Here is a 532650-nt window from a genome sequence, read left to right as displayed (position 1 = left end):
TAAAAAGGTGCGCACAGCTTCTGATAAATTTATACCTAGACTCAACCTAATCATGTCTTGTTCCAGTTCTCTTTTCTCTGAGCCCTTTTGTCAGTCTCTTTGTCCAGTCATTTTTTCCCTTTCCTGTCTGTCCTTCCATTTCTTCCACACAACAAGCATACAGCCTGAACACCCTATCTGTGTTCTTCCAAGAACTGTGAAGTCCGTATTCATCCAGATGTAACCAAAAAGAAGTCACCCCACATGGCCACAAAACTGTCGCTTCTCCTCCTGTGAAACTCAAGACTCCAGCGATTTCCAAATATAATAGCTTTGTTTTCTTTAGTTTCTGTAATGAAAAATGTTTTCAAGGAAAATTTACATCAGGCTTCTGGTTATACTAGAAGTCAACTCCAGTAGGGATTTTCTTTTTTTCAATTGGTTGTTGAGAAGTTTCACAATCCAGTTTTCAAGCTGTGGTCTTTTCAAACACATCTTCTGCACATAAAGTCACACATTTCAATAAAGCGTTTTCAAGACTGTTGACCACTTGAATTTCTTTGGTGTTGGTGAATTATCCTGATCATGACTCAGATTTTAGATCTCAAATCTAGTCATTTTTTGTTTCTCTTTTTCTGCTAACCGTGGAGGTCCTGACTGTGTGAATGTGTTACTTGGATGTGAGAAATAGAAATTGTCAACGTATGTGCGTTCCCTTGTCTGTACAGACTCTGGGAAAATGTAAGAGCCTTTCTTCTTTAACATGGCATTAGGGAACAACTGTAAGTCCATTCAGGGCAATTTAATTTAGATAATCAATTTAACATTTCAGAAGACCTAAAGGTTCATAAGATTCCATCTCATGTAGAATACTGTATATAGATTATTTTTTACCAGATATTTTACAAATACCTCACCTCATCCTGTATGTAATCAATAGTAATGTATTCTTTTAGAGTAGAAAGACACAGAATATCAACATAAAGATATATTGAAGCCCTTAAAATTCTTGTGTCCTTTTTCTTTAGTTTCTGAGTTAGCCTCATTATTGAATGTACCACTGAATAAAAATTACTCGTGAAGATTTTGCTGGAGAAGAGAAAATCAAGATATGCCATTGTTTATTTTGACTACACCTTCAAATTTCCAAGGGCCAGATCCTGGGTTTTGAGAGGTTTTGCTATGAGTGTCTAGGATGTAAGTTTGTAAATGTTCAAAGTTCGTGTCTTCCTGTTTGGAAAAAATTCAATTCTTTTTGCTCAGAGCGTTATGGAAGGAGTTAAATTTCAAGACGCAGAAAACCCAAAAAACATACAGTGAAGGTTTAAGACCAGAGAATGTTTAAAGCGTGTCAGTTTCTATTTCTGAGTAATTTATGGAATATACGGTGTGTTTAGGAATTCCAAAGTCATCCCTGCACAATTATAATTAATGTGAAGGATATTCATGGGCACCATTCTCCTGGGTATCAAATCACAAAGAACAGTGGACTATGGAATTTGACTGATAGTTGAATGTACTTCATAACTTCCCTGGATTGTTCTTCATTCATTCGCTTTCCTAAAATATTTCAGCTCTTTAAACAAATACCCAAGCTTTCTTCTGTGGCTGCAATCACAAAGTATGATTGGTATGGCTGACTCCAGTGAAATCTTCAGATTTGTGTCTAGGTTGTATTGTGGGTTTTTTTGTTTTTGAAAACCACTGAATCGGGACCTTAGGTTTGTTGCTGGTAGAGTAGTAGGTTCTTACAGTTAGGCTCAGGTAAAGTAAGAGAAAGCCCATCTCCCACTGGCTCCTAAAGAAGTGTAGCTTAGCGAGGTAGATAGTGTTACTAGAATAACAGAAATGACACAAAAATCCATCCATTATTCTCTCCTGCTTCCCAAATCTGTTTTGCCTCTCAATATTTGAAATTTCAATCACTTACTAAAACTAAAAGGATTTTTCAAAGGTCACGAAGCTTTTTTTTTTTTCTGGTCTGTGGGCCACGGTAAAAATGGGTAAGGAGTCAAAGCTTTAGATCTCCATCATAGCCAGACCCCTCACAGCAAGTATCCCACTTCCTCTGTCCGTTTTACTCCATGGCTCTGGGGTTGGGCACAGACGTCAGTAGTTCATAGCTCTATACTGGAGCCTTTAAGGAGAATAAGGAGATGGGGGAGTGGGTAGTAGAAGAAAATGGTTGGAGAAAAATGGTCTTCTAATGAGATCCCTTCCACAGAATAGTGGTTAGTAAACATACAGTAAACCTACTGTGTGCCAAACTGGGAGATACAAAAATAGAATTCAGACAGGATTCCCCCTTTTGTAGAAGTTTCTGTCTAGTAAAGGAAACAGTGAAGAAAATGTCGTTGAAGTATAGTATGGCTATTACAGCTCTGATTCAGAAGTGTATAAAAATCCATTCACAAGTAATGGAAGGAAGAGTGGGTGTTAAAAGTTCCTTAAATGTATCCATTTTGTAGGGGCAAGTCCCACAGCAGCATTTATATGAGAGATTTGTTGTGTTTAGTTTTTTGCATGCGCAGTATTGGCTCGTCACAACCTTGATTTCATGTGCGGTAATAAGTAAAACACTAGGTATGAAATTTTCCCAGAATTATATACTGAAGTTGATGTTAATGCTGGCAAAAGGTAACGCTTTCCTGTTCTCTTTTCAAAGTCCATGCAGACACTTAGAAAGCCAAAACCATTCTCTCCCTGAGGCGCGGGGACATGTGTGAACCATCTCTGTAGTAACAAGCCCTGTCTCCAGTTTGGGGTGGGGAGAAGTTAGGCTTGGAGTACAAGATGCAGCAATACTTTCAGGCCGTTTGTAGCAATATTCTCAGATCTGGGGCATTAAACATGGCTGTGTCTGAATAAGTCCCCCCAGTATTCCAAAGCCACATTCAAGAGCCCTTGTTTTTCAGAGGAGCCCTGGTGGCACAGTGGTTAAGGGCTTGGAGGCTAACCAAAAGGTTGCCCGTTGGAATCCACCAGCTGTTGACCTAATGGAGCACCTCCCTGTCCTATGGGGTCTCCATGAGTCAGAATTGACTCAACAGCAATGGATTTGTTTTTCACAAAAATGTAAAAATCTAATTCCATGTACCCATCAACTTCAACATGCTTAACAAATACTTTGTTTCTGATTTGTATTAACTCTTGGTTCCTCTAGTTTTTCGGCCCCTCTGTCAGATAATTAAATGTTCCGAAACTAAAACACATATGCTTGGGGAGTTCCCCATTCAAGGAGCCCTTCAACATACCTTGGGTAAAGATGTTGATGTTTGCTGCCACTTCCTCAACTTGGTTATCAGCTGTAGAGTTTGAAAGATTGTGCATCTCGGAGAAATTGATCCTGAACCTCAAATCCACATTGCGTTCTAGTCAGTTGCTATCAGAGGGATAATGCCTTGGTTAGGTTGCTTGAATTATAAAGGAAGTTGCTCCCTTCAAGTCCTCCACTCCACTGCCATCGAGTCAATTCCGACTCATAGCAACCATATAAGACAGAGTAGAACTGCCCCGTAGAGTTTCCAAGGAGCACCTGGCGGATTCAAACTGCCGACCTTTTGGTTAGCAGCCATAGCACTTAGCCACTAGGCCACCTCAAGTCCGTAGGCTTTATCAAGTCAGTTGAACTTTACAGCAACCAGTAAAAGAGATCATTCAATTAGACAGAAACTCAAGTTTGATTTTGTATCCTTGATAACCACGAACCTGACAGCAGACATGCCCTGTGGTTTGATGGCTCCACTGTCTGTATAAACCATTCATACCCACTAAGCTCCTTTTTTCTCTTGAAAGGACTCTGAGTCAGTTTGTACACAATCATGGATTTTTTTGAGCTCCCAGTAGGTACGAAGCTTTGGCCTTATCTTTGAGCATCATTAACAACCTGCAACTTTCACAGACATCCGCTATAAGAAAATTATTCAGAAACGATTTCCTAAAAGGCCCTTTATCCCTTATCCAACTGGAGTCTTTTCAGAAGTCATGGAGCCTGTTGTAGTTGCTTCCTTAAATCAGGCTAGCCTTCAAAGAAGTTTAAGACAGTTAAATCTTGCTACCAGATTAAAAACTAGAGTATTTCGGATTCTGCCCTACACCTAAGTTATCAGGTGGTATTTAAAAGCAAAGCTCGAGGAAACAATTCACACATCCTATCCTGTGAGCTGGATGAAGTCCCAGCTCTCAGATCCTTGGCACCCTAATATGAAAGGTTTACTTGAGATGATGCGGCACTGTTTCCAGTATAGGATTTTGTAATGCTCCTAAATCAACAGACGGGACCAACTAAGGAGCAAGCCGCAGCCACGGTCCCTAAGGACTATCCTGTGTCAGGTGAGGTATTTTGACCAGTCTTGAATACCTTTAATTTCACCGCTGAAAGCCTCTCCTGATACTTAGCAAGACATTAGTTTCACCAGTAAAAGCTTTTCATATGCAGTATGCTAATTAAAGCGTTGAATTGCAAAACAGCTTGTTGTGGCGGCCACTGAAGCATGGCCCCACCGGATGGCTGCTACCTTGTTTGCTGACCACTTTATGAATTAAACTTGCAAAATGCCACACTGACTGTACAGAAGTATTTTAAAGTAAATTGCAGGAATTGTAACAGTCTCCAAGACTAATTTACACTGAACTCTTTAAAAAGATAATCTTTTGTAAGATCACTCCTTGCCTACCCAGCTTATATGTGGATTCTGATTTGAATTTGGTCTTGGGCACGTTACATGTCAACAAACTGTTATACGCGGCAGCGCTTTCTGTTTCATTCATGTGGGTAATGGAGCTCGACTTCAGTGATGGCACTGTATTATTTTAAGACATAACTAATGCTCAACAACAGACTTGGTCACTTCTGGTGCCAGTGTCTCAGCTGTTCTGGACAGAATTTCTATTTTTAATGCTCCTCTGCTTCCTCTCCTGTGTGTGTGTGTGTGTTTCATTTGTGCTTCCAGTGACGCCTAAAGTTTTAGCTCCATTTGCCTGTAGAATTGTCAGGATCCACCCATTTTTTTTTTTTACCTAAGACCCATTGTTGGTGGCATTTGGAATGGTCACAAAGAATGTACTGAGCCTGATGGGTGATGGGGGCCTCTGTCCTCAGCTCAGAAAAGGACTTTAGAACAGTCAGCCTACTTGCAGCTTCACAGGGCAAGTGAGGCTAGAAAGAAAGAATTGGGAAGGAGTTCCAGAATTTCTCCATCAGTGTGGAGATGAGCTCCACCCACTCAGGACCAGAAAGAGAACAAGGCTTGCTTCTTATCAAATTTTTTCATTGTTTCTCTGCAGAATTCTCTTTTTGAATGTTGAAATGTTACTGGGTCAAAACCCCAGGTTCTTGCTCAGCATGATTTGTATCGGCCAATAAACGAGAACAAGGCGGGAAGGCAGAAAAACACCCTTATCTTCTTGTTCAAGGAAAGGAGTCAGAGCTGCTGCCGCCAAGACTGCTTCCTGAGGGCTAAGGGAGAAGTTACTTTTAAGGGGTTCATACAAGTTACATCACCAACATTCTTAATCATACTTCGCAGGGTCAATGGGGTTTACATATAACTTCCAAGGAAAGAAAGCAGAATTCTAATGCAAAGCTGTGGGGGAGGAAACCAAGCTAAAGCTGCCAGGCTAGCTAAGCAAAGAAAGCAGGATTCTGATGCAAAGATGCTTGAGGTACTAGAATTTTCCGCAGCCTGGGGAATCTGTCTTATTAGAGCTGCCCCCAGCAAATGATAGTGATTGGTGAAAACAGCAAAATTCTAGCATCTAGTCTGAACAAGAGCCTTCTGCTTCAACCTAGGGCCCCAGAGGTTGAGACTATAAACTGAGGCCCCTTAAGTCATTTTCTTCTGTGTGTGAGAGGGCGAGGTATATTCATTAAGAACATACTTTTTTAACATACTTTGATGAGTGTCAAGTCTTAATCCCTTGTAGTGTGGTTTCCCAAGTGTTCACCATTTCTGTGGTTTGTTGTCAGTTGATATCAAGTCACCTCCAACTCACGGCGACACCATGTATAACAAAACATTTGAAACATTGCATGGTCTTGTGCCATCTTTGTGATCGTTGCTATATAGTGGCCATTGTGTCAGTCCATCTCATTGAGAGTTTCCCTAGCCTTCGCTGGCCCTCCACTTTACCAAACGTGATGTCCTTCTCCAGCGATGGGTCCCTCGTGATGATGCATCCAAAGTGAGCGAGTGAAGTCTCCAACAATGTTCTGTGACTCATAGGGTTCTCTCACTGGCTATTTTCAGAAGTAGTTCATCAGGCCTTTCTTCCTAGTCTGTCTTAGTCAAGAGGCTCTGCTGAAACTTGTCTACCATGGGTGACCCTGCTGGTATTTTAAATACCAGTGGCATAGCTTCCATTATCATAGCAACATGAAAGCTACCACAGTGTGACAAACTGACAGGCAAATGGGGGACTCTATCGTTATAGAGCCTCAGATAGGTCCATCTGAGAAAAACACATCCCACTTACGTAGTCTGGCACACAGGTGCCCATCCAGTGGCCCGGAGACCAATTTTGTTTCCCCCCACACAGTTCTAAATCGCTTTCAGGTCCCTTGGAGTCTGAAAGCCAAGGATCGGGGCAGGTTGGTTGATTTCTTAAGGGATGCAACAAATAATGCTTTTCACGCCTTATGGTGTTGTAACGCAGAAGTTACAGGGCATTTCAAGCAGAATTTAGAGTGATGTAGGATGAAGCATGTGAAAAATACTCAACTTCTAGACATTTGTAAGTTCTGTCTGTAAATTCTCAATGGAATGAAGTCAGTAAAAAGAAGTGGTTGAAAGGTTACAATGAATGAAGAGAATGGAAATAGGTTTTTAGTATTAGAAATTAGGGCTCAACTTAATCATTTTAAGGTTCCCTCTTCCACCTTAAAAGTACCCAAATCGTGCCTGGACTAGGAGGTAAGTCCTGGGCAATAGGACCCGACTGGTCAGTCAGTTCTGGACAGGAATCTCAAATCTGCAAAAATCCCTGGAGTTTCCATCCTGACCTATCACTCACTACCTGTGTGACCTTAGGCAGGTTGATTAACCTTACGCAATGTGCCTGCTGCCTTACTGTTGACTGGGACAAATGGTACTGAGTAATGTGCTAATACAATGCCTGGTATGAAGTAACCCCTTACTAAATGGTAGATGGTAGCTCAGAAGACAGTGAACAGAGCAGTGACTCAAAGGTGGCCAGTAAGGCGGGTGGGGTTTGCACTGCAAACTCCAGACGACAGTAGCATACATCTGTGCAAACCCAGCACACATAGCATGCCGTCTTCCAAGTCCAAAACCAAAAACCTGTTGCCGTGGAGTCGATTCTGACTCACGGTGACGCCACGTGTTACAGAGTAGACCTGCTCCACAGAGTTTTCTTGGCTGTTATCTTTACGGAAGCAGATCACCAGGCCCGTCTTCTGTGGCACTGCTGAGTGGGTTTGAACCGCCAATCTTTAGGTTAGTAGTTGAGTATAAACTATATGTACTGCCCAGGGATCTTTCCTTCTGTGCAATTCTGGCAAAAATCTCCATGAGGATCACTAACCTGGTTAAAAAAAAAAAAATCAATTTTTTGAACCCCTAGGTTCCTGGCACTGGCTCTTCCAGGCACTTTCAGTTCAGCAGTGAGCAAAGCAAGGGTGTCCTCCAAATCCCTAAGTAGCACAGCTTTTATGCTTTCCAGGGGCTCAGGCCAGAGCCCATTTGAGTCATTTACTACTCCTTTTTCCTCTCACCTTACATCCACTTCATCAGCAGACCCTGTTGGCTGTGTTTCCACAACTTATTCAGGAACTGACCGTGTCCCACCATCTACTGCTCTGGCCCAGACCACCGTCATCCTTCAGCAGGGTCATTGCCATAGGGTCCCAGCTGGCATCCCTGCCTCTGCTATTGTTCCTTGGTCTTAACACTGCAGTGGGGCGATCTCGTTGCATCCTTTAAGAAATCAACCAACCCGCCCCAATCCTTGGCTGCCAGACTCCAAGGGAGCTGAAAGCAATTTAGAACAATGTGGGGGAAAAAATGGGCCCCAGAGCCCCTGGATGGGCACCTGCTTGCAAGACTACATGGTGGGATGTGTTTTTATCAGGTGATCCTATTTGAGGCTTTATAACCATAGAATCCACCATTTGTAGAAGTGCCCTGGGAAGCAATGGGAGTTATGGTGCCTCAGATCCCTCCCCTGGCTCCCATTGCTCTCAACATAAAGGCCGTGATCCTTGCCATGGTCCCAGAGCACTTCTACAACTGTTTCCTTACTTTTCTGTACTCATTTCTCTGTCTTTATTCCCTCTGCCCCAGCTGGCCATCTTGCTGTCCCTGGGGCACACTACGCTTTGGGACTTCTGCCTCTGCCATTCTTGTCCCAGAATGTCCTTCCTACAGCCTGGTGTGTTCCCCCACCTCCTTCTCTGTCAGTGGGTCCTTCCCTGACCAGCCAGTTAAATACCGCATCCTGTACCCACTCAGCACTCCCCAGCCCCCTGCCTTACTTTATTGCATTTCCATAACTGGAATCGCTTTCTGACCCCTTCACTCACACACACACACACACACACACACACACACACACACACACAGGAATTTCATGAGGGCAGGGCTTTCCATTATTCACACTGTATCCCCAATATCTACACAATGCTTGCCACATAGTAGGTGCTCACAGTTATGTAAATATTTATGGGATGAAAGGGAATGTTGTGAGCCAGGCTCTGTTCAGAATGGTTTATGTGATTGAAAAAGCACATGGATGGATATCATACACAAAAAGCCAAACCAAACCCACTGCCATAGAGTCAATTCCAACTCACAGAGACCCTATAGGACATAGTAGAACTGCCCCCATAGAGTTTCCAAGGAACATCTGGTGGATTTGAACTGCCAACCTCTTGGTTAGCAGCCATAGCTCTTAACCACTATCCCACCAGGGTTTCCATATACAGATATTCTTAAATCCTCCTTTTACAAATGATGAAATTAAGTGTAGGGAAACAGCTGTCCATGTGCCCAGCCTCCTGGCACGTCTTCACGTAGGTAAGTCTTGACTGCAGTCTCCCGGGTCTTGGTGGAACACCCTGGATTCCTTCTGAAGCAAGGGGAGATACGCAGCCTTATGAGACACTGCCATGAGTTCCTCACCTGCCTCCCCATCTTAAAGGCTTCAGTGAGCATGGGGCCTTCCACCTCTCTCCTTCCCCCTACCAGGTTACAGCCGCAGGCTCCACTGTCAGTCTTTAAAACTGCTTGGCTCTAGTTCAGAGCTGGCTCCTCTAGCCCACCAATGTGCTGTCTGTTGTCTGAGCCCTCCGGCTTGAGGTCATCCTGTGGGACCAGGGACATAAGGAACTGAAACACCATGCTAATGTTGCCATCTGCTTAAGTAAACACCTATCTGAATCCATTCGGGCTCAGACTTATCCTTATCAGCCAAACCTATGGATGTGTGGCCAGCCAGCGTAGCAGCTGCAGGAGTGGTCCTCGAAGCCCTGCTTGACTGTCTGACACCAAGATGCAGAGATAAAATAAATTTCCCCAGGTCTCACCACACCACTGCTAGGGCCTAGATCCTAACCCAGATGTTCTGACTCAAGTCAGACACCAAGTAAAGCCCACCCAGCGCGTCATCTGATGTAACAGTATGTTAAAATGAGGACAGTTCTAGAAAACAAAAGACTGTTTATTCTTCTTAGGTTCTTCTCTGAGCTCTTCAAAATTTCTGCCTAATCTTTACTCCAACAAATTCGGAGAAGTCAAGGAACTCAGAAGACCCGGAAGTATTTAGACAATCATCCTTGTGGAAATTTCCTGGTAAAGTCTTAAAGCCACTTGATAGGTTTTAGAAAAACTGACCTAGGAATGTATGTAAATTTCTTTCTCAGGATTAGAAATTAGACTGGTGGTCCTCACAAGTGAACCCATAAACAACATCATGATAAATGGAGAAAAAAATCGAAGTTGTCAACAATTTCATTCTACTTGGGTTAACAATGTCCAGGGAAGCAGCAATCAAGAAATCAAACGATGTATTGTATTTGGTAAATCTGCTGCAAAAGATTTCTTCAACGTTTTGAAAAGAAAAAATGTCATTTTGATGACTAAGGTGCACCTGACCCAAGCCATGTTCCTTTCAATTGCCTCATGTACATGGACAACGATAGCTGGACGATGAAAAAGGAAGACAGAAGAATTGATGCATCCGAATTGTGATATTGGGGAAGAATATTGAATATACCATGGACTGCCAGAAAAACGAACTATCAGTCTTAGAGGAAATACAACCAGAATGCTCCTTAGATGCAAGAATGGCTGGACTCACTTACTTTGGACATGTCATCGGGAAAGACCGGTCTCTAGAAAAGAACCTCAGCAATTTGGGAAAGTAGAGGGCCAGCAAAAACGAGGGAAAACCTCAGTGAGAGGGATCGACAGAGTGGCTGTAACAATGGCCTCAAGCATGCCAATGATAGTAAAGATGGCACCAGACTGGGAAATATTTCATCCTGTTATACATAAGATTGCTATGAGTCAGAGCCAACTCGACAGCAACTAATGACAACAACAACAATAACATGCTACATTTGAGCACTGCCTCCAAAATTGTCACTCCATTTTTTTAAAGGTTGTAAACCCTTGCCCATTAAGAAAGTTTGAGTCATGGCACCTCACCCAGGCCCTCTTCAGCTACCACTCCAATCTTCTGGCTGCCCCTCCTGTCCTTCAGATGGACAAGCTTGGCTAAGTCCTGGAAACAAGAGGCAGAAGGTCCTGACAAGTTTCTGCTTGTGTTTGAGCTCAAAGATATTACTTCAGTAGCAATGGGGCTGCCCAACTTGACCAGGAAGAATTGGCTCCATGTTGATGAAGAGGCAGGCAGGCCCTGCTCTCGTATAACGTGGAGCCAAACCCAGAAAGCCCCAGCCAGACCTGGGTCTAAACCCCAGCTCCATCCTATATTGGCTGTGTGAGTTTGGAGCAGTTCCCTAAACTGTCTGAGCCTGATTCTGTGCTGTGAGATCTGGTGGACTAATGTCTTCTTCACAGGCTGGCTGTGTAGATGAGAAGAAATCATGCGTGAAGACACCTGGTAGGCCCACGCCTGGAAGGCTCCAAAAACTGGTCCTTACTCCTAGCCGGGGAGGAGAGGCTTAGGGAAAATACACACTTCCATGGCCCCAATCACGGGGAAGTCTGTCTGTCCTTCCAGCTTTAAGAACAGCAGAGCATCCTCTTGAATAGATAGCCTCAAAACCAGGGATCTGAGCATGCTGAGCCAGGCTTGCCGTGGTCCTAGAACTTCTGTGCCTTTTACTCAAATGTGGTCTGAGTCAAGCCAGGAAGAACCAAGCTAGTCTAGCAAAAAACCCCTGTTACCGTCGAGTCAATTCCAACTCCTAGTGACCCTCTAGGACAGAGTAGAGCTGCCCCATAGAGTTTCCAAGGACTGCCTGGTGGAACCGAACTGCGTAAGTTTTGGTTAGCAGCTGTAGCACTTAACCGTTACACTACCAGAGTTTCCAAAGCATTTTCCAAAGAGCCTTGAAAAGGGTGTGGCCTCGTTTCGGATACCGATTCTCAGCACGTGCAGCTGACTGTGCAGTTCGCCCCTTACAGCAAAGATGTGAGATGGCTGTTTTACAGATAAAGGAACTGAGCATTTTACAGATAAAGGAACTGAGCATTACAGCACCATAACTAACATTTATTGGGACCTTAATTTGATCCAGGAGTCTTTGGGTGGTACAAACAGTTCAAGTCCTCAGTTGCGAACCAAAAGGTTGGAGGTTCAAGTTCACTCAGGTGTGCCTCAGAAGAAAGGCGTGATGATCTACTTCTCAAAATCAACCATTGAAAGCCCTATGGAGCACAGTTCTACCCTGACACACCTGGAGCTGTCATGAGTCGGAGTCAGAATTGACTCAACGGCAGCTGGTTGGTTGGCTGGCTGGTTGGTTGGTTGGTAGTTTGATCCAGGAATTTAGAAATATTATTTCATTTAATCTACTATCATTGCCCTGTTTTTTGAAAGGATGCAAAGTAATTTCCCCAGGTTACATGCTGCTGAGGCCAGCAGGGGTGTTTTTCCCAGCCTTGTGATGTTGGAGGGTCTTTACAGCAAGAACAGGATCTGGAGTACCTGCCTGCCCCTGTTCTGGACCAAACAGGGATGAAGTTCAGGATGTGGCCACGTGAGGGCAGTAGATGGACACAAAATGGAACGGCAACCCCGCCTCCAGCCTAAACTCTTCCCTTTTAACATTTATAGATTTCCCAAGGAGTTAGGAGTCCCTGGGTGTTGCAAATGGGTAAGCACTGGACTACTAACCCAAAGGTTGGTGGTTCAAATCCACCCAGAGGTCAAAGGCCCCTCAGAAGTAAGGCCTGGTGACCTGGTTCCAAAAAGTCTCAACTTAGAAAACCCTATGGAGTAATCTGATTTTACACCGTGTGTTGGAATCCATCCACTCAATGGCAACTAACAACAACAGTGGTTGAGTTAAAGTGTAGTTAGCGTCTGGCACCAGACTTCTTGAGTTCAAAGCTGCCTCCGCCATTTACCAGCTGAGTGATCTGGGGGAAATTATTTACCTTCCCTGATTTCTTGTCTTCCTCTGTAAAATGGCTCACTGAGCAAAGCGGGAAAGGTGGGCGGGTGGCAGCACTTAACTGCTAGAAGCCAAACCATTGTCACCAAATTGACTCCAACTCATAGTGACACTATAGGACAGAGTAGAACTGCCCATAGAGTTTCCAAGGAGAGCCTGGTGGATTCAAACTGCTGACCTGGTCAGCAGCTGTAGCTCTTAACCACTACGCTACCAGGGCTTCCACTAGAAGCCAGGGGGTTGCAATGATCACAACGAGCAGCAAAGTTGGAGTGACAGCCACCAACAAGGTCAAACCAGAAGAAAGTTTTGGAGACAGTTAATGGTATTGGCATACCTGGGGGCAAAGTAAGGGGCCTTGGTGGCACAGTAGTTAAGCGCTCGGTTGCTAACCAAAAGGTCAGCAGTTCAAGCCCACCAGCCACTCCGTGGCAGGAAGATGTGGCAGATGCTCTGGTAAAGATTACAGCCTTGGAGACCCTATGGGGCAGTTTTACTCTGTCCTGTACTGTCACTGAGTCAGAACTGACTTGACAGCAATGGGTTGGTTTGTTTTTTTTTTTTCTTTTTGTGGGGGGAGGAGCTGGGGGCAAAATAGTTGGTTACCTAACAAGCGTATTGCTCAAATTGAACCATCAGAAGAAATCAAGGATGGGTGATGGTGAAGCTGAGGGCAGTTGCTCCAATAAAAGTCACACTCTTTTGTAGAGTTTCTATACAAAGCCAGTTTTCAAAGCCAGAACCCAATGGCTGGAGAAAGGATCCTGTAACTCCTGACAACTGAATGTGGTAATGATTTCTTTAGTTCTTCCCCCAAAGGGATCTGTGGCCACTTACTTGGGTAACTGGGCAATAAGAAAAGGAAAATACCTTTTCCTGCTTGACGCGGGGCCATAGTTGATATTGATAACCTAAGACTCAGAGTGTAAGCATGGGCCCTTGTCAGAGCTGGGAGTGTTGGGAATAGGTAATAAATGGAGTTCTAGCCAAGTCCCATTCAGAGTAGGTCCACTGAGCCTATGTACCTACTCAGTGGTCATACCCCCAGCCCCTAAATGTATATTTGGTATAGAGATATTTGGTAGTTGGTCAAATCCTTACAGGCATGTATGTTACCTCACTGTGAACATTGTTAATATGCTCATTAGCCATTTGTGTACCTTATTTGGTGAAATACCATTTTGCCTATATTTTAATTGTGTTGTTTGTCGTTTTTCTTCTGATTGTGTTGTAAGAGTTCCTGGATAAAAATCCCTGTCACGTATACGGTTTGCGAACAACTTTTCCCAGTCTATGGCTTGTCTTTTTATGTTCCTAATGGTGTCTTTCACAGAGCAAAACTTTCTCACTTTTGTCTTTTATGGATCATGCTTTTGGCGTCATGTCTAGGAACTGCTTGCCTAACCCTAGGGCATGAAGACTTCCAGGTTTTTTTCCTAGGTTTTTAAAAATATATATAATTTTACGTTTTATATTTAGGTCTATAATCATTTTTTTTCCACCACCAAATTCTATTACAGGTAGTCCTCCACTTATGATGGGGTTCTGTTCCAATGACCCCACTGTAAGTCTGTTCTGATGTAAGTCGGATACCTCGTTTTTTTTTTTTTTTTTTAATCACCTTTTATTATCAGTACCTTTTAAATCCGATCTTTGTTTGTCTTTGGGGGTTGGGAACATTACGTATAAACTTGCAGATAAGATGACATCAGCAAATTACCCATTTCAGCCTTGTATTTAGTACGGATTGCTAATGTGCAAAAAAAAGGGGCAGTCTTAAGCATGGTTCGTTGTAAGTCGAATACGTCGTAAGTCAGGGACTACCTGTATATCATCCAAGAACTATACAATTACTATTTTTTATTGAGATGAAATTCACATAACATGAAATTGACCATTTTAAAGTTCAATGGCACTTAGTCCATTCACAATGTTCTGCAACCACCACCTCTACGTAGTTCTAAAGCGTTTTCATCACCCTTCCCCATCAGGAAACCCTGATGGTATAGTGGTTAAGTGCTACCGCTGCTAACCAAAAGGTGAGCAGTTCAAATCTTGGAAACTCTGTGGGGCAGTTCTACTCTGTCCTATAGGGTCACTGGGAGTTGGACTCATCAGCAATGGTTTTGGTTTTTTTGGAGGTTTTATCCCCATTAGGCAGTGACTCCGCATTCCTCCACCCCCAGTCCCTGGAAAGCACCAGTCTGCTTTCTGCACCTGTGGATTTACCTCTTCTGAACATTTCCCAGGAATGTGTGACATTTTGTGTCCACCTTCTTTCACTTAGCATAATGTGTTCAAAGTTCATCTACATTGTTGCATGTATCAGTACTTCATTCTTTTTATGGCTGAATAATATTCTAATATATATATGTATATACCACATTTCGTTTATCCATGAATAAGTTGATGGGCATTTGGGTTGTTGCCACCATTTTACTATTGTGAATAGTGCCGCTAAGAATATGTATGTACATGTATTTGAGAACCTGTTTTTAATTCTCCTGAGTACATATCTAGGACTAGAATTGCTGGGTCGTGTGGTAACTCTATGTCTAGCCTTTTGAGGAACCACCAACCTGTTTTCCATAGCGGCTGCACCATTTTACATTCCCACCAGCCGTGTAGGAGGATTCCAATTTCTCCACATCCTCACCAACACTTGTTACTTTCCATTTTGTTTTGTTTTGTTTTGTTTGTATTATAGACATCCTAGTAGGTGTGAAGTGGTATCTCATTGTGGTTTTGATTTGCATTTATTTCGTAGCGAATGATGTTGAACGTCTTTTCATGAGCTTGCTGACCATCTCTACATCTTTTTTTTGGAGGAATGTCTGTTCAAGTCCTTTGACCATGTTGTAGCTGATTGTCTTTTTGTTGTTGATTTGTAAAAGTTCTTACTGTATTCTGGATCTAGACCCTTATCAGATATATGATTTCCCAATATTTCCTCTCATTCTCTTCGTTGCCTTTGCATTTTCTTGATAATGTCATTTGATGCACAAAAGCTTTTTTTTTTTAATTTTGATGAAGCCCAAGTTCTCTCTTCTTCCTTTTGTTGCTGAGCTTTGGTGTGACATCTAAGAATCTATGGCCAAATTCAAGGTTATAAGGATTTATCATTTTTTTCTAAGAGTTTTATGGTTTTAGTTATCATATAGGTCGTTAATCCTTTTGGAGTTAATTTTTGTATATGGTATAAGGCAAGTGTCCAATCTCTTCTGCAGGTGAATATCCAGTTGCCCCAGCACTATTTGTTAAAGAGACTATTCTTTCCCCTACCGAGTCGTGGCACCCTTGCCAAAATAGTTTGGCCAGAGATATATAGGTTTATTTCTGGGCTCTCAATTCTATCTTATTGGTCTGTGTCTATCCTTATACTAATACAACACAGTTCTGATTTCTGTGGCTTTGTAACAAGTTTTTCTTCATTGGGATGAAAATATACAAACAAAACATACATCATCTCAACAATTTCTATATGTACAATTTGGTGACATTAATTACATTCTTCAAATAGTAAAACCATTCTTGCTGTCCTTTTCCAAATCATTCTACCATCATTAACGTAAACTCAGTGCCTCCTAAGGAGAAAGTCTCCCTTCCCCCTTCCCTCCTAACCCTAGTAACAAAAACCCACTGCCATAGAGTGGATTCCGACTCATAGCGACCCTATATGACAGAGTAGAACTGCCCCATAGAGTTTCTAAGTAGCGCCTGGCGAATTTGAGCTGCTGACCTCTTGGTTAGCAGCCGTAGCACTTAACCACTACACCACTAACCTGGAAGGAAACATATCGAAACCAAAAATTATTAGTGGTTACTAACCCTGGTAACCACTAATAATCTTTGTTTTTGATATATTTCCTTATTTCCTACAACTGAGATCGTATAGTATTTGTCCTTTTGCAATTGACTGACTTCTCTGCACAATGTTTTCCAGGCTCATCCACGTAGTGGCCAGCATCAGGACTTCATTTGTCTTTCTGGCTGAGTAGGATTACCTTGTGTGTATATACCACATTTTATTTGTCCATTCACCTGCTGATGGACATTTTGATTGTTTCCATCTTTGGGCTATTGTGAAAAGTACCACAACGAACATGGGTCTATATGGGTTTCTGCTTGCATTTCAGCCTTCACTTCTTCTGGGCATATACCTAGGATTGGGATTGCTGGGTGTAAAATGGTGGGAGTAGTGGTAGCATCAAAGCCTGTCTAACTTCATGCAGGATAATGAGAATCAGCACAAAGCTGATGCCAATGAGGTGGAAGTCAGATATACCTCCACCCTCCAACCTTTTTACCAATTCTGACACCAGCCCTGCTCCCCACGGCACTCTCAACTTCTCTTGGCCACACAGAACTAACAGACCATACTTGCTGTCATGTGGTTTATTAAGGAACAGGGTACAACTCAGGAAAATCAGCATCAGGAAGCATGCAGGCAGTCTCCCTGCGTTAGTGCAGGACAGCTGTCTCAGTTCCTCCTGACCATGCAGGTCTCCTCTCGGCCCCCTCAGGACAGGCTCCTTGCCCTGCTGTCTGTCAGCACCAACTCTGCTGCAAAGCCCCTTCAAAGCTTGTCACCGCCAGCTGTGCTGCTGGGCCACTTCTGGGCCTCTCACTGTCTTCCGTGTTACAGCCCTTGACCAGTGTTATTGCTATAATTTTAGGAGGTTTCCTGCCTCCAGTCTCTCTCTCTGCTTCTTCTCTCTTCTTTCTGCTTCCTCCTGCTGCTTCTCTTCCTGCTTCTATCTGAAAAACCTCTGTGGGGATGACTGCATATATATACAACTCTTTGTCAATTTCAAGGCATGGCCCCTCCCAGTGGGGGGGGGTCACAAACTGACCAATCCCTCTTCGTAGGCCACCAACACTTCGTTTGCATATTATGCTATAGTCACCTCATTTGCATATTCCATAGTCATTTTATTGCTTTTTTTTTTTTTATTGACTGGTTTTTATTGACAAGTCCCTGCAAGGTGCATACCAATCACAGGGCAGGCTGCAGCCAGGGCCAGAAAAAAAGTCAAGTTGTTTACAGCTTGCCCAGGAAATGTCAATCACTCTGGACAAAAGTAACAAACCCCCTAGAATTGAAAACTAGGGCAAAGGCAATACCTCAGGGCTTGGGGAAAAAAACTCTCAAGCTATTTCTCCAAAGAACCAGGGCAAAAGGCCACATAAAGGAACTCATTTCACCATACTGGGTCAAATGGTGATTCGATGTTCAACTTTTTGAGGAACCGCCAAACTATTTTGCCAGTTGCTGTCCTATTTTATATTCCCACCAGCAATGGACGAGAGTTCCAGTTTCTCCACAACTTCTCTAATACTTGTTTTCCTTTTTTTTTTCAATCATTGTCATTATAATAGGGGTGAAGTGATATCTCATTATAGTTTTGATTTGCAACTCTCTAATTTAATGGCTAGTGTGAACCCTGGTGGTGCAATGGTTAAGAGCTCTGCTGCTAACCAAAAGGTCAGCAGTTTGAATCTACCAGCCACTCCTTAGAAACTCTTTGGGGCGGTTCTACTCTGTCCTATAGGGTTGCTATGAGTTGCAATCAACTCAATGGCAGCAGGTTAATGGCTAATGACATGGAGCATTTTTTCATGCGCTTGTTGGCCATTTGAATATTTTTTTTAGTAAAATGTCTGTTCAAGTCCTTTGCCCATTTTTTTGATTGGGTTTTCATCTTTTTGTTGTAAAGCTGTAGAATTTTAAAAATATATTTTGAATATTAGACCCTTATCTGATATGCGGTTCCTGAAAATTTCTCCCAATGTGAAAGTTGTCTTTCAACTTTTTTTTTTAAAGTCCTTTGTTGGACAAAAGTACTTAATTTTTATGAGGTCCCACTTGTCTATTTTGTCTTTTGCTTCTTGGACTTTTGTTGCTATATCCCATAATCTATCATTAAAATCCAGATACAGCAGGCATGCCCCTATATTTCCTTCTAAGACTTTAGCGGTTTTTGTTTTCTCATTTAGGTCCTTGATCCATTTTGAATTGGTTTTTGTGTATGGTGTGAGTCATAGACCCTGATTCATTCTTCTGCATGTGGGAATCAAATGTTCTCAACACTGTTTATGGAAGAGGCTCTTCCTTCCCCATTGAACAGACTTAGCATTCTTGTTGAAAATCAGTTGATTTATTTCTGGACTCTCAATTCTATTCCCTTTGTCTATATATGTCTGTTATTATACCAGTACCAGGCTATCTTCATTCCCGTGGCTTTATAATATGTTTTGAAATCGGGAAGTATAAGTCCTCCTACTTTATTCTTCTTCTTTAGTATTGTGTTAGCTGTTCAGTGTCCTCTCTCTTTCATGTAAATTTTAATACTGGCTTTTCTATTTCTGTAAAGAAGACTGTTGGAATTTTGATGGGGATTGCCTTGAATTTATAGATTCCTTTGGAAAGTAATGACATTTTAATTATATTAAGCCTTCTAATCCACGAACACGAATGTCCTTCCATTTATTTAGATCTCCTTTAATTTTGTTTAATAATGTTTTATAGTTTTCTCTGTATGTCTTTCATCTTCCTGGTTAAATTTGCTCCCTAGGTACTTTATTCTTTTAGATGCTAATGTAAATGGTAATTTTCCTTAATTTCCTTTTCGGCTTGCTCATTGCTGATGTATAGAAACCAGACGGATTTTTGTGTGTTGACCTTGTGCCCTACCACCTAGATCAGCTAATTTATTAGTTCTAATAGCTTTCTTGTGGTTTCTTTAGGGTTTTCTATGTATAGGATCAAGTCATCTGCAAAAAGGGATAGTTTTACTTTCTCCTTCCTGATTTGGATATCTTCCCCCCACCCCCCAGCCTAATTGTTCTGGCTAAGACATCCAGAACAATGTTGAATAGCAGTGGTGAGAGTGGACACCACCGTCTTGTTCCTGATCTTAATGAAAGAGCTTTCAGTCTTTCTTTACTGAGAATGATGTTAGCTGTGGGTTTTTGTAGTAAGTTTTGAAATCAAGAAATATAAGTCCTCCAAAGTTGTTTTTATTTTACAATATTGTTTGGCCATTTAGTCCCTTGCAATTCCACATGAATTTGAGGATAGTCTTCTCAATTTTGCAAAAAAGACCACTGGAATTTTGGTAGAAATTGCATTGAATCAGTAGATTGCTTTGGGTAGAATTGCTATCTTAATATTAAGTCTTCTAATCCATGAACACGGAATGACTTTTCATGTGTAGTGTGATGGATCGCTTTTGTGTGGCCTTTGTCTCTGTGGTTTTGTAACTCCCACCAGATAATTGGGCAGGACTGTGCAAACAAGGTAATTGTGGCCCACCAAAGGGATTGGTCAGTTTTACCACCTAGCTAGGCTTAAAATGAGCCATCCTAGATATGGCAAGGAGAGGATCTCATCACCAGCAAGGAAAATGACCAAGAGTGGAGCGCATCCTTTGGATCCAAGATGCCTGCACAGAGATGCTCATGAAACCAGGAGATTGAAAGAGAGCTGTAACACTAAGATGGTGAGAAACGGTGGCAGAGAACAGTAGCAGGGGATCAGCAGGAGAGACTGACAGAAGATGGTAAAGTGGGCTTCCTGGCCCACAGAATGAGAAAGCTGAATACCTTCACACTGAGGCTTACTGACAGAGTGAGATGCCTCAGGGCACTTATCGGAAGATTTAAAAGAGCTTCGTAACACTTGCCCAATCAGGACATAGCCTGAGGGGCTAGAGAGACGCGAGCCTGTGAGCATGGCTGAGGAAAGGCTATCCTGATCAAAGAACTATATCCCGAGCATTTCTGAACCTGAATTGTAACTGTTACTTCCCTAATAAACCCCATAATTGTGAGTATTGTCTGTGAGATCTTTGAGGCCATTGGAATGAACTATTGAACCCAGCAGAGAAGTAGAGAGTGTTGTGGGAGGGAGAGTTGGTGTCAGAATTGGTAAAGATGGAGGAGAGAGGAGGCACGCCTGACCTCCCCCTCATAGGAATCAGCCTTGGGCTGTTGGTCTTGATTCTCATTCCACCTTGTGAAGTTAGGTCAGATGCTGCCCCCACACGATTTTTACACCATTTATTTAGGTCTTCTTTAATTTTTTTCATCAATATTTTGTAGTTTTCAGTGTACAAGTCTTTTGCCTCCTGGTTAAATTTACCCCTAGTTATTTTATTCTGTTCGATGCTATTGTAAATGGAATTGTTTTCTTATATTCCTTTTCAGATTATTCATTGCTGGTGTATAGAAACGCAACCAAATTTTGTATGTTGCTTTTATACCCTGTGACTCTGCTGAATTCATTTGTTAGCTCTAGTAATTATTGTGTGTGTGTGTGTGTTGTATTCTTTGGGCTTTACTATATATACTATATATAGTTACTATATACGTCATCTGCAAATATAGTTTTATTCTTTTCCAGTTTGGTTGCTTTTTCTTTTTCATTACTAATTCATCTGTCAAGGACTTCCAGTACAATGATGAATAACAGTGTTTAAACTAGGCACGTTTGTTTGTTTCTTTCCTTATAGGGTAAATTTTGTCTTTCACCATTAAAAAAAAATTAAGCAGGATGTTAATGGTGGTTTCTTCATAAATTCCGTGTATCCTGTTGAGTAATTTTCATCTATTCCCAATTTACTGAGTGTCTTAATCAAGAAATTGTGATGAATTTTGACAAATGCTTTTTTCGTGTCAATTAAAGATGATCTTTTTTTTTTTTTCCCCTCCTTTGTTCAGTTAATGTGGTGGATTACATTGATTGGACCACCCTTGCTTTTGTGGGATAACTCCAACTCGGTCAAGGTGTAGGCCGGGTAGAACCATTGCCATTGAGTCGATTCCAACTCATAGTGACTCTTAGGACAGAGTAGAACTGCCCCATAGGGCTTCTAAGGAGCAGCTGGTGGATTTGAACTGCCAACCTTTTGGTTAGCAGCCAAGTTTTTAACCACTTCGCCACCAGGGCTCATGGTATATAATCTTTTTAATATGCTCTTGAATTCAGGTGGCTAGGATTTTTGCATCTACAGGTAGTCCCTGACTTACAACATATTTGAGTTAGGATGAACTGCACTTATGACTGTTTCTTTTTTTGTACAATTTATCATTAGTAATACATATTACATACAATGTTGCAGTGTGTAATTTGCTGATGGTATCATTCTCAGGTGTTCACTTGTACATTTTCAATGTTGTTATGACCTACAAAGATACAGGCGTGTGTTTTGTTTTGTTTTTTTCCCTTCTCCAAGGAAGAAGCCAACATGACACTATAGACAGAAGCACTGTGCTGTCCCTCTGGAGCAAAGACCTGAAAAACTAAGTAAAACAGATACAAACATCAATCCAGGAACCCTAAGCTTCAAATGAAGAGATAAAGAACTAGATCAAGCACTGAATGGAAGAACAAAAAGACAGAGAACAGAAAACAAGGAGAGCTATAGAGTGGAGATCCCCTGCCAGCTTCGCCATCTTGAAGCTCAGCCACCAACAATCCCAAACAGGGAGTACAGGAAGGCAACCTCACAGAGTTCCCAACAGGAAGACAGAGCACCGGATGAGCAAGCAGCAAAACAGGCCCAGTCCACCTGCCCAGATACAAACTAATTAAACAAAAAAGTAGGATGAAATAAGCAAACCTACAATCAGTAAGTAAAGAAATTAATTCCTGAATGTCTCAGAGACAGCAGACTATTTTAAAAAACATAAAAAAAAAAAAAAAAAAAAAAGGACAGGATGGCTCCAGAAAGCGACCAAAATAAAACACCAGATGACCTTCTGGTAGAAGAAAAGGCACTAGAACTACCTGATAAGGCATTCAAAAATCTAATATCCTGAAGTACAATGCTGTCAGTGATAATATCCATACGCTACAAGGAAGACCAGTTAATATGACTATTATTCAAATTTATACACCAACCACTAATGCTAAAGATGAAGAAATTGAAGATTTTTACAAACTTCTGGAGTCTGAAATTGATCAAACATGAAGTCAAGATGCATTGATAATTACTTTGATTGGAATGCAAAAGTTGGAAACAAGGAGCAGTAATTTGAAAACATGCCTTGGTGATAGAAACAATGCCAGAGATCATATGACAGAATTTTGCAAGACCAACGACTTCTTTGCAAATACCTTTTTGACCAACATACATGGCGACTATACATTTGGACCTTGCCAGATGGAATACACAGGAATCAAATTCACTACATCTGTGGAAAGGGGCAATGGAAAAGCTCAATATCATCAGTCAGAACAAGGCCAGGGGCTTACCGTGAAACTGACCATCAATTGCTTATTTGCAAGTTCAAGGTCAAGGTGAAGAAAATTACAAGTCCACAAGAGCCAAAGTACGACCTTGAGTATACTCCACCTGAATTTAGAGAACATCTCGAGAATAGATTTGACTCATTAAACACTAATGGCTGAAGATCAGACAAGTTGTGGAATGACATCAAGGACATCAAACATGAAGAAACCAAGAGGTCATTAAAAAGACAGGAAAGAAAGAAAAGACTAGAATGGGTGTCAGAAGAGACTCTGAAACTTGCTCTTGAATGTGGAGTAGCTAAAATGAAAGGCAGAAATGATGAAGTAAAAGAGCTGAACAGAAGGTTTCAAAGGGCGTCTTGAGAAGACAAAGTAAAATATTATAATGAAATGTGCAAAGACCTGAAATTAGAAAACCAAAAGGGAAGAACATGCTCAGCATTTCTCAAGCTGAAAGAAATGAAGAGAAAATTCAAGCCTTGAGTTGAAATATTGAAGGAGCCTGTGGGGAAAATATTAAACAAGGTAGGAAGCATTAAAAGAAGGTGGAAGGAATATACAGCCACTGTACCAAAAAGAACTGGTTGGCGTTCAACCATTTCAGGAGGTAGCATATGATCAAGAACCCATGCTACTGAAGGAAGAAGTCCAAGCTGCACTGAAGGTGTGGGTGAAAACAAGGCTCCGGGATTGACAGAATACCAATTGAGATGTTTCAACAAAGGAATGCGGCTCTGGAAGTGCTCACTTGTCTATGCCAAGAAATTTGGAAGGCAGCTACCTGGCCTACCACCTGGAAGAGATCTGTATTTTTGCCCATTCCAAAGAAAGGTGATCCAACAGAATGTGGAAATTATCAAACAATATCATTAATATCACACATAAGTAAAGTTTTGCTGAAGATGATTCAAAAGAGGCTGCAGCAGTATGTCAACAAGGGACTGCCAGAAATTCAAGCTGGATTCAGGAGAGGACATGGAACAAGGAATATCATTGCTGATGTCAGATAGATCTTGGCTGAAAGAAGAGAACACCAGAAAGATGTCTTACCTGTATTTTATTGACTATGCAAAGGCATTCGACTGTGTGGATCATAACAAATTAAAGATAACATTGAGAAGAATGGGAATCCCAGAACACTTAATTGTGCTCGTGAGAAACCTGTACATAGACCATGAGGGAGTGGTTTGAACAGAAAAAGAGGATACTGCAAGGTTTAAAATCAGGAAAGGTGTGCGTCAGGGTTGTATTATTTCACCATGCTTGTTCGGTCTGTATGCTGAGAAAATAATCAGAGAATCTGGACTATATAAGAAGAATAGGGCATCAGAATTGGAGGAAGGCTCATTAATAACCTGCTATATGCAGATGACACAATCTTGCTTGCTGACAGTGAAGAGGACTTAAAGCACTTATTGATGAAGATCAAAGACTACAGCCTTTAGTACGGATTACACCTCAACATTAAGAAAACAAAAACTCTCACAATTGAACCAATAAGCAACATCATGACAAAAGGAGAAAAGATTTAAGTTTTCAAGAATTTAATTTTACTTGGATCCGCAATCAACACCCAGGAAACAGCAGTCAAGAAATAAAATGATATATTGCATTGGGCAAATCTGCTGTGAAAGACCTCCTTAAAATGTTAAAAAGCAAAGGTATCACCTTGAAGACTAAGGTAAGCCTGACCCAAGCCATGGCGTTTTCAATCGCCTCGTATGCATTTGAAAGCTGGACAATGACTAAAGAAGATGAAGAATTGAATTATGATGATTGAATTATGGTGTTGACAAAAAATATAGAATATACCATGGACTGCCAGAAGAGCGAACGATCTGTCTTCGAAGAAGTATAGCCAGAATGTCCTTAGAAGCAAGAATGGCAAGACTTCATCTCACATACTTTGGACATGTTAGCAGAAGGGACCAGTCCCTGGAGCAGGACATCATGCTTGGTAAAGGGTCAGCAAAAAAGAGGGAGACCCTTAAAGAGATAGGTTGACACAGTGGCTGCAAAAACGCACTCAGGTATAACAGCAATTGTGAGGATGGCACAGGACCGGGCTTCCTTTCCTTCAGTTGTAATAGGTTCTCTAGGCGTCAGAACCAACTGGGCGGCACCTGACAACAACAACAGAGAGAAGCAGAGGTAGCCTGCAGCAGTTGGAACTATAGGTCTCAAACATGGACCCATTTTAACAGAGTACCGTTCCCAGAAACACGTGTGGACACGCTATTAGTTGGGTCACTGAGATGGACATGTGCTGAATCCCTGACTTTTCCACCCCCTGCCCTGGAGAGATCCAGGCCCAGAGGACAAACAGGGCAAGTTCCCTTGCCTGGACAATTCTGAGACTTTGCCAGTGTGGAACACCGGCCTGGTGACCCCCCAGTCTACAGCAACAGCAACTTTCACTGGGCTCACTCCCTGATGTTGGCCCCCACACAGGCAGAGAACAGAACTACGGGAGGGTGTCCAGGCTGCCCAAGCTGCACCCTGGTCCTTCCTGGGTAGGTGTCAGGGATTTCCTAATAGCCAAATCACTGTTGTGAGCCACTGGTAGGAACAAGGCTCACAAAGGTATTAACTCTGGTCCCATCTCAGACTTAGGCCTTCTTTGAGCTGCAAGAAAGAGGGAGAAAAAGGAATTTTGGGGCAGAGAACCTTTTGGGGAATAAATGTCAGGAAAAGACAGCTGCAGCCACTGTCTGACTCACCCCTCACCTCTTGTCACTTTGTGGCATCTCTGCTCTACAACCCCTCCCTCACGGCCAGTTTTCTATTCTTGGACCCGCCTCCCAGGACAGCCCTTGTCAATAGCAATCAAAAACATTTTAAGTGTTCATTTTTAAACACTTTCCAGGCCAGGTACTTTGCAGTCATCACAACATCTCAGGGGATCTTCCTGACAAGTCTTTGAGGAAGGCATTATCACCCCCATTTTACAGATAAGAAGACTGAAGCCCAGAAAGGTTGGGTTGCTGCCCAGGGACACTTGTGATCGGAGACTCCTTTTGGAATCCAACTCTGCATCAACCCTGTGGCTTGGCATGGGGCATCACAAGGAAATATTCTACGTGGCTGTCTTCTCTCTCTTGGCTGCCTGTTCCCTATCCCTGGCTCTGTTGTGACCAAAGCCCTGCCTCTTCTTCCACTACAAATACTCTTCACTACTCCACACTCTCTTCCTCTGCCCTGGCCGCCCGGAGACTCCATCCCTGTTCTCCTCACAAATTAGTCTGCAGCCTGAGCCTGTGCTGGGCCTTGACTAGGAACAAGTGAACCCTGAAGTTCACCTCTGTCTCAAGAGAAGCAGGGCAGGGCTGAGAGGGGATGGTGATAGAGAGTGGGCCCTTGGAAGGAACCACAGGCTTCTCTGGCAGGAGAGGTGGCCTTTCCACCCAGCAAGGCAGGAAGGCTGGAGGGAGGGTGGGACTTATCTCAGACCCATGCCCCATGGTGAGGGATCAGCACAGTTGTTGGGCTGTAAGCTGGTACCGGTAGAGGACCAGGCAGTCTGCAGTCAGGGTTTGAGAACAGGAGCTGTTCTAGGGTCCCAAGGTGGCCCAGGAAGGATAGCAAAGGATTAGGTGACACTGGGAAGCCAGATGGGAGACCAGCTGGGGTGCAGGTGGGCCCCTGATGGTCCTCAGGGTGGAATTCACAGGCAGAGGGTAGGGTTAGCCAAAGGCACACAGGACCTGCCAAGGAGGGTGGGGGCTGGGCAGTGTCCTGGACCAATAGCTTGTAGAGGAAACTAGAACCAAGACAGGTCCTGGGATCTGGATCCTGGGAAGGAGGGGCCAGAAGCAGGCAAGGAGACATGGGGGCAGAGGCTGAGATAGAGCCATCTGACCCCATGACTTACCTGCCCCCTCCCACAGGCAGCTGGGCTGAATTTTAAATTTTTATTTAATAAATACTTAGGACCTAAGCACTTTATACACAGTAATTCATTTAATTCTCCAACAACCCTCTGAGGGAGGAATAATTATGTCCATTTCACACACGAGGACTCTAAGGAACAGAGGAGCTAGGTAACTTACCCAAGGTCACACAGCTTGTAAAAGAGGTTCAAATACAGTCAGCCTGGCTCCAGAGTCCTTTCTCTTGACTGCCAGCAAAGGAACAATGGGCTTTTTCTCCACTCAAAATTTGAAACATCTAGTGTTCTTGCTGATTTTAAAAGCAACTACAGAGACATAAAAAAAATACTGCAGGAGAAACTAACTTGTTCTGTTAACTTTCACCTAAAGCACAATAAAAGTGTTATATGTATATATACATATACATACACATATTTGAAAACATAAAGAGAAGAAGTAGGAAAGGAAAAGTCTCCCCAGTAGTCCTTGTTAGACACAGAGGTGTCTACAGCTGGTTGAAAACACTATGCATTAGAGTCAGCTCTTTGGAGATTCAATTTGCAAATCAAAGTGATGGCAGCCAGGCCCAGCTGCTAGCAAGACTGGGAATTGGACAAGGAGAGGATTTCGGCAGGAGGAAGAGCTGGGAGCTGCACGTGGTAGCTTGTGAGGTCTCTAGAACAGAAGGCAGTGAAGGGCGTGTGCCAGGGGTCTGAGAAGGCGCGCAGGCCCAGAGTTGGGAGGCCTTGGTGCTTATGAATATTCCAGGCTAGCTGTTGGGCCTTTAGGAGCAGAGCCTTGCCCTTGGCAGTGGGCACAGCTGGGGGTTTAAGCTGGCAGAAGGTAGAGGGCTTCCAGCCTAGGAGGCTGCACCCCCCCCTTCTCACCCTGTCCCAGCTCACCGACTGGGCCTGGGACTGGCAGGGGAGAGCTGGCTCTCCTACAATTCCGCCCCAGCTTCCCTTAATGAGCTCCACTAGGAGCCTCAGCTGTCAATCACCCTGGCTCCCAGCACAGCCCAAATGTGCTTTGGTCTTCATATTAGGAAGAAGCTACCAGGCAAAGACTCCAGTCACACAGGAGCAGTCTGTGTGAGAGAAGAGTGACCAAGGACTGGCAGTGTTGCAGGGGGTCAGCACCTCCCCCACACCTCAGGGGACGAGGATCTTGGACTCCAAGGAGAGCTGGGTGAACTTAATCCCATTGCCACTGGTGTGTCCACGTTAGAAGTACTCAGAGGTAGCAATGTGACTAGAAGACAAGGCAAGATTTACTAAAAGATACAAAAAATAATATAGTGAATAACCAAGTGTTTACCACCCAGCTTAAGAAATAAAACACTCCCAATGAAGCTCCATGGACCCCTCTCCATTCATATCCCCTTTCCATCTTCCCAGACGCAACTGCTGTCCTAAGTTTAGTGTTGATCACTATTATGCGTTTCTTCATATTCTTACTATATATGTATGTATTCCTAAATTATATTTACCATTGTTTTGCATGCTTTAAACTTTATGCACATAGAATCATACTATTTTTTTTGCAACTTTTTTTTGCTCATATTGTTTGTAAAATTTATTCACATTAATACTGTGGCTCTGATTTATTCCTTTCCATTGCTGCATAGTATTCCATTGTAGATATAATTTACACAATTATGTCCTTAATGAACATTTATCCTGTTTCCATGAGTTGCTCTTATAAACAACGCCATGACAAATTTTCTTGTACATGTATATTGGGGGCCATGTGCAAGAGTTTCTCCAGAGAACATAGCAGGAGTAGATTGTAGGCCATGTGCATCTTCGATTTTGCTAAATAATACCAATTAGCTCTCCGAAGTGGTTGTCTCAGTGTATCGTCCCACCAGCAATGCATAAGTGTTCAATTTGTTCCGTGTCCTTAACAACACCTGAGGTGTCAGACTTTGAAATGTTTGCCATTCTAATGCATGTGAAAGGGAATCTCATTCTGCTTCCAACACTGTGGTGGACTAGACATTCTTAGAGCCCCTTCCACAAAAACAACCAACAGATCCAGTGGCTCCTTGTTTCCCAGGAGAAGGAAATGCAAATTCTGTCTAGAAGAAAGCATCCCCAGTGTTAGCCCTTGGGATGCCTCCAGATTAAGATAAACCAAATATGAGCTTGCAATCCACTATCACCAAAGAAACAAAGATAGAAACACAAAAATGAGTGTCAAAAAAGGGGCAAAAAAAAAAAAAAAACCCTAAATAGAATGTTTAGAAATTAAACATATAATCGTTGATATAAAAACTCAATGAACAGAGCAATGTCCCTCATGAGTATAGATATAAAAATTAAAGAATGTTAAGAAATAGAATTCAGCAATATATAAAAAAGATTATACACTGTGAGTGTCATGGATTGAATTGTGTCCCCCCAAAATACCTGTGAACATACCTGGGCCGTGATCCTCAGTATTGTATGATTTTGTCCAACATTTTATGTGATTTTCCTGTATGTTGTAAATCTTATCACTATGATATAATATGATGCATTAATGGCAGTTTTACTGATGAGGCTAAAGATTAGGTAGGTCTTAAACCAATCTGTTTTGAGATATAAAAGAGAGAAGGGAGCAGAGAGACATAGGGACCTCATACCACCAAGAAAGCAGCACCAGGAGCAGAGCACGTCCTCTGGACCGGAGTTTCCTGTGCTGAGATGCTCCCAGACCAAGGAAAGACTGATGACAAGGACCTTCCTCAACAGCCAACAGAGGGAAAAAGCCTTCCCCTGGAGCCAAAAAGCCTTCCCCTGGAGCCGACGACCTAAATTTGGACTTGTAGCCTACTGGACTGTGAGAGAATAAACTTCTCTTTGTTAAAGCCATCCATTTGGGGTATTTCTGTTATAGCAGCACTGAATGACTAAGACAGTGGGCAAGCAGAGTTTATTCCAGGAATGCAAGGCTAGTTCAATATTCAAAAATCAATCAATATAATCCACATATAACAGTCTAAAGGAGAAAAATCACATGATCATTGGCAATAATGAAGAAAAGGCATTTGACAAAATTAAGACCCACTCATGATTTTAAAAAATTCCAGAAAAATAGAGAAAGAGGGGATAAATCTCCAGAGAATTATGCTAAGTGAAAACAGTCAATCCAAAAAGATTACATACTGAAAAAATTATAGAAATGAAAAATAGATTAGTGGCTGCCACGGATTATGGCGGGAGTGGGGGTTGCAGAGGTATAGGGGTGACCATAAAAGGGCAACATAAGGAATGTTTGTGGTGATGGAAATCTTCTGTATCCTGGCTGTATCAATGTCAATACCCTGGTTGTGATACTGTACTATAGCTTAGTTTTTGTTTTTCAACTTAAAAAAATTTATTGAGGTGAAATTCACATAACATGAAATTAACCCTTTCAAAATGAACAATTCAGTGGCATTTAGTACATCCACAGTGTTGTGCAGCCGCCGCCTCTAAATAGTTCCAGAACATTTTCTTCACCCCAAAATAAAACCCTGTGTTCATTAAGCAAGTACTATAGGGTCTCTTGGAGCCTTGGTGGCACAGAGGTTAAGAGCTCAGCTGCTAACCAAAAAGTCATCAGTTCAAATCCACCAGTGGCTTCTTGAAAACACTATGGGGCAATTCTAGTCTGTCTTATAGGGTAGCTATGAGTTAGAATCGACTCAACAGTGTACGACAACAACACAGTTTTGCAAGATGTTAGTTACCACTGAGGGAAAGGAACCCTGGTGGCTCAATGGTTAAGTGCCTGGCTGTTAACCAAAAGGTTGGTGGTTCAAACCCACCAGCCACTCTGAGGGAGAAAAGACCTAGCCATCTGCCCCGTAAAGATTACAGCCTTGGAAACTCTATGGGGCTGTTCTACTTTGTCATATAGAGTCGCTATGAGTTAGAATAGATTCAGTGGCACACAACAACAACCACTGGGGTAACCTGGATAAAAAGCACCTGAGACCTTTCTCTACTTTTTAAAATTCCATGTGAATGTATACTTATCTCAAAATTAAAAAAAAAATTTTTTTTTTTGAACAACTGAATGGAAGGGTTAAGCAGAAGATTACACAAAGATAAAAAGTAAAATTATCCAGAATGAGAACAGAGAGACAATGACATGGAAATTATGAAAAGGAAGTTATAAGGTAAGACAGGTAGGGTAAGAATGTCTAACATGAACCTAGAAGAACCCCAGAAGCAGAAAGAGAGAGAATGGAAATGGGCAATCTTTGAAGAGATAATGGCGGAGCATTTTCTAGTACAAATAGACCAGAACCCATAGCTGCAAGAAGCAAGGTAAAAAAAAAAAAAAAAAAAAGTCCACACCTGGACACAGACAGTGTAGGAAAGCTGCAGAATGCCTAAGATAGACAAGACCTTTAAAAAGACCACAGAAAAAAGTCAGGTCGCCTGCTTCAGGAAGGAGAAAACGACCTGAGATACAAAAGGAAATGGAGAGCAAAAGTTTTGTGAACATATAGGAAATCTGAACAAGGATTGTTCAGAATGAGTAGATTTCTCATAGCAAGTATAGAAGCCAGAAGACAGTGAAAGAATATCTTTTTAAAAATAGCTTTATTGAGAGACAATCATATGATTCACCCATTTAATGTGCACAATTCAAATGATTTCTAGTATATTCACAGGGTTGTCTTACCATCGCCACAATTTTAGAACATTTTTCTCCCCTCTAAAAGGAAACCTGTACCCATTAGCTGTCACTCCCCATTCTTCCCATCTCTCCATCCCCAGCCTAAACAACCTCTAATCTACTTTCTACTTCTATAGAGCCACCTACTCTAAATGGAATCGTACAATATGTGGTCTTTTGTGACTGGTTGTCTCACTTAACATAATGTTTTCAAGGTTCGTCCATGTTGTAGTATGTATCAAGACTTCATTTCTTTTTATCACCAAAAGTATTCCGTTGTAAGGCTATATCACATTTTATTTACCCATTTATCAGTTGATGGACATTTTGGTTGTTTCCACTTTTTGGCTATTACGAATAATGATGGTATGAACATTCACATACAAATTTTTGTGGGGACATTTGTTTTCATTTATCTTGGATGTATACCTAAGAGTGGAATTGCTAGCTCATGTGATAACTCTTATGTTTACATTTTTGAGGAAGTGTTGGACTGTTTTCCAAAGCAGCTGCACCATTTTACGTTCCCACCAGCAATATATGCATGTTCCAATTACTCCACATCATCGCCAACACTTGTTATTGTCTATTTCACTACACCCTTACCTAGCAGGTGTGAAGTGGTATCTCGTTGTGTCTTCAATTTGCATTTCCCTAATGACTAACGCCTCCGTCTGTCAGTATGGCTCAAGAGGCAGTTGTTCAAACAGAACAAGGGGATAGTGCATGGTTTAAAATTGGAAAAGGTGTGTGACAGGGTGATATTGTTTCACTTTACTTGTTTAATCTGTATGCTAAACAAATAATCCAAGAAGCTGGGCAGCATGAAGAAGAACTCAGCATTAGGAAGATACAAACTTGCTTGCGGAATGTGAAGACAGCTTGAAGCACTTGAAGGTGGAAGACTACAGCCTTCGTTATGGATTACATCTGAACATAAAGAAAACAAAAATCCTTACAACTGGACCAATAAACAACATCTTGATAAATGGCAAAGAAATTTAAGTTGTCAAGGATTTCATTCTTCTTGGTTCAACAATCAATGCCCATGGAAGCAGCAGTCAAGAAATCAAATGGCATATTGCATTGTGAAAATCTGCTGCAAAAGACCTCTTTAAAGTGTTAAAAAGTAAAGATGTCCCTTGGATGACTAAGTTATGCCTGACCCAAGCATGTATGCGAAAGCTGGACCATGAAAAGGGAAGACTGAAGAAGTGACAAATTCAGATTGTGGTGTGGGCAGAGAATATTGAGTATACCATGGACTGCCAGAAAAAAGAACATATCTTTCTTGGAGAAAGTATAGCCAGAATGCTCTTCAGAAGGGAGAATGCTGAGACTTTGTCTTGCTTACGTTGGACATGCCATCAGGAGGGCCCAACTGCTGGAGAAAACATGCTTTCTTAAGTAGAGGCTCAACAAAAAAGAGGGAGACTCTCAGTGGCACTTGTTGACCCTGTGGCTGCAACAATGGGCTCACATGTAGCAACAATTGTGAAGATGGCACAGGACCAGACAACATTTTATTCTGTTTTACATAAGGTCCTTATGAGTCGGCACTGTCTCGATGGCATCTAACAATAATGACTAATGATGTTGAGCATCTTTCCATGTGCTTATTTAAAACTACTTCTTTAAAGTGCTAGGAAAAAATAAATGTTGGCCTAAAATTGTGTACCTTTCAAGAACAAGGAGGAAGTAGATAATTTTTATTGTCTACTAAAGAAAAATAGAGAGAGACACGTGTAAGAGACCTATCTATACAAAAGTAACTTCTAAAGGATGTTGTCTTGAGTCAGAGCCTCTTGAAGCAGAGCGTAGGATGGGGGCTCTTGTGCAAGTGATTTATTGAGGAAGTACTCTCAGGAAGAAGTCCCTGGCTGGTACAAATGGCTACAAGCTCAACTATTAGCCAAAAGGTTGGCAGTTCAAACCCACCCAGAGGTGGCTTGGAAGACAAGCCTGGTGATCTGCTTCTGAAAGGTCACAGCCTTGAAAACCCTATGGAGCAATTCTACTCTGCACGGGTCACAATGAGTTGGGATCAACTCAACACCCACTGACAACAACAACACTCTCAGGAGAAACTTCTAAAGGAAATAAGGGAAGCAAGACAGGGCACGCTAAGTGAGGATTTGGTTCAGCTGAGGTCTAGCCTCAGCCTAATCCCACAGAGAGCTCTGGAGCACAAATGGCACCTTGGAGTTGTCCCACCTTGCTGCAAGGGGCCTAGGCTTATGTAGCTCCTGTTATTGGATGAGGAGTCCCTGTGTGGCGCAAATGGTTATGCACTCAACTACTAACAAAAAGGTTGAGAATTCAACCCACCCAGAGGTGCCGCAGAAGACAGTTCCTGGTGATCTGCTTCCGAAAAGTCACAGCTTTGAAAGTGCTTGCAGCACAGTTCTACTGTGCAATGCCAGGTCATCATGAGTCAGAATCAATGTGATAGCAATGGGTTATCGTTGGATGTTAGTCATTGGCTGTGTTCCCTTAAAAGGGGCATAACTTCCCAGCCCTATCTACGTGAGCCTGCTCCTATTGGCCAGCAGTAATTCTCCAGAGCAGGGTGCAGCTGTGAGCATTTGGCAGCCAGCACACACTGCAGCTGGGTGCAGCGGAGGATCTGGATGGGGCACCAACACTGTTGCCTACAGCTATACTTCAGGAGGGAGAAAATGACCGGAGATACAAAAAGAAATGGAGAGCAGAAAGTTTCGTGAACATATAGGAGATCTGAACAAGGAATGTCTATTATAAAAAATAATAACAATGACTAATCTGTAGGGCTAAAAAGCATAATACTGGACAAATACCTGATACAAGCTACAACATGGATAACCCTTGAAAACAGTATGCTGAGAGAAATAAGTCAGCTACAAAAGGAAAAATATTGCATGATTCCACTTATATGAAATAGCTAGGGCAGGCAAGTGTATACAGACCAAAGTTAATTAGTGGTTCCCAAGGACAGATAGGCCAGAAGATGAAAGGAGGACCCACTGCTAACAGGACAAGTAGCTTGGAAATGGATAGTGGTGATGGTTGGACAACACGATCAGCGTAACTAATGCCACTGAATTGAACACGTGAAGAACACTGAAAAGGCAAATGGTTTGTTACATATTTGCCACAACTAAAAAAAAAAAAAAATGGACAAATAGGTAGGATCCTTGGATTATTTGAGAAGGAGCGTTAAGATACTAACTTTAGACTTTCTTAAATATGCATGGTGAATTTTCAAGTATAACTACCCAAAGACTAGAAAAGTGTATATAACTTCCACACTAGCAGAAGGAAAAACTGGAATAAGAAAATCAACAAAATTTAAAAGTCATTTTTTAAAAGACAAAAGAGGGGGGAAAAAATCTCATTTTGCTTTTAATTTTTCTCTTCCTAACTTCTGGTGAGAAACTTCATTTATTTGTGGGCCATTTCTGGATTCCTCTTTCATGAATTTCTTATTCATATCTTTTGTCCTGGAATTCCCAGAACACTTAATTGTGCTCATGAGGAACCTTTACATAGATGAAGGGGTGGTTGTTTGGACAGAACAAGGGGATACTGATTGGTTTAAAGTCAGGAAAGGTGTGTGTCAGGGTTGTATTCTTTCACCATACCTATTCAATCTGTATACCGAGCAAATAATACCAGAAGCTAAACTATATGAAGAAGAACGGGGCATCAGGGTCGGAGGAAGACTCATTAACAACCCGTGTTATGCAGATGACACAACATTGCTTGCTGAAAGTGAAGAGGACTTGAAGCACTTACTAATGAAGATCAAAGACCACAGCCTTCAGTATGGATTGCACCTCAACATAAAGAAAACAAAAATCCTCACAAATGGACCAATGAGCAACATCATGATAAACGGAGAAAAGATTGAAGTTGTCAGGGATTTCATTTTACTTGGATCCATAATCAACAGCCATGGAAGCAGCAGTCAGGAAATCAAAAGACACATTGCATTGGGTAAATCTGCTGCAAAGGACCTCTTCAAAGTGTTGAAGAGCAAAGACGTCACCCTGAAGACTAAGGTGCACCTGACCCAAGCCATGGTATTTTCAATCACATCATATGCATGTAAAAACTGGACAATGAATAAGGAAAGCCAAAGAAGAATTGATGCCTTTGAATTATTGTGGTGTTGGCAAAAAATATTGAATATAACATGGACTGCCAAAAGAACAAACAAATCTGTCCTAGAAGAAATACAGCCAGAATGCTCCTTAGAGGCAAGGATGGCGAGACTGCGTCTTACATATTTTGGACATGTTGTCAGGAGGGATAAGTCCCTGGAGAAGGACATCATGCTTGGCAGAGTACAGGGTCAGCAGAAGAGAGGAAGACCCTCAACGAGGTGGATTGACTTAGTGGCTGCAACAATGAGCTCAAGCATAACAAAGATTGTAAGGGTGGCTCAGGACCGGGTAGCACTTCATTCTGTTGTGCATAGGGTTGCTATGAGTCGGAACCGACTCGGCGGCACCTAACAACAACAAAAATAACATCTTTTGTCCATTTTTCTTTTAGATTGAGGTTTTCCCCTGCTTATTTATCTGTCGGGGTTCTTTGTATATTCTGCCTACAAATCTTTTATTGGATATATGTGAGGCAAATATCTTCTTCCTGTCTGAAACTCAATCGAGCAATGATGTTGTTGGGTCAAACCTTTCTGGAATTATATTTGGAGGCTATGGGATTTTTTTTTTTTTTTTAATCAGCTACATGCACGTAGTTTAAAGAGTCAAATAATGGTCAAAAGTCTTCTAATAAAATCATCGGTCTGCTGACTCTCCTTTTTTCTCCCTTTTCTCTCCTCCCCAACTGCCTAGAGGCAACCACTTTAAACTATCACTTTTTTAAAATTAGGACTTATCTGTACATTTCTAAATAGACCATGCACATTCAGCCACCTCTTGATAATCAAACTTATTCGTTGTTCTTTGGCTTCCCGCCATGGTAGAAAAGGACTTTCTCTCTCTGAAATCTCCATCACCCAGCCTTCTTTAAACATATCACAATTTTTGGTGAAATCCATAATCACAGTTTCCATTGTCAAGCCTACAAAACACAATTCACAACCAAGCCAAGAGGCAGGTCATGACTATGTTTCCTTTCCAACATAACTTTCTGTGTTTCCTCTTTACTTTGGCCTCATTTTTTCCCATTTGCTTTGTCTGAATCTCCGGCCAAGCCTTCCCCTACATTCCAACAACTCTATACAGCGCCTCTTTGCACAATTTTCCGTAGGATCAAATGTATCCATTCCATTTTTTTCCCAGAGACATCCATCCTAAGATCCTCTGTCTCCTGCTCCATTCTGAACTGGTTGGTTTCCAGGTTTGAGGCACAGCAGCCTTCTGAGAAGGGATGTGTACTTCTGTTTGCTTGCCTGTTGGTTGGTTCATTTTTTACTTTGCAAATCTGAAAATGTCTTTATGTTTCACTTACTCTTAATCGACAGTTTTCCGGGCATGGGATGAATTCGTCGGTTAAAAAGCCTTGACATTCACAGTCATTTAAGTGTATCCCCATTGCCTTTTATTTTTCATTGTTGTCATTCCTTTTTAAATTTAAATGCCATCCTACTCTTGTTTGGAAACCCTGGTGGCACAGGTGTTAAGTGCTATAGCTGCTAACCAAAAGGTCGGCAGTTCAAATCCACCAGGCGCTCCTTGGAAACCCTATGGAGCAGTTCTACTCTGTCCTATAGGGTCGCTATGAGTCGGAATTGACTCTGCTGCAATGGGTTTGGTTTTTGGGGGGTACTCTAGTTTAATTAATGCAGTATGTTCTCATCTTTCCAAAGATACGTATTACAATTTCTTGGACATTTTCTTCTCTTGAACTGAGAAGTCCCCCTTCCCACCATCAATATTAAATTTTAAATAGGCTTATGCTGTGGCCATTTGGCCTCGGGTCATCACAGTGGAGGCCCTTGAAATGATCCTCGGACTTCAGTGTCCATTATAATGCCCTGAGGCGTTTCTAAAAATTGCACACATTCTCTCCCACGTTCAGATGTGCCGATACTGTCGATCTGGGGTAGGGCTCAGGAATGCAGGTTTTAGCCAGCGCCCCAGGGCATTCTCACCTGGGTGGCTACCAGGGCATTCTCACCTGGGTGGCTACCATGGAAGGAGTCCTCCTGCCTTTGAGTGTCTTGGGAATTCAATCAGATTATAGTTCTGGCACCATCTCAGACTTGCAGTTCACTTCATCCTTCTGGGCCTCTGTTTCCTGCTTTGTAAAGCAGAGATAATAATATCTATCTGCCGTTCTCAACCGTATTATGTGGACTAATTGAGATGGTATCTGAGAAAACGCTTTGTAAGCCACCCGGCCCACTTAACTACATAAGGGAGGACTGTGGGGCAAATAGTTAATGTGTGCAAAGGTTTTCGGCTGCTAGCTGAAAGACTGGAGGTTCAAGTTTACCTAGAGGTGCCTTGGAAGAAAGGCCTGGCAACCTGCATCCAAAAAAATCACCCATTGAAAACCCTACAGAGTGCAATTCTATGCTGACACGTATAGGGTTGCCATTCCATCATAGTCAGCAGCAACTGGTTTTGTCTTTTTTATGCTGATTTGTGCTGTTATTACCAGATGAGGTCTGTGTTCAAGTCCTACAATGTGCCATGTGACTCTCCAAGAGGCTTGTGGCCTCCAGGCCTGAGCTTCTCCATCTGTGAAATGTTGAGGTTGGACTCAGTGGTTCTCAACCTTGTCTGACAGAATTTCCAGCTGATGGCAGGGCCACCTCCAGAGAGTCTGATTTAATGGGTGTAGGTGGGGAGTGGGCATCAGTAGTTTTAAGATGATTCCTGCGTGATTCTAATATGCAGCCTGGGCTGAACCACAGGCTAGGTGATCTGGAAGTCCTCTCTCTATAAATTCTAAAATTAATCCAAGGTCTGCTGGGGATTGCCAGGCCAGCGGCACAGATGGCAGTACTGGATGGGCTGGGACACCGGCAGCAGTTCCCAGCTCCCTCATCTCTGCTCAGCTCCGTCAGGACTCTCCTCAGCCAACCGGAACCCCAGTTCACTGTGGAGAGCAGCTCAAGCTGTAAGAGGACACAGCTGTGCACTAGGCAGGCAGCACCCAGACACCATCCAGGCGGTCTTCTGAGACCAAGGACAGGCAGCTGTGGGGGCTGGGGGCAGGCCACTGCCTCAGGGGCTGGTTTAGTGCTGAAGCCTTTGCAAACCTGGAGGAGTGAGAGCTTCCAGCTGGGAGGCGCGGCATGTTTAAATACAGCTTTAAAAAAGTTTGTGGAACGTATTAAAGTAACACATGATCATTATAGAAAACTTTAAAAATACCGAATAATGTAAGAAGGGGGGGAAAAAAAAGAACAACCAATAATCACACACGATGCCACCATCCATTGAAAATCTCTGTTAACATTTTGGAATATTTACAAACACCGGTATTTGTTGTAACCCTGAAGCTACGTGGCTGGGTGTAATCCAGGGCAGGCAAGAGGGGAACCTAGTATGGATTACCCCATGAGCTTGCCACAGGAGACAATGAGGTAGGTACACCCATGACGCCTTGTTACAGGTGAAGAAACAGGGGCAAGAAAGCTGCCCAGGGGCACGCCTTAGTGCTGGACGTGGAGCCCAAGTCGCCGGCTCCACAAACTCCCCCAGTCCTAACGTGGGTCGCAGCACGCATTACCAGAACCATCTTTTCCCTCATAATAAATATCTCCTGACCTTCTCCCCAAATCATTAAGATGCTTCTTCAGTTTCACTGGCAGTGAAAGAAGAGAAAATCAAAGGAAGATCCCATTTTTCACATATCACACTGACATTTTACAACATTAAAACCAGTCGCAGGTAAGTCGATTCCAATTCACGGTGACCCCATGTGTGTCAGAATAAAGTTTTCAGTGGCTGATTTCTCAGAACTGGATCACTAGGCCTTTCTTCCAAGGCACCTTTGGGTGGACTCAAACCGCCAAACTTGATTACCAGCTGAGTGCCTTACACTTACATTTGCACTGCCTTACACGCATGGATTTGAGGAGCTTGAAAAGGTTCAAATGCCTTGACTCAGTAATCCCACTTCTGGAGACCTGTCCTAAGGAAGTCTGGAATCCTGGTGGCACAGTGGTTAAGAGCTTAGCTGCTAACCAAAAAGGTCAGCAGTCTGAACCCACCAGCCATTCCTTGAAAACCCTACCCTGTCCTAAGGAAGTCTGGAATCCTGGTGGCACAGTGGTTAAGAGCTTAGCTGCTAACCAAAAAGGTCAGCAGTCTGAACCTACCAGCCGCTCCTTGAAAACCCTACTCTGTCCTATAGGGTCGCTATAAGTCAGAATCAACTGGAAGGCAATGGGTTTGACTTTTTTTTTTTTTGATCCTAAGGAAATACAAAGGTAGTGGAAAGCTTATTCACAAGAATATTTATTGCTGTATTATTTGGAGCCCTGGTGGTACAGTGGTTAAGCATTTGGCTGCTAACCAAATGGTCGGCAGTTCAAAAAATGGGAAATAATTTGAATATACAACACACGGACTTCAGAAAATTATGTCAGCTCTAAAAATCATGTCATAAAGTACATTTTATGGCACAGGAAAATATTTCCAGTTAGGTTAAAGTGAAAAAAAGTAGGGTATGATTTTGATTTGGCAACGTTTTCGAAATAAATCCTTATATATACATGCAACAAAATTTCGGTCCTCTTGCTGCCTGATGACATGAAAAGCATGGTGGAGGAACAGGGTCGCTCCTGTGTGTATTTAGGATGGGCTGACGTCCAGTGTCCCTGTGCGTAGGGCATGCTCACAGCTCCCTTTGTGGGTGGGGGAGCTGGCCGGCACCGCAGAGATAGGCAGCTAAACAAGAGCCTGGACAGGTCTGTGTGAGGGCCAGAAGGGACCTGCCCAAGTGTCAAGATCCTGAGTCAGGGCAAAAAAAAACTGAATTCAGACGCGAGCCCCTAATCCACAGTGCCAACAATAAAGATTCCAAATTGTGGATGCCAGTTTACAAGCAAGTTGCTTCTCCCACAGGTAACCTTGAGTCACAGCATCCTGGTGAGTAGCAGAAGGTGATGTTTACTTAATGGTTGTTAATAACACTCTCGAAAGTGCTGGAAAGCCCAGGGTTTGCAAATATGAACAGAAACAACCTGGAAGAAAGTTACAATGTTACCAATACCTATTTCAAGTGATGAGAAGAACCCATGAGTTCATGTTTTTTACACATTGCTGTATTTTTTCAATTTTTTATCCTGTATATTACTTTTTAAAAAATTCTCATTATTAAAAATAATTCTTATTCAGGAAATTTTCCAAATATACCAAAAAAAAAAAAAAAAGTAAAGAGACTAGTAAAATGAACCTTCACGTGTCCATCTCCCAGCTTCAACTATCGTCAACATTCTGCCAATCCTATTTCATCTATCTGCACCTGCCATGGATTGAATTGTGTCCCCCCAAAATATCTGCGATCTTGCTTAGGCCATGATTCCCAGTATTATATGGTTGTCTGCCAATTTGTGATTGTAATTTCATGTTAAAGAGGATTAGGGTGGGATTGTAACACATCCTTACTAAGGTCACATCCCTGATCCACTATAAAACAAGTTTCCCTGGGATGTGGCCTGTACCACCTTTTATCTTATAAGAGATGAAAGCGAAGCAAGCAGAGAGTTGGGGACCTCATACCACCAAGAAAGCAGTGCCAGGAGCAGAGCATGTCCTTTGGACCCAGGGTTCCTGTGCAGAGAAGCTCCTTGTCCAGGGGAAGATTGACGCTAAGGACCTTCCTCCAGAGCCGACATAGAAAGCCTTCCTCTGGAGTTGATGTCCTGAATTTGGATTTGTAACCTACTAGATTGTGAGCAAATAAATTTCTCTTTGTTAAAGCCATCCACCTGTGGTATTTCTGTTATAGCAGCACTAGGTGACTAAGACAACACCCCAACTTTTTTTTCTGGTGTGTTTTAAAGCAAATTCCCTTCTTAGGCCAGTGGAAGTTATTTCCCTACAAGTTGCTTCTTATGTCCTTTTGAAATGACTTTGATAGTCTCTGTGCTTTCTGACACGAGGTATCTCCAGTTGTCAGGACAATGATTACAAAAATGGTCACAAATTCCTCTCATTCCCATATGCATGTCCCTTTGCAATATGACTTGGCAGCCTCTCCCATCAAGAGGTGGACCCTGTTTCTCTTCTCTTCAGATCTGGGCTTGGCCACTTGACTTGCTATGGAAAACGGGACAGTTTTGGCAGTGCACAGTAGTACAGAGTTCTTTTGGCTGAGTCCATTCTCAGTTTTGGTGTGTGTGGTCATTGAGGTTCTGTGTCATCTTGGCTGGGGCATGATTCTGAGTGGTTTGGCAGTTATGATGTAGTTTGACAGTCATATAATGATGTAATCACCTCCGTGATGACATCTGCTATGAGCAGCCAATCAGCTGAAAGGGAGTTTCCATGGGAGTAAGGCCTGCATCTAATATATGTGGACTTTCTGGTAAAGCTCCCTGGCTTTTGCTCTGCTTTGGATCCTGCATTTGGCTCGTCGGCATCTGACCTCCAGTTCCTGGGACTCGGGCCAGCAGCCTGCGGTCTTAGCTACCAATTTTGGATTTGCAGCCTGTGCGCCAGCAGGCTGCCATCTGACCCATAGATCTTGGGTTCGTTAGCCCCTGCTGCAACATAAACCTGACACCTAACCCACAGACTTGGGACTTGCCAGCCTCCACAACCACGTGAGCCATTTCCTTGAGATAAATCTCTCTCTCTCTTGAATAGCCTGTTGCTGTTGAATCGATTCTAACTCATAGTGACCCTATAGGACAGAGTAGAACCGCCCGAAGGAGCAGTTGGTGGATTCCAACTGCCTGCCTTTTAGCTAGCAGCTGAGCTTTTAACCTGTGTACCACCAGGGCCTTTCTTCTCTCTATATAGATATTATATATAACTCCCTACAAGATTTTTTCTTTTTGTGTGTAAATCTTTCCATGAGTTTTTATAACAGTGGTCTCATACAATGTTTGTCCTTTTGTAACTGTCTTATTTCACTCAACATAATGCCCTCCAGATTCATCCGTGTTGTGAGATGCTGTGCATATTCCTCATTGTTCTTTATCATTGTGTAGTATTCCGCTGTGTGTATGTACCATAGTTTGTTTATCCATTCATCTGTTGATGGGCATCTAGATTGTTTCGATCTTTTTGCTGTTGTGAACAATGCTGTAATAAACATGGATGTGCATATGTCTATTTGTGTGACGGCCCTTATTTCTCTAGGATAAATTCTTAGGAGTGGGATTGCTGGATCACATGGTATTTCTATTTCTAGCTTTTAAGAAAACACCATATCATTTTCCAAAATGGATGTATCATTTTGCATTCCCACTAGCAGTACATAAGAGTTCCAATCTCCCCATAGCCTCTCCAACATTTGTTATTTTCTGTTTTTTTTATTCATGCCAGTAATATAGGGGTAAGATAGTATCTCATTGTGGTTTTGATTTGCATTTATCTAATGGCTAGTGATTGTGAGCATTTCCTCATGTATCTGTTAGTCGTTTGAATGTCTTCTATGGTAAAGTGTCTGTTCATATCCTTTACCCATTTTTTTTTACTGGATTATTCATCTTTTTGTTGTAGAGGTATTGGATTTTCTGTAGATTTTAGAGATTAGACATTTGTCAGATTTGTCATAACCAAAAAATTTTTCCCAGTCTGTAGGTTCTCTTTTTACTCTTTTGGTGAAATATTTTGATGAGCATAAGTGTTTTCAAAGGAACATTATTGATTGTTATTGGATGATTATATGTACATCAGACTGATTATGCTACTGTACCATGAACTATAACCAAAAAAAAAAACAAACCTTTTGCCATCAAGTCAATTCTGACTCATAGTGACCCTATAGGACAGAGTAGAACTGTCCCATAGAGTTTCCAAGGAGCACCTAGTGGATTCAGATGGTCAACGTTATGGTTAGCAGCCGTAGCACTTAACCACTATACGCCAAGATTTCTACCATGAGCTATAGACATGATAATTTTTATTCGGGTGTTCCTAAGACCTAAAAATTATTTCAAGGGTTCCTCCAGAGTAAAAAATTTGAGAAAGATGACTCTATAAGTTACCATTTATGTTTCCATTGTAATACTTTACTTTGTCTTCTTAAACCACCCTTTGAAATCTTCTTTTCAGCTCTTTTACTTCATCATTTTTTCCATTCACTTTAGTTACTTTGCATTCAGGAGCAAGTTTCTACATTCAAGAGTCTCATTTGACGACCATTTTGGTCTTTTCTTTCTTTCCTGTCTTTTTAATGAACTTTTGCTCTCTTCATGCATGATGTCCTTGATGTCATCCCATAACTCATTTGGCCTTCAGTCATTAGTGTTCAATGTGTCAAGTCTATCCTTAAGATGGTCTCCAAATTCAGGTGCGATATACTTAAGGTTGTATTTTGGTTCTTGTGGACATGTTTTAATTTTCTTCAGCTTCAACTTAAACTTTGCACATGAGCAATTGATTGTTCTGTAGTCAGCCCCTAACCTTGTTCTGATTGATGATATTTCCATCATCTCTTTCCACAGGTGTAGTCCATTTGATTCCTGTGTATTCAATCTGGCAAAGTCTGCGTGTATAATTGTTGTTTGTGTTGTTAACAAAAGGTATCTGCAATGAATAAATCGTTTGTCTTACAAAATTCTATCTTGCAACCTCCAAAGCCATATTTTCCAACTACAGATCCTAAGGACAGCATATTATGCACTATTTTGCACCTTGCATTTTTTCCCATATGTCCTGGAGTCACTCCATAGAATTACAGGTAGATCGGTAGATAAGGATTCTTCTCATTGGTTTTTATATCTACATAGTTCTCCATCGTGTAGCTGGAACATAGTTTATTCAACCAGTCCCTTATGCATGAACTTTTAGGTTGTTTTCAGTGTTTTTTTATTACAAATATAGCAGTATTACAATGAATCATCTTGTGGTTACATTGTTTATTAATTTTCCCAGTTAGTCTTCAGGATAGATTCCTAAAAGTAGGATTGCTGAATCAAAAGGTGAATGCACGTCTTAGTTATCTCATGCTGCTATAACAGAAACACCACAAGTGGATGGCTTTAACAAAGAGAAATTTATTGTCTCACAGCCTAGAAGGCTAGAAGTCCGAATTCAAGGTGCCAGCTCTAGAGGAAGGTTTTCTCTCTCTGTCAGCTCTGGGGGAATGGCTTTGTCATCAATCTTCCTCAGCTGAGGAGTTTCTCAGTGCAGGGGCCCCAGGTCTAAGGGACACGATATTCTCCTAGCTCTTGTTTCTTGGTGGTATAAAGTCCTCATGTCTCTCTCTCACTTCTCTCCTTTATGTCTCAAAAGAGATTGGCTTAAAACACAATCTAATCTTGTAGATTGAGTCTTGCCTCATTAACATAACTGCCATTAATCCTATCTCATTAACATCATAGAGACAGGATTTATAACACATAGGAAAATCGTATCAGATGACAAAATGGTGGATAATTACACAATACTGAGAATCACGGCCTAGACAAACTGATAGACCTATTTTGGGGGGACACAATTCAATCCACGAAAATGTGTATGTAATTTTGCTGGATATTGCCAATTGCCTTCTATAGAGATTGGATCATTTTGCAGTCCATGAGCCACGTATGAGCCCCTGACTCTCCGCATCTCACCCTCGGAGTATGTTGTCAAAGTTTTGGATTTTTGCCAATCTGATAGGGAGACATGTTATCTCGAGGTAATTTTAGCTCACACTTCTCTTATTATAAAAAAAGTTGAGCATTTTTGCATATTTAAAGGTTATTTCCATTTCTTTTTCTACTATCTGTGTTCACATCTTCTGCCCATTTTAAAAATCAGAAATTCTCTGTTTAATAGGAGTATTAGCCTTTTGTGATATAAGCTCCCCATTTGTCAGTTTGTCTTTTCAATATTTATGTTCTTTCCTTTTTTTTTTTTCAAATCCTGGTGGCGTAGTGATTAAGAGCTACAGCTGTTAACCAAAAGGTCAGCAGTTTGAATCCACCAGCTGCTCCTTGGACACCCTATGGGGCAGTTCTACTCTGTCCTTTAGGGTCACTGTGAGTTGGAATCAATTCGAAGGCAAGGGATTTGGTTTTTGTTTTGTCTTCCTTTCCTGTTTCTTTTTTTCTTTCCCCCTGCAAAAGCGTGTTTATATTTACTTAGTAAAGTTTTCAATCTTTTCTTCTATTGCTTCTGATTTGAAAGTTATAAATGTTTTTCCCAGTCCCAGGATATAAAGAAATTCATTCAGGTTTCCTTCTAGTATTTGAATGTTTTCAATTTTTCCATTTATATCTCTTACTCATTTTGTATTTATTCTGGTATATGATGAGAAGAATAAATCTGATGTTACCTTTTTCTGTATAGGTACACAATTGTCTCAACATCATTTATTTAGAAGTTCGTCCTTTCCTTACTGTTTGTGGTACATACTTTATTGTACACAAAATTTCCTTTTGCACGTAGATCTATTTCTGGGTTTTCTATTCAGTGTCACTGCTATGTCTATTCATGCATCAATATTATACTGTTTTAATTATAGAGACTTTATAACATGATTTAATGTCTTAGAGGGCTAGCTTCTCCACATTTCCCTTCTTAAAGGGTTTTTCTAGCTATCCTTGTTTATTCTTCCAAAGGGACTTTATAATAAGCTTGTTTAGCTCTATAAAACAAACAAACAAAACCTAATGGTAGTTTCATTGAGATCAAGATTAAGATATCACTTACCTTAGGGAGAATTGGCATCTTTATGATGTTGAGTCTTTCTATCCATGAACAAGGTATGTCTTTCCATTTGTTCAAGTCTACTTTTGAGGGTTTCATAGTTTTTACATATAGGTTTTCCACATTTCTTGTAGGTTTACACCAGATATTTTATTTTTGCTATTTCGAATAGATTTTTCTCTTTCATTATATTGTCCAACAACTTACTGTTTGTATATATAAAGACTGTGATTTCTATACATTGATTTTATATCCTGTTACTTTGCTAAATTTTCTTATTGTTTGTAATAGTTTGTCTTTCAATTCTTTTGTGTGTTCCAAAAACCAATTATATCATCTTGTTGATATAGAGGTAAAATAGTCTTACCTCTAGTTGATTATGCTCCTATTACTGTGCTGATATTGAAAGTAGGGATAGCAAAGAGTTTGTGGATGTATTTTAAAAGCACCACACCCTGTCATAATATAGTCCAAATAGACATGGACTATCTGGACACCTGAAGGAGATCAAATTGGTCCACTATGTCAATAACATCATGTTAATTAGATCACATGAGCAAGAAGTGACATGTATGTTGGAGCCTTAATAAGATACATGCTCCCCAAAGGAAGTCCCTGGGAAGATTCTGGGACCTGCTACATTCATAAAGATTTTAGGGATTCAGTGAGAAAGAAGCACAACACTTGGTAGGACTCTGAATTCTTGAGGTAGTATATTTCACACTGGGGAAAACTGTTCCGACATTTTTACTGGATGTCTTAGTTACCTAGTGCTGCCGTAACAAAAACTGCTGCAAGTGAGTGGCTTTAAGGAACAGGAATTTATTTTCCCACATTCAGGAGGCTGGAAGTCTGAATTCAGCCACTCTAGGGGTAGGTCCTTCCTTGTCGGTAGTCCTGGGAGCTTCTCGCCGTTCCTTGGCGCTCCTTGCTATCTGTCTTTCCGCTGTGTGCGCCTCTTTGTCCTTCTCTTTTTATAACTCAAAAGTGATGAGGCTTACAAACCACCCAACACTGTATGACCTCATTAACGGAACAAAAGAAAACCCCATATCTCCAAACAGGGTCATATTTACAGGTACAAGGGTTAGGATTTCAACATGTATTTTGGGCAGACACAATTTAATTGGTAACATTGGCTTACAGGGAAGGCTGACAGCTTTGTGTAGGGCCCAGAGCAAGAAAAGACTGTAATTGCTTCATGTTGTTGTATAAGCAACCTGCCTCTTGGGGCATATAACCCAGGAGACTTTGCGATATTGGAGATATCTATATATTATGGTGGAAAGCTGTAATGTTGGCAGTTCAAACCCACCCAGCAACTCCACGGGAGAAAGACCTGGCGATCTGCTTCCATTAAGATTACAGCCCAGAAAACCCTATGGGGCAGTTCCACTCTGTCACTTGGGGCTGCTATGAGTCAGAATCAACTCTAAGGCACCAAACAACAACAGCATGGTAGAAAAAGAACTGTAAGGAGTTTGTGGCAAGGCCTAGCCAACTACATGCCACTCAAAAATCAGTTCTTGGCATTCTCTTGGGTCATAGTCGAGATGGAACATCTGAGTATGGGACATCAAGTGACCATGTGGTCAGAGCTGCCCATCATGAGCTGGTATGTGTCCGACTTACTAAGTCATAGAGTTGGGTTGGTCCAGCAGCAACCCATTATAAAATTCAAGTAGTACATCAGTATTGGGTATGAGACAGGGCCAGAGACCAAAAGGAAGCTACACAAGTAGGTGGCCTAGACGACTATGTCGTTCTCCACTGTTGCACTGAAACTCCTTCCTGACATCACACCTGTGGCCACATGGAGGGTCCCTTATGGCTGGCCGATGGAGGAGGCAAAAGGATGGATGGATGATTCATACATTACTTGGCTCAATATGTAAGTGTGAGCCAAAAATGGACTGCTCACTCCTGAGGCTCACCCTTCAGCCAAAGATTAGACAGGCCCGTAAAACAAAACGAGACTAAAGGGGCACACCAGCCCAGGGGCAAGGACTAGAAGGCAGGAGGGGACAGGAAAGCCGATAATAGGGGACCCAAGTTTTTTTAAGGTTGAGAAGGGAGAGCGTTGACATGTAATGGGGTTGTTAACCAAGTCATAAAACAACATGTGTACTAACTGTTTAATGAGAAACTAGTTTGTTCCATAAAACTTCATCTAAAGTAAAATTTTTAAAAATTAAAAACAAACAAAAATAGACTACTGGTACAGTACTGTCTCCTGAAGAAGTGACTCTGAAAGGTAGTGTGACAGGAATCTTCCCAACAGTCCAGGCTTTGGGCAGTACATCTGGTCATTCACTTTGTGTGGAAAGAGAAGTGATACAAAGTAAAAATATACATAGACTAGAAGGCCGTGGAAAATGGCTTAATTGGCCAAGGACCTGAAAGGAAGATTGGAAGATTAGGGGCAAGGAGGTGTTGGAAAGAAGCATGTAGATCAGGGGTTGGATCAGATTGTAAATATTTCAGACTTGCAGGCCATACATGTGACAGCTATTCAATTCTCTGTTACAGTGCAAAAGTGGCCATAGACAATATAGAAATAAATAAGCATGGCTGCATTCCAATAAAACTTTACTTACAAAACAGGCAGTGGGCTGGATTTGACTTGTAGGTTTTAGTTCGCCAACCTCTGATGTATAGATGGACCTAAGGGAAAAAAAAAAATATATATATATATATATATAAAAGTAGGTACAAAATGTGAATATCTTTGTACTGCATTGCAATGACTGCATGACAGCACCCACCCATGGAAGAGGCAACAGACAACAAAATAAAGAGAATGACTCGGCCAGTTGATGTTAGCTGTCCTCTGCAATGAGCCACCCCAGTGCTGGCACAATGCGCTCAGGAGCAGAATTGTCATTGTGGCGGGGTTGGAGCATGGGCCTAAAATCATGGGTTCCCACTCACCAACTGTGATCTGGTTACTACTGCTGTGCCATGCCCAGCCTGCCAGTAACAGAGACCAAAGCTGGGTCCTGATACAGTGCCCATACCCCAAGGACACTAACCAGATAAGCCGTCCAGACCAGCAGAGGTGCTAGCTGAGGGTGAGAAAAGCCTGGAACCCTAGACTAGAGTGGGTATTAGAGAAGGGAGATTGTGGCTTGAGGCCAGCTGACACAGTGAGCGCTGTAGTTTTGTCCACTAACCTTTGTTCCATAAGTTTTTCCAGGAAAAGAGATCATTCAGAATCCCGGGCTGCCCCCATATGGTGTGAACTTACTATGCAAAGTGAGCAGATCCAAGTCGTCCTGGGAATAGGCTGTAGTGAATGCTGTGGTGTAACACACAGAATTCCCCCATCAGGACTGAGGCCCTCACTTCCCCAGCTGCCAGGAGTGTTGCCTGCCAATGGCTCACAGCTGAATTCTTCTGGAATTACTCTGGGGACAGGGGAGCTGCCTTGCCCAAGATTGTGCTTTCTCTCTGGGGGCCACCCATATTCAATGACTAGTCAATGCAGGAGTGCAGTGGTCTGGCCTCCTTGCCTTAGTTTGGGGCAAGTCTAAAGGAACATTGTGTTCCAGAGCTCCCCACGGGATGGATCAGCTGAGTTCCCTTTTGCGACTGCTTTGCCATTAAGCTTTTCCATCTGCCCCACCCTGCCTCCCTGACTCCCTTACAGAGGTTGATCCGGCAATCGCCCCCAATAAATGTGCACACAAATCTCCTCAAATATGTTTCCCGGAGAACCTGACCTAAGACTGTCAAGGCTCTCACTTTCCCAGTGTCTCTTGCAGCTGTGATACAGGCTTTGACAGACTTACCCCCTTTGGATTTCAATCAGTAATTAATGGCGAAAAGCAGCAGAGCCATGGCACGTCCTCTCAGGTGCATGGGTGGCTGCAGCCTGGTGGAGGCTCCCCCGGAGAGCAGGGCAGCAGCAGCCAGCATCCAGGGCTAGCGATGGATGTGGTGGAAACTGTGTTCAGTGTAGGCCATAGCGTTTGTCTTGGCCAGACCAATTCTGCCACGTGCTTTTGGGTCCTTTTATCTTTCAGTCTTCTTCCAACTTTTATGAATTGTCCATTTTTCTATAATAAGCATGAAATTACTTCCATATATATATTTGTTTATGAACCTAATACAGTGAAGCCTGTGAGAGCCAGAATTTGACAGGACTGCCTTGTTTTTCTGGGTCTTGCAAGTTTTCCGTCTTTGACAGGGTGCAATCTTACCAATTCTCTGTCTCTCGCTTTAGTGGAAAAAATTTTAGTTTTCCTTCTCTGACAGATTTCTGCCTTACATGGGTTCTGGCTTTTGCAGGTATTACTGTGCATGTATGTGTGTACACACAGATATATGGATATATGTGTGTATATATAAAAAACCCAAAAACCCACTGCCTTCGAGTCGATTCCGACTCGTAGCGACCCTATAGGACAGAGTAGAACTGCCCCATAGAGTTTCCAAGGAGCACCTGGCGGATTTGAACTGCTGACCTTTTGGTTAGCAGCCGTAGCACTTAACCACTATGCCACCAGGGTTTCCATGTGTGTATATACGTATACCAAAAAAAAAAACCAAACTCACTGTCGTCAAGTCGATTCTGACTATGGCAACCCTGTAGGACAGAGTAAAACTGCCCCATAGGGTACCAGGGAGCACCTGGTGGATTCAAATTGCCAACCTTTTGGTTAGCAGCCAATCTCTTAACCACTACACCACCAAGGTTTCCATATGTATATATAAATATACATATATTAAAACCTAGGAATGCCAGAACCTGGTATAAGGCAGAAACCTCTCAGAGAAAGAAAACTCAGGCATTTTCCACTAAAATGAGCAATAGGAAAGTGTTAAAGGCAGAAAACTTGTGAGACACGGAAAGATAAGGCAATCCCATCGAGTTCTGGCTGTCGCGGGTTTCACTGTACATCCATGAAATGTGGAGGGGAAACGTCCTCTATCAGCACATCTCCAGAAAGCAGTACCACTGACCACTTGATGAGCATTGCTTCAGGTTTATTATGTGGTCAGTATCCCTTCCATAATATGAAAAAAAAAAAAAAGTTAGCACCCTATTTTAAAAACCAAAAGATGACAAGAAATGGAACTGGAAGCTTAATACCAGAATTTGGTTAATCATAGGACTCTCAGCCACAAAGCTAACTTGTTGATCAAACCTGGGTGTGTGTGTGAGGGTCTCACGTCCAGATGCTGGGATACATTCTCAGCTGTGATTAAAGGAAAGTGCCAGAGTACCGTCTCCCCTTCCAAAATCAGAGAGAAAAAGAAAAAGTGTATCTCATTCTGCTAAGAACAATGACACGAAACAGTTAGAAGCCAGAAAGTCCATAGTAAACTGAGAAAAAACAGTTTAACTTGTAGGAAAATATTAAAAAATAAGTCATATTTTGGTGAATTGCCATCTCCTCTGCTTCCCAAAGGTCACAGCCTCAAAAACTCTATGGAGCAGTTCTATCTGCACACATGGGGTCGCTAGGAGTCAGAATTAACTTGACAGCAACTAGCAACAACAACTATACCTAGACCATATTCAGATTCCCCCAATTGGTCCAAAAGTGTCCTTTACAGCTCATTTTGTCTGAATAATCAGGACCAGACAGGGCATTTAGTGGTTCTCTTTTCCCGTTTCACGGATGAGATAACTGAGGCTTCAAGAGACTAAGGTGACTTGTGCAGTCACATAGCAATTGTCAGAACCCAGATGCAAACTTAAATCCTCACGACTTCGGATTTACCACGATCTCCATTTGGAGAACAATAGGAAACATGGGTCTATTGCACAACTTTATTTTAAAAATACAAATAATGTTTAATAATCATTTAATGGGATGATTCAGAGAGATTTTTATAGATGGGAAAATGCTTTACTCATGGAATGAGTAGGCTGTATATCTAGCTCAAATCTTAACCCATCTATAAAATGATTTAACTCCACATTTGCCAAAAAGCTAAATGATGGAACTGAAAAAATTCATTATGACCACAGTGGATTTGTCATGAATAGGTGTGTGGTAAACTGAACAGCTTCAGGTAGATGCCTCCCTTGATTAAACTGGTGTTATATGTCAGAAAGTTCTGGGCCACCTGGAAGGAAGGTTTATTCCTTCAGAAAGGGTTATCCAAAAAACACACTTTGGGAAAAAACTGTCTCCAGATGATTATGCTTGGTGAAAGGAATCCAAAACAAAAGAGTAAATAACCTTGGATTTGCACTCGAGATAGGAACAAAATAAATCCCTACCCTCTTCACCACCCCTCCACCAACTTCTTCCATTCCTGGTATGTAATAAGAACAACCAGTTATCGCTGCAAGAAATAACCCAGATTAGAACAAAAACGTTTTTTGTGCCTTCCGCTTCATTTGTCAGTTTGCAGATGATGGTAGTAAACATTGGTCAAATCATTAAAAAGAAATACAGACTTGTATTCTATTTACTAGAAAATAGTACTAGCTTTGAAGTTAGCAGCACAAAATTAGACTTGGGAGCAGCTGACGAACTGACATTCCGCTGTGTTCATGCAATGTCCAATTTTGGGGTGACCTTTATGTATTGCGTTGCTAAAGCATCATCCCACCATGTGTCTGTCAGTTGGCCATGCTGAGGTGGCTTGGGTGTTGCTGTGATACTGGAGCTTTGCCACCGGTATTCCAAATACCAGCCGGGTCACCCTTCGTGGACAGGTTTCTGCTGAGGTTCCAGACTAAGACAGACTAGGAAGAAGGGCCTGGCAGTCTACTTCAAAAATTGGCCAGTAGAAACTTTATGAATAGCAGCAGATATAGCGCTGGAAGATGAGCCTCTCAGGTCGGAAAGCACTCAAAATGCAACTGGGGAGGAGCTGCCTCCTCAAAGTTGAGTCAACCTCAATGACTTGGATGGAGTCAAGCTTTTGGGACCTTCATTTGCTGACGTGCCACAACTCAAAATAAGAAGAAACAGCTGCAAACATCCATTAATGATCAGAATGTGGGATGTACAAAGCGTGAATCTAGGAAATTTGGAAGTCGTCAAAAATGAAAAGGAATGCATAAACATCAATATCCTAGGTATTAGTGAGCTGAAATGGACTGGTACTGGATGGCACAGGACCAGGCAGTGTTTTGTTCTGCTGTCCCTAGGGTTGCTATGAGTCAGAACCGACTCCACAGCACCTAACAACAACAAAGAGCATCATCGGATTTCCTGGGTGGCACAAATGATTAAGTGCTTGACTGCTAGCCAAGAGGTTGGCAGTTAAAACCCACCCAGAGGCACCTTGGAAGACAGGCCTGGTGATCTGCTTCTGAACAGTCACAGCCTTGAAAACCCTATGAAGCACAGTTCTGCTCTGCGCACGTGGGGTCACACCATGAGTTGAAATTGACTCAACGGCAACTAACAACTAACAAAGCATCGCCGTGTGAACAATAAAGGCTATTTTGAAAAGAGGGATGAAACACCCTCTTTCTCCACCACACGAACACATTTTCGTTTTCCTTGAAGACCTTGTCCACATACACAATTGTAATTACCTGGTACCTACAGTTCTGCATTGCAATGTTTTTCCTTTAGCATTGTCTGTACTGCTACATAAACCAAAACTGTTGCCATGGAGGTGATTTGAACTCATGGCAACCTCATGCATTACAGGGTAGAACTGCTCCATGGGATTTTCTTGGCTGTAATCTTTTTTTTAATAATATTTATTGCGCTTAAAGTGAAAGTTTGCAAATCATGTCAGTCTCTCACATATAAACTTATATACACCTTACTACTACTCCCATTTACTCTGCCCCTAATGAGTCAGCCCGCTCCCTCCTTCCAGTCTCTCGTTTCATGACCATTTTGCCAGTTGCTAACCCTCTCTACCCTCCCATCTCCCCTCCAGACAGGAGATGCCAACACAGTCTCAAGTGTCCACCTGATACAAGTAGCTCACTCCTCATCAGCACCTCTCTCCAACCCATTGTCCAGTCCCGTCCATGTCTGATGAGTTGTCTTCGGGAATGGTTCCTGTCCTGGGCCAACAGAAGGTTTGGGGACCATGACCGCCGGGATTCCTCTAGTCTCAGTCAGACCATTAAGTCTGGTCTTTTTATGAGAATTTGGGGTCTGCATCCCACTTCTCCTGCTCCCTCAGGGGTTCTTTATTGTGCTCCCCGTCAGGGCAGTCATTGGTTGTGGCTGGGCACCATCTAGTTCTTCTGGTCTCAGGATGATGAAAGTCTCCAGTTCGTGTGGCCCTTTCTGTCTCTTGGGCTCATAATTATCGTGTGACCTTGGTGTTCTTCATTCTCCTTTGCTCCAGGTGGGTTGAGACCAGTTGATGCATCTTAGATGGCTGTGTGTTAGCATTTAAGACCCCAGACTCCACACTTCAAAGTGGGATGCAGAATGTTTTCTTAATAGAATTTATTTTGCCAATTGACTTAGAAGTCCCCTTATTGGCTGTAATCTTTAAGAAGCAGGTTGCCAGGCCTTTCTTCCTCAGCACCACTGGGCAAGTTTGAACCTGTTAGTAGTTGAGAGCAAACTGTTCATGCCACCCAAGGACCTAGTTCTCTTAAATCCCTATTAAACTAAAGGAGGTGACAGAATCTTACAAGTTATTGGTCATAAATACACATACCACTCAATTTCTAATTTGACTGCAATTTACAAAGTCAGAACAGAAATATTCATTGACTCATTACACAAATGTCATGGCCAGCAAAGTTCAGCTGTTTGAGAGCTCTTTGTCACCAAGCATTTAATTAATCTTTGAAACAACACCAGTTGAAATGAAAAGTCTAGGCTTTATTTATAAGCCCTTCTGTTTCTATGGTTTTGTCTTTTCAGCGTTTTTGTTATAGTCGCTTTGCCTTGATTTCCAAGTAAAGGTCTTTAAGGAAATTTCCACTTGAGCTCAGCTGAAGAAAGGAACGAAGGAATTTGCCTCTTCCAGGGCATGAAAGTCAGGGAGACCCAAGGGCCCAAGAGGCAGGTATGAGGGGCGGCAGGGTTGGAGGCAGTGAGGTCTCCCTGGGATCTGCAGGTGAACCAGGCGGGGACAGAGAAAGGTAAGAATGAGGGGCACTTCTGCCGTCCCTGGCTCTACTGCGGTAGTCACGGTTATCCCTGCTTTAGGTCCCTGACAGATCACGAATCCCCCAGGGTTACGAGCAACATCCCGTACCTAGTTAGTGCTCAGTCAATAGCTAGGGAATTGATGAATAAATGTAAAAATGAAATTAGGTCTTAGAGAGCATTATGAGCCATTACAGAATACTGGAAATAATAATAATGGTCATGAATTTATTCATTCAGAATCTGGATGACATCATGCCAAGTGAAATAATCACAAAGGGGCAAATATTGTATGAGACCACTACTGTAAATACTCATGAAAAAGTTCACAATCTTTGATGGTTACGAGGGAGGAGAGGAGTAGAGATGGAAAAACACTTAACAGACAACAGATAAGTGATAACTTTGGTGAAGGGTAAAAAAAGAAGAGTAAGACAGTCATAATACTGGGGAGGCAGGCACAACCTGTCCAAGGCAATGTCATGGTAGCTCCATAGACATATCCAAACTTCCTAAGGGATCAAATTGCTGGGCTGAGGGGTACGTCTAGCTCAACTGGCATAACATAGTTAATGAAGAAAATGTTCTACATTCTACTTTGCTGAGTAGCTTCTGGGGTCTTAGAAGCCTGTGAGTGGCCATCTAGGATACTCCACTGGCCTCACCACTTCGGGAGCAAGGGAGAATGAAGAAAACTAAAAATACAAGGGAAAGATTAGTCCAAAGAAATAACGGACCACATCTACCATGGCCTCCACCAGACTAAGTCCAGTAAAACTAGATGGTGCCCTGCTACCACCAGTGACTGCTCTGACAGGGATCGCAATAGAGGGTCCCAGACAGAGCTGGAGAAAAATTTAGAACAAAATTCTAACTCAGAAAGAAAGACCAGACTTGCTGGCTTGAGAGAGACTGTAACCCTGAGATTATGGCCCCCAGACACCGTTTTAGCTCAGTAATGAGGTCACTCCTGAGGTTCACCCTTCAGCTAAAGATTGAATGGGCCCATGGAACGAAACAAGACTAAAGGGTGCACCAGCCCTGGGGCAAGGACTGGAAGGCAGGAGAGAACAGGAAACCTGGTAATAGGGAACCCAGAGTTGAGAAAGGAGAGTGTTGACATGTCATGGGGTGGTTAATCAATGTCATAGAACAATGTGTGTACTAACTAATGAGAAACTAGTTTGTTCTGTAAACCTTCATCTAAAGAACAAGCAAAAAAAAATTATTCATTCAACAAATGTTTGTTGCGTACCCACCGTATGCCTGACACTGTGGAGACACAGCAATGAACAAAACAAACAAAACAAAAATGACTTCCTGCCCTCATGGAGCTTCATTGTAGTGGGGGAGAATTTATCAAGCATCTACTATGGTTTCTCTCAACTCCTGTGCCCTTGTCTGTGTCACTAATTTGGCATCTACCAATACGTTGTCTTGAACTGTGAATCATATTTTCACATATACATGCTCTGGCTTTGAGGCCAAATCTTACACTGAGTTGACATTGAAGGATGGATTGGCCGAGAATGACTGGGAGTAGGGGGTTACTTAAAGGACTAATGCAGTGGTTAAGGAGCCCTGGTGGTGCAGTGGTTAAAGCACTCAGCTGCCAGCCGAAAGGTCGGCAGTTCAAACCCAACAGCTGCTCCACAGGACAAAGATGTGGCAGTCTGCTTCCATAAAAGATTTACAGCCTCGGAAACCCTATGGGGCAGTTCTACTCTGTCCTATAGGGTTGTGATGAGTCAGAATCAACTCAAGGCAACAGGTTTAACGCAGGGGTTTTGGCTTGATATGAACTCCAGTGTGGCCGGTGGGAATGGATTGAGGGAAAAGATCCGGGGCAGTGAGAGAATTTATAAGGAAAAGTCAAGAGAATTTGCATACTGGGGAAAACAGGAATTGTCTAGAATGACTCTGAGGTTTTATTTTTAATTGTGCTTTAGGTGAAAGTTTACAGAGCAAATTAGTTTCTCATTAAACAGTACACAAATTCTTTTGTGACGTTGGTTGCCATGTCTGTTGGTGTACTTCTATACTCATTTCTACTGAGTATCTTCTAGGAGAATGATTGAAGGGACATAGAATATGCTTTGGTTCATCTTAATAGATACTGGCAACGAGTTTATAGCCAAATGGTTATAGCGATTTACACTTCCACTGGTAGTAGTATACAATGGTTTCATTGCTCCACATCTTTGACCATACCTGATATCGTCAACATATATTTTAAACTGTAGTCATTCTAGTAATTGGTAATTCACTATAGTTTTTTTAGTGGTTAAATGCTATGGCTGCTAACCAAAGGGTCAGCAATTTAAATCCGCCAGGCGCTCCTTGGAAACTATGGGGAAGTTCTACTCTGTCCTATAGGGTCGCTATGAGTCGGAATTGACTCAACAGCACTGGGTTTGGGTTGGTTTATAGTTTTTTTTTATTTCTAATATTTTTTTTATTATTGTACTTTAGATAAAGGTTTACAGAACAAATAAGCTTCTCATTAAACAATTAGTACACATATTGTTTTGTGACATTGGTTCCAACCCCACAACATGTCAACCTTCTCCCCTTCTTGACCTTGGGTTCCTTATTACCAGCTTTTCTGTCCCTTCCTGCCCTCTAGTCCTTGCCCTGCACTGGTGTGCCCATTTAGTTTCATTTTGTTTTATGGGCCTGTCTAATCTTTGGCTGAAGGGTGAACCTCAGGAGTGGCTTCATTACAGAGCTAAAAGGGTATCCAGGGGCCATATTCTCAGGGTTTCTCCAGTCTCTGTCAGCCAGTAAGTCTTGCCTTTTTTGTGAGTTAGAATTCTGATCTACGTTTTTCTCCAGCTCTGTCTGGGACCCTCTATTGTGATCCCTGTCAGAGCAGTCAGTGGGGGTAGCCAGGCACCATTTCGTTGTACTGGTTTCAGTCTGGAGGAGGCTGTGGTAGTTTTGGTCCATTAGTCCTTTGAACGAATCTTTCCCTTCTGTTTTTGATTTTCTTCATTCTCCCTTGCTCCAGATGGGGTGAGACCAGTGGAGTGTTTTAGATGGCTGCTGACGAGCTTTTAAGACCCCAGATGCTACTCACCAAATTAGAATGTAGAACATTTTCTTTTCAAACTAGGTTATGCCAATTGAGCTAGATGTTCCCTGAGACCATGGTCCCCATAGCCCTCAGCCCAGTAATTCGGTCCCTCAGGGAGTTTGGATGTGTCGATGGAGCTTCCATGACCTTGCCTTAGACAAGTTGTGCTGGCTTCCCCAGTATTGTGTACTGTCTTACCCTTCACCAAAGGATAATTCACTATAGTTTTAATTTACATTTCCCTGATTTTTTTTTTTTTTGATGACTAATTATGTCGACTATCTTTTCATGTGCTTCTTAGTTATTTGGATATTCTCTTTTATGAAGTACTTGTTCAAGTTTTTGCCTATTTTTCTGTTGGGTTGTATGCCTTTTTCTTATCGATTTGTATGTGTTCTTTATATATGCTGGATATGAGTCTTATGTCAGATATGTGTTGGCACAGTATTTTCTTCTCATCTGTGTTTTGCCATTTTATTATAATAATGATGTCATTTGTGTAACAGAATTTCTTAAGCTTAATGTAGTCCACTTTATCATAATTTTCCCTTATACTTAGGGCTTTTTGGGCCCTATTTAAAGAAAGAGATCCTTGCATATACAAAAGTCACGAAGATATTCTCTTATATTAATTTTTAGAAGCTTTGTTATTTTACCTTAAGTTCAGGTCTACAATCCACCTGAAATAGATTTTTGTCAGTGTGAATATTCGGTTGAGCCAACACCATCCTTTCTCTATTTCATTGCAAAAAAAAAACACATTGCCTTCGAGTCGATTCCAACTCATAGCAACCATATAGGACAGAATAGAACCCCTCAATCGGTTTCCAAGGAGTGGCTGGTGGATTCGAACTGCCAACCTTTTGGTTAGCAGCCATAGCTCTCAGCCACCGTGCCATCAATGGCACCTTTATCATAAGTCAGGTACAGTGTGTGGGTCTGTCTCTGGAATTTTCCATTACTATATTAGTCTAAACTTGTATCAATTACACTGTAAATTTATAACAAGTCTTGATATCTGTTAGTGCAAAATTTTCAACTTCGTTCTCCTTCTTCAAAATCATCTATGCTATTTTTGGCATTTTGAACGTCATATAAATTTTAGAATCAGCTTGTCCATTTCCACAAAAAACTCTGCTTTATTGGGATTGCATTGAATCTATTGATCATTTGGGAAGAATTAACATTTTTACAATATTGAGTCTCCCAGTTGATGAGCACAATATATCCTTTTATTTATCTAGGTCTTTTAATATTTCTATCAGTAATTTTTTTTGTTGTTTTTTATGTCTTGCAAATCGTATGAATTTCCTAAGACGGCTGCAATAAAGTCCCTCAAACTGGATGGCTTAAAACAACAGAAATTTATTGTCTCACAGTTCTAGAGGCTAGAAGTCCAAATTCATCGTGTCAGCAGGGTCATCTTCTGTCTGAAGACTACAGGGGAAGACCCTTCCTTGTCTCTCCCAGCTTCTGGTAGCCACTGGCATTCCTTGGTTTATGGTAGCATCACCCCAGTGTCTGCCTCCGTCTTCACACGTTGGTCGTCCCTATGCATCTGTCTCTGTTTCTTCTCTTCTTCTTATAAGGACACCAGTCATAAAGAGATTAGGGCCCACCATAATGATCTCATCTTAACTTGTTGTTGTTGTTGTTAGGTGCCATCGAGTCGGTTCTGACTCATAGCGACCCTATGCACAACAGAACAAAACACTGCCCGGTCCTGCGCCATCCTTACAATCGGTGTTATGCTTGAGTTCATCATTGCAGCTACTGTGTCAATCCCCCTTGTTGAGGGTCTTCCTCTTTTCCACTGACCCTGTACTCTGCCAAGCATGATGTCCTTCTCCAGGGACTCATCCCTCCTGACAACATGTTCAAAGTATGTAAGAAGCAGTCTCACCATCCTTGCCTCTAAGGAGCATTCTAGCTGCACTTCTTACAAGACAGATTTGTTCGTTCTTTTGGCAGTCCATGGTATATTCAATATTCTTTGCCAACACCACAATTCAAAGGCATCAACTCTTCTTTGGTCTTCCTTATTCACTGTCCAGCTTTCACATGCATATGATGCGATTGAAAATACCATCGCTTGGGTCAGGTGCACCTTAGTCTTGAGGGTGACATCTTTGCTCTTCAACACTTTCAAGAGGTCCTTTGCAGCGATTTACCCAATGCAATGCATCTTTTGATTTCTTGACTGCTGCTTCCCCGGCTGTTGATTATGGATCCAAGTAAAATGAAATCCTTGACAACTTCAATCTTTTCATAGATACTGGGAGTTAATAGCTGAACGTATCTTTTTGGAGGACACAACTCAACCCCTAGCACACATCTCTTCTTCAAATTATTTTGGGGCATTTGCTACCTTTCGATGCTATCTAAATGATACATTTTATTTCATTTTCTATTGTTTATTGCTAATATGTAGAAATATGATTGATTTTTGCTATACCGACTTTGTACCAGTGATCTTGCTAATTTAATAATGCTAATAGTTTTTTTTAATACTTTATCTGTAAACTTTTTATTTTCTATATATACAATCATGTCCTCTAAGAATAATTACAGTTTTATTCCTTCCCTTCTAATTTGTATAACTCTTAATTCTTTTTCTTGGCTTATTGTATTGTCTAGGATCTCTTGTTTCAATGTTGAATAAAAGTGGTATTAACAGACACCCTTCTCTCAGTCCCAGTATCATAGGGAAAGCTTTCAATATTTCGTCATCAAGCATGATGTTTACTGTAAATTTTTTTATTGATAACTTTCATCAGATTAACAACGTTCTCTTATATTTCTAGTTTGCTAAGAGCTTCATTTAAAAAAAATTTTTTTTATATGTACTTTAGGTGAAAGCTTACAGAGCAAATTAGTTTCTCATTTGATAGTTTGTATGTAAAGTGTTCCATGACATTGGCTGCCTTCCCCACAGTGTGTCAGCACTTTCCCATTTCCATTTTGGCTTCCCTGTTTCCTTTCGTCTGGATTTTCTAACCCTTCCTGCTTTCTCATCTTTTCTTTTGGATAAATATTGCCCTTCTAATCTCATATAATTGATTGTTCTAAGGAACACATCCCTCTCAGATGTTACTGTTTATATTAGGGGCCTGTCTATTGTTTGGCTAAAATGTGGTCTCCAAGAACGGCTTCAGCTCCAGATCAGAATGGTGTCTTAGAGCCATGGTTTCAGGGGTTCCCCCCAGTCACTGCCAGACCAGTAGATTGCGTATTTTTTTGTGAATTGGAATTTTGTTCTACATTTTTCTTCCACTCTGTCCAGGACCCTCTGTTGTGATCCTGGTCAGAGTGGTTGTTGGTGGTAGCCAAGCACTACCTAGTTCTTCTGGGCTCAGGCTGGTGGAGGCTGTGGTTCATGTGGTCCATTAGTCCTTTGGACTAATATTTTCCTTGTGTCTTTGGCTTTCTTCATTCTCCTTTGCTCCAAAAATGTTAGGACCAGTAGATGTATGTTAGATGGCCACTCACAAGCTTTCATGACACCAAACACTACTCACCAAATTAAGGTGTAGAACATTTTCTTTATGAACTGTATCACGCCAGTTAACCTAGATGTCCCCTGAGACCATGGTCCCCAGCCCTCAGCCCCAGTAACTCAGTCCCTCAAGGTGTTTGGATGTGTGTAAGAAACTTCTATTACTTTGCCTTGGCGAAGTTGTGCTGACTTCCCCTGTACTGTATATTGTCTTTCCCTTCACCAAAGTTAACACTTGTATATTACCTAGTTAGTGATTTCACCTACCCACCTCTTCCCTCCGTCATAACCACCAAAGATTGCTTTTTTCTGTATGTAAACCTTTTCCTGGGTTTTTATAATAGTGGTCCCATGCAATATTTGTCCTTTTGTGATTGACTTATTTCACACAGCATAATACCCTCCAGCTTTATCCATGTTGTGAGATGTTTCGTGGATTCATCATTGTTCTTTATCGTTGTGTAGTAAGTATTCTATTATGTGTATGTACCATAGTTTGTTTATCCATTCATCTACTGATGGGCATTTAGGTTGTTTCTGTCTTTTTGCTATTCTGAATAATGCTGCAACGAACATGAGTGTGCATATGTCTATTCATATGATGGCTCTTATTTCTCAGGATATATTCCTAGGAGTGCGATTTTTGGGTCATATGGTATTTCTATTTCTAGCTTTTTAAAGAGTGCCGAAATGTTTTCCATAGTGGTTGTACCATTTTGCACCCCACCAGCAGTGATTAAGAGTCCCAATCTCTCTACAACCTCTCCAACTTTTGTTATTTTCTGTTTTTTTTTTTTTTTTTTAATCCGTGCCAGTAATGTCGAGGTGAGATGGTGTTTCATTGTAATTTTGATTTGCATTTCTCTAATGGCTATGATCTTGAGCATTTCCGCATGAGTCTGTTAGCAGCCTGAATGTCTTCTTTGGTGAAGTGTTTGTTCATATCCTTTGCCCATTTTTTAAATTGGATGGTTTGTCTTTCTGTTGTTGAAGTCTTGAAGTATTCTGTAGATTTAGAGAGTAGACCCTTGTCAGATACATTGTAGCCAAGAATTTTTTTTCCAATCTGTATATTGTCTTTTTACTCTTTTAAAGTCTTTTGATGAACTTAAATGTTTAATTTTTAGGAGCTCTCGGTTATCTGGAAACCCTGGTGGTGTAGTGGTTAAGTGCTATGGCTGCTAACCAAGAGGTCGGCAGTTTGAATCCGCCAGGCGCTCCTTGGAAACTATATGGTGCAGTTCTACTCTGTCCTATAGGGTCACTATGAGTTGGAATCGACTCGACGGCACTGGGTTTGGTGTTTTGGTTTGGCTTGGTTATCTAGTTTATCTTCTGACGTTTGTGCATTGTTAGTTATGGTTTGTATTGTATTTATACCAGGTATTAGGGCCACTGATGTTGTCCCTGTTTTTGTTTCCATGATCTTTATCGTTTCAGATTTTATATTAAGTCTTTGATCCATTTTGAGTTAGTTTTTCTGTATGGTGTGAGATATGGGTCCTGTTTCTTTTTTTGACAGATGGACATTCAGTTTTGCCAGCACCATTTGTTAAAAAAAACTGCCTTTTTCCCATTTAATGGACTTTGGTCCTTTGTCAAAGATCAGCTTACCATAGGTAGATAGATTTACATCTGGGCTCTCGATTCTTTTCCATTGGTCTATGTCTGTTGGAAACCCTGGTGACATAGTGGTTAAGTGCTACGTCTGCTAACCAAAAGGTTGGCAGTTCAAACCTACCAGGCGCTCCTTGGGAACTCTATGGGGCAGCTCTACTCTGTCCTATAGGGTTGCTATGAGTCAGAATTGACTTGATGGCAATGGGTTTGGTTTTTTATGTGTCTGTTATTATACCAGATATGCTGGAGGCGTAGTGGTTAAGTGCTACCACTGCTAACCAAAGAGGTCAGCAGTTCGAATCTGCCAGGTGCTCCTTGGAAACTCTATTGGGCAGTTCTACTCTGTCCTACAGGTTCGCTATGAGTCGGAATTGACTCGATAGCAGTGGGTTTGATTTGGTTTTTTTGGGTTATTATACCAGTACCAGGCTGTTTTGACTACCGTGGCTGTATAGTATGTTCTGAGATCAGGTGGTGTGAGGCCTCCTACTTTATTCTTTTTCTTCATTAATGGTTTGTTTATCCAGGGCCTCTCTTTTCCATATAAAGTTGGTGATTAGTTTTTCCATCTCATTAAAGAATGCTGTTGGTATTTGGGTTGGGATTGCATTATATCTGTAGGTCTCTTTGGATAGGATTGACATATCCACAATGTTGAATCTTTCTATTCATGAGCATGGTATTTTTTTTTTCATTTATATAAGTCTCTTTTGCTTTGTTGCAATAGTGTTTTGTAGTTTTCTTCGTATATGTCTTTCATGTCCCTGCTTAGATTTATTCCTAAGCATTTTATCTTTTTAGGGGCCATTATAAATGGTATTGTTTTCCTGATTTCCTTTTTGAAGTTCTCTTTGTTGGTATATAGGAATCCAGTTGATTTTTTATGTTGATCTTGTATCTTGCTACTCTGTTGAATCTATTAGTTCCAATATTTTTCTTGTGGAATCTTTGTGGTTCTCTATGTATAGGATCATATCATCTGCCAATAGGGATAGTTTTACTTCTTCCTTTCCAATTTCAATGCCCTTATTTCTTTTTCTTGCCTTATTGTTCTAGCTAGGACTTCCAGCACAATGGTAAATCAGAGAAGTGGAAGGGGTATTCTTGTCTTGTTCCTGTTCTCAAAGGGAGTGCTTTCAACTGCTCTTCATTGAGAATAATGTTGGCTGTTGGTTTTGTATACATGTCTTTTGCTGTGTTGAGGAATTTCCCTTCTATTCATATTTTATTGAGAATTTTTATCGGAATGCGTGTTGGACTTTATCAAATGCCTTTTCTGTGTCGATTGAGATGATCATGTGATTATTTTCTTTTGTCCTATTTACATTGGACTACTTTGATTGATTTTCTAATGTTGAACCATCCTTGCATACCTGGTATGAATCCCACTAGTTTGTGGTGTATTATTTTTTTGTTGATATGGCTAGAATTCTGTTGAGAATTTTTACATCTATGTTCATGAGAGGTACTGGTTTGTAATTTTCTTTTCTTGTGGTATTTTTGCCTGGCTTTGGTATCAGGGTTTTCTTGACTTCATAGAAGAAATCCAGAAGCATTCCTTCCTTTTCTATGCTCTGAAATAGTTTGAGTAGTGCTGTTGTGAGCTCTTCTCTGAATATTTGGTATTATTCTCTAGTGAAACCATTCAGGCCAGGGGTTTTGGGGGGGAGGGTTTTTTTTTTTTTTTTAATTACCTCTTCAATCTCTTCTCTTGTTATGGATCTGTTCAGATTTCTATCTCAGCTTGTGTTAGTTTAGGTAGTTTTGATTTGCATCTCTCTAATGGGTAATGATCGTGAGCATTTCTTCATGTGTTTGTTAGCAGCCTGAGTGTCTTCTTTGATGAAGTGTCTCTTCATATCCTTTCCCCATCTTTTAATTGGATTGTTTGTCTTTTTGGCATTGAAGTGTTGAAGTTTTCTATAAATGTTAGAAATTAGACACTTGACAGATACGCTGTAGCCAAAAATTTGTTCCCAGTCTGTAGGTTCTCTTTTTACTGTTTTGGAGAAGGCTTTTTATGAGCATAAGTGTTTAATTTTTAGGCGGTCCCATTTATGTATTTCATCTTCTGCTGTTTGTGCATTTTTAGTTTTGTTTGGTATTATATTTATGCCATATATTAGGGCTCCTAGAATTGTCCCTATTTTTTCTTCCATGGTCTTTACAGTTTTAGGCTCATTTTGAGTTAGTTTTTGTGTATGATGTGAGGTATGGGTTGTGTTTCATTTTTCTACGAATAGGCATCCAGTTTTGCCGGCATCGTTTGTTAAAGAGACTATCTCTTCCCCATTTAATGGATGTCATGGATTGAACTGTGACCCCCCAAAGATATGTATCAACTTGGTTAGGCCATGATTCCCAGTATTGTGGGGTTGTCCTCCATTCTGTGATTGTAATTTTATGTTGAGAGGATTAGGGTGGGATTGTAACACCACCCTTACTCAGGTCACCTTCCTGATCCAAGGTAAAGGGAGTTTCCCTGGGGTGTGACCTGTACCATCTTTTATCTCTCAAGAGATAAAAGGAAAGGGAACCAAGCAAAGGGTTGGGGACCTCATACCACCAAGAAGGCAGCACCAGGAGTAGAGTGCATCCTTTGGACACCGGGTCCCTGTGCCTGAGAAGCTTCTACACCAGTGGAAGATTGAGGACAAGGACCTTCCTCCAGAGCCAACAAAGAGAGAAAGCTTTCCCCTGGATCTGACTCCCTGAATTTGGCCTTGTAACATACTAGACTGTGAGAACATAAATTTCTCTTTGATAAAGCCATCCACTTGTGGTATTTCTGTTATAGCAGCACTAGTTAACTAAGACAGTGGACTTTGGCCATTTGTCAAAGATCAGCTTCCCATAGGTAAATGACAGCTTTTTTTTTTTTAATCCTAAATGGATGTCAAATTTATTGAAATACTTTTTCTGCATCGGTTGAGTGATCATATATTTTTTCTCCTTTATACTCTTTTTTTTTATACTATAATTGTGATAGAATATATTGATTGCATTTTTGAATGTGAAAACAACCTTGCATTCCTGGAATAAATTCTATTGATCATGATCTATTATTCCTTTTATATATAGCTGGATTTGGTCTGATAATATTTTATTTTGGATTTTTGCATCTATGAGAATCAGAAAAGTTGGCCTATAATTTTTCTTTCATAGAATGTCTTTGTTAATTTTGGTATTAAAATTACGTAGACCTCACAAAATGAGTTGGTAAGTTTCCCTGCTCTCTGGAAGGGTATATGTGAGATTGTGGGGGTTTTTTTTTGTTTGTTCGTTTGTTGTTTGTTTCCCTTGAAATTTTGGAAGAATTCGTCAGTGATGTTATCTGGGTTCGAAGCTCTCTTTGTTGGAAACTTTTTAATTATGAATTCCATTTCTGTAGTAGTAATAGAACTACTCAGATTTTTCAGTTCTTCTTACGTCAGTTTGGGTAAGTTGAATTTTCCAATGAATTTGTCAATTCATCTGTATTTTAAAACTTGTCAACATAAAGTTCATGACACCCTCTTACTTTTAAGATGTTACTATGTTTAATGTCTGATGTTTCCCTTTTCATTACTATGCCATACCTTCTCTCTTTAAAAATACATTGTTTAATTTCCAAACATTTGGAAATTTTCAGTGTTCATTTTTCCATTTTAAATTGATTTTAAGCTTATTTCCACTGTGGTCAAAGAACATACTCTGCATGGCAATTCTTTGAAATTTGCATGTGTACTTAAAAAGCATGTAGATTCTGCAGTTCTTGGTGCAATATTTTCAAATACACGTCAAGTTTGTTATTTGACTTGTTCACTTATTAGAGAATACCTTATTAGCATCGTTTAGATTTACCCACATACTCACCTATTCTGATGCTTTTTATAACCTTGTACTTTACCATGTTCTCCTTTGGGAACATTCTCTTTCTGCCTGAAGAACTCCCTTCAATGTTTCTTCCAGAAAAGGTCTATTGGCAATAAATTTTCAGTTTTTGTTTTTCTGTAATGCCTTTATTTTGCATTCATTTCTATGTTGCCCACTTTTCGGCTATCGTGAATAATGCTGCTATGAATATTCACGTAGAGGTTCTTGTGTGGACATGTACTTTCATTTCTTTCCTAGGAGAGAAATTACTGGGTCGTATGGTAACTTTGTTGGACTTTCTTAAAAATAATATTTTACTGTGTTTTCAGTGAAAGTTTACACAGCAGATTAGGTTCCCATTTAACAATTACTACACGAATTGTTCGGAGACATTGCTTACATTTTTCACAATGTGTTGACATCCTCATTAATTCCTTTCTGGATGTTTCACTGATTTTCCTGTCCCCTTACACTTTCAACTTCACTTTAGAGCAACTGCTGACCATTTGGTCTCATATAGATGATTTTCGAAAGGTGGGCAGTACTTACTGGTAATATTCTTTATTTTATGAGCCAATCTGTTGCTTAGCTAAAAGGTGACCTCAGGGGGTAGTTTTTTTTTAATTAACTTTTATTGTGCTTTAAGTGAAAATTTACAAATCAGGTCAGTCTGTCACACAAAAATTTATATACACCTTGCTATACACTCCCAATTGCTCTCCCTCTTATGCGATAGCACAGTACTTCCCTCCACCCTCTCCCTTTGTGTCCATTCAGATAGCTTCTGGCCACCTCTGCCTTCTCATCTCCCCTCCAGACAGGAGATGCCAACATAGTCTCATGTGTTGACTTGATCCAAGAAGCTTGTCTTTCACCAGTCTCATTTTTCATCCCCTATTCCAGTCCAATCCCTGTCTGAAGAGTTGGCTTTGGGAATGGTTCCTGCCCTGGGATAACAGAAGGTCTGGGGTCCATGGCCTCCGGGGTCCCTCCAGTCCCAGTCTGACCATTAAGTCTGGTCTTTTTACGAGAATTTGGGGCCTGCATCCCACTGCTGTCCTGCTCCCTCAGGGCTTCTCTGTTGAGTTCCCTGTCAGGGCAGTCATCGGTTGTGGCCAGGTACCATCTAGCTCTTCCGATTTCAGGCTGATGTAGTCTCTGGTTTATGTGGTCCTTTTTGTCTCTTAGGCTCACAATTATTTTGTATCTTTGGTGTTTTTCATTTTTCCTTGTTCCAGGTGGGTTGAGGCCCATTGATGCATCTTAGATGGCCACTTGCTAACATTTAAGACCGCAGACGCCACTCTCCAAAGTGAGATGCAGAGTGTTTTCTTAATACATTTTATTATGCCAATTGACTTTGATGTCCCCTGAAACCATGGTCCTCAAACCCCCGCCCCTGCTACGCTGGCCTTTGAAGCATTCAGTTTGTTAAGGAAACTTCTTTGGTTTTGGTTTAGTCCATTTGTGTTGACTTCTCTTGTATTGTGTTGTCTTTCCCTTCACCTAAAGTGAAACTTATCTACTATCTAATTAGTGAATACCCCTCTCCCTCCCTCCAGCCCTCCCCCTCTCGTAACCATCGAAGAGTATTTTCTTCTCTGCTTAAACTGTTTCTCCAGTTCTTATAATAGTGGTCTTATATAATATTTGTCCTTTTGCAATTGACTGATTTCACTCGGCATAATGCCTTCCAGATTTCTCTATGTTATGAAATGTTTCATGGATTCAACATTGTTCTTTATCAATGCATAGTATTCCATTGTGTGAATATACCATAGTTTATTTATCCATTCATAGTTGGTGGGTCAAGGGCTAGTTTTTTTTTTTTTACAATTTTCATTGTGCTTTAAGTGAAAGTTTACAAATCAAGTAGTCTCTCACACAAAAACTCATATACACCTTGCTACACACCCCCAATTACTCTCCCCCTAATGAGACAGCCTGCTCTCTCCCACCACTCTCTCTTTTTGTGTCCATTTCACCAGCTTCTAACCCCCTCTACCCACTCATCTCCCCTCCAGGCAGGAGATGCCAACATAGTCTCGTGTCCACCTGATCCAGGAAGCTCAATCCTCACCAGCATCCCTCTCCAACCCATTGTCTAGTCCAATCCATGTCTGAAGAGTTGGTTTCGGGAATGGTTCCTATCTTGGGCAAACAGAAGGTCTGGGGGCCATGACCACTGGGGTCCTTCTAGTCTCAGTCAGACCATTAAGTCTGGTCTTATGAGAATTTGGGTCAAGGGGTAGTTTCGATTAAAAATTTAAAGAGTATCTCAGGGTGATAGTCTCAGAGAGTCCTCTAGTCTCAACTGTTCCAGTAAGTCTGGATTTTTTAAGTATTTGAGTTCTGTTCCACATTTTTCTCCCCTTCTTTCAGGATCCATTTATTGTGCTCCTGATCAGAACAGTCAGTAGTGTTAGCCAGGTACCCTCTAGTTCTTCTGGTCTCAGGGTAAATGAGGCCGTGTGTTTGTGCAGACTGTTAATCCCGTAGACTAGTTTTTTATCTGAGTGTTTGATTTCCTTCTTTCTCTTTTGCTCCAGACAAGAGACTGATAGTTGTATCTTAGATGGCAGTTCGAAAGCTTTTAAGACCCCAGGTGCTACTCACCAAAGTAGGATGTAGAACATAAGCTTTGTGAACTATGTTATGCCAATTGACAGAGTTGTCCCACGAGGCTGTGGTCCTAAGGCTTCAAACTCAGAAAACCAATCTAAGAAGTATCTATAACTGTGCCCCTTTGGGTTCTATTATATATATGAACATACATGCATGTGCAAACACACATATATACTCATATATACACATACATGTATATATGCACATGTATATACACTATACATACCTATACACACATATGCATACATAAATACATATGTAACCACACATATTTTTTTGGTTGCAGTTGCAAAATTTATGTCTTAACATTTACCAAAATTGTCCTTTTGTGCGCGTGTGTACTTCTTAGAGACATCATTTACCCTGGTCAAGCTGTGAGCACTTCACTCACATTCAGTGTTACCTTTCCCATCACCAAAAATAACAAACATCTACAATCTAAAGTGTGATTCCCCCTCTCCCCAACCACCCATTCCTGATAACCAACCACCAATGATTGTTGGTTTCTGTATGTATAATTGTTTTTGTCTTTTTATAAAATTGGAATAATACAATATTTGTCCTTTTTTGACTGACTTATTTCACTCAGCATTTATGTCTCTAGATTCATCTCCATTATGTTTTGAGCACTCATCATTATTCTTTATGGTTGCATAGTATTCCACTGTATGCATGTACCACGTTTGCTTATTATGTTTAACTTTTTGAGGAACTGTCAGACTGTTTTCTAAAGTGAAGGTGCGATTTTACATTCCCACCAGCAATGGATGAGCTTTCCAGGCTCTGTACATCCTCTTACACACTTGTTATTATTTGTCTTTTTGATTCTAACCATCCTAGTGGATATGAAGTGGTATCTCATCATGCTTTTTTTTTTTTTTAATAGAAATTGAAGTTTATTAATGGTTACCAGGTGTGGCAGAGAGGGGAAAAGGGGCATCGTTGCTCATGGAGCACTGAATTTCAGTTTATGGCAATGGAAGAACTGCATGATCAAGGGTAGGATTGCATAGCCAATATATGTAATTGCTGTCAATAAGTTGTACACCTATAAAAAGTCAAATTGCTGAAAGCTATGTGTCTTAGTTATCTAGTGCTGCTGTAACAGAAATATCATAACTGAATGGCTTTAACAAGCAAATTTATTCTCTTGCAGTCTAGGAGGCTGGTAGTCCAAATTTACAGTGTCAGCTCCAGGGGGAGGCTTTCTGTCTCTGTCAGTTTTGAGGGACGGTCCTTGTCATCAATCTTCCCCTGGTCTGAGAGCTTCTCATTGCAGGGACCCGGGTCCAACGGACACTCTCTCCTCCTGGCTCTTCTTGCTTGGTAGTAATGAAGTCCTTCTCCTCTCTGCTCAATTCTCTCTTTTGTATCTCAAAAGAAATTGACTCAAGATACAACCTAATCCTGTAGATTACATCCCGCCTCATTAATATAACTCCTTCAAATCCTGACTCATTAACATCATAGAGTTTAGAATTTACAATTATATCAGATCACAAAATGCAGGACAACCACACAATACAGGGAATCATGGCCTGGACATGTTGATACTCATTTTGGGGGGACACGATTCAATCCGTAACATTCCATCCTTTGGCCCCCCAAAATTCACGTCCTTGCACATGTAAAACACATTTATCCAATCATATCATCCCAACAGTCCAAGTGCAAATTCCATCTTCTGAAAAATTCTTCATCTGTGAAATCTAGAATACAAGTTATCTGCTTCCAAAGTATGATCGTGGGACAGGCACAAGGTATACATTTCCATTACAAATGGGAGAAACTGGAGGGAGAGAAGAGATAATGGGTATCAAGCAAGTCCAAAGCCAGCAGAACAATTTACATTAGCTCTCCTGGCTTGAAAATAATTCTCTGTTCTCTGAGACCATTTTGGCAATGGCCCTGCCCTCCAAACTCTGGGTGTTGGCCACACTCTCCATATTCTGGGTGGAGGTCCCTAGATCCTGGGCTTCAGCTAAGCCTTCCAGTCCCCATGGGACGGCAACTCTGTTCCTTCAGATTTTTCTAGTCTGAGTGGCATCCCTACCCCTTTCGCCCCCGCAGGCCCCATTCTTCTGCCCCTTGGGCGTGGTAGCCCTGCCCCCTCAGCTTTCGGCAGTGGGTCCAGGCCCATCCCCCCTCGCACTTGTGAATGGCAGCCCCACAGTCCAACTGAGTTGGTGAAGATCTGACTCTGAAACCTAGGAGGCTGTGGCCCACCCTTTGAGACCCTGGAGGTTGTGGCACTAACCTTTGAGGCTGAGACAGCTCTACTTCCTGAGCTCCTTGTCTCTTCAGCTTCTGCTTTCTGGTTTCTTGACCACTTGGCCACTTGGCCCCTTGGGTCTCTTGAGCCAGGCTGTATCTGCCCTCCTTGGGCAAGTGTTCCAAAGTTCTTTAGTTCCACCAATAAGTGCTTGGAGGCACCCCACTCCACCAGTAAACCTCAGCTGGAAGGCACTCAGCTCTCTTGCTCCGTGGGTCTGCAAGCCTAGATCTATTGATAAATGCCTGGAGGCACCCCATTCCTGGTACCAAATTCTGTCTTAGTTATCTAGTGTGAGTATAACAGAAAAACCACAAGTAGATGGCTTTAACAAACAGAAATTTATTCTCTTACAGTCTAGGAAGTTTGAGGTCCAAATTCAGGGTGCCAGCTCCAGGGCAAGGCTTTCTGTCTCTGTTGGCTCTAGGGGAAGGTCCTTGTCATCAGTCTTCCCCTGGTCTAGTGTCATGGATTGAATTGTGTCTCCCCAAAATATCTGTCAACTTGGCTAAGTCATGATTACCAGCATTATGTGATTGTCTACTGTTTTATCATCTGATGTGATTTCCCTGTGTGTTGTAAATGCTATCACTATGATGTAATAAGATGGATTAGCAGCAGTTAGACTGATGAGGTATACAAGATTAGATAGTGTCCTAAGCCAATCTCTTTTGAGATACAAAAGAGAGAAGTGAGCACAGAGACATGGGGACCTCATATCACCAAGAAAACAGTGCTGAGAGCAGAGCATGTCCTTTGGACCTGAGGTTCCTGCACTGAGATGTGCCTAGACCGAGGGAAGGCTGATGATGAGGACCTTCCTCCAGAGCTGACAGAGAGAGAAAGCCTTTCCCTGGAGCCGACACCCTGAATTCGGACTTCTAGCTTACTGGGCTGTGAGAATAAACTTCTATTTGTTAAGCCATCCACTTGTGGTATTTCTGATACAGCAGCACTAGGTGACTAAAGCAGGGACCCTGGCTCCAAGGGATGCACTTCACTCCTGGCTCTTTTTGCTTGGTGGTAATGGGGTCCCTCTCCTCTCTGGTTGCTTCTCTTTTCTATATCTCAAAAGAGATTGACTCAAGATACAACTTAATCCTGTAGATTGCATCCTGCCTCATTAACATAACTGCCTCTAATCCTACCTCATTAACATCATAATAAACCTCATTAACATCATAGAGGTTAGTATTTACAACACATAGGCAATTACATCAGATCACAAAATGGAGGACAACCATACAATACTGAGAATCACGGCCTAGCCAAGTTGACACATATTTTTTGGGTGCACAGTTCAATCCCTAACACCACGTGACAAGTGTATCCACAACAAAGGCAAAAAAAAAAAAAGAGTAGCTGCTGAGGCTGCCCATGCACCGGTTTGGAGGCCCAGGGTCATGGTTTCATGGGATATCACAGTCAATTGGCCAAATGTGTTTATTTAGTGCCTCTGCTCCACCTCCCAGTCCACCACACAGTGCCTGGGGTCCCAGAAGCCTGCAAGTGGCCATCCAAGGTTCAACAACTGGTCTCCCTTAGCCCAGAGCAATAGAGAAAGAAGGGCAGCCAGGAGGAGGGGGAAAAAACTGGATGGTACCCAGCTACCGCCACTGAACACCCCAATGAAAAATTCCACAGAAGAATCCTGATCAAAGGGGGATAAATGGAGAACAGATCTTCAAACTTTCATGGAATCCAGACTTTCTTGAGCCATGGAGGCTGGATGAATTCCTAAAACCATTGCTCTGAGACAATCTCCAAGCCTTAAACCAAAAGTATCCCCCAAAGTCTTCCCAGACCATAGTGTAGCTTAACTTGTAGACAATGTCTGCTTCAAGCATTGTGCTCCTTTAAGATCTAGCTATGTGGGATCAAACTGACAACGGCATCTTGAAAGATTAGAGAGGAAACTTAGGGGCCAGTGAGTTTATGTTAATGGGGGAGGAACAACTCCGAAAAGTTGTTGAACAACTGGCAGAACATAATTAATGTCACTAAATTGTAGATACAAAAATTGAATTGTGTATGTTCTGCTGTGTTCATGCTCAACAACAACAACAGAAATAAAATTCATTGTGGTTTTTATTTGTATTTCCCTGATGATTAATGATGTTGAACATTTCTTTATGTGTTTATTGGACATGTGTAAATCTTACCTGGAGATTGACAGATTCTATTCAATCCTTTGCCCATCTTTTAATCCGGTTATTTCTCTTTTTATTGTTGAGTTCTAAGAGTTCTCTATATATTCTAGATATAAGTCCCTTACCAAATATATGATTTGCAATTATTTTTCCCATTCTGTGGGCTGTCTTTTCACTTTCTTGATGGTGTCCTTTGAAGCACATAAGTTCTAAATGCTGATTATGTCCAGTTTGTTTACTTTTTCTTTTGCTGCTTATGCTTTTCGTGTCACGTCCACTACAAATTTCTTGTTTTAACTTTTGACAGCATGGGACGTGTATAAAGTAGCTCAACATTACCTGTGATTCAAACATTAATTGTCATCAAGGTGACTTTACGCAGTATAAGTCAGACATACAAGAGCTGTTTTACCTTGTAATTTTAGGTTAATTCATTAAGAAACATTATCAAGTCTGCAGCAAAAGCTAATTTTCAAAGCCATTGAGTGTTCAATAATAGTGGTTGAATGTACTTCTTCTTGTTCAGAAAAATTTCAATCTCAGTTCTGTGCTCAAAAAATTACAATAAAATTTTACCACTGCTAAGTCAGGATATTCAACTTTTATTTCTGACAAAAACTCACCAAGCCGATGATAGTAAAATCTATGAAAGCATGTAAAGTTCATTATTGACACTACTGGTTCAATAACACACAGTAGATTCAAGTATTATCTACAATATATTTGCTGATGAATAACATGATAGGTATGATAATTTATAAACACCTCACATTTTCATAAGCTTTGTAAATTTGTCCAACTAACCCTTTTTCTGCCTTACACATATATTTACCTCTATCAGTTATAACACATCTTAGCAGATTCCACTTCAGGTTGTACTTAATTTAGTATTTTCTCATCAAAGGCTAACTCTTTAGTCACTTCAAACTCAGCATGAACTTATGAGTAAGCAATAACTGAATAGTTCATCAACATCTCTCAATTCATCAAAAGCCAAGGAAAACCAGTTGTAATCATTGGTCTTTTTTTAAATTGACTATTGATGTTGGTCTCAATGTCCTCGACTCTTTAAGCAATGGCAAGAGGCTAACAGTATTAAAACAAGTTTATTTTCTCTGCAGACACTTCTTTGGCTGCTGCAATCAAATACAATTTAATTAATCCATCACCAACAAACAACTTTCCTTGCTTGGCAAACAAAGAAACCCTTGGGAAACTTACTGTGTGAAGAAATTTTGCTGTGAAGAGATACTGTTTTCAATTTTCCTGACCATTGCTTTTCTGTCCGTTGAAAAAAATGTGATGAGTACTTAATTTGGTAATGCTGACATATATTCTTTTAGCATTGCTGATGTCATTACATGACAAACACAATGTTCTCCCATCTAACAAAATAATCCTCATTCTACTGTACCTTAAAAGCATGACATTCGAAGTCTATTTTTATTTTTTTGACATTAGGGGTATACACTGGTAATTAAAAAAAATGAACTGTCATGGTACAGTAATAAACATGACACTTGAAATGCTGCCAGGTTATCACAGTGCCATTGTGATTTGTAGTACACTGAACAGCAGTGTGAATCACTGAGAGTACTACATACAATCTCTGCTGTAACCACTAAATTCTGCCATAGATAGATATGCCACAGACAATATGTCAACTATTGACCATGGCTATGTTCTAACAAAATTTTAGTCATTAACACAGAAATTTCAATTTCATACAATTTTCATGTGTCACAGAATACTATCCTTCTCTTGATTTTTTCAACCATGTAAAAATGTTTAAAATCTGTTACTAGCTAAGAGGCCGTACAAAATTAGACTGTGGGTTGCAGTTTGCCCATCCCTGCTCTAGACAATTGCTTTTTGTCTGGCTTCTAGGCCTGGTGCTACAAATCACCAAATGCCCTGTGCAGATAAAGCAGCAACGAATAGAAAGTCACTTCAGTGAACTTCCCTTCTCTCTGGGATCTTGGTTCCTCAAGTTTTGGCTGACTTGGCTGATCACGATGCCTTCAAATCAACTGGGTTTTTTTTTGTTGTTATTTTGGCATTTTATCCAGCGTTTATTGTTCTTGGTGGAGGGGTCAATCTGATATGAATACTCCATTAGAATGGGAAGCAGAAATCCATACTTGTTAATTTTAATATGCCACTTTCACTCACTATCATGAACCTCTTTTCATATTAACAAAAATATTTCCACAGTGTTATAGCATTCCATTGGATAAGTGCACCATGATTTATTTAACAATTCCTATTTGGAGACATTGAGATTGTTTTCAACTTCTCACTGTTATAAATAACACTGTGAAGAACACAGTCCTACAGGTTTATTTGCGTACTTGGTTATTTCCTTAGTATAAAATCCTAGAAATACATTGCCGAGTCAAAGCGTTTACACTTTTAAAGGTTTTTCATAGGTATTGCCCAACTTCCCTTCAGAAATGTTGCACAATGGCACACCCAGTAGCTCTAAGTGTTTCTCAGTACAAGGGCCAATGCTGGGTGTTACCATTCTTTTCTACCTTTGCCAATCTGATAGATGAAAAGTGTTATCTCTATGTTGTTTAATTTGCATTTCTTCGAGGTTGCAAGGTGTGGTTGGCTAATGATGGTATACAAAGATATGTCCACAATCTAATCCCTGGAACCTGTTACTTTATAAGGACAAAGGATATTTGCAGATGTGATTAAATTAAGGATCTTGCCACGGTGAGATTATCCTGGATTATCTAGATGGGACCTAGAGGCCATCGCAAGTTTCCTTACAAGAGGGAGATTTGACACAGATGGAAGAGAAGGCAATGTGACCACACAGGTAGAGACTGGAATGATATGACCACAAATTAAGGAATGGTAGCAGCCATTAAAAAGCTGCAAGAGGCAAGGAAAAGATTATTCCTTAGAGCCTGGGGAGGGAGTGGGGCTCTGCTGACACCTTGATTTTCCTCAGTGAAACTGATTTCTGACTTCTGGCCTCCAAACTGTGAGAGAATAAATTTCTGTTGTTTTCAGCAACCCAGTTTGTGGTGATTTGTTACAGTAGCTACAGGAAAAAGCCTCTAACTTTGAAAGACTTACAAAAATAACATCACACAACAATACAAACAATATAATTCTTTTTATGTAAAAACAAATCTGAGTCTTTGTATATGCACTTACATATGTACACAGCTGCCTAGGAAAACATCTGGAAGGATATACATCAAACTATTAACAGTGGTTCACTGGGGGGACATTTTCACTTTCTCCTCAAGATGCTAAAGATACATGTATGTTGTTTGAAAAAGTTTTACGAGACCGAATTCATATATTAACTGTATTTACAAAACAAAACAGAAAGGGCATACCTGCTTGTGGTAAATACACAATGAAATAGAGTAGAAAGTTAGAAAACAAAACTGTCCCTCTCTTTTCCCTCATGGTCTTCCTCAGAAATGCTCTTAATAATTTGTTATGCGCATTGTGCCAGTATTTTTTTTTTCAATGCAGAAACATACTATGTAGCTTTTTTAAAGACAACACAAAAAAAGAGTGTCATAGACACTGTTTCATTTATGAATATTTCTCCAAAATCCTTCTAGCCTGTTAACGTGACGGGGTCTCACTCTGTTGAGCAGGTTGCTGACAGAATCTCACTCTAAGAAAGACCTAGAACTCATCTTGACGAGTCCTCTGCTGCTTTGAGCTTCTCTGTGTATGCGGCTCTGTCCACACGTGCCAGTATCTCTGTAAAAAAAAAAAAAAAAAAAAACAGAAAGCTCCAATTTGGGATGTTCCCTTACTGCCGTGGTCTGCTTTTAAAATTTATGCCGTTAACCACTAGCTTCCCACTTGGGATGACACTAGATAGTATCCACTTTTTAAAACTTTGCTGAACTGATTGGAGAGAGATCATATCTAAATGCGATTATAATCGGCATTTCTTTAAGTATGAGGCTGGCTGGATGTTTTTCCTATGTTCACTGGCAACCAAGGCAGCTTTGTGAATGGCTTCACTGCTCATTGGGTACATTTTTCCTCCCAACGAACCGAATCCGAACCTCTTCTCAACCTAAAACCGTGAGTTAGCGATTCCTGACCTAGTCCTGAACTACCGGGGAGGGGAGAAACCTTCGCAATTTCAGCAGGAGGTCACCCTGGACACCTGGACAAAGTCGAAAACCTGAGCTAGGGGAGGGTTGGAACCCCACAGGAAAGACAAGTAGAAGGCCGCCTCGCATATTTTGGGGTGCCATAAATTTCCCCAAACCTTGCCCTCTCCATCTGGCGAGCGCGACCATGGCGGGCCGGATCCCGCGCTCCAGGGGACTCCAGGCAGTTGGGACTGTCCGAGGCCGGTCTGCGTGTCCGAGGCTTTCCCGCAGGGGGCAGTGCCGCCTGCCAGTGCGCCAATCCTGTGGGGAGTGCGCAGCCGACGCGGAGTTCTGGGGCTTCTTAGAAGAAAGTTAGGGGATGCGGAGCGGTGGGGGAAGACTCCGGCGGTTCGCGGGGGTAGTGCCGGACTAGGCTAGGGTGGGGGCTGGGCTCGCCGCAGGGAGGCGTAGCCCCCGGAAGGTGTGAGTGAGTGGTGTGCAAGCGTGAGTGTGTGTGTTTGTGTGTGCGCGCGCGCGCCGAGGCTCTCCGGGTTCCGCGAGGCGCGCGGGTGTCAGCTTGCAGCCGGGGCTCCTCCCTCCGGCCCCCTCGCCGGGCGCAGCGGTCCCTCCCTCCCGCCCCGTTCGCCCCTCCCCGGCGGGCCCGCGCTGGGACGCCCCGGCCGAGCAGGCGGCAGCGGCGGCGAGTTGGGGAGCTCCGGGCTCGGCGCCGCCAGAGGAGCCGGAGCCGAGCCGCCCCCGCCGGGCCACGCCCTGTCAAAGTTTGTTGCTGCGGCGGCGGCGAGCGGAGCGGGCCCGGGAGCTGAGGAAGGCGCGGGGCGGGCCGGGCCGGGCGCGGGCGACGAGGGGCTCCGAGAGCGCGGCCCCGGCCCGCGGCCCACCATGCCCCAGCTCGGTGGCGGCGGCGCGGGCGGCGGCGGGGGAGGCGGCGGCTCGGGCGCCGGAGCGGCGGGCGGAGGAGACGACCTCGGGGCGAACGACGAGCTGATCCCCTTCCAGGACGAGGGGAGCGAGGAGCAGGAACCGAGCAGCGACAGCGCCTCGGCGCAGCGGGACCTGGACGAGGTCAAGTCGTCGCTGGTCAACGAGTCAGAGAACCAGAGCAGCAGCTCGGATTCGGAGGTAAGGAGGCTTCCGCGGCCCGCCCCCCGGGGACCCCAGCCCCGCTCCCGCTCACCCGCCCGCGCCTTTGTGTCTCCTCGCAGGCGGAGAGGCGTCCGCAGCCCGCCCGGGACGCTTTCCAGAAGCCGCGGGACTATTTCGCCGAAGGTACGTGCCCACCCAGGCAGCACCCGCTTCAGCGCTTCGCCCCTGGCCTTTGGCCGGGACCCCGCTGCGCTCCGCGCCTCGGCTCTGGCCGCCCACCAGTTCTCGCCCCCGTGTCCATTCCCAAGCCCTCCAGCGAGTCCTCTCCGCAGCGGCCGCCCTGGGGCGCGCGTGAGGGGCGCTTGGTCCCCGGCCCTCAGCCACGTCTCCAGCCACGGCGCTGCCCGGGGGACCCCAGCCTCACCCGTGCCTTGTTTTGCCCGCAGTGAGAAGGCCCCAGGACGGCGCGTTCTTTAAGGGGCCCCCCTACCCTGGGTACCCCTTCCTGATGATCCCGGACCTGAGCAGCCCGTATCTCCCGAACGGTCCCCTGTCTCCCGGAGGAGCGCGCACGGTGAGTGGCCGTCGGGCCGCGCCGAAGCGGTGGGAGGCCGGGGCCGCGGGAAGCGCCCCCGGGCTCGGCCATGGGTGGGGGATGGGGCGGTCCTGCGCGGAGCCGGGGAGCCGGGGCAGAACTTGTTCGTGGAGTTAACTGCTCGGTGGTGGCGGAGGCGCGAAGTTGCTGCCCCGGAGCGTTTGGCTGCGCTGGCCAGTGCCTGGAAGAACTAAAGTAACTTTAAAGGATCTACTTTTGCGGGAGAGATACTTTGGGGTCCACCTTTGGGGTCTTCCTTGGCCTCCAAAATTCTTTGCTTGTAGCAGGGGAAAACTTGGATTTGTGCCCGCTTCTGGGGGTCTTGCCTTCCTTGCTGGAAATCAGTCAGCTTTCCCTGGCAGTCGGGCAAGGGACCGCGGGACCCGGATTGGCGACGTTACTTCCCCCGACTGCTTCTCTGGGCTGCTCTGAGCTGGCTTCTAAGAAGCCTAGTACTGGTGGCGGGTTTTCACAAACCCTCCCCAGCCCCCAGCCCTCGCACTGGGACCTCAACTTTTCTGCAGATTTCGACATATTTAAACTCGCCGAAATGATTTGGAGGGCGACTCAAGGCATTCTTCAAGTTGAGGAACTTGGCTTTTTCCTCCTTTGTTGCCGGCTTTTCTCATTTAAAGTAAGCGCTGCGACACTTTAGACCTGTTAATGGGCGCGCATTGTGTGCTGCGCGCTGGCATTTAGAGCGGTGATTAAGCAAATTGACTGGGCCCCAGACGACGTGCAAATGAGGGCAGATTCCTTCTTTCCCCTCTGTGGCCCTAAACGCCCACCCCCTTGCGTCGCGATGGGCGCAGCCAGGGCCCCGCGAGGGCTTTGTGTCCCCCGAACTGCCACTCCACACCCGGGCCCCGTGCCCAGGTGTTCCGTCTGATGGCAAGTCTTGAGTGAGCGCCTGCCTACTATGTGCCAGGCCCCTGCGCACTGCCGCCTGGGCGCGACGCCCTCTGTATTCGTTCTTTGCATGTCTCCCAGTTTCTCAATGCCTGCCAGTTCATTCTAGATTATGCGGGTGGGGTGGAGGGGGAGGCGCTTTAGGATAGGGGCCCAAGGAAACCGACCTTGTGCTCAAACTGTTCTTAATCATGATCGTAATTAAAGGGTCTCCCGGGACACTCTCGGTGCTGAATGGGCGGTTTGCCAAGAGCAGTGGCATCAACTGTAGGTGCCATGGGGTCACTCTTAATGGGGTATGGGGGCGGGGGCTGCCTTAGTAGGGAACAACAGAACCACACAACTTTCTTGGTTGAAGCAGGACGACCCCCATAGCTTTGGCCTTGTTGGGCTCAGCACCCCGGGAGGTCCTGAATAGTGTGACCTTTGAGGCTAAAGCCATATATGGGCCTCTGGCTCTTGCTCTTCTTATTCCTGTGAAAAGAAAAAAAACGTTGAGGTAGAAGTTGAGCAAAAACAAGCTGCCACAACTTAAAGCTGTCTTCCCTGACTCCTTCCCATGCCCTCAGGCTGCTCAGTTCTGAGTTTCAGTAGTGGTAACTTTGCGGGGAGGGGTGTTATGCCACCAAAGTTTACCGTTTGGATGGAGAAAAGAGGTCAGGTCTGCCAGCCCGAGCCAGGTCCTGGTGCAGAAAAAGCCACCAAAAATGTCGGAAGTGATTGGTCATTACCCTCCTTAGCAGGCTGTTTCTGCTGCAAGCCCATTTCTCCTTAGGACGTTTTGAACCTTCCAGCTTCTCTGGTTCAAAATCTTGGGCGTTGGCTCTGACAACTGCCTCTCTTCCATCTGCTGCTAGGAACAGCCCAAGTGGGACACGTTTTTCATTTGTGTTGGCCCTTCCCAGCCACCCTGCCTTCTACCCTCTTATATAGTCTAGGAACTTCCAAAGGCTGATTCTTGGTGGCCCTGGGGATTCTTGATTACTAGACCAGGCCTGTGTGAGATTTTGGACCCTCCTTGGGAAAGCCCACATTAGCCCTCTGGGTGCCTGACCATCCTTGCTCGTCCCTTTCCTGGCCCATGTGCCCCTTTCCAGCCTGCTGAGACCCTCGCTTTACTGCTGTGACCCTCTCTAAGGGGCTTAACTTGTGTGTGTCCTGTCCCACTTCCTTATACCTACATCATGTCTTCCAGTGAATTCCCCCACATTTCTGTGCCTCTTAGGTGCCCATGGGAGGTGCAAACGGTTAATGTGCTTGGCTGCTAACCAAAAGGTTGGAGGTTCAAGTCCACCCAGAGGTGCCTCAAAAAAAGCCTAGCAATCTAAAAAAAAAAAAAAAAAAATCGGCCATTGAAAACCCTATGGAGCATAGTTCTTCTCTGACACACTTGGGGTCACCGTGAGTCGGAATCCACTCGAGGGCGACAGCATCTGGTGTGTGCCTGTCATTGTGCTAGGCCTACCTGGGTACAAAGTTCATCAATGTATTGGGGAGGTTTCCAACCTTTAGATCAGCTCCGGAGAACCTGCTACTTTGACCCTGACCTTGGCAGCCATAGGCAGTCAGGAAAGCAAGTAAGGAAACACTTGAGCACTTGATTGTCAGAACTGTAGGGTTGCTGATGCGTTTCCACTTGACAACTGTACTAATGTGATTAATGTAATTCTCCCTGTGGGCAAACTGAAGGTGACCACAAAGTGGCCCTCTGTGGGGTTCCCAGCCTGGCAAAATGAATGAAGATAGGTATGAAGTGGCGGAGAAGGGAGGAGGCTGGCCGATTCTGGGATTTAGGATCTGGTCTCTCTTTGTAGCATCCTAGACCTTTTCTTGTTTCAACTCAGAATTGCACATCCTTAGGCTTTCCTGCTCTAAGGCCTAACCAAAAAAAAAAACCAAACCCATTGTCGTCAAGTTGATTCCGACCCATAGCAACCCTATAGGACAGAGTAGAACTGGCCCATAGGGTTTCCAAGAAGCGCCTGGTGAATTCCAACTGCCGACCTTTTGGTTAGCAGCTGAACTATTAACCGCTGCGCCACCAGGGTTTCCAAAGCCTAGTGGTGGTATAAAATTGGGTGACTCCAGTTCTCTTTTGTTCTAACGCTTTCTGGAAACCTCAAGGCAGGAGCCAAGTTGGGAGGGGGGAGGGGATTGGCTGGAGCACTTCGGGGTGTTAATTGACTCTGGGACTGGGAGGCGCAGGACTTCAGCACCCTCACCCACTGGCCTAACCCCTGCCGCACACACAGGGTGTGGGGGGAGCCATTTTACAGCCTGGCCTGCATCACTTTTGCCCTGCAGTCTATTGGCTGGAAGACTGAGAAGTGGCCTTTGCCTGAGGCTTTTTAGAGAAGCCCCTGTAGACACTTGGCCCTCTTAGCCTGGTGTGTGTGCTGAGCCTCTGAGCCATGATTGATTCCGATTTGCAGCCCCCAGGGAAACCCTGGTGGTGTAGTGGTTAAGAGCTACTGCTGCTAACCAAAAGGTAGGCAGTTTGAATCCTTCAGGCACTCCTTGGAAACCTTATGAGGTGGTTCTACTTTGTCCTGTAGGGTTGCTGTGAGTCAAAATCAACTTGCTGGCGGTGAGTTTGGTCACTTTTCATGATTTCAGGTAGTCACTCTGAGGAGTATTCTTTCATTCCTTGGTGCTGTTGATTAGAATTTTATTAGGGAAGTGTAAGTCACCACAGAAGAAAGTGAGTGTCAGAAATAGTTCAACACTAATTATAGCGCCCCCGCCCCCAAATGTTTACTGTGGCTCAGCAGGCTAGCCACAGAGTGATACAGAGGAGAGAGGAGTTGAGCTGTGCGTGTGAAAAAATATTTTGGAAAAGAACATTCCTAGGTCGACGTTGAGGGAGTTTCTAGGTTTCATGTCATTTATGAATTTAAGAGCTACTGTGCAGCTTAGGATGGCTATGAGTAGGAATCAACTCGATGACAACAGGTTTTTGTGCAGCTCAAAAAGTCCTTGAGTGGCACAAATGGTTTGTGCTAGACTATGGTGCAGTCGTTAAGCGTTCAGCTGCTAACCAAAAGGTTGGCAGTTCGAATCCACCAGTTGCTCCTTGGAAACCCTATGGGGCAGTTCTGCTCTCTCCTACAGCGTCGCCGTGAGTCGCAGTGGAGCCGATGGCCACGGGTTTGGGGTTTTTTTTGGTTATTAACCTAAAGACTGGAGGTTTGAATCCACACAGTGGTGCTACAAAAGAAAGGCTTGGCTATAAAGATAACAGCCAAGAAAACCCTAGGGAGCAGTTCTACTCTGTAACACGTGGGGTCGCCATGAATTGAAATTGACTTGTCAGCAATGGGTTTGGTTGGTTTGGTGCAGCTGAAGCTTCAAGTTGTTCACATCCCTCTCAGAGCATCGCAACTAAACTTGCATATGAAACAGTGTTCTTCAAACACGTGTACTCAGTTTTTTTGTCCCTTGCACCCCACCGTTTACTGTGGGCAGCCTTGGCGACGGCCTAGGGGACCCAAGCAGGAATCTTTCATGTGCATATTCTCTTTTTAGGAATTACATGTAAAAAGCTAAGGAAAACTTCTTCTTTGGGAAGATTAGTAAAACATCCTGCTTTTGGTAAAATTCTTTTAAGCCATTTCATCTAAATATAACTTTTGTTCCATTTTTTTCTAAATATAACTCAGGGTTTAATGAGGGCTTTTCACAGGGAGCAAACTTTTGAGAGGGCCCTGCCCGCCTTGCTGAAGTTTTGGCACTTGGATTGCTGGGATGAGGATTGGTGGCAAACTATATGGAGGAATTCAAACCCTGACGGTTATTTTCCTTTGGGTGGGTGGATCTGGCAGGGAATACCTGACTTGCTTTGTTAAATTTTGGGAAGTTGTAGTTTGATTTTGTTTTTCAGCGATCACACTTCTAGGAATTCTTGATGTGAAAGCAGGTTAGCACAGAAGAAAATTTAGCATTTAACAGTGTTCCAGCATTCACAGTGATGCGTGTAGTTGTAAAAATTTTGGAATAAAAAAGAATTTAAGTGATTATTTTAAATAATTCATAGGGAGAGCCTACTTATATTCTAGTCGGTTGTTGTTACTTACTGTAGAACCAGCTCCGACTCATAGCAACCTTATATAAAATGTTTATATATACATAAAACACTTTATGTATATGTATTTACGTGTATAAAACGTTGTCCTGTCCTGTGCCATCTTCGTGGTTATTGGTATGTTTGAGTGCGCTGTTGAAGCCATTGTATAGTACTTTCCAACCTAAGGGGCTCATCTTCCAGCACTATATCGAACAATGTTCTTGTGATCCGTACAGTTTTTGTTGGCTGATTTTTGAAAGTATATTGCCGGGTCTTTTTTCCTAGTCTATTTTAATCTGGAATCTCCGCTGAAACTTGTCCACCGTGGGTAGTCCTGCTGGTATTTGAAATACCACAGTACAACAAACTGACAGATGGGTGGTAGATTCCAGTATAGAGGCAACATTTACTTGCTAAGCTGGGAAAATTTACATTGACATCCTTAAGATTAACTTGTAACTTCTTCATCTGAAGTTTGGAAACCCTGGTGGCGTAGTGGTTAAGTGCTGTGGATGCTAGCCAAAAGGTTGGCAGCTGGAATCCACCAGGCGCTCCTTGAAAACTATGGGGCAATTCTGCTGTTCCCTATAGGGTCGTTATGAGAGTCAGAATTAACTCAATGGCAGTGGGGTTGGATTCATCTGATGTTTATTGAGGACCTCTCATGGGAAGTGGCTAAGGAAGCATGGGAGATAGGATGAATTAGAGCCAGCCTTTGCCCTGAAGGATTTAACAGTTGAGTTAGGGAGATGTAGTAATAGCAAAAACCACTACAGTAGGAAGTCTGTGTTAAGAGACAATAAACAGACCCCGAGAAGAATTTTCAGAGTATAAAGAGAAAAATTGTTTTAGTCTGGGATGATCGAGGAAGACAAGGAGTGGAGGTGGTTTTAAACTTGTTGAGAGTCATTTATTCTTTAATTCAAAATAATCCCAATCAGTTATAAAAATGACTAGTACAGTACACTGTTATTTAGAATGGAAAGGGGAAGCCCTCCTTCACACCCCTCTGGAGGTGGAGACCGAGGCTGGCAGAAGGAGAGAAAAGGCAGGGAGGGGGAAAAGCTCAGAGCTTTTTTGGGGTAATAGAGGTTATTCCATTTGCCTGGAAGGATAAGGGGCCAGGGCTTGGGAGGCCTCGAATGCCAGAAGGAATCTGGTCTTATTCAAAAGGCAGCAGGGAGCCTTCAAAAGTTTTTGCTGGGAAGTGATGCGACTTGTGTGAGTGCTTAGAAAAATAATGGCAGACTGGAGTTGGGGAGGACCTGGAAGGAGCTAGACACTAGGTTCACAGGCATCCAGGGGTGAGGTAAAAAGACCTTAGAAAAGATAGGATGGGAGAGAGTGGGATGGACCTGAGTGTGTGTGTGTGTGTGTGTGAGTGTGAGTGAAACCCTGGTGGCATAGTGGTTAAGAGCTACAGCTGCTAACCAAAAGGTTGACAGTTCGGATCTGCCAGGTATTCTGTAGAAAAGCTATGGGGCAGTGCTACTCCTTCCTGTAGGGTTGCTATGAGTCGGAACCGGAACCGACTTGACGGCAGTGGGTTTGGTTTTTGGTTTGGTTGGGGGTGGAGGAATGGAGCTGGCGTTGGGGATAAAAAGTGGATGGGTCTGGATGACGAGGAGGAATGGCTTCTTGCAGTTGGGGCCCTGGCCTTCTGTCTTTGTAGGACGGATACTCAGTGAATATTTTGGCGATAGCACAGCCCGCATAGTCAATTGAGAGGCTCTCACTGGGAGGACCTGCTGAGTTTCATGGAGACACGTTGGGCTTGAGGGGATGTTGAGGGAGAGGTGAAACCGCAGCAAGTGGGCCATGTTTCTAAGGAAGTAAGAGAAGAAGGGAAGGTGCTCAGAGCTGGGAAGGAAATAGTTGAAGGAGGTTAGAATGGAGCACTTGGCAAGGTAGGGGAGCATTTTGGTACTGTGATGTCAAAGAAGCTGAAGTGGAAGAAAAGGGGTGCAGTGGTCATCAGTGTCAGATGCCACAGAGGGGGACAAGAGGATTGAAGAATCTAGAGGAGCTTTGGGAATTCAGCACTTGGGAAATTATTGGTGCCTGTGGAGCTGTGAATCGGAACTGACTTGATGACACCGAAAACAGCAACATGGAGCCCTGGTGGTGCAGTGGTTAAGAGCTACGACTGCTAAACAAAAGGGCGGCAGTTCGAATCCACTGGGCGCTCCTCGGAAACCCTATGGAGCAGTTCTACTCTGTCCTGTAGGGTTGCTATGAGTTGGAATTGACTTCAACAGCAACGGGTTTTGTTTTGTTTTTATGGAGAGAAGTGTTCTAGGTAAGTGGCAGTGATGAAGATAGGGAAGCAGAGACTACCTCAGTGCTTTCCAGTAGGGACATCTTGGGGTGTGGCTCCTCAGCCAGAGTCTCAAACCAGACTCCCTCAGTTGTGAGTGGTCCCATCTCTAACCCTCTGTACTTTATACACCTCATTCTGTCTATTTGCCAGAACCTGAAAGATGTCTGCTGTAACCTAACACTCTAAAACCCGTTGACCAAACCCGATGCTGTTGAGTTGATTCCGACTTATAGCGACCCTATAGGACAGAGTAGAACTGCCCCATAGTTCCCAAGGAGCACCTAGTGCGTTTGAACTGCTGACCTTTTGGTTAGCAGTCGTGGCACTTAACCACTATGCCACCAGAGTTTTCACCTAGACAACCCATTTAAGAAGCTTGTCTATGGAAAGGACAAGGGAGGGAAGGGCCTGAGACATTGGAGAAAGTATATTTAGGATGCCAGAGTGGGAGCTTGTTTGTAGGGGTTGTGGGGCAGGGTTGAAGGTGAATGGGGGGACAAGCTAAGAGGAAGAGGAGATGAGATTGAGAACTTTGGGAAGAAGACAGTCTTTTTACTTCACTGATAGAAGATGCCCTACTGTAGGTGTCTCCCAATTTTATGCACTAGTCCAGGAGTTGAAGATGGGGATGTAGAAGAATACAGGGGTGGAGTTGGTGGAATTGAGAGGAGTGTGCATTGGATGGCTGGATTATATAATCTCAGGAAAACCAAGGGCAAGTTGACTGGGATGGAGTCCTGGAATCATACTGGCAGCAGGGAGACTATGGGCCCTTCCTCAACACGCTGTTACGTAACTGAATATGTTGGGAGGCTTTTAGCTACATTTGACTACTCTGCCATCTTGGTCCCACCTTAGCTACATTTGAACTTGTGAAATGTTTGGCATCAGTTAAAAGATAGAATGTACCTGGAATTTTTTTTCTCTTTTTATTGTCAGAGGTAGCTGATTCTGAAGAACACAGGGATGGGAATTAAAATATAAATTGTTTGCAGTTCAGTTTTTGGGGGGGTTCGGTCTTGGGGTGTGATAAGTAATTGGGAATTGGGAAGGACTGACCACTTAATTTAAAAAAAGGTTGCTGGCAAGTCGGTTCCAACCACTACAGCCCATGTGCTTCAGAGTAGAACTGTGGTCCGTAGGATTTTCAGTGGCTGATGTTTCAGGAGTAGAACACTAGTCCTTTCTTCCAAGGTACCTCTGGGTGTACGGGAACCTCCAACTTTGGGTTAGCAGCTGAACATGTTAACCATTTGCACTACCAGAGACTCCTGACCACTTAACAGCATGTAGAAAACGGCCCCAAATGGCCCATCTATCATGTGTTTTTGGAGGAAGTTTTTAGTGCTTTGGTTTGTTATGTCCCATGTTTTCCACTGTCTTCTCCCAAACTGGATTGGATTTACAGAAGAATGAAATAAATGCAGTTCCCAAAACCTTGGCACTCGGGAATGCAGGGAACTTGGCTTTTTCCTCTATATGGAGGGACGACCCTGGAATGTTTTGTATTTCTAAAAGCCATAAGCTGTCCCAGATGCTCTCAGTTCCTTAATCTGACAGATATCTTTAAGGTTCTAAAATAAATTTCAAAATCCCAAATCTTTCCTGTCCGTTGTGTGGCTAACCTTCAGATTTTTGTAGGAAAATTAACGTTTAGTTTAGAAGTCCACTTCAGAGTTTGACAATAAAATCATAAAAATGTATTTCTCAGCATGGCTGTTTTCAGGACTTTCTTTGGAAGCAATAAAGGATGGTAACTCCTTGGGACAGAGAGTGACCTCACACCCATGTGCTCAAACCGTGTTAGAGAATTTTGGACTTCTAGTTCATTCTTTTCACCTCTGTTCTAGAGAAGGAACAGGGCTCCAGTGTTCACCCTAATTGTAGAAGTTAAGCATAAAATAAATATAAATGCAAAAGAAACACAAACGTAAAATTAAAGAAGAAATTACATATGGCTGTCAAATAGGGGAAACCACGTTCAGCCTCACCTGTAGTCAAAAAACACTAATTAAAACAAGAGTCATATTTGGCTCATTGAATTAACCAAGGTTCTGTTTTGTTTTTTTTAAAATAATTTTTATTGTGCTTTAAGTGAAAGTTTACAAATCAAGTCAGTCTCTCACACAAAAACCATATACACCTTGCTACACACTCCCAATTACTCTCCCCCTAATGAGACAGCCTGCTCTCTCCCTCCACTCTCTCTTTTCATGTCCATTTCACCAGCTTCTAACCCCTTCCACCCTCTCATCTCCCCTTCAGGCAGGAGATGCCAACATAGTCTCAAGTGTCCACCTGATCCAAGAAGCTCACTCCTCACCAGCATCCCTCTCCAACCCATTGTCCAGCCCAATCCATGTCTGAAGAGTTGGCTTCGGGAATGGTTCCTGTCCTGGGCCAACAGAAGGTCTGGGGGCCATGACCACTGGGGTCCTTCCAGTCTCAGGCCATTAAGTCTGGTCTTATGAGAATTTGGGGTCTGCATCCCACTGCTCTGCTGCTCCCTCAGGGGTTCTCTGTTGTGTTCCCTGTCAGGGCAGTCATCGGTTGTAGCCAGGCACCATCTAGTTCTTCTGGTCTCAGGATGATGTAGTTGCTGGTTCATGTGGCCCTATCTGTCTCTTGGGCTCATAATCACCATGTGTCCTTGGTGTTCTTCATTCTCCTTTGATCAGGTGGGTTGAGACCAATTGATGCATCTTAGATGGCTGCTTGCTAGCGTTTAAGACCCCAGATGCCACTCTTTGAAGTGGGAGGCAGAATGTTTTGTTAATGGATTTTATTTTGCCAGTTGACTTAGATGTCCCTTGAAACCATGGTCCCCAGACCCCTGCCCCTGCTACACTGGCCTTCGAAGCATTCAGTTTATTCAGGAAACTTCTTTGCTTTTGGTTTAGTCCAATTGTGCTGACCTCCCCTATATTGTGTGTTGTCTTTCCCTTCATCTAAAGTAGTTCTCATCTACTGTCTAATTAGTGAATACCCCTCTCCCACCCTCCCTCCCTCCCTCCCTCCTCTCGTAACCACAAAAGAATGTTTTCTTCTCAGTTTAAACTATTTCTCAAGTTCTTATAATAGTGGTCTTATAAAATATTTGTCCTTTTGCAGCTGACTAATTTCACTCAGCATAATGCCTTCCAGGTTCCTCCATGTTATGAAATGTTTCATAGATTCCTCACTATTCTTTATCGACGCATAGTATTCCATTGTGTGAATACACCATAATTTATTTATCCATTCATCCGTTGATGGGCACTTTGGTTGCTTCCATGTTTTTGCTATTGTAAACAGTGCTGCAGTAAACATGGGTGTGCATATGTCTGTTCGTGTAGAGGCTCTTATTTCTCTAGGATATATTCCGAGGAGTGGGACTGCTGGATCGTATGGTAGTTCTATTTCTAGCTTTTTAAGGAAGTGCCAAATCGATTTCTAAAGTGGTTGTACCATTTGACATTCCCACCAGCAGTGTATAAGAGTTCCAATCTCTCCGCAGCCTCTCCAGCATCTATTATTTTGTGTTTTTTGGATTAATGCCAGCCTTGTTGTTGGAGTGAGATGGAATCTCATTGTAGTTTTGATCTGCATTTCTCTAATGGCTAAGATCGTGAACATTTCCTCAAGTATCTGTTAGCTACGTGAATGTCTTCTTTAGTGAAGTGTCTATTCATATCTTTTGCCCATTTTTTAATTGGGTTATTTGTCTTTTTGCAGTTGAATTTTTGCAGTATCATGTAGGTTTTAGAGATCAGGTGCGGATCAGAAATGTCATAGCTAGAAACTTTTTCCCAGTCTGTAGGTAATCTTTTTACTCTTCTGGTGAAGTCTTTGGATGAGCATAAGTGTTTGATTTTTAGGAGCTCCCAGTTATCTAGTTTTTCTTCTATGTTCTTTATAATGTTTTCTATACTGTTTATGCCATGTATTAGGGCTCCTAACATTGTCCCTATTTTTTCTTCCATGATCTTTATCGTTTTAGATTTTATATTTAGGTCTTTGATCCATTTTGAGTTAGGTTCTGTTTTTAAATAAGACTCTTCAGTGCTGGCAAATGTGTGGTAAAATGGGCACTTCCATTTGCTGTTCTTGAAGGGTATAAATAGCCCCAACCTGCTTGGAAAGCACCTTGGCAAGGGCTACTACTGCCTTAATTTTTTTTTATACTCCTGACCTGCTAGGAGGTAGATGCTTGTTATCCCCATTTTGCTGCTGTGGCAGTAGACTTGTGGAGGTCAAGTATCTTGTTCAAGGTCACATTACTGGTAATTGACAGCTCCAAGATTTAAACTTGGCTGTGAGTACAAAGTCAAGGCCTTTCCCATCCCCTGTTCTGACTTCACACACCTGCCTGATGTAATTAGCTCCTCCTCTCTAGCTGAACTTTGTTTCCTAGTTCAGAAATCCTACAGTGTTATCAGCTGGGGTGGAGAGAGCGTAGACTTTTTCCTGACTTCACAAACTGGGCCTGAGAATGTACCTTTCCAAATAAACATTTGTCTAAGCCCTGAATGAGGGACTGGTAGAAGCCTTTACCAGCAGTACACACTCCTGAAGAGCTAAGTAGCCTTCGGTGGGCTGACCCAGAAATTCATAATCCCATTTCCTCCTTCCAGTTACCTACTAACCTTACACAGAATTATTTTGAAGATTACAGAGAATGTATTAGGCTCCTCCCCCCCATTTCTGTGTGTGTGTGTGTGTAAGAAGATTTGAAATTAGGAATTCAGTGCTTTTTCTTTCCATTCCAAAATTATCATCCAGGTGATCACTTTCTGAAAAAAAAATAGAATGGTGGAAGGACTAATAAGGGGGCTTCTGGTACAGTTGATAGAAGTTGGGAAGGCACTTGGGGTCCCCTGGGTGTCTTCCTGGTTAGCTTTCTTCTGGGGAGCTGGCTTGGATAGCTGAGCCCTCCTGGAGGTCTGGATGTTTCAAATATTAGGGAGATGAATTTCTTCTATCTCATCAGGTGAATGGGGCTATTCTTTGTAGACATGTCAGTAGCAAACGTGTGGAAAACAGAAAGCTATGAGTTAGAGATGAAGAGATGACAACTGAGATTAAGAAACAGATGGATCTGATGATGAAGAAGAAAAACAAAAGAAGCAGGAATGAGTGGTATGAAAGGCTCATCCATTTACAAGTCCGGATTTGTTGGCAGTAGTGATTTCAGATGCTTGGAAATAAACTATCGTAACTTCCAAAGATAATGTCTCAGGGGCACTGAAATCAGTTGGAATTGTAAAATAGACACCTTCTAGGGATGTTTGGATATTTGTTATGGTCCCCTGAGCTGAAAGGGACCATCCAGCCCACTCCACAGGTGAGGAGCACAAGCTCAAGAAGGTTGTTGGCTTGCCCAAGGCCAAGCATTTCTGAATGGTGGAAGTTGTGCTCACTGGAACTTTGCCCTCTGGGCCACTCAGGGAGTCCACAGTGAGCCAGTGCAGAGAGTGGGGCTACAGAGACAATGCACTTCAGAATCCTTCCTTACCTAAAATGTTGCTGTTAGCTGCCGTAAAGTTGGCTCCAAATTATGGCAGCCCCACGTGCAACAGAACGAAGTGTTGCCTGGTCCTGTGCCACTGTCACGATAATTGGCATACTCGAGTCCATTGCTGAAACCACGGTATTTCGAGTGCCTTCCAACCTAGGGGGCTCATCTTCCTGCACTGTATCTGTTGTGATCCATAGGGTTTTCATTGGCTAATTTTTAGAAGTAGATTTGCCAGGACTTTCTTCCTAGTCTTTCTCAGTCTGGAAGCTCCACTGAAAGCAGTCCATCATGGGTGACCCTGCCGGTATTTGAAATATACTTGTGTCACTGGTGGTGACACAAGATACCAGTATGACAAACGGACAGACAGGTGGTGGTTACCTAAAATAGCTCTTTAAAAAATAACACCTGTTGAATGTTGACAGCATGAACACTTACACATCGATATTAAAAAACAGCCCTGTTTCTCACACTGTTTACAACCATTATCTCATTGAACTCTTAGGCATCTGATCTTATGTGCATTTGATACCATCCTCTCTATTTTACCCCCAAGGAGGCTAAGACTGAGAGAGTAAGTGAGGGGTCCAGACTGCTTCAGCCATGGGTGGTCTGGTTTTACAATGCTGCATTTCCCTTCAGTGGAAATTAACAACCAGAAATAAAACTAAACCCGTTGCCATCGAGCCAACTCCAACTCATACCAACCCTATAGGACAGAGTAGAACTGCCCCATAGAGTTTCCAAGGAGCACCTGGTGGATTTGAACTGCTGACCTTTTGGTTAGCAGCTATAGCACTTAACCACTATGCCACCAGGGTTTCCTGACAACAGGCACTTAACCACTATGCCACCAGGGTTTCCTGACAACCAAAGTGATGTGAAAATGCTATTTGGAGCAAAATATAAAGAAATAGTGTGCACAAGTAACAGATGAGTAATATCTCTGTATTCATTCTTTGCAGTGGCATTTGGAGTTTTTTCACATAGAAAGCCCTTTTAGTCACCCCTGCCTGGGTTGGAGTCAGAGTTTTAGTGGCTGGTCTGTTTGCAGTTTCAAAGATGGTGTTGGTTGTAAAACATGGTTCTCTAAACATCATGACGTGTAATATTGTCAAATACCTCTGCTGACTTGGGTCTGCTGCTTCCTGCTCCTGACCAGCCCCGCTTACATGCACACACATGAATATTATTTTATGTATAAATTGGGTACGTTATTGCTGTTAGGTGCCGTTGAGTCGATTCCGACTCATAGTGACCCTCTGTACCACAGGATGAAACACTGCCCGGTCCTTCGCCAAGCTCACAATTGTTGTGCTTGAGCCCATTGTTGCAGCCACCGTGTCAGTCCACCTTGTTGAGGGTCTCCTTCTCCTCTGATGACCCTGTACCTTGCCAAGCATGATGTCCTTCTCCAGGGACTGATCCCTCCTGACAACATGTCCAAAGTATGTAAGACACAGTCTCGCCATCCTTGCTTATAAGGAGCATTCTGGTTGTACTTCTTCCAAGACAGATTTGTTCTTTGTTTTGGCAGTCCATGGTATATTCAATATTCTTTGCCAACACCACATTCAAAGGCATCAATTCTTCTTTGGTCTTCCTTATTCATTGTCTAGCTTTTACGTGCATATGATGTGACTGAAAATACCATGGCTTGGGTCAGGTGCACCTCAGTCCTCAAAGTGACATTGTAGCTTTTCAACACTTGAAAGAGGTCCTTTGCAGCAGATTTGCCCAATGCAATGCATCTTTTGATTTCTTGACTGCTGCTTCCACGAGTGTTGATTGTGGATCCAAGTAAAATGAAATCCTTGACAACTTCAATCTTTTCTCTGTTTATCATGATGTTGCTTCTTGGTCCATTTGTGAGGATTTTTGTTTTCTTTATGTTGAGGTGCAATCCATACTGAAGGCCGTGGTCTGTGATCTTCATTAGTAAGTGCTTCAAGTACTCTTCACTTTCTGCAAGCAAGGTTGTGTCATCTGCATAACGCAGGTTGTTAATGAGTCTTCCTCCAATCCTGATGCCCCATTCTTCTTCATATAGTCCAGCTTCTCGAATTATTTGCTCAGCATACAGATTGAATAAGTATGGTAAAAGGATACAACCCTGTCGCATACCTTTCCTGACTTTAAACCAAGTATCCCTCCTTTTTCTGTTCAAATGACTGCCTCTTGATCTATGTAGAGGTTCCTCATGAGCACAATTAAGTGTTCTGGAGTTCCCACTCTAAACTGGATATAGTCATCGCTTAATCATATTCTCTAAGCTGTCTTCTAGGTGGGATGCTTGTAGGATAGGTGTAGTGGGGATGTCAGCAATAATGTGAGAGGAAAGGGTTCTGTAATTCTACTTGACAGTTGACACTTTCCTGACATGTTTATGTCAAGGAGAAGCACAAGCAATAGGCAGAGACACTGTGCCAAAGCTTTGAAGTGGGAAGTAGATAATCTTTACAGTGGTGTTCCCAGGCTTTTCTAAGGAGAGTTGGTGCAGGAAGGGACAGGATGGTGAAAACAGCTTTGTGAACTTTGCAGTAGCCACTTAATAAGCAGTTCCTTTGACCCCGTTCTTAAAGAGAGGATCTTGTGTGGAGAGGAGCTCGAGACTTGAGGGATGGAGAATGCTCCCCTGACAGGCCACCGTTTTCCCTTCAGAACGCAGTATGTCTCGGGGGACAGGATGCTGGCTCTGGCCACAGCCTGCCTGGCCATGAATCCCAGTCAGGCCCTGGACTGGCTTTGTGTCCCTGTGTTCCGGGCTCTTCTTCATTAAAATGGGGGTAATACTTTGAGGGAAATTTAATTAACATTGTGGCTGAATGGACTCAGTTTTAAAATCAGAAATTGGCCAAGGCTATAACAGAATATCCCAGGGTAAAATGAATCCCTGGAATATAAAAAGAGATGAGAATTTTGATCAAAATTATTTACATTATTATAATAACTCATGCAGTTTTATTTTATTAACAGTAAATGATTACGTGGTACAGTCGGGAGAAACCAAACATGCTTAAATAAAAGTAATTAGACTCTTTAAACCTAGAACAGAGCCTATCCCCTGAGATCATCTTTCAGTGAAATAGCAGAGTGGGGCACAGAATGAAGGATGTTAACTGTTAAGATTGGTGCCTTACTTAAAATTCATCAGTATGAGACCGAAAGGCCAACAACTACTCAGATGCAAAGATGAGAACATAAGGGAGCAGGGTAATTAGAGTACTGGAAAGAGAACAAACAGGACACAATTAAAGAGAACGCTGACACATTTTGATAAACGTAACTAATATCACTGACCATCACTTGTCTGTCAGTTTGTCCTACTGTGGTGGCTTCTGTGATGATGGCAGCTCTGCCATTGGTATTTCAAATACTAGCAGGGTCACCTATGGTGGACAGGTTTCGGCGGAGTTTCCAGACTAAGACTAGGAAGAAAGACCTCGTGGTAGACTTGAAAAAATTGGGCAGCGCAAAACTTATGAATAGCAGTGGAACATTGTCTGGTACAGTGCCAGAAGATGAGCCCCCCACGTTGGAAGGTACTCAAAATGGGACTGAAGAAGAGCTACCTCCTCAAAGCAGGGTTGACCTTAATGACGTAGATGGAGTCAAGCTTTCGGGACCTTCATTTGCTGGTATAGTATGTCTCAAAATGCAAAGACATAGCTGCAAACATCCATTAATAATTGGAACGTGGAATGTATGATATATAAATCTAGGAATATTGGAAGTCATCAGAAATGAAATGTACAAAGATTGATATCCTAGGCGTTAGTGAGCTGAAATGGACTGTTACTGGCCATTTTGAACCAGACAACCATGTGTCATACTATGCTGGGAATGACAAATTGAAGAGAATGGTGTCGCATAGAATATTTCTAGTTCTATCCTGAAGTACAACGGTGTCAGTGATAGGATAATATCCATACAACTACAAGGAAGACCGGTTACTACAATTATCATTTCAAATTTATGGAACAACCACTAATGCCAAAGATGAAGAAATTGAAGATTTTTATCAACTCCTGCAGCCTGAAATTGATCAAACATGTAATCAAGACATGTTGATAAATACTGGTAATTAGAACAGGAAAGTTGGGAAACGAAGAAGGATCAATAATTGGAAAATTTGGCCTTGGTGGTAGAAATAATGCTGGAGATAGCATGATATAATTTTGCAAGACCAATGACTTCTTCATTGTACGTACCTTTTTCAACAACATAAATGGCAACTATGCACATGAACATTGTCAGATGGAATACATCGTAATCAAACTGACTACATCTGTGGAAAGAGATGATGGAGAAGCTCAATGTCATCAGTCAGAACACAGCCAGGGGCCAACTACAGAACAGACCATCAATTGCTCATGTGCAATTTCAAGTTTAAGTTAAGAAAATTCGAATAAGTCCACGAGAGCCAAAATACAACCTTGAGTATATCACACCCGAATTTAGAGACCATCTCAAGAATAGATTTGACACATTGAACACTAATGACCAAAGATCAGGTGAGTTGTAAAATGGCACCAAGGACATCATATGTGAAGAAAGCAAAAAGGTTGTTAAAAAGACAGGAAGGAAAAGAAAGAGTGAAATGGATGTCAGAAGAGACTTGCTCTTGAGTGTAGAGCAACTAAAGCGAACGGAAGAAATGACATTAGAGAAATGAACAGAAGATTTCAAAGGGTGGCTCAGTAACACAAAATTGTATTGTAATGAAACATGCAAAGACCTGGAGTTAGAAAACCAAAACTGAAGAACATGCTTGGCATTTCTGAAGCTGAAAGAACTGAAGAAATAATTCAAGCCTTGAGTTGAAATATTGAAGGATTCTTCAGGGAAAATATTGAACAACACAGGAAGCATCAAAAGAAGATGGAAGGAATACACAGAGTTTCACTGTACCAAAGAGAACTGGTGAACATTCAGCCTTTTCAGGAGGTAGCAAATGACCAGGAGCCAATGGTATTGAAGGAAGAAGTCCAGGCTGCACTGAAGGCATTGGCAAAAATCAAGGCTCTGGGAGTTGATGGAATACCAATTGAGATGTTTCAAAAAATAGGTGCAACACTGGAGGCACTCACTTGTCTATGCCAAGAAATTTGGAAGACAGCTACCTGGCCAACCAACTGAAAGAGACCCATATTTGTACCCATTTCAAAGAAAGGTTATCCAGCAGAATGCATAAGTTGTTGAACGGTATCATTAATGTCACCTGCAAGTGAAATTTTTTTGCTGAAGATGATTCAAAAGTGGTTGCAGCAGTACATCAACAGGGAACTTCCAGAAATTCACGCCAGATTCAGAAGAGGGCATTGAACAATGGATATCGTTGCTGATGTCAGAGTGATCTTGGTTGAAAGCAGAGAATACCAGAAAGATGTTTACCTGTGTTTTATTGACTATGCAAAGGCATTCGACTGTGAATTGTAACAAATTAGTGGATAATATTGAGAAGAATGGGAATTCCAGAACACTTAACTGTGCTTGTGAGAACCTGTACATAGACCAAGAGGCAGTCATTCAGACAGAACAAGGGGATACTGTGTGTTTTAAAACTAGGAAAGGTGTGTATCAGGGTTTACACATTTACACTTTTACCATACTTATTCAGTCTGTATGCTGAGCAAATAATACAAGAAGCTGGACTGTATGAAGAAGAACCAGGGCATCAGGATTGGAGGAAGACTCATTAACAAACTTGATATATAGATGACACAACCTTGCCTGCTGAAAGTGAAGAAGACTTGAGGCACTTACTGGTATGAAGATCAGAGACCACAGCCTTCAGTATGGATTATACCTGAACATAAAACAAAAATCCTCACAACTGAACTGGTAAATAGTATCATGATAAACAGAAAAGATTGAAGTTGTCAAGGATTTCATTTTAGTTGGATCCACAATCAATGCCCAAAGCAGTAGTCAAGAAATCAAATGTCGTATTGCATCGGGCAGATCTGCTACAAGAGACCTCTTTAAAGTGTTCAAAAGCAAAGATGTCACTTTGAGGACTAAGGTGCACCTGACCTCAGCCACGGTATTTTCAATTGCCTCATATGCCTCCAAACACTGGACAATGAATAAGGAAGACTGAAGAAGAATTGATGCCTTTGAATTGTGGTGTTGGCGAAAAATATTGAATATACTGTGGACTGCCAGAAGAACGTACAAATTGTCTTGGAAGAAGTACAGCCAGAATGCTCCTTAGAATCTAGGATGGCAAGACCTTGTCTCACATACCTTGGACATGTTGTCAGGAGGGATCAGTCCCTGGAGAAGGACATCATCCTTGATAAAGTAGAGGGTCAGTGAAAAAGAGGAAGGCCCTTAACGAGATGGACTGACATAGTGGCTGCAACAGTAGGCTCAAGCGTAACAACCATTATGAGGATGGGGCAAGACCGGGCAGTGTTTCGTTCTGTTGTTACATGGGGTTGCTATGAGCTGGTACAGACTTGACAGCATCTAACAACAACAGCAACAACGTCACTGAATGATTTGTATGGAAATTGTCAAACGGGAACCTAACTTGTTGTGTAAACTTTCACTAAAATCAATACAATATTATTAAAACAAAACAAAAAGCCCAATAGTAATTAGTCCATCAACCTGGGTGCTTAGTGCAAGCTTTGAATTTACATGCTTGTCAGTTACCTTTGCAGAGAGCTATGTAGCACGTAATTGCCAGTTTGTGTGGGTTCTTTAATAGCAAGCAACAGGATGAGTGAAGGAAATTTACACATTAAAATTTTTTTATTTTCAGCTTTTTTTAAAACTTATTTTGTGATGACTTTTGGCACAGAAAGGGTGCAAAAATCGTACAAGGATACCCGTATACTTTTGCCCACCCAGATTTCCACAAGTGTTAACATGTTACCACATGTGCTTTATCCTTCCATCTTTCTAAAACTTTTTTTTTCTGAACCCTTTGAAAGTAAGTTGCAGAAACAATGCCCCTTTACTCCTAGATACTTTTGTATTTTCTAAAACCAAGGGCATTATCTACAGTATAGTTACCAGAATCAGGTAGTTAACATAGGAAAAAAAATAAAACCCCACTGTTAACAAGTTGATTCCAACTCAAAGCAACCCTATAGGATGGAGTAGAACTACTGCATGGGGTTTCTAAGGCTGTCATCTTTACAGCTGTAATCTTTAATCTTTATGGAAGCAGACTGCTACATATTTCTTCCTCGGAGCAGCTGGTGAGTTCCAACCTCCTACCTTTCAGTTAGCAGCTAAGGGCTTAACCACTGCTCCACCAGGACTCCTTAACATATAGACAGTGCTGTTGTCTTATCTACAGATCTTATTCAAATTTTGCCAGTTGTCTTACTAAAGCAGTTTGTAGCAAGTGAAAAAAAAATTTTTAATTGAATTCTTTAGTATATCTTTGTCTTTCGTGTTCTTCACTTTTTGAAGATTAGATAGATAGCTCCTTTCAGGTCAGTTGCAACTCCTGGTGACCTTGTGTACAACAGAACGAAACAGTGCCTGTGCCCAGTGCCCAGCTCTGTGTCATCCTCAAGAGCGCCCGCATGTTTGAGTCCATCATTTTAGCCATTGCTCCCAATCTATTTCACTGTGGGCCTCCCTCGCCCTTGCTGGTCCCCTCCTTCACCGAACATGATATCCTCCTCTAGCGATTGATCCCTCATGTTGATGTGTCCCAGACAAGTGAGTTGGACAATGTTCTGTTGGAATCCATAGGATTTTCAATGGGTAATTTTCTGAAATAGATTGCCAGGCCTTTCCTCCTAGTCTGTCTTAGCCAGGAGGCTCCACTAAAACTTGTCCACTGTGGGTGACTGCTGGTATTTGAAATACCGGTGGCATAGCTTCCAGCATCACAGCAACACCCAAGCCGCCACAGTAGGACAAACTGATAAACACACGGTAGTTTTGAAGATTACAAGCCATTTATTTTATACAGCAGCCTAGAGTCTTTTTTTTTCCCCTGGTGTTTTTTCAGGATTACATTCAGATTGTATGTTTTGGGCAAGAATACAGCATAGGTGATGCTGTGTTCTCGATGCATCTCATCGTGAAACATTGTTTTTCCCATTACAAGTGATGTTAATTTTGGTCACTTGGTTAAGGCCATGGCTGCAAGGATTTTCTGTGAAAGCTGCTATTTTTCCTCTTTGTAATTAATAATTATCTTGTGGGAAGATACTTTAAGACTATGTAAATATCTTGTTTCTCATCAAAAACGTTCACCCACTGGTTTTAGCATTGATTCTTGCCAGAAATAATTAATACTGTGGTAGTTGCCAAATGATGGTCAGATTTTAAAGGAACAATAATTACTGAAGGCACAACAATCTCTTAGCTTTGTAGGTTGCTACATTCTTTCTGTCATAGTATATAGTGCACTATGAATATTAAATAGACGAAGGAACAAGATATTTTTGGGTCCCTCTTTTTTTTTCCCCCCAACACTTTCTTCTCTTCATAGTTTTGATAGTCTTTAGTTTATCTGGATCAAAGATGATTTATCAAGGATGATATGGTGCATGATTTTGGAGTTTTTTCTTATAAAATATTGAGGGAACAAACTTGACATTCTGCTCTGCGTTCTCCATAGATGTAAAGAATGTCCTAATTAGGTTTCTGTCTTGATGACTCACTGTCTGAATTTTGTAGAATGCAACCTCACGGTGTTTTTTTTTTTTTTTCTTTTAAAAAACTTGTTTCTCCATCTCCTACAGTTTTTAAAAACAGCTAGTTAGATCTAGAGGCTCAAGGTTAGATCTAATAGCTTCAGGGCTCGCTCACTTTCTTCCTGCCTGTTCATTCATCTTTGCAAGACTGCTTCATAGGTGTGTGTCCTTCCATTGGGAGACGCTTGGGGTCTGGTTGGCTCCTTGTGATGTTAGTAGCCACTGATGATCATGGCCCACATCCATGACTTCATGAGCAGTTTCAGAATGGTGATAGTCTATTTATATCATTCGTTCTGCATCTATCACTTGTAATAGCTCTAAAAAGAGAAACTGGCCTTCATCAGCTATTTAGTTACCCTAGGTCAGAAGTCAGCAAACTAAGGCCCACAGGCTACATCCAACCCTCCACCTATCTTTTAAATAACGTTTTATTAGAAAACAGCCACCCTTACTCATTTACTTGTTGTCTGGTTGCTTTTGCTGCTACAAGGGCAGAGTTCAGCAGTTTGTGATTGAGTCCATGTGTGGCCTAGAGAGCTGAAAAGATTTACTGTGGCCCTTACAGAGTTTGCTGGCTCTTACTTTAGATCATATGAGAAAGGTAAGTTACATACTTGATTCTTTCCCTTCATTGCTCATTTTCAGGTGGTTTCCTATTGCCCTCAAAAGATGACCAGTGGTACTTTATGAATTTAATTTTATTTAATTTCATTATAAACTCGTAGATTTCAACCTATTTTAATGTATTTCAGTCCATTTGCGATTATTATCCTTATTGATACTCAGATTGTCCCATCTTTAGCCAGTGGGAGTCTTTTCAGGTTGGCTCTCGAGTTCTTTTGACAGAATCTTAGAGGTCTTCATGCTTCCCTGCTTACAGGTGTGGCAGGATGTGATAGGTTCATCTTGTACCTTTTCTGTCCCAACCAGGAGCCAACCATTTCTGACTCTGTTTAGTGGACTCCAACTCCTTGTAGTGGAAAACGTTACTTAGAGCCCACTGTCTGAACACAATGGTACGTGTGTGTCTCCTGAAGAGTATTCTGTTTAATGTTAGCAGTGCACTACTAAATAATTACGTAGAGATTAAAAGTAAGGTACAATAAAACCCCAAAACCAAACCCACTGCCGTCGAGTTGATTCGGACTCATAGGACAGAGTAGAACTGCCCCACAGAGTTTCCAGGGAGTGCCTGGAGGATTCAGACTGCCGACCTCTTGGTTAGCAGCCGTAGCACTTAACCACTACACCACCAGGGTTTCCAAGATACAATATGCCTATTAAAATTTAATAAGCATTTACAGGCTCTGAAAGATATAATGGTTTCTTTTTTAATATATTCTCTTGATACCAGTAATACTTGTTTATCGGTCCCCCTGTTTATTTAAAAATTGTACATGATAATTGATTTCTATGTAAGATTAATCTCCCATGCTTATTATGTTGTTTTAATACGAAATCAAATTTCGGCATATAAAGGTTATAAGGACATATTCACTCTAGTTCTGTGTAGGATGTGTATCTGTTTTTGAGAGGGCATGTTCAAATAGTAACAGTGAATCCAAACATGCATCATTATCTTTCTCTGTTCACTGTTAAACCTTGATTAGAGTTGTTGGTCACCTACGTAATGAACAGTCATCAGTCAGGCCAGAAGTTCAGGCCTCCTGAAGGCTGAATAACAGAATTCCATTGAATATCAATGCCAAGACCATATTTTGATATATTTATAGGACTTACCTCATAGTTGCAAAGATTAAAATAAAGTTGTAAACACGTAAAGCAGTGCCTGGCTTTGTTAAAGTAAACTGACTATCCACTTTAGTGGTCCTGAGTTTTCAGACCAAACATGAGATGTTGTGTCTTCTCCAGCCCCTTTAAAATTGAACCTTTATTCTACACCATTTCCTGGTGCTTAGTTATATTTATGGACCCTGAGTGGTGCAAATGGTTTGTGATCAGCTACTGACTGAAAGATCGGTGGTTTGAATCCACCCAACGGTGCTGTGGAAGAAAGGCCTGGCGATCTCCTTCTGTAAGATTACAGTCAAGAAAACCTGTGGAACACTTCACCGCAACACATGGGGTTGCTTTGAGTCAGAACTGACTCGACGACAGTGGGCTTGGTTTTGGTTTACTTGTATTTCATTTTGGATTGCTAGTTTTCTAGAATCCACGTTCTCAAGGACTCTGGCCATCGTATTCCATTTCGATTGCCGTGGCCCCTACCACAGTGCCTTGCACACAGCCTTTCTTCATGCCTATGTGTGAATATTTGTTATTGTTTATTTATATTTTTCTCTTTCCTGCACAGTATGTAGTAAAATAAACAGCAAAACCCTGTCTTCCTCCTCCTGAGCATTTTTCGGTCTAACAGGGGAAATCATTTTCACTTCTGGTACCTTTCAGTGCGCAGCTGCTGATAAGTTGATCGTTGGTGGTTGATCATTTTTATTTCGCTTTTTATAAAAGTTTTCTCAATTCATCCCAGAATTAAGGCTGCACATCCCTTTAAAAATAAACTAAGTGGAGGTCTGTGCCAAAAGGCGAACTTTGAATCCGGTCCGCTGGTTCGGGGCTGTGGAATTTCCTTCATATCTGATGCTGGGAGTATGCTAACGGTTGTGGAAACCATATGTTTTTATAGCCATGTGCCAAGGAAAATACTTTAGAATTACACTAGCAACTCCAAGGTATTTTGGCTGTTCTAGTAGGGACACATGATACGTTTCCTGTTATACTAACAAGAGTTTTTGTTTGATACTGGAGTTTCTTAGAGGCTATGAGAATAATAACGCCTATATCAGCATTTCCCAGAGTAACATCCTTGAGATGTTGCTGGGTAGGACCTGCTGGCCGTTTTCTGCAGGACTTCTCAGGCCTTGTCCACGCCAGCGTGCATTGAGTCTCTTAGAGAGGGGTGTATCATGCAGGCTTCCTCAAGCTTCTTTGACCAAGGCATTCCTTCTGTTCGGAACACAGTAGCCCGTGCCGTCCACCCTGTACCTATCAAAGGTTCTTCATGGCTCACCTCATACTTCCTCGAGGACACCTTCCCTGCCTCCCGGCCTTAGATATGGTTCCGTCCTGTAAACACTCAGCTCCGTGTGCTTGAGCACATTTCACTAGTGGGAAATGTGTGGTTGGAGTCGCTAGGTGGTGCAGACAGTTAAGGTGCTCAGCTGCTAACCAGAAGGTTGGCAATTCAGACCCACTCAGAGATGCCTCAGAAGAAAGGTCCAGCAGTCTGCTTCCAGAAAGTCACAGCCTTGAAAACCCCGCGGGAGTGCAGTTCTTCTCTGACACAGGTGGGTTCGCCGTGGTTTGGAATTGACGGCAACTGGTAAAATATGTGATTGTCTGATAAGCAGTTGTCTCCTCTGGATCCTAAACTCACTGAAGGCAAGGACTGGGTCTGTTTTCTTCTCTATTATAGTCTCAGCAGTAGGCATATAGAAAAAAAAAAAAACACTTTTTTTTTTTTTTTTTTGGCCCTCAGTATTTGCTGGATGCATGAAGGAACCATAGAACCTTTTCTCCAAGTAGCATCTCATGGGTCTGGTGCCCCTTCGGACCTACTTTGGGAACCATAGATTGGTCCGTGGTACCGCTCTACCCTTGGTACTTCATTTTCAAGTACGGATAACTAGAATTCTGGAGGTCCTTGTAACTAATTGATTTACAGTGAATCCAGCTAGCAGGGAACCATCAATTTACTTAAAGATGAGGCTCAGTGCTTGAAGTAGCCTGTCTCAGTGGCACACGGCGAATCAGCCAGAATTGGAGCCTTACCTTCCTGCTACCTCTCCCAGGGAACCTTAACCCACTGGCCTGTCTGCTAACCACGCAGAGGCTGTTAGTTACATTAATAGGAACTAGTGTTTCTGAGTGTTGGGGGAGGGGAGCGATCAGATGCCCTTTTGTACAGTAATTAACACAGGCTGAACAAAAGGCCCTGCTTGGTTTTTAAGTTCAAGTTTGGCTCCTATGTGGTCCTTGGTGAAGATTATGATCTTGGGTAAATGAAAAACAAATGTTAAAAAAGTCATAATGAGGTGAAAGGGGAGTTTGGGATTCTCATTTTTAAACACTCGGGGTAAACAGAGCTCCGTGGAAAGCAGGCATTCACTTCCCCTCCCCCGCTGGAACAGTCCCTCCGTGGAACCTCTGGGAACCGCCAGAGAAAAGCCGGCTTTATGATTATCACTGACTGTTCTTAAATGAGTAAGGAAGGTAGGTACGGTCTGATGTCTTCACCAAGGAGCTAGGTACCCTGAACCGGGAAAACAGTCTGCTGAGAAGCTTAGTTAAAATGCTTTAAGGCACTGAGGTGAGGCAGTTGCGCGTTTGGCAGGATGCCCTCTTCCTTGGGAATGGCCCCCAGTGCTGCAGCCCACGTGAGTGCCACTGGGCTTCCTTCTCCTCAAGCAGAGCCCGCGCACGGCCTTAGTGTGGGTACGGAGCACACAGAATCCCCCTGTGTTCTTCCCCCCCGCCGGCCTTCCCCAGCACATTCTCGTCCCGGGGACTCTGGGGCCCAGCAAGTGTCCGCACTAAATGGGACTCTCTATGTCTATGCCGAATTAAGCCTGCAGGCAGCCTTTTTATGAGCACAGTAAGCGTTTCACAGATGTAAAGAAGCTCAAAAGTACTGTGCATGTTTGTGGTCTCAACCCCCCTAAAGTTTCCGTGAGCACATTATAAGGGTTCTGTGCACAGAAATTTAGCTCCACTGTTCTCATGCCACTGACTTCTTCACTGTATCATGGTGTATGTGTGTGCCTGTGTGCATGTGTGTGTCTGTGTTTGTGCGTGTTCGTATGTGTATACCTGTCGTTCTCAAAAAGGGGCAGCTTTGCCCCCAACAAACATTTGGCAATGTTTAGAGACATTTCTGGTTGTTATGGTTTAGGGGGTTGATGCTACTGGCATCTAATTGGTAGAAGCCAGAGGTGCTGCTAAACATCCTACAGTACACAGGACAGTCCCTCCAAAAAGAATTATCCAGCCCCAAATGTCCATAGTGCCAAGGCCGAGAAATGGGCGCACGCGCACACACACACACATATATACACACATACACATATGTTAAAACATGTGGACTCAGCAATCCCATTCCTACATAGATACCCAAGAGATTTGAAAGCAGGGACTCAGGTACAGCTACACCAGTGTTCATTGCATCATTCAGAAGAGCCAAAAGGTGGAAACAGCTCAAGTATCCTTCAACAGATGAATGGATAAACAAAATGTGGTCTATACACACAATGGAATATCATTCGGCCTTAAAAGAGAAACGCACTGCTTATACATGCAATGGTATGGAGGACTAAAAAGGACAGACATTGTATGATTTTATACATTGCATGATCCCACCTGTATAAAATGTCTAGAATAGGCAAATGCATAGAGTTCACAGTTTCTTGGTAGTTACCAGGGACTAGGGAAGAGGGAGTCGGATTCACTGCTGAAGGGAACTGAGTTTCCGTTTGAGGTGATATAAAACGTTTGGAAATGGATAGTGGTGATGGTAGTACAACATGGTGAATGTAATTAGTGTCACTGAATCGTACACTTAAAAATGGTGAAAATGACAAAACAAAACACGTGGATCCATATCTTCTAGAAGGGACCTTAGAGATACTAGTTGAGTTTTAGTTATAGTTGAGGAAACTGAGGCCCAGAGAGGTGAGGAGAGTGTCTAGCCTCACGGAGCTAGTGAGAGGCGAAGCTGGCTGGATTTCCTGTCTCAGAACAGGACTTTTTCCAGGGAAGACAGCTTCATTCTGAGTGTCTTCTGTGTCCCAGAGAAGTATTGCACAGAATCCTTCCTTTAATCCTCAGCATCCCCCATAGGTGAGGACTGTGGTGATTCTGCAAGAGGAAACCAATGCTCAGAGAGGACACATCCTTGCCTGAGGCTACTCAGCAATCCAGGGGCAGACATGGGCACGGAACCCAGATTCACACAGGCCGTATCACTGGGCCACACTGCCTGCTCATGAGAGAACCTGAGAGATGGGGTCCATACGGAGAAGGAGCTGAACTGGGTGACCTGCATGGCCCTTCTGCATGGTTGTATTCTGAGGCCCCGGTTTGGGAATGGTCAGTAATGCCATCAGTGTCTCTAAGATGCTCTGAGCTGTAGAGGCCCAGGATTTTCAGTGCCACGGCTCTGACGTGGGTCTGGAGCACTCAGAACAGCTGAGTTGAGAGCAGGAGTGATGGTGGCCCTGGGCCAGCATGGCCCCAGGAGCTAGATGGGACAGTGGGAGGGACCCTGACTGGCTTCCCACCATCGACTCCTTTCTCCCTCCCTTCCTGTTCCAGGGGAGGTTCGGGTTCATGGGAGATAAGGGGCAATTCATGGTAATTGCTCCCCATTTGTGCAGGGGCAAGGCTTTTGGAGGTGCATTTTGGGGCAGAAGCTGGGGAGATCTGTCAGAATGTTGAGTGGACGACAGATGGGAGAGCAAGCGCTGGGCTGGAAGGAGGGGAGATTGGAATCGCCTAGGGAGGTTAGCTGTTGATAAGGGGAGTCTCTGGGTGGAACAAATGGTGAACGTGCTGGCTGCTAACCGAGAGGCTGGAGATTTGAGTCCCCTCGGAGGCACCTTGGAAGAAAGGACTGGTGCTCCACTTCTGAAAAATCAGCTATTAAAAACCCTATGGAACACAGTTCTACTCTGACACACATGGGGTCTCCAGGAGTCACAATCAACTCAGGGACAGTTGGTTAACTATAAAAGAGGAGCCCAGCCACTGAGCGCTGTAAGAGTTGGACAGAATTCCTTGTGGGCAGAAGACATAGCAACAGCTGTGAGAGCCGGGACAAGGGGTACCTGGCCCGTGACATTCACCCAGACCCTCGCTCAGCCTTGTCCCTGACCTTGGCTTCTGCAGCTACACCAAGGAACAGACAGCTGAGCTGATGAAGAGCCGACTTCTTTGTAGTTCCTTGTCCTTATTGGCGTGGATGCGTGACAACATAGGAGACCAGTTCCGCCTCGTCTGGGACCCCTCTCACCTTTTGGGTTTGGTGAGCAAGAGACTCTTTGTGACTCCATGTGGAGCTGAAACCTGTCTAGGACACCGTGGTCCAAACTTTCCTGTAGGCTGTCTTAGTGCTTTTTAAGATGTATTCTGTTGTCGGGGATGCAGAATGGTCCCTGGGTAGCACAGACAGTTAGTGCACTCACTGCTAACGGAAAGTTTGGAGGTGCATGTCCACCCAGAGGCACGTCAGAAGAAAAGCCTGATGACGTGCCTTCAAAAAAACAGCCACTAGAAACCCCGTGGAGCATGGTTACACTCAGACACACATGGGGTCGCCATGAATCAGAATCAACTTGACGGCCACTGGTACTGGTACCATTGTGGGGGTATGTGAGCTTATAGAAAAATAATTTCTGACCAAAAATTTTTTTAATTCCAAAAATCATTTTATAAGCAATATGAGCACTTGATAGTAAAAACAGAACAAAAAAAAACATTTGTTCACAAGAAAACAATACACTGTGAAAGAATAAGCAGACACAACAGACAGTAGAATCACATAACTCAGGTATTAAAATGATCATAAAAGGCTAAATTGTAGCTCTGTTTACTGCCATTAAAAGTAAGCTTTAAAAGATGTTCAGATAATAAATTATGATGCATCAATTGGTCCCAACCCACCTGGAGCAAAGGAGAATGAAGAACACCAAAGACACAAAGTAAATATGAGCCCAAGAGACAGAAAGGGCCACGTAAGCCAGAGACTCCGTCAGCCTGAGACCAAAAGAACTAGATGGTGCCCAGCTACAACTGATGACGGCCCTGACCGACAGGGAACACAACAGAGAATCCCTGAGGAGCAGGAGAGCAATGGGATGCAGACTTCAAATTCTCATAAAAAGACCAGACTTAATGGCCTGACTGAGACTAGAGGGATCCTGGAGGTCATGGTTCCCAAACCCTTTGTTAGTCCAAGACTGGAACAAATCCCGAAGCCAACTCTTCAGACAGGGATTGGACTGGACTATAAGACAGAAAATGATACTGGTAAGGAGCGAGCTGCTTGGCTCAAGTAGATACATGAGACTTTGTGGGCAGCTCCTGTCTGGAGGTGAGATGAGAAGGCAGAGGGAGACAGAAGCTGGCTGAATGGACAGGGAAATACAGGGTGGACAGAGGAGTGTGCTGTCTCGTTAGGGGAGAGCAGCTAGGAGTCCATAGCCAGATGTGTATAAGTTTTTGTATGAGAGACTGATTTGATTTGTAAACTTTACTTAAGCACAATAAATTAAAAAATATATATATATATGTTCAGGTAATAGGAAACTAAAGAATATCCAAGAAAATTTGAAAACAACAAGGTATAACATTTACAAATGAAAATATAATAATTAAAATTTATAAATCTCAATGGATTTTCTAGACAAAATCTGACCAAACCTTTTGCTGAGAGAGGTTTGGGAGCAGGGAGAAAGCCCACATTGCAAGTCCTCAGAAAATCCTTGTGTTTGAATTGCGAAAATATCTTATCACCTAGGCTAGATTCATTTTGGGAGATGATAAAGTCTCTTGTCTCCTTTTGGAAAAAAATAACTGAGGTTTATCAATGTATCTTTCATCCGAGTGTCTTGCTTTAATATGTGAATAATTGAGAAAAGCATGCTTGTGTATAACTCAGTCAGGCCTGCAGTGACGCCTGCTTCTTTGGAGATAACCAAATAGCCACAGCTTACCTTCTGAAGGGCCTCCTGGCACTGGGACAGGCCCGAACCACACCTTTCTGTCTGTCTTTAGAAGGTTGTTCTCCACCCTGACCAAGATTTCAGTTACTGAAAGAAAGCACCTCTAAATCTGACTGTGTTTCCATCTCTGGTACAAATTGTCTTGCCTCAGGGCAGTTTCTGTCTGGGAGTTGGCTGTAAAGACACTGGGAGCACAATCGGCCTTTGTGGTAAGAGGAGGGCTTTCCAGTGCCTTGGAAGGTGGGGTGCAGCCTTGTATAAATAAATAGCAGCAGGCTGCAGCTTCAGGAAAAGGGGATTCCTGGAGCAAGAGAGACTGCTGCTCAAGACAGGAAACTCTTCCTGGAGTTCCTGAAGGATCTGCAGCAGCTCTTCCCGCTTAGTTGTTCTTTTTCATGATTTATGGGCAGCTGTGGAGCCTGTGGAGACAGAACCCCTGAGTTCTGTTGTGGGGCTGCTCTGACTTGTTGAGCGCCTCTGGACAAACCACTGACCCTCAGGAGCCCGATCTCCACTCTCGTAGTCCAAAGAGATGCGCTTTGTCCCTGGGACCAGCTGGGCAGATCCTGTGCCTCCTTAGGCTTTCTTCCCTCATCATGTTAGGCTCGTTACCTGTGTGCCCAGTGATATTCTTGCCAGAGGAACCCTGGGGGCCAGGAAGGGCAGATTGGCTCCTTGCACTTTGGAGAATCTGAGTAGGGTGTGAAAGGAAATAGGTTTGGCTGCTCCTACGGCTTTTTATAAGGAGCCCTACTGACGCAAGGTTTAGGTGCTCATCTGCTAACCTAAAGGTTGGTGGTTTGAACCCACCCAGCAACTCCATGGGAAAAAGACCTGGTAGTCTGCTTCTGTAAAGATGGCAGCCTAGAAAACCCTATGGCGCAGTTTGACTCCATCATGTTGGGATCGCTATGAGTTGGAATTGACTCGACGGCATCCTACAGCAACAATACATGGCTTTCCACACTGCAGCCTGCCGGCTGAACTGTGTTGGGTATAGGCTTTTTGACATCCGAGGTGGGAGAAGGCCTGAAGAAGCTACAGATCTGTTCAGGCTTCCTTGGCCCCAGGCCCACAGGAACCTTGATAAAGCAGATGCTTAGGGAGAGGTGTGACATCTGGCTCAGACCGCAGTCACCCTCACAGCAGGTCTGGTCCTGGGCCGCAGGATCCTGCTGACCGTCCTCCCTGTCAGTTCCTTCCTGCCACGTCCTTCTACTTCCGTCTGTGCCTCACAAAGCCCCTCTTTGCTCACTTTCTCCTGCAGCTTCTGGGCCCTGGCTTCCTCCCAGAGCCTCTAGCTTTACTGCTGCCTCCGTTCACTCCTCTCCCCAGGCGCTCTGATGATGGTCCGTTGATGCTTCAGATTTCAGAACCTGCCAGCCTGAGAAGAGGGTACTGGAGGCAGCCCCAAGACCAGACTGCCTTGCTGGGAACTCACTGTATCCAGGTGGAGCCCTGGGACACTGTCCGCATGAGGGAGGAGGGGAGTTAGCTGCCATGTCTTATCTCGTCAGCCAACACTTTCCTCTACCTACGGACTTTTTTCCTCTAATTAAAAAAAAAAAAATTAACATACAGGAAAATCGACTTTTTGGAGGGTGTACACTTTTATGTTTTAACATGTGTATAGATTCCGGTGAAGTCCCTGGGAGGGGGCACAAATGGTTAACGAGCTCAGTGGCTAACTGAAAGTTTGGAGGTTGCAGTCTACCCAGAAAGAGGTGCCTCGGAAGAAAGGTGTGGCAATCTACTTCTGAAAAAATCAGCCATCGAAAACCCTATGGCACACAGTTCTTCTCTGACACACATGGAGTCAATATGAATGGGAGTTGACAGCAACTGGTAAAAAAAAAAAAATAGATTTGTGTAGCCACCATCACAAACAGGATACAGTTCCAACTGCCTACCCCTTTGTAGTCAGAACCTCCCTCCCACCCCTGCCCCCTGGCAACCACTGCTCTGTACTCCGGTGCTCAACCCAAAGACTTGTGGCCAGATCCTGCATATCTTCCCAGAAATTTCCCTTACGCCTTACTCTTACTGGGCTCAGCTCTGACACCCATCTCAGCATTGATAAGCCCCCCTCACCCCCAGTGAATAAACCAGCGTCAACCCATTCTTCTTCTTTTCTACCTCTTTCCCTTCTGGCATGTATACAGGAAAACATTTCTAATCTATTCCATCCCTGTTTTCCTGCTCATATTAAGAACTCTACTATTAGCCTAGTGCTTTAAAATTATGTGTTGCTCTTGGCTACTAACCAAAAGGTCAACGATTCAAATCCACCCAGCAGCACTGTGGAAGAAAGGCCTGGCAGTCTACATCTATAAGATTATAGCCATTGAAAATCCCATGGAGCACAGCTCTACTCTGAGACATTTGGGGTCACCATGCGTCAGAATCAGTGCCATGGCAAAGGTTTGGTTTTGATTTGGTTATAGGAAAAACCAAGTTAATTCCAAGTTCAAAGGAGTGCTGTCTGTAGTCATAGCCCTGAGCTGGAGATTGCCATGGGAGAACGAGGAATTGGAAAACATGCACAGGAAGCACTTGACAGTGGATTGGAGCCCATCCTGTATAAAAGAGAAGTTAGGAGCTTTAATTTTGTTCCCAAAGATCACTTAGAAACAAAGCATTCCTGATTAATTGGTGTAAGACAAGGGTCCTGTCTGGGCATCCCGTGCCAGTGTGATGGACCACAGGCCATCAGCCCGTGGACGCTGAGTGCCCTTAGTACCCTGGCTCTGGTGTGTGTGCCAGTATCCCTAGAGCTCAGGGCTTGCCCTCAGAAAAATCTCCTTCCCCTACCCATGTCCTCCTGATTACTGTAAGAGCTTCAACTCATGAGGGAGATTTTCCTCGTTTATTGAAGCATGGATGCCCAAGTCTCCAGGATAAGCTGTAGCTGTCCAATTTCCTCGTAAATTTTCAGTTTCTCTGATGGTTTGGAGGCATGAATGAACTCGGGGATGTTTTTTAGGGTAAGTAAAGTCTATAAAATGTGATTTGGATGGCTGGTTTTCAGTGCCCGGACTTGAAGTGATTTGCCGCAGGCTAGAGGGTAACGGAAGCCCATATGAAGGCTGTTTTGAGTTCTGAGCAGTGAGCGGTGGGAGGCGAGTCGGGCTGGGTGGGGCTGCTTCCCTGAGCTTGGAGCTCTCCAGTTGGCCCCGAGGTTGCTTCTCCTGTGTCCTGGGATTGAGGTGGTTGGCTTAAGAGGAAGGGAATGGTTCCTGTGTGCAGGGAATAAGGCCATCCCCGTGGTATTGGTCTTTGGTTCCTGGGGAGCCAGGCTGTCTTAGTTTCCTAGTGCTGCCATAACAAAAAACCCACAAGTGGGTGGCTTTCAAAAACAGAAATTTATTTTCTCATGATTCAGGAGGCTAGAAGTCTGACTTCAGGGCATCGGGTCTAGGGAAAAGTCTCTTTCAGCTGGTAGCTGCCGGCAATCCGTGGTGTTCCTGTGCTTGTAGGTTCATCTGCCCCTGTTTTCACATGGTTTCTCCCTCTTTTGTGTGTCTGTTTTCCCTTTTTATGGCCCACCCATGGAGCCCTGGTGGCACAGTGGTTAATAGCTCGGCTGCCAACCAAAAGGTTGGCACTTTGAATCCACTAGCCGCTCTTTGGAAACCCTATGGGATAATTCTACTCTGTCCTATGAGTTGCTATAAGTTGTAATCAGTTCAAGGGCAATGGATTTGGTTTCATTTTCTACTTTGGTCTGACCTCATTACCATAATAAAAGAAGCCCCCTTACATATTTACATGTACAGGAGTTAAGACTTCAACCTAATTTTTGAGAGACACATTCTGTTCATGTAACAGGTTAGCACTCAGAGCACACAGGGCGTAGAAGAAGTGTGTGTTTGTGCCCTTGGGTCGAAGGGTGTGTTTACGTTTGTGCCAGTGGTCGAAGGGTGGGGATGATTTTCCACACTGTGGGTTGAGGGTTTGTGGTGACTAACTTGTGGTGGGGGCTGCACTCTGGGGGTGGCCTCTTGGAGGCCAGAGTTGGAAGTGGGGTGGGCCTGCCTACACCCCTAGAAGGCACATTCGGAAGTTCCTGCTGGTCGCTGGCAGCCTGGGCAGGAGCCAGGTGAGCAGTCGCACACGGAGGCAGAAGGCTGAGGGTCTGATGAGGCAGGCCAAGTGGCTGACCAGCCGCCTGCGGCTGTCTTCGGAAACAGAGGCTTAGCCAGCATAGCTCTGAGGTACCCCAGAGGGTGAGAACTGTTGGCTTGTTGGAATTCCCAGGGCTGATAGTTTATAAAAATACAGATGCCTGACCCCTTTGCCCAGAATCATATTTTTCTTAAAGCTCCCTTCTGAAAGTTGGTGCATAGCTAGGGTTGAGATCAGCTGTCTCAGGCAGCAGTGGGGTCAGAGACTGCTCTACTGATGGCGTGTACACCCCAGCCTGGAAGTCAGAGAACAGTATACTCAGACACTGGCTTACTCGAAGGAGTCCCTGGGTGGTGCAAACGGGTAATGCTAACTGAAAGATTGGAGGTTCAAGACCACCCAGAGGTGCCTTGGAAGAAAGCCCTGGCAATCTACTTTGGAAAAAATCAGCCGCTGAAAGCCTGATGGGGCACAGTTCTACTCTGACACACATGGGGTCACCATGAGTCAGATCAGCTAGATGGCAGCTGGCCCTACCCAGGCCAGGGTACCGCTTGTTAAATGCCAGAGCTGTTTGAGCGATGGTTCTTACATCTTCACGGTCTCTCCTCTCTTTCTAGCTGAACAAAGCCACTTTCAGTCCATCTTGGATCAAGCCCCCTCCCATGCTCTTTCATCCTCAGACATTGCAGCTTCTCCTTTAGGTTTGTTCCCTGGGGGTGCTGTCTTGACTCTCTGCCCCCAGAGCACCTTTATGCACCCTGGTGGTGGTCCTCACATTGTTTAGCAGCTGCCAGCATGTTTCCATGGAGACCGTGAGCTTCTGGAGCCCTGGGTGTTGGTTTCTGGTTCACCTTTGAGCACCTGCCACATAGGAGCTTCATAACCAAAGTTGCTGGAATTGATCCTTTAAAGAAAGGATGAAAAGGAGTCTTTTGAAAATTGTGCTAAATATATATGTAACAAATCCTTTGCATTTCAGCATTCCTCACGTGTGTCATTCAGTGACGTTAGCTATGTTTGTCATGTTGTTCAGCCATTACCATTATTTGTTGGCAACATTTCCATCACCCTCAGCAGCTCAGTTTCTCCTAAGCAGTGAGTCCCCCTTTTCTCTCCTTCCCTCGCACCTACCCCTGGTCACCACTAATAAACTTGGGTATCTATACACTTGCCCATCCTAGATACTTCATGTAAGTGGAATCATACAATATGATTGCATGATTTTTAACCCGCTCTTTGCCACCATTCCCTCCCGTTCATCAGAATTACTCATCCACTCATTCCCAAGAAAGACCGCCTAGACGGAGCCTGGAATAAACCGGGCCCGAGGCAGCCTGGAGCACGCTCCTGAGAACCCCTAAGATAAACACAAAATGCACTCTCTCTGAATTCTGAGAAGGAAAGGCCCTCAAAGGTCACTGGGTCCAGTGGCTCTCAACCCTGGCTGCACATTAGCACCATCTGGGGAGCTTTTAAAAAATATTCATGCCCAGCCCCCGCCCACAGAGATTTCGATTCAGCTGGTCTGGGGTGGGGCTCAGGCTTTGGTGGAATTTTCTAAAAGCTCCCCAGAGGATTCTAATATGCAGCCAAGTTCGTGAACCGCTGCTCCAGTTCAGAGCGCCTCAGTGAATATTTGAATGAAAGGATGAAAAGATATTTTGACATCCTCTCTGCCTGGTGAGGTGACAGCACCCCAACCCCCCACCACAGGCTGGTGGCAGAGTTGGGTCTCCTGACTACCCGAGCCCCTCCGTCATCCGTCCTGTCATCCAGCAGACCTTGGAGAGAAGCTGAAGCAGACTTCAGGACAGACTTTGATCTCAGATCAGTCGGTGGCAAAAATAAGGGGTCAGGACGTGAGAAGCTCTGAATTCAGATCTGATGTTCTCAGGCCATACATGTGATTTAGAGCATCATCCAGGATTTCCCCCTTGGAAGTGCAGCATCTACTGGGTCATTATCGTTAGCTGCAGTCGAGTCGATTCTGACTCAGTGACTCCGTGTGTGCAGAGTAGAGCTGCCCCTTGGGGTTTTTAAGGCTGCGAGCTTTTGGACGTACATCACTAGACCTGTCTTCTGAAGTGCCTGTGGGTGGCTTCAAGCTGTCAACCTTTCAGCTTACTGAAAGGGTTCCCACTCGGCTGGACTGGGAGAACGGGACCGCCCAAAGCTGAGGGAACTGAGTTGCCATCCCAGTGGGCCTTGAAGGTGGAGTTGAAGCCCAGGGCTGAGGGGCCTCCACCCAGAACCCAGAGACCATGGCCAACACCCAGAGCCTAGAGGGAGGGGCCCTTGCCAAATGGTCCCAGAGAACAGAGGATTATTTTCAAGCCTTGAGAGCTAATATAAATTGTTCTGCTGGGTTTTTGTGCCTGTTCCACCATTGTACTTTAGAAGCAGATAACTTGTAGTCTAGATTTCACAGATGAAGAAGCATTTTGCCCCAGAATGGAATTTGGACTTGGAGGTGATTTAAGACTTTTGGGATGATATGGTAGGCTAAAAATGTTTTACATGTGGCAAGGACATGAATTTTGGGGGACCAAAGAGTGGATTCTCATGGATTGAATTCCATCCCCCAGAATTGTGTGTCAACTTGGGTGGGCCATGATTCCCAATATTGTGTGGTTGTCCTCCATTTTGTGGTCTGATTATCCTCCAGCCTCTGTGCCTGTGGTTAGGGTTCCATTTGGGAGTAAGCTGTCCCCTACATGAATGAGACAGGATTAGGTCATGTTAATGGGGATTAGGGTGGGATCCAAAACCCTTACTCAGGTCACAGCCCTGATCCAGTGTAAGGGGAGTTTCCCTGGGGTGTGGCCTGTATCGCCTTTTATCTTACAAGAGATGAAAGGAGAGAGAAGTGAGCAGAGAGGGAGGGATCTCCTACCACCAAAAAAGAAGAGCCAGGAGCTGAGTGCATCTTTGGACCTGGGGTCCCTGTGCTGAGAAACTCTTAGGCCCAGGGGAAGATTGATGACAAGGACCTTCCCCCAGAGCTGACAGAGAGAGAAAGTCTTTCCCTGGAGTTGGTATCCTGAATTTGGACTTCTAGTCTCTAGAAGTGTGAGAGAAGAAATTTCTGTTTGTGAAAGCAACCCATTTGTGGTATTTTTGTTACAGCAGCACTAGATAATTAAGACAGAAATTTACAACCTTTCAGCTAACAGGCAAGTGCTTAACCATCTGTGCCACCCAGGGAGCCTTGTGTGGGTACCAGAGAAACCCAAAACCGTTGCCGTCAAGTCGATTCCGACTCATAGCAACCCTATAGGTCAGAGTAGAACTGCCCCATAGAGTTTCCAAGGAGCACCTGGTGGATTTGAACTGCTGACTTTTTGGTTAGCAGCTGTAGCACTTAACCACTGCGCCACCAGGGTTTCCCTTGTGTGCGTAGAGGCCACGTATTGTATATTTTTTCTTTACACCCACTCCCAGTGCTGGCCACTCACCGGCATGCCCCTGCAGACTGGCTGACACTCGTCCCCTGGCTTCTGGGTGCACTTGGAGCATGATGTTTGTGTCCAGGCTCCCCCTGAGATGGATATGATTCCTCTCATTTCCTCACAGTGGCAGGAGGGGCTGAGAGGCCAAAAAGAGAGGTGAGCTAGGCAGGTGGGCCTCTCCGTGCCCAAGGTAAAGCCGGGAGCCAGGAGCCTATGCCAAACAGCATGGATGTGTGAATACTTTGGCCAGGAGGCATTTGCTTTTAAAGTGATGGTTCTTCTTTGGAATGTTTGAGCAGGTGAGAGAGTGACAAGGGTGTGGTGAGGAAGCTGTGTTTCCTTCCCAGGGAAGTTACATATTAACTGCCTAGTCCTGGGTTCGGGTTCGTAACCTCAGCCTACCCACGGACAGAATTAAGGGGGGTTCCAAAAACTCCAGCAGAAAAAATTACATTTTATTTTCATTCACTTAAATTTGCATGTCCTTTGAATAGGAATGTAGACCACAAACCATAGTAACCTTACCAGTACCTGTGACTGTCACCAGTGGAAATTACAGAGACTTAAGAGTGTAATAGAGTCATTGTAAATGTCTCAAAATGTCGATACCCTCACCACTACGTCAGAATTAAGGTGGTTGGGGCTTATGAGACCACTGGTAATTAAATAACCAAAACCAAACCTGTTGCTGTCAAGTCAGTTCCAACTCATAGTGACCATATAGGACAGAGTAGAACTGCTGCATAGGGTTCCCAAGGAGCGGCTGGTGGATTTGAACTGTCAACCTTTTGCTTAGCAGCTAAGTTCTTAACCACCGAGCCACCAGCAGCACCAGGGCTCCGGGTGATTAAATAGGCAAAAGCTTTAAATATTTTGGTAACTGCATTTTACTGTAATTGGTTTCCTTTGTGATACTCTGTATTTAATGTGTGCATTTAATACCATTCTGAGAAGGTTCCTTGGGCTTCTCCAGGTTACCAAAGGGCCCATGACACTGAAGAAATTAGGAACCCTGGGTTTATAATAACCTCTTTCTGTTGCCAGTAGTTGACTGTTCATCTCCTGTGGGCAAATCCTAGGTTGTTACTGTTGTTAGGTATTGAGTCAGTTTTGACTCATAACGACCCAATGTGACAGAGTAGAACTGCCCCATAGGGCTTTCTAAGCTGTAGTCTTTATGAGAGCAGATGGCCAGGTCTTTTTCACATGGAGCCGCTGGGTGGGTTTGAATCACCAACTTTTTGATTAGCAGCTGGGCACTTAATCATTGTGCCACCAGGGCTCCTGGGAAGTCCTACAAATGGAGATAATTCTAGATACAGTCTTGACAATTATTTCATTTAGTTCGAATTTATAACTTTTGGACTCTGGGTACTGAGAAGTACGTGTGTGTGCATGTGTGCGTGCACACATGTACACATGCACTCACATGTACTTGGACTCTTCTTCCTTTCAAAGATGTCAAGGATTAGGTAGACATTTTAGAACAAGCCCAGCCTTAAGTCTGCCCTCGAGCCCTGTTGGGTCTTGCTTGGGAAAGCTGGTCCCAGTCTCCTGCCAAGCAGCCTTAAATGAGTGGAGGGAGCAGGGCTTTTGGCAAAATAACTGTCAACTTCTCCCAGAGCCAAATGTTGTGAGACGTGATCGTCTTGGTCACTTAAGAAGTACGCAAACCATTGCCTGAGCCGCCTGCATTCAAGATACATCGATGTCGTTGTTGTCTGATTGGCTGACAACCCTAAGGCTGGGCTCAGAGGACCGGTTTGGGGTGGCCTGGACAAACATTTATGGGGGTGTGAAAATGATCTGACGTTGATGATTAGGTTTATGGAACTTCTTTTTTTAAACTTTTTACTTGGAAAGAATTATAGACTCATCTAAACCAAACCAAACCCAGTGCCGTCGAGTTGATTCCGACTCATAGCGACCCTATAGGACAGAGTAGAACTGCCCCCATAGAGTTTCCAAGGAGTGCCTGGCGGATTCAAACTGCCAACCCTTTGGTTCGCAGCTGTAGCACTTAACCACTACACCACCAGGGTTTCCTATAGACTCATAAGTAGTTGTAAAAAACAGTACATAGACTCCTGTCAGCTCTTACCCAGCGTCCTCCAAGGGTGACAGCTTGTAGAGCTGTAGTACAATGTCAGGGCGGTTCAGTGGTAACGTTCTCACCTGCTGTGTGGGAGACCTGGGCTTAATCCCCGGCTACTGTACCTCAAGCACAACCCCCACCCATATGTCAGTAGAGGGGCTTGCATATCAGTCAGACAAGGAAGAAAGGCCTGACGACCTACTTCTAAAAAATCAGCCAATAAAAGTCCTGTGGATCACAATGGTCTGATCCTGTTGTACATGGGGTCACCAGGAGTCAGGGGCCTAACAACAAGCAAGGCAGGTAACAGCAAGTACACTATCAAAACTAGGAAGTTGACATTGATGCATTACTGTTGAGAGACTATGTACCTTATTCAGTTCTCACCATTTCTCACATGCCTTCGTGTGAGTGTACTTGTGTGTGTATACAGTTCTATTCCTTGTATAAATTTGCATAAGCACCACCACAGCCACAATACAGTATTTACAGAGCACAGCTGCTAAACCTAATTGTGAGGCAGATAGGTTAGTGAATTCTTGTCTGTTGTCCCACCCATCAGAGCATTGTCAGTCTGCCTCAGAGTGCGGTGATGGTCAGAATGCCTGCCTCCTGAGTCTGTTGTCAGACGCTGGGGCTGAGGTGGTGATTGGACTGCAGGGCAGGGTCCCTGAGCCCATGTCCAGACACCGTGTAGCAACTGGACTTCAGTGGTATATTTGGGTGCTGTTTCTGAGTCTCAGGTGGGGATGGTGCTCAGCCCCACAGGTACAAGCACTCATACTGGGGCTTGAGGTCAGAGTCTTTTTCCTTGGGGAGGGTGTGTAAATCCAGAGAGACCCAGGGAACGAGGGCACCAGCCAACCACTGTGGTGTTCAGAGAAGGGCTCCAGTCTTCGTAGGGGTCAGGCAGGTGGTATAGAGATGCCCTAGCTGGGCCTGGCAGACATGGGGGGATAGCTTGGTGGGCATGGGGGTACCAGGTGCCATCCCACCGTTCCTGTGTACACCTGAACTGACCACTGAATGCAGTCAAATCAGACCCCTCTCTGTTGGGCATGGCTTCTAGACGCTGAATGGGAATAATAGTTAATCCACTGCCTGGACGGTCATGAGCTCAGTCACCATGGTAGAAGCGAAGGTAGTTCATACAAATCTTGGCGTACCACTCAAAACTATGGTGGTTAGAAAATAAATAAATAAAACTAAACAATTAAAAAAAAAACAAACTATGGTGGTAGTAATTTTTGAAGACCAGTCACCCTTGGTGCCTCTCAGTTAGCAGGACGTCCGATGAAGTGGAGTGCCCCATTCTCCGACCAGACCGGGTCATTGCGTGCAACATCTGGAGTCTTAGGGTTGTCCCCATTTGGGGATGTGGGTGCATGTGTGTCTGTTTTTGTTTTTTGTTGGTTGGTCTTTCCGGCTTCTTTGGTTTATGTGTTCAGCTAAGCACTTACCTTTATAGGCAGATACCTCCTGCTGACATACCTGTAGACACCTTCTCCCTTTCCTTCTGGCAGATTCCAGCAACAGGGGCTATGTGGTGGGAAAGGGCTAGAATATGGAACCAGATCAGCTCCCAGGAGCAAGCACTGGGACACCAGACTGAAGGCAGGGAGGGAGGGAGGAAGAAATGAGAGGGTGGCTTAGACAGGCAGGCCCTACACAGCCCCCAAGGGAGTTCAGGGATCCAGGTCTCCACTGAGGCAGACCTAGGAGCAGAACCCAAATGAGGAGGCAGCTCAGTCTGCCCCAGCCCAGTGTGGAGGAACAGGGGGCACTTGGTACTGCCAAGTATGAACACTGCCCATTGACTGACAAAGCCAAGGTTTAGACAGAACCCAGGAGCTGCAACCTTGGGCAGGTTATTAGAGGAAGGCCTCAAACCCAAAGGAATTACATACCCACATCATTATCAGTATATCTTCCTTCATTTGTAAATAGAATTTTTGAAGCTAAACTTGTGGTAGGAGGCCAGGGTTGCCATGATCCTGGGACAAAAACCAGTTGAGAATGTTCTGCTTCTATCTTCTCATTAGTATCCGTTCCATCTTCCCAAAACACCATCATCTTCTAACTTCATTTCTAGGAAAGCTGAAATTGCTCCCTGTCATTTAAACATCAAATTGAAACTTTCTTCCCTAAATTTCAAGGCCTTCCAAATCTGACCTCACCCAGTTGAATCCACCCTCCTTCTCATCCTTCCCTTCATCCATCAGTCTTTGAGCCCCCTCCCTGTACATACATAGCGCACTTCTGCTTCCATTCTACTCCACTCCACAACGTTCTGACAACATTGGCTTCAATGATCTGAACTCTAAATTAGCCCGTTGCCACCTTTTTCTTATGATTTATACTTAACAATTGAACATGGTTGATTTATTATACAATGCTTTTGTCTTAGAGGAGACCCTGAATGGTGCAAACGGTTGACATACTTGGCTGCTAACCAAAAGGCTGGAGGCTCAAGTTCACCCAGTGGCTCCTCGGAAGAAAGTCACGGCAATCTACTTCTGAAAAATCAGCCATTGTAAACCCTACAGAGCGCATAACCACAGACTCCATCAACCTGAGATCGGGAGAACTAGATGGTGCCGGGCTACCACCAATGACTGCCCTGACAGGGAACACAACAGAGAATCCCTGATGGAGCAGGACAAAGGTGGGACGCAGACCTCAAGTTTCTAGTAAAAAGATCAGACTTAATTGTCTGACTGAGACTGGAGGGACCCCAGACGTCATGGCCCTCAGACTCTCTGTTAGCCCAAAACTAAAACCATTCCTGAAGCCAACTCCTCAGACAAAGATTAGACTGGACTATAAGACGTAAAATGAAACTGGTGAGGAGTGATTCTTCACTCAAGTAGACACATGAGCCTATGTGGGCAGCTCCTGTCTGGAGGTGAGAAGAGAAGGCAGAGAGGGACAGGAGCTGGCTGAACAGACACAGGAAATACAGAGTGGAGAGAAGGAGTGTGCCGTCACATTGTAGGGAGAGCAACTAGGGTCACATAACAATGTGTGTATAAGTTTTTGTATGAGAGAGTGAGTTGAATTGTAAACTTTCACTTAAAGCACAATAAAAAAATAAAAAAGGTCGATAAAGAACAGTGATGAATCTGTGAAACATTTCATAACATGGAGGAACCTGGAGGGCATTATGCTGAGTGAAATTAGTCAGTTGCAAAAGGACAAGTATTGTATAAGACCACTATTATAAGAGCTTGAGCAATAGGTTAAACTGAGAAGAACATGTCTTTTTGTGGTTAGGAGAGGGGGAGGGAGGGAGGGTGGGAGAGAGGTAGTCACTAATGAGATAGTAGATAAGAACTACTTTAGGTGAAGGGAAAGAACACACAATACAGGGGAGGTCAGCACAACTGGACTAAACCAAAAGCAAAGAAGTTTCCTGAATAAACTGAATGCTTTGAAGGCCAGCGTAGCAGGGGCAGAGGTTTGGGGGACCATGGTTTCAGGGGACATCTAAGTCAATTGGCATAATAAAATCTATTAAGAAAACATTCTGCCTCCCACTTTGAAGAGTGGCGTCTGGGGTCTTAAACGCTAGCAAGCAGCCATCTAAGATGCATCAATTGGTCTCAACCCACCTGGATCAAAGGAGAATGAAGAACACCAAGGACACAAAGTAATTATGAGCCCAAGAGACAGAAATGGCTACATGAACCAGAGACTATATCATCCTGAGACCAGAAGAACTAGATGGTGCCTGGCTAAAACCGATGACTGCCCTGATAGGGAACACAACAGAGAACCCCTGAGGGAGCAGGAGAGCAGTGGGATGCAGACCCCAGATTCTCATAAAAAGACGAGACTTAATGGTCTGACTGAGACTAGAAGGGCCCTGGTGGTCATGGCCCCCCAGACCAGACCCTCTGTTGGCCCAGGACAGGAGGCATTCCCGAAGCCAACTCTTCAGACATGGATTGGACTGGACAATGGGTTGGAGAGGTATGCTGGTGAGGAGTGAGCTTCTTGGATCAGGTGGACACTTGAGACTATGTTGGCATCTCCTGTCTGGAGGGGAAATGAGAGGGTGGAGGGGGTTAGAAGCTGGCGAAATGGACATGAAGAGAGAGAGTGAAGGGAAGGAGGGGGCTGTCTCATTAGGGGGAGAGTAATTGGGAGTATGTGTAGCAAAGTGTATATGGGTTTTTGTGTGAGAGACTGACTTGACTTGTAAACTTTCACTTAAAGTGCAATGAAAATTACAAAAATAAAAAAGGAAACCTGTGGAGCCCAATTCTGCTCTGACATACGTGGGGTCACCATGAGTCAGAACCCACTTAACCACAACTGGTTTTTTGCTGGTTTATTGTTTTATAACTTATGTGTCACTTATCTATATGTGATTTCTGTTTAAGACAAAACATATTGTGTTTTTCCCTAATTGTGTAGGCCTTACAGGCCTTGTCTCCCTCTTTAGCGGGAGGGCAGGGGACCTCTGTTGTGTTTCTGTGGGCACCATAGGAACCAGTGCTGCCATGTATGCTGTCAGCACTGGCTGAGCAATGGATACAGCCAGCTCCCATGGTGAGGTGCCAGCCAGCCCTGCTCTGAGTCCTTCTGCTCATCTTAGCAGGCTTTCCCGAGGCAGCCTGGAATTTATAATTACAGGTCACTGTTCAGTAGTCATTAGCCTGGAATGCAAGGGGATGGCAATCAGGATGTTTTAGCTAACGGCTGGGTTTTACTTGGGCACGAAATAGACAGTGAAACGTGTTTTAAGATAACTGAAGGATCAGAATTGAACAAAAAAAGTGAACACTATTTCCTTGTTACTGACAGTTGATGGAGCTGAAACCTTCATTCTGTAAACTCATGTCCAGAGCATGGCAGAATAAACTTGGAAGGATAAGTAAGAGGGAAGAAAACGAGGGCCCAAGTGCCAACAGCGTGCTAACTCCCGGGGCCCGTTCCCCCAGCCTGGTGTGGAGATGTGGGGCTGCCTTCCCGTCAGCATGAAGGGGTCTGGCTTCGCTCTGCAGGCCAGCTCAGGTGTGGTGTAGAGGCTGTGTCTTCCATAGGTGGGGCCTCGTTTTCAGGAGCATCAAGCCTAGCTTTTTGAACAAAATGAGCAATATCTGAGTATAAAATGAAGTCACCTTTGGAAAAAATAGTCACATATTCATCAAAAGAAAACTAATACAGAAATTTGAGGTGAGAATAACTGTGTCATGGTTGTTCTTGGCTGCCATCAAATCCTGATCTGAAGCAGGCCGGAATTTCCAGTTCTAATCATTAGCTCCTCCTTCGTTACTTTTACCACCACCTTCGTGCTGCTATCCAAAGACTTCCCTTATCGTACAAGGAGAAAGTTCTCTCTAATTCTTCCTACTTTTCTGTCTGCTGGTTCTCTCTAATTCTTCCTACTTTTCTGTCTACTAATTCTCTCAAACCCAGATCTTAGCACTGAAGATTCCAGGAAAGAAAGATGGTACCTAGGAAACCCACCCAGTGGGAATTGAAATTAGTTTTCCTTTCCCCCTGTCCAGGAAGCCAGTGCACAGTAGTCTCTCTATCTGCACGTGCCCCCCGACAGAAGCCTGAAAGCTGGAGGGCATGTAGGTGGTTTGTAGACAGAGTTCCCTGGGAGTTTCTTGCCTTGTGTCTTAGGCTGAGTTCTCTAGAGAAGCAAAACCAGTAAAGCGTATAAATATATATAAAACCAAACCAAAACCAAACCCACTGCTGTCGAGTCAATTCTGACTCATAGCGACCCTATAGAACAGAGTAGAACTGCCCCATAGAGTTTCCAAGGAGTGCCTGGCAGATTCGAACTGCTGACCTGTTGGTTAGCAGCCGTAGCACTTAACCACTACGCCATCAGGGTTTCCATAGATATAGAGAGATTTATATCAAGGAAACAGCTCACGCAGTTGTAGAGGCTGGAACTTCCCAAGTCCGTGGATCAGGATAAAAGCGTCTCCCAATTCACGTAGCTGCAGGGGCTGGCAAACCCAAGATCTGCAGGGCAGAGAGCAGGGCTCTCACTCTCGGGCTGTGAAGATTAATGAATCCCAAGGTCTGCAGATAAGCTGATAGCTCAAGTCCCAAAAGCTGGAGGTTGGGTGAACAGGAGGCAGGCGCAGGATCCAGAGTGAGCAAAAAAGCCAGAACATCTGCTTATATTGAAATACAGGCTACACCTCCAAGGACACCCCCTTTCAACTGATTGGCTACTCCCAGCAGATTCAGTCATGAGAGTGATCACATAAAAACACCGAGAATCATGGCCCAGCCAAGTTGACACCAATCTTAACATCTAGGAACCTCTTAGGAACATGCACATCTTTTTTTTTTTCCACCAAAATTTTATGTATTTTGCTGTTGTTAAGAATACATGCAGCAAAATATAGACCAATTCAGCAGTTTCTACTTGTGTAATTTAGCGACCTTGATTACATTCTTTGAGTTGTGCAACCTTTCTTACCCTCCTTTTCTGAGCTGTTCTTTCCTCACTAACATAAACTCAGTACCCACTAAGGTTCCTGCCTAATCTTTCAAGTTACTGTTGTCAATATGACCCTATGTAGATAGTTCTTAAAAGAGCATAATGTTAAAGGCAGATCCTTTTTCCTAGTTAAGCTAAACTGTTCAGTTTTAAGATGACTTCTGGGAATACTTATGGTTTAGGGTTTAAAGATTTTCTCAGGGCGATAGTTTCGGGGGTTCATCCACCCTGCATGGTTCCAGAAAGTCTGGAGTCCATCAGAATTTGAAATCCTGTTCTGCTTTTTCCCCCTTTTGGTCAGGATTCTTCTATGGAATCTTTGATCAAAATGTTCAGTAATGGCAGTCAGGAACTATCTGGTTCTTCTGGTCCCATGGCAAAGGAGGCAGTTGTTCATGGAGGCAGTTAGCCACACATTCCGTGTCCTCCTCCTGTTCCTGTCTCTCCTCCTTCCTCTGTTGCTCCAGGTGAATAGAGACCAATTGTTGTACCTTGGATGGCCACTCGTAAGCCTTTAACACCCCAGGTACTATGCAACGAACTAGGAGGTGGAACAGAAGCACTAAACAAGTTATTAGGCCAATTAACTGGGATGTCCCCTGAAATTGTGACCCTAAACCTCCACACACCAAGGAGCCAAATTCCGTGAGGTATTTGGTTGTACATAACCAGACTCAGCAGCTACTCTTTTTTGTTTGTTTTGGGTCATCATTGTGGATATATCTATCACACAATTTTGCCAGTTAAACTTTTTACAGGTGTACAACTTACATACAGCAATTGCAATAATCAGCAACCCTACTCTTAACAATGGCAATTTTTTCATTACTTTTAACTCTCCCCCCCCTTTTCTCCCTCCTTCCCCCCCCTTTCTCCCTCCTTCCCCCCCTCCCCAGTAACCACCAATAAACTTTGGTCTCTATACATTTGCCATCTCTTGTCTTTTTATATGTGAAGTCATACAGTATTTTTGTGAGTGGCTTATTTCGCTCAGCATAATGCCTTCAAGCTCTATGCATATTGTAGCAGGTATCAAGACTTCATTTCTCTTACTGGCTGAGTAGTGTTCCATTGTATGTATGTACCACATATTGTTTATCTATTCATCTATTAATGGGTATTTAGGTTGTTTCTACCTTTTGGCTATTGTAAATAGTGCTGCATTGAACATTGGTGTACAAGTCTCTTTTTAAGGCCCTGCTTTCAAGTCTTTTGGGTATATACCTAGGAGTGGAATTGCAGGGCCATATGATAGTTATTTTTGGTGTTTTGTGGAACTGCCACACTATTTTCCACAATGGCTGTACCATTTTGCATTCCCACTAGCAATGAGTAACGGTTCCAATTTCCCCACATCCTTACCAACATTTGTTATTTTCTGTTTTTTTTTTTTTTTTAAATTTTTCTTTATTGTAGCCATCCTACTGGGAGTGAAATGGTATCTCGCTGTGGTTTTGATTTGCATATCTCTGGTGGCAAATGACACTGAGCATCTTTTCATGTGTTTGGTGGTCATTTGAGTGTCCTGTTTGGTGAATGTCTTTTTAAGTCATTTGCCTATTTGTGACGGGATTATTTGTCTTTTTGTTGTTAAGTTGTCGAAGTTTTAGAAATATTTTGGTTATTAGATTCTTGTTGGATACATGGTTTCCAAAGATATTCTCCCAGTCGGTGGCTTGTCTTTTCACTTTTTTGGTTAAGTCTTTTGATAAACAAAAGTTTTTCATTTTAATGAGGTCCCATTTATTTTGTCTTGCTGTTGGCACTTTTGTTATTATATTAGAATTTTATGGTTTTAGTTTGCAACATGCACATCTTGAAATTAGTTTTGTTTCCACCTGCCACAGGAATAGTGAAACAGTTGGTTCTCAGACTTTGGAGAGGGTTGTGCTAGAATGCCATAGACTGCTATAGGGGTGCTCTTTGAAAATGCAGATTCCTGTATCTTACTCGTGGATATTCTGATCCAGATAGGACAGGACTGGGAATCGATAAAAACTTTTAAGAGTGATTCTGATGACAGTCAGGCTGGCAGACCTTGTGGTGTGCCCCCAACTCACAGGACCCAACAGTACATTAATGAGAAGATCTGCCTCAATCAAGAACCTCAGAGCTTTTCCTATGGGTAAATACTGAGAGCGCCGGGCCTCTCTATATGGTCTATATGAAATGGCCATTTTTGTAGGTAAAAAGTAGTTGCTTACCAGCAATTTGAATGATTCAACTGATAGAAAGCCATGAAGTGAGGCTGACCTGGCCTTGGAGTCCTGCATTTTCTGTCTCTTAGCTTTGCAGCCTTGGCCAAGTAATTTTTTCTCTGCAAAACTCAGTCTTGTCATCTCTCGAATGGGGACTTGACGTCCCTCTTGGCAGATTATTGTAAAGCATAGAGATTACATGTTAAGGGCCTATGGTACTCAGTAGTTGCTGTTTTTACCCTATTGGGATAACCTTCCACTTGCCCAACCCCTGCCACTGCTCCTTGCCCTAAAACATTCTTTATTATCGGTGGTGCCTTGGGGAGACAAGTTTCTGTCTTCACTGCTCCCTCGTGTTCTTCTGGATCAATCAGAGGTGGGCTGTGTAATCCCTCAAGGCTTTTTCAAAATGTCTCCCTGATGTTGCCTCCAAAAGGCACCGATTTCAGTCACAAATCAACCATGAGATTCCCCTGTGGTATTTCCTACCTCAGATCATGCTCAGTTGTGTGTCCAGTTACGTGCGCCCACAGGGTTGTTCAGCAGGCACCAGGTAGTAACGAGGTGATGTTGAGGCAATAGTCCTTCTCCTCTCAGCATAGAAGCCAGAGTTTTCTTCCTGAGTTGGCCTCCCATAACCCTTCTGGCTTCCTCTCCTACCACTCCTCCCTCATCTTCTTTGTTCTATCCTACTCATTCTTCCTCAGACCCATCTGACTGTCTCTTGTCTCAAGGCCTTTGTACTTACTCTGTGTTCCCTTTACCTAGAACCTTCTTTCCCATAGCTGTGTGGCTCACTCCTTCCCCACCTCCTCTTTGGGTTAAATGTCTACACCTCAGTGACCACCTTATTTAAAATTGTAGTGTCGCCTTTCCCCCAGCCCTATCATCTCCGTCTCCTGCTTTATTTTACTCCATAGCACTTACTGCCATCATTTGTCATCATCTGTCATCAGCTCCACAAAGGCTTGTTCACTGCTGTTTCCCAGCACCTGAACAGTGCCTGGTACATAGTAGTTGGCCAATAAACATTTTCAAATGAATAAATAAATGGTTCTTGTTGTGTGCCATCCACTCAATTCTAACTCATAGTGACCCTGTAGGACAGAGTAGAACTGCCCCACAGGGTTTCTAAGGAGGGGCTGGTGGATTTGAACTGCCGACCTTTTGGTTAGCAGCCGTAGCTCTCAACCAGTGTACCACCAGGGCCCCATTGTGCCATGAGAGCTCCTTAAAGAAGTGGTAGCGGTATTTAAAAAGATCCAAATTTTCCTACTTTTTCCACACAAACCTTGTTTTCCCGAGAAAAACTTCCCGTTAAATCAATCTTCTTTTGAAAAGGAAAATCAAGCTAAGAAGTTTATCTTCTCCCCACCGTGTCCTGCTCAATCTTGGAAGACAGGCCTCACCCAGGTGCCTGATGGAAACTATTCATTCTGAGCATTGACACAAGCAGGGACCTGCAGTGGTACAGCTGAGGGGCAGGGGTGGGGAGAATCAACAGCCAAGGGTGCTGACGGGAGGCAGTTATGTGTCAGCCATCAGCCGTGAGCATTGGAAGCAGGAGACAGAGGGAAAAAAAGTACACCATGGAGGGGGGGCGGTTAGAAATGCTTTCTGGTTGGGGGGGCATATTGTTTTAATTATAGCACATGGTGCCTGCTGACTGATAGTTAAAATGGTGGCCTTGAATTATTAATAAAGATTAAATTGAATCAGGTATATCTACATATGGAGGCACGGGAATAACAAGTATATTTTTAGAAAATCTCCTATCAAGCCAGTTTGAAAACCACGACTTTATAGTTAGCGCACTATGAAATTCATTCTTTTAGAGTGTACAGTTCAGTGGGTTTTAGTACTTCCACAAAGTTGTGAATATATGAATCTGCATTCAGAATGTTTTCATTGTTCTGTCCAGTCACTCCATATTCCTGACTCTCCCACTGCCCCTCACCCTGATGACCGCTCATCTAGTGTCTGTCCCCGTGGATTTGCCCGTTCTGGACATTTCCTATAAACAGAATCATACAATATGTGGACTTTTGTGACAGGCTTCTTTCAAGTAGCATGTTTTTATAGCTGATCCATGTTGTAGTATAAATCAACACTGCCTTCCTTCATGGCCGAGTATTAGTTCATTGTTACCCACATTCTGTGTATTCATTCATTAGTTGATGAATATTTGGTTTTTCTACTTTTTTGCCTTCCCTTGAACTGTTTTGAAATATAATGAAAGGCTTGTTGCTAACAGGGCTTCTAAAATGGAGGGGCTTTTAACTACCTGGAAACCCTGGTGGCATAGTGGTTAAGAGCTACGGCTGCTAACCAAAAGGTCGGCAGTTAAAATCCAGCAGGCGCCCCTTGGAAACTCTATGGGGCAGTTCTAGTCTGTCCTACAGGGTCATTATGAGTTGGAATCAGCTCTATGGCAACAGGTTTTGGGCTTTGGATTACCTACCTGGCGGGTGGGCATCATGGTCAGCTATAGCGCATACGTCTTATCCAGCTGGACGTTGTCCACTCAGGAATCGACCTCCCCTGCTTCTGTGGCCTTCCTGCGCTGCTGTGCTCTGGGTAATATGCAGTGCTCCTCTCCTTTGGTTTCTGGGTCAAGTCTGAACTTCCACTAGCCTAGCACTGGAGGGCCTCTCCGTAGCACGTCCACCAGCTTTCTTCCACTCTCTACTCCTGCCAGACCCGTTTCCTCACGGTGCACTGCAAGAGCTTCAAGCTTTCACTGCATTCTCCCCTCCTGGAGCATCCTGGCCTATTCTCTTGTATCAGACCTACAGAAGCTCCACGGCCCTGCCTGAACCCCAGCTCCATCGCAGGACCCTGGGCCTTTTTGATGTTACTGTCTCAAACTGTTGCAAGTCCCTGAGTGGTACAAATGGTTAACAGGCGTGGCTGCTAACTGAAATGTTGGAGGCTCAAGTCCACTCAGAGGCACCTTGGAAGAAAGGCCTGGTGATCTACTTCTAAAAAATCAGCCATTGTAAAACCTATGGAACACAGTTCTACTCCGACACACACACAGGGCCGCCATGAATGGGAGTCTGCAGCCACTGGTTTAATTGATCTCAAGCTCTTAATTATGTGTAGGTATAGATTTTCTTGTTGTTGTTGTTGTGTGTGTGTATGTGTGTTGTTTCTTTGATATTGTCTTGCCTTGTGGCCCTAACCAAGGCATAAGTGGTGACACGGCACAGACGTGGCCTTGGAACATCTTTGTCCTGGGCCTTCCCTGCACAGCTCTCAGCAGGCTGTCTGTGAATGCTGCCTGGTTTGGTTTCTGGGAGTTGCGAGCCCTTTGCCATGTAACTGGAGAGGGTGGAAGGTGTGAATGGAGGTACCTGCTCAGCTGTACAATGGATCTTTTTGGCGGGGAGGATCAGGTTTAAATAGTTTTGAATTCTGCTTTACCCCTGTTGTTATTCCCTGAAAGCCAACGGCTAAACAAACAGAAGTGACCTGAATTTTGATAAACCATGGACTTCCTTTCTGACTTTGCTCTTGTTCTTGCGTACATGATAGCACGAGTGCCTGGCCGCCATTCAGGGCACCCTGGTACCCTCTGTGCTGTAAGGAAACGGATGCTCACCTCCCGAGAGGTCATAGACCTGAGAGTATGCACAGCGAGGACTGTCCTGTGTGTGACCTCAGATCTCCGTTGCCCCATGGGGAGTGCCTTCCTCGTCAGCTTGTCCACCTCTTTCCCTGACGGGTCAGGTAATCGCCATTAGCAGGTAACTCAGTTGAGTTTTTCCACTGCTTTCCTGTTGTCTGTGCTCATTGTCTGCTGAGGTAATAGTGAACAGCGAAGAAAGAAAATTAAACTAGGAAGCTGGGACGGGCAGGAAGGGGAACTGTAGGCCTGGTAAACAAAAATTGGCTGCAACATGAGCCAGGATATGGGAGTGTGACTGAGTACTTATTACTGTCTCAATGCAGGTCCTTTGCTGTTTTCATTTTGGTTGGCTTGTCTCTGCCAGGCACGTTTAGGTCAGACTTTTTTTTTCCCCTCCACTCTTGTCCCAGAAGAAAAAAAAAATGATCAGATGGAAGGCTACATGGGACAATTCCAATGAAGACAGACTTCCTTCTGATGAAATACATACCAGCTTTTGTAGGAAACCATCTTCTCTTTGCTGTGGAGGTGCGCTCAACTTTTGCCCATCCTTGCATGGATGGAATTGATGACAATTGTAAGGCAGACTTTGGTGAATGAGAAGGATGGAGGCAGCCAGACCCAGAGGCTCTGGCCCAGCAGAGCCTCCCCAGATTGTCTCAGGTATACCCTAACCTACTGTGAGGTTCGGAAGCACCTGGAAGGTCTGGTGGAGTGGCCTTGGCTTTGGAAGACCTGGGTTTGAAGCTCTGGTCTTCTATTGACGGCCGTGTTCACCTTGCAACATGCTGTTATAAGAACTGAGAGCTACAAGCCACCTTAGTCCCCAGGTTCCTGCAGGAAGATGACTGTTCAGTACCTTCTTGCCATGCATCTTCATGGTCACGAGTTTAGGGCTTGTTTAGTGTTGGACAGTTTTACTTGTAGGGAATTTCTTCCTTATATTCAGCTGTTTTTGCTCCTCCATTCCATCCATCGGAGGCCCCTAGGGTAAGTCTGCACTCTCATCCATATTTTAGGCTTTATGGCGCTACTCTGTCATATAGGGAAACCCCGGTGGCATAGTGGTTAAGAGCTATGGCTCCCAATCAAAAGGCCAGCAGTTCAGATCCACCAGGCGCTCCTTGGGAACTCTATGGGGCAATTCTTTGTCCTATAAGGTTACTATGAGTCAGGATTGACTAAACGGCAATGGGTTTGGTTTTGGTGTTCTGTCATACAGGGTCACTATGAGTCAGAAGCATCTCGGTGGCACACATGGCCTTTGTGTCTCCAAGGTAACTGGTACTCATGTGAGCTGTGACCTTCGCACCCCTCACCATCCTGGCAAAATTGTGGCTTTATGCAAGTTACATATTCCAAAAGAAAATCAGTAGATCCTGGAACCTGATAGTCTTACTAGATATGTTTGTTTTTATTTTAAATATAAAGTCAGTATCTACCATATTATATTAAAAAGGGGAAAAATATACTCCTACCATCTAACAAATCTATTTGCATTTGGGTATTTCCTTTATCTTTATTCTAGAGTATGCATACGAATTTTTGGTGGTTGCTCCACTTACTGTATAATTTCTGCAGAGTTCTAGACATTGTAAGGTCAAGGCTAAAGAACACAAATCAAATATCTTGCAGCTACAAGAAACATTGGGATGGCTACACTCCAGTCTGTGAAACATATAGAGTCACTTATTAATCTGTGACACTGATTAGAGAGCGGATCATTGATGGCTGTGGCCCCAAATCCCTGAGAGAAACCAGGGGGCCTTTGGGAGAGATGAAATGGTGTGAGGTAGGGCTACATTCCTGGGCTCCCAGGAACATCTGATGTGTTGGGTAGTGAGCCCTTTACAGAGGAGAGGAATATGGTTTGAAACTGTTTTAATCTTTTAGAAGAAAAAGGAAACAATGCCCTTCTTACACATTTTTCAGAGTTTCCTGTGTTTTCACCTACCATATTAGTTGGTGGCTGTTTTGGCTTCCTTTCGTGATAATAAACACCATTTGTTTTGTTTAGCAATTTCCTTCCCCTCAAATAGCCATCACTGATCAATCCTGCCTTTGCTTGAGACACAGTTTCCTGCATCTCTTCCCTTTCACCAATTTCCCTTTATTTATTGAGCTCCTGCTATGAATCACAAGGGCTGTGGTGGGGTGCAGGGAGCAAAGAACAACAGGATAGGAGGGCAGTGCGTGCTGGAATCCCAGCACTAAATGCTTTCACCCACCCTCTCTCCAGGCCAGAACACTGACATTTATTGAGCGCTTAAACCAACCCTTTGTAGAACTGCCCTACAGGGCTTCCAAAGCTGTAATCTTTACAGAAGCAGACTGCCACATCTTTCTCCCATGGCTCGGCTGGTGAGTTTGAACCACCAACCTTTCGGTTATCGCTTTAACCACTGTGCCAGCAGGGCTCCTTTTGCCTTTGTGACCACGTTACAATCATTAGAGCCACTCAGCCTGAACTCAAGGTGATGTGTACCTACCCAACAACCCAGTGTACCTAGTGGGTAGAATTGGGACACGTATTGTTTGTTTCCTACCAGCTGGGCACAAAAGAGTTTCTTATATTCCTTGCAATGAAACACAACCTAAATACTGGAGCAGTAAGTCGCAAACACTTTAGAATCCCTAGAGACTTGTGAAAACACATTGCTGGGCCCACCCCCCTGAGTTTTTGATTAAGTAGGTCTGGGGTGGGGCCCGAAATAGAGCATCTGTCAGATTTGGGCCTTTATTCCCATCTTACCCTACCAAAACCGTAACATAACATGAACCAGTGCTGTGCCAGAGAGCCATTTTCAAGGAGAATTTTCCTTTTTCTCTGTAGAGCAGTTATGAGACTTTGGCTAAGTCTGTAGCTGAACTGCCGTCTTTGTCTTCCCGTGCGCCTTCCCCCCAAGGCTGAGCCCCTCCTTTCCACCACCCAACGTAGAAATGAGAAGAGGGGCTGAGTGAGCTTGTGCCAAGGGGCCTGCGTGCATGTTGGTTTAGCTCCTTGTAACATGTGGAATTTAACAAGCTAAGCATTTTCCATGGCAAGTGCATAAAAAAGATTTCTTATCCTTCTTTGAAAGAAAGAAGTATATCCTTTTTCTTGAGTCATTACTCTTGTTAGATGTTGAATGAAAAAAAAGAAAATAGGACCTTTAAAGCTCTATTCTTTCAAACATTTTTCTCTGAGCGATTTTCTGTAGCTTTCGAAGACCTCATGTTATTTCTTAACAGCTTCACATGTGCGGGGGAGTCTGGTTCTCTTGTTTGGGAGCGTCACTGCTCGGGCTGAGGATTGGCAAAGGCCCAGGTAACAGCTCCAAGGCAGAGGAGGCGGAAGACTGGCTTCTAGGTTGAAAGATACCAACTTGGAAGAGGGTCAAGATCCGGTTGGCCAAGGCAGAGAGATTGGGGAGCCGGGAATCTGGTGTTAAGCCCCGAGCCTTCAGATCTGTAACGCTCTATTTCGTTAACTTTTGGGCAGTAATGTCTTAGCCAGGGGCCCAGCTGCCTGCCACGTGCGTCCACTTGGTCATTCCGTGGTCAGCTTGGCTCACTATGACCAGAGCCCAACTCTTATTGTCCCCCCACAAATGTGCTTCTTTTCTCGGAGTTCCTGAGCTGGTGAATCCTCTCAGCTGTCCAGGCTACAAACTTCAGCGTAATCTTCCACCCCTTCTTCTCCCTGACCCTCCCCCAGTGACTCCCCAATCCCTCCTGGTTCTTCCTCCCCAACCTCTCTCAGGAGCACTGTTTTGTTAATGCCTCAGCCACCTCCATAGCTTGCTCCTGGATTTCTTGCTGAAACTCTTCAGTAGCTTCCAACCAGGCTCCAATCTCTCCCTTTCCCAGTCTGCCTTTCATACTGCTGCCATGTTGTCATCCTGACACTAGGTCAGTTCAGGCCGCTGCCTGTGCTCCTGGGAGTTTGGCTTCCCAGGGCCCACAAGAAAATCCCATTTCCTGGGCTCCAGAGCTTTCTCATCTGGGCCACTCCTGCTTGCCTGGTGTAAGAACGTGGATGTTTGTGAGGGCCTTCGACCATCCTGTTAGCTTCTGGGTGTTCCATGCTGAACGGAGTGCATTTAACAAGCTAATGACTGGCCAGCGGACACAGCAAGCTGCCAGGGGATTTGCTGCTCTGGCCGTGATTACCAGGGAGCAGTAGGACAGTGGTGAGGTGGGAGGAAGGCCATGTCACCTAGCAGTTGGAAAGCCCGGAGGGGGAACCCAGATGTAGAGAGCACAGACTTCTGAGTCTTGAGAAGAAAAGCCCCATTCCCAGAAGGAGACCCTTGTTGGGGAGACAGCTGGAGAGGCCTGGGGAGCCTGTGAACTCTGGTTCTGATGGTTCTTGTTCTCCTGTGGCCAAGGGGAGCATTCTGAGAATTATACCCTTGGAAAGCCAGATTCCGACCTCTGACGGTCCGGTCTGCAAGACAAAGTTCCAAAACGAATTGAAGCTTGAAAGAATTTGCTTAAGACAGTGGACGAGCTTTTCAGTTTTCTTTTGAGAAAGGAGTTCAGTGATTCTGATGCTTGGGATCCATGATGTAATTTTTCCTTTTTTTTTTTTATTGTAGTGGAAATATATACAACAAAACATTTACCAGTTCAATAGTTTCTCCACGACATGGATCATTCCCCTCATGCTGTATAACCCTGTTCCTTATCTTTTCACTAATTATCCCACCACCATTAACATAGATGTACTGGCTCCTAAGAGTAACTCCCCCCGCCACCCGCCCCACTGGGTAATCACTAATAAGCTTTGGTTTCTGTATATTTCACATAAGTGAGGACCTACAGTACTTGTCCTTTTGCAACGGACTTATTACACCCAGCGTGATGTTTTCAGGGTTCACCCACGTCGCAGCATGTATCAGGCTGGCTGCATTTCCCTTTACGGCTGAGTAATATTCCACTGTGTGTATGTGCTACATTTTCTTTACGTGATGTGATTTTGATAGAGAAAATAGGAGCTCCGTGCAATCTGGGTCGGGGAGGACCATTGGGGGAGCCAGCAGAGTGTTCTGGTCCCATCGGATCCCCTGGGGTTGCTGAGTCAGTTCCAAGGCTCAGACTTAGAAATGGACCTAGACAACTGGAGCTTGCTCAGAGGTACCGAAGGGCCCTAAACCTTGTCAGGGGAGAGGTGAGCTCTGGAGAGGGAGAAGAGGGAGGGGACAAAAGCCTTGCTTTAGGCAGTTGAAGGGCTACCACAGGGAGCAGAACAACCCAAAGGTCAGATCTATGCAAAGGTGGGATAGTAACAGAGCGTCAGTAAAAGCAGCTTATTTCTGTAGTTTACAAAGCATTTGTCTGGGAGATGTTGAGCCACCCTCCCCCAGAGGGATCCAGGTCCCCCTGGGAGATGGGCAGATCCAGACCAGTGTTTCCCAAACCTGTATCAGAATCTCCTTGGGTGCTTTAAAGACATTCAGGGGTCTTGGGGCTTGCCTCAGACCTGCTAAATCAGCATTTCTGGGGGTGGAACCCCGGAATCTGTATGAAGCTCAGGACACTGGTCTTCTGCCCAACAGCCCTAGATTCTTAGAATGTCCACCACACGTGACAGGGACCCCTCCTGTTCACCCCTGATCTCCAGTGCCCAGCACACAGTAGGAGCTCAAAAACTGTTTACTGAAACCATCTGCTGACATTCACCGACATAATTTCCATGATCTGTCCTGCATTCTTCCACGTTGTCTCCTCTGTGGCCACACCAGACTCTTGCCTGTTCTTTAATCACACTGCATGCATCCACACCACCAAGCTTTTGCTTACACTGTCTTCTCAGCCTGGATCACGCCCCTGCTTTTTCCACTAAAGAAGTCCCATATTTTAATTGCTCACCAACAGTGTAGCGGGCTCCATGCTAGATGCCGCTAACCCTTTAAGCCCATCCTGTGTACCAGTCATTCCACAAGTCTTCTTCAAAACCCTTCTCCCTGCGTGGTACAGTTGTAGAATTCTCACCTTCCTTGCAGGAGACAAGGATTTGATTCCCAGCCAATGCACGTCTTGCATAGCCACCACCCATCTGTCATTGGAGCCTTGCATGTTACTATGATGCTGGACAGGTTTCAGTGGAGCTTCCAGACTAAAGCAGACTAGGAAGAAAGGCCTGGCAATCTACTTCTGAAAAATGAGCCAGTAAAAACCCTGTGGATCACAACAGTCCACTCTGTAGTCAATCATGGGACTTACGCAGGACTGGGCAGCATTTCCTTCTGTTGTGCATGGGGTCGCCATGTGTAGAGGGCCAACCCACTGGCAGCTAACAACAACTGTGTCCCCACAAAGGAGAGAAGTGCTTTGAGCCTCTCTCAAGCTGTAATATTCTTGAGCACGCTAGGTGCCCTCTCTGGTGCTTATCAGTGAAACATGTTTGCAAGCTCTGGTATTTTTTTTCAAAATACAGAAATCTACAAAATTGAATAAGTGTTTAGATTTAATGTTTCATTGCTTAAATGGCGTCAGAGTGTGAGGTTATCACGCCAGCTTAGTCCACTGTTACTGGACTCAGCTCGTGAATGAGGGATTCAGAAATGCTGAGCTCATTCCAGCTTCATGATGTGAGGTTTTGTAGATGCTCACCCATGGAGGACTTGGCTTCCAGTGGCGTCATTAGGGGGCCCCAGGGGGTGCGGACCATACCGGGTGACATTGTCAGAGGGAATGGCACCAAAATGACTGTCTATAAAATTTCTGTGCAGTGGTTCAGCAGAAATTTATTATTTTTTATACAGATATCCCTGTTGTGAGATATAACAACAAAAACATTTTTTGTAAGCCCAGCTTCTTATTGTTCTTATTGTTAGATGCCATCAAGCAGGTTCTGACTCATAGTGACCCCTGTGTACAGCAGAAAGAAACACTGCCCGGTCCTGTGCCATCCTCACAATCACTGTTATGTTTGAGCCCATTGTTGCAACCACTGTGTCAGTCCATCTCGTTGAGGGTCTCCCTCTTTTTCACTGACCCTCTACTTCACCAAGCATGATGTCCTTCTCCAGGGGCTGGTGCCTCCTAATAACGTGTCCAAAGTATGTGAGGTGAAGTCTCATCGTCCTCGCTTCCAAGGAGCACTCTGACCGTATTGCTTCCAAGACAGACTTGCTTGTTTTTCTGGCAATCCATGGTATAGTCAGTATTCTTGGCCAATTCCATAATTCAGAGGCGTCAGTTCTTCTTCGGTCTTCCTTATTTATTGTCCAGCTTTTGCATGCATATGAGGTGGTTGAAAATATCATGGCTTGGGTCAGGCGCATCTTAGTCCTCAAAATGACATCTTCTTTTTTTTTAAACACTTTAAAGAGGTCTTTTGCAGCATGTAAGCTGTCACGGACTGAATTGTGTCCCCCCAAAAATATATATCAACTTGGTTAGGCCATGGTTCCCAGTATTGTGTGGTTTATCCTCCATTTTGTGATTATAATTTTATGTTAAAGGGATTAAGGTGGGGTTGTAACATCACTCTTACCCTGGTCATATCCCTGATCCAGTGTAAAGGAGTTTCCCTGGGGTGTATCTCACAAAAGCAAGCAGAGAATTGGGGACCTCATACCACCAAGAAAGTTGCACCAGGAGTAGAGCGTGTCCTTTGGTCATGGGGTCCCTGCGCCTGAGAAGCTCCTCGACCAGGGGAAGATTGAGGACGAGGACATTCCTCCAGAGCCGACAGAGACAAACAGCCTTCCTCTGGGGCTGACGCCTTGAATTTGGACTTTAAGCCTACTTTACTGTGAGGAAATATGGGTCAACTTGGCTTTAACAAAGAGAAACATTTCTCTTTGTTAAAGCCATCCACTTGTGGTATTTCTGTTATGGCAGCACTAGATAACCAAGGCATAAACCCAGCTTACGTGTATCAGTATATCCACGAGGCTAAAACTCTATGCTAATGTATGTTGTGAACCTTCTAATGCCCTCCAGTCAGAGGTGTCATTATTACCTAACTACAGTGACACTTTGAATCACCTGGTTGCCTCTGCACACGCTACAAGCACGCGCCGTTGTTTTTGTTGCTGCTGGTGTTTTTATAGTTGCTGACTCTCTTAAGTTTTCTGGTATTTCAGTTAAAATATTGTGCTAATTAGCTAAAATACTGTGGTATTTGTGAACCTGTATTAATAACTTTTGAGAATGAAGTAGTAATTAAAGGAAGAGGAGTGACATACGGGCATTATGATTTATGAGTAACGAGAAAAAAACCACGATGAAGGATTCTGTATGGTCTGGTACAGGAGGAGGGGAAGGAGTTACTGCACTGGGTAACACCACCCCTGGGGACACCGCCCCTGGGGATACCACTCCTGGTGATGCCCCCTGTGGCTCCTGGAGCAGCTTGGTCACCAGCTCCCCCTGCTCCTCCGCAGAATCGCTCACAATGGTCCCCACTCTGTGCTTTCCAAATTCTCCAGAGGTTAATGACCTCCTCAAGTGAGGATTGAGGAAATAATAACCACAATAAGAGTAACAGCTGACCCTGGTGGAGCGTTTCCTCTGCCCCAGGCACCGTTCCAAGTGTCTGCATTTATTCCCTCATGTAATCCTCATAATAGACGTGAGGGGTAGGTTGGTACCTGTTACTAGTCCTGTTTAACAGGTGGGGAAGCTGAGGTGCCACAAGGTTGCCTGATTTGCTCAAGGTCACCCAGCCAGTAACAAGTAGCTGACTGCTTCCTCACGAGCAGTTTTCCATGTCCCCCTTGCTTAGGACTTGTAACACACATCCTCTTCCCCTGGCATCCCGAACAGCTGCTGCAGACTGGATCCCACAACTGTCCGTGACTGATGGAGGGAGAGAAGGTGGAGGCTGTTGGTGTTGGGTCTCATAAACCTCAGGTACCACCCTGCCTGGCTTGGGGCTTCTTTTGGGGAAGAGACTTAGAAAAGAGGAAGGTTCAGTGATGGGGAGGGGACATCTGAGAGAGGGCTGGACGACCTGGTGCGCAGACTGGCCTAACAGGAATGGCTAGCAGGCCCAGCCTGCATGAGGGATAGGGAAGGAGGGGAACACGTGGAGAGAACGCATTTCTTGTCCAGCTTGGTGTGTGGCCAACAACTAGGAGAAAGTAAGTAAACCACATTCCCTGGGGAAAGGCCCTGCTTTGTAAAGTAGAAGGAGGTTTGGGAGGCCCCCAGAGGTATGTGTACTTCCGGCCTGGGCCTAGGCCTGGGCTGTACTCACTGGGACAGCAGGGAAGGGGGATAGATAGTCCATGGGAAAAGAATGTGGTGGGGCGGGGAGGGCGTGGCATTGGATAGAACAAGGGAACCCCAGGCAGCTGCTGGAGCCCTGGAGAAGAGTTCTTTTTTGTGACAGAACACTCATAGGGGAGCTGAAGGCAGTGTGGCTGAGAGGGAAGGAAATTCTGCTTGGAGGCGAAGGGCAGGGGCTAGGCTGTGCCCCAGCGAATGTGACCACTGGTCTGTATTTCTCATCTGGGATCTGGGCTCAGTGTCCCATGGTCGTGTGTGCAGTGTTGTCAGGGTGTATTTCCTGGCCCGCACATGGGCAGCACCCTTCCCTCAGGTACCTTACCCACGGATCATTAAGCAGGCATTAGTGAGTGCCAGTTTATCCTCAGCGCTGGCCCTTCTCTGTATCCAGCCCGTGTCCTGGGCCAAGGCTAAGGGTGTGTGCAGCCTCCAGCCTAGAGAACTGTGCTCCAGTAGGGGAGACAGAGCTTTGTGTAAGACAGGGAACAGTATGGGGTGAGCCCTGTGGTGGCTGAGGCCACATGGAGTGTCATGGACCTATAGTGCCAAAGGGAAGCAGAGGAGGCAGGATGTGTGAGGGACTTGAAGAGTCAGTGGGGTTGTAGACAAGGCCCTCAAAATCGAATTTGCATGTCACTGATGGAATGATGGACATCCAGGCTTCTCAGAACAGGCTGGGACACGGTTTGTTCTGCAGCCACAGCTGCTGGACAGCAAGAGCTGCAGGCACAGGGTCCCTGACGCACTCTGGACGCCTGAGTGGACAAGCAGGCAGGGGCTGGCCTGTGGGTACCAGGCAGCCTGTGGCAGGAATGTGTTAACACCCGCAGCTGGCCGCTATCTGATCCTGGCCCGCCTGTGACTTCCGCTTCCCCCATTGTTAACATACCAGCCGGGCCGTGTACGAATGAATGAAGTAGGTAGAAAGGGCCCCTGTACTGGCTATCACAGCTGGGATAAAATAACCCGTCTCTGTCTCTTAGCACTCCAGAGAGCTTGCACTGCCAGCCTTTGACATCGGGAAACAGCAGGTGGGATATCGCTCTGTGGAACAGACTAGACCTGAAGCCAGGGGATTACCATTGTTCTGGTTGGGACAGCATACTTACTGCTTTGAAAAGTAACCTCCAAATGTCTTAACGTGATACAGGTTCATTACTGTCTCATGCCATGGCCCAAGGGAAGTCCCAGCTCTGCTCTGTTCATTCGGGTACCCAGATCTTTCCATCGACAGGGTCTGCCATCTTCTAGAGCAGCAGTCCCCAACTTGAGTGTCTATCAGAATCACCCAAGGGCTTGTTAAAACACAGATTGCTGGGCCCCATCCACAGAGTTTCTCAGGAGCAGGGAGGCCTGAGAGTTTGCGTTTCTAACAAGTTCTTGGATGAAGATGTGGCTGCTGGTCCAGGGACAGCACTTTGAGAACCACTGTTCTCGGGTGCGGTAGTTCTCTGCTGAAGCACCTGTGTCCAGCCAGGAGCTGAGAGACTAAGAAGAGCAAAAGTCAGTCACAGTGGTTCCACCGAACTCCAGTAGGGGCTGGGAAATGTAGTCCTCTTATGCGCCTGGAATGGTGTTATGTCCGCCACAGTTCATAAGGGCAGCACAGGTCCTGATTGCTCTTGGCCTCTGCCTGAAGTACGAAAGTTCAAAATGCATTTCAAAAGTGTGAAGAAAGTCAAACAAGATTTTTGTTTAGTAGTAGGCACTAATGCCTTCAAGCTAGATCATCAGTGGAGCTCGTTCTTCAATTTCCAACTGCTCCCCCAGGCTGGTACAGATGTAAGTCATGTGAGACTTAGGCTCTTATGGAGGATGGCTTATGGTGTCTAGTGCAACCATTATTTCTCCTGCCCAGTGAACAAGGTGGTAAACAGTCAAATAATTGATGTACACGACAGACTTGGAATATTTCTGGTTCCTTCTTGGTGTCTTCATCCTGGTGACTCTCAGGGCCTATAACTGTGCTCACTTGAATAGGGTAGCAGATATATTTTAGTCAGAATCTTAGCCGTGATAAATAGGCATGTTCACAACCATAACTGAGCTCTGATTTGGTGAAAAAATCAATAGGTGTATCAGCAGGTAGTTGGTAGTTGTTACAGGTGTGCCTGGGCTCAGCACTCTGGAGGATGCAAGAGACTGTGGCTCCAGGACATTTTCAATGAACTTACCTAGTTAGAGAAGCAAAAGCAACCCAACTAAGATAAGCAAGGACTTAAAATGACTGCAGTTGTATTGACTAGTAGTCAAATTGTAGAGCCCAGCGCTACAAGGCAATGAATGGCCCCACCGACTCTGTGCTGGTCAACCCCCTTCTGGAACTTCAGGCTTAGTTCTGGGAGCTGTAGCTTCATCCAGACTTAGTGAGGAAGGCAGGCGATCAGGTGTGTTGGTCATCATGACCTTGGTGAATTGGGCTAATGGTTGTGGGAAGAGAGAGTTATGTAATGTGTAGCCCCAGGGGGTAGAGCTAGACCTAAGTTGTTCGGTGGAGTGATGGAGTATGACTTGAGGTGTGGGAGGAGAAGTTTTTAGCCATTACGGCCATCTGAAAGCCCAGTGCCCTGCTGCCTTGCACAGTGCCAGAGCTGTTCATGTGGAGTCTGGCAGATTCCACATGAAGGAAATGTCTTTGGAAGGGAATTTGGATTAGAAAGAAAAGGAAGTGACTGTGTGGGCTGGAAACCTGGAAGGGATTTTTCCATTGGAGTAGATCTTCAGCTCAGCTATGAAGGCCAGGTAGGGTTTGGGTGGCTAGAAGGAGGGGGAGGGTCTACCAGTCGGCACATGGGCTGAGGCACCAACGGCACTGAGAGTGGCCCAGAAAGCTGGGCCTCAGAAATGACCTGAGCCAGCCTCAATGGCTAGGAAGGCAGGCTGGAGCAGGTCTGGTATGCAGAGCTGGGGACTGATGGCCAGAGGCAGTGTTCTGGAAGGTGGATTCTAGCCGAGGATTGTGGGATCATCCAGGGTGAAGGTGACCCAGAGGCAGTTTTAGAGGTTTGGTGGTGAGTGCTTAGGTTGGCTATTGCGAAGAGAATGAATGGGAAAAGGGTGGATTTAAGAGCCATCAGGCACAATACAGGTGGCCGTAGCCTCAGCATCACGGTGATTATAAAGAGGCCACACTACAATTTCAGCCCACAGAGATGCAGGTTGGAGGCCAGGTCCCTTACCTGGAGAGCCTGGTTGAGGAGACTTTCCTTGACCTGTCCTTGTGGCTTGTAAGGACAAGGCTGCAGGTACTTGAGCCCTCTCCCAAGGGATGCTGCCATGCTTGGACAGAGAAGGTGGCCCTGCCAGTGCTCCCAACCTTTGATTATGGAGTTGGGACGGGGTGAGGGGGTTTGAAATGATTGTGCTTCTCTCATTCTGAGGGCCCAAAACAAACAAGCAAAACCAAACCAGCTGCTGTGACCCCTTGTGTTTTAGATGTTTCAGATTGTCAGGGCTTTATTCTGAGGTGACTTTGGGTGGGTTCGAGGCTCCAACCTTTTGGTTAGTAGCCCAGATCTTAACAGTTTGTACCACCCAGGGACTCCTTTTGAGGGCTCAGCCCTGTCCTTTTCTACCTGGGCCTGCCCAAGTCAGGAAGCCAAGTCTTTGCTATTTGATTCAGCCCCTGAGCTCCTGCAGTGCTGGGCTGTGGTCCCCACAGCACCCCTGCAAGGCAGAGACTCTTACCATCCCTGTTGTTTCAGGAATGAGGAAGGAGACCCAGCAAGGCTAAGGGCCTGGCCCAAGGGCTTTCAGCGAAGTCTTGACAAGTTCTGCCTGTGTCTCAGTTCTCCACATGGTTCTCTTCCATCTTTCAGCATCTTTTATAGCCCTGGATAAGGAATTTCATGTTCCTTAGGAATGTAACTACTGGGCAGGTGCTAAGGGAGGCCTGAGGGATCAGCTTCAGGGCATGTTCACTAGTCACGGTGAATGAAGTAATGTAATAGCCCTCGGGTTATGAATGAGATTTGTTCCTAACAGTTGAATTTGTAGGTGAGTGGAAACAGGTCCATACGATTGTTATTTAGCTTTACTTTGGTGCAAGAAAGGAGTCCTGGTGGCGCAGTGGTTAAAGCGCTCGACCACAATCAAAAGGTCAGCGGTTTGAACCCACCAGCCACTCCGAGGGAGAGTGATGTGACAGTCTGTTTTCGTAAAGATTTATAGCCTTGGAGACCCTATGGGGGGAGGGCAGTTCTGTTTTCTTCTATAGGGATGCCAGGAATCGGAATTGAGCCATGACAGTGGGTTTGGTTTGGTTGCTTTGGATTGTGTAAGAAAAGGCTTGAAGTCTTTTCAATGATTTAAAAGCTGCGGGTGCAGCAAGTGAGGGTGATTGTGATGAAGAATTTGTTGCCCTTTCAACATGAGGGCAACTTCACATCATATTAAAGGCCAAGTAGGAGCTGTTCCAAAGTATAATGGCCGTAACCCGGTTGCTGCCCGTGAGCAGCCTGTACTGAGAGCCTGCTGTGTACCAGCTAGCCTATTAACTCATGAACCTGTGTTACATTTTACATCGAGGACAGACACCTTGAAAGGTTGAGTTGTCCAGGGTCACACGGGTGAAGCCAGTCCCAAGCAGGAGCCCTCATCACTTAACTGCCAGCAGCTGTGGTGCCTCCTAGATGCTCGTGTAACTCAGCGTGGCCTCAGCTCCGGAGGGGTTGCCCTGACTGCCTATGATTTTTCTCAGGAGATGGCATTTGGCTAAGAGTGTGGTTGTATCTCACCAAGAGGTGCCACACCTCACTAAGGTGGTGGCAGCCCCTGCCTTGGGGCTAGGACATCTCATAAAGCAGCAACTCATAGACTACGGGCAGGTTTTGTGGTTACACTGTGAGTGGTTGTTGTTAGGTGCCATCGAGTCGATTCCAACTCATAGCGACCCTATGCCAACAGAACGAAACACTGACCGGTCCTGAGCCATCCTCACAATCGTTATGCTTGAGCTCGTTGTTGCAGCCACTGTGTCAATCCACCTCGTTAGGGGTCTTCCTCTTTTCTGCTGACCCTGTACTCTGCCAAGCATGATGTCCTTCTCCAGGGACTCATCCCTCCTGACAACATGTCCACTGTGAGTAGCTAGTGAAAACGAAGATTTCTAGAAATGGGACGAATTTTGTTATCTGTCCCAGGCCCTCAATTTACATGCTGAGAGCCAGCCTCCCACCTTTTTTTCTGTTTGCATGCTCTGCTGCCTCGTTTTAACTTGAGGCTCCATCCTCTGAGAAGCCTGGCCAGAAGATAAGAGTTCACCCCTGAGTCAGGAGAAAATACAGGGGAATTGTCTTCTGGGTGCATTCAAGATGGCACGGAAAAGCCAAGGGCTCTCTCTGAGCTGCTGTGCCTCCTCCTCGCCTCAGGGAGGTGCCATGCGTACCTGGTGCCTCTTCTATGAACACTTCTCACTTGGATGGGAAAGGCAAGCAGTGGTAGCCATAGAGCTCAGGGGACCATGCTTCCTGAATTTAACATTTTCTTTGAAATTGTTTCCATGATGCTTTCTGCTCAGCTTATGTGATGCAGGTTTATGGCTTGGGAAATACGATCACCACAATTATATAACTTCCGTTATGCATTCTGAAATAGCACAGATGAAAAATTTGCTTCTATGAAGTTTTAGGGTTAAATGCACTTAATTGTTTTTGATTCTTAGAAAGTTGGTGATATGCCCAGTGTATCTATAACTAGAATACTACAATTCTCAATGGTGCTGCATAGAGAGAACTAGTTCTAAAGAAGGCATTTGCCTGAATAGTTCCATAAAACACCTACTAGTTTTCAAAAAAGCAAAGAAAAGAATTAGGTAGGCAATGAATACATTTTCCATACTGTAATTATATTTGGAATATAAAATCTTTGTTTTGAGCTAAATTTATAGTAAACTAATGATGAAACAACAACCAACCCCACCCTCTTAAATGTATGTATATGTTCTGCTTATAGGTTGGTAGATACCTTATAATAAGTGTCTGCAAATGTTGGGTGGGTGTAGTTTGAGTCCCCTAACCCCAGTGATGCTGAACCAGATGCAGATTTTGAAAAAGCTGACCTTGGCTTTGTTGATTAGGTAAAATTTGTCCGAACACCATCTTTCTCCTGTGACCCCTTACATCCCTTTCTACTCACCAAGTGCCCTTTTCGTTTTACTTCCTTTCAGATCATCCTCTCAGGTGTTAGCTGAAGAGGACTTGATACTCTGATTTACTCCAAGATTTAAAGCACTCGTATCTTATCTCTCCCAAAGGAATTTTCTGTGTGAGCCCCTAAGGCAAAGGTATGACTGTCTAATAGTGGAATTTCAGTCATCTGGAATAGGCTAGAGAGGGAGATAAGGAGAAGAGACTCTTCCTGGTGTTCTGTGAATTAGAGAACTCAGATGTCTCTGATGTTTTACTTTCTAATAGTTTTGTTTTACATTTAAGTCCGTGATCCATTTTGAGTTAATTTTGTGTAAGATATGAGGTTTTAGGTCTTTTTTAAAAAATCTGTGGATGTCCATTTGCTCCAGCACCATTTGCTGAAGAGGCTGTCCCTTCTCCCTTGAATTGCTTTTGTACTATTGTCAAAAATCAATTGGGCGTATTTGTGTGGGACTATTTCTAAATTCTCTGCCTGTATCACAATGTCATGATTACCGAAGCTGTAATATGTGCGGGGCTGCTATGAGTCAAAACCAACTCGACAAAAAGTTTAACATTGGAAAGAGAGATTTCTTTTAAAAATTACTTTGGTTAGTTCTAGAACCTTTCCCTCAAGGTCAAAAAGAAACTTATAGTTGAATGTTCATGGCACCTTTATTCAAAATAGCCAAAATCTGGAAACTGTCTGAGTCTTTCAGTGGTGAATGGCAGAACAAGCTGTAGCACATCCATGCCATGGAATACTACTCAGCAAAAAAGGGAACAAACTATTGATACGGGTAACAACATGGATGAACCTCAATGCTGAGTGAAAAAAGCCAGTCTCCAAAGGATATCATTGCCAGGATATGTTTAGGTTAATGTCGATTTTTGTTTATTTAATTCAAGCAAGCTCTTTTGAGCTGTAATTCAAATTTTTGTTTGTACAGCTCATTTTAGCTTTTTCTCTTATTGTCTTTTTTTCATTTTCTTTGTTCTGTTCTTCAGGAACACCATTGGTAGATTGGTATCTTGGTTTCTTTTCTCTGAATCTATCATCTTTTTCATCAGTGTTATCACTGGCACAGATTTGACTTACCACATTGTCAATTCGCTCTATACTGAGATTAATGAGCTGGTGGGGGGGGGCGTGGAGAATGAGTCAGAATTTCAAAGAAGCTAAACTTCAGTAACAAAAACCAACAGAAGGAATGGTGGAGTAGAAAGTCATCAATGCCCGCTGAAACTAGTGGGGGAAATCTTGATGAGAAGCAGGATATTCACATAGTTTCAAAGTCTCTCTTTACAAAGCACTTGCATTAATAATAGCTGACATAAAGCTACTGTATTTGTCTCAAATAACACACCTACATAAATAACATGTGCACGCGTATAACAAGCAGAAATGACAAAATTATGTTCAAAAGTTCTGGCATTGCGTCCCCATGCATATACTGCACATGTCTCATGACATTTCCAGACGTAAATTTGGTCTCATTCACCCTCATTCAATAGTCCAAAAATATTAGTTTTGATCATATTTGTATAATAAAGGTATAAGCCATGGTCAAGAAGTCATGGACCGAGTTTGGTAGTACCCCAGTAATCATAAAATGAACAGTTGAAATTGTACGTTTGTTTCTATTAAGTTGATAATTACATTCCCATCACTTCTGAGTCATCAGTCAGAACCTTGAACCTACTGAAGCCTGTCTAAATCACATGCTATCAACTGAAAGTGTAAACAGCAAGCCTGCGTTGGTATAAATGGCATTGAGAGTAGCTATCAGCAGGAATCTCAATTCAGTTTGCATTGACATAATTATCACAGTTATCTTCCAACTCTGGCTTTTAATTGGAGGAGTGAACAAAGCAAAACTGATGCACTGTCGCTCTTGGCTTAACAGTTGAATGTGAAAAATTTATCTGATGATCTTATGTTAAACCGTTAAGCTATGTTAGGTCTGCTTCTTTACTTATGTCTAATTGTCTAATTATATCTAATTACTTGATCAATGATCATGTCACCTTAGTCACATGCTTGTGAACATATAAAAAGACCCTTGTTTCTTGTACACCTTACGTTCGAATTTTGTGATCTCTTTACTAAAACCAGCCAGGTATCGATTATATTGTGCACATTTTTTTCAATTTATAAATCTAAATCTTAGGATCCTATAGGATCATGACAGGAATTAAATGCCAAGTCCTGCACCACCAACTTCAAACTGAAAGTCATTGCGAGGGCTGAAGAAACCGACAGCAGAGGGGCAGTGAGAGAGCCAAAGGTTGGAAAGTCATCCGTTTGTGAGTAGAGAAAGGAGAAGGAGCTGGAGAAAATGAATCCGCAAAAATGCGCAGTTCGTGGGCCCAAAGCAAAATGACCTGAATTAGAGAACAACTTGAAAGAATGGATTATTTCTCAAAGGGAACAAAATCAAGCTGTCTCTACTGTTAAGATTCAGATCAAAGTGAAGCTTCTGGCAAATGAAAGAGGAATCCCAGATTTCAAGGCTGGTTTCACCTGGATTTCCAAATTCATGAAAAGTCAGAATGACAACCACTGATGATGATAATGGATGAACTAAAATGGCCTATTTTGTGTTGAAAACACAATTACTCCGGTAAATTTGTTGATTTCAAAGACATTGATTATCAAAAATTATGTTTCAGTTTAAGATTTATGAAAGCGATAAAATATAAACATCGTGTTCTTGGTAGTTTTAGGCCTAGGGTCATCTCTTGCTTACTGATGTCTAGCTCTTTGGCTTCAACATGGAGTCCCATTTCCATCAGGAGCCTGTTCGGTTCATCACTGGCTGTACCTGGTTTAGGAAAATACCTATCTTAAATGAAATTTCCATGAGATCAGTTTTATTCCAGGGAAAAAAAATGAAATCGAAGGCAGCAACATGTAAAAAATTATTGTATTGGTGTAGCATGCTTATGAAAATAACGCAGGAGGGATTTGCACAGTTTGCCAAAAAACAAAACAATGTGCACATTATTTGTGTAAAAATACAGTGTACTGTATGAGTTCATTTATATAACATTCTTGAAATAACAATTAGTGGTTACAGGGCCTAGGGATGGGGGATAGCATGGATGTGGCTATAAAGACCTTGTGTTGATAAAGTTAAGTATCTTGATTATGGTGGTTGCACAAAGCTATACACATAAAATTGCATTGAGTTGCATGCGCACATACATATATACACACACATAGTTTTACCTGTAAGACTGGTGAACTCTGAATAAGCTCTGTGGATTGTACCAGTGTCAGTTTCCTGGTTTTAATAGTTGGCTATCTTGGAAGACAGCCCTAGCGATCTACTTCTGAAAGGCCACAACTTTGAAACTCCTGTGGAAGCAGCTCTTCTCTGCACATACAGGGTCACCATGAGTCGGAATCAACTCGACAGCCCCTAACAACAATAACGTAGTTAGTTATACAAGACATTAATATTGGGGGAAGCTGGGTGAAGGGTACGTAGGAACTCCCTGCACATTTCCGTCTCCTTTAAGTCTATCATTATTTCAAAAAGAAAAAGAAAAACACAAAACAATGTTGTGTTCTGTTTATAGCACGTCTGTAAGAATATGGACAGTGTGGTTGCCTCTGCAGAAAGAAGGGGGGAGGGGAACATGGTGCATTCATCTGGTTCCATAACATGTTATTTCTTTAAAAAAATCTGGATCTGAACCAAATATGACAAAACGATCACATTGTGGATTTGGGATGATGGATTTATGGATATTTGTTACGTTTTTATCTATCCTTTTTGATGCATTTGAATTATTCCACTATTTGAAAAATAGATGTAAACAAAGCCAGTACTTACGCCGGGGTACATATTTGGACACAGCATGTTATCATGGTCTGTTCACAAAATCAGCCTGAATGTTTAATATTTCCTCAGTCAAGCTGCCACCCAGTCACAGTCTTCTTCCCATGAATTACTGACTCTGGGTTGAGAAGCCTAAGAACATAATCCATCTTTTTTATTGTGACAACCTAATTTAATTTTAATTGCTCATTATAGTATTGCATTATGAGGAGGAGCTATCTTTAATTATCTTTTTGGGGGGCTGTTTTGAAAGTAATGTGATCTTGGAAGCTGAGAGGCAGCCTTCCCAGAGTAGCCACCTGACTGTGAACTTAAAATATTTGTGTGGAACAGTGTAAATAGGCTTTCCTGCTCCTCTGACTGGCAGAGCCTCCCCCCTGCCCCAAGCAATTAAAGGAATTCCAGGTGGGTGGCTCATCCCCTTCCTGGTCCTATTTCAAAATACAAATGTTGTTACAGAGATTGTTTTTTTTCTTCCTGGAACGTACTGAGGGAGTGACACAAGAATGAGACAGAGACCCTCCGGTCCTCATTTAAATATTGGCCATGTCCTTTGAGATCATTTTTCTTGGTGACATGTTAAACAATCTCAGGTCAGTCAGAGTCCCTAAAGGTCACTGTGGGTGTCAGGAATGCAGCCTTAACAAATGTGGAGACAGGCACGAGGCACCCCTCTGCTCCTGTGGCCCAGATCCCCAGCTTGCTGTTCGAGAAAAGGTTTGTTTGGTTGTTGGGTTTTAATTTCTGCCTCTAGCCCTCTAGGTGTGGCACATTCTCTGCTGCTGTTACGACGGAGGTGGGCGGGGGGAGGTAGTGGAACAGGGGGAGCAAGCCTTGCTGTAGTTGGTGCCGGGGATGCCATTGAAAAGTGGAGAAGTCTTCACACTGCTCTTTGTGGTTGGGATGGCCTCCCTTGCCGTGGGCAAACCCCCAGGGCTCCAGCCCTCCCGGCTGCCCAGTGGCTTTTGTATGTGTGCAGCTTTCAGCTCCTGTCCATCAGGCTGAATGGGCCCATTCAGGGGCATTCATGCGCCACCGAGACCCCAGCCTGGACACAATCAGCTGAGAGGGGCGCTGCAGGCCCCGCACATGAAAATGGCCTACTCGGCCTGCCTCCAGAAACCCCTGATTGTTCTGCAGAGCCCAGGGCCCAGGACTGAGCCCTGAGGGGTGACATTGGACAGTGATTTGGGGCTCATTCATTCTTTGCACTTGGGGGCTCTGGAAAGGAGAAGTGGGAGTACCTTGCAGCAAGGGAGGAGTGAGCCAGCCCAGGCCTGCTGGAGCTTAGATTTGGCTCTGACCTTTAGCTTTTATCTTTGTGTACACCCCGCCGATCCCCTGCTTAAGGGTAGAAACCTTATCTTTTTAATCTTTATAGACCTGCATACCCGAGGCACTCAATAAGTGCTTGTTGAATGAGTGAATGGAATTGGTGCTCCTTCCACTTAGCCCCAGCGTGCCTTGGTGTACCTCATGATCACTGGCAGAGACCTCAGGATACTCTGCCTTTGGCAGTGTAGGCTGACCTCCTGAAAGGACTGGGATCACCTCCTGGTTTGAGATCCTGACGAAGGGCCTTTTGGAATCTGAAAGGCTATGTCAGGAGTGCCTGAGGCCTTGGACTACCAGTTTGCAGGAAGGAGAGTGGGTGGTATATGTGGATTTGGGGGGCAGCCAACACCTTCAAAACCTCTGGCTTCAGCTCTGGCTTTCATGCCCACTGTGTGACAGGCAGCTCCCCAGGGCCAGTGCTGGAGACTAGAAGGGGTGAAAAACATAGCCAAGACACCACGGAGCCATTGTGTTCCCAGGATTGACAAAATTGTGTTTGAGGGATAGGGACGGCAGTCGCAGCGATAGCAGAAGAAATAGCGGAAACTTCCATTTGTTGAGAACTTACTGGGCCAAGTGCTTTGTACATCATACTTCATTTCATTTAAGCCATTAAAGTGGCAGAGACACACACACATTGTTGTTGAGTGCTGTTGAGTGGATTCCGACTCACGGTGTCGCAGAGTAGAACTGCCCCACAGGGGTCCCTCAGTGTAATCTTTATGGGTGCAGGCCACTAGGTCTTTTTTTTTTTTTTTTTCCAAACCACCAGCCTTATGATTAGCAGCAGAGCATTACCCATTGCACCACCAGGGCTCCTTATATTTCTAAAATATATTCGTGTATGCATTATAAGTGCTTTAGGCACTTGAAGGTACTGACCAAACCCAGTGACGTCGAGTCGATTCCGACTCATAGCGACCCTACAGGACAGGGTAGAACTACCCCATAGAGTTTCCAAGGAGCGCCTGGCAGATTCAAACTGCTGACCCTTTGGTTAGCAGCTGTAGCACTTAACTGCTACGCCACCAGGGTTTCCACTTGAAGGTAGGAACCATTATTATTCCTATTTGCAGATGCAGTAACTGAGGCTCAGAAATATTAGGTAGCTTCCCAAAGTGAGCGTCTTAGCAACTAAGATTGAGGCTCCTGCAGCATTGCTGTGAAGCGGGAATCAAGTTATCCTCATAGTATCTACTCAGTTTTAAAATAAAAACAAAAGGAAGGGAAGCACACATCTTTATTAGGGCCATGGGATTCAAAAGGTAGACATATTAAAGACATTTTACAGAGCTTCATAATGTACCTGGGGAAACGTAACAAGCAACAGAGAAATGCTTTCAAAACTGCCAGCAGTTGGAAAGGTGGCCACATATGTGCCCGGGACAGGTAGGGAAAAGCTTTCACCTGTCAGTTAACTTGGAGAAGTGACTACAAACCCAGTGGGACACATGTGTGGCCTTTCCTCATGAGGAAGGAGTTGACTTGCTTCCTAGCTAATGAAGGGATATGGATCTGTTTAACACACCACTGGCTTCAAAATATCTGGCCCCAATAGCTTCTCCTGACAGGTGCAGGTGCTGCTAGGTCTCACAGACCCGAGTCCAGTGCCAGCTCTGTCCTGGCAGATAGGTGGCTGAGCCCTGCCTGGCCTTTGCTCCCTCAGCTGTAAATGGGGCCGCACCTGCCTCGCAGAGTTACCTCAGCGCTTGGTGCATAGGTGAGCTCAGTACCATTACCTTCACTGCATTTAGAAGTTGGTTTCTTTGTTGCATGTGGCCAATGTCCTGCAAAGGGCAGAGACTTCCTGTTAAAGGTGGGGGGTGGCGGGGCATGGCTCTTAATAAGGAGGGGACAAAAATTCAACTCCAGAGCACCAAGAAAAGTCACCTTGCAGCACGGAACTTGGTGTAGTTTTGTTTTCACTGTGGTCCCAGAATCAGTTTCACCTCACATGGGGGCCTCTGGTATCTTGGCCTCAATATGCTTATGACAAGGGTGCCCCAATGCTATGCAGCTGTAGGGGCTCTGTGCCTGACTGCAACCCGGTTAACCAACCAGCCAGTGTCTCACCCCAGAGCTTCTGTTTCCTGGTGGTGCAGTGGTTAAAGCACTTGGCTGTGAACCAAAAGGTCAGGTTTCAACCCACCAGCTGCTCCGCAGGAGAAAGATGCGCAGCTTTGGAAACACTGTGGGGCAGTTCTCCTCTGTCCTAGAGAGTTGCTATGAGTTGGCGTTGACTGGATGGCAGTGGGTAAGGAGGAAGGATATTTTAGCCTAGAGAAGATTGGTTGGGCTGAGTGGGATCTGATGTGTTTCTTACCCTCCTCATTTCTAATCCCGAAAGCAAGCATTGGAAAGACTTGAGCAAATTACTCAGCCCCTCCAAGCTCTGTTTTTTCATCTGCAAAGGGAGGGTAACAGTGGAAATGGTGAGGTTAGCTTCTAAGTTTTCACTGGGATGAATTTTGTCTTTGCTTGTGAGAAGCTGAAGGTTGCTACATTGGTTAAACCCCTGTTAGCTGGTGGCCTGCATACAGCACTTAGGCTGAATGTCCTTGGCTTCTCAGTCATTTTATCCTCATGAGTGATATGGAGGAAAGTGACTGCTGGCCGCTGGGTGAATAGTGGCAATTCTCCATCCAGGGCAAAGGTCTCAGACACATCTTAAAGTGGCCAAGTTCAGTCCATCCTGGATTTGAACCTGAACCACAGATTTTTTTTTTCCCACTTCCTCCTTACTGGGACAGTTGGCAACATTTGAATAAAGTCTATAGATGGGATGATATTATTGTATCAACTTCCTGACTAGGATAAACAACCTGGTAACGTACGATAGGAGTCTCTGAGTGGTGCAAAAGGTTAAGCCCTCAACTACTAGCCAGAAGGGTTAGCAATTTGAACCTACAGAAAGGCGCCTTGGAAGAAAGACCTGGCTATCTGCTTCTGAAAAGTCAGAGCCTTGGAAACCCTATGGGACACATAGGATTCCTAAGGAATTGACTTGACAGCAACTAACAACTACAGAAGATAAGGAGTCCCTGGCAGTGCAAGCGATCAACAGTTAACCAAAACGTTGGACGCTCACATCCACCCAGAGGCATCTTGGAAGAAAGACCTGGCTATCTGATACTTCTGAAAAACCAGACACTGAAAACCCAACAGGGCACAGTTCTACTCTGACATACACAGGGTCGCCGTGAGCCAAAATTTACTTGACAGCAACTGATTTTTTTTAATGTAAGAGAATGTCCTTTTTAGGAAATGCACACTGAAGTATTTAGAAGTAAAGGGGCATTATGTGTGCACCTCATGCTGAAATGGTTCAGGATATATGAAGAGAGGGAGAGAGAGGATATATGCTGTCTTCCCACGGTCCTTCAGAGCATTTGTAGTACAACATGGTGGCTGCATGTGCGGGCTCTGGAGCCACCTCTGCTGCTTTTCAAGCTTTGTAACCTTGGGCAAGTTACTTAGCCATTTCTGTGCCTCTATTTTCTCATCCATAAAGTGGGGATAATTATGGTGCAGGCATTATAGGGTTGTTATGAAAACTAAGAGAGTTGGTACGTGAAAACAGCTTAAAGAGTGCCTGGTACATACGTAGTAAGCGCTCGGTCAACGGTAGTTACCGGTGTCTCTTGACATATAAGGGCCTATATTTCTTTTTAAAAAAACATGAAAGGAGTCCTGCTGTGTTAGTTGCAAGCATTAGATATCAACCGAGTAACAGGAGCAGCAAGAGGATTTCTCTAAGGGACTTTGGGGTGGCTTCCATACCTACAGGGAAGGCTGTGGGCTCCAATGGGGGACACTAGGCAGCTGCCAAGACCGTGGCCACAATCACACACAAAACCTGAGCGGTGAGGACATATCCACTATTGATGTTGCTGCCATGTCCCTGGGGAGTTCTCCAAGCCCCTGCACTGACGCCCTGTCTCCTATCCGGAGCTCAGCCATGGGTGTCTAACGGGAGTCAGGGAGGGTGAAGTTTCAGCTCCCAGAGTGGGCTGTGGACCCTGTCTCCTACCAGGTGTCATTAAGAGAGTCCGGGACACCTAAACACAGGAAGGGAGTTGAGATGCCGGAGGCAGGTGTCTCCCTGGTTAGTGCCATTCATTCAGTAGTGTCTTGGTAAGCTGTGTCCGCATATACAATTACCTCATTCTTCTTAATGGTGGCATAGTGTTTTGGGGATGGATCTTAAGTTATTTAACCACGCCCCTAGAGATAGACTATCAGGTTGTTAGTTATTTGCCCTTTTACATCATGTCCCACAGAACAGACTTGTACACATGCCTGTACACAAGTGTGCCATTCCTGTTGGATGGGCTCTTAGAAATGGAAAAGTGTAAATTTATTTTTTTGTATTGTTTTTCAAGTTAACGTTTTATATATTCTACGGACATTTAAAGGAGCCCTGGTGGTGCAGTGGTTAAGCGCTTGGCTGCTAACCGAAAGGTTGGCAGTTTGAAGCCATCAGCCAATCCTTATTATAAAGATGTGGCAGTCTGCTTCCATAAAGATTACAGCCTGGATTACAGCCTGCGGGGCCGTTCTGCTGCCCTGTAGGGTCGCTGTGAGTCAGAAGTGACAACACAGCAACTTTTTTTTTTTTTTTAATGGACATTTGAAGACATTTTAAATATAAGAGAACAGTATTTTGAGCAGTTTTTATAGTTTCATCACACAGGCTAGAGGGCTGGGAGATGACTTTGGGAGCATGGGCTTTTTTTTTTTTAATTATGCTTTAAGTTAAAGTTTACAAATCAAGGCAGTCTCATACAAAAATTTATATACACCTTGCTATATACTCCTGGTTGCTCTCCCCCTAATGAGACAGCACACTCCTTCCCCTCACTCTCTCTATTCGTGTCTATTCGGCCAGCTTCTGACCCTCTCTACCCTCTCAAATCCCCTCCAGACAGGAGATACCAACATAGTCTCATGTGCCTACTTGATCCAAGAAGCTCACTCTTCACCAGTATCATTTTCTATCCCCTTGTCCAGTCCAATCCCAGTCTGGAGAGTTGGCTTTGGGAATGGTTCCTGTCTTGGGCTAACAGAAGGCCTGGGGACGATGACCACCGGGGTCATTCCACTCTCAGACCATTAAGTCTGGTCTTTTTATGAGAATTTGAGGTCTGCATACCACTGCTCTTGTACTCCCTCAGGGGTTCTTTCTTGTGTTCCCTGTCAGGGCAATCATCAGTTGTAGCTGGGCACCATTTGGTTCTTCTGGTCCCAGGCTGATGTAGTCTCTGGTTTATGTGGCCCTTTCTGTCTCTTGGGCTCAAAATTACTCTGTGTCCTTGGTGTTCTTCATTCTCCTTTGCTCCAGGTGGGTTGAGACCAATTGATGCATCTTAGATGGCCGCTTGCTAGCATTTAAGACCCCAGACACCACTCTCCAAAGTGGTATGCAGAATGTTTTCTTAATAGATTTTATTATGCCAGTTGACTTAGCTGTCTCCTGGAACCATGGTCCCCAAAGCCCCACCCCTGCTATGCTGGCCTTCGAAGCATTCACTTTATTCAGGAAACTTATTTGCTTTTGGTTTAGTCCAGTTGTGCTGACCTCTCCCGTATTGTATATTGTCTTTCCCTTCATCTAAAATAGTTCTTATCTGCTAATTAGTAACAGTCCCCCACCTCCCTCCCTCTCATAACCATCAAAGAATATTCTCTTCTCTGTTTAACCTGTTTCTTGAGTTATTATAATAATGGTCTTATACAATATTTGTTCTTTTGCAATTGACTAATTTCACTCAGCATAATGCCTTCCAGATCCCTCCATGTTATGAAATGTTTCACGGATTCATCAGTTTTTATCAATGTGTAGTATTCCATTGTGTGAATATACCATAATTTATTTATCCATTCATCCGTTGATGGGCACCTTGGTTGCTTCCATCTTTTTGCTATTGTAAACAGTGCTGCAGTGATCATGGGTGTGCGTATGTCTGTTCGTGTAAAGGCTCTTATTTCTCTAGGATATATTCCAAGGAGTGGGATTGCTAGATCCCATGGTAGTTCTATTTCTAGCTTTTTAAGGAAGCACCAAACCTGTTGCCAAAGTGGCTGTACCATTTTACATTCCCACCAGCAGTGTATAGGTGTTCTGGACTCTCCACAACCTCTCCAACATTTATTATTTTGTGTTTTTTGGATTAATGCCAGCCTTGTTGGAGTGAGATGGAATCTCCTTGTAGTTTTGATTTGCATTTCTCTAGTGGCTAATGATTGTGAGCATTTCCTCATGTATCTGTTAGCTACCTGAATGTCTTCCTTAGTGAAGTGCCTGTTCATATCTTTTGCCCATTTTTTAATTGGGTTGTTTGTCTTTTTGTAGTTGAGTTTTTGCGGCACCATGTAGATTTTAGAGGTCAGGCGCTGAACGGAAATGTCATAGCTAAAAACTTTTCCCAGTCTGTAGGTAATCTTCTTACTCTTTGGTGAAGTCTTTGGATGAGCATAGGTGTTTGACTTTTAGGAGCTTGCAGTTATCTAATTTCTCTTCTGCATTGTTAATAATGTTTTGTATCCAGTTTATGCCATGTGTTAGGGCTCCTATCATTGTCCCTATTTTTTCTTCCATGATCTTTATCATTTTAGATTTTATATTTAGGTCTTTGATAGATTTTGAGTTCGTTTTTGTGCATGGTGTAAGGTATGGGTCTTGTTTCATTTTTTTGCAGGTGAATATCCAGTTTTGCAGCACCATTTGTTAAAGAGACTGTCTTTTCCCCATTTAACTGACTTTGGGCCTTTGTCAAATATCTGCTGCTTATACGTGGATGAATTTATGTCTGGATTCTCAGTTCTGTTCCATTGGTCTATGTGTCTGTTGTTGTACCAGTATCAGGCTGTTTTGACTACTGTAGTGATACAATAGGTTCTGAAATCAGGTAGAGTGAAGCCTCCCACTTTGTTTTCCTTTTTCAGGAATGCTTTACTTATCCGGGGCCCCTTTCCTTCCATATGACGTTGGTGATTTGTTTCTCCATCTCATTAAAAAATGTTGTTGGAATTTGGATTGGAATTGCCTTGTATCTACAGATCACTTTTGGTAGAATAGAAATTTTTACAATGTTAAGTTTTCTTATCCATGAACAAGGTATTTTTTTCCACTTATGTAGGTCTCTTGGCTTCTTGCAGTAGTGTCTTGTAGTTTTCTTTGTATAGGTCTTTTATGTCTCTGGTAAGATTTATTCCTGAGTATTTTATCTTCCTGGGGGATAGTGTCAATGGTATTGATTGGGTGATTTCCTCTTTAATGTTCTTTTTCAATCCAACTGACTTTTGTATGTTTATCTTGTCTCCTGATCCTCTGCTGAACTCTTCTATTAGTTTCAGTTGTTTTCTTGAGGATTCTTTAGGGATTTCTGTTTTATAAGATCATGTCATCGGGAGCATGGACATTTTTAAAGACGGTTGGAGGGATAGACGGAGACACTAATGATGGTCCCACTGGTACTTTTTGAGCACTTACCCATACCTGGCATTCTGCTGATGCTCTCGTGGTGTCTCTTACCTGTCCGCACCTAGAATCACCTGGGGGAGTTTTGACAACCTGCGGTGCCCAGGTCATGCTGGGGTACAGCCCAGGTATCAGGACTTTATAAAGCTCCAGGTGGTTCCAGCGTATAGTCAAGGCTGATAACCACTGCTTCTGAAGGCTAGCTGCAGTTAGTCACACACTCACCTAGGGTAGGTACTATTCTCCTAATTTACAGGTGGGAAACCAGTCCTGAGAGAGGGCTGCTGCCTCGCTCCAGGTCACACAGCGGGTAGACTAGACAGCTGGGTGTTTTGACTTCCCAGCCATCACTCCAACTGCAGTGTTTTTACTAGGCCTCCCTGGACAGGTGAGAGGAAGCCCTGCCCTTTTCCCAGCCCAGTTATACTTCCCGGCCACGGCCACATGGGCCTGCTTTCAGGTTGGCCAAACTGTCCCATCTCACACCCAGGGTTTGCTCTGCCTGGAGCGTTGTTACCCTCATCTGTCACTTAGGTAATTTTCATTACTTGTCCAGCCACACTCTAAAGAAAGAAAATGTCTTCTTTAATGAAGTGCCTGTTCATATCTTTTGCCCATTTTTTAGTTGGGTTGTTCGTCTTTTTGTAGTTGAGTTTTTGTAGTATCATGTAGATTTTAGAGATCAGGCACTGAACGGAAATGTCATAGCTAAAAACCGTAGGTAATCTTTTTACTCTTTGGTGAAGTCTTTGGATGAGCATAGGTGTTTGACTTGTAGGAGCTTGCAGTTATCTAATTTCTCTTCTGCATTGTTAGTAACACCAGAAGACCAGAAATAGTAGGTGATTATGTAATCGCGTGTCCACGACTGGCACTTAGGAGACACTCAGAAAATGAGAGCTGAATGAATAGAAAGGAAGACAGTGAACAGAGCGTATTGCAGGTAGAGAGTTCAGAGAACTTTCTTCTCTGAGGGTGATAGGGGTAAGGACCAACTTAGAAATGGAACAGTTTCAGGTGAAAACGAGAGGCGCTTGGGCCAGCGGGTGTGATCTTGCCGAGAGTTGGAGTTACCTCCTGAAAATGGGGCTGTAAACCAGGACTAGAGTTGTATTTCTCAAACCTGAAATAGCACATCAGAGTCACCTGTGGAGTTTAAAAACTAGCGCTGCTGTGTCCCAGCTCCCTACTCAGCTTGAATCGTGTGATGTCCAGGCATGGGTATTTGGTGAAAGGAGACAGTGAGGCTAGGGACAAGGACGGGAAGAAGAGGGGTACCCCTGCGGGAGCTGGGTGCTGTTGACAGCGTGGTAGGTTGGACCTGGGGTGCCCCAACGTGTGAGAACAGCACTCACTGCGAGACCAGAGTGCCCTGGAAGGTCATCAGGCAATTTCAGGTGTCCTGTTATGGGTCCTGTGCTTTGGAAATTTCTCAGACATTTGACTTGATTTTTTTTTTAATTCTATTTTTGCCACTTAAAAATGTGCAGCAAAAATAAAACATGGCTGATGAAATATCCCACATTTCAGCATACTGGAGACCACCAGTGCATTAACTGGCACTGCCAGGGTGGCTCATGTTTGGGCTGGTGAGTGCCCTGCCATTTTCTGTCTCTACTGACATTCCTGGTAAATGTGGCATTGATTATGAAGCTTGTAGCCAAGCACCAATTTTGTTAAGGATTCCGGCACACATACGTTTGCTGTCATAGTCATCCAGATGTGCACACATGCCCTTGGCACAGTTAGATGCCAGGGAAGAATCAGGCAGGTTGGGGTGTCACCACAGCACAGTGTGTGCCCTTGTAGAGCTGTCACAAGATGGATGGTTTGGTGCTTATGGCAGGTGTCGGGTGCATCTTGCCTGATTGTTGTATTTGTGGCAAGGAACCACAGGCAATTGTTCAGTTGTCGTCAGAAGACAGTATTGCCGAGTGCTGGGGGTGTGGAGCCTGGGTGCAATTCCCAGCTCTGGCATTCCCACCTGTGTGGCCTTGGGCAGACCATTTAACTTCTCTGTGCTTCATTGTCTTCATCTGGCAAATGAGTGTAATAACACTACTAACCTAATGTAACTAGCCTAAATGAATAAATCTAGGTACAGTACTTAGAACAGTGTCTAGCAAATAATAAGTACTCTGTAAGAATTTGCTATTGTTTCTAGTATTATTTTAATGATTCTACTTTGGAATAGAATTCTTCTGTCAGTTTTGGATCAGTTTAACTGTTGTATTCTCAGTGGGAGTGATATCGCCCACAAAGTGGCAAACAAGCCTCAGCTGTGACAATGGTATGTGGCCCTATATTGTACATAAAGAGATATCCCATGTATCAGTGGTATGAGGGTTTCATGGCAGAGGGTGCAGTTAGGCAGTTAGCCTTGTCTACCAAGGTTCTAGGGGGCAGTACTGAAAGAAACACTGATTTCACTGAAGACCATCTTCCTATGACCAGAAGACTGTCTACTAAAAGTCGGCTTGCATTTGCTACCACTTATCTGTGGAAATTGAGATTTTCTCAGTTCTCTGCAATCTAAACAAAATGGAGAAAGAAGTTACTGTATGATGTGGCTGAGAGTCCCTGGGTGGTACAAACCAGCTTGGCTGCACCTGGTTGGTAACCTAAAGGGTAGAGGTTCGAGTCTACCCAGAGGCACCTCAGAAGAAAGGCTTCGTGATCTAGTTCTGAAAAACCAGCCATGGAAAACCCTATGGAGCACAGTTCTACTTTACACACAGGAGGTAGCCATGAGCTGGAATCAACTCAATGGCAACTGGTTTTTTTTGGTGGCTGATACAAGACAACTCTGGACTATAATTATTGATTTCAGTATGCAACAAATGTTGTTGTTGTTAGGTGCCATCGAGTTGGTTCCGACTCATAGGACCCTATGCACAACAGAATGAAAAGCTACCCGGTCCTGAACCATCCTTAGAATTGTTGTCATGCTTGAGCTCATTGTTGCAGCCACTGTGCCAGTCCACCTCGTTGACGGTCTTCCTCTTTTCTGCTGACCCTGTACTCTGCCAGGCATGATGTCCTTCTCCAGGGACTCATCCCTCCTGACAACATGTCCAAAGTATGTAAGATGCGGTCTTGCCATCCTTGCTTCTAAGGACCATTCTCGTTGTACTTCTTCTAAGGCAGATTTGTTCGTTCTTTTGCCAGTCCATGGTATATTCTTTATTCTTCTCCAACACCACAATTCAAAGGTGTCAATTCTTCTTCGGTCTTCCTTATTCATTCTCCAGCTTTCACATGCATATGATGCGATTGAAAATACCATGGCTTGGATCAGGCACACCTTAGTCTTCAAGGTAACATCTTCGCTCTTCAACACTTTAAAGAGGTCCTGTGCAGCAGATTTACCCAGTGCAACGCGTCTTTTGATTTCTTGACTGCTCCTTGCATGGCTGTTGATTGTGGATCCAAGTAAAATGTAATTCTTGACAGCTTCATTCTTTTCTCCATTTATCATGATGTTTCTTCTTGGTCCAGTCGTGAGGATTTTTGTTTTCTTTATGTTGAGGTGCAATCCATACTGAAGGCTGCGATCTTTGATCTTCATTAGTAAGCACTTCAAGTCCTCTTCACTTTCAGCAAGCAAGGTTGTGTCATCTGTATAACGCAGGTTGTTAACAAGTCTTCCGCCAATCCTGATGCCCCGTTCTTCTTCATATAGTCCAGCTCCTCATGTTCTTTGCTCAGCATACAGATTGAATAAAAAAAAAAAAAAAAAAAAAAAACTAGTGCATAGGTATGGTGAAAGAATACAACCCTGATGCACACCTTTCCTGACTTTAAACCAGTCAGTATCCCCTTGTTCTGTCTGAACAACTGCCTCGATCTATGTAAAGGTTCCCTATGAGCAAAATTAAGTGTTCTGGAATTCCCGTTCTTCGCAATGTTATCTATAATTTGTTATGATCCACACAGTCGAATGCCTTTGCATAGTCAATAAAACACAGGTAGACATCCTTCTGGTATTCTCTGCCTTCAGCCAGGATCCATCTGACATCAACAATGATATCCCTGGTTCCACATCCTCTTCTGAAACCAGCCTGAATTTCTGTCAGTTCCCTGTCAATATACTGCTGCAGCCATTTTTGAATGATCTTCAGCAAAGTTTTTCTTGCATGTGATATTAATGATATTGTTCTATATGACCTTGAGTACATCCCACCTGAATTTAGAGACCATCTGAGGAATAGATTTGATGCACTGAACACTAGTGATCGAAGACTGGACGAGTTGTGGGATGACATCAAGGACATCATACATGGAAAAAGCAAGAGGTAATTGAAAAGACAGGAAAGAAAGAAAAGACCAAGGTGGATGTCAGAGGAGACACTGAAACTTGCTCTCGAACGTCAAACAGCTAAAGCAAAAGAAAGAATTGATGAAGTAAAAGAACTGAACAGAAGATTTCAAATGCCTCTCGAGAAGACAAAGTAAAATATAATGATATGTGCGAAGAGCTGGCGATGGAAAATCAAAAGGGAAGAACGCTCTCAGCGTTTCTCAAGCTGAAAGAACTGAAGAAAAAAATTCAAGTCTCGAGTTGCAATAGTGAAGGATCCTATGAGGAAAATATTAAATGATGCAGGAAGCATCAAAAGAAGATGGAAGGAATACACAGAGTCATTATACCAAAAAATATTAGTCGATGTTCAACCATTTCAAGAGGTGGCATATGATCAGGAACCGATGGTGCAGGAGGAAGAAGTCCAAGCGGCTTTGAAGGCATTGGTGAAAAACAAGGCTCCAGGAGTTGATGGAATATCAACTGAGATGTCTCAACAAACAAATGGGGCGCTGGACGTGCTCACTCATCTATGCCAAGAAGTAGGGAAGACAGCTTCCTGGCCTACTGACTGGAAGAGATCCATATGTATGCCTATTCCCAAGAAAGGTGATCCAACCAAATGTGCAAATTATTAGAACAATATCATTAACATCACACGCAAATATGCAACAAATATGTTACAGCAAATCACGGGTTTGAGCCACCTGCTGCAAAGCTAACACTGAGACAGGAAGCGGTAAGCAGTAAGAGGGCTTTATTGAATACCGGTATTCAACAGACGGGATTGCATTTCTCTCAAATTCTGTCTAGTTCTAAAGAGCTAGTGGGAGAGTTTTATAGGGGGAAGGTCAGGGTTACCTAATGTTTTGATCACGCAGTCCAGAGATGGTCTTATACATCACAAAACAACTACAAGAAACTCTTTATTAAACTAAAGGTATGTGTGTCGGACATCTGAACTCTTTAATCAGTATGTTTGTAACAGGCTAAAAAAACTCACATAAGAATCTCTCGGCTAGTGGAACTATTCTGTCAAGTCCACTCTGGCAGAGATAGGGAGCCAGAAAGAAAGTTGTAGATTTAAAATGCCAGGTATCTTTTCTAGCAGCCGTCTTATAAGCTGAAGGCCATTTCTCAAGAGAATAAAGAAGAGAAGAGAGACCAAGGCCACAGGGGCTGAGAGAGCTACGCACCCCTTTAGAAGGGATCGGTGTAGCTGGTGTAATAAAAAAATGTTTTTAGAGATTACTTAAAGCATCATTGTGGAGTTAGTTATGTCAAGTTCTCAATCACCCATTGTGAATAGGAGAAAACATGTTATAAGGTATTAGGGTGTTAAGAGTGGAACAGGCTGTTCAGCCATATCTCGAACAGAACATATGTCATTTTCTAAAGACTAGAGATTAATCACAGCTTATACAGCTATGTTAAACAAGAAAATATATTCTCTTTACTTTAATGTTAAAACACTGGAGAAAAACTATTTTCTCTACTTCAAATACTTTTGTTATTCTTATTGATTTGTCTTTTTTTTATATTGGGGATTTGTGTGAGATTTTAGTCTTTTATGAACAGGCTTCTTCTGCGGAGAGTTTGTTTGAGCAGCCTTCTGTTTGTCCACAGTGGCCAGCATCATGTCCTCTGCCTGGTTAGGTGGTAGGGATGAAGCAGGGCTCTGTGAGGGAGCCTGCCTGTGGCCCAGCCAGTTGGTCACCCAGACTCTTGTGGAGGTGACTGCGTGGATGAGCAGGGCAAAGGCCCTCTGCCCAGTGTGTGGAGCAAGGAAAGAGGGAAGGATGGTATGCCTGGTCCTGGAGCTTTGCAAGGTTGTCTGCAGGCCTCCTGAGAAAGGGATAACCCTCATGTTCTGCATGGGATAGGCCCTCATTGCTACAAAATGGGTGGGGAGCAAAGCCCCCAGATGGTGTACAAGCTTGGAAACCAAATCAGGTTGATCAACAACCTTAGGTTGCAGTCATGCGGCGTCTCCATTACTCCTAAATTTCCTGTTTGGAATTTTATTAGCTTTTAGTCAAAGGCTACATTGTGAAGAAACTCAGATTAGAATTCAGTTTATAAATAAAATAGCTGAGTGAGAGGGAATGCTGGATGGAGGAGCCAGAGAACGGCGTACAAAGTCACCAAGGGATTACTCTACAAAATTAGGATCCGGGCAGCCTCTGTCTGTGTTCCTTGAATCAGAGAGTCCGGGAAGGAGCCCTGAGCAGGAGCCGAGGGAGTGGTGGAGATGGCTCCCTCTTTCTGGTTTCAGGGGCCTGGAGGTTCTTTGATCTGGAAGAATTTCCCATGGGCAGGGGCTGGGCTGGGGTCTGGACAGCTTCCCACCAATATACTGATGAACAGCCTGCAGTGACCAGGACTTCGCCGACTGGAAACAGCTTGGGGCTCCAATCCTAATGCAGACCCTAGTACAGACCCCACGTGGGTTTCACCAGCTTATGAGAAGATAATGGAAGTCACACAAGCAGTATTCCAGACAAGTGAGCACTTTGGGGTGGTTTACGTGTGAGAGGAGGTAAAATAAACCTCAGCTTCCCAGTCCTGTAAGGAAGCAGTCTTCTTTGGATGGAGGAGATTCCCAGTTTACCAAATGAGAAGGTGAAGATGGTTGGCTTGAGAGCCTGCAGTTTTCCCAAACTTCGAGGTTCCTACCTCGCCTCTTGTGCCAGTGACAGAATCGCCACCTGTCCCAGTGTCCCTCACGGGTCAAGGGAAAGATCTAAGTTAGGGTCCCAAAGAAGAAACTGCAATATTTCTGTCCCCCTGGCCCCCCTGCCCCACTATAGTGACCTCAGTGTATCTTAGCCATTTTGTACTTCAGATTTTCTGTCTATAAAATGGCAATCTGCTGATCTTAAAAAAAAAAAAAAAATTGGATGAGACAGTACAATAAATCCCAGTTCTAACAACCAGAAACTCTGAGCCATTTAAATTTTCTTTGTCTCATGTTTATAAGAAAGAAAAAAATAAGATACCTAAACTAACACCAGGGACTCAGTTAAAGCTCAAACTCTAGAGCAAGAGTGCTCAACTCTGGCTGCAGTTCCAACCTAGGAGCTTTTCAAAAATACTGGCCCCTGGCCCCCAGGCCCACTGAATCATAGTCCCTGGGAAGGAGATCCAAGCACCTTTTAAAAGCTCCCAGGTAATTCTATTGGGCAGCCAGGGTAGAGAACCACTGTTTGTTTGGCTTGTGCCACTTGCTCGTAAAGATTCAAGCTTATTTCCAGAAATACTGTGCAAGATAATTTTCTCTTTTTATTTCATGTTACACCACCATTATTGCTATCCTTTTCCAAAATGTTCCATTACTGTTAACATAAAATTAATCCCCTCCCCCCCCCCAAAAAAAAAACTGTCACTTTTCCTTTTCCTCCCACTGCTGGTAACCATTAATAATCCTTGGTTTCTGTATATAAGCTTATTTCATACAAGTGAGATCATGAAGTATTTATCCTTTTGGGACTGACTTATTTTGCTCAGGATAATGTTTTCAAGGTTCATCCAAGTTGTGCAATGAATCAGAACTTCATTGCCCTTTACTGCTGCATAATATTCTGTTGTATGTTGTCATGGATTGAATTGTGTCTCCCCAAGACATCTGCCGACTTGGCTGGGCTATGAGTCCCAGTGTTGTGTGATTGTCCACCATTTTATGTGATTTCCCTGCGTGTTGTAAATCTAGCACTATGATGAAATGAGATGGATTAGTGGCAGCTATATTGATGAGATACACAGCATTAGATAGTGTCTTAAGCCAGTCTCTTTGAGAGAGAAGCCAGCAGAGAGAGAGACTGGGGACCTCGTACCACCAAGAAAGCAGCGCTGGGAACAGAGCGTGTCCTTTGACCTGAGGTTCCTGCACTGAGATGCTCCCAGACCAAGGGAGACTGATGACAAGGACCTTCCTCCAGATCTAACAGAGAGAGAAGGACTTCGCCTGGAGCCCGTGCACTGAATTCGGACTTCTAGCCTAGTGGACTGTGAGAGAATAAGCTTCTCTTTGTTAAAGTCGTCTACTTGTGGTATTTCTGTTACAGCAGCACTAAATGACCAAGACATAATGTATATACCACATTTTTCTTATCCATTCATCTGCTGTTGGACCTTTCAGTTGTTTTTACCTTTTGGCTGTTGTGAAAAGTGCTGCAGCGAACATCTTCAGATATACAGTTTCTGTTTATGTTCCTGCCTTCAGTTCAGGATTGGGGTTGCTGGGTCATAACGATAATTCTATGTTCCACTTTTTGAAGGAACCACCAAACTACTTTCCAAGTGGCTGTACCATTTTACATCCGCACCAGCAATGAATGAGGGTTCCGGTTTCTCCACAACCGTGTCAACACTTTTTTAATTATTGCGGTTCTAACGGGAGTGAGATGATAATCTTATTGTGGTTTTTGCATCTTCCTAATGGCCAGTAATGTTGGGCTGCTTTTCACGTGCCTGTTGGCCATTTGAATACCCTCTTTGGTGAACTGTCTGTTCAAGTTCTTTGCCTGGTTGTTTGTCTTTTTGTTGTTAAGTTGTAGAATTTTCATATCTCTTTTGGATGTTAGGCCCTTATCTGATGTATGGTTCTTGAAAATCGTCTCCCAATCTGTAGATTGTCTTTTCGTTTTGTCGATAAATTCCTTTCATATAAAAAAGTATTTACTTTTTACGAGGTCCCATCTATCCATTTTGTCTTTTGCTGCTGGAGCCTTTGCTATATTGATAGTATCCTTTGAAGCATAAAAGTTTTAAATTTTGAAGAAATCCAGTTTATCTATGTCTTTTTTGTGTTACTTGTGCTTTTGGTATCGTATCCTAAGCCAGGGTTACAAAAATTTATGCCAGTGTTTTCTTCTGAAAGTTTTTAAAATAATATGTATTACGTTTTAGGTGAAAGTTTAAACAGCAAATTGAGTTTCCTGTGAACAATTTTTATACAAATTCTTCCATACCTATGGCTCCAGTTTTTACAATGTGTCAGCATTCTCACTGTTTTCGTTCTGTTTGCTCTGTTTCCGTTGATCCAGTTTCCCTTCCTCTCCTTGCCTTGTCGTCTTTGCTTTTGGGTAACTATTGACCATTTGGTCTCATATAGTTAATTGTTTAAGGAAGTACATTACTCTTTGGTGCTTTATTTTATAATCCAGTCTGTTATTTGGCTGAAAGGTGACCTGCATGAATAGCTTAAATTCCAAGTTCAAATATCTTAGGTTGATAGTCTTGGGGGTTTCTCTAGTCCCTATTTGTCCAATAGGTTTGATTTTTTTTTTTTTTTAGTGATTTGAGTTTTGTGCTACATTTTTCTCCCATCCTACCCAGGACCTTCTACTGCGCCCCTGGCAAGAAAGGTTGTTAGTGGTAGCTGGGGCACCATCTAGTTCTTCTGGTCTCAGGTTAGAAGAGGTTGTGGTTCATGTGGACTAGTTTCTTCTTTGAGCCTTTGATTTCCTTCATTCTCTTTTTTGCTCCATATGTGTAGAGACCAGTTGTTGTATTTTAGATGGTTGTTTGCAAGCTTTTAAGACGCCATACACTAGTCACCAAACAAGGATGTGGAACATTATCTTTGTAAGCTACGTTAGGCCAGTTGACTTAACTTTCCCCCTGAGGCTCTGGTCCCAAGCTATTTGACCCAGTAAACCAATCCCGTAAATTGTTTGGTTATGTCTAGGAAGCCTCCGTAACTCTGCTGCCTATGTGGTCTGTTATATATGTGTTTTTTTTTTATCTGTAGCACTCAAAAACATGTGTGCGCATATGCCTACAGGTACATCTATACATGCATGTTCATTTACTCGATTTTGCCTTCCTATGCATCCATATCTGCCTACATAACCACATACATATTTTTTGGTTGTTTTTGTTTTATCTTATTTTATGTTTATTATTTTATTCTCATATACTTCTTAGTGTCTTTATTTATCTTGGTCAGGTTATGGTGACTTCACCCATATTTGGAATTTTCTTTCACATCATCAAAAGTAACAAGTATCTACTATCTAGAAAGTGATACTGCCTCTTTCTCCCTCCCATCCCTGGTAACCATCAAAGAACTTTGCTTTCCATTTGTATCTATTCTTGAGTTTTTGTAATAATGGAACAATACAATATTTGCCTTTTTGTGATTGACTTATTTCACTCAGCAATAATGCCCTCCATAATCATCCATGTTATGTTTCATGGACTCATTATTCTTTATAGTTGCATAGTATTCCATTGTTGCGTATGTAACACAATTTATTTATCCATTCATCTGTTGATGAGCACTTAGGTTGTTCCATCCTTTTGCTATTGTGAATAATGCTGCAGTGAACATAGGTGTGCGTATGTCTATTCATGTCACTGCTTTTATATCTCTAGGATATATACCCAGACAGTACACTGTTTTCCATAGTTGTAACATTTTACAATCCCGCCAGCAGTGTGTTCCAATCTCCCGACAACCTTGCCAGCATTTGTTATTTTCTGTTTTATCATTGCCATTTTTGCAGGGGTGAGATGGTATCTCGTTGTAGTTTTTATTTGCATCTCTCTAATGGCTTTTTTTAATGGCTAATGGAGCCCCGGTGGCGAAGTGGCTAAGAGTTCGGCTGCTAGCCAAAAGGTCAGCAGTTCAGATCCACCAGCCACTCCTTGGAAACCGTATGAGGCAGTTCTGCTCTGTCCTATAGGGTCGCTGTGATGAGTCAGAATCAACTTGATGGTAATGGCTACTGATCAAGAGCATCTTTCCATGTATTTGTTGGCCACCTGAATGTCCTTTTTGGTGAAGTGTCTGTTCATAGCCTTTGTCCATTTTTTGATTGGATTGTTTCTCTTTTTGTTGTTGAGTTGCTGACATTTTCTATATATTTTAGAGATTAGACCCTTATCAGATATGTCCTTGCCAAGATTTTTTCCCAGTCTGTAGCTTCTCTTTTTACTGTCTTGGTAAAGTCTTTTGATGAGTTGAAGTACTTAATTTTTAGGAAGTCCTAGTTATCTAATTTAATCTTCTTTCACTTATGCATTTTTTAGTTTTGTTCGATAGAGTATTTATGACGAAAATTAGGTCTCCTAGTTTTATAACCCTATATTATCTTCTAAGAGTTTTACAGTTTGAAGGCTTACATTTTAGGTCGTTTATTTTGAAGTAATTTTTGTATATGCTATAAGTTTTATCACCCCAAAAAGGCAGAGGTTTACATTCATTCCACACAAGATAATTTAATAACCATCAAATATTAGAGTAGGTTATGGAACTTGGGAGGTCCAGCCCCTTATTGTGGTAGTGAGGAACTTGAGATGCTGGAGATCTCACTCAAGCTGTAAACATCAACCCTAACTAAGTACCTCCTGCCTTTTAACAAACTTTAGAGTGTATTCTCCATGGTTTTAGTGTTCAGTGAATTTTAATAGCATGTCTGACATTTGAAAGCTAGAATTTATCTCTGAGATACTATGTGTGTCTTAACAGTGGGTTAACTGAAATGACCAGAACACTCCATGTCCCTACCACAGGTGAATTTCCAAATCAATGCCATACTTTTTAGAAAGAGATTAATTCTTAGGTAGTTAGATAACCAAGAGTAGTTGAAATGTGAGTTCAGATCATGGGTACATCTGACCCAAACTAAAATGAAAAAAATGTGTACCATGGGAGGAAAACTCCAAATGGATTAAAAAGTTAACAAATTTTAAAAATAACATTGAAAAGCACTTAAAAAATTTATGAAACTATAGCAAGTATAAGTGATGCGGTAATAGACAAAAGGAACATAAGAGAGAACTCACAAGTAGGTTCCAGCATATATGGGATGTATGGTTTGAGAGTAGGGCAGTTAGATCCTACCTTATACACAAATACATTCCACATGGATTAAAGATTTTATTTAATAATATTTTTACACTTAATAGAGGAATGTATGCTAATTGGATTAAAAAACTTCAAACAGTGTAAGTAAAATGAAATTCTTCCTTGACTGTCTTAGGCTGGGTTCTCTAGAGAAGCAAAACCAGTGAACCATATGAATAGCTATAGAGAGATTTATATCAAGGAAATGGCTCATGAGGTTGTAGACAGTAGAACATCCCAAATCCGTGGTCAGGCTGGAGGCTTCTCCTGATTCACGTAGCCACAGGGGCTGGTGAAGCCAAGATCTGCAGGTCAGACAGCAAGGCTCTTGCTCACAGGCCGCAAAGACCAAAGAATCCCAAGATTGGCAGGAAGACCGCAGGTAAGCTGCGACCTCAGGTCAAGAAAGGGAGGTCAAAGGAACAGGAGCTCGCTGCAGCATCCAGAGAGAACAAAAGCCCATGAGCCTGGCCAGAAAGTCCACTTATATTTGATGCAGGCCACATGCCCAAGGAAGCTCCCTTTCAAGTGATTGGATCACATCTCCATACAACTGCCAAACTACATCGTAACTGCCAAATCACTGAGAATCATGGCTCAGCCAAGCTGACACTCAGCCCTAACTATCACGTTGACCTTTCTCCCTCCTCTCAGTGCCTTGCTCCACTCCAAGTTTCTTAACTAGTTGATGTGTGTCCTTCCAGGCTGGTTTGAATATATAGATATACAACTACTATGTATTGTGTATTTTTGACAAAAGGGAGATTATATTATTCATATTCTGTAACTTTTTTTGGGGGGGGGTCAACACTGAATAGATATCTCAGAGATCTTTTCAGGTGGGTTGGTATGGGCCTGCCTAGTTCTTCTCAGCTGCTGTACTATAACCATTCCCCTACGGACTGATGTTTAGATGTGTGCCCACGTACTAGTCTTATGGAAACCCTGGTGCCGTAGTGGTTAAGTGCTATGGCTGCTAACCAAAGGGTTGGCAGTTCAAATCCGCCAGGCGCTCCTTGGAAACTCTACGGGGCATTTCTACTCTGTCCTATAGGGTCGCTATGAGTTGGAATCGACTCGACAGCACTGGGTTTGGTTTTTGGTTTTTTTATGGGATGTGTGGAAATCCTGGTGGCATAGTGGTTAAGTGGTACAGCTGCCAACCAAAAGGTCAGCAGTTTGAATCCACCAGTCACTCCTTGGAAACCCTACGGGGCAGTTCTACTCTGTCCTGTAGGGTCACCCTGAGTCAGAATCGACTTGATGGCAACAGGTTTGATTTTTTTGGGTATAGGATGTATTTTACATTTTCATAAATTCTGTCAGAGTGCCATCCAACGAAAGACCTTCTGGACTCTCACTTCATTAATAGTATAGAGTAATGCTTTTCCTTTCCCTCACGGGCAGGTACTGTCTTTTTTTATTTAAAGTAATCCTGTAAGGAGGATTATACCTCTTTTTTTTTTTTTTTGCACGGAGGGGAGGGTCTCTTCATGAGCAGAAACCCTGGTGGCATAGTGGCTAAGAGTTCAGCTGCTAACCAAAAGATCGGCAGTTCAAATCTACCAGGTGCTCCTTGGAAACCCTATGAGGCAGTTCTGCTCTGTCCTGTATGGTCGCTATGAATTGGAAGTGACTTGATGGCAACAGGTTTTCTCTTCATGAACAGAAAAAAGATATTTTTAAAAGGTATTATTCTTTAAGGAGCCCCGATGGTGTAATGGAGTCCTGGTGGCACAGTGGTTAAGAGCTTGGCTGCTAACCAAAAGGTTGGCAGTTTGAATCCACCAGCCACTCCTTGGAAACCCTATAGGCAGTTCTACTCTTTCCTATGGGGTGTCTGTGAGTCAAAATTGACGGCAATAGGTTTTGGTTGGTGGTATAACAGTTAAACACTTGGCTGCAAACTGAAAGGTGGGCAATTTGAACCTACCAGCTGATCCTGGGGAGAAAAGACCTGGCAGTCTGCTCCCATAAAGATTATAGCCTAGGAGGTCCTATGGGCAGTTCTGCTCTGTCCTGTAAGGTCACTATGAGTCAAAATCAATCCAACAGCACATGGCAATGACAACAACAATCTTTAATCATTTGTGCGCAGAAAACTACCTGGTAGTTGAATGGGATTAGAAGAACTTTATCTAAATTTGAGTAATGTTTGAGGTTGTTTTGAAATAATAAATGTGGCTTTTGTGATTTGTAAAACAATAAAGATTTTTAAAAAAAGAAAATCAAAACCCCCTGAAAGGTCGTTTACTGTGTCTGCTTACCTCTCAGTGCAGAGCAGGCCTGAGCTGCGGGTAGCAGGTAAAGTGTGTGTTCAAAGCCCCTGTTGACCTGCAGTAGACATTGCACCCTTGTGTAGGACCTGTCTGTTTTTCACTGGATGCTCAGTGTTCTGGGTCTTGATTGATTCGGGTGCAGATAGATTATTGTGTGTGTTGCACTCTGGGTCTGTTCTAGAAGACCTTGAGGAAGCCGCCAGTAGGAGTATTCATCTAGTTGGTTCCTATAATAATATCTAAGTCATTCTCTTCATTCCCTCGCATGTTTAAAACAGGATATTATGTAAAATTAAATGTTAACACGTTAGTTGGATACTGGGAATTGAAAGTCTTTGATGAGGACTTTCATCTACTTGTATGTACTCCTCAGAGCCCTGTTATTCAGTACTGACCACCAGTCCATTTCTTTGTACAGTGACCATCTGTAGTACACAGCTGACCTTTTATTACTAACAAAGACAGACAGTTCCAAGTGAAGATACAGCCATTACCTACCTCCTGTTGGACTCCTGTGCCCTGCCTGCTGGGCCTTGTTGGATAGCCGTGGTGGAAAATGAGGACATGTGACCCAAGTGCCGTCCCTGTGATTTGCCCTTTAGGGTTGCATCCATCTAACGGGGAAGTCGTTGGCAGGTCCTTCATCCACACACAGACTGACCTTGCTTTGCTAATGGCCCTTGGATCACTGAGACCTTTTGCGTTGGTTCTAGACCTGACAGGTTCTGCTCTCCTTGGCTCTGTGAGGTTGTGTGACCGTGTAGCATGTCATGTGGGCTAGCGTTAACGTTCTGATAGAAGGCAGGTCAGGTGACAGTGCAAGAGCTGTGTGAACCATTATGGCTCTGCTTGCTTTTTAGGCACTTAACCAGTTAACTGCCAAGACACAGGCTCTGGAATAGATACTCTTCCTAAGCCACCATGGCATTTAATTCTCTGTAAAGTTAGTTCTAGAGCCTGTAATCCCACAGCTAGAGACTGGATTGAGAGCGGGATTTGTGTTAATCTAGACCCGACAAAATCTTGACTCACAATCTTAAAGAGGTCCCACCTTTTTTCCTTCTCACAGCACCCCGCTGTTTCTCCTCGGTACTTGCTCAAATACAGCTTTGTACGTGTGCGCGTGTCTCGTGTCTGTCTCTCTCAAAAAGCAGAAATTATGTTTGACCTCTTCATCCATTTACAAAACATTCAAGAGCATCTGACTCATGATCAACATTTACGAAATGGTAGATGGATGGAGGAAACCCTGGTGGCATAATGGTTAAGAGCTATGGCTGCTAACCAAAAAGTCGGCAGTTTAAATCCACCAGGTGCTCCTTGGAAACCATATGGGGCAGTTCTACTCTGTTCTATAGGGTCGCTATGAGTCAGGATCGACTGGACGGCACTTGGTTTCCTTTGTGGCACTGGGTTTCCTTTATGGGTTTAGATAGATGGATGGACAGATGGATGGGTTCTTTGATTGAACAAATACTTGAGTTCCGTGACATGGCAAGCGCTTTCTAGGTGCTGTGGATATAGTGCTAGATAAGGTAGCTCTCAAGGAGCTTACGTTCTAGAGTGGGGGAGAGAAAGTGAACAGCTATGCAAGGCGTCAGGTGGCGAGTACCAGGGCGAGAACAAAGCAGAGTAAGGAGTGTTGTGAATTAGGTGAGGGTGCTGTTGAACATGGAGTGGTCAGGAAAGGCTCACGGAGAAGTTGGTGTTTGAGCAGAGACGTGAAGGAAGTGAGGCAATGAGCCATATCTAATTCATGGCAGAAAAACTGAATTCTTACCATTCCACATTTTGGCATGATTTCTAGTTATACGTTTATCCTGTCGCGCAGTGCAGTTTCAGCTTCTCTGTCACATCGACAGCTGAGTACACAAGGGCCAGTCGAGAGTCTAGAAGGGTGGAAGCTGCCTTTTTGTGGAAAGGACAATTCCAGGGGGCGACGGGGTGGGTATCTTTACGGGCCTTATTTTTTACATTTTCAGTTCAATTTGTATTATCTTGAGGAAGCGATGGATCATAAAAAAGTGATGTTTTTCTTCCTCCTCTTGGGAGTCAATATGGAGTTAATAAAAACAGGGTTAACTTTTCAGAATATTCTGGACTTGGCAGGTTCAGCCCCCCATTATATTCTTTTTCCTGTGCATCTGCTATAGAATTTTACAGGAGTCATTGAATAACAGGGTCAAATATTTCACTTAATGTAAAAGGTGCCGCTTTAAAACAGGGGTGTCTGGTTGTGAGAGTTCCTCTGCACAGGACAGGTGAATGTAACACACAGCTCAGGTACCAGCCAGGCTATGCTTCTGACCACCAGAAAGGGCTTTGGAACGAGATTGCCTTTTTCCAAGTTAGGAGAGAGCACGAGTAAGTAATTGAATCCCGAGGCAGCGGCCCAAAGAGGAAGGTCATCGGAGTCTGCAATGGAAGTTCCACAAAGGCAGGGGATCTTATGTGACATCTTCAGTTGCCTTTGTCCGAAGCTGTGAACACGATTATACACGGCACCTCTGGCAGTTGCCCCACTTGAGTCAATGGGTGGGATGGAGGTGCTCAGTAGGCTATTCTGCAGCCCCTTCCATAGCCCATGGGAATTTGCAGTACCAGGAATTGTTGGGGAGTCCACTCCTGTTCCTGTTGCATCTGTTACCAAAAGAGCTGCTCAACCCCTGACTGTTCTGAGGGCCTCTTGGGTCAGAGGAGAAGGTGGGAAACTAACTATAGAGAGAATGCCCAGAGGCTTCAAACCTGCTAAAATGCAAGGGCAGCAATTCTCAGGTTCTAGTCCAGAGGCTCCAGCCTCAGAGTCATTGCGGGTGGGTGCTTGTTGAAATACAGATTCTTGGAGCAGAAGGTGAAGCATCCAGACTGAAGGGCTGTCTCCAGGGCAGAAGCGGAGAGTGCCTCTGACATGGGCCCAGGCAGTGGGGAGCAGCTCTTTTGCACAGAACCCCACGATTGCACCTATTGCATTTCCAAATTAAAAGATTATTTCTCCCCCCAAATGTGGCCCATAGCCCCATTCCCAGGGAGTCTAACTTAGCAGGTCTGGGTGGTTCCAGATAGGGAAATCAGTGAGAATAGTAATGAATTGGGCAGTGGTTTGCATTTTCTGAAACAAAGTCCATTTGAGACATGCTGTTTGTTTAAAAAAAAAAAAAAGGGCGTTTGGATCTCTTTATACCTTAAATCCTGGAGAAGGGGAGTAGCCAAAAGGGTTAATCCTAGGTTGTGCCAGTGAGTTTAGGACATCATTGTCACAGGGCAGCATTGATACAACAGTAATTACTGAGTTACAGCCCTGTGCCACCGGACCCTCCCAGCCACATGGCCATTACCAGCTCCTTGCAGTGACCCAAGCTCTGCCTGTCTCTTTGCCTCCTCTGAGAGGTCCCCTCTCCTACTTGCCTACTTCCCCCACACATGTTACAGCTCCATCATCTCCATTCCAGCATCTGGGAGCCGTCTGCCCTGCTGGGGGAGGCCTTGGCCCCACCACAGCCTCTGCCCCTGCCTGGAACCTTATCGTTTCTCTCCTTGGCAGGCATCTCTAGAGGTATCTCAGGGTCATTGCTAGGTAGACAGGACTGACCGTCTTCCCCTTTGAGCGGACAGCCAGTGGCAGAGGATTAGCAAGGGGGAGGGCTTTATATTGGCACAGTAATTAAGCCAATAGAAATTGGAAAGAAGGGGGTAAACCATCACTGTTTACAGATTGTCTACCTGGAAAATCTAAGCTAGGCAATTGAATGCCCCAAGACTCATCCAGGGGAGGAGTTTTCATCAGGCGAGCAGAGAAAGTGCCAGATGATGTGTGGAATGCTGGGTCATCCAGGTTGTTCCCCACCCTTTGTCCTGGGCTGTTGGGACCTCTTCCTTCCGTGGGGGATGTCAAAGGGACAGCGACTCTGGTGCCAAGAGCCAGATGCTGTTCTAAACACATGTATCAAAAAATGTAACTCTTACAACAGTCCTGGGAAGTGGCGACTCCTGTTAGTATCACCTTGAGCACCCCCATTTTATAGGTGAGGAAACTGAAGCATGGAGAAGCAAAGTAACTGGCCCAAGGTCACAGAGCTGATGAGTGGAAGACCCAAGGAATCTGCACTAGACACCACCAACACTGCATTGCTTTTGCTACGCAATGCAATGGGTCTGCTCCCTGGAGACCTCTCCAGCATTGCACTTTTAGAACTGGCCACATAGAAGGGAGAAGTCCCTGGGTGGGACGCATAGTTAAAGTGCTCAGCTGCTACCTGAAACGTTGGAGATTCTCGTCCACCCAGAGGCTCCTCAGAAGAAAGGTCCAGCAATCGACTTCCAAAAACTTAGCCATTGAAAACCCTATGGAACACAATTCTGCTACAACACACATGGGGTTTCCGTCAGTTGGAGTTGACGGGACGGCACCTGGTTTGGGAGGCAGGGACTCAGTGGACGTTGTTGCATTAACCTTTACCTCTCAGGCAATGTTGAAAGGCAGACACACCGCTGACAGCTCTTCTCTTCCTGAGAATTTAGGTATCTGGGGATCCAAGTGCTTTATTATCCTATCAAGACACAGCTATGTCTCCAGTGAGCACCTTTCAAATGTAAACAGTTCTTCCATTAATTAGCTTAGGAATTGATTTTCCTGTCCAGAACCACCCAGATAGAGCGCATCAACACATACTTAACCTCAGTTCAGTGTACTGAAGAAGTGAGCTTGCGCTGCCGCGTGTAGCTATGACCTTAGGTAAGGGCCAGTCTCTGAGCTTCACTATCTTCTTTGGTTTAACAAGAAAAAGCTAGGTCACCATTACAAAACAGTTGCCATCCAGTGGATTTCCACTCATGGTGACCCCATATGTGTCAGAGTAGAACTGTGCTCCATAGGGTTTTTGATGACTATACTCTTTACAGAAGCATATCACCAGGCTTTCTTATGAGGCACCTCTGTGTGGGTTAGTAGCCAGGGGCTTAGCCGTTTGTGCTACTTGGGAGCTCTAGGTCACCATTACCGACCTCAAAGGTCATTATGGGGATTAAATGAGATGGTACCTGGTGAGAGTCTAGTATGACACTGGCATGAAGTGGGACCTCTTCTGCTCTTCCCTGGAGGTGTAAGAGGCTATATAGAGTTTCGCAAAGTTTTGTGAGTTTTAAGACCTGCTCCCTGTCTTCATTTAGTGTAAATCCAGACAAGAAGAGATGTCTTAAACCACAAACATATGAATAAAAATTCCAGACCCCCAGAAGGGAGACCCCTCATGGTAGTGCTAGGTCAGTTGCACCACGCATTGTTTACAGCAGGAATGACCTGTGCCCACGGGCCCAGTACCCTTTCAGGAGTGGGTTTTGGCTGGAATATTCATTTTTAAAACTCAAAAAATCTCATGTAAAAATCCAGACTTCGGGCTTCTCTTGAAACATCAGGAGGGGTGGTGACACTAGGCTCAAATGTTTGCGTGGTTGCAGCCAGCAGCCTCCTCTCCATTTCCTCGAGAGCTGTGTTGTGTTGGGGTTAAGAGCGAAACTGGGTTGAGACTGGGTTCGAATCCCGGCTCCACTGCTTACCAGCTGGCATGGCCTTGGGCGGGCCACTGACCTTGTGCCTCTAGGGCAACGAGAGTGCCTGCTGCATAGGATTAAAGGAGGTGGAGGTTGTGTTAGCTGCTGTCGAGGCGGCCCTGACTCATGGCCCCTGTGAACAATGGAAGGAAATGCTGTCTGATCCTGCGCCATCCCCAAGATCTGTTGCGGACTGGACCGTTGTGATCTACAGGTCTTCTTTCTCTCTTTTTTTAATGCTTCATCCTTAAATTAACAACAGATGGACAAAAGGATGACCCCACATTTGAGGAGCGTTTCTAAACACGAGAAAAAAGGACTGAAACAGGCACACACAAAGTATTTACTTGGGAGGAAAATAAAAGAACACAGGGAAAAGGGAAATGCAAACAAACCGCGTGATAGGGATCTCTAGGTTTTTCTCTGGCTGATTTTCAGAAATAGATGGCCAGGCCTTTCTTCCTAGTTTATCTTAGGATGCTCCCCTGAAATAGTTGAGCATCATAGTGACATGCAAGCCTCCATGGTGGCTGCTCAGCTGCTCAATGAAGTGCATTCATTGGGACTAGAACCTGGGTTACCTGCTTGGCAGGTAAGGGTTCTGCCACCATTGCCCCCCCCCCAAATGAGATAGTCCATGTAAAGGTTGGGGTGCAGTGCCTGGCTTATAGAAGAAGACAAACAAAAATAAAAAACCAAACCCTTTGCCATTTAGTTGGTTCCCAGTAAACATTATTGTTGCTGTGGTTGTCAGGACCACTGTGCCTGGTCCTGGAAGCACTCATGGGTTTAGCGTGTGGCATAGAGGAAGGAAGGCTTTTTGCAGTCTGGGGTCTGTGTGGATTTCATAGAGGAGCTGGCTTTTGAATTGGGCCTGAGCTGTAAGAGGGCGGAGAGAGTGTCAGGAAGGGAGACAGCACAACAGAGCCGGCCACTTTAAGTGGCTGTGAACGCGCAGCTGCCTTTGTATTACTGTTAAAAGGGTCTCTAAAGTCTTGGTGGACTTGGGCCTTGGTTCACATCAGCACCTTCAGCCTGATGTGCTCGCTCACATTGGTGGGCGTGCCCAGCCCTCCTTGGGGGCAGCGACAGGAAACCCTGAGCCTGCTGTGGTCAGAGTCACGGGGGTTCCAGAGTCATGGAAGGTCAGAAGACCCCCCCCGCCAATGTCAGTCACAGGACTAGGCCATGGACTGACCTTTAGAAACACCCCCAGGACTGAAACTGGACAAAACCTCATCCCCAGAAGAAGAGAATCAATTGACTGGAGGAGTCCTGGATGTCAGTGGGGCCAGGAGTGGAACAAGAAGGGGGTGCAGGGCTGAGACTCGGGCCACCCAGAAGATGCCTTGATGGGGAGAAGAAAGCGGAAGAAGGAAAAGCCCTCTATTTGCCCTGTGTGCTGGGGCCATGGGATGCTTTCAGGGCTGGGTGTGTGAATGGATAACCAGCTACATTTTGGAGTGGTGAGGCAGTGGGTTTTGAAATGGTGCGCTCAGGGGTGGCCTGTATCTGTGTCAACTTCATGTTCTGAGTTTTCTAGCCGTTTTCATCACAGATCATCGACGTATTCCCACCAGGCAGTACGCTACAGTTCCATTTTTCCACGTTGAGATGACACCTCTTCAGTTGTCTCTCACGTTGCGAAGTAATACCCAAAAATATCCTTGGTGAAATCCCATGCCCTAATGTTTTATTTGGAAGGTAGGGTCACTGTATTTATGTGTCAGCCATAAATACTTAGATGAGAGGTTGAATTCCTCAGGATTTGCCACTTCCGGCTGATAGCATTAGTTCCTTTGGAAGCGTCCTGTGTCATAATATGCCAACAGATTTAGAATTTGAAAACAGTCATGGAAACAAACAGGTGCTCGGTGCAGCTAGAAATAACCACCCTGGGAAATGGCATTGGGGCTGGGCCAGGGGCTAAGGTAGGCAGCTCTGCGCTTTAGGGGGAATGTCAGGGCTTTGAGGAAGAAGCCAAGGAAATAAAATACCACCCCTCCCAGCACCTGGGGCTGTGATTTTCTCAGAATCTCCTTCTTTAAGCTGGCCTTTTCTCCCTCCTGCTGTTTTCGCATCATCCCTACTGAAATTTCTCAAAGCACCGCCCCCATTTTGGATAGCTTTTCTGCCCAGATCTCTCAGGTAAAGGCTGGATCCCACGGGGGGCCCCACTGTGGCAGAGAGTAGACTGCTGCCTCTCTACCACATGGAGTGCTCCCCCCGCCCCCGGCTGCTGTCCTCACGTCTTCACCTGGAACACCCCTCTCCAGGGAGGACCTCCCGGGTTGACGAGAGGTTTGAGGAATGATGGGAGCACCCTGACTTCACAGCCCCAGCCTGGAGAGCACGCTGAACCCAGACATATCTAGCCACAGCCACATCCTCCCCGGCCCACTGCCCTTCCTGAGGGAGTGGAAGATGGTAGCTGTCAGGAGTAAAGGATGATGGGTGACAAGTGGGGTAAACACAGCTTGTTACTACCAGCTTCAGTTACCAGGCGATGCTTGAAGACAAATTGTAGGGGCCTCACTGCACCTTGAGGGCAGGGCAGTCTTAGTCACTAAGAGCATGTCCTGTAAAAAAAAAAATAGAGGAGTTAAAATGTGGAATAGCCTTACAAAGCTGACGTCAGCAGGCACGACCAGCAGTATTGTCTCAGGTCTTCATTGTTGGTAGTTTTGAATTAGGAACTGTTGTCTGGCCCTGAGAATAGCCAACGCTGCACAAAAGACGTGTGTGTACAGAAGAAGACACACTGGGTGACTCCGTTTGTGTAAGGTTCAGAGCAATCTGGGCACAGAGGTTGGAACAGCAGTTAACTGTGGAGGAGGGGCAGGTGAGGAATATTGATCAGGAGGGGTCGTGTGAGAACCATCTGGGTTCTGGGTTGTTTCATATCGTGATCTGGTAGTGGTTACCTGGGTGTATACATATCTAAAAACTAATTAAGCTGTACGTTTAAGATGATACCTCAATAGAAAAGTAAAAGTCAATAAAAAAGTAAATAAGCTGTATGCTTAAGATGCGTGTACTTTGTGTGTTATAGCTCAATAAAGATGTAAAAGTCAATAAAGGGAAACGTGGATAAAGGAGGTCTGTGAACAGAAACACCTCGGCAACATTTGAATAAGCTGCCTTGACCACTCTTGGAGTTTGCTGGGTGGCACAAATGGTTTGTGTTTGGTTAGTAACCAAAAGGTTGGCTGTTTGAACCCACCCAGTGGGGTGGAAGAAAGGCCTGGCCATCTCCTTCTCTAAAGTCTACAGCCAAGAAAACCTTATGGAGCTCAGTACTACTCTGTAACATATGAGGTTGCCATGAGTCAGAATTGATGGCAACAGGTTTTGGTTTTTTCGGGGGGCGGGAGGGGGTTTAGCTTACTACTCTTTGAGTTTGCTAGTCATGGTTCCAGATTCTAAAAATCTCACTAAAAACCCGTTCAGTCCAGAAATTTAAAAAACAGTAGCCACCTATGGAGAAATAAAATAATGACAAGTCTCTTTCTTGTTTGAAAAACAAGAGAATGATTTTTAAAATGCCAGCCTTGCCCCCAAAATCAAGTGTCTCCCTTTCGCCACGATTGAATGCGATTATTGGGGCATTGAAGTTGAATGCTGGGCTCTGGAGTCATTCAAACTTGGATATGAATCACTTACTAGTGCTGGAGACCTTCAAGAAAACTTTTGTGCTCTCCAGTTCTCTGTTTCTTCATCTGTGAAATGGGTGAACAACTAGCTCTTAGAATGTTCTTCAGGTCAGCACAGTGCCTGTCACATAGTAGGTGATCAATAAATGTTAACCATGCTGCTGCTGATGATGATTGTCATCATCACCACTGTCATTCAGTTGTGTGAGGTTTGAGGAAGCCCCGTGGACCCGGAGCACCTCCGCAGAGCCCTCACTGGTGATGGAGCCCTGTATCTCTCCAAGCCCTCCAACAAACAGTTCCCACACGACCCAACTTTTCATACAGTTGGGCTGGCTCCAGGATGCAGAGGCCCCCTCTGGCTTGGCAGGATTCTTTGGCTTGAGCCTCTGCTGGTTCTCAGAGTAGGAGCGTGGTGGAGTTGGACAACAGTGTACCCACATGGAAGCAGCTGTGGCGCGCATCTGGCTCTGATTATCTGGTTGGGAAGGGTTGGGGGACAGAGGCGGGGGTGGGAGCCCATGATTTATAGATTGCTCCTTTGGCTGTAAATCCCATCTGTAATTGTGACTTCTCTGTCCCTAATTGTTTGCAGAGAAGATAGGAGCTCCATGGCTCACAATCCCTGGCAGGGCCCAGGGCTGCTGGGGGTGAGGCTTGTTGCTAGGACACGGCAGTCTTTGTTTTGGTCCCTGCTCAGCAGTGTTTTTAAGGCCCTGTATACATTTCTCTGTATTGTTAATGTAATTTGTTCAGGCAGTGAACAGCCAAGTTCAGCCGAAGGAATCCGATACTCATAACAGAAACACCAGAGGCCAGGTTTTTGTGGTCAAATTAGGGTTTTGAGGCCTAGGAAGAGAATGAAATGTTTGAGCTACGTGAGGGAGACAAATCTCCCTTTCTCTTGTGCTAACACTGGCCTGGGGTCAGCTTCCTCACAGAGCTTGGCTTTGGGGGCATCGAGTCCACCACATTCAGGGCTCTGTTCAGTGGGGAGTAGGGCTGCCCTTCTCCAAGAAAGGGAATGCAGATTTGATTCAGAAAGCTAACAAAGTATAGGCAAGTTGGCCCTCTCTGCCCAACTTTTCCCTCACTCTGGCTTCATAGCCCCAGTCACTTTTTTTGTAAACACACGCACGCACGCACGCGCACACACACACACACCCGAATTACTTGGCTGGTGCGGAAATGATAGCTGGGATCTGTTGAGAAGGTATGTGACTGTGCAAAATGTAATTTGCCCGTTTCCGCTGCCCGTGAAGACCCTACAGCCCCCATGCCATCTGGGACCCTCACGTCCTGCTGTGCTTGGAGTTACCGGAAATGGTGAATTCCAAACAATTTCCAGTGAGTGGTTTGTGATATTAAGTTAATTCATCCTACCCTCTTCGCTTCGCCTCATAAAATAAAATAAAACCGACATAACAGCCCACAAACATTTCCCATGCTCCCCCCTTGCTTCTAGAAGGCATACATGTTGTGAAATTCATCAGGCAGACAGTATCACCCCCTCCCTCCCTCCGTTCCTTGGAAGAGAACCTGGTGTGCTCACATGTGTCCATTCGCCCAACAATTCCTGGACACCTTCTGTGATCACTGAGGAGAATGTGATAGGGTCCCTGCCTATGGGAGCTAAAAGTATACGGGAGCAGACAGGAAGACAATAATAAAACAGAGTCTGGAGTCACCTGGAATACCTGAGACAGGAGCAACTGGAGCCTGGAGGTGTGAGGAGAGGCCTCAGTGAGGCTTGCAGGAGAAGCAGGCAGCAGTTGTAGTAGCCTGGTCCTCCATAGCCTCTCTTCCCCTCTGCCCCAGTAGCTGGAAGCCCCCTGGGGAGGAGAGAACACTGCCTTCTTTTTAATGACCCTTGGTCCCTAGAACCCTGGGCTGTGATGGCTGGATACGTTCTGCTTGGCAGCTTGGTGACTTCCCAGAAGTCTTCAGAGACAAACCACCTACAGGTCAGAAGGTGAATCGTGTATGTGGTGAGCATGACACGTCGTGTGGATGCCTTCCACCATCACCATGGCTGGGTGCCCACATCATCCTCATCAATTTAGGAGAAGTGATACATTGTGGGCATTTTCAGTCAGCCGTGAATGCTTATAAATGACTTGGCCAGATAAGCCAGTGAATTTCCTAATCTCGATCATTTACAAACATGAAGTTGGCAGGATTGAAGCAAACCAGACACATCACACTGACTTTCAGCAGGAGCAGCCTGAGAAACTTAAAACTGCTCTGTTGGGAAGGCATTTAATCATCACGTAACCATGTACTCATAGAATAGGGAACTTAAGGTGTTCTCCATTCTTAATTTGAAAGATTCTCATTTAAAGTGATTGAGTCAAAAGGAGGGAAGACATGCTGTGTTCTCACTTGATGTTACTACTGGTGTCCTGAGCGTCACAGCCTCTCAGCTTGTGTCCCAGCTTGCTCTGATGGACACCTTGCTCTTCAGCCTCACAGGCCTCCAGGCATATGGGCTTGGACCAATCTGTGCCAGGGCTCAGCACTGATCCTCAGACTGTACAGGCATCTTTTCTTCTGGAAGTGTTTGTTGGATGCTCCTTGCCCATGATTTGCTTTTGTACCCCTTCCCCTAGTACTGTGTCCTGGCATTAAACAAGCATTAATCAGTTTGTAGAAAAATGATTTTTTTCTTGTTTGCCTCCTCCACTAGACTGTGAATTTCTTGGGATCAGAAATGGTATCCGTCATGAATTGAATTATGTCCCCCCAAAAAATATGTGTATCAACTTGGTTGGCCCATAATTTCCAGTATTGTGTGCTTGTCCTCCATTTTTCGATAATAATTTTATGTTAAACAGGATTAGGGTGGGATTGCAACACCACCCTTACTCAGGTCACCTTACTTATCCAGTGTAAAGGGGGAGTTTCTCTGGGGTATGGCCTACACCACCTTTTATCTCTTAAGAGATAAAAAGGAACGGGAAGCAAGCAGAGAGTTGGGGACTTCGTACCACCAAGAAATCACCGGGAGCAGAGCACGTCCTTTGGACCTGGGGTCCCTGTGCCTGAGAAGCTCCCTGACCAGGGAAGACTGATGACAAGGAATCTTTCTTCAGAGCCAACAGAGAGAGAAAGCCTTCCTCTGGAGGCGACACCCTGAATTTGGACTTGTTACCTACCAGACGATGAGAGAATAAATTTCTCTTTGTTAAAGCCATCCACTTGTGGTATTTCTGTTATGGCAGCACTAGAAGACGAAGACGTTATCTTTCTCTCCCTGTACCTCAGGCGTACCTAAGAGGTTTTCAGTGTTTATGGCATAAAGATTTCCTGTGTACATCTTTTATCTCTTAGGAAATTTGGTTTTCCAGGTAATAAATGCTCCTTTCTTTGAAGCGTGAAAATTCAGCCATTTTTGATGTAAGTATTCTAAATGTATCCTGCACTTTTCTAGCTTCTTAAAAAATATAGAATCTTTTTTTTCGTTTCATTTTATTTTGTGTTTGATGATTCAGGTTCACCATGGTAAACCTCAGTTTTGTATAAGGCTGAAGTACAATGAATTTTCCACAGGTTTTTAGGGTGTCGCAGAACCATAAAATATTTGCATTGAAAGAGCAAAATGTTTAAGCCATCTGGTTTATCTCCTTTCACAGACTAGGAAAATTAGCTAGAACCAGGGGCCAGGTCTGGCTTCCGGCTCAGTGTATTTCCTGTCATCACGTCCCTTCTGCCCGTCTCATCTTCTGCCCATCTCCTCTTCTGCCCTTCATTTCCCGCATAACTTAAGTGGGGCTGCTTCATTTCACCTGTAGTTGACCGGCTCAGGGCTGGGGTTTTCGTACCCTGCTGTTGAGGAAGGCACGGGGCCCTCTGACCTCCTCCTTCCCCAATTTTTGCTGGTTCCCAGAGGTGTGAGTTGGTGCTACCTATGTAGATACTAGACTCATAATGGGTTCAGGCCTCTGTATTATAATCAAGAACTGGTAAATGTTTAGTGGACTCTTAGTCCACTGAAAAATTGATCGTTATTAAAAGTCCTTGCTCTTTAATCTGTAGGATAGGTCTCTGGAACCTCCAGCCAGTACTTTCTGACTTGATTTAGGAATGCCATTTGATCATTGGATGGCACCTGCAGAGTCAAGTGGCAGCTGAGCATCTAGGCAAAGGGAAAGCCGTGACGTAATTACAGAGAAGGGTACCTTGGGATGTAGGGTCAGGGTGACAGTTCTGTGCTCCTATTCAAAGAAAGAACCAGGATCAGGGAAATGCAATTTAAAACAGCCATGAGATGGTGAAAAATAAAGTCTGAGAATGCAGGTGTTGGCCAGGGTATAGGTTGAGTGACGATTACGTTAGTGTAACTACTTTGAGGAATGATTGGGTAATGTGTAGTAAAATTGAAGAATCACATACCGTATGACCCAGCAAGTCTGTGCATGTGCCCAGGGGACGTGAGCAAGAAGAATCATTGGTGCAGTGTTTGCAGTGGCATGAACTGGAAATAATGTAAATGGCCATCCATATATGAAATAAATATGTGAATCAATCAATATATTCATGTAGTAGAATACAGTGAATTAACCTGCCCTGCATGTCTTAACACGAGTGATTAATTCCAAAGGTCTAAACTTGATTGCAGCCCCCTTATATGAATTCTTAAAACTCCCAAGAGAATGATGTTCCTTGTGTGGTTATGTAGGAGGGTGCCATGCTTGGGGGGTGGCTTGCTCAGGTATCTGGGTGAGGTGTCATTATGTTTACCACTTAACTTTTAAATGGTCCAGCAAAACAAAAAATATATGCATGTGAACATATATATATGTGGGTGGGAGGTAAAGAGTAAGCAAGTTTGGAAACATGTTACTGACAGTGAATCTGGTTGAAGGGGTAGATGGGTACATTGTACTACTCTTACAACTTTACCTGTAAATTTGAAGTTTTTCAAAAGAAAAAGTTGGAAGAAATACACAAATCGTTTGTGGATAAAAATATGAAAGTATCCTAGAAACATGCCTGAAAACCAAACCTGTTGCCATCAAGTCGATTCCGACTCATAGCGACCCTACAGGACAGTAGAACGACCCCATAGAGTTTCCAAGGAGCACCTGGTGGATTCGAACTGTCATCCTTTTTGTTAGCAACTGTAGCTCTTAACCACTATGCCGCCAGGGTTTCCAGAAACATGCATAGGCATCATAAACAGCACCTTTAGGAGAGTAGTTACTTCTGTAGAGAGTGGGAAAATGGAAGGCTGGGATCAGGTATTTTAACTGTGCCAGTAGCATTTTATTCCTTTAAAAAAAAAAAAGTGAGCGGAAAGCCCTGAGATAAATATGGGAAAATGTGAAACTGTCCAATCTGGGTAATGGGTACAATAGTATCATTATTTCTTCTAGTATTCCATAACTAAAAAAAAAAAATTTTTTTTGAATACACGTTAGTAGGTAAATAACCTAGTTTCTATTTTTAATTAAAAGTTGTTATTAGAGAGTATTTTGATGCTTAAAGAGTTACGTTCCAGTTACCTAAAAAGCCTGACAGGTGCCTGTCACACCTCCGTGTAGATGTCCTCACATGGCATGCTTGGGCCCCAGGGGCTCTTGGTAAAAAATGGGAGGAAGGAGGACTGTGGGTAGACCAGTCAGCTTTAGGCTTAGCCACCACCCCCACCCCCCTCGCCCTTAGGGGAAGGGCCCTCCATCCAAATGGCTGCTCAACAGATAAGGCAAAATCCGGCTTCATCTCCACTGTGGTCCAAGCCTGTCTAAGCAGGTGGAGTTTCTAGAAGAGCAAAGCCTGAAGGCACATGTCCGTTATGGTTTGGGATACTTTCTGGTTTGCACTATGTCCAGCTCTGGGGTGGGGCTGGCCAGGAATGTACAGGATGCCAGGGCTCCAGCAATGGCTGGGCAGGCTTAAGTCCCAGGGACAGAGCCAGAGTGGAAATCAGGAGCCCTGGGCAACCCAGTTGTACAAACCGGGAATCTGGCCCAAGAGACCCTAAGCAACACTGGAGACCCTGTAGATGGCATGGCCTATATTCCAGCCTTCCTGGATGATAGAAGCTGGCCAAGTCTGAACCTTGAGGCTAAAGATTATTCCAGCACTGGGGACAGACAGAAATGGACAATTTCCAATAAAGCCAGTTTACTCTTAAATTGTAACCCTGTCTTAAAACTTTATCCATATTAAGACTAGCATTCACAAAATAATTTTAGTATGTCTTATTTTGTGAATTTGATTTTGGAACTATTTAAATAGTTTCTGTCATTATAAAGGAAACCCTGATGGCGTGGTGGTTAAGCACTACAGCTGCTAACGAAAAGGTCAGCAGTTTGAATCTACCAGTGGCTCCTCGGAAAACCTATGCGGCAGTTCTGCCCTGTCCTGCCCTGTTGGTTCGCTTCAGCGGCAACGGGCATCATTATAAAACAGAATTAACTTTAAAAAAGCAATCCCTAAAATCTAAACCTGAAACAGATGAACAAATATATCCAGTTGGTGCAAACATAACTGCACAGAAAGGAATTATTCCAAATGACCTTAAAACATAATAATTCCCTCCAATAAAAACCCTTTGCCATTGAGTCAGTTCCAACTCATACTGTCCCTATAATACAGAGTAGAACTGCCCCATAGGGTTTCCAAGAAGCAGCTGGTGGATTTGTACTGCTGGCCTTTTGGTTAGCAGCCATAGCTCTTAACCACTGCGCCACCAGAGCTCCTGTATATCCCTAGGGGGGTTATAACCTAAGGACAAAAAGAACTGCCCCCCGCCACCACCGAAAAAAAAATTTTAACCCAGTTTTATAAAACTTGAAGCTGGTAGTGGTGGTGTTATTCTTAGTCCCTCGTATGTGAAGTGGGTAAAGGAGCAATTATGTTGGTGTCATTGAGAACAAGGGTTTTCAGTATGGGAGAAAGGTGATGTAGATGGAGGATTGGTGATGCTGAGTAAAGAGCCTATAGTCCTCAATTCTAAGTGGAAGTGCCAATATAAACGCATAATATATTTTCCTATATAGAAAGAGAAAATATATTTTCTAGCTCTATCTACTAAAAATGTCGAAAAGCAAAGATTACCTCAGCAGCAATAAAGCAACTGTAGTGCTCAGATTGTACTCCTCAAATACCATTTGCCACTTCAAACAAAACAAAATAGGACTCCCGGAAGAAATAACTGATCGATACGTAAAATGGGCGGAGAATATCTTGTTTTACAAGAAAGCGTGGAAGCTGTCAAAGACCGCTAGAGGCTCAGGTCTAGGGACTTGGGGGCTAGGACTCAAAAGGATTCAGAAGCCAACCTGAGTAAGATGGAAAAGATGAGGTCATTGGAGCATCAGTGACATATCACGTTTATTTAAATCCTCAAGTTCACAGTGACATTCAAACACGAAACAAACAGCAACAATGCCAGACACCTTTGGGAAACAACAGGTAAAAATTATTATTTTAAACCTGGCAAATGAAAACCAAACCAAACCAAACCCAATGCCGTCGAGTTGATTCTGACTCATAGAGACCTGGTGAATAAAGGGAAAAAATTAGGCATTTGTCGTGCCTGGGCTATGTGTTGTCTGCCACTAGGCCACTGAACAGTAGTTCAGAAAAGCTTTTCTTCACAGAAGCATTTCAGCTGGTAAATGGAGAAGGAATCATCTGGGTCCCTCTCCCCCAGATGAAATAAATTAACATTGAACCTGAATTGCATCAAGCCTCTAGATGTAAGGATCCGTTTGCAAGAAATAGAGGACTCACGGGAACATGCGAAATGGCAGTATGAGGATGTGATCTGCTGCAAAAGCCTGATAGTGGAAAACTCGACAGGATCAATCACCTGGTTTCTTCTCCAAATACTATGTGCAGACAGGGTGGAGAAAAGGAAGAAAGAAAAAGGGGGTCGGAGAGACCCCTAAAGATTCAAAGGGAATAAGAGACATATCTATGGACCAACAGCAATGTATGGACCACATTTAGATCCCAATCGAAATAAATCAGCTATAAGAAAAATCAATTATAAAACAATCAGGAAAATGTAAAACTATGGCCAGATATTTCATGATACTAGAGAATTCTTGTTAAGCTTTTTAAATGTAGTAATAATTTCATAGGAATTTTTTTTTAATCCTGTCTTCTAGAGATACATGCTGAAATATTTACTGATGAAATGTTACAATCTCATAATTGATCTCCCTCAAAGTATTTGGAGTTCAAGGCAGCATGAGCAGGGAGTGTGGATAAAAGGAGACAGGCCATGAGGTGTAGTAATTATGAATCCTGGGTGATGGCATCACCAGGTTCATTACATCCTTCTCTCTATTTTGGTATATGTTTGAAATTTTTCGTAATAAAAATCTCTAAGTATTTCATTTTTATTCCTGTGGAGGAATCCAAGATAGGAATTTAAGTGCTTGGCGGATAGTTGAGTGAGCAGTACCAGCAAAGGGAAAGGAGGTGAGAGAGGGCCAGGCCGGAGGAAACCAGGAGTGAGATAAGGAGAAACATCTCCAAGAAGGGGATGTATGGGATGTGTGCTTCCCTAGGTCAAGCTGGATTTTCATGAGCCAAGAATGAGAAGGAGGGCAAGGGAAGAAGCAAAGCCCAGGAAACGTGCACAGAAGAGACCACCACCAGCACAATAGGGGAGAATACGTAATTTGCCAAACACTGCACAGCACACTTTTATAATACTTTCCAAATAAGAGCTCTTTTAGTCTTTAAACCAACCCTATGAGATGCAGCAGCCCTGGTAGCGAAATGGGTAAGTGCTTGGCTTTTAACTGAAAGGTCAGTGGTTCAAACCCAACAGCCCCTCCATGGGAGGAAGATGTGACAATCTGCTTCCAAAAAGATTACAGCCTTGGAAACCCTATGGGGCAGTTCTGCTCTGTCCTATAGGGTCACTATTAGTTGGAATTGACTGAACAGTGGGTTTGGTTTTTATGGTCACCCAGCTAGTAAGAGGCAAGACCAGGATTTGAATCTGGGCAAACCTAGCTCCAGAACCTAGATTCTTAACCACTGTGCTCTGAAGCTTGTCCCTGTTTCTGTCAGTGCCACATCCATGTTTTGGTGGAAATCTGACTGTAGAACCCTTTCCCCTTCCACCCTATTTCTCCCGTGGTTTCCATTCTCTTGATCACCCAAATTTGCTGCCTTTAGCTTCTCTTTCTCTTAAGCTGCCGAGTCAGTTCTGACCCATAGTGACCCTGTAGGACAGAGTAGAACTCCCCTATGGGGTTTCCAAGACTGTGATCTTTACAGAAGCAGACTGCCACATTGTTCTCCTTTGGAGCTGCTGGTGAGTTGGAACTACCAACGCTCAGTAAGCATCCAAGCATTTAACCACTGCACCACCAGAGCGCCTACCCTCTCTGCCTCGCACTCAGTAACAACTACGGTCCCCAGGTGCTATTGATTCTCTAAAATGGCCCTCCAGTTGTTCACTTCTAGAGGACGTGATTTTCGGACTTCAGGCCTGCTCAGTAGTGCCCCTGACTCCAGCTCTACATGTTTCTGTTTAATGTCCTTTCACTTTTTGCCTCCTAAAGACCCTCTTTCTTCACGTCAGTCTCCTGCTTACAAAGCGTCAGAGCACCCTCACTGTCCCTGGAGTAAACCCAGGGTCTTGTTTCTAAGGCACTGAGTAGAAGAGCATGGAAGGTAGGCCTGGGTTTGAATATCGCCTCCTTTGGGGCCTCTTAGACTAATCTGTGGTATCTTCTCTGCAAAATGGGGTGATTCTGTCTCAGAGAGGCTTTGAGGTGATCAAATGGGGGAAAACGTGCATAAAGTTCCAGAGAAAAGATCTGGTTGTCAGAGGGAGTATGGGCTCAATGAATTTCACTCACATATGGTTTTTTGTTTTCCAGCACTTGCCTTATAAGAAATCTCTACAAAAACCTGGCTAAAAACTAAACATCTTCGGATTTTTCCTCTGGCCCCCACCCCTTTGTAATTTCAGCTATTATCTCTGGATTGACCTCCTTCTCTCTGCTTACAAAATCAGTCCCACCCTCAGGGCTCTGGGCTTGGCGATCCATGTTTCCCCTAAACCTTTAGAGCACTTGTTGCCTGTGCCCGCTTTTGGGTTTCCAGGACCATTCAAATTTTAGAGAACTTGGGGGAAGGAGGGGAATTGGCAGAGCAATACGGGATTTTTGTTTTTACTAAGTAATGATAGAAAAAGAAACAATTCGACTTTACTATCTTCATAATTTTATTTTTAAAAATTACAGTTGAAAAAAAAAGGGAACATGCTCACCCCAGAGTAAAGGTCATTCCTTCAGTTGTGTAAATTTAGCTTTAGGCCAGCCTTGTCACTCTTAGTTCTTATTTCTACCTTTTTGCCATGAACCACTGGTGTGTGCTTCACCCCTGAGTGTATGTATGTTTTATTTCCCATCCTCATTGTAAGCTCTCAGGTTCTGAGTCTTACTCAGTTTTGTCTTCCCCCAAGAAGTTTCTCAACAAATATTTGATATTTGATTGGCTTAAGATAAATCATAAACAGTTTTGTGATGTTTCAGTATTGGCTTTTCATTAAACAAATAATTACCGAGCATGTCCTTGCTGCTGGCAATGTCTTAAGTACTGACATAAGAAAGAGAGGAAGGGAGTGGTGGGTAGCGCCTGGGTCTCTTAAAAGCAAGTGAGCAGCCATATAAGATACTCCACTGGTCCCACTCCATCTGGAGCAAGAGAGAGTGATGACAACTAGAAACACAAGGGAAAGATTAGTCCAAAGGTCTAATGGACCACAACTACCACAGCCTCCACCAGACTGAGTCCAGCACAACTAGATCGTGCTCAGTTTCCACCCCCGACTGCTCTGACAGGGATCACAGTGAGAGTCCAGGGCAGAGCTGTAGGAAAATGTAGAACAAAATTTTAAGTTACCAGAAAAAAAAGATCAGACTTAACGGCCTGACAGACAGTAGAGAACCCCCGAGAGTATGGCCCCCGGACACCCTTTTAATTCAGTACTGAAGTCACTCCTGAACCAAAGAATAGACAGGCCCATAAAATAAAGAGGCACACCAGCTCAGGGGCAAGGACGAGAAGGCGGGAGGGGACAGGAAAGCTGGTAACAGGGACTCCAAGGTAGAAAAAGGGAGAGAGTTGACATGTCATGGGGTTCGCCATCAATGTCACAAAACAATATGTGTGTTAATTGTTTAATGGGAAACTAATTTGCTCTGTAAACCTTCATCTAAAGTACAGTAAAATAAAGAAAAAAAAAATGAAAGGGATGAAAGGAAGGAAGAAAGGGAGACAGCAAGAAAGAGACAAAGTTCCAGCCCTGGAGAGCCAGCATATGGAGTTAGGGGAACAAATAGTGTCCTGTTTCAGGGAAGCGCAGCCTAAGTAAGACTGGACATAGCCTGGCCTCTAGAGGAGCTTAGAAGGAAGGGAGGGGAGGAGTGTTTGGGGGCCACTTCAAGGTCCACAACCTGACTGGGGTCCCCGAGGAGTTCTGCATGCTGCACTTCAGCCAGAGGAAGCAAGGTAGCACTTGATGAGAAGTGGGCTGGAGAGGTAATGGAGGTAGGCTCTGGAAGTTCCTTCTTTTTCTGTTCTTAGAAATTAGGACCTTATTCTCAAGGAGATTAAAGAGCTGTTAAAAGGGTGCCATATGATCCCAATTCTGTGAGAAATGAAACAGAATGATGTGAATGCGTGCACGTGTTCATATGTGGCCCTACGTGCTTGAACGAAAGATCCACACCAGACTATGGGGGGAAGTGGGGACAGAAGGAACATTTCCTTGTATTATTTGAGTTACTGCAAGAGAAAGAAAGGGAGAGAAAAGCATGTTTATTAAAGAAAATGTGGAGACTCGGGGAAATTTTTTAAAATTCATTTAATAATCCTGTCAGAGGTGGTAGTGGTTCAGTGGTAGAGCTCTCACCTTCCACGCCGGAGACCCAGGTGTGATTCCCGGCCAATCCACCTCCCGTGTAGCCACCACCCGCTTGTCAGTGGAGGCTTCTGTGTTGCCGTGATGCTGAACAGGTTTCAGTGGAGCTTCCAGACTAAGGCAGACTAGGAAGAAAGGCCTGGCAACCTGCTTCTGAAAATCAGCCAGTAACGAAGCTATGGAATACAACAGTCCGATTCACAGCTGATTGTGGGCATGGCACAGGACCTGGCAGTGTTTCATTCTGTCATCCATGGGGTCCCTGTGCGCTGGGGGCCTACTCAATGGCAGTTAACGACAATAGTAACCCTGTCACTCACATATCATCACTTAAACACGTCGGCCCAATGTCTCCCAAGCTTTTCTTTTGTAAGTTTTGTACCTCTTTCTCTTTTTCAAACATAGGTGTCCTCATACAAAGGGAAACTTGGTGTCCTGCTTTTTCACTCAATATAATATTAAAAGCATTGTCGCTAATTGACAAACTTAACCATTCTCCCATTTTTTGGAAACAGTTTTTCTGATATTTTTAACTCTCTTGAACAATACTGTAGGGTACATCTTTTATGTATAAACCTTTCTCTTAATTTTGGATTAAAAAAAACCTTGCCAATGAGTTGATTCCGACTCACAGCGACTGTTTAGGACAGAGCAGAACTGCCCCATAGGGTCTCCCAGGAGCAGCTGGTGAATTTGAACTGCTGACCTTTTGGTTAGCAACCAAGCTCTTGACCACCACCCTACCATAGGATAAATTCCTGCCATGGAGTCATTGAGTGAAAGGCTAAGGATGTTTTAAAAACTCTTCATCTTACAGCCAAATTTCTTTCCATGGGGACTGAACCTGTTTACACCCAAGGCAAGCATAGAGCACGTGGCATTTTATTCTCTGAGAGGCATCCTTTTTACTGCGAAGTGCCAGTATATGACCACAAGTCCTTTGTTTTAAAAAAAAAAAAATTAATAGCTTCAAGCCGTCACTGTTTTGCTTGCGCTGCCAGAGGAAAAGCCTGAAGGGATGGGTGGGTATCACCTTTTCCTCTGATGTTGGTTTTTCATAAAGGAACACAGGCCTTAAGCTTTCCAAAGCTTAGTCTAAGCTTAGAGAGATCATTTGACTTTTGAAGTCTTGGTCCCCTCAGGATTCATGCACTGTCTCGGGGGAAGAACATATATACGTTCCTTTGAGACATCTGTAGGAATCTTGGCAGATGGCAAGGGTGGTGAGCCGGCCAGAAGGAGCAGCTCCTGCCACAGCTTGGAGCGCCAACCTGGAAGGAAGACTCCCTGAGCCACGGCGCTGCCGATCCTGACCCAGCCTCCCCTGTGTGGCTCTCCTTGCCCGTGAGGCACTTCCTCCTAGCGGCCTTGTTTGTGTTTCTTCTTTGAGCTGGAGCTGGGCTTTTCTACCCGCGAATTGCTCTCAGAGACCCGAGAACCACTTCGCATCTGAGAATAATTAATCGATGTGCTGAGATCACAGGGTTATCTGGTCCAACAATTTGTTGTCTGGCCTCTGCCTGGACACCTGCAGTGATGGGGCCGCCCAGAGCAAATGGAATTCCTCCTCATTCCTTGACAGCCTTTCTCCTTCCAGAAGACAGCCCTCCCCTCGTCTCCTTACGCTGAACATCTCCTGGCAGGATCAGCAAAGCTCTGCGTATCTTCTGCCCGCTGCCCTGCTCTGGACCACCTGGAAGGGTGTACTCCAGTCCTGAACACTGGTTCCTGTGAGCACAGATGAGCACACGGGGGCGCAGGTCGGTTGTCAAAGTAGCTCTGTTCAGGCACCTAACCCCAAAGTTACTGTCTGCATGTCTAGCTGTCAGTTAAGTGGTATCTCCCGTCTACCCCCTACCCCTTCCTATACCCTTAGCAATGGGATGTCTGTGCATGTAGGGCTTCTTCTCTGTTAACCACGGGCTTGATGGGTTGATCCTATTTTCCAGAGTAGTAAAGGTTTGCCGTTTGAATCCACCCAGAGGTGCCTCTGAAGAAAGGCCTGGTGATCTACTTTCAAATGGTCACAGCCATTGAAAACCTTATGGTGCGGTTTTGTTCTGAGACACATGGGGCCACTAGGAGTCAATTAACTCGAAAGCAACTGGATTTGGTTTTAGATAAGAGTTAGGTAGGCAAACCCTCAGGTCAGCTGCCTAGGTTCAGATCCCAACCTGGAATAATCAGACATCCTCCCTGTCCCCCTCTTTCCTCATCTGTAAAATGGGAACAGTTATTTGTTGGATGGTGGTGGTTTGGATTAAGTGAGCTACTGTGAGAATAGTACTTGAAACAGTGCTGGGCACGTTGTAAGACATCAGAAATGTTAGCTATCATTATTGTTTTCACCCTGTTGAGATTCCTTGGGGTCTTCACTGTGTTGCCCCAGATCTGATCAGTGGGCCTTGCTCATCAGCAGCCTGCGTGGGGGATGGGCCTGGGCCGAGCAGTATGAAGGCACACAGCTGGGGCTGAAGCCTCCGTGTGATTCCCATTGCCTGTTTGCTGTCTTTAGTTTGTCTTTTGGGTTTATTTTGGGTTTTTTGCTTTCTGTGTGTTTGTTTTTGTGATTGTTATTTTAAATCTCTCTCAGGAGCACTTCACAATATTCAGCCTGGTGATCTCTGTAAATCTGCTACATGTCTGTTCTTCATTTGTCTTTAATCAGATTTTTCCTGTGAGCTTATACCCTCAGATGGATTCATTGTTTAACTCATACTGATTCTGGATATCATGTGGGCCAGGTGCTGTTCTGGACACCAGGCTGGAGCAGTGATATGGGTGCCCTCAGAAAGCCGACATTCCAGGGAGATGGATAGCCATTTGTCTGTCTCATCCATCTGAGTCTCAGTGGTGTCTGTGAGGTCCTTTTGGCACTAAGATCTTAAGTTTGCCAACCCCTGTTCAGCATTTCGTGGCAACCCCTCATGTGCAGAGTAGAACTTGCTTCTTAGGGTTTTCAAGGCTGTGACCTTTCAGAAGCAGATTGCCAGGCCTGTCTTCCGAGTTGCTTATGAGTGGTGTCAAACCGCCAGCCTTTTAGCTAGTAGTGGAGCCCTTAACCGTATGTACCTCCCTGGGACTCAGTGAGTCAGAATCCACTCAACGGTGGCTGACTGCAAGAGTTCAGCTTTTGCGTATTAAACCACTTGAGACCACACGGCTATTTTTTCAGCCTTCTTTCCACTATTTTCTCCTACTCACTAATGAGCATTGCCTCCACTATTTTGTGTGTGTGTGTGGGGTAAAACACACACACACATAACTCAAAACATTTGCCAATTCAGCAATTTTTATATATGTAATTCACTGACACTGATTACATTCGTCACCACTGCCCGTTTCCAAATTATTCCAACACCTTTAACAGAAACTCAGTGCCCCTGAACAATAAGCCCCCATTTTTCCTTATCAGCCACCCCTGGTAACCACTAATAAGCTTTGATCTCTGTATATTTGCTTCGTTGCGTCGAGTCAGTTCCCACTCATAGCAACCGTATAGGACAGAGTAGAACTGCTCCCATAGAGTTTCCAGGGAGCGCCCAGTGCGTTCGAACTGTCGACCTTCTGGGTAGCAGTCATAGCACTTAACCACTACACCACCAGGGTTTGCTCTTATAAGTGAGATCATACTATATTTGTCCTTTTGTGACTAATTTATTACACTTAGCATAGTGCCTGCAAAGTACTTCATTTCTCTTTATAGCTGAGTAAATACCATAAATACAGAAAATACCCAAAGCAGTGTGTACATATGTACCACATTATGTTTATCCATTCATCTGTGGATGGGTATTTAGGTTGTTTCCACCTTGGCTACTGTGATTAGTGTTGCAATTCTGTTTGCATTCCTGCTTTCAGTTCTTTCGGATAAATACTAGAAGTGGAGTTGCTGGGTCTTAACGGTAGTTCTGTGTTTAACTTTTGGGGAAACTGCCAAAGTGTTTTCCAGAGCAGCTGTTTGGTGCGTAGTGTGTTCCCACCAGCAGTGGACGAGGGTTCCAGTTTCTCCACATCCTCTCCCTCTCCCTTCTATTGTTTTTAACTCCCATAACATACTCAAGAAGAGCAAATACTCAAAAAATATAAATATCGATATTCTGCACCCAATCCCAGTTGTCATTAGAGTGGCTGTCATTATCCATCCAGTGCTTCAGTTCTTGAATATGCTCACCTCCACCTGATTATAGGTCACGGCATCAGGGATTAAAGACGATAGGCTGTGCTTGTAGTTTGGCAAGTATAAATTAGGAGAACAAAGTGAATTCTTCGCTGCCTTTTCCTGGCCTGAAGAGTCAGCTCACCATTTACTTCTTTCTTTGCATGTATTCTATAAGGGCTAAATTCAGAGAATAATCCTTCTTCTTTAATGTGGCATAAAACCTACTCTTCGTGGTGTGCACTCTGTGGGTTTTGACAAATTGTACCACCACAGTCATAATACAGCACAGTTCTGTCCTCCCCAAAACCCCCCAGCATGCCTCCTTTGTAGCCAGCCCCCACCTGCACACCAACCCCTGGCAACCACTGGGCTGGTCTCCACCCTCATAGTTTTTTATCTTTTCCAGAATGACGTATGAATGGATTCATGGATTCATGCAGCGTGTTGCATTTCGACTCCAGCTTCTTTCACTTAGTAAAATGCACTGGAGACCCAGCCACGTTGCTACATGTATCAGTAGTATTCCACTGTAGGAATGAGCCCTGTTTGTTGATCCATTCATCTGCCGAAGGATATTTGGATTCTTTCTAATTTGAGGTGATAGTGTATAAAACCATTATTAACATTTGCCTACAAGTTTTCATGTGAGTAATCTTTTAAGAACTCTTTTTGCTCTTCCTTTTTTTGTAACTTTAATTTTCACCTCCGTTATTCTGCTCTGATTTCAAGGTTGTAGGAATTACAGTACTATCTTTGTTAAATAGCAGATGGCAAAGCGTCTTTTGAAGGAATTTCCCCCGTTCCATTAAAAAAAAAAAAAAAAAAAAGATTTCAAGGATTCACAAACAAATGCCAAAGAATTTTTCATTTCTGAGAAATGTTGGTTTTGAACATTACCCATCCACTGGGACTTTATTTTTTGACCAAAGTGGATTGGTCACCTACTTAAATTTTAGTCCTTTGTCTTGGGGACAATATCTTTCCAAATCACAACAGCACCATGATGCTGAGCAGGATTTGTCCTCTCCGCTTTGTGCAGGTGGGAAGGTGAGGTGACCACGAAGGTGTAGACCTTGGCATTGTCCTAGGTAAGCAGAAAGAAGACTTTGGATTCTAGAGGCTCCATACAAAGGAGAGGTGTTGAGAATGGGATGAGTTTGGGGATTTCACTTGTTTCTGAAGGATATTCCCAAATCCTTCCCTGGGATGATTCCCCAGCTACCATTTAATCAGCTTCATTAAGCCCTGGCCTGTCTAGTGCTCTGTGCTCCAGACACAGCTCTCCTGGGCTCTCAGTAATAGCTCAATTGTGTGTAAGTGGCTATGAAGAGGCTCTGTGTGCTGGATGAATAGGCCCCATCTCCATGGAAACCAGCCCTGGCTGAGGGGCTGACCTTTGACCCACTTGTTGCCACCATACTGTTAACCACTGGTGCCCCTTGGGTGGAGAAAGAAAAAAAAAAAAGGCAAGGAAATGGCTGTCAGAGTTGTTTTCATTTTTCTAGTTTAGGCTGTGTCTACACTAAGTAGAAATAACACACCAATATTAACCCAAAGTACTTGGATATGAGTTTAATTTAATTATAGATTCTGCCCCTCCTCACCCCTCCCCCACTCCCCCCAAGCCTTTCCTTACCCTAAATGCAGAATTTAGCTGAGGGTTGCTTTATCATCATTCCCGTGTTATGCCTGGGAGGGTAGTTCCCAAGGGGCCCTGTAGGAAGGGGAAGGGTCTCTGTACTGGGAGCCTGGACATCTAGGGTCAGGGCTGGACTTATTTGTAGTGTGACCACTGGTAGGTTTCTGCATCTGTAAAATGGAGTTAAGGAGCCCTGGTGGCAGGGGGGATAGAGCCCGGTGGCATAGTCGTTAAGAGCCATGGCTGCTAACCAAAAGGTCAGCAGTTTGAATCCACCAGGTGCTCCTTGGAAACCATATGCGGCAGTTCTGTTCTGTCCCATAGGGTCGCTATGAGTCAGAATCGACTCGATGGCAATGGGTTTGGTTTTGTTTTCTTTGGTGAGAGGTGCAGTGGAGAAAGATGCAGCAGTCTGCTCCCATAATAACTTAATGCCTTGGAAACAGCTGTACGCTGTCCTATGGTGGTAGTGGTCACCTATGGGATCCCTTTAAATTGGAATCAATGTGATGGCAGTGGCTTTGGTATTTTTTGGTTTAAAGTGGAGCTAACGTTCTACCTGCCACCCAGGACTCTTAGGAAGTCAACTGAGAGATGTGATTAAAGAAGCATTTTAACTTGTGAGGCCCACTCCCACCCAAGGCGTTGGAGCCTCAAGGGCAAGGGTAAAACATGCACCTTTTTGATGGTGACAAAGACAAAAGCTTGGCCACCCAACCTGGATGTCAGGCCAAGATATCTTTAGTAACCCTGAGAGGAGTTATTAGCTAAGGCCCTGTCTTTGTTGGCGGGTGTTTTAGTCCCTGTAGCACTCTGTGTGGAGGCGCATCCTCTGGAGGCCGTGCCATCCTTGCACTGAGCTGACTAGGGCCTCCATGGTTGTTAGAACCCCAGGAAGATCACAGACAGAATCAGGGCTGTGTCTTGGCAGGTGTCTCTGCACAGGGGCCTCTGGCCTGAGTCAGACTTGTGGGGCTCCTCTTCTGGGTGTGCACCTGGAGGCCTCTGGAGGGGACTGCACACTGTAGGTTTGTGCCTGGAGCCCCAGAGGGTGGGGAGCAAGAGCTTCAGGAGAAAGCTGACAGGCAGGTGCAGGCTCCAGGGTTCTAGCCGGGATCACCCCAAAACAAGGCAGGTAATCTCTTGACAAGGAAAATGTTTTCATTCTGTCAGCGAGCAAGGTAAGAGACCCTTGGTTTCTGCAGCCCTGCGTCCGTCTGTTTGTGGGGAGTAGGTTGTGTGTATCTACCCCTCAGGCAGTGTGACTGAGTTTTTTGGAGAATGTTAATCAGAATGCAAACTAACAATTCCCCTTTTAGAGAAGGAGCCTCAAAAGTCCCGTGGCTTTCCAGGAATTTCAGCGTGGAGGGGGTGGGGGCCGCATTTGCAGGAACTGAGATTTCCAGATGTTTGTTCCCTCAGCGGCCTCCACTGGTTGGTGTGGGGGTGGGCTGTCAGCGCCATCCTACAGCGGATCCTCCAGATGGGTTCTGTTCTTAGACTTAGGTTCAGACCTCAGGTCCCTGTCTCGAGTTCTTTTATTTGTCTCCTGTAATCCGCATTAGTCTAAGATACTGCCATTTCTATCACAGGCTAATGAATGGTACTTTCTAGACATGTCTGCCTTGATTTCCCACCTGCCCTGGAGTGGGCTGGAGCAGGTTATCATTTCAGCCAACTCTGAAAACTGGAGAGGCCCAAATACTTTCCGGGTAGTTATCGTTTTAAGGTATTTATTAGAACTCCTGGACAGTTTGTCTATTAGGAACTTTTTTTCCCTTTAATTTCCAGCAGTTTGCCCACACCACTTGGCCAAGCCTCGGATTCAAGGGCCCACATTGGAACTGTGGTTCCTGGTTGGAACCGTGGAGAAGTAGGGGTCTGAAGCATACCCCCTTTCAGCCACCTTCTTTCAGGGCTCACACGGTTTGGAGCAGAAAGGCTTGCACAGGGCTTATGTAGGGCCCATGGGGTCATTTACCATAAGCGGTTCCAAATGCCCTGCCATCCACAGAAAGCACCATTATCGGTGGACCTAATATGTACAGAAGATTGGGCTGGGGGTAGCATTCCTGCTGCCCCAAGTTGTGGGGAGCCGGAAATACACATATATTAACCCTGGGCTCAGGGAGGGGAGAAGAGAGCGTCCCTTCATTCTGCAGCTGTGTAAACAGTCCGGGGGGATAATGGAGAGGGGAGGAGGGGCAGGGTGCTGTGGGCAGGGGCAGCCCAATCAGGGGCCTCGATGGGGCCCCTCAGGGACCATGAGCTGGGAGGGGGTGCGGGCGCAAGACACAAGAGGGGGCATACAGGCTCCCAGTTTTCTCACATCCAGAGGTCACGCTTCCAGCAGAAGTACAGGTGGTACTGCGTGATGAAAAGTGTGAATGGGTTGGGTGACTTGACTGACGGAATGAGAGGACCGGGATGCAGGGAAGGTGATGCAGGAAACACTGGGCCCAGAGAAGAGGTGCCTACCCCCAGGCGGACCCCGGGCAGCGGGGCCAACATGACGGTCCCCTTTCTGTGGCTCAGTCGTTCATTCAAGTAGCCAAAGATTCTTAGGTTCCTGCTGATGGCCCAGGACAGTTCTGGTGCCAGGCAAGGGGGACGGAGATGTGTGCCCTGATCACAGAGTCCATTAGCCTGTGGGCAAGCAAGCAGGTGCCTGCAGGCCTGGGCCCTTTGTGCCCTGTGAGGGGCTTTGGAGGAAGAGGAGGAAGCGGGAAGCATCAGCATTTGCCTTGGAAGGAGGTCTGAGCAGGGCCTGGAAGTAGGTTTCCAGGTGTGGGGAAGGGCTTGAGCAAAATAGGACTCGAAACACAGAGGCTGTGGCCTGTGGTGTGGCCTTGAACAGAGGCAGGAGTGCTGCTTAGGATGGATCCTCACTGGGAGCTGCGAGGTCTGGGTGTGAGGCTTTGAGAATCCTCGATTTCCTCCCCTGAAATGCAGGCGACAATGACTGACTCTTGGGGCGGAGGGGTGTTCAGTGCAGCATGTCTCCAAGTGTGCATGGCCTGGGTAGTGCAGTGTACAGTAGGCACTCAGTCAGAACACATTGCTGGTGGTTTGATCACCCCTTCCACATTCGCCATGGATTACCTTCTGTTAGCCAGTCACTGTGCCAGGACCCGACCATGTGGCAGAAAACCAGACCAGCAAGGTCTCTGCCGTCATGGTCTCGCATTCTAAGCAGCGAACAAATAAAACCACCTCAGACAGTCATGATGTGCACAGAGCTGAAACAGGACGGCTTGATAGTGTTGGAGGGGCTACTTTAGACTGGCTGGACAGGGAGGTAGTTGAGATCCGAGTGACAAGGAGCCGATCATGAGGTTTTCCAGGGGTAGGGTGTCCCTGGCAGGGGACGGAGGATGGAGAGGCCCTAAGGCAGGACCTAGTATGTTGGCTCAAGGAACATTTAAAAAGACGTGTGTGGCTGAAGCGCCGTGGGGTGGGCGTGGGAGTATGAGATGGAATCAGAGAAGCAGGCGGGGCAGCGCAGACAATGGAGTTTGGATTGTATTATAAGTGCAGAGGAGTGAATCGGAGGATCTTCGGTTAGAGGGGTTTGACTTCATTGGATATAAATTTTAACACTGTTTCCTGACTACCGTGTAGAAAAGGAATGGAAGGAGGGGGTGAGAGTTGGGTGCCTGCTTTGGAGGTGTGTACCCACTGCCCACCCTGGACCGGGCACCAGGCCCTGGTTGCCTTGCCAGCCAGCACAGGCTCCTTCCCAGGCAGCTTGGGCCCTGCGCTCCCAGTGGTCCTCTAGTCTCTTCCCTCTGCTGCTGTGAGGGTTGCCGGCCCCTCCGGAACCCTGTGCTCGGAGCTCTACCCCGTCCTCACGCTCTGAGGAAGGAACTCTCTTTCCCCCAAAAGCAGAAGGAAGAGTGGATTTGTCCCAGGCCGGCCTCTGGCTGGTTGGATGCCTCCATGTAAACAATGCTGTTCAATAAAAATATAACGTGAGCTTCAGAGATCATTTTAAATCTAGCAGCCACCAAAACCAAAGCAAACCTGTTGCTGTTAATTCAGCCCCTGACTCACGTGACCCCATGTGTTGCCGAGTAGGACTGCCCACTAGGGTTTTGGGGCTGTAATCTTTACAGAAGCTGATCACCAGGCCTTTCTTTCATGGTGCAGCTGAGTGGGTTCACACCACCAACCTTTAAGGTTAGTAGTCAAGTGCAAACCATTTACATCACCCAGGGACCTTTCTAGTGGCCACATTCATTTTAAAAAAACTAAAAAAAAAAAAAAAAAAAAAGCAAGTAAACTTAGTTTAAATAATACATTTAACTCAGTTTATCAACAATATTGTTTCAACATGGAATCAATATAAAGTTAATACTGAGATTTCACATCCTTGTTTTGCACTGAGTTTTCAATGTGTATTCCACATATACAAAAAAAAAAAAAAACCCCAAAAACCAAACCCATTGCCATCGAGTCGATTCCAAGACATAGTGACCCTATAGGACAGAGTAGAACTGCCCCATAGGGTTTCCAAGGAGTGCCTGGTGGATTCGAACTGCTGATCTTTTGGTTAGCAGCCGTAGCAGTTAACCACTGCGCCACCAGGGTTTCCTCCAAATGTGCAGCACGTGTCAATTCAGGCTGGCCACAATTCAAGGACTCCGTAGCCTCACGTGGTGAGCGGCCACCGGATTGTACAGGGCGGCCCTAGGAGCCTGCCCTTCCTCCTGTGGGCAGCCCAACGGGGGTGATAATGTCCTGCACCTCCATCCCTTTCAAGGCTGTTGTGAATACAAAGGAGTTGATGCCATGGGACGGTGATGTAGCTTTAGGATGTTAGAAACACTGGGCTGTCATCCCAGAAGGTGTGAAGAGGAATATCAGCAGAATAAAAGGGCTGCTGTGGAGTTTCCCTCCTTATTCCAACAGTCACCACTTTAGAGGCATGGGAGATCCTTGAGAAACACACAGACAATTAAAATCATAAATTGCCTAAAATAGTGCATATATTTCCAGACTAACTTAGGCAGGAGCACAATTCAGCATCTCACTGGAATTTAAAAAAGTGTTCTCACAGCAAAGAAAAAGATAATGTGTCTTTTCCTGGTAACAATCAAACGTATGTGATGCTTTTGATCAGTAGTATTTTGATGGCAATATCAAATCTGTGGCTTTTGTTTTTGTTTTTAAGGATATGGAGAAAGGAAGGAAGCTGGAGGCTTTAAATTCGTTGTGCTCGTTTTGGATTCTGCAAAATCAGGAAATCAGAAAGTACAAGTTCTCATAGGAGTGACATTTAACTGGGTCTGGAAGGGCACGCCCAAGGTCACCCTTTTAAAGGGTTTGTCTTCCTTTTCGGTGTTTTTTACACCGCTTGTCTTTCGGTGCTCAGCACTTTTTGGTCTCTTTCTCAGTGTGGGAACAGAAGTTGGAATATGAGCTTTCTCTCTCTTGACTCCTGGAGTGCCGGGTCCTTCGTGCCTACTACATGACAGCCTGCAATAAAAGTTTGTTGATCGACTCATGGATTGTGTCTCATGGAAGGAAAGGAGGGGGAGGCAGGGAGTGGACCCTTCCTGTTCTTTGGCCCAGAGGACTGGAGGCTTTTTTCCAGCAGTCCTTGTTCATGTGTGATAATTCAGCCCTCCCAGATATATTTTTATTTTATTGGGTCCCTTAAGGAGCTTTGAAAAGGAGATTAAATACAAACACAACCTCCGTTTATTTTAGTATTTTCACTAAACTCTCTATTCAGTTGCTGTTCGTACTTCCGTAGGTCCTGGGCCTACTCCATGGGTACAGGAATAGCTTGCCTCTGTTTCTCCATAAATAACCCTTTTAGATTTCTTTTTGCTTTTTTTCCTCTTTTGGGGTGAGGGAAGTTTTTTGAATCACCCACACTTGTCTAAGGGATAGTCTTAAAGAAGTTGATGAGAACTTATCCACTACCTGGATCACTTAAAATCAACCCAAGCTTCTTAACAGCATTATTCACAACAGCCAAAAGGTGGAAACAACGCAAGTGTCCACCAAGAGATCAGTGATAAACAAAATTTGGTACATATGTACAATGGAATATTATTCGGCCATAAAGAGAAATGAAGTTCTGATACACACTATGACATGGATAAACCTTGACTGAGTGAAATAAGGCAGGCACAAAAGGACAAATACTGTATGATCCCAAGAGACCCCAAAAACCAAACCCATTGCCACTGAGTCGATTCCAACTCTTAGCGATCTTACAGGACAGAGTAGAACTGCCTCATAGGGTTTCCAAGGTTGTAATCTTTACAGAAGCAGACTGCCACATCTTTTTCCCACAGAGCAGCTAGTGGGTTCAAACCGCCAACCCCTCAGTTTAGCAGCCAGGCGCTTTAACCACTGCACCACCAGGGCTCCTTTGTGTGATCGCACTTATATGAAATATCCAGAATAGGCAAATGCATAGAGACCAAAGTCTATTAGTGGTTAATTTTACTGGGTCAGGGACTGGCGGGAAGAGAAGTGACTGGGGAGAAGGGGGTGTTGCTTAAGGAGTACGGAGTTTTTATCAAGGGTGAAAAAATAAATTAGAAACAGATATTACTCTATCTGTGATTGTCATACAACGTGGTAAATTTAATTAATGTCACTGAATTGTACATGTAAAAATGGCTGAAATGCTTTGTTACATATATTTTACCACAATTAAAAAATAATATTAATAATAAAATCAAGCATTTACCTACAGGGCGCTGTGGAAGGGAGACTTAGATGTCACGCAGCAGATCTTTTTTTTATCACTGACGTTTATGTTTCCATAATTCTGTTGGTACCGTGATGCTGGAAACCCTGTGGCCGTCAGCTTCCTGGGGCGTTCCTGCTAGTCCTGGGCTGTCATCTGGGCCCATAGAACCCATGTCAGATGAAGTACCCACCCAATTCAGCGGCTAGCATCCTGGCCAAACCCACACATTGCAGTGAAGAATTTCTCCCTCTTTTCCTGTGGGGTGCCTCAAATAATAGAATGGTCCTACCTTGCCTTGAGGTTTTGTTAGCCTAACTTTCTCATCCGGACCTGACTTCAGCCATTATAACAATACGGATAAAAACACCATCTCTCATGACCTCAGAAGCGGTCCTCCGATTGTGTCCAGACTTATTCTAGGAGAGGGCACCGGAGATTCAGTGGTAGAATTCTCGCCTGCCGTGCAGGAGACCCGGTTCAGTTCCTGGCCAGTGTATCGATTGTGCAGCCACCACCCATCTGTCAGCAGAGGCTTGCGTGTTACTGTTATGCTGAGCAGGTTTCAGCAGAGCTTCCAAACTAAGACGGACTAGGACAAAAAGCCTGGATATCATATACTTTGGAAAATCATCCAGTGAAGTCCCTATGAATCACAACGGTCTGGCCCGCAACCCAACCATGGGATGGTGTGGAAATGAGCAGTGTTTCATTCTGTTGGTTGGTGTGGGGTCGCCATGAGTCAGTGGCTGACTCAGCAGCAGTTGACAACCACCAGTCACTGAGGTTTCTCTGTGGCCCTCCTCCTTGTCCTTGAATGGGGCTCGGCATCACACAATCTGTAATGGACAGCGGAGAGATGGTGAGCGGCATGGCCAGACCCAGGCTCACACTTCTTGCAGGTGTTTTCCCTCTTGCCTCCTGCTTATAGCACACCGTGGGCTCATGCCTCTCCCCTTCCGGGTGGAATGTGCTCTCCCCAGTTCTCTTTGCAAAGCTCTAATTTCCAATCTCCTCCAGAAACTCTCCCCGGACGCCTCTCTCTCTCCTGAGTCCCAGGGAGAAGCAACTGTTTTACCCAAACTTTCCTAGTATGCTGCATTAAAAAAAAAAAAAAAAAAAAACTCTTGAATGAAAGGGCATGTTTTTCTTCCCTTTCCCCGTTTAGGTTACAAACTTCTCAGAGAGGGCTTCCCATGAGTCTTACAGACAGACCTCACAGCACCAAACGAAGCCCCAGCACATAGTAAAAAAAAACAACGCCATTGTGGTTGAGTCGATTTCGACTCATAGCAACCCTGTAGGACAGAGTAGAGCTGCCCCATAGGGTTTCCAAGGAGCACCTGATAGATTCGAACTGGCATCCTTTTGGTTAGCAGCCCTAGCACTTAACCACTACGCCATCAGAGTTCCCAGCACATAGTAGTTATTCAGTAATAAGTAACTGCTCTTTTGGCTTCTAGTTGAACTTCATATATCTTGTTTAATGTGCAAAATTAGTATGCATTCGGCTCCGATTCTTCCACCCTTGGCTTATTTTTGAGGTTTATTAATAAACCGTTGGCATGCAGTTTCAAAGGAACTGATGCCACAGTGTGTTGTGGCTGCTCCTCAACCTCAGTGAGCGCTCGAGATCCCTGCACTGTCTTTATGTTGTGATAAAAGGGAACGCCGTAGTGTTGCCAGTTGTCACCCAGAGGCGGGGACAGAAGATTTGGCTATTGTAGCTTATTGCCGGGAATGGGTGAGGTTGAATGGAGGCTTTTCAGTAACTCAGATGGAGCTCCCACGCTTTGTTTTGAGTTCCTGAAGGGCCGTTTTGTACCTTACTCATGAGGAAGCATTATGTGACATAGTGGTCATCTTTGTACAGTGTTTGAGGACAAAGGGGCTAGGGACATGCCCGGTTAATCCACACGGAGAAGCTGTGTTTACACATTATCCATAACCCCCCATATGATTCGGTTTATTGAAACTGAATGGAAAGAGAATCCATTTCTCCTGTGAAACCATTGTCTGTGTGCGAACAGCATAAGAGATGCTGAGACCTCAGCAAGGAAAGGGAAACAGGTCCGGGAGGAGATGGCTGGGATGCAGGGTGTGTAGAGGGAAGCCACCTGGCTAAGGAGGCAGGCCCAAGGCACAGGGCAAAAGGCCTGAGAGGGAAGGACGGTTGTTCAGGATGAAGGGTGGGGCAGTGTCTGATCCACTCATTCATCCAGTAAGTATGTATTGGGAGCCCACTATGTGCCCAGCACCATAGGAGGAGCCAGGCATCCACAGGCAAGATACATGGGTCCCTGTTCTCATGGAGAATACAGACTAGCAGAGGTGACTTTGAAAGAGTGGCCACTGCCAGCCAAAGACCAGCAACCCATGGAGGTGTGTGATGTGGTGGGCACAGGGTTCAGGATCCAGACCCAGGGCAAGAACTAACTGGGGCAAAGCAAATTGTGGGGCCCTGGCCCACCAGTGAGAAGCCTCAGTTTGTTCATTCCTTTGACAGATATTCATTGAAGGCCTCCCTGAGAGGTGCCTTTTCAGAAAGACCTGAAGGGAGCAAAGAGTATATAGACATGTGGCGGAAGAACATTCTAGGCAGAGGAGACAGTCAGTGCAAAGGTTCTCAGGTGGGATCCTCCCTGGTATGTTCAAAGAAAACTGTAGCTGGAGCAGAGGGAACGGCCACACGGTCAGAAGGGAAGCAGGGAGCCAGTCACAGGGCCTAGTGGAGCATGGCAAGGATGCAGGCTTTTGCTCTGTGTGAGGTGGAGAGTGTTGGAGGGCTCTGAGCAGACAGGTGACTTACTCTGACCTATATTTTAACAGGATCACTCTGGCTGCTGTGTTAAAAATAGCCTGAAGGGGGACGAGCATGGAAAAATGGAGACGCATTAGAGGGCAGCGTGGCTTGGATCCTGGGAGTAGAAGCAGGAGTGGGAGAAGCCGTCAGATTCTGGATGCGTTTAGAAGGGAGAAAGGGAGGGCTTGCTGATGGACTGAATGTGGGGTGCAAAAGAAAGAAAAGCATCCAGATTGTCTCCAGAGGTTTAGGCCTGGGCAACAGGAAGGATAGGGTACCGGAAGCTGAAGTGGGGAGATTAAGGAGAACAAATAATCAGGAGTTCCCTTTGGGACGCATGTCAACATGAGATGTCTTCTGGACATCCAGTGGGTCTGTTGTGGGCAGTGGATAATTGAGTCTAGATTCCTGAGAAAAGGTCCAGGTTGGAGAGAGAAATTTTAGAATCATCAGCATATAAATAATATTTAACCAAGAGGTGAAGGGCTGAGCCCTGGGCAGTGCAGCTCTTAGGTGTGGGAGAGAAGACCAGGAACTGGCAAAGGACACTGAGGAGCAGACAGAGGGGTAGGAGGACAACCTGGAGAGGGGGTAGTGTCAAGAGTGTGTGAGGATGACCAGACTCAAATGCTGCCAAAGGGCCAAGTATGATGAGAACCAAGAAACTGCCATTGAGCTTAGCAACATGAGGCCACTGGTGTCTTCAAAAGAGCTACAGCAGTGAATGTCCATGCTGGTAGCCAGGCAGATTCTAGAGTGAGAAATCAAAGCAAAGGAGGTTCCTCTCCAAAATGAAGTCCCCAGGTATGTTTGGTCACTGAGGGGACTCAGGTGAGTCCTTGGAACCTGAGCTAGTGTAATCAGTGGTTCAGTGTCACTTTCCCTTGGTGAACGGGGCTGAATGGCCCAGGACTGGCTTAGGAGAGTGGGCTCTAGGGGATCTCTCCTCAGAGTGGAGGGCTGAAGACAAGCCTACTCCACCCAGCCTTCGGTAACCATCCTATGTGGGGTGGGTGGGCTGAAGAGGCTTCCAGCTGGCTGAAGTGAGAACAAGGAGCCCTGGACAGAGACACAACAGCTAATCTTTGCGCTACAGGATCAGGCCCACAGGCCTCTTCAAAATGGACCGACAGTTGTCCATAAACTAAAGAGAGCTTGTCAGATGTTTCTAAACTATTGCAAGGGCAGCCATGCCCCTCCTGGGCAGTGCAGCATTGGCTTTGGTTACTCTCTTTCCCACAGGAAGGTCTCAGTCTGAGGGGCAGTCAAGTAGGTGTGTGCCTCCCTCCTCATGGGTTAGGGCAGGACTGTCCACAGCATGGATTCAATGCAATAGTGTTATTTATTGCTGCTGCTGCTGCAGATGGTGGTGGTTGGCTTGGTTCTGGCCTCCAGATGTAACAAAGCCATCAAACGCCAAACCCATCGAGTCAATTCCAACTCATAGCAACCCTATAGGACAAAAGTAGAACTGCCCCATAGGGTTTCCAAGGCTGCAATCTCTACTGAAGCAGACTGCCACATCTTTCTCCTGTGCAGCAGCTGGTGAGTTGGAACCGCTGACCTGTTGGTTAGCAGCCGAGCTCTTTAACCACTATGGCACCAGGGCTCCTTCAAAGCCGTCTAGAAAGCTTAAATCATGCATGGGGAGAAAACTGATGGGCGCATCGCAACACAAGTGAGTGGGGTGGAGTTGCAGCTTCCAAATACTCATAAGCTTCACAGGCTTTGAGGAACCTTAAACTGCCCACAAAAGAAAACTCAGTTAGATCAGAATGGATTTAATTGCTTAATTAATTTTCAATGTGTTAAAATGCAAAGACAAGCTTGTTTGGGGGCTTGGGATAGGGGAAGTGCTGTGAGGAGTGTCATGGGCCTTCTATGACAGCGAAGAGTGAAACTCACCCTCCAACGCACACAGCCACACCCACACATGTCCCAGATTATATCATATGTTCCTGGGTGATGTGCACATGCATTATCTCATTTGATCTTCTAAGAACTAAATGAAGCTGGTATAATTGCTCCCATTTCATAGCTGATGAGCTTATTGAGGTTATGGGATTTGCCTGTGGCAGGCCAGGTCTTCTGACTTAACACATCTGGCTGTTGCCTGGGGAAAGGGGAGAGGAAGTAGCCTCTTTGACAAGTGCACTTACAGATATTGCCACCGCCTTTATTAATAACAGATGGGCTGAGGACTCAGCAGAATTGGCGATTCTAAGGACTCCCAAGAATTTAACTCTCAAGACATTTTTTTCTTACCTCATAAAATCATACTGACGATTCATTATCTGATACATGAACCCCAAGAAGTGTTTGAGCAAGCATCTGTGGTAGCCTCCTGTAAGGGGGTGATAGCAGTCTTCTTTCACTCTTGGCCACTTGTTAGAAGGCCAGAGCAGTATCCCCTGGCCGTTGCCGCTGGAGGTCCTGACTACCAGCTGTTCCCTAAAAAGAGTGAGTGTCAAGGACTTTCCATGAGATATTCCATCTTAGAGGAGAGCTTCTTGTCTCTTCATTGTTATGGTAACAATATATATAACAAAACATATGCTAGTTCACTGCCTTTTACTTGTAGAGCTCGGTGACATTGATTACACTTGTGCTGTACAACCATTACCGTTATCCGTTTCCACATTTTTATGAATGGAAGGTTTATAGCTATTTTCTTCATAACTGAAACAATTGATTATGCTATGACCAAGATCTGTGTGTTTGCCCCACTGGACTCCACATTCGTGGAGAAACTGAAATATGAACAGTGTTTGCCAGGATCTTGTCTCCCCAAAGATTTCCCAATTAGCGCACTACCTGGGTCCCTATGAGTCGGAATCGATTTGATGACAACGGGTTTGTTTAGTTATTCTTGCTATGACATCTGTTATGAATAGCACTCTCTCACACACATACATTCATATACATCATATTCCAGAAAATGTATTTTCTTGAAGTTTAATATGTTTTTCACATTTTACTTTAAACGCTGAAAACAAGTTTAGGAGACCAAAAAGCAATCACTGACTTGAACCAAGACTTTAAATTTTAATGCCTTATTAGAAAACATCTTTTTCTTTTTTATTATGCTTTAGGTGAAATTTTACAGAGCAAATTAGTTTCTCATTAAACAGTAACACACAAGTTGTTTTGTGACGTTGGTTGCCAACCCTGCGATGTGTTAACACTCACCTTCTCCACCCCAGTTTACCTGTTTCCATTTGTCCAGTTTTCCTGTCCTTTCCTGCTTTATCATCTTTGCTTTTGGGCTGGTGTGCCCATTAGTCTGGAGTACATGGTTGAACTATGATGCACGTTCTTCTCATGTGTTATTGTTGGCTCTGTAGACCTGCTTAATCTTTGTCTGAAGGGTGAACCTCAGGAGTGACACTAGTACTGAGTTAAAAGCCTACCCAGGGGCCATACTCTCTGGGTTTCTCCAGTCTTTGTCAGACCAGTAAGCCTGGTCTTTTTCTAATGAGTGAATTTGAATTTTGTTTTCCAGTTTTCTCCTGTTGTGTCCTGAACCCTGTATTGTGATCCCTGCCAGAGCAGTCGGTGGTGGAAACCAGGCACCATCTCGTTGTTCTGGGCTTAGTCTGGTGGAGGTCATGGTAGTTGTGGTCTGTTTAGTCCTTTGAACTAATCTTTCCCTTGTGTCTTTGATTTTCTTCATTCTCCTTTGCTCCAGCCGGCATGGGACCAGTAGATGTATCTTAGATGGCCAATCACAGGTTTTTAATACCTCAGACACTTTTTTCAATTAGACATTTTTTTCTTTTTCTTTTTTTTTATTGTGCCATTATATGATTACTTTAAGAAACTTTATATCAAATCTATTCAGATATTTGTATTTAACTTACAGGACCTAAGCAAATGGACTTTTCCTACTTGTACTGTTTTAGGAATAACGGGGCTGGGGGGAACCCATTCCAACCCCCTTCTCAAGCAGCTAAATTTAAGTTTTAGCTAAAAGTTGTGAGGGTTTGAGTATCAGCTTTAAATTTAGAGCATGCCCTTGATGGGGTTGTTTGTGTTTCTTTATGGGCTCTGTAGAATTTACCAGTAACTTGGCAGCTGGATTTGATTCCTTTGTGAACATGCAAATTAACATTTTCAGTGGCTCCCTCCGCCTACATAGTTACATACCAGTCTCCAAATGTGTTATTTGTTATTAAAATCACCATGTTTATGTGTGGGGGTTTGTGGTGACTTCCCCAGATGCTGTGACCCTAATTGTAACCATACAGGTTATTCAAACATAGCTTGGATATTTAAAACAGAAATGAATCTAGGCCAGTGTGTGCTGTTAATTGAGTGTATTGTAGAAGTGAAAGCGCACCTTGTGGTGGGTTGTATTCAATTCTATTAGGCTCCAAACATGTATTTTCCTATGTTGATTAAACAATTCAGAGTTGAGCTGAGATGACTTATTTTTAAATCAGGAATCGTAATATATTTACACATCTTTAGGCTGTACAGATATTTGCTTTTTGTGAAAGGAAAATCCAGGGAGCCTGCTACCCCCATGTGCAGTGGGATGGCAGGTGTTCCCCAAATGTGACTGCGGGGCGCTCCGGGGTTTAGTATCAAACAGTTGCTTGGTTATCTTGACTATTGCTGCTCAAACTTGACGTGCCTGGAAATTACCTGGGGGGCTTGTTAAAATGCAGATTCTGTTTCCTGGGGTCTGGGGTGGGGGACTGGAGACTCTGCATTTTCTAAGGGCTTCCAGGTGATGCTGACACTGTAAGGATCTGAGTAGCAAGGATCTGGAGCCAAGTAAGTACAATCCAGCTTCCAAACTAGAGGGTCAAGTCCTCAGGAGGCCGTTTCCAAGGACTCTAGGTTTTCCTAGCCTCCCTATCAAGCTCACTCACATTTATATTTACAGAGGAGAAAATGGTGGACATCTGACAACATTTAACTAATTTTGATTGTTGTGGGGCCCTCTGGGGTTGGGGGAAGAAGAGCTTCTCAGCCCCTCCCACCCCTCCCACCCAGATTGTTAGTACTGCGCATGCAGCTGTCCAAAAATGTGCATGAACACAGCTGATCCGCCTACTTCAGTCTCACAGATGAGAGGCAGCGCAGCCAGAAGTGAGCGATGGGCCCAGAATAAACCCTCCCGGGGTGGCAGCCAGTTCTTTACTGCTCTGTTTAGACCTGGCCCGAGGGTTGACATTTCCTTTAACTGTCCCGAGTGAGAGCTGTCCTGGACCTCTTCCAGCAACCCGTGCCTCCTCTCAGACTGCAAGTCTGTGGGTGCCCCATAAATACTTGTTGACTGACTTAACTCATTCCCTGAGAAGAAAAACAAGAACAGGAGGAAGTAGGGAAAAGGGGAGAGGACTCGGTGTTCTTGGTCTCCTTAGTATCTTAAGGAAAAGCCTGACCTAATGTCTCACTGTTTACAGGATATGAATATTTTCATCAAATTAAGGAGCATTTTTGTTAACTATTAGCTGCCATGGAGTTGACTCCGACTCATGGCGACCTCATGTACAACAGAATAAGCTGTGCCCCTTCCTGTACCATCCATACAGTCACCTGGAGTGTTCAAGTCCATCATTGTGGCTGTTGTGCCAGTCCACCTTACCAAGGGTCTCCCTCACCCTCGTTGGCCCTCTGCTTCACCAAACAAGTTGTCCTTCTCTGGGGAGCAATCCCTCCTGATGACCGTGTCTAAAGCAAGCAAGTCAGTGTTTTGTTGTGATCCATAAGGTTTTCATTGGTTTGTTTTCTGAATCATACTGCCAGGCCTTTTTCCTAGTCTGTCTGAGTCTGGAAGCTTCGTTGAAACCTGTCCACCACGTGTGACTCTGCTGGTATTTAAAATATCAGTGGCATAGGTACACACAAGCCATCACGGAATGACCAACTAACTGACAGACGGGTGCTGGATGAAGTAGCATTAAGAAATTCAGCTTTTGCTGTCCTGGTTTGCAGCTTCTTTCTATGGATGCTAAAGGCAGAAAGCAGTTCTCTCCAGAATGTCTAAATTGGAACCCAGCAGGAGAAGCAACTGCCATTGCCTCCACTGCTGGTTGGAAGAAGTGGCTCCTCACTGCCCCTTCAGGGTGTTTGCTCTGTGACACCAAGTTTCTTGATGGTTTAAGGGTTAGGCTTTTTCCTAGTTGATCAGCTGTGAGAATCTGAGGGTGTATTTGTTCTCTGTTAGTTGCATATTATGTATGCCACCTTCTTTTTCTCTTCTCCAAAGGAGGAAGGGTTTCCCTGGCTGAAGAAAACCTGCCAGGAAAGAGGTCCAAATCCAGCTCAACTGCCGTTGAGTTGATTCCGACTCATAGCACCCTATAGGACAGAGTAGAACTGCCCCATAGAGTTTCCAAGGAATGCCTGGCAGATTTGAACTACCGACCTCTTGGTTAGCAGCCATAGCACTTAACCACTACGCACCAGGGTTTCCAGGAAAGGGTTAGGGGGTTGTTATAAGGGGCCGTTGTAGGAAAAAGCCCCTCTTCTCAAGCTGCCTGAACTGCCACTGAATTGCCTTTCCTACAGTCTCTAAAATTGTCTTCAAAGCCTAAATAGTTTTTGTCACTTTCAAGAACCCTCCCACGCACAGAGCCCCCATGATATTCACTTGCTCCTAGGTCTTGGCTCTGGGTGGAGCGTGTCCCTGAGTTTTGCACGTGTGCCTCAGTCCAGGCCTTTTCAGGGAACAGTAGGAAATCCATGAGCTCTGGGGTGAGAGGAGCCCTCAGTCCTTTGTCTGGAAATAACAGTTACCTAATAGTGCCTCATTTTCCTTATCTGTGGAAAGGGGATACATGCAGTCCCCAGGTTACCAACTTCCAACTTACAGACAACTCATAAAAACCACAAAGCCAGTTATATTAAAAATTTGACTTAAATACAATGGTCCATAATAACAAACACATGCACTACTTTGTGATGCTCATGAAAACATTGTGTGCTTTTGAAGTATCTCTAAGTGTTCTACGTACATACAAAATCAAACCAAACCTGTTGCCATGAAATCGATTCTGACTCACAGCGACCCTATAGGACAGAGTAGAATTGCCCCATAGAGTTTACACAGGAGCGTTTGGTGGATTCAAACTGCCAGCCTTTTGGTTAGCAGCCGAGCTCTTAACCACCGCATCACCAGGGCTTCTTTGTATGCATGTTGTTGTTGTTAGGTGCCATTGAGTCAGTTCCAACTCATAGCAACCCTGTGCACAACAGAACGAAACACCGCCCAGTCCTGCAGCATCCTTACAGTCGTTATGCTTGAGCTCATTGTTGCAACCACTGTGTCAATCCACCTTGTTGAGGGTCTTCCTCTTTTCCACCAACCCTCTACTTTGCCAAGCATGATGTCCTTCCCCAGGGACTCATCCCCCTGACAACATGTCCAAAGTATGTAAGACACAGTCTCGCCAACCTTGCCTCTAAGGAGCATTCTGGCCGCACTTCTTCCAAGACAGATTTGTTCGTTCTTTTGGCACTCCATGGTATGTTCAATATTCTTCGCCAACACCACAATTCAAAGGCATCAACTCTTCTTCGGTCTTCCTTATTCATTGTCCAGCTTTCACATGCATATGATGTGATTGAAAATACCGTGGCTTGGGTCAGGCACACCTTAGTCTTCGAGGTACATCCTTGCTTTTCGATACTTTAAAGAGGTCCTTTGCAGCAGGTTTATCCAGTGCAATGCGTCGTTTGATTTCTTGACTGCTCCTTGCATGACTGTTGATTGTGGATCCAAGTAAAATGTAATTCTTGACAGCTTCATTCTTTTCTCCATTTATCATGATGTTGCTTCTTGGTCCAGTTGTGAGGATTTTTGTTTTCTTTATGTTGAGGTGCAATCCATACTGAAGGCTGTGGTCTCTGATCTTCATTAGTAAGCGCTTCAAGTCCTCTTCACTTTCAGCAAGCAAGGTTGTGCCATCTGCATAACGCAGGTTGTTAACGAGCCTTCCTCCGATCCTGATGCCCTGTTCTTCTTCGTATAGTCCAGCTTCTCGGATTATTTGCTCAGCATACAGATTGAATAGGCATGATGAATGAATACAACCCTGATGCACACCCTTCCTGACTTTAACCCAGACCAGTCAGTATCCTCTTGTTCTGTCCAAACAACTGCCTCTTGATCTATATAAAAGTACCTTATGAGCAAAATGAAGTGTTCTGGAATTCCCATTCTTCACAATGTGATATATAATTTGTTATGATCCACACAGTCGAATGCCTTTGCATAGTCAATAAAACACAGGTAAACATTTTTCTGGTATTCTCTGCTTTCAGCCTGGATCCATCTGACATCAGCCATGATATCCCTGGTTCTACCTCCTCATCTGAAACTGACCTGAATTTCTGGCAATTCCCTGTCGATATACTGCTGCAGCCATTTTTGAATGATTTTCGGCAAAATTTTGCTTGCGTGTGATATTAATGATACTGTTCTATTTCTGCATTCCTGGAATCACCTTTCTTGGGAATAGGCATAAATATGGATCTCTTCCAGTCTGTTGGCTAGGAAGCGGTCTTCCATATTTCTTGGCATAGATGAGTTAGCACCTCCAGCGCTGCATCCATTTGTTGAAAGATCTCAATTGATATTCCATCAATTCCTGGAGCCTTGTTTTTTGCCAATACCTTCAGAGCTGCTTGGACTTCTTCCTTCAGTGCCATCGGTTCCTGATCATAATGCTACCTCTTGAAATGGTTGAACATCAACTCATTCTTTTTGGTATAATGACTCTGTATATTCCTTCCATCTTTTGATGCTTCCTGTGTTGTTTAATAATTTCCCCATGGAATCCTTCACTATTGCAACTCGATGCTTGAATTTTTTCCCCAGTTCTTTTCAGCTTGAAAAACACCAAACGTATTCTTCCCTTTTGGTTTTCTATCTCCACCTCTTTGCACATGTCATTATAATACTTTGTCTTCTCCAGGCACCCTTTGAAATCTTCTCTTCAGTTGTTTTACTTCATCATTTCTCCCTTTTGCTTTAGCTGCTCGATGTTCAAGAGCAAGTTTCAGAGTTTCCTCTGACATACTTCTTGGTCTTTTCTTTCTTTCCGGTCTTTTCTTTCTTTCCTGTCTTTTCAGTGACCTCTCACTTTCTTCATGTATGATGTCCTTGATGTCATTCCACAACTCGTCTGGTCTTCGGTCTCTAGTGTTCAGTGCATCAAATCTATTCTCAGGATGGTCTCTAAATTCAGATGGGATATATTCAAGGTCATATTTTGGCTCTCGTGGACTTGCTCTGATTTTCTTCAGTTTCAGCTTGAACTTGCATATGAGCAATTGATGGTCTGTTCCACTGTCAGCCCTTGGCCTTGTTCTGACTAATGATACTGAGCTTTTCCATCATCTCTTTCCACAGATGTAGTCAGTTTGATTCCTGTGTGCCCCGTCTGGTGAGGTCCATGTGTATAGTTGTCGTTTATGTTGGTGAAAGAAGGTATTTGCTATGAAGAAGTCGTTGGTCTTGCAAAATTCTATCATTTGATCTCCGGCATTGCTTCTGTCACCAAGGTCATATTTTCCAACTACTGATCCTTCTTCTTTGTTTCCAACTTTCGCATTCCAAATCACCAGTAGTTATCAGTGCATCCTGATTGCACGTTTGATCAATTTCAGACTGCAGCAACTGATAAAAAATCTTCTATTTCTTCATCTTTGGCCTTAGTGGTTGGTGCGTAAATTTGAATAACAGTCGTATTAACTGGTCTTGCTTGTAAGCATATGGATATTATCCTATCACTGACAGCATTGTGCTTCAGGACAGATCTTGAAATGTTCCTTTTCACAATGAATGCAACATTTCCGGCATAGTAGACTGTATGATTATCCAATTCAAAATGGCCAATACCAGTTCATTTTAGCTCACTAATGCCTAGGATATCAGTGTTTATGCATTCCATTTCATTTTTCATGATTTCCAATTTTCCTAGATTCATACGTCTTACCTTCCAGATTCCAATTATTAATGGATGTTTGCAGCTGTTTATTCTCATTTTGAGTCCTGCCACATCACCAAATGATGGTCCCGAAAGCTTTACTCCATCCACGACATTACTTTGAGAAGGCAGCTCTTCCCCAGTCATCTTTTCAGTGCCTTCCAACCTGGGGAGCTCATCTTCCAGCACTGTATCAGACTGACATTTGACCGACACTAAATAAGTACCTGTTCAGAATCACCTCCAGACTCGACTTAAAGACAGACTTGAAAACTGATCTCATTTGTAACGGGACCACCTGTAGTCATAGCTCTTCGCCCCACAGTGTTGCTGTGGGTTCGCATATAGGAAGCACTTAAGGCAGTGATGGCCACAGTAATTTAACTATTGTTATCGCTGTGTTTGTGTGGCATTGGCCTTATTTTTCATATATTGTGAGCTCATTCGGCTCATTTTTGGGTTCCAGGGTCTAACATGGTACATTGTGTTCACAGTCAATGCCTCTTTTAAATTAACAATAGAAAGAGAGGGGGGAAAAAGAGTAGAAAAAGCCTTTACTAAAGCAAACATGTATTAAGGACCCTGGGTAGCGCAGGCGGTTTGCAGTTGACTATTAGCCTAAAGATTGCCTGTTTGATCCCACCCAGCGGCACCGTGGAATAAAAGCCTGGCAATCTTCTTTCATAAAGATTGCAGCCATGAAAATCCTATGGAGCAGTTCTAATCTGTAACGCATGATGTTGCCATGAGTCGGAATAGACTCAATGGCAATGGGTTTTTGTTTGTTTTTTTAGGGGCCGCGGGGTTTTTCTACACTGTGGTGTCTCAGTGTAAACGTGCTTGTAAATGTTTAGCAGCCGGCCCTCTGTGGTGCAGTGGTATGTCCTAATCCTGCAGCATTTGCCATTTTTCGTGGTGTAAATACTGCTACTGTGGCCAATTTTAAGTTGCCAACCTGACTGGCACTGATTTTGGATTTAGGAAGAAATGCTGATAAACCAGCGCAGGCTGGCTGTAGTAAGAAGGCATCTGTGATAGGCGGATGTCAGGGCCACCATCACCCCGCCTGCTACCCCTACCACACGTATTAATTGGTAATTTGGCCTATTTTAAAAACACTCAGTGATAAAACATAGCCTAGTTCACAGGTGACATTTTAATAAGCCTGTTTGACTTTGTATTACTATGTTAACTGCCCCCATCCGTTTAGGAAACCGGACCCTGCTGCCCCCTTCCAGGGGAAACCATGAGTGCAGTACATTTGGCCTATCTCAGAGACAGGTGATAACCTTACAAAAGGATAAGGAGAAAGGTGAGCCTCTGGAGGTTACTTAGTGTTCAGGCTGAGCAGCAAAAAGGTGTTAAAGAAGTAATGAAGAGCCCAGTTGTAAATAGCAGCTGAATTAGGTGGGACCAAAGGGGCCAAATGCTGAGAACAGGGCCTGAGGCCACCAACAGGTGAGAGGGAAAGATAAACCAGCCCAGAGAAAAGGCTGTTAGCATCAAGGTGCTAATTTGTATTTAAGAGGGTTTTTGTTTTGTTTTTAATTTGCTTTAGCTGTAATTTCATGATTTCAGGGCACAAAGGAAAATTTCACCAGCTTATCTTTTTTTCTGAATAGTGGTTTGGAATAACCAAAAATAAGTCAGTGTACCAAGTGGGCAGGTCATTGCCCCTTTTAATTACCCATATCCTGGTGATGGTGTTCTGTCACACACAAAGGGAAGACTTGTAGGGCAGAAATAAGTCTTTATGGTATATTATACATAGTACGTTTTACTGTGTACCCATTACTGTCGAGTTGATTCCAACTCATAGCGACCCTATAGGACAGAGTAGGAAAGCCCCATAGCTTCCAAGGAGTGCCTGGTGAATTCGAACTGCCAACCTTTTGATTAGCAGCCGTGGCTCTTAACCACTACGCCACCAGGGTTTCCTTACTGTGTACAGCATATAGTATAGACCCCCCCCCAAAAAAAAAACTCTGCTGCTGTCACACCGACTCTGTCTCATGGTGACCCCATATGTGTCAGAGTAGAACTGTGCTCCATGGGATTTTCAACGGCTAATTTTGTGGAAGTAGATCACCAGGCCTTTCTTCCAAGGCACCTCTGGGTGAACTCAAACCACAACCTTTTGCTTAGTAGCTGAGCTGTGTGCATTACCCAGGGCCTTCATATAGAGTAGACCAACCCAAGCTAAACTCTGACTCATAGCAACCCTGTAGGACAGAGTAGAACTGCCCTGTAGAGTTTCCACAGCTATAATCTTTATGAAAGCAGACTGTAGAGCGGCTGGTAAGTTCAAGCTACAGACCTTTCGATTAGCAGCCAAGTGCTTGACCACTGCTGATAATGTAGGCAGTGGGTATTTAACATGTGTTTGTTTTATTAAAGGCTTTTTCTAGCAGCTGTGCTCAGCTAGGAAAGGGGACCTGCCTGAGGTGGTCACACTGCTCGTTGGTCCGACTTAGAACCTAGCCTGTGGCCCCAGCCTTACACTGTTCCCTGCTCTCAGACCACATTAGAAGCTAGTCAGTATAAGAGCTGAGTGGGGAGGGGTCAGCCAGAAGCTTTATATTAAGTATTCTTCCTTCATTTTCTGCAAGCCTATGCTCGTTGATAGTTCTTTTGACTGACATCTGATTCAGAAAATGTCACAAGAAGCCTCGCTCCCTTGCATCTTAAACTAGCTAACACTTGTTACTCATGTTTAGACTGGATTGGAGGTATACTCAGATGCTTACCTGTTGGAGATGCTGTGTACATGTTGTGTGTGTGGGAGGAATGGGGCAAGGGAGGTGGTGTCCAGAGGGCTGGAAGGAGGTAGGGGTGACAGAGAGGACAAGGAAGGACGCAAGTGCTGCACCCAGGGAAACAGGAAGCCTGCAGGTTGATCCTTCCTCCTTCCATGAGTCGGCCAAGTCCTTTCTGGTGAAGCCACTCAGTCCCTTCCAGTGAAGCCATAGCCCCAGGCCTGCATTGGCAGCTACCGGGACCAGCCCCTGCGCAGCCTCTGGGCTTCTAGATAGTTCACATACACTGCCACAGGCGGCTACACGCTTGTTCTAACGTACAGCCAGCTCTCCAGTATATGTGTACCACCAGTCTGCTTCCTGTTCTGACCTGGCCCAAGCCTCAGTGTGACCCCTCAGCACAGCTGCTCCAAAGGGGTTCCTGCCAGGACTGCCCTTCCCTGGGAGTTTGTGAGCCCCTGGCCCCAGGGAGGGAACAGCCAAGAGGGAGAAGACAAAGGCCGCAGAAGAGTGGTGGGAGTGATGGAGCAAATGTTCCCTCCGGCCCATTCCGAAAGAAGAGTTCCAGAATTGTCTGCACACAGTGTCAGTGAGCGTGAAGCTTCTGGTCAGGGCCAACCGTGAGCTCCCCAGGCTCCTGGCCTCTGCCTAGACCCACCTGCCACAGCCCTCCTCAGTATCTACTACCCAGCTCCACAGTGAAGCTTTCCTCAGAGCTAGTCCTGCCCTTCTGGGGTCCAAAAGGGCAGGCTGGAACTTCTAGGGGCTGAAAGATGGCAGATAGTTCAGGGAAACAGAAGAGCTTTCCAATTTTAAGATCTCAGACAACCTAAAAACGGGAAGGAGGGAGAGGGGTATTCACAAACTAGATAGTATATAAGAATTGTCTCAGGTGAATGGAAGGACAACACACAGTACAGGGGAAGTCAGCACAACTGGACTAAACCAAAAGCTAAGAAGTTTCCTGAACACAACCAACCACTTTGAGGGACAGCGTAGCAGGAGTAGGGGTCTGGGGACCATGGTTTTAGGGGACATCTAGGTCAATTGGCATAACGAAGTTTATTAAGAAAATGTTTACATCCCACTTTGGTGAGTGGCGTCTGGGGTCTTAAAAGCTTGCGAATGGCTGTCTAAGATGCATCAATTGGTGCCAGCCCACCTGGCCAAAGGAAAATTAAGAACACTGAAGAGACACGAGGAAAATGCTAGCCCATTTTCATCCACCATCCTGAGACCCTAAGAACTAGATGGTGCCTGGTTACCACCAACGACTGCCCTGACAGGGAACACAACAGAGAGTCCCTGACTGGGCAGGAGAAAAGTGTGGAGCAGAACTCAAATTCAAGTTAAATGACCAGACTTAATGGTCTTACTGAGACTGGAGGACCTCCGAAGCCATGGCCCCCAGATGCTCTGTTAACCCAGAACTAAAACCATTCCCGAAGCCCACTCTTCAAAGATTAGACTAACACATTAAATCATACTTGTGAAGAGAGTGCTCCTTAGTTCAAGCAGATACACTAGACCAAAAGGGCGGCTCCTTTTCGGAGCGGGGATGAGAAGGTAGAAAGAGACAGGAGCCGGTTGGAGGAACACAGGAAACCCAGGATGGAAATGGGGAGTGTGCTGTCTACATTACAGGAATTGCAGCTAGTGTCACATAACAATGTGTGTATAAATTTTTGTATGAGAAATTAACTTGAGCTGTAAACTTCCCTAAAGCACAATTAAAAAAAAAGAAAACCTAAAAACTTGAACTATGTTATGTGCTACAAGGATGATTACTTACCTAAAGGTTGGTAGTTCAAACCCATCCAATGGTACCATGGAAGAAAAGCCTGGTGATCTGCTTCCATAAAGATTTCAGCCAGGAAAACCCTATAGAGAAGTTCTACTCTGTAGCACATGGGGTCGCCCTGAGTGGGATTCATCTAGGCGGCAGTGGGTTTTTTGGTTGCCTACTATAAAGAAATTAACCCTGGGGAAAACACAGCAATTTCTCAGAAGGCCTTAAATAGACCTCGGCTACCCTCAAAAGACATCCTTATTATCCAACCAAGGCATGTCACGGTCTGAAACAAGGTGGTTCCTGACCTTACCACTTATTTCTGTAAAATCAAAGGAGGACATATGGACAGTGCAGTCTGTCCGACAGTACACTCTGAGCCTGTGTCACATTGAATATAAACGTTAGGCTGAAAAGTCTCTTCAGCCACAGAGGTTTGTGATTCCTCATTGTATGGCAGACATGTTGCTTTTCATGTTTGATTAAAACCTAGGGTGTTGGGGGTCATTTCCATTGAAGAGTTAGGCACCAGGTCAGAAATGAATTTTTATTCTGCCATTGTTCCTCACGTCAAAAATGGAACCTACTGGTAGTGGATGGGAGGTCTATATGGCTGCTTGGCCCACCTAGCTACAGCATTCATGGTGTGTCCTGCCTGGGCTGGTCCATGCTGGCAAGTCAATGCAACACATATCTATCAGGTGGCTACTGCTGGCAAGCATTGGGTTGAGCCTTACATTTGGTCAAGATGCTGGAGACTTCTGTGTGCCTGTCTACCAGGGTAACAAGACAGGTAGCTCAGGGACCTCAAGAAAGAAAATAATGTCCACAGAAAAGAACAGTGAGCTTTGGAGTTTCCAAGAAGGGGGGGGGGGGGGGCAATAGGCCTTAAGAAAGATTTCCTACTTTTTATTACCATTAGAAGAGCTTACCTAGTCTAGGCCCTGTGTTTGTAAAATCTTGAGTCTGTTAAACCTCAGCACTGCTCTAGAAACTGTAGTACTAATAGATTTTTAACCGTTTGGCACAGAGGCTCAGAAAGGGTTGCTTTAGACCAAAGCAGCACAGCCTGTAATGAGCAGTCAGGATTCATATCCCGTCCTGCCAGACCCCACTGTCTCTGTCACCTTGTACTGGGGCTAGGAGTGGTTGCAGGGGCCTGAGCTGGCGCCCTTGGGTCTTCTGTGCAGTTTAGCCTGTTGAAGGAGCTGTGAGTAGCCTGGAGCAAGTGGAAGGGCAGAGAGCCCAGCCAGCACAGGGCGGCCGGATGAGTGCTTCATTTGAGGTTGCTCACATCATCTCATGTGGGATCATCGTTTCTAGACTTGCTGCCACTGCAAACCATAAACCCACCCAGATTTCCTCTCTAACACAGATGGTGAAGTGATTCCCTCAGCAGCGCAAGGGTGCCCCAGCAGCTAGGCCAGGGAACGCAGTGAGTTCAGACTGGGGGCGAATGGCAGTCTTCAGAATTACAAAACCTTTTGAAAGAACTTGATCAGGAATTTAAGCCAGGCAGGCAAAGGGCTCCTGGGCGCCGCCCTGGGCACCTCTTGAATGTGTGTGTGTCCACTATAGTCCGTGGTGCTCTTGCCTGTGGCTGGGGACTTGAAGGTGGTTTCACAGCCTTTTAAATAGTCCCTTTGCAGTCTTGTTTGCAATTAATTTGTACTGTCTTTGAAGAAAGCCTTTGCCTAGCAAAGGTAAACTCAAGCACCCCAACCCACACTAATGAGTTTTGCCTGTGTAAACGGAATTAATTGTGGTTCTTGTTTTTTAATTGTCCTTAAGTTTCTCGTATTTTAACTGCCCTGGGGCTGGAACTCTGGTTTCTGTTTCCGTTGGGATCTTACTCCCCCCACCCCCACCCCAATAGCTTCACGACTCTGAGACTGAGATCTGCCCCCCTGCCCCCACCCATACCCTGTCTGGTTTAATGACATGAACAGGATAAGGCTCAGAAAAAGGACCTCACTGGCCTAGACCAGGAGGCACAGGCACACAGGAAAAAACCAGAGATGGAAGCCGAACAATGGCCTCGTGAAGGTTGGAATGAGGAGAGAGACTTTAGATTGTCATAGTGAAATGTTTCAGTCTGAGGCAGGTCTCCTTGGCCTCCGTGACAATGGTGACTTCATTTCTCCAGAAGGGTCGAAGGTGAGGCCTGACAACCACTTGGTGGAGGATTTTAGAGACAGGGTTCAGGCTGTGCTCAGCCTAGTTCCTTGCTACTGAAAGTGTGGTCCTTGGACCAGCAGCCCCAGCATCACCTGGGAGCTTGTTAAACCAGTTGCCACTGAGTGAATTCCAACTCATCCAATACCATGTGTTACAGAGTAGAACTGCACTCAGTAGGGTTTTCATGGCTGTGACCTTTCAGAAGCACATTGCCAGTCCTTTGTTCTGAGGCACCTCTGAGGGGGTTAGAGCCACCAACCTTTCAGTTAGGAGTCCAGCGCTTAACCATTCGTGCTACCCAGGGACTTGTTTTGGAGCTTGTTAGAAACGTACAGTCTCAGGCTCCACTTCAGACCTACTGAACCAGAATCTACCTTTTCATGAAATTCTGAGATGGTTCGTGGAAACCTTAACTTTGAGCACCTCTGGTTCTGGACAAGGCTGCCATCAGAATCACCTGGAAAAGATTTTTTTTTTTTTTAAATAATTTTTATTGTGCTTTAAGTGAAAGTTTACAAATCAAGTCAGTCTCTTCACACAAAAACCCATATACACCTTGCTACATACTCCCAATTACTCTTCCCCTAATGAGACAGCCCACTCTCTCCCTCCACTATCTCTTTTCCTGTCATTTGGCCAGCTTCTAACCCCCTCTATCCCCTCATCTCCCCTCCAGGCAGGAGACACCAACATGGTCTCAAGTGTACACCTGATCCAAGAAGCTCACTCTTCACCAGCATCCCTCTCCAACCCATTGTCCAGTCCAATCCATGTCTGAAGAGTTGGCTTTGGGAATGGTTCCTGTCCTGGGCCAACAGAAGGTCTGGGGGCCATGACCACTGGGGTCCTTTTAGTCTCAGTCAGACCATTAAGTCTGGTCTTTTTATGAGAATTTGGGGTCTGCATCCCACTGCTCTCCTGCTCCCTCAGAGGTTCTCTGTTGTGTTCCCTGTCAGGACAGTCATCAGTTGTGGCCGGGCACCATCTCGTTCTTCTGGTCTCAGGATGATGTATCCTCTGGTTCTTGTGGCCCTTTTTGTCTCTTGGGCTCGTAATTGCCTTGTGTCCTTGTTGTTCTTCATTCTCCTTTGATCCAGGTGGGTTGAGACCAATTGATGTATCTTAGATGGCCGCTTGCTAGCATGGAAAAGATTTTTAAATACAAACACCAGAGCGTCACACAGGTGGTCTTGAGAAGCCCCTGATCTAGGACATTTAAGGACCAGTTCCACACCTAATACTCTGCCTCTCTTCCTTCTGAGATGCTGCTTCGTTTCCAACTTCATATGTGTGTGTGCGCACATCTGCACATGAGAGAACTAGAAGATGGCCCTGACATATGGAGAAATGTCCACATGTTGCTTCAGTAAGGGGCCCTTCTGTGGAGAGAACAGGCAGCTTTCCCAGGGAGCCTCAGGGTGGGGGCCAGGGTCACCTGCTTCCTGCTGTCACCCCTGCACCCCAGAGGCCAGTTTCACCAGAAGAAAGGAGAAAGGCTAAACCTGCCCAAAAGCGGTGTGGCAAAGGCAGAATTTGAGGTGGGTCAGCGAGACCTGTCTGCGGGCTGCCCTGTCCGTTCCTAACTCCTTTTTCCTATCCCCAGTGTTTCAGTCCATGATCCCCTTCAGGCCTCTGCTAGGATGTGGGTGGGGGGAGGGGGTTCCTTTTAGAGTAGCTAGGTCACCACCAGGCCAGTATGTCCCAGGTTAGGGAGGGGGTAGTTACAGGAGCAAGCTGGGGTCCCCCTGCTTACCAGCTGTGGTCACTGTTCTGTGACTGACGTGGCCTGCTGTCTGGAGACTTTGAGGCCCTTTGCATCCCCCCTGAGGACCATTGTCTGGGTTGGTGGGTATTAATCCACAGCCCCAGAGAAGCTGCCTGGCAAATGAGAGGTTAATGTGCAAACAGCAGGGAGCCTTGTCAGGGTGTGAGCCTGTACAACAAGTAGGAGGGAAATAGTTAAAAATCCTATTCATCACGGTGGAGGGGGGAAGGGGTGGGCGCAGGAGCTGGAGCAGGCCTGGGCCTTGTGCTAATCTGGCTGGAATGTAACCAGTTCGGGCAGTTTCTGGCTGTGAGGCCCATTCCCCTGCACTCTCCAAGGCTGGTGTCCCCCATCCCCTCTACCTGAAGGCTGTTCTTTGTTTGCAGGGGAAACCTCAGAGGAGTCCAAGTGAGACTGCTTTGAGGAGAGAGCCAGAGGAGAGCTGCCCACCAGCCTCAACCATAGCCCCACCGTGGGAGGAAGCTCTGGGAGGCTGTTGCGCTGTCCACGGTGGGCGCTCTCCAAGCCCTTTCTCTGTCTGCTGATTGGGGGAAGGGAGCACACACAGAAGGAAATGTTCAAGGAGAAAGACCCCAAACCTGTTTGGTCTGGCTGCTTGGCTGCCTGAAAGCCTGGGAATGGCAAGGGGGAAGCCCCCACTTCCGGCCACATTAAAAGATAACAGTGGGGACTTGTGCCACATTAAAAGATAACAGTGGGGACTTGTGTGTGCGTTGCGGGGGAGGCTGGAGGTTGTCTTTGTTTCCTAGTGCCCCTGTTACAGAAATACCACAAGTGGGTGGTTTTAAAGAACCGAAATCGGTTTTCTCACAGTTCAGAAGGCTAGACGTCCGAATTCAGGTCACGGGCTCTAGGGAAGGCTCTGTCTGTGGGCTCAGGGGAAGACCCTTGTCTCAGATTCTGTCATCCCCGCGTTCCTCACATCTTTGGTGATCTCCACGTGGCATCTGTCTTCCCCCATTTATGCTTGCATCTCTCTATGTCAGCTGTGCTCTTTTTATATTCCAAACATCATTAGTTTTAAGAACATCATTAATAAAACAAAGAAAGCCCTATTGCCAAATAGATCACTTGCATCCAGAGATATCGACTCCACTGCCATCGAGTCGATTCCGACTCATTGCGACCTTATAGGACAGAGTAGAACTGCCCCGTAGAGTTTCCAAGGAGCACCTGGCGGATTTGAACTGCTGACCTCTTGGTTAGCAGCTGTGGCACTTAACCACTGTGCCACCAGGGTTTCCATCCAGAGATATAGGGGTTAGGATTCCAACACATATTTGGGGAGGGACACAGTTCATTCCATAACAGAGGTGAAAAGGGACGTCAGTTTATATACCATGTTTCAGGGTTTTCCAGGAAAATGTACTGCTGCTGCGATTTACAACCAATTTTAAAACATTTTTATATCTTGATCTGGGTGGTGGTTATAAAGTTTATATACTAAAATTAATTGAGTTGTACGCATAGCATTTGTGTACTTGTCTATATAAATGTTATATCTTAGTTTTAAAAGTTCAGAGAAGAAGAAACCCTCCTTCTGCCCTTACTGCCTTGCCCGGCCAGCACAGGTGTGGGGAGGGAGAGCAGGGTACTGTGGCTGTTTGAAACAGAATGGAAGCTGCAGTGCAGCCAGATTTGGGGGCGACCCTGCCCCAGCTTGCCATTTTGCTCGTGGGATTTGAAGAAAGCATCACAGGCAGTAGCTTTAGGAGAGAAATATGATGGCTTCACTTGGAATGAGGTCACCTTCTCACTAACGGAGGATCATGGGGCCAGCTGTGTGCCACTGCTCTGCCTGGCCAGCTGCCAGCTCGGTGTGGTTCTCTGTACATCCCTGGGGAGTCCACAGCTGTGTCCACTGCACTGCATGCCCACCTGCTTTTTCCAGAACCCTGCTCCTCCTGGGACCAGTGGCCAGCAAGCACGACATGGAATTCCTGCTCTGCTATAAAACCAAACCAGTTGCCATTGAGTTGCTTCGACTCCTGGCGACCCCGTGTGTGTCAGAGAACCGAGCTCTGTAGGGTTTTCGATGGCTGAGTTTTCGGAAGTAGGTTGCCAGGCTTTTCTTCTGAGATGCTTCTGGGTGGATTTGAACTTCCAACCTTTTCATTAGCAGCTGAGCACATTAACAGTTTGCACCAGCCAGGGACTCCATTCTGCTACTAAAACCCACTGCTGTTGAGTCGATTCTGACTCATAGCTACTCTACAGGACAGAGTAGAACGGCCCCATGTGGTTTCCAAGGCTGTAAAACTTTATGGGAGCAGACTGCCACATCTGTCTCCCGCAGAGTGGCTGGAGGGTTTGACCTGTCACCTCTTTGGTTAGCAGCCGAGCTCTCAACCACTGCATCATGAAGTTTCCTACCCTGCTGCTACCCACCAATAAATCCAAGTTGTGAGGCTCTACGTAATGAATTTCAGGGTTCCTTCCAGTTCTGATTTCCCAGGATTCAGGATCAGGAAATGATTTCCTCTGAGTGTTTTCAGGCTATGAGACTCAGTATAACATTCAGATCCTGGCTTTACTGCCTTAGCTCTATGGCCTTTGATAAATTACTTTAAAATGTTTCTAGTCTAGTTTCTTCATGTGTAAAATGGGAATAACAATAATACAGAACTCATAGGGCTGACGAGAGGATTAAATGAAAATTAGGCTAATGTCATTGTATCTGGGATAAAGGTTATCCTCTGTCCTCATCATAATCAAAACCACAGATACTGTGTGCGCCTCACAGTCCGTCCAATCCTTCCCTATTGCAGTACCACTCGTGGACCACAGCAGGAGGATCCCTGCTGTTCCACCACCCACGGCCACGGCTGTCCCCACAGGGCAGGGCAGCTGTAGAGCCAAGGAGCCGAGAAATAGCTGTCTGAGACCCCAGGTGGCCTACCCTAAGCTGCTTCCCGGGCCTACACAGTCTCTGCCTCAGATCCGTCTTCTGGATCTGGGCTGTGCCCTTGGTGGTTGGATGAGCAAGGGACGGCTTGTTTGCCTTTGTGAGTTGCTGAGCTTCTACTGGGGATTGGGGTGTCTGGGGCCCTGTGCATAGTCCAAATGCCTTGTGGTACAGGATAGAACGGGGGGTGGAAGAGAAAGAAGGGGTGCTGGTATCAAATTGCCACCACCACTCTTGGGTACAGGAAGTCTGAGAATTCTGCATTGGAATCTGGCCTTTTCATATCATTTAAAAATAGTTGCCACAGAATTGACTCTAAACCATGATGACCCCATGTGGTCAGGGTAGACAAGGGCTCCAAAGAGTTTTCGATGACAGATTTTATAGAAGGAGATCACCAGGCCTTTCTTCTGTAGTGCTTCTGGGTGTGCTTTATCCTCCAACCTTTAAGTGAGCAGCAAGCATGTTAGTCATTTGTACCAACCAGGGACTCCTCCATCTCATTCAAACCCAAAACCAAACCCAGTGCTGTCGAGTCTAATTCCGACTCATAGCGACCCTATAGGACAGAATAGAGCTGCCCTATAGGGTTTACAAGGCTGTAATCATAGAAGCAGGCTGCCACGTCCTTCTCCCACAGAGCAGCTGGTGGTTTTGAACCGACCTCTCGGTTTGCAGCGCTTAACCACTGCTCCACCAGGACTCCTTCTCTGTCACTAGGAAGGCATATTTGTCAAGGAAGGAGGATAGAATGTATTTAACAGTTTGTTAGTGTAAGTATGCCTTTTTTTGTATGGAAGCACTTGTCCTTTACACACACTCTTGTCCCAGGCCCCGCAGATATTAGGGGCGGGCCTGCAGTGCCGTTCCTTCCCCAGTGGGTCCGGTCACTGACCTCTGAGACCTAAGCCAAAAAAAATTTTTTTCAGTTCTTTTTTTTAATGTTACTGTGCTTTAGGTGAAAGTTCAGAGAGCAAATTAGTTTCTCGTTCAGAAATTTCTACAAAAATTGTTCTGTGACGTTGGTTGCAATCCCTGCAGTGTACTAAGCCAGATTTTAACCATGCCAGCTTGTTAGCTGTCTTCAGAAAAACAGTGCCCTAGATCCTTTTAGTTCAGAAACTTTGCTTATTTATTAACACACCGGTTCTAGAATAGAGCCTGGCACACTTCCCGTAGTCACCTGGACTCTCCGTTCTTCAGCGTCCAGCTCAAATCCTACCTCTTCACCTCCTCTTCCCACTTCCATGCTCTCTGTGGCATTTATCACTTGGGACACAAGTCCAGTCTTCCTCTCTGGCTGAGACCACATCCCAATCGCATTGTCTTTGTGCTTACAGCAATTCACAGCGTGCTTGCACACAGCAGATGCCCAGTAAGTATTTGCGGAATGAAAGGGTGAGCTTGCTGCAGACTAATTAGTGTTCTCTGGGCCCGTGTTGATTTTCTAAAACTGCTGTGTCAGGAAGCTCCCCTCCACGTAAACATACTCAGGACCGCAGATTCTTCACCTAGAGAAAATCAGGCTGCCTGCCTTTCACAAGCCCCATAAGCCTGACCCCCTGTTTTTATTATCTTTGGGGTGGGTATGTTTGGGAATTCGTATCTAGAAAATCTGAATGTTTGCTGCTGTGAGGCAAATTTTTCGCATTCATTTATTCTTTCAGTGGTTTGGCCCTGTAAAGCAGCAGGCTAGCCTGAGGGAAAATTGTGAAAGAGTCCGAGTTTGTCTGTGGTGGTAGGAATTAAACCGCCTCTCTAGGCCTTGCCCTCAAACTTCAGCTCCGTTGGCTATTGAAAATTATGTCCCAAGGGGTAAAGGAGCCGTGGGATAATGGAGACAGAAAAGTTTCCAGGTTCAGCCATTTTGTTTTCTTTTTTCCTTGGAGAATAATCTTTTGGCAAAAACTTAGATAGAGATCCATAGAGCCACACGGTTTTTTAAGTTAAATTCAAGCCTCAAGTCACTGCTTGATTCATTTTTCTGAACAATGAACAAAAAGATACACTGGTGGAGGGTGGTGAAAAACTGGGATGTTGAATGAGGAGAAAAAAAGGGAGGCAGGGTTGTCCCGAGTGTTCCTGAGCCTTGGGTGGACTCTGCTGAAGCTCTCAGTCATCCCAGAAGCCTCTGGAACACTCAGCACTGGCTGGGACCAAAGGTGTCCAGAAAGGGCACCAGACATTGTGTGTGTGTCAGGGAAAGCCTCCAAGAACTCCCAAGGAGGGGACGGTGCAGCCCCACAGCATAGGCCCCAGCACCCCAGCAGACCTCTTGGGATTTACACCAAATATGGGGGCCTTTTTTAGCAGAATGGTCTCACTTCTCCATTTCCAGGACTGCAAACCACAGTTTGCTCCTGGATCTAAGACATCCCTGGAGGGCAGGCCTTGCAAACTCACTCCCATTTACTAAGGCAAGCACTGTACTAAAATAACATCAACAAGAAGTGATAATAATGGCTAATAGCTGTCAAGCCCTTATGAGGAGCCAGACACTACACCAAACTCTTGGTGTGCATTTCCCCGTTGAATTCTCAGGCCACCCTTGTGAAGTAGGCAGTGTTGCCACCCCCGTTTTACAGGCGAGCTGGCTGGAATTTAAACAGAAGAGATTCATGTTTCCGATTCATCACGTAAAGAAACCAAGTAGATGAGATTCAGATTGGGGCCCAGTCATTTGTTGATAGCTGTTTGAGAGAAGTTTCAGTAGTCACTGAACTAAGGTGCCCAGAGTGGTGGCCCAGCCTTTGGCAAGTGTAACAGCCGTTAGAACCCACCATATGCAGCAGCAGGTCCTTAGGCTCAGGGTCTGGGCTGGGCTGAGATCCTGGGATCCCTGAGGCAGATCCAGGGGCCAAGGATCTTTGAATACTGAGTAGAATTTCTCCAGATGTCTCAGGCCTCAAGACTCAAATGAGGAAGGGCTCAGGAGCATGACCACGAAACACTCACTGGAAGAGCGTGGGTGGGAGGTATTGTTGGAGGGTAGGGGCCTTTGGGCGCTAGGGGTGGGAAGGAAAGATTAGAGCCTTAATGCCCACTGAGCAAGTGATTTAATTCTGTAAGCACTGGGGAGCCATCCAAGCCTGTAGGGAGGCAGTGACCCTTCAGCAGCATGAATGATGGGCTGGCCTGGGGAGGAGCTGCAGACAGGAGGTCAGATGGGAGTCTTCAGAGGTCCAGGGCAGGAGTTGAGGATAGAGGAGGGGGACTAGCTGGAGAAACATTTCAGAGTTAGAACGACAGGACTTGGTGCTCTGTCAGATGTAGGTGTGAGGTAAGGAGAGAAAAAACCAAAATTACCCCCAAGGTTTACGTGGTAGTCAGGGTTACCATATACCCTGATTTACATCAGTTGTTCAATATAATTGTTTAAAATATTCTCCTTTCAGAAAAGTGGGGCGCAGAACTCAAATTCTAGTAAAAAGACCAGACTTGGTGGTCTGACTGAGACCGGAGGGACTCCAGGAGACATGGCCCAAAACTGAAACCATTCCTGAAGCCGACTCTTCAGACAAAGATTAGGCTAAACTATACGACCTAAAATGATACTTGCGAGGAGTGTGCTTCTTATTCTTAGCTCAAGTAGATACACGAGACTAAATGGGCAGCTCCTGTCCGGAGGTGAGATGAGAAAGCAGAAGGGGACAGGAGCTGATTGAATGAACACGGGAAATCCAGGATGGAAAGGAGGAGTGTGCTGTCACCTTATAGGGAGAGCAACTAGGGTCACATAACAATGTGTGTATAAAGTTTTGTATGAGAAACTAACTTGAAATGTAAACTTTCACTTAAAGCACCATTAAAAAAAGGAAAGAAAGAAACAACAAACTTATAAAACCAAAATAAAATATTCTCCTTTCAAAAGAGTACCAATTTTATAAGATTTTAGGAAATTGAGTCAGTGCTGGGTTTGGGTGAATGTGTGTGGGATTAAGCTGCCTGTGGCAAGCTCTAGAGGAGGCGGTTGGAAATGAGGGATCAGGGGTTCAGCGGAGAAGTTGGGGCCACCCACAGAGAGGAGCGTGATGAACATGTGGGTGCTGATCAGCCCTGGAAACGGATGAGATTACACTGGGAGCATAGAGGACGTGGAGAACGCCATGATTCTAGGGGTAGGCCAAGAGACTAGGACTGGCTGGAGGACGTAAGTGGAAAATCAACCAAAAAGGGCGTCCCAGAAGCAGAGGGACTCCTTAAGGGATGAGGCCTGCAAAATGACATGAGATTTGGTAGTTAGGAAATCAGCAATGCCCTTAGCGAGAACAGTGTCAGTGATGTGCCTACAGTGACATGCAAACAGTGCCAGATTGTAGAGGGCCCAGGTATCAGAAAGGGTGGAACAGACAAGAATTGTTGTTTGTGACTTCTCTGTAAAGCTTGTCAGGGAAGGAGGTCTGCAGCCTAGGGGTCTACCCAGCTGTGGAACTCAGGCCAACTGTATTGATTTCCCCAGCCCATAGTTTCCTTCTTGGGGAAAATGGAAATCAAGGAGGAAGAACTCAATGACTCATTTCAGTCATGACTTTGAGTTTAATTTCAGCACATATTTGACTGTTAGTGAGTAGTCCTTACCTCCAGGAATTGATAAGTACTATCGGACACAGGGGAAACCCTGGCGGCATAGTGGTTAAGTGCTACGGCTGCTAACCAAGAGGTCAGCAGTTCAGATCCTCCAGGTGCTCCTTGAAACTATGGGGCAGGTCCACTCTGCCCTTTAGGTTCACTCTGAGTCGGAATCGACTCAATGGCAGTGGGATTTTTTGGGACACAGGGAAACCCTGGTGGCATAGTGGTTAAGTGCTACTGCTGCTAACCAAGAGGTCAGCAGTTCAGATCCTCCAGGTGCTCCTTGAAACTATGGGGCAGTTCCACTCTGCCCTTTAGGTTCACTCTGAGTCGGAATCGACTCAATGGCAGTGGGATTTTTTGGGACACAGGGAAACCCTGGTGGCATAGTGGTTAAGTGCTACTGCTGCTAACCAAGAGGTTGGCAATTCAAATCCACCAGGCACTCCTTGAAAGCTCTATGGGGCAGTTCTACTCTCCTATAGGGTCGCTCTGAGTTGGAATTGACTTGACAGCAGTGGGTTTGGTTTTTTGGTATGGGGCTCAGGGGAATGCAACATGGACCAATCAAGGTGGTTCAATAGAAAATGTGGCCAGTGTACTTATAAATAAGCTTTTAAATGGGCCATACCTACCCAGTCCAGCTCTGTGTATGTATCATGGGTCCTGGGACTCAGAGATGGAGTTGTCACCCAATCAGTGGTTGCCTTTCAGAGTCAGTGGAAAGGAACTGGGACTCAGGAAGGAAGTGGCAGAGATTTGGAATCTTCAGGTCATCAAACCCAGGCCTTGGACAAGGCCTGATCACCTACCACCACTTGTACATTGAACATTTACTTGTGGAAACTTATGTAACCAACTTTATATGCAGTCAGTGCCTAAAGTTGGTGTGTTACCAAGTTACTTGGGAAATGACATGAGATTCAAGTAATGGTTGGTTGTTTTTTGGCTTTTTGTTGTTTTTACTATAGTAAAAATGTTTGTTTTGTATATGTATTTTAAAAACTTGCCATTTTAACATCTTTTTATATACAATTCACTGGCGTTAATTAATAATCTTTGGTCTCTGTACATTTGCCCGTTCTAGATATTTCATGTAAGTAGGATCATACAATTTTTGTCCCTTTATGACTGACATATTTCACTCAGCATATTGTTTTCAAGGTTCATCCATATCGTAATATATATTAGAACTTCATTTCTCTTCATGTCTGAGTAATCTTTCATTGTATGTGTAGCCACATTGTGTTTATCCATCCTTCTGTTCATGGACATTGAGACTGTTTCCACCTTTTGGCTATTGCAAATAGTGCTGCCCTGAGCATTGGTATACAAGTGTCTGTTTGCATTTCCTGTGTCTAATTCTTTTGGGTATATGCCTAGGCATGAAATTGCTGGGTCATGTGGTAATTCTTCGTTTAACTTTTTGAGGAACTGCCAGTCTGTTTTCCACAGTGGCTATACCACTTTACAGCTCCACCTGTAATGGATGAGGGTTCCAGTATTTTCACATCCTCACCAACACTTGCTGTTTTCTGTTTTTGTTTATCATAGCCATCTTAGTGGAAATGAAATACTATCTCATTTTGGTTTCAGTTTCCTAACGTGCTTGTTGACCATTGGTACATCCTCTTTGGTGAAGTTCTTTGCCCATTTTTTATTGGGTTGTTTGCATTGTCATTAAGGTGAAGGAATTCTTTATATGTTGTGTGTATTAAACCATTTTCAGATACATAGTTCACAAAAATTTTCTCCCAATCTGTAGGTTGTCTCTTTATTGTATTGATAAAGTTCTTCGATGAACAAAAGTTTTAAATTTTGATGAAGTCCAGTTTGTCCATTTTGGGTTTTTTTGCTCCTGCTCTTGGTGTCGTTATCTAAGAATCCAGCATTTAAAACTAGGTCTCAAAGCATTACCTCTGTGTTATCTTCTCACAGTTATATGGTTCTAGTTCTTACATTTAAGTCCTTGATCTATTTTAAGCTTCGTGTATGGTGTGAGGTATGGGTCCGGCTTCATTCTTACGCGTATGGAGATCCAATTGTGCCACCAGCACCATTTATTAAAGAGACTGTTCTTTCCCCATTGAGCGGACTTAGCACTTTTGTCAAAAAGCAATTGACCATAGATTTATGGGTTTATTTCTGAACTCTCTATTGTGTTCCGTTGGTCTACATGTCTATCCTTACACCAGTACCAGATTGTTTTGATAACTGTGTTTTGAAATTGGAAGCTATGAGTCCTCCTACTTTGTTTTCTTGTTTTCCAGATTGCTTTAGCTATTCAGTGCCTCTTATGGTTCCATATAAATTCGAGGATTGGCTTTTCTATTTCTGCAAAGAAGGCTGTTGAAATTTTGTGCTTTGTGTTGAATCTGTAGATTATTTGGGATATATAGTGATATCTTAGCAATGTTAAGTCTTCCAATTCACGTACATGGAATGTCTTTCCATTTATTTCTTTAATTTCTTTCAGTAACGTTTTATAGTTTTCAGTGTACAGGCCTCTCACTTCCTTGATTAAATTTATTCCTAAGTATTTTCTTCTTTTAGATGCAATTGTAAATGAAATTATTCCCTTGATTTCCTTTTCAGAATATCCATTGCTGATATACAGAAACACAAGCGTTTACGTGTTGATCTTCTATCCTGACACTTCACTGAATCCATTTATTAGCTCTGGTAGCTTTCTTATGGATTCTTTGGGGTTTTCTATATATAGGATCATGCCGCCTACAAATCGAAATAGTTTTACTTCTTCTTTCCCTCTTCATATATCTTTTATTTCTTTTTTCTTTTTGCCTAATTGCCCTGGCTAGGACTCCCAGTAACAGTGTTGAACAGCAGTGGTGATAGCTGGCATCCTTGTCTTGTTCAGAATCTTAAGGAGAAAGTGCTCAGTCATTCTCCATTGAGTATGATGTTAGCTGTAGGTTTTTCATAAATGCTCTTTTATCACATTGAGCAGTTTCACTTCTGTTCCTAGCTTCTCGAGTGTTTTTATCATGAAAGGGTATTGGGTTTTGCCACATGCCTTCTGTATGTTGAAATGATCATGTGGCTCTTTTCTTTTGTTCTATTAATGTGGTATATTACATTGATTTTAATGTTAAATCACCCTTGTATTCCTGGGATAAATCCATTTGATTATGATTTTTAATTCTTTTAATATGCTTTTGGATTTGGCGTGCTAGTATTTTTGTTGAAGATTTTTGCACCTATATTCATAAGGGATGTTGTCTTTAGTTTTCTTGAGGTGTCTGTGTCTGGCTTCAGTGTCAGAGTAATGCTAACTTCACAGAGTAATGCTAACTTCATAAAATGGGTTAGGAAGTAAATATTCTCTCTTTTTTGGAAAAGTTTAAGAAGAATAGGAGTCACTTTTTGTATAAATATTTGGTAGAATTCCCCAGTGAAGCCATCTGGTCCAGGACTTTTTTTGGGGGGGAAGGTTTTTGATTACTACTTCAGTCTCTTCACCTCTCAAAGATTTGTTGAGATCTTCTTGACTGAATGTTGAAAGTTTGTGTTTCTAGGAATTTGTCCGTTTCATCTCGGTTGTATAATTTGTTGGTGTACAACTGTTCATAGTATCTTCTTTGATGGTGTAGAACTGTTCATAGTATCCTCTTATGATCCTTTTTAATTAGGATGTAATGTTCCCAGTTCCATTTCTGATTATAGATATTTGCATTTTCTCTCTTTTTCTGTGTCAGTCTAACTAAAGGTTTTTCAATTCTATTTTATTTTTTTTTTTAAACCAAGTTCTTGTTGAATTGATTCTTTTTTCTCTCTCTCTCTCACTGTTTTGTTTATTTCTGTTCTGACCTTTGTTATTTCCTTCCTAATGGGAGTTGTGGGCTTGATTTGCCCTTTTCCTTGTTCCTCAGGTGGTAAAGTTATTGATTTGAAATCTTTTTTCTTTTTTAATGTCGGAGTTTACCGCTCTAAATTTTCCTCCGAGCACTGCCTTCACCTTGTCCCTTAAGTTTTGGTGTGTTGTGCTTTCATTGTCATTCAACTCTTAAGTATCTTCTGACAAGAAATGTTTTTAGGGCTTCCGTGCTCTAAAATATACCCACCCCCCTCTCAACCTAGCCTAGCCCAGATGCTTGAAATTCCATAAAGACTGAGCCATGAATTTCGTTGGAGGAGTTGGGGAATGCGTGGCAGCCCCTCTACTAGCCCAAGAATGAGGCATGTAATGTGTTAACATTAAGAATGTTAAAGGGATATTGGCTGTGACGGTAAATTTTCCCAATACCACCTGCAGGAACCATGGTGCAGGTGTTTCCTATCTAATCTCCTGATGGTTAACTTATAAGACCCCTCAAGGGCTGTCTGAGGATTAGGATTCTCCATATTTACTGGAACCTTCCACTTTGAGCCTTATCCATATAATGGTCCCTCTGTAATGAAGATAGGTATTCTATGGTACCTGGCATATAAATCCAAACCAAACCAAACCTGTTGCCATAGAGTTGATTACGACTCATAGTGACCCAATAAGACAGAGTAGAGCTACCCCATAAGGTTTCCAAGGAGTGGCTGGTGGATTTGAACTGCTGACCTTTTGGTTAGCGGCCAAGCTCCTAACCACTGTGCCACCAGGGCTCCACCTGGCATATAATAGTGGCAGTAAAAATGTTTCACAGTAGGTGGATGGATGCTTGCTCTTGGGGAGGAATGGACAAGAAGAGTGCAGAAGGGCAAGATGAAGATCATCTTTGAAGGAGAAACCCAGACGTGACTGGGGGCAAGAGGCAGTGGTTAACATTTGGGACGAGTCTGTCTGCACATTAGTATCATCTGGGGCGCTTTTTTTTAACAAAGGTGTTCTAGCCTCACCCTCGAACAGTTAAATCATAAGGGGCAGAGGCAACAGGAATCAATGTTTTTAAACTCTGATTCCCCTAGGGGACTCTGATATCTAGTGAGGTCTGAGAACCAATGGACTGGATTATCTCCACAGCCCTTCCTCTCTGGTCAAAGTGGTACCAAACCTTCTCCACCGGGCACCTAACTGTGTTCGGTTGCTAAAGGGATAGAGTGAGAAGATAGCGTCAAAGGGCAGGGCCTGTGCAAAGCAGACCCTCCTAAGCTGAGCAAGGCAGTGGTCCCAGAACAGGGTGGCCATGTGGAACTAGCGCTCACAGCACTGCTGTTGTTGGTAGGTGCCATCAAGTTGGTTCCAACTTATAGCTACCCCATGTACAAAAGAACGAAACACTGCCTAGTCATGCACCATGCACACAATCGTATGCTTGAGCCCATTGTTGCAGCCACTGTGTCAATTCATCTCGTTCAGGCTCTTCCTCTTTTCCGTACCACTAGCCTAGCGCATCTCACCCAGGGACCAATAAAGGAGCCCAAATACTGAGACCCCACTTACCCTGGTGGCATAGTAGTTAAAAGCTATGGGTGCTAACCAAAAGGTTGGCAGTTGGAATCCACCAGGTGCTCCTTGGAAACCATATGGGGGCAGTTCTACTCTGTCCTATAGGGTCACTATGAGTCACAATCGACTCGACGGCAATGGGTTTGGGTTTTTCTTTTTTTTTTTTTTTGGTTTTTAATGGAGATGGTTGGGGAGAGTTTTCAAGGCCAGGACACCATTCCAGGGAAAATAACACTTAGAAGTTCAGAAATGAGAGATTGGAGATTTGAATGTAGAATTTCCTGTTGTTGTTTTTTTTTTTCTGATTAGTTTTATCTATCTTAAATTTTTTAACTACAAAGTGATTCCAATTCCATATATTTGTTGTTAGTTTAAAAGCAATATATATATTTAGCCAAAAGAAGACAATAAAAATCACCTGTACTCTTGTCATCCAGAGATAAATTCACATCACCTCTTAGTGTTTATCTTTCCAGATTTCTCTTCAACACATTAAAGATATATATTTTACAAAAGTGGGAATCTGTACATGTTTTGTAATATGCTCTTCCACTTACCAATATATGGTGTCTGTAAATACTCACCTTGTCCATGACTTCAAATATCATAACCATAGCATAAAGTATTTAATATCTTGCAGTTACCAATTATTTCCTTAGCATACATTCCTCAAGGTGGTAAGCCTTTAGAAGACTTGACACATAACCTACACATTGCACAAGAAAGAATTTACCTAGTTGACTTTCTCACTAACAGATAACAGGATATAAAAAAGTGCCCATGCGGAGGTTTGGGGACTATGGCTTCAGGGGACATCTAAGTCAATTGGCAAAATAAATTCTATTAAGGAAACATTCTGCATCCCACTTTGAAGTGTGCCGTCTGGGGTCTTAAATGCTAACAAGTGGCCATCTAAGATGCATCAATGAGTCTCAACCCACCTGGATCAAAGGAGAATGAAGAACACCAAGGTCACAAGGTAATTATGAGCCCAAGAGACAGAAAGGGCTACATGAACTAGAGACTACATCATCCTGAGACCAGAAGAACTAGATGGTGCCCGGCCACAACCGATGACTGCCCTGACAGGGAACACAACAGAGAACCCCCGAGGGAGCAGGAGATCAGTGGGATGCAGACCCCAAATTCTCATTAAAAGACCAGACTTAATGGTCTGACTGAGACTGGAAGAATCCCGGCGGTCTCCCCAAACCTTCTGCTGGCCCAGAACAGGAACCATTCCCGAAGCCAGCTCATCAGACATGGATTGGACTGGACAATGGGTTGGAGAGAGATGCTGATGAAGAGTGAGCTACTTGTATCTGGTGGACACTTGAGACTGTGTTGGCATCTCCTGTCTAGAGGGGAGATGGGAGGGTAGAGGGGGTTAGAAACTGGCAAAACGGTCACGAAAGGAGAGACTGGAAGGAGGGAGCGGGCTGACTCATTAGGGGGAGAGTAAGTGGGAGTATGTATTGAGGTATATATAAGTTTCTATGTGAGAGACTGACTTGATTTGTAAACTTTCACTTAAAGCACAATAAAAATAATTTTAAAAAAAGTGCACATGATAATTAAAAAAAAAAAGGCCTTTGTCAATTTAACAGACTTCAAGGTGGTTAAAGGAGTCCTCACCTTATCTGGAGCATGGGAGAATGAAGGAAACCGAAAGACACAAGGGAAAGGTCAGTCCGGAGGACTAATGGACCACATCTACCACGGCCTCCACCGGATGCCGTGCTCGGCTACCACCACAGACTGCTCTGACAAGGATCACAATACAGGGTCCCAAACAGAGCTGGAGAAAAACGTAGAATCAAACTCACAAAAAAAAGACCAGACTTACTAGTCTGACAAGAGACTGGAGAAACTCCTGAGAGTATGTATGGTCCCCAGACACCCTTTTAATTCAGTAATGAGGTCACTACTGAGGTTCACCCTTTAGCCAAAGATTAGACAGGCCCATAAAACAAACATTAATACACTCGGCTCAACCGTGTATACGAGACTAATGGGCTCATAGGCCTAGGGGCAAGGACAAGAAGGCAGGAGGGGACAGGAAAGCTGGATGAATGGAAATGGGGAACTCAAGGTTGAGAATGGGAGAGTGTTGACACATTGCAGGGTTGGCAACCAACGTAACAAAACAGTATGTATATTGTTTAATGAGAAACTAACTTGCTCTGTAAACCTTAATCTAAAGCACAGTAAAAAGGAGTCCTGCTGGTGGCATAGTGGTTAAGCTCTCAGCTGCTAACCAAAGAGTCAGCAGTTCAAGCCCACCAGACACTATGCTGGCAGTCTGCTCCCATAAAGATTGTTGTTGTTAGGTGCCATCGAATTGGTTCTGACCCACAGTGACCCTGTGTGCCACAGAACAAAACGCTGCCTGGTCCTGTGCCATCCTTGCAATCATTGTTATGCTTGAGCCCATTGTTGCAGCCACTGTCAGTCAATCTCGTTGAGGGTCTTCCTCTTTTCCGCTGACGCTGTACTTTACCAAGCATGATGTCCTTCTCCTGGGACTGATCCTTCCTGACCCACTAGATCACTTCCTCCTGGGATTTCTAAGACCTTTCCTTAATGTTGTTTCCAATATGTCAGATGTCCTTATCCAGGGTCTTTTTCCCAAGAGAATGGTTGGCTTAGCATCCTTTTCTGGTAGACACATGGTAACCGCCAGGGGGCAGCGTGGAGCTATTGGTCTTATTCAGAATGTATGGTTTCTCTATAATGAAATTTGAGTAATACAATTATAGTTTGTTGTGTATTATATGACTTCTGCAGATTAGCATTCATAATGTTGATTTGCTTAGGTTAATATTTTCATCACTTCCAGTCTTTTTATATTTGTACCTATAGCCCTGGTGGCACAGTGGTTGAGTCATACGCTGCTAACCATAAGGTTGGCAGTTTAAATCCACCAGCCGCCCCTTGGAAACCCTACGGGGCAGTTCTACTCTGTCCTGTACGGTCACAATTGACTCGACGGCAATGAGTTTGGTCGTTTTTTGTTTGTTTTTTAATAGCTTGTGTATTTGTTGCAAAAAAACCTTGATCCATCCTAGCTCTTCTGCAGCTGGTGCCAGGGTGCCTTGGCTGTTCTCATTCCAGCTCTGCCAGTGTCCTGTGTAATCATGGGAGGGGACTGTTCACTACCCTGGGCCTGAGTCCCCTTTCTGAGAAGTGCCCAGATGGGTTAGATGAGTGGTGTGGTTTTTCTCTTCCAGCACCGGTATAATGAAAGGGTTAAAAATTAGCCTTTGAGATGAGACAGGACCTGAGCAAGTTACTTCAACTCTTTGTACCTTAATCCCTTCATCTGTAAAACAGGGGTAATAATAGCATTATGTTATAAGGCTATGAGGATTAAATGAAATAATACATGGAAGTAGCTTGGTAGATTACCTGGTACAGTAAATAATCAGAGTGTCTTTAAAGAAATCTGTTCACACTTGTTCACACTTCTGTGCAGTTTGCTGCCCCTTTTCTGCACACTTGTTTATTCACCTGAAATGACATTAATATCAAACAGTATGAATTTCAGAAATGCTATAGTCCAAAGACCCTGGTGGCGTAGTGGTTAAGAGCCCAGTAGTCTAACCAGAAGGTCATCAGTTTGAATCTACCAGCCACTCCTTGGAAACCATATGGGGCAGTTCTACTCTGTCCTATAGTATCACTATGAGTTGGAATCGACTCGACGGCAGTGGGTTTTATATTCCACAGCAGGGTTTTGCCGCACAACCCAGAATCACAGCCCCGTGCAGTAGAAGAGTTAGAGGTATCAGGTTACTTTTTTAATCAATATATAAACTGCAGGGGTGTCTTAGTTATCTAATGCTGCTACAACACAAATACCACAAGTAGATGGCTTTAACAAACAGAAGTGTATTCCCTCAAAGTCTAGTAGGCTAGACGTCCAAATTTAGGCGTCAGCTCCAGGGAAAGGCTTTCTCTCTCTGTTGGCTCTGGGGAAAGGCTCCAGGGGAAGGCTTTCTCTCTCTGTTGGCTCTGGGGAAAGATCCTTGTCATCAATCTTCCCCTGGACTAGGAGCTTCTCAGTGCAGGAACCTGAGGTCCAAAGCACAGGCCCTCCTCCCAGTGTTGCTTTTTTAGTGGTATGAGGTGCCCCTGTCTCTCTGCTCACTTCTGGTTTTTATATCTCAAAAGAGATTGGCTGAAGACACAACCCATCTTGTAGATTGAGCCCTGCCTCATTAACATAACTAATTCCATCTCATCAATATCGTAGAGATAAGATTTACAGCACATAGGAAAATCACATCAGACAACAAAAAAGTAGACAGTCACAAAATATTGGGAATCATGGCCTAGCCAAGCTGACTGGGGGCACAGTTCAATCCATGGCAATGGCGGAACTATCAAAGTAATTGGAAACAGGCATGCTGTCAGTTGCATGCTTGACTTGATCCACCTTATTGCATTAGGTAAATGGAGTCCCGTGTGGCTGGTAGGCTACCCGTTGGCAGTGGGCTGACCCATTCCTTCTGTTCTTTGCCTTCCCAAAGGGCTATCTATGGTTATCACTGCTGTTGCCCCAGGCCAACTAAATTAGGGTCTCTGGGGGCAGTCCCAGGAGCATGGCCACTAACTGCATTTGGCCTTGGGATACAGCATTTCCTCCTATAGCTGGCTGACCTTACAGGGAAGACCTTCAGGGAGGATTGTGCCTGTAATGCGTTAATCCTAAAAACACCCTGCGGTAGTCCCCAGGTTCCTCTCACCAATGATATGCTGTGCCAAGGGACAAGTACAATTTGGTTCCAGCCCCCAGAAGGCTTAGGAGAGATAAGGGAGGATACGTCAGCTAACTGTGAGCAGGAAAGTCAGTGGGACAGCAGGGTCTTAAGACTGAACTGGAAGAGAGGTTGAGCGAAGTCAAGGAGCTGGTCAGGAGGCTATTGAAAGGTCAAGGGTAGTCAAGATGGAAGAAATATCATGGCCACCAATGGACAGGACTTAGGGACTGGCTAGACCACCAGGAGTGAGGAAGAGAGTGGAGGCGGAGATGTCGAGGTTCTGACGTGGGTGGTGCACACACGGATGGTGGCCCTGGCTGAGAAGCTGTTTGAGAAGAGAGTGATGTGTCTTGGGACAAGCTGACTTTTGGGCTTGTGTACAGAACCCCTTCCTCCTGTTCCTGGGGATACCCTTACCCCTTATTTGGTGTAGCCCCTAATGGCTATAAACATGTGATTCTATAACAACATTTGTCAAACATCAGTTGTTTGTATAATTTTTGGCACATACCTATACTGTTTACCTAATATTCTTCCTGGAATGGACTCACTTTTCTCCCACTTGTAAAAAATATAGCTTCATTGTAAGCAAGAGTGTCCAAGAAATAAAAAGTTTTCATGCTTTTATATATATATATATTAAATGTCTGTTAAAATAAATATTTCAAATATCCAAAATAGGAGGTGTTATTATATTCAAAACTGAGATGGGAATGGGGTACAACACGGTGAAATGAGGAGGGGAAGGCCTGATGAGTGTAGGTGCTGTGACGTAAAGTATTTGACACACAGTGTGCCCGCAGTGAATGTTCACTTCTTAGCCCTTCTAGTAGCCCATCACAGTGCCCTGTGCCCTTCAGCTCAATCGTGGTTAAGTTCTATAGCTGCTAACCAAAAGGTCAGCAGTTCGAATCCACCATGCGCTCCTTGGAAACTCTATGGGGCAAGTTCTACCCTGTCCTTTAGGATCGCTATGAGTCAGAATTGACTCAGTGGCAACGGGTTTGTTTTTTGTTTGTTTTTTCCCCTCAGTGTGAACGCAGAATCATTTTGTTGGTCCCTAAAAGGCACCAATGGGTGCACGTACATGACATCTGTACACACATGAGTGCACACATAGACACAGACCAGCATAGGGTGTGTGACCTGTGCTTGGGCTCTTTTACCAGGAGTGCTGGCCCTGGGTAGAGGTGTCTGGTGTGGGCTTATTCCCAGAGCCCTCTGTCACCTGCAATGTCAGAGATCTTTCCAGAACTTCCCATCTCTGGAGGGACCTCCTCAGACATTTCCCATTTCCTGGTGCCCAGGAGTTGTTGACTTTGGCCAGCCATGGGGCGGGCAGGGGCGGTGGAGAAGGTTCTGGAGAGAGGCCTCTGGAGCACTGTGGAGCCCCCAGCTGCCTGGCTGTTCTTTTGTGCTGTGTGTTTTACTTGCCCTAGATAAGTGCTCTTCCTGTTCCCCATTGATTATACACAGATCCTGCTTCCTTTCTCCTCAATACCTGGGATGCTTTCCAGCTTCTCCTCCCACAGGAGAAAATCCATGAACTGCAGAATTCCCAGGCCTGCTTTTGGTCAATGGATGTTCTGCAAATTATTACTGTGTGTGTGTGTTTTTTTTCCTTGTATATCTAGGAGCTTAATTCCTCAATTTGACAGCCAGGAAAGGAATGTTCCCGGGGCCTAGTCTCTGTGCCTCCTACCCACCAGACAGAATATCTGTGTCTACGGCCAGGCTTCAGTTAGAGAGAATGAATAGACCGTACCTTAAAGATCAGTTCTAATCAATTGTTAGTGGCTGCCTGGTATACTGTGTTGAGAAGGACGTGGGTGGTCTTACCCAACATTAGTGGGGTAAAGTGCCATGGTCTGTTATCTGTGTTTGCCATGGGTAGCTCTTGTGTCCTGTATTTGCTCACCCACAATCCCAGTTACAGAATCAGGTTTCCAAGATCTGATTAAAGCTTCTCCAAGGCAAAAACCAGAATCTGGTACCCTGTGAGTTATACATAAAAGTCTAGTGCCAACTTGATCACCAGGTAGTTCAGTGTCCTTGGTAAATCCAGCAGCTTCTGCAGGGTGTTTCCCCCTTTTTAATACCTGCTTTATCTACATCCAGGGGTCATTAAGATCAAATGAGATAATTAATAGAAAATGCTTTAAAAAGTAAAACAGCTACAGACATGTCTCTCACCTGCCTGCCCAGGGTCAGATGCGGCCTCCCGTACGCAGCCTTCCAGGTTTGCCTCGATACCTCCTGCTTGCTGTTATCCTGTTCCTCTCTGAACTTGTCATCTGCTGACTTATGTTCTAGTTATTTACGCACTTTTCAATATCTTCCCCACAAAAGGACAGGTATTGTATAATTCCACTTTGTATGAAATATCTGCAATCAGCAAACACATAGAGACGGATAGTAGATTAGAGGTTACTGCTTAATGAATGCAGAGTTTCTGCTTGGGATGGTGAAGAAAGTTCTGGAAATAGCAGTAATGGTTGCACAATTGTAATTGTACAACAGTTACAGTTGCATAATTGTAATTAATGCCACTGAGTTGCACACTTAAAAATGGTTAAATCTCTCCTGTGGAGTATCATACATCTACATAAATGTGTTGTCTGTTGCCGTTGAGTCAATTCCAACTCCTGGTGACCCCATCTGTTATAGACGAAAGCTGCTCCATGGGGTTTTCTTGGCTGTAATCTTAACAGAAGCAGATTGCTAGGCCTGTCTTCTGTGGTACCACTGGGAGGGTTCAAACCACCAACCTTTAGGTTAGCAGCTGAGTGCAAACTATGTGGGCCACCCAGGGACCTGCAGGCACAAATAGCCACTTTTTATGTAAGAGGTGCTCCCTCAATATTTGTGGAGTGATCTGTACAGAGCTGTCACTGTATCTTGATCACTTGGTAGGCAATCTGCTAAAAATGGGAAGCCACTTGCTAGTTTTAAAGAGCATGGTTGATGGTTCAGAAAGATATTTCCAAGGACAAGTGAGGGTAGAGAGAGAGAAAGAGGGAGTCAGAGCCAGAGCCAGTGGTGACACTGCAGAGAGTGTTCAGGACCGTCGAATCTCTACCCACCACCCTGTTTTTGATGTGGACCACAGACATATTGTCAATCCGAGCAAAGTGACCTGTCAACGTAGCTTGCAGCCCACCATCCTTCTAACTGGATAGCTACTCCAAGTTCCTCCGGGGTAGACAGTCTGGGGTAGACAGTCTGGAGCAGACACGGACCCGCAGGCAGGAGAGCAGGTACAGGCTATTGAGTGGCCCAGCCACAAAATAGGGATGGCCTGGATTTCAGATGCCTGGAACCCAAAGAACTCAGTGTCTAGCTAGAGACAGGGGAAGCTGCTAAAGACATTAAACATTAGCTTTTTAATTCGGAAAACTGAAGGCACTGGATTGGGGATAAAAATAATTAATGTAGGGTTGCTTTTAATAGATATTGTTGCCTAAGGAGCCCTGGTGGCACAGTGGTTAAAGCACTCATCTGCTAACTGAAAGGTTGATGGTTCGAACCCACCAGCTGCTCCACGGGAGAGAGTTAGCGGGGTAGATTGTGAGAAATTTGGTAAATAACTCCCCAAACCTAAATGTGTGTACCTAGCAAATTCCCCTCACAGTTAAAAATGTATCCTACAAACCATTCCCGAAGTCAACTCATCAGACATGGAAGGGACTGGACAATGGATAGGAGAGAGATGCTGATGAAGAGTGAGCTACTTTTATCAGGTGGACACTTGAGACTCTGTTGGCATCTCCTGTCTGGAGGGGAGATAGGAGGGTAGAGAGGGTTAGAAACTGGCAAAATTGTCACGAAAGGAGAGACTGGAAGGGCTGACTCATTAGGGGGAGAGTAAGTGGGAGTATGGAGTAAGGTGTATATAAGGTTATATGTGACAGACTGACTTGATTTGTAAATGTTCACTTAAAGCTCAATAAAAATTATTTTAAAAAAAACAAGTATTTTTGGAAAAATTTAAAAAACTTGGATACTTACTTTAAAAGTGTCAGATTAATGCTCTCTATTTTTTGGAATATGTCTTTTGGATTAATAAAAAACTTCCACAGGGGGGAAAAAGAAAATGTATCCTACAACTGTATTCATCCATGAGCAAAATGGTGAATGTTCAAGGATAGTCATTGAAGCAGAAGACTGGGAACCACCTAAATGCCTGTAAATACAGGGCCACAGAGTAAATTATGGAGGTACATTGATGGTTCAGCGGTGGGATCTTCACCTTCCATGCAGGGGACCCAGGTTCGATACCTGGCCATTGTACCTCACTGAGGAGCCACCACCCATCTGTCAGTGGAGGCTTGTGTGTTGCTATGATGCTGAACGAGTCCCAGCAGAGCTTCCAGACTAAGATGGAATTAGGAAGAAAGTCCTGATGATTTTCTTCCAAAAATCAGCCAGTGAAAACCCTGTGGATCACAATGGTCTTACCCATAGCCCATCAGGATTATGGTGCAGGACCTGGCAGTGTTTCATTCCATTGTGCATGGGGTGGCCATGAGTTGGGGGCTGTCTTAGTTATCTAGTGCTGCTATGACAGAAATACCACCAAGTGGATGGCTTTAACAAAGAGAAATTTATTTTTTCACAGCTTGGAAGGCTGGAAGTCCAAATTCAGGGTACAAGCTCCAAGGGAAGGCTTTCTCTGTCTTTTGTCTCTGGGGGCAGGTCCTTGTCATCAGTCTTCCCTGGTCTAGGAACTTCTCAATCCTGGGTCCCCGTGTCCAAAGGACGTGCCCTGCTCCGGGCTCTTCTTTATTGGTGGTGACATGGTCTTCCTCATCTCTGCTCGCATGTCTGTTTCATGAATCTCAAAAGAGATGGACTCAAAATACAACCTAATCCTACAGATTGAGTTCTGCCTTATTAACATAACTGCCTCACATCTGCCTCATTAGCATCATAGAGGTTAGGATTTATAACACATAGGGTAATTACATCAGATTGTAAAATGGAAGACAACCACACAATACTGGGAATCATGACCTAGCCAAGTTGACACATTTTGGGGGGACACAGTTCGTAACAGGGGCCGGCTCAACTCAACGTCAGCTAACCAAAACAAGTAAATTACAGCACCTGCATACTGTGGATATAACACAGCTATTAGAATGACCAGCCCTGTTGTACTGATATGGGACCATCTGTAATATGTTGCTAGGTGAGCAGGAGAAGGGACAGGATGGTTAGGTGGGATTTAACGTATGTTCGGGCCAGAGAACAGGCTGGAATCTGTGCAAGGGCAGAGGCTGTTTGTTCTGTCAGCTGAGCGTGAGCCCACAGGTCAGAGGCTAACAGGTGAACTCCGCCCGCTGTGGGGGCCAGGGCAGATGATCTAACCTGATGATTGAGGTGAGGGGTAGGGGGAGTACTGTCAATTGCAAGACATGGTAATTATGAGGCCCAAGTCAGAAAGGAGAAGGAGGATGGGCCAGGCAGGGCTCAGCTCCAGGAAGGGAGGGCCAGGCTTCCAAAGCTAGTTTCTGCAAAGAAGCTTCTCAATGGTGGTTCATTGTTAGGCACTGCGCATGCAAAGTACCTGTAAGCCCAGGCTCCCAGCGCATGTGGAGAGGCCACTTGGACACAGGGCTGAGTTGCAGAAACGAGGACCTGAAAGCAGTTTGTTTGAGAATTTTTTTGAAATCCCTGCACTCTGGCCCAGAGCCAGTCCAGCCTTGGAGAGCACACACCCTATGCGGTCAGTGCTCTGGACTTCTGCTCCTTCTGAAAGGAGTGTGCAGCTGTCAGGAAGATCACCTGGCCAGGTGTACAGCTCTGCAGCAAAATCTTGGGCCCCCTGCAGCCAAGGGCTGTGTCTGCCTGCCTTCCAGCCATCTGAAAGCAGCCAACAGCCCCAGCAAGCTGGGCACACCCCTGAGACCCCCTCGGTCCTCACCCACAGGCAGCACATGCTGGTCCAGCTGGCACCCAGGCCCCTATGAACATCTCTGCCGACACCGCCTTCAGTGACTCACCGTGGTGGCTGCAGATCAGCCATGGTGGCAGCATTAAGCCATGGGTACCAGCAAATGCAGCAAATTGGCCTTTTTTTTTCTTTTAAAGCTTGGAGATCAAACTAGACATTTCTGAGTGCACCACTGAACAGGCTCTCTCCCCACAAAGCCGCCTTAGATGACTGAGTGGCCAAACTCTGTTAATTAGCGCTTTCCTGCCACTGCCTAAGGTGCAAGTTATAGGCTCATTGAACAAAAATAACTGTAAAATTTAGTGACTAAGCACGTATTTCCTAAGTACTCACTCCATGCCCAGCACTGTGCCTGGTCTTCACCCAAGTGGTGGCCACATTTGAGATGATAACTCTGCCATACCAGGCAGTGGGTGCTGCGATTCCACGTCACAGGTGAGAAACCAGAGAGCCTGTAAATTCCCCAGGCACACAGCTTGTAACTAGAGTTCAGCTAGAACATCTGATCTATTTATTGAGCCCTTAGGAAACCCTGGTGGCATAGTGGTTAAGAGCTACAGCTGCTAACCAGAAGGTCGGCAGTTCGAATCCACCAGGCGCTCTTCAAAAACTCTATGGGGCAGTTCTGCTCTGTCCTATAGGGCCACTATGAGTTGGAATTGACTCAAAGGCAGTGGGTTTGGTTTTTTTGCTCTTTTTCTACACGCAAGCCTGAGTATACTCAGCAATGAAGAAAGCAGTCTTCGCTCCCAGAAACCTGCTGAGGTTTAGACAGACGAGTGCTTTGGTTTCTGTCCCTGGGCTCCCCCCCCCCCGCCCCCATCTGTTCCAGTCCCTTATCTTCATCCTGATGAATACCCATTTTAAAGATGAGATGTTCAAGTTTCGGGAGGTTCAAATGACACAAGAACCCTGGTCTCTTGCAACCAGTGCTCCATTCTTCCACTACTAAAAACTGGCCTCTCGGGGGAGCCAATTTTTAAAAACAAATCTGTGGTCAAGTCAAAAATTGTCTACCAAGCCAGTGAGTTTATGTTAATGGAGGAGGAACAAGTGAGAAAAGGAGGGTGAGAAGGGTCACACAACTGGAAGAATGTAATCAGTGTTGCTGAACTGTAGATGTAGAAATGGTTGCATTGGTGTATGTTCTGCTAGGTATATATTTTTTTTTTAACTTTTTTTTAAATATAATTTTTATTGTGCTTTAAGTGAAAGTTTACAAATCAAGTCAGTCTCTCACCCAAAAACTTATACACACCTTGCTACATATTCCCAATTACTCTTCCCCCAATGAGACAGCCCGCTCCCTCCCTCCACTCTCTCCTTTCGTGTCCATTTCACCAGCTCCTAACCCCCTCCACCCTCTCATCTCCCCTCCAGACAGGACATGCCAGCATACTCTCAAGTGTCCACCTGATCCAAGAAGCTCACTCCTCACCAGCATCCCTCTCCAATCCGTTGTCCAGTCCAATCCATGTCTGAAGAGCTGGCTTCGGGAATGGTTCCTGTCCTGGGCCAACTGAAGGTCTGGGGGCCATGATCACCGGGGTCCTTCTAGTCTCAGTCAGACCATTAAGTCTGGTCTTTTTATGAGAATTTGGGGTCTGCATCCCACTGCTCTCCTGCTCCCTCAGAGGTTCTCTGTTGTGTTCCCTGTCAGGGCAGTCATTGATTGTAGCCGGGCACCATCTAGTTCTTCTGGTCTCAGGATGATGTAGTCTCTGGTTGGGTATATTCTTAACAACAACAAAAATAAATTATTTAGAAAAAAATTTTTTCTACCAAGGCAGAAGTCCCAAATTCTCTGAAATGGGAGGATTCCCCAGCTTGTCCAAATGGTTAACTTGTTCACCTGCTAACTGAAAGGCTGGAGGTTCAAGTTTACCCAGAGTTGCCTCCGAAGGCCTGGCAATCTGCATCTGAAAACCCAGCAATTGAAAACTGTATGGAGCATAGTTCTACTCTGATACACCTGAGGTCGCCGTGAATTAGAATTGACTAAACAACAGCAACTGGTTTTCTGAAATGGGATGGGGAGAGAATAGTTTGGGGGTCACCCAAGAAAGAAAGTAAATTACTTGGGGGAAGGCTAAAAATACATTTTGATGGGGACATTGAAACCTAGCCAGCCCACCCTCAGCTTTGAGTTTACTCTTCAGTCAAGAAATATTTTTGGAATGTCTCTGTTACCAGGCCCAAGAGGAGCACCAAAAATATTTGTTAACTAAATTTTTTTTAAATGCTATGGCAGGTGCTGGGGAGAAAAACTACTTCCTTGGCTTAAAACACTGTAAAAATGGGGTTCTAAATAACTTTTCCTACAAAATTGTGTCTGGCATATTAAATTTCCGTGCCCCCCCCCCCCCCCACCAAAGTTGCTGTCAAGTCAATTCCAACTCATAGCAACCCTGTAAGACAGAATAGAACTGCCCTATAGGGTTTTCAAGGAGCGGCTGGTGGATTGGAACTGCTGGCCTTTTGATAGCTGCTGAGCTCTACCACTGTGCCACCAGGACTTCGTATTAATTTCTCAAAGGTAGCTTATTTTAGGGCATTATGGATTTATTAATTGAGTTTAATTGTAAGGAGTCACCCACCAGCAAAACCTCAAGAAGGAACCCAACCTTCTACACTCAATCAAAACAGAGAGGGCAATTGTGTTTGGGATTTAGTGCCACCCACAAAGCTAAGCAAGTGCAGAAACAACTCATTTTTAGAAAAGAAAATAAGGGATAAGGGTATAAAACTTGTTTCTATACCTTTGCTCCTACAGCCTTGTCTAATCCATCTTGTTTGATAGCCTGTTCTAATACTTTATTTTATCTTCTTCAGTGACTTCTACAACTAAAAATTTTTCCTACTTCGGAAAGTTTTTTTGTCTCCCCACTAATGACTTAGCTGCTGGAAGTTGGTGTATTTTCAAATGTAGATCAATTCATGTCCATTTCTACAGAAGATCTAGGATCTTAAGGAGGCCTCCAGGAACTGGCAGGGTTGGGTATCCCAGGCTCCAGTCTACATTTGTGAATTCTTGGTGGTACTGAATAATGTGAGAGCCGGTCGCTCAAGAGTCAGATAGACTCCCTTGTGTGTGTTCCACATCTCTAAAGCATTCAAGAAGGCTGGGCCGCCTCATATTGCAGATGGGGAAATAGGGGCTAACAGCATGCTGAAGCCCACTCTGTTAATATAAGGCAGGACAGGGTTTCAGCATAGATGGCTCTGACTTTAGAGCCTGAAAACACTTACCAAACACTTCATAATTGCTGGCTTCTGTACAAGGAATTGAGGGTGTGGGCATGACCCTTACAGTCCAGGGGCAGACAGAACATCCAGGTGGGTCTCAACACAGCGTGGGGTGCATGGGGACACCAAGGTAGCTGGGTTGCAGAGGGGAGAGAGACCAGCTCAAGAGGGAGCTGGAGAAGACATGTCAGGAAGTGACCTTGGGGCCGGGGTTTACAGAAGGCTTAGTGTCCCCTTCTCAGGAGTAAAGACTGTCTGGCAGGGGGCCAGCAGCACAGTATGGCACACTCAGTGTACTAAGAGTAGGACCTTCAGGGCAGCTAGTGCAAGAGGGGAGTGGTGAGGGTTGAAGCCAGAAACATAGGTTGGTGCTGGATTGCTGGTGAATTTGAGGGCCTTCCTCAGAGGAAGCCCGAAGGCTTTTGGTTTTACAAATGGTTTGTACTCCACTAGTAATTAAAAGGTTGGTGGTTCGAACCCACCCAGGGGCACCCCAGAAGAAATGCCTGGTGATCTGCTTCTTTAAAGATTACAGCCAAGGAGACCCTACAGAACAGGAACAGCTCTACTCTTTATCACGTGGGTCACCTTGAGTGGGAATCAACTCAACAGCACCATGTTTGGATGCCTTTCTTTTTTTTTTTTTTAATCCCTTGAGCCTAGCAACCAACCAGGGAAAGGTTTTACCCAAGAAAGAGAACCGATTGGTTAGTTTTTAGAGGGCTAACTCCCCTAGAAGGTTGGAAAATGACTTCAGTGATCCTGGTGAGAAATGATTATGTCCCTAACTGTGGCAGAATGGAGCATAAGGAGAAACTGATTGTTTCTTCACATTTTTCGTTTATGATATAAGCCTTCCTGTTAAAATAAGTCTTAAGAGGCAGAGGAGGCAAATTCTCATAAAAAGACCAGAATTAATGGTCTGGCTGAGACTAGAAGGACCCCAGAGATCGTGGTTCCCAGACCTTCTGTTAGCCCAAGACAGAAACCATTCCCAAAGCCAGCTCTTCAGACAGGGATTGGACTGGACTGACTATAGAGTAGAAAATGATACCGGTGAAGAGTGAGCTTCTTGGCTCAAGTAGACACATGAAACTATATGGGCAGCTCCTGTCTGGACGGAAGATGAGAAGGCAGAGGGTGTCAGAAGCTGGCTGAATAGACACAAAAATAGAGAGTAGAAAGGAGGAGTGTGTTGTCTCATTAGGGGGAGAGTAACTAGGAGTATATAGCAAAGTGTATATAAATTTCTGTATGAGAGTGACTTGATTTATAAACTTTCACTTAAAGCACATTAAAAAAAAAAAAAAAGGCAGAAGAGGGCCGCCTGAACAATGTCTTTTTTGTCGTTTGGTGGAAAGCCATCTACCTGCGTGGCTTGGGTTTTCAAAGGCCTTTGGTCGTGAGGTCTTGCCTTGTTTTTCAGGGCAGCATCACACACTCTCAGGAGAGAGAGGCCTGGGGAAGCCTCCTTTTTCTATTAAAGGGGCATCTCTGGGTCACTGGAGTCTGCGTTTGCCTTTAGGGACCAGAGAAGCAGGAAGACCTGGTCACCTAAATAGGTAAGCCTCAGCATCTGCCGTTGTTGTTGTTAGTTAGCTCTGTCAAGTCAGCTCTGGCTCACGGTGACCTTATGTATAACCGAACAAAACGTTGCCTGGTCTTCTGCCACCTTCACGATCATAGATATGTTTGAGCCCATTGTTGTCACAACTGTAGCAGTTCACCTCATGGAGGGTTTCCCTCGTTTTTGCTGACCCTCTACTTGACCAAACACGATGGCCTTATTCTAGTGGGGGTATCTGCTACTGAAGCACAAAAGCCAGCGAGACTGGAATGCTAGAGAAGAGGGCTCTTTCTCTGTACACCATACATGTCCCTCCATCCATGTTCTGTAGAAGCCGCAGAGATTCCGTGGGGTAGAGTTTTCTTACCTGGAAAGTTGTCGAAGATGGCTTGTTTTCCTTGCTTCCGACTGTAGTGAGCCCATTTGGAGGCACTGCTGTTGATTCTGTGACATGAAGCTTTGTCTCCTCTCTTGCCTGGGCCCTGCTTACAGGGTTTCTGTGGGGATGTGTGGACAGGGAGGATGTGGGCCTTACCGAGAACCAGGCCAGCGAGTATGTGACCATTGAATCCCCTCCATACCAAAACAAGCTTGGAACTGGGTGGGTGTGACTGGAGAGGGGCTCTCCTTACCTTCTGGGAGCTGGAGGGTTAATCTCCGTAGCTCACTGGCAGCTCTGCCTCTGTACAGGGCATGCTGGGATTTCCTCCCAGCTGTTTTACATCATGAAGATTTGTATGTTGGGGAAATTCCAGGACACAGCTGCAATTAATCTGCTGCAGAGTCTCAACGCAGGGATTCTGTAGGGCGGATTCTCCACCTCCCTGCAAGAAAGGGGCCTGGCTCTCTGGTGAGGACACCCTTCACAAGGACCCTTCCCGAGGCTGGCTAAGTGCTCACCCAAGAAGCAGAAAGGGACCCAGGACTTCAGGAAAGAGGAGCAGCCCCTGTTAGGTCTAATAAAGCCGAAATACTGCTGCTAACACTTGGCGAAAATGTCACAAAAAGAAAACTTTTGTTCGCTCTTCTTAAGCATGTAGAAGGAAAATCTTACGGCACTCATGATTCGCATCCTGAAGTGTAGTACGAGGACAGACCAACCACCGTGACCAAATAGGGCTCACCTGAGGAAGGCAGGCGCGCTTTGGTGTAAGAAAATCTTTTACATCTCAGGAATAAGTCAAATACAGGAAACCACTTGACGGATTTGGTAGATGCTGAGAGAATTTGACAACTGTTCCAATGAAAACAACTTAAAAATAGGAATAGAATCATCCTTCCTTAACAAGGTAAAGACATGTTCTAAACCACAGCCTTGCTCTGCTTAACTGTGAACCACAAGGGCAGAACTGACCCAAGTGTGTTCCAGGGAACCCCCAAAAAAGGGTTTTCCGGATACAATAAGATTGGGAAACGCTGTGTATCTGTTCATCTCAGAACCACAACCCCCGGTAGCAGCATATCAAGTAGTATATGTAAATCGAGGGTGATAGGACCTGCCATTTGGGTTTTTTTTTTCTTTTTTTGAGTATCATCCAGGAGTATTTATCCCATAGATTGCTATTGTTGGGTGCTGTCAAGTTGGCCCGCGACTCATGGTGACCCCATGCAAACAGGATCAAACCATTGTTATCCATAGGGTTTTCATGAGCTGATTTTCAGAAGTAGGTTACCAGGCCTTTCTTCCTATTCTTTCTTGGTCTGGAAGCTCTGCTGGACTCTGTTCTGCGTCATAGCAACATGCAGGCTTCTGCCGATAGGCAGGTGGTGGCTGTGCTCCAGGTGCTTTGGCTGGATAGCACCCTGTAAGTGGTAGCTATCGTTATTGCTTGGCCATCAATTGCATTGATGCCGCCCCAGTCCAGTACTTTACACTGCCATGGGCCTACCCCAGGAGGGAGGGTAGCCAGACCACTGTGTATACGTCTTCACTATGTGCTGGAGTCCCGCCATGACACACCGGTCAGGAACCATGTTGGGCCTTGTACGCAAGTTGAATGGCGTCTACACTGGGCTTGGCGAAGCCAGCAGGTTTTGTTCTTGTTGTTTATTGTACTTTAGATGAAGGTTTACAGAACAAATGATCTTCTCATTAAACAATTAGTATACATATTGCTTTGTGACATTGGTTAACCAACCCCATGACATGTCAACACTGTCCCCTTCTCTACCTTGGGTTCCCTATTACTAGCTTTCCTGTCTCCTCCTGCCTTCCAGTCCTTGCCCCTGGGTTGGTATGGCCCTTTAGTCTTGTTTTGCTTTATAGGCCTGTCTAATCTTTGGCTGAAGGATGAACCTCAGGAGTGACTTCATTACTGAGCTAAAAAGGGTGTGTGGGCCCATACTCTTTGGGTTTCTCCAGTCTCCGTCAGGCCAGCAAGTCTGGTCTTTTTTGGTGAATTAGAATTTTGTTCTTCATTTTTCTCCAGCTCTGTCTCAGACCCTCTATTGTGATTCCTGTCAGAGCAGTCAGTGGTGGTAGCCAGGCACCATCTAGTTATGCTGGACTTAGTCTGGTGGAGGCTGTGGTAGTTGTGGTCCATTAGTCCTTTGGACTGATCTTTCCCTTGTGTCTTTGGTTTTCTTCATTCTCCTTTGCTCCAGATGGGGTAAGACCAGTGGAGTATCTCAGATGGCCGCTCGCAAGCTTTTAAGACCCCAGACACTACTCACCAAAGTAGAATGTGGAACATTTTCTTTATGAACTATGTTATGCCAGTTGAGCTAGAAGTTCCCCGAGACCATCGTCCCCACAGCCCTCAGCCCAGCAATTCGGTCCCTCAGGGAGTTTGGATGTGTCTGTGGAGCTTCCAGGACCTTGCCTTGTACAGGTTGTGCTGGCTTCCCCAGTACTATGTACTGTCTTACCCTTCACCAAAGTTACAACTTACCTATCATCCGTTTAGTGCTTTTCCATCCCCACCCTCCTCTCCCTCGTAAGGATTAGAGATGAAAGCAGCAGTTTTAATCTACCCGTGTACCATGACCTACCATGACCGCCATAGGCTCAGGCAGCTCAGAGATTCTCACTCAGGCTGCCCAACACTTATCACCTAATCAGCAAGGACATGCCCCACGAATGAGCGATTGTCCCTGGGGTTATCATGGGGCTGGTCCCCCATGAGAATTTCAGCCAAGAAGAGGTGTTTTGACATTAACGCTGGACTGGCCTGACCCAGGAATTAAGGAATTCGTGACTGCTCAGCCACCCCCAATCTTGTGGTCTTGAGGGGGTGAGTGTTACAAGGTGTGTCGCCCCAATTCATGGTTCTGGGATATCGGCTCTCTCTTTTGAATGCTCCCATCCTCAGGATGTGGCTAAGCTGCAGGGGCTCCTGTCTTACAGGTCTTCCCACCACTGCCTCTTGTTTTGAAATCAAAAAAGGACAGAGAAATAGAAAGCAGGTAGAGGCAACCCTCCATATCCCCACACCCAGAATGCGGCACCCTGTTCTTGTGCGGATGCCCACACACCCCAGGAGCGGTGGAACAGGATGGGTCCTGGCGGGGCGCAGCTCATACCCGAGCCACATCTCCCCTCTGCTCTCTTCCCTGACATGGGGCTGGGGGAGTAAAGATGCTCACCACCCTCCAGGTTCCAGGTTAAAATCAGTGAGTAAGCCTGAACCTGAGGGGAGGGGAAACCCCGGGGATCTCCTACCACAGGAGCTCAAGGCATCCTGTCACTTAGGTAAACACCAAGCACAAGGTAAACTACCCACAATAGGAGCCCTTACTGCGAATGTTTGTGTGCATTTCTATGCATGTTTGTGCCTTCATGTCCCGCTATCAAGGCAGACAAATCCTCATGGAGCTCATAGCATACCGGGTACCAGCTCCCAGCCACACAGCAGTTCTTAACTGTTCTCAACCCGGAGCACTTTTCACCTCCTCACCCCACCCCCGGGAGTGAAGGCATTTTTGGTTGCCACATCTGGGGGGAGGGGAAGTACTGTTTTCTAGGCAGGGATGCTATGAAACATCCTACAACGCACAGGACAGCCCGTTATAACAAAGAATTATGCAGCCCAAAATGTCAGTAGTCCCAAGATTGGACTAACCTTGCACTAGCACCCTCACACCAGCTCTGCCTAACAACCCATGAGGTCAGTTGATACTATTAAATGCCAGTGTCTGTCCCTCTCACGTCCACATTCCCCACCCTCCCCCCCAAGGTCCCTTCATTGCTTCACAGCCAGCATTCAACCTTTCTGGCTCCACCTCTCAGCACATTATGGGTAAGAGACCTATGAGTCAGTTTTTCTCCATAACCAAAGCTTTATTTAACACCCAAAACTTTACCTAGGTGCCCAGCCAGCATTTAGAATCCGTGGGGCCACCTCCATCTGATCTAAGAGCATCCCCATAAGCCAACAAGGACAAGGCGTGTTCAGTGTGTGTCTTTATGACTCTGAGTAGAGAACCAGATGCCGATAGTGTTGGATTTTAGGAGCCCCAGTGAGTTTGGTTTTGGCTTGGTCTATCATGTTTAATGATGGGGGGAGGTGGATTTGGGATGCTTCTCCTTGGCACCTGATCTTTGTTATTACCATTCAACTTTAAAAAGCAAACAAATGTTGCGGGGCGGGGGGGGGGGGGCGGGTTGTTGCTTCTAGAGAAGTGAGTGTGATGTTTAACACCCAAATGTAAACTCTGCTGGCCCCCAAGTATCCCTATAGGAAACCACTGACGTGTATTTGATGTGTATATACATTGAGTCATTCACTGATGTGGTATTCGTTCAGCTTCTGTGTGGCCAGCCCTCGTATGAACCCATCAGAGCAAAGAAAAGGCTGGAGACTGGGGGGAGAAGAGGGAGCTGTTTTCTAGAAGAAGATGATGTTATGAAAAGCCTGTGACTCACAGCGTAGTGAAAGTGTGGAATTTGAAGTCAGAAGACCTAGGCCCCCCAGCTCTCATCCATGAAGTTGAGCAAGTCACTTCCCTTGTGTTTAACTTCATTAGCTCATCTGGAAATGTGGGGTAGTAACCCCTACTTGTAATAACAGCGTTGTTGTGAAGATTAAACAGGGTCATGTGTGAAAACCTGCAAATGTCACAGAAATGCTATTATTCACTGAGGAAATGAGTTTTGACTAACAATACCAATATTTGCCCAGGGCTTTTAACTTGCCAGTTAATTCATCTGAGAAGTGCAGGCTCTGAGAGGGGAAGAAGAAGATAGGGTCAGCAGAGGACAGGCCAGAGTGAGGCTCAGCAGACTGGTGGGTGCAGAGAACCAGAGGGCACAGAATGTGCTTTCGGGGGCCCTCAGTGCCTGCTGCATTCCTGCCTCCACCAGGCCCCTCTGCACTGTCCTAGACCCATCCCACCTGTTGCCTGTGCCTCTCCTGGCACTTGGCGAATGTGTCCTTGGGTGTTGTTCCTGCCTACGGACACCTCTTCCAAAGTCCAGTTCTTGCCCTATCAGTCGAGGCTTGTAGTTGATGAGGGCAGAGGGGCCTTCTGGGGCACTGCCCATCCTACTTTACTGCTCTCTGCTCATAAAGCAAGGCCAAATTTTGATTGTTTTTGCCCCCTGAAATTGAATGACCAGAGCAAGGAATGAGTCAAAGACCTCATTCTTTCTATGAAGCTCTTCTTGGAGCCATCACTTCCTGCCAGATCTTTAATTGTCAAAATCGCCTCAAGGGTTTTGAAGAGATGGCATAGCTGGTCTGCTGCCCAGAAGCACCAGATCAGTGTGAGCACTAAGACAGCCTGTGTATTTTTGCTCCTGCAAAGACTAATGATTTGCTTATGAAAATAATAGCTGCCATTTTCAAATCTCTTCCATGCGTGAGACGCATTGTCCCTAATCCTTCTAACAACCTGTAGCATTAGCCTTGCCTTGCACATGAAGAAAACATGGCTCCAAATTGTTGAGGCCCTTGTCCAAGGTCACATAGCCTGTATTGGCAGAGCGGGCATCTGAACCCATGAAGGGTGTGTGTGTTTGGGTTGGGATTTTTTTTTTTTTCTTAATTGCATTGGTCTTTTGTAATGATACATGGGAGAGGGAAGGGTCCTGGATAATCTTTTCAAGGTTGAGAAACACTATAAAGAAGTAAGATCAGCTTTCTTGAAAATGGATAGATATTACCCATGACCCAGCATGTCAGGCAGATGGTTTTTATTCACTCATCCACCAGATACTTCTGGAGAGGCTGTTTCTTGGGGAGCATTACATGTGATAACAGGTGGAAATGAGTCGGGCTACCTCAATGAGCCCCACTTTTCTCGTGAGCAGAGCAGGGATGACTTGAGGTTCATGACTGGTTCTTCGGTCAGTGTGCTGGAATATGTCAGTTCTCTCCCCCATTTAAAGTTCAGATTCGTTGTCATTTGGTTCCCCCAAAAATGATGGAGTGGGGGGTGGTGGTGGGAGTGATCATAATGTATGTTCTACCCTTGTAAAATCATTTGGAAATTGACCCAGTACGGGGCTTGTGGAGTTAAAATGGCAGGACTTCCTGAATCACCCACTCCCCATGTGCAGAACTTCTCTGCTCGCTTTGGGCACCTGTGAGGCCGCCTCTCACCAGCTGTTTTGTTTTCCATCTCTGTGTAGTACCTGCAGATGAAATGGCCCCTTCTCGATGTCCCCTCCAGCTCCACAGTCAAGGACACGAGGTCCCCCTCCCCAGCACACTTGGTAAGTCTGTTTCCTAACTTAAAGCAGCAAAGGGACACTGTTTGCCCACCTCGTGGTGTGTCACTTTCTCCCTCCCCTTTCCCTGAAGCTGATGGGGTCTAATAATGTTCCTCATAGGTATGAGCACAGTGAGGAAGAACTCAGGGGTCGGAGGTTTAATATGTAAACTGCTTCCACCTCAGCACAGCCGCACACATGGCCTGATGTCCTCACCTTAAGTGGTGTTTGTTACCGCGCACACCACATCCTTCTTCACATCTAGGACAGGGATTATAAACACCGGCCCCAACCAAAGGCTGCTTCAGGTCCTTCCCTGCTGTCATCTGAGTCCCTCTGCCTGTTTCAGACAGGCGAGGGTTTTCTCCTTTCTCCCCTGTTGGAGCTCATTCTCTATCCCCTCTTCTTCCCTGTAATCACGAGGCAGAAGTTAAAGAGGCTCTTCTGTACAGGATGTTATAGGAAAGAATTCATTAAAGCACATGCAGACAAAAACCCCACAGGATGCAGGCACAGAGCTAAGGCTCTTCTGCCAAGCCCTGTGGCAGCACCAGGCCACAAAGGAAAGTCTGGATGGTGGGGAGCCTGAGAGCCTAGAGCAGTGGGGTCAGAGCAGGTCTCCTGAACTCCTCCAGCCACGCAAAAGCTGCCAAGAGATGTCCCTGGAACGTGGCTTTGCATTCCCTTTAACTGGACTTTTCTTAAGAGCTGGGGGCAGCCCTTGCCTTGAGAGCCAGCCAGCTCACAAGCTAACAGTGCTTGCTACTTGTACAGTGAGCCTCAGAACCATAGAGGGTGCAGCTAGAAGGAAACCCAGCTGGCATGATCTGTCACCCATTTTACAGACTGGGAGACTGAGGGTGTCATTGTCACCACTCTACTAGGTATAAGGCATGGGGGATACAGTTTGTTTTTTAAAACTTTATTATAGAAAACTCCAAATATGTACAAAAGTGGAAAGAATTATTAAGGAACTCCTTTGTTCCCCTCATCCACGCCCCCACCCTCCCACCACAGGGGTGTTGTTTCAAAGCAAACTGCAGACATCGTTTTATCTGATTCATGACGTTTTAAGGCATCCTGATAGCCCTTGTTCATTAAAAGCTGAGTCCAGTTGAGGAGAAAAGTTACATATAGAAAGATAAATAATACTGCAGTAAGTCTGTGTGATTTCCGGAAATCGTGAGCCCTTGGTAGCTTATAAAATGATGTCCTGTAGAGTTGTCAGATGGTTGTCACAGGCATGTGCTGGGAGACAGGGCGAGGACCGATTTCATGGTTGTCTAGGAGAGGCAGAGCACCTGTGTAGGGAACAGCAAGCTGCAGGACCAGCCCAGGCTGCCCCTGAGAAATGCACATATCTTGAAGCAGGTTCTATGGCATGTCACGACGTCATGAGCCGCCCATCGAATGGAGCATACATATCCCAGACTGCACCCAGGGATAGACAGGCCAGTGTGGTGGCTCTGGCGCCCAGGACTCCCATTTGGGATTGCCACATGTGAAGTACAGGTGCCCTCTAGTGGTGCCAGTCAGTTAAGGCAGAGAACCTGCAATCCCACAGCCACCCAGCAGGAACCTGGCTTGTCCCCTGTCCCAGCACAGCCATCTCATTAACTGTCTCAAATCCCTGTTCTTTTTGGTCTGTGCCTGCCTCCCATCCATCCTGGGCCATCTCTTTTCCCCACACCAGCTATCTCTGCGTATTGTCTAAAGCCTCCATCTACTTGTAGAGGACGTGATTTCTTTCTAAGTCCCTGTGGTGAAAATGGTTAACGCAGTAACAAGCTCGGCCGCTAACCAAAAAGTTGGAGGTTTGAGTCCATCCAGAGGAGCCACAGAAGAAAGGCCTGGCAAGCTACTTCTGAACCTATGGAGGGCAGTTCTACTCTGACACATATGGGGTCACCATGAGTCAGAGTTGACTCGACAGCAGCTGGTGACTGGATTTCCCTACACAACTAACAAAAGTATCCTAAATTTCCTACCCTGTCGGTTACACAGAACAATCCATTTTTGAAAAATAAAAAACTTGGGCCTAACCTTCTTCCTCCTGTGAGTATTATCCTATTTCCTTTCTAATGTTTACCATCCAGATTCTCAATCAAGGGCTGTGTCATTGATTCTCCAGTCTATTGCAGCCTGGCTCGGTTCTCCAGTTTCCATCTAATAACTAAGTCCAGTTATTGTCTTCCTACTTTTTCTCAACATAGGTGACACCTGACAGTATTTACTGCTTTCTGCTTCCTGGCATTCCCTTTTCATTGTCTTGTGATGCTGTATTAATATATTTCTCCTCAGTTATTTGTCCTCTCTGAACTTCCATATTCTTCCTAGATTCTTTTCCTGAAATAAATCAGCTACTCATCCTTACTTCTTACCCCTGTGGAAGTGACGTGAAATCCCTAAACTGTCCACAAGGTTCTATTCCCACGGCTCTGACTGCCGAGCAAACATCCAACCTGTGCAAACGTGTGTTCTGCAGATAATAGTTAGCGTTGTGATGGAGCAGGGCCTTCTTTGTCTGAGGGCAGAGAAGCATCAACTGTTGATACATTCCATTGTAGATAGCAAAATGGATAATTTTGCAGTAAATTGTATATCACTGTGCTCTGTATTCTAATGTACAAAAAGCAGAAACTGGCATCAAATGCTCAGGGAACATTTATGGGAGAAAGCTTTAAAATTAACTTGGAATTCTAAAACTTGGGAGAAGACCACCATTTTAGTCACAGAGAATCTCATTTCAGCTTCTGAGATACGAGGGAACCGGAGAGGAGGGTGTGGGTGCGATGCTATAGCATTCAGGTGGTTTGAATCCCAGCTCCAGGCGAATTACCTCCTCTCTCTTTGCATCAGTTTCCTTGTCTGTAAAATGGAGAATAGTAGAGGGAGGGACCTTAGAGAGTTGTGAGAAAATGAAGCACTGCGTACAATGAGCTTAAAATAGTGCCTCACACCAAGTAAGCCCTCAATGACTGTTAGCTTACCACCACCTCCAACCCCGCCCCTCACTACTACTGGAAGATTAGAGACTGAGAGAACAATTAGAATACTGTTTGATTAGCAAAGCTATGAGATGATGTGGGCCTGAATTAGTTGCCAGAACAAATGGACAATTGCGAAGCTAATAGAGATAATGAGCCTATAGAATTTAGCATCTAATCCCCCAAGGCTATGACTTAATTGGTCTGGGGTGGGGTTGGTATGGAAGCTTTTTTTTTTTTTTTTAAGATTCTAAGATGCAGCCAGAGTTGGGAATCACTGCCTTATCGGGGTATCTGTATCAGAGCCAAGGGAAAGGAAGAGCCAAACACGATCCCCCACCCCCATTTCCCATTTACAAGGTGCTGGTTTTCTCGATGGAAACCCTGGTGGCATAGTGGTTGAGCTATGGCTGCTAACCAAAAGGTCAGCAGTTCAAATCCACCAGGTGCTCCTTGGAATCTCTATGGGGCAGTTCTACTCTGTCCTATAGGGTTGCTGTGAGTCGGAATCAATTCGATGGCAGTGGATTTTTTGGTTGGTTGGTTGCTTTTCTTTATAGGCTACAGGTGTGAGTAGGACTTGAAGGTTTTCAGGAAGTGCTCATGGAGGTTTTGGGTGCTGGCTTTTTTAAAAACACTTGCAATTATGACATTTATTTTAGAATCATGAGTAAAACGTTTTAAGAATGAGGTTTGCCCTGGGAGAAGGGCAAGCGAAGGAAACAGCCTGACATTTGCTATCTCCCATCAATTCGGCGTGTGTAAACCACCGTAACCAGGCAAGGGTAGGAGGTAGAGTTAGGTATGACGGTTGTTGTTGCTAGGTGCTATAGACTTGATTTGACTCAAAGTGACTCTGTGTGACAAAGCAGAACTGCCCCATAAAGTTTTCTTAGCTGTAATGTTTCTAGAAGCAGATCGCCAGGTCTTTCTCCTGCAGAGACCGCCATCCTGTAGGTTGACAGCTGAGCACTTCACGGTTTGTGCCACCAGGGCTCCTTAGGTATGATTACTACTCAGGTTTGACACCTTCAAAACAAGTTCTAAAACTAATCCACCGTAACATTTTATAGTTAACTGTTCGCAGTATCAGATTTGTGATCTCACTGGTTATAGACTATTACCTGGCCTCACCATGGGCCCATGGACCCGGCCCCACCTTCCCCTCCACCGACCTCTTCCCTGTAGCCCTACCCTCCACTACACCCAGCCACAAGACACAAATACATGTACTTGCAGAATATAACCACTACAAAGATAGAAATACCATATATTTTGTTCTTTTTTTTTTTTTTTTTTCTTTCACAACCCAGCACCTGTCGTGTGTCTGGCACAGAGTAGGAGCTCAAAGAGCTTTTGATCCAATCCGTCTTATTCAGGACTTTTTTTTTTTTTTTTAATATTTTTGAAGCCATAAATAATACATGCACTGTGTAGAAAATGCGAAAAGGCACAGAAAAAGACTTATAATCCCACAACCTACAAATATATAATGCTGCGTAGTGTTTCTTTTCCGTGTGTGTGTAGACCTGTAATTTGCTTTCTATGTGGCATGAAAATGCTCCCTGTCCAGGGAGATACCTAATAAATGCAACTGAGTCACCGAAAGGTCGGCGGTTCAAATCCACCAGGTGCTCCTTGGAAACTCTATGGGGCAGTTCTCCTCTGTCCTATAGGGTCGCTATGAGTTGGAATCAACGGTAACCGGTATGGTTTGTTGTGGTTTGGTTTTTTTTTGTTTTTTGAGTCACAGGGAGGTGCTTCCAAAGGCCTGGGAGTAGAATAATTCATATCACTTGGAAATGGTTGCAGTCTCCCAAAAGTTTAGGTTGGCTGTATCCGGTTTTTATAGGGTGGTCATATTTTTAGGTGATAGTTATAAATTTCAGTTGTTAAGCTGCATATCCAGAACCCAGGGTTGGGGGGGCATAGAAAATAAGGGAAAATGTAAAGAACAAATCTAGATGAAGATGGTACAGAGGCAGAAACACCTACCAGCTGTTCACTCTGCCACTGTCTTCCTGGGTGCCTTTTTTTTCCTCCCCCCAATTCCCGTACCCCCATCCCCAGCCCATGGTACCCACTAATCTGCTTTCTGTCTCTGCATTCATCTATTCTAGATACTGCATATAAATGGGATCCTACAATATTTGTCCTTTGGTATCTGGATTATTTCATTCAGTGTAATGTTTTCAGGGTTTATCTGTGTTGTAGCCTGTATCAGGCCTTCATTTCTCTTTATGGCAGAATCATATTCCACTGTATGGATATACAGGTAGGCATCACTTAACATCCAGATACATTCTGTGAAATAGAACGTTATGTGATTTGGACGCTGTGTGAACACCTCTGTCCAAGGGGCGCAGGGCTCAGTCAGGCATATGCATTGAGGTCCCAATGACTTGTAAGGGAATCTGGGCCTTGGAGCACTTTCTTTTGGGCTTCCTGGACTGGCTAGAACATCCATGCACAGGAGAAGAGGCTACACAGCTTTGCTGGGACCTCTCCCAGATCTTGCCTGATGTATCTCTTTGCCTGTGTCCTTTCTGGTTATAATAAATGGGTACACTGTAAGTGGAGGCATCTCTGTGAGTTCTTTGGGGCATTGTAGCAAATTATTGAACCCACATTTGCCAAACACTAGAAGGACAGTCCTAATTCATGGAGACCCAACTCTTGGTGGGTAGGGTTAGAGAGACAAAGTGCCATGTGGGTGGGTTGTGTCAGAATGAAGTGGGAAAGTAGGGATATGAGTTATCTTTACATTTTGGAAATAAGCCTCATGTCAACTGTTATTAACACAAGTGCTTTGTAGGGATAGCCTTTGAAGCTATCAAGCTTTCACCCACTAGTTTCAGCAGGCATCGATGACCTTCTGCTCCGTCATTCCTTCTGTTGGTTTCTGTTACTGAAGTTTAGCTTCTCTGAAATTCTTACTCATCCCCCTGCTTCCCACTCATTAATTTCAATGTAGAGCAGAATTGACAATGTGTGGTAAGTCAAATCTGTGCCACTGATAACACTGGTGAAAAAGATGATAGATTCAGAGAAGAGAAACCAAGATACTAATCTACCAATGGTGTTCCTGAAGAATAGACCAAAGCAAATGAAAAAGACTGTAAGAAAGTTAAAATGAGCTTTACAAACAAAAACGTGAATTTACAGATGAAAAGAGCTCCCTTGAAATAATTAAATGAAAATTGACATTCACCTAAACACATCTTGGCAATCATTTGAATTGCAAGGGTTTTTTAAAAATTCCCAACAGGCATATTCATGCAGAGGAAAAAAGGGCTAGTGCGAAAGGAATACAAATCAAGGTAACCTCAAGATTCTCTTTTGCAATCCTTAATGCTAGCAAATGAGGGAAAAGTCAGAGTTTTGGTAAGAAATGTTTATCCCAGGAATTTTATGTCCAGTCCAACTTGCAAAGACTTCAAAACTGCCACTTTGGGGGAAAGGCCCGGAGGCACATTCCAGTTCCCTCAGAATTTTTTCTGTCCTGTTGCCCTGAAAGATCTCCTTCAGGGCAGAGACTTGTATCTTTAGGTCTCTCAAGGCCTCCAGCACACTCCCTGCCACAGGCTAGGGCCTCGGCAGCCTCTGGCTCTAAGAGGGTGCAGCCATAGGATGTTCCCTGGAGATACACAAGTGACTTAAACCAAAAAAAAAAAACCCATTGACGTCGAGTCGATTCCAACTCATAGTGACCCTATAAGACAGGGTAGAAGTGCCCCACAGAGTTTCCAAGGAGCTCCTGGTGGAGTTGACCTCCTGGTTAACAGCCATAGCACTTAACCACTACTCCACCAGGGTTTCCACAGGTGACATAGGGAAGGGGAAAAGGAAAAAAAAAAAAAAGACCACTGTCTAAAATTTACATGTTCCATTAATCTTTACTGTACGGAATGTAAGGACTACGGAGGCAAACCCGGACCTCCCGTGGTGGGGGTGGTAGGGGATGAATAGCTGCGGCTTCACTCACCTGCTGGCTTCCAGAACATTGCAGCTTAACGGCACTGCACCTGAGCTCAGCTATGTGTATTTACAGGTCTCTTGGTTTTAACTAAAATACCCTTAAGGAGATGTACAAGTAGCTTGGAAAGAGTCCTGCAAGAAACATTAGCTGAAAATACTACTATTGAGCAAAAAAAAAATACCAGAACTGGCACTTTTTATTGATTGGGGTCTATGATCAAAGAAGTATAGAGACTCAGGTCTCGCAGATCACCTGTCCCAGACAACAGAATCAGAATAACATTGATTGTTGCAGCTGGAGACAAAGCCCTTGGAGGCCTCTTTCCAGCCCCTCGTCTTGCAGCTCAACAGTCCCTGCCCTGAGGGGATAGTGCCTCTGTGACCACTTCACAGCTCCTGCCCTCCCCTGGAGGATGGGCTGATAATTTAAGAGCAATGCCAATTTCCTTTTCCCCCAAGCCCTGCTTTTAGGCGGAATCTCTTGAAAGTCTGCCCCCTGCCCCAGAGAAGGTTGCCTCCATCTGTAAATAGATAGTTGAAGAAGGGTGAAACAGGTTTCTTAAAAATGACAGCAGTCCAGTAAGACTCTGAATATTTTTCCTGAGCAGTCTGTTGGCAGGTCTGTGAATGATGGTAAATATTAGGCTTATCTGTGCCTGAGCCACAAACCCCATCCTTCTGCTCTCTGAAATCCAGAAGAAAAGAGGATCGTGAGTGAACAGGAGAATGGAGACTTTGTGAGGACCTTGGACTTGAGGTGTCTGCTGGGACTGTTGAGGAGCTGTGTTGGAGTAGACTTTAAGCTTGAAAGCAAGTTCTGAATAGTGAGAGAATGGACACATTGCTTCTTCAGAGGCCAGGAATTTAAAGAGCTCTGGCCTTGACTAGCTCTAGGAACAGACGAAGAAACACCTGGGCTGGAGGAAAGGTGTGTTGGAGCAATGAGACAGAAGGAACGAGGTCCGAGATGCTCTTCTTTGGATAAATCTGGACTTGGCTACCTTGCTGTGTACCGTGCCTTGGCTTGTGCGTGCTGTGTGTACTAGGGTTGTCCACTGAGAGACAGAGAGTGAGTTCCTATAGGGGTTGTCTACTGAGAGATGGAGAGTGAGTCCCTACATGGGTTGTCCACTGAGAGACAGAGAGTGTGTCCCTACATGGGTTGTCCACTGAGACGGACAGTGAGCCCCTACATGGGTCATCCACTGAGAGACAGAGTGAGTCCCTACAGGGGTTGACCACTGAGAGACAGACATTGAGCGCCTATAGGGTTGCCCACTGAGAGACGGACAGTGAGCCCCTATGTGGGTTGTCCACTGAGAGACAGAGAGTGCGTCCCTACATGGGTTGTCCACTGAGACGGACAGTGAGCCCCTACATGGGTTGTCCACTGAGACGGACAGTGAGCCCGTATGTGGGTTGTCCACTGAGAGACAGAGAGTGCGTCCCTACATGGGTTGTCCACTGAGACGGACAGTGAGTCCCTACATGGGTTGTTCACTGAGACAGACGGTGAGCCCCTACAGGGGTTGTCCACTGAGAGATGAACAGTGAGTCCCTGCATCCCTGACCTTGGCCTGAGTGTGTGCTGCCTGGATGCCCTGAGCACAGCTACCGCCAAAGACAGCCTTCCCTCCATTGGTCCCAAGAGAAAACAATTCTTGCTTATGAACCCAGCGGCTTCTTCTCAGACTGACTGAGGAAAAGTTTGCCTTCCTCTCTCCTTTTGTAAACCCTCTGCAATCGCCTCCCAGTCTATTTTCTAGACAGTGATACTACCCAATGGGGACAGAAGTAACTCACAGAGCATTTAAGTGAGTACATTAACGCTCATTTCCCTGCTTTGTACTTAACTCTACCCCCATTCAGTGCTGTTTGCCAGCTTCTGATGAGGCCACACTCAGCACGTGGGAAGTCAGGATTTCATAATACCATTAGCTGTTTTAACATGGATGACTAGAAGTTATACAGGCAAATGTACAGGCACTCCCTGGATTACAGAGGAGTTCCGTAACTAAGTCTGTCTTTAAGTCAAATTTGTATGTAAGTCAGAACAATTAGGTACATTTCATATCTAATGTCAGTTAGATGTTTGTCTTAGTATATAGTGTACTTTTCTATACATAAAAAACATTAAAGGAACACGTTCAGATACACCAAAACATCTTTAACATAATAATGTTAGTAGTTGTTAGGTACCCCGGAGTCGGTTCCAACTCACAGTGACCCTACGTACAGCTGAACGAAACACTGCCCGGTCCTGTACCATCCTCACAATCGTTGCTATATTTGACCCCATTGTTGCAGCCACTGTGTCAGTCCATCTCATTGAAGGTCTTCCTCTTATTCACTGACCCTCTTCTTTACCAAGCATGATATCCTTCTCCAGGGACAGGTCCTTCCTGATAACATGTCCAAAGTATGTGAGAGGAAGTTTCACCATCCTTGCTTCGAAGCAGAAATCTGGTTGTACTTCTTCCAAGACAGATTTGTTCATTCTTCTGGCAGTCCATGGTATATTTAATATTTTTCGCCAACACCATAATTCAAACACATCAATTCTTCGGTCTTTCTTATTCATTGTCCATCTTTCACATGCATATGAGGCAACTGAAAATACCATGGCTTGGGTCAGGTGTACCCTTAGTCCTTAAGGTAATATCTTTGCTTTTTAATACTTTAAAGAGGTCTTTTGCAGTAGATTTGCCCAATGCCATACGTCACTTGATTTCTTGACTTCTGCTTCCATGTATTATTAAAATATAATAATGATAATGTTTTGATGTGCATCACAAAGTAGCAACTATTTGTTATCACAAACCATTGTATGTACTTCAAATTTTTAATATAATTGGCTTTATGGGGGTTGTCTCATTAAGTTGGACATTCCTAATGCAGGGACTGCCTGTAAATAAACAGGTGCACAGGAATTCAGAATGAAAGGAGATATACCAAACGGACAATAGCTACTGAGTTCAGATGGTGTGATTATGTTTTCTAAATCCTTTATAATATAGTCACATTTAAAATTTGTGTTATATTTTTAAGTAGTAGAATGATAATTAAAAATTGGAAAATAAACAGAAAGGGAGGCAATAAAAACAGGGTTGCCCGTGTTTCCACCATTCAGACGTACCCACGGTTCACATTTTGGTGTGCTTCTATTTAGTCCTTAAAAAAAAAAAAAAGTTTTAGAATTGCAGTTATTTCTTTTACCATTTACTATCACTGTAGTACTAATTCTATTACTTTTATAATACTAAAAATCACCCTTTAGACAAAGTTGTTTCCAGGAAACACCAATGCATCATTTAAATGCATTGGGGTTTCCCAGAAACCTGATCGTAAGTAAAATTTTTATACTTTTATTTGTGTGATATGTGCATGGAGACATCTTCAAAAACAGGTAAGTGAACACACGAAAATAATTTGAGAATTCGTTACATGCTGTCAAATGAACCAACCAAGAGAGGTGACAGGAAGCTGTCCTTGGCAAAGCACATTTCCACCAGCAGGGCCCAGCCAGCAGCTGGCGCCACCTGGTGGTTGTGATATGAACAGTCTGAATCCTCTGCCTCATATCTGTGGATCTGGGATTAGGATCCTGGGTTTGAGGCCTCTTCCCTCTGAGTCCAAAAAATACCGGGCCGTTGCCATCGAGTCGATTCCGGCTCATAGTGACCCTACAGAACAAAGTAGAACTGCCCTATAGGGTTTCCAAGGCTGTAAATCTTTACAGAAGCCAACAGCTGTATCTATCTCTTGCGGAGAAGCTGGGTTTGAACCGCAGACCTTTTGGTTAGCAGCCAAGCACTTAACCACTGCACCACTGGGGCCCCTTCCTCTCTGCAAAGGCTCCTGAAAGTGGAACAAGACTGCTGTCAGCACACGGATATCAAGGAAATGTATAGATGCGGGTTTGCATCATGAGCACCAAATAGGCACCATACGGAAGGGCAGAAGGGTTCACGGAATCGATGAAATGAAAAATTCAAGTGGGAAGACATCAGTTTGGAGTTCAAGCCTCAGAGTTGCCTCCAAATAATTTCTTCTCCCTGAGTAACTCATTTTCCTTACTATATTTAAAGAAAAAAAAAAGTCTGTCCTTTCGGTCTTTGAGAGGCAGGCAATATAAAACACTCTGGGTTTATCAGAACCATATGAATTCCAGTTGACATTTCTTAGCTCTGTGTCCTGGGCTAAGTCACTTAGTCTTTCCGAGCCTTAGTCTCTTAATCTGTAAAGTGAGGGTTATCATAGCTTCTTTGCTAGGTTAAAGGGTAGACATTTTGCCAGCCCTGTGCTTGTAGTGTTGCTGTTGTTGTGTGATGTTGAGTCGATTCCGACTCATAGTGACCCTATAGGACAGAGTAAAACTGCCCCATAGGGTTTCCAAGGAGCGCCTGGTGGATTCAAACTGCTGGCCTTTTGGCTAACAGCTGAGCTCTTAACTACTGCACCACCAGGGCTTTGCTTGTAGTGTAGGTGCTCAATAAATTGTAGTTATTCTTAAAAAAAAAATATCCTTATTGTTGCTCGGATTAGGTTAAAACAATTAAAAAATTAATAGTTTACCAATTCTAAGCTGCAGTTTTTCCCCATTTTAACAACCCTGAATCAGGATATGTCAACGGCATGCCAGTCTTACTTTCTTAGTAGTAATATAAGACAGCCCAAAAAAATCGAGTACAACTACCCCATAGGGTTTCCAAGGAGCACCTGGTGGTTTCAAACAACTGACCTTTTGGTTAGCAGCTGTAGCTCTTAACCACTATGCCACCAGGGTGCCCCTTAATTCCAGTGGTGTTTTAAATCAAATGAAATGGGTAGTTAGGTCAGCAAAGTATTTGAAGTGTTATGGGGAGAAGTGTTTGAAGTCTTCTTGGGTTGTGCCTGTGTATGAATAATAGCTGACATAAGGCTAACTTCCAATATGTGGAAGATAACTCATATCCCCACTTTCTCACTTTATCATCCTGACACCAGCTACCATGTGGCACTTTTTTCTCTAACCACCCAGAGTCGCGGCTCCACAGGTTAGAACGATGTCCTTCCAGCCCCTGCCAAATAGGCAAATGCCAACTTCTCTGCTGGTTCTCACTGCCCCTGGTGGGTTCAGTAACTCACTAGAATGACTCAGAACTTGTGAAAACTATTACCTATACTTATGGTTACCCATTTATCATAACCTGAAAAAATACAAGCATAAAATCGCATCAGACAAGGTCTGGGGGACCTCCATTGTCCCCAGGGACTTGCTGCTCCCTCTCCTGTCCGTGGCCCATGGATATTCTTGACAATCGAAGAGACCCAAAGAGAGTGCTCTAAGGTCCAGGGTCTCCTTGCCTTTGGAACCCCAGTGAATACGCATGACTGTCAGTTCTACTCCGTCCTACAGGGTCGCTATGAGTCGGAATCGACTTGAGGGCACTGGGTTTTGGGTATTAGCCCCACTCCCCTTCCTGAAGTTAGCCAGCCAGGTGAGGGGCCTATGTGGCCCCTATTTGTCTGGCTGATTTGGAGAACAAAGGCATCATGATCGTTCAGGTTATTTTCATAAGCCAGCTTCAAGCAAAGTCCTTTGTCCCTCAATCTGTGACATCTGGTCAGGTTAACTGATTATGTGTGGTCTGATGGTGACAATTTCCCCACTGTTCTGTCCCCAGTCTCTTTCACTGTAGACTTGAACTTGAGAGCTGCTACTTCCATGAAATGTACTTGGGAAGTGTTGGGTCTCTTAACATTCACTGAGATTACGCAGAGCACAGTTTCTCATTCAGCAGCCTTTGGAGTCAGCTCCACAGAGTCTACGTGAAGTGAATGACCAGGGGCTGTCCTGGAGAGACTATGTTGGAGGATAAGTGTAATCTCTTCCCCCATTCTGGTGGTCCCTTCTGTGCCGTTTGGACTGCTGCCCTTCTCTTATAGGGCTGTTAAGAGGACTGAAGGGGATGTTGCATGGAAAATGCCTGGCACCTATTAGACCCAGTTGGTGACGGCTGGTTTTACTGTCCATCTCCTTGGCAACTGTTTCTCTCTGTCTTTCAGTCTAATAAAGTTCCTGTTGTACAGCACCCACATCACATGCACCCGCTGACGCCCCTCATCACCTACAGCAATGACCACTTCTCCCCTGGCTCCCCTCCCACACACCTCTCCCCAGAGATTGATCCAAAGACAGGTAAGTTGTCTGGCACGCAGGCTGGACCAGACTGGGTGGGCAGGCTTTCCTTCCTGGGTAATGGTAACAGCTTATGAACTTGCCCAATAACTGGCCTCTTCAGTTTCTCCATCTACCTTTCCTGTACCCTCCACATCACCGAGTCGTTGTGAAGATTAAAGGAAATCAGATGAGTATGCAAGGAGAGCCCCTGACACATGGGGCCTGGCTCCTCAGTAATGAGCATTTGATGTTGGTCTGTCACTTCGTTGGCTTTGGAATCTCTTAACACTTCAGTAGCAGACTGGATGGAGCTGGAGGAAAAAATCTCTTCTAGCTTCTTCTTGACTGAACTTAACACAGGGGCAGGCTCTGTCTCCCAGACCAAGAACTTTGCCCTAAACTGAGTATTTTCAAACAGTGTAGTCAGACTTATAAGTATGCCTATAAAGTGGTAAGGCTGACTAGCTTTTATTTTTTACTTCGCACACCAGACCTACCCATCCGGGGAGCCATGGTTTTCACAGAGTTCCCACAATGTAGCTATGGCTCAAAACATCTTGGGAGCCTTTCTTTGGAGAAATAAAGGTTACTACAAATTACAGATAAGAAAGGACAGCTGTGGAACAGAACTCCAAAGCTTATTTCTCCATGAATGAGACAGGTTTTCTGGAGAGTTACCTAACAGAGGACTCTGGGGGAGGCCCTGGGTCTCTGTTAGCCCAGGACATCTGGTCCCTCTCTCAGATGAACCTAACTCCTGTATAACAGGCAGCTGGGAGTCACTCCTACCCCCAGAGATGGAATCCTTACAGAGAAGATGCATTGTCCCACCTCACTCTGAACATGTTCTTGACTGACTGGCCAGAGGCACCAGGGAAGTGACAGGCAGCAAGGATAATGAAAGAATAGGGCCTTCCAAGCTCCAGACCATCTGGGGGCAGGGGGACGTCCACTTTGATGTTACTTCAAGGTGTTAAGCTAGGGCCAGGAAACAGTCTGACGCCTCTCTCTTTGGAACCAGGAATCCCCCGGCCCCCTCACCCATCTGAGCTGTCACCGTATTATCCACTGTCACCCGGAGCTGTCGGACAAATCCCACATCCCCTCGGCTGGCTCGTCCCACAGTAAGGAAACTCACAGCCTTTTTTACCCCCATCTCTTCCTTATGCTTAGCTCTGCATTCTGCATCTCCAGCCACCCGAGGCCCATAGGGAGACCCAGCTCTTGGTGCCGAGCCTTTTCAGAGGCAAAGCCCAGCCCTTAGACCTTCCTGCTCAGGCCCCTTCTCCCACTCTTACTGCTACTTCCAGACCCTTATTTCTTATCCTTTCTCCCAAATCCCCTCATTCTCCGTCCTGAACTCTCCCGTTTTAACTAAAATGCTGACCGGATTTCCTCGCTCCTGGCCCTTCCAGACAAGGACAGCCCATGTACTCCCTGCCTCCTGGCAGCTTCCGGCACTCTTATCCTGCCCTGGCCATGAATGCTTCGATGTCCAGGTGAGTCCAGGGCTGGGGCTAAGAGCACCAAGTGGCCATACAGGGGACACCTGTTCCCTAGTGACTTCACCATCTCAGACTATCAAATGGTCTTTTTCTTGTCGTTAATGAGGAGGCAGGGGCTCACTTTCCTCCCCACCCTCTTTGATGAGGGGCCTTCTCTTGCCCGTGCCCTGTCCCCAGACTGGGATGGAGACTACAGACAGCTGTTTGTTTTCCCATCTCTAAGAGCTTCAAAGCCCTAGCATTCCATCTTCCTGCCATGGCCCCCCGACAGGTTGGGCTTCGTGTCACAGAAAACATTTTGAGTCCATCACACCAAAGCCAGAGAACTGGGAGAAGATTTTTTTTTTTCCTTAAATGATGTCAGAAGAGGCTTTGAAATGGTGTTTCTGTCCTGGGCATGATGACCGCACCTCCAGTGATAAAAATAATACACTGCACAGCATATGCCCAATTGCCCACTGTGTGGTACCCTGCTCTGGCCCTTTATACCTTCTCATGTGTTCTTCATTCTGCCTGCTTCCGGCACCAGATATCATCATTCTGCATGTGTGTGGGGAAGGGCAGAGTTATTAGGCATTTCCCCCGTCTGGTTCTATAGAGGAAGATGAATGGCCTTACAGGTCTCTGCCCTAAAGGCATAGAGCCATCCCTGTCCCTGCTAGGTAACAGGCATTCAGCCTGAATCCCTCTGTTGTCATTTCTTTCCTCCTTGTACGCAGCCTGGTTTCCAGTCGGTTCTCCCCTCACATGGTGGCTCCGGCCCATCCTGGTCTGCCCACCTCAGGGATCCCCCACCCCGCCATTGTCTCCCCCATCGTCAAGCAGGAGCCAACGCCCCCCAGCCTGAGCCCAGCGGTGAGCGTGTAAGTGGCAGGCAGCCTGGACTGGGGGTGCGAGGGTGCGATTTTGAACTGGCAGTTGGGGTAGGGATGGTGTGGCCAGTCTCCAAGCAGCAGACGCCATTTTTCTCATTTGGCGAGCAGCCCGGCAGCCTCCCTCAGTCACGTCTCCCCCTTTTGACTTGTTCCCTTTGACTTTCTGTGTTCCCATCCTTCCAGAGACCTCATGCATCTTTTCTCGCATTAGGAAAAGTTTTAGGATCAGGTTTTAGAGGCTGAAAGAGAACCTGAGAAAACTTTTGGCCTCCATCCCCCTGTGATACGCGCCAAATGGGCAGCCCAGGAACGAGAGCCTTTTCTCCAGGCCACGTGGCTGTCTGAAGGCAGAGCTGAGATCAGCACCCAGGCCCGTGCCATAAGCGTGACAGGGAAGCCTGAGACAGTACTTCTTGGCCAGGGAGACCCTCTTGTTCCTGCCAAGTGCCCCACCCCATTCCTGTCACCTGAAGCCAGTGTGTGCCTGCACAAGGAAGAATTATCTCCACTCTAACCACCCCCCTCTGTTCCTCTGTCAGGAAATTACTGGGGGGATTTTCAAAGACTATGCCTTTGAGAGATTTCAGAGGTTGGCAACCACTTGTGGAAGGTGCTCAGGTGCAGCAAGCTGCCGTGGCAACTCGAGTTAGCATCAAGGCAGCTCGGCTCCCTACCCGGAGATGGTTGGGCTGTCCCCGCAACGAGAGGCCAGGGTCAGTGAGGTAGGTCAATGACAGCTGAGCCAGGCTAACCTGCAGCCATGTGACTTCCCAGGAAATCACCAGTGACGGTGAAAAAGGAGGAAGAAAAGAAGCCCCATGTGAAGAAGCCTCTGAACGCCTTCATGTTGTATATGAAGGAGATGCGGGCCAAGGTGGTAGCTGAGTGCACTCTGAAGGAAAGTGCAGCCATTAACCAAATCCTGGGAAGAAAGGTAAGACCTGCCCTTGTCCTCCAACCCGTGGAAGGAGCCTGGGCCGCAAGGGGTGAGGATCTCCCGGATTCCTGGTTTCAAGTCGTCTCTGACCCTCTCTCTCTTAGTGGCACAACCTGTCTCGAGAAGAACAGGCCAAGTACTATGAGCTGGCCCGGAAGGAACGGCAGCTTCACTCCCAGCTCTATCCAACCTGGTCGGCCCGGGACAACTATGTGAGTGCCTACTCTAAGCAGGGGACACTCAGACCCCAAAAGCAGCATCTGTAAGAGGAAGCCAGGAATAGGAAGTTAATTACCTTTATAGAGGACTCTCAGACCAGAGAGGTTTCCCTTTCTGTAGGAATTAGAACGGTATTTCAATTCTCAGGAGGCCAACACGGAAATGGTTTTGGTATCCCAAGGATAGACTTAAATTTTTGCCTTTCCCATCTGAACTGGCCTGTCTTTGATTCCATAATACAGGGTGCAATGTGAGCCATGGGCTCGCTCTGGTGGTAAGTATCTCTAGCCAAGGGTTCCTACCCTGGGGCTCAAAGTATTAGCCTCGGGGACATATAAACTAGACAGATTTTTGTGTGTATGTTCTCATCTCCTTCTTTCTGTTAAGAGGGTTCCTAACTGCATCAGATTTTGACAGAGACTTAGGACCCCTCAAAAAAAGATCCAAACCATTGTTCTAGGGACACAGATGGAAAAAAAGTCCAAAGAGCAGTGAAAGGACAAGGCCTTTCAAGAGGGCCTTGGCACCTGTGTTGGATGGGAAGACTCCACTGTATGGGAAAGAGGGGCAGGCAGACCCAGGAGGCTCGCGCTGCCTCCTCCCAGGGCTCCTGGAGAGAGCTGATCTGAATTGGCTTCCTGTCACCATCCCCTTCACAAAGGGAGGGCTTCACACACTGTGGGCACCATCCTGTCTCCCCTTCCTATCCAGCAGCCCCCGAGAAGGCCGTCCCTAGTTACCTCTTCCTGTGGCCATATTTTTCAGGGTAAGAAAAAGAAGAGGAAGAGAGAAAAGCAGCTGTCACAGACGCAGTCACAGCAACAAGCCCAAGAGGCAGAGGGTGAGTCTCAAGGAAGGCACTGCTTCCTTTACTTCTTTGCGGCTGTCACAGCGACACCCGCCTGTGTTTTATGTCTGAGTCTCTGATGGATACCATTCCACAGTAGTTGCTGTTTTCAGGGCCTCTCCCTCACAGCATCCTCACGTATACTCAGGTAGGTGTTACATTAGCCCTTTTTAGAAAGGCCCAATTAGAGGCTCCGAGATGGTAAGGAATTTTCCCAGTCACTCTTGTTGCTAAGTGGTGGAGGTAGGATTTGATCCAGGACTTTCTCACTTCAAAGCCTGGACACTTCTCATTGGAGTTGCATCTTAAATGAGGGTTAAGTTCTAAAATGAATGCATAAGATAAAAATCAAAAGTTGTTGACATTATCCTTGATACTCCCTTAGGAAGGCACATTAGACCAACACTCCACCCATCAGTGAGTCTGGCAGCATCCATTTTTCCTCCAGTGTTTCTGTGCCTGAACACCAAGAAATCATTTGTTTGAGTTTAGGGGCCACTTTGTACTATACCTTTTTACACCAGAATCACTTAGCACAGAGAGACATTTACACTCAGGTACATGCTGTGGAACCGCAGCCATCTAAAGAAGACCTGACTCACACCTCCCATCTCAGGCCATTCGCACCAGTACACAATGCAGTGAGTGGAAGGGCCTATCGAACTGTTTGCAGCATCTGAAGTGCTTTTTCCCTTCTTTTCATCTGCATATGAATGCATATAAGTGAAATATGTGTATGGACCCACTGTGTACCGTGCTGCACAGCAGGTGCTACACTATCACTGATTGTGCCATAAGCCACAGATTTTAAAGGATCCCAACAGTGATGACTTAGGAAAGGAAGAAGATATGACAAACTCAGCTATTTTTCCTCCAGTCAGATACTAAGTAGGTTTTTGTCAGTTTTGGCATTGCCCCTTCTCTATGGTGCTAGTGTTCTGTAAATGCAGTTTCCTAGTCTTGAAAGCCTTAGAAGCAATTGTGGATTCTTACTTCCCTCCCCATAAGCATTCCTAGATTGCCAGAATACAGATGTATAGCCAGGTCTGTTCTGTTGTTTGTAAGCTATTTTATTCAAAGGGTATGCCTTACGCCTCTGTCATCTGTTGCTGCATAATAAACCTTCCCAAGACTTAGTGGCTCAAAACCACCACCACCATATATTCTCTCAGGACTCTGGGTAGACTGGGCTCTGCTGGGCAGTTCTTCTGCTCCACATTGTGTCAGCAGGGGCAGCAATCATCTAGAGGCTCATCTGGGCCAGAACATCCAAGATGGCTCACTCACACAGCTGGTACTTGGTCCTTAGCCAGGGCTGTTCTTCAGCACCTGCCTCTCCAAGCTTTGAGCTGCTCACTCTTCCTTGTATTTTTTCTCCTAGGTGCTCTGGCCTCTAAGAGCAAGAAGCCATGTGTTCAGTACCTGCCCCCTGAGAAGCCCTGTGACAGCCCTGCCTCCTCCCACGGTAGCATGCTGGACTCCCCCGCTACCCCCTCTGCCGCCTTGGCCTCACCAGCTGCCCCTGCTGCAACCCACTCGGAGCAAGCTCAGCCCCTCTCCCTCACCACCAAGCCAGAGACCCGAGCCCAGCTGGCTCTCCACTCGGCTGCCTTCCTGTCAGCCAAGGCTGCAGGCACCTCCTCTAGCCAGATGGGCAGCCAGCCTCCCCTGCTGTCCCGGCCCCTCCCTCTTGGGTCCATGCCCACAGCTCTGCTGACTTCTCCCCCTTCCTTCCCAGCCACACTCCATGCCCACCAGGCCCTCCCAGTGCTACAGGCCCAGCCTCTTTCCTTGGTCACCAAGTCTGCCCACTAGGCTGCCCCCTGACCTATTCAGGTCGTCAAGTGACTCATCGAGTAATAATGATTCAGAAGAAAAAAAAAGGTAACTTTATTGGTCAATATTTGACCACTCTGGACTGTTCTGTGAAGTGACTGGTAACAACAGCACTTTGCATTTTGTAGATGTAACCAGTAGCTGATCTTAAAGCTTTTTTAAAAAACAAAACAAAACAAAAAAAAATCTTTAAAAGAACTGAAAAGTAGTGTGTTATGCTTCCCATACGTTCTGTGGAGCAGCTCTGGTGGTACAGCAGTTAAAGCACTTGGCTGCAACCAAAAGGTCAGTGGTTGGAACCCACCAGCCACTCCCCAGGAGAAAGATGTGGCAGTCTGCTTCTGTAAAGATTTACAGCCTTGGAACCCTGCAGGGCAGTTCTACTCTGTCCTATAGGGTTGCTAATGAGTTGCAAACGGCAGACAGCGGCATGCACTGTGGTGGATGGACCTGGGCAGAAGACACCGTTCTCTCTACCTCCTTCATTTCTTGCCCTTCTCCCTCTTGTCATCACCCCCACCTGCCCCAATGCCCCCCACTCAGTCTGCATGTGTGCCGTTGCTGTGATGTCTAACCTGGTACCTCTTCACTCATCTAGATCCCATTCCTAGTTGTTTCCTATTACTTATCCCCAGTTTTTATCCTCAGCACCATGGGTTCTGCCCCTTTCTCCTTTGTTCTCTGCCCAGTGTAAGGCTCTTACCACGTGAGAATACATCATTGCCTGATTCGCTTCTACCAGCATCCTGTTTCCCTCAGTGGGAGCTAACCCCCCAGCCTCCAACTTTTGGTGGGGAAAGAGGTCTTCTGAAATGGTTCTCCCCAACATTTAAAGGGACTCAAGGTGCCTGCCATTCCCTCAGTGAAGAGGTCTGTGTTCCACACCTTTACCAGTCAAGATCCCCTGCTCACACTCCCAGGGTGGCAGAGAGGACCTGGCTGTAAGGTCTGGCTCCTGTCACCTGGGCCAGTGCTAGCACAATCTGCCAAAGTTCTAAAGACCCTCTTCCCCTCCCTCGTCACCTCACATGCTTCTTCTGTTATTTTTTTTGTTTGTTTTTATGATTTTTTTTTTTGGAGCAATTTAAACTCCCAGTTGTTTATTTTCACAAAAGAAAATAAAATTGCAGTTGCAAGACCTTTCCTGAGTATTTCTTTGGTTCTTTTGTTGAATCAGGCCACCTGCTTCATGCCAAGCCCTATGCTAGGTTTTTGCAGGCACGCAAAGAGGATTAGCACTTACTGGAGGGGGATCGGAAACATGCCTGACACAAAATCCAGTTTGGCTTCCAGTCTTAAAAGTATGTGGACTAGTCAAATACTGATGACCAAATGTGGAGGAGTCTTTTTTTTTAAACACTTGATTGAAATTATTTTGCCACCGGGAAGATATTCTGGTTATGTTTCTGACACACATTTGTCTGCTTATAATGGCAAAGATCCAAGGGGCATTGTGGGTGTTACATTAACTTTATCCAAAGAATTTGGTCTTTGTCCTCAGTTTATGACAATCTTTAAAAACAAACCTTGTAATTTAAGTGTCTTCAGTAAGACTCCAGACCACACCTAAGTAACCAGTTTATGCTGGTGTGGGGATAAGGTGACTCTGGGGTGGGGGCTGGCCAGGCCAGAAAGAACCACTGTGCAATACCTCATGATCACCTTGTGATATGGAATGACCTCAGGGAGAGAAGCTGGAGTTCGTTATGTAATGAGACCCCCAATAAAAGGTCTGGACACGGAAGCATCGTGGACTTCCTGGTAGAAGGACATCAACGTCCGTGGGAGGACAGCACACCCTTTGGGATATGGAAGCCTCGTGTTGGGAACCCTTCCAGACCTCAACCTCTGCGCCTCTTCATTTGTATCCTCTTTTGCTATAATAAACCTGTAAGTACACCACATTCCGGGAGTTCTAAGAGTCATTCTCATGAACTGAACCTGAAGGAGCAGTGGAAGCCTGCAGGTCAAAAGTGAGGGAGGCCAGGAATCCCTGAGCTTACAGCCAGTATCCTAATGGCGTAGAGGGAACTCAAGAATTTGTAGTCAGGTCAGAAGTAATGGAGGCCAGGGGACCACCCAGGCTTGCAGCTCACATCCTGAAGGGGTAGTGTGAAAACCCTGAATTTCTAGCCAGCAGGTCAGAAGTGAGGGTGCTTTGTGGACTCCCAATCTTGCTGCTGGCATCTGGAGTCTTGGGCCTACTTGGCCCTACTGTGTCCTTTTAATTTGTGAGACCTGCCCTAGCTCTGGAGGCTAGCCGAGAGAAAGACGTGCTGCCTGGGCAGCTGGTGTCAGAGCTGAACAGAGAAGTGAAAAACGGGTATTTGATACTGTGTTTGATCGATCGAAGAGTTATCCACACAAGCATCCTTTGCCTGTTTTATATGGTATCTAGCATTGTAATGAAATTGTTTTAGTAACAGCTTTAATGGCAATATTCACAAAATTCATTCCTTTTTATTAAAATATTCCAAATAATATTCTAGTGTATGGCCATACCACATTTTGCTTATCTGTCAGTTGATGGACACTTGCACCGTTTCCACCTTTTGGCTATTAATGAATAATGCCGCTATTGATATTCAGGTACAAGTTTCTGTGTGGGCATGTTTTCATTTCTTTGGGGTAACCTAGAGTGCAACTGCTGAGTGATTTGGTAACTCTGTTCAGAGGAACTGCCAGACTGTTTTCCAAAGTAGTGACACCACTTTACATTTCCCCCAGCAGTGTATGAGTATTCCAATTTCTCCACTGCCTCACTACTACCTGTCTTTTTAAATAGAGCTACCCTAGTGTCTGTGAAGTGATATCTCACTGTGGCTGTGATTTGGCATTTACCTGACAGCTAACAATATTGAGCATCTTTTCATGTATTTGTCCATTTATATATCTTCTTCGGAGAAATGGCTTTTCAGATCCTTTGTCCATGTTTTGATGGGTTGCCTTTTTGCTACCCAGTTGCAAAGCTTTTTTTTAATACAGCCTAGATATATCTCTTATCAGATACGTCGTTGTTAGGTGCCATTGAGTCAGTTCCAGCTCACAGTGACCCTATGTACAACAGAATGAAATACTGCCCGGTCCTGTGCCATCCTCACAATTGTTACGCCTGAACTCGTTACAACCACTGTGTCATCAGATACATGATGTGCAAAAATTCTCTCCCATTCTGTGTGCTCTCTTCACTTCTTTGATGGTGTCCTTTGAAGCATAACTGCCCTACCAGAACCTCCGGTACAATGTTGACTAGAAGTGGTGATTGGACACCCTTGTCATACTCCTGACCTTAGGGGGAAAATATCCAGTCTTTTGCCATTAAGTGTGATGTTAGCTGTGGATTTTTCATACTTGCCCTTTAAGAGGTTGAGGAAGTTCCCTTCTATTCCTAGTCTGCTGAGTGTTTTTATTATAAAGGGGTGCAGGGAAATTTTAAGATTAATGTTACCTCCTATCATGCCCTTAAACCAAAACTGGTGTGAGTTAGGACTTAATACTAAAATCTGCCTTCCACTCATCCCAAGGAGGAGCACTGCCTGGAGAAAAACTATGCAACTCAAATAGGTGCCACAAAAGAATCGTGGTGCCTGAAATCAACCTTCAGGGCTACTCACCAATTCCTACCCTCGTCCTTTGTCAGCTCCCTCTCCTAATCCCCTCGACAACTCTTCTAACTCTCTACCATTTTCAAGTCCTCAACTTAATCCCTACCTCCTCATTCATGGAAGACTGCCTTCCCTCTTAAAATATCAAGAAAGTTAAGTCCAGCAAAAATGCTGTATTTCTATTTCTCACATTGCAACCTAAATATCTACACAATCCCTACCCATTCTGTCTTCCCACAGGTCTCAAGGTCAACCCTTGTTCAAGGTCAACTCCACTGACTTTTATACCCCAGCCCTTCATCTCTTGGTACCTTGTCCCGTCAGTCATCTGATGATCACACTTCCTCTTAATGCAACTTTCCCCTCCGTCAACAAGTAAACCCAATCCTTTCCCATATTAAAGTTTCACATTGAAACTTCCAGAGAAAATAGTTTCTGCTTACCTTGCCATTCACTGCTTATCCCACTGCAACCAGGTTTTGATGTTACCAGTCTACTGGAATTCCTAATTCTGAGTCCTTCTCTTACTCTATGCTGTGTGTGATACCGTTGATTTCATTTCCCTTCTAGAAAACACACAGTTCTGTGACAATTGGGAGTCCTCGAATGATGCCGATAGAAGAAACAGTAGAAAACAAGTAGACGGTAGTGCCCCAGAAGACAAATGACAAGACTAGTTGTAGCACTAAATGCTACAAAGAGGCCTGCAAAATAGGAATTGTACGTAAGATTTTGTAATGTGCTTAACTTCAGTTAGCAATCTTATCCTATGCAAATATGTGCCTGTTAAAAAAGGGAGAACCACAAAAATAGTCACAATAATAGCTAGCTCTGGATTATGAAATACTTTTCTTACTTTGGCCTATCCTATTTTCTAATTTTTCTATAATGAACATATTAATTATAATAATAATAACTAGCAATTTTGGAGGCTTAACACTGTTAAATCCTATACATGAATTATCTAATTCTCAAATTTTTATCCCCATTTCATAACAAAGCTGATATCTAAAACAACTAAGTAAACTGCTCAAAGTCATGTAAATTATTTGTTCATTAAAGATTAAAGAATACAGTTGGACTATTTTTCTCCTGTCAAACTGGCAAGTTAAGAATATTCAATGCTATCAAGGACTAGGTGATAGAGTGACCCTGGACAGGTTAATTTTTTCTGAGTGTCGTCTCATCTTAAAATGCACCAAACCAGAACGTGACACTAGATTAAAAAAGTAGCTGTTAACCAAAAGGTCAGCAGTTTGAACCCAATAGCCACTCTGTGGGAGAAAAGATCTGGCAATCTGCTCCCATAAAGATTACAGCAGTTCTACTCTGTCATATGGGGTTGCTACAAGTCAAAATCAACCCAACAGCACATAACAACAACAGAAGTTTCAGAATAACCCAAATGTCTAATATTAATGGAACTGCCATAAAAATTATGATAAACTCATAAATTCCTTTTTTAATGAAATCATTAATAGTGTTTTTTGAACAATGTGTAAGTTCTAAGGAAAACTCTTCTATCTTTGAACTCCATGCCCACATTTCCAACAACTTCCTTCCAACTTGACTGTCTCACAGGCATCTTAAACAATCAGAAGAAAAATCAATTTTTATACCCCACCTCCCTCCAACTTGGCCTTCCTTTAGTGTTCCCTACTTCAGAGAAACAGCACCTCCACGCCTTACTCCCTCACTGCATGCCCTCATCTCCAAGGCTTGTCAGTATTACCTCCCAGATTTATCCAGAATCCAACCACTTCTCCCCATCCTCACTGTCCCCACACTAGTCCTACCTGGACTACCGTAATAGTCTCCTCATTAACTTCCAAGGCAACTCCTCCCTCCCCACTCTCCAAATAGTTCTCCAGACTTCAGCCAGAGTAACCTACAAAAATCCCAACTCTGATTACATCTTTCTCCCACTTTAAACCTCTTCAGTGGCTTCTTCTTACTTACTGTCAGATATAATACAAAACTCTGGGCATGGCCCACAAACTGCATAATTAGGACTCCCTTGCTCTCCTGCCTGGTACTTGTGGATACCATGTCAGATTTAATAATTTGCCACCCCCTGCCCCTCTCATTAAGGAGTCTTGGTGGCACGGTGGTTTAGTGCTTGGCTGCTAACCAAAGGTCAGTGGTTCAAACTCACCAGCTGTTCCACAGGAGAAAGCTGTGGCAGTCTGCATCCATAAAGACTGGTGGATTGGAACTGCCAACGTTCTGGTTACCAGCCAAGCTCTTAACCACTGTCAGGCTGTAATCCTTTCTGGTAGGAGTGATTGCCGCTTATATTTCAATCTGAGTTAACTGGACATATTTTCTGTTAATTCAGTTGTATTTTTGTGCTCCACATGTTTTTGTAATCTGGACAACTCTCAGATCATTTACTTCTTCATCTGGTTTTTCTCCAGCCTCAACCCCTGCCATTCTCCTCACTCCCCCTTGCCTCCAGGCCTCTGCACTTGCTGTACACTCAGCCAGCAAAGGTCTCCTCCTCCTCTCTTCAGCCCCACCTAGGAAATACCTACATCCTTGGTCTTCTGCTCAAAAGTCCCTTCCCAGGGACGGATTACCCAATAAACCAGGTATGCACAGGCTCACTTGTGCTTACTTACTAGTCTGGAGTACACAATTTCACCTTTTTTTCACCACATCTTTGATACCCTTGTGAAACTGTGCACAATAGATAGTAAAAGCCTAACATTTTCTGCATCACTATCTACAAACCACAACTGTTCATAGTTTTCCATCAGCATTTAATGAATACACATAACAGTAACTGTAACTGTTGGGATGCAAAACCATTTACCCAGTGATCCCAATTTGGGAAGAAAATGAATATGCATAAAGAAGAAGGCAGAAAATGCACTCATTAAGAAGACGTGGGAAACAAATGCATCTGTATTTGCTTTTAAAAAAAAAATGAGGTTGGAAACACAGTAAGCCAATATAACTGGTAACTTGTGTAGGGAGCAAGGGCTTTCAAACGTATTTTTTTTTTTTTAAATCCCGTGATTTTTCAACCACGGGAATGTATTCCCTAACCAAAAATATTAAATATTTGCAAAACAAAATACACTAAAACTTCAACGATGAGAATATGGTGTTGTTTTCTACTTCCATACTTTAAATCCTCTGCAGTGAATATAAATAACTTCTATGATCAGAAAAAAAAAAAAATCGTACTTTTTAGGGGAGATCTTTGGCCACGTCGGAGCTTTCCGTGGAGTCGCAAGGGCGGTGGGCAGGGAAGCGAAGGCTGGCGCGACGACGGTCCGGATGGGTTTGTTTCCAGACAGGAGCGCCTCGGGCACAGCAGGGAAAGAACCAGGAGAAGCGGAGACTGAAAGGGCGAACCGAGGCGGAAAGAACAGGCGGCCGGCGCCAGCGAACTCGCTCCGGGACGTTTCGCCAGCAGGGGAGCACCCGCTTGGCCTGTATGTGTCTCAGAACTACGAAGAAGAAAAAAGAGAATGACGGTCTGTTGAGGTTGCTTTTGTGGAAAAATAAACAGGAGAGGTGGACAGACTTCCCACCGGAAGACTCTAAAGCGCCCGGCTGAGCGAAAGCACTACGTCCTGAAAGAAGCACCGGAAGGACTCGGCGGCCGGGCAGCCCTTGGGTAAGCCCCGCCCACCACCCGGGGAAGGGCGAGACGCGGGCAGGAAACCTGGGGGCCGTGAGCTCACGCGAGGTACCCACCTCCGTGCGGATCTCGCGAGAGCGATAGAGGGCGGAAGCGCAGTCCATGCAGGATGCGGTTCCTGGTTGCGTTGGTACTTCTGAGCGCCGCAGCGGCGGGTAAGACCCCCTCACTACCCCTGTCCCACTCTTGCCCCCAGTTCGTTCGCCCTCACCCGGGCCGGTCGTCTTCCCTGCCCGACCCACCTTTCGCTGCGGCATCAACTCCATCCCTCCCCCACCCCGGCCGTTGCCTCGGTCTCTTCCTGGAGCAACGGGTTCCTATTTTTCAGGACCCTCGGAGCCACAAGCCGCCGAAAATCTGGCCCCCAGTCCCAAGAAAAATGACACTTCTATAGCAGAACAGTCGTTTAAGGAGGATCGTTCCAGCAGACCCACTGTGGGTTCGACAACCAGAAAAGACACCCCTGGCAGTCCGGGTACGGAACAGACGAACCTGAAAGTCGACCCTAGTAGTCCAGGTCCGCAACACACGACTCGGAAAGTCGACCCTGGCAGTCCAAGTCCGCAACACACGACCCCGAAAGTCGACCCTGGTAGTCCAGGCCCGCAACTCACGACCCCGAAAGTCAACCCTGGCAATCCAGGTCCGCAACACACGACGCCGAAAGAACACTCTGATAACAAGCAGCCCTCCAAGCCTGGCCCGGACGCAGTAACTGACAAAAAAGACAGTCTGCATGCTTCTAGGACAGAATCTGGGGAGAAAGTGTCAACAAACTCTGACCCTGCTTCTCCCCAGCAGGAAGGAGATCAGTCTTCAGAGCCTGCTGAAGATGTGGAGCCCAAAGAGGCTGAAGAAGATGATGGAGAGCCTAAAGAGGAGTCACCACCCAAAGAAGGGATGTCAGGCCAGGCCCCCAGTGAGAACCGTGAAGGCCCGCCTTCGGGTTCTATGAGTAGTGAGGATAACCTTTTTAAGGATAGTCCTGGAAGTGCTAGTGCGGAGAGCAGCCACTTCTTTGCGTATCTGGTGACTGCAGCCATTCTTGTTGCGGTCCTCTATATTGCCTATCACAACAAACGCAAGGTAAGCTGAGAGTTGCCTTAGGGAGGGGAATGGGATTTCCTCCACTCTGAAATCGTGGTGTATGGGCCAGTTTTCATCACTCATTCGCCTGTGAACACAGGAATTTTAAGACAAACTTCAATTTTTCCTCAGGTCCTGTCAGGGCTCTTCACTCTTTTTGTAGATCTTATTTCCATGATGTCACCTACCTGTTTTCCTCTCAACGCCCTCTGCTGTTGCATTAAGTGCCAAGTTAAGATATTATGACCTGTCCTGAAGTGGGTGCCCCTCCCATAACCTTGAACTTAGAGCCTTCCCAGCTCCAGAGAACTTGGGTACCTGACAGTTTATAAGTTCTTAGGGCTATTGTCTTCCCATTTCCACTTTTGACATGAGTGTGTCATTTCTAGCTTTCCTTTCCAAGCTTCTGTCTTCCATCTGCAGAGGTAGAAAGAATGGTTTCAGTTACATAGTCTTCTGCATCAACAGCAAGGAGCCCTGGGACTATCTTCTGCAAGGTAGGGTTTCCAATAACTAGAAGAAAACCCAGAAATCCCACAGATACATTTTTTACTTCTTAGCAGGATTTGGTGTTAAATGACATCCCTGCCCCTTAACAACCACTTTAACGACGAAACGGTTGCATTTCGTATTGAGACCTAAGCATTTGAAGATAGTTTCTGTAGCCTCGTGTCTTAGTTACCCACAGCCAATGTAACAGAAATGCCATAAGTGGATGGGTTTAACAGCAGTTTATTTGCTTGCAGTTGAGGAGGCTAGAAGTCCAAATTTAGGATGCCAGTTCCAGGAGAAGGCTTTCTCTCTCTGTCAACTGTGGGAGAAGGTCCTTGTTATCAGTCTTCCCTTGCATGGGACTAGAAGTATCTCAGCACAGTGACCCTGGGTCCGAAGGACATGCTTCCCTCCTGGTTTTTCATTCTTGGTGGTAGGAGTTCCCTCTGTCTCTCTGCTCTCTGTCTTCTTTTATTTCTTGTAAGATAAAAGGTGATGCAGGCCACACCTCAGGGAAATTCCACTTACATCAGATCAGGGCTGTGACCTGAGTAAGGGTATTTCATCCCATCCTAATCTTCTTTAACTTAACCTAATCTTGCCTCATTAACCACTGGCAAAATTAGGATTTACAACACATAGGAAAAATACATCATATCACAGAATGGTGGACCACCACACAGTACTGGGAATCATGGCCTAGCCAAGTTGACACATATCCTTGGGGGCACAGTTCAATCTATAAAACCCGAAAACCAAACCCACTGCCATTGGTTCATTTACGAATCATAGCGACCCTATAGGACAGAGTAGAACTCCACCATACAGTTCCCAAGGAGTGCCTGGTGGATTCGAACTGCCGACCTTTTGGTTAGCAGCTGTAGCTCTTAACCACTACGCCACCAGGGTTTCCATTCAATTTATAACACCTGGTTAAAATCTCAAAGTCCAGCTCATGGCAGTCAGCCTATAGCTGTGAAGAGCAAGCGAGAGCATTGAGTAGAAATGTGCTCCCCTTACTCCACATCCAAGTGACTCAGCTATTCAGCAAAGGAGGAACCTTAGGAGTAGCCCGAGGGTAGGAACGTTAAGAGTGCACTTGATCTAGAAGCAAGGTATGGATATGAAATAATTACTGACAATTATTTTTAAAAAAAGTCCTCGCCTGGAAAACTCAGCCTCTGGAGCTCTCTGGGAAGGAGTTGGCAGCTCCATCAGTTCGGTGGCCTTGAACTGAGAGCTCACGAGTAAATCATGCAAACTCCCACCAGCTGCAGCCCAGAACAGACCAGCCTTCTTCGTCTTTTGTTCCTGTCAAGCAGTTACCTAAATGAGCCAAAGGTGGCCTCTGTATTAGCCCCATGTTGTTTACTTCACAGCAAGCTGGGGCCTGTTAGCCCAAAAAGCCCACCTGCACCAAACTCATTTTTACACATCTAATTGTAAAATCGCCCAAATAAGCAGATTTTTAGCTCCTTAGAGCCTGCCTGTTTTACAGACCCTGTGAAACTGCACCCTGTATCTACCAGCACTTGTTAGTTGTCATCGGTCGGCTTTGACTCACAGCGACCTTATGTATAATGGAACAAAACGTTGGCAGGTCCTGTGCTACTTCCACGATCTTTGATATGTTCGAGCCCTAGATAAGATAAAACTCCATGGTTATAAGGACCCCAGCTGCTAGCACCCTTCAGTGTTCTCTGAAGGACATGGCCTAGGCACATGTAAGCCCCCCTGGCAGTTATCTTGCCTTCTTCCCCTTCTAGTGGCTCCCTGCACTGCTCACCTCTGGAAGACCTGCTATGGGGGTCACCCAGTATGCAGCTTTCAGTGCATCAGCTCCATTAAATAGTGAATTGTGCAACACTACCATACCCGTTTTCTTTTTCCTTTTCCCAGATTATTGCTTTTGTCCTGGAAGGAAAAAGATCCAAAGTCATTCGGCGGCCGAAGGCCAGTGACTACCAGCGTTTGGACCAGAAGGTAAGGAAGGAGGAGCCAGGGCCACAGGGAGGATGCGCAGCCTCAGGTGGGTCCAGCAGTGGGCTTGCATTTGGCATGGCAGCAGCAGATGATTCTGGGGGTGCTGCTGCCATTGCCCTAGCCATTTTCAGACCGCAAAATAGAGACATTCGTGTATACATATCTGCAATGTTAGAGCTAAAAGCTACCTTGAGGTCCTCTACAACATATCACTCCCTTGACACAGGAGGAAGCTGAGGCCCAGGATCTAAGTTCCCACTGCAAGTTGGGAGCAAAATCAGGTCCTGATAGCAGCTCCCTAGACTCCTGGTCCTGTGCTTTGTGCACTGCACCAGCGCAAAATACTAGCAGGCATACGAATCACCTTGGGATTCTTGATAAAAACCAAATTCTGATCCACTCAGTGTGGGTGGAACCAGTGTGGCTGCATTTCTAACAAGACACCAGGTGCCATCAAGTGCTGCCAGCACCACACTTCAAGTAGCAAAGAATTAGACTCCATTCCCTGGAAACAAATGTGGCCCAAGCACTAGGCCACCAACTCCTTATATGAGCCAGGTCTTAAGCAGAGACCCTCAGACTGTGGACTCAATTTCCTGAGTGCAGCAGCCCATGGCCTCTGCCAGAAGAAAAGCCGTCCTTCCACCCCACAGCAGCAGGAGCTGAGCGAGGGTCTCCCCAAAGGCTAGCCGTATCAGCAGGAACGGTGGACTCTCCCCACATTGCTACCACGCATACTCTTGCTGCTTCTATTTAGCCACAGTGAGGACATTGGCAAAGGACAGTTAGAGTCCAGCTATGAAGTGTTCCAGGCTTCCTGCAGGGAACAGAATTCACTTGTACAGCTTGTACCAGCTACAGATAAAGCCACTCAGCTCAGAACATCTTTGCTAGCTAGCCCGGTAGGTCAGCTTCACAATTTGGTCCTGGCCTAGTATCTTCCTAGATAATTGCTTTTAAGGTTTTTTTTTTTTTTTTTCTCCCCCTAATTAAAAAATATAAACGTGTAAATCATTCAGAACAACACAGACTGGTATGAAACATAAAGTCAAGCTTCCCATATTCCCTCCCCCAAGGGCATCTCCTAGTCTTGTGTATGTTTTATTTCAAACTGACTTTTAAAATAATTTTATATGCTTTTATAGTTACTAATTGCTCTTTGGCGGTGGGTCACTGTGTCTTAATTCTGAATTTTTTACCTGAACTGTAGCTTGTATTTTATTTTATGTTTTTCGAAATCAAAGCAGGTATCTTCCTGTGGAAAAAGGTGATCATTACCAATGGATTGTGTTGCTCTCGTTTCAGATTTGATTTTTTTTCCTTGAGAACCTTGTCCTCCCTGCTGATTTGTTTGTAAAATCAAGAGAAATGAAGAGAAAAGTACTGTGACCTAAGAGACACCTCCTCCTTTGGGATGTGGTGGCAAGTCAGGGCTGGCGGAGGTGGGGGAATTGCTTGGGTTTTTTGCACCTGCACTTTGGTGACGTTGTACTCTGTGTTCTCTGTATTTATCCTTCACCCCTCTGAGTGTGAGTGGAGGGAGCAGATGGCAGCTCAGCTATGACCAAAGGGAGACCCCAGCCCCAGGCAGGCGATTGCTGCTGCCCACCTGCTCTTGGGCCCTTGGCCCTGTAGTAGAGGTTCCCCTTGACAATGGCATTGCACTCGCTGCTATTTCTCTTTGCAGACCTAGGAGCAACCTCTGCAGGTTCAGATACTTTTTGATGAAGGACTCTTATTTTGGGGGGATGTGACCTTCAAAAGACATAGTAGATGATGAATACTGATGGGCAGCGGGCTTTTTTGAACTCGTAATTCTCTTCAAAAGCTTTAGTAGCTAGCCGAAACAGTGAGTTGAAAAAGTGCTTTACTGTCTGCAGATCCAACCTGTGTAGTGTAAGTTCTTCATATTTTTTCTGGTATTTTTATATGATGTAGGACAAAATGAATCAACTTCCATCTCGTTGCAGCAAGCATGAAGCTAACTTAGGGTTTCTGGGCATAAAGCCGTAAAACCCCTGTTCCCGTTGCAGATTTTTTAAATGTGGTTGTGATTATTGATACATCACCGTCTTTTTGCATACTCACAATCTTAATAGGAGCTTCTTAAAGTAGGACAGGTTCATGCTTTATGCCAGAAAACAATATAGGAGGGTTTTGGTTTATGTCTGCGTTTTTTTTAAGGGCTTTTATGAAACAGGTTTCCCACAAACAAACTCCATTTGCCTTTATCATCTAAAATGAACAAAACAGACTTAGAAACGAAGTGAACTCCCTGACCATTTTACCATCATCACATTGTCTTTTCATCTGAAACAAAATGCCAAGGGTAATTAGTAAAAATTCTTTCATCTCATGTCAGGGGACTTTAAAATTTAAGAAATTCCCTGGGCTTCCCCTAGGGTACTGAAGGTAGTGTCTTGGATTGCACTGTTCTTGAAGTTGTATTTAAATCTGTTCTAGTCTTGCTCCCCCATTAAACAGAGCCTAAAAGAGAATTGTTTCTGCAAAGGAAAAACTGAAGTAGAATAGCTAATCTCAGGGAAATGTAAAGAATGTGGGAAGTAAGGGGAAAATGATGAACTCTGTTGAAGTCAGTCTGAAGATGGGGCCATCCTATTTGTCCTGTTAGCTTCCACCTTGCTTTTTAAATGGCCCATGGCCTTACTTGACTGATAAGCTGCATCATGGAGATAAGGAATGAATGGATACTGTACTTGGCGTCATTCTCTCTGTTTCTGTACCAGTCTCACAGTACTTTCCTCCAAGCTGAGGAGGAGTCTACCAGGATCTTCTGGCATTCCCTAAGACCTTGGTTATTTTATTCCCCTTTCTCTCCCCCTTTCCCCCTTCCTCTGCCTTCCCTCCTCTGGTTTTCTGTGTGTGCCTGTCTATACTAGCTGTATAGATACACTAGCTATGCTTTCCTTCTCTATTCATGGATGCTCAAATTTCTATCCCACCTCCACTCCTGCTTCTATCCATCCTATTTGTTACTCCTGCAACCCTACAACTGTTGAATTTCTCCACTGAGTGTTGCTTCCATTATCATACTGTTCATTCTCTTCAAACTCACTTTCGTTCCTCTCTTTTTACTAATAGTGTTTTTCCAAAGGTTAGCAGTTATCAGGTCACCAAATCCAGTGACTTGTTCTAAAACCTTAGTCTTGTCCATTATACAGTTGGACACTATTGAGCATCCAAATTAAAATTCCCCTCTCTGGGTTTCTCTGACAAACTGTCCTGGTTTCTGAGAACTCCTTTGCCATTTCCTGTGCTGGTGGGGGAGAGGGCTGTCAAAGGCAGGTCTCTGTTTTGACTGGCTCCTCAGAAATGCATCCATTCTTCAGCCTCTGAGTTATTCCCAAGTCCTTATCCTTGACTTAGTTCCCAAAAAAGCCCAGTCCTTCTGTGTGCTGAATTTCAGCTTGGTTGTCCTCTTGTCACTAGAGCTGAATTTCCCTGTTCTACCCCTTAAGCTGTCCCTCTCAGCTGCCCAATTTTTTTTAGTCATCTGAGCTCGAAACTGTAGACTTTTACCATTTTTATCTCTCATAACATCTTTCTTTTAATATCTCCAGCTAGCTTCTTTCTTTCCATTTTCATTTCTGTTGCTTACCTCTCCCCATACTCCTGCCCGTTTCACTTCTCGCCAGGACTTTTTCCCCAAGAACCACGTTTACCAGTTCTTCTGTCCTTGCTTTCTCATGTGCATAAGGAGACAAGAGTGATCTTAAATATTTGCCCTATTCTGAAGCTTCTGTCTGAACCTTTCACAGCTTAGAGAATCAAGTTACAGACTCTTTGGTATTCAGGAGTCTGTACATTGGCACCTTCCTGCTTGTCTTTGTCTGCATCCCAGTCAGGTAAAAACCCCCTTTTGTTGGGTGCCCCTCTCTACCTCTGTGTGTTTGTTCCTGCCGTGTCCCATGACCTCTTTAGTTAGGTTACTCTCATTTCTCTTCTTTTCTTGCCTTCCCCAAATTTACCTGTTTCTTCAGGGCCCAGCTCAAGTTTTCCCATGGATCTTCCTGACTGCCCTGCCCCACGTGATTGGCTTTTTCCATTCCACTCTAATAGCTCAGAATAATGCTGTTCATTTTGGACTTCAGCAAACCAGGGCAGTCCGTGTCTGATGCCTCTGCATGGTCTCCCCGAGAAAGCTAACCTGCTGAGCCCATGGCACAGTCTTTGTATCTGCCCAGCATAAAAGTAACATTCCTTTGGTACTTCAAGTGGTCAACAACTTCTTGCAAAGAAGGCATTTTGTCCATTCATGACATCTGAATGTGGCTTCACTGAGGTTTCCTGCAGCACTTTCTGGCTGCAGATTACTATGACCTTGCACGTATTGGATTTGCTCTTACTACAGAGAGCAGGAAGAGAGCTGGTCTCAAGAAGCAGAGGGTCGGCAGTGAGTGGACACATAGGCATGGTCATGCAGTCCCTGATAGTCCAGCTTCTCAATAGCCTCTGAGAAGTAGTGTTCCTGTGCTGAATGAGTACATAGAATTTAAGTTCTGCTTCAGAAATTGCACTGAAGGAAATATTTCACACCAGAGGAAACCTTTTTTCTAGCTGTTTTTTTTTTTTTGAAGATAGAATATATGAAGCATGTTTTCCTAGAGATTACATGAACGAGGGTGGGCTGGCTGAAGTATCTCTCAAGCCTGGTTTTGGGAGATGAGGGGTGTGTAGCAGGTTATCCCTATTTAGACACCCGTGTGCTTCCCAGATCCCCCCTTCCAGGCCCCGCTTTTGGTTGAGGGTGATTTCTGTTAGGCGGGATCTGTCCTTGAGTCACTGGTGTCAACAGTGGAGCCTCTTTTCCTGCTACAGGTTACTGAGTAGACTGACTTTAAGAGTTCACTTCTGGACTCTGGGGGAGTCAAAGGCCAGTCTGTCTAGAAGTATGGAGTCGACTCTGAAAGTCCTGACCACTAGATAGAGCTCTCTGACATTTCTTTTCCCTTAATGGCTCTTAATGAAACATTTGGTGGTAGACTTCCCAACCCTAACATTCCCCTGATGGTGATTCTCATATTCTTCTCCACTTTACGTCATTTAAATTAAAAAAGGAAGCCTTATAAACGATAGAGCGGGAAACTAATTTGCTCTGTAAACTTTCACCTAAATCACAATTAAAAAAGCAAAGGAAGCCCACCCCTGTTTTTACTGGGTGACTTGATACATAGTGCTGCAAGAGTGGTGAAAGCTAGCTTTGCACACGTTCTGAATCATTTGAACACAGAGGAGACAGTGCTGTATCTCAGACCCTGTGGTTCGGCCAGGCTCCTTTCAGAACACTTTGGCTGAAAAGGTTGAATTAGGCATTGCCTTGCTTCAGCAGGCCTCTTGGAAGGAGATTTGCAGGTTTAATTGAACTGCATCCACAGCCAAGACTGAATTTCAACTCAGCTAGCTCCACAAGTCAGATGTGAATTTCCTAAATAGTCCAATTTGGACACCCCTCCGTACAGGGTTTGGGTCTGAGCTATCAACAAACCCAGCCACTTCACACTCTTTGATAGATATTCCTTTGATTGATAAGTCTACCTTGTTAAATAAATAATTGATTGAAATTGTGTCCATTCGTTTTTGTTTGCCCCATTAGTAGGTGGCCACTGTTTTGCAGTGTTTTGTATTTTCTCCTCTTCTGTAACTTAATTATAATTATTTAATCTTATTTTTTAAAGGTTATTTGGTCTACTGATAAGTATTTTTCCATGCATGATATTGTACTATCTTCTATGAATGCCATTTCAATGTAGTTTTGTATCATTCAACAGAAAACAATGCAATTTTCAAAGGTTAAAGCTATAAATCATTAAGTTTATTAATAGTACATTAAAATTGAGTAAAATAAGGCCTTGGGTGATTCAGTTTAACGGCAATTTGAAAAAGTGTTGTTTTTGTTTTGTTTTTTAACCTTAAGCATTCATCTACCTTCCCAGCGGGTCTCCATAGATCTAGCAGGATCTACCAGATAAACTGCAGACGCAGCCCATGGGCCTTTTCATTTTCTGATGCTGACTGATTTTCTACCCCCACCCCCACTCCGCCCACCAGGCCCAGATCTAGGAGGTAGCTGGGCTGTCTTCCACAGCACGTTCACTTCCCTCTCTGCTTGTCTTCTGCAGGGCCCTTGGCCTGGAATGCCCTTCCAATCCACTTCTTCCCATGAAGTCATCATTCTAGTCATGTACCCTCACTTCCAAATGTTTCGGAAAATAAGCCTGGAGGCTCGATGTGGGAAAACAGGTGCAATTGTGCACTATAGGTTAACAAGTAAGCACAAGTAAGCCTGTGCGTACATTGCTGATTTTATTGGGTAATCCATGCTTATGCCTTATTACCACCCCCGCCCCCCCGCGACCACATGGAGCCTACTACAGACATTTCCCCATCCTCCCGAAGAGCCATTGGAACCAGCAAAAATGGCATCGGGAGCCCTCTGAACCTATAGAACCAAAACCATGCTTAGACTGGGCCTTTAGTAGTGATGGCATGCATTAAAGTTACAAAAGATCATTTGCCCCAGCTGTTAGAGCTTCATTTTAAGACCTGTGATCTACACTAGGCCTGCGGATTGGAGTTTTTTTCAGAAAACAAAACCAAACAGGTGCTTTATATGGGCAAGGAACTAATGCAGAAAGATGCCCTAGCCACAGGGCAGATTCCTGTGACTCATCCCTAACCAGCTAATTCTTTTTCTTCTTCTGTGCTTGGATCCTCGAGCCAAGCTTCTTAAGGTCCAAATACAAGTTCCGCTTCAGGATGGCGCCACTGCACAGCAGGGCTCCTTGCAGGGCCCCCATCATCCCACAGGTGAAGATGTCCTGGCCTAGGAGGCAAGAGCAGAGGCCCGTCAGCATCCACGCAAACGGAGGGGAGGACACGGGCACTCAACGTTCCTCCCTCCGAGCTAGGGCCACCCAGAGACTAAGCTTCAGGCCGAGACCAGGAACCACAACCTGCAAGGCATCCCAGCTGAGAGCATGGGAGGCTGCAGGAGCCAGCAGGGCACGAGGACAGGAACAGAGGACTCTGGGTGACAAGGTGGCCCAGGGTCTCAGGCATTGGGAGAACGGGCAGTCAGTGTACCTGTTAGGTAGCGTACCTGTCAGGTAGAGGTTGGGGACAGAGCTTTGAGCCCTTATGGAGGCCATCACATGAGGATGCATGCGGCCAAGGTCATGATCAGCCCCATAGCAGGCACCTCGTGGGGCAGCCAGGTAGAACTGATGGGTCAGCGGGGATCCTCCAGCCACACTGTCCACCTGAGGTGGCAAAAAAGGCAGCCCCAGGGCAGGAGTGGAAACTCCAGAGATTCTTCTCTTCCCCTTTTCTGCTCTTCTGGGACAGTCTGCCCACCTCCTGAGCTTCCCCAGGGCTATTATCTCCCAGCCTTATTCCCCGCCCTAAGGAAAGGGTGGAAATGGCACCAAGAGTTCTGTCATCACCACCAGATACTCTGTCCTACCTGCCCCTCCAGATGGGGGAAGAGCTTCAGGACAACAGACATGGAGGCTTCGACAAAGGTGTTTTTGAAGGTCTCATAGTCGCTGCTCCGCTTTCCCTTTGGCTCTTCCTTCCACTCCTCAAACCACTCGTAGGCGGTGGGCATCAGCACAGTCATCGTGGACCGGTCTAGGGGTGCAGTGCCAGGGTTACTGCTGCCTGTTCCCTGCTCCCACCCTTCTCCACCAGAACCCCAAGCCCCACCTGGGAATCGGTCCTCCCACGTCGGGTCCTTGGCCGATGGGGATGCAATGAAGAGGAGGGGGATGTGGGCTACGGCCTTTTCCCTGGGCATGGACAGGTAGCGCTCCATCCTGTGGGTGAGAGCAGCGGCTGCCAAGCCCCGGCCTCCTTCCTCGTTCCTCACAGCCACCAGTGTCACCCCAGGGACAGCTCACCCCCAGGGCCTCCCCACAGTGATGACAATGCAGGACAGAGGAAAAAGCCCTCAGGGAGTAAATTCCTGCCCACTTCTTCCCAGTCCATGAGGCAGCAGGGGCCCTGTGGGCCAGAGGTCTGTTCTGACACAGCTCCCCACACACGTAGACACGCCTTACGCCTTGTCCATGTCTGTGTCAAAATAAACATAGTAGTTGGTGGACTCCAGACCTAGGTCCTTCTTGGTGCCTCGTAGGCAGATGAAAACAGAGAACATGCCCAAGCTGTGCCGCACCATCGACAGCTGTTTCTTCACATCTGTCAAAGACAGTGGGGGAGGGCTATGTGACCTGTGGCCAGAGATGGCCACTCCCTGTGCCACGAGAGCCTGCTGATGTCAACTGGCCTTACCTACAGCCTTATCCTCAGCTGCCTGCCTAGGGCCCAGCCCATTTTTACAGCTGTTACTTCAATGTTGACTTGGCAGGGTCTGCCCTTCGGCCTCCTCCTGCCTGTGAAGGATACAATCCCAGACTTCTCTCCCACCTCCACCCACTTCTGCTCTAAACACCTTTATAACAGGTGACACCAGCCCCTGGCCACAAGCTCCTTGAGCTGGCTCACAGCACCTATATATAGCACATGGTCTTGGGCCGATAGCCTCCAATCCTCATGAGTCAACAGGAGGAAGGGGGAAGAGCAGCACTACGCCAGAAGGCGCCACTGTGAGGCCACCCACATCCCTTGAGCTTCCCCACCTCTCGGCAATACATGACCCCAGACCAGTTTTCTGGAAACTGACACCCACAAATGCTTATTCTTTGTTCGCATTCCAAGAATCATCTCCAGCACCCACTTGAGGGTGAACTCAGCCACTGCTCCACTTTATGCACTTAACAAATTGACCTGTGATGTTCTGGATCCTCTGCTAGGCCCTGGGGATACCACAAGGAATCAATGGACATGCCTGCCTACAGGGAAAGAGACTTCCTTGAAAGAAGTTGGCTATCAAAAGCTACAAAAAACTGAGTACCAAGGTAGGGTGCCCATATGATCTATCATCCAAACTCTCTTGAGCGTGAGAAGGGACATTATTAATAATTACCCTTGGAAAATAGACATAAAACTTAGAGACACCCAGCTATGGGAGCATACTGAGGAGGGAAGGGGAACACGGGTTTCCTCCAACCCCTCGCCTCAGATCCCGTTTAGAGCCTGAGGCCCAGAAGCTCAGCTGTCCCCTCACCAAAGGCAGAGGGAGAGCCACAGTAAAGTGCAGAGGGCTGCCCTCAGCTGGTGCTGCAGCTGCAGGACCACCCTCTCCCCTGGGTCTCAGCTTCCAGGGGTAGGCACACTGCTGGCACCCCCTCTCCAAATGGACTGGGAGGTTAGCATGAAGAGAACAGGGGCCCAAGAGTGGAACCCCTGGATCTTCAGAGGCTCCTTAGAAAGCAGCTCCTTCTACCTAGCCCCTCCCTCCTTTCCCAAGCTAGAAGTAAGGGGCCCAGGAGCCAGAGACCTTCCTCCCCAAACCATCCCCACTGACCCCTCCAGGCTCAGCAGGGGGATTTAAGAAAGGCTCTCCTTATTCATAAAGGCTCCCCTACTGACCACCCCACCTCCACCCTCAACCCCAGCTGGCTCAGCCTGTTCCAGAGGCCACCTGATAGCTGGTTCCCATTCCTAGGAGGTAGGTAGAACTGTGAGAAGCCCCTGCAGCTGCAAACAAGGCATCCCAGCTGCTGGGTTCGCTGACTTAAGTCTCATCACCTGACCACCACTGCCTGCACTGCTCTCAAACTGGGGTTCACCTGGGACAGCACCCAGCCCCCACCCAAGAGGGGCAGCTGGTCCTTCAGCCAGTGCAGGCTGGAGTCATGAGATTGTTTCCAGGGGAAGATACATAAGAGCATGGAGACTCTTAACTGGAGGAGGGGAGGTCAAGCTGAGCAGGTGACTGGAGCATGGCTGCCTGGGGAAAGGCAGGATGAGGAGGACCCTGGGGCATGTTAGAGGACAGTGTCAGGGCTCATTGTCCTAGGCTAGAGGGGAAACAGGAGGAAAGGGCTACAGAGAGGAAAGCAGGAAGTACCAAAGGCAAAGTCTATGGTCCTCCCCACACCCTGCCCCGCCTTCCTGTAATTGGGCAGTCTCTGCCTCACCTCACTCGACTCACCCAATTGGACAGTGAGAAGGCCTTTGCTGGCAGCAGATGCTGCCTGGGGCCCAGCCAAGTGAGGCAAAGGTACTGGCTTTCTGTAGCACACATCCTATACCTCAGTGACAATTACAACTGCCACCTCACCTATGTTCCATGAGGACCTCACTTTTCTATGGAACCCACCATGACACCCACTTTCCTAGCTCCTCTGGGGCCCACCATGGGTGGAGAACTCCTTCCCACTGGTCTCCGCGCTCCTTCTCCTCATACCAGTAAAGTCCCTGGTGTCCATCCCACCCCACCAAGGCCTTTATCTAGACCCCTTTCTCTTACCCCTCCTGGATTGTTGGTCCCCTCCGGCCAGCCAGCCTCCTTTCCTCACAGTAGCTTCCTGAGTCCACTTCAGTATGGTAACTTCTCACCTAACTTTGGCTCAGCCACTTGGTTCCCTGTGGGCTGCTCCTGTTCTCCTGCCCTGTCTGGTGAGGCCATTGCTCTGGAGGTCCCACACTTCTCAGCTGACGTGGGGTACAAAGAGGCTAGACTTTCAAGTCAGACAGACCAGGGTGCTCATCTCAGCTCTGCCACTTTCAGCTGGGTGGCCTTGGGAAGTTACTTCACCTCTATGGGTCTCAGTTTCCCCAACCATAAATATCAAACCTGTTGCTGTTGAGTCGATTCCGACTCATAGTGATTCTGTGGGACGGAGTAGAACTGCCCCATAGAGTTTCCAAGGAGCAGCTGGTGGATTCGAATTGCTGACCTTTTGTAGCAGCCATAGCTCTTAACCACTACGCTGCCAGGGTTTGGATGATGATATCTCTTTCTCTGGTCGACGGTGAGGATCAAATGCAGTGCCAAAGGTCAAGCTCCTCATATAGACTTATGCATGGTACACCCATAAGTATGCCTACCTCCCTCCATAAAACCAGGCTTTTATTTTTGGACACAGCCTGTTAGAGATGACTGCACTGAGGCTTACTTCTATCACGATTCTAGATTTTGAGCCTGGGGCTCAAGGAATAGAAGAAAGCCAGAAGGGAACTCTGGAAGCCTCAGCCCCAGTAAGGAGCTAGGTCCTGAAAGAAGCAGAAAGATATAACCTTGGATCCCAAATAAGGCACAGAACTATTATATCTATTCTTCTCTATACCAGCCTTGCTTCCCTACTTAAATTATCAGACCAATCTTCTCTACTCAAAGTAAATGAGAAATTCAGGAAGAAAAAGGAATTCATACCACAAACTCAATGAAAACCCAAGAAATGTTCCTCTGGGACTCTGCTCACCATCACTATTAGAAGATGATCTAGGATCTAGAGAAACTGGGGAACTTGGAGGAAAGCAACACAGACCAGTCTCTTACCTGGCAGACAGCGGGCATGCTCAGGTAGTAAGTGCTCGTAGGTATTGAACAGTCCTGCGTTGGAGATCACGATGGGGCAGTAGATGTTCACCAGCTCTTGGCCCTTCTTCACGCTGACACCTGCAGACACAGGAGCTTGGTGAGGTTCTGAGAGTTCCAGGAAAGTAAAGAAAGGCTCACACCCCCCACACATCTCCCCCAGCCTACACTTCATTTTCTCAGACCTGGGAGTCCAGCCCACCTTAGGCCTTGCAGGGCAGACCCCAGGCAAAATTGCCAAGTGAAGGAAATATCCTCAAGCACTGTCAACCTATCCCACAATGGCTTCTGCTCTTATCTTGCCTAGCTCTCCCCCCACTTGCCCCACCCCTCTGTTCCCCCAACTCCCTCTTAGACTACTCTCTTTTCTTTCACCAAGCCCAACAAAGCTCCTGGGCTGATGCCTTTCCTTCTTCACTGCTGCCAGAGTTGTTTTACCTTTCTCTTCTCTTTAAGAACACTGGTGATGCAGTGGTTAAGCGCTCAGCTGCAATCCCCAAGGTTGGCAGTTTGAACCCACCAGCCACTCCACGGTAGGAGGTGTGGCATTCTGCTTCCCTAAAGATTTACACCCTCAGAAACCCTATAGGGCAGTTCTTCTCTGGTAGGGTTGCTATGAGTTGCTATGACTCCACGGCAATGGGTCTGGTTTGGTTTGATTCTCTTTAAAACCCTTCAAGGGCATCTAAACCTTGTAAATGGATCCCAAAGCCTTGAAGCAGCCTTCCATGATCTGTGCCCTTCTATGTGTCCAGCCTCGTCTCTTGCTACTCTCACTGAAGTATTAGATAGAACCATCTGAAACAACTGATTTTCAACCATTTCTTAGACCTGTAAAAACAGCACTCTTATAGTTCAGCCTAACACTCTCAGCTCTTTCTTAACCTCCCGTGTGTTGGACTGGTGATCTGCTTCCATAAAGATTAAGCCAAGAAAACCCTATGGAGCAGTTCTACTCTGTAACTAACACATGGGTTTGCTATGAGACAGAATCAGTTAGACCACAATGAGTTTGGTTTTTGTTTTGGTTGAGTGGTAAAGTCTATAGACATAAAGGTAAAAAAGACAGCTCCTACACTTAAGTACTTAACAGATTACTCGATACATATATTATCTACTGAGTAAATTATTAACCACTATTCTGAGGTTACCCTGGTGGCAGAGTGGTTAAGAGCTTGGCCGCTAACCAAAAGGTCAGCAGTTCAAATCCACTGGCCACTCCTTGGAAACACTATGGGGCAGTTCTACTCTGTCCTATAGGGTCGCTGTGAGTCAGAATCAACTTGACGGCACACAACAGTTCTTTGGGGACCAAGTAATTCTTCATCCTTTCTGCTTCCTTTTTACCTCCAGACCTATTGCTATACCCCTAGCCTCTGCTCTGGGGGGGATCTGGGATTTTAACTCCCCATGAGGAGGTCAGTTCTTCTACACCTTCTGCCCTCGGTTCTTTCCTTTCTCTGCACCCAGTCTGTCCCACCCTAGTCCGGGGATCCCACAGCCCAGTGCAGGGCTCTCACCACAAGCCTTTCCAGCTGAATCCAGCAACACACTCTGCACAGTGGCCCTTGTGAGGACAGCACCCCCGGCCCGCTGAATCACAGGGATGGTGTGGAAGGCGATTTCACTGGAGCCACCGCGGGGATAGAAGGCTCCTTTTAGGTAGTGGTTAACCAGCAGAGCATGCATGGAAAAGGTGGTGTGGCTGGGGGTCACACCTACAGAAGGAAGGGGTGATGAGGCAAGAGCACCCAACACCCTGCACCAGTCAGAATGGAGCACAGCCCACACCCATCCCAGGATCCAAATATTCTCCAGGCCTAGGGCACTCAGTGGGCCTTGTTTTCCATCCACATAAGGGGTATTTTACAGATCTCGGGTCCAGTGGGAGTGTCCTCCCCACACAACATCGTAGGACAGTGCTGGTTGAACAGAAAAATCATCCAGCGCGGATGAGGGGAGCTTCTACCAGGGAGTCCAGCAGGTGGACAGACTTCTCACCCATAAGCTCCAAAGGGCTGGAGATTTATACTGCTCCGTTTCAGCCAAGCAGGTTCGGGAAGAAAGACAAAGAGCCAGGAGACTTCACCCCCTCCTCCAGGATCTGCCCAGAGTTAGTACCCACCGTAAGTAGGAAAGATGTAGCTGAGGACTGCTTGGAGCTCAGGGGAGGCTGGCAGCTGCTGCAAGACCTCAGACAAGCTCTGGGTGGATGCCCGAAGGAACGGAGAGAAACGAGTCAGCAGCCCACACTTGTTGAGGAGCTGAACCACAGGCAATGGGAGGAGCTTCAGCAAGATGGCATGGGTGACTCCACTGGATACCACCTGGGAAAGGAAAAGAGCGTGAGGAGCAGGCATCATCTCTGGGAACCACGGGGCAGAGTCACCATTCCAATAGCCCTCGCTACCCCAAGGGTCTGGCAACACACCCCTGGCTGAGTTTAGCTGAATTGGGGTTTTTAGAAGAACCTATACTCTGTGAATTTTTCTTTTTCTACATTCAAATCAGTCCTTTTTTTTTTTTTTTTTTTTGTGGTAAGTATATGTAACAAACATTTGCCCGTTTCAACAATCTTCACATGTACAGTTCAGTGACATGTCCATCCATCACCCTATCTACTCCCTACTCCCAAGTTTTCCATCACCCCTGACAGAAGCTCAGTGGCCCCAAAGAAGCACTGTGTCTTCCTTTTTCCCTCCTTCCCAGCCACCCTTGGTAACCACTAACTGACTTTGGTCTCTATGCATTTGCCTATTATAGATATTTCATGTAAGTGGGATCACACAATATTTGTCATTCTGTGTCTGACAAAATGCTGTCAATGTTCATCCATGTCATAGAGGTATCAGGACTTCACTTTTCTTTATGGCTGAGTAATACTCCATTGTATGCACATACCACGTGTTGTTTATACAGTCATCAGTTAATGGATATTTCCCTCGTTTCTACCTTTTGGCTATTGTGAATAGTGCTGCAGTGAACACTGGTGGACAAGTATCTTTTTGTTCCTGCTTTCAGCTCTATTTGGTATATACCTGTTGACCTATTGTCGTCCAGTCAATTCTAACTCACAGCGACCCTATAGGACAGAGTGGAACCACCCCATAGGGTTTCCACAGAGTGCCTGGTGGATTCAAACTGCTGATCTTTTGGTTGGTAGCCATATCTTTTAACCACTGTGCCACCAGGGCTCCTGGTATATACCTAAGAGTGGGATTACTAGCTCATATGGTAATTCTATGTTCAACTTTTTCAGGAACCACTAAACTGATTTCCACAGTGGCTGTACCATTTTACAGTCCCACCAACAATAGATGAGGACTCCTATTTCTGCACATCCTCGCCAACACCCATTGTTTTACTTTTTTTTTTAATCATGGTCATCCTAGTGGGTGTGAAGTGGTATCTCATTGTGGTTTTGATTTACATTTTCCTACACTAATGACACTGAGCATTTTTTCATGTACTTGTTGGCCATTTGTATTTCTTCTTTGGAAAGCTGACTATTCAAGTCCTTTACCCATTTTTTGACTGAATTGTTTGTCTTTTTGCTGTTAAATTTTAAGAGTTCTTTATATATTCTGTAGGGTTGCTGTGAGTCGGAATCGACTCGACGGCACTGGGTTTGGTTTTTTGGTTTGGTTTTATATATTCTGGATATAAAGCCCTTATCCGATATACAGATGGGTCTTCTTTAGTCGTTTAGTTTCCTGATCAAATTTCTTTTGAAAATTTTCACTCTGGCCCCACGTAAAGTGAAAAGGAGCATGATCTGACCACATGGAAGCCAGCCTAGTCAGGGAGAGCAGGGCGCCTCCTCGGGGCCAGAAGTGAGAGTGCAGCTACTCAGCCAAGGCTCCAGAGACAGAGGTGGACTCAAGCAGGGGCTGAGTTCAGGACAGACATGTTCCTCCCTTCTTGCCTCCCCCACCAGTCACTCCACTAATGAAGGTCAGCCAGCCTTGTTGGGCATAAGCTGAGCTCAATATGTCCATGTTACCTTAACCAGCTTTATGTACTTGTCAATGGCAGCTTCTTCTTGAGGAAACTTCTCCTTGAGGCCCTGAACATAGGCTTTCTCCCCACTGTACATGGGAAACTCCTTCCGGCCATTGGGCCCTTCTAGTACCATAATGTCATAGGGAGAGGACATGGCAGCCCAGTCCAGCTGCCCCTCAGTGATCTGGTCCAACATAAAACGGCCAACGCTGCCCTCCTGCATATGTCCAATATAATGGATTCCTGTTGGGAGATGGAAGAAAATATAAGATACTGTGGGGATAAGGGGATTGAGGCCCGGAAAGGGGGACATGGAAACAAGGTTGAAGAGATGGCCTGGCATGGCAGAGGTGGCTGTCCACCTTCTCTGTAGGGAGGTGTCACAGCAGAAAGCACTACATCTCTGTTCACTTCAGCTCCCAGTGGAAGCATGGGTACCAGACAAGGCAAGTGGTACACAGAGAGAAGACAGGGCCCCTAAAACAACACAGATGCCCAATATCATCCCAAAATAGCTGCTCCAAGCCTCCTGAAGATAGAGCCATGTTCCCAGCCCTTTCCCACACAAGCCTTACCTGTGTCAAATTCAAGGCCATCCCGTCCAAAGGTATGACAACAGCCCCCCGCCTTGGTGTGTTGTTCCAGCACCAGAACCCGCTTGCCAGCTTTAGCCAAAATTGCAGCTGCAGCCAGGCCCCCAAAGCCGCTGCCTATCACCACCACATCCAGCTTCTCTGGCACTCGGCTGACTGAAAAAGCTGCAGTAGAGGGGAGGAGGTATAAGAAGGCTTCTTAGGCATGGGCAGAGAAAGAGCAGAGACATGGAAACCAAGAAGGGCTTCTCTAGCTAGTACAACACAAGAAGCCTCCAGAGCGGTTTGGCATGAAGCTCCTGCCTGAGTTGCCTCAAACACTTTATCTTGGAAATACTCAAGACCCTCCAGGCAGATTAAAACAAAACAATTTGATTTGATCTGAACTGGTTTAAGTAAAGCCACTATGTACTTGGGAATTTTCCTGATGTTTAAACAAAGTAGGATTCAGTGAGCTACTACCATAGCAGCAGGAATAAACAGAGACGGACAATAATACAGGCTGAGAAACCTAGATACAGAGAGACAACAAAACCTTTGCTACTGAGTTAATTCCAACTCATAATGACCTTATAAGACAGAGTAGAACTGTGCCATAGGGTTTCCAAGGAGCAGCTGGTGGATTCAAACTGCCAACCTTTTGGTTAGCAGCTGTAGCTCTTAACCACTGCACCACCGGAGCCCTGCAGAGAGAGAACTAGGAAAGAAAAAAAAACAAGGTGGGGAGAAGGAGAATGTTGTGGGGCTGGCTGCCAGCTCCTGCAAGTATGTGTTCAAAAGTCGTTTCTTTTTGGCAGCTGCAGGGTCTGCAGGCACCAGTGAATCAGTCAAGTGGTATTGTGGTACTTGGTTCTAAAATATGTTTCAGAGGCTGCTGCTCTGAGAAATCACAGCACCACTTCCTCACATGCTGGAGCCTGGAGGTAGTGGAGGCAAGGCTGCGGGTACAGGACCTAAAAGGAGACAAAGCTGGACCAGAGTACATGGTGTCCTCTGGTGGTGTACATGGGCACCTCCAACACAAGACCTGTTCTTTAAGGGATGAGTCACTCAGGGAGAACCCAGATCCGGAACTTTCAAGCTGCAAGAGAACTTGGCAAATTTTTTAGCTTTCAAAATATATTAGAGAGACCTGTAGTAAAAATACATCTCATATTATGACTTAGAACACATGTAAGTATATAATGCATATACCTGAAACAGATGTTTCATAATACAGCACTTACCATAGTTAATATTTTCTATTCTACATTTTTAAAGGTTAGTTAAAAAAAAAAAAAAGGTTAGTTGTAACCCACTAAATTAATACTCACCAATATGTCACAACCTAATCTTGAAGACTGAGGTGCGCCTGACCCAAGCCATGGTGTTTTCAACAGCCTCCTATGCATATGAAAGCTGGACAATGAATAAGGAAGACCAAAGAATTGATGCCTTTGAATTGTGGTGTTGGCGAAGAATATTGAATATACCATGGACTGCCAAAAGAATGAACAAATCTGTCTCGGAAGAAGTACAACCAGAATGCTCCTTAGAAGCAAGAATGGCAAGACTGCATCTCATACACTTTGGACATGTCAGGAGGGATCAGTCCCTGAAGAAGGACATCATGCTTGGTAAAGTACAGGGTGAGCGGAAAAGAGGAAGACCCTCAGTGAGGTGGATTGACACAGTGGCTTAAACATAACAACGATTGTGAGGATGGCACAGGACTGCAGTGTTTCATTCTGTTGTACATAGGGTCGCTGCGAATCAGAACCCATTCGATGGCACCTAACAACAATCTGAAAAACAGTTAAACTATTTATCTCATTTTTAGACCAGTGCAGATAGTGGAGCAAGTTGCTAGTGGTTTTCCAGTAACTTAGTGACACAGTTCAAGCTAAAAATTCTGTCTCAGAAGTTCAGACTCTTAGTCCTTCCACTACATCCTCTCTGACTGTGTAGTAAGCTAGGTCACACCAATTCTAAAATGTATGAGTGAAAGGAACCCTGGGTTTTTGTTTTTTCTTTTTTTTTGATTGTTACTGCTTTTGTGTATTAAGAAGTAGTACTTTTTCTTCAAACCCTAGAGCAACCCCAAGCCATGTTTTAAAGATGGCAATGGAGGAATTCTGGTTGAAGGGAGAGCAGCTCTGAGGATGAGGCACCTTGCCGAGCCTCCTGCAAAGTTTCAGAGCCAGGGCTTAATGCTTTGAGTCGGACGGCACCAAGCCAAATCACTTGACAAAACGCAACCAGTCAAATCAAGTGACAACCAGTCAAATCACTTGAGAAACAAAAGGCAATTTCTTTTGCAAGTTGGAAGAGATTGCTGTGAGCAGCTCCACACCCCGGAGCCACGTGCTCGATTCGTGGAAAAAGCTAAGGCTGGAAAGTGGTTAAATGCTATGGCTGCTAACCAAAGAGTTGGCAGTTCGAATCCGCCAGGCGCTGCTTGGAAACTCTATGCGGCAGTTCTACTCTGTCCCGTAGGGTCGCTATGGGTCGGAATCGACTCGACGGCACTGGGTTTTCGTTTTGGGAGCCCAGTGGGGGAAAGGCTTCTCCTTGTCTACCCGCAGCCGCCGACGCCTAGTGGCGGGGCCGGGACCAGGGACGCCCAGACTTTAAACGCGAAGGACGGAGTCCGCGCCCGTTGCCTGCTCTTCCCAGGGCTTGTCCCAGCGGAGCCCTCGCCAGGGGCGGACGCCACAGTGCCCTCCTCCCCCCAAGCAAGGAAGCCTTCCCAGCACTGTACAAGGGGAAACTGAGGACTGGGTCGGGGCACCCTGGAACGGGGACCCAAGCCCGTGAGGACTGGCCGTGAGGATGACCGTGAGGAGGGCCGCGGACCTCAGGATCCCTCCGGCTGACCTTGTCTGAGAACTTTCTTCCTGGCCTCCTTGTCGGTCACCAGGGGCGCGGGAGGCCGCTTGACGTCCTCGGCGAAGGGGTTCGGGGAGCTGCCCTCGAACAGCACCAAGTAAACTTTGTAGACGATGGCCAGCAGCAGCACGGCCAGCAGCACGGCCAACAGCACCGGCCACATCGTGCCGACCGCAGGTGGTTGGAATGCATCTGCTACCGCAACTCTCTGCTTAGCCGAGGCGGCCCCGCCCCTCCAGCCAGCCCCTCCCAGCCGAGGGGCTGGGGCAGTTTTGACGTTTCACCTGAGCCTTTTCAGCGAGCGGCAAACGCGGCGGCGGGGATTGAGCCTCTCGGCTCCCCTACTCAGTTTGCAGCGCGTGATTTCCATTGCCTGCCGGGAAGTGTAGTTTTCGGGGCTGCGGAGGCTGCACGGGAAGCGCTCTGCGCACGCGCAGAGGAGAGCCTGCGGGAGCTATGGGATCCTGGTCCGGTGAGCCCGGGAATTGGAGAAGGGGGACTGTGGCACAATGATAACCTTAAAGCGAGACGAGGCAGGGGGTTGCGGATCTGAGAGAGAGTCCCGACTGGGAGACAGGAGAGCTGGGTTCTGGTGAGGCTCTGCTGTGGACTCGCTGAGTGACCTGAGGCAAATTGCTTTTCGCAGTTACCCCTTCCAGCGATGGGAAGGTTTCTGCCAGGGTCCCCACGCAGCCCCTGTCTGACTGGCATCTTGACGAATTGAGATCTCTGTTGGGATCTGCGTATCACAGCCGTGCAGCGCCCGGCCCTGTGTCCCCAAAGTGGCTCATGCTTTTGGGTCGGCTCCTCGCTCTGAGGGCGTTGCCAGTAGCGGGGACTTGGTGGTGCCCCTATAGCACCCTCCTCCGTGGAGGCCGCGGGGGACACGGGGAGTCACCGGGCGACAATCCTGATGAAAGGATCAGAAAACTGTCATACCTATGTGCACGTTCCTACGTAAGAAACGACCCAGCTTCTACATTAAATACCTATCCAGAGAGTTGTAGTTCCAGCAAGCGGTTGAAAAGTCTTACCCCCTTAATGTAGCCCCTCGTCTACGCCGGGCGCCCAGCAAATATTTGGTTGATTTGAAAAGGATCCATCTTCCCAGGAAGGTCATTTCCTCGGGCCCATCTATAAGCTTGCTAATATTGCAAAGAGTGACTTCATAACTTCAAGTATTTGCTTGTGTGACAGTGCTTTGTCCTTTCTTTTCTCTGATACAGACCTAACTGAGGCACTGGCAGGAGCGTGAAGCTCGTCATGCTTCTGTGCTTCTTAGTTCATTTCATACACAGTGGCAGAAGAGCCGTTCTGAGAAGGCTGACCATATCTGCTTGTCACCTCCCCCAGGTTCGTTGATATGTGAGTGTTTTGTCATATGTTGCCATGGACGCCTAGGCTGAGGGAAGAGAAAAGGAGGCATATACTGAGGCCACAGGGGCTACTGTGAGAGCGAGCTAGTTCCTGAGGTGCCATGACTGAGGGGCACTGTGCTACCCCCACGCCCACCCCCACCAGATTCCAGTGAGCCAAATGTCCAGCCCAAGAGTTAGGAAGTATTCCTGCTAATTGCAGGTATTAGGAATCGATGCCACCTACCTCCTGACAAAGATCCCAGTTTGTAACTAGCAGACAATTTTTGGGGAACCCAGATCATAACCCACAGTGGAAGGCTGATCTCGTAGAGAGGCCACCCTCCTTTAGTCATCCGAGTCTGTGAAGTTTGACTGTCAAATGTGTGAACTAACTGTCCACTTACGATCCCGCATGGTTTTGGGGGTGACCGGGTTCCATTACGTCCAATTCCCCCATGATGAGATATGGGCCTGTCCAGCCCTTCTCTTGGGGCAGACGATGTGAGATTAAGGAGCCACACTGGCTAGACAGCTGCCACATATACAGCATCAGTGATCACTGAGCGAAGATTAGGATGTTGTGTTGCATTTTCAGTTTCTACCACCATAGGAACTCGGTCTTTTAAGCCCCCAGACCCAACCTGAGACTGAGACCTGAGCAAAGCCAGAGCACTTCAGCGAAGACCACCCACCAAGGCACCACCTACTTGCCACGTGTCTTTGATAAGCTGCCTTAGGGCCCAGTCACTTCATGGTCAGAAACAGACCCCACCATTCACAGTGGTGCTGCCGCCTTCTGCCTTCTAGATGACATTGCGAACCCATCCCACTGACTCCTGCAGGGCCTCTTTGTTTCCATCCTGTGGTCTGGGTAATAAGAGGTAGGCTGCTTATTTATCCTGAATAAATTCACAGCTGCTTAAAGATTTTAAAAATCCATTTTTCTCAACAGAGGCATAACTGAATGATTAAACCAATTTTCTTTACTTTTTTTTTTGCTGAGCAGAGACTTCAGAGCCTTCAGGGACTTCTTTCATACTCACTGAAACCTCCCACACCTGGTGATGGCACAGAGGAACTGTTTTCTTACCCCTAGGCTGAACGACTGCCAAGAGGGACAGCAAATATAGAGCAGCTGGAGCTCCAACTCTCCCACAGCTGCTGATCTCCGACCTTATTTTAACCCCTTCCTGAGCCCAAGGACAAAGCTCACTTGAACAAATGGTTCTGAGTCATGAATGAAATATCTGGCACTTTCCATAATGAGAAAGAGTTAAAAGATGGGCAGGTAAGCATCATTCCTATCTGGGAAAGATGGTGTTGATTTGGGATGTATGGTTAATTGTAACGAGGTAGAACATATCAAAAGAATGTGGAGCTTAGAAATATTCAGGAAAAAATGCTCATTATAGTTCTCTTTCTTCTATTAGAAGGAGTTTCTATTCACTGGAGTCAATTTCCTTTCCTGATAGCTTATTTTCTAAGTGGGTTATGGGATTTTGTTTTGTAATTGCTTGGATGGGGGTCAGGGCAAATTTAAATGAGGAATCCCCCAAGAAATCTGTACCTCATAGATTTGGACTGTTTACCTTACTGGCCTCTTTACCTGGCCTAGTTGTCCTTAGGATTTTGGTTCAATGTTACATGTCTTTTATGTTATGAGCCTGGCAGTCAACCCTACATCTATTGCCTTTCTCCCCACCTTGCCCAGAGATATTCTTAAAAGGAACCTATGGGATTCAGGGGCCAGATTGGGACGAACACTTTGTTTTGGGATCCAGTAAGGTTTTCTTCTCAGCAGTAAAATAGGTGAACTGTTCTCCCAGAGAAAAGTCTTTGGATGCTGGAGGGGACTGATTTGGAGAGGAAAGAGAATGACAAAATGAATCCTGAGTGCACCGATCCCTGCAGGGAATTGTTCGGCACCATGAGTCACCAGATATTTCTGAAAACACATTCTGTGCCTAGTAACATTGGTTGTTCAGTGGTAGAGTTCTCACCTTCCGTGCAGGAGACCCAGGTTTGATTCCCAGCCAACACACCTCATGCGTACCTACCACCTGTCTGTCAGTGGAGGCTTGCGTGTTGCTGTGATGCTGAACAGATTTCAGTGGAGCTTCCAGAACAAGTTTCAGAGTCTCTTCTGGCATCCATCTTGGTCTTTTCTTTCTTTCCTATCTTTTTAATGACCTCTTGCTTTCTTCATGTATGATGTCCTTGATGTCCCTCCACAACTCGTTTGGTCTTCGGTCATTAGTGTTCACTGAGTCAGATATGTTCCTGAGATGATCTCCGAATTCAGGTGGGATATATTCAAGGTCGTATTTTGGCTCTCGTGGACTTGCTCTAATTTTCTTCAATTTCAACTTGAAGTTACATATGAGCAATTGATGGTCTGTTCTGCAGTCAGCCCCAGCCTTGTTCTGACAGATTATATGGAGTTTTTCCATTGTCTCTTTCCACAGAGGTAATCAATTTTTTTTAATATAATTTTTATTGTGCTTTAAGTGAAAGTTTACAAATCAAGTCAGTCTCTCTCATAAAAACGTTATATACACCTTGCTACATACTCCCAATTACTCTCCCCCTAATGAGACAGCCTGCTCTCTCCCACCACTCTCTCTTTTCATGTCTATTTCACCAGCTTCTAACCCCGTCTACCCCCTCATCTACCCTCTAGGCAGAAGATGCCAACATAGTCTCAAGTGTCCACCTGATCCAAGAAGCTCACTCCTCACCAGCATCCCTCTCCAACCCATTGTCCAGTCCAATCCATGTCTGAAGAGTTGGCTTCAGGAATGGTTCCTGTCCTGGGCCAACAGAAGGTCTGGGGGCCATGACCACCGGGGTCCTTCCAGGCTCAGTCAGACCATGAAGTCTGTTCTTTTCATGAGAATTTGGGGTCTACATCCCACTGCTCTCCTGCTCCCTCAGGGGTTCCTGCTCCCTCAGGGGTTCTCACAGAGGTAATCGATTTGATTCGTGTTTGTTCCGTCTGGTGAGGTCCATGTGTATAGTCACCGTTAATGTTACAGAAAAAAGGTATTTGCGATGAAGAAGTCATTGGTCTTGAAAAATTCTGTCATGCGATCTCTAGCATCATTTCTATCACTAAGGCCGTGTTTTCCAATTCCTGATCCTTCTTCGTTTCCAACTTTATCATTGCAATCACCAGTAATTATCAATGCATCCTGATTGCATGTTTGGTCAATTTCAGACTGCAAAAGCTGGTAAAAATCTTCAATTTCTTCATCTTTGCCCTTAGTGGTTAGTGTGTAAATTTGAATAATAGTCATATTAACTAGTCTTCCTTGTAAGCGTATGGATATTATCCTATCACCAACAGCATTGTACTTCAGAATAGACCTTGAAATGCTCTTTGTGATGCCACTTCTCTTCAATTTGTCATTCCAGCATAGTAGACCATACGATTGTCTGATTCAAAATGACCAGTATATCAATGTTTATGTGTTCCATTTCATTTTTGATGACTTCCAATTTTCCTAGATTCATACTTCATACATTCCATGTTCCAATTTGTTAATGGATGTTTGCAGCAGTTTCTTCTCATTTTGAGTCGTGCTACATCAGCAAATGAGGGCCCCAAAAGCTCAACTTCATCCACATCATTAGGGTTGAATCTACTTTGAGGAGGCAGCTCTTCCCCAGTCGTCTTTTGCGTGCCTTCCAGCCTGAGGGGATCATCCCCCAGCACTGTATCAGGCAATGTCCCGCTGCTCTTCGTAAGGTTTTCACTGGCCAATTTTTTCAGATGTAGACTGCCAGTCCCTCTTCCTAGTCTGTCTTAGTCTGGAAGCTCCACTGAAACCTGTCTACCATGGGTGACCCTGCTGGTATTTGAAATACCAGTGGCAATGCTTCCAGCACCACTACATGCAAGCCACCACAGTATGACAAACGGGCAGACACGTAGTAGTTATTATTTGTTTAGAAAAATGCAAATGATAGAATAGGTATATATTCTGTCCTTTTCTTTTTTCACTTAATTTATCATGAAGGTAGTTCGTATTGCCCATGTGGAGCTTTCTCGTATGGGCACTTTCTTGTTCTTTATGGCTACATAGGTTCTCACTGAGTGGATAGGCTTTAATTTGTTTAATCAGTCCATAGTGGACATTCAGGGTTTTATCAGCCTTTTGCTAGTATAAACAGTGCTACAGTGAATATGTCATTCTGCATATGGATGAGTTTATCTCTTGGATGAATTCCTAGAATAGAATGACAAGATCAGGAGGTACAAAGCAAGTGTCATTTTGTCAGATCTTGTCAATCCGTAGAGGTGGCAACAACTACTCTCCTGTGTGATATAACACTTCCCACTCTGGCCCCCAGTGTGTTAACGAGCTTCCTGACCTTTGCCAGTCTGATAAGTGACAAATATTACCTCAGAGTAGTTGTAATTGGCTTTTCTGTTTTTATGAGTGAGGCTGAGCATTTTTTCGTAAGTTTAAGAAGTATTTGTGTTTCCTTTTGTGTGAACTGTCCATGTCCTTGGCCTATTTTTCTACGGGTTTTTTTTTTGTTTGTTTGTTTTCCTTACTGATTTGTAGGATTTTTAACAAATTAGGGAAATTAGCTCTGTACCTGTGATATGTGTTACAAACAATAGGTCAGTTGTTTTATATAAGTTTTGTTTTTTTTTAAGCTCGATTTGGGGGAAGGTTTGGTTGGGCGATAAGGCTGTAAGACGCTGCCTCGTGAACTTTACTTACATGGAGAGGACATCTGTATAAGGTTTTTGAGAAGGTTTTTGAGATAACATTAACTAAACTTTAGTCAGTTTTTCTTAAGACCAAATTAAACAATTTTCCTTCACAATAGTCCTCTTAGTGACTTGTCTGGAGCTCATCTGTTTTTTGTGGCACCGGGAAAAAAAGCGACATTTAAACTGTCATCTCTGTGGGACCGATGTGTGCTCATGAGATTGACCCTGGTAATGTCTTACAGGTTGAAACAATGTCTGCTGTCCTATGCTCCCCACCGTATGACAAGGAGAATCATGTTCTCGCCCCTTTCAGAGGAATTCCTGTACGTATCTCCCACACCTCCGTGTCTCCTGCCAATACGAGCTTTGGTTGTGTACCGCTGCGTGGTGCCAGGCACTGTGCTAAGCACTGGGGACACAGGATGTCATAGGCCCCACCCTCCAGAAGCTCACACTCACAGAAGGGGTGTGGAACACAAACACGCAAAAACAGCCTCTGTGTAGTAAGGTAATTGTTATAATGAAGCCGAGTATAAAGTCCAGTGGGAATAATACCACATTGTCTGATTTTTATATTGCAATTGGAGTTTTCCAAGTACCCTGCTTTAAGACTGGCTTTAAATAACCATCAGGGCAGCCTAGATCCATCAGGCCCCCGTTTCAAAGGGCATTCAGGGCACCAGGTAGACAGTGTTTGTGTGGAAGGGGGCCGTGGATGCCATCCTCACACTAAGCTCATCTGCTCCTGCAGCTCTCAGAGTTGAAGAACCACAGCATCCTCCGGGCCCTGACAGCAGAAGCAGATGGATGGAAACCAGGAGGTAAGGTCCACTTCAGGGCCCTGGGCATCTAGAGAAGGACCCAGTCAGGCATCTTCAGGGATCTTCTCATCATTTGAATTTCTCTCACTCCTTGTCCCACAGAATTCTGTAGATTTATCATTCCTTAAGAAAAATAGAATCAATACTGATTAAGAGTCAAAGACCTGAGTTCTCATTCTTCTCTGCTAGTGACCTAGTAAAGGAGCCCTCATGCTGCGGTGGTTAAAGCACTCGGCTGCTAACCAAAAGGTCAGTGGTTCGAACCCACCAGCAGCTCCTCGGGAGAAAGATATGGCAGTCTGCTTCCGTAAAGATTTACAGAAACCCTATGGGGACAGTTCTACTCGGTCCTATAGGGTTGCTATGAGTGGGGATCCACTTGACGGCAGTAGGTTTTGGGTAGTGACCTTCAGTGCGCCTTTAGACAAGTCATATCATTTCTGTTTCTACAGTGGAGATACTAATATCTCCCGTACCCTCAAAGGGATGTTATGAAAGGGACATGAGATGAATATGTGAAAAGGCATTGAGAAAGTATCCTACTTTATCTGCTTCACATGGCTTTTTCCTATACTATATTTAAGCTCATTCCACTTGCGAATTTCTTACAGAGAAAGGCACACACACCAAGTCAGAAGCACCATTCTTGGGGTCCAATATCCTGACTTAAATCCCAACTCTGTCCCCCACCAGCTATATGACCTTGAGCAAGTTTCTTAACCTTTCTACCCCTCACTTTCTTCAGCTATAAAACAGGGAATATATCAGAACCTGTATTACAGGAATTTTGTAAGGATTAAATGAGATCATTTAAATAAAGTACTTAGCACATAGAGTATGAATCATAGTGAGTGCTGATTAATATTAATATTGCTAGTTATCTTTAACTCCTGCTAACTAAAAATGTAGCCTATACAAATATGATGCTTTTTAAAAACATTCTAATGTAGAAAAATAATTTGGAGGTCTGTGAAGCTTCTTTTAATTTAACTTTGTCTTTATTATATGATGATGAACCCAACATTTTTTACAGATTTTACCTTAAATATCAAGGTGTTTTATATTTGAATACAACAGGCATTTAGGTGCCAGATACTTTTTTTTTTTTAATGAGGTAGGATTTTTTTTTAATAATTTTTATTGTGCTTTAAGTGAAAGTTTACAAATCAAGTCAGTCTCTCACATATAAACTTATATACACCTTGCTACATACTCCCATTTACTCTCCTCCTAATGAGTCAGCCCGCTCCCTCCTTCCAGTCTTTCCTTTCATGACCGTTTTGCCAGTTGCTAACCCTCTCTACCCTCCCATCTCCCTCCAGACAGGAGATGCCAATAGAGTCTCAAGTGTCCAACTGATACAAGTAGCTCACTCCTCATCAGCATCTCTTTCTAACCCATTGTCCAGTCCATTCCGTGTCTGATGAGTTGTCTTTGGGAATGGTTCCTGTCCGGGGCCAACAGAAGGTTTGGGGACCATGACTGCTGGGATTCTTCTAGTCTCAGTCAGAACATTAAGTCTGGTCTTTTTATGAGAATTTGGGGTCTGCATCCCACTGTTCTCCTGCTCCCTCAGGGGTTCTCTGTTATGCTCCCTGTCAGGGCAGTCATCGGTTGTGGACAGGCACCATCTAGTTCTTCTAGTCTCAGGATGATGTAAGTCTCTAGTTCATGTAGTCCTTTCTGTCTCTTGGGCTCATAATTATCTTGTGACCTTGGTGTTCTTCATTCTCCTTTGATCCAGGTGGGTTGAGACCAATTGATGCATCTTAGATGGCCACTTGTTAGCATTTAAGACCCCAGATACCACACTCCAAAGTGGGATGCAGAATGTTTTCTTAATAGAATTTATTTTGCCAATTGACTTACGTGTTCCCTGAAGCCACAGTCCCCAAACGCCCACCCTTGCTCTGCTGACCTTCGAAGCATTCAGTTTATCCCGGAAACTTCTTTGCTTTTGGTCCAGTCCAGTTGAGCTGTCCTTCCCTATATTGAGTATTGTCCTTCCCTTCACCTAAAGTAGTTCTTGTTTACTATCTAATCAGTAAATAACCCTCTCCCACCCTCCCTCCCTCCCCCTTCTCATAACCACAAAAGAATGTGTTCTTCTCAGTTTAAACTATTTCTCAAGATCTTATAATAGTGGTCTTATACAATATTTGTCCTTTTGCATCTGACTAATTTCACTCAGCATAATGCCTTCCAGGTTCCTCCATGTTATGAAACGTTTCACAGATTCCTCACTGTTCTTTATCAATGCATAGTATTCCATTGTATGAATATACCGTAATTTATTTATCCATTCATCCGTTGATGGACACCTTGGTTGCTTCCAGCTTTTGGCTATTGTAAACAGTGCTGCAGTAAACATGGGTGTGCATATATCTGTTCATGTAAAGGCTCTTATTTCTCTAGGATATATCCCGAGGAGTGGGATTTCTGGGTTGTATGGTAGTTCTATTTCTAACTTTTTAAGGAAATGCCAGATCACCTTCCAGAGTGGTTGTACCATTTGACATTCCCACCAGCAGTGTATAAGAGTTCCAATCTCTCCGCAGCCTCTCCAACATTTATTATTTTGTGTTTTTTGGATTAATGCCAGCCTCGTTGGAGTGAGATGGAATCTAATCGTAATTTTAATTTGCATTTCTCTAATGGCTAATGATCGAGAGCATTTTCTCACATATCTGTTAGCCCCCTGAATATCTTCTTTAGTGAAGTGCGTGTTCATATCCTTTGCCCAATTTTTAATTGGGTTGTTTGTCTTTTTGTGGTTGAGTTTTAACAGAATCATATAGATTTTAGAAATCAGGCGCTGGTCAGAGATGTCGTAGCTGAAACTTTTTTCCCAGTCTGTAGGTGGTCTTTTTACTCTTTTGGTGAAGTCTTTAGATGAGCATAGGTGTTTGATTTTTAGGAGCTCCCAGTTATCTGGTTTCTCTTCGTCATTTTTAGTAATGTTTTGTATTCTGTTTATGCCTTGTATTAGGGCTCCTAATGTTGTCCCTATTTTTTGTTCCATGATTTTTATCGTTTTAGTCTTTATGTTTAGGTCTTTGATCCACTTGGAGTTAGTTTTTGTGCATGGTGTGAGGTATGGGTCCTGTTTCATTTTTTTGCAAATGGATATCCAGTTATGCCAGCACCATTTGTTAAAAAGTCTATCTTTTCCCCAATTAACTGACACTGGTCCTTTGTCAAATATCAGCTGCTCATACGTGGATGGATTTATATCTGGGTTCTCAATTCTGTTCCATTGGTCTATGTGCCTGTTGTTGTACCAGTACCAGGCTGTTTTGACTATTGTGGCTGTGTAATATGTTCTAAAATCAGGTAGAATGAGGCCTCCCACTTTCTTCTTCTTTTTCAGTAATGCTTTTACTTATCCAGGGCTTCTTTCCCTTCCATATGAAGTTGGTGATTTGTTTCTCCATCACATTAAAAAATGTCGTTGGAATTTGGATCGGAATTGCATTGTATATATAGATGGCTTTTGGTAGAATAGACATTTTTACTATGTTAAGTCTTCCTATCCATGAGCAAGGTATGTTTTTCCACTTATGTAGGTCCCTTTTAGTTTCTTGCTCTAGTACTTTGTAGTTTTCTTTGTATAGGTCTTTTACATCTTTGGTAAGATTTATTCCTAAGTATTTTATCTTCTTGGGGGCTACTGTGAATGTTATTGATTTGGTGATTTCCTCTTCGGTGTTATTTTTGTTGATGTAGAGGAATCGAAGTGATTTTTGTATGTTTATCTTGTAACCTGAAACTCTGCCAAACTCTTCTATTAGTTTCAGTAGTTTTCTGGAGGATTCCTTAGGGTTTTCTATGTGTAAGATCATGTTATCTGCAAATAGAGATAATTTTACTTCTTCCTTGCTAATCCGGATGCCCTTTATTTCTTTATCCAGCCTAATTGCTCTGGCTAGGACCTCTAGCACAATGTTGAATAAGAGCAGTGATAAAGGGCATCCTTGTCTGGTTCCCGTTCTCAAGGGAAATGCTTTCAGGTTCTCTACATTTAAAATGATGTTGTGTGCCAGATACTTTTAATTGTATGAAACAATAAAAAAAATTTTGTACATTGCTCTCGGCTAATTTAAATTAATAAGAAAACCAGTTGCCGTTGAATTAATTCTGACTCGTGGTGAACCCGTGTGTAAGAGTAGAACTGTGCTCCGTAGTGGTTTCAATGGTTCATTTTTTTGGAAGTAACTCACTAGGCCTTTATTCCAAGGTGCTTCTGGGTGGACTTGAACCTCCAACCTTTCATTTAGCAGCTGAGCTCATTAACCATTTACACTGCCCAAGGACTCCAATTTAAATTAATAGGCAGGCTAAAACAGCAATGTTGTATGCTCATGAGTAAATGGAATAAAGCCCAAATAAAGGAGGCAGTTGAAACATGGATAAAAGATAAAGAATCGTACTAATGTCAGCTGTGTTTGTTATCCTAAAGATTTGTCCTTTCTCCCCATGTTCTGTTGTTGGTCAGGGGAGAATAGTATTACGCCAGGATCCCCATCAGAAGTAGGAGGAGCATCCCTGGTTTCAAGAGGAAGGAAAGAGAAGCTTTTGTACAGTCTGGATGTTTGTGTCCAATTTTTAGGCACCAGATTGATATTGTTAGTTGAGACCTTGTACTTTCTGTTGACCAACCTGCTATGACGTCAAATGCTCATACCTTTATTGCCGAGGCTTCACCTCCTGGCTCACAATCTTTGATCAAGTTGTTTGTAGGTGAAGTGTGAGGGGTTCAAGACTGATCACGTTGCTGAGGATTTGACAGGGTGTAGAAGAGGGTTTTTTTTTTTTCTTTTTTTGTGTTTTAAGTGAAGGTTTACAAATCAAGTCAGTCTCTCATACATAAACTTATACACACCTTGCTATGTACTCCTAGCTACCCTCCCCCTAATGAAATGGCACACTCCTCCTCTCCACCCTGTATTCCCCATGTCCATTCAACTAGCTCCAGTCCCCTTCTGGCTTCTCATCTTGCCTCCAGAGAGGAGTTGCCCACTCACCAAAGTGGGATACAGAACGTTTTGTTAATACATTTTGTTATGCCAGTTGGCCTAGATGTCCCCTGAAACCATGGTCCCCAGGCCCCTGTCCCTGCTACTCTGGCCTTCAAAGCATTTCATTGTATTCAGGAAACTTTTTAGCTTTTGGTTTAGTACAGTTGTGCTGACCTCCTGTCTACTATCTAGTTAGTGAATACCCCTCTCCCTCCCTTCCCACCCTCATAACCATCAAAGAATGTTTTTCTCTGTGTTTAAACTTTTTCTTGAGGTAGATGAGGATTTGAAGAGGGAAAAATCAATAAAGCTGTGTGTAGGGGGTGGTGAAGAGTGAGGGGACCCTTTCCAGCCTCATAATAAGCATTCATTGTTGTTGTTCCACTCTTCTGTTTTTATTCAGCCCCTTTGCCCCTTCTTTTCATCTCCCAAGGGTCCAGCATGTTTTGTTCTTGACCATCCAAAGTCGAGTATTCCGTATTCTGTTGGAGTTGTCTAGTTTGGGGCTGGCAAGATTGAATTTTCTAGAAATCCAATCATTCAGGACCTCTGGCCCCACCTCACCTGCTACAGCTGTCCTTTGCTCTGCTGGACCTGAGCCCATGGTTGTATCAGTAATAACAGCTAACATGTTTTGAACTCTTACCTTTGTGCCACATACTCTTCCAAGTTGTAGAATTACCTCATACTCACAGCTCTCTCATGAGAAATTACAGATGATTAAGTAACTTGCCCAGGGAAATGCTAGTAAGTGGTGGAGATTTAAAATAGAGTGCGGTGGCTCTCGAGAACCTGTCCTGCTGCTTTTCCCCTCTTCTTGTGCTTTCAGTGGCCCTGGGTGGCACAAATGGTTAAGCACTGGGGTGCTAACCAAAAGGTTGGTGGTTCAAGTCTACCCAGCAGCCCCTCAGAAGAAAGGCCTGGTGATCCACTTCTGAAAAACCAGTCACTGAAAACCCTATGGAGCACAATTTTACTCTGACACACATGGGGTCTTCATGAGTCAGAATCTACTTAAGGCAACTGGTTTGGTTTTTGGTATTGTGCTTTCATTCTTTCATTCATCAAACGTTTGCTGAGCGCCTATCACGTGTCAGGCACTGTGCTAGGTTCTGGAGAAGCCTGCCCTCATGTAGCCCACAGACTAGTGGGAGAGACAGTTCCAGCACTGTATGATAAGCACTGGGTATCAGCATCTGTCAGGAGTGGCTCCTAGTCCAGACTGATGAGGTGAAAGACAACATCCAGTGAGGGTGATATCAGAGTTAACTGAGGACTGAGAAGGGGCTACGCCAGCAGGGGTTGGAAGTAAAGGTTAGAGTCCTAGGCTCCTGGCTGGTCAGTAAGGGGAGCGTAGCCTGAGCCAAGGCACCTAAAGTGGGAGGGGGTAGAGCTTGTTGGGAACCTTCAGCAAGGTCTGTAGAGCCCGAGGGCAAAGCTGGGAGGTGAGAAGGATCCAGGTTATAGAGGTACTTAGGTGCTGTGCTAAAGAGTTTTGGCGTTACCTTGAGGGTTATGGAGAATCCCTGGAGGGTCTTGAGAAGGGGTTGACATCAGATTTGCCTTTGGGATAGCTCACTCAGCCAGCTATGTGAAGGGGGATTGGAGAGAGACAAGACAGAAGGCAAGCAGACAAGATTGGGGGCTGCCGCAGTGATCCTGACATACCTAGACCTCAGTGTTTCCTTTTCTCACTGTTGTAGTCATAAGCTCAGAGGTGCTCAGAGCCCAAGAAGAATGGGAAGCCGTGGACAGCATCCAGCCGGAGACAGGTAACTGTAGGCACAGCACGACCTTCACACAGCGCTGCTGGCAGCAATGGCACCATCTTCAGGTGTAAAAAATGGTTCTGCGACTCTGGGATTAGGAGACAGATTTCCAGTGTTGTCATTTTAGCTACATGATGTAAAGTCTCCTTTTCAAATACCAGCATGACATTCTGCTGCAGGGGGAACTAGGAATGAATGCTGTCAGGAGAGGGCCACCATCCTGCCCATCGCCCACCCAGCCCTGGGAGAAGACAGGGAGGACCTGGGTCAGATTCAGCCTCTGCAGAGTGACGAGGGTGGGCAGAGGATGGAAGCAGGCAGCCAGGGCACTGCAGAAGGTAGAGCAGGTTGTTCACTGCACACGGAAGTCCCTGGGGGATGGGGGCTGAAACCATCCGCTGGAAGGCTCTGAGGGCTGGGTAAAAACTGACTTGTGTCTCTTTGTGAGAGAGGTTTGGAAGGAGCTGTAAGAGAAGAGAACTAGGACCCACCCAGCTGGAGCCCCACCTGAGCTCCTGGAGGGATGCTCCATGGGCTTTATCAGCTGTCCCCCCGTATTGCTAACTGATAAGCTAGTTCCCTGTGGGCTACAACAGAGTATGAGGAGGGCTCATATACAGGCATGAGAAGGAGCAAAGTAGAAATTAGGAAAGGCTCCTAAGCTCACTGGTGGCCCGCTCCTAGGTGGGTATCTACTGCAGCCAGGGACTTGCCCCCTCACAGGTGAGTGGAATTTAGGGAGTTCCCTGCAGGGCAGATCTATCCCGACTCACTACAGAGGGCTGCCTAGGAAGCCTGTGAACAGTCTGGTCCCAAAAGGGAATCAGCCCAGCAGATAACGCCAGCCCCTCAAAAGAGGATTGGTTGTGACTGTAGGTATCTAATGTTTGCACTCTGAAGCCAGTGCTTGGATTGGAGGTGACAACCAGAAGTCCCTCTGTAAATGGTGCTGACAGGATGGCTACCGTTATAAATCCTGGAGTGTCTTCTCTTTTGTCACAGGGAGCCGGGCCAGTTCAGACCAGCCTGGGCAGCTAATCTCCTTCAGTGAGGCCCTGTGGCATTTCCAGACTACAGACCTCTCCTCCTTCAAGGTATGGCTGTAGGGAATTGGGGTCTCAAGCAAAGCAGCTTCTTCCCAGGAGCCAGGTTTCCGTTCCACCAGGACAGGGCACTGAGCAGACAAGATGGAAACTTCCAGTCGAGGGCCCTATCTTACCTAAGGCTCTGGGGGCACAGGATCATGGTAGCCAAGGACCCATGCCTCGTGCAGTGCCCTGGAGGCCTCTCTGGGCCTGTACTCATGGAGACCCTGTGGCCCTGTGATACAGGGGCCGTTGTTGCTGTTTCCCTGCTCTTCCCTCTTAGGAATGGAATCAAATGCTAGGTAGTTCCTTGGGGGGAAGCAAGGCATCCTGCCCAGGGAGCTGAATAATTCCTGGCCAGTATAGGAAAACATACCATTCCCTCAGGAACCAGTAGCTATTTGGGAATTTAAGAAATATGTCAGGTTGGAAAAAGAAGGAGTAGTGGGGGGAATACAAGCTGCGGGGCTTTCTGGGGCATCCTGAGTGACCAGTCGTAAGTTTAGGAGAATGTGCTTTCAGATTTTCGGTCTAAAACCAGGCTCAAGAGAGACACTGAAAAAACAGGACTAGGGTTGGATTGAGGGACACAGAGAGCCAGAAGCTGCCAAAATCAGAATATTTTAAGGCTTGTGACAATGGCCCTAAGCCACAAGAAGCTAGCATAACCTGGTTGAGGCAGTGCTGATTGCGGTCCAGACGGAAGGCTCCAGCAACCCCGCAGGCAGAGGCATCAAGCTCCACTAAACTGCCCACCGAACTCCCCTCCCCGCTGGCTCCCTCACCCTGGAAGTTGAGAGGCTGCCTGATTTTGTGACCTACACCCTTTACAGAGAGAGACAGCAGACAAAGGGTAAAAGCAGCCGCTGGGAAACCTGGCTTGGCTCTTGTCTGACCACACAGGCGTTCCCTACAGCTGGGCGTCTCTAGCCTCACCGAACCAGTTGCTGTGGAGTCGGTTCCGACTCATGTGTGTTGGGATAGAACTTCGCTCCACGGGGTTTTCAATGCTGATGTTTTGGAAGTAGATTGGGAGGCCTTTCTTCTTGAGTACATCTGGGTGAACTCGAACTTCCAACCTTCCAGTTAGCTGAGCATGTTAACTGTTTGCACTACCCAGGGACTCCCCTAGCCTCACTGTGAGTCAGGAACAGCTAGTTGTGGGAAAGCTCAAAAGGCTAAATGCAGAGAACTGGCTGATGATGCCTGGACCCGGGGACAGCTCTTTCTGCTTGCAAAGACCCTGTGAGCTGTAAGAGCCTGTCTCCAGAGACTTAGTGTGTGCTCAACACAGCTTCTGCCCCCTTTCCCTGGCCCTGAGGCTAGCCAGTTGGTGAGAACTGCTTCTTTCCACTAGAACTGTCCCTGTGTGTAGGTTCGATGGTAAGTTCATTAAGGTAGGTGAACCCAGCACTGTCTCCATTGCCTCTAACTTCCTCCCCAGAAAAGAATTCAGCCAACCATTCGAAGGACTGGGCTTGCCGCCCTGCGGCACATCCTCTTCGGTCCTCCAAAGCTCCACCAGGGCCTCCATGAAGAAAGGGACCTGGTCCTGACCATTGCCCAGTGTGAGTGCCAGCCCCAACCCAGCACGGGTGCTGCCACAGGGCAGGTGCTGCAGTGTGCTCATGCAGAGAGTACTGTTTGCTCACCCTGATGCTGAGGCTAACCAGGGGTCTTTCATGTATCCTGTTGAGGGGAAAGAGAGTGGGAGCTGAGGGGTCCAATTGTGGGAGAATTGGGTGTCTTGAGCACAGGCCAGATCCATCTTGACTGTACCATCCTCTGAGAAGCATCTAGTCCTCCCCTAAGGGGCAATCTGACCAGGGGTATGGGTGTGTTTTGGGGCAGGTGGCCTGGATAGCCAAGACCCAGTACATGGCCGAATCCTCCAGACCATCTACAGGAAGCTGACCGGCTCCAAGTTTGACTGTGCCCTCCATGGAGACCACTGGGAAGATCTTGGCTTTCAGGGTGAGAGAGAGGAATGGTTCATCTTTTCCTTGGCCCTGATTCTAGAACTAGGCTGAGAAGCCAGCTAGTCCTCTTCCAGTCAGGCCATCACCATGAGATAAGACATCTGGGGGAAAGCATTCCGGGAAGAGGGTGCAGCAAATACAAAGGCCCTGAGGTGGAACATACTTGCTCTGCTTGAGAAATAGCAAGGAGTGTGGCTGAAGTGGAGTAACCGAGAAGAGAGTGATGGGAGAAAAAACCACTTGCGGCCTTGTAAAAAAAAAAAACATTATAAAATGTTTACTCTGAGTGAGCTGGGAAGTCATTGCAGAGGTGTGGTTTGGAATTTTTGTCCCTCTTTTTTTTTTTTAAATACTGGTGAAATTTTTATTTTATTTTTTGAGTAAATCAAAATGATTTCAACTGTTTCTGGATTGTGCTACTTTTTTTGTTCAAAATTATATCAAATTACATTTGTATAGAATAGGAAACTATCTTCTTTTTAAAAACTTAAGCTTTATATAAAGCTTTATAAAAAAAAAAAATTTTTTTTTTTTTTTAAAGCTTTATACCCATCATTAATTGATGGTCTGTTGGTATTGATGTGTTTAAGCCCCTTTATCCTTCCCATCTATAGTAGTCTTAAATATTTCCTCTGTATACATTGACAGTCACATCAGACAATGTTATGATACTTGTTTAGCCATCAAACATAGTTTTAAAAACTCAACAAAAGGGAGGTCTGTTATATTTACCCTTATATACTCTCTGTTGTTCTTTCTTCTTTCTTGATATTCCAAGACTCCTTTCATCATTTCCTTTCCGTTTCAACATCTTTTTTTGTGTAGTAAAACCATGTATATGTATAACATTTGCCAATTCAGCAATATTTACATGTATAATTCAGTGACACTGATTAAGTTCATCATGTTGTGTAGCCATTACCACTATCCTTTTGCAAATTATTCTACCGCTGTTAACAGAAACTGAGTGTCAAGAACAACTTTTAGCCATCCTCATAGGGTAGGTCTGCTAGTGATAAATTATCCTAGTTTTCCTTCATCTGTGAATGTCCTCATTTCCTTTTCGTTCATGAAGGATAGTTTCACTGGATATGAAACTCCAGGTGATATCGCATTTCTTTCAGCCCTGAAAACAATGTTGTGCTACTTCCTTCTGACGTCCATAGGTTTCAGTGAGAAGTCTGCTCTCATTTGAATCATTTCTCCCTTATAGGTGAGGTGTTGTTGCTGTCCCTCTGCTTTCAAGATCTTTTCTTTGTCTTTAGTTTTCAGGAGTTTGACTGTAATGTGTCTTGGCATGCATTTCTTTGGGTTTATTCTGTTTGGGGTTAGCTTAGGTTCTTGAATCTAGGCTTATGTCTTTTGCCAAATTTGGGCAATTTCCAACCATTATTTCCTCAAGTGCTTTTTTTCCAGCCCCACACTCCCTCTCCTCTACTGTGGGACCTGATGACATAAATGGTAGATCTTTTGTTATTATCATGGGGCTGTTTTCCTTGGGGCTCTTTTTGGCTGCTCTCGTTGGCGTTTCTGTATTAGGCAAAAAGTTCAGTCTCTTGTTCCCCCCCACCCCGATCTGTTGTTTAGAGTGGATAATTTCTATTGTTCTGTCTTCAGGTTCACTGATTCTTTCCTCCATTATCTCTGTTCTGCTCTTGAGCCCACCTGGTGAGTTTTACATTTTAATTACTGGATTTTTCAGTTCTAAAGTTTCCAATCAGCTCTTCTTTATATCTTCTCTTTATTTACTGAGACTTTCTACTTATTTGCTGAAACTTTCTATTTTTACATTTGTTTCAATAATTGCTCATTGAAACATTTTTATTTTAGCTGTTATATTTGTCTTCTATTGCTGCCGTAACAAATTATGCCAACCTTGGCAGCTGAAAACCGCACAGATTTATTATTTTACAGTTCTGGGTGTCGTAAGTTCAACACAGGTCTCACTAGGCTAGAGTCAAGGTGTCAGCAGGGTTGCATTCCTTCTGGAGGATGTAGGAGAGAATCTGTTTTCTTGCCTTTTCCAGCTTCTAGAGGCTGCCTGCATCCATGATTTGTGGCCCTTTGCTCTGTCTTCAAAACAAGCAATATAGCCACTTTCTGACCCTGCTTCCATCCTTACAACTCTTTCTCTGACTGTGCTTCTGCCTCCTCCTTTCACTTTTAAGGACTGTTCTGATTACTTTGGGCCCACCTAGTTAATCCAGGATAAGTTCCCTGTCTGCTGACTAGCAACCTTAATTCCTCTTTGCCATTCAGGGTAATGTATTCACAGGTTCTGGGGGGTAGGTTGTGGACATTTTCAAGAGGTTGTTATTTTCCCCACTACAGCAGCTTTAAAATCCTTGTCAGATAATTACAACATCTGTGTTATCTCAGTGTCGGTGTCTGTTGATTGTCTTTTTTCATTCAAATTGAGATTTACCTGGTTCTTGGTGTGACAAGTGATTTTATGTTATATTCTAGACATTTAGCTGTTATGTTATGCATCATGGATCTTATTAAATCTATTTTAACAGGCCTCTGACATCATGCTGGCAAGGAAAGGGGGGTGCTCACCTCATTACTACCAGGTGAAGGTGGAAGTCTAGTACCCCACTTGGCCTCCGGTGATACCACCCTAGCTGGGAGGGGCAGGGGTGCCTTGTCGCTGTTCCCGTATGGCCTCCACTGACATCACAGAGGGTGCAGGGGGTCCTTACCACTGAGGAGGGATGAAAGTCCCAGATCCCCTGAGCCTTCTCTGTCACAACCTTGGTGGAGCTGAGGAGCACCTCATTACAGTTGGGCCAGGATAGAAGCCTGGGCTTCCCATTCAGTCTTTGCTGAGGGAGGCTGGGCATGGGGCCACAGTGTTTTCCATGGTGTTTGGCTGGAGTAGGGTGGATATTGGCAAAAGCTTTCTGTCTTGCCATGCTGCCCCTTTCCTGATCTTTTGGTTAGAGAGAACATGTTTTCCTTGGGGCTCTTTTTGGCTGCTCTCATTGGCATTTCTGTATTAGGCAAAAAGAAGTTCAGAAAACGCATGTCATTTCTCAGGTCCCAAGGTTATTAGCCAGTCTACCTTCTTCTCTCCACCTTTCAGAGTCTTCTCGTTTGTTTTATATATTAATTTCCAGAGTTTTTAGTTGTGCTTAGTGGGAGGGATAGAGAGAAGACCATCTACTTCATCTTGTCCAAGAACCAGAAGTCCAGGATCCATTTTTAAAGAATCACTCTGGCTGGTGTGTGGAGAAATAACTGCAGAGGATCAAGGGCAGCAGCAAGCCAACTTCCAGGTCAACATATGTAGAAGGCTCCCCCAGACCACTGGAGGGCCAGCTTGTTTGGCCCCTTCACCCCTGGTCAGTCACAGGAGTATGGTAGGAAGTGAGCCTGGGCTCCTCATGCCAGAGGCAGCTTCCCAACCAAGCCCTTGAAGCTCCAGGGAGCAGAGACCTCATGAAGTATTACTCACTGTCCCACCCATTTTCCTGGTGGTTTCTGTTACAGGAGCAAATCCAGCCACAGATCTGAGAGGGGCAGGCTTCCTTGCCCTCCTGCACCTGCTGTACCTGGTGATGGACTCGAAGACCTTGCTGATGGCACAGGAGATTTTGCAACTGTCTCGTCACCATATCCAGGTATGGCTTTGTTGGGAAGCCAGAGGAGAGGGCTGTGGAGCTAGGACCTGAGCTGCAGAGCTTTCCTGAGCCAGCCAGGAAGGCCTAACAGGTAGATAGCTCTAATTGCTGAGAGCTCATGGGACAGCTGGATGGCCACTATCAGTCTGACCTGGATTGGAATGTGAGCTCCACCACTCATTAGCTGTGTGTCTCAAGCAAGCTCTTCAACTTTTCAGAGCCTTGGTTTCCTCATCCGTAGAATGGAGATCTAGAAACTTCAGTTGAGTTATTGAGAAAATTAGTTGGGATAATATACAAAACCACTTAGCACAATTGCTGCTCTTAACTCACTCTGCTCCCTGAAGAAGTCCTTTGCACAGTGTTGGTAGTCTCTCCTAATCCAGGGGAGGAGAGTTAGCCTTTATTTGCTCAGAAGGAGAAGATTTACCTTGGGCCAGGTGACACAGATTTACCAACAGGCCAGAGTCTGCCTTCTGTAGCCCTTTTATTTCTGCCTCCAGTCTACTCTCTGGGATTGGATTGGATGGTTTTCCCAGGTGGGAAAACATAGTAGTCCCTCTTGAAAACACATTTAACCTGTTTTCGTGCCATTTGTCTATCCCAGACTCATGGGACCTGAAATTCATTCATTTGCTGAAATCTCTGAACAAATTCAGTATCTCCTGTGCTAGGTACTCGTTCTTGGTACTTGGGATACATCAGTGAATACAACAAAGACCCGTACCTTGTGGAGCTTGCCTTCTGGCAGAGGAGACAAGACAACAAGCATAATAAATAACTGAATTATAGGCTGTGCTAGAAGGTGATAAGCACTAAGGGAAAAGGACAAGTAGGGCAGGGTTAGCAGAACGGGGGCCTGAGGGGGGTTAAATATCACATAGGGCAGTCAGGGTAACTCTTGTGAGAAGGTGAGATTTCAACCAAGCCTTGAAGGAGGTGGAGATATTACCAAGGTGATATCTGGGGAAAGAGCATTCCAGGCAGAGGGAACAACTAAGGCAAAGAGCCAAAGGAAGGAGCATGTCTGGCATGTGCAGAGATGCTGGGGAGCCAGCGGGAGCAGAAGCAGCACGGGAGAGCAGTAAGAGAGGAGGTCATGGAGGTGACGGGGCGTAGAGCCTTGTGGGCCATGGCAAAGGCTTTAGATTTTGGTCTGATTAAATAGAGGAGCCATGGCAGGGTTTTGAAAGCAGAGTGATATGATCTGACTTACATTTTTAAATGGATCATGCCAGCAGCTAGGTTGAGAATAGTCTATAGTGTTGTTGTTGTTAGGTGTCGTTGAGTCAGTTCCGACTCATAGTGACCCTATGTACCACAGAACGAAACACTGCCTGGTCCGGCACCATGCTCACAATCGTTGTTATGCTTAAGCCCATTGTTGCAGCCACTGTGTCAGTCCATCTCACTGAGGGTCTTCCTCTCTTCTGCTGACACTGTACTTTACCAAACATGATGTCCTTCTCCAGGGACTAATCCCTCCTGACAACATGTCCAAATTATGTAAGACGCAGTCTCAGCATCCTTGTTTCTAAGGAGCATCCTGGTTGTACTTCTTCCAAGACAGGTTTGTTCGCTCTTTTAGCAGTCTATGGCATATTCAATATTCTTCGCCAACACCACAATTCAAAGGTGTCAATTCTTCTTTGGTCTTCCGTATTCATTGTTCAGCTTTCACATGCATATGATGTGATTGAAAATACCGTGGCTTGGGTCAGGCGCACCTTAGTCTTCAAGGTGACATCTTTGCTATAGTGAGGACTTTTATAATAATCCAAGTTAGAGCTGATGCTGGTTTGGACCACAGTATTCTCAGAGGAGGTGGTGCAGAGGGGTCAGATTCTGGATTTAGAATCTCGAGCACACAGGCTTAAGAGAAGAGAGCCAGCTTTTTTTCTTGCTGGATTACATGTGGGTTTAAGAAGATGAGAGGAGTCAGTGATGATTTTCAGTGTGAGCAACTGGAAAGATAGTTGCCATTAACCAAAAGGCAAAGACAGAGCAAGTTTAATGGTTCAGTTATGGCATGTAAATTTTGAAAGGTCTGTCAGATCTTGTCTTAGTCTGGGTTCTCTGGAGAAGCAAAACCAGTAATGCGTATAAATATATAGAGAGAGATTTATATTAAGGAAACAGCTCGTGCAGTTGTAGGGGTTGGAACATCCCAAGTCCTTGGATCAGAATAGGGTTCTTTCCCAATTCACGGAGCCACAGAAGCTGGTGAACCCAAGATGAGCAGGTCGGGGAGTAGGACTCTTGCTCGCAGGCCATGAAGATCAATGCATCCCAAGATAGACAGGTAAGCTGCTAGCTCAGGTCCCAAGAACCAGAGGTCAGACAAGAGACAGCTGCTGGATCCAGAACAAGCCAACAACCTTTGCAAGGCGAGCAGGAAAAGGAACTAGAAGGTGGAAGGCAGAGAGGTGAAAGCTGAGGGGGCGGTGAGCTGCCACAGTCCCCACTCCCCTGGTACCACTGAGCAGATTCCATCATGGGGGTGATCACATATCAAATTTCAACAGGGAAGTGATCACAACATTATACAACTGCCAAAACACTGAGAATCATGGCCCAGCCAAGTTGACGCACAATCTTAACCGTCACAGATCTCTAAGTGGAGATGTTGGGTAAGTAATTATAGATGAGTATGGAGTTAAGGAGAAAGGTCTAGACTAGAGATTAAAATTTAGGAATTGTTGGCATAGAGATCAGTGGCTCTAAAGGTGTGGTACCCTGTCCAGCAGAATCAGCATCACCTGGGAACTTGTTAGAAATGAAAACCCTGGAGCCTGCTCCAGGCCTGTTGACTCAGAAATGGCAGGTAGAGCTCAAAAATCTGTATTTTAACAAGGCCTCCAGGGGATTCTGAGAGCCACTGATATAGATTGTAATTTGAAGTCATGACTGGAATAAGATTGCTAAAGCAGTGAGTGTAGATGAAAAGAGGACCAAGGACTGAGTCCTGAGGCCCTGCAACATTAACGGAATGGGGAGAAGAGGAGGAAGGACAGTACGGTAGGAGGAAATCAAGTGTATGGATTTCTAGAAGCCGTGTGAAGAAGTGTAAGGAAGGAATGATCAACAGAGTCTCAAGTGGCAACTGATGATGGGGGATGAAGTCTGATAATCACTGGATCTGTCAGTGAAGGACCTTGATGAGAACATTTTCAGTGGTGTGGTAGAGATAGAACCCCTGATTTAGGTTGGATTTAAGAGGGGATGGGGGGCGGATATCTTAGGCTGGGCTCTCTAGAGGAGCAAAACCAGTGAATTGTATATATATAAATATAGGGAGAGAGATGTATTTCCAACAAGTGACTCACCCAGTTGTGGAGGCTGGCAAGTCCCAAATCCCAGGCATCTCCTGACTCATGTTTGCAGGGGCTGACAAACCCAAAATTGGCAGATCAAGTAGAAGGCTGTTTGCTCATAGGGTTGTGGGAGCTGGTGACTCCCAAGATCTGCAGGTTAGGTGACAGACTGCTGGCTCATGTCAGAGGATGAAGAATCAGATGAAGGGTCCAGAGAACTTTACCAGAGCATCCATATGTATTGAATGCAAACTGGTTTTGAACTATTGACTTTCAACTGATTGACCTTTCAGCTGATTGGCTGCACACATCAGATCACAAAATGGAGGATGATTACATAATATCTGGTAAACCACTGAAAATCATGGCCTAGCCAAGCTGATACATAACCTTAGCCATCACAGGGAAGAATTGGAGATGGTAAGTATAAGCAACTTTCTCAAGGAATTCTGTTGGAAAGGGGACCATAGAAATGGAGCCATAGGTGGCAGGGGAAGTGGGGCCTAGAGAAAGGTATTGTTTGGTAATTTTTATTTTCATGTAACTTCAAATTTACAGAATATTTGTGAGTAGGTGATGTTATCTGATAACATGAATCTAAAATCTGGAGGTTTATAGGGAAGAAGTGGGAGAGGGGTCTGAAAGCATCAGAAGGAAATCTCTCCCACCTCCAAGCCAAGCGATAGGGAGGCTGTGGGAACAGAAAACCACTACCAGGTTTTAGAATAGGCCGAATATTTATAGGGAATTTTGCTGATAATGGCACAATGGAAGTATTTCAAGAGTAGGGGAGCGGTGAAAGATGGGGATAGACTAAGGGCTATGCAGAGCCTTACGGGGGTTAGAGTACAGCAAACTCATTGGGACCTGGAACGAGGGTGGTGGATTACAGTAAATGACATGAGCATATGAAGGACAAAATGAAGTTAGCCCTGATGTAGGAAAATAACGGAGGAGGAGGGGAAGCTGAGCGTTGGAAAGAAGGAAGGGCTGGGTGCTTGGGACCCCCGTCTTCAGCCCTGACACCTTCTTGGAAAGGCGTGGTCTTTGTCCAGTGTGCTGGTTCACTTCTTTAATTTTGAAATTATTTTAGACTTAAAAAGAAAGTTGCAAAGTTTATAAAAAGTTCCCATATACCCTTCACCCAGCTTTTCCTAATGCTGACATCTTGCATAGTACAGTTATCAAAACTAAGAAATTAACATCGATACCATACTGTGAATTAAACTGCAGATTTTATTCAGATTATACCAGTTTTTTTTTTTTTTTTATTGTTCTTTTTCTGTTCCAGGATCCCACATTACATTTAATTGTTAATGTTGCCTTAGTCTGTTCCAAAATGTTACAGTTCCACAGTTTTTCCTTGTGTTTCATGACCTTGATACATTTGCGTGTGTGCACTTCAGGTGAAAGTTTACAGCTCAAGTTAATTTCTCATACAAAAATTTATACACATATTGTTATGTGACATTAGTTGCAATCCCTGTAACAGCACACTTCACCTTTCCACCCCAGGTTTCTTGTGTCCATTCAATCAGTTTCCCTTCCTGCCTTCTCACAGGAGTTGTCCATTTGGTCTCCTGTATCTGCTTGAACTAAGAAGCACACTCTTCACGAGTATTATTTTATGTTTTATAGTCCAGTCTAATCTTTGCCTGAAGAGTGGGCTTCAGGAATAGTTTTAGTTCTGGGTTAAGGGAGAGTCTGGGGGCCATGGTTTTGGGGATTCCTCCAATCTCATTCAGACCATTAAGTCTGGTCTTTTTACGTAAATTTGAGTTCTGCTCTGCACTTTTCTCCCGCTTCATCAGGGACTCTCTGTTGTGTTCCCTGTCAGGGCAGTCATTGATGGTAGCCAGGTACCATCTAGTTCTTCTGGTCTCAGGCTGATAGAGTCTGTAGTTTATGTGGCCCTTTTGTCTCTTGAGCTAATATTTTCCTTGTGTTTTTGGTGTTCCTCATTCTCCTTTGCTCCAAGTGGATTGGGACCAACTGATACCTCTTAGATGTCTGCTTTTAAAACCCAGACACTACTCACCAAAGTGGGATGCCAAACATTTTCTTAATAAACTTTGTTATGCCAGTTGACCTAGATGTCCCTGGAAACCATAGTCCCCAGACCCCAGACTCAGCTACTCTGTCTTTCAAAGTGTTTGGTAGTGTTCAGGAAACTTCTAAGCTTTTGCTTCAGTCCAGTTGTGCTGACTTCCCCTGTAATGTGTGTTGTCCTTTCCTTCACCTAAGGTGATTCTTGTCTACTGTCCAGTTAGTTAATACCCCTCTCCCTCCCTCCCCACCCTCATAACTATCAAAGATTTTTTTTTTTCTGTATTTAAACCTTTTCTTGAGTTCTTATAATAGTGGTCTCATACAACATTTGTCCTTTTGCAGCTGACTAATTTCACTCAGCATAATGTCCTCCAGATTCATCCATGTTGTAAGATGTTTGGCGGATTCGTCATTGATCTTTATCATTGTGTAGTATTCCATTGTGTGTGTGTGTACCATAATTTGTTTATGCATTCATCTGTTGATGGGCACCTAGGATGTTTCCATCTTTTTGCTATTGTGAGTAGTGCTGCAGTGAACATAGGTGCACATATGTCTATTTGTGTGACAGCTCTTATTTCTCTAGGAAATATTCCAAGGAGTGGGATTGCTGGATTGTATGGAACTTTTATTTCTAGCTTTTTAAGGAAGTCCCAAATCGATTTCCAAAGTGATTATACCATTTTACATTCCCACCAGCAATGCATAAGAATTCCAGTCTCTCCACAATCTCTCCAACATTTATTATTATTTTGTGTTTTTTGCATTAGTGCCAGCCTTGTTGGGGTGAGGTGGTGTCTCTTTATAGTTTTAATTTTCACTACTCTAATGGCTAGTGACTGTGGGCATTTCCTCATGTATCTATTAGCCGCCTGAATGTCTTCTTTGGTGTAGTGTCTGTTCATATCTGTCTTAGTTATCTAGTGCTGTTGTAACAGAAATACCACAAGTGGATGGCTTTAACAGAGATAAACTTATTCTCTCACAGTCGAGTAGGCTACAAGTCCAAATTCAGAGCATCAGCTCCAGGAGAAGGCTATCTTGGCTCTGGAGGAAGATCCGTGTCATCAATTTTCCCTTGGCCTGGGAGCATCTCAGCACAGGAATCTCGAGTCCAAAGAATGCGTTCTGCTCCCGGCACTGCTTTCTTGGTGGTATGAGGTCCCTGTGTCTCTCTGCTCACTTCTTTCTTTTATATCTCAAAAGAGGCTGGTTTAAGACACTACCTAATCTTGTAGACCTCATCAGTACAACTGCCGCTAATCCATCTTATTACATCATAGTGATAGGATTTACAACATAGAGGAAAATCACATAAAATGGTGGACAGTCACACAATACTGAGAATCATGGCCCAGCTAAGTTGACAGATATTTTGGGGGGACACAATTCAATTCATGACCATATCCTTTGCCCATTTTTTAATTGGGTTATTTGTCTTTTTGTTGTTGAGGTTTTGCAGTACCTTGTAGGTTTTAGAAATTAGACCCTGATCAGATATGTCGTAGCCAAAAATCTTTTGCCAATCTGTAGGTTCTCTTTTTACTCTTTTGAAGTCTTTTGATGAGCATAAGTGTTTTATTTTTAGGAGCGCCCACTTATCTAGCTTCTCTTCGCATGTATGTGCATTGTTAGTTATGGTTTATATTCTGTTAGGGCTCCTAGTGTTGTCCCTATTTTTTCTTCCATGATCTTTATCATTTTAGATTTTATATTTAGGTCTTTCATCCATTTTGAGTTAGTTTTTGTGCCTGGTGTGTGGTATGAGTCTTGTTTCATTTTTTTGCAGATGGAAACCTTGACACATTAGACAGGTACTGGTCAGTTATTTTTAGAATGTTCCTCAATGTGGGTTTGTCTGATGTTTTTTCAAGATTAGATTGAGGCTATACATTTTTAGCATGAACCCCAGAGTTCAATGATGTGCATCTTCTCAGTGCCTTATATCAAGAGCGCATGATGTCAGTGTGTGTTATTACTGGTGATGCTACGTAGCCTTGATCACTTGGTTAAAGTGGTCTCGGCTGGGTTTCTTCACTTTAATGTTACTATTTTTCCCTTTATACTGAATAATTAACATGGGGAATATACTTGGAGACTATGTACATATCCTGTTTCTCCTCAAACTTTTTCCTGTCAATTTCAGCATCGATTGGTGGATCTTTCCCATAGTAATTATTACTGTGGTGTTCTAATGGTGATTTTCTATTTCCATCGTTCCTTCTACATTTATTAATTTAAATTTTTCTGTAAGAAAGAATTGTCTCTGCTTCCCCATTTATTTATTTCCTTAATCATTTTTTATATCAATGTGGACCCATGGATGTTTATTTTATTCTATGGGTCATAACCCAATACTGCCATTATTCTGTTGCTCAAATTGTTCCAGCTTTGACCATTAGGATCTCTTTCAGATTGGCACCTCAAGATGCTCCAGGCTCATGTTACATTTTCCCTGTCCCAGCGCTGGCATCAGCCACTTCTCCAAGGAGCTTTAATTAAAGAATGGTATTTAGAAACCAAGATCTGAGGGCTAGGTGTACTCATTGCTCTCGGAATCTTACTGCATCTAGGTCCTCTCAGTAGACAGAGCTTGGAAGTGTATGTGTGTATCACTGGCTCACTCTTGATCTCTAATAAGATCCTCACTGGTGAGGAGACAAGGCCGGGCCCCAGTGGCACTTCACAGAGAACTGGAAGGTGGCTGTGTTTTCATACTTCCTGAGGGAGAACAGCAGAGAATGAGGGGCTGCAAGGTTAGACCAACAGCATTTTAGTCAGATCATTTTATCTTACAGGTCTGGCTGGAGTCAGGCAGGACCTAGTTGCAAAAACACACTTGCAATAGCAGTGTGTGTTGTTGGTCAAACGTACTCAACTCTCAGAACCTCAGATCCTTCATTTGTAACATGGAAAAATAATTAGAACCTTGTAAAGTTGTTCTGAGTTGGAGATAAACTATGTAAAGTGCCAGGCATATTAGGCATTCAGTGAGAGTTAGTTATCAAGGTAACATCTTATGTTTCTGTAAGTCAGTTGACTACATATCAGCCCATATACATACAGCTATTAGTAAGGTGACTCACTTCTCGAATCCAAAACTTTCTGAATGCAAAACAATTAATCATACGAAAAACCAAATCAAACCCATTGCCATCAAGTCAGTTCCAACTCATAGCAACCCTAAAGGACAGCGTAGAATTGCCCCATAGGGTTTCCAGGGAGCACCTGGTGGATTTGAACTGCTGACCTTTTGGTTAGCAGACGTAGCTCTTAACCACTACTCCACCAGGGTTTCTAGTAATCGTACAGCTCATGTCATTTCTGGCTTTGACTGAATATCTCTGTATCTTCTTGGGGAAGAAATACTCCTTAATCTGAAGGCTTCACACATGGCTGTGTATTCAGGACACAGTGGAGGGAGTGAAAGCTGGACTTTTGGTGCTGAGATCCCACAAGTTGAAAATGTGGGCACATGCTGTGGCTCTTCATATTTGAGAAATGTAATGTCTAGGTCAAGTGTGAGAACTGCGCAAGTTGGCTTGTGAAATGATATGGTCTCTTGCAGAGATACTGCTTTGTTATAAGAGAGGCCCAAAGTTGAAGAGTATCTTACCAGTCAGTAGACTAGCACCTTCCTTTCAGAGACAGGAAAGGGGGAAATGGCTTACCCAAGCTCACACAGTTAATGAATATTTCCTGTAAAACATCCCTGACCTTGGCATTCCCTTTTTTGTGGCTTATGAAGGCTCTCTTGTGACACTTTCCTACAGAAATGTGAAGCCAGGGTAGGGGTGCAGTACAGTGTGGCCCTTCTCGACATGGTCTTATAACTCCCACCCAAGTGATTGGGCAAGACTGTACAAATAGGATAATTGTGGCCCACCAAGGGAATTGGTCGGTTTTGCCATCTCACTGGGCTTAAAGTGGGCCATCCTAGAGGCAAAAAAGAGAGGATCTCACCACCACCAAGGAAGAACAGCCAGGCACATAGCTCGTCCTTTGGACCCGGGGTCCCTGTGCTGAAAAGCTCCTCAAACCAGAAGGCTGAGAAAGAGAGAGAGCAAGAGAGCTACAACACTGAAGACAGTGAGAAGCGGAGGCAGAGAGACAGCAGCAGGAGATGGCATGGTGTGCTTCCCAGACCACTGAACAAGAAAGCTAAGTGCCTTTGGGCATGAGGCTTACTGGCAGAGCTGGGTGCCTCCAGGCACTTGGTGGAGCTAAGTTTGCCAACCAGTGGAGCCAGAGCTGAGTGCCTTCAGGCTGAGATTTACTGGTAGAGTGGGGTGCCTCAGGGCACTTATCAGCAGAGCCAAAAGAACTTTGTAACATTTGCCCAAGCGGGGCAGAGACCAAGGGCCAGAGAGAGGCGTGCCTGCGAGCAGGGCTGGAAAGAGGCTGTCGTAATGGATGAACTGTATCCTGAGTGTTCCTGAACCTGACTTGTAACCTTACTTCCCTAATAAACTCCATAATTATGAGTGTTGCCTGTGAGTTCTGTGTGGCCATTGAAATGAATTACTGAACCCATCAGAGAAGTATAGAGTGCCTTGGGAGGGATGGTTGGTGTCAAAATTGGTAAAGATGGCCAAGAGAGGAGGCATGCCTGACCTCCGCCTCATAGGAATCAGCCTTGGGCTGTTGATCTTGATTCTCCTTTCCCTTCGTGAACTTAGAGGAGGTCAGATGCCTCTGCCATGACATTTTATAAGAGGGTTATTGCCAATTCAATCCCTCATTTTTTCAAGGAAGAGCTCAAATGTGGTAAGGGAGCGAACCATTCAGATATCTGAGGGAACAGCAAGATGAGAGAGTAAGTACTAGATACTTTGATCTTTAGGAACCCAGACTCATCACTTTAACCAATCTGTTTCCTATTCCTTCACCTGCTGGCCTTTGAGGGATTTATCTTTACCCTACAATGTATACGTCAGACAATAAGAAGGAATAGCAGCTGAATACAATAAGATAAAAGGCTGGTGTAGGTACCAGGAAGCTAGATTCCAGTTCCATCTGCAGTATTATTGTTTAGCTATGATTTGGGGCAAGTCACTCAACCTCTCTGGGCCTCAGTTTTCTCATCTATGAAATGAGGCGTTTGGCCTAATAATTCCATGGTCCCTTCCAGCTTTATTTTATAATTCCTTAAACTATGAATAATTTCAAGATTTTAAAATAAAATGATGTCAAATCCTTATGAGTCTTGAAAATGCAGATTGTTCCAGGGAACAGTCTGTGAAATCAGAAGAGCAGTTAGAGGACACAGCCCTGCCAGCAACCAGCCCTGTACTCTGCCCAGGAGACAGCTAAAGACTTGGTTGTTGATGTTGTTAGGTGCCATTGAGTTGATTTCAACTCACAGCGACCCCCATGTGACAGAGCAGAACTGCCCCATAGGATTTTCTTGGCTATAATCTTTACGGGAGAGGATAGCCAAGTCTTTCTCCCACAGGGCTGCTGGTTGGGTTCAAACCACCAACCTTTCAGTTAGCAGCCGAGCAGTGGTACATCCTGCTAAAGGGGAATTGGCCAAAAATGGAAGTGCTGTTGGGGCCCAGGTCTCCCATGAGTTCCAGCAGTGTGGAAGCCTTAGACCCCTGGCCAGCCACCGTACAGTCAAAGTGAGGGACATAGGGCATGCGGGCCAGTGGCTGGCAGGAAAGGAAGCACCTGTGATAAAGCTCGTTTGTATATAACAACTCATGTAGCTTTCCATGCCGTTTTCCATCCCTGATTTCATTCCATCAGTGCTGCAGGAAGGACAGAGGTGATCCGTGTACATCTCTGCCTTACTGCAAAGGAATGTGAGCATCAGAGAGAGAAAGTGTTTTTGCCCAAAGCCGGGTAGCTAGTAATGGTGGCACTGGGCCTGGAGCCCACATCTTCTGCCAGCCAGCCTGGCCATGGGTTCCTACAGCAGACAGGCTCAGCCACAGCACACTTCAGGGTCAAAACTTTAAAACGCATGTGCCCAGGCCTCCCGCCAGAACTACTGAGTTGGAATCTTCAGGGGCGAGGCCATGTGAGCAGCAGCCACAAATGATGACCTGGTCGTCCTAGTTCAGTCCTGAAATATGTGGAGGCCCAAACATGAGACATGAAGAGAAATGGAGTCTTCAGTGGAAATGCAGAAATTCCCAGGCATGATTTCCTCTGCTGTCTTTTAGTCAGTTCCCTAAATACGGCCTCTGTGCAGCATTTCAGCTTTAGGGTTTTAGTATTCTAAGGGGATTGCTGGAGGAAAGGAGATACATTAGATCTAAATTCCTATTTTTCACTGATTTTTAATGGAGTTATACGAATGTTCTCGAGTGTGGGTGAACACTAGGTTTAGATCCGCCATTGGTTATGCTCGCTACCATATTCTTGTTCCCATATTTCTTTTTAGACTGAAAAATTCAAGGGAAGGGGCTGACATTATGTAAGATTATATGATAATTAAGTAGGCAGTACGGATTTACACATGAAGGAATAAATGCACTGCTACTAACCTCGGCTACCCATGTTATGGCAAGGGTAATAATTATAAACGTGTTAGCACCGCCATAGGCCAGGTGCTGTGCTTAGTATTTTGCTTATATGACCTTAATTAATCTTCAGAGCAACTCTGTGAGGTAGGACATAGAATAATAGGAAATGTAAACTGTAGGTATTATTATTTATTTATATTTTTATTAATATAAATTTATATATTTAAATATTATAAATATAAAAAATTATTATTTATAACCTATCTCAAAGTTTTTGTAATGACAGTGCCTTGACTGCACCCCACACAGCACTTTTATCGAGGACCCCAAGACCCTCTTGTATCCATCCTCATCCCAGGAGGTGGGGCTGCTGAAGGCCAAGTTGAGCTCATGGTGGGCTGGCAAAGAGGCTAGAGAACTAGCACAGGGTTACACACACCAGCTTTGGTGCACATTAACATCAGTTGGAATCCTGGTTCTGACACCTTAGGAAAGTTATCTAAGGTTGCTGAACCTGTTTCCTCATCTGTCAGATGGGAAGATTCTTGGGAAAATTAAGTGTAAGCACTCAGTAATATCCGCTGCTGCTTCTGGTGCTATGATTGCCATTAAAGTCCATGGGCCACCCTAGGCTGTCCGTGATGGTAAACACACATGCCAAGAGCTGGGGTTGCCACTGACCCGGTGCCCTCTCCATTCCAGCAATTCCCCTTCTGTCTGATGTCAGTGAATATCACCCGCATCGTAATCCAAGCCTTAAGGGAGGAATGTCTCACCAGGTGAGTCCCCACACTGCTTACCCCCCACCAGCTGATTGGAGTGGCCCAGCAGAGCCTCACTCAACTCCCACCTGCCTCGCTCTCCCCTGCTCTCTCCCTCACCCACTGGCTCCTGGAGGCCCTGGACAAGTCCACATGTACCCATCTCCCCTGCCATCTCTCTTCCCCAACTCTGATGTAGAGGCCGCCAGGACACTGTTGGGGCATCCAGTGTCTGTGCTGGCTCAGGCCCATTCTCCTGGGAAGGGTGGGAGGGCACCAGGTGTCAGCTTTGTCCATTCATGAGCAAATCCTCTCCCTTGTCCTATAGGGAGTGTAATCGGCAGCAAAAGGTAATCCCAGTGGTGAACAGCTTCTATGCCGCCACCTTCCTCCGCCTTGCCCATGTCTGGAGGACACAGCAGAAAACTATCTCGGACTCAGGCTTCGTCCTCAAAGGTATGAACTTCCTCCTGGGAGGCCTAGGCTCCTGAACTGGTGTCCCCAGGTTCAGGGACCCAGGACTGGTAGTTAAGACTGGTTTGGGGTGCAGTTCCCATCCCTACAGGCTCCATTCATGCTTTTTCAAATCCTGGCTTCCTGGTCCTTCTCCTTTCTCTGCCACCACTTTCCCCTCTTTGTAGCCTTGTACCCATGATGATCATATTTTCTGCACCAAAATTGGAAGCCAGGCGTCTTAGTCATCTAGTGCTGCTGTAACAGGAATACCACAAGTGGATGGCTTTAACAAAGAGAAATTTATTTTCTCACAGTCTAGTAGGCTACAAATCCAATTGTAGGGCATCACCTCAAGGGGAAATCTTTCTCTCTTTGTTGGCTCTGGAGGAAAGTCCTTGTCATCTATCTCCCCTTGGTCTGGGAGCTTCTCAGTGCAGGAACCTCTGGTCCAAAGGATGCGCTCTGCTCCAGGCGCTGCATTCTTGGTGGTATGAGGTCCCCCTGTCTCTCTGATTGTTTCTCTCTTTTATATCTCAAAAGAGACAGGCTCAAGACACAATCTAATCTTGTAGATTGAGTCCTTCCTCATTAACATAACTGTCACCTGTCCCACCTCATTAACATCATAGAGGTAGGATTTACAGCACATAGGAAAATCACATCAGATGACAAAATGGTGGACAACCACACAATACTGGGAATAATGGCCTAGCCAAATTGATCCCATATTTTTGGGGGACACAATTCAATCCATGACACTAGGGTGTAACAGTTAGACTAACTATTCAAAACTGAGATTGTCCTGGACAAGGTAGAATGTGTGAGCCCTGTGGCTATATCTGGTTCCTAGGTCTCCCCATCTGGTCATCTCCCCATCTTAGAAGACTCATCTTTCTCTCCATAGCATCTGGATTAGGGGTGCTCATTAGAGTGTCTAGCCTTGAGATCATGTTGTACAGTCCACAGACTCCTCATGCCTTTTGTTCCCCAATCCTCTCTATTCCAGACTTGGAAGTGTTGGCCAAGAAGAGCCCAAGACGGCTACTTAAGACCCTGGAGATCTACTTGGCTAGGGTGTCAAAGGGACAGGCCTCCTTGTTGGGAGCACCGAAGTGCTATGGGCCCCAAGCCCCTCACTCCAAGGATCTCACCTTCACAGGTGTGTGCGACCTGCCACTGCACTCATCCGAAGGCGCATGGCCAATCTGACCAAGCCCAGAGGCTGACTGATGGAAAGACTTAAAGGGGACCATAGCAGCCTTCTGAGGGTCCACAGCAGGCTGTGTCAGGGCCACCCTGGCTGGCTCAACACCTTTCTCTCTCAGCAGGTGGCATAGGAAGCTCCTGGGCCTGGTTGAGGAGAGCCAAGGACCCTTACCAACATAAGACATTAGACAGGTTAAACTTGACTCTCTCACTCCCTACAGACCTGTCTCCAGAGCAAGGAGAATTTTGCCTTAATCTTAATTGGACTGGTTTACAGGGTTGGGTCCTAGGTCATCTCACCAGAAAAACCCCATCAGGATGTTCCACATATCCCCATGTTGAAGGATATCCTCAGTAGAGAAAACCAGAATTCTGACTCCCTGAGCAACAGGGCTTTCTGACCCCGTGTCTATAAGCCTGGGAAACTGTAGTTAGAGTGCAAGAGAGAAGATAGCAGTGGCAGCAGCCAGCAGGGGGCAGCATGAACCAGCGTGAGCTGCCAGAGACCTCAGCCCACCAGACTTTCCTCTCCTCCACCTGGCCAGTCTCAGGACCCCCTCTGGGGTTCTGGCCACTCACCCCACCCCCTTCTCTCCCTCGCCCCGCCCCCCACTGTTTATGATATGGGAACAGACATTCAGCTAGGTCTCTCCCATTGCTGCCCTCAAACTAGGGCTTCCTCACCCAGGGAGGCTCTTCAGTTCACTGGGGGTGGTTTTTTGGCCTTGAGGGAAGGAGGTCATACACCAGCAGTTCTCAAATAAAGATGGTGTTCTAGTTTAAGTGTCTGTTCCCTGCACTCTGTGCTTTACTTTCAGAGCACCACTGGCCTCCCTCCCCCGACCAGCCCCTGGGCAGTCTCTGCTTTTATTAAAGAGGAGTTACAGGGGCTAGGCTGCTTTCCTGTCCTTTGTTCTCCCTTAAGTAGTGCCATGGGAGACCACTGTCTAGTCCTGCAAGGCTACCCAGGTCTGACCCACTGGAATTGGAGCCCACCATAGAGGTGGGACGGCAGATGGACGCTCCAGGTGGAAGGGAAGTTCCCTGGCTGCTGTCAGCAGGATGTTCAAGGGTAGGGTGGTCACAGTCCCTGCTGTTCACTGTGCCATCTTGCCTGACCTGAACTAATCCTTTGTTCCCCTTCCTCCAAACTGGGTCCTTAGCTAACTAGCCATGATGGCAGGGAAATTAGTTGCTTGGGTGGGGGTTAGAGTTTTGTTTTCCAATTGCCCTTGAGTCGATTCTGACTCCTGGCGAACATGTGTGTTAGAGTAGGACTGTGCTCCATAGGGTTTTCAATGGCCGGTTTTTCAGGAGATTGCCAGGCCTTTCATGCACGGTGCTTATGGGTGGACTCGAACCACCAGCCTTTCTATTAGGAGCCGAGGACCTTAACCATTTGTACCAGGGGCTCCAGGGGTTGGAATGCAGATGAGAAAAACTGCAGCCAAGCCTCTGTTTTTGAGTGTCAGGTACAATGGTTCCTTTCCTTCTTATTCCATTTTCTTGCTCTGAGACCAGAAGGCTAACTCAGCAGCCCCACCTGTGAATGCTCAGTGACCAGGCACATCCCAGGAGGTCCACTCAGTCGTGGGAGCCTCTATGGAGGGGAGGCCAGCGCCCATCTGCAGTAGTCTTTCTTCCCCCTTCACTCGCTGTGCGACGCGCTCCATATAACAGCATTCACAGCTTTATATGTTAGGATGTTAGCAGTATGTAATCCAGAAAGTTTTAAATTGGGGTTCTTTTGATGGACCGGTTGTCGGGGGGGAGGGGTTCTGAGCCCACTGAAAGTAGATGTGAACATCTTAATACGCGCATTTTTCTTAAGGGCCTATGTTGCTCAATCCTAAAAATATTGTCAGAACCGCTGATTTACTGCAGCCTTTATTCTCCGCCCTTTTAAAACTCATCCACGGCACATGCTCTTCACATAATGTCAGGTGCAGGGTCCAGAGGTTTCTGTGCTGGGGCAGGGACGAGCGGGGCAGGAGAGCTCATTTTTCTGGGCTTCTTGGCACAAATTCAACAAGATGAATTTGATCAGGAATTTTGTTTGGATGGAAGAACCCAGGGTATCAGAGCTCAGGAGATTTTAGGACCCAGGGTTGGGAGTGACAGGGGTAAGGGTGGGTCAGGGCAGCTGCAGCCCTGCCAGGCCTCAGGGACACTTGTCCAGACTCACACAGACTCACACCTTGGTCTTGCCCTGAGCCATGTCATCCAGTATGGGACAGACCTCTTTTCGGCTACTCCATTCTCACCCCAATGTAGCTGTCTGTTCTCCTGGAGGAGTCCAGGGGTGGTACAAACAGTTAACAGACTTGGGCTGCTACCCAAAAGGTTAGAGGTTCAAATCCAACCAGAGGCACCTCAGAAGAAAGGCCTGAAAGTCTACTTCAGAAAAACCAGCCATTCAGAACCTTATGGACCACAGTTCTACTCTGACACAGGTGGGGTCACCATGGGTTGGAGTTGAGTACACAGCACTGCAGCTTCTTTTTTTTAATTGTCCTTGGTATTCCAGCCACTGCTCAATTATACACGAGAATGAACTGAGGCCTAGACAAGGAAAAAGAACCTTGTCCAAGATCAAGCAGGCAGGGTGGGAACCAGAACCCAGGGCTCCTGACTCCCAGGCACTGCTCTTCCCACAGCCTCACGTTGGCCCTGGGCATATCACATGCACAACAATGCAATAGGCCATGACGTTACCAGCCAGGTTTCCGTACAGCAGTGAGAAGCTGTACTCTGTTCACTAGGGCATCTGCAATCTGCCTCACAGCGGTTCATTAGGGCATCTCGGGAAATACTGGCTTAATTTGATATGCATCCCAAGCCCGTTGCCACAACCTGCTCCCAGTCAGGAGTGTGCGACTGAACTGAACCTCCAGGTGAAAGCGATCCTGGGGCCTGGAGCTCTGCCTCCTCCCTATTGGGTTCACAGCAGAGCCTGCCTGGCACTCCTGGCTCCTCTGCCTCGGTCATGCAAAGCCAAGTCTGGCCCCAGAGGAGGCCCGGCCCCTCGAAGCTGTGGAGTTGTCATCTGTGTGCCACTCTGTCCCCGGCACAGCCATGAGCTGGGTGAACAGGTGGGGGCAGTGAGAACTGACCCAGGCCGTGTGGGCCAGGTAGGTCCCGGGTGGTGCAAATGGTTTGCAGTCAACTACTAACCTGAAGGTTGACAGTTCCAACCCTCCCAGTGAACCACAAAAGAAAGGCCTGGCAGTATGCCTCCATTAAGATCACAGTCAAGAAAACCCTATGTGGCAGCTGAACCTATAACACACGGGGCCGCGATGAATCAGAATCGACTCAGCAGAAACAGGTTTGGTATGGCACAGCATGGCGTGCAGTGCATACACAGAGCCAGGGAAAGCATTCGCGTCCTTTATTGAACATCTGCAGGGTGCACATCCACACTGACCATTCGTCAGAGCGGGAGCAAAGCAGGCAAGAAGTGAGGGGCAGAGAGATGCAGGCTCTCATTTCCAGTCTTTGAAGAATTGCTTGAAGATGGGACTCTCGCGGCCCTGAGGCAGAATCTCCACCTGCGGGGACAGTGAGGGAGAGGTCCAGCTCCCAGGGTTGCCACCTCTGCCTCCACCAGGGAGGACAGAGTGGGTTGGAGACATGCAGGAGGTTTTTGGGCGCTGGGCCTGAGCCCACACGCAGTCCAGACCAGGGCCACTCCTCCAGAGAAGCCCAGAAACAGGAAACCAGATTACAGGGATTCGGGATAAAACAACAGATTGCCTCAGAGATGTGGCTTCTCAGTGTGGATAAATGCCACCAGTGATAGATGAGTCTCATCAGCACCTCTGGGAGTAGCTTGTCAAGCTGGTGCTGGGGCTCAAGGGGCGGAACTGGCCAGGGACAATGGCCCAGAGAAGGAACACAAGCTGTCCAGAGGCACACCCACTCTCAGGGCTCCTAGGAGGTGCTGCTGCCCAATGTCCTCTTAGAAAATAACATGTCGTCTTAAATTTTGAAGAGTGGAGAAGGGCTTTCCCCCTGGATGGGTCTGGTAGGGAGGCTGGAGTGTGCCTGACTGTGCCCAAGGCTGTTCTGCTCTTCTTGTCTGCCTGGGGGCAGCAGGCCACAGGAAGAGCCCAGGAGGAGGTTGGGGGCACAGGGTGTCTCCATACCTGAGTGTTTGGGGCATACTGCATGCGGGAGATGAAGCCCTCGGCCACTTGGAGAGCCGCCTGCCGCTCCTTCTCGTTAGCTTTTCGCCCTGGATCACAAGAAGGAGATTTTTTTTTACAAGGGCAGAAATTCTCTCTAGCTCCCATCCCATTTTCTCGGGGAAATTTAAGGCGACAGCTAGAAACATTTAAAAAGTTGGACCAACTTTTTAAAAGTTAAATGGACCAGAAGGTCCCAAGAATGCTGAGGAGTTCCTTGGAGGTGTGAAGTCAGCCCCTGAGACTTCTCCCAACTTGGCAGCCCCAAAGCTAGAAGAAAATGTGTCTTCTCACCTTTCTCGCCGTCTAATCATCAAAACCTGCAGCTCCAACCAGCGCTCCAGGGAGAGGCATGGGTATGCCCCCTGGCATCCAACTCTTAAGGCCAGGGGTCCCCCCAGTAGGACTCCTTGCTTCTTGAGACTGTCAACTGTCCTCTTACCAAGCCTTTTTTGTAAAGCAAAATAGGACGAGGGGATGCAATTTCTGATAGAGATGAGCTTACTTCATAATGGCAGAAAGTCTGCATAGGCCTAACAACGGTGCTAACGCAAAGACTGTACAAACCACTTCCACACGGTATCCATTCATTTCTGCAGGCCGTCCCCTTAACACAAAGTGTGCCCTAGCTTGAGGCATTATTCCATGAAAACAAAGCTGTACATTTGGTTGACTTTCCAGCCAGGCTATAAAAATATCTGATAACTACAATATATCTGAGATTAATATGCTGTATCCCTCCTCTCTGAACTGACTGGCTGTACCCCTGCCCTTGAGAGACTTCTCTTCCCAGCCTCCCAAGCTTCCTGTTTCTCCTCTTGTCTCTCTTTCCATAATGGTTTGTCTCTGCTTGGTGTTAAGCGAGCTTCCAGAGGCCGGCCCGGGAACCCTGGCGTGCCTGGCATTGGTTCCACGGGAAATGAACCCTGTCCTGGGAGAAGACAGCTCCAGGAGGACCATTCTCTCTCTTCCCACTCCTTCACTCTTAGAATCCCGGCCATGCTGCTGGCTGCTCCAGGCTCTTCCCTTTTGCCTATATTTCTGCGGTTATCAGGGGCTAATAGTGCTAACTAAGAAGCTCTGATAGTGCAGTGGTTAAGCGCTCCGCTGGTAACTGAAATGTTGGTGGTTTGAACCCACCCAGGTACTCTGCAGGACAAAGACCTGGTGATGTGCTCCTGCAAAGATTACAGCCTAGAAACCCCTGTGGGGCAGTTCTACTCTGTCACATGGGTTGCTGAGCTGAGATATAGTCAGTAGCTCCCAACAACAACAGCGCTAGTACCTAGCAGCAGCTAACGCTAATATCTGGCAGCAGCTAACGCTAATCCCTGGCCTGGCCGCAGCTAAGGTTAACACAGCAAACTACTTCTCCATCTCCCTGATCAGGCTGGGAATGTCTCTCAGCCTCAACTGACCCCCCGAATATTTATTGAGCAAATGCTATTTTGCCAAGAACACTGGAGACAAGGTGGTTCTTGCTTTCAAGAATTTATAATCTGTGCAGGACACAAGCCATGCTAAAGAAAAGACAGCCATAGCAAAGTAACAGGAAGCTCCAGGTATCATGGAGAGACTCAGCTTTGTTTCAACCTTCCTAAACAGTCAGACGAGCCCAACAGGCTTCTGCCCAAGTCTTTCTACTTCCAGCTGATATTATCTCTTGGAAAAACAAGTTCTACACGTTCCCATCCACTGCATAAAGTAATTTTTTTTATCTCTCTAGCACACCGCAAGGCAGAATCTCAGGATCAGGGGTTCCAGCAACCCCCATAACCTAGGAATTCACTAGAAAGGTGGTTCTCAAAGGGTGGCCCCTGGACCAGCAGCATCAGCATCACCTGGGACTCCATTAGAAATGCAAATTCTCAGTCCCCGCCCCAGACCTAGTGAATCAGAATCCCTGGGGGTGGGGGTTTTAACAGGCCCTCAGGCCTGCAATTCTGATCCCTGTCAAGGTTTCAGAACCACTGCCTAGGACTCAGGGAGTGGGAACAGCAAAGCGAAGACCCTCAGTCAGAAGCACCCAGGCTCCCTGAGGTTGTCTCTGGAAAGCAGTCAGGCAGCCTGCTGAGTCACAGCAGCTGAAGGGGTCTCGGGCTGGAGTGCAGAGGCCACACGTACCCTTCCAGATGTAGATCTTGCCACAGAGCCCGTTGTCCAGCACGAAGCAGTCGTCAGATATGAGTAGCTCAAGGGGAAAGGGGCTAGAATCCGCCACCTTGGTCAGGTTCATCTGTCCAGTGGCATCAGAGACCTGGGGGAGAAAGGGTGGTGCCAGATACCACCTTCCTCCCCCAGCACACCTCAGCCCTAGGAGCAGGCCACCTGTCCCTCCCCAGCTCCCTCCCACTCTGCCATCCCTCTGGAGCCTTCCCTGGCCCTCCCCACCACCCCAGGCTCTGAGGAAAAGACAGAGGGACAGAGAGGAAAGCACTGAGGAAGCCCCCACCCTTCACATCAGCCTAAATCGCTGGAGCACAGGGGCCAAAATCCATTTTGAAATCAGGCAGATTTCAAATTACAGATAAATACAAACAATGCAAAAAAAAAAAAAGTAAAGCTCAACGCTGGCTTCAAACCTCCCTTCTCCAAGGATAGGCTGGCAGAAGTGGCCTTTCTCCACTGAGGAGGGCCTGACATCCACTCTCTGCCCTGTCCCTCTCACTTCCAGCTCTGGATCAACCTCCCTGGTTCCCACCCGACCTTCCTGCTGCTTTCCTCCTCTCACTTCAGCCCCCCATGCACCCCCAGTCGCTCTGAGCAGGCTCCCACCTTATACAGAGCCGCGGCCTGGGCGTTTGTCCGGTCAGCTGTGAGGTCTTCCTCGGGGTTGCCCTCCTTCAGCGAGGGTTTGGGGCCCAGGACCTGCAGGGGCCAGGGCAGGCCAGGTTTACAGGGACTCCTGGGCACCTGCCCCAGACCTTCTCAACCCATCATGCCCAGGGCCACTGCCTCTGGTGGGACAAACTGTCCTGCACCAGGACACCCAGCAGAGGTGAGCAGGTCTGAGTCCAGCCCACTGCACTAGCCATGTTGCTCGTCCTCAAGGCTGCACCTACCCAGAGCAGACACCTTATTCTCAATCACACAAAGGCACCCTGTGGGCCAGCCACAGCCCTCATTAGTACCCCAGACCCCTCCTGCCACCCTCCACCAGCCACCCTCATGCCCCCCAGATGATCACCACCTCTCTTGGCCATTTCCAAGCAGAGGCTCCCAGCCGCCCACCCCAACGTCCCCTCCACCTGGATCATCTCAGCAGGCTCCTCCCCATCAGTGACAATCTCCACCTGGGCCTTGCCCTGCCGTTCACTGTCCCGAATGGCCAGGGCCAAGTCGCGCGCCTTGTTGCGCTCCAGGATGTTGGACTTGCCACCACACCAGGCAAAGATGGTCTAGAGGGAAGCGGGGAGGCCAGTCAGAGCAGCTGCCTGTGCCCTGACCCCCGTGGCAGTGACGGGGCAGACAGCTCGTAGGAAGTGTCTCTACTTCTCACTCTCCTCTTATAAGAGCTGTCTGCTAAGGCAGGACCATCGAGGAGGCAGAAGCAGGCCCAGAGGTCTCCCTGAGAATGGCCATAACCATACTCTCTTCCAATGGCTTTGCCCAACCCCCACCTCCCTACTGTTTACTTTTCTCCACTTCACTTATCGCCATCCGATTTCTACTCCATCTCTCCTGACTAGAAAGTACGCTTCACTAGGGCATGAAGTTTTTGTTTTATGTTGTTTTGTTCACTGCTTTATGCTGAGTGCTAAGGTAGAGCCCCGCTCCTATATAGACACAAAAGTAAATATTTACCAAAAGAACCAATGGGTGAAGGCCAGCCTTAAGCACCTGGCTCACACCCCTTCCCATACCCTCTGCGGGGCAAAAAGCCTCAAGCCTCCTGAAGTGAAGAGATCTGCTCGCTGCCTCCACCCAAGCTTCTAATCTACCTGACAAACAGTTCCTGGGTTGACTTCTTGCCCAGAACCTTCAGCACCACAAGGCGCGGTCTGAACTCCCCAGGCAGACATTCGATCTCCTCATGACCTAGGTCTCACCCCCCTCCACAATTTTCTTTCCAACAGCTCCTGTTCCCACCCTGGGTCACAGTCAAACTAGACCCTTCACTGCTGTCTCCATCCATATCCTTGCCCTTCCCCACCTCTGCCTCAGCTCACCTCTTCCCTTTGCCTGGAATGACACTTCCCCTCCACAAACATCTCCTCAAAGGGCACTTTCCTGGGACAACTGGCTTCAGCTCAAGCTTGAGGGTCCCTATTTCCAAGCTCATGGCCACTGCCTCCCATTAAGCCCTCATCACATCCTGCCATGGGTTATGACAGGTGACAGATGCAGGGGAAGCTTCTTGGGGACAGGGACTTTTCTATCCAGCATTGTGGTCCAGTGCTAGCTCAGAGGGCATCACAGAGCCACTGAATGAACAGATGAGTGAGTAAATGAATGAATGGTCTGGCAGACAGCTGACTTCTGAGCTACAAAGGCTTCCAGGAGGAGGAGGGAGTAAGCTCCAGTGTTGGAGGGGATGACGAGAAGCGACAGGGAGGCTGACTCCTATCCTTACAAATAAAGGGATGTTTTCTGACATTCTCAGCTTCCTTCCCTCTCTCCTGGCTCCTGGTTCCCCCTCCCTTTAAAGGACGGTGCCCATACAGAGTGCTCAGTCCAGTCCGGCCCACCCACCTGGCCCAGGTCCAGGATGAAGCAGTCCCCGGTGTTGAAGCTGTCCCAACTCAGCGCCCGCTCTGTGGCACGGATGTTCTTCTTCCCCTTCACCTGGTAGAGTTTCTTGATGGCTGCTGGGGTGGCCCCTGGGGAGGTCTTGTGAAATGCTGACTCCACACCTCCTTCCTGCAGCCCAGACAGCTGGCCTGAGTGAGCTGATGGGAGGCCTGCCCCCCCCCCATATCCCATCCCATAAAGAGACAGTCGGAGAGGCGGGGACCCAGCCCTGAGGGCACCCAGGCCTCCTGCAGAGCGAGAACCAGCTAGGAGGGGGGCTGACTCTGTGGGGTACCACACGGTGGGGGTGCCGGGAGTGGACTCTGACCTGGTACTTGAGGCCACGTGGGAAGTAGCTCATGAAGAGGTCAGACTCATTGCCCTGCACCTCGCGGTGCTGCACAGGCCGCTCCCCGAGCAAGGTGTTGAGGTGCACAGCCAGCACTGCGCAGGCCCCCTGCTCATCCCGGGACGACTGCTGGCCTGGGACAGTGGGGAGACAGCAGGGAAAGCCCCGTGAGACCATGCTAGTCCTGGCCCTGCCCAGGCCCGGCCCCCACCACGTTACCCCAACTCCCTTACCTATCCACAGATGCAGGTGAGAGAGCTCTTCTGGACCATTGTGCAGCACTAGGTAGGAGTCTCCCGAGAAGAAGACACCCTGGTTCTCTGGTGCTACGGGCATGGGCTTCAGCTTCTCCACCCGCCACACATGCAGGCCAGGATTCCGCACAGAGGCTGGGAATGGGGAGCCACTGCGGGAAGGGAGAGAGTTGGCAGTGGCCAGGGCCCAAGACAAGTGGGACTAAGCCCAGAGACCTGGGCAGGCCTGGGATCTGGGACCTAGGCATGGAGACACCAGTGAGGGGGGGCAACCCTGGAAGTAAGGAAGGGGAAGGGGTGACGGAAGATGGGCACACAGCTTACCTCTGGGGGATGGGTGTGTACATGTTATTTCTGGATCTGGAAAGACAGAAGAAGCCATTATTTTTACAAATATCATGACAACCACCCCTTGCACTGGTCTGAGAAGGCTCTCCCAGGTGGCTAAGTGCTTTCATATTCGTCAACCATTTCATCTCCAGCAGCTGAGGGGGAATTGTCCCTGGCTCCATTACTCAGGCAAAGAAACCAAGACACAGAGAGTCTAAATCCAAGGTTATACAGCTAGTAAGTGGCTACCTGAATCCAGGCCTCTGACCCCTGCGCTGTTATCTTCCCTCTGCTGTGACCTCTCAGCTATGCTCCTCTCTGCTTCTAGATCCCTAACGCTGGGCATTGTCCAAGGCTAGAACACAGCTCTCTAAGCAATAACCGCTTATATTAGAAAAGTCTAAAATCAATTATTTAAGTTTCTGCCGTTAAAAAAAAAAAAAACTAGCAAAAGAAAAGCAAATTAAATCCAAAGTAATCAGAAGGAAAGAAATAATAAATAAGAGCAGAAGTTAGTAAATAGAAACAAAAAAAAAAAAAGATAAAATCAATGAAGCTTGAGAAGACACAATTTCCAATACAGGAATGAGAGCAGGGAGATCACTACAGATACTACAGATATTTGAAAAAATAAAGGGAACATTACAAAAAATGTTATGCCAATACATTTGACAACTTGGATGAAATGGACAAATTGTTTGAAAGATACAAACTATGAATGCTCACTCAAGAAGAAATAGATTACCTGAATAGTCCTATATCTCATATCTATAAAGAAATAGAATTTGTAGTTAAATTCCCTCCTACAAAAAAAAAAAAAAAAATCCAAGCCCAGATTGCTTCACTGGTAAATTCTATCAAAAATTTAAGGAAGACGTACTACTAATTCCACATAAACTCTTCCTAATTCATCCTACACTGCCAGCACTATGTTGATACCAAAACCAGATAAATACAAAAAAAGAAAACAATAGGCCACTGTTCCTCAACAGCATAGACACAAAAAATATTAATAAAAGTTTAGCAAATGGAATCTAACAATATATAAAAATGATAGCCAAATGGAGTTCATGTACAGTTGGTTTAAACCTGAAAAGCAATCAATATACTCCACCTCATTAACAGACAAAAATATACATATTTTTTATTTGGAGCCCTGGTGGCCCAGGGATCAACTACTAACTGAAAGGTCGGTGGTTCGGTAGTACAAAAGCACCAGGGGCTCTGCAGGAGAAAGATGTGGCAGTCTGCTTCCGTAGAGATTTACAGCCTTGGAAACCCTATGGCGTTCCTATGAGTCAAAATGGACTCAACGGCAGTGGGTTTGGTTTTTTGATTGGTTATCAACCCGTTGTCGTTGAGTCCATTCCGACTCATAGCGACCCTACAGGACAGAGTAGAACTGCCCCGTAGAGTTTCCAAGGAGCTCCTGGTAAATTTGAACTGCCGACCTTTAGGTTAGCAGCTGTACCACTTAACCACTACACCACCAGGGTTTCCATACATATATATGTATATATATACTCGGCGGCACTGGGTCTGGTTTGTTTTTATATATCTATCTATATATCTATCTATATATATCTATATCTATATATATATATGTGTTGGGTTTTTCTGGGTATAGATATGTATGTATATATATGTATATATAGTATGCATATATGTACATGCACGTATGTATGCATGTGTGTGTGTGTGTATATATATATGATCAGTAGTTGCAGAAAAAGCATTTAACAAATTCTACAACCCTTCTTGATAAAAACTCTGAGCAAACTAGCAACAGAAAGGGAACTTCCTTCCTTAAGCTGATAAAAGCCACCTACAAAAACGCCCTGCAGCTAACGTTATACTTAATGGCTCCTCTAATTGTAAACTCCCTTCCCAGGAGATTTCACCCATACCGAGGAATCAGCTATCACAGTCTGTCTGCTTAGCTCCACGGTGGGAGCAATCTTTTTTGTGCAAAAGTTATTCAGAAAAAAAAAAAACCCTGAAGGCAAGCATTTTTAAACAAATGTTATCTTTTTTAAAAAATTCAGAAAATGCAGTAACTCACTTTTGTATATGTTTACATCACTAGTGGGTTTCTTTTTTTTTTTTTGGCTTAAAATGAGGAGACCCCATATCAGCAAGTGCTACAATACAGTTTGTGCTGTGCATCTGAACAGTTCGCGTAAGGTGCAGGAGGCAGGGATTGGGGAATCTGATGGTGATGAGGCCATTTGGCACCATGAGGGCATTCTTAAGGGCTGGGGAAGCAGGAGGAAAGAACCAACAATTTGGGAGGAGTGCGTGGGGCAGCAGAGAGTGTTGAGACTCAACAGGAAACACAAAAGCAGCCCTGGGAGTGCACAGTTCAGCGCTTGGTTGGTAACCTAAAAGTTGGCAGTTCAAACCCACCCAGCCACTCTGCGCAGGGAAAAAGACCTGTTTTACTCTGTCACATGGACTCACTAAGAGTTGAAAATCGACTTGACGGCACCTAAATTTTTTTTTATTAATAACAGGGAACAAAAGAGGGGGAGGTCATGGAAAAATGCCATGTGAATGACAACTTTTTTCTTTTCCATTCCCAACCTACCAAACAGTGGAAGGCATTTTTTGGCACTACACGGGGGTGGGGGAGGGTAGTAAGGGGAAGGGCTGGAGGAGGGAAACTCTAATGTCCCTCCATCCCACAGCAGGTCACATGCTGTGCCCACATCCCCAGCAACCAGCAGCCCAGCCCACGACTCAGGTCTGAAGTGAGGAAGCAGCCACCGCAGCTCAAGCTGAGTGAGAGACGGAGTGAACGAGAGAACCAATTTGTCAGCCTTAATATTTTTCATTCTGTATAACGGAAGTGAGAGCTCAGGACATGACTCAAAACTAGGTATTCCACACGCAGAGGCCAAGCCCCACTGCAATTCTGCTGGAAGGGTTTGGCGTTCTGCTCCTTCATCGCTCAGGCTCTCCACTCTGGCTGTCCAGGGACCTTGTCAAAAATGTAGGGGCCTATGCCCAAGCCTTGAGATTTCCCTCTGCAGGTCTGGAGTAGGGCCTGGCTATCTGTTTTTGGAACATATGTTCCAGGTGATTATGATGTTACCAGTGGAGGGTCTCATGCTTGCCTGCACCATTAGAATCATCTCGGGGGCTTTTAAAAATCCCAATGCCCAGGCTACATCCCAGGCCAGACTCTCCAGGCTGGAGCCTGGACACCCATGTATGCAAAGCTCCAGATGGAACACTCCCCCAGGGCTGACTCCCTCCTGCCCCATCAGGCCCCTGGCCCTCAGCCTTCTGTTCCAGGTTCTCCAGGCGAAGGGTCCATCCTGAGGTCTTACCTTTTATTCTCCCCATTCCAAAACAACACACTGCCGTTGAGTCCATTCCGACTCGGAGACCCTGTAGGACAGAGTAGAACTGCCCCATAGGGTTTCCAAAGCCATAAATCTTTAGGGAAGCAGACTGCCGTATCTTTCTCCCACAGAGTGGCTAGTGAGTTCGAACTGCCAAACCTTTCAGTTAACAGCCGAGAGCTTTAATCACTACGCCACCAGAGCTCCCTAAGGCCACAGCCGGGGCGGATTAACCAGTAAGCAAGGTACACATGGGCTTACATTAAGCAAAGTACGCACAGGATTATTTGTGTTTATTTACTAATCTGTAGTGCACAATTTCACTACAGATTAGTAAGTAAGCACAAGTAAGCCCGTGCGTACCTTGCTTCTTGGGTGGTCCAGCCCTGGCAGCAGCTCTTGGAGCTTCCTCAGTGCCCACCTCCACTGCATGTTCATCCAGGCCCTGCCATCCCTCCAGATCCACAGTAAGCCCAGCTGTCCACAGAGTCCCGCGGGGCCTCGCCTTCTCTGGGAGGTTCCCCCGCCCTCTCCCTGGGGGTTCACACTTCAGCCCTGCTCACAGGATGTCTCCTAGCATGACCTGACTGCTTCCTGTCTGAGCTGGACCTTAAGCTCCTCAAGTGGGGGACACACCTGGTACTTCTGTACTCCTTACGCAGCCCACAGAGAGCCTATTACATTTTACTCAAGGTCAGTCTGGGGGTGAGGCATTGTGCAGGAAGAGGGCAGTGGGGGGACACCAAGATGAAGAAGAGCCTGTGCCCTCGTGGTCTAGCCAGAGAGGGGTGAAGTAGAGGCCATTTCACCCAGTGGACCTCAGACAAACTTCTCATAGGAGGGGGATGCCACAGGCAGCATCAGAAGAAGCTTGAGTGCTTATCAGGTCCCTGGGTGGCACAAATGGCTTGCTCTCAGCTACTAACCGAAGGGTTAGCAGTTCAAACCCACCCAGCGGCACCACGGAAGAAAGGCCTGGCAATCTGATTCTGTAAAGATTATAGCCAAGAAAACCCCACAGAGCTCAGTCCTACTCTGTAACACATGGGTCGCCATAAGTAGGAACTGACTAGACAGCAACGGGTTTAGTGATTTTCTAGTCCTCCTTTGTATCTGCCTCCCAGCACATACCCATACACACAAATCCATAGCATCCCTCACCATCCCCTCCTTGAACACCTCTGGTGATGGGGAACTCACCACGACATGGCAGCCTTGCAATACCTCTGTTAAAGCCTTTCCTTTTTCCCACTCTGCCGAGGTACAGTGAGTTACGGGCCTGCCTTTCTCCCCTACCAGACTTACTATCAGGGCCTTTTGCCCAGGATGGTATCTTGTCTCTCTGGGTCCAGCTGGAACCCCATAATGTGCTTGCTCCCTGCAGAAGCTCAAAGATGGTGTTCGATTAACGGGGCTTGTTGGGTTCCAGCAATTATTCCATCAGGCAAGCCCTGAGGGATAGCACAGGATTTCAACAGGCTGGGACAGGCGGGGGCAGCCCCGAGGCAGGAAGCAGGGGGTAAGGATCCAGTCAGGCTGTCATGGGGCTAGGGGGTTGGGGGGCTAGCATAGGGATAGGCATGCTCTGCTGGCTGTCCCACAGGCCCCTCCCCGCCCAGGAACAAGGACACACTGGGGGCCCAGGGGGAGGAGGGTCTCGCTGTTGTGCGTACCTTTAAGGCAATGCTAGACAGCTATCAGGAATACAGAAGTCCTGGGGAGCCTGGGTACCAGGGTTATCTTTGCCCTCCTTGAACCCTGATTCCATGGACCCCAACAGGTCCCTTCACCTCAAAGTTCCTGTTTACCCCTGGGTGTGAAATGAAGTGCCTACCCCTCTACCCCAGAAGGGGTGGGGGTAGGTGTCAACACTAGAAACTACCCCAGATGCTCCCACGCTGGGACGTGGACACTCTCGGGAGCCTGCCCAGACGCCAGGTTTGCAGACTCCTCAGCTGCGCTCTTTCCCCTGACACCAACAAGTGCTAACCAAAAGGTTAGCAACTGGAGCCCACTCAACGGCGCCACAAAAGAAAGGCCTGGCAATGTGCTTCTGTAGAGATTACAGCAAGGGAACCCCAGGGAGCTCAGTCCTACCACCACGTACCACTTTCGCCTCCCTCTCTACCCCACTCCCGATGGCAGACAGCGGGCCAGAGCCTCAGCCGGATTCTTCTGAAATGGCAAAATAATTGACTATGCCAGTGTGTTTGAGTTCAAATGGCTAGGCCTGCCCCACTCCAGCCCCAAACCTGCCCAGCCCAACCGGTATCAAAAGAGTACCTAGAGCCTGGCAAAGGCCTTGACTGTCAGGACGGTGGCTAGGAGATACCTTCCCGGCACAATGTGGTTTCCAGAAATGTGGGTCCCTGTTTCCAGACCCTGGCAGCCAGCCCTTGCCTGCCACCCAAGAGAGTCCCAGACACCATCCCCACCCCTCCTCTGTCCCCAGGGCCCACGTCTCCCTCAACCCCCCTCCCACTTTCACCTTTAACAGCTCTTCCTTCCACTTCAGCTTTTCAAGCCTCTGTCTCTCAGTCTGGCCACACCCCAGCTCCTCACTCACCTCTCACTTCTCCTGGGCTGTCCCACCCCTCTGCCCCACCCCTGGGCTCTGTCCACAGCCTGTGAGGAGGCAATGTCCCCCAAGAGAGGTGGGTGGACAGTCCTTGAAGGGCAGGGCAGTCGCTGATGGAGGAGACAGCAGACACTGAGGGCCAGGTACTGGGTGCTATCAGGCTGGGAACGTGAGGACAACTCAGAGCAGCAGGCCTCTCAGAGGGACACACAGGGAGGCAGCTGGTGCACCCCAACCCCGGGCCCCACCGTGGCCTCAGCCTGATGCAGGCAGCAGTCAAAGAGGCCTGGCCTCCAGGCCAGGGACCAGGGAGGAAAGCCAGCCTGGCCACATTCCCCACTCACCAGCCTCCTGGGCAAGCATGTCTGCACAGCCCAGCAGTCACTGGGTTAGTCACATTTCCTGCTGGGTGGGGTAACTGACTCCGAACCAACTTTTCTTCCTTCCCCTAACATGTTCTCCTTGCTCTGAATGCCTACATTTGATTTTTTTTTAAAAAAAAAAAGCTTGGTTCTGAGGGAATGGCAGAGGCCCCAGAAACATCTTTGCTGTCTCCTGCAGACACCAGAGGCTGCTCAGGTCTACCCCTGCCTGCACAGCCTCTCATTCACCAGGTGTCTACTGTCACACAGGCATGCCAGGGACAGCAGGAAAAACAAGTGTGGTTCTGGCTCAACCAAGGGGCAGACGCCTGGCCCACATCACCGTCACAGGACACTAGCTAGTCTGATCCTGAGGCCCCAACAGCAGAAGTGACTTGCCCAAGGTCACAAAGGGAGTGAGGCACCAGGAGCAAGTGAACCACCCAGCCATGCAGCCATACACGCATGGCTCCTCTGCCCAGGACCCTGGCCTCAAGTCCTGGACACAGGCCTGCCCTGGCCCAGGTGTTAGGCTTCAGGTCAAGGTCCCATCCACAGGGCAGCAGTGGTGGAGGCAATGAAGCAAAACCCAAAACAAGCCTTACCAATCGGCCAACTTCCAAACCAAACGTCATTATTTAACTGTGCAAGGAAAGCTTGAAGAAAAAGACAAGAAGTCAAAGGTCCTCCCCCAAAGGACATGGCCTGAAGTTGGCATCCAAGTGTCTCCACAGCCAAACTACCTGCCTTAGAAACAGGGTGATCTGGGTTGGAATTCCAGCAGGGTTTGGTCTCCAGGAGAACTAGAGGCTGGGCAGATAATCTGGTAGAGTGGAAAGAGTTGGACGGTTTGGCCATCTACTAGCTGTGTTTCATCAGGCAAGCGATTTCACCTTCTGGAGCCTTCCTGTGCCCAATCTGTGAAATGGGCATAAAGATAACTGCGAGGATTACACATCCTATAATTAAGCACTGGTGGCACAGACAGTTAAGCGCTTGGCTGCTAACAAAAAGTTCGGTGGTTCAAACCCATCCAGCAGCTCCATGGGAGAAAGGCCTGGCAATCTGCTTCCATAAAGATCACAGCCAAGAAAATCCTATGGAGCAGTTCTACTCTGTAACACACGGGTCGCTATGAGTTGAAAAGGACTCAGGCAACTAACAACAATAAAAACCAACGAGTTGCCATGGAGTCGTTTCCTACTCGTAGGGATCCTACAGGACAAAGTAGAACTGCCCCATAGGGTTTCCAAGGAGTGGGTGGCAGATTCAAACCACTGAACTTTTGGTTAGCAGCCATGCTCTTATCCACTCACTGCAGCAGCAAGGATGCAACAGATGCTCAATAAACACAGAACTTCTTCTCTTCCCTGAAGTTTGCCGTTCACCCCAACAGTGAAACTTTCCTAGGGGACTGCAGTAAATATGCGCAGCGTTTGGAAAACGAGTGCCCTGCCTCCTCCCCCAGCTCATAGTTTAGCGGCAGGAAGTGGAAATTTAAACCACAGACTCCCTCTCCCCCAGCCAAGCGGACCCTGAGTGGCTCTTGGGTTCCAGACTCTGGGCACCAACTGAGGGGACAAGGATGAATGGGGGTTACTGTTCTCCGCGCCTGAGCCTGGCCAGGCGAAAGGTGGCCGCAATCACCACAGAAAAAAAGAGGGGGAGGTGTGCAAATTAACAGTGAAACAAAGGAGCTGGCAACTCACTCTCGGAGTCTCAAGCAGCCTTGCAACTCAAACAATGTGCAATCTAATGACATTACCTGCTAAGGAGACCCTAAAACTTATCTTTTAGGAAACTCACATTTTTTTCCCCTCCGGCCCGCCCCCGCAACAGGATTACTTAGCCTTTGTCCCAAATGGAGTAAAATAAAGCATTTCTTCCCCTATCGCTAGCGCGGAGCCGCCCTCTCCCTCCCCTCCTTGCAGGAAATGAGATGTGATTAGACACGCGAGGGCTCCCAAAAAGCCGCCTCCGCGTGGGGGGAGGAGAGCGGGGCAACCCCTTGAGGAGGCGGCACCTGGCCAGCTGCGCCCCTCCGACCCCAGAGGGGTAGCCCAGGCACACCGGTGATCAGACCCCAATGTGCTACTTGCCTTCGAGCTCGCGCCCTGTTCCGGAGGGTGTCAGCGGTCTCTCCCCAGTCTCCAGGGGTGAGTGGGAGAGGCCGCCCTGGGTGAGTCAGAGGGAGGGGCCGGCTGGGGGCGCAGCGGAGCCAGCCCCTCGGAATTAGCCCTCCAAACCCTCGTGGCTTAGTGGTTAAGAGCTGCAGCTGCTAAACAAAAGGTCGGCAGTTCGATTCCACCAGCCGCTCCTTGGAAACCCTATGGGGCAGTTCTTCTCTGTCCTATAGGGTCAGTACGAGTCGGAATCGACTTAACGACAATAGGTTTGGGTTTTTTTGTTTGTTTTTTTATTTTTAGGGAGACCTGGGACCCAAAAGGGACGTACAGTTGGAGCTGGACACGGAAACCCTGGTGGCGTAGTGGCTAAGTGCTACGGCTGGTGAGCAGTTCAAATCCACCAGGCACTCCTTGGAAACTCTATGGGGCAGTTCTACGCTGTCCTATAAAGTCGCTGTGAGTCGGAATGGACCCCGTGGCAATGGGTTTGAAGGGCGGACGCACGCCTCAGTCAGGAGCCCTGGTGGCGCAGGGGTTAAGAGCGCCGCTGTTAACCAAAAGGCCATTGGTTCCTAATCCACCAGCTGCTCCTTGGAAACCCTGTGGGGCAGTTCTGCTCTGTCCTATGGGGTTGCTATAGGGTTGCTATGAATTGGAATCGACTTGATAGTAACGGGTTTGGTTTTTTGGTTTGGCCTCAATCATAGGCACCTTAGTGGTTCAGTGGTTAAAGCACTTGGCCGCTAATCAAAAGGTTGGGGATTTGAACCTACCAGCTGCTTGCAAGAGAAAGACGTGGCAGTCTGCTTTCATAAAGGTTTGTTGTTGTTGTTGTTGTTAGGTGCCGTGGAGTCGATTCTGACTCATAGCAACCCCTATGTACAACAGAACAAAACACTGCCTGGCCCTGTGCCATCCTCACAATCATTGCTCTGTTTAAGCCCATTATTGTAGCCACTGTGTCAGTCCATCCTGTTGGTTGAGGGTCTTCCTCTTTTTCACTGACCCTCTACCAAATATGATGTCCTTCTCCAGAGATTGGTCCCTCCTGATAACATGTCCAAAGTACATAAAGATTTACAACCTTGGAAAACCCGTGGGGCAGTTCTACTCTGTCCTGTAGGGTCACTGTGAGTCAGAATCGACTCAAGAGCCACAGGTTTCGTTGGCCTCAATCACGCTACTTACAGCTAGTGACCTCGAGCATCTCTGTGATTTAAAGGTGTTATCCAGTCCCTACACTTACCAGGTAACTCAGACATCATTATTATTCTCACTTAATAGATGAAGAGGAAGCCCTGGTGGCATAGGGGTTAAGAGCTACAGCTGTAACCAAAAGGTCAGCAATTCGAAGCCACCAGGCACTCCTTGGAAACCCTACTGGGGCAGTTCTACTCTGTCCTATAGGGTTGCTATGAGTTGGAATCGACTCGACAGCAGTGGTCCAATAGGTGAAGAAGTCTTAGGGAATGCTCAGAGGGTAAGCAACTTCCCCAGGGTCTTGTTGCTAGTTCAGTGGCAGAACCAGGATTCTAACCCAGGCTGGTCTGGCTTCAAAGTCAATACTAGACCTCTAATGCCTCACCCTCCTCTTCTTCATTCAGTGAAAAACATGTCAGCCAGTGTCTGCACTAGGCATCCAGGCCTCCCCAGCACCTCAGCCAACTGTCCTGGAAGAGTGTGGGCCAGGAAATGGTTCACACTTTCTTCTGGGCTCCTGTATGGGGACAGCTATGAGAAGTTGACAGGGGGCATCAGGACCAGGGTATGGGCCCATGACAGAGTGGTAAGAGGCCTTTTTTCTTTCTTGCGAAGCAACTTGGACAATCTCACCCAACACAGGTTCCTCTGAGGCTCACTGACGAGGTAAGGAAAGTAGTTCAAACCCTGGCTCTATCCCTTTACTTCTGGGCAACCCTAGCCACCCCATTCCACTGAGGAATCCTTAAAAACAACCCTTCCTCCACTTGGCCACCCTCCTCTGACCAACTCTTGTCACCCATCAAACTCAGCTTAAATATCGCACCTCTAAAATTTAAATATCCCTTCCTGACTCCCACCTCAGTGCTCTCCTGGAGCTATGGGCATCAAGGCCCCTGGGCCAGCCGGTCCTACTGCCCCCATGGGAAAACTTTCAGCTATACCCTCTTAACAAGGGTGGATTTGTACCCAGGTGCAACCTAATCAGCCCCTGGCCTGCTTCCAGACAGCAGGGTCTTGACAAGACCCTACTAGACATGGTCCTCCCAGAACATTCTTCTTTGTTTTAACATTTTTTTTTAGGTAAAATTTATGTGCAATGCACAAATCCTAAGTGCATAGTTCAGTGAGTTTTAACAGATGCAAATACTCACACATGTCTAAAAAAAAAAAAACACATGTCTAGCATATGCAAAAACCCACACCCTTATCAAGACATAAAACACTTCCACCACCCCAGAAAGTTCCAGCGCCACAGTGTTTTCATCTGCCACATGCCAGCCCCTCCCACCACAATGCTAGCTCCCCCAGCCCAAGGACTATATAAGGTCATCCATGTAATCTCAGCACCTAGCAGGTAATAGATACTCAAAAAAGAGTTGGCTGAATGAATTAACAGATTAGAGAGCAAAATCTTCACATTCTAGAACTGCCAGAGGTTCTCTGCTGCCTTAGGAAAGTTACTTGTTTTCTAAGTCACAGGTTTTTCCCCTATGAAGGGAGGAGAATAACCCAACCCTCCTCCCTCAGGGGATTGTGAGGGCCCAAGGAGACGATATACTGGAAGCTCTTTGAAAACGAAGGAAGGCCTAGACACATGCGAGATGCTAATAACGTTAGTGTCAATAAACTCCTACTTCTAGGATGACACCAGGCTGAAACTACGAGAGGGAGGAACTGCACACTGACTTCCAGGCTTGGCTGCTTAGCTCTGGCCAAGGTGTGGGGCTGCCAAAGGTGGCAGCTTCCTGCTTCTATATCCGTGGACCTAGGTTATGGGCTGATCTCTACATCTAAGAATTTCCTGAAATTGCCAAGTGACTTCCTGTGCTGGCTTCTAACTACTTTGCCCTGTGGTCCTCTTTGGGCCTCACTTTCCCCATCTATAAAATGGAGACTAGACTGTCAGTTTGTCATACTGTAGTGGCTTGTGTGTTGCTGTGATGCTGGAAGCTATGCCACACATATTTCAAATACCAGCAGGGTCACCCATGGTGGACAGGTTTTAACAGAGCTTCCAGACTAAGACAGACTAGGAAGAAGGACCTGGTGATCTACTGCCAAGAATCAGCCAATGAAAACCTTATGATCGCAACAGAACAATATCTGACTTGCTTGCTTTGGACATGTCATCAGGAGGGATCAATCGCTGGAGAAGGACATCATGTTTGGTGAAGTAGAGGGCCAGTGAGGGTGAGGAAGAGACCCTTGGTGAGCTGGATTGGCATAATAATCGCAATCATGGACTTGAAAATGCCAGCAATTGCGAGGATGACGCAGGACCAGGCAACGTTTTGTTCTGCTGTACCTAAGATCACTGTGAGTCGGAGTCAACTCTCGGCAACTGTCTATCTAGACTAGGACGGTCCCATCTGACTACTTTGACTCTGTCCTGAGGTGCAGCTTGGGCTGAGCTGTTGTGTTTCCTCAGCCTGGGTGTCTGAGAGGGGTCTGTCACAATATCTAAAAATTTCAACCTTAAAATTCCCTACAATATTCCTCTGAAGAAGGATTTTGAACTGCAAATGAATTTTTCTAGGCCATTTCACAGTGTCTGAGGAATGGACTGGAGCCCCAGTGACACAGGGGTTAAGCTGCTAACCAAAAGGTCGGTAGTTTGAATCCACCAGTCACTCCTTGGGAACCCTATGGGGCAGTTCTACTCTGTCCTATAGCGTCGCTATGGGTCAGAATCCAACTGACTCAAAGGCAACGGTTTTGTTTCATTTTTTTAGGAATGGCCAGAGTTCTGGATGGCCATATTTTCTGCATGAAACTCCAGATTCAGAAAGTTTTGTGTTTTAATCACTGCTGGGTGTTCAGAGGCCACCTGGATAGTGACACCCTGGAGTTCCTTTGTGACCCCTTGGGAAAGTGGGAGAGTCTAGTACAACTTGAGGGGGGCGCTGGGGAGGCGCCCTGGTGGAACACTGCAGCGGTGGGGAAGGGAGGGGTGATGGGGCAGAGGAGCTGACCCCCAGAAGGACACAAGAGGACAGCCAGGGTCACGCAGGGTCAACTGTAAGGTCTTAATAACAACTAATATTCACTGTCTACCACCAGGTACTGTCCTTTACCTGATTTTCTCATTTAATCTTCCCACATATTCTCTGGTAGCGCAGTGGTTAAGCTGCTAACCGAAAGATCAAGTTCAAACCCACCTGCCACTCCAAGAAAGAAAAGACCTGACGATTTGCTCATATAAAGATTACAGCCTAGGAAACCCTATGGGGCAGTTAGTTCTACCCTGTCCTTTAGGGTCACTAGGAGTCAGAATCAATATGACAGCGCACAACAACAACAGACTCTCTAATGTGGACCCACTGCTGTCAATTCTGACTCATAGAGACCCTATAGGACAGAGTAGAACTGTCCCATAGGGTTTCCAAGGCTGTAAGTCTTTATGGAAGCAGACAGCTAAATCTTTCTCCTGAGAAGAGTCTATCTGGTGGATTCAAACCACTGACCTTTTGGTTTGTAGCCAAACACTTAACCACTGTGACACCAGGGGTCCTTTTCTCTCTAAGGTAGATCCTCTTATTATCCTCATCTTACTGATGGGGAAACTGAGGCAAAATGAGGTCAAAGTAACTTTCTCCAGGACACACTTACTAAGTGGCAGAGGATATGCTTGGACCCACGTGGGGGATTCCATGCCTCCTTCCTGGCCACCTTCCACACTGCCTCCTGAGGTGTAGCTGGCCTGAGACAAGTGCCCTTCTCCCGCCAGGCCCTTCTGTCCCCTCCTGCCTGATGCCATGCAGACCCGAGGCCCACTCTGCTCTCAGCGTGGAATACCAGTGCCTGCTGTGAGCTCCTCCACAGGCAAGGAGCTACCGCTGCTCACCCTCGTGCACCTTGCCTTGAAAAAAAAGTTATTTAGAAATATTTGTAGACTCTTAAGGAGTTGCAAAAATAGTACAGAGATACTGATGCATATTACACATGGATGAGCCTTGGAAACCTTATGCTAAGTGAGAGAAGCCAGTCACAAAAGACCACATATTGTATGATTCCATTTATATGAAATGCCCAGAACAGGCAGATTTATAGAGACAGAAAGTAGATTAATAATTGCTTTGGGCTGGAAGGGATGGGGGCGGGGGCCTGGAGTGTAACTGGTAATGGGTACAGGTCTCTTTCTGAGGTGATAAAAATGTTCTGGAAATTGTTGTGATGGTTACACAACTCTGTATACTAAAAGCCACTGAATTGTATACTTTCAATGGATGATTGTATGGTAAGTGAATTATATCTCAGTAAAGCTGTCCAAAAACAAAACAGCTCCTAACCATTGAGAGGTTGAAAAAAAAAAATAGTACAGAGAGGTCCCATGTATCTATCACCCACTTCCCCCTCACGGGGACATCTTACATTACTGTAGTATGCTATCAAAAACCTTCCCTCTTTATCCCCAAGACTTTGGCCCTAAGACACCCTTCTGACCTGGAACTGAAGCCATTCCTCGAGACCATCATCCAGCCAAACAACAGTCAAGCCCGTAAATTAAACAATAACACCCAAGAGGAACGGGCTCCTTAGAACAATCAATTATACTAGATCAAAAGGACAACATTTGCCCAAAAGCAAAGATGAGAAGGCAGGAAAGGGTAGAATATTAGAAGAAAAGGAAACGGGGAACCCAGGGTGGAAATGGGGAGAGTATTGACACATTGTGGGGAATGAAGCCAAGGCCATGAATCACCTTAGGTACAAACTGTCAAATGGGAATCTAATTTGCTCTGTAAATGCTCACCTAATGCACAATTTAAAAAAAGATTACAGCCTTGGACATGCTCTGTGGCAGTTGTACTCTGTCCTGTAGGGTCGCTATGAGTCAAAATCAACTCTACTGCAACAGTTTATGCCCATCAAGAGGTGAAGTCTGTTTTCTCTCCCGTTAAATCATAGCTGTCTTTGAGACTTGCTTTGACCAATAGAAGACAATGGAAGTGGCACTGCAAGTTCTGGAGCCTGGGCCTCAACAAATCTTGCATCTTCTGCTTTCTCAGGCTTGAACGCTGTCCCAAGACTGCCACGTAAGAAAGTTAGTCTAGCCTACTGGAGGATGAGCAGTCACGTGAAGAACCCAGACGCCCCAACCAACAGCCAACACCAACTGCCAGCTAAATGCAACCACATGACTGAGCCCAGGTAAACCAGCAGAGGAGCCATCCAGCCAAGCCACAGAATCAGGAGAAATAACTTTTTCACATTAAAAAAAAAAAAAACCTTCCCTTTTTAAGTGTGGCTCCTGAAGGCTCAGAGCCTTTCATTTGCTCTGCTTGGAGGTCAGATGCTGATAACAGCCCCTCACCAGAGCCCTGGGCTTTACATTTTACAACACACACACACACACTTAACCCTGTTTATTTGATCCTCACTCAGATCAACCCTGTGGTCCAGGGTCACCTCATTCCTTGTTTTTTTGTTTTTGTTTTGTTTTGTTGGTCACAAGAGTCTTTGTCCCTGGGCTTCCTCTGTAGGGTTGACAGACTGAAATTTTATTTGGGAACCCTGTAAGGTAATTAACCAAAATGTGCCCAGCCAGTCCTGGGCCGGCCTGTTCACCGTTTGGAGATCCCATTAACCGCAGACTCTTAGACTCCTGGCGTAAAGGGCCCTCAACCGGCCAGACCTGGACTGGGCCTCCCAGACCAAGACCTCACTCAGGCCGGCCCTCCTCTCCCGCCTGGCGCCTCGCTCTGCCCAACGCCGGCACGGACCCCGGCCAGGCAGCACCATTCTTTGTGCCTCAGTTTGCACATCTAGAGGCTGGTCCTGCAGGGGCGTGCACGTACGTGGCGGTGGCGGCGGCGGACTGGAGGGAAGCTCCAGAGTGCTTGCCTGGAGCTGTGTGCCCCGCAGCAGAACCACCGTGCCGCTCCACGTACCGCGGCGAGAACAAAAACTACAAATCCCAGCAGGCAGTGGGGCCCGATCCCGACGGGAAGACCGCATCGCGCGAGGCTGAATCCCCTTCGCGGGTGGGGGGCTGCCCTGCTCTGGAGGAGGGGGTGCTTTCTCCTTTCAAGCCCAGCTCACAGGCCCTGCGCACAGAGCCTGACCTTGGCGTCGCCGGCCCAAGCGTTCCTCTCCCCGCCAACAAGGCTGAGGCTTCAGAGGAAGGGGGCGGTGGATGGGGGCTTGGGCCGGCTGCCTGGGGGGAAGTAGAGTACCCCTCTCTGACCCTTCCTCTATCGCTTATAGGAAACTCCCTATCCTGGAGGCAGGAGCAGCCCGGTCCCTGAGGCTGGACCTCTTAGGCCTCTTAGGGTCCCTGTGTAGCCCACAGGTCTCCTGAGGAAGCCCGCGAAGGCCTGAGTCCTCCATGTCCCTGGATGTGGGCCCACATGTTCTGACTGCGATGTCTGCCTAACCTGCCCCAGGTTTACATGGCAGAGGCAGGTGAATGCTGGGCGGCTGCCAGGAGGCAGTAACCAGGGCACTCTCATTCAACATCTTCTCCCACAAAGCGCTCTGCCCACACCTCAGGGTCGTGGGCCAGAACTCCTGCCCTGACTCCTCAGGTTGCCCAAGGAACTCCTGAGGTGCTGCAGAAGGGACTTACCCAAGCCCTTCAGCCAAGTCAGGAACGCTGTTGCTACAGCCTGCTCTGTGGGATGAGCTGCGCAGAGGCCCCACTTCATCCACTCTGGGGCCAGGGCAGCCTTTCTCCTGAGGCCTCTTCTCAGCTGATTTCTGGCTCCTAAGCAGGGACTCAGGTTACACCTGTATCGGGGCAGTGACACCGCAGTGGCCAGCAACACGTTGGACTTTCTGTCTCCAACCCCGTTTTCAGCTTTTATGTTTCCTGATCTGGGCACATACTAGTACATCCCTGATCATCAGGGTGAGTAAGAAAAGACCTCACCCCAGAAGGTATAGCCATGATACCGAATTGTCAGTGAAATTTCTTTCTTCTGTACGTAGTTAGGTAGAGACTAGCTACTTCTTAGAAATATTCCATTTAATCTAGAAACAGAAGCAGCTCTGGAAGGGATGTTCTAAGTAGATTGCCCAGATTCCCTTGGTAGCAGGGGTGGAGTTCATATTACTTGGTCAGATGGTCTCTAAGCGTGCCCATTTCTGCCTGGAAAGTTGTTGAAGGCTTGTTTCTCCAAGTATTTCTGTCAACACAGCCAGCCCTTTGTCCAGTAGTCGCCCTGCACTTGAGATAAGAGATCGGTACCATAGAAACTTAGGGATGGCCATGGTACCCGTCCCTGGACTCTTTAACAAGAGCCCATTCTCTCCCGTGACGGTAAGCTGCGGCATTCCAGGGCTTAGCACCAGACTCTTGAATCTGTATGAACCTGTGAAGTTTGCCCACCATGTGCCAAGGGCCATCTAAGGCTCATCCCCATCTTCTTAGGGATTCAGGCGATACAGTGCAGTTAAAATCATGGGGCAGCGTTATTGGGTCATTACAGGGAATGTGACCAGGGGCAAGGTGCACCAAAAGTTGGGTTCTTTTCCCTCAAGGGCCTTGGGAGCCACTCAGGAACGTGCATGTTCTATGCATGGAGGTAGCTTCACCTAATCTGGTCACACATCCTGAGGCAACTACGAGATGCTCATTTCAGCAAAGGTACCCTTGGCGCGTGGATGTTTTCAATAAGAGTTTGTTAAATGATTGTTTTAAAACCACAAACAGAACTTCATTGTTTTGTAACGTCTTCTACCTAGAATTATGGTTGAATCTTTACCTTAAAACAATCTTATAATATTGTTTGCACACATTTTTAAAAACTTAGATTTGCATAGGACTTTACAGCTTTGTTGTTCAGTTATACTAGATTTCTGCCGATTTTAGAAATAAGGTCCTTGCATTAATAAAGTGATTATTAAAGACTGTGTTTGTGTGAGTGGTCTACAGGCCACGCGCCTTCCTCTGTCCGTCGCAAAGTCATGGCGCTGAGGGACAGGCAGGCCGCTTCTCCTTGCCACCAGGGGTCGCCCTTACCCGTTGAACTACTGCTCAGCTCCCTGCAGTGACCCTAGAGATGGGGTCAGAGGACTGTAGGGTTTGGCCCTGTATACATAATTAGGTGGCCTTGGCTCAAGGCCCAGCATCCGTCTCCGCTTCGGTGTCAGCATTTCCGTTGGTAAAATGTGGGAAGGGTGATCTCAGGCCCTCCACGCCCATCAAGGAAGGATGTGGGGATGGAGACACATCCGCAAGCCACAGAGCCTGGTCTCTCCTAAGGGGGAGGGATGAAGGCCAGGCTGGCTTTCCATTCTCTCGCACCTCACCAGTCCTAGGAGATGGAAACAAGGAAGCGGTGGACACGGGGGTAGCCTGGCTCCCCAGCTCTGAGCTGGAAAAGGAAGTCTAAGCAGGAGGCCATATTCTGGTGTTTGTGCGTGTGGAAGGAACAGGCACCCCTCCGGAGCCCTCGTGGCGCCAGTGATTAAGGGATTGGCTGCTGAGTAGAAGGTCAGCATTTCGAATCCTCTAGCCGCTCCTAAAATTATTATTATAATAATAGGAAACTGTATATGGCAGTTCTACTCTGTCCTATAGAGTCACTATGAGTAGGAATTGACTTGACGGCAACGGGTTTTTTTTTTTTTTTCTCAGTAAGGTAAATAGAGGAAAGGCCTTCATGGGGCGGGGAATGTGGGGACATCAATCAAAGCTACCAGAGAGGAGAGTCCTCAATAATCCAGCTGCATTTAGAGAAGTGGGTTGTTTTAATCAGAAAAAAAATGAGGAAACAACCCTCAAGTCAATGTGCCTCAGTCTAGGCTTGGTAATGGGTGTGTATGGGCAGGAAAGGAGCAAGCTATGGGCCTTTCAGAGAAGATTGACCAAGGACTGTTAGAGAGAGGAGGGCTTTGAGCTGGTGGTGAAGAATGAGTAAGATGTGAATACGCAACTACAACAAATATTTATTGAGAGCCTGCTAGGTGCCAAGCTGTGGGCTGGCCTCTTGGGATTTGGCTGTGAACCAAATAGACACAGTCACTGCCCATTTATAGAGCTTATAGTCTCTTGTGGGAGTCCACTAATGGTCTGTCTCTGAAATAAACCTGTAGGTTTCGGTATGGTGGAAGCCATGAGAGTATGTAGGAGAGGGCTGCCTTAGCTGAGGCTGGAGGAAGAGGGGGTTGAAGGCCAGTGTGTTCCCAGCTGAGGGAACGGCCCAGTCCCCTAGATAAGAAGAAGCCTGTTGGAAACTGGAAGGGGCTGACAGAAGTGATGTAACCTCCCAGCGCTCCTCCCACCCCAGGCATTCCCCTTACTGGGTCACCTCCTGGGCTTTCCAGTGGGAGATCTGAGCAGTGGGTTAATCAATAGACTAAAGGAAAGATGAGGCGATCTACATAATAAAGAGCTGAGGTGAGAGGAGCGGGCTAGGGCCTGGGAGGAGGAGAGTAGTTTGGGAGCCATCTTGAAAGAGGTTGTTATTAAGGTACAGAGCTGAGGAGAGTGGATTTTGGTTTTGTGGAAAAAAAAATTTGAAGTATACATACGGAAGAGTCCTTTTTTGTTGTTCATTTCTTTCGCCATGGTTTGCTGTACATTAAGAATGCCCTCCCTCTTTGTCATATTTTCTAAGGACTGAGGAAAATTGAAATTTCTTCCAACTGAAATTTCCCTCAGTCAACAAGATGCAGAATAGGCCACTAGGGGCCCCAGTTACATTGGAACCACAGAGAGAAGGCCAGTGTGAGTGAGTCCACAGGGAACAATGGAGGAGTAGGGCTGGAGAAGTGGGGAAGGGCTGGTCTTGCAAGGCCTGGGAAGGTGGCAATAAGCATTTGGTCTCTATTTATGGAGCCGTAGGGGGTCACTGGAAGGTTTTAGGCAGAGCATTGATCTGCTCAAATCTACTGTGAGCCAAAGTTCAGAAATGAAAGGGGCAGAGGCACACCACCCTGGTGGGCCATCAGGACAAAAGTGAGCCATGAAGCAGGGCGGTTTCAGCACACACACTCCGCCCTAGATGAGAAAGCATCTCAGTCTGCCAGAAGCTAGAAGCTAGAGAGCTGCCCCCAGGAAAACAGAGACAAACAAGGACACACCAAGCTTTGTATCCACTTTCCAGAGAGGTAGAGGGAGAGGGTCTGGAACATACCCTCTAAGACTGGAGCAATATGATTGTGCACCAGGGAGGGGCAGGGCCAGAGACCCCTCGGTCCATCAGCCTTCCATCCCCCATCCCAGCTGTCACCAAAGTTGAGTGAAGGGGCTAGGAGCGCAGCTGGTGCGGGATGAAGAGGGGTCTCTGCCAGCTTGTGCTAAACCAGTCCCAATGCTTATTCACCCATCAGCCCTGACTCTACCTACTGCAAACTGCTTCTCTTCAGGATTGTCCCTGACTGATGTTAACTTTACCCAACCACGGACATGGTTCAACTGGCCTCAGCCCTCCTCCACCAGGAATGTCTTGGGCTTCTAACTTGGCCAGCTACTCTAATAAAAATATCCTGAGGACTCAGTACCCCTCATTCCTCACATCTTACTCCTCGCAGGCACACGTTCTTGCTGCCCCTAACACTCCTTCCTGTTTGCTCAGTGGGCAGGCCTCTCCCACGCCTCCCACGGGGCCTGGTTCAGAAAGTTCTCCTTCCCCTCTTTCTATCCCCGCCCTTCCACTTGCCCCTCTGCACTCCCATTTTCCTGAGAGAAGAATCCTTGTATTACCAGTACTCTTGTAGTTTTCCTCTTCCCTCCCTGTTTCCCTCACTAAGGGGTTCTCCTGTGGTGGCCCCCATCCCCGTGACCTCCGTTTGGTCTCTCCTCCCCCTCCAGGGCCCAGCCTTCTCCTGCTGCATCTTCCTCCTCTGCTTCCTTATATTTGTGGTTCCTCCAGTCTCTGTCAGTCCAGTAAGTCTGGTCTTTTTTTTTTACGAATTTGAGTTTTGTTCTACATTTTTATCCCATTCTACCCCAGACCTTCTATTGTGTGCCTGGTCAGAGCAGTCAGTAGTGGTAGTTGGGCACCATCTAGTTCTTCCGGTCTCAGGCTCCAGGAGGCTGTGGTTCGTGTGGGCCATTAGTCCTGTAGACTAATTGCTTCCTTCATTCTCCTTTGCTATATGAACTATGTTATGCCAGTTGACCTAGATGTCTCCTGAGACTATGGTCCTGTGCCTTAAAACCCAGGAACTCGGTCCCATGAGGTGTTTGGATATGTCTAGGAAGTTTCCCTAACTGTGTCCCCTACGTGCTCTATTATATATATAAATATATATGCAGCATGTACAAATGTGTGTACAAAAATACCCACAGCTATATTTATATATGCACACACATGTACTCCCATACACCCTCATACACCCATATAGCATACATATCTACCTATGTAATCACTCATAGATTTTTGGTTGTTATCAGTGTTGTTGCAAAACCGTGTGTGTTATAGCATTCAGCATAGCTGTCCTTTATTCTCCCATACCTCTCAGTGTCTTCAGTTACCTTGGTCATGTTGTGCTGACTTCCCCCATATTCTTAATTGCCTTTCCCTTCACCAGAATTAACACGCATCTAAGTTTTTTAGTAAGTGATTCTTTCTCCCCCTCCCTCCCATCCTTGGTAACCATCAAAAAGCATTGCTTTCTATGTGTAAACCTATTCTTGACTTTTTATAATAGTGGTATCATATATTTGTCCTTTTGTGATTGGCATATTTCAGTCAGCGTAATGTCCTCCAGATTCGTCCATCTTATGTTTTGTGGATTTATCATTATTCTTTATCATTGTCTAGTATTCAATTGTATGTATGTACCAGATTTTGTTTGTCCATTCATCCATTGATGGACGCTTAGGTTTGTTTCCATCTTTTTGCTATTGTAAATAAGCTGCAATAGACATGTGTGTGTAGATCAGAGTTCTTCATTGAAAGCAAGTGACCAACTCTAGCTAGTTTAGGCTGAAAAAGGATTTATTGAAAATATTCTGTAGCTCAAAGAGAAAGGAGGAAACCCAAGAATCAGAGAAGGAACCAGACTATAGGACTGATTGTCTCCGTGAACCACTCTCTCCTCTACCTTGAGATCAGAAGAAATAGATGGTGTCCGGCTACTACTACCAAATGTTCTGATCAGGGATACAATAGATGGATCCTGATAGACAGGGAAAAAATGTGGAACAAAAATTCAAATACTTAAAGAATCCAGAGTCACTGGATGTATTGAGGCTGGAGGAGTCCCTGAGACTATGGCCCTGAGTTACTCTTCAAGCTGTGAATTGAAACTATCTCCTAAAGGCACCTTTAACCTAAGTAACAATTTAGCTCAAAAAGTAAAAATTGTCACCCTTGAGTGTTGCAATCTTTAAAAAAAAATATATATATATATATATATATGACTAAATGGTCAACAGCTATTTTAAAGCATAGATGAGAAGGTTGGGGGCAGGGCGTTAAGTTAACGGGAGGGAAACAACTAGGACAGAAATGACAAGAATGTTGACAGAATGCGAAGAATGTAACCAACGTCACTGATCCTTACATCTAGATATTGTAGAATGGGAGTGGGTTTTGTTGTGGATAATTTCACACACACATACACACGAATTTATATATATATGTTTATATGTACACATACATATATATATATATATATATATATATATATATATTTTTTTTTTTTTTCACAGTATCCGCAGGAGAGCCAGAGAACCAGCCAGGGGCAATGTCCCAAAGGGCATGGCCAAGCCGATGTAGGGGAGGCACCTCTGGGCACAGATACCACCATTTGCCAGCACCACTGATCCAGGGCTTGGGTGGTACCACTGGGGTCTCAGTCTCCTTTGCCTCTGCAAACAGGGTATAGCTGTCACCACCCTGCTAAGGGTGGGTTCTTCTTGGTGCCCACTTTAGATTCAAAACTTGGCATGGGGGCATCTGTTTGGGGGGAGCCCAGGCAGAGTACCAGCCACAGGGGAGGCTGGGAAGGCCTGCATCTGGCTTTGTGGATGGAAGCAAGCATTCCTAAGGTGGAGAACTCCTCAAATGTAAGAAATGGTGGACATCCAAAAAGAATGGAAAGTGTCCCCTCCAGTTCTCTGGGAGCCCAGTCACCTACCTCTCAGCGGCTCTGGCTCCACAAGGTATACTCTCCCCTCTGTGACTTCTGACCTCAAAATGCAGTCCAGTTACCTGTCCTTGACACTCCTTCAGATCCACAGAAGGGCCCCACCCCAGCCTCCTCACATGCTTCCCCCTTGGCTCACACTGCGGCTCCCAGCTAGACTTCCTTCTCAACCTGCTGGCCACAACTACATCAACCACATCAGCACCAGCTCAGTAATTAGGGTGCTGTGTTACGTGTTTTATGTGTACCATCTCATTCAGCCTTCAGGAGCTCCCTGCAATGAAGAATGCCTTATTTATACCCCATATCCACGAGAAGAAAGTGAAGTCCAGAGAGGTTGACCGTTGTCATGGGTTGGTCCCCTCTGTCACTCGGAGCCCCGTGAGGGCAGGACCGCAGCACATTCTTCTCTGCTGGGGACCCCTATGTTCCCAGTGAGCTCAGGGCCGGGTGTGATTCTAAAAATGTCCTAGGAGGGGTTGCATCTTCGGAGAATATTTCCTATAGAGCAGCATTTCTCAAACTTGATTGATCGTAAGAGTCATCTGGGACCCTTGTTAAAAATAATACAGATTCCTAGTTCCCTTGCCTGGAGCATCCAATCCTTGAGATCCTGGGAGGGTCTGAGAATCTGAGATTGTTAACTGATTCTTATGATCACGCTGTTTGTTTTCTAAGGGTGGATTTAGACTCCCCTAGGTCGCTGTGAGTCGGAATCGACTCCACGGCACTGGGTTTGGTTTTTGGTATTTTTGGGGGGCCTGCCTTTAAATTGTGACCTGTTCTCCTTGGAGATCAGTAGGCGAGATATAAAAAATTTGGAGAATCACTTTGTGCCCTGGAAGGATCATAAAACAGGCCCTTGGTTTGCTTAGAGGGCAGTGAGTTTACGTTAATGCTGGTGGGATGATTTGGAAAAGGACAGTGAAAGTGATAGCACAACCTGAGGAATGTCATCAGTTTTACTGAATTGTACCTGCAGAAATTGCTGAGACGGTGTCTTAGTCATCTAGCGCTGCTATAACAGAAATACCACAAGTGGACGGCTTCAACAAAGAGAAGTTTATTTTCTCACAGTCCAGTAGGCTAGAAGGCCGAATTCAGGGCGCCGGCTCCCAGGGAAGGCAATCTCTGTTGGCTCTGGAGGAAGGTCCTTGTCATCAGTCTTCCCTTGGTCTGGGAGTGTCTCAGCATAGGAACCTCAGTTCCAAAGGATGCACTCTGCTCCCGGCAGCACTGCTTTCGTGGTAGTATGAAGTCCCCAACTCTGCTTGCTTCCCTTTCCTTTTATCTCTTATAAGATAGCCCAGGGAAACTCCCTTTACATTGGAACAGGGATGTGACCTGAGCAAGGGTATTACATCCCACCCTAATCCTCTTTAATGGCAGGCAGAGATTATGATTTAAAACACATAAGAAAATCACAAAATGGAGGACAACCATACAATACTGGGAATCATGGCCTAACCAAGTTGACACATATTTTGGGGGACACAATTCAATCCATGACAGAAGGTACATGTTTTGTTGTGTGTATTTTCACCACAATAAAATTTAAAAACAAAACAAAAACAGGTATTCGGATGCTGCCAGACAATGTGACAACATCCCTGGAAATGTGAGTTCTCAGCCATTCCGCTTCTAGGAATTCATCCTGAGGGAATATCTAAGGTTGTGCACAAAGCAATCCTGGGTCAAAGATGGAGAAAGTGGGTCCCCAAATCTGCCTTGCAATTAGCAAGAAGCACTGACCTACGGGGCTGGCTGGGATGGGACAAAGCCACCAAAGTTGGCCTCCTTCCTTCCCCCCATGCTGATCTCTCCCAGGCCAATGCCCCCACCCAGAAGGCATGGACTCAGCTTCTGCCTGGGGCCTTGTAGCTCACCCAGGCCCTGGGATTTGCCTATGCAAAGCCCTTACCAGAGGGAGGGGGGCTGAGGAGAAGGCAGTGCGGTCTGGGAAACCAGATCAGTTAGGGATTTGCAGTAGGGTGGTGTCTAGAACTCCCGTTGACTCTGACTGGAGCCTATAGGAGGTCCCCTTGGGTGAGAGAAGCTGCCCCCTGCCATATATAGAAAAAAAGGGCAGCCTTTGGAAGGCTGTGGGGACAGTGATGGTTCAGCAGTAGAATTCTCATCTTCTGTGTGGGAGACCCAGGTTTGATCCCAGCAAATCCACCTCATGTACAGCCATCATCTATCTGTCGTCACTGGAGGCTTGTGTGTTGCTGTGATGCTGAACAGGTGTCAGTGGAGCTTCCAGACTAAGATGGACTAGGAAGGAAGGCCTGAGGATCTACTTCTGCAAATCAGCCCGTGAAAACCCTATAGACCACAATGGTCCAATCTGCAACCAATCATGGTGATGGTGCAGGACCAGGCAGCCCTTGTGCATGGAGTCACCGTGAGTCAGGGGCTGACTCGACGGCAGATAACTAACTAACTTGGGAGGTTAGCTGGGGAGTAGAGAACAGTGACCCAGGTCCCTGACTCCAGGCCTATATTGTTTGTTTTCGTTTTCTCAATTTTTCCTGCTGTACCAAATGGGCTCCCTGGTAAGCCACCCCAGTGGCTCTTCATGGCTTCTGAAGTGCCCTTTTGCTTGCGGGCCCCAGGAATGACCAGGTCTTCCTCTCGAGGCCGGGTCTGCTCTAACCCTGGGGCTCTCCAGTGTCCCGCACCCCCGCCCCGCCTGGGGACCTCTAAGACACAGCACATAGGCTTTATTTCCTCTTTGTGCCAACAACCAGGACAGCACCAAATAATAAACACGGAAGTTACAGTGCCCTAGGAAACTGACAAAGGCCTTACATTCATCATCCTGGTCTGTGTTTCCTGGTTTAGGTGGAGTCAGAAACCAGGCCCAGGCATTCCTTTTTATCCTAACACTTCCCAGAAGTCAAGCTTCCAAAACTCACTCGGGGCCCTTTAAGAGTCATGGGCTCTTTAAGGAAGCCCACAAATACTGATGCAGTTCATTCCTTTGTGGGTGGGGACCTAATCCTCTGTGTGGTATGGATGACCAAGGCATTAAGGCCCAGGCTCTGGGAGCAGGCGAACCTCAGTTTAAATCTGCCTCCAATACTTCCTAGTTGTTAAGACCTTGGGAAAGTCACTCAGCTTCTCAAAGCCTCGGTTTCCTCATCTGAAAAACAGGGGTAACACTAGCACTTGCATCATGAGGTTGTTGAGAATCCAATAATGAGGAAATACACCTTAAATGTCTATTCTGTTTCTCTACCGCATCTCCAGCGCCTGGAACAGTGCCTGGCGTATGGCGGGTGTTCAATAAACATCTACTGAATGAATAAATGCCATCTATTTTTTTTTTTTTTTATCAAGAGAGGAAGCTGTCATACTAAATATGAGAGCCTATTTCTCAGCTTCTCATTAACATGCATTTCCTTGGTTTTCATTACTGCTCGCCAGCAAATGACAGCAGGCAAGAGGGCTTAAGAAAAGTGTCAGCAAGGACTGTCTCCCATTTTAATTGGATCTGCCTATTAATGTAATGTTTTCTGTGAATTGGCCCAGGGCTATGGTCCAGCTTGGTGGGAGAGCTTGACCTGGCTGATCCTGAGAAGCTGAGTTTGAGCAGCCAGGGAAGGCCTCCAGGAGGAGGTGACATTGATCAGAGACCTGAAGGAAGCCTGTGATCCCTGGTCCAGCTTAGCTGAAGGGGAGAGCTCTGCTGCAGATTAGGGAAGAGGGGTGGGGACGCTCAGGGAGAGCAAGGGCTGGGTCCTGGGAGAGGTATAGGCCAAGCCGGTCTGAGGTTGGAGGCTGCAGCTGGGGAGATGCAAATGTTGGGAACAATAGGGCCCCTGTCCCGGGAGCTCTTTGTGGCAGAGCCTGGGCTTCAAGGAGACATAGCTCCTCCACCTCTGCCATGGTGAGGCTTGGCTCTAGGACAGCCCCAGGCACACAAATTTGCCCACCCCTGGGGCCCAGGACTCTGGGCAGGGAGAGGCATCCTGGCTGCACTGACCACCCCTTCACTCCTGTCCCTGGGTCTTTCCAGGACAAGCTCGGTGGGAGCAAGCGCCAGTGAGTACCTGAGCTCCTTCTTTCCTTTCTTCTTCCTCTGTTGTCTCCATGCTCCTTCCCCTGGGCATCCTTGGAGCTGTGCTGGCCCTGCCTGTGCCCTCCCATCCATTTGTGCTCCCCACTCCCAGCTTCCCTGGGCACCAATTCACCTAGCTATGCCTCCAGACTCCTCCTCCTGCTGCCGTGGTCCCAGGGCCGCTGGGTCACACAGCTCCAGAAGACGAAGACGTCACACATGTGTTCTTGTGCTCGAATGCCCTGGATTTATGTACTTGAACGTCCTGGAGATGTGAGGTGTCTGGCTGACAAACTCAAGGGCCTAATGGGCAGAGTTGACTACAGTCTGATTGCAGGTCGGGGCCACCCTTCCTACCCCCCAGATGTGTGGGTAAGTGACACAGTGGGCAAAAGGGGGTCCAGCAGATTAGAGGCCCCCACAGGCTGGGTCTCCTGAGTGGCTCTGGACACCTCCTGCCCACCATCTTCTAGCTCTGCTAAGTCACTGGAGCCTAACTCTCCCACTTGTTTTGGTCAGAATAAGGGGTGCATGGGGTGGGGACTGGCAGCTAGTTGGGGGGGAGGGGCAGTCCCCTGCTTCCCAAATGGCTCCCCTGTTGGCCCTGCTGCAATGTTGGAAATGCCTGTCATGAGTGGTTCCTCTGAGTTGAAGCACTGAAGTCAGCTGTCAGAACGTAGATGGTTTATTAGGTGGGGGGAGAGAGTCATGTATGGCGCTAGAGGGGGCTGGGTGGGGAGGAGTCAGGCCAGTCTGTCTGTCCAGCCTCTCCAGCTTGGAGAGAAGATGCCCCCAACCCAGCTCCTCTGCCTGCCCCAGAGAGCTGGAGACACATGGTAAGTCCAGAGCCTGAGGCCTGAGGTGGGGGAGGGAGAGGCAATGCCCACCACCACTTCTGGGGTCTTCCTACCATCCCCACCTGTGTTCAGCATCCCTTCTCCAAGGCCCAGGAGGAGGACGAGGAGGAGGATAAATACGAGCTGCCCCCCTGTGAGGCTCTGCCCCTCAGCATAGCCCCTGCGCGTCTCCCTGGCTCTGCGGAGGACTCACTGTACCTGGGTGAGGGCTGGGAAGTTGGAGGCAGGGAGGATGGGTGGTTGGGCAGGGCGGAAGGGCCTCCACAAGGGAAGAGGGCGCAGGCCTTCCCTTCTCCCTCTGCCTGCGCTGGGGCCTCTGGGCTGGGCAGAGAGACGGGAAGGGGAATGGAGAGAGGGCGGAAGAGAGAAAGGAAGAAAGGTGGAAAGGGGAGAGGAGCCTAGAGGGGCCGTGTAACCATGGCAATAGTGGGGAAGCAGGAAGCCCAACTAGGACCCTGGGGGCCTCGAGCTCCCCTTCGGAGATCCGAGTACAACTTCTACCGGGCAGGCGAGGGTGGGGGTGCCAGAAGAGCCACGGCTGCTGCATGCTTCCCACCCCCAGGGCCCAAGAACGGCCTGGAGGGGGCAGGGAAGCGGCTGCCTCCGGTTGCCATGGAGACGGGGCTGTCAGGAAGCCTACGTGCCCCGGGCAAGCGGAAAGGAGCGGGGGTTGGAGGGGGGAGGACTAAAAGGGGTGGGGGGGCCCAGGAGGAAAATGGGAATCTACATGGGAGGAAGCCTCCATCTCACCCATAATGCGTGAACCTTTTCCAGATCACTCTGGTCTCCCGAGCCCGTCCAAGACACCGCCTTCGCTTCTGCTTCCTCCGCCACCCCTGCCCCAGCCCCAGCCCGTGGTGGTGAGACCCTCCCCTGGACCTCCCCCCACACCCCTCCTCCCCACCGGCCCCACCCCAAGCAACCATTTTCCCTGAGTACCTCTTTGAGTCATTTCATTTGCAAGGCTCCCCCACATTTGCATTCAGGAGGCCCCTCCGCCGGGAAGCTCACGTTAAAAGTCAGCTGCGTCAGAAGGCAGAGAGCCCTGTCGGTGTTATAAAGGCCTTATCTAGAACACTGCTTTCCTCCCTTGGCTGTCGCTGCCCCTCCCCGGGACCCTGGGGACTGAGGACCCTGGTGCCTAGGGCTCAAGAAGCCCTTCCCTCAGCTGCCAATGACTGCTGGCTTCCAGTCCTGCCGCCATCCCACTTGAGGGCTTGAAAGCAAGCTCTTTCATCAACTGTTTTATGGGGATAAAGAGAAAAACATTCACGACAAAGAGCAAGCCGCAGAATAGCCGCGAGGGAAGAGTCTCTCCTTCCGTACATCTCCCCTCGTGTTGTAGTTTTTTTTTTTTTAAATCTACACGGATATACTTACTCCCCCTTCCATCCTAGGAGTCCCTGGGTGGCACAGTTAAGCACTCCGCTACTAATCAAAAGGTTCTGGTTCGAAGCTACCCAGAGGCACCTCGGAAGACAGGTCTGGCGATCTGCTTCCAAAAGGTTACAGCCTTGAAAACCCTGTGGAGCAGTCCTACTCTGACACGCATGGGGTCACCATGAGTCAGTTTGGACCTGATGGCAACAACAGCAACATCCCATCCTAACCCGCATCCTTAACTTACCCATGCCTGTTTCCATCCCACCCCCATCCCTCCTCACTGGCCCCTGTTGTACCCACAGCTGCAAGCAGGGCTGAGTCTGCAGGAGACTGTGAAGCGGGGACTGCCCTTTGGGAAGCGAGGTAATTCGGATCCCTTGTCCCTTTTCATGAGTTCTCCCTGGGGAGGGGAGTCCTTACCCCCACAGGGTAGATCTGAGTTTGCTTTACTGTCATCTCATGCTTTGCCTGTTCACAGTGCACCCCCCCCAGCTGTTTTCTCATGTTTACTTGCCAATCACTTTAAGGTAGGCAGTTCAGGTGGCACTGCCTCCAATCAGACAGGTGAGACTGAGGCCCAGAGAGATGAAACACCTGAGCGCACACAGAACCCCTGGCTCCCAGGTGCTGCTTTGCACCTGGTGTGGTCTCTGGGTCAGGTGAGGGACACATCCAGGTTGCAGAGGTCTGAAGGCAGTCTACTCTGTCCAGAGGACCCCTTCTATAGAAACACATCAGCCCCTTCAAAGGGGACCCCCTTGGTGACCATTTTCTGATTCTATCCATGCCATTATTGCCACTACTGTCCAGAGCTTCCCATGGTAAGTGCCTCAGTTTCACCTAGTTCCTTCTTCCCTGCTATCTGTCACTGGCGGTTCTCTCCTTTTCCTTCCAGAGCTGAGCACACACGCCAGAGTGGTGAGCAGCCCCTCTTTCCCCACCTCACATTCTAGGTTCTCATTAGGAAGTTGGTGGGGGGGTGGCGCCCAGAGGGTCCCTGAAAAGAGGCCCCAAGTGAAGTCCCGCCCCTCCTGCCAGAGGCCCCTGGGAGGGCCCGGGGCTGCAGGGGAGGGCCTCCCCATAGTTCCTCTTGAATGCCCACTTGCAGAGAAGTGGGGGCACCCCTGAAGGGAAGGTACTCCTGGGGTGCCCCCTCCCAGGCAAAAGAACCATTTTAATCATTCAAGCTGGCTTTGAGAAAGAGGCCCACCTTATGAGGAGGGAGTTAGGTGTCCAGAGCCCCCACCCAACTAATGCTAACTGCCTGAGGCAGAGGTCCCCCAGGGCTGGTCAAATCCATGGCCCCACACACTCCTCCCTACCTTTAGGTGCCAGGCCCTCCAAAGAAACCTGATGAGGACATCTACCTGGAGTGTGAGCCCGATCCAGGTGAGTCCCTCCCTCTGCCTGGCCCCAGATTCATCCTGTCCTTGAAGTTCTCAGCTGCCCAAAGCTCTGCCTTCTTCCCCTGTCTCCTCTCACCAACCCCCCAAACACATATGTGCATTTATACACCCCTGTGGACACTCACCCCAGGCTTTCGCCTGTGGTTCAGGTTGACCCACACTGTGCCGACAAGGAGGTGGGCTCCTTGGAGCAAGAGCTGTGTGGGGCTTCCCAGCTGTTGCTGCCAGGACAGCATCTCCCCTGGTTGGAAGGATTCCCAGAAAGCCCAGGCTGCAGAGTAAAGGCCACCCATGCAGCTGTCCTCAGCCCCTCCCTGGCCAGCATGGATTTCCTCTCCTGGGTCCCAGCCAAGCCCAGCCTGCTCTCCCTATTTAGTTCCAGCCCTGACTCGGAGCTCCCAATCCCCAGTGCCCCCAGTCCCTCTGCCAAGGACATCAGTGGTGTCCAGGTGAGTGCTCCACCAAGTGTATCTGTGTGTGTAGACACATGAAGACAGAGTGAGCCAGAGACACACACAGAGGGAGAAAGGGACAGAAGAAGAAACACACACAGAGAGAGACATATATAGACAGAGAGAGAGGGGATGGCCCACTTAGGCTTCCCCAGCCTTGACCTGGCATCTCCACTGTTGCTGGCAGTGGTGATGGGGCAGCTTGGGATGCTGGATTCACTGGGCTCTTTCTCTTGAAGGCGGTAAAGACCCTGAGCTCTGTTTCCTAATTTGTTCCCAACAGGCCCACCATAACCCCCCAGGAAACTAGGAGTGTAAGAGGCTGGTGGTTAAGGGAGGAGTGAGCTGGGTGGGTGGGTGGGGAGGGAGAGAGGGAGGGTCAGGGTGGGCTTTGCATCCAGGAAAGCAGTCTGACCAGACCTCCTGTGTCTCAGGGAACAGCGGATGCCACCTCTAAAGGTGAGTGCAGGCATCTAAGCTTGAGCCCACGCAGTCCTGCCAGGCCCCACCCTAGCTACAGCTCTGTAGGCCACAGACTCCTGGTCCCTCAGGCCCCACTTTGCTGAGGGGTCCCTGCAGCTCTGACTCCTGCTGAGCTTGGGCCTGAGGTGACCTCCTTGGCCATTCTCCAGAGTCTATACCAAGGCAGGAAGCTCCCAGTCTGTACCCCAAGATCACCCCTCATTTGGAGGTCACATAAGACCTAGCTGGTAGGTTCTACTAGGGTCCTAGGACTGAGAAGAGGGTTGAAGCACTGGGTGCCCTGCTTTGGGCTTCAGGCCTCTCTCAACCCCTACCTTTCCCCACCCCCATAGCTAATCCCTTTGCCTAATCCCCCTGTAGCCCCATCTCTATAATCTGCTTCTTCCAGCAGGAAGGAGACCCTCTTTTTCCTCTTTAACCCCCAGAAGGAAAACCTCAGCTACCGAGGTGAGGAAAGGCTCGGAGAGGGCTGAGGGACAAGGGCTGTGGGAACAGGGCTCTTGCCTGTGGTCGTCTTTGGTTGAGGTGTTCACCATTGAAGGAACCCATAGAGCACATGTGGGCGGCACCGTGGAGCCCCAGACATGAATAGATCTTTGTTCTTCCTTGTAAGGACTCAGTCTGGGGGAAGGCAGACATGAACACAAATAACTGCAATCCCCTTTCTGTGCTCCCCACCTCCTGCCCAGCAGTGCCTTTTCTGAGTGGGCTGTGTGTGTATACAGGATGGCAGCCTGCTGGGTCAGCCTTGGTACTCAGGAAACTGTGACCGCCGTGCCGCTGAAAGTGCCCTCCTCCGCTTGCAAAAGGTGGTCACCTGCACAGCGCCTGGGCCTCCTCGGAAACCCCTTGTGCTCATAGCCAGCTGTCCTGGGGCTGGGGGCAGGCACTTGGAGGAGGGGATTGATAAGTGGGGTCTGTCCACAGGACGGGGCCTACACCGTGCGCCGCAGCTCAGGGCCTCAGGGCTCCCAGCCCCTCACCCTGGCAGTGCTTCTCCGTGGCCATGTCTTCAACGTTCCCATCCGGCGGCTGGATGGCGGGCGCCACTATGCCCTGGGCCGGGAGGGCAAGAACCACGAGGAGGTGGGTACTGGAGGAGGCAGGGGCCTAAGGGGCAAGGAGGGCCCAGCAGAGCAGTATCCTGTTCCCAGCTAAGGGCATTTGCTTATAGGAAAACCTATATTTTGTATTTTCTGGGGTGGGTGGGGATGACAGAGGGCAGACCCCTGAACTCCCTCCCAGCCTGGCTCTTGGGGAAGAGGCCCACCTGTTCTGGGGGAGGCATCAAACCCTCCTGCCATGGTTCAGTCTGTGCAGGGCTGAGGTGGGGGCATTTGTACCTAGAATGAACCCAGCTGGGAGGAGGGCAGGGCAGGGGTAGTCCAGACTTCTGTCTACCGCAAGGATTCAACTTTGCACCCAGCACTTATTAGAGGCTAGAGACAGTCAACTACCACTCCGCTCCCCATGCTGGAGGACCAGGGCAGAGAGGCACAGTCCCAAAGTTAGTTCCAGCTGACAGTCTGGCCAACAGCATGCCCTTGGGGACTGGCGCAGGGAAATCTCACAAGGCCTAGAATTGAGCTGCAAAATGGCAGTGAAACTTCATGGGGGCAAACAGGAAGGAAAACATTTAGGAAAATGTAAACCTCCCCCCCTCACCAGAGCACATAGTTCCCTCAGGAAGCCTCTCCCAGCATAAATGGAGAACCTCACTGATGCCCTTACCTCCCTGCCCAGCTCTTCTCCTCCGTGGCTGCCATGATCCAGCACTATGCGAAGCATCCCTTACCCCTTGTGGACAGACACAGCGGCAGCCGGCAGCTGACCTGCCTGCTCTTCCCCACCAAGCCCTGACACCACGGTTGGATGTACCATCCACCTCTGGCCCCATAGCTTGATCCCTGGCACTCCCTATTTGGGCTATCTTCCTTTTCCTTCCTAGTCTCCACTCCAGTCCCTCTTCATCCCTGCAGGTCCCGGATGAGAACCATTGGGAAAGGTTGCCCAGAGAGAGAAAGGGTCCCTGAGACCTCACCTCATGCTCACTCAGAGCCTGGCCCTGCCCCTCCCTGCTGTATCTCCAAGGCTGGCAGCAGCAGGCAGGCAGAACCCCATTCCCAGTCTCTAGGACTGGCTTGTCCATCTTGTCTATTAGGGCCTCCCAAGCTGCTCTGGATGAAGGCATGGTGGCGGCTTAGAGAGGTCAGCCTCCTTGGGGAAGCTGAGCCTCTGGGGGACTGCACAGGCACTCCCTGAACAGCACAGAGAGAATCCGCCAACATTCTCTTGGGAGTTTAGCACAGGGCTAGCATATGGGAGGGACTTGATTGCCCCGCACATTTTACAATTTCAATAAACATTTATGGAATGAATTACTGACTCTGAGGAAAGCAGAGATGGTCTCTGTCAGGCTCCATGGTACCAAAGCATTCCAGGGGACAGCTGGTGTGTGGGAATCGCGCGTCCTTGGGCCAGGAAGGGCCAAGCCAGGCCAGGAAGAGTCAGCCTGGTTTCTGCCCCCCTCCCATGGGGCTTTTGCCCTTAGATAATCTGTGCCAAGGAGCAGGGAGGCCAGCTCTGGGTGGCTGATTTGGCAGAGGGAGGAAGAAGGCTCAGGCTGCCTCTGTCGCCCTGTTAAATGATGAGGGTAGTGTCACTTAACTATTTGTCCAACACCTAGTAACTGTTCAGTGTTCCACGGGGCAGAGAAAGATGGGCTTGATTTTGGGGAGTCAGGGGGACCCCAGGAAACAACTGGGTATTAGACGGGCCAGTACTAGAACCAAAACCTAGTGGGATTAGTGACCGGCCCGGAATGATCCGGCGCAGAAGGCTGAACGCTGGTGTTCTGAGCAAGCCAGACGGTAGAGCCAGACCCTGGGGACAGTGGGAGGTGGAGAGACGCATCCAAGCGGAGCAGCCTCGTCAGGGAGTGGACGCGGAGGCCGGGCCGAGGCTCCGGGGATCCGAGGGGCTCGGACGTGGGCCTGTGGAGAGGGGGCGCACTGGAGCCAGGAGAGCGGCGCCCGAGCCTGGGGAGTCCCCGGCTGGGCCGCGGGCGGGGCGGCTCGGAGCCTGGGCGCGACGCCCGGAACACCCGGTGCCGGAAACGCATGTGACCGTGACTCCGCAGAAGCCGGGAGCTCCGGGAAACAAAGGCTGCCTCTGCGGCCGCCCCCCGTGCTGGCACATAGGGTCTGGCCCCCCATCCGGGGCTGCAGAACTCTGCCCTCGACGCCCGCCCCACCGCTGGCGGGGGCCCTGGCCAGGCCGGGAAGCGCCGGATCCTGCGGAGTTCCGGGGCCTGGAGCGCCGGAGCCCCGGGAAGGTGGGAGGGAGGGGGAGCATGAAATGCGAACACGAGGCTGGTGGGCGAGCTCGGGCCCCAGCTGGTCTGTTGACGGTCGCCTGGGTGGGAGTCCTGTCTGAGTCACGACTGGATTTCGGAAATTACCCTCCCAATGTCCTCATCACTAATGCAGGTGAAGATAATCATCTGTACGTCATAAAGCCTTAATAGGTTTAAGGGAGCTCTTCTGCGTAATGAAGGAGCCCTGGTGGCGCGTGATTAACAGCTCAGCTGCTAATCGAAAGGTCAGCAGTTCGAACCCACTAGTGGCTCCCTGGTAGAAAGATGTGACAGTTGGCTTCCGTAAAGATGACTGCCTACGGGCAGGTCAACTCTGCCCAATAGGGTGACCATGAGTCGGAATCAACTCCATGGCAATGCATTTGTTAGATCCGTGTAATGAGGTGAGGACTGGGCCTGGCTTGATGGGGGGTGGGTGGCACTCCAGCCCCTCTCAATAAACATGGATGAGAAATCGGATCAATTAGCTGCCCCTTTTTTTCATCCTTACCACAGGAGTGTAGTTCCTGGCCTGAGCACAGAAGGAGGTGGATGGGGGTGAGGGTGGGTGCTGCTGTGTGTGTTTATGGGGATTAGCAGCTGAAGGGGCTCTAGCAGAAGCAGGAGGATAGGAGACTCTTAAGACAGCCTCTCTCAGCCTTGTTAGCCAGCCCTGGCTCCCTCCAGACCCTGGGAGAACTGGCCTGTCTCGCACACCTCCCCCATTGTGACCCAGGCAGGAACTCCTGCCTGTAGAGGGTGGGGAGCTTGGTCCCTGGAGTGGGCCTCTGGGGCACAGGCAGATCTTTTCATCCCCCACTGAATTTGCAGGTTTGACTTCCTCCAGGAACCCTCCACCCTATCTATGGCCACAAGATCCTGTGGCCACAAACGCCCTGGGGCCTGTTTTTATTGAGCCCTCAATTTACCTAGTCCCAAAGCCAAGTGGCCTGCAATGGTGCGGTGGGGAGTAGAGATCACTGCACAGAGCTCTCCAGTTAATGGCCCAACAGGGACTCTCTGCTTTGCCTCAGCTGGGGGACTAACTTCAAGGAATTAACTGCCATTCCTTTCTTCCCTGGGGGGGAGAGAGGATAGAAGCAGTCTAAGCAGTGGGGACAGCCTGTGTAAGGGCCCCTGAGGGCAAAAAAAAGATCTTGGTTTGGTGAACACCTTGGCTTAACTAGTGGCTCCTCAGCCCTCAGGTCTGTGCTTGTTTTGTTAGGTACCCTTGAGTTGGTTCTCACCATAGCGACCCTGTGTACAGCAGAATGGAACACTGCCCAGTCCTGCGCCATCCTCACAGTCCTTGCTATGTTTGAGCCCATTGTTGCAGCCACTACGTCAGTCCATCTTATTGAGGGTCTTCCTTTTTTTCACTGACCCTCTGTTTTACTAAACGTGATGTCCTTCTCCAGGGATTGGTCCCTCCTGATAACAAGTCCAAACAAAGTACGTAAGACAAAGTCTCACCATCCTGCCTCCTAAGGAGCATTCTGGCTGTCTTTCCTCCAAGACATGTTTGTTTTTCTAGAGGTCCATGGTATATTCAATATTCTTTGCCAGCACCACATTTCGAAGGCATCAACTCTTCTTCAGCCTTCCTTATTCATTGTCCAGCTTTTGCGTGTGTATGAAGCAGTTGCAAATGCCATGGCCAAAACAAACCATAACTAACAATGTACAAACACCAGAAGATAAATGAGATAACTGGGAGCTCCTAAAAATTAAACACTTATGCTCATCAAAAGACTTCACTGGGAAAAAATTCTTGGCTACAACAAGGGTCTAATCTCTAAAATCTAAAAAGTATTTCTGTACCTCAACAACAAAAAGACAAGTAATCCAACTTAAAGATGGGCAAAGGATATCGATATAGGTTGAATTTTGTCCCCCCAAAATGTGTGTCAATTTGGCTAGCCATGATTCCCAGTATTGATGTAATTATCCTATGTGTTGTAAATTCTAACCTCTCTGATGTTAATGAGACAGGACTAGAGGCAGTTATGTTAATGAGGCAAGACACAATCTACAGGATTAGGTTGTATTTTCAATTAATCTCTTTTGAAATATAAAAGAGAAGCGAGCAAAGAGGAGAGGGACCTCTTACCACCAAGAGAGAAGAGCTAGGAGTGGAGCATGTCCTTTGCACCCAGGGTGCCTGTACTGAGAAACTCCTAGACCCAGGAGAAGATTGATGACAAGGACCTTCCTCCAGAGCTGACAAACAGAAAACTTTCCCCTGGAGCTGGTGCCCTGAATTGATTTCTAGCCTCTTAAACTGTGGGAGTATATATTTCTGTTTGTTAAAAGCCATCCACTTGTGGTATTTCTGTTATAGCAGCACTAGATAACCAAAATGGATATGAACAGACACTTCACCAAAGAAGACTTCCAGGCAGCTCACAGACACATGAGGAAATGCTCAGTCATTGGCCATTAGAGAAATGCAGATCAAAACTACCATGAGATACCATCTCACCCTGCCATTATTGGCACTAATAAAAAAAATTAAAAAATAACAAATGTTGGAAAGGTTTTGGGGAGATTGGAACTCTTATGCACTGCTAGTAGGAATGTAAAATGGTACAACCACTATGGAAAGTGATATGGTGCCTCTTTAAGAAAGCTAGAAATAGAAATACCATATGATCCAGCAATCCCACTCCTAGGACTATATCCTAGAGCAAAAAGAGTCATTATACAAATAGACATGTGCACACACATGTTCATTGCAGCATTATTCACAATCGCAAAAAGATGGAAATAACCTAAGTGCCCATCAACAGATGAACGGATAAACAAATTATGGCACACACACAGTGGAATAGCACTAAATGATAACAGTGATGAATCTTCCAAGCGTCACACCATGGATGAATCTGGAGGGCATCACGCTGAGTGAAACAAATCAATCACAAAAGGACAGGTATTGTATGAGACCACTATTATAAAAACTCAAGAAAAGATTTACACACAGGAAAAAAAAAAAAAACTTTGAAGAAGGTGGTGTGGGGAGGGAAAATCACTAACTAAAAAGTAGGCAAGTGTTAACTTTGGTGAAGGGAAAGACAACACATAATATAGGGAAGTCAGTGAGACAGAACCCTCACAGTGCTGTATTCTTTACCTGGCTTCCTTCCCTACAGTGTCCTATTGCAAAGCCCTTTCCTTTGCTGGGCTCCCTGCCACCGCCCCCCGCCCCCTCCCCGGCTTTGCATTTGAATCCTGCTTAATTTTTTTTTTTTTTTTTGCTTGGAGGTTATGTGTAAACCCAGTTGGGCCTGCCTTGTATGATTAAGAATGTTGCTGATGTAACTTGTATGAACTCTCTGCTTGTAAACCCCTCTAAAAGTAACTTCCCTGCCTGCTCTTAGTGAGCAGTTTTGGCAGTAGTAAGCACCGACTGACTCCATTTCCTTGTACAATGAGATAAAGGTGCATTTTTGTTCTCTCACCTTGGTCCCTTGTTTATGGGCCAGTATGAGTCATGCCAACTAAGAACCTGAGGTTTCCACCCAGTAACATCAGCACAACTTGACCAAGGTGAAGTCATAGAAGCTTCCTAGACACATTCAAAAACCTTGAGGGACTGAATCACTGGGGCTGAGAACTGAGGACCAAGGTCTTGTGGGGACATCCAGGTCAATTGGCATAACATAGTTCATAAACAAAATGTTCTACAACCTACTTTGGTGAGTAGCGTCTGGGGTCTTAAAAGCTTGCGAGTGGCCATCTAAGATACATCTTATGGTCCCATCCCATCCGGAGCAAAGAAGAATGAAGAAAACCAAAGACACAAGGAAAGTATTAGTCCAAAAGACTAATGGGCCACATGAACCAAGCCTCCACCAGCCTCAGCCCAGAAGAACTAGGTACACTAGCCCCAGGACAGAACTAGATGGTGCCTGGCTACCGCCACTGACCACTCTGACAGGGATCACAATAGAAGGTCCTGGACAGAGGGGAAAAAAAATGTAGAACAAAAATCAAATTCACATAAAAAAAAAGGCCAGACTTACCAGTCTGACAAAGAGTAGACAGAGCCTATAAAACAAACAATAACACAATTGAGGAACATGCTTCTTAGTTAAAGTATGTGAGACCAAATGGGCAACACTTGCCCAGAATCAAAGATGAGAAGACAGGAAGGGACAGGAAAACCGGGTGAATGGACATGGGGAACCCAAGACAGAAAGGAGAGTGCTGATACATTGTGGGGATTGCAACCAATGTCACAAAACAATTTGTGTATCAATTTTTGAATAAGAAACTAATTTGCCTTGTAAACTTTCACCTAAAGTACAATTAAAAAAAAAAAAACAAAACCTCCATTCTGAGATGGCTTCACTGGTGAATTCTTCCAAACATTTAAGGAAGAAATAATACCATTTCTACATAAATTCACCTAGAAAACTGAAGAGGAGAGAACCTTTCCCAGCTCACTCAGTAAGTCCGCATTTACCCTGACACAAAACCCAGGAAAGGGTATTACAGGAAAAGAAAATTTCTGATCAATTTCCCTCATAAAACATACTTGCAAAAAAATTTTTTAAACAAAATCTTAGCAAATCAAACCCAGCAATACATTAAAAGGATAATATATCGTGACCAATGGGAGTTTATTCCAGGGATATAAAGTTGGTTTAACATTTCAACATCAATGTAATTTATTATGTTAACACATTTAAAAGGAAAATATGCCAAGCGCTGGTGAGAATGTAGGGAAACTGGAACTTTTATATGTTGCTGGCATGAATGTAAAATGGTACAAGTATTTTGGTAAACAGTTTGGCAGTTTCTTAAAAATATTAAGCATAATACCCCCCATAAAACCTAGCCATTCCGTTCCTAGGTAATTACTGGAGAAATGGAAGCGTACGTCCATACAAAGGCCTGTACGTGAATGTTCAAAGCAGATTTATTTGTAATAATCCAAACTGAAAACAGCCCAAATGTTCATCAACAGGTAATGGGTAAATCAACTGTGATCTATCCATGCGATGGAACAGTACTCAGTAATAAAAAGGATTAACTATTAAAACACACAACAACATGGATAAGTCTCAAAATAATTATGCTGAGCGAAAAAAAGCCAAACGAAACAGAGTGCCTACTACATAATTTCATTTATATAAAATTCTAAAAAATGCGAACAAATCTATAGTGACTAAAGCAGGTCAGTGGTTGCCTGAGGATTGGGGGATGGTAGCAGGAAGGGGAAGTAACCCCAAACCAAACCCGCTGCCATGGAGTTGATTCTGACTATAGGACAGAGCAGAACTGCCCCATGTAGTTTCCAAGGAGCGCCTGGTGGATTCAAACTTCCAACCTTTTGGTTAGCAGCCGTAGCTCTTAACCACTATGCCACCAAGGTTTCCGGAAGGGGAAGTAGGAGAGGGTTAAAAAAGGGTATGAGGAAAGTTTCCGTGGTGACAAATATGTTCAACATCTTGGTTGTGGTGATGGTTTCACAAGTGTCTACACATATGTCAATTCTTGTCAAATTGTACACTTTAAGCATATACACTTATTGTGTATCAATTGATCCTCAATAAGACTGTTCAAAAAGAAAATACCATGGCTTGGGTCAGGTACACCTTAGTTCTCAAAATGACACCTGTGCTTTTTAACACTTCAAAGAGGTCTTTTGCAGCAGATTTGCCTAGTGCAATAGGTCGCTTGATTTATTGACTCAGAATGGAAATTCTACTCAACACACATAGAGCAACAGGTAGAGTATGTGCAGTAATCATTGTTTCTCTTATGATTTAATTCAATTAAAATTTTACTGGAGAAGTGGGACTGCTTTATGTTTTCCAACTGATCTTAAAGTTTCTCTTTATTCTTGTTTCCATGGGCGTTGATTGTGATATAAGTAAAATAAAATGGGCTTAGATGTTCCCTTTTCTAGGAAGTCTTCTCCACTCCCCCAGCCTGAGCTCAGGCACTTAGGGTGTCTTATAATTACCTTTTCACTTCAAGTAAAGGACTACCCAGGGCCTGGAATACAGTAGGTGGCAAATATTTGTTGAAACACTCATTGAACAGGTCAAATCTACCCTGGATTCCTCTTAAGCTGATAACATTCCTATTTCAGGGCTTCTTTGTATGAGAAAAATCCAATCCAGTGTTGGACAATAGAGCTTTCTGTGACGGTAGAAACATATCTGCGTTGTCCAGTACTGTAGCCAGTAGCCACAGAAGTGATTGAGCCCTTGAAATGTGACTAGTGTGACTGAGAAACTGAATTTTAATTAATAATTCAAATTTTTAAGAAATGGTATTTGATGAAGAAGCCCATGTGTTACCAATAGTGGTTTGCCAGTCTCTGTTGGCCTGAGAGAGCCTGTAGAACACAGGGAGCCGAGGAAGTGTGCAACTGGCTGACACAAGAAAGCCATGTTATCTGAATGATCTAGTGCTGTTGTAACAGAAATACTACAAGCAGATGGCTTTAACAAACAGAAATTTATTCTCTCACAATTTAGGAGGCTGGAAGTATGAATTCAGGGTGCCAGTTCCAGGGGAAAGCTTTCTGTCTTTATTGGTTCTGGGGGAAGGTCCTTGTCATTAATCTTCCCTAGTCAAGGAGCTTCTCAGTGCAGGGACTCCAGATCCAAAGAATACACTATTCTCTTGGCTCTTGTTTCTTGGTGATTTGAGGTCCCCATGTCTCTCTGCTTTCTGCTCTCTTTTATATTTCAAAAGAGATTGATTTAAGACACAACCAAATCTTGTAGAGTGAATCTTTCCTCACTAACATAACTGCCGCTAATCCCACCTCATTAACATCATAGAGGTAGGATTTATAACACACAGGAAAATCACTTAAGATGACAAAATGGTGGACAATCACACGATTCTGGAAATGATGGACTAGCCAAGTTGACACATTTCTGGGGGACACAGTTCAATCCATGACACATGGCTATAGTCCCAGCAAAATCATACATGCCTAGGCTCAGAGTGTGGTCTCTGCAGCCATCTAGCAAGCTTTAGGTTTTGATTTCTGAAGAGGCAACCTGACTTCAGGCAAAAACTTCTATGGGTTCTGGAGTCAGAAGGACCCAAACTTAAACCTGGCTCAGTCACTACCCGTAACCTCACCTCTGTCTCTTCGCTTTTAGAATGAGGCTAACAGTATCTACTTAAGGTTGTGGTAGGAACTGGAAGTTATACATACATAACATACACTTAGCCTAGCATAGAGCCTGCCCTGTAGTAGGAGATGAATGATTGGGACCTAATAATGATCCTAACTGTGAATAGGCAAAACTTGGTTCTGGTCTTACCTGTGTGCTCTGTTTTCAGAGGCGAATTTCCTTTTCTCCTAGGTTTCCCCAGTTCACATACACACATTCACACACACACACACACACACACCCGTTAGGCCTCGTAGGGACTGTAATAATTATTGTTTTGTCTGCCCAGCTGACTTTCCTATCCCCCTTCTGGTAACACGACCCACTTCCCCACCATAGGAACAGGCACGTGTCCTATGTCTAGCTAGTAATTGATCCAAGGGGTAGGCACATGACCAATGCAGGGCCAATCAGAGCCTTCCCTGAGATTGATGTTGAGAGAGGGAAAAGCCTTCTTTTCGAACCGAGTTTGGGCTGGAAGCAGCCATGTTCCCCCCACAACATATGGAGTAAGCTTTTCCTGAAGCAAAGTTGTTCCATTTAAAGGACAATCCTTTAATCTGAAATCAAATTTTTCCTTTTTTTGATGTCAAATTATACTTTCTTTCAGATGACTTGATTTTGCTGGACCTTAGTTTCATCATCTTTAAAAATAGGGTAAGAGGGGCAGGGTGGTTGGTCTAGATAACCTTTAAAGTCCTTTCAAGTCCACTGTTCTAAGACTCTCAGGCCTGGGGCCAAGAACACGCCACCTGGGACTGTGCGTCTCTCACAGTCCCGGCCACCTCCCCCACTCTCTCTTCTTGTGCCCCCCTCCCTCCACAGCCTGCACCTGCTCAGCTCCACAAGGTTTATCTTTTTGGGTTGACCTCTCCTGTGTGCGCTTTGGGGAGAAGCGCCCCTTCTGCCATGTACTGTGGATTAAATGGTAACCTGAGAGATAAAGCATTTATAGAAGGCAGATACCCTAATGTTTGCCACAAGATAATCAGTGGAGAACACGTGGTGCTGGAGGTTAGAGGGATAGGAAGTCCGTGGTAAGGGGTTAAAACACCACAATAAACACCAAGGTCGGGGGTGGGAGGAGAGCTCAGATGGAGACGGAGGTTCTGGCTGAAGAGTATCAGACTCCTAGAACATCTGAGCTGGGGCGCCATTAGGCCATCTTGCCCAGTCCCCTCATGTTCTCGATGAGGAAATTAAGGCCCAGGGAAGGGAAAGGAGTCTATGAACGGCGATGAAGAGGGTGTGCATATTTTTGCTCTAGTATAACCACAGCTGCGGTAAGGCCTGGAGAAACCCAATCAATGGAAAGGAGCTGAGGAAGTCAGACCTGGAACCGAGTCCAGGGGAGGCCAGAGCCACCAAGTCAGGGCTGCCTTAGGGCCGGGCCCCCATGAGCCCCTGTGTTCCTGCTCCTCACCCGGCTCTCTCTGCTTCGGCGTCCTTTCCTGTGCCAGTAGCCCTCAGCTCTGCCCTCAGGGATCCCAGACATAGGCCAGATGGGCCAGGAACACTGGCTGAAAACAGAGGAGGGCTGGAAGGGCGCCTTTCAGAATGTATTCTACACAAATGCCAGCAGAGCCCCCCTCATTGGCTTGTGACTCAAGTGAAAAACCCCTCTTTCCAAAGAGGAGGGGATCCTTGGTGGTGGCGCAGTGGTTAAGAGCTCAGGTGCTAACCAAAAGGCTGGCAGTTCAAATCCACCAGCCACTCCTTGGAAACCCTATGGGGCAGTTCTACTCTGTCCTGTAGGGTCGCTGTGAATTGGTATCGGCTTGATGGCAATGAGTTTGGTTTATTGGAAACCCTGGTTGAGTAGTGGTTAACAACTATGACTGCTAACCAAAAGGTTGGCAGTTCGAATCCACAGGCGCTCCTTGGAAACTCTATGGGGCAGTTCTACTCTGTCCTTTAGGGTTGCTATGAGTCGGAATCGACTCGATGGCAACAGGTCTGATTGTTTTTTCCAAAGAGGGGCCCTCGCCGCCCAAATCTTAGCCCCTAAGCTCAACATCCCTTGGAGAGGGGACATAAAAGACAAGCTGCCATTACGTTCACACTGAGAATAGATTTTTGCGCCCCACCACCCAAGTACTTTTGCACCCCAAGTAGGTTCAGGGACAGAATGTGTTATGGGCTTCAGAGGAGGCACAGGCACGGGCATCCCTCATGGATGCCATAAATTGCAAATACTGAGACTGGACCCCAGCACAATCTGGAGCCCTCTGTTACCTCTTGTCACATTCAACCCTGAGATGAAACATGACTGAATCAAGTATTGGATGAAAGGCCCCTGTGTGTACCACCTGCAGTAGTTGGCGGAGGGTAATCTTTAAAGCCATGATGTTAGGGGCCAAGGTCTCCAAATCTAACTGGAACTGCCACCAACTCTAGGAAGACTTCCTGCAGGGTGGCCTTGGGCAGGCTTCATAACTCCCTGAGCCCTCCAGCTGTGCCTGCCCTTGATCACTCAGGCCTTCATTGCCTGGAAACCTGGGAGCTAGAGCAGCTGAGTGACCAGGAAATGGAGGGCTGGGGAGCCCCAGGTTTGCCCGCTCCTCCTCCCTACCCACTCCCTGAGAGCAAGAGGCAAGGCCCAGAGGCTCCTGGGAATTCATTCCTACTTCCCAGGGCCTGGCAGCCAGCACTACAGCTGATGCAAAGCCAGCAGTGGGTGAGCTCAGCCTATCCGGGGCACATAAAGCCTCTGGCACCCAGCCTTGCCCTTGCAAACATACTCATTCACCCCCTCTGCTTTGGCCCTCCTAGGTCCGCAGCCCCTTTCCTTCAAGAAGTAGGGCAGGCCCATCTAAGGGTCTGGGAGGAGGCACTGCTGGGGGCTAGGGGCAGTGCTGAGCCAGCCCGCATTCCTTGCATGGCAGCCTGAGCACTGTGCTGAGACCCAGAGCAAAGCCTCCAAGGGACCTGTCCAGTGGAAATGGAGAGCCTGGGCAGCCCTTGGCCTTCAGGCTCTGTCAACAACAGCCCTTCAGAGATCTTCAGACTTCTTCTTCAGAGAGAGGTCAGATAGCCCCTGGAGAAGTGTATGGACCCTCTGTTCCACCAGAAGGGTAGGCTTTTCTCCACTTGCCTCTCCCCTCACTTTTGACCCCTAGATCCAAGGTAGGAATCCCAGGGCCCTGCAACCTTCTCTAGGCCCCTCAAGGTATCATTAGCTCAGGGCCAGCATCCCTTCATCATCCATAAATCAAGGGCTCAATAATAACATGTCATGGCAATATGCCACGTACCACGTGTGTCTCATTTTACAAAGTGCTTCTGTGACTCATTAGTGTGTCAAATGATCTGAGTGACAATGCTCTGACATAAGGAGGCCCTAGATGAAGAAGCTGAGGCCCAGAGGGTTTAAGTGGCAGAATCAGGAGTCACATCCACTGAGTCTTCCTACTTCCTCCCAAGCCTTAGTCCTACCCATCAGCATGTAACTGAGCAGGAAGCAGGCTTCCAGCCGCAGCTTCGTCTTGCTAGAGACCCTATTTAGACAGAGGAACAGAGAGGAGCGTTTCTCACGGGGAATGGGGACTGGGTAGAGGAGGCTGGGAGACTAGAACTTATGGACTTGGGATAGAGGCATACCAGGCCAGCCTGCCCGGGGAGGGTAGAGGTGTTCTGGGAGCATGGAGAGCCATGGGGAAGGCATCGGGGCACTGGAGTTGTAGCTCCCAGCCTTGGTACCACAGCTGAGGCAAAGGCTCATGGGCCAAGCTGAGCTAAGGCTAACAGCAGCTGGGCTGGGGCTGCTGCTGAGGCGGAGGTAGGCTTCAGGGCCAGCCCCTCCAGCACTGATGCAGTGGTGGTGCCATCACTGGTCTCCCTGTTGATATTGGGGTTGAATGAGGCACTTCTAGTCTGCCCTACTCTACCTCTCAGCAGCTCTTAGAGCTCCTACAGCTTCAGAGGCTGGTGAGCTCAAGCTGCCCAGGCTCATAGGCAGGTGAGCACACAGTGTTCTATGCTGCAGGAAACAGCTCGTACCAGTTACACTGCCCCTCCCCAGCTCTGGCACTCGGGCCCGGCAGGGTGGCCTGTGGTGGGGCTGCAGGCAGGAGGGAGGCAGGTGTATGCCTTCTCATTGAAAAGATGCAGGATCAAGAAGACCCAGCTCCAGGCAGCCACACAAGGCCAGGCCTACTAGACACTCCACGCCTTTTTGCCTACTGTCATATCCTTTCATGAACACTTCATGGTTAGTGGAAAAAAAAAAAAAACCCGTTGCCGTTAAGTAGATTCCGACTCATAGCGACCCTACAGGACAGAGTAGAACTGCCCCATAGGGTTTCTAAGTAGTGCCTGGTGGATTCAAACTGCCAACTTTTTAGTTAGCAGCCATAGCTCTTAACCACTATGCCACCAAGGTCTCATGGTCAGGGAAGGGGCACCTAAAGGGAAAGACTGATGCAAAGCTTGCTCTGGGCTCTGCCCCCAATCCTGAACCAACCCCTAGACCACTGGAATCCCTTTTTTTTTTTTCATTATAGTGATATACATACTACAAAACACATTTCATCAATTCCTACACGTACACTTCAGTGACATTAACTACATTCTTCAAATTCTGTAACCTTTCTTGCTATCTTTCGTCCAATTATCCCACCACCACTAATGCACACCATACATTCAAGGCACTCTAAGCAAAAAACCCACTTTCCCCTCCTTCCAGGCCCGGGTAACCACTAATTTCTCACGGTTTCTATATATTTGCTTATTTCATATACGATATAGCATATAGTATTTGTCCTTTTGTGTCTGACATTTCACTCATCATAAAGTCCTCTTGGAATCACTTTTAAGTTTGAATTATAGATATATATATATTTTATTGGACATTACCACCACATGGTATTAAACCGAAAAGGGATAAAAGAATATAATACAAAGAAAAGCAAGTCCCCCTCCCACACCTGCCACTCAGCTGCCCCCATTCTCCTCCCCAGAGGCAAGCAGTTTGTGTATCTTTCCAGAGACAGCCTAGATTAACTGCTGGATTTTTGATTATCTGAGCTCACAAGGTCACATCTTGCTTAACTTTTAACCTAGGAATGAGGAAGGACACATTCCCCATGGAACATTCCTTGGGAATGACCAGGAGAGAAGAAACCCTTCCCCCAACAGGCCCACATTCCAGTTCTCCCCCCTTCACCTCTTACTTCAGTGGATGCCCAAGGCAGAAGTGAAGGACAGATGGAACTGGTCTCATTTCTTCCAAAAGGAATCTGAGGAGCCAGGATGTTAAGGATCCCTCAAGGTCACACAGCTAGCTGGGGTACCCCAGTTTTCCCATCCTAGTATCCTATTGAATATTAGAATCAATTGGTATTAAAATGAAATTTATATTATGTGATTGTAATATCCATCCTAATATCTTCTCTCTGCCTTGTAAATGACCTTGAGCTCTTAAATATCTCATTGCTGCAACAAGGCGAGGGGCATCTCAAGGGCAGTGTCAAGGACTCTTTTTCTGTCACCCCCTCAGAGCTGGGCTCTGAGCTGGGCCCCTGAGCAGCCCCTCAGCAGTGGTCAAGGATGCTGGATGAATCAAGCCAGAGAGGCACAGGGTCTGCCGTTCTGCCAGGGGCATCAGGAAACCCTGAGGTTTGCTATCTGGGTCCATGTGCATCCCTGACCACCAAACACACCGGCACTCAGATCCTGTGCCTCATTAGCTCTTATCTGCACGGTTGGCTTAGTTAGTGCCCCTGGTCTGGGCCAAGGCCGTGGGTTGGACCCCAGGGGTGGAATCATTCTGTGGCAAAACATTCTGTTCTTTATCCATGAACTGTACAGAGTGTTGCAAATTACAACTGAATGACAAAAGAGATGGACCCTCGTGAAATGCAAAGTACACAGATCTCCAGCCCAGGAGGTGACTTCCTTTGTGATAGCCTCCTTCTCCCAATCCTTCCCCCAACCTCGTTCAGTAATCCTTGTTTTTCTTCTGGGGTGAACTCTGGTCTACCCTCCCATTCTGTGTTTTGTACAAAGGTTAACTTCAGTAAAGATGGGCTCTCTCTAAATGCCACAGAGTGCCCAGAGCCTTTAGGTTCTCAGAAAACATAAGAAGAAGGGAGAGTGACTTTAGAGGGTAGGAATTGTGCCTGTTTGGTGATCCAGCAGGAACAAAGGAGAGACTTTTTTATTTGTCTCAGAGAATAGAAAGTAGCTGCTGTGCCTGTTTGTGAGTTCAAGGTCAGTTCTAGGGGGTGTGTGTGGACATCATTGAAACAGGGAACCATGGGGGGGCAGGATCTGGTAGACTGGTCGTGAATCAGAAGGGGCTGCTGACTTGAGAGGATCTGGAAGGCCTTGCTGCTGAAGGGAGAAGAGCAGGTGGAAGTTGGGGGTGGGGCTGGAATCAGACAGGGGGGTTCCCAAGTATAGAGAAGGGCTAGGGAATGGCAAGTCTAAGGTGCAAGTGGGTCAAAGAGAAGGAATCTGGAAGCTCCCCTCAAGTGTTTTGCTACCACCTGAAAGTTAATATACTTACAAAAGAACTCATCTGCTTAAACAGCTGACTCACTCTCCCATTTCATCATTTGGAGACATCACCATCCTAGTGGGTCAGAGCACCAGGTCTGGGGCCAGAATCTCACCTGGCTTTCACCAGGTTCCCCAGGGAGCAAAGATCTATTGTGGAATCTTAGATCGCACCTGTCTGCTTGGAATTCCAATTTTGGCCTCCGGTCATGTCCTGCTCCTCCCTTTCCCCTCTTCCATGCCTTGTTCCCTTTCAGTTTCCACCACGGGTGGCTATGTGAGGTCAGGGTGAGCCTAACTGGGGAGAGGAGGTGACCCTTGCATTAAACTGGATGGAATTGGTTTGTTCAACCATTGATCATTGAAAATTGGCGGCCTTTCGTTGTTAGGTGCCATCGAGTTGGTTCCGACTCATAGCGACCCAGTATACAACAGAACGAAACACTGCCTGGTCCTGCGCCATCCTCACAATTATCGTTATGCTTGAGCCCATTGTTGCAGCCACTATATCAATCCATCTCGTTAAGGGTCTTCCTCTTTTTCGATGACCCTTTACCAAGCATGATGTCCTTCTCCAGGGACTGGTCCCTCCTAATAACATGTCCAAAGTATGTAAGACAAAGTCTCGCCATCCTTGCTTCTAAGGAGCATTCTGGCTGTATTTCTTCCAAAACAGTTTCTTCTAGCGGTACTTCCTCCAAAACAGATTCTTCTGGCAGTCCATGATATATTCAATATTCTTCGCCAACACCGTAATTAAAGGCGTCAATTCTTCTTCTGTCTTCCTTATTCATTTTCACATGCATATGAGGCTATTGAAAACACCATGGTTTGGGTCAGGCACACCTCAGTCTTTAAGGTGACATCTTTGCTCTTAGCACTTTAAAGAAGTCTTTTGCAGCAGATTTACCCAATGCAATGAGCCGTTTGATTTCTTGACTGCTGCTTCCATGGGCGTTGATTGTGAATCCAAGTAAAATGAAATCCTTAACAATTTCAATCTTTTCTTCATTCTTTAATATAGCCATAATGGTACCATTCCTCCAGGGAAATTGTTGATAAAGTGCTAACAGAATCACCCCCTCATAGACTGGATTCAGTCTGTCAATGATACTAGCAATAGCAACAACAAGGTTTCATGTTTATTGAACACATATGATTCATCAAGCCCTAGGCTAAGCCCGAAAGATGCATTATCCCTTAGTCCTTACCCAACCCTGTGAGTTCAGTAGTGTGGTTACCATCATCTTCTGGAGGAGAAATTAGCCCAAGGTCAGACAGAAAGCAGTAAAGCTGGGATTCAAACCCGGGTCTGAATTAACCGTGGCATGTAACCACTGTTTTTTCCACCCCTCAATCCTTCCTCTTCCTTCCAAAAATCAACAGTAGTCAGAGCCCCTATCCCTCCCACCCCAGACTCCCCCAACAGCCACATACCTAAATAGTACCCTGTCCTTCAGCCTTTCACTAGCTTCAATCCATTCCCTAGAAAACACAATGAAGTTTATGTTCTTTATATAATTATAACACAATACATGCTCAACCTAGAAAATAGGAAAATCTAAAAAAAAAAAAAGAAAAAGTAGAAAGAAAAAAAGTTACCAGGCACCCAGAATCCAGAGGACACCATGGTTAGTATGTTGTTATTTTATTTCAGTCTTTTTTTTTTTTTATGACATTTGTACATAATAGATATTATAATCTGGGTCACTAGTCACAAGTATTTGGTTCTAATCCCAACACAAGAGAAGAGAAGGTGTGTAATGGATATTGAAAGCTGGGCAGGCTTTGGATAGATGCAAGACAGACAAGCAGGAATGGACAAGGACTATCTGAGGAATGGGAGAGGGAGGTGGCTGTCTTGACAAGAACACTGGGGAAAAGTGAGATAAGATTGGAGGCAAGTGTGGAGAGCTATGAACAATAGCTGAGTCTGAGGAATTTGGACTCAACAAAGGAAGCTTCCAAAGATTCTTGAGCGTGGGCTGGAGACATCGTAGGAAGGGAGACTACTCAGGAATAAAGCGTTCTTATCATCAGAGATAATTCAGAGGCAGAAGCAATAGAACTGAATGTAGAGGTCTTAGGAAAGGGAGGAGATCACTCTCAAGGTGAATGACTGTGTAACTGGGACAAAAGTGGTGGCATTACCGAGACCCAGAAAGAGGATAAAGGTATCTGGGGTGCTCAATCATGGATGCTGAGAGTTAGCTCAGGGCAGCTCTGTAAACTGCAGTGTCCTGAGGCTGAGTGTCAGATGGCTCTCTGAGGAGAAACTGGTGAGGGAAACGGAAGGGTGAGAAAGGAACACAGGGCACTTCAGTCAGGACCCTCCAGTGACTCTGCACTCACTTGCCTGGCCTCTAGGGCCCACCACACCCCAGGTCTACTTACCTCCTCCTGCTGTCCTTCTGCCTCCACTCAGGAAAGCCCTCTACTCCCTATGGACTAGTGCCCTTCAGCACTAATTTTTCATGCCACACCACTTAGCTGGCCTCCATGTGCTGGGCTGGAATCTTCCTGAATGGTTTCCCATGTATTGCTCCCTAACAGCATTGTCAGCTCCAGGGGGGTTCTTGCTATGCCTGGAGCCACAGCCATGGGCACAGAGCCGAAGCTTCATAAAAGTTTTTTGACTTGACTCGCCTTTTCCACTCTTCTCTCTTCATCCAATACCAATTACTTTGTCAGTCAGCTTTACTCTCTGCCAATGGCTGAGCTTGACTCTGAGAGTTGCGGGTAACCTTGGGTTATCAACTGTTGTTGACTAGGGCAGACTTAGAAAAAAAAAAAAATTTTTTTTTTTTTACTTAGCCATGTGAGGCTGGTTTCTAGTACAGACTCCTCCAATAACTACCTGTCATTGTTGGTTGTGTTACTGGGTGGAAACCCCAGGTTTTCACTCCGCATGACGTGTTGGGCAATAGAAAAGAGACCAGGGTGGGAGAACAAGAAAGGTACCTTTATTTCGTTGTACAAGAAAAGGAGTCATAGGGAGCTGTTGCTGCCAAGACTGCTCACCAAGGATGGGCAGGCAAGTAACATTTAAAGGGGTTTACAAGTAGGGAGTTCATACAAGTTATGTCAGCAACATTCTTAAACATATTATGCAGGCGCAATGGTGTTTACATATAACCTCCAAGCAAAAGCAGGATTCAAATGCAAAGCTGGGTGGAGTGGAGCCCAGCAAAGGAAACAATTTTTTAATACAACACTGTGGTGGCTCTGTCTCAGCTGTCATCAAGTCGATTCTGACTCATGGTGACCCCATGTGTTGCACAGTAGAACTCCTCCATGTGGTTTTTTGGCTGTAATCTTTTTTTTTTTTTTTTTATTGTGCTTTAAGTGAAAGTTTACAAATCAAGTCAGTCAGTCACACAAAAATTTATATATGCTTTTTTTTTTTTTTACATACTCCTAATCACTTTCCCCCTAATGAGACAGCCCGCTCCTTCCCTCCACTCTCTCTTTTCGTGTCCATTCCGCCAGCTTCTAACCCCCTCTGCCCTCTCATCTCCCCTCCAGATAGGAGATGCCAACATAGTCTCAAGTGTCTACTTGATCTAAGAAGCTCATTCTTCATCAGCATCTTTTTGTATCCCATTGTCTATCCAATCCCTGTCTGAGAGTTGGCTTTGGGAATGGTTCCTGTCTTGGGCTAACGGAAGGTCTGGGGACCATGACTTCCGAGGTCCTTCTAGTCTCAGTCAGACCATTAAGTCTGGTCTTTTTATGAGAATTTGGGGTCTGCATGCCACTGCTCTCCTGCCCCCTCAGGGGTTCTCTGTTATGTCCCCTGTCAGGGCAGTCATCGGTTGTGGCCAGGCACCATCTAGTTCTTGTCTCAGGCTGATGTAGTCTCTGGTTTATATGGTCCTTTCTGTATCTTGGGCTCATAATTACCTTGTGTCCTTGGTGTTCTTCATTCTCCTTTGATCCAGGTGGGTTGAGACCAATTGATGCATCTTAGGTGGCCGCTTGCTAGCATTTAAGACCCCAGATGCCACTCTCCAAAGTGGGATGCAGAATGTTTTCTTAATAGATTTCATTATGCCAATGGACTTAGATGTCCCCTGAAACCATGGTCCCCAAACCCCCGCCCCTGCTATGCTGGCCTTCCAAGCATTCAGTTTATTCAGGAAAATTCTCTGCTTTTGGTTTAGTCCAGTTGTGCTGCCCTCTCCTGTATTGTGTGTTGTCTTTCCCTTCACCTAAAGTAGTTCTTATCTACTAATTAGTGAATACCCTTCTCCCTCCCTCCCTCCCTCCCCACTCGTAACCATCAAAGAATATTTTCTTCTCTGTTTAAACTATTTCTTGAGTTCTTATAATAGTGGTCTTATACAATATTTGTCCTTTTGCAGCTCACTAATTTCACTCAACCAGATGCCTTCCAGATCCCTCCATGCTGTGAAATGTTTCACTGATTCATAACTGTTTTTTATCGATGCGTAGCATTCCATTGTGTGAATGTACCATAATTTATTTACCCATTCATCCATTCATGGGCACCTTGGTTGCTTCCATCTTTTTGCTATTGTAAACAGTGCTGCAGTGAACATGGGTGTGCGTGTATCTGTTCATGTAAAGGTTCTTATTTCTCTAGGATATATTCCAAGGAGTGGGATTGCTGGATCATATGGTAGTTCTATTTCTAGCTTTTTAAGGAAGCACTGAATTGATTTCCAAAGTGGTTGCGCCATTTTACATTCCCACCAGCAGTGTATAAGTGTTCCAGTTTCTCCACAACCTCTCCAACATTTATTTTGTGTTTTTTTAATTAATGCCAGCCCTTTAGGAATGGGGCCCAGAAATGTGTGTTTGAACAAGCCCTCTGGGAGATTCTGGTACGTGCTTAACTTTTAAGAACCAAACCCATTGCTGCTGAGTTGATTCCAACTCATGGTGACCCCATGGGTGATATTTCAGATGTAAATCACCAGAACTGTCTCCTGAGGAGCCTCTGGAAGGACTCCAACTGCCAAACTTTCAGTTAGCCACCAAGCGAGTTGACTGTTTGGACCACCCAAAAACTCCTAACTTTTAAGAACCACTGCTATAAAGGACCACTCAGATTTTCCAAGGTGGGCACCTCTCAAAGAAGATGACTGGTTCAGAGCCAAGCAAGGACAACTCACAGACAACACTGGGCTGAGTGTACTTGCTGGTTCACTCTTCCCCATTCTGCCTGCTTGGCTGTCATTGTTCAAGCATCTCTTCAGTGGCAAATGCTACAGGGGCCCCACTGTGCACCACATGTCCTCAGGGATCCTTTCAGGTTTCAGCATTCCTGTAGGAGAGGCATGACCCTTTATTTCCCCATCTGACTCATGACCTGCAAAGTAACTTCCACCTTTGCCTTCAGCCTTCTTCCCTCTGCCCCATAATTGTAAACCTTGGGAGAAAATAAATGTTGTGGACTCCAAAAAAAAAAAAAAATTAATGCCAGCCTTGTTGGAGTGAGATGGAATCTCATTGTACTTTTAATTTGCATTTCTCTAATGGCTAATGATTGTGAGCATTTCCTCATGTATCTGTTAGCTACCTGAATGTCTTCTTTAGTGAAGTGTCTGTTCATATCTTTTGCCCATTTTTTAATTGGGTTGTCTTTTTGTAGTTGAGTTTTTGCAGTATCATGTAGATTTTAGAGATCAGGCGCTGATCAGAAATGTCATAGCTAAAAACTTTTTCCCAGTCTGTAGCTAGTCTTTTTACTCTTCTGGTGAAGTCTTTGGATGAGCATAGGTGTTTGATTTTTAGGAACTCCCAGTTATCTAGTTTTTCTTCTGCATTCTTAATGTTTTGTATACTGTTTATGCCATGTATTAAGGCTCCTAACATTGTCCCTATTTTTTCTTCCATGATCTTCATTGTTTTAGATTTTATATTTAGGTCTTTGATCCATTTTGAGCTTGCTTTTGTGCATGGAGGTATGGGTCTTGTTTCATTTTCTTTGGAGATGGATATCCAGTTATGCCAGCACCATATGTTAAAAAGACTGTCTTTTCCCCATTTAACTGTTTTGGGGCCTTTGTCAGATATCAATTGCTCATATGTGGGTGGATTTATGTCTGGATTCTCAATTCTGTTCCATTGGTCTATGTACCTGTTGTTATACCAGTACCAGGCTGTTTTGACTACTGTGGCAATATAATAGGTTCTAACAGGTAGAGTGAGGCCTCCCACTTGGTTCTTCTTTTTCAGTAATGCCTTATTTATCTGGGGCCTCTTGGCTGTAATCTTAACGGAAGCAGATGGCTAGGCATTTTCTTCTGTGGTGCCACTGGGTGGGTTTGAGCTGCCAACCATCTAGAGCAGCTTTAATGTGTCCATGAATCTCCTGGGATTCTTCTTAAAATGCAGATTCTGGTCCAGTGGGCCTGGGATGGGCCAAAGATCCTACATTCCTAGCAAGCTCCCAGCTGATACTGATGGGCCGCAATTTGACTAATGAGGACTTGGGTGACTTCGGGTAGTCAGTTTGATCTCTCTTGGCCCCAGTTTTCTCATCGCCAGATATGGCTCTGACCACTTCACTGGGTTGCTAAAAGTATCACATGAAACAAAACAAAAACCAAAGGCACTGAACAAATGCCAAATGTCACCATCTAGCTAATGGGTTGCTGCAAGGATGAATGGAGCCCCTCATCAGCCCCTACCAATTCAGATCTGAGGTCTGCACTTGGCTCGTATCTTCGATTTTCATGCTTGCCCTGCTGTTTGATCCCATCTTACCCTGGGAATCTGGCATTGACCTTGAGCACAAGCTCCCCATCCCTTCTCATTGCTCCAGTTGGCCCCAAAACTGACTAGTTTTGATGTTTGTAACAGACTTCTGTACAGCAGACACCGGCCTCTTCCTGGTGGGGTTCCATTCTGCCCAATCTGTGTGATGGTTGTACACTCACTGCCAGCTTACAGCCGGAATCAACGGGTGACTGTGAAAGCCATCACCAACAGTGGGTGACTATGACACGGTGACTAACTAGGTATCTACATCAAGGTACGGGTAGAAGTTGAAAATCATTCTAGGTTTCAAGTCTGGGAGATGGAAGAGTGGTGAGTCATTCTGAAGCATTGAGCTTTGGGGTCAACTTTGGTCAGACATGGAAGCGGAACTGTCCCTCAGGCAAGTGTCCCTTAAGAGTTTAGGAGAGAATTCACACGAGATGTCATTGATGCAGCTGTCTTTTAAGTATGAGGTGAAGACCATGAGAATTGCATGTGCTTTTCAACACTTGGACTTTGTAGAACTGCTTAACTACACTCTGGAATTGCCCATCTCCAGATTTCTTAAGTAAATAGCAAATATTTTGTCGGTTTAAGTCACAGGTCACCACACTTTTTTTGTAAAGGGTCTCTTAGCAAATATTTTAGGCTGAGTAGGCCATATCTGTATGGCAAGGATTTTAGGGACATCCGTAGAGATGTAATTGCTGAATCTAGAAAGTAGAGGAGATCTCCAATAACATGGAAAGAGAAAAGAGCAAAAAACTGAGAATTGGACATTTGGGGACATTTCTGTCCATCCATGAAACCAAAATACATTTTCAGGAGGGGTCATTCTGACCAGATTCTCAAACAGACTGTGTTCTCTCTCAGGTCCCAAAAGGCTTCCATCCTGGACCTATAATGGAGGGGGGTACAGAGTCAGGGCAGGAGGGCAGCCGGGCTTGGGCTTCACTTTCACAACAGGTCTCTGGACTCTTGATGTTTTCTCTAGATAGGATTATACATACAGTGACAAAGAGACCCAGAGAGGAATGAGAAAAAGACATTTATCAGTCAGATTTGAACTTGTGTCCTATTGACCGGCCCCACTGCCGTAATGCACAATGGATTCATATTTCATTAAAAATTCTGCGAAAAGTACAACTATATTTTATTGCACTTTAAAAAAAATTTTTTTATGCACTCTTTTATGTTAAAGCATTAGTTGGTTACAGGTGAACATTTAAAATATATCACAATTTTCTAATCCTGATCTGGCATTCTTTATTGTTTAATAAAAACCAAAACCAAACCCGCTGCCATCAAGTGGATTCCAACTCATAGCAACCCTATAGAACAGAGGAGAACTGCCCCACAGGGCTTCCAAGGCTGTAATCTGTATGGAAGCAGACTGCCATACCTTTCTCCCGCAGAGCAACTGGTGGGTTCAAACCGCCTACCTTTTCTTTCGGTTAGTAGCCAAGCACTTTAACCACTGCACCACCAGCACTCCTCTTATTTAATAAAGGGCCCGCCCTAAATCAGAAGAGGCCCAGGAGTCTCTGCCTCGGCGCCTATCCCTAGTAACTAAGAAGGCTAGCTCCTGTGGTCCTCAAGGGGGATTTAGCTGTGCAGGCTGAGTTACCAGCTGACTCTGCAGCTACCTCTGATCTGGGGTCTGGATTTGCCTGGACTCAAAATATCATTTTTTCTTTAACTCTACTGTTTACCTTAAGCTTAAGTGGTCCTCTTCTTTTAAAAGAAACTTGTTTTTTCTGATTATAAAATTAATCCGTTTATTATAGAAAACACGGAAATGTATAAGTAAAATAATAAAAATCACCTCTAATCAGTGGTGTGGTGATGAAACTGCTCTCAAAAAGAAAGCTGTGATTCTTAGTGTTTGCCCATTTGTGTCGTGTAAATGCTCCCACCATGGGCAGTCTCAAGGTACCAATGTGACATCAGTGACTGCTGAGTAGGAAAGAGATGGGCACAGTCACCAGGCAGTGCAGTACAGTTGGTCTCCAGCACTGCACGGCCCCAATCCACCATCTAGCCATAGCCATCTTTGGGTATGTGGCAGCACTCACATTGACTATGCAACAGCCACTTCCTACCTTCTCTCTTACCCACCTCCATTGCAGCCAGGGGTGGTCACGTGACCTATGAACCAGTGCTGACCAATGAGCTTGACAGGATATCTTCTTAGTGGATTTTAGAAAAGATTTTTCTCTTTCTGATAAATTTAAAGAAGTATGCTAATAACTGCCCTTGCATGCCTTCCTTGTCATTCTGCTGCTTCCTGCCTTTGGATGTGATCATGTGAGGATGTGATGCCTGGAGCTGATGCAGCCATCTTGTGACAATGAGGGGAAGACCATGAAAATTGCAGAGATGCCAAATCAACATCCGGATTTTGTGGAACTGCTGAGCTACACTCTGGAACTGCCGATCTCCAGATTTCCTGTTAAGTAAATAATAAATGTTTTTATAGTTTAAGTCACAAGTCACCACACTGTTTTTTGTACAGGGTCTAGTAGGCCATGTACTGTCTATCACAACTATTCAACTCTATTGCTGTAGCACAAAAACAGCCATAAAACCAGAGGCATATCTAAGGTATGGCAGGTATGGCACGAGCCCTGGGTGCCACTTGAAGGAGGGGACTACTGAGCAGTTTCTTTCAACCCTGTACAGCCAAATGTCCTTCCTCAAGCACAGTAGACATGGGCCCAGCAAGGGGGAAGCTAAGGGGCACAAGTCCAAGGGAGCGCCAGATGAGGTGCAGAATGATGTCTGAGGCACGACAAACATGAAAGGCACCTGACTGAAGCAGCTGGATGAGAAGGTGGAAGGCATTTCTGCTGATGAGCCGCCACTATCAATGTCTATACATATGGAAATTGGGGAGGGCACAACTTAGAGGTTGCCCCGCACACTCGCTACAGTCCTGAGAGGTGCAATTTCAGTGCTTGCCATAGGTGCTATTTTCCGTGGATTCACCGTTGCATAAAACTCAATGCCATGGAGTCAATTCCAACTCATAGCAATCCCATGTACAACAAAACGAAATACTGCCTGGTCCTGTGCCATCCTTGAAATCAATGCTATGCTTGAGCCCACTGATGCAGCCACTATGTCAATCCATCTCCTCTTTTATATTTTTCAATTGAACTTTAGATGAAGGTTTAGACAACAAGCTAGTTTCTCATCAAACAGTACACACATTGTTGTATGACACTGGTTAACAACCCCATGACATGTCAACACTCTTCCTTCTCAACCCTAGGTTCCCTATTACCAGCTTTCCTGTTCCCTCCTACTTTCCAGTCCCCGCCCCTGGGCTGATGCGCCCCTTTAGTCTTGTTTTGTTCCATGAGCCTGTTCAATCTTTGGCTGAAGGGTGAACCTTAGGAGTGGCCTCATGACTGATCTGAAAGGGTGTGCAGGGTCTATACTCTCAGGGTTTCTCCAGTCTCTGTCAGGCCAGCAAATCTGGTCTTTCTTTTTGAGTTTAGATTTCTGTTCTACATTTTTTTCCAGCTCTGTCTGGGACCCTCTATTGTGATCCCTGTCAGAGCAGTCAGTGGTGGTAGCCAGGCACCATCTCGTTGTACTGGACTCAGTCCGGTGGAGGCCGTAGTAGATGTGGTCCATTAGTGCTTTGGACTAATCTTTCCCTTGTATCTTTAGCTTTAAAGAAGCTATTATAGATATTGATATTAGGGGCTATTATAAATGGTATTGTTTTCCTGATTTCCTTTTCATTGTTCTCTTTATTGGTGTATAGGATCCAGCTGATCTTTGTATGTTTATTTTGTATCCTGCTACTCTGCTGAATCTTTCTATTAGTTCCAGTAGTTTTCTCATGGAGTCTTTTGGATCTTCTCAGTATCATATCATCCACAAATAGGGACAGCTTAACTTCTTCATTACCAATTTGGGTGCCGTTTATTTCTGTTTCTTGCCTTATTGCTCTAGCTAAGACTTCCAACACAATGTCAAGTAGGAATGGTAATAAATGGCATCCTTGTCTTGTTCCTGTTCTCAACAGGAGTGTTTTCAGCCTCTCTCCGTTGAGAACAATGTTAGACGCTGGTTTTGCATTAAAAAAAATTGCATAGGTGCCATTTATTACGTTGAGAAATTTCCCTTCTATGCCTATTTTATTGAGAGTTTTTTTTATCAGGAATGGGTGTTGGACTCTGTCAAATGCCTTTTCTGCATGGACTGAGATGATCATGTGATTCTTTTCTTTCCTTTTATTTATGTGGTGGATTACGTTGATGGACTTTCTAATATTGAACCATCCTTGCACAGCTGGTATGACTCCTACTTGGTGTATTATTTTTTTGATATGATGCTGAATTCTATTGGCTAAAATTTTGTTGAGAATTTTTGCATCCATATTCATGAGAGATATGGGTTTTTTTTTTTTTTTTTGTGGTGTCTTTGCCTGGTTTTGGTATCAGGATTATGCTGGCTTCATAGAATGAATTTGGAAGCATCACTTCCTTTTCTATGTTCTAAAATAGTTTGAGTAGTACTGGTGTAAGCTGTTCTCTGAATGTTTGGTAGAATTCTCCAGCAAAGCCATCTGGGCCAGGGCTTTTTTTGGCTGGGAGTTTTTTTAAAATAAACTTTTCAATTTCTTGTTATGGGTCTGTTCAGATTTGCAACATCATTTTGTGTTAGTTTGGGTAGGTAGTGTGTCTCTAGAAATTTGTCCATTTCCTCTAGGTTTTCAAATTTGTTGGAGTATAGTTTTTCATAATACTCTGTTATGATCCTTATATTTCAGTTGGGTCTGTTGTAATGTCCCCCATTTCATTTCTTATTTGGGTTATTTGCATTCTCTCCTGTTTTTCTTTTGCCAGCTTGGCCAGCGGTTTGTAGATTTTGTGGATCCTTTCAAAGAAACAATGTTTGGTTTTATTGGTCCTTTCTATTGTTTTTCTATTCTCTATTTCATTTATTTCTGCTCTGGTCTTTATTATTTCCTTTCATCTGGTGGCTGTGGGCTTCTTTTGCTGTTCTATTTCTATTTGTTCAAGTTGTGTAACTAATGTTTTGATTTTGTCTCTTCTTTTTTCATGTGTGCATCTAGTGCTATAAATTGACCTCTGAGGACTGCCTTTGCTGTGTCCCAAAGGTTTTGGTATGATGTATTTTCATTCTCATTTGATTCTAGGAACTTTTTGATTCCATCTTTGACTTCTTCTATTACCCAGTGGTTTTTAAGTAGGCTGTTATTCAGTTTCCATGTAATTGATTTTTTTTTCCTTACCCTTCCTGTTGTTAATTTCTACTTTGATGGCATTGTGGTCAGAGAAGATACTTTGCATTATCTGAATGTTTTGGATTTTCTTGAGGGTTGCTCTGTGGCCTAAGATGTGGTCTATTCTGGAGAACGTTCCATGTGCGTTGGAAAAGAATGTATACTTTGCAGCTGTTGGGTGGAGTGTTCTATATGTGTATATGAGGTCAAGTTGGCTGACTGTGCTCTTTAGCTCTTCTGTATCTTTGCTGAGTTTCATTCTAGATGTTCTGTCCTTTACTGAGAGTGGTGTGTTGAAGTCTCCTACTATTATTGTGGAACTGTCAATTTCTCTTTTCAGTGCTGTTAGAGTTTGTTTTTTGTATTTTGGAGCCTTGTCATTGGGTGAGTAGATGTTTATTATGGTTAAGTCTTCATGAAGGATGATTACTGTAATCATTATATAGTGCCCTTCTTTGTCTTTTATGGTGGATTTTGTTTTAAAGTCTATCTTATCTGAGATTAGTATTGCCACTCTGGCTCTTTTTTTGTAGTTATTTGCTTGATATATTTTTTTCCATCCTTTGATTTTTAATAAATTTATGTCTTTGTTTCCAAGGGGTGTCTCTTGTAGACAGGACAGTGATGGATCCTGTTTTTTTAATCCATTCTGTCACTCACCATCTCTTTATGGGTGCATTTAAGCCATTTACATTCAGTATAATGATTCTTTTTTTTTTTATATAATGATTGATGGATGTGAGTTTATTGCTGTCATTTTGTAGTACTTTTTTTTATGGTGCTAACATTTTCTCTGTTCCTCTTACTCTCCTGTGCTGAGTTCCTTTTGTTTGTGGATTTCTTTTGTACATTTTGTTTTTATTGAGACTTTATGTTTTTCTTCTTTATTTTGATGAGTAGGTTTGTTAACTTTCTTTGTGGTTACCTTGAAATTTACCCTTATCTCCCTAGGTTTGAACCAGTCTGTTAATCCTTGGCATCACCTTGCCTTCTTCTCCATTAGAAAGTTCTATACATATACCATTTATTTCCTCTTTTATTGTTCTGACATTGTTGTCATTTACAGATTAACCCCTCTGGTTCCCCATTGCAATTGTTTTGGTTTTGGATAGTCCTTGAGAGTTCATTTCCTAGGTTGGTAAATCTTGCATCCTAGATTCAGGCTGTGTTCTGATATTGTTTGTTTTCAGACTGAAGGACTCACTTCAATAAGTCTTGTAAGTTTGGTTTGGTTTTTACATATGCCCTTAATTTCTGTTTATCTGGAAATGTCCTAATTTCACCATCATATCTGAACAAAAGTTTTTCAGGATATATTATTCTTGGTTGGCAATTTTTTTCAAGGTTTTATATATGTCATCCCATTGCCTTCTTGTCTGCATTGTCTCTGCTGAATAATCAGAGCTTAGTCTTATTGTTTCTCCTCTGTATGTGACTTTGTTTTTCTTGAGCTGCTCACAGGATTTTTTCTTTGTCTTTGGTTTTAGCGAGAGTGACTATGATATGCCTTGGTGTTTTTCTTTTGGGGTCTATCCTATATGGGGTTCGTTGAGCTTCTTGGATGGTCAGCTTTTCCTCATTCATGATATTAGGGAAGTTTTCTGTCAGCAATTCTTCAATGATCTCTGTGTTTTCCCTTTTCTCTCCCTGTTCTGGAATTCCGATCACTTGCAAATTTTTGCTTTTGATTGTATCCCATACAATTCTCAGGATTTCTTCATTTTTCTGTTCTTTTTTCTGATTTTTCCTCAAACAGAGTTGTATCCAAGTGTTTGTCTTCAATTTTGCTGACTCTGTCTTCCATCATTTCAAACCTGCTCCTCAGCCCTTCTATGACACTGTCCATTTCTGAAATCTTGTTTATCTTTTGGATTTCTAATTGTTGTTTTTGTATGATTTCTAGTTGTGAGCTTATTTTGGCATTTTGTTCCTGTATTACTTCCCTGAATTGTTCCATTTTTTTGTCTGTATTTTCCATGAATTTGTCTGCCTTTTCTATAAATTTTTCTATTTTTTTCCTAATTTTTGTCAGCTTTTTGCTTCAACTCTTGGATTGCTCTGAATATTAGAGATTTGAATTCCCTGTCAGGTAGTTCTAGTGCCTTTTCTTCTACTGGAAAGTCATCTGGTATTTTATTTTGGACACCTACTGGAACCATCCTGTCCTGTGTTTTTATATGTTTTGATATTGTCTGCCGTCTTCGGGACACTCAGTAGTTTTTTTCTTTGTTTCTTGATTGTAGATTTGTTTGTTTTGTCTTTTTTTTTTGTTTGTTTTATTTGGTTACGTCTGAGCAGGCGGGCTGTGTGTTCTTTATTGTTTGCTTCTCTGTAGTCACAATACTTTTCACCTCCCTTTCCAATGCGCAAGGCCAGTCAATCAGCTATGATGCAGCAGAGCAGGTCCAGCTGAAGGAGAGGGACTGGGATGGGCTCTTTGTGGCACATACTAGGCCTGACAGGGCAGGCCAGGAATCAGTGCTGGGCAGGTGCTGGTAGGCTGTGCCTGTGCTGCTCAGGGGTGTGATGTTCAGTGCACAGTGCAGGTAGGCAGGAAAGAGGGGGTAATTTGTGATCTGTGAAGCTAATAGGGATATGGGAAAGAGAGAGAGAGAGGAGAGAGAAACAGAAACTAAAAACAAGCAAGCAAAGAAAGAAAGAAATAAAAGAGTGCTAACAGGTTTTTTTTTTTTTTAAAGGAGCTTGCCACTGGAGTGGAGAGAAAAGAAATGAAGAAAAGCAGAAAGGAAAAAAATAAGAACAATGGAAAAAGAAAGAAAAAAAAAAACCTAGATAAAAATTTGGAAAAGAAAAAAAGAAAAGCCCCCAGGAGGCCCTAGGTCCCACCAGTGGGGCTGCTAAGACAGGGGAAGTGGCTCCCAGGCTGCATGGTATAGCCTGGCTAGAGGGTGTATAGATATCGCACAGCACCAGGTATTCAGGAGACAGGAAAAGAAGATAAGTGTAGAAAGACGAGAACTGAGAAATTAAGAAAGCCAAAAGGGAAAAAGAGAGAGAGAGAAAAAAAAAGAAACAAATGCCCTTAGGGATCCCACCCATGTGGCTGCGCAGATTGAGGAGTGTCTCCTAAGCCCTGCAGTGCAGCCTGGCTAGAAAGGGCTCCCAAGCTGCAAAAAGAAAAAGAAAACAAACAAACAGAACAAAGCAAGTCAGAGCAAAAAAAAAAAAAAAAAACGCAAGGGATCCCATCAGCGTGGTATGTGGGCCGGAGGAGCGGTTCCCCAGTCGAGTGTGGCTTCACAGCCTTTCAAGAAGCAAAGATGGCGCACGGAGCCAGGTGTTCCAGAGAAAGGAGGGGGAGGTGGCATTAGGCACAGGAGAAACCAAAAGAGACAGAAAGAACCAACACCAGCTCAGAAGCCTGGCCACTGTGGGCAGGGTGAATCCAAGCAGTCTGAGGCCAAAGCAGTTGCCTCTCCGCCAAGAGACTGCAGCTGGTGGGAAGCAGAGGAGGCAGAAGTGGGAAGGAAAAGGGGGAGGGATTAGGAAAGCATATATTGCTCCTTACTGGGTGCTCTGTCACCTGCTGGGAACTTCATGAAGCTGCTTTCCCGTACTCCCTGTCCGCAGATCACCTACGTGGGTGGGGCCAATACGAGTGGCACCGATGCTGTACTTCCTGGCCAGCTGAGCCACTGCAGCCAGCCAGCAAGCTCAGAGGTAGAGCAGCAGGGAGAGAATGGGGGATGGAAAAGCATGTATCATTGCTTCTGGGGTTCTCTGTCTCCTGCTGGGAGTTCCGCAAAGCTACTTTCCGGTGCTCCCTGTCTGCCGATCCCTGTCATAAGGCCAAGATGGTGGATCCATGCTGTGTTAGCAATGGGGCCCTCTCGCTGTCTGTCCTGTCAGTTTCTTACTCCATTCAGTGCTTCGCTGATTTCTTTGTCTCTTCATTTGACACTTCAGGTTTGAGGAAAAACGTTTGCCTGTTTTACTTAGTTTTTCAGGTCTTTGCTGTAGAGGGATGGTGTGGTGCTTCTGTCTGCATGCCATGTTGGCTGGAAGTCTCCCCGTCTCCTCTTTTTGGATGACCTTGAACTTTACCAAGCATCATGTCCTTCTCCAGGGGCTGATCCCTCCTGATAACACGTCCAAAGTATGTGAGATGAAGTCTCGCCATCCTTGCTTCTAAGGAGCATTCTGGTTGTACTTCTACTAAGACAGATATGTTTGTTCTTTTGGCAGTCCATGGTACATTCAATATTCTTAGCCAACACCACAATTCAAAGGTGTCAATTCTTCTCTGTCTTCCTTATTCATTGTCCAGCTTTGGCATGCATATGAAGCTACTGAAAACACCATGGCTTGGGTCAGGTGTACCTTAGTCTTCAAGGTGACATCTTTGCTTTTCAACACTTTAAAGAGGCCTTCTGCCCAATGCAGTGCTTCTTTTGATTTCTTGACTGCTGTTTCCATGGGTGTTGATTTTGGATCCAAGTAAAATTAAATCCTTAAAAACTTCAACCTTTTCTCCATTTATCATGATGTTGCTTATTAGGCCAGTTGTGAGGATTTTTGTCTTCTTTATGTTGAGGTGTAATCCATACTGAAGGCTATGGTCTTTGATCTTCATTGGTAAATGCTTCAAATCCTCTTCACTCTCAGCAAGCAAGGTTGTTTCATCTGCAAAACACAGGTTGTTAATGAGTCTCCCATCAATCATGATGCCCCATTCTTCTTCATATAGTCCATCTTCTGCGAATATTTGCTCAGCATTCAGATTCAAGGGCATATTTTCCAACTACTGATCCTTCTTCTTTGTTTCCAACTTTTGCATTCCAATCGCCAGTAATTATCAATGCATCTTGATTGCATGTTCGATCAATTTCAGACTGCAGCAGCTGATAAAAATCTTCTATTTCTTCATCTTTGGCCCTAGTGGTTGGTGCATAAATTTGAATAATAGTCATATTAACTGGTCTTCCTTGTAGGCATATGGATATTATCCTATCACTGACGGCGTTGTACTTCAGGATAGATCTTGAAATGTTCTTTTTGATGATGAATGCAACACCATTCCTCTTTGAGTTGTCATTTCCAGCATAGTAGACTATGTGATTGTCCGATTCAAAAAAAGGATCAGTAGTTGGAAAATATGGCCTTGGTGATAGAAACAATGCCAGAGATCAAATGATAGAATTTTGCAAGACCAACAACTTCTTCATTGCAAATACCTTCTCTCACCAACATAAACGGCGACTATACATATGGACCTCGCCAGATGGAACACACAGAAATCAAATTGACTACATCTGTGGAAAGAGATGATGGAAAAGCTTAATATCATCAGTAGAACAAGGCCAGGGGCCGACTGTGGAACAGACCATCAATTGCTCATACGCAAGTTCAAGCTGAAACTGAAGAAAATCAGAGCAAGTCCACAAAAGCCAAAATATGACCTTGAGTATATCCCACCTGAATTTAGAGACCATCTGAAGAATAGATTTGACTAGTGACCGCAGACGAGACGAGTTGTGGAATGACATCAAGGACATCATCCATGAAGAAAGCAAGAGGTCACTGAAAAGACAGGAAAGAAAGAAAAGACCAAGATGGATGTCAGAGGAGACTCTGAAACTTGCTCTTGAACATCGAGCAGCTAAAGCAAAAGGAAGAATTGATGAAGTAAAAGGACTGAACAGAAGATTTCAAAGGGCCTCTCGAGAAGACAAAGTAAAGTATTACAATGACATGTGCAAAGAGCTGGAGATGGAAAAGGGAAGAACAAGCTTGGCGTTTCTTGAGCTGAAAGAACTGAAGAAAAAATTCAAGCCTCGAGTTGCAATAGTGAAGGATTCCATGGGGAAAATATTAAACGACACAGGAAGCATCAGAAGAAGATGGAAGAAATACACAGAGTCATTATACTAAAAAGAATTAGGCGATATTCAACCATTTCAAGAGGTGGCATATGATCAGGAACCGATGGTACTGAAGGAAGAAGTCCAAGCTGCTCTGAAGGCATTTGCGAAAAATAAGCTCCAGGAATTGATGGAATATCAATTGAGATGTTTCAACAAACAGATGCAGTGCTGGAGGTGCTCACTCGTCTATGCTAAGAAATATGGAAGACAGCTTCCTGGCCAACTGACTGGAAGAGATCCATATTTATGCCTGTTCCCAAGAAAGGTGATCCAACCGAATGTGGAAATTATAGAACAATATCATTAATATCACATGCAAGTAAAATTTTGCTGAAGATCATTCAAAAATGGCTGCAGCAGTATATTGACAGGTAACTGACAGAAATTCAGGCTGGTTTCAGAAGAGGACATGGAACCAGGGATATCATTGCTGATGTCAGACGGATCCTGGCTGAAAGCAGAGAATACCAGAAGGATGTTTACCTGTGTTTTATTGACTATGCAAAGGCATTCGACTGTGTGGATCACAACAAACTATGGATAACGCTTCGAAGAATGGAAATTCCAGAACACTTAATTGTGCTCATGAGGAACCTTTACATAGATCAAGAGGCAGTTGTTCGGACAGAACAAGGGGATACTGACTGGTTTAAAGTCAGGAAAGGTGTGCGTCAGGGTTGTATTCTTTCACCATACCTATTTAATCTGTATGCTGAACAAATAATATGAGAAGCTGGACTATATGAAGAAGAACGGGGCATCAGGATTGGAGGAAGACTCATTAACAACCTGTGTTATGCAGATGACACAACCTTGCTTGCTGAAAAGTGAAGAGGACTTGAAGCACTTACTAATGAAGATCAAAGATCACAGCCTTCAGTATGGATTACACCTCAACATAAAGAAAACAAATATCCTCACAACTGGACCAATGAGCAACATCATGATAAATGAAGAAAAGATTGAAGTTGTCAAGGATTTCATTTTACTTGGTTCCACAATCAACACCCATGGAAGCAGCAGGCAAGAAATCAAAAGACACATTGCATTGGGCAAATCTGCTGCAAAGGACCTCTTCAAAGCGTTGAAGAGCAAAGATGTCACCCTGAAGACTAAGGTGCACCTGACCCAAGCCATGGTATTTTCAATCACATCATATGCATGTGAAAGCTGGACAATGAATAAGGAAGACCGAAGAAGAGTTGACGCCTTTGAATTGTGGTGCTTGCAAAGAATATTGAATATACCATGGACTGCCAAAAGAATGAACAAATCTGTCTTGGAAGAAGTGCGGCCAGAATGCTCCTTAGAGGCAAGGATGGCGAGACTGCGTCTTACATACCTTGGACATGCTGTCAGGAGGGATCAGTCCCTGGAGAAGGACATCATGCTTGGCAGAGTACAGGGTCAGCGAAAAAGAGGAAGACCCTCAACGAGGTGGATTGACACAGTGGCTGCAACAATGAGCTCAAGCATAACAACGATTGTAAGGATGGTGCAGGACCCGGCAGTGTTTTGTTCTGTTGTGCATAGGGTCGCTATGAGTTAGAACCGACTCGACAGCACCTAACAACAACAACAACATACAGATTCAATAAGTATGGTGAAAGGACACAACCGTGACTCACACCTTTCCTGACTTTAAACCACATAGTATCCTCTTGTTTTGTTCGAACGACTGCCTCTTGATCTGTGTACAGGTTCCTCATGAGCACAATTAAGTGTTCTGGAATTCCTGTTCTGTATCACCAGGGCTCCTTAAAATAGCCATAGACAACAGGTAAAGGAATAAGTATGACTGTGTTCCAATAAAACTTCATTTATAAACACTGAAATTTGAATTTCATATAACATTCACATGTCAAAAAATCTTATTCTTCCTTTGATTTTTGTTCAAAGTCATTTAGAAATTTAAAAACCATTGTTTCTATATGAGACCAAACAGTCAGCATTTACTCTAAAGCAAAGATGAGAAGGTGGGAGGAGGGTCAGGGAAGCTAGGTTAATGGAACAACTAGAACAGAAATAATGAGAATGTTGACACGATGTGGAAAATGTAACCAATGTCACTGAACAGTATGTGCAGAAATTGTTAAATGGGAACCTAAATTGCTATGTAAACTGTCACCAAAAACACAATAAAATATTTAAAGAAAAATAAATAATAAAATGAAAACCATTCTTAGCTCATGGGCTCTACAAACACATGTGACAGGCCAGATGTGGCCTGCAGGCCATAGTTTGCTGATCCCTGCTTTAAACCACCATTAGTTGAGTATTCTCTTACGGCAGCCAAAAGCTTCCTAACTGATATCATTTATAAAAAGTTGTCTTTAAACACATACACTGAGCCTCATCCACTTTGAGTCTCCTCCTCTAGAGAAGACAGAAAGCCAGAGCTTATTTACCCATTAGTTGATTTTCCCCAACAGTAATCAACATGTACCAGGAAATACATTGAGCATACTGGGACTGAGACAACATAATTTAGAGCACAAATTGGGATTTGGATATGCATAAGTGTGTCTGCCAGCTTCTTTTCTTGAGTGATTGAGGAGACTTCTGGAAAAGCTCTCATCCCAAAGGACCAATGAGCTAGGCATGACCAGCTTAGCCCAGTGAAGAAACTGTGGTCATTGGAGGAGAAGGGCACAGTGTTTTTTTCAATTGGTATAGCCGTAAGTAGGTTTGGGCCCCTTCAACAGATGTAACACAGTAAGGATAAACAAGGAATTTCCCTAAAGTTATACAGTGTTGGCATCACAAGGTGCCAGCATCTCCTGGAAACTCACCCAGAACTGGTACTCAGAAGATGCCTGCTGGAGACAAAAGGCAGCCCTAATGTCAGAAAACAGTTTTTGTATTCCTGAATACTTGTCTTTTGCTGTTGTCAGGTGCCATCAAGTTGGTTCTGACTCAGAGTGACCCTACGTATAACAGAATGAAATACTGCCCGGTCCTGCATCATTCTTACAATCCTTGTTTATGCTTGAGCCCAGTGTTGCAGCCACTGAGTTGAGCCATCTCATTGAGGGTCTTCCTCTTTTTCGATGACCTTCTACTTTACCAAGCATGTTGTCCTTCTCCAGGGACTGGTCCCTCCTAATAACATGTCCAAAGTGTGTGAGACAAAGCCTCGCCATTTTTGCTTCTGAGGAGCATTCTGGCTGCACTTCTTCCAAGACAGATTTGTTTGTTCTTTTGTCAGTCTACGGTATATTCAACATTCTATGCCAACAACACAATTCAAAGGTGTCAGTTCTTCGGTCTTCCTTATTCATCGCTCAGCTTTCGTATGCACATGAGGCAACTGAAAACACCATGGCTTGGAATCAGGAGCACCTTAGCCTTCAAGATGATGTCTTTGCTTTTTAACACTTTAAAGAGGTTTTTTGCAGCAGATTTGCCCAAGACAATGTGTCTTTTGATGTCTTGACTGCTGCTTCCAAGGGCGTTGATTCCGGATCCAAGCAAAATGAAATCCTTGACAACTTCAATCTTTTCTCTGATTATCATGATGTTGCTTATCGGTCCAGTTGTGAGGATTTTTGTTTTCTTTATGTTGAGGTGTAATCCATACTGAGGGATGTGGTCTTTGATCCTCATCAGCAAGTGCTTCAAGTCCTCTTCACTTTCAGCATGCAAGGTTGTATCATCTGTATAATGCAGGTTGTTAATGAGTCTTCCTCCAGTCCTGATGCCATGTTCTTCGTCACATAGTCCAGCTTCTCAGATTATTTGCTCAGCATACAGATTGAATAAGTACTCTGAAAAGATACAACCCTGACGCATACGTTTCGTGACTTTAAACCACACAGTATCCCATTGTTGTGTTCAAGTAATGGCCTCTTGATCTATGTACAGGTTCCTCATGAGCACAATTAAGTATTCTGGCATTTCCAGTTTTTGCAACGTTATCCATAATTTGTTATGATCCACACAGTCAAATGCGTTTGCATAGTCGATAAAACACAGGTAAACATCTTTCTGGTATTCTCTGTTTTCAGCCAAGATCCATCTGACATCATCAGTGATATCCCTCATTCCTTCTCCTCTTCCGAGTCCGGCTGGAATTTCTGGCAGTTTTCTGTCAGCGTACTGCTGTACCACTTTTGAATTATCTTCAGCAAAATTTTACTTGCATGTGATATTAATGATATTTTTTGATAATTTCTCCATTTGGTTGGATCACCTTTCTTGGGAATAGGCATAAATATGGATTTGTCGGTTTGCCAGGTAGCTAGCTGTACTTCAATTTTCTTGGCATAGATGAGCGGCAGTGCACTTCTAGCACTGCATCAGTTTGTTGAAACATCTCAGTTGATATTCTGTCAATTCCTAGAGCCTTGTTTATCGCCAGTGCCTTCATTGCAGCTTGGACTTCCTCCTTTAGTACCATGGGTTCCTGATCATAGGCTACCTGCTGAAATGGAGGAGCACTGACCAATTCTTTTTGGTACAGTGACTCTGTGTATTCCTTCCATCTTCTTTTGATGCTTCCTGTGTCGTTTAGTATTTCCACGCAGAGTTCCCAGAAATTCTTGATGAGCACTTTGCAGGCACTGGGGCTACACAGCTTGTATATAAGAGAGAACTATACTGAGGCATAGGGCCGGGAAGGGAACTATGCATCGTGGCCCTCTTACTCGAGTCAGTAGTTGTCCTTTGGCCTTCTCTTTCAGTGCCCTCTTTGAGACAGCCCCAGTGTTCCTCCTCCTGCTCCAGCTTGTGTGTTTAGACCATCTTCTCTCTGGTCCCATCCAGTAGCACCAGAGAATCAGAAGTTTTCTGTGAAAACAGGACATTCAGCTGTACCACAGAAGCTGTGAGGGTCTCTTTCTCTGCCTGTCCCCTTCTCTTGTTTCTGCCTCATTATGATTGTTCAAGAGCAAGCCCTGGACTTAGAACCAGAACGCCTAGATTTCAATCTCCTATTTATTAGCTGCAGTGGGTGTTAAGGGACTATCTAACTAGAGCCTCTTTTCTGGGGACTGTAATTCCCTGTCTCTGTGGCCACGGGAGCTACCATGTTAGTAAAATGTGACTCCATTCCCCAGCCTCCCCTCCCTAAGCCTTCCCCACCACACTTCATCAGTCCAAATTTAATTGGTCTAGGGTGGACACCTGATTCAAACTAGACTAATGAGTTGTTTCTTTGGGGTTTTTAGACTTGGATTTAGAGAGTCAAATGTATTTCACTACGTAAAATTTAAAACAACAACAACAAAAAGGTGACAGTGGAGGCCTTGTAAAAAGGCCTAAATGAACAAGAAAAAAGGGAACCTGGGAAGAGACATACTAAGAAAATTTTGGAAGCCGGAAGACAGATGGTTGGTAACTGAGTTAGAAATCTGAGAAAGCTGAATCTTAAGTCAGCTCTGGGAAAAATTAAATCTAACCCATTTACACCACAGAACCCCAAAAGGCTCAGGATTGGATGCACCAGGTAACTCTGGGAGTAGGGGCAAAGACAGGGCTAAAAGTAGGAGGACTGACTGAATATCTATTTATAGAAGCAGTTAGACTCCCCAAGTCCTCCCTCGCTGTCTTTAGTGAGCGATCATCCCTCTTCTACTTCAGCAAGTCAATAGGCTTGTTCTCTGGAAAGGATAAGAGAGGTTTTTTGAACTGGGAGACATCGGTCATAGTGGAGGGCATAGTTATTATATTGGAAATGGGGGGCTTAAATAGGGGTTACCCTATACACTAAAGGAGGAGATCCCCAAAGTCGTCTTTCCCATTCAGCTTATTCCTTCTGGGCAGAAGGCTGGAAGCAACTTTTCTAGGAAATCTGACCAACTCAAGAAAAAAAAGACCTACAGATACTGACATTGGAGGTTTCCCAATGAATCAGCCCAGCCCGATCACTCTACAGTGAAGCCCTCTGTTGACAAACCCCACGTATGCACATGGGGTTTCCAATTAGCTTTTCCATGCCCCATTCTTAAATATGTTTGTAGACAAGAAGCCTCCAGGATGATGGCTAAGGGAGATCCCAAAACCATCCTATATGGCATACTAAAGAAAAACCTATACAGACTGGATCAGGTCAAAGGCACTGGGAGAATTTTCTTCAAGATGTGAAATTGATGGACCATCCGTTGCATTTGAACATATTGAGAGGAGATTTATACCTATTTGAGGATAGGAGGAAGTTTGGGGTTGCATTGTCATTAACTACATAGTAAACCAAGCAAATGAAAGCCTCTGAGGATAGCACAGAATTGTGCAGGAAGGAAATGTAATCCATTGTGATAATTGGGAGGTTAGGGTGGTGGAAGTGGGGCAGGATGTGTCTGTGGTCAGTCAGTTCTCATCCTCCATGATAGTCAATACACAGCACCTAAAACGCTCCCGTGGGTGCCAGCAGCGACATCATTATTGCCCTTTTTGCTTAAGCTAGTCAGAATCGTCTTCTGTGCTTGAAACCGAAAGATTCTTAGCTAATACCTTAGCCACATGATCTCCGGCAATTCACATCCCCTCTCTGGGCTTGTGGGGCCCTGGTGGTGCAGTGGTTAAGAGCTCTGCAGCTAACCAAAATGTCGACAGTTGAAATCCACCAGCTGCTGCTTGGAAACCCTATGAAGCAGTTCTGCTCGGTCCTGTAGAGTTGAGATGAGTCGGAACTGACTCGGTGGCAACAGGTTTGGTTTTTTTTTCATTTTCTCTGAGCTTCAAGGAGCCCTGGAAGCACAGTGGCTAAGTGCTTGGCTGCTAACCGAAAGGTTGTTGGTTGGAACCCACCAGCCCCTCTGTGGGAGAAAGATGTGGCAATCTGCTTCTGTAAAGATTTACAGCCTTGGAAACCCCATGGGGCAGTTCTACTCTATCCTACAGGGTTGCTATGAGTCCATTCTAACTTGATGGCAATGGATTTGGTTTTGGTTTCTCTGGGCTTCAGGCTCCTCACCCATGTACCAAGTCACCAGTCTTTGATTCTATATACCTTTCAATGGTTAAACTTCTCTACCTCCTCTTGCCACGCCCTACTCAGCCTTCTTACCCTCACCTGCCACACCCATTTACCAAAACTAAACTTCCTTTGGGGGTGTCTGCCCTGGCTGGTATTGTGTCACGGAGTAAAAGATGTTGAGAAACCCTGAACCTAGAGAGCCTACCTGGGCAATCCCTGGGGGAAGGGCTGGGCTGAGAACAGAGCTGAGCTTCCATATTTAGATGTAATTCTACTGCTCACTGATCTTGGATTTTCAGCTGTAATCGTCTGTTTTAAATTGCAAGCTGATTTATTTATACTTTATATCCCATCTATGACTTAGACAAATTTGAGTCAACTCTAAAAAAATTAATAAAATATAAAAGAAGACAAAAAATAAAGACAAATCAAAATTCAGGTAAAAGAGTCAGAGAAATGAATGTTTCAAGGACCCTGTGATGATAAAATGTTCCAAGTTTGCTGGTTGGTGACACAAAATAGAAATCACATCAACTTTGTAATTATTCCACATTCAACACATAGTGAATACTGAATCAGTCAGCATTATGTTTGGCTATGTATATCAGAAGAAACCTACTAACAGTATATTTCTTTTGAGGGTAAAAGAAGTCTGAAAGTAGGCCAAGTTGGGCTAGTATGGCACCTTTCTGATCACCACGGACCCAAGATCAATACGGCTCTTGTTCATGTTTCAATATGCCTTTTCAAGTTACAGCCATTACACTAACATTCTGGGTAGAAGGGAAGAAGAGTGAGGGAGTATTTCTCTTCTATTTTAAGGAGACTTCCAGGAAGTCCCATATAATAATAATAATAAAAAAAACCCCATATGATACTTTCGCTTATATTTTAACGTCCCAAACTTAACCACATACACACCTAGCTACGAGGGGATCTGGAAAACATAGCCTTTTATTTAACTCTTTTAATTGAGAAATAATTTCAAAGTTATAGAAAAGTTGCAAGGATAAGAATGGCGCAAAGAACACACATATATTTCTTACCCAGATTTGCCTATTACCATAATAGCTTATTTGTGCTTGTTGTCTCTTTCACTATATACATATATTCATTTTTTCTTCTGAACCATTTGAGAGTTGGTTGCATAATTTATGACCCATTATTTCTAATATACTTCAGTGTATATTTCCTAAAAATAGGGATTTTTTTTACATAATCACATTACAGTTATCAACCTCAATAAATTTAACGTTGATACATACAATCTACCTTCTGTATTCCAATTTTATCAACTGACCCAATAATACCTTTTGTAGCATTATGCTTCCTCCCATACAGGATCGAGTCTAGGACCAGGTCTGCATTAATTGTCATGTACCTTTAATCTGGAACATTTCCACAGACTTCATCTTTTATGACTGGCTTTTTTGAAGCGTGCAGTCCCCATCCCTCCTTTTTTTCAAGAGGACATCTCTCATTTGGTGTTTATCTGATGTTCCTCATGATTAGTTTTGGGTGATGCATTCTCGACTGGAATCATACATAGGTGACGCTGGGCTTTCTCAGGTATCACATCTGGAGGCACCCTCACTGGTGATGTTGAGTTTGATCACTTGGTCAAAGTATTGTCCAATTTTTTTACTCTTAGGCTTCATCTCTTGCTATTCCTCCTTCTAAACAGTGTTTAAAAAAAAAAAAAGTTGCCATCAAGTTGATTTCAATTCATGGCAACCCCATGTGTGTCAGAGTAAAACTGAGCACTGTAGTTTTCAGTGGCTGATTCTTGGGAACTAGATTCCCAGGTTTCTTCTGGGATACATAGTCTTTTAACTGGGCACATTGCTGCCCCAAATAGGGTCATGACTAAATGCTAAGTTAGGCAACTAGCAGTTTCTATGACCAGCCCTCACTATGTGGCAGGTGCTGCTGTGCTCAAGAAATACAAAGATGACACAGTCCTTGCCCTTAAGGAACTCACAATTTTTAAGAAGACACTAATAATAAACTGAAGATGGAAGGAATACACACAGTCATTAAACCAAAAAAAATTGGTGGATATTCAACCATTTCAAGAGGTAGCATATGATCAGGAACCTACGGTACTGAAGGAGGAGGTCTAAGCTGCACTGAAGATATTGGCGAGAAACAAAGCTCCAGGAATTGACGGAATATCAATTGAGATGTTTCAACAAACGAATGCAGCGATAGAAGTGCTCACTTGTCTATCCCAAGAAATTTGGAAGACAACTACCTGGCCAACTGACTGGAAGAGATCCATGTTTATGTCTATTCCCAAGAAAGGTGATCCCACTGAATGCAGAGATTATTGAACAATATCATTAATATCACATGCAAGCAAAATTGTGCTGAATATCATTCAACAGTGGCTACAACAGCATACCGACAGGGAACTGCCAGAAATTCAGGCTGGTTTCGGAAGAGGACATGGAACCAGGGATATCATTGCTGATGTCAGATGGATCCTGGCTGAAAGCAGAGAATACCAAAGGATGTTTACTTCTGTTTTATTGACTATGCAAAGGCTTTTGAATGTGTGGATCATAACAAATTATGGGTAACAATGCAAAGACTGGAAATTCCAGAACATGTAATTGTGCTCATGAGGAACTTGTACATAGATCAAGAGGCAGCTGTCTAGACAGAACGAGGGGATACTGCATGGTTTAAAGTCAGGAAAGGTGTGCGTCAGGGTTGTATCCTTTCACCATACCTATCCGATCTGTATGGTGAGCAAATAATCTGAGAAGCTGGACTATATGAAGAAGAACGGGGAATCAGGATTGGAGGAAGACTCATTAACAACCTGCGTTATGCAGATGACACAACCTTGCTTGCTAAAAGTGAAGAGGACTTGGAGCATTTACTGATAAAGATCAAAGATCACAGCCTTCAGTATGGATTATACCTCAACATAAAGAAAACAAAAATTCTCACAACTGGACCAATAAGCAGCATCATAATAAATGGAGAAAAGATTGAAACTGTCAAGGATTTCGTTTTACTTGTATTCACAATCAACGCCCATGGAAGCAGCAGTCAAGAAATCAAAAGACGCATTGCACTGGGCAAATCTGCTGCAAAGGACCCCTTTACAGTGTTGAAAAGCAAAGGTGTCCCCTTGGAGACTAAGGTACGCCTAACCAAAACCATAGTATTTTCCAATGCATCATATGCATGTGAAACTTGGACAATGAACAAGGAGACCGAAGAATTGACGCCTTTGAATTGTGGTGTTGGGAAAGAATATTGAATATACTATAGACTGCCAAAAGAACTATCTGTCTTGGAAGAAGTACAACCAGAACACTCCTTAGAAGCAAGGATGGTGAGACTGCGTCTTACATATTTGGACATGTGGTCAGGAGGGATCAGTCCCTGGAGAAGGACATCATGCTTGGTAAAGTAGAGGATCAGTGGAAAAAAGGAAGACCCTCAACGGGATGAATTGACACAGTGGCTGCAACCATGGGTTCAGGCATAACAACAATTGTGAGCATGGCGCAGAACCGGGCAGTACATAGGGTCTCTATAAGTCAGAACCGACTCAACACCACCTAACAACAACAATGAACTGAATATTATTTACACAGCTTATACAATTGAAAAACACTTGGCAAAACGTGAACACACAACGTGGAAGTAGAAATGAAGTAGCAATGAGCTCTGTCTAGAGAGGCAGGGAAAATACACAGAGAAGGTAACAATTGAGCTGGGCCTAAACACAGTACAAATTTAGAGCAGAGGAGTAAGAGCATTCCAGGGGGAGGAAAGTGTGGACAAAGAGAACATTAAAACAGATGAGATGGCCCCAAGACACTCTTTTAACTCAGTCTGAAGTCACTCCTGAGGTTCACCCCTCAGCCAAAGATTAGACAGGCCCATAAAACAAACAATAATACATGTAGCTCAACCATGTATACCAGACTAAATGGCACACCAACCCACGGGCAAGGATGAGAAGGCAGGAGGGGACCGGAAAGCTAGATGAATGGAAATGGGGAACTCAAGGTTGAGAACGGAAGAGTGTTGACATGTCACAGGGTTGGCAACCAATGTCACAAAACAGTATGCGTAATAATTGTTTAACAAGAAACTAATTTGCTCTGTAAACCTTCATCTAAAGCACAAGGAAAAAAAAAGAGACAAACATTGTGGCAGCTCCTCAAAAAGTTAAACACAGAATTACCATGTGACCCAGCCATTCCACTCCTAGGAATATATCCAAAAGACCTGAAAACAGGGGCTCAAACAGATACTTGTACACCAAGGTTCACTGCAGCATTATTCACAATAGCCAAAAGGTATAAACAGCCCAAGTATCTTATCAACTGATGAACAGACCAACAGAATGTGGTATATACATACAATGGAACATTCTTCGGCCGTAAAAGGAAAATAAGTTCTGACACATGCTACAACATGGATAAACCTTGAAAACACAATGCTAAGTGAAACAACCCAGACACAAAAGGACAAAGATTGTATGACCCCACTTATATGAGAAACCTAGAACAGGTAAATGCATAGAGACCAAAGTTTATTAGTGGTTACTGCAGGTGGGTGGGAGGGAAAAATGGGAAGTTACTGCGTACGGGGCACTGAGCTTCTCTTAAGGGTGATGAAAAAAAAATGAAAACAGATAGTGGTGATAGTTGCAGAACATGGTGAATGAAATTAATGTCACTTAATTGAACACATAAAAATGGTTCAAACAGCAGTTTTTTGTTATATATATTTTATATGATACAATAAAAAACTGCAGAAGTAAAAACATATTTCATAAAGAAATTAACACACATGCTTTCATTTCCTCTTCCCTTGCCTCCTCCTAATTTTGTAAGTTGTATTGTTTTCACATCAAAAATCCTAATAATATTTACATTCCATTCTTTTACCACAAGTCCCACAATTGTTTGTTCTTTGTTCTGTATTTGAATGGATCCAGTGATCATCTGTTCTTTTCCCGTGACTTTCCCACTTCTGTTTTTGAAATCACCCTTCCATTGGTGGGATTTCATCATCAAGTAGTCTTTTTTCATATAGGTCTTGTGGGTTCTCACATGCCTAAAAGAATGTGTGTCTTTATACTTGAAAGGAAAATGGGTAAAAATTACTGGGTTACATAGTATCTGGTACCTTCATGGGTCTGCGGACTCTTTAGGCCATATCTTCCTCCACTTTGCTAATTTAGTTGCCTCTCATAACTCCATCCTCTTTTTGTCTTTAAAAATTTGTTGAATCTCTCATCTGCTGATGTTTCCTGAGCCCTGTGGTGGTGGTGGTTGTTTTAGGTGCCATCAAGTTGGTTCTGGCTCATACAGACCCCATGTACCACAGAACAAAAACATTGCCCGGTCCTGTGCCATGCCCAAAATCATTGCTATGCTTGAGCCCATCGTTTCAGCCACTGTATCAATCCGTCTCATCGAGGGTCTTCCTCTCCTTTGCTGACCCTCTACTTTATGAAGCATGATGTCCTTCTCCAAGGACTGACTGATCCTTCCTGAAATGTCCAAAGTATGTAAGACGCAGTCTCACCACCCTTTCTTCCAAGGAGCATTCTGATTGTACTTCTTCCAAGACAGGTTTGTTTGTCCTTTTGGCAGTCCATGGTATATTCAATATTCTTCACTAACACCACAATTCAAAGGCGTCAATTCTTCAGTCTTCCTTATTCATTGTCCAGCTTTTCGCATGCATACGATGCGACTGAAAATACCATGACTCGGATCAGGCGCACCTTAGTCTTCAAGGTGACGTCTTAGATTTTCAACACCTTAAAGAGTTCCTTTGCAGCAGATTTGCCCAATGCAGCGGGTCTTTTGATTTCTTGACTGCTGCTTTCCTGGGTGTTGATTGTGGATACAAGTAAAATGAAATCCTTGACAACTTCAAGCTTTTCCCTGTTTGTCATGATGTTGCTTATTGGTCCAGGTGTGAGGATTTCTGTTTTCTTTATGTTGAGGTGTAATCCATACTGAAAGCTATGGTCTTTGATCTTCATCAGTAAATGCTTCAAGTCCTCTTCACTTCCAGCAAGCAAGGTTGTGTCATCTGCATAATGCAGGTTGTTAATGAGTCTTCCTCTAATCCTGATGCCCCATTCTTCTTCATATAGGCCACCTTCTCAGATTATTTGCTGAGCATACAGATTGAATAGTATGGTGAAAGGATACAATCCTGATGCACACTTTCCTGACTTTAAACCACACAGTATCTCCTTGTTCTGTTCAAACAACTGCCTCCTGATCTATGTACAGGTTCCTCATGAGGGCAATTAAGTGTCCTGGAATTTCCATTGTTCACAATGTTATCCATAATTTCTCATGAGCCATGCAGTTGAATGTCTTTGCATAGTCAATAAAACACAGGTAAACATCCTTCTGGTATTCTCTGCTTTGAACCAGGATCCATCTGACATCAGCAATGACATCCCTGGTTCCACATCCTCTTCTGAATCAGGCCTAAATTTCTGGAAGCTCCCTGTGGATGCACTGCTGCAGCTGCTTTTGAATGATCTTCAGCAAAATTGTACTTGATTGTGATATTAATGATACTGTTTGATAATTTCCTCCTTCAGTTGGATCACCCTTCTTGGGAATAGGCATAAATATGGATCTCTTCCAGTTGGTTGGGCAGGTAGCTGTCTTGCAAATTTCTTGGCATAGACGAGTGAGCACTTCCAGTGCTGCATCCATTTGTTGAAACATCTCAGTTGATACTCTGTCAATTCCTGGAGCTTTGCTTTTCACCAGTGTCTTCCGTGCAGCTTGGACTTCTTCCTTCAGTACCATTGGTTCCTGATCATATGCTGCCTCTTGAAATGGTTGAACGTCGACTAATTCTTTTTGGTATAATGACTGTGTAGTCCTTCCATCTTCTTTTGATGCTTCCTGCATCCTTTAATATTTTCCCCATAGAATCCTTCGCTACTACAACTCGAGGTTTGAATTTTTTCTTCAGTCTTTTCAGCTTGAGAAACGCTGAGTGTGTTCTTCCCTTTGGTTTTCTATCTCCAGCTCTTTGCACATATCATTATAATACTTTACTTTTTCTTCTCGAGCCACCCTTTGTAATCTTCTGTTCAGTTCTTTTATTTCATCATTTCTTCCTTTTGCTCTAGCTGCTTGATGTTCAAGAGCAAGTTTCAGAGTCTCTTCTGACATCCATTTTGGTCTTTTTTTTTTTCTTTCCTATCTTTTTAATGACCTCTTACTTTCTTCATGTATGATGTCCTTGATGTCATTCCAGAAGTCATCTGGTTTTCATTCATTAGTGTTCAATGCATCAAACCTATTCTTGAGATGGTCTCTAAATTCAGGTGGGATATACCCAAGGTCATACTTTTGCTCTTGGGAACTTGTTCTAATTTTCTTCAGTTTCAACTTGAACATGCATATGAGCAATTGATGGTCTATTCTCAGTTGGCCCTTGGCCTTGTTCTGACTGATGATTTTGAGTTTTTCCATCATCTCTTTCCATAGATGTAGTCGATTTGATTCCTTAGTATATCATCTGGAGAAGTCCATGTGTATAGTCGCCGTTTATGTTGATGGAAAAAGGTATTTGCAATGAAGAAGTTGGTCTTGCAAAAGCCTATCATGCCATCTCCGGCATCATTTCTATCACCAAGACCACATTTTCCAACTACTGATCCTTCTTCGTTTTCAACACTCGCATTCCAATCACCAGTAAATATCAATGCATCCTGATTGCATGTTTGATCAATTTCAGACTGCAGAAGCTGGTAAAAATCTTCAAATTTTTCATCTTTGGTCTTAGTGGTTGCTGCATAAATTTGAATAATAGTCGTATTAACTGGTCTTCCTTGTAGGCGTATGTATATTATCCTATCACTGACAGCATTATACTTTAGGATAGATCTTGAAATGTTCTTATTGGCAATGAATGCAATGCCATTCCTCTTGAAGTTGTCATTCCTGGCATAGTTAGACCATATGATTGTCCGATTCAAAATGGCCAATAACAGTCCATTTCAGCTCACTAAGGAAACCCTGGTGGTGTAGTGGTTAAATGCTACGGCTATTAACCAAGAGGTCGGCAGTTTGAATCTGCCAGGCACTCCTTGGAAACTCTATGGGGCAGTTCTACTCTGTCCTATAGGGTCGCTATGAGTTGGAATTGACTCGAGGGCAGTGGGTTCAGCTCACTAATGCCTAGGATATCAATGTTTATGTGTTCCATTTCTTTTTTGACTATTTCCAAGTTTCCTAGATTCATACTTTGTACATTCCACGTTTCTATTATTAACGGATGTTTACAGCTGTTTCTTCTCATTTTGAGTCATGCCACATCAGCAAATGAGGGTCCTCTTTTTGTCTTTCAAAAATTTGTTGAATTGCTCATCTGTTGATGTCACCTGACCCCTGTGGCGGTAGGCAGGCCCTTTTATATTCCTTCATTGTCATTTTAGTAGGGCTTTGGGTGAGAAAGAATATAGATAACACCTTGGTTAACTGGAAACTGCACTATTTAGACATAAGTCTTCTGATCATTGCTCATCTTTGGAAGAAACCAGTTACTTGTTTTAAAAAAAATTAACTTAGAAAGAGATTGGGACAGACCAAAGTTTTAAATGGGCTTTTTTCCTTTAAACATCCTCTCACCAAATCTGTTTTCTCCTTTGTCTGGGACCATATCTCCCCTCAGTTTTCAGGATTTAGAAAGTCAGAGAGGCAATGGCACTTAATATGGTTTTTGGTAATTAATGCTCTCTTTCCCTCTCTGTTAAAGAATAGGAGTAGTAATAGCATCAGAACCTGTCTACCTTCAGGGGGAATAATGACCAGGATCAGCCCAAAGCTGATTCCCACGAGGCGGAGGTCAGATATACTTCCACTCTCCAACTTTTTTTTACCAATTCTGACACCAGCCATCCTTCCTACAGCACTATCTACTTCTTTTCTGGGCTCAACAATTCATTGCAGTGGCCACACAGAACTCATAGACCATACTCTAAGTGGTTTATTAAGGAAGTAACGGTACAATTTGGGATTAGGATCAAAAGGCTACAACTCCAGATCAGGATCAGGAAGCATGCAGGCAAAGTCTCCATTCTTCAGTGCAGGACAGCTCTCTCAACAACTCTCACCTGTGCCGGGCTCCTCTCAGCCCCCTCAGGACAGGCCCCTCTTGACCCTGCCATCTTTCACCACCGACTCCACTGCTGGGCCCCTTCTGGGCCTGTTGGCACCAGCTCTGCCTTTGATCCCCCTCTGGGCCTCTCACTGTCTTCACTGTTACATCTTTTGACCCATGTTACAGCTCTTTTAAGAGGTTCCTTCCTCCTCTCTCTCTCTCTCTGATTCTTCTGCCTTCCTCCTGCTTCTCTTCCTGCTTCCTTCTCTCTGAAAAACCTCGGTGGGGCTGGCTGCATACATACACAACTCCTTGTCAATTTCAAGGCATGGCCCTTTCTAGCAGGGGGCCACAAATTGACCAATCTGCTCTTGGTAGGCCACAGGCAAGGCCACAGACACTTCATTTGCACAGCAGGCTACAGACACTTCACTTGCATAGTCTATTGACCAATCCCTACAAGGTGCATACCAATCCAGGGCAGGCTGCAGCCCAAAACTAGACAAAAAGTATCAAAGCAAGTTGTTCGCAGCTCAGAAAATGTCAGTCAACCTGGACAAAAGTAACAAACACTCTAGGGTAGAAAGCCAGGGCGAAGGTAACTCCTCAAGGCTTAGGAGAAATAGCTCTCAAGTTGTTTTCCCAAAGAACAAAGGCAAAAGGCCACATAAAAGAATTCATTTCTCTACACTCCTCATCCTCCCTTTGCCCCCAGCAAGTTCTCTCAGCTCGGAAGCTGGGACTTAGACATAGACAAGTGGCAGGGCACATACACATGGATTGTCTGTTACTTCCACCTCCCCCGCTTCCCAGATCCTGTAGGGTGAACTGGCCTCTCTGGAGTCATTCCAGCCACTTGCCTTGTGGTTTCAAACAATGGTCCATTAAGATGGGCCTTCCAGAACAGTGCCGCTTACTTTCACTTTGTTAGTTTGAGGTTGCGCCGTTTCCTTGTGTCACTGAAGCTGGAGACAGGTACAAGAACGTTCTGCATTATCTGTAACAGGGCACAGACTGGGAGCCATGCAAATGTCCATCATCAGGAGGGTGGATAAATGCAGTCACATATTCATACAATGGAATACAATTCACGGACGACAGTGAGTGAAACGGCAGCTGCACACGGCAGCATAGGTAGACCTTAAAAACATAACCAAACCAAACCCAACTCAGCGCCATCGAGTCAATTCCTACTCGTAGCGACCCTATAGGACAGAGTAAAACTGCCCCATAGAGTTTCCAAGGAGCGCCTGGTGGATTCAAACTGCTGACCCTTTAGTTAGCAGCCGTAGCACTTAACCACTATGCCACCAGGGTTTCCTTAAAAAAATAAAAAATAAAGCTGAGTGAAAAAATGTAAGTCGCAGAATAGATACTCTGTGATTTCATCCCTATAAAGTGCAAACTTCCCTCCCCCAAATTAGAATACATTGTGTGGGAAAGTATACACAGAGAGTAAAACTCAAAAGAAAACGGAGGGATGATTAAGTCAAAATTCAGAATAGTGGCTACTGCAGGAGGGAGAGAAGAGGGATGTGACCAGAGAGAGGCACCCAGGAACCTGTACAGGTACTAGTTAAATCAGATTAGTTTAACCTGGGTAATAGGTTCTTGTGCTCATTTTATTGTTATTGTTTAAACTGCACATATATGTTAAGTACATTCTTTGGTAGCGTGAGATTTCATAATAAACAATGCAGTGATTTCTCTCTTTTTTTCCTCATCTTTTAAAAGATAGAGTTGTTTCTCTCTTTTTTATTTTTATCTTTTTGTTGTCTTGTTTTTGGAAGATTTTAAGGGTGGGGAGAAGAGTAAAAAATGCCTTTAACACCCCTTCCATCCCCATCTTTATTCGCGACTCAGAAGGCATTTGGCATTAAGGACCTTGGGTTTCCACATAACACTGAAGGAAGTCTATGGGAAACTACCATCAAGAAGTTTCGTGAAAATCAACAATCCATTGGCCAAATGGACGAAGAAAAATAGGAGAGAAGCAAATTACCCGAATAAGAAATGAAATGGGGACATTACAACAGACCCAACTGAAATATAAGGATCATAACAGAGTATTACGAAAAACTGTACTCCAACGAATTTGAAAACCTAGAGGAACCAGACAAATTTCTAGAGACACACTACCTACCCAAAGTAACACAAACTGAGGTAGAATATCTGAACAGACCCATAACAAGAGAATAGATTAAAAAGGTAATTAAAAAAAAAAAAAAACTCCCAACAAAAAAAGCCCTAGCCCAGATGCTTCACTGAAGAATTCTACCAAACATTCAGAGAAGAGCTCACACCACTACTACTCAAACTATTTCAGAACACAGAAAAGGAAGGGATACTTTCTAATTCATTCTATGAAGCCAGCATAACGCTGATACCAAAACCTGGCAGACGCCTCAAAAAAAAGAAAATTACAGACCAATATCTGTCATGGGGAGCCCTGGTGGCCCAGTGGTTAAGAGCTTGGCTGCTAGCCAAAAGTTCGGCAGTTTGAATCCACCAGCCTCTCTTTGGAAACCCAGTTCTACTCAGTCTTACAGGGTTGCTATGAGTCAGAATCAACTTGATGGCAATGGGTTTTTTATCTCTCATGAATACAGATGCAAAATTCTCAACAAAATTCTAGCCAATAGAATTCAGCATTATATAACAACAACAAAAAAAATCCTACGACCAAATGAGATTCATACCAGGTATGGAAGGATGCTTCAACATTAGAAAATCAATCAACAGAATCCACCACATAAATAAAACAAAAGAAAATAATCACATGATCATCTCAATTGATGCAGAAAAGACATTCAATAAAGTCTAACACCCATTCCTGATTGAAAACTCTAAGTAAGACAGGAATAGAAGGGAAATTTCTCGACATAATAAAGGGCATCTATACAAAACCAATAGCCAATATCATTCTCAATGGAGAGAGGCTGAAAACATTCCCTCTGAGAATGGTAACAAGACAAGGATGCCCTTTATCACCACTCCTATTTAACATTGTGCTGGAAGTCCTAGCTAGAGCAATAATGCAAGAAGAAGAAATAAAAGACACCCAAATTGTTAAGGAAGAAGTAAAACTTTGCCTATTTGTGGATGATATGATACTATACATAGAGAACTCTAAAGACTTTACAAGAAAACTACTGGAACTAACAGAAAGACTCAGCGGAGTAGAAGGAAACAAGATCAACATAAAAAAATTGGATTCCTATACACCATTAAAGAGAACCATGACAAGGAAATCAGGAAAGCAATACCATTTATAATAACCCCTAAAAAAATAAAATACTTAGGAATACATATAACCAAGGACATAAAAGATCTATACAAAGAAAACTACAAAACACTACTGCAAGAAACCAAAAGAGACTTACATAAATGGAAAAACATACATGCTCATGGATAGGCAGACTGAACATTATGAAAATGTCAATTCTACTCAAAGTAATCTACAAATACAATGCAATCCCAATCCAAATACCAAAAGCATTCTTTAAAGAGATGGAAACACTAATCATTACCTTTATATGGACAGGGAAGAGGCTCTGGATAAGTAAAGCATTATTGAAGAAGAAGAACAAAGCAGGATGCCTTGCACTACCTGACTTAAGAACCTACTATATAGCTACGGTACTCAAAACAGTCTGGTACTGGTACAACATCAGACACACTGACCAATGGAACAGAATCAAGAATCCAGATATAAATCCATATACCCACGTCCACCTGATCTTTGACAAAAGCCCAAAATCCATTAAATGGAGGGAAAAAAAAAAAAAAAAGACAGTCTTTAACAAATTAACCAAAACCAAACCTGCTGGATGTCCATCTGTAAAAAAAAAAGAAACAAGACCCATAGCTCACACCATACACAAAAACTAGTTGAAAATGGATCAAAGACCTAAATATAAAATCAAAAACTATAAAGATCATGGAAGAAAAAATAGGCTCAATGCTAGGGGCCCTAATATATGGCATAAATAGGATATAAAACATAATTAACAATACCCAAACACCAGAAGATAAGCTAGATAAATGGAATCTTCTAAAAATTAAACAGTTATGCTCATCAAAAGACTTCACCAAAAGAGTAAAAAGGGAACCTACGGGCTGGGAAAAAATTTTTAGCTATGGCATATCTGATGATAAAAAGACAAATAAGCCAACTTAAAAATGGGCAAAGGATATGAACAGACACTTCACCAAAGAAGACATTCAGGTGGCTAACAGACACATGAGGAAATACACTAGCTGTCAACTTGGCTGGGCCATGATTCTCAGTGATTTGGAAGTTATCATGTAGTTTGGCAGTCGTATGATGATGTGATCACTTCTGTGATGAGATTTGGTATAATGTGATCACCTCCATGATGGGATCTGCTGTGAGTAGCCAATCATTTGAAAGGGAGTTTCCTTCACGGTGTGGCCTACATCCAATATAGGTGGACTTTCTGGAAGGCTCATGGGCCTTTGCTTGCTCTGGATCCTGCAGCTGGCTTCTGTTCCTCTGACCTCCAGTTCTTGGGACTCAAGCTAGGAGCTTACCTGCTGTCTCACCTGCTGATTTTCGGATTCATTGGTCTTCGCAGCCTGTGAACAAGAACCCTGCTGTCTGACCTGTTGATCTTAGGTTCACCAGCCCCTGTGGCTACGTGAATCAGGAGAAGCCTCCAGCCTGACCCACAGATTTGGGACATTTCAGCCTCTACAACCACATTAGCCATTTCCTTGATACAAATCTCTCTCTATAGATATTTATATGCTTTGCTGGTTTTGCTTCTCTAGAGAGCCCAGCCTAAGACACTAGCCATTAGAGAAATTCAAATCAAAACTATGATGAGATACCATCTCACCCTGACATCGCTGGCACTACTCAAAAAAACAGAAAATAACAATTGTTGGAGAGGTTGTGGGGAGAAGTCTTATGGACTTCTGGTGGGAATGCAAAACGGTGCTGCCATTTTGGAAAACAATATAAACCCATATGGTGCTTCCTTAAAAAGCTAGAAATAGAAATACCATATGATCCAGCTATCCCACTTCTAGTAATGTATCGTAGGGAAATAAGAGTCTTCACACGAATAGACATATGCATACCCATGTTCACTGCTGTATTATTCACAATAGCAAAAAGATGGAAACAATCTAAGTGCCCATCAACAGCTCAATGGATAAACAAACTATGGTACATAAACACAATGGAATACTACTCAATGATAATGAACAATGATGAATATGTGAAACATCTCACAATATGGATGAATCTGGAGGGCATTAACCTGAGTGAAAAAAGTCAATCAAAAAAGGACAAATACTATATAAGACCACATTTATAAAAACTCATGAAAAGGTTTCCACACAGAAAGAAACAATCTTTGATGGTTACAAGTGAAGGAACAAGTAGAGAGGGAAAAACACTAGATAGTAGATAAGAGGTAACTTTGCTGAAGGGTAAGACAGTACATAATACTGGGGAAGTCAGCACAACTTGACTAGGGCAAAGTCATAGAAGCTTCACAGACACATCCAAACTCCCTGACAGACCGAGCTACTAGGCTGAGGGCTGGGGACCATTGTCTCAGGCGACATCTAGCTCAATTGGCGTAGCATAGTCTATAAAGAAAATGTTCTACATCCAACTGTGGTGAGTAGCAACTGGGGTCTTAAAAGCCTGCAAGTGGCCATCTAAAATATATCTACTGGTCCCATGCTGGCTGGAGCAAAGGAGAAGGAAGAAAACCAAAGACACAGGGGAAAGATTAGTCCAAAGGACTAATAGACCACAACTACCACAACCTCCAGCAGACTGAGCCCAAAACAACTAGGTGGTGCCTGGTTATCACCACCAACTGTTCTATCAGGGATCACAATAGAGGGTTCTTAACAGAGCGGGAAAAAAATGTAGAACAAAATTCAAATTCACACACACACACACAAAAAACCAAAACCCAGACTTGCTGGTCTGACAGAGACTGCAGAAACCCTGAAAGTATGGCCCCAGAACACCCTTTTCACCCAGTACTGAAGTCACTCCCAAGGTTCACCCTTCAGCTAAAGATTAGACAGATCTACTACAGGGCCAACAATAACACAAGTGAAGAACATGCTTCATAGTTCAATCATGTATACGAAACCAAATCAACACACCAGCCCAAAAGCAAAGATGAGATGGCAGGAAGGGGCAGGAAAACTGGAGGAATGGAAGCAGGGAACCTGGAGTGGAAAAGGGGAGAGTGCTGACACATCATGGGTTGGCAACCTACGTCATGAAACAATTTGTATGTTAACCGTTTAATGAGAAACCAATTTGCTCTGTAAACTTTTGCCTAAAGCACAATTAAAAAAAAGGAAGGTTTACTCCTCCAAGATTATTTTTAAAACCATTGGAAAGAAAATGACTTTAATTCAGAAATTGGCTTGTGCTTTTGTTTGGAAGGATGGCAGTGAGGCAGGGTTGATGGAACAGTGATGGGAGCCAGTAGCTCGGGGCCTTGAGGGGACAGAGCACTGGGTTCACCTCTGCCAGGGCCTTTGGGAATCTTAGAGGGAAACGGGTGGAGAGACGGTAGAGGGGAGCCTGGACAAGGAGAGGGCTGACAGGCCAGAGGCGAGGTCTATCCGGGTTCCAGCACCCCAGTGGACCCACCTCAACTGGCATGATGTTTGAGGGCAGGGCTGCTGTTTTCCCTCACTTGGGAAGTCTGAATCTGCTCATCACAGAACAAGTATTGATTGGACCCTGGGGGCTCTAAGCCATGGTGGCTAGTCAGGGGTGAGGGCGGTGTTGGGGCATGATGCCAAGAGATGTCAGCAGAATTTTGCAGAGTCAGCAAGTCCTGAGTGGGAATTTGGACTTTATCCTGAGAGCAACAAGGGGCCATTAAAGAGTTTAAGCCAGAATGAAAAAATGCTGGTAAGACTTCAGTAATTCATTTAAAGGAATCTATACTGTATTAGTAGGGTCCGATGGCACGGTGGCTAAGTGTCCAGCTGTGAACCAAAAGGTTGGCAGTTCAAATCCACCAGCTGCTCCTTGGAAACCCTATGAGGCAGCTCTATTCTGTCCTATAGGGTCACTATGAGTCGGAATCAACTTGATAGCAATAGGTTTGGTTTTAGTTTGGTTATACTATAATTATCACATTGGCATCTACATACATATAATCAGATTTTGCATCTGATTATAGCAATATCTATATGCAGGCAAAACATGTTTTCTTTCTCTGGACGAAATCTGGTGCACATAAAGATTCAGAGATGCTTGGCAAATACTCTGTGTCCACATTTCCCACTCCTTTGGGGCTCAAGGTTCACAGGTTAGGTGCTGCTGGTCTAGCTAATGTTAATGCAACTGATTGACTGGTCACATCATGGAGTTGATTACATTATACCACAAAATGGAGGATAACTACATCATTACATAACTGCCAAACTACTGAGAATCATGGCCCAGCCAAGTTAACACACAGCTTTAACCATCACAGTTGTTAAGACCCCATCCCCAGCATAAGGGGGAATGCTTGCCTTCCCATTTGCTATAAGGGACACATATCCAAGTCATGTGGTGAACGTTATGTTTAGCCATTTAAATATATGCAGAAAATAAGGGAGGAACAAATACACAACACATTTTTATACCATTTAGGACTGTTATCAAGACTACAGCTGCCCATGTGATTTTTTTTTCAGTGTGATAGCTCTTTTATTAAAGTAGCAAAAATTCAACATAATGTCAATAGTTGATGTAGATCCAGTTGTGGGAAAATTGGCACACTAAAGCATTCTTAGAAAAAGTATAAAATTGGTACAACCCTCTTGAGAACTAATTTGGTAATACTTATTTGGCACCTTGAAGACTAAGGTGCGCCTGACCCAAACCATGGTGTTTTCAATCACATCACATGCATGCAAAAGCTGGACAATGAATAAGGAAGACCAAAGAATTGAAGCCTTTGAATTGTGGTGTTGACAAAGAATATTTAATATACCATGGACTGCCAAAAGAAGGAACAAGTCTGTCTTGGAAGAAGTACAACTGGAATGCTTCTCAGAAGCAAGGATGGCAAGGCTGCATCTTACATACTTTGGACATGTCAAGATGGACAGTCCCTGGAGAAGGACATCATGTTCGGTAAAGTACAGGGTCAGCAGAAAAGAGGAAGATCCTCAATGAGATGGACTGACACAGTGGCTGCAACAATGGGCTCAAGCATGACAACAATTGTGAGCATGGCACAGGACCAGGCAGTGTTTCGTTCTGTGGTACATAGTGTCGCTATGAGTTGGAACCCAACTCGACAGCACCTAAGAACAACAATGACAATTCAGTAATATTGTTTATAATCATCTCTGGACAACAGACCAGGTTCAAAAGGTCTGGGGTAAAATGTCAAGAACACACAGTAAGAACAGGCGAATCACTGAGAGTTAGACTTTATAAAATATGGGGGTTCAATTACCCACCTCTTTGACCCTCCTCAATCTGATGACCCATCTCCGACAAGGAACTTAAAACGTTCATGCACTAGTTTGAGAGCGCAAGCACTTCTTGATAATACTTAAGCTGAATTTAAAAAGGGTCTTCTTTTAAAATTGCACTCCAGCCTTACAAATAACACATACTGCATTCTACAACTCTTTATAGTAAAAATACTTTCTCTGTTATATAATTAATTTCTCACAGAAAATTTGCCTCACTAAGGCAAATTTCATTTTGCCCATTTTACGGAAGAAGAGACTGAGGCTCAGAAACATTCAATGACTTGACTAGACCCCTGAGCTAATGTGTGGCAAGCCCAGGCCTAGAACCTACATCTTCTCATTTTGGGGAGTGGTCTTTACCCCGCCATGATATTATGAAGTCATTTTATCGAGCTTTTCAACATTGAAGGAGACTTTAGAAGCAACTTACAAATAAAGTAACTTGAAACCCAGAGTTTCAGTGACTTTGCCAAGTTCGCCCATCTGGTCCCGACCTGTCTCTGAGCCACACAATCACATCTCTCATAAAAATAATTGATCTGTTTGGGGTGGTGAAAACCTTTTGGATAGTGGTGATCATTGCACAATATGCATTAAATAGGCAAGGGCCCAAATATGCTTAGTCATCTTAGGCTCTCAATAAACTATTTTTAAAATAATATTTTATTATGCTTTTGCTGAAAGTTTACGCAGTAAATGAGGTTCCCATTTGACAATTTCTGTACAAATTATTCAGTGACGTTAGTTACATTTTTCACAATGTGTCAACATTCTCTTTAATTGTGTTCTGGTTGCGATTTCCAGGACTCTAGTTCCCCTGACCCCTTATCCTCTCATCTTTGCTTTAGAATAAACATTGACCTTTTGGTCTCATATAGATAGTTTTTTAGTAGAGCACCATGCTTACGGGTAATATCCTTTATTTTGTGTGCCAGTTTGTTGTTTCACTGAAAAGTGAGCTAGGGATATTTCAGTTCAAGGTTTAAAGAGTATCTCAGGGCAATAGTCTCAGGGCGTACTCTGGTCTCAAATGGTCCAGTTAGTCTGACCTTTTTAAGAATTTGAGTTTCCTTCTACATTTTTCTCCCATTTTACCCAGGACCGACTATTGTGATCCCAGTGAGAACAGGTCAGTAGTGGTAGCAGCGCACCATCTAGTTCTTCTGGTCTCAGGATAGATGAGGCGGTGGCTATTAGCCTTGTAGACTTGCTTCTTCTCTAAGACTTTGATTTTCTTCTCATTCTTTTGTTTCCAGCAAGTAGAAACCAATAGTTGTATCTTAGACGGCCACTCACAAGCTTTTAGATGGACACTACTCACTTCACTAGGATGAAGAATATGAACTTTGTGAACTATACGACGTGAATTGACTGAGTTGTCTACCCATTTGATTTTATAAATAGTATTAATGACACCAGTTTTGAATATGCCTGACTGTGAATTGGCTCATTTAACCCTTACAACATCTGCTGAGGTAGATGCTCTTATTGTAATTGGAACTAATTAATTATGTAATCTTTTGTTAGGATCCTGGTTCTGGGCCGATAGACTTCATGAGAGCAGGGACCATGTCTGTTCTGTTTATCCTTGTATTCCTGGGTACCTAGGACAGCGCTTGGTATGTGGTAAACATGCAAAATGTATTTGTGGAGTGAATTTTCCCTCCCCTTTTTACAAGTGAGGACGCCAAGCTTGGAGATGTTAAATAGCTTAGCCAGGGTCACCAACTAATTCAAACTCACATCTGTTGGATCTCTTCTTCTTACTGGCTCCCAAATAGTCTAAAGGTGTTTATTAGGCTCGTGTAGCTCAGTCAAGTTCCTAGCTATTGAAAGATTAATTAACACCTTTCAAAAGATCTTTGTTTTTAACCATTTTAAGAACATAAAACAGAACTGAGAGGTGAGCAGTAGTAGAATGGTTCTGTTTAAACATGCCATGTTCCATAAAGATACGACATTGAGAAATTCACACCTGGCATTTGAGAACAAAAGCTGGCATAGAAACTGAAGGAAGTATTATTAGGAATTTGCCCAACCAAATCTTCCTAAGCTTATTACCAATAAAGAGGATATTTTCTTTAAAATAAAGATCCTTCTGGTTTTATAGACCTTTCTCCTCAACTGAAACCTTGAGTGAGAGAGGGCTCCAGTTTTCTTAGACCACCTGGTATTCATCATTCTTACCTGGTTTGCTTGAAATAGTTGGCCAAGGAAGTCTAGGTCCTGAATAGTTGGCTAAGGAACTCTGAGTCCTGATTCCAGCCCCTTCGCCACTCCCAGTTCTGGCCTGGGCACATATTCCCTGATTAAAAAAAAAAAATTTTTTTTAAATCAAATACCCAATATTCTGAGTCCTCCAGAAGAAGCATGAAAAAAATAAGATTACCATGTCCCATAGGAAGGATACTGAAGTAACTTGGCAAGCTACTTATGGTGGGAAAGAGCTCTGTTGGAAGTGACAAACCCTGACTTATTCCCATTTTTAGGCAGGAGTCTAGCCAAGCTGCCAGCTGTGCCCGCAGCCAGACAATGCAAGAGCAACTGATGTATGAACGAGCAAGTGTTACGCCAACCAAGAGATAAATCCAGATTTTGTCTTTTTTCTGGGTCCCTTCACCCAGAGTATGACTGGAAAGGGAACATAAGAAACCAGCCTCAGACTTCATGCTTTCTCTCCTCACTACAACTTGGGTAGAAATCAGGGTGAAAAGGTCTCACAAACTTGAATTCCCTGTAGTTTTAATAACTTACATTAGCATAGATTGTGATACTCTCCAAAGTGTTTTCACATGCACCTTCCCACTGAGGTAGATAGATCGATATTATTATCCCCAAACAAAGAGATTATATTAATTGTCTAAAGCCATGTAGAATAACCTCATCATTCCCCAAAACCACCCTCTGGTAGAATGCTTCTCAGGCATAGTGTTTGCCTGTTCCCCCCCTTCAAGTCATTCATCTGTTACTTTTAGACCACTGATTCTCAACCCTTTGGTGTGTCATCTCTTAGAGAATCTAATGAACACTATGGATTCTCTTCCAAGAGAAACACATCTATCCACCAGTATACACACATATACACAATTATATGTTGGTGCTCAAGACTCTCAGAGATTTCCTTGAAGACCGTGGACCAGAGCTGAGAATCCTTCTTCTAGAAGCTCTGCGTATGAGACCAGAGAGACATAATAACCAAATGTATGAACCACAATTGGATTCTGGTTCAAAAATCTAGCTACAGAACACATTTGAGGGACCACCAGAAAAATCTGAATATGGAATATATATTGATTTCATTTGGAATTTTTTTAGGTGACATTAGGTTAATTTTCTTAGGTGCGATAATGGTGTTTATTATTTAAGGGGGGAGAATATCCTGATTTTTAAGAGATAAGTATTTAGGGATAAAGTATTATGAACTCTGCAACTTACTTCAAATGGTTTGGCCAAAAAAAAAAAGAAAAAAAGACAGATGTAAGACAGAACCGTTTGACACTTGTCAATGTTTTATCATTTTTGACCTGTGAAAACAAAAACATCAATTCCACTTGATTCAAACAATCAATAAAAGAAATATAACAAACTATTAAAAATAGTTTAATCTAGGCGGCGATATATGGATGTTCACTAAAAAGTTCCTCCAACTTTTCTGTACATTGGAACATTTTCATAATAAAACATTGGGAAAAAAATAAGTTCCTATGTGTGATACCTCACATCTGTCCCTATATTAGTTTTCTATTGGTGTGTAACAACTTACCCTCAACATTTAGTGGCTTAAGACAACAAACATTTATTATCTCACAATTACCATAGGTTAGGAATCTAGGTGTAGCTTAGATGTCTCCTCTGGCTGGTAGTCTCTCACAGGCTCCAATCAAGGTGTTGGTTGGGGCTGAGGTCTCATCCTTCCTCCAACTGAGGAAGGATCCTATTCCAAGCTTACTCATGTAGTCGTTGGCAGGATTCAGTTCCTCATGGGTTGTTCAACTGAGGGTCTCAGTTCCTTGCTGGCTTTTGACTGGAGGTCTTCCTTAGTTCCTTGCTGGAAAACTCCACTGTACACTCAGGAGAGAACGAGAGTAAAGAAGGCAAGTAATAGCATTATTATGAAAATAGTTTTGAGTTCATGAACTCCCCAGAAGGGTTTGGGGGACCCCTGGAGTCCCTGAATGATACTTTGGGAACTGCAGTCTAGATCAGTCTCCTCAAAGCACTGGCTCCTTGTTCCCTCAGAATCAAGTCCATCCCCTTGCCCGTTCAAACTTCTGCTTCCCCGTCACCATTCTGTTCACCCCTTAGACTCACTTGCCTGAGCCCTCCAGCCCAGTGGTTGTCTTGCACACCCTGGCAGCCACCCCCATGCTGCCTTGTGCCTTCGTTGTCCTCCCCACCTCATCCCTCCTGCCCTAGCTGGGCTTTCTAGAAAAGCCAAATCAATGAAGTGTATAAATAGATATACAAAGAGATTTGTATCAATGTATCACGTGGTTGTAGAGACTGTAAAGTCCCAAGTGGGAGGGTCAGGCTGGAGGCTTCTCCTTACTCATGTAGCTGCAGGGGCTGGTGAATCCAAGATTGGCAGGTTAGACAGCAGGCCTCTGTATGACAGGCTGCGGAAGCGAACAAATCCTGAGATCAGCAGGTAAGCTGCTAGTTCAAATCCCAAGAACTGGAGGTCAGATGAACAGGATCCAGAGCGAGCAAAACCCAGTGAGTTTTGCCAGAAAGTCCACCTATATTGAATGCAGGCTACACCCCCAAGGAAACCCCCTTTCAACTGATTGGCTGCTTATAACAGATCTCATCAAGGAGGTGATTACATTATATCAGATCTCATTATGGAGGTGATGACATCATTACATAGCTGCAAAATTACATCATAACTGCCAAATTGCTGAGAATCATGGCACAGCCAAGTTGATACAAACCTTAGCCATCACACCCCCCAAAGCATTCCCCTTGCATGGAATGTTCTCCTCCTTAGTCAGTTACCCATGGCTCAGTGATCATTCTCACCACCAGACTCCTAAGACACTGTTCTCAGTCAACACTCAACTACATTGCACTATTGTTCTTTTTGGAAAGTGCTGTTTTCTACATGACCAGATAAGCCTGGAATCAGGAGGCAATTTGGGTTCAAGTCCTAACTCTGTGTCTCACTATTGTTGTTGTTAGGTGTTGTAGAGTTGGTTCTGACTCATACAACTGAGCGAAACACTGTCCAGTCTTGTGCCATTCTCACAGTCATTGCTGTTTGAGCCCATTGTTGCAGACACTGTGTCAATCCACCTTATTGAGGGTCTTCTTTTTCGCTGACCCTCTACTTTACCAAGCATGATGTCCTTCTCCAGGGAATGGTCCCTCCTGATAATACGTCCAAAGTACATGAAAAGAAGTCTAGCCATCCTCACTTCTAAGGAGCACTATGGCTATACTTCTTCCAAGACATATTTGTTCATTCTTCTGGCAGTCCATGGCAATATTCTTTGCCAACACCATAATTCAAAGGCATCAATTCTTACTCATTGTCCAGCTTTCGCATGCATATAAAGTAACTGAAAATACAATGGCTTGGGTCAGGCGCACCTTAGTCCTCATAGTGACATCTTTGCTTGTTAACACTTCAAAAAAGTCTTTTGCAGCAAATTTGCCCAATGCATTACGTCATTTGATTTCTTGACTGCTGCTTCCATGGGCATTGATTGTGGGTCCAAGTAAAATGAAATCCTTAACAACTTCAATATTTTCTCTGTTTATCGTGATGTTGCTTATTAATCCATTTGTGAGGACTTTTTTTTTTTTCTTTATGTTAAGGTGTAATCCATACTGAAGGCTGTGGTCTTTGATCTTCATGAATAAGTGCTTCAAGTCCTCTTCGCTTTCAGCAAGCAAAGTTGTGTCATCTGCATACCGTGGGTTGTTAATGAGTCTTCTATGAATCCTGATGCCATGTTGTTCTTCATATAATCTGGTTTCTAGGATTATTTGCTCAGCATACAGATTAAATAAATATGGTGAAAGGATACAACCCTGATGCACACTTTTCCTGATTTTAAACCATGCAGTATCCCCTTGTTCTGTTTTAACAACTGCCTCTTGGTCTATGTACAGGTTCCACACGAGCACAATTAAGTGTTCTGGAATTCCCATTCTCTGCAATGTTATCTGTAATTTATGCTCCACACAGTCAAATGCCTTTGCATAGTCAATAAAACATACATAAACATCTTTCTGGTATTCTCTGCTTTCAGCCAAGGTCCATCTAACATCAACAATGATATTGTAAAAATGGTGTGGGGGCCGTGCCTGACCTCCGCTAACTTCACAAGGGGGAAGGAGAATCAAGATCAACAGCCCAAGGCTGATTCCTATGAGGCGGAGGTCAGGCACGCCTCCTCTATGTGCCATCTTTACCAATTCTGACACCAACTGTGTCTCCCACGGCACTACTTCTCTGCTGGGTTCAATAATTCATGGCAATGGCCACACAGAACTCAGAGACGATACTCACAATTATGGGGTGTACTAGGGAAGTAGCAGATTATTATTCACACTCAAGAACACTCAAGGATACAGTACTTCCATCAGGACAACCTCTTCCCAGCTGTGCTCACAGGCACACCTCTCCCTGGTCCTAGGCCTCTGCCCAAAGGCACTCAGCTTTCTCTCTCCATGGGCTGGGAAGCCCATCAGGCTGTCTCCTACTGCCAGGTCTCTCCTGCCTCCACTTCTCACCATCTTCAGAGTTACAACACACTCTTTCTCGGTTTCCTGCTTCCAGAAGCTTCTCAGCACAGGGATCCCAGGCTGTAAGGACGTGTTGGCTTCTGGCTATTCCTCCTTGATAGTGGTGAGATTCTTTCCCACCACTGGGGTGGCTCATTTCAAGCCTACCAGAATGGCAAAACTGACCAATCCCATTGGTGGGCCACAATTACCCCATCGCACAATCCTACCCAATCACTTAGGTGGGAGTTACAAGGCCATGGCTAGAAAAGCCACATAAAAAGTGATCCATTGCACCACAGATATCCCTCATTCCACGTCCTCTTCTGGATCTGGCTTGAATTTCTGGCAGTTCCCTGTAGATGTACTGCTGCAATCGTTTTTGAATTATCTTCAGCACAGTTTTACTTGCATGTAATGTTAATGATACTGTCCAATAATTTCCGCATTCCCTTGGATCACTTTTCTTTGGAATAGGCACGTATATGGATCTCTTCCAGTTGGTTGGCCAGGTAGCTGTCTTCCAAATTTCTTGGCATCGACTTGTCAGCACTTCCAGCGTTGCATCTGTTTGTTGAAACATCTCAATTGGTATTCCTTCAGTTCCTGGAACATTGTTTTTTGCCAGTGCCTTCAGTTTAGCTTGGACTTCTTCCTTCAGTACCGTTGACTCTTGATCATACGCTACCTCCTGAGATGGTTCAACAAATTCTTTCTGGTACAGTGATTATGTATTCCTTACATCCTCTTTCGATGCTTCCTGTACCATTTAATATTTTCCCCATAGAATCCTTCAATATTGCAACTTGAGGCTTGAATTTTTTCTTTAGTTCTTTCAGCTTGAGAAATGCCAAGTGTGGCCTTCCCTTTTGGTTTTCTATCTCCAGCTCTTTGCACATTTCATTATAACACTTTACTTTGTCTTCTCGGTTTGCCCTTTGAAATCTTCTGCTCAGCTCTTCTGCTTCACCATTTCTTCCATTTGCTTTAGCTACTTTACGTCGAAGAGCAAGTTTCAGAGTCCCTTCTGACATTCTTTTTCCTTTTTTGTCTTTTTAATGACCTTTTGCTTTCTTCACATATGATGTCCTTGGTGGCATCCCAGAACTTGTCTGGTCTTTGGTCATTAGTGTTCAATGCATCAAATCTATTCTTGAGATAGTCTCTAAATTCAGGTGGGATATACTCAAGTTTGTACTTTGGCTCTCAGGGACTTGTTTTGATTTTCTTCAGCCTCAACTTGAGCATACATATGAGCAATTGATGATCTGTTCTGTAGTTGACCCCTGGGCTTATTCTGACTGATGATATTGAGTTTCTCCATCACTTCTTTCCACAGATGTAGTCCATTTGATTCCTGTGTGTTTTATTCAGCAAGGTCCACATGTATAGTGGCTGTTTATGTTGTTAAAAAAAAAAATTATTTCCAATGAATAAGTTGTTGGTCTTATAAAATTCTATCATGCGATCTCTGGCATTGTTTCTATCACCGAGGCCATGTTTTCCCACTACTGATCCTTCTTCTTTGTTTCCAACTCTGGCATTTCAATCACCAGTAATTATCAATGCATCTTGACTCCATGTTTAATCAATTTCAGACTGCAGAAGTTAGTAAAAATCTTCAGTTTCTTCATCTTTGGCATTAGTGGTTGGTGTGTAAACTTGAGTAATAGTCATATTAACTTGTCTTCCTTGTAGCCGTGTGGCTATTATACTATCATTGACAGCACTGTATTTCTGGATAGATCTTGACATGTTCTTTTTGATGATGAATATGATGTTATTCCTCTTTAGTTTGTCATTCTCAGCCTAGTAGATCATATAATTGTCTGATTCAAAGTGACCAATATCAATTCATTTCAGCTCACTATGTCTAAGATATTGATCTTCAAGCGTTCCATTTCAAATTTTGACAACTTCCAATTTTCCTAGATTCATACTTCATACATTCCACATTACAATTACTAATGGATGTTTGCAGTTGTTTCTTCTTATTCTGAGTCGTGTGACATTGGCAAATGAAGGTCCCGAAAACTTTACTCCCGTTCACATCATTAAAGTCTACTCTATTTTGAGGAGGCAGCTCTTCCCCAGTCATATTTTGAGTGCCTTCCAACCGAAAAGATGTCAGACAATGTTCTGCTGCTATCCATAGGGCTTTCACTGGCCTCACTAAAAACCCACTGCTGTCAAGTCTGTTCAGACCCACAGTGACCCCATAGGGTTTCTAAGGCTGTAAATCTCTACAGAAGCAGGCTGCCAAATCTTTCTCCTGCAGAGCCTCTGGTAGTTTCAAACTGCCAACCTTTCAGTTAGCAGTCAATCGCTTTAATCACTGTGCACCAGGGCTCCTTGTTCTTCTTCAAGAAAAAATAATACAGAAATGCATAAGGTAAATGGATTTTTACCCTCCTTCCTTACTCTGTTTATTTCCCACTCCCTGTGTGTAGCTACTGTCAACAGTTCATCAAGTGTCCTTCCAGACCTTGTGTGTGTGTGTGTGTGTGGTAAATATCTATGTAACAAAACATTTACCATTTCAACAATCTTCACGTGTACAATTCAGTGACATTATGTTCATCATTTTGTATAATCATTACCCTTAATCATTCCCAAATTTTCCTATCACCCTTAACAGGAACTTCCAGAACTTTTAGTACACATATATACAGATATGGTGTATGAGTTTCTTTTTAGTTTTCTATTTTTTACCAAAAAAGGATGGAATTTGCCTTTTTTTTTTTTTTGCAAAAGCATATTGATATCTTTCGGGTGGATCTGTTGCATTATTTTTCTATTTTTTCCAACAAAAACAAGTTTGGTTTATAGGAAAAGTTTCACTAAATAAGCCCACAAAGGTAACAAACCTCAGGGCAAAGGTCATTTGGACAGAAAGCTTAGTGTCTTGAGGCAGGGCAAAATGTCCATCTAACAATTGCCAAGAAACCGCCAAGATTTCAACTTATTTTATGTCTTAATATATATATTTAAATAACATAAAAACTCTAATTCAGAAAAAAAAATTTATTGTGGAAAAGTTACTCAAACTGGAAACAAAATCATTTAAACGGTTCAGAGACCCAGTCTATACCATAGAAAGAAAATCAATAAAGGTAGTTTGAGCTAAAGTTTTCTGTAAGGGGAAAAGCCCCAAACTTATTAACACAAACTAATTAAAAACTAAGTTCTTTGTTTGGCTGCTCTGCTCCTCTGGGCGATGTCTCCTCCCCAAACTGCTTTAGGTGCCCACTTCTCAGTTATTCAGAAGCTTCTTCGTTTTAGCCTCTCTGGCTTTCTCCAAGTATTCATTACCAAATAATAAGTAGGCCAAGATGATAAATTTCTTTAGAAAGGGTACAAAATTCCTGCCCTATTCATCTCCACTTTGCAAACACCTTTGGTTTGAGCTTATCTCATTTCGCAGCTTTAGGGCCCAACAAAACAACCCATGAGGGAATAGGCAGAATCTCACCAACCTTCTTAGATGTCTCCTTGTGTCTCAAGCTGGTGACGGGCTAGAAATGCACAATTTCCCCATTGAAGGAACAAGAAGAGCACCCATAAATCAAGAGATTCCAAACAAAGCCAATTAGGCAGCATTTGTTTAGAACTTTGAGTTCTTTTCCATACCAAAATTTAACATTTTAAATTATTATGTAAATTGTAAATCTGTCAGCTTTATCCTTTATGGTTTTTGTGTTTTCAGTCTTGCTTTGAAAGAACTTTCCTAATTCCAAGATTAAATAAATAAACAAAATATATAAAGTATCCCTTTATTTTTTTCTAGAGTTTTTATATGGTTTAGCTCTTTAATCCTTCTGGGATCTTTTCCTAAATTGATGAGTCAATTATCCCTCTCTACTAGTGTTTTTTTCTTTTTTTTTTCTTTTTACTAGTGTTAGTTATCTAATGCTGCTATAACAAAAATACTGCAGGTGGATGGCTTTAACAACCATAACTTTATTCTCTCAGTTTAAGAGGCTAGAAGTCCGAATTCAGGGCACCAGTTCCATGGGAAGCCTTTCTCTCTGTGCCGGCTTTGGGGGAAGGTTCTTGTCATTGACCTTCCCCTTGTCTATAAGATTTTCAGCATGGGGACCCCCGGTCCAAAGGACTTGCTCAATTCCTGGCTCCTCTTTCTTGGTGGTACGGAGGTTCCTCTCCTCTGTGCTTGCCTCTCTCTTTTATATCTCAAAAGAAATTGACTTAAGATACAGCCTAATCCTGTAGATTGTGTCCTGTCTCATTAACATAACTGCCTCTAATCCTGCCTCATTAACATCATAGAGGTTAGAATTTACAATACGTAGGTTAATTACATCAGATCACAAAATGGAGGACAACCACACAATAATGACAATCATGGCCTTTGCCAAGTTGACACATATTTTTGGGGGGTGGCACAATTCAATCCATAACAACTACCATTTCCCCATTTATTTGAAATGCCCCTTTTAACAAGTAAAATATTCTCTGACTCTCATGGCTGTTTCTGATTTCTATTCTGTTCTATTGATTTATTCCACTGATTCTATATCAGCACCATATTGTTTTTATTACTATAGGTCCAAGGTATGCTTTGATATCTGAAAGGATATTCTCCCAGTTTTTCTTGTTTAATATTATATTTCATTAGTTTTACAACTTAGAGCAAGGTACATAAGTCTGAGTGTTTTATCGTGTGAAAAGGTTAAGACTGTGAGCTCTATTGTTGCATTGCCTGAGTATCACTAAGGGTTCACCCAGGAAAAAAGCAAGTGTTCTAGGTCTTCCAAGCAGAGAGAATTTAACACAGGGGATCAGTAACACTGGAGTTGGAAAGACTAAGAAGCCTAATGCAAGCATAGGAAGCTACTGTACAGGGGGTTCAATGAGAAGGAGTAGTGTTGCTAAAGCCCAGAGTGTAGGCCATCTGGTGACATCTAGAACTCTATGGAGGCTTCCTGATGGGAATTAGGAGCATGAAGGGAGGGGCTGTAGAACAGATACTGGATCTGTGTAAGAGATATAGTTGTTGCCAGACATACCACAGGAAGCTGAGAGAGAGATAGGGAGAAATACTCTGTCTTCTCTCCTCCTCTACTCTCTCTCCAAGCTTCTAGTAGTGCTTCCCATTGGCTAAACCAACCTAGAAGCCAGAGAGCAAGAGAACCTGAAAATGTTATTCTCTGTGATATACCACAAGGGTTAGGAAGGACAGGGAATTAATCTGAGAGTAAGCAGGCAGTTGACCATAACCACATACTACCTGTGTGACCTTGGAGAAGGTATTTAATCAGTTTGCTGCAGTGTCCTTCTCCGTAAAGTGGGGGTGATAACAGTACTTGCCTTACAGGGCTATCTCAAACCCAACCACACCCACTGCCATCAAGTTGATTCTGACTCATAACAATTCTATAGGACACAGTAGAACTGCCCTATAGGGTTTCCAAGGAGTGGCTGGTGGATTTGAACTGCTGACCTTTTGGTTAATAACCATAGCACTTAACCACTGTGCCACCAAGGCTCCCACAGGGCTATAAAAAAGCTATAGTGAAGATTAAATGTACTTATACATTTTAAACACTTTCCAAAAAGTGTTTAATAAGTATTATTTGTTATTATTATCTGTAAAATGAAGAGACCACCACGTATCCTGCACAGTTATGGTCAACAATTAAGAGAATATCTGTAGAATGTTTGTCATGCTGTTGTGCACCTACTACTGGGTGCTATGTGTTAGCTTTCCTTGTAGCCTGATGCCTCACACTTAGTACATGCTCAGTAATGTCTATAGCTGATGATAATGATGGCCTCAACCTGGGGATCAGGCAGTCTCTTGAGAGACGGCAGGAATATTCTTTCTCTGCCACCTAGCTAGGAATGGAGGGGTGGGACTTCAGGGACCTGGGCAGTGCACAGTCCTACATCAATAAATATACCCACACATGGAGATATATTTGGAGTGACAACCTGCATCTTTTTCTGGGGTTTCTTTTCTTGCTCCCATTGGGTGTCCCTTCTTTGACTTTAGGCTGTTCTTTTCATCAGCATGATACCTGTGCTTTTCTGTGTTCACATACATTGTGTGAATATTCATGAATGTAACCCCCCTGTGTGTGCAGAGTACCTTACTCTGCTTATAGACGTTGCCCCACCTAATCCTCCCAACAACCCAACTGTCTTAGTTATCTAGTGCTGCTGTAACAGAAATACCACAAATGGATGGCTTTAACAAACAGAAATTTATTCTCTCACTGTTTAGGAGGCTAGAAGTCTGAATTCAGGGTGCCAGCTCTAAGGGAACGCTTTCTCTTCCCCTGGGTCTAGGAGTTTCTCAGGACAGGGATGCTGGGCCCAAAGTACAGGCTCCGCTCCTGGCTCTTCTTTCTTGGTGGTAGGAAGTCCCTCCCTCTCTGCTCACTTCTCTCTCCTTTCATTTCTTGTAAGGTAAAAGGTGATGCAGGCCACACCCGAGGGAAACTCCCTTTACATTGGATCAGGGCTATGGCCTGAGTAACGGTATTGCATCCCACCCTAATTCTCTTTAATACAACTCAATCTTGCCTCACTAACCACAGGCAGAGATTAGGATTTACAACACATAAGACAATCACATCAGATCACAAAATGGAAGACAACCACACAACACTGGGACTCACGGTCTAGACAAGGTGACATATTTTAGGGGTACATGATTCAATCCATGACACCTCTGATGCAGACAGGGCAAGTATCACTATCCCTGCTGAGCAGCAATGGAGATGGAAGCTTTGAGAAGACAAGTGGAAGACCTAAAGGCCCATAGGAAATAGGTTGAGTAGCCAGGCATTGGAATGTGACCATCTCACTCTAGTTCAGAACTCTTCCTAATACCCCAGGGTGCCTTCCACAAGCATGTGTGAATTAATGCACACAAACACACACAATAGATTCAGTCTCCCTGAAGGGAGGCTTCATGCCTTGTCAACCTTAGTACTCTCTGCAAAGGCAGTGGCAGCTACAAGATAGTCAATGATTATGTTGCTGAGTTGACTTTTCTACTGAACTGGACTACCTTGGAGAAGGAAAGTGGGCAGGCAGATGAGAACCACAGGCAGAGCCAGAGTCCAAGTCCAGCTTGGCTGAAATCTGACAGTGCTCTGGCCTTTACTTCTGGCTCTACCCAGGGCCCTCCTGGGATATCCACAGACCAGGGGGGCCTGGTCACCTGGACAGGCTGGGATACCCAGGCAAATGGGTCTGCCTACCTGGACTTGCCCTAGTGCAGGTAGCACCTTCTCCTTGGGGCTGGGAACACTGGCAGGCAGGAGCTTGCTCTCAAACTACATTGCTAATCAACCAATTGCCCCAGCTGCCCACCCAGGACCTGGCATCCACAATGGCCCCTGGCAAGGTTGACAGAACAAAGGCCTTCACTTGCATGGAACACTGGTAGGAAGCATAAAAAGCATGGGACACGAGAAATTAGAAGCTTGGGCTAATAAAATGGATCACCATGAGGACATCACTGTTTGTCAGGCACTTTTGCATAAATGTATCTGCTTCTACCCTTCACTTAGCCAAGGGTTGGGCACTCAGCTCTGTTCACTGCCTTCAGCTGTGAACTCACTCGGTTATTTTTGCAGATTCTACGTACTCAGTTAATTTGGTTTGGCCTTACATCTGTGCTCTGTCTCTTTGTCCTCAAATGTGAGGCCACTGTGTCCTGCTGGCCTGGTGGACTTGTGGAGCAGTGGAGCGGGGGCGGGCCTAGCACAGATGGCACAGGCAGCTGCCCACACCAATGCTCTGCGGTTCCAAGAGCCCTGGGGAAAGGCTGGCTCCCCCATTCTCTCCACTGCCACAGAGGTCCTAGCACCCACGAGAGTGAACAGGAAAAGGACAGGTCATGAAATAGATTCTGGGCAACAAGTGGGAAGAATAAAAGCCAAAGGCCTCACCACTGGCCTACAAGATCCCACACCACCTGCCGTTACCCCTCAGGCCTCGTTACCTCTTACTCCCCCTCGAGGCACTCTTGACTGTTCTGGGACACGCCAGGCCCACCACCGCAGGGCCTTGTTCCACTTCTCACCCAGATAGCCACAAGCTCTCCCCCACTTCCTGTTCAACGCTTTGTTATGTCATTTGCTCACTGAGGCCTTCCTGGGCTACCCTCTCTACAAGTCCCATCATTCCCTACCCCCACCCTCCAGCTTTTCCCTTGTCACCTCACCATCTACCTTACCTTGTTGAGGGTCAGTCTCCTCACCTCTGCGTTTTTATGTTTGCTCACTACTGTGTTGCCGGCACTTAATGGTGCCTGGCACATAGTAGGCACTCAGTAATGTTTATTAAACACGTGCATGAATGCGGCTGGATTGTGAGCTGAGGGGATCCTTGCCGTGGATGACACCAGGCGGCCAGGTGGCTCAGCCCTGGCCCCCGCCTGGGCCTGAGTCAGTTCATCTGTTTAACGTGGAAGGTATGTGAGCTGCTGTGTAAGCCACCTTTCAGCTATAATAATTGACGAGTCCAGGCAATATCCATTTACCACCCTGAGAGGTCCAAACAGAAGACAGCAAGGGAAAGAAGGCAGGAAGCAGCTGCCAGGATGACTAACTGGGGTCTCAAGCCATCAGCCCTAAGTGCCAACTCTTACAGGCCTCAGCAAGGCTCAGGATTATCAGCTCGTGAAACCCACGTGGCCTCCCAGCCTGGCCTGCCCCTGAATGACCGTGAAGTGCACTTGAGAAACCAAGTCCATCTTGCTGGGGTGATACTGAGGCCTGGAGCAGGAATGAAGATGTGCTGGACTTTGTACAGAAACAGCGAACCTAGACTCAACCCAGCTCTCACTCAACAAATACTTGCTGAGGACCTCCTCTGTGCCAGGCACTGTTCTAGGCCGCAACAGAGCAGTGAACGAGATGAACAAGGTCCTGGTTTGGCCTGAGTGTTTACGTGTGAGTCCTGATGGGCTGTCCCTTTCCTAGGCCTCGAGCCTGCTTCCCCTTCTACCTCCTCCTCTCCAGCATCTTAAATTCCCCTGGTCTACTGGCTACCTCTAAATGCACAGATCTCCATCTCAAAACAAAATAACAAGGACAAGCTGCACACCCCTGCCAGACCAATGAGACTACAGCACTGCTTTCACCATACCCCCCCTTCTGCATCCCAGTGACAACTTCCTCCTTCTGTCTGGCTACCAGGAAACTCCAGATCTCTCCCCACCCCATTACTCTCTTATATTTGATCCTGCTGTTGTTGTTAGGTGCCATCGAGTCACCTCTGACTCCTATTGACCTATTCCCCAACAAATTCACCTTCTGTGCCTGATGAGTCAATTGCCTCGGTGGCCCTCAAATTAACTGTTATGTTGTTAGCTGCCACCGAGTTGCTCCCCAATTTATGGTGACCCCATGCACACCGGAACAAAAGATTGCCCTGTCCTGTGCCATCCCCGTGATCAGTTGTGGATCGGACCATTCTGATTCACAGAGTTTTCACTGGCTGATTTTCAGAAGTAGACTGCCAGGTCTTTCTTCCTGGTTTGTCTTAGTTTGGAAGCTCCTTTGAAACCTGTTCAGCACCATAGCAACATGTAGGTGGTAGCTGCATATGAGATACCTTGGCTGGGAAAAATTGTCCCTTTTATTTGGAGCCTTCATGCCTTTGTCCAGCTATCCCTACCTGAATCATCACTCCCCTCCCTTCCCCTCTGCCTCTTCGAAACCTCTCATCATGGCTAAATTAACTCCCTCATCTTCAAGGGGTGGTAGCCTTCTCCCCCAGTGCTTGATGAACACCCCACCACCTCAAATGACTACCTGACATGAGTGTATCATGATGTGTACCACACAACTCCCTATGTAGTTATTTGCTGTCTGGGGTTGTTTCATTTATGTGTATGTGTGTATTTTATCTCCCATGAGGCTTATCTCCTTGAGGGCAGGAGACAACTCTAATCTTTCTGTGTCCTTCATGGTTTTAGCTCTGCACCCATTCCAGTAAATAATCAGTGATGGATTCAACCTGAATTTACCAAATTGTGGTATTTAAGAAGAAGACAGTTGGGGAAAATGTGTACTTGCATAAACAAATATTAAGAGAAAAAATGTAGAACACAGGGTTATTTGTATGGTCTGACTACCATGATGTAAACTATGTATTCATAGAGGTAAAACTGGAAGGCGGTTGGTGAAAATAATGTTGTGTTAAAGTTAAGAGTATGAGTGATTTGTTTAAAGAATATTGTTAGTGCATTGTTTATGGATTTGAAAAAAATTAAAAATACATGGAGAGCTTTTCTGAGAGTCATTGAAACATTCCACTCTTGGGTGTAAACCCATGATGTCTCTCTTAGTCAGGGAATAAGGGCGAATGGGGTTGGGGTGGGGGTTGACAGTCCTTTAGAGACTTCACTCAAGCCATATTTGTACACCAATAGCTGAGCAAAGGGGAAAAAACTCACAGTCCAATTTTTGCCTGCAAATGTTAATGCCCTGGGGAAGGGACAGAAGGAGAAACAGTTTAACCAAATGAAACCATGTGAGCTATAAGGGTTTTGTTTTGTTTTCTGGCAAGAATGGAAGTCCATGCAGTCTCCTTGAGTTTCCTGACGTTTTGTGCTCTGGAGTTCCAGTAGTGGGAGTAGGACTAGATACGCCACCCACCCAGGCCAGGACTGCTCCAGGCACAGGTGTCGTCTTTGAGTCCTTAACTTCTTTCCACATGTTTATTTTATCCAGACCAGACTGTGGGCTCTCAAAGATGAAGACTGCACTCCTCCTGCCTAAGTGCTGGCCCCACAGCACATGTAACACATAGGAGGAACCTGAGAGGTCATTGGTCCAAGCCCTCCTCAGACATAGGAGGACCAGGCTCAGAGGATGGGGTGTGCCAAGGCCACGTGGCCAGGACTCAAGTGTCCAGTCTCCAGAACTCTGGTTTTAAAGAGCTTACAGTTTGACTACTCAGCTGGGGAATTCACAACCACCCCGCTCCCACCCACGGTGCACATTGAGCATATATCCTTGGGGATAGAAAGATGGCAAAAACAAAACTGGAAAAAGGCCAACAACAGACAAACCATGCTCCCTAACATTAAGGAACTTACAGTAGAGTGGGAGAAATGGGGCAAGTCCACAGATGACCAGAACACAAACCAGAAAAGGGGAAGGGTTGCAAAAAGCACACACAAAGCTGGGATGGCGTTCTCTGGTCAGCTGGGCCAAGGAAGGCTTGGTGGCATTGAGCCGGGTGTTTGGTGGCGCAGTGGTTGAAGTGGTCGGCTGCTAACCAAAAGATTGGCGGTTCCAACCCACCAGCCACTCCCTAGAGAAGCATGTGGCAGTCTGCTTCCATAAAGACTTACAGCCTTGGAAACCCTACAGGGTCACTATGAGTCAGAATCGACTCAGCAGCAATGGGTTTTGGTCCGAGGGTTTCAGGATGATGCAAATGAGGTTAGAGGCACCAAATCAGTTTCATCTATTCAACAAATACTTAGGTCACCTACCCAGTGCCAAGCACAGTTCTTGGCATTCAAGATACAATTCTCTGCCCTCATAGAACATACATTCTTGAGAGGGTGGAGAGCATAAGAACACGAAACAAAATACAATAGGAAAGGTACGTTCGATGGTGTAAGTGCTATGGAAAGAAATGAGTAAGATAGGGAAGAGGGTGGTGGGCAAGGGTGAAGCATCAATCTGAATTAGGGTGGTCAGGGAAGGGCTCCCTGAGAAGGGAGCCTGTGAGTAAAGACCCAAAGGAGGTGAGGGAGCGAGTCCCGCAGAAATCTGGAGGAAGAGTGGTCCAAACAGTGGGACCAGCAAGTGCAAATGCCCTGAGGCAAGAACGGCAAGGAGGCCATTGCGCCAGAGCCACTGCTGTCAGGATCTGTTTCTTTAACTCTGTGCCTCTTCAGTCAATTCCAGTGATACCTAGGAAAACTGCTTAAGACTGGGGTGGGGAAAAACCTTCCCTAGCCCTGCGGGGTGGGGGGGTGGGGGGGTGGGGAAGCACAGTGCGTAGGGCCTTGCTTGGGGGTCGGGGGAGGTTTGGCTTTATTACACTTACAACAAAGTCACTGTAGCCTCTAGTAGTTAGCTTCTTTTGGGAACATGACTACTCAGGTCATAAGAACTGCCTGTGAGCAAAGCTTCATTTCTCTGGAAACAATCCTGCTAGGACAGGAACTGAGAATTCTTTCTCTAGGACCTCTGGGTGAGTTTGTGTTCTATGAGAACATTGAGTTTTGCATTTTTCATTACACTGCTCTCGTAACTTCTGCGTTTGGAAGAGGTCAGTGTTGTTAAAACTGTTTTATGACTTTCGCCCCCAGCGAACCAAGGATATAGGTGAATAAACAACTCATTCGCGGTAGAACACCCCAGTCCCCTGAGATGATTCCTTTTCATTAAACCTGGCGTCTCATGCCAAGGACATTACATAAGAATAAAGCTGGGGAACCAAGTGCAAATGTATACTTAGAGAAAATGCCTTCAGACAGATCCTTTCATCGCCAGATGCAAAAGACAGGAAAGTAGTTTCTCTCCTTCTTGAAACGTTGCCAGTCTGGTGGCTAGTGCCCACTATAGCTGCATTAAGGGCTCGAAGGTATCCCTGGCCAAGATATGCCTGCCAAGAACCAGAGCAAGCTTCCCAAAATGAAATTTTTGGGGAACTAGCTAGCTTAAAGTTTAATGTTCACCAAACATACTTTTGTAACCAATGACACATAAAATTGTATAAAATTTGTTAACACACACACACACACCTGTTGCTGTAGAGTCAATTCCAACTCATAGAGACCCTATAGGACAGGGTAGAACTGTCCCATAGGGTCTCCGTCCAAGGACCTCTTAACCACTTCGCCATCAGAGTTCCAAAAATTGTTAAAGGGGAGCCTAATTTGCTGTGTAAACTTTCACCTAAAAAACACAATGAAATATTACTAAAAAAAAAAATAGTTTAATGCCGAAGGATGTTGTGGGCCTAAGGGTGGCCTCAGGAGGGATCTTCTCTGGAGTTCTCTGCTAGGCTCAGTGTGTCTAAACCATAACCAAACCAGGTTCTGTGGAGTCAATTCCAAGTCATGGTGACCCCATGTGTGTCAAAGTAGAACTGTGCTCCATAGGGTTTTCAATGTCTGTGAGCTTTTGGAAGGAGATCACCAGGACTTTTATTCTGAGGTGCTTCTGGGTGGACCTGAACCACCAACTATTCTGTTAGCAGCTGAGCGAGTTAATGATTGCACCACCCAGGGACTCTGTCTAAGCCACAGCATTATGGGAACAGCATAGGAGCAGAAGACAGGAAGTCCAAGGTTTAACCACAGCTCCACGTCTGTGTATGATCTTATTTGCCTACCTCCCTCCAAAGCCCCTCCGGGCTTCTCTTCCCTGCTCAGGAGGCTGACCTGTATAAACCTCCAGGGCTCTCTTGCCCTCTGGCCTCCAATGAGGCCAATGAGGATGTCTCTGCAGGGGAGCAATGGGGGAGGGGGGGAGGGAAGAGAGATTGGGTATTTATTCCCCTCAGGGGTCTCTGTGGGCTGCCCTATCCTCCACACTGCAGGTCTCTCCAGGCTCTGGTACCGTTCCTTCCCCTCTGCCTTTCAGGCCTAGGGGGTGGGTCCACCCAACTCTCAGTAGCTCCCCACATCCTCTCCACACTGCATTGTCCATTGTGGTTTCCCTATAACCTGCCCCCACTTTTGTAAATCATCCCTTTATTGAATTCTGCCCAGATCCCTCAATGAGAGTGCTAGGACCCTCTCTGTGCAGCTACTAATGAGCTGGGTGACCCTGATCACACCATGGAGGCTCCGTGGCTTTTGGTTTCCTCATCTTTAAAATGGGGATAAAAATGCCAGTTCTCACATACTTACTCCACAGGGTTTTTTAATGAAGATTACATTGTATATAAAGCACTAAATAAATATAAAGCATTTTTGTTTGTTATAATTAATGGGCTTTCAAATTTCACAATTCCACTAACGTCTAAAAATAATGTGCTATCATCTTTTATATACCAAGATGCTGTGACCAACATGCAGGCACTTTGAATCGCTTTTCTAAAACGCACATGCGTTTTTATGGATTTCACTGGGACCGACATAAACATATTAACCCATTGCCATCATAATACTGTAAACCTAAAATCTATCCCCAATTCAGAAAGATTAAGACAGAGGAATATGATTTTCTACGTTTTGCACTCAAAAAAACCAACAAACCCGTTGTCTTCGACTCAATTCTGACTCGTAGCAGTCATGACTGACACTGTACTGGGAAAAAAAAAATCTAAGCATAAACATATTTTTCATTTTAGATAAATAAAAATAGCTTTGTTATCACCACTGGCTACCAAGAAGCAACTTTATACAAGAAAAATAAAAAGAGAGAGCTTAACTTTAAGTATAGGGCCCCGGTGGCACAGTGGTTAAAAGCTCGCCTGCTAACCAAAAGGTCAACTGCACCAGCCACTTCTTGGAAACCCTATGGGGCCGTTCTACTCTGTCCTATAGGGTCGCTATGAGTCAGAGTCAAGGGCAATGGGTTTGAGGTTTTTTGTTTTGTTTTGTTTTTTTACTTTAAGCGCCAGTTCTGACACATCCTATATGTGTGACTTTAAGCAAAGCTCTTAATCCCTCTAATGTTTTTATGTGGTCTATAAAATGGGGGTTATAGTTGCTTCCTTTAAGTAGGAGATAAGAGTGACAGCCCCTTGTAAACGAAATTTGTTATTGCTCCTCCAGGCTTCTTTAAAAGCAGCATTTTGGATTGTTCTTATCTGATCAAGATAAAGGAGGCTGCCCTCATTTGAGACTCCAAAACAGAGGGCCGAGGTCTGGGGGCTGAGGTGTCAGGGAAGACTAAGGGACGAGGCACAATGAGTGCTGGTGTCCTGATTAACCTGGCACCTAACAGCTTCTCTCCACCCTCTGCTGGCTGCAGAAGTGAGTTCAATGGTGAAGAGGACAAAGTCCTTGCCTCTATACTCTAGCCAGGGAGCTCAAGTGTAACACATGGAAAATAACTTCAAAGGGGGTTATAATCGCCAAATTGTGTGGTGCACACAAAACTTGAAGCTCACATGGACTGGAATACGGGCATCAGGCAGCAAGAAAGAGCTGAAGGATGAGAGGGCTTGGCTGCTCAGAGTTGAGGGGAGCAGGCTGGGCGAGGGAGGAAAGCTGTGCAGGGGAACAAGGTACTGGGTGCTGGTGCACCAGCAGGAGAAGCCTGGCTTGGGGAGTGAGGGGTAACGACTTTGGGAAGGTAACACCGGGTCCTACTGCAGGGGCCTCAGAGTCAGTCAGACCAAGTTTACATCCGCTGCATTAGGAAATGGAAAACCACTGTACATTTTCAAGCAAAAGGGTCCCAAGGTGAAAGTGGATCGGTTTTGCAGAGACGGCAGGATGAAGTGATGGCGAAACAGTGGGGGAGAACAGACATTTTTCATTTATAGAAACCTAAACACTTTTTTTGTGGTGACGGGAAAGTTAGTAACCATCATGGGATTATGGGATTATGGAAGATGTTTGCACAACATGATTAATGCAACTGATGTCACTAAACTGTACACCCGAAAAATGTTGAATTGGCAAATGCTGTTATATATATTTTTGGAACAATTTTAAAAAAAAGAAAGAAAAGAATATAAATTAAAAAAGAAAGAACAAAGCCTTGAACACATGCAAAATAATCTAGGAATAAGGATGACTAGTTCTACTTCCACTCAAAGAAAAGTTCTACCTGGAATATCAGCTCTCTCTTTAAAGGAAGCTGATTGCCTGTCATGGCCCTGTGGCTCCCAGATCAGATGGGGTCTCTTTCAAGGCCCTGTGGACGTATAACCATGGATTTCCCACTCTACACTCTAGTTATGAAAAAACAAAACAAACAAAAAAAAACTATAAACGTGCATGTGAATTTTTCTTCTTTTTAAAAAATTGAGCTTACATATTATTAACCCGCTGGTATTTCAAAGATAATCTCTGAGGTTTAATTTGACACTTTTCTACCCACCCTCCCCCAGCCCCCCAATCAACTTTCCTTTATCAGCTCACCCTTGGGACTTGGTTTAGCGACAAAAGCCTGGCTGGCTGTCCATGCCCAGTTTTTTTGGCTCAGCTCTGCATCAGAAGCACCTGGATTGCTACTTTCACCAGCCAACAATTTTTGTCTCCAATCCAAGTTGCTTATTTACCTTTCCTAGACCATCGGAGTCATTAATGAAATGTATTAGTTTGCTTTCTCAACTTCTCTACTTTATAGAATTTTGCTTCCTTGTTTTATACAGGATAAAGGAGTTACACTGTTTTTTGTTTTTGTTTTGTGGGAAGAGGCAGCCTAGTCTGAAATAGAGAAAGAGGGGATTTATTATCCTTTATTTTTCTGTTGTTAATATTTTCTTATTTTTGGTGAAAATATGCACATGTACCCATTCACCAGTATTCACGTGTACAGTTCATTGGCACTGGTCACACACTTCACGTTGCGTGACCAGTCTCCCCATCCTGTCGCATATTGTTTCACCACCATGAACTTAGACTCTCTGACCCTTTAGGTTCTTGTCTGTGTTGTAGACTTACTGTTGTTCATTTAGTCTCGTACAGATAATTCTTATAAATAGTGCAATGCTCAAGGCAAACATTCTTTATTAAATGAGCTAAATTGTTGTTTAGTTTAAAGATGACTTCATGGGATAGTTTTGGCTCAAGGTTTAAAAATTATTTCCGAGGAATGAATTCAGGAGTTTCTCTAGTCTCAATGGAGTCCTGGCGGCACACTGGGTAAGTGCTTGGCTGCTAACCAAAAGGTCGGCAGTTCAAATCCACCAGCCGCTCCTTGGAAACTCTATGGAACAGTTCTACTCTGTCCTATAGGATTGCTATGAGTCTGACTCATGACTATGAGTCAGAATCCATTCCATGGCAATGGGTTTTGTTTTGTTTTGGGTCCAGTCTCAATGTATCAAGTAAGTGTGGTTTCCAATAAGAATTTGAAATTCTGTTCCACATTTTCTCCTCCTTTTGGTCAAGAATCAACAATTGGGTCCTTGATCGAAAAGTTTAGTAATGGTAGCTGGGCACCATCCATTTCTTCTGGTCTCATGGAAATAGAGGTAGTACCTTTGTTTATTATTTTTTAAAAATTTATTTTCTCTGCATTGTCATTTTCACCACCATGTCCTGAGCCTTAATATTTATTGGCACAGAATATGTAGAAGGCACTTTCCTACATGAAAATCATCATTCCTGGCCTCAGGGGGTTAGTCTCCAGTTAAGTGGTCTACACAGAACAATCTAGATACTGTGCATCAAATGTGAGGGCAGGAGTCTAGAGTAGGAGTAAATGGCCAAAGGCTAAGGTGGTCAGGGAAGTCTTGGGGGAGGGAGGCTAAAGGGTGTTAGGATCAGAGAAACACAGGGAAGGAGGTAGTGGTTGGTTTCTGGGCAGGGAGAAGCCCAAAGTAAAGCTGTGGAGGCAGACACACACCTGGTTCGTCTGAAGAACTCTGCATATGGAGAGCGGCTAAAGAAGTGTGTGTGGGGATGGAGGATGATAACACTGAGGAGGCAAGGCTGTATCCCTGCAGAACAGGGGCTTGTAACCCAGGTCTGTGGCCAGCTGCAGGGGTCTTGAGCCCTGCAACTGTGCTTAAAATGGGGTATGTTTGTGCGGGCTTCTGGAGAGATAGCCATAAGGGTCAAAGGAGTTTGGTGAGGCCTTTGAATGCCTTGGCTGAAGGTTCTGGATTTTGTTCTGTGGAAGCAAATGAATTTGAGGGTGGAGAAGGAAAGGATATCATGGGAAAAATTTTTCATATATGGGCTTTTGTCGTTGCTGTTGTTTTGGTTTTTATTTTTTAAAGATTACTCCGGCAGTGACAGTGTAGAATGGGGAGAAATTCAGACAAGGAGATTCTTTTAGGTGATTTCAGTACCTTGTGGTTCAGGCATGAGGTGAAAAAAGCCCAAACACAATTAAGGAATGGGTAGCAGAAATATTGTAAAAGAAGAATTGGCAAGATTGTGTGACAGCATGTGATGGGAGAAAAAGAACATTAGTGACGCAAAAGTCACTGAGATCTCAGCCTAGGTTAGGTGCAACTGGTTGACGCACAATACTGGCTTATTTCTATAACTCACTGCTGTTAACAACAGGCTTTGCTTACAAACTGTCCCAATTACGGTTTCCAGAGGTATTTTCTTGAAGGATCAACTTGCCTTCTCAAAAGGATCTATGATGGGCCAAGGAAATTGGGCCACAACACGTTGTTGGACTAACAATAACAAACACGTCAGGGTTTCCAGGGGAAAGTCACAACGGACCTTATGGGTTCATCAGATTTCACTATTATACCTTTCTTTTAAATTGTTCTAATAAAGACAATATAAAAACATTGCAGAGAGTGGGAAAAATATGAGCAAGGGCTTCCATTTTTGGTTTTGGCAGATCTCTGAACAATCCTATTGCCTTGGGCAGCAAAATGCTCAAAAACATAATTCAATCTTTATTGAAAGCCTATTATAATCAAGTCACTTTTGAGTTTTAAAACAGTGAGTTCAAAGGCAAGCTGAAACAAGGAAACTAATTTTTAAATACTCCTTCATTGAGGAAATACCAAAATTTTATTATCTTGAAAAGAAATAAAATAGTTAGAAATGCTATTTCCAGATATCTGAAATGCTACTTCCAGATATCTGAACTGTTTGGTTTTCACTGAGCTTTTTTGGCTTTCGGTTAACAGAGTTTGCTCCTGTCTGCATGGGTTTGGATGGTGCTGTGAGGTAGAAAAAAACCACCCAAGTCATAGGGAAGATTTTCTGAGTTGCCCAGGCCAAGTTGTCACCTCTAGCCCCCAGAGGTGGGAGCCACTGTAGTGCAAGCTGACAGACATCACTTGGGCCCAGTCTGGGATATTCCCTGCCCCCTTCATAACAGGTCTGATACAGCCTGAAGATGAATATCCAGGGACTGAGGTTTGGGACCAGACAGGACTCCCTTTGGAAAATTAATGGCATTATCTAGACAAGCTGAACGGAAACCCTGGTGGCGTAGTGGTTAAGTGCTACAGCTGCTAACCAAAAGGTCGGCAGTTCAAATCCACCAGGCACTCCTTGGAAACCCTATGGGGCAGTTCTACTCTGTCCTATAGGGTCACTATGAGTCAGAACCGACTCAACGGCAATGGGTTTTTTTAGACAAGTTGAAATGTGCAAACTTTAGGACCCAGAAATATTCCCAGAGAAACTCTAGTCCATGAGCCCCAAGAGTCACACACAAGGATGTTGTCATGGATTGAATTGTATCCCCCCAAAATATCTGTCAACTTGGCTAGGTCATGATTCCCTTGTATGACTGTCTACCATTTGATCTTCTGATGTGATTTCCCTACGTATTGTAAATCCTATCACTATGATGTAATAAGATGGATTAGTGGCAGTTATACTAATGAGGTCTACAAGATTAGGTAACGTCTTAAGCCAATCTCTTTTGAGATACAAAAGAGAGAAGCAAGCAGAGAGACATGGCGACCTCATACCACCAAGAAAGCAACACCGAGAGAAGAACGCGTCTTTTGGACCCGAGGTTCCTGCACTGAGATGCTCCCAGACCAAGGGAAGACTGATGACGAAGACCTTTCTCCAGAGCTGACAGAGAAAGAAAGCCTTCCCCTGGAGCCGGAGCCCTGAATTTGGACTTGTAGCGTACCAGACTGTGAGAAAATAAACTTCTCTTTGTTAAAGCCATCTAGTTGTGATATTTCTGTTATAGCAGCACTAGGTGACTAAGACAGATGTCCACAGCAGCACTGCCAGTAATAGCAAAAAACTGCAAACAACAAATGTCCATTAATAAAAGCATGGAGAAGAAAATGGCAGGGTATTCACATGGTGGAATATTATACAGCAACAGCTGGACGATGAAAAAGGAATACAGAAGAATTGATGCATTTGAATTGTGATGTTGGTGAAGAATATTGAATATACCATGGAAGACTGAACAAATCAGCCGTAGAAAAAATACAATCAGAATGCTCCTTAGAAGTGAGGATGGCTAGACTTTGGCACACTTAACTTTGGACACATCAGCAGGAAAGAGCGATCACTAGAAAAGGATATCATGGTTGGTAAAGTGGAGGGTGAGCAAAAATGAGGGAAACCCTCTATGAGATGGATTGATGCAGTAGCCACAACAATGGACTCAAACATAATAACCGTCATGAAGATGGTGCAGGACTGGGCAGCGTTTTGTTCTGTTCTACATAAGTTTGCCATGGGTTGGCATGACTCAACAGCAACTAACAACAATGACATGCTGTAGTACAGACAAACGTCACAGACATCACGTTGAGTGGTAACAAAAGCAAATAAAATAAGACCTTCAATTCAATTTATTTTATACAAACCAGCATATTGTTCAGAGATGCATATTTGGGGGTAAATTATGAAGGAAAGCAAGGGAATGATCAACAAAAAGTTAGGAGGGGGAGGGATGAGAATGGGGCACAAGAGGGCTTCGGTGGTGTGGTTTGTAAGCTATGTCTTAAGCTACGTTTTAAGCAGCTAGGTGTCATTTTATATACCTTGCGCATATGATCTATTCTTTTGTATGTATTTAATATTTAAATAAATTTTGAAAAAGAAGCTAAGGCGGAAGTCCCCTGCAAAAGACGTGATTACAAAGCCTTATCGTCATACTCCGAAACTCAAAACTCATCCACTCTCTCTTTGTTTAACAGTCAGACAAACAAAATGGAAAGGTCAAATTTATAGATGGAGCAAATACAGATGGAGAAAAATGACCCTAAATCCCAGAGTTTCTCTGTATTCTAGATCACATTTGCCTTTTAGCATTTCTTATGTTTTATATTTCATTCATTATTCTAGTCAACAAATATTCTTTGAGTATCTCACAAGCCAGGCCCTGTTTAAGTTGGGAGGGTTGGACAGTGAAGGGCAAGAGGCATAGTTCCTGCCCTCATGGATTATTAAGCAATAAAGATAAAGGCTGACAGGCTCTGCCCAGAAAAGTACAGGAGGCTAGGGCGGCACAGGGCAATAACAGGCAACAAGTCTTGGGAGGTGTACTTCAGAGAGTAATAAGAGCAAACGCTGACTACATGCCTGGGCCTGTTCAGGCCCTTTACACATCCTATACACTACGTAATAACTCATTTAACCTTTGCAACAACCTTAATGAGGTATATATTATTATTATCTCCATTTTACAGATGAGGAAAGTGAGGCACAGAAAGGAGAGAGGTTAAGTAAGTAGCTCAGTGTCACACAACACTAAGCCAGGATTCACACTGCAGTCCACTGCCCCTCATGCTTCACTGAGAAAGCCACATTCTGGCTGAGATCTGAGGGATGAAGAGCAGTCAGGCAGGAGGAGAGGAGGGGAATGGAAGTTCCAGGTTGAGGGTCTGTGTGTACCTCCTGAAGGTGATACAAGGAGCTAACATAAATATTTAGCCATAAAATGTGTGAAAGACCCTCCTAGCTGAGAACGTTCCTCCTTCATGTCTTTTCTTGTAGGCCTTGACTGGGAAAAGGGGTGAGATGGGGCTGGGGGAAATGGCTTGAGCTCTGTAGTCAGTTTCTCTGGGTGAAGTGCAGAGCTCAGGGCCAGGGCACCGAGGCCCATGGCAACGACTGCTAGGGCTCCTGGGAAAGTCTCCAGGCATCTAGAAGCCTGTGGCCTTGGCAGCTCCTCCATCCCCTAGTGGACTTGTTTCCCAAATGGAGCCAACATCAATCAAGGACAACAACCTGAAGCACAAACTAGCAAACAGCTGGCAAACTATTTTTAAAATCCAATTTCAAGTTGCTTATGTGTAAGCTCCAGTGTATCTCTCTAGGGGATTCCATCTTTCAAGTGGAAATTTTTTTTAAGTCAAATAAGGTAATCTCTGTTTTGATTCCCATCAAGCCTGAGTGCAGGGGCCCTGCGGATGACGGAAAAGTGCTAATCTACTTTAAGCACAAGCAAGTCAGAGCTTGGGAGCTGGGGCGACTCCAGGACCCAGAGAGAAAGGTCAGGGCTGTGGCTGCTTATTGTGTTAACACTCTCAGTGTGTGTTTGACTTTGTCCAGCCGAACAGAAGAAACGCTGTTGTTATTGTTGCTGTTGTGAGGTACCACTGAGACGGTTTTCTGCTTATAGTGACTCCATGTGACAGAGGAGAACTGTCCCAGAGGGTTTTCTAGGCTGTAATCTCTAGAGGAGCAGATCACCAGGTCTTTTTCCTGTGGAGTCGCTGGATAGGTTCGAACTGGCTGTTCAGTTCACAGCCAAGCGCTTAACTGTTGCACCACCAGGAACCCTTAAATAGAAAAGATGTGAATTACACTGCTGGGGTGAAGGACAACAAGGCTTATGGGATCTGCCCATATGTTCTCTAAGTTTCTAAACCTTGCATTCTCTCTAGCCCTCTTCCAAAAGCCAAAGTTTAACGGACCCAGGAGCAGCAAGAGTGAGGGGAAAGCAGGGTTCTGGGGCAGAGGAGGGAACAGAGATGGAGAAGGGGGAGGGGGTGGGGAGGCACAGGCCAAGTGCCTCACAAGGGCTACTTCTCTAACTCGGGCCACTGCTTTTGTTGTGATTCTGCGGGGGCGGCCAGGCCTAGGCCTCAGGCGCCGATGTCAAGATAAAACAAACTTGTCCCAAGGCCAGCAGCACAGTGTACCCTGTGAGGACAACATTTCCCCCTGCTAACAAATGCCTCTTTGCAATCAGCAGCCAGATTTATTTGTCTGGGTTTTTCTTCTTCCTGAGGCCTAATGTTACAAATTGGACCGACATATCCAGAGAAGAATTTCTCTTACAGTTTTTTTTTTTTTCAGGGAAGTTTCCAAATTGAATTCCTCCTATCTCATAGTTTTTGTCTCAAATGTGCACTTTAGGATAACCCAGTATGACCCTTGGCTACCGGGAGGATCAGCTCTGCTGTGGCTACCACGCCAGCCAGAGGCATCTTCCATGCAGGTGGAGGTTCTGAGTCACTGGAAGGAAGGTGCTACTGGATGCAGAGGACAGGGCCCCGGCCAGGGCAGGTGGGACCTAGGTGGAGGGAGAGGACTGATGGAAGCTCACCTGCTGTGACAGGGCACAGAGAGGCGTTCTGCAGGAGGCTGGTCAGGGAAGAAGGCAGTTCCACTGGTGGAGGGATGGGGAGGCAGGGAGCCGGGGGAGTCTGAGCAGGGCTTTTTAGACAAATGATGAGGCTGATAAATGCAACTTCCCAAACCTCACAATCACCAGCGTTTGCAGCTACAAACTGATCACAATTTCACCAGATGGTTTCGTCACTAAAAAGTCATTTTCATACTGAGTTAATGCATACCAAACACTAAGCCCACCACATGTCTGTCAGTTTGTCATACTGTGGTGGCTTGCATATTGCTGTGATACTGGAAGCTTTGCCACCGGTATTTCAAATACCAGCAGGGTCACCCTTGGTAGACAGGTTTCAGTGGAGCTTCCAGACTAATACAGACTAGTAAGAAGGACCTAGCTGTCTACTTCTGGAAGAACTGGCCAATGAAAACCTTATGACTAGAAGCAGAACACTGTCTGATATATTGCCAGCAGATGAGCCCCTCAGGTTGGAAGGCACTCAAAATACAACTGGGGAAGAGCTGCCTTCTCAAAGTGAGTTGATCTTAATGACACGGATGGAGTCAAGCTTTTGGAACCTTCATGTGCTGATGTGGCACGACTCAAAATGAGAAGAAACAGCTGAAAACATACATTAAAAATCAGAATGTGGAATGTACAAAATATGAATCTAGGAAAAGTGGAAGTCGTCAAAAATGAAATAGAATGCATAAACATTGATATCCTAGGCATTAGCGAGCTGAAATGGACTGGCATTGGTCATTTTGAATCAGACAATCATATGGTCTCCTATGCCAGGAATGACAAATTGAAGAGGAATGGCATCACGCGCATCGTCGAAAAGAACATTTCAAGATCTGTCCTGAAGTACAGTGCGGTCAGTGATAGCATAATATCCATACACCTACAAGGAAGACCAGTTAATATGACTATTATTCAAATTTACGAACAAACCACAAAAGTCAAAGATGAGGAAACTGAAGCTTTTTATCTTCTGTAGCTTCTGTAGTCTGGAATTGATCAAACATGCCATCAAGATGCATTGGTAATTACCGGTGATTGGAATGTGAAAGTAGGAAACAAAAAAGAGGGCTGGAAAATATGGCCTTGGTAATAGAAATGATGCCAGAGGTCACATGACAGAATTTTGCAAGACCAACAACTTCATTGCAAATACCTTTTTTCTCCAACATAAACAGCGACTACATACACGGACCTCGCCAGATGGAATACATAGGAATCAAATTGACTATATCTGTGGAAAGAGACAATGGAAAAGCTCAACATCATCAGTCAGAACAAGGCCAGGGGCTGACTGTGAAATAGACTATCAATTTCTCATATGCAAGTTCAAGTTGAAGCTGAAGAAAATTAGAACAAGTTCACCAGAGCCAAAGTACAACCTTGAGTATATCCCACCTGAATTTAGAGACCATCTCAAGAATAGATTTGATGCATTGAACACTGATAACAGAAGACTAGATGAATTGTGGAATGATATCAAGGACATCATACATAAAGAAAGCAAAAGGTCATTAAAAAGATAGGAAAGAAAGAAAAGACCAAAATGGATGTTAAAAAAGATTCTGAAAGTTGCACTTGAAAGCAGAGTAGCTAAAGCAAGAGAAAGAAATGATGAAGTAAAAGAGCTGAACAGAAGATTTCAAAGGGCAGCTTGAGAAGACAAAGTATTATAATGAAATGTGCAAAGACCTGGAGATAGAAACCAAAAGGGAAGAACGCACTTGGCATTTCCTAAGCTGAAAGAACTGAAGAAAAAATTCAAGCCTCAACTGCAAAATTGAAGGATTCTATGGGGAAAATATTAAACCATGCAGGAACCATCAAAAAAGGATGTAAGGAATGCATGGAGCCACTGTACCAAAAAGAACTGGTCAACATTCAACAATTTCAGGAGGTACCATATGATCAAGAACCAATGCTACTGAAGGAAGAGGGCCAAGCTGCACTGAAGGCACTAGCAAAAAACAGGCTCCAGGAATTGACAGAATACCAATTTCAGAAAACTGATACAGCACTGGAGGTGCTTACTTGTCTATGCCAAGAAATTTGGAAGACAGCCAACTGGCTGGAAAAGATCAATATTTGTACCCTTTCCAAAGAAAGGTGTTTTAACACAATGCAGAAATTATTGAGCAATATCATTAACATGTAAAGTAAAATTTTGCTGAAGATGATTCAGAAGCAGTTGCAGCAGTACATCAACAGGGAACTGCCAGAAACTCAAGCCAGATTAAGAAGAGGACGTGGAATAAGGAATATCATTGCTGATGTCAGATGGCTCATGGCTGAAGGAAGAGAATATCAGAAAGATGTTTACATGTGTTTTACTGACTATGCAAAGGCATTCGACCATGTGGATCATAATAAATTATGGATAACATTGCGAAGAATGGGAATTCCAGAACACTTAATTGTGTTCAAGAGGAATCTGTACTTAGACAAAGAAGCAGTTGTTCAAACAGAACAAGGGGGAACTACATGGTTTAGAGTTAAGAAAGGTGTGCGTCAGGGTTGTATCTTTTCACCATAGTTAATCAGTCTGTGTGCTTAGCAAATAATCTGAGAAGCTGGACTACATGAAAAATGTGGTATCAGTATTGGGGGAAGACTCATTAACAACTTGTGATATGCAGATGACACGACCTTGCTTGCTGAAAGTGAAGAGGACTTGAAGCACCTACTGATGAAGATCAAAGACCACAGCCTTCAGTATGGATCACACCTCAACCATAAAGAAAACAAAAATCCTCACAACTGTATTAATAAGCAACATCGTGATAAATGGAGAAAAGGTTGAAGTTGTCAAGGATTTCATTTTACTTGAATCCACAATCAACACCCATGGAAGCAGCAGTCAAGAAACAAATGATGCATTGCATTAGACAAATCTGCTGCAAAAGAGCTCTTCAAAGTGTTAAAAAGCAAAGATGTCACCTTAAAGACTAACGTGTGCCTGACCCAAGCCATGGTGTTTTCAATTGCCTTATATGCATGTGAAAGCTGGACAATGAATAAGGAAGACTGAAGAAGAATTGATGCCTTTGAATTATGATGTTGGTGAAGAATACTGAATATACCATGGACTGCCAGAATAATGAACAAGTCTGTCTTGGAAGACGGATAGCCAGAATGCTCATTAGAAGCAAGAATGGAGAGAATTCATCTCACATACTTTGGACATGTTATCAGGAGGGACCAGTTCCTGGAGAAGGGCATTATGCTTAGCAAAATAGAGGGTCAGCAAAAAAGAGGAAGACCCTCAATGAAATGGAATGACACAGTGGCTGCAAGCATGGGTTCAAGCATAACATTGATTGTGAGGATGGCACAGGACCAAGCAATGTTTTGTTATGTTGTACATAGGGTCGCTATGAGTTGGAACCAACTAGGCAGCACCTAATAGCAACAACAACAAACACTAAACACGCCAGGGCGTGGTGTAAACTGATTGGCCCCAAAAGTAACCAGGTAGGTGGTTAGGCCTAACCAGAGTATGTTTGGTTTCGAGGAACGTGCCTGGAATGGAAAAATATTCCATTGTGGTTGAAAGTTTCCAAAGACTTGAGAGACGCTAAGGTGTTCCAGGTTGAGACGTGGCTCCTGAAAGCCATGCTCAGCCCAGATGGATCTTGAAACACATATATCAAGCAAGTGAACAAGACCATGCTTGAGCTGAAGGTTCTGGAACTGGGTTTTAGGCTGGTGTCTTAGGCTGGGTTCTTTAGAGAAGCAAAGCCAGTGAAGCATGTGTATGTGTATATATATATATATATATGTATATATAGTATATACACACGTATGTATGTATGTATATAAAGAAAGAGAGAGATTTATCTCAAGGAAATGGCTCACATGGTTGTAAAAAAAAAAAAAAAAGTAGAGGCTGGCAAATCTCAAGTCGGTGAGACAGAGGCATCAGGCTAGAGTCTTCTCCTGATTCATGTAGCTGCAGAGGCTGATGAGCCCCAGATCCACAGGTCAGATGGCAGGCTGCTGGCTCACGGCTGCAAAGGCTGACTAATCCAAGATCGGCAGGTAAGACGGTAGGTTGCTGGCCCAAGCCAGAAGAACTGGAGGTCAGATGCTGATGAGCCGAATGCAGGATCCAGAGCAGAGCAAAACCAGCGAGCTTTGCCAGAAAGTCCATATATATTGAATGCATGCCACTCCCCCAAAGAAACTCCCTTTCAACTGACTAGCCACTCACAGAAGATCCCATCATGGAGGTGATCACATTATATCAGATCTCATCATGGAGGTGATTACATAATTATACGACTGCCAGACTACATCATAACTGCCAAAACACGGAGAATCATAGCCCAGCCAAGTTGACATACAACCTTAATAATCACACTTGGGCTTCACTAAGGTTCTGGTTTATGGCTCCTACTCATACAAGCTAGTTCCCAGCCAACATGACTGGGATCGGGATATAAAGAGGTTGTGGCCACAGCTAGAATGGGTCTGGGCTGGTTTAAACTCTGCTCCATCCTAAGAAGTTAGAGGAAAATAACTGCTTTTGGGTCTCTGCTTTTGCCTTGGAGTCCTGATGTGAATACTTGTTTCCAAGGTTACTAATTAAAGAATAAAGTTCTAAAATAAAAAGCAACCTGGTACACATCTGATCTCCTTTGTTCTTATTTCCATAGTAAACATCTTCAGTTCCTTCTACCATACCTGACATTGCACGAACAGACAGAAGAAATGTATAGGCTCAGGGATGGAACAGAGTTAGGAGGGTCCCCTGGAGGAATGCTAGAGCTAACAGGAGCTGAACCTCATTATTAGAGGCTGAATACTTGGGAAAGAAGGTAAGTGCAGCCTTAGATACATTTAGAGAGAGAAAGCTGAGGAGTAAAGGCGCTCATCTCTGATGTAGGAAGACAAGATTGGCCACAAAGATGAGAGTGGAGGTGAGATTTGAGAAGTGAACATGGTGAACATTTAGAATAACTGTGGAGGAGAGCTGACCAAAAAAAAAAAAAAAGGATTAAGTAAAAATGATTTACAGGTAGCACTCAGAGAGCCCAGTGGAGATGTAAACCATAAAATTGGAGTGGAGCCATTCTGCCTGGCCTTTTTCAGGAGCATAAGCAGAAAATCTAGGGTTGGGGTTTTGCTGGGCAGGTGTGGCAAGATAAGAAGAATTGGTACTGGCGAGGGAGTGGTTTAAATAATCAGCCACAACATCCAGTCAGAAGAGAGGGGTCATCTGTGATCCCATTCCTGTCTGGTGTTCCCCCCATGGCTCTGATCGCTTCTCAGCCTCACTGCCTGGTTCCTTTCCATTACCCAACCCTTAAGGGTGGGTGATCTCTAGGGTCCTACCTTGGACTGGGCCTCTTTTTTTGTCTACCCAGTTACCCTATTCTCAGTTTTGACTACCACCTCATCTGATGCATTCGATCTCCAACCCAGAATTCTCTGAGCTCCATACTCATATGTCTAAGAGACACCTCCAACTGTTGTGTCCCTAAGGCTCCTCAAACTCACCATGTTCAAAATGGAACTCATTCTTTTCTTCCCCACCCCTTTTTGCTCTCTAACCTCTCCATTTTTCTGAGTGTTTCCTTGAGCAGCATTGCCATCCACTCAGTTGCCCAAGGCAGACTCCTGGGCCTCATCTTTAATTCCTTCCTCTTCCTCATCCTCCTCATCCAATCAGGCACCAAGGCGGTCAATATCCCTTTTGAATAACTCTCCTATCTAGGGTCTTCCCTGCACTCCCACCATCATCGCCTAAATTTGAGCCCTGCTGTGTTGCAAAAGCCTTCTGACCAGTGTCTCCAACTCTAGTCTCAGGTCTCCCCTCCATCTTCCAGGCTGCTGCCTGGGTGATCTTTCTAAAACAACACTTTTATTAATGCAGCTGGAACAAGGTTGTCCTGTGTCAGGAAAACCATAATCTCCCATCTAAGGGACCCCCATCTCCCATCTGAGGGACCTCCTTCTCCTTCTTCTTTACCTCCCTATGTATTTTTTTAAATCACTTTTAAAAAATAGTTTTACATTCACATCGTATAAAAAATTCAAATATTATAGAAAAGCATCAAATAAAAAGCAAAAATTACTTCTCTTCCCTTCAACCCCTAATGCCACTCTCCAAAAGGTGCTGCCGCTCTTACGCATCCTTCATGGGGAAAAAAAAAAGTCTGTATATACTTGTATATCTTTTTTTTTTTTTAATTTATTTAATACAAATGAGATCACACTGTTGTGCACATCAACTTTTTTCAGTGTTACATATTCCGAAAATCTTTCCGTATCAGCACATACAATTTACCTCATGTTTTCATGACTGCATATTTTCCATTTTATGGGTATATTTAACTGGTCTCCTGTTGATGGGTGTCTATGTGTTTTCCAGTTTTTATGTTATTACAAACAGTGTTGCAGTGAACATCGTTGCATGTGATTTGGGCATAGTTTCGCTTGTATATCCCTAGAGTAAATTCCTAGCTATAGAATTGCTGACTCAATGAGTATAGGCATTCAAAGTGTTGATAGACATTGCCAAACTGTTCTGCAAAAGAGTTGAATCTGTTTACATTCAGAACAACAGTGTACGAGGGTGCCTATTTCCCCATAACCTTTGTGAACCCTGGGCATTATCAAACTTTTATATTTGCTTGCCAATCTGATGGATGGAATCTCGTCGTTTTGCTTTGCATACCTATGAGTGAGGTCGAATACATTTTCATGTGTTTATTGGCTATAAATATTTCTTATAAACGGTTCATATCCTCTGCCTGTATAGTGGTTGCTTTATGAGTCTGGGTGTTTGAGCCATTGTATAGTCTCCTGGGAAAGTTAACAGATTGGTAGAACTCCATGAATTCCACCTTTGCCCAAGTTGAGGACCTTCAGTCAATCAAAGAGGATTGAGCAGCCACTGAAAGTTCAAGAAAGGGTCCACTGCCAGAGCTCTCTGTCCACTGGTGCTTGGCCCGAATAGCTGACTGCCCCCTATTCTCCAGTCACCTAGAGCTCTCAAGTTGGACCAGTCACCACCTAGTCCCTGCTCCCATTTTGTGTATAACATCAAAAACAGTAGCAGAGGAATTGGCCAGACTCAATTTTGGAATGCAACTACAGTAACACAAATCAATACGCTTTGACCCAGTAATTCTACTTTGACCCATTAATTCTACTTTGGGGAATTCTTCTTAAAAAAAGAATTTCAAATATAGCAAAAGGTTATGTGTACAAGAAGTTCATTTGCAGTATTAGGATAATGGGAAACTACAGTCTGTATGTCTAATAATAAAGGAAGGAAAAAACTACAGTCCGTGTATCTAATAATAAAGGAAGGAACTGACCAGTAAATCCCCTGTATTTATTACTATGGAGCCCCTTATGATTATGAATACAAAGACTAGCTGATGACATGGAAAATGCTAGTGATAAAATGAAACCTATGTATGCATACTTATTTCTATATATATTTTTTAAAGTATACATTTAAACAAATCAGCAGTTTTGTTAAAGAGCTGGCATTATAACTGATTTTTCTCTTCTATTTTTCCAAGCTTTCTTTAAAAAAATTTGAGAGATATCATTCACATACCATAGAAATTACCCTTTTAAAGTACTTATCAGTAGTTTTTAGTATTCACGGAGATACGCAACCATCATAACTGATTCCAGAACACTTTCTGTCATTCCAAAAAGAAACTCCTTCCCTATTAGCAGTCAATTTTCATTCTCCCCTCCCCTCCACCTGTGGCTACTACTAACTTACTCTCTGTCTCTATGGCTTTGCCTATCTTGGACATTTCATATAAATGAAATTACATAATATGTGATCTTTTGTGACTGGCTTCTTCCACTTAGCATAATGTTTTTAAAGTCCATCCATGTTGTAGTATGTATTATATTCCATTGTATGGATATATTTATTATATTTTACCCATTCATCAGTTGATAAACATTTGGATTGTTTTTACTTTTTGGCTACTTTGAATAATGCTGAACGAATGTTCTTGTTTAAGTTATTGTGTGGATATATGTTTTCAGTTCTCTTGGGTATATACCTAAGAGTGGAATTGCCAGGTCACAGAGTAACTCTAAAAGGAGGCCTGGTTTCGCCATGGTTAAGCACTCAGCTGCTAACCGAAAGGTTGATGTCTTGAACCCACCAATTGCTCCACAGGAGAAAAGACCTGGCAATCTGCTCCTGTAAAGATTTCAACCTAGGAAATCCAGTGGGGGCAGTTCTACTCTGTCCTATAGCTATGAGTTGGAATCAACTCTGCGGTACACAACAACACAGTAACTCCATGTTTAACTTTTTGAGAAACTGCCAAACTGTTTCCCACAATGGCTGCATCATTTTATATTCCCAACAGCAATGCACAAGGGTTCCAATTTCCCCACATTTTTGGCAACACTTGTTATTTTTTGCTTCCTGATAACAGGCAGCCTAAGAAAAATCAGTTGTCATTGATTCTGATTCAGGTCTGTCAGACTAGAACTGTGCTCCACAGGGCTTACAATCGCTGATTTCTCGGAAGTAGATTGCTACGCCTTTCTCCCCATGCACATCCTGGCGTCCTCAAACCTCCAAACTCCGGGTTAGCAGACAAGCTGCATGAACGATTTGCACCACCCAGGAATTCCCAGTAGCCATCCTAGTGGGTGAAAAGTGGTATCTCATTGTAGTTTTGAGTTGCATTTCCCTAATCACAATGATGTTGAGCATCTTTTCATGTGCTCATCGGTGGCTTGCTTTGGAGAAATGTCTTTTCAAATCCTTTGTCCATTTTTTAATTAGGTTTTCGGCTTTTTACTGTTGAGTAGTAAGAGTTCTTTCCATTTTCTTGGTAATGTTCTTTTTTTTATATTTGTTGTTGTTGAGATTTTTTTTTTTTTTTGAGAAAATACACAGCAGAACTTACGCCAATTCAACAGTTTCTACCTGTACAATTCAGTGACATTGATTACATTCTTTGAGTTGTGCAGCCATTCTCACCCTCCTTTTCTGAGTTCTTTGTCCCCAATTAACATAAATTACTGACTCCTAAGGTTCTTATCTAATCTTTGGAATTGCTGTTGTCAATTTGATTCCATATAGATAGTCCTTAAAAGAGCACAATACTCAGGGCAGACATTATTTACTCGTTAAACTCAACTGTTGTTTGTTTTCAAGAAGACTTCAGGGGATACTTTTGGTTTAAGGTTTAAAGATTATCTAAGGGCAACAGTTTCAGTGGTTCATCCAGCCTCCATGGCTCCAGAAAGTATGGATTTCAAGAGAATCTGAAATTCTGTTCTGCATCTTCCCCTTTTTGATCAGAATTCTTCTACAGAATCTTTGATCAAAATGTTCAGTAATGGTAGCGGGCATCATCCAGTTCTGATCTCATGGCAAAGGAGGCAGTTGTTCACAGAAGCAGTTAGCCTCACATTCTATTTTCTCCTGATGTAAATATATCTATCACACAACTTTTGCCAATTCAACATTTTACAGGTGTACAATCTGCAATTATATTAATTGGCTGTGCAAACCTATGCTTAATCAATGCGATTTTTCATCACCATAAATTGAAATTCAGTACTCCATAAGCAATAACCTCCCCCTTCCTCCCATCCCTTATAACCACTAACAAACTTTAGTCTCTCTACATTTGCTTGTTCTTGTCTTTTCATACAAGTGAGATCATATAACATTTATCCTTTTGTGATTGACTTATTTCATTCAGCATAATGTCTTCAAGCTTCATCCATATCGTAGCATGTATCAAGACTTTGTTTTTCCTATTGGCTAAGTAGTAGTCCATTGTATGTATGTACCATTCATCCATTGATGGGCATTTAGGTTGTTTCTACCTTTTGGCTATTGTGAATATTGCTGCAATAAACACTGGTGTTCAGGAATCTGTTTGAGTCTCTGCTTTCAAGTTTTTTGGGCAGTGGAATTGCTGGGACATATGGTAGTTCTATTTTTAGTTTTTTAAGGAACTGCTGCACTGTCTTCCACAGTGGCTATACCATTTGGCATTCCCACCAGCAATGGACAAGAGTTTCAATTTCCCTACATCCTCACCAACATTTTTTTGTTTTGTTTCTAATCTTAGCCATCCAAGTGGAGTGAAATGGTACCTCACTGTGGTTTTGATTTGCATCTCTCTATGACTTTGAACATCTTTTCCTGTTTTGATGGTCATTTGAGTATCTTCTTCGGGGAAATGTTTATTCAAGATTTTTTGCCCATATTATGATTGGGTTGTCTTTTTGTTGTTAAGTAGTCAACGTTTTATACATATTTTGGTTATTAGATCCTTATTGGATATTCTCCCAGTGGCTTGTCTTTTCACCTTTTTAGTAAAGTCTTTTGATCAACAAATGTTTTTAATTTTTATGAGATCCCATTCATTTATTTTGTCTTTTGCTATCTGTGCTTTTGTGATTATATTAGACAATCCATTGTTAAAAGTAAGGCCCACTAGCATTGCCCCTCCTTGTTTTTCTAAGAATTTTATGGTTTTACTTTGCACATTTAGGTCCTTAATCCATTTTGAATTTGTTTTTGTGTATGACGTAAGGCATGGATCCTGTTTTATTTTTCTGCATGTCTAAATCCAATTTTCCCAACACCATTTATTTAAGAGACTCTTTTTCCCCCATCAAATGTATTTAGCACCCTTGCCAAAAATCAGTGGACCACAGATATGTAGGTTTATTTCTGGACTCTCAATTCTATTCCATTGGTCTATATGTCTATTGTTATACCAGTACCAGGGTGTTTTGATCACTGTAGCTGTATATGTTTTAAAATCAGGAAGTGTGAGTCCTCCTCCTTTGTTCTTCTCTTTCAACAGTGCTTTAGCTGTGCAGATTGATTTTTTGACAGAGTTCTTTAATGCACAAAAGTTTTAAATTTTGATGAAGTCTAATTTATCTATTTTTTCTTTAGTTGATTGTGCTTTTGGTATCACATCTAAGAAACTATAGCCTAGCCCAAGGTCATGAAGATTTACACTTACGTTTTCTTCTAAGAGGTTTTTTAGCTTTAGTTCCTACATTTAGGTGTTGATTCATTTTGATATTTTCATACACAGTGTGAGGCAGGAGGTCCAACTTCATTCTTTTGTATGTGGAGATCTAGTTGTCCCAGTACCATTTGCTGAAAACACTATTCTTTCACCATTGAATGATCTTGGCACCCTTGCCAAAAATCAATTGGCCATAAATGCATGGGCTTATTTCTGGACTCTCGATTTTAATCCTCCAAACTTTCAATGATGTGCTTTATTACTTTTACATATGAAAAAATAAATAAGCTTAAAGAAATAACTGTATTGTGTGTGCTGCACATATATTCATATATTTAATAAAGCACATGGGGGCACAGGTACAAACACCTCCCAAACATAACCAAACACCTCACAGGATTGGTTTATTGGGTTTGAAGGTTTAGGGCCATACTCTCACAGCACAACCTGGTCAATTGGCGGATCATAGTCTATAAAGTTTATGTTCTACATCCTAGTATGCTAAGTAGCATCTGGGGTCTTAAAAGCCTGCAAGTGGCCAGCTAAGATACAATTATTGGTCTCTATGTATTTTTTTACTTATCTGGAGCAAAAGAGAAATAAGGAACCAAAGACTCAAATAAGAAACTAGTCTACGGGACTAACTGCCTCCAGAAACCATGGCTTCATCTATCCAAAGACCAGAAGAACTAGATGGTGCCCAGCTACCACTACTGACTGCTCTGACCAGGGATACAATAGAAGGTCCCAGGTAGAGTGAGAGAAAATTGTAGAACAAAACTCTAAATCTTAAAAAAAAAAAAAGCCAGACTTACTGGACTGGTAGAGACTAGAGGAACCCCTGAGACTATTGTCCTGAGATACCCTTTAAACTACAAACTGAAACCACTCCCAGAGATAACCATTCAACTGAATAACAGATTGGCTCGTAAAATAAACAACACAACCGTGAGCATTGTGCCCCTTAAAAAAAAAAAAAAAAATCATCTATATGAGACCAAACAGTCAATATTTACCCTAATGATGAGACGGTCAGGGTGGTCAGGGAAGCTGGATTAATGGAAGCAGAACAACCAGAACAGAAATAATAAGAATGTTGACACAATATGGAAAATGTAACCAATGTCACTGAACAACAGGTATAGAAATTATTAAATGGAAACCTAATTTACTGTGTGAACTTTTGCCAAAAACTCAATATTTTTTAAAAGAATAGCTATAAAGAGGAAGAAATGTCTGTATTCATTGCTTAGTTCTACAGAGGAAAACCTACATGGGAATCCAATTACTATTAAAAATTGTGTTTGGTTACTGGCACTAATAAAAAAAAAACAGAAAACAACAAATATTGGACAGGTTTTGGGGAGATTAGAACTCTTATGCACGGCAGATGGTACAACCACTATGGAAAATGATATAGCACCTTCTTAAAAAAGTGGAAATAGAAATACCATAAGATCCAGCAATCTTACTCCTAGGAATACATCCTAGAGAAATAAGAGCCGTCACACAAATAGACATATGCACACCCATGTTCACTGCAGCATTATTCACAATAGCAAAAAATGGGAACGATCTAAGTGCCCATCAACAGATGTACGGATAAACAACAGAATACTATGCAGTGATAAAGGACAATGATGAATCTGCTCTGTCTGGGACCTTCTACAATATGGATGAACCCAGAGAGCATTATGCTGAGTGAAATAAATCAGTCACAAAAGGACAAATATTGTACGAGACCACTATTATAAAAACCCAAGAAAAGGTTTACACACAGAAAAAAACAATCTTTGAGGGTTACAAGGGAGAGGAGGGCTGGGAAGGGGAAGTCACTAATTAGATAGTGGACAACTGGTAACTTTGGTGAAGGGAAAGACAACACACAATACAGGGAAAGTCAGCACAACTTGACCAAGGCAAAGTCATAGAAGCTTCCCAGACACATCCAAAAACCTTGAGGGACTGAATTACTGGGGCTGAGGGCTGAGGACCATGGTCTTGGGGGACATCTAGTTCAACTGGCATAATATAGTTCATAAAGAAAATGTTCTACATCCTACTTTGATTAGTAGCCTCTGCAGCCTTAAAAGCTTTTGAGCGGCCATCTTAAATACATCTATTGGTCCCATTCCATCTGGAGTAAAGGAGAATGAAGAAAACCAAAGACATGAGGAAATATTAATCCAAAGGACTAATGGACTTCATGAACCAGAGCCCCCGCCAGCCTCAGCCCAGAACTAGATGGTGACCGGCTACCACCACTGACCATTCTTGATAAGGATCACGACAGAAGGTCCCAGACAGAGCAGGAGAAAAATGCAGAACAAAATTCAAATTCACACAAAAAAAGACCAAACTTACTGGTCTGACGGCACAAGTGGTTAAGCGTTTGGCTGCTAGCCAAAAAGTTGGCAATTCAAATCCACCAACCACTCCTTGGAAACCCTATGGGGCAGTTCTACTCTGTCCTGTAGGGCTGCAATGAGTCAGAATTGACTCTAGGGCAATGGATTTTTTTACAGCTCCTGAACACCCTGCTAATTCAAAACTGGAGCCACTCCCGAAGTCCACCTTTCAGCCAAAGATTAGACAGTCCTACAAAACAAACAATAACACAAGTGAGGAACCTGCTCCTTAGTTCAATCAAGTATATGAGACCAAATGGGCAACACTTGGCCAAAATCAAAGATGAGAAGGCAGGAAGGGACAGGAAAACTGGATGAATGGACACGGGGAACCCAGGGTGTAAAGAGAAAGAGGGAGAGTGCTGACACATTGCAGGGATTGCAACGAATGTCACCAATTTCTATATAAATTTTTGAATAAGAAACTAATTTGTGCTAAATTTTCACCTAAAGCATAATAATAAAAAAAAAGTTCTGAATTAGAAAAAAAATTGTGTTTGGTTGCTTAGAGCAAGAACAAAAACTGGATGCCATACAAGAATCTTCAGCCTCCCTCCATCCTTCCCTCCCTCATGTGCTCCCAATTGTGCCTGAGGAACCCTCATTATGAAAACAGGGCAGAAGGCCAAAGGAGAGGGTCAGAGCCTGGCAGTGACAGTGGTGGCAGCAGTGCGCTGGGCATGGGCAAGAGTCCAAAGAGAAGGCAGTGTCTATAACGGCTACCCAAAGGGTGATTTGCGAGAGATGGTTCTCAAGGCCCAGCCAGAATTCGTAAACTACAAATGTAGTCCAGCAAGGCTCTTAATAATTTGCAATCTATGGTTGAACTTCAAAAATTATATACAGAATTTGTGTGTGGCTGTGTGTGTACGTGGTGCATATTTCTAGGGAAGGTCCATAGCTTTCTTCAGACCTAAAAAAGGTTATGATGAGCCACTGAACCATAGGCAGCTAGTATTTCCCTGTAGTCCCAGACCACAGGAAGTGAATTTGCAGATCTTGAGCAATTTTATCAACCCCGTACTTGGCCAGCAAGAGCCACGTCCTGTCCAGGTCTAGGACCACCTGCTAGAGAGCAGACAGTGGCATTCACCAATATGACTTGCACCTGAAGTAAAAGTGAAGGGCTACACAGAGACACAATCATGGTCACACATACTTCCTGTATTCCTGGATAGTGCTTCGGCCCAACTAGATCAGACATGTATGACTTCATAGTCAGCTAGTGTTCTTGGTTCTCAGGCTGGGCGGCCACCTGTAGATTGCCTCCAGGCAGTGCGGGCAGTGGCCAGGCTCAAACCTGCTTTACCACCCCCTCCTTGCCCATGTCACTCCCATGTCCAGTGTCCATAGTGTCCATACACCCAGCCAACTGGGATTACTCCTTGTCAGAAGCAGAGACCCAGGCCTGTAGTAGCCCACAGGCAGGGGGCTGTAGGCTTCATCATGCAAGACTTCTAGGGCCTTCACCTCATTTCAGTCCTTGAAGGCTGTCTTGCAGACAAGGTACAAGCAATTTGGACATAAGATATGAATTTCAGCATTAGCAACAAGCCTGCAATGCTCCAACATCTCAGTGGTTCTCAACCAGGGAGGACATTTTCAGTTGCTACAACTGCGAGTAGGGGGCAGTGCCATGGGCACGTAGTGGGTGGAGGCCAGAGATACTGCTATATATACTACAAGGCACAGGAAAGCCGCCCACAACAAAGAATTAGCCAGCACAAAATGTCAGTAGTGCCAAGATTGGAGAAGCCCTGCCAGACATTTGTTTAATAGCATCCACACACTATTTTGGACCAGAGAATGATCACACTTTTAATATTTCTATGTGCTACCTGGACCTGGCCATACATGAAGTCTCTTCCTGGACTATCCTGGGTTGTCTCTTTCACAATTACTTTTACACAAACTCAGAGGAATCCATTTCTAAACAACTCGAGGTTGAATTCCTGAAGCACCCCGTCATGGTTTGAATTGTGTCCCCCAAAAAATGTGTCAACTTGGCTAGGCCATGATTCCCAGTACTGTGTGACTGCCCACCATTTTGTCATCTGATATGATTTTCTTATGTGTTGTGGATCCTACTCTATGATGTTAACGAGGCAGAATTAGAGGCAGTTATCTTAATGAGACAGGACTCAATCTACAACATTACCTTGTGCCTTAAGTCAATCCCTTTTGAGATATAAAAGAGAGAAGTGAGCAGACATGGGAACCTCATACCACCAAGAAACAAGAGCCAAGAGAATACTAGCACACCCTTTGGACCTGGGGTCCCTGTGATGAGAAGCTCCTCAACAGGGGAAGATTGATGACAAGGATTTTCCCCCAGAGCCATCAGAGAGTGAAAATCCTTCCCCTGGAGCTAGAACCCTGAATTCAGACTTCTAGCCTCCTAGACTGTGAGAGAATAAATTTCTTTTTGTTAAAGCCATCCACTTGTATTTCTGTTATAGCAGCACTGGAGAACTAAGATACACCCTCTCTCCTCAGTGGGTCCAGATAGGAGATCTTGAAATTTTTACTTTTTACTCCCAAAATAATTTTTTAAATTGTATGCTACCAGCACATTTTTAAGTAGACATCTAAATTTTTGGATCAAGCTCATCATAATTCTCAACATACTGTAAATATTAGCATTTAAGATATAATAAACCATCACGCTTTTAAATATATCCAATAGAAGTGAAATACTACAGATATTTGATACCCACCATCATCTACTTTAAAAATAGATCCACAAATTCTTCTTTTATAGTTGGAAAGTTTATATTGTACCTTTTTCTCTGTAAACTTGAATCTGCCTCCCCCACAGAATTTTTTGCTAATATATTTTATATTTTACCTTAAAAGTCTTTTATTAAACACTCTATCACTTACTCTGAACTAAAATATGTATATAAATTTACTAGAAAATATTGATTATAACCATACGCTCCTAGAGTTAGCAAAATTTCCTTTGGCTTGAGTTATCAATATAATGATTAGTACACAACTGATCAAAATAATGTAAATATATAATTTTCTATAATTATCAAACGAAAAAGAAAAATATGTATATATGTATGTGTGTGTTTCTATGAGGCAAATGAGATTTTTTCCCCAATTATTTTATAAATCCATAGAAGAATACTATTGCTAGAAAGACAGGGTTCATTATTGGTTCTACCTCTCCTTTTTACTTTTATGGATGTAAGCACTAAGTAACCTTATTCACATAACTAAGCAGATGGTTACGGAAGGATAACCACATTTTATTTTATTGTGGTATAATACATACAACAAAAAATTTGCCATTTTAACCATTTTTAAGTGTATAATTCAGTGACATTAATTTCATTCACCAAACTGTTCTACTATCACTTCAAACAGAACCTCAGACACTTAAGCAGTAATTCCCCATTCACTCCTGCCCTTACCCTATCGTAATCACTAATGAAACTTTTGTCTCTATGCATTTGCCTATTCTATATATTTCATATAAATGGGATCATACAATATTTGTCCTTTTGTGTCTGACTCATTTCCACAGTGACTGGACCATTTTACATTCCCACCAGCAATGGACAAGGGATTCAATTTGTCCACATCTCACCAACGCTTGTCACTTTTCATTTCTTCTGATAATAGCCGTCCTAGCGAGTATGATGTGCTATCTCATTGTGGTTGTCAGTTGCATTTCTTTAATGACTAATGACCTTGAACATCTTTTCATGTGGTTGTTGGCCATCTGTATTTCTTCTTTTTTGAAATGTCTATCTAAGTCCTTTGCCCAAATTTTTGTTGTTAAGAATATACACAGCAAAAACATACACAAATTCAAGTTTCTACATGTACATTTCAGTGATGCCCATTTTTTAATTGGGTTGTCTTTTTATTGTTGAAATGTAGGAATTCTTTTTATATTCAGGATATTAAACTCTGGATGTTTGATTACTGATTACCAAATATTTTCTGCCATTCCATAGGTTGTCTCTTCACTTTCTTGATAAAGTTCTTTGATCCACAAAGTTTTTAAATTTGATGGAATCTAATTTATCTATTTTTTCTTGCTTGTGCTTTTGATGTAATATCTAAGAATTCATTGTCAAAATAATGTCTTGAAGCTTTACCCCTATGTTTTCTTCTAAGAGTTCTATGGTTTTAGTTCTTATATTTAAGTCAATGATCAATTGAATTAATGTTATTATATATTATTATTATTATATGGTGTGAGGTAGGAGTCTGACTTCATTCTTCTACATGTGGAGATCCAGTTGTCCCAGCACCACTAAAGAGACTATTTTTTCCCATTGAATGGACTTGGCACCCTTGTCAGAAATCAAGTGGCCAAAAATGTATGGGTTTATTTCTGGATTCTCAATTCTACTCCATTGGTCTGTATGTTTATCTTTATGCCAGTACCAGACTGTTTTGATTGTAGCTTATAGTACATTTTGAAATTGGGAAGTGTGATTCCTCCTGTTTTGTCTTCGTTTTCAAGATTGTTTTGGTTATTTGGGTCTTTTGCAATTCCGTATGAATTTGAGGATTGGCTTTTCCATTTTTGCAAAAAAGGCTGTTGAAATTTTGATAGGGATTGTGTTGAATCTGCAGATTACTTTGGGTAGTATTGACATCTTAATGATACACCCAGTCTTCAATTATTGACATAGCTAGGTTCCAAAGACCAGATTGTTATGTGAAAATCGGCATTATGTGAAAATGGAGGATTTTTTTTTGTTGTTTTCAGACTATCAATTTGTCTGATTTTCTTTTTTTTTATTTAGAAAATATGATCTTAGAAATAGTTACAGCCATGTTATTATTAGCTAAGATTTACTGATGTGCTCTTCGTTGTGATGAGTCCAGTTATGGGTTATTCCTGTGTGGAGAAGGAGGCTTGGAGGAGACAAAGCTGGATAAAGCCAAGCTGTGTTACTGGAGGGCCCATGGATTAACCACTTCACCTTCCTCCTGTGCCAGGTCAGAGCTTCTTTCACAGAGCCACATCCAGGGCTCCACTCCCACACCTACAAGCCCTGCAATCACAATCCCGGAGCCTGCTTTGCCCTCCAGGTCTGGTGAGTCACCAAAGCTCAGGGCTTCCTTCAAGGCACTGGGAGCCTGGCTATGCACTGGGCCCCACCAAGGCAAGGGCTTCAGGCCCAGTTTGGCTCATTTGGAGATGTCATTAAATTCACATACATTTCTTCCAAACACCCTCTCCTATCCCTTTCTTTCCTCCCTTCTTACCCTATAGCAATTTTGAGCTGAAGGTCGTCAGGCAGCATAGGAGCTGGGAACCCAGAGCAGACACCTGCTGGCTTGGTGCTGCCTCCATGTCTCCTGGAGGCCATGGCCATGGAGGAGGCTGGACCTATGCAGCAGCTATACGTGGTGCCCCTGCCAGCCGGAGGGAGCAAAGGACACTGGACAGTGTGGCCCACCTTCCCGGAGGCTGCCCAGAGACCCTCCTCAAGGGAGGGTATGCTCCACAGCTGTTGCCATCATGCCTGCTGCCTCATTAATGTGCAAAATAGACTGATTTTTTTTTACCATTGTCATAAATGCGAAATGTCAGATAATGAGACCGTTGATATGTGAGGAATAGGTGCATTAAATATTCCAATCCATGAACGTGGGATGTCTTTCCATTTATTTAGGTCTTCTTTAATTTCTCTCAGCAATGTTTTATAGTTTTCAGTGTACAGATCTTTCACCTCCCCAGTTAAACTTACGGATTTTATTCTTTTAGATGCTATTGTAAATGGTATTTTCTTAATTTCCTTTTCAGATTGTTGATTGCTAGTGTATAAAAACACAACTGGTTTTTGTGTGTTGATCTTCTATACTGCATCTTTGCTCAGTTCATTTATTAGGTCTTGTAGCTTTCTTGGGGGTTCTTAGGGTTTCCTATATATGTCATCATGTCATCTTCGAAAAGAGAGAGTTTTACTTCTCCCCTTCCAATTTTGATGCCTTTCCTTTCTTTTTCTTGCCTAATTGCTCTGGCTAGAATTTTCAATACAATGTTGGATAACAGTGGTCACACTGGGCATACTTGTCTTGCTCCTGATCTACTGGGCATACTTGTCTTGCTCCTGATCTTAAGGACAAAGCTTTCTGTCTTTCCACATTGAGTATGATGTTAGTTATGGGTGTTTCATAAATGCCCTTTTTCATGTTGAGGAAGTTCCCTTCTATTCCTGGTTTGCTGAGTGTTTTCATCATGAGAAAGCATTGGATTTTGTCAAATGCCTTTTCTATTTCAATTGAGATGATCATGTGGTTCTTTCCCTTCATTCTACTAATGTGGTGTATTACACTGATTGATTTTCTTATGTTGAGCCACCCTTGCATTGCTGGCATAAATCCCACTTGGTTATGGTATATAAGTCTTTTAATATGCTGTTGGATTGTTTGCTAGTATTTTGTCATAACTATGTCCGCATCTGTATTTATAAGGGATATTAATCTGTAGTTTTCTTGCAGTGTCTTCATCTGTCTTTGGTATTAGGGCAATGCTGACCTTATATAATGATTCAGGAATTGGTCCTCCTATTTTTTGGAAGAGTTTGAGAAGGATTGGTGTTAACTTTTCTTTAAATGTTTGGCAGAACTCACCAGTGAAGGCATTTGGTCCTGGACTTTTCTTTGTTGGGAGATGTTTGATTACTGATTCAAACTCTTGAGATTTTCTATTTCTTCTTAGTCAATTTAGGTAACTTTTATGATTCTACGAATTTGTCCATTTCATCTAGGTTATTTAATTTGTTGATGTACAGTTGTTCGTAGTATTCTCCAATAATCTTTTTTATGTAGGTGCTCCACTGAAGGTGCTCCCACTTTCTTTTTATTGTGCTTTAGGTGAAGTTTACAGCTCAAGTTAATTTCTCATTCAAAAATTTATACATATATTGTTTTATGACATTGGTTGCAATCCCCATAATGTAACAGCACACTCCCCCCCTTTCTGCCCCAGGTTCCCTGTGTCCATTCGAGCAGTTCCTGTCCCTCCCTGCCTTCTCATCCTCCTTTTGGACAGGAGCTGCCCATTTGGTCTCATATAATTGATTGAACTAAGAAGCATGTTCCTCATGTGTATTATTTTTTATTTTATAGTCTTGCCTAATCTTTGTCTGAAAAGTGGGCTTTGGAATGGTTTCAGTTCTGGGTTAACAGAGTGTCCAGGGGCCATAGTTTTAGGGGTTCCTCCAGTCTGTCAAACCATTAAGTCTGGTCTTTTTACATGAATTTGAATTCTGTTCTACATTTTCCTCCTGTTCTGTCCATGACTCTCTGTGTTCCCCATCAGGGTGGTCATTGGTGGTAGCTGGGCACCATCTAGTTCTGAAGTCTCTGGTTCATTTGGTCCTTTAGCCCTTTGGGCTAGTATTTTCCTTGGTCTTTGGCTTTCTTCATTCTCCTTTGCCATGAGAGGGATGGGAAAAATAGATGTACCTTAGATGGCCACTCGCAAGCTTTTAAGACCCCAGATGCTACTCACCAAAATGGAACGTAGAACATTTTCTTTATCAACTATGTTATGCCAATTAACCTAGATCCCCGAAACTATGGTCCCCAGGCCCCAGCCCCAGCCCCAGCTACTCTGTCCCTCAAAGTGTTTGGATGTGTCTAGGAAACTTCTTTGCTTTTGCTTTGGTCCAGTTGTGCTGAGTTCCCTTGTACTGTGTTGTCCTTCCCTTCACGGAAGATAACCCTTGTCTACTATCTAGTCAGTGATTTCCCCTACCCGTCCCTTCCCACCCTTGTAACCACCAAAAAAGACTTTTTTTCTGTGTTTAAACCTTTTCTTGAGTTCTTATAATAGTGGTCTCACAATATTTGTCGTTTTGTGACTGATTTCTTTCACTCAGCATAATGCTCTCCAGATTCATCCATGTTGTGAGATCACTGTTATCATTGCATAGTATTCCATTGTGTGTACGTGACATAATTTGTTTATCCATTCATCTGTTGATGGGCATTTAGGTTCTTTCCATCTTTTTGCTATTGTGAATAGTGCACCAATGAACATGGGTGTGCGTATGTCTATTCATTTGACAGCTCTTATTTCTCTCAGGTATATTCCTAGGAGTGGGATTGCTGGACTATATGGCATTTCTATTTCTAGCTTTTTAAGGAAGTGCCATTTTGTTTTCCAAACTGGTTCTACCATTTTACATTCCCACCAGCGGGGCATAAGAGCTCCAGTCTCCCCACAACCTCTTCAACATTTGTTATTTTGTGTTTTTTGAATTAGTGCTAGCCTTGTTGGAGCGAGATGATATCTCATTGTAGTTTTGATTTGCATTTCTCTAATGGCTAATGATCGTGAGCATATACTCAAGTGTTTATTAACTGCCTGGATGTCTTCTTTGGTGAAGCGTTTGTGCATATCTTTCACCCATTTTTTAATTGGATTATTTGTCTTTTTGTTGTTGAGGTGTTGCAGTATCTTGTAGATTTGAGAGATTAGGCCATTATTGGATTATGTTGTAGCTAAAATTTTTTTCTGAGTCTGCAGGTTGTCTTTTTACTCTTTTTGTGAAGTCTTTGGGTGAGCATAAGCATTCGATTTTTAGGAGACCCCAGTTATCTAGTTTCTTTTCTGGTGTTTGTGCATTGTTAGTTACGGTTTGTATACTATCCCACTTTCATTTCTGATTTTAGTTATTTGAGTCTTCTTTTTTTCCTTGTCGGTCTAGCTAAAAGTATATTGATTTTACTGATCTGTTCAAAGAACCAGCTTTTGGTGTCATTTGTTCTATTGTTTTTCTATTCTTTGTTTCTGTTCTAATTTTTATTGTTTCCTTCCTCTGGTAACTCTGGGTTGTTTGTTCTTTTTATAATTCCTCAAGGTGTAAATTTAGGTTATTGAATTGAGATCTTCTTTTTTAATGTAGGCTTTTACACTTACAATCTTCCCCTCTGATTATGGAAGAAAAAATGGGGACAATGTTAGGAGCTCTAACACATGGCATAAACAGTATACAAAACATAACTAAGAATGCAGAAGAGAAACTAAATAACTGGGAGCTCCTAAAAATCAAACACCTATGTTCATCCAAAGACTTCACCAAAACAGTAAAAAGATTACCTACAGACTGTGAAAAATTTTTAGCTATGACATTTCTGATCAGCGCCTGATCTCTAAAATCTACATGAAACTGCAAAAACTCAACTACAAAAAGACAAGTAACCCAGTTAAAAAATGGTCAAAAGATATGAAGAGACACTTCACTAAAGAAGACATTCAGGTAGCTAACAGATACATGAAGAAGTGTTCACAATCATTAGCCATTAGAGAAATACAAATCAAAACTACAATGAGATTCCACCTCACTCCAACAAGGTGGCATTAATTCAAAAACACAGAATAACAGATGTTGGAGAAGTTGTGGAGAGGCTAGAACATTTATACACTGCTGGTGGGAATGTAAAATTGTACAACCACTTTGGAAATCGATTTGGTGCTTCCTTAAAAAGCTAGAACTAGAACTACCATATGATTCAGCAATCGCACTCCTTAGAATATATCCTAGAGAAATAAGAACCTTGACATGAACGGATATATCCACACCCATGTTCATTGCAGCACTGTTTACAATAGCAAAAAGATGGAAGCAACCAAGGTGCCCATCAATGGATGAATGGATAAATTACGGTATATTCACACAATGGAATACTACGCATTGATAAAGAACTGTGAGGAATCTGTGAAACATTTCATAACATGGAGGAATCTGGAAGGCATTAGGCTGAGTGAAATTAGTCAGTTGCAAAAGGACAAATATTGTATAAGACCACTATTATAAGAACTCAAGAAATAGTTTAAACAGAGAAGAATATATTCTTTGATGGTTACAAGAGGCGGGCGGGAGGGAGAGAAGGAGGGGGTATTCACTAATTAGATAGTAGATCAGAACTACTTTAGGTGAAGGGAAAACAACACACAATACAGGAGAGGTCAGCACAACTGGACTAAACCAAAAGCAAAGAAGCTTCCTGAATAAACTGAATGCTTGGTCTTGGGACATCTTAGTCAATTGCCATAATATAATCTATCAAGAAAACATTCTGCATCCCACTTTGGAGAGTGGCGTCTGGGGTCTTAAACACTAGCAAGCGGCCATCTAAGATGCATCAATTGGTCTCGACCCACCTGGACCAAAGGAGAATGAAGAACAACAAAGACACAAGGTAATTATGAGCCCAAGAGACAGAAAGGACCACATAAACCAGAAACTACATCAGCCCGAGACCAGAAGAACTAGATGGTGCCTGGCTACAACCAATGACTGCCCTGACAGGGAACACAGCAGACAACCCCTGAGGGTGCAGGAGAACAGTGGGATGCAGACCCCAAATTCTCGTAAAAAGACCAGACATAATGGTCTGACTGGGACTAGAAGGACCCTGGTGGTCATGGTCCCCAGACCTTCTGTTAACCATTCCCAAAACCAACTCTTCAGACAGGAATTGGACTGGACAACGGGATAGAAAATGATACTGGTGACGAATGAGCTTCTTGGATGAAGTAGACACATAAGACTATGTGGGCATCTCTTGTCTTGAGGGGAGATGAGAGGGCAGAGGGGGTCAGAAGCTGGCCGAATGGACATGAGAAGAGAACAGAGGGAAGGTGTGTGCTGTCTTGTCAGGGGAAGAGCAATTAAGAGTATATAGCAAGGTGTTTTTTTTTTAGCAAGGTGTTTATAAATTTTTGTATGAGAGACTGATTTGATTTGTAAACTTTCACTTAAAGTGCAATAAAATAAAAAAACACAAGTAATTAAAACAAAACAAAAATATTTACTCACTCCAGGTGAAGACTGGAGACAAAGGCTAGAACTCTGCTAACCAGCACCAGGAGGATCTCAACCTCAGTGGACCTTGATCACGGTCTCATTTGTACTCTATTCCTTTCCCAGGCCTTTAATCAGAATGCAGATAAACCAAAATTTCTTTACATTTCTCCTTCACGGATTGTCTTTTTTAGTTAAATAGTATTGTAACACCGACTACTCAGGCATCCTGGAAAGTTGGGCAGCCTAGAGGACTACAAAGATATCATAGTATGGCAAAGAAAAAAAAAAAAAAAAAACCTCTGGCAAGAATGTAAGGTCTCCATGAATTCTGAAGGCATCACCACTGAAGGGAGGGCCAGATGCTCCCAGCTGCCCCACCAAATCAACATTCTCTGTCCTCAGGGCAGCTGTGTCGTCCCACACAGCAGAGTTGGGCAAGGCAAAAAAAAAAAAAAAACAGGAATTCCTTCCTGATACTACCCCAACAGCCACAGTTACCCAGGGGTATGGGGCTGGGTCTTTGGCTACCTGTGGAGGAGTTTTCAGTGGAAGGATCCTGATGCCAAGCCAGAAATGAGTCAGCAGGAGGTGGGTCCAAATGCACTGAGTCAAAAGAAAGGAGAAAAAGAATCAGAGATGAAAAGGTAGGTCAGAGAGGCCCAGGTACCAAGCAAGCGAAGCTGGAGATGGGAGCGAAAGCAAGTGAGTGCACTCATAGGACCATGTCAGGAATCATCCAGAGGTTCAGCTCTGGGTTCAGGGCAAATCTAAACAAAGACCAGTCTCAAGAGGTGAGGGTGTACCTTCTTGAAGGGCTGGGGGAGGGTCTAAAGAGGTAGGCCCGCAACTGATAGGTTATCTCTAGAGAATGTCACCAGCCTTCAGATAAGTGAAGACAGCAGGTGTGATACCTACACGATAACAGAAACAATCTCAATTTATTCCAACAAAGATATTGGTGATTCAAGTGAATAGAGCCATAGCTTTAGACAATAGCCAAGTGGCTGGACTAGGCAGCAACAGGAATGGTGAACATAAATCCTAACAAGAGTCACTGATCGTTGAGCCATTACAGCCTTTGACCTCAAGTAGGCTTTGCTCAATCCAGAGAGTTCCACACTTAGGTAGGAGAGAGATTTGAATTCTAGTACTTGGACATTGTACATCCCCACGAATTGTACCATTAGAAATTTTGGAAAACATCATCAGAATCATGGAGGCTCCACCAGAGGCTACACTAATGCGGGCAGGGGGATGGGGGGGGGGAACGAAAGTATTCTATTTTTCAGATTTTATCTCCTACTCCCTCCCATTTCCACAGCCCCTCTCCTTTTTTTCCCAAACTTACCTTACAAACGGATGAGTTCATTTCCCTATCAATGGAGTTGAACACCTTTTCATACGTTTATTTTCCATGTGCAGTGCCTCCTTGAAGAATTACCCACTTTTTCTAGTTTTCATTGGGCTTTTTTTCATTTTCTTATCAATTTGTACTAGCCATTTGTCTGTCATATGTGTTACAAATTCTTTGTCTTTTGATTTTACTTCTGCAGTAATTTTTCATTTTTATGTAGCTAAGTCTATCAATCTTTTCCTTTGTGGCTTCTAGATATTCTATCTTGCTTGTAAAGGTCTCCCAAGATTATAAAAATACTGTCTTACCATTTTTCACATGTCATACTAACAAAAATTAAAAGGAGTGATAACACCCAGTACTGGTGAGAGAGTCAGGAAATGATATTCTCATGCCCTGCTGATAGGAATGTGAGTTTTGCCAGCCATTTGGAAAGTAACCTGACTGTAACTACTAAAGTATGCATATATCCCTTGTCTCAGCAATTCCACTTTGGAAAATCTTTTTCACATAAATGAAAACATTGGTTCACGAAACCATGTGTTCGAAGGTTCAGCACTGCATGTAGGGCAAACATGACAAACAACTTGAATCTCAATAAAGCAACAGCTGAATGAGCTGTATGACAGTCATACTATAGTGTATTTTTCAGCCATTAAGAATGATTTATATCTGAAGTAGCGTCCTGGAGAGGTGGCCATGAAAACTATGACAAGAAAATTCCAGCTTTCAGGGAAATGTAGGTCTGTTTATGTGTGTTCATAGAAAAACATACAGAAGGGTACAAACCAGACTACTATTATTAATTACCTTAAGGAATGTGAGGAATTTATTGATGTGTTTATTCATACCTGTAACAAGAAGCATGAATTTACAGCTCAGGCCCAGCTCCACTACTGACTTGATTGCAATCTGGACAAATTACGTATCAATTGCTTCAAGGAGCCCTGGTGGGGCAGTGGTTAGGCAGCTTGGCAGTTTGAACCCACCAGCCACTCCATGGGAGAAAGATGTGGCAGTCTGCTTTTCTACAGATTACAGTCTTGGAAACCCTAAGGGGCAGTTCTACTCTGTCCTATAGGGTCACCAAGAGTCAGATTTGACTTGATTGCAATGGGTTTGGTTTTTTTTTTTTTTTGGTCAGTTGGTTCACCTGAAAAACAGCATTATCTATCTCACAAGAGTTGTTCTCAGTAGAAGATACTAGAACAGCGTCTAACAAATAAAACTCTAGCTATTATCATTCTATTACTGTCTCCTTCAATGTCTTCTCCCCTGTACCTTTTGCATTCTTCCATCCCTCACTTCTTTACTGGGATTGTCAAAAGATTTACCTAATTATCAGGCGAGAAAAATAAAAACAAAATACAAGAAGCCTAAAAATAAGGGAATTCACGTAGTCCTTGTTTCTGATCTCATTAGAGCTGGTTTGTTTCCAAGGCCTTCTGAGACGTCTGAGTTTTGGCCCAAAGGACTGGCACAATTTTGGAGGCATCTGCCCTAGATTTCTCTCTTCTTGGCCTGTCTTCACAAAGAAAGTACTATCTTAAATTCACAGTCTAAGAGCTTCCTCCGCAACATCTCCACACCTTTATTACTGCTCTTTGCTATACCTGGAATCACCTTCCTTTTTTCTCTGGCCAAATCAACAGCTTCTCACAGTGCAAATGTACCCTCACTGGAACTCTCTCCTTGACCAGAGTTGTTACATTTGCTGCCTAATTCACAAACACCAATTTATCCAGTCCCAACTTTCTTCTTTCATAGGACTATTGCTACTGTTAAATGTACTATGGGTTGGGAAATTGCATTAAACAAATCTCGTTAATGTTAAGTATGAAATAAACCAATAACTATCCTGGCTTTTCTTATCCTTAGGGCACTAACCTATGAAATCAGAAATCTATTCCTTTTTAGAACAGAATGGCCATGTGCTTCCCTGTTAGTAAAGGGCTCTCAGTGTTATTCTGTATAATGCTTTGATTTAAAACAAAGTAGGGCCTCTTTTCATTAATTTTGCATAATCGCCAGGGTCTCTCATTTCCCCCACTTCCTTCTTCCATCTTTAATATTCATTCTTTCCTTTTGTTTCCGTCCCTTTCTCCCTCCCTTCTCTCTCCTTCTCCTTGAACGTTAAGCACCTCACTAGGTTCTAGGTTCTCTGCCAGACACCTAGCAAACAAAGCTCCAGCAAAAGAGACCACCTTCTCATCTTCGTGAAGCTTGCAAAGCCTAATTGGGGGTTAGAAACGTCCATAAAATAATCACCAAATCTGTAGTTTCAAACTGTACTTAGTGCCATGAAGGAGAATAGAAGACCCTTTGAGAATCTCTGCAGATGAAGGTTTCGTTCAGGAAGTGGCAGCTGAGCTGGGATGGGAAGGATAAGAAGGTGTTAGCTAAGTATCTTCTCTTACTTAGAGCGCCCCCTCACAGGAAGGAACCATGTCCGTCATAGCAGCAATCCCAGAGCTGGCCTCACAGAGGTGCTCATAAATATTTGTGGAAAGGAGGAAGGGAAAGTGCAAACAATACATAATCAATATTGTGTCCTGATTTGCCTTGATACTAAACAAACTGACCTGTTACTAAAAGAAATCCAGAGTGCAAGACAGAAAGAGGGGGAGAGTGGCACAGATGTGATTAAAGAAAACCATACCCGTTGCCACCGAGTCAATTCCGACTCAGAGCAACACTATAGGATAGAGTAGAACAGCCCCATAGGGTTTCAAAGAAGAGACTGGTGGATTCGAACTGTACAGTGGTAGCACTTAACCACTGTGCCACCAGGGCTCTGCAATCAAAGAAGTAGCAGCCAAATCACACAATGGCCTTTAAGACTATGTAGGGACTTTGCATAGTCTTTATACTAGTAGCAAGTAGAAGCCACTGAAGGGTTATTTGCAAAAAATACAACTAATTTTCTTACAGTTAACATTTTTTTTTTAATACTTATGACGTGCTAGGTGCTGCACACAATTTAATTCTTGAAATAATCCTGTGATGGTACTATTATTCCAATTTTGAAGACTGAGGACCCGGAGGTGTGGAAAGGTTGTTGGCTCAATACAGTTAAAAAGTGGCAGAGGCATGACTCCAAAACCCCTACTCTTGACCACTGCATTACACATACTGTGAACACGAAAGAGAAGTAGGTAAGCAAGCATATGCCTACAGCTGATTCTAATCTCTTTAACTGGACAAACCCACTATGGAATTAGTTGCATAGAGATTTGTTGGTGCTGTTCTCAGGTGCCATGGAGTCATTTCCAACTCATAGCGACTGTATGTACAATAAAACGAAACACTGCCCCATCTTGTGCCACCTTCACAGTCGCTGCTATGTTTAAACCCTGTGTCAATCTATCTTGTTGAGGGTCTTTCTCAGTGACCCTCTACTTTACCAAGCATGATGTCCTTCAGGGCTTAATGAGCTAATCACTGAATTTAACTGATGCCCTTGTTCTGACTCTATACTAATAAAATAACCTTCTAATTATATCCTGGCTTCCTATACAAATTTTTCTGCTGGGAGATAATGCACTGACCAGCCTACACATGCATTTTGTTCCAGCTGGCAACTTTATTACTCATTCTAAGTTAATAAATTGGTATTCTGCTTTAAATATATATATTAAAAAAAAAACACTAAAACAAAAACTTATAAAAGTCTTATACAGTTCCAAACCAAAACCAAACCTGTTGCCATCGAGTCGATTTAGACTCATAATGACCCTACTGAACAGAGTAGAGCTGCCCCATAGGGTTTCCAAGGAGTGCATGGCAGATTTGAAATGCCGACCTTTCTGGTTAGCAGCTGTAGCTCTAAACCACTAAGGCAAGAGTGTTTCCCTTATACAGTTATTTTTCCGTAAAAGTGTTGGTTTGGAAAATAAAAATCAACAGAAAAAAATAACAAATGTATTGTCTGTTTGTGGTTTAACCTCTTTGTTGCCTGCTCTGAGTGACCATGCATGAGGTCGTGAAGTCTGGAGATGAGCCCTGTCTTTAACTCTGTCGAAGTCCCTAACACAACCTAAGCGCTTCCATTGTCTCCCAGTGAGCCACAGGCAAACTCCTATCTTTCCTCTCACACAGAAGATTGTTCTTCAGGATCTACCTAATGCCCTGAGAGATAAGCAGCTGGAGGCTGCTACAAAGGGTCTCACTCATCTTTCCCGTGTAAAGTGCATCCTATCCAAGAAGTGGGCGATTTCCTACCGACATCATTAAAGCCGGTGCTCTCGTCACGGGCTCGGGGCCACCACTGCACCTACCCTGACAAGATGGGCACCGCCTCACAGCCTCAGTAGGCGAGGAACCGACACCACACCGGCGTCCTTTCCACTTGTGGGCTCCCTCCAAACCGGGACTTCACGCAACTAATTCCTGACTCCCTACTCCATGCTGGCTCAAGTTTTGTTTTGTTCTTTTTCCTTCTCTCCCTATTATGGGCAAAACTGGGGCAAACGCAGGTGGACATTTTAAAGTGAAAGCTTCCTGAAACAGACCATTTCACCTTGTCAAGAGAGTAACTTAGCATCGCATTCAATGGCTTTTCCCCCAAATTATTCATTCAACATCCTCCTGAACAAAAGATTGAAATTACATTTCAAGCATCGATTTTTTTTTCCCTCCAGAGACAAAAAAGTCAGCAAGTGCAAGGGCGGCCTTGCGAACGGCCTCTTTTCTCGGAGGGAGAAAAAAGGGCCGGAGTGGGGCCTCCACTGAAAAAAGGGTCAGGGTCCCTCTCAGAAATCAACCCTGGGGGTTGTGGAAAGGGCAGCAATCGTGTAAAATGAGGGCGGCCCTCTCATGAATCTGCTTTTCGGCCATTTTCACCGCAGAGGCATTAGCCAAGAAATTACTAGCAATTGGGCGGGCGCCCCTCAGGATTTCCAGCCGCCGGCAGTGAGCAGGGCGGGGATGAATAAGGCCATGCTTAGAACCGCACACTGGCCAGCCAAACTGGCCACTTTCCCATGGATGAGGACCACTGTCACTGTCACCAGGGCATCGGGCGGCCGGAAAGACCCTCAGGAAGGGACTAGAGAACAAAATTCCCACCGACCCCCGCCGTCACCGCGGGGGCACGCGACCTCCGGGCCGGATAACCAGACCAACGGTCGAAAGGGAAGTGCCATGTCACAGAACAGGGGAGAAGGGCCGTAAAGCCCTAGTCGCTTTTCCTCCTACGTCAAGGCCGGGTGGGCACAGCGATCCAGTCTACCCACATTTCCACTTACCCTTTGTTATAACTGCCTAAGATAGGTAAATGTCCGCAGGAGAGGCGCGTTACCTCCGCGCCCTCCCTCCGCCTCGCCAAGTGGTTCAGCCCGGGCTCCCCTCGGCGCCCCGCCCCTTCCCCAGCCCCCGCGCGAGTGGCGCATTGGCGCGCGGCAAGGAGGGGCGGGGCCTGGCCGGGCGCGCGCGGGCGCCGCTCTATAAATACTGGGCCGCAACGCCGCCGTTTCGTCCGCTCCGCGCCGCCCCACTGAGCTTCTGTGGAAGGTCGCCGTTGGCTTTGCGCATTTCGCAGTCGTCGCCTCGCTGCTGCCCTTTCCTTTCAGCGCCACTGCTCACTCACCGCCACCGTCAGCAAAATGAACGGGCAGCTCAACGGCTTCCACGAGGCGTTCATCGAGGAGGGCACTTTCCTCTTCACCTCAGAGTCTGTGGGGGAAGGCCACCCAGGTAAGGTAACGGGGCCTGGAGCTAAGCGAAGGGCGGGACGCCGGGCAGGGACCCGGCCGGCCGGCCGATAGCGGGTGTCCGCGCTGCTTGGCCTCTCGGGCAGGACGGTGGGAAGAGCGGCCGCTGAGCAGCTTCCGCGTGGCGCCGCCGGTGCCGAGCGCGTGGCCGCCGCTCCCCTCCCCCTCCCATCCGGCTGCGCGCCTCGGCATGCGGAAGATTCCAGAAAATGAGAAGGGGGGGCGGCGGAGCGTGTGTCGTGCCCGGGGAGGGCACGGTTTCCTCTTCTCCGCCCTGCCACCCGAAAGCCCTCGAATGGACGACCCGCCCCGCGTGCTCGCGGCCGGCCCTCGGGAGCGCGCGCCCCGCATTGCAGCCGTAACCACGTGGTTGCCGCGTGTGGCATTTGGGCTCGGGGAGTCCCCGGGCCTCCGAGCGCTGGGTTTGAGGGGCCACTACCTCGGGACGTCTGTGTCCATTATGTGCCTCTTGGCTTCGGTCGTAAACGGCACCGAAGAGGACGGACATACGCCCAGGCCGAATACGGCCTTGTCTTCAAGGTGACAGCCTTCAACTAAATATAGCGCGCGTTGGTGGAGGCATCCCTTATTTGGGCCCTGGGTGAAAAGGCTGAGAAGCGTGAATTAAGTGTACGCTGCCACGTGCCTTGGGTTTCCTTTTAAAGTATTCGGTATTTAACGTCAAGCAAGGTTTTGCTTCACATTTCCGTCTGTTTGCTTTGTCCACTCATCCGCCATTATGGAGATCATTCTACACGTGAACGAATGGGGCTTTTTCCAGGAACCTTCGGTCTCGACCTGAAAACGTCACCTAATAAAGATCGTTATTTTGCCAATTACATTGCTTTTCTTTTTTCTTAGAATGACTACAGTAACATGGCTTGATGGCTTAAGAGTCTGTTTCTATCTATCTAGTCTATTGTGCCTGATGAAATCCCGCAAGCAATCTAATGGTGGTAGTAGTAGGAGAGGATAAACCCAAGATCCTGACGAGTGTAGGATTGCTGAAGGTCAGGTGTTTTGGATTTTTGTTTGGTGGTTCGATTGTTTTTTTACCGCCAGTGTGAGAGTAGAACACTTGTGACCCACCTTTTCAAAAATTGGTCTTTTTTGAATCCAGGGTTCTCAACAGCTTTATTCCAGTTCAAACCGCTGCTGAGAATTTGCATTTCCACCCCAGATAGACTGAATCAGAATGTACATTTTAACAAGATCCCCAGGTGATTCTTAATTTATAATAAATATTGAGAACCATTGCGGTAGTGGTTCTCAGAGTTAGTCTCTAACCAGCAGCATTAGCGTTGCCTGGGAACTTGTTAGGAGCCCTGTTGGCCCTGTGGTTAAAGTGATCAACTAAACCAAAAGGTTGACAGTTCAAAACCACCAGCTGCTCTGCAGGTGACAGATGTGGCAGTCTGCTTCCACAGAGATTCGCAGCTTGGGAAACGCAGTGGGGTTGCTGTGATTCAGAATCCACTGGATGACAGTTGGTTGGGGGGGAGGGGCTTGTTGGAAAAGCAAATCACCAGCAGGGGTTTGGAGTCCTTTTTTATATTCCCGACTACTTTAACAAAAACAATTCTATTGTATTCCTTTTGTTCATACAGGGTTCGTTTAACTGTTAACTGACCTTAATTCTCCTGTTGCCCTAACTGGTATTCCTTAAGATCAGGGAGACAGGCAGAAGTTAAAAGACTTCTGTAGCTAAGCTATTGTTAACATGACAAGGAAAGTAGCAGTTGGTCCTGTGATTTGTCAGAATTACAATTAATATTTTAAAATTTGGGGGTAAAATGTATTTGGTAAAAATACTGTGAAGCTAAACGTTTCCTCTCATGCTTAAGTTTTCATGGATTTGAAGATACCGATGCTTTGTTTCTACTTTTGCCTGATTAGTACCTCGATTATGTGGCTGCTCATTTAACAGTGAAAATTGTTTTGCCTGGGAACATAAATTTTCAAAATAATCTAAAATACTCTTAGGGATGAGAACAAAGTACTTATAAGTAGGGTTTAAAGTACATATGTCATAAAGGGTTAAAATGTATTAAACATGGTGAGTGTTGTGGCTTACCTGAATTGATGGGCTTGTGCAAGTAAATTGAGACTGTGGTGTCAAGTTTTTAAGTAATGTGCAGCAACATATTCAGCACTTTCAGGCAGATGGCTTCCGGTATGAAAAAAAAAATGTGCTTTAATTAGATAGACAAGAGTTAAGTTTGATATCTTCAAAAATATTTACATCTGTAGTAAAGAAAGAGGGGCATGAAGGACTTAGGATAATAGTACAATAAAGAAGTTGAGCCTGGATTTTTTTTTTCCTAGATAAGATCTGTGACCAAATCAGTGATGCTGTCCTTGATGCCCACCTTCAGCAGGACCCTGATGCCAAAGTGGCTTGCGGTAAGTTTAGAACACTTGCTTACTTAACTGATGAAAAAGCAGTATGAAGATTACTTCCGTTGAAGTGCAAATCCCTTTTTCATTAGAAACGGTTGCTAAAACTGGAATGATCCTTCTTGCTGGAGAAATTACATCCAGAGCTGCTGTTGACTACCAGAAAGTAGTTCGTGAAACCATTAAACACATTGGCTATGATGATTCTTCCAAAGGTAACTTTTAATGAGCTGGGTTTTCTAAGGTCTTCATTTTTCTCCAGTTAAAGCCTAGTGAGGGTTAAATAATGTTTCTGCTAATCTTTAATTCAAGTTACAGGGTTTCAGACTACTTTACTCATTTGCTTCTATGTAAGATTTAGGAATACTTGGTTTCTTTAGCAGTATTTGAAATTCCGAATTATTGTTGTAAAAGAAGGTATTGATAACGGATTTCCTTAAATGAAGCATTTTTTTGCTTAAAGGGTTTGACTACAAGACTTGTAATGTTCTGGTAGCCTTGGAGCAACAGTCACCAGATATTGCCCAAGGTGTTCATCTTGACCGGAATGAGGAGGACATTGGTGCAGGAGACCAGGTATCTTGAAGGGTGTTTGCAGATCTTATAACACTGAATTCTGAAGCTTGGATTGATCACATTGGTGACTTCCTTTTTTAGGGCTTGATGTTTGGTTATGCCACTGATGAAACTGAAGAATGTATGCCTTTAACCATTGTCTTAGCACACAAGCTCAATGCCAAACTTGCTGAACTACGCCGCAATGGCACTTTGCCTTGGTTACGCCCAGATTCTAAAACTCAAGTAAGTGATGATGCGTGAATTACATGAAGAATTATCGTAAAGCTAGATGAAGTCTCAGATAGGCACAAAAAACCAGTAAAGTTATGTTTAACTATCACAGATTAACTGGGGGAAAAAATAGCACATCAGGTAGAGAACTGAGTACAAAGCTATTGGCTTGGTACAAGTGTTCTTATAACCTTTGTTATCTTCAAGGTGACTGTGCAGTATATGCAGGATCGAGGTGCTGTGCTTCCCATCAGAGTCCATACAATTGTTATATCTGTTCAGCATGATGAAGAAGTTTGTCTTGATGAGATGAGGGATGCTCTAAAGGAGAAAGTCATCAAAGCAGTTGTACCTGCGAAGTATCTTGATGAGGACACAATCTACCACCTACAGCCAAGTGGCAGATTTGTTATTGGTGGGCCTCAGGTAAGGCCTTATAATGGCATCAATTTGTGGTGTTCTTTTGGATCTTCTGTGATTGTTGCTTGCAAAGTTTTGGCTATCAGTACCTTTTTTTCTAGGCCCCCTGAAGCCTCCACGTGAATCTTGAGGATGCTTGCTGAGTGATACACAATAGGCGTTCAGCAACCTGATCTAGAACCATTAATTGGAAAGAATTTGGCGTAAAGTGACTTAAATCCTGTAATTTCAGGGTGATGCTGGTTTGACTGGCCGGAAGATCATTGTGGACACTTACGGTGGTTGGGGAGCTCACGGAGGAGGGGCCTTTTCAGGAAAGGATTATACCAAGGTGGACCGTTCAGCTGCTTATGCTGCTCGTTGGGTGGCAAAATCCCTTGTTAAAGGAGGTCTGTGCAGAAGGGTTCTTGTTCAGGTATGTGCTCTTCTTATGTAACTGGAGTGATTTTAAAGTCACGTAAGGGGGTGGGGGTGTTGTATACCAGTGTATAACACAAGTGTGTGGGTCTTTAGATGACTGACTCTTATGACATTTGAATTCTTTTAGGTCTCTTATGCTATTGGAGTTTCTCACCCATTGTCTATCTCCATTTTCCATTATGGCACCTCTCAGAAGAGTGAGAGAGAGCTATTAGAGATTGTGAAGAAGAATTTTGACCTCCGCCCTGGGGTCATTGTCAGGTAAAGATGGTAAAGTCTATTGCTAGTGAAGAACACAGGGTCTGGGTGTGTACATATACTACTTAAATCTAGGAGGTGAAAGTGTGAAGGATAACTCCTCGCTGGGAAACATATTTTATCACAATTCCTAGAAGCGTAATGTTTTAAGCTTAAACTGCCTTAAGTAAAGGCTTAACTTATTTAAAAAATCTGAGATTTTAACGCTCCATGGTTTAGGCTAACCAGCCTAGAATATCCTTCACATTTAGTAGTGGGTTTTGTGCTACCTACGGATGTTTACTTAGAAGAAATTGGCACGGCTAAATGGCATGTTCTAAGCTATTAAAAAGAAAATAAACATGGTAGGGTGGGGGCTGTGGGACATTGGTAAGTATTCCATGATCTCAGATGAGCTTTTGACACTTGGAATTCTTCAGGATAATGACAAGTTTTCTATTTGTTGAGCCAGTGATGGAAAAACAAGAACTATAGTTAACTAATAAGGACTGTGCAAGGAGTTTGGACACCAGGGAAGTAACGGACACTTATGCCACAAACTTTTTTCCTAGCATACCCCAGAGAACTGAACTCATTTGCCAGAGCTCTTGAAAATGAGTCTTGCTGATTGTTTTGCTTTATTTTAAATGAATACTACATATTAAGTTACGGACTTGTATATTCCAGGGATCTGGATCTGAAGAAGCCAATTTATCAGAGGACTGCAGCCTATGGCCACTTTGGTAGGGACAGCTTCCCATGGGAAGTTCCCAAAAAGCTTAAATATTGAAAAGTGTTAGCCTTTTTTCCCCAGACTTGTTGGCGTAGGCTACAGAGAAGCCTTCAAGCTCTGAGGGAAAGGGCCCTTCTTCCTAAATTTTCCTGTCCTCTTTCAGCTCCTGATCAGTTGCAGTCACTCTAGTCAATGACATGAATTTTAGTTTTTGTGGGGGACTGTAAGTTGGGCTTGCTATTCTGTCCCTGGTGTTTTGTTCACCATTATAATGAATTTAGTGAGCATAGGTGATCCATGTAACTGCCTAGAAACAGACAACACTGTAGTAAATAATGCTTTGAAATTGAGCCTTTGTGCCCTACCACCCAACCCCCTAAAATCCTAATTGCATTGACTTTCCCACCAAACGCTGAAAATGTCCTTGTAATGTGCACGTAAAGTACTCGTAGTTCCATTATAGCTTCTGTCTGGCAATGCCATAGCCCTGTCAGCATGAATTTGTAATGTCTTGAGCTCTATTATGAATGTGAAGCCTTCCCTTATCCTCCCTTTAACTTGATTCCTTTCTAATGACGTAGTTCTTTGTCAGGAGTATTCTCTATCCAATCAGTCTTGCATGTAACGCAAGTTCCATTTGGAGCTCTAGCCTGACATCATAAAAAAAAAAAAAGGGCAGTTACCATTAAACCATCTCCCTGGTGCTTATGCTCTTTAACAGCCACCTCTTCAACAGCACCAAATCCAAATCTCTCCACTGTCAGCTGTCTTTTGGAGGACGTACGTAATAAGGTTTTTATTTAGTAAACCAATCCTATGCATGGTTTCAGCACTAGCCAAACCTCACCAACTCTTAGCTCTAGAAAAACAGGCGCTTGGCACCCTTGTGATGTCATACAGAGAAGTCACGGGGGTGGTACCTAAGGGTCTGTAGGTTGCACACTTTGGTACCAGATAACTTTTTTTTTTCTTTATAAGAAAGACTGAGTACTCCACACTGCACAATAACTCCTCCCAGGGTTTTAACTTTGTTTTATTTTCAAAACCAGGTCCAATGAGCTTTCTGAACAGCTGGTGTAGCTACAGAGAAACCAGCTTCCTTCAGAGAGCAGTGCTTTTGGCGGGGAGGAGAAAATCCCTTCATACTTGAACATTTTCTAATTGCTTATTTATTGTATTCTGGGGTATGGCGTAAGTACAGAGAAGCCATCACCTCAGATGGCAGCTTTTAAAAGTTTTTTTTTTTTTTTTTTTTTTCCTTTTTTTTTTCCTCAACACCATGATTCCTTTAACATGTTTCCAGCATTCCCAGGTAGGCCAAGGTGTCCTACAGAAAAACCTTGGGTTAGACCTACAGGGGGTCTGGCTGGTGTTAACAGAAGGGAGGGCAGAGCTGGTGCGGCTGGCCATGGAGAAAGCTGACTTGGCTGGTGTGGTACAGAGAAGCCAGCTTGTTTACATGCTTATTCCATGACTGCTTGCCCTAAGCAGAAAGTGCCTTTCAGGATCTATTTTTGGAGGTTTATTACGTATGTCTGGTTCTCAATTCCAACAGTTTAATGAAGATCTAAATAAAATGCTAGGTTCTACCTTAACTGTGTCCACTATTTTTTTTTTTTTTTAAGATTTGCCCTTGTCTAACATTGTTTTCAGGTTGATGGACTGGCTAAAATTCAGGTGTCTTCCTATTGCAGCAATGTCTTATACCCTAAGTCTGGAGTGAGTGGTAGTGTTACATAGCCTTGGAAATTTAGAACTTAAACCAAGCTAGTTTTAATGTTGGAAGGGGTATAGTAGAAATAAGGTTTTCAGTCAGGTTGTAGTTCAGGTCACTTGTGGGTGAGGTATTACAGTTTTAGAAGTTCTCTAATACAGGGATAGGTTTTTGGGCACAATAATAAAATTTTTTTTAAGTGACAAAATCACAGTGAAAAGCCTTGAGGTACCAAAGGTTTACTCTAAAGTTCACTCTGGCAGTTTGTGGAAGAGGTCCATCTACCACACTGGGTAGGCCTAGACAGAAACCACTTGATGAGAGTTTCCACCAGCATTTTATGCATCTACTTCCGGTTTGGAAACCCTGGTGACGTAGTGGTTAAGTGCTATGGCTGCTAACCAAAAGGTTGGCAGTTTGAATCCACCGCCAGGTGCTCTTTGGAAACTATGGGGCAGTTCTACTCTGTCCTAAAGAGTTGCTATGAGTCAGAATTGACTCGACGGAAGTGGGTGGGTGACTTTTGGTTTGCTGTTGGGGAAGTGCCACTCCAGGCATCAGTGACACTCCCAGTTTCAGAAACTAGACCCTCAACTTGACATGTCATTGAAGTAAAGTTTCAGAGCTTGGCATTTTCAAAAAGCTTTTTAGATACCCGATTAGTGGCTGTCTAAAGGCAAGTAGCTACGTTGGCCCAATATGAGGAAGGAATTTAAGGTAGGTGAATAGGTGTGGGAGAAGCAAAGCAAAGGAGTGAGTGGAGGCATGAAACAGCAGGTGTTAAGGATGATCACAGCTGAGAAGGCATGAAGTGTGAGTATCCGGTTGAACAAACATTGTGTCTCACCTAGGGAGTGACAAAAGATTCAGGTACTAGAGGTAAGATGAGATGCCTTCCGGCTAAAAGAACGTTGACAGTGCATCCCTAGAAGAGCTGCAGTTGTGGAGTCTTGAGTCTTCTGCAGTCTGAATACCACTAGTTTTTAAGTGACCACCTTACTGTTTTCCCCAATGTAAAGAGTCCCACCTCCCTAAAAGTGAAAAACAGCTACTTTGTGGTCTGAGTAAGTCTAACGGGACTCTGGTGGGGAACGAGATGGCAGACCTCACTGGTAAAGAGCATAGTGCTAAAGTGACTAGGGCATCCTGTGCCACTGCAGTTCCTAGCCCATCCCCTACCTTATGATTAGAACTTTACATCAGGCTGCCCTTGATCCTCTTCAGTTGGGTTTCTTTGTTTTTCCAGGCTCAGCCTGCACAGCTTACATGGTGGCCCTGTCCTATTCCCAACGAGATTCAGATGTGAAAATTAAACCAAACCCAGTGCTGTCAAGTTGATCGCTACTCATAGTGACCCTATGGGACAGAGTAGAACGGCCCCATAGGGTTCCAAAGGAGCAGCTGGTGGATTTGAACTGCCAACCTTTTGCCCAGCAGCCCAGCTGTTAACCACTGTGCCACCAGGGCTTCATATGCAAGAGGTAGTGGGGATGGATAGGTTTCAAGAGATTGAGGAAAAGGCAAGAGTCCAAGGCTGATGACTGGAGAAACGTAGGGCTCACCAACGCAATCTAAGTATTACTGGAAACCACTGAGTGGACATAATTATTTCACTGTGAAAAGGCAGCTGCTTAGGGAAGAACTCTGGGACCACTGTTCATGGGGTTGGGGGGCGAAGTTGGCATCAGAGGAGAAGATCCCTAGAATTTATCAAATCCTGTGAATTCTTTACCAAAGCACTGTCCTCATGTTACTGCCAGTCTCTGCCGTGAAATCTTAAGCTCCAGGAGCAAAAACCAAACCCATTGCCAAAATGAGTCAATTCCAACTCATAATGACCCTAAAGGACAGACCAGAACTGCCCCATAGAGTTTCAAGGCTATAATCTTTATGGAAGTAGACTGCCACATCTAGCAGGGACCCTCTTATTTTTTGTTACTCTGCATTTCTGCTTCCTAGCCCAGTGCCACACCTTTGGTAAGTTTTCACTGACTGAAGAGCTTCCTGAATGATCCCTCCACACCAGATCTACAGTGACTGCCAACACCCCCTAGTCCCTCACGTGGTTGGTTCTTGCTTTATGTCAACTGCTCACTAAAGACTAGAATAATGCCTAATACTATGTTTTTAGAGAAATACTACCGATCTAATTTTCCTTATGTAACTTTGGTGATGCACTGCTGACCACAGGTATGTGTGATTTAACGACCACTGGGGCAACGTCTAACCCATACACATCAGTGGCCCCACAAGTTGATCCGGATTCAGAGAACAGGATGCAGTGGAAATACTTTGCTAAGTAGGGAGATCCGATCTGTCTCACTAGCTCTCTGGTCCCTCATCAACCCTAGCCCTGGGTTGGAGGGGGTCCCCGACAACCATCAGTATAGTTGCCTGTCCCATCATGCTCCCAATACTTGCCTCAGGCAGAAACTCAGGATGCTGCTGCAACCCCCTAGGGGAATGCCCACTGAGGCAGCTGTCCCACTCCAACCGGGGTAGGTGGGCCTGGAAGAGTTTAAAGCCCGTTAGGGGAGAGTGGAAAGGCAGGCAGGGTGGAAGGAAGGGAAAAGCAGCAGCAGCAGCATGATGGAGCCCACATGTACCCCAGCGCTTGGTCAGTTCCCAAGTGTGGCCCTGGAGAGCGGGTGGCGACCACACAGGACCTGCGGTGGTGGAGCCACAGTTTGTGAAGTCCCTTGGCATGGTGGCAGCTCAGGTCCCAGGCCTGACCAGTGACCATCCTGCAGGCCTTGCTACTATGGTATTGGCACAAGATCCAAATCACAGAACGTATAGAGGATGTTAAACGACGCATACCTGTATTCTCACAGCTCGTTAAAAACTTATTGGCTGTGTAGATAACAGAAACAAGGAACGAGATCGTAGTAAAGATAAAATTACTCTGTATATTTAGAACCTGATCACCATTCTAATGACTGAGAAGACAAGTTTTAAACTGCATTATTTCAGAACTTATCACTGATTCTGGAAATTACAAGAGGCAGGGCACAGGAACTGAAGTCAAACAGACGAGTTCAAACTATCAATCCACCCTACTAGCTGAATGTCTTGGGGCAAACTATTACCTCAAAACCTGAGTTCCTCCAACTGTGAGATGGGGCTAATGGCTCTTAAGGATGACATGTGACGATGTTGGTGCAGTGCTTCACACGGTGCCTAGCACAAAACCTACAGCGACCCTATAGGACAGAGTAGAACTGCCCCATAGAGTTTTCAGTGAGTGCCTGGTGGATCTGAACTGCCGTGGCACTTAACCACTACACCACCAGGGTGCTGGAGAGTAGTTAGCTGCTATTGTCATGTTGATACATCAAATTTCTTTCCACCACAGGCCAGTCATTTTAAATCTCTTACCCTTTATCCTATAAGGACATTTTGACCTTGTTTCTAACCTCCTCCTGGCCCCTCAACCTTGGATTGATAAATCTTGTCCTTTACTTCCTTGGCTCCTCTAAGTTATCATCTCTGAATTAAAAAGAGCTGTGGACAAGAAAAAAAAATGTAAATAATACTGAGATAATTTTCCCATATAAACGTCTACTGCGTAAATAATGGTCCTTTGGCTGCCCCTGTACCTACAAGCCAAGAACTGCCCCCACTCAGAGCTCTGAATGAACAGGGTCAGAATTTGACTCAGGAAGATTAGGATTTGAAGAATCCACGTCTGAATGACTCAATTCTCCAGCTGGCTCAAAGGGCCGCAAGTTTGCGTAAGTCACCTCTTGGGCCAGCTGCTCCAGGGAAGGGCGGCCTAGGGCCAGATTTCGCAGCGAGATACAGGTCATCAAGAAACTGAAAAAGAGGAAAAAGGCCACTCAGTTCAAATGCCTGTTTCAACATAGGAATTCCTGTACCCGGGCACATGAGCATCTCCCCAGAGTGACCCTCCACCCCTTTGTAGAGGCTAGTGGAGGATTCTGGGGTGGGGTAGGAATGACCTGTAAGGATACTGGTGTTAACCTAAGGCACAACAAGACAGCAGGCCATCAGACACAGGCCGTTAATTCTTTCATTAAATCAAGGAGAGGAGAATGGGGAGGGGAAAGTGAGAGATGTCTAGTGCTAAGCTGTCCTTTCCTGGGGGAGAGGCCCTAGTGTGCCCCTCACAAAGAAAACTTACCTAGCTTGCAAACATTGGGTGACAATGACGAGCACCTGGGAGTGAAGCTTACCTGCGGCGGAAGAGATACAGCTTTCGCAGCAGGAAGCGGTAGAATCGCTCGTGGGAAGGGGTATTTCGCCGGCGTTCGATCTCCTGGAGCCTTTTCTGGCGTCTAAGAAAGGTCTGAACCAGAGGTGTTGGCTCTGGGCCCCCTTTAACATCTCCCTCCAGTAGAGGCTGTAGCTCTGGAGGTAGAGGCCCTGTTTCTGAGCAGAAGACGGCAAAAAGGGGAATCACTGAAAAAGGAATGGCTCTCTCCCTTAGAACTCAACTCTCCTTCCACCACCTTCAAGTTCATTCACCAGGGGCTAGATCTTCACAACACCAACTTCTCGTAACCAAAGGCTGTCTCCACCTGAATTCTCACATACTCACCGCTCCCATTCTCCACCTTTTCCTTCAGTTCTTGCAGATGTGCCAGGTCTTGCTCCAGTGTGACCTCTGTGGTGTTGACGTAGATGTACATGTAGCAGGAAGGACTGAGGGACGTTGTGTACACCTTGTGGTACTCACCAGGTGGCAACTGACCAGGGTGGAGAAACCGATCTATTTCATTCTCTGACCTTTCCCAAGCTAGCCTGTGGGCTCCCCACTCTACTCTTCCCCGCATCTTTCTTCTCATGGTGTTTTCAAGGCTAAAGCACCTGACCTCTAAGAAGCCCTCGGGGCCCTTGCTTTTTGAGCCCACGCTGTATTACTGCTGAATCGGTAATAAATGACCACTGCTCACCTAAACTTCCCGCCCTCCTTTTGGCTCAAGGTGTGAAAGGTGTTTCCCGCTGACCTTTCTGCCATTCTTAATCCCAGCAAAATACCTGCATTTTTTCTCCCTCCCGAAGCGTCTGGTTCTTCTGTTCTGCCACCAGCTCCACGGTCACCTCCCCCTGCAGAAGCTGGATGCTGGTGTTGCCCAGATCTTCACTCACAAAATTCTCCAGGTGCAGCCCTGCCAGGGGCAATAGTGTTCACCATCCCACCTCAGTGTAGAGGGAACTCACTCCCAAAACCAGAACAGACATTACACCTACCCTACCACCCTCCTCAGGGTCCCCCCACCACATGCAACATCCCTGGCCAAGGAAGCCAGGACGAAAGATAGCAAAGCCTCTCACTGCCCTCCATACCAGGGAAGTCTGCAATGAAGACCACCTCAGTGTGGTTGTCCAGGCTGCTCTTGATCTCCTGAAACTTGGCTCTCCAGGGAGACAGATCCATCAAGAGCGGCTGCACCCAGGGCGTGCGCCGGAAGGGGGACCATGCGGCCTGCACGATGTCCACCCGAGGGTCAAAAATCCTGAGAAAAGAAAACTACATTCTAAGAAGGCCATAGTTACCCACACACCAGGACTTCCAGCTTTGTTCCTTTCATCACTGTTTCCAGGCAGAGACAGCCGGGTTTCCAGATAGAAGAAATCGCTTTATGTCAGCACATTATTGCCAGTCCAGGGCAGAGAGAGAGAGGGAGGGAAAGAGACTTTGGAGCACTGGGAAGAACCAGGGTTAGTGGCTACCTAGAAGGCATCTGTTACCGTTTCTAAAAGAACAAGGCAGTTAACTTTTCTCCTGGGTGATGGTGCCCCCTGCTGGAAACAATCAGCTATGCCCACAACCAAATCAACAAGGACATGCACCAGAGGGACAGCCTCTCAAGCAGGACAACACTGGAGAACACGTGCCGTTCTCCCCCTTCTCTGCTCCCATTGCCCACCTCTGCTGGAAGCGGTCATTGATGGAGACCCAAATATCAAAGTAGATCTGGGGCTCAGTGACATTGTACTTGGGAAGCAGGCGGCTCAGGCAAGTGGCATACTGCTTCAGCATGTCTGCGTGGTCCTTCCATCGCCGGCTCTGTGTGAACACCTGCCCCAAACCCGCACATTAGTCCCACCTTATCGTTATCAACCTCCCGGTCAAGCCATTCACTGCCAGTGGTGCACAGATCCCTGCTTGCTGCCCACTTTGGTCAGAAGAAAATGCAGCTTGCCTTTGGGAATGAACGTTTCATTGCTGGGATAGTGGTACTTGCCCTTCCTAAGACTTTTTTGTAAATTGTAGTAAAATATACATACCATACAATTTGGCACTTTAACCATTTTTAAGTGTACAATTCAGTAGCGTTGATTACATTCACAATGTTGTGCAACCTTTACCACTATTCTAAAACTTTTCATCACCTCAAGCAGAAACCCTGTACTTATTGAGCAGTAACTCCCATTCTCCCCTACTCCCAGCCCCTAAAAAAAAAAAAAAAAAAACCTGTTGCTGTCGAGTCAATTCCGACTCACAGCAACCCTAAAGGACAGAGTATAGCTGCCCCATAGGGTTTCCGAAGAGTGCTTGGTGGATTCTAACCGCCAACCTTTTGGTTAGCAGCCACAGCTCTTAATCACTACACCACCAGGGTTCCCAGCCCCTGGTAACCTCTAACCTACTGTCTCCATGTATTTACCTATTCTAGATACTTCATTTAAGTGAAATCATACGTTTGTCCTTTTCTGACCGACTTACCTCATTCAGCTCAATGTTTTCAAGGTTCATCCATGTTGCAGCATGTATCAGAATCTCATTCCTTTTTATGGCTGAATAGTATTCCACTGTGGGTATAGGGTTGCTATGAGCCGGAATCGACTTGAAGGCAATGGGTTTTTTGATTTTTGGTATGGGAGCCCTAGTGGTGCAGTGGTTAAGAGTTCTGCTATTAACCAAAAGGTCAGGAGTTCGAATCCACCAGCCATTCCTTGGAAACCCTATGGGGTAGTTCCACTGTGACCCATAGGGTCGCTACGAGTCAGAATTGACTTGACAGCAAAGGGTTGGGTTTGGCTTGGTATGGATATACACTTTTTGTGCATCCACGCATCTGGTGATTTTCACTTGGGTTGTTTCCACCTTTCGCCTGTTGAGGATAATGCTATTACCTTTCCTAAATCTTAAAGGGAGAATATCAATTCGAGAAAGTGAGTGACGTTGCCCTATCTTAACCCACACAAAAGAAAGTTCATCCTGGCTGTGAGACAGAGCAGAACAGAACTAAATTTGTTTTACTCTGTGGTTCGTGTAGGACCAAACCAGACCCACAGCTCAAGGGGGCTCTGAGAACAGCACATTGTCAGCGTCAGACGTCTCACCCCAGGGTTAAGGTAGCCCAACTCGCCGGTGCGGCCATCACGGTAGGTGATCTTCACATGCTGGTGAGAGCGGGAGTGCACCATCATGTCCCAGGAATAGCCGTAAAGCCCATTAGTCCAGTTGTTATAGCCCTGGGAAGGCAGGGCAGGGGGAATCAGCTCAGACAACAAGGATTCTCACACTAACTCCATCCTCTACCAACACAGGGCTACAAAACCAGCTCCATTCTCTCCCTGCGTAGTTACCCCCGCCACATAGCAAGCCCAGCCTCCGCCGCACAGCCCCAGCCCACACATACCTGGGTGAGGAAATGGGAATAGGGCAGGAAGAGCTGCTCCAGGAGGTACAGGAGGGTGAAGGCAGCTCCGAGGTGGTGGCGCAGGCCTGGCTTCTGACTACCCTTGGCCCGGCCCCTCTTATACACACAGGAGGCGCTGGGCTGAGGGGCAGCCTGGAGGGGCAGCAGTTCTCGCAGCCTTTTGGGACAGTGGGATACCAGCTTCCGCGGCCACTCAGGGGAGCAGAAGAGAGGGCTGCTGGCCAGCATGACGTAAGAGAACATACCTAGGAAAGTGGAGAGAAAACAAGCACTTCAGGAGTCCAGGTGGACCGAACAAGGGTAACTCCTTCAGCCCCCTTCCTTTGGGAAGCCTCTGCCAGGTGTTCCACTTACAATTAAAGTTCTGAACTGTAAGATCCTTGTACTTCCCAGAGATTCCTTACACAACATACTGTATAGTCCAGAAGCCTCAATCCTCTCATCCCAATTTAGTCATATCTCAAAGTGACTGCATTTGGCTCCAGTCAGCTCCTGCGCCAGCACATCTCCCACACCCAAATAATGCCTCTGGCTAGGCTCTTGCTACAGACCTGTGGTTCCTGCTTCCCACCTGATCTCAGGTACGGACCTATGCTGAAGAGCTGGGAATTCATGCAGTGGAAGTAGGACACGAAGAGAAGGCCAATGGGTCTCGAGGCATCAAAGAAGAGCATGAAGCCGGCTGAGAGGTCCAGCAGCAGCCCACACCAGTGCACCACCAGTAGGCTGGTCATCTCCTCGGACAACACTAGTCTGCAGACGCCAGGGACAAAGGTTAGGCACCAGCCCACCAGAGAACTCAGCATTCGCAGCACACTCACAGCACAGTGTACCTCTGCTACCCTGTCCTTGCCAAAGGATCCACCCCAGTGGGCAGGTAGAAAAACTCCTAAGGTATCTAATCCACCTACAGTACTTTTCAAACCCCATTCATTTTCACATACTAGGTGTCAAATTTTTCCAGCATGCCCCATGCAGTAATCAAGGGCAGATCTTTGAGGACAAAATGTGACTGAGAAGTGCGTGTGTCGCAGGGGGTAGGTTCCTCATGGAGACCATGAATGAAGACACACTTTACAAGGTGACTGCCTGGCTAACATAATATGAAGGAACTGGGAAATATCAGGAAAAAGAACAATGTAGAACAAGATGGGGAAGGGAGTGGACAGACAGGAGAGGTAAGCCTCTGCTGTGGGAAGAGCTGTCAACGACGGTTCTGTCAGAGCAGAGCACCGACTCTGCCATTTTCTCAGCTCATCAGCTGAGGAACCCTGATGAGGGGCTATGTCCAAGGACAGAGACACCACCCGAGGCAACTGCTGGGGGCCCTGACTCATTCACCAAGTCACCTAGTGTGGCTCTTTCCTTTTTTACTTTCCTGCCAGTATCACAGGTCACCCAGCAGCAGCTAGGACTCTGCCTTCTGCTGAATATGGAGGTGAGGAGCGGACAGAGGAAAGAACGTGGCGAATTCAGACAAAGTAGCACAGCAGCCATTCCTGCAGACCACAGGGAAACAAGTCACCTGGTCTGTTCCCGTGCCTCAGTGAGCCTCTGCCCTAACTGACACTCACTTGAAGGGACTGAAGAGCCAGTGCCGGGATAGGGAGTCCATGGAATAGCCTTCAACCCAGTCTGCATCCAGCTTTTTCACGCCCGCAATGAAGTACACAATGAAGATCTGCAAACACAAAATGCCACACAAATGTTCAAACAAACAAAAAAGAACCTCGTGTTCTACAGGCAGTCAAGAGTAAAGCGGGTTCTGACCTCTGTCCAGGGCCCAAGGAAGAGGAGATCCGTTCCTTTGTTCATTCATCTCAGATACACACCCATCCAACAACCATGCACTGACATCCTGCCAATGCCAGGCCCGGTATGGCACCAGAGCAAAAGCTAAGAACTACAAATGGGGTCCTTTCTCTCACAAGAGCTCTAATTTTAGCAGGGACAGAGCTGCAGCCTTTCCATGACAAGGTGAGAGAACTCAGAGATTAGGACACTGGGAAAAATGGGAAAGCCTAGCTTTCCAACAAAACAGCAAAGAGAAGATCAGGGACGCAGAGAAGAGTGCCGTCTGGCAACACGACGGCCATGCTGACGTGATGGGTCTCAAGAAGCACCACCCTCTTCACACGGCGCTGTACCTGGCCACGCAGCACTGCATAGTTCCAAAGGGGCACCTGGGCATTCCTCTTCCGGGCACTCAGCAGACCATCCACAGACCTACACCAAGGGAAGAAAGGAGCTTCTCAGTCTAGTCGCACTTCTATATTTCCTTTGAAATGTGGTAATCCTATCTATCCCTGGAACATTCAAACCCTCCCTGGTTCTCTGAGCTATTCTGAGGCTCTTTAGAATTATATGAGCAAATCGTAACAGTGATTACTATACATTGTAAGAGAAACAATACCAGTAAGTTTTAACAAGAAGTTCAAAGTTTAGCGTTAGCTTGCAAATGAGTTTGTCCTAATGAATCAAATCCGGAAAAAGACTACAATGTTAGAAGATGAGTGAAGAAAGAACAAATTTAAGGGAGTGTTTGAAAAGCTAAAGATGTGTATAAATATACACAGGGTACGTTATTTAAAAAAAAAATTTTTTTTCAAAGCACTCAACAGCAGAAAATGACATTTCATAGACCTGCATGCCAGGATCCGGTACCAGAGGACACCTGCTAACAACTTATCCTGGGAAAGAACTGATAAACCCAGGCTATGGAGACCAGGTATACTCTGGGGAAGCCAAAGCAAAGCAGGTTTTCTAGAAGACAATGAGCAAGCAGAGCAGTCGGCCAAGGGGGCGGCTCACACTTGTGGTCAAGTACTAGGCTTTGCATCAAGGAGACCTGGGTTCTCACTTCTGCCTCTTACCTGCTGTGTCACCTTAGGCAAATCCTTTACTTCTCTGAGCCTTAGTTTACCTATAACATGGGAACAGCACTGTGGACCTCACTGAGTTGTACTGAGGAAAAACTGTAAAGTGTTTAGTACAGTGCCTGGCACATAGAAAGCCCTCAGTGAATGATAGGTATTTTTTCCCAATTGTGAAAATCACAAAAATGGAACTTTTCAGAGATATTCTGTCAAACTGCCTCTTAATCCTCTGTGATCAGAGCTGGCCATTCTGAATGAGTTTCAAAGTTCACAAAAGAGGTATTCGTATGGACATATTAATGAGCAGGAGCCCTGGTGACGAAGTGTTAAGCTAACTGAAAGGTACGCGGTTGGAATCCACCAGCCACTTTGGGAGAGAAGGATGTGGCCGTTTGTAAAGATCACAGCCTTGGAAACCCTAGGGGGCAGTTCTACTCTGACCTACAGTGTCACTATGAGTCAGAATCAACTCAATGGCAATGGCCTTGGTTTTTTTTGGGAGAGGTATTAATGAGCAAAACTTAATTAAGACATAACTCTCCAGCAAATTCAATGTTTGAGATTTTTTTCCTGCGCCATCTTACTGACACCTCATATTTGCTGTTCATTTGTTTTTTTATCTCAGACATTTTTACTGTGCCCTTTCCAGCCATTCCTTCCCCTGCCTCGCATCTGCTTTTCATTTATCAGTGGGCAGAATCTTAAAGATCATCTGACCTGCCACCCTGCCTCCACATCCCTTCATCACCTCCCCTTGGAGACGGTCATCTAAGCCAGAGACACAGGGTTACCTCCTCCCGGGGCAGCAGCTCTGGTGGGCCTCTCCCTCTCTTGTCATCTCTGCCTCTCAGCAACTTCTATTCTTGGTTCTAACTCTACCCTTCTGGGCTCACAGGGAAAGTCAGCTCCCTCTGCCACATGCCCACCCTTGAAGTATCTGAAAACAGCTATATCTGGCTTCAGTCTTCTCTTCCTCTCTCTAAGAGGGTGACAGGAAGTGGATAGATCAAGATACCTGGGGAGATATGGAAAGAGTAAAGGGGTGGGAATGAAGCCATTTTGCTTTTTGTCATTCCAAGTGTCTCAACCTGGCTGTCCCCTTTTCCCTCCCAAATCCAGCCAAATTAAAGTGTGACCTTGTAACCATGGTTGAAGATATGCTTGCTGGACAAACACAAGGGCCTCACTGGGTCCCTATCTCTGGTAACCATCCTGACCCAGCCGACCCTCCATTCTGTGTCCCCAGACTCATCATACCAGTAACGGTTGGCATCCATGAATGTCAGCTGAAAAGCCAACAGGCCATACAGATAGGAGTGGTTGTTCCACGACGTCTTGTCCAGGAGAAACACATACCAGTACGGCAGCAGGAACAACATACAGCTTAGCCGATAACACAGGCCCAGCATCATGCCCAGTGCCCCTGGGGTTTGTGGGAGACAGGATTAAGAGGTCAAGGGGTCACCACAGGCCCAGCTCCCCCAGAACATGCTGTGGGTGGAATTAAGAAAAGTCACCAGGCATTTATTATCAGCTAATACTAAATGAAAATTAAATGTTATTTTAGAAAGAAGAGTTATGGGGTCACAGCTCAAACAACACACAGCACTGTGAGACACAGCAGATGAAGAGAAAGAAATAGTCTGACACCTTGGTCATTCACCAGCATGCTTTGTATTTCTGTGTTTAGGCAAATCAGTCAGGATTCCCTTCTCTCCCACAGTTCCCCTCACCCAGAAACATGATGGTGTAGACCAGATACATCCAGTCAAGTGGCAGCGGGCGCAGGGCATCCAGCAAGGGGAAGCGGCACACCTCCAGCCCATCCAGGTATCTGTGGTCCAGAGAGCTGAGCCCTCGCTCCTGGGGAATGTCCAGCACCATCAACAGCCCTAAGGAGGCAGTAGGGGGGTAGGCCGTTAGGCCTCAGCTAAGGAAGCAGTGAGGTACAGTAGAGTGCACCCAACAACAGGGTCAGACTTATTTCTAACCCTGGCTCTGCCATTTGTTCATTCATTCAACAGTAATTCCTGAGTGCCTGCCCTGCACTAGGCATTACACCAGCAGTGTGACCTTGGATAGCCACTGCACACACTGAGCCGATGCCCCGTTTGTGAAAGAGGGTCATGATACTTCATAGGGATTCAGTGAGGACTAAATGAGAGAAACGTACAAAATGCGGTAAAAACTGTTAGGGTTTCAACAGTTACATTTATAAAGGTCTGTTCTACTGGGCTACAGAAAGTGCTCTTGGGTGCCTCTCAATCTTTTTTGCTTCCTGGCATGTCAGCAAACAGTACTATTTGGACAACACACTAGGGTAAACACAAAAGGCTACTTAGGTCAAGGAGCCACCTCCGGATTTCCAAACAGTGGTTGGTGGGTTCGAACTGCTGACCTTTTGCTTAGCAGCCAAACGCTTAACCAGCCTAGGAAACCCTATGGGGCAGTTCTACTCTGTCCTACAGGGTCCTTATGTATTGGAATCAACTCAACGGTAATAGGTAATTCTTTGTTGAGAGAGGTTATCTTTTGCACTATGGGATGTTTAGCACTGCCCCTACACAGATGCCAGGAGCTCCCTCCTCAAGTCGTGACTACCGAAAAAAAAAAAAAAAAAAAAAAAGCCAAATGTCCCCTAGAAGCAAAATTGCACCCAGGTGAAAACCACTGCGGTAAAGTGACTAATCTGTCAGCACATCTGTAACCTGTTGAAAGCACACATAATGTGGCCTATGAGTTAGGAAGCTCCGGATTAGAGTCAGTCACAGCCAAAATGTCTGTCTCTGTGGCCCTGCCCAGTTTCTCTAAAGTGCTTACCATAGTCACTGGGCAACGTCATGCCACAGGCAAAATGGGTCCCTGTTCTTCGGCTTCTATATTTCCTATAGCCTCAGATCAGAGCATTTCTGCCCTCAAACCCTAACAGGAGTAGAAAAAGCTGGGTTTGATCCTAAATTCCACAGGACATAATGCATTTTGTCAATATCTTAAGCTTTGAGGAAAAGGGAGGTGAATCCACTAAAAAACCAAAAAAAAAGACCCATTACCATGGAGTCAATTCCAACGCACAGCAACCCTATAGGACAGAGGAGAACTGCCACATAGGGTTTCCAAGGCTGTAATGACAAGGAACAACTGTCAATCTCCCACCCCAAGTGAACTAGCCCCTCCCAGAAACTGGACTCACCAAAGAGAAAACGGAAGACCGCCAGGTTTGCAGGATCCGTTGGTCTATTCAGCAGGGTCACCAGCCTTCGCCAGCTGGACAAATCTGTCCACTCAAACCCCAAGAGTTTTCCCATTCGGCTGCCCTGTCTAGGCTCCGAGGTTTGTCGCGCCTTGTCTTTCTGTACTTTATCTGAAACCAACGAAAGGGAAAGATGTTTGCATGTGTGAGTGTGTTTGTGGGGAGGGTGCTTCAAATCACAAAAATCACGGCCCCACCAGCCCCAGGGCTTTTGCCCACCTGGGTTCTCCCACTGACCACAGACTATCAGAAGAAACCCTGCAGTGTGGTCCCTCCCCCAGGACCCCTCAGCACTCCCGAACCCCTCTCGGACTACAGTCCTCCAACCTCAAAGCTCTCCTGAATGTCATCATCACACGGAAATAGCGGACAGCAACCTCGCTGTGCAAGTCCCCTCCCAACCAAGGCCACCTTCACAGGGTCCCACCAGGCAGTCCTTCCGTCCTCGCCCCTCTCTCTACGGCAAGGGCAGAGTTCTGAGCCTACCTGAGTCACGCACGGACCGCGTGGACCTGGCGGACGCTGCCATGGCGCCGCGGGAACAGGTCGCCGCAGCAGCAGGGTCAGTGCAGGAGGCACCGCGAGGGGCGGCTCCTACGGGCCCCGCCCCCACGACACATCGGCCAGCGCGCGGCCGGCCGGAAAGCGCCGCACTGTCGTGAAGGGCCCCGGCCGCGGCGCCCGACTCTCTGCTTGGCGGCAGGGGGCGCAGCGGGGAGTTGTGGGGCGGTACGGCGCGGAGGGCTGGGTCGGCCTCGATTTACCCAGTGACGGAGGTGGGGAGGACGCTTCCAGAGCCGGCTCTTACCCAGCGCCCCGCGCATCTCATCCTTGGGGCTTCAGAGGCGTCTCCCTTTCGCCCCTAGGAGGACCCCAGGCTCCTCCGACTCCGTTGGGTCCTTCCCTGTCCTCATTAGGCTTCCCCAGGTTGTAGTGACCCAGGGATGCCCCCTGATGTGAGGGATCGGGCGCAGGTGTCAGATTCTAACCCAGAGATGTTGACCGCCGTGTTGAAGACGCACCTGAAAGGGCTCCCTGGCCTAGAACGAGTGCGCGAATGTCTTCATTTTCGCTTGCCGCACTTCCAAAGAACCCGAGGTTTGAAAGCACCAGGAAAAACAGAAACAACGTAACCGCAGAGGGAATGCGGAGCAGGCTGTGAGTAGCTTCTTGGAGAGCTCAGTCTTGATCAGAATTGTAATACCCGAGTGTGTGCACTGGGATTGGTCAGCAGGAAAACATCCTAGAGCCTCAGGTCTCAAACTTTTTGATGTTAGTACCACTTTAGGTAGATAGATAGCTGTCTTGGAATCTACTTTGACTCCTGACAATCTTAGGAAAAACAGGATGAAACGTTGTGATCATCACTGCAGCTGTTCTGTCAATCTCTCACACGAGCGTCTCCCCCGCCCTCGCTGGCCCTCCACTTTGCTGAACATGATGTCCTCCTCCACCGGTTGATCCCTACTGAAGACATGTCCGAAGCAAGCAAGTCGGAGCATGTTCTGTTGTGATCCATAAGGTTTTCATTGGCTAGTATCCGGAAGTAGATCAACAGGCCTTTCTTCCTACTCTGTCATAGGCTGGAAGCTGTTCCACTGAAACCTATCCACCATGGGTGACCTTGCTGGTATATGAAATACAGGTGGCATAGCTTCCAGCATCACAGCCGTGCAAGCCAAAGTACAGCAAACTGACAGGCGGGAGGTGGTAGGACCTCTTTACACTACTGGAAATTATTGAGGACCCTAAAGAGCTTTATGTTTATGTGGGTTATATCTTTCAATATTTACCATGTTAAAAATTTACACCAAGGGATTTTTTAAATATGCACTAATGCATTAAAACATACAATAAAAAACCCATTATATATTTACATAAATCACATTTTTGTGAAAAATATATTTTCTACCAAAGATAAAAAGAGTGAGAAAAGTAGTATTGTTTTATGTACAGACCTCTGTAATGTCTGGTTTAATTGAAGACAACTGGATTCTCATCGCTGCTTCTGTGTTCTATCTGTTGTGAAATGATGTTGATTGAAATAAATGAAGGAAATTTGGCCTAATAGGTATTTAGTTGGAAAAGGAAGAAGAATTTTAATAGTTTTTTTCAAATAATTGAGGATGTTCTTCTTTGATACCACACCGAAATGATAC

At 44.9% G+C, this 532650-nt stretch overlaps 8 protein-coding genes and 4 long non-coding RNA genes across 32 annotated transcripts; 6 read left to right on the top strand and 6 right to left on the bottom strand.

Annotated features, from left to right (window-relative positions):
- The first annotated feature begins 79021 nt into the window (after nucleotides 1-79021).
- Nucleotides 79022-285080, top strand: TCF7L1 (transcription factor 7 like 1). 4 transcript variants are annotated; one of them, XM_049857618.1, is made up of 12 exons: nucleotides 79144-79491; nucleotides 79575-79638; nucleotides 79902-80029; nucleotides 264522-264605; nucleotides 277616-277748; nucleotides 278752-278854; nucleotides 279146-279229; nucleotides 279955-280098; nucleotides 280885-281044; nucleotides 281152-281259; nucleotides 282032-282107; nucleotides 283495-285080. In XM_049857618.1, the coding sequence occupies exons 1-12, from the start codon at nucleotides 79252-79254 to the stop codon at nucleotides 283926-283928; spliced, it is 1758 nt and encodes a 585-aa protein (XP_049713575.1). In that variant the 5' UTR covers nucleotides 79144-79251; the 3' UTR covers nucleotides 283929-285080. The 4 variants fall into 4 exon arrangements, with proteins under 4 accessions (XP_049713577.1, XP_049713575.1, XP_049713578.1 ...); XM_049857620.1 differs by having other exon boundaries at nucleotides 79022-79491; nucleotides 280885-281259; nucleotides 283495-283895; XM_049857621.1 differs by lacking the exon at nucleotides 264522-264605.
- Nucleotides 254464-258912, bottom strand: LOC126061214 (uncharacterized). Its single transcript, XR_007513712.1, has 3 exons — nucleotides 258583-258912; nucleotides 258318-258447; nucleotides 254464-254873 (listed from the first exon to the last, which is right to left on the bottom strand). It is a non-coding gene; the product is annotated as an uncharacterized LOC126061214 (long non-coding RNA).
- Nucleotides 265554-291187, bottom strand: LOC126061212 (uncharacterized). 5 transcript variants are annotated; one of them, XR_007513707.1, is made up of 3 exons: nucleotides 290747-291187; nucleotides 287998-288258; nucleotides 265554-267470 (listed from the first exon to the last, which is right to left on the bottom strand). It is a non-coding gene; the product is annotated as an uncharacterized LOC126061212 (long non-coding RNA). The 5 variants fall into 5 exon arrangements; XR_007513710.1 differs by having other exon boundaries at nucleotides 265554-265903; XR_007513709.1 differs by lacking the exon at nucleotides 265554-267470 and adding an exon at nucleotides 269677-274738.
- A 66-nt stretch (nucleotides 291188-291253) lies between these two features.
- TGOLN2 (trans-golgi network protein 2) lies at nucleotides 291254-300352 on the top strand. Its single transcript, XM_049856635.1, has 4 exons — nucleotides 291254-291361; nucleotides 291535-292292; nucleotides 294684-294767; nucleotides 296073-300352. Exons 1-4 carry the CDS (start codon nucleotides 291316-291318, stop codon nucleotides 296076-296078), a joined length of 894 nt encoding a protein of 297 aa, XP_049712592.1. The 5' UTR covers nucleotides 291254-291315; the 3' UTR covers nucleotides 296079-300352.
- Nucleotides 300353-300584: 232 nt separating this feature from the next.
- RETSAT (retinol saturase) lies at nucleotides 300585-313944 on the bottom strand. 2 transcript variants are annotated; one of them, XM_049856629.1, is made up of 11 exons: nucleotides 313683-313944; nucleotides 310809-310991; nucleotides 310235-310476; nucleotides 308357-308558; nucleotides 307752-307949; nucleotides 306193-306312; nucleotides 302846-302984; nucleotides 302493-302602; nucleotides 302251-302417; nucleotides 301888-302047; nucleotides 300585-301611 (listed from the first exon to the last, which is right to left on the bottom strand). In XM_049856629.1, the coding sequence occupies exons 1-11, from the start codon at nucleotides 313855-313857 to the stop codon at nucleotides 301469-301471; spliced, it is 1839 nt and encodes a 612-aa protein (XP_049712586.1). In that variant the 5' UTR covers nucleotides 313858-313944; the 3' UTR covers nucleotides 300585-301468. The 2 variants fall into 2 exon arrangements, with proteins under 2 accessions (XP_049712586.1, XP_049712587.1); XM_049856630.1 differs by lacking the exon at nucleotides 301888-302047 and having other exon boundaries at nucleotides 301493-301611.
- Nucleotides 313945-314015: 71 nt separating this feature from the next.
- On the top strand, nucleotides 314016-349399 carry ELMOD3 (ELMO domain containing 3). Of its 4 annotated transcripts, XM_049856634.1 has the most exons (15): nucleotides 314016-314166; nucleotides 314921-315047; nucleotides 315860-315933; nucleotides 316059-316340; nucleotides 317733-318018; nucleotides 320021-320101; nucleotides 320530-320599; nucleotides 327321-327389; nucleotides 328389-328480; nucleotides 329916-330039; nucleotides 330323-330445; nucleotides 333943-334073; nucleotides 346612-346688; nucleotides 346999-347126; nucleotides 348133-349399. In XM_049856634.1, exons 6-15 carry the CDS (start codon nucleotides 320030-320032, stop codon nucleotides 348333-348335), a joined length of 1089 nt encoding a protein of 362 aa, XP_049712591.1. In that variant the 5' UTR covers nucleotides 314016-314166; nucleotides 314921-315047; nucleotides 315860-315933; nucleotides 316059-316340; nucleotides 317733-318018; nucleotides 320021-320029; the 3' UTR covers nucleotides 348336-349399. The 4 variants fall into 4 exon arrangements, with proteins under 4 accessions (XP_049712591.1, XP_049712588.1, XP_049712590.1 ...); XM_049856631.1 differs by lacking the exon at nucleotides 317733-318018; XM_049856632.1 differs by lacking the exons at nucleotides 314016-314166; nucleotides 317733-318018 and adding an exon at nucleotides 314173-314286.
- A 2309-nt stretch (nucleotides 349400-351708) lies between these two features.
- Nucleotides 351709-366644, bottom strand: CAPG (capping actin protein, gelsolin like). Of its 6 annotated transcripts, none has more exons than XM_049857218.1 (10): nucleotides 366570-366644; nucleotides 358178-358213; nucleotides 357833-358005; nucleotides 357579-357733; nucleotides 357212-357379; nucleotides 355768-355917; nucleotides 355295-355387; nucleotides 354644-354776; nucleotides 352481-352569; nucleotides 351709-351883 (listed from the first exon to the last, which is right to left on the bottom strand). In XM_049857218.1, the coding sequence occupies exons 2-10, from the start codon at nucleotides 358198-358200 to the stop codon at nucleotides 351818-351820; spliced, it is 1050 nt and encodes a 349-aa protein (XP_049713175.1). In that variant the 5' UTR covers nucleotides 358201-358213; nucleotides 366570-366644; the 3' UTR covers nucleotides 351709-351817. The 6 variants fall into 6 exon arrangements, with proteins under 6 accessions (XP_049713175.1, XP_049713180.1, XP_049713176.1 ...); XM_049857223.1 differs by lacking the exon at nucleotides 366570-366644 and adding an exon at nucleotides 366277-366287; XM_049857219.1 differs by lacking the exon at nucleotides 366570-366644 and adding an exon at nucleotides 364453-364504.
- Nucleotides 366283-372989, top strand: LOC126060863 (uncharacterized). 4 transcript variants are annotated; one of them, XR_007513662.1, is made up of 4 exons: nucleotides 366283-366626; nucleotides 366897-368462; nucleotides 369440-370404; nucleotides 372809-372989. It is a non-coding gene; the product is annotated as an uncharacterized LOC126060863 (long non-coding RNA). The 4 variants fall into 4 exon arrangements; XR_007513663.1 differs by lacking the exon at nucleotides 372809-372989 and having other exon boundaries at nucleotides 366897-366978; nucleotides 368201-368462; nucleotides 369440-372486; XR_007513661.1 differs by lacking the exon at nucleotides 372809-372989 and having other exon boundaries at nucleotides 369440-372486.
- A 12674-nt stretch (nucleotides 372990-385663) lies between these two features.
- SH2D6 (SH2 domain containing 6) lies at nucleotides 385664-391963 on the top strand. The gene is made up of 13 exons (XM_049857502.1): nucleotides 385664-385742; nucleotides 385836-385965; nucleotides 386538-386623; nucleotides 387449-387509; nucleotides 388042-388064; nucleotides 388475-388535; nucleotides 388929-389001; nucleotides 389288-389318; nucleotides 389439-389463; nucleotides 389879-389934; nucleotides 390213-390296; nucleotides 390415-390573; nucleotides 391231-391963. The coding sequence occupies exons 1-13, from the start codon at nucleotides 385740-385742 to the stop codon at nucleotides 391345-391347; spliced, it is 909 nt and encodes a 302-aa protein (XP_049713459.1). The 5' UTR covers nucleotides 385664-385739; the 3' UTR covers nucleotides 391348-391963.
- A 22437-nt stretch (nucleotides 391964-414400) lies between these two features.
- Nucleotides 414401-509747, bottom strand: LOC126060326 (uncharacterized). 2 transcript variants are annotated; one of them, XR_007513566.1, is made up of 5 exons: nucleotides 509557-509747; nucleotides 453441-453507; nucleotides 452706-452952; nucleotides 451079-451196; nucleotides 414401-415663 (listed from the first exon to the last, which is right to left on the bottom strand). It is a non-coding gene; the product is annotated as an uncharacterized LOC126060326 (long non-coding RNA). The 2 variants fall into 2 exon arrangements; XR_007513567.1 differs by lacking the exon at nucleotides 453441-453507.
- A 38-nt stretch (nucleotides 509748-509785) lies between these two features.
- On the top strand, nucleotides 509786-516612 carry MAT2A (methionine adenosyltransferase 2A). The gene is made up of 9 exons (XM_049856387.1): nucleotides 509786-510004; nucleotides 512347-512424; nucleotides 512511-512633; nucleotides 512882-512994; nucleotides 513076-513219; nucleotides 513415-513633; nucleotides 513860-514042; nucleotides 514175-514308; nucleotides 514972-516612. Exons 1-9 carry the CDS (start codon nucleotides 509914-509916, stop codon nucleotides 515072-515074), a joined length of 1188 nt encoding a protein of 395 aa, XP_049712344.1. The 5' UTR covers nucleotides 509786-509913; the 3' UTR covers nucleotides 515075-516612.
- Nucleotides 516613-519620: 3008 nt separating this feature from the next.
- GGCX (gamma-glutamyl carboxylase) lies at nucleotides 519621-531110 on the bottom strand. Its single transcript, XM_049856386.1, has 15 exons — nucleotides 530978-531110; nucleotides 530432-530602; nucleotides 528975-529133; nucleotides 528499-528664; nucleotides 526513-526591; nucleotides 525940-526046; nucleotides 524955-525118; nucleotides 524345-524610; nucleotides 524046-524177; nucleotides 522626-522777; nucleotides 522042-522211; nucleotides 521733-521863; nucleotides 521293-521440; nucleotides 520928-521123; nucleotides 519621-520547 (listed from the first exon to the last, which is right to left on the bottom strand). Exons 1-15 carry the CDS (start codon nucleotides 531018-531020, stop codon nucleotides 520355-520357), a joined length of 2277 nt encoding a protein of 758 aa, XP_049712343.1. The 5' UTR covers nucleotides 531021-531110; the 3' UTR covers nucleotides 519621-520354.
- Between the last annotated feature and the right edge of the window lie 1540 nt (nucleotides 531111-532650).

This window comes from Elephas maximus, chromosome 17 (assembly GCF_024166365.1).
Source record: "Elephas maximus indicus isolate mEleMax1 chromosome 17, mEleMax1 primary haplotype, whole genome shotgun sequence".
NCBI classification, from domain to species: Eukaryota; Metazoa; Chordata; class Mammalia; order Proboscidea; family Elephantidae; genus Elephas; species Elephas maximus.
The sequence above is the reverse complement of the archived record's forward strand: the minus strand, read 5'-3'. Positions and strand labels throughout refer to the sequence as shown.

What these genes read in the sequence shown, in the direction of transcription:
- TCF7L1 (XM_049857620.1), top strand. Translation starts at nt 79,252, where the DNA reads ATGCCCCAGCTCGGTGGCGGCGGCGCGGGCGGCGGCGGGGGAGGCGGC. An exon ending in GCGGGACTATTTCGCCGAAG is followed by an intron (nt 79,639 to 79,901) that starts GTACGTGCCCAC and finishes TTTTGCCCGCAG; the next exon opens with TGAGAAGGCCCCAGGACGGC. An exon ending in CTGAGCCCAGCGGTGAGCGT is followed by an intron (nt 280,099 to 280,884) that starts GTAAGTGGCAGG and finishes GTGACTTCCCAG; the next exon opens with GAAATCACCAGTGACGGTGA.
- TGOLN2 (XM_049856635.1), top strand. Translation starts at nt 291,316, where the DNA reads ATGCGGTTCCTGGTTGCGTTGGTACTTCTGAGCGCCGCAGCGGCGG. An exon ending in TCTGAGCGCCGCAGCGGCGG is followed by an intron (nt 291,362 to 291,534) that starts GTAAGACCCCCT and finishes CCTATTTTTCAG; the next exon opens with GACCCTCGGAGCCACAAGCC. An exon ending in CCTATCACAACAAACGCAAG is followed by an intron (nt 292,293 to 294,683) that starts GTAAGCTGAGAG and finishes TCCTTTTCCCAG; the next exon opens with ATTATTGCTTTTGTCCTGGA.
- RETSAT (XM_049856629.1), bottom strand. Translation starts at nt 313,857, where the DNA reads ATGTGGCCGGTGCTGTTGGCCGTGCTGCTGGCCGTGCTGCTGCTGGCC. An exon ending in TCCCCCATCTGGAGGGGCAG is followed by an intron (nt 302,048 to 302,250) that starts GTAGGACAGAGT and finishes TTGCCACCTCAG; the next exon opens with GTGGACAGTGTGGCTGGAGG. An exon ending in CCCCAACCTCTACCTGACAG is followed by an intron (nt 301,612 to 301,887) that starts GTACGCTACCTA and finishes CTTGCCTCCTAG; the next exon opens with GCCAGGACATCTTCACCTGT.
- ELMOD3 (XM_049856633.1), top strand. Translation starts at nt 316,287, where the DNA reads ATGAATGAAATATCTGGCACTTTCCATAATGAGAAAGAGTTAAAAGAT. An exon ending in CCCCTTTCAGAGGAATTCCT is followed by an intron (nt 320,102 to 320,529) that starts GTACGTATCTCC and finishes CTGCTCCTGCAG; the next exon opens with CTCTCAGAGTTGAAGAACCA. An exon ending in CAGCATCCAGCCGGAGACAG is followed by an intron (nt 327,390 to 328,388) that starts GTAACTGTAGGC and finishes CTTTTGTCACAG; the next exon opens with GGAGCCGGGCCAGTTCAGAC.
- CAPG (XM_049857218.1), bottom strand. Translation starts at nt 358,200, where the DNA reads ATGTACACACCCATCCCCCAGAG. An exon ending in CACGTGGCCTCAAGTACCAG is followed by an intron (nt 357,380 to 357,578) that starts GTCAGAGTCCAC and finishes TCTGGGCTGCAG; the next exon opens with GAAGGAGGTGTGGAGTCAGC. An exon ending in AGTATGCCCCAAACACTCAG is followed by an intron (nt 351,884 to 352,480) that starts GTATGGAGACAC and finishes CTGTCCCCGCAG; the next exon opens with GTGGAGATTCTGCCTCAGGG.
- SH2D6 (XM_049857502.1), top strand. An exon ending in CCCAGCCCCAGCCCGTGGTG is followed by an intron (nt 386,624 to 387,448) that starts GTGAGACCCTCC and finishes TTGTACCCACAG; the next exon opens with CTGCAAGCAGGGCTGAGTCT. An exon ending in ACTGCCCTTTGGGAAGCGAG is followed by an intron (nt 387,510 to 388,041) that starts GTAATTCGGATC and finishes TTTTCCTTCCAG; the next exon opens with AGCTGAGCACACACGCCAGA.
- MAT2A (XM_049856387.1), top strand. Translation starts at nt 509,914, where the DNA reads ATGAACGGGCAGCTCAACGGCTTCCACGAGGCGTTCATCGAGGAGGGC. An exon ending in TGATGCCAAAGTGGCTTGCG is followed by an intron (nt 512,425 to 512,510) that starts GTAAGTTTAGAA and finishes CTTTTTCATTAG; the next exon opens with AAACGGTTGCTAAAACTGGA. An exon ending in GCAGAAGGGTTCTTGTTCAG is followed by an intron (nt 514,043 to 514,174) that starts GTATGTGCTCTT and finishes GAATTCTTTTAG; the next exon opens with GTCTCTTATGCTATTGGAGT.
- GGCX (XM_049856386.1), bottom strand. Translation starts at nt 531,020, where the DNA reads ATGGCAGCGTCCGCCAGGTCCACGCGGTCCGTGCGTGACTCAG. An exon ending in TGGCTCTTCAGTCCCTTCAA is followed by an intron (nt 525,119 to 525,939) that starts GTGAGTGTCAGT and finishes TGGCGTCTGCAG; the next exon opens with ACTAGTGTTGTCCGAGGAGA. An exon ending in AATGACCGCTTCCAGCAGAG is followed by an intron (nt 522,212 to 522,625) that starts GTGGGCAATGGG and finishes TTCTTTTCTCAG; the next exon opens with GATTTTTGACCCTCGGGTGG.